Source organism: Armigeres subalbatus, chromosome 1 (assembly GCF_024139115.2).
Source record: "Armigeres subalbatus isolate Guangzhou_Male chromosome 1, GZ_Asu_2, whole genome shotgun sequence".
NCBI classification, from domain to species: domain Eukaryota; kingdom Metazoa; phylum Arthropoda; class Insecta; order Diptera; family Culicidae; genus Armigeres; species Armigeres subalbatus.
The window spans coordinates 297,754,616-298,259,806 of record NC_085139.1 but is presented as its reverse complement, the minus strand read 5'-3'; the positions used below and the strand labels follow the sequence as shown (position 1 = coordinate 298,259,806).

Sequence of the window (505,191 nt, the reverse complement as noted above, 5' to 3'; positions counted from 1 at the left end):
CGATGTTGAATCTTATTACCAAGTAGATTTAAGCCTAACATTCTGCTCATAAGCAGAACTGTCAAGGAAAATTTGCTTTGATTACTGAGGTAAAATTGGCACCTACTCAAGCATGTGAGAAATGTCACTTTTACTTATTGCATGAATAATGGAAAAGTGGCAGCTCCAAGCGTTACGAAATATGCTCCGTACTGCTCAAGAAATTTAAGTAGTGGAATCATTCCTTGACCATTCTTTGTCCGTATTAATTTTTATGCTGAAAGTATTATTATAGATGATGAGAAACTCAAAATTTCAAAGCAGTATCTAGTATACAATCAAGATTCCCAATAATAAGTATCTACGAACGCTGATGGAATATGCGAAGGTGGAGAATTGTCTGCGGCCATCCATGTTCTGGTTGATGAATTCGAACAGCGGTTGAATGTTTTTAAACAGTCAGGGGAGAAGGTCGACGACTGAGGTGCAATGACATCCAGAGAACGGATGTGGTTCAAATTAGACACAACGACCCTATGGGAATACCACTGTACCAAGAATTCGACTTTCACGATGTTGATGAATTTTCTGGAGAAGAGAACAAGGGCTCTGGAGACAGTTTCGTCGAACGTCGAATTGAAGGACAGTTCACAGAAGGTGGAAGTTGACTTGACTTGACAAATATTTGGAATAACGATTGGTGCTTTAGATTCAAGCTATTTTGATCAACTAATACACCTAACCGAAAGAATAGATTGGCGTAACTACCTCCGATGCCTAGGGGGGGCTATAGCCCCTTTATATTTTTTCTCGAAATTGACCCTCTTTTCGAAAATTCTCGAACATTTTAACACCTCATCAAATTATCAGCGGTAATGTGACAAATGCAGTCCAACCACCTAAGGCAATGGGAGATGGAAAGGGAAAGATGACGTTGATCATCCTGAATGCGTAAGTTTTTCTTCCGACCCAAAAGACGAAAGGAACATTGTTTAATTTGAAATTTAAAAATAGATGCAAAATGCTTCCTCGACATTTTCGGTCTTGTTTGACGTACGGAATAATATGATTGAAACGCACTTGCAAAACACCGCAGGGCACTTGACTTAACCTTTGACAGTTAATATATGGGCCTGGCGTTTTGGGCTGATGGTTCATTCGTTCTGAAATGTAGCACAGCCTAAAATTTGCCTTAAGGTCACTCCTGACGGAATCCAAGATTAAAAGTGCTCGCGTTTTCGTGGGCACACCACTCGATTCAAAAGCGGCGCACAACTGTCATTTTTGTTGATTTAGCTTTACTGCGTCGCAGCATGCGTGAAATAATAAAAATGACAGTTGTGCGTTGCTTCCGTATCGAGTGGTGTGCCCCCGAAAACGCGGGCACTTTTAATCTTGGATTCCATCAGGAGTGACCTTAAAATGTCTTAAACACAAAAATATTTTTTTTACTGATTTAGCCTTTTACAGAATTTTTATAACATCGGTTCAAGTATTCTTGGCCGATGCACTATCGTTTGCAACCACAAACGAGGTAGGACCCAATTGCGCTCGACTAGCGTCAGGCAGTGGATATATTTGCATACTTCATAAATATTCTATCAATCTCAAATGAAAAAAAATAGTGCAACTTTCCATGGATTCCGCCGAGAATCTTCCAAGAATTCTGATGAGAATCCTTTAGTGATCCTGACTGGAATGTTCCAGGGACTCCGATGGGAATCTCTAGATATTTCGACAGGAATCCTTCAAGAATACCGATGGGAGCCTCCAGGGATCATGAAGGGAATCCACCAGGAATTTCGACGGGAATATTTCAGGAATTTGAAGGGGAATATTCCAGGATTTTCGTCGAAAACCCTCCAGGAATTTCAATATGATGGTTCCAGGTATTTCATGAGCAATGTTCCAGGGATGAAGACGCATATCGTCGAAGGATTCCGAAGCAATCCGTCCAAGGACTTCGAAGGACAAATCGTCGAGCGACTCCGAATTAATCCTTCAGTTATTTCGAAAAGAATCCTCCAGCGATCCCGAAGGGAAACCCCCAAGGATGTTGAATCAAATCGTCGAAAGGTTCCAAAAAAATTCGTTAAGGGACTCTGAACAAAATCTATGAGAAATTCTGAAGCAATCCATCGATGTATTCCGAAACGAAACGTCGAATGATTCTGAAGCAATTCTTCGCGGGATTCCGAAGCTAATCGTCAGCCGGATTCCTTATCGTCTAGAGATCCCAGCGCAGATCATTTGCAAAACGTCGAGAGACTGCGATTTAAATCTTCAAAGGATTACGAAGCAAATTGCCGAAGAATTCTGATTTGTCAAAGAATTCCTAAACCAATCTTAAAACGAATCTGGAGATATTCCGGAGCAAATCAACGAGAGATTCTAAAGCAAATCCTCCATGGATTTTAAAGGGTATTTTTCACAGATTCCCAAGGGTATTGCTTAACAATACTGGAAAGAATCCAGTAGGAATTCTTCTGGATTACGATTGGAATACTTCGATGAATCCGAAAAGAATTCTTTAGAGATTGAAGTGAGAATTCTTCTCGGATTCTGATGAGAATCCTTCTCGGATGCTGATGGGAATCTTTCTCAAAATTCAGAAACAAGCTATTTTTCTTCCACTCATTTCATTAAGCATGATAGAGTGAATATGAGAGATAACTCTTTTGTCTTCATACTTTTTCGGTAATTCATTATGCTATATGTTGAAAACTGATATCACTGCTAACTAACTTATCAAATCCTAGGGGGGACTAAGCCCCCCCTAGCCCCCCTTGTTTACGCCAATAGCGATCTATATGGTAGTTATTTCAGTTGAACGAAATATGCTGCATAGATAGAGTATAAGGCGTTTCAAATTTCAAGGTCAAATTAGGCTGACCACAAGTATAGTATTTAACGGAACAGTCCCGTTTTTTTAGAACTTATTGTGCTGTCCCGTCGTAATCTAAAAAAAATCCTCAATTTGCCCCGTTTTTTTTAAGGGTCCTTCCAAAGAGCTTCAAAATATCCAGAAAAAAAAATTTTAATCTATTTTTAATGGAATGTATTTAACCGTCCAAAAAAACAAAGTGGAATGTATTCAACGTCCAACCAAAATATTATTCGAACAAATTCAATATTTTGGGCAGGAATCTAAAATCAAATAGATAGAAAGTGCTTGCGGCCCATTTCAGCGAAGAATAGCGTAAATTTCCGCATGCCAAGTTTTACGTGCTGTTTACTTTTCATTATTTTTTTCTGTGTAAGAGAGATTTGCAGTCCTCGACTGACTCATCTCCTAATATAGAAAGTGGACGAAACCCATAAAAAAGTGTGAGATTATGTTATAAGTGTTGCTTTTAAAATAATGCTATCTATGCCGTTCCGGAGGCATTAAAATATGGCCAATTTCATCAGTGGATTGAACGGAATTAGTAACTTGGTAGTAAAGTATTTACTGAAAATCAGGCCACGCCTCAACGTCAATAAAATAAAGCGCAGGTACAGACATTCTAATTTTCAGATTAAGTTCATTTTCGATTTTTTTTTTATTTTCCGAAGTAGGTAATTAATTTTTTTTCAAATCTGTTTTACCACATTTTTGCCTTTTTCGTATACAAAGTATACGTAAAGGCTATATGTTCGCTCCAAAAACGAACTTTTTATAGGAGTCCCGGAGACCCATAGTGTTGTATACCGATCGACTCAGCTCGACGAATTGATGTGATGTATGTGTGTGTGTATGTGTTTGTGTATGTGTGTGTGTATGTGTGTGCGCAAAATAATCTCACTCATGTTTCAGGCACTTATCATTAATAGATTTGCTCGCAACAAGTTGCATTCGACGCGGAATCTTGTCCCATTGTTTCGTATTGAAAATTGGCCGAATCGGACTATGGGCTTCGGAGTTATGGCCAAAATATATTTCTTTACAACAAAAATTCTCACTCACTTTTTGAACACTTACTCTTAGCTGATTTACTCGCAACAAGTTTCATTCAACGCAGAATCATGTCCCATTGTTTCGTATTGAAAATTGGACAGATCGGACTATGGGTTTCGAAGTTATGGTCAAAATCCACTTTTTCACATGATAAACACGTACAAAATTCTCACTCATTTTTCAGGCACTTATCCTTAACCGATTTGCTTGCAACAAGTTTCGTTCGACGCGAAATCCTGTCCCATTGTTTCGTATTGAAAATTGGTCGAATCGAACTATGGGATTCGAAGTAATGGCCAAAATACATTTGTTGACAAGAAAAATTCTCACTCATTTTTTAGGCACTTACTTTTAGCCGATTTGCTCGCAACAAGTTGCATTCGACGCAGAATCCTGTCCCATTGTTTCCTATTTGAAATTGGCCAGATCGGACTATGGGATCGAAAGTTATGGCCAAAATACAAATTGATACGAAAAAATCGCGTAAAAAATGTCACTCATTTTTCGGGCACTCATCCTCAACCGATTTGCTTGCAACAAGTTGCATTCGACGCAGAATCCTGTCCCATTGTTTCCTATTGAAAATTGGACAGATCGGACTATGGGCTTAGAAGTTATGGTCAAAATACTATTTATTGTGAAAAAGAGTTTAAAAAAGTCTAGCTCACTGTTTTAGCACTTAGACTTCATCTATTCCCCAAGCAACACAAGTTCAGCAAATCTGGTTGCAGTAACCATATTGTGACTGAATCCAGTCATATATAAGTTACTGTGATTGATGTGCAATATGTGTGCTTCTCAGGTCGCTCGCAACAGATTGCATTCGACGCAGAATCTTGTCCCATTGTTTCCTATAGAAACTTGCAGAGGCGCCTCGTCTATAGATTCTACCTGTTCATGGAACAGGTAATCATTTTTAGTTCAGAAGTAGGAAATTAATTTCTTGGCAATTAATTATTAGGGCAAATAATTTACTCAGTAAAATTATTTAAACAAAGTTTTACGTAATATTTCAAATGACGGTTTAACATCTAACGAAACAAAATATTGCGTAGGCAGATCAAGTCAACGCCACATGCTTGGCGTACAGTCAAATTGCAGCTAAATATGTGTTTCTCCGACCCACCACACCAGATCACATAGAAAGCTTTTCCCAGTTGTACGATTTATAATGAAGAACCAACAGCAGCGCTGCCAGATGTAAAATTTAATGTTTTGCGCCATAGGGGAGGAGAAGACCACCAGCTGTCATCGAGAGGAAAAGTAGAATCATTGAAATTTCACACGGTGTGGTATAGGAAATGAAGTATATTTTTGTTATAAAACAAAAATTAAGGACGTTTATCAAAAAAATCATGGTTTACGGAGTAAGAATTTTAAAAGCACACAAAATAGACATGATATCTCGATTTTTATATTTTTTTCGAATAAGCAGTTAATGCTTAAGATTGTTGAATTTCTAACCCCAAAAACTAAAAATTGTTTGGCAAAAAAATTTCTATAACGTTCTAGAGACATTTTAATTCTCATTTTCTATATCATGCCATGTCAAATTTCCATGGTTCTACTTTTTCCCTAAACTTTTCCAGGTGGCAGCACTGATGAAGTAACCTCCCCCATGACAAATGGTTTGAAATGATTTCCTCCTTGGTATACTCACTCGTTCTCCGCGCCTAGAGAACCAGCGTGAGCGTTGCCAGCTTTCTCCGTTTCTTCACATCATCCTCACTCTAACTTTCACCTACTCAGAGACTGAGTAAAATTGTATTGCCATCTCTTTTCTTCCCACGGAAATTTTACTCAGTTTCCGTCAAAAGCAGGATTACTCATAGTTTTGAGTTGTCCTGCTTTTGACGAAAATTGAGTAAAATTTCCGTGGGATAGAAAGAGAGCGCAATACAATTTTACTCAGTCACTGAGTAGGTGAAAGTTAGCGTGATGCTGCGCAGGAGTCCAACCCGTTCGACGCGCTGCAAGAACAATACTCAGAATCAATCAATATAAAGAAAACTAAATTCACTAAATTTGAAAAATTAAATAACTGGAAAACATTTCTTCTAAATGTGACAACAGCTCCTAAATGTGACTCATTGGTCGTCACAATCTGGGGTCGCATCAAACTATTATACTAATAATGGTTAATAAGATTTCTTTCATAGCAACAAAATATGTAAGAGTTTAAATATTAGCGGCTATAAGTCCCATGTACCCTGAATGGCGAAAAAGGCGATTTGAAAAATCTCTTAAATTTCGGACGACTTGCGAGAGTTTAAAATTTTAAGTGCATCATAATTTAAAAGATTTTTGGAACAAAAGAGAATAACAAGTTGTTTATTGTTTTGTAAATCCTTTCTACATGATTTTTTCTCTTCTCTATATTACCAAATATATATATATACCAAATATTAGGTTGAGTTCTACAAGAAACGATTGTAATATTAGATTAAACGCACAACTTTCATACGAAACCACTCATGTATCCGAAACCAAACCATGTATCAATTTTTTTAGCAGGGTGGTAGAACAGGTGTACCAAAAGTCCACGAGACGCCCCTGGATACTTGGCTGGATCGTACAATTGGGTCAGAAGTTGCAGGCGAAATGGCGAAAATACTAATTTTAAAACTACAAAATTAAATGCCATTTTTTGCACTTATGCTCATTCGTTTTGTTTGCAACAAGTTGCGTTTGGCGAGAAATTTTGTTATGCCTATAAACAAATATGAAAAATAAGACCAAACCACACATTGGTCACTTGTCATAAGACGAGTTTGTACAATCCCAATGGTGGAACTCGTACAAACTCGTCTTTTGACAAGTGAAGACATCCCACTAAAAAGCTCAAAATAATTTTCTTAGCACATATTGGTGTTATTTTAGGTTTTTGCTCTTATGCTCATCCGATTTGTTTGCAACAAATTGCGTTTGGCGAGATTTTTTTTTATGCATATAAACAAATATGAAAAATAAGACCAATCCACATATTGGTGTCATTTGAGATTTTTTCAAACCTTTTGAACGAACGAGAAAGGCACCATCACCGCTAGGTGGATTAATCTGGGTTTTTTCAATCATTTGATTCTTTTCGAAACATTAAGAATTATTCAAAGTCTTTCTGAATAATTTTGAATATCATCCACTGTAAAAAAAAAAACGACGGCATGAAATTTTTTTTTATTAATTAACTGAACAAAATCGAGTTTGGGGCAGTTTCAAACCGAGCGAAAGTTTGGTCGGATCATACTTTGAGGCTAGTTTACACATCAGGAGCTTGTCTGCGAATTTCGCCCCCCAGTTTGTGGACGGGATTTATGGGATTCCGTTGTGAAAAATTGAAATTCGGCTCGATTAGGAATACAATCCTGTGGAAATCTCCGAGAGTCTGAGCTGTAAACCAGACTATAATTGGCCAGGATTTTTATCTTTTCGCTACAAAATTGCACGAGTTCCTTTTTTTTAGCACATGGGAACAAAATCAATGGCCAAGATTCCCGCTACGCTACTTTTAACAGCATTTGAATAAATTTTGATCAAAGAGGACTGCGAATTGATTAAATTTGACATTTATTCTTATATAATATTTTGAAATTTCCACAGCTCCTGAATTTAATCACAAAGTTTTTTGAAATGTCCCGTTTTACTAGCGCGTTTGTCCCGTTTTTTCACCGAAATGATCCGGTCAGCCTAGGTCAAATACAGTTACGCCTGTTTGAAAAAAAAACTAGATATGACAAACATTCGACTGCGGGCTTTATGATAAAACCTCACTTTTTAACTACCTTGATGAGTACTCTGAAGTACAGTCGACTCACCACATCTCGATGTTCTATATCTCGATATCTCTCCCTATGTGGATGGTTTCCTCAGTCCCTTCGATCTACATATATTTGGGCTTTCTACATCTCGATAACCTCCCTATATCGATATCACTCTATGTCGGTGGGTCCTGATCATATTTTGTTCAGGATTCACTCTCCTTATGTCGATATGGTCAGATTTTTAGGCTACTAGACCATCTTTGGACAATAACAAACACATCAACAACAGGAAACGACATTTGTTTTGTTGTCGTTTTTCATAGCAACGAGCTTTATTGGGTCTAGTACCCAATTAAATTTTCCTTCCATTCCTCGATCTCTCCCTATCTCGATGGTCCCTTCAATATTAAGATGTGGAGAGGCGACTGTAGTAACCTGAGACGAGACTTGCAAAAACGCTGCTTCTTTTCCCTTGTTTTGACACTTGTTCTTTTTTCATTTTTTTATATATTCTTTATTTTGGTGATTTTTTTAACAATTAACAATCATTACGTAGGCTATTTCATCACAGTTGACCATCGAGTTTCAACTGTTTTCTTGACTGTTTCACCCGGATCTTGGTGGACTCTTCTGAGCACAATAAAAGTACATCTCATTCGCTAATTAGTAAATTTATTTTCGTAAGGATTTTTATACCGGGAACAAAACACACGTTTATAACTGATTAATAATAAACTAAACCGATGATTTGGAATACTCGTTAGAGTGAAAAAGTCTTCGTAAAACAAAAATCAAGCGGAAGCTGCTGCTGGCTGCATCTGACAGTTCATGACAACAGTTGACTGGCAGCAGATGAAGTTTCATTTTTTCCTCTTTGCAAGTCCCGTCCCAGGTTCTGGTAGTAACCAATAGTAATACATAATTCATGGGTATCATAATCTTAGCAAAAAGAATCATTATCATTTATTCAAACTAAGGCCACGCTGGCCTCTGCGGAATATAATACGTTGGTAAACGCACAATGCCAACCACGCAGTATACGAAGTCTTGCTTGTTGCGCATCTCACCTTGTACCCGTTGGATCACTATCAAGAATCGCTTATAAATTTAAAATTGTCCTGGTACCTAATCATAATCATCTCCAAATTTTCATTGCATTCAGATCTACTTCTAAATCTATTCTGCACGTTACATGTACAAGATTGGATTCAAATTACTTTTACGCAACTTCTAAAAATCAAAAACTATTGAAATGATCAAGAAATCATTATTAAAATAGATATGATAAACAAAAATTGTCTTGTGAAGAAAACCCTGGAACACTTCCGCTGTCCATGAGATACTTCATAGATTCCATAAGGCTTTCTAAAATAATTTGTAATAATTTGATTTTGATTAACTGTCTGAACAATCAAATATTTATTTTTAGAGATTCTGGACTGGACTGGACCAAAATTCTTCTAACTTATCAATCCGGGAATTAGTCTAAATAGATATTAGTGAAACACGAGGAGATCAATTCCAATCCTATAAATCAGCGGTTCTCAACCTTTTTCTTGAGAGGCACCCTTTCGTACTTTTGCATTAATTGAGGTACCCCCTATTTTTTGCTGTACATAAGCCTGACCTGAAAACTAACGGGATAAATGGCTCTCCATAAGTTGGGCTGAAATTTTCATTATTCCGCGAAGCTTTCTAATTCAAATTAAGTTTATACATCCAGCTTCCAAATATCTTAAAAGTAGGCTTCCGAGCCTCTTGAAAGGGGGTTTCTGAACCTCTTGAAAGTTGGCTTCCGCGCCTCTTGGTAAAAGACCTCTGAACCTCTTGAAGGGGGGCTTCCAAGCCTCTTTGATGGCGACTTTTGAGCTACCTAGGAGGAAGCTCTCTAGAATGTTGAAAGAACGCTTCTGAGACACTTGAAAGTACACTTCGAAGCCTCTTGAAAGAAGGCTTCCGTGTCTCGTGAAAGGAGGCTCTTGAAAGGAGTCTTCTGGGCCTTTTAAAAGAAAACTCCTGACCCTCGTAAAACGAGGCTTCCGAGCTTCCGGGCCTCTTGAAAGGAGGCCTCCGGGCTATTTGAAAGGAGGGCTCCGGGCCTCTTGAAAGGGGGGCTCCGGGCCTCTTGAAAGGAGGCCTCCGGGCCTCTTGAAAGGAGGCCTCCGGGCCTCTTGAAAGGAGGCCTCCGGGCCTCTTGAAAGGAGGCCTCCGGGCCTCTTGAAAGGAGGCCTCCGGGCCTCTTGAAAGGAGTCCTCCGGGCCTCTTGAAAGGAGGCTTCCGGGCCTCTTGAAAGGAGGCTTCCGGGCCTCTTGAAAGGAGGCTTCCGGGCCTCTTGAAAGGAGGCTTCCGGGCCTCTTGAAAAGAGGCTTCCAGGCCTCTTGAAAGGAGGCTTCTGGGCCTCTTGAAAGGAGGCTTCCGGGCCTCTTGAAAGGAGGCTTCCGGGCCTCTTGAAAGGAGGCTTCCGGGCCTCTTGAAAGGAGGCTTCCGGGCCTCTTGAAAGGAAGCCTCCGGGCCTCTTGAAAGGAGGCTTCCGGGCCTCTTGAAAGGAGGCTTCCGGGCCTCTTGAAAGGAGGCTTCCGGGCCTCTTGAAAGGAGGCTTCCGGGCCTCTTGAAAGGAGGCTTCCGGGCCTCTTGAAAGGAGGCTTCCGGGCCTCTTGAAAGGAGGCTTCCGGGCCTCTTGAAAGGAGGCTTCCGGGCCTCTTGAAAGGAGGCTTCCGGGCCTCTTGAAAGGAGGTTTCCGGGCCTCTTGAAAGGAGGCTTCCGGGCCTCTTGAAAGGAAGCTTCCGGGCCTCTTGAAAGGAGGCTTCCGGGCCTCTTGAAAGGAGGTTTCCTGGCCTCTTGAAAGGAGGCAATTAATTGTAAAAATTGTGTATGGATCGTTACGCTTTGCTCAACCCCCCTATAAGCGTTACGTAATTTGTGGACGCTCCCTTACAAGCAAGAACAATTTAAATTTATTTCGAAAGTACAGTAAGATCGATTGATTGTTACGCTTATTTGCATGCTCCAAATATGTGCATAAAAATACATTAAAAACCACAACATATTTTTATTTGTGAATGCGATCTACATGGAAGAAGGCTTCCGAGAAACGTAGAAAAATGCTTCAAATATTCTTGCAACGTGGCAACCCAGCAATTCGAAAAAAAAAGCTTCAAATGGAGGCTTCCGAACCTTTAGACTCTAGATTTTAGTTCAGAAGCATATTCTTAAAATATTATTCAACATTTTGTTTCAATCAGGTAGATTGCATTGAAGAGTTTTTTTTTATTTGTTAATTCGAAGTTTTATCCTTTTGATCTTTTGTTCCGCAGCCTTTCATACACTGTGCTGGTTGTAGAAGGCAGGGTTCAATGGACTTTGATTTATTGATCGCCATCGCATATTGCATATATTACAAGTGTTTAAGAGTGGTTATCCAAAACTTACAGTATACGGTATCGTTGCTATTTTTATTATTTGTAAATTGAATATAATCTGGAACACAAGAATATTTCATAAAAATTTTACAAAATCTTACAAAATGAACATTTAGGGTTTCTTACCCCATTCCCGGCCTAACTTGCATACGACTGCATTATTTAATTGATATTTATGACAGGAAGCAACTTTTCCTGAATTTTGTTGGCTGTATAATACTGCATTGAGGTTCACTTCTGATTAAAAAATAGCTATCCGTGCTAAATATCGTTCAAAAAAGCTTTTATTTGATTTTAATTAACGAGGTGCAGCACTAATTTCAGTCATAGCGATTTAATTTCCGGCCCACTTCCAAACCAGTTCCCGGCCTAAGCAAAATTTCGCTCAATCTCTCAACTTATTACTCTCTTTCTCTCTCGGGACGGTAGAAAATGCGACGTAAACAAAAATATGCACGTTCCACGACAACAAGATGCCAGATGGTATTATTCATAATCATTTTTATTTGGTTGAGAAGATATATTTACTCATCCAAATTTCTTCCAAATACTTAAAAACAATATTTTTTTCACCTTTTGAAATCGAGAGAATTATAAATAATATGATAGCGTCAACGTATTAGACAGTTTTCCTACTAACAATGAAGGATCATTTTCATACTCCTGTCGTTTTGGCAGCACGGTTCGGCAAGAAGTTCTTGGGCCGAGATGATGTTTTGTTCGGTTTGAGGATACATTTTAAAATGTATTCTAATGTGTTTAAATAAGTTCTAGTGAAACGAAAAATTAGGAAGAATTGAAGCGCGTGTGCTTAGAATTATGGTGTGGTGATTAACAGCTTCAAGCAATGATTGTATCGAACACTGTGACGATTTTCAGGTAGGTGTTTATTTGATGATACCGTTTTGTAAAAGTGGAAAGAATCACTCCGGCTCAGTGGTGTGGCATCGGAGAGCGAAATTTTGAAATATAAATTTTTGTTTTCTACAATTGGATCAATTAGGAGTAAAACAAGTGGTTGAAAAATATTAAGTATTGTGAAAAATAAATGGGAGACTTTTTAAAAATTATCAATCATGAACCTACGGCTTTCAAACAGTATAAATCATTAGTTTTCTGTGCAGTGAGCCGGGAACCGGGTCCATAGGCCCAAGTAGTGATTTACCCTACCTCAACATTTTCATTTTTTTCAATGTTATTATTTACATAACAATTGAACAGTTACCATAGCAACTCATAAAGTAGTACCATAATCCGGGGGAACATTGATTACCGGGGTAACATTGATCAGTTTCACCATTTTCAAGAAATGAATAAAGTTTTATTTCCTATTATCACAATTACTTATTGTGAGTTAGGTATCTTAATTTTGACTAAATTTGCTACTGAATGATGAATTTGCATTTATTTTTCGCCAAAATTTTAACCAGGCTTGTCATTGATCACCGTCCATAGTCATATAGTCAAGCAATAAAGACCAACGTTTGACTTGCAGTATCATCCAATCGCAATAGGCTCGTTTAATTACAAACCCGCGTTGTTAGGACGAGAACATAATTTGCTTGTCTCTGGTCTAGTTACGTCCCAACCCATGTGCGGTATGACTCTTTGTTGAATGAGCCCGTTTCGTTACCATGGATAACAAGAACGATGTTTTCCAAAGAATGACGCTCTATGGATAAATAAAAGACGGTCGCGAAGCTCAATGCAGAGAATAGATAGCCTACGGAATAGGCAAAGTTACCCGTGATTTATTTGTCATATCATAACGTTATAGTGCACAATCTTCAGGGAACTAAATTGGTAAAAATTATAGATAGTAAAATCCATAGATGAGCGAAAGCATGGCTGAGTCGGTTTTTTTGACCGTGCGCATATGACGTCACACCCCTTAACATTTCCATTGAAATCGTGACGTCATGCTCGTTTGGAGACACGTTTGACAGTTCGTTTGGAGACAGAGGATTTATCTTCGCTCATCTATATATTCCCCTATCTATAGTACAAATGTTAGCGCTTAGGCCAGCGGATTTTGAGGTTCTAAGTTCGATCCAGTATATCTAGTATATTTGTTACCCAATATTTTTCGTGTAATTATTTTAATTTCTAATTGATCCTTATCTTGATATATATTGGTCGCGACCATCAAACTAACAACGGTCAGAGCCACTGAAGGTCAAGGAATGGAAAAACTTATTATGGTTACCTGTGGTTTCTTGTTCGCAATGTTATGATTTTTGGGTAGGATGTGTGGTTGCTAACCTAGCGTTTGGTGACGACGCTCAACAGAAGAAAAAACTAAGCATACCAATAACTGCCATGAGCAATGCCAAGCCTGATTTTAACAATAAAATCCACCTTAATTTTTGAACTCACAGCAAGCTGCCGAAAAAGCACTCAAAACAAGTATAATAACAAAAAAAATAAACTCTTACCTATTATAGAGCGATTCCAAGCAACTGCATCAAAATTTAACAAAATGTTTAATTCATGATTTTCTATTGAGTTGAAACTTTGCACAGTTTTTCAATTTCATCTAAATCGTCATTCAAATCTTCGATCGATATCAAATCTTTTTATTGAGTCACGACTAACTTTTCAAATTTGATGTTGTATTTTCACACAAAAGACTACCAGGTAACATTTTAATATCCTTTGTTAAATGGGTTGTGCACACTCACACATTATGTGTTCCTGAATTGGAAAGAAGCTTGCATTGCCTTAGCCGAAGGCTTGCAAATGAGGAAAAACCTACTTTAATATTATTGTGAATTTCCTTGAAGCGTATGTATGCTTCTTTCAAAGTCGTCATCATTAATCGTTTTTGGATTGCTTGACGCTTTCCATATTTTTTACTGATGCATGTTCTTTTTGACCAGGCATAGTCCGACTTACTTCATCGTCTTCAAAATATTGAACTACTATTTCTTTTGTCTCATCTGTTAATGCAGTACTAGACCTAGTATTTTTGATTGAAAGTCAGTTATTCTTCAATTGTTTTGCCTCTTTTACTGTATTTATATTGGTTTTGAACTCATCAATGGCATCCTGAATAAACCACGAACTTGGCAGCATCGACAAAATCAATAATTTTTCTTTCCTTGTCGTGGCTGGATTCGAGAACCTTTCCTTCATATTTATAATTACCTCATCATAGTCTGTATTTTCCACACCCTCAGGTCCTAATTTGAAGAGGTTTCTTCGTACAGCTTAGTTTATTTCACGGTATTTTTTCTCCGGGTAATAAACGTAGTCCATCTTCCTCCATTTGATCGGAGTCACTTTTATCCCAGGTATGCCCTCGTTAAAGCGTTCGATGTTGACCTTTTGGATACACTCATCTTCCGATTGATTTGTTGAAACAGATTTCGCTGATGGCATGGTGGCAAGGCTCTCTGCACTTGATACTTCTGGTAATTCCTCAGTTGTTGTCGTTTTCGAACTTATTGCGTTCTGCTCTACCGATGATACACAGATTGCTCGTTTGTCAACGTTTAGATGGCAGGACGTGCAAATGCGTAAATTTTGACATTTGTTTGTATGTTGACACCGGATGAGTGCCAATGTTTTTCAATGAATCAAGGCCTACTGTGAATGAAAAACGTAAATATTTTCTACCTCTTGGATGTCAAAATGGTACTCACTCGGCCGCCATTAGCGAGCGCAAAATACTGGATACATATAACTACCCCTCACCTACTGGGACACGTGCTCATTCTTTTGTCCGCCAAAAATGCAAATGCCAAAAAGCACGTGGTTGACGGTTAACACACATATTCGCTCTTTCACTCAGATTGCCGGTTGGATTTTTTTTTACGTTTACTTTGTCTCGCTCAAACCAAAAGCGAATATTGTCGCGCTTATCTTTTTCTAGAATGCTGCGGCGGTCTTACACTCGCAGGCTCGACTGCGAAGGTAAACGTCGAGATAGCCGCCGTCCACCATACAACACATTTTAAAATTCCGCTTTTGGAATGAGTTATTGACAAACTACAAAATGATCGAACGCAAATTACTAAATGATCGAGGTAGAAAATATTTACATATTTTAATCAAAACAGACCTTGATGAATTGAAAACATGATGGCACTCATCAGGCTACTACAAACAAATAAACGTCAAATATTTCACGTTTACGCAATGATTTTTCTTATGTCGTTTTCGTTTTTGCGGTGTAGGTGTGCTACACTTTTGCACCGAAAATGTTCGTGTTTGATTTTCGTGCTACATGGTGTAGCCTACACTGAAAATAATCGAAACGCTTGATCCAAGAATCCTTGCACTTGAATGTCAAAGTAGGTCTATTATTGGATTCTACATGTATATCTCTCCAAATTGAACTTTTTCACCCTTTGAGTTCAACAGTTAACCACTTGAGAACTCAATTTCCAGTCATTCTCCAATAGCAAGTGTATTGATTGATTATATAATTAAAGTAAAATACATTTGGTTTAGCTCTACTGATCAGTAACAGTGACTTCAAAGTGCAAAACACTTTCTAATCGACAGTTTTGTCTTGAAAATGAAGTGTATTTTGAGGCTACACTGGCAAAGTAAAATCCATGGAATTTGAAGTGCTTCACACTTTTTACAACCATGTTCCGCTTTGAAAATTTTTTGAGCTTTATATAACGGCAGTTGGTTGACAAAGGAAGGCGTCCCAGTTTTCCAGCATAAAACAAATAAGTAATTTGTGTCAGAAAGTAAGTATAATTAAGGAGTGTAATTGTCGCTGAAATATGCAAAAACAAGTAATATGTATTTTATGTGGAACAAATATGGTGAAATAATTGTTGTGGACTTTTCAAATTGCAATAGTTTTTATATTTCAGACGTAAAACACAAATCAACAGATGGCTATGTTTATGTCTAAACCTCGGGCTAAACATTGTAAATTGACACATTTTGAGCCGAAAACATCATCGAAAAACGACCATTTACAAAAATGCGAGGTAGGCGGTCATTGTCCAAAAGTAAAGAAAATCAATTGATACAAGCTACACTGAAAGGAGCGGCATGGTAAAATCTACCGAATCAAGGGTTAAATAAAAACATTTTACCACTTGATTTGTGCAGACTACAGTTTACACTTGAATCAACTATGACTGCAGTTGATTTTACTATGCCGTATTTTTTGACATTTGACGCCGAAATCAACTACATTTGTTGTTAAAAATACTATGCGCAGCAGTAAATATTGCAGTAGATGTTACAATGCACAATGTAGAGCGAATGAAAAATGTATTCATATTGAAAATTGTGAATCAAAGTAATTATTTTATTGCTCATTTTCATAATGTTGCGTACGTATAAAATTCATTATATGTATTCGATAACACACCAACTGATGTTATGATAAAACGAATGCGAATTAAATCACATTCTTCCTTCCTGTCGTGGTGGTATTCCGAGGGGGTGAAGATGGGGGAGATGTTCCATGCCAGCGCAGCGGCCCACGTCCTTGGATAAATGGTCACATTGATACAAGTTGTAGTTTTGTGCCAGAAATCATTCTGTTGATGGCGCTTGCTGCCAAATGTTGAATGTTCTGCAACATTAGGAGAAATAAATGTTTTTAATCTTACTCGTATGCTTGAGACAGTCAACTTACCAGGATTAGTATCCATTATGTTTTATTAGTTGTTTGTTGCAAATTAGATTTGTTTTTACACAAGAAAAATTATTTTAAACATCTATCCAAAGCCATATTTAACAAGATCAAGATGGACGCCGTCTGAAGTGAAGCGATTGATTTTACTGTTGACAGTTTAGTTATCATGACAATTGCTGTAGTTATTTTTACTATTTCTTGAAATAGTCAATTTGAACACTTTCATGTAGTTATTTCTACTACAAGACTATTTTCAGTGTACAAATAAAAAAATTGGCAATCACAATAAATTATACATTTTTCATCTTTTCACAGCTCCGGTCGGAATCATTACCCGAAACTTGAAGTTCGACAACAAAAGGAGGTGGAAAACCAAGCGTCCGAGTACTAATTAAAAATATGTTATTATTTTAAATATTTGCTATTATTTTTAATGTAATTTATACTAGATAATAAGTTTTCATGAAAATAAATAAAAAAGTTAAACAACGGATTTAATTATTTTATGAATAAAAATTCAGTAAGAATAGTAAAAACATTTGAATCGAACAATAAGAACCTTCGTTTTCAAAGCTTTCCCTATTGAAAATAAAACATAATACTTGTGCATTTCAATACAATACTATTCAAAATTCAATGCAGAGAACATTTTATTTCAAGCAACAACACTTGTGTCGAAAGTGTTTTCCTGTTGAAACTAATATGATAAATGGTGAGTTACTGAAAGTGTTTTGCACTCGAGTTCCACATGTTTGACCAGTAGGGCAAATCTAAGGGCAAAACACTTTATAGTAGCGTGTATATTTTTTTGAGTGTACACCAGTGTAGCATTTTTCTTACACTGAAACAAGCAGTGACAATAGAATTGCAACTGCCTTGTTGTTTCCTCAGTCGATTGCTTTGACGAGGTGGTGGCCAGTGCTTCCGAATATTTTTAATGCAAAATCCGCCGAATAGTATATGTGAAAAAATCATGTTTTCTCGTTCTCTTCTTCCATAATTCGTAATAAAGGATGCTACGTACTATCAGAAAAAAGTTTTTACATGGAGATGTAAGAGTTTTACAGTGGAATGGGTAAAAAGTTGGTCAATAATGCATCTCATCGAGTGTTTTAAATTAGCATAACTTTTAAGAATCATGCATACATCATTTGCAGCCTAGCATAAATTAATTCTACACAAATAATAAAAAAACAAACTTTTGAATTTTGTCAAAAAATTCAATTTAATTACCCAGCAACACGGCCAAGGTAACAACAAGCTGCCCTTTTGAAAATGTGATACCGCCGATCGAAGTAATCGATTGTCATTTTCACCCAATCAGCAACCGGTACGATTTTGACAGGAAATCAGTACGATTTTTAATGACTTATTGGTACATCCTATCTAGGGATCCTACATTCAGAGATATGCGAAAGCGGCCATCTTGAGCCAATCGAGCATTGAGAGCTGTCAGAATCTGAGCCAAATGAACATTGTTATTGTTGCGGAAAGAAAGGTATTGCGATTGTAATGAAAAAGATTTTACGAAAAGTTTTGTCGAATAAACAATTTGTTTTACATTGGCAAGTTGAAGTAGTCTAGTTTATGCATGGTACTTTGTTCATTTGTATTGCACTTTTAGTTTAGTGATAATGCAATGTTGGACGTTAGATAACGAAATTTGAAAATGCCATTATACGCAAAGTCATGTTCGAGTTCAAACATTTTGCGCCACGGCAAGTGCTGGCAGCGTTTGTTTACATAAGTAACAGCGTTGCTAAATCGTCTGGGAAAGTATTCGCACATCTCTTAATATAGGATCCCTAATCCTATCCTAGTGTAGCACCAGAAAAAATCAGAGTGTAGTTTGTTGTCAAGTTTCTCCCGTTGTTATTGTTTTCTTTCTATGGTATCCATCGGGTATCCATAACAAACAACCCAACTGCACTCAGAACGTTTGTTTTTGCCGTGCAAAATGCTGCACTAAACGGTGTTGCTACACCTCAAAAACGGAAACGACATTAGAGCATTCCGGGCCTCTACACGGAAGAAAAAAAGTACCCAAAATTGAGTATTTTTAAACTTACTTTTGAGTTATTTTTCTCTTCTCTTCATCCACTCTTTCTTTTGTTGTCAAAAACAAAATAGCCATACAATCCAACGACGCCAGTTCAATACGGGAAGCCAATTTCGAGTTTTATTACCTGAGGTCGAAATTGAGTGAATTAAACTTACATTTGGGTAAATAAATTTTCCGTTGGGTACTTTTTTAACATGGGAGTAAAGGCAAACTACTTCGACCCTACTTACTTAATTTTGGCTTCCCGTACGGATGTTCGAGGTTGGGTGAATTAAACTCACTATTGGGTAGTTTGTTTCTTCCGTGTAGTCTTTCTAATAATTCAGTTTTATTTGCCAAAAAAGTGCATTCCATAACCCATCGACAGAGCTATTATTTATAAATATGGAACCAGATGAATCGAATCGTGTATTACGAATCGTGAAAATAATATGCATTATGATATTATGGTTATTGCTCAAGGCTTTCTTCCAAATAAACACTTTTAACCAGGGACAGAAAAAGTCAGTTCAACTACACTCAAACAGCTGACATCCAACACACAATCAAGTTGCTAGTCCTTCTCGAATTTGAATGTGCGAATGAATAGGACGGCATGTGCACGAACAGCAGCAAGCGTCGACTCTCGGTGTCAGCGTTGTTTTGTGCGGTGTCAAAATGAATCTTCAGCTTGGCACATTGATATTCAATTTGAAATCTCAAAATATGAATATCATTTCATACTGCGGTGCATGGATTCAACATTTTGAAGTCAGATTCCTGAAATATATGCATCTGTTTAGTATATAAAGTAAAATAATCATCATTTATCGGTGCAAATTAACCGCAATTCAAAATATTCATTCCAGCCCCGGTAGATATTCATTTTTTGCGCTCGATTATCAATCGGCTATTGAAGATCGGGCGGTAAATTTGGTATGGAAGTTTGACAGCATGCTGCGAGATGTTCGTGCCTGCATCGCCGAGCGTCTGATCAAAACAAACACGAATCTATGACGAAGCTGCCTACTGAGCATCGATGCAACTGATAGTAAAACGAAGATTTCCGTCCTTGCTTTTAACTGTTACCTTCACGGTCCGAACCAAGATGAATACACAGCTAGGTGTTGCAGTCTGCCCAATTTATGGACGAGAAGAAGGCGGGGGTGAAAAATTCATTTTCGGTGCAAAACATAAACAAACCGGCTGGGCTCTTCTCCCCATCTATTGGGTCAATCTGGGAAACGAGGGCTAGATTATATTATTGTATGTACGAACTTTCTTCTGGAAGGAGATTCTCTATTCATCCCGTGGATTCGCATAAGTGTCTCTGCTTATGGAACCACCCCACCCATTTTTGGCCCTTCATACAGGAGTTTGATGAAATACAAACAATAGTATAATCATGATCAAATCGATTGTCAGATATGGCCAGTGCTATCGGCAGGTGCCTTGCTACAATAGATGGTAGTATCATCATCATCATCATCATCATCAAAACATAAACAAACCGGCTGGCTCTCCCATACTAAAATCCAAGATGGCTGAATCGTGAATTTGGCAGATTGGAACACCTAGTGGTGTATTCATCTTGGTCCGAACCACTCCCAGGTCTCCTTCACGAAGAGATGGGTTTTGTTTGAACTTCTCGTCGTACTTCTTTTTGAAAAATTTCAACAATTAACGAATCACAACAGACTGAATCAAGTTGTTTCCTTATCAAATCCGTGCACAAACTCTTTAATCGAAACATAATTGGGCAATGTGTATTGTCAACAAGATTGTATAACAATAAAATAAAATACATGAAATTTTTTTCAATTATTTTGATTTAGATATCGTTAAAACTTTTTTTTATCAATATTTCTTTGTAACTAAAATCATCTTTTCAACCTAGAATTTGCAATGGCTCGTTTAACCTGATTGACGCGTTTCAATCCAATTTTTACGTACGCTATTTTGTGACCTAAATAGTGTGAATGAGCTTAATCAGCCATCTATTCATCCAATCAATGCTAATATAAAAATGTCTAGACGTGATAACTCCCCGAATTCTGGTTGTTGTGATCATCTCAAAGTTTTCTCCATTAGAGATGTTTCTCTAAAAATGGGACGAAAATATTATAATTTAAACTGCGTGTAATACCCATTTTTACATATTCATAAATTCTGAATTAATCGTTAACTAAATGAGGTACAAAACAATAAAAAAGCTGTTGAACAGCTTACTCAAACCTGTTAGCGATCTTTGAAGCATCTCCTTCTCATACTCCAGATCATCATCATCGCCGAAACCCTCTCCAATCCCACGGAATGATCCCGTGAAGAGCATGACGCCCCTTCGCACGGCAATCGTCGGATTGGGCAATTTCCCTCGTCACTTACTCCCAACAGCGGGCTAAGCGTTGAGCAACAGAAACACTTGCTGTTGTAATTCTTGAAAAGCTTGCCTGCGCAACACTTTTCCTTCCCCGCGTTGGCGCCCCTACGACTCTTGACTGCCGTGAACTATGCTCACATGGCCATTGCTAGCTAATAAAAAAAAGCAACACCGTGAACAACTGTGCATGGTGTATTCCGGCATCGATGGAACCCGGTCGAACCAGAATGAAGTCCCACGAACCGCGATGGCAGAACTGGGCGGAGGCAAAGGGGCAAAGCGGTCTGCCTCAAAAACATCTTAACACACATTCGAAGAGCTAACCAGTTAACCTGCTGCACCCGCGGGATGGATGGCGAAAAAACCGGGCACCAACAAACCAGAACCTGTCGGATTAATGTTCTCCCCCCTCTCTCTGGTTGAGTTCTCTGTTTTATTTTTATGGGACGGCGGGTTCCCTTTTCCCCCTTATCCGGAACGGACTGGAGTTGCGATTGGGAGTCGTTTCAAGTATAGAACCTCGCATTTGTAGGCACAGTGCGCAGAGGGTGCTTATTGTGTGTTTTTACAATTCGAAAGGCGCACTCACGTCGCCGTCCACACGTATCCAAAACGGACATCAACGCAACGCAACGGGAAGAAACTGGTTGGAGGGAATCCATAAGCTGGATTTGAAGTGAATTGTTGAACAGAAGAAGCTCGGGCTGATTGGCACACCAGCGCTGACTTTAATTGCATGTGAACGGAAAAGTTTGTAATGCGGTACATATTTAAGAGTGTTGCAATGGTTGTTCCGCAGGGAATTGCGTTTCGATGCTACGTAATAGCTGTGTGAGCAATAAGTTGTCAACGATGTTATTGGCTTCAGGAAAGGTGAATGGTTTTACAAATGATGTTCGGTTACAAATGGTATTACAAAAGTTTATAATATTGTTCTAATATTTTATGACAGACCTTAACATTCTTACCTTTTATGCAGAACATACTGAGCACATACTAAACTAATTTGCAACAAAATTTCAACCAATGAGAGCTCACAGTAAATTGAAATGTTCTTTGCTTTCATTTTTGACGTTCATTCATTATCATTTCTTCTTCGCCATTAATAATCTCTAGAAAACTACATGTCGCACGTTCACTAACGAGTTCTGAATCCCAATTCAATTTAAAACTCGTCTACAAACCATTTCAACCAAAATATGCTCCAATCCATGACTAATATAGACACAACCCTCGACCTAAGTTTGATTCTAATCAACTCCAATATCGATCCAAAATTCAAATCCAAAACTAATTACAATCAAAATTCAACCTAGATTTAATCCAAATAATACAGAACTCAATCTAAATCTATTCTAAATCCAAATTCAATTTAAATCCAAAAGCCATTTCAATGCTAAATTGTTCAAATTCAATATAAATTAAATCAAAATGCGATCCAAATCCAATCCTAATCCAGTCCACATCTAATCTAAACACAATCCATTCTAAATTTAATCCAACCCAACTAAAGCAATTCCATTCAATCCATCAAACCAATCCAAAGTCAATCCAAACCAATCCAGTAAAAGTCCAATTCAAATCAAATCCAAAACAACCAATCCATATCCAAATCAAATTCTAATCCAAACTCAATCAAATCCAGCCACTCCAAATCACATCCAAAGACAATCCAAACCAATCCAATCAGAATCAAAATCCAAACCAAACCAACCAAATCCATTCCAAATCAAATCCATCGAATCCAAATCAAATCCATCGCAATCAACCAATCTAAATCAACCAACCAATCCAGTCCAAATCAAATCAAAATCCAATCGAAAGTCAATCAGAATCAAAAACCAACCCGCTGACTGAAACCGGACTGACCTGAATTAGACCTGGACCTGACTTGACTGGACTGACTGGACTGACTTGACCGACTGGACTTGACTGGACTGGACCACTGGACCTGACTCTGGACTGACCTGGACTGACCTGGACTGGACCTGGACCGGATCTGGACTGACTTGACTGATCTGGACTGACCTGGACTGACCTGACCGACTTGGACTGGACCTGGACTGGATCTGGACTGACCTGGACTGGATCTGGACTGACCTGGACTGACCTTGGACTGACCTGACCGATCTGGACTGGATCTGGACTGACCTGGACTGACCTGGACTGGATCGACTGACCTGGACTGGATCTGGACTGGATCCTGGACTGACTTGGACTGACCTGGACTGGATCTGGACTGACTGATCTGACTGGATCTGGACTGGATCTGGACTGGATCGACTGACCTGGACTGACTGACCTGGACTGGATCTGGACTGGACCTGGACTGGATCTGGACTGACCTGGACTGACCTGGGACTGGACCTGGACTGACCTGACTGGACCTGGACTGATCTGACTGGACTGGATCGACCTGACTGGACTGGACTGGACTGACCTGGACTGACCTGGACTGGATCTGACTGACCTGGACTGGACCTGACCGACCTGACCGGACCTGGACTGACCTGGACCTGGACTGACTGACCTGGACTGACCTGACTGACCTGGACTGACCTGGACTGACCTGACCGACCTGGACTGGATCTGGACTGACCTGGACCGGACCTGACTGACCTGGACTGACTGACCTGACTGGATCTGGACTGGACCTGGACTGACCTGACTGATCTGGACTGACTGGACTGGACCTGGATCGACTGACCTGACTGACTGGACCTGGACTGACCTGACTGGACCTGACCGACCTGGATCCTGACAGAACCTGACTGGATCTGACCGAACCTGGACTGACCTGGACTGAACCTGACTGGACCTAGACCTGACTCAGACTGGATCTTGGACTGGACTGACCTGACTGGATCTGGACTGACCTGGACTGACCTGGATCTGACCTGACTGACCTGGACTGACTCTAGACTGGATCTGGACTGGACTGACCTGGACTGGACCTGGACTGGACCTGGACTGACCTGGACTGATCTTGACAGAACCTGACTGGATCTGGACTGAACCTGGACTGATCTGGACTGAACCTGGACTGGACTCTGACTGACTCAGACTGGATCTTGGATCTGGACTGACCTGGACTGGATCTGGACTGACCTGGACTGATCTGGACTGACTTGACTGACCGGACGACCTGACTGATCCTGACTGATCTGACTGACTTTGACCTGGATCGACCTGACTCGACTCTGGACCGACCTGACCGACCTGGACTGACCTGACCGACCGGACTGACTGGACCTGGACTGACCTGGACTGGATCTGGACCGACCTGACTGGACCTGGACTGATCTGGACTGACCTGGACTGACCTGACTGACCGATCTGGACTGACCTGGACTGGACCTGACCTGACTGGATCTTGGACTCGACCTGGACTGGAACCTTGGACTGATCTGACCTGACCTGACCTTGGACTGATCCTGACTGACTTGACTCGACTGGACTGACTGACCTGGACTGGACCTGGATCTGGACTGGACTGACTGACCTGACTGACTTGATCTGGATCGGACTGACTGACTGACTGGACTGACCTGGACTGACCTGGACTGACCTGACCGGATCTGGACTGACCTGGACTGACCTGACTGGACCTGGACTGGATCTGACCTGACCTGACTGACCTGGACTGGACTTGGACTGGATCTGGACTGGACCTTGACTGATCTGGACTGGATCTGACTGGATCTGGACTGGATCTGGACTGATCTGGACTGACCTGGACTGGATCCTGGACTGGACCTGACTGGATCTGGACTGGATCTGGACTGGATCTGGACTGGATCTGGACTGACCTGGACTGGATCTGACTGACCTGGACTGACCTGACTGGATCTGGACTGACCTGGACTGACCTTGGACTGGACCTGGACTGGATCTGGACTGGACTTGATCGGACCTGGACTGGATCTGGACTGATCTGGACTGAATCTGGACTGGATCTGGACTGGATCTGGACTGGATCCTGGACCGACGGACTTGGACTGGACTTGGACTGGATCTGGACCGACCTGGACTGGATCTGACTGGACTTGGACTGGACTTGGACTGGACCTGACTGACCTGGACTGATCTGGACTGACCTGGACTGGATCTGGACTGACCTGACCGACCTGGACTGACCTGACTGATCTGGACCGACCTGACTGACCGACCTGGACCGATCTGGACTGACCTGGACTGGATCTTGACTGACCTGGACTGGACCTGGATTCGACCTGACTGGATCTGGACCGACTGATCTGGACTGACCTGGACTGGATCTGGACTGGACTTGGACTGGATCTGACTGACCTGGACTGGACTGACTGACCTGGACTGACCTGACTGGATCTGGACTGGATCTGGACTGACCTGACTGGACTGGACCTGGACTGGACCTGACTGGACTGACTGGATCTGGACTGATCTGACTGGATCTGGACTGACCTGACTGAATCGACTGACTGGACTGACTGATCTGATCGACCTGGACTGACTGGACTGACCTGACTTGGACTGACCTGACATGGACTTGACCTGGATCGACTGGATCTGACTGATCTGGACCGACCTGACTGACCTGACCGACTGATTGACTGGACTGACTGACCTGGACTGGATCTGACTGACCTGGACTGACCTGGACTGGACCTGACTGGACTGGATCGGACTGGACTGACCTGGACTGACCTGGACTGACCTGGACTGGATCTGGACTGGATCTGACTGACCTGGACTGATCTGGACTGACCTGGACTGGATCTGGACTGACTGGACTGACCTGACTGACTGACTGGATCGACTGGACTGGATCAGATCTGACCTGGACTACTGATCTGACTGGACTGACCTGGACTTGGACTGACCTGACTGACTCTGACTGGACCGATCTGGACTGGATCTGGACTGGATCTGGACTGACCTGACCGAATCTGGACTGGATCTGGATCTGATCTGGACCGATTTGGACTGGATCCTGGACTGACCTGGACTGACCTGGACTGGATCTGACTGGATCTGGACCGACCTGGACTGGACTTGGACTGGACCGATCTGGACTGACTGACTGACTTGGACTGACTGGACTGACCGATTTGACTGGACTGATCGACTGGAATCACTGAAGACCTGGATCTGAACTGACTGACTCTGAATTGACCTGGACCTGACCTGGACTGACCTGGACTGACCTGGACTGGATCTGGACCGACTGACCTGACTGGGATCTGGACTGGGACTGGATCTGGACTGGACTGACTGGACCTGACTTGACTGGACTGGATCTGGACTGACTGACTGACTGGACCCGGATCTGGACCTGGACTGGACCTGGATCGACCTGGACTCGATCTAATCTGGACTGGATCTGACTGACCTGACCAGATCTGGACTGACCTGGACTGGATCGACTGACCGGATCTGACTGGACGGACCTGGACTGACCTGGACTGACTGGATCTGACTGGACTGACGACCTGGGATCTGACCTGGATCTGACTGGATCTGGACTGGATCTGGACTGATCTGGACTGACCTGGACTGGATCTGGACTGGACCTGGACTGGATCTGGACTGGATCTGGACTGACCTGACCGATCTGACTGGACTGGACTGGATCTGACTGGACTGGATCTGACCTGGATCTGACTGACCTGACCTGACCTGGACTGACCGACTGGACTGGACCTGGACCTGACCTGGACCTGGACTGACCTGACTGACCTGGACTGGACCTGGATCTGACTGGACTGGACTGACCTGGACTGACCTGGACTGGATCTGACTGACCTGGACTGGACTGGACTGACCTGGACTGACCTGACTGGATCTGGACTGAATCTGGACTGACCTGACTGACTGGACCTGACCGATCTGGACTGGACGACTGACTGACTGACCTGGACTGGACTCTGGATCTGACCTGACTGGATCGACTGGATCTGGACTGGACCTGGACTGGATCCTGGACTGACCTGGGACTGACCTGGACTGACGACCTGACTGGATCTGGACTTGATCGACCTGACTGACTTGACTGGATCTGGGACTGACCTGGACTGACCTGGACCGACCTGACTGGATCTGGACTGACTGGACTGACCTGGACTGACTTGGGACTGGATCTCTGACTGATCTGGACTGACTGACTGACTCTGACTGGACCTGGACTGGACTGACTGATCTGGACTGACTGACCGATCTGGACTCGATCTGGACTGACTTGGACCGATCTGACTGACCTGACTGGATTGATCTGGATTGACCTGACCGATCTGACTGACCTGGACTGGATTTGACTGGACCTGGACTGACCTGACCTGACCTGACTGGATCTGGACTGGATCCTGGACTCGATCTGGACTGGATCTGACTGACCGGATCTGGACCCATCTGGACTCCTGACTGACCTGGACTGGATCTGACTGACCTTGACTGGACCTGGACTGACCTGACCTGACTTGACCGACTTGGACTGAATTGACTGGACCTGACTGGATCTTGGACTGGATCTGGACTGGACCTGGACCGACCTGGACCGACCTGACTGACCTGGACTGGACTCTGGACCGACCTGACTGGACCTGGACTGACCTGGACTGGATCTGACCTGACTTGGATCTGGACTGACCTGACCGACCTGACCGACCTGGACTGGACCTGGACTGGACCTGGACCGGACTGATCTGGACTGGACCTGGACTGGATCGGACTGACCTGGACTGGACTGGGACTGGACTGACCTGGACTGACCTGGACTGACTTGGACTGGATCTGGACCGACCTGGACTGGATCTGGACTGACCTGGACTGGATCTGACTGACTGGACTGACCTGGACCGACCTGACCGGACCTGGACTGACCTGGACCTGACCTGGACTGGATCTGACTGACCTGGACTGACCGATCTGGACTGACCTGACCGACTGACCTGGACTGGACTGGACTGGATCTGGACTGACCTGACTGACCTGGACCGACCTGGACTGGACCTGGACTGACCTGGACTGGATCTGGACTGGATCTGGACTGACCTGACTGGATCTGGACTGGATCTGGACTGACCTGGACTGACCTGGACCGACCTGGACTGGACCTGGACTGATCTGGACTGACCTGGACTGGATCTGGACTGGATCTGGACTGACCTGGACTGACCTGACCTGCTGGACTGGACCTGGACCGGATCTGGACTGACCTGACTGACCTGACTGGATCTCGACTGGACCTGGACTGGATCTGACTGACTGGACTGACTGGACTGACCTGGACTGACCTGGACTGACTGACCTGACTGGACCTGACCGGACCTGACTGACCTGGACTGACCTGGACTGGATCTGGACTGACCTGACCGACCTGGACTGATCTGGACTGACCTGGACCGACCTGACCGACTGGACCGACCGGACTGACCGATCTGGACTGGACCTGACTGACCTGGACTGGACCTGGACTGGATCTGGACTGACCTGGACTGGATCTGGACTGGACCTGGACTGGACCTGACTGGACCTGGACTGACCTGGACTGGATCTGACCTGGACTGACCTGACCGACTGGGATCTGACCGACCCACCTGGACTGACTCTGACCGGACTGACCTGACTGATCTGGACCTGACCGACTGGACCTGGACTGGATCTTGACTGGACCTGGACTGACCGATCTGGACCGGACCTGGACTGACCTGGACTGACCTGGACTGGACCTGGACTGGATCTGGACTGACCTGGATCTGGACTGACCTGGACTGACCTGGACTGGATCTGGACTGGACCTGGACTGACCTGACTGGATCTGGACTGATCCTGACTGACCTGGACCGACCTGACTGGATCTGGACTGACCTGACTGGACCTGACTGACTGGACTGACCTGACTGACCTGGACTGATCTGGACTGGATCTGGACCGACTGACCGACCTGGACTGGATCTGACCTGGACTGGACTGGATCTGGACTGATCTGACCTGGACCTGGACTGACCTGGACTGGATCTGGACTGACCTGGACTGGACCTGGACTCGATCTGACTGACTGGACCGACCTGGACCGACCTGGACTCCACCGAACTGACCTGGACTGGACTGACTTGGACTGGACCTGACCTGGACTGACCTGACTGGATCTGACCGATCTGGACTGGACTTGGACTGACCTGGACTGACTCTGGACTGACCTGACCGACTGGATCTGGACTGACTGACCTGACTGGACTGACTTGACTGGACTGGACCTGACTGACTGGATCTGGACTGGACCTGACCTGACCTGACTGACCTGGACTGACCTGACCGACCTGACTGGACCTGACCGACCTGGACCGACCTGACCTGACCTGACTGGACTTGATCTGGACTGACCTGGACTGACCTGGACTGGATCTGGACTGACTGACCTAGACCTGGATCTGACTGACCTGGACTGACCTGACTGACCTGGACTGGATCTGACCGACCTGACCGATCTGGACTGACCTGACTGACCTGGACTGACCTGGACTGGACTTGGACCGACTGGACCTGGACTGACCTGACTGGACCTGGACTGACCTGGACTGACCTGACTGATCTGGACTGATCTGGACTGGATCTGGACTGACCTGGATGACCTGACTGGATCTGGACTGACCTGACCGACTGATCTGGACTGACCTGGACTGACCTGGACTGACCGACCTGGACTGACCTGGACTGGATCTGGACTGACCTGACTGACCGATCTGGACTGGATCTGACCTGGACTGACCTGACTAGACCTGGACTGGACCTGGACTGACCTGGACTGATCTGACTGACCTGGACTGGATCTGACCTGACTGACCTGGACTGGACTGGATCTGACTGACCTGGACTGGATCTGGACCTGGACCTGACTGACCTGGACTGACCTGACTGGACCTGGACTGGACTGGACCTGGACCTGACCGACCTGACTGACCTGGACTGACCTGACTGACCTGGACTGATCGACTGGACTGACCTGGACTGACCTGACCACTGGACTCCGGACTGGACCTGACTGGATCTTGACCGGACCTGGACTGACCTGACCGACCTGGACTGACCTGGACCGACCTGACCGACCTGGACTGACCTGGACTGGACCTGGACTGACCTGGACTGGACCTGGACTGACCTGACCGACCTGGACTGACTGGACTGGACCTGGACTGACCTGGACTGACCTGACTGACCTGGATCTGGACCTGACCTGGACCGGATCTGACCGGATCTGGACTGACCTGACTGACCTGGACTGACTGGACTGGACCTGACTGACTGGACTGACCTGGACTGACCTGACTGACTGGACTGGACCTGGACTGGACCTGGACTGGATCTGGACTGGACTGGATCTGACCTGACTGACTGATCTGGACCGACCTGACTGACCTGGACTGGATCTGGACTGGACCTGGACTGGACCTGACTGACCTGGACTGGATCTGGACTGGATCTGGACTGACCTGACTGACCTGGACTGACCTGGACTGGACCTGGACTGGACCTGGACTGGACCTGGACTGACCTGACTGGATCTGGACTGACCTGGACTGACCTGGACTGACCTGGACTGGACCTGACTGGATCTGACTGACCGATCTTGGACTGGATCTGGACTGACTGGACTGACTTGACTGGACCGACTGGACTGGACCGACTGACCTGACTGGACCTGGACTGACTCTGACCGACCTGGACTGACCTGACTGGACCTGGACTGACCTGGACTGACCTGGACTGGATCTGGACTGACCTGGACTGGACCTGGACTGACCTGACCTGACTGACCTGGACTGACCTGGACTGGATCTGGACTGACCTGGACTGACCTGACCGACTGGATCTGGACTGACTGGACTGACCTGACTGACTGATCTGACTGGACCTGACTGACCTGGACTGGATCTGACTGGATCTGACCGGACCTGGACTGATCTGGACTGACCTGGACTGACCTGGACTGGATCTGGACTGGACCTGGACTGACCGACCTGGACTGGACTGGACTGGATCTGGACTGACCTTGGACTGGATCTGGACTGACCTGGACTGACCTGGACTGGATCTGACTGACCTGGACTGGACTGGACCGATCTGGAATTGACCTGGACTGGATCTGACCGATCTGGACTGACCTGGACTGGACCTGACTGGACCTGGACTGACCTGGACTGGACCTGGACTGACCTGGACTGACCTGGACTGACCTGGACTGACTGACCTGGACTGACCGACTGGACCTGGACCGACCTGGACTGGACCTGACTGGACCTGGACCGACCTGACCGATCTGGACTGGATCTGACCCGACCTGACTGACCTGGGACTGACCTGGACTGACCTGGACTGGATCTGACTGGATCTGGACTGACCTGACCGACCTGACTGACCTGGACTGACCTGGACTGACCTGGACTGGATCTGACCGACCTGACCGACTGGACCGACCTGGACTGGATCTGACTGACTGGATCTGGACTGACCTGACCGACCTGGACTGACCTGGACCGGACCTGACTGACCTGGACTGACCTGGACTGGATCTGACTGGACCTGGACCGGACCTGGACTGACCTGGACTGACCTGGACTGACCTGGACTGACCTGACTGACCTGGACCTGGATCTGACCTGGACTGACCTGGACTGACCTGACCGGATCTGGACCGGACCTGGACCGACTGGATCTGGACTGACCTGGACTGGACCTGACTGACCTGGACTGGACCTGGACTGGATCTGGACTGGATCTGGACTGACCTGGACTGACCTGGACTGGATCTTGGACTGACCTGGACTGGATCTGGACCGATCTGGACTGATCTGGACTGACCTGACCTGACCTGGACTGGATCTGGACCGACCTGACCGACCTGGACCGACCTGACTGACCTGGACTGACCTGGACCGGATCTGGACTGGACCTGGACTGGATCTGACTGGATCTGGACTGACCTGACTGACCTGGACTGACCTGACTGACCTGGACTGATCTGGGAACTGACCGATCTTGGACTGACCTGACTGGATCTGGACTGGATCTGACTGACTCTGACCTGGACTGACCTGGACTGATCTGACTGACCTGACTGACCTGGACCGGATCTGACCGACCTTGACTGGATCTGGACTGGATCCTGGACTGACCTGGACCGACCTGGACTGGACCTGGACTGGACTGACCGACCTGGACTGACTGACTGGACCTGGACCGACCTGACTGGATCTGACCTGACCTGGACCTGATCTGGACCGGATCTGGACCGACCTGACTGGATCTGGACTGACCTGGACTGACCTGACTGATCTGGACTGGACCTGGACTGGACCTGGACTGACCTGACTGGATCTGGACTGGACCTGGACTGGATCTGGACTGGATCTGGACTGACCTGACCTGGACCTGGACTGGACCTGACTGGACCTGACTGGACTGACCTGGACTGGACCTGGACCGACCTGGACTGACCTGGACCGACCTGGACTGACCTGACTGACCTGGACCGGACCTGACCGACCTGGACTGACTGGACTGACCTGGACTGACCTGGACTGGATCTTGGACTGGACTGACCTGACTGACCTGGACTGACCTGGACCGATCTGGACCTGACCTGACTGGACTTGACCTGGATCTTGACTGACTGGACTGGACCTGACTGACCTGGACCAGATCTGGACTGACCTGACCGACCTGGACCGACCTGACTGACCTGGACTGACCTGGACTGGACCTGGACCGGACCTGACTGACCTTGGACCGACCTGACTGGACTGGACCTGGACTGGATGACTTGGACTGACCTGACTGGATCTGGACTGACCGACCTGGACTGACCTGGACTGACCTGACTGACTGACTGGATCTGACTGATCTGGACTTGGACTGACCTGACCTGGATCTGACCTGACCGACCTGGACTGGACCTGGACTGACTGACCTGGACCTGACCTGGACTGACCTGGACTGACCTGGACTGGATCTGACTGACCTGACCTGGACTGGACCTGACTGACCTGACTGACTGGACCGACCTGGACTGACCTGGACTGGATCTGGACCTGACCTGGACCTGACCGACTGGACCTGGACCTGGACCGGACCTGACTGGACCTGGACCTGACCTGGACTGACCTGACTGGATCTGGACTGACCTGGACTGGACCTGGACTGGATCTGGACTGGACCTGGACTGACCTGGACTGACCTGGACTGGATCTGGACCGACCTGGACTGGACTGACCTGGACTGACCTGACCGGGATCTGGACCGGACCTGGACTGGATCTGGACTGACCTGGACTGGACCTGGACTGACCTGGACTGGATCTGGACTGGACCTGGACTGACCTGACTGAATCTGGACTGACCTGACCTGGACTGGACTGGACTGACCTGACTGGATCTGGACTGACCTGGACCGGGATCTGGACTGACCTGGACTGACCTGACTGACCACCGACCTGGACTGGATCCTGGACTGACCTGGACCGGACCTGGACTGACCTGACTGGACCTGACCTGGACCTGATCTGACCTGGACTGACCTGGACTGACCTGGACCTGACTGGACCGACCTGGACTGACCTGACCGACCTGGACTGGACCTGGACCTGGATCTGGACTGGATCTGGACTGACTGACTGACTGGACTGGACCTGGACCTGGATCTGGACTGACCTGGACTGACCTGACTGACCTGGACTGACCTGGACTGGACCTGACTGACCTGGACTGGATCTGGACTGACCTGGACTGACCTGGACTGACCTTGGACCGGATCTGACCGATCTGGACTGGACCGACCTGGACCGGATCTGGACTGGACTGACCGACCTGACCTGACCTGGATCTGACTGACCTGACTGACCTGACCTGGACTGGACCTGGACCGACCTGACTGACCTGGACCGACCTGGATCTGGACTGACCTGGACTGACTGACCTGGACCGATCTGGACTGACCTGGACTGGATCTGACCGACCTGGACTGGACCTGGACTGACCTGGACTGGATCTGGACTGACCTGACCGACTGGACTGGACTGGACCTGACTGACCTGACTGACCGACCTGGACTGGATCTGGATCTGGACTGGACCTGGATCTGGACCTGACTGGACCTGGACTGACCTGACCTGACTGGACCGGACCTGGACTGGACCTGACCGACTGACCTGACCTGGACTGGATCTGACTGACTGACTGGACTGACCTGGACTGACCTGACTGACCTGGACTGGATCTGGACTGGATCTGGACTGACCTGGACTGACCTGACTGGACCTGACTGGATCTGACTGGATCTGGACTGGACTGACCTGGACCGGACCTGACCGACCTGGACTGACCTGGACTGACCTGGACTGACCTGACTGACCTGGACCTGACCTGGACTGGATCTGGACTGGACCTGACCGGACCTGGACTGGACCTGGACTGGACCTGACTGGACTGGACTGACTGGATCTGACCGACCTAGACTGACCTGACCGACCTGACCGACTGACCTGACCTGGACCTGACCTGACCGGACCTGGACTGACCTGGACTGACCTGGACCGACCTGGACTGACCTGGACTGACCTGGACCTGACCTGACTGGACTTGACTGACCTGGACCGGATCTGACTGACCTGGACTGGATCTGACTGACCTGGACTGACCTGGACTGGACCTGGACTGGACCTGACTGGATCTGACTGACCTGGACTGACCTGGACTGGACTTGGACCTGGACTGACCTGACCGACCTGGGACTGGACCTGGACTGGATCTGGACTGACCTGGACTGACCTGGACTGACCTGGACTGGATCTGGACTGACCTGGACTGACCTGGACTGACCTGGACCGATCTGGACTGACCTGACCTGGATCTGACCTGGACTGACTGGACCTGGACTGACCTGGACTGGACTGACCTGGATCTGACCTGGACCTGGACTGGACCTGACCGACCTGGACTGGACCTGGACTGGATCTGGACTGACCTGACTGACCTGGACTGATCTGGACTGGACCTGGACTGACCTGGACTGGACTGACTGGACTGGACTGACTGGATCTGGACTGACCTGGACTGGACCTGGACTGGACCTGGACTGGATCTGGACTGACCTGACTGGACCTGACCTGACCGACTGGACTGACCTGGACTGGACCTGGACTGACCTGGACTGGACCTGGACTGACCTGGACCGACCTGACTGGACCTGGACTGACCTGGACTGACCTGGACTGGACCTGGACTGACCTGACCTGGACTGACCTGGACTGGACCTGACCGGACCTGGACTGGATCTGACCGGACCTGGACTGACTGGACTGACCTGGACCGACCTGACTGACCTGGACTGGATCTGGACTGACCTGACTGGACTGGATCTGACTGACCTGGACCGACTGGACTGGATCTGGACTGGATCTGGGACCTGACCTGACTGACCTGACCGGATCTGGACTCGACCTGGACTGACCTGGACTGGATCTGGACTGACCTGGACCGGACCTTGACCTGACTGGACCTGGATCTGACTGACTGGACCGACCTGGACTGACCTGGACTGATCTGACCGATCTGGACTGACCTGGACTGACCTGGACTGACCTGACTGACCTGACTGACCTGGACTGGATCTGGACTGGACCTGACTGGACCTGGACTGACCTGGACTGACCTGGACTGACCTGGACTGGATCTGGACTGGACCTGGACTGACCTGGACTGACCTGACTGGACTGGACTGACCTGGACTGGATCTGACTGACTGGACTGCTGACTCGACTGGACCTGGACTGACCTGGACTGATCTGACTGGATCTGACCTGGACTGGACCTGGACTGACCTGACTGATCCTGGACTGGACTGACCGACCTGGACTGGACCTGGACTGGACCTGGACCTGACCTGGACTGACCTGGATCTGGACTGACTGACCTGGACTGACTGGACTGGACTGACCTGGACTGGATCTGGACTGGATTGACTGACCTGGACTGGACTGACCGACCTGGACTGACTGACCTGACCTGGACTGACCTGACCGACCTGACCGGACCTGACTGACCTGGACTGACCTGACCGACCTGACTGACCTGACCGACCTGGACTGGATCTGGACTGACCTGACTGACTGACTGGATCTGGACTGACCTGGACTGACCTGGACTGGATCTGGACCGACCTGGACTGACCTTGGACTGATCTGGACTGACTGACCGGACTGGACTGATCTGGACTGATCTGGACTGACCTGACTGACCTGGACTGACCTGGACTGGACCTGGACCGACCTGACTGGATCTGGACTGGACTGGACTGGATCTGGACTGGATCTGGACTGACCTGGACTGACCTGGACCGACCTGGACTGACCTGACTGACCTGGACTGGATCTGGGACTGGATCTGGACTGGATCTGGACTGACCTGGACTGACCTGACTGACTGACCTGACCTGACTGACCTGGACTGGACCTGGACTGACCTGGACTGGATCTGGACTGACCTGACTGGATCTGGACTGACCTGGACTGGATCTGGACTGGACCTGGACCGACCTGGACTGACCTGGACTGACCTGGACCGGATCTGGACTGACCTGGACTGGACTCTGACTGACCTGGACTGACCTGGACTGACCTGGACTGGATCTGGACTGACCTGACCGGACCTGGACTGACCTGGACTGACCTGACTGACCTGACCGATCTGGACTGACCTGGACTGACCTGGACTGGATCTGGACTGACCTGGACTGACCTGACCGACCTGGACTGACCTGGACTGACCTGGACTGACCTGACTTGACTGGACTGACTGACTGGATCTGGACTGGATCTGGACTGGATCTGACCGTCTGGACTGACCTGGACTGACCTGGACTGGATCTGGACTGACCTGACCGACCTGGACCGACCTGGACTGACCTGGACCGACCTGACCGATCTGACTGACCTTGGACCGATCTGGACTGACCTGACCGATCCTGGACCGGATCTGGACTGACCGATCTGGACTTGACTGACCTGGACTGGACCTGGACTGATCTGACTGACCTTGACCGGATCTGGACTGACTTGACCGACCTGGACTGACTGACTGGACTGACTGACCTGGACTGACTGGACCGACCTGGACTGGACCTGGACCGATCTGGACTGGATCTGGACTGACCTGACTGACTGACTGGATCTGGACTTGGGATCTGGACTGGACCTGGACTGGACCTGGACTGGATCTGGACTGGACCTTGGACTGACTCTGGACTGGATCTGGACTGACCTGGACTGACCTGGACTGACCTGGACTGGACTGACTGGATCTGACTGGACTGGATCGACTGGACCTGACTGACCTGGACTGACTTGGACTGACCTGGACTGACCTGGACTGACCTGGACTGACCTGACCGACCTGACTGGATCTGACCGACTGGACTGACCTGACTGACCTGGACTGGACCGATCTGGACTGACCTGGACTGACTCTGGACTGATCTGGACTGACCTGGACCGGACCTGGACCGACCTGGATCCTGGACTGACCTGGACTGGATCTGGACTGACCTGACCTGACCTGGACTGGATCTGGACTGACCTGGACTGACTGACCGACCTGACTGACCTGGACTGACCTGGACTGGATCTGACTGATCTGGACTGACCTGGACTGGATCTGGACTGGACCTGGACTGACCTGACCGGATCTGGACTGGATCTGGACTGGACCTGGACTGACCTGGACTGACCTGACCGACCTGGACTGGACCTGGACTGGACCTGACTGGACCTGGACCGGATCTGGACTGATCTGGACCGATCTGGACTGACCTGGACTGGATCTGGACTGGACCTGGACTGGACTGACTGACCTTGACTTGGATCTGGACTGGACCTGGACTGACCTGGACTGACCTGGACTGACCTGGACTGGATCTGGACTGACCTGACTGGACTGACTGACTGGACTGGACCTGGACTGGATCTGGACTGACCTGGACTGGATCTGGACTGATCTGGACTGACCTGGACTGACCTGGACTGGATCTGGACTGATCTGGACTGGACCTGACCGACTTGGACTGATCTGACTGATCTGGACTGACCTGGGACTGGATCTGGACTGGATCTGACTGACCTGACTGACTCTGACTGGACTGACCTGGATCTGGACCTGGACTGATCTGACCGACTTGACTGACCTGGATCTGACTGACTGGACTGACCTGGACTGGACCTGGACTGACTGGACTGACCTGGACTGACTGACCGATCTGACCGACCTGGACTGGATCTGGACTGACCTGGACTGGACCTGGACCGACTTGACTGACCTGGACTGGATCTGGACTGATCTGGACTGACCTGGACTGATCTTGGACTGACCGATCTGGACTGACCTGGACTGACCTGGGACTGGATCTGGACTGGACCTGGACTGGATCTGGACTGACCTGGACTGACCTGACTGACTGGACTGACCTGGACCGGACTGACTGGACCTGGACTGACCTTGACTGGACCTGACCTGACCTGGACTGACTGGATCTGGACTGACCTGACTGACCTGGACTGATCTGGACCTGACTGACTGACCTTGGACTGGATCTGACTGGATCTTGGACTGACCTGGACTGGATCTGACTGGACTGGACTGATCTGGACCGACCTGGACTGACCTGACTGGATCTGGACTGACCGATCTGGACTGGACCTGACTGATCTGGACTGACCTGGACTGATCTGGACTGGATCTGGACTGGACTGACCTGACTGACCTGGACTGGATCTGACTGGATCTGGACTGACCGATCTGGACTGACCTGGACTGGACCTGGACTGACCTGGACTGGACCTGACTGGATCTGGACTGACCTGGACTGACTGACCTGACTGACCTGACTGGATCTGGACTGGATCTGGACTGACCTGACTGGACCGATCTGGACTGGACCTGGACTGACCTGGACTGACCTGGACTGACCTGACTGGATCTGGACTGATCTGACTGATCTGGACTGGATCCTGGACTGGATCTGACTGACCTGGACCGACTGACCGATCTGGACTGACTGACTGACCTGGACTGACCTTGGACTGACCTGGACTGACCTGGACCGGATCTGGACTGACCTGACCGACCTGGACTGGATCTGGACTGACCTGGACTGACCTGGACTGACTGGACTGGATCTGGACTGGATCTGGACTGACCTGGACTGACCTGACTGGACTGACCTGACTGGATCTGACTGGATCTGGACTGACCTGACTGGATCTGGACTGACCTGGACTGGACGATCTGGACTGACCTGGACTGATCTGGACTGGATCTGGACTGGACCTGACTGGACTGACTGACTGACTGGACTGGATCGACTGACCTGGACTGACCTGGACTGACCTGGACTGGACCTGGACTGACCTGACTGGATCTGGACTGGATCTGACTGACCTGGACTGACCTGGACTGACCTGGACTGACCTGGACTGACCTGGACTGACCTGACTGACCTGGACTGGATCTGGACTGACCTGACTGACCTGGACTGACCTGGACTGGATCTGGACTGACCTGACCGACCTGGACTGGACCTGGACTGACCTGGACTGATCTGGACTGACCTGGACTGATCTGGACTGGACCTGGACTGACCTGGACTGACTTGACTGGACCTGACTGACCTGGACTGATCTGGACTGACCTGACTGGATCTGACCGATCTGGACTGACCTGACTGACCTGACTGGACTGGACTGACTGACCGACCTGGACTGACCTGACTGACTGGACCTGGACTGATCTGACTGACTGGACTGGATCTGACCTGACTGGATCCTGGACTGGACCTGGACTGACCTGGACTGACCTGGACTGGATCTGGACTGACCTGGACTGACCTGACTGGATCTGGACTGACCTGACTGACTCTGGACTGGACTGGACTGACCTGACTGACCTGGACTGACTGACCTGGACTGGATCTGGACTGACTGACCTGGACTGACCTGGACTGACCTGGACTGGATCTGGACTGACCTGGACTGGATCTGACCGACCTGGACCGACCTGGACTGACCTGGACTGACCTGGACTGACCTGACTGGACTGGACCTGGACTGGATCTGACCGACTGACTGGACTGACTGACCTGGACTGGATCTGGACTGGATCTGGACTGACCTGACTGACCTGGACTGGACTGGACTGACCTGGACTGGACCTGGACTGGACTTGGACTGACCTGGACTGACCTGGACTGACTGGATCCGACTTGGACTGACCTGGACTGACCTGGACTGATCTGGACTGACCTGACTGACCTGGACTGACTGGACTGACTGACTGACCTGGACTGGACCTGGACTGGACCTGGACTGACCTGGACTGACCTGGACCTGACCGGACCTGGACTGACCTGACTGACCTGGACTGGATCTGGACTGGATCTGGACTGACCTGGACTGACCTGACCGACCTGGACTGACCTGGACTGACCTGGACTGACCTGACTGGACTCTGACCGACCTGACTGGATCTGGACTGACCTGACTGACTGGATCTGGACTGATCTGGACTGACCTGGACTGACCTGGACCGGACCTGACTGGACTGACTGGATCTGACTGGACCTGGACTGACTGGACTGACCTGGACTGACCTGGACTGACTTGGACTGGATCTGGACTGATCTGGACCGACCTGACTGACCTGACTGGATCTGACTGGACTGACCTGACTGACCTGGACTGATCTGACTGGACTGGATCTGGACTGATCTGGACTGGATCTGGACTGGACCTGACTGGATCTGGACTGACCTGGACTGACTGGATCTGGATCGACTGACCTGACCTGGATCTGGACTGACCTGGACTGACCTGGACTGGATCTGGACTGACCTGGACTGATCTGGACTGACCTGGACTGGATCTGGACTGGATCTGACCGACCTGGACTGACCTGACTGATCCTGGACTGACCTGGACTGACCTGGACTGGATCTGACTGGATCTGGACTGATCTGGACTGGACCTGACTGGACCTGGACTGACCTGACTGACCTGGACTGGACTGACCTGACTTGGATCTGGACTGACCGATCTGGATCGATCTGGACTGGACCTGGACTGGATCCTGGACCGACCTGGACCGACTGACCTGGACTGGATCTGGACTGACTCTGACTGATCTGGACTGGACCTGACCGACCTGGACCGACCTGGACTGACCTGGACTGGATCTGGACTGACCTGGACTGACCTGGACCGACTGGACTGGACTGACTGGATCTGGACTGGATCTGACCGACCTGGACTGGATCTGGACTGGATCTGGACTGGATCTGGACTGACCTGGACTGGATCTGGACTGACCTGGACTGACCTGGACTGGATCTGGACTGACCTGGACTGGATCTGGACTGACCTGGACTGGATCTGGACTGACCTGGACTGGATCTGGACTGGATCTGGACTGACCTTGGACTGGACCTGACTGACCTGGACTGGATCGACCTGACTGGATCTGGACTGACTTGGACTGGACCTGGACTGGATCTGGACTGACCTGGACTGGATCTGGACTGGACCTGGACTGACCTGGACTGACCTGGACTGACTGATCTGACTGGATCTGGACTGACCTGGACTGGACCTGGACTGGATCTGACTGGACCGACCTGGACTGGACCTGGACTGACCTGGACTGACTGGACTGACGATCTGACTGACCTGACTTGACTGACCTGACCGATCTGGACTGGATCTGGACTGACCTGGACTGACCTGGACTGGATCTGGACTGACCTGACTGACCTGACTGACTGGACCTGGATCTGACCTGGACTGACTGGACTGGACCTGACTGGATCTGGACTGACCTGACTGGATCTGACCTGACCTGGACTGGACCTGGACTGGATCTGACCTGACCTGGACTGACTCCTGACCTGGACTGGACTGACCTTGACTGGATCTGGACTGACTGGACTGACCTGGACTGGATCTGACTGACCTGGACTGACCTGGACTGGACCTGGACTGACCTGGACTTTGGACTGACCTGGACTGACCTGGACTGGATCTGGACTGGATCTGGACTGACTTGACTGGACCTGGACTGACCTGGACTGGATCTGGACTGACCTGACTGGATCTGGACTGACCTGACTGACCTGACTGACTTGGACTGGATCTGGACTGGATCTGGACTGGACTTGACTGACCTGGACTGGACCTGACTGACCTGGACTGACCTGACCGACCTGGACTGACCTGGACTGACCTGACTGGATCTGGACTGACCTGGACTGACTCCTGGACTGACCTGGACTGACCTGGACTGGACCTGACTGATCTGACTGACTGACCGACTGGACTGACTGGACTGGATCTGGACTGACCTGACTGACCTGGACTGGATCTGGACTGGATCTGACCTGACCTGGACTGGACCTGGACTGACCTGACTGACCTGGACTGACCTGGACTGGATCTGACTGGATCTGACCGGATCTGGACTGGATCTGACTGACCTGACTGGATCTGGACTGGATCTGGACTGGATCTGGACTGGATCTGGACTGACCTGGACTGACCTGGACTGGATCTGGACTGGATCTGGACTGACCTGGACTGGATCTGGACTGGATCTGGACTGACCTGGACTGACCTGGACTGACCTGGACTGACCTGGACCGATCTGACTGACTGACTGGATTTGACCTGGATCTGGACTGACTGGACTGACCTGGACTGATCCTGGACTGACCTGACTGGATCTGGACTGGATCTGGACTGACCTGGACTGGATCTGACTGGATCTGGACTGACCTGACTGACTCTGGACTGACCTGACTGGATCTGGACTGATCTTGACTGGACTTGACTGACCTGACTGACCTGACTGGATCTGGACTGACGATCTGGACTGACCTGGACTGGACCTGGACTGACCTGGACTGGACCTGACTGGACTGGACTGACTGGACTGACCTGGACTGGACTGGACTGACTTGGACTGACCTGACTGGATCTGGACTGGACCTCTGGACTGATCTGACTGGATCTGGACTGATCTGACCGACCTGGACTGGATCTGGACTGACCTGGACTGATCTGACTGGATCTGGACTGACCTGGACTGGATCTGACCGACTGACTGGATCTGGACTGACCTTGACCGATCCTGGACTGGATCTGGACTGACCTGGACTGACCTGACTGGATCTGGACTGACCTGGACTGACTGGACTGACCTGGACTGACCTGGACTGACCTGGACTGACCTGGACTGACTCTGGACTGGATCTGGACTGGACCTGGACTGGATCTGGACTGATCTGACCGGATCTGGACTGACCTGGACTGGACTCTGGACTGACTGGACCGGATCTGGACCGACCTGGACTTGACCTGGACTGACCGACTGGACCTGGACTGACTGGACTGGACCTGACTGACCTGGACTGGATCTGGACTGACCTGGACTGGATCTGGACTGGACTTGACTGGACCTGGGACTGGACTGACCTGGACTGACCTGGACTGGATCTGGACTGACCTGGACTGACTTGGACTGGATCTGGACTGGACCTGGACTGATCTGACCGATCTGGACCGACCTGGACTGACCTGGACTGGATCTGGACTGGATCTGGACTGACCTGGACTGGACTTGGACTGACCTGGACTGACTCTGGACTGGATCTGACTGGATCTGGACTGACCTGGACTGGATCTGGACTGACCGACCTGGACTGACTGATCTGGACCGGATCTGGACTGGGATCTTGGACTGACTTGGACTGGACTGACTGATGACTGGACTGGATTTGGACTGGATTTGGATTGACTGATTGGACCGATCTGGATTGACTGGACTGGATCTTGACTGACCTGGACTGATTTGGATTGATCTGACTGGATCTGACTGATTTGGACTGATTTGGACTTGATCTGATTGGACTGGATTGATTTGGATTGGATTTGGATTGACTGGACTGATTTGATTGGATTTGATTGGACTTGATTTGGACTGGATTTGGACTGGATTTGACTTGACTGGACTGGATTGGATTTGATTGGATTTGACTGGATTTGACTTGGATTTGGATTGGACTTGATCTGGATTGGATTTGACTGATCGACTGGACTTGACTGATTGGATTTGGATTGTGGAAGTTGTGGGATTGTGTTAAAATAATAACGGAGATCAATGAAATGAAAGCATGAATTATTTGAATGAGATTTGAATTTCATAAATCCCAGCCAATCGGCGTTCGAACAGTAGGCCCATAATAGCACACGAATATGAACCGATTGGACAGAACGAATCAATGAACGAGACGATACTGATCTGAATATTGGGTACATCTTCTATGTATCACCAGAGCCACTCTGTTTCTGTCAGAGCATACTTGTGAGTACACAGTCCATGATGATTCAGATATTCGACGGATGTCCTAAGGATATTCGCTCGGCCACGACAGATTGGATTTGGATTGGATTTGGATTGGATTTGGATTGGATTTGGATTGGATTTGGATTGGATTTGGATTGGATTTGATTGATTTGGATTGATTTGATTGGATTTGATTGATTTGATTGGATTGGATTGGATTTGGATTGATTTGGATTGATTTGGATTGATTTGGATTGATTTGATTTGATTTGGATTGATTGATTTGGATTGATTTGGATTGATTTGGATTGATTTGATTGATTTGATTGATTTGGTTGACTGGATTGGATTGGATTTGATTGATTTGGATTGATTTGGATTGATTTGATTAGACGGATTTGACGGCAAACCAATCTAAACCAACCAATCCAATCAAACCAAACCAATCATTTTCCAACCAAACCAATCTAAAGCCACCAAAACCAACCAAACCAACCATCATATTCAAAATTCAAACCAAACCCAATCCAATTCAATCCAATTCAAATCAAAGTCAATCCAAATTCAATCCAAATCCAATCCAAATCCAATCCGAATCCAATCCAGTCAAAATCAAAATTCAATCCAAATCCGATCCAAATCAAATCCAAATCCAAACAACGTCCAAATCCAATCCTTATCCAATCCAAATCAAATCTTAAGCCAATTAAAATCCAATCCAAAGTGAATCCAAATTCAATCTAATCAAAATCAAAATCCAAGCCAAACCCAAACCAATCCAAATCCAATCAAAATCAAAATCCAGACCAAATCCAATCCAAACAAAATCCAATCCAAATCAAATCCAATCCAAAGTCAATCCAAATCCGATCCAATCCAATCATACATTTATGCCCAGGAAAGTCGAGGAAATTTTCAATCCGAAAACTTCCTAGACCGGACCGGGAATCGAACCCAGCCACCTTTAACGTGGTCTTGCTCTAAAGCCACGCATATTATCGTACGGCAAAGTAACCGACTTAATGCGTTATAAAAGAAGAAGCAATATTCACAATAAGGCCAGTAAATGTCAAAATTTATGAAAGAGAAAGAGTTTTTCCGGGAAATTGTGAATTCAGGAGAAGAAAGTAATCATTCATCAATAATTGCGTGCCAATCGAGTTACAAGCCAACACGACTGAATAATTGATTCGGGAAAATGGTTCATTTGTATGAATGCCTTTTCTGGCGGAAGGAATTTGGGTGGTTGGCTTTTGGGTGAATAGAGTTCGGGTCAGAATCCTTCGGGTGATTTTGATAGAACCGGCTTAAATACCCTGAAATCAAGGACTTGTCTGTGTAACAAACAAAATGGATAAAAATCAAAATATTTTCCTCAGCTGCTCGCAAGTGCAATTTCGTTATAGATCTCTATTTTATAATGATGACTTCTGAAGAAGCTTTTAAAGGTTGATCCGCATATTCGAAGCAAATTCCTAACCCCTCAGCATGGCTGACCAGTAGCCGAATTGAACCAGATCTAATCAACCACACTTTAATGATAGACCAAACACCGTGGGTCATGCCGCCCCGTTTCCTGTCTCATCCCTCGCCGGTCTCAACCAAAGCAAATTTGGATGTGTGTCACAGACTACTGCGATTTAGCTGCCGCTGCGCTCGTTGTCTTCTATCTATCGGTCGGTTACGTATCGAGCCACAGCACGCCATGGCAAAGTGATTTCAACTCCATCTGAAGCAGCGAACCTGCAGCGGGGTGGAGAGCCAAAGAACCATCCAACCAGTGCTGTGCACCATCACCATCAACACCTTTTAACACCCTGATATAGACACGCTTATTCTTCTGCATTCCACACTCTCCTCAACCATCATAGTAGCACAAAGCTGTTTATTGTGACATGCCTATTGAAATGATCGGATTTGCTTCTTCCATCATTCTCCAAAATATAAAAGAGTGGCACGATACCGAACCATCATTTCACTTGCCTTCGAAAAGATACTCATCACCATCAATTTGCAGTTGTATTGGCATTGGGCCGTGCACACATATAAAGCTAATCGTGTGAAAATGAATGCAAAGCATAGAACACAATATCTTGTGCAGCGGGGATACACATTTTCGCATGTTCTTCATCAGCCCGAGCGTCGTTCCATTTGGTTGTCTTGGACGCTCTTTGTGCAATGATGGTTAGCCATATAGAAAGAGTATCATTTTAAATTTTCTATGAATGTACAAAGAGCATCCTGACATTGCACAGCCCTGCATCCAACCATCACCAGCAGAAGCAACAGCAGCAGCAGTCAGCAGACAATAAGTGCGAGAAACACTAAAAACAGAGCGGCGACGACGATTCTTCGCTCCGGTTGGGGCCGGCTGGAAGAACCGGCTGTTTGAGTAGATCCAGTTCCTCTGTTTTCCTGCACGGCACCAGCACAGTTGCGGGCTTTCGAGCAGAATATAGATCAAACATCACATGTTCGAGTAATGATGCGATTACTTACGATTAAAACCATTTTTTTCTTATTGTAGTCTACCTTAGATCGCACCGAACGGTATCCGGCCACTGCGCACCGCGCAGTAACTAACAAAATAATCCCCAGTGAACGGAGGTAGAATGGATCCGAGCTGCCGCGCAGCGCAGTCAGCTTTTGCTTCAGCCAGTTTCTCGGCCAAGTGCATTGACTTTTTGGAATTTCTGCTTTCGTGTGTGCTTCCAGCAATCCACCATCGGCAGCAGTTACTACTGCTGGCTGATGTCGATCGTTGATCGTCATCTCTATCGGCACGTATTTATGCCTAGTGCTAGACCAGACCCGCTGAATGTAGTGTGCTTGGGTCTTCTAAGTTAGAAGTTGCGGGACCAAAACGACGACAAACTGAGCTCGAGTGCTTATATTTTCAATCTATTTCTTAATGGCAGTTGAGCGGTACTAAAAGAGATGTAATCTGCTTTCTTCGGTATAATTTTGACGAGTTGGGAGACCTGGCACCAGCTTTGCGATCTTAATTGCCACTCGCTTACTTCTAATGACAGGTGTGATAGTTCGCTTCACACAGAGGAACAATAATGCTCGCAGCAATTAGGGAAGAATTGATTTAATTATACACATTGTTTGTGGCTTCTAATCGTTGGTCTAATCATTGTCCACTTGTCTTCGTGATTGAATTACATATGTAGCTTCGATATGCATTGTTTCATTATCGCGATAAAGGAGGACATAATTCAATTTGTTTATTTGCCTTTCTTGTACACTCAGTAGTACCGAAAGGTGAAATATTCACTACGGAAACTTATTTTTATGGAAGAGCCAAATGTTCTTACCAAACAATCTAGATAATTTTATCCGATATTTGAAAAAAATATGTCACGTCGAAATAATTAAATTAAATTTAATTAAAAAATATGAATATATAAAATAGATTAATTATGTAAGGGGGTCCCGTAGCGTAGTTGGCTACACGTTCGCCTTACAGGCGGATGGTCATGGGTTCGATTCCCAGCCCCTTCACCAAACCCTCGTCAGTCGACGGATCCGCAGCCCATACGGTGGCGTTTGGGGTACGCGCCTTACCGTCACGCCTGCCTGATAACGACTCAAAACTTGTTTCTCTCGGAGGCATTCCTCCAACGTTACCCGGATCAATGGCAACCGAACAATGGAACGATCATTGGATTGACGACATGAACAAAAGGACACAATGGACTCACGGTGAGATGGACCAGCAACGACAACAGCAATGAATAATGGAAAATCTAAAAATAGATTCTGTGTGGATTCTGGTAACAGATTACCACAGTAGATCTCGGCACAGTAGCGGTTAAGTAACACAGAGTGCCTACCAAATAAAGAAAGGAATAAAAAAAAATTATGTAAAATTTGATAAGTGATATACGTACTTCTTCTTGATTTAGGTTTTGGATTCAACAGATGCCCTCGTCGCCGTCGTCAAGACTTTAAAATGGATCAGACCGTACACGGCTGATGGCTCAAGCTACTGCCGTACGTTTATGGCCGACCACTGTTGTAGATCGCGTTCCGCACAATCAGGATTGATTAGATGATTAGATACCAGTGGAACCTCGTCATGAGCGTTAAGAAACCAATCGACCTTGTGCCACAAGGAGTCATGCCGAAGGTACTCGTCACTGGTTTTATGGCCCATATTGGTTGTCCTTTCTCGAACAGCACTGAAATACCGCTCCAACAAAGATATTTGTTTTTTGCTTAACACTTGAGAGAATGTACCAACATCAGAAGAAAAAAAAACAACTTCTGGAGAAGAGGAAAAACGTGTTTAGAACAATTTCCCAATCCGTGATACATCGTTGAGAATTATCTATGATCCTCTGACATTTTCATCGGTGTACCTGGCACAATGACTTCTTGTCTAATGAAGAACTGAGCTAAAGTTTTTCCGTTATTTTCATATGTTATTTTTGCCTTTCTCGTATACTAAGTATACGGTAAAGGCTATATGATCGCTCCAAAAACAAACTTTTTATAGAAGGCCCGGAGACCCATAGTGTTATATACCAATCGACTCAGTTCGACGAATCGAGGTGATGTCTGTGTGTGTGTGTGTGTGTGTGTGTATGTGTGTGTGTGTGTGTGCGCAAAACTACTCAACAAAATGTCACTCATTTTTCGGGCACTTATCCTCAACCGATTTGCTCGCAACAAGTTGCATTCGACGCAGAATCCTGTCCCATTGTTTCCTATTTGAAATTGGCCAGATCGAACTATGGGATCGAGAGTTATGGCCAAAATACAAATTCATTTGAAAAAATCGCGTAAAAAATGTCACTCATTTTTCGGACACTTACCCTTAACCGATTTGCTTGCAACAAGTTGCATTCGACGCAGAATCCTGTCCCATTGATTCCTATTTGAAATTGGTCACATCGGACTATGGGATCGAAAGTTATGGCCAAAATACAAAATCATACGAAAAAATCGCGTAAAAAATGTCACTCATTTTTCGGGCACTTATCCTCAACCGATTTGCTCGCAACAAGTTGCATTCGACGCAGAATCCTATCCCATTGTTTCCTATTTGAAATTGGCCAGATCGGACTATGGGATCGAAAGTTATGGTCAAAATACAAAATCATACGAAAAAATCGTGTAAAAAATGTCACTCATTTTTCGGGCACTTATCCTCAACCGATTCGCTCGCAACAAGTTGCATTCGACGCAGAATCCTGTCCCATTGTTTCCTATTTGAAATTGGCTAGATCGGACTATGGGATCGAAAGTTATGGCCAAAATACAAATTTATACAAAAAAAATCGCGTTAAAAATGTCACTCATTTTTCGGGCACTAATCCTCAACCGATTTGCTCGCAACGAGTTGCATTCGACGCAGAATCCTGTCCCATTGTTTCCTATTTGGAATTGGTCAGATCGGACTATGGGATCGAAAGTTATGGCCAAAATACAAATTTATACAAAAAAATCGCGTAAAAAATGTCACTCATTTTTCGGGCACTTATCCTCAACCGATTTGCTCGCAACAAGTCGCATTCGACGCAAAATCCTGTCCCATTGTTTCCTATTTGAAATTGGCCAGATCGAACTATGGGATCGAGAGTTATGGCCAAAATACAAATTCATACAAAAATATTGCGTAAGAAATGTCACTCATTTTCGGGCACTTATCCTCAACCGATTTGCTCGCAACAAGTTGCATTCGACGCAAAATCCTTTCCCATTGTTTCCTATTGAAAATTGGACAGGTCGGACTGTGGGATCTGAAGTTATGATCAAAATACCTTTTTCATAAAAATCACAAAAAATGTCACCTATTTTTCGGCCACCTAACCTTAATCGATTCACACGCAACAAGTTGCATTCGACGCAGAATCCTGTCCCATTGTTTCCTATTGAAAATTGGCTAGATCGGACTATGGCAGTGGTGCTCAGCACTTTGGGCGTTTTTTTCCTTAATTTACTTCTCACACCATAAAAATGAGCTTAACCCATACAAATTAGCACTTGGTCGAAAGCTTTCAAATATATCTATCTGCTGAGGGTAATAAAACGGATGTTGGTGTTAAATTCACTCCGTACGAAACGATCAAAGCAAAACAAAAGTGCGGACCGCGGGCCGCAGGGTAATTTTACTTTGATCAAGTCGTACGGAATGATTTTACCACCAATATTCGTTTTAATATCCTCTGCTGATAGATATATTTGAAAGCTTTCGTCCAAGTACTAACTTGTAAGATGAAAGCTCATTTTTATTGAGTGACAAGCAAATTAAGGCAAAAACACACAAAATGCTGAGCACCACTGGACTATGGGATCGGAAGTTATGGCCGAAACACCATTTTAGCCTTTTATACGAAAAGGCTGTATGTTCGCTCAAAACCAAACTTTTACAGAAGGCCTGGAGACCCATAGTGTTATATACCAATCGATTCAGCTCGACGAACTGAGATGATGTCTCTGTCTCTCCACTGCAGACGGGAGTTTGGCAGAAAGACGGTCATGAGATTTATATCATAACAAATATTGCCTCCGCTCGCGTGATGGGAATGACATTTTCGTTTTCTTTTGTGTAGTCGGAGCTTCAGTTCAACTAACATCCAAAAGTGATATCCTTAAAATATATGACTGGGTGAAATAAAACAGGGTTATGTACGTCAAAAGATTGGAAAAGGAAACAAAATGTCGAAATTCTTATTAGCATATTGTAGATCAAGCTGAAAACCGAACTGAGGTCCCGCGAAATCGCATTTTCTCGCATTTCCGGATGTTGCAACTGCATCGCGAGTAGTGCGCAACTGTGCCATAGTCGGGCACCACTAGCGATGCAGTTGCGACATCCGGAAATGGGACAAAATATGATTTTCGGTTTTCAACTGGATCTACAATATCTTGCCATAAATAATCTGATTTTCATAGAACGGACAAATAAATTTGTCTTTTTACTCCTAGCCACTAGCTCATCTTTTTTCAAGCACACACATTTTACGAAGGTCGAGAAAGGCACCATCACCGCTAGGTGGATTAATCTGGGTTTTATTATATGTAATGAAAAAGCCTTATCAGAAACATAAAAACTGAAAAATTTATAATTAAACTACCAGACCATGAAGCGATATAAACTAAATGTCTATGTCAATATATTACAAATCGTGAAACTTACTCTGATCCACATGCTTACGTGAAGTGAGTGTAAGAAAAGCAACACGATTCAAGCTGACTTGCACAATACCACCATAAACGTGTGTATAAGCTCATCTGCACTAATGAAAGTTGGTCCCGAATCATACGAACCATTTCAACCACCGTGCGTCTCCTTCGGCCAGATCGCATTCGGTAGCAAACATGAGCTTCAGGAAAGCTTATTTTATTTCGTCATCTGACGTACAGTTGGCGACACAAGACACGAAAGCTATTTCACCCTGCGTACACACGCTAGGGATTGGCCACATGGCATTTTGAAAGAACAGACCAGTTAGCAGTACTAACTGCTATAAAAAGTATCAAAACGCTTTTGATTTAATCGTCAAACTGTCGTAAAACAATGGTTTTGTTCTGAAGGGTTTTTAAAATCTATTAGAACAAACCGAGACTGTGATAAGTTAAGACGACTGATAAGATTTATATTTACGACTTTCTGGTCCAGAGTATCTGAAGTATTACGCATTGCAAGAAAAATTGGGAGTCCTGGAAAATTCAAAGCGCCTCCAATGAATATTTTCCGGGTTTTTGATCAAAGGCAACTAATGCAAAATTTGTGATGTTTTGTTTATTATATCTATGACATTTGTATATTCAATTCAATGTGGAGAAAAACAAGGACGAAGGACTATGCCCGAGATGCTCAGCAATCCTTCCCTAGTCGCTGCGAGTTGTGCAACTTGCCTAGGACGTGGTTAGTTAACAGAGAGCTCTCGTAATTTTCGATGAAAAGCTGTTTGTATCAGCAGGGGGAGGATCTACCACGATCGTTTTCCATTCAAAGCGCACTGGTCCAAATCATGCTGTTTGGATCGTGGGACTCTTAACAGGCCCGACACGATGGCCTCCCAGTGAGAAAGAAAGGCTGTCCAGATTCAGTTAGCCGCCAGTGAAACATTATAAAAAAAATTAGGGCATGAAACTGTATGACATTCTTCTAAATTTGATATTTGTTTGATTAACTGGCTTGAGCACTGAGCTACTACATATTAAGGACCAGTTCTATACACTTCGTGGGCAGCAGGGACTATGTCACATAACATAAGTGGATCTTCGAACAAAATCCCTATCAAAAAGTTGACCCCCTTTCGGTGGGCCAAAACTGTTATAACGAGCGTCGGGAACATCGTTCTGTCATTCTCAAATGTAAACAAATACCATATGATCAGATAATTAGAACACTTTGTTTCAAAGAGTACAAAGATCAGGATAGACAACCGATGTGTGGAGAAATTCAGTTTTAGCATGCATATATTTTAAACATTATTGAGAAATGGGAGATAATAACCGAAAACAAATCTCTTCTGCGTTTCTCACAGCAATGGACAAGATATAAAATCAATATCGACATTTTCTTTATCTAAAACAGCTATTTTCAGGCGATTTTATAACAATACCTTTTTTCTACCGATTACCAGTATCGAAAATGAAATGATCCTAAAACCGGTTCAATAAGTTTGTGTATGAATTGAAGAAAATTGAAATTTTATCAAAAAGTGTTAATTAAGATGTCGTTTAAAACTGTTCTACATTAGGAACTAATCTTTAAATATGCAGTTTTCGGCTTTTTCAAAAGGATGGCGAGGGATACACCAATGTTGGTTTACAAGTTGCAAAAATGAGTTGCGAAATGAAATGAGAAAAAAAACCAAACAGTTTTCAAAACTAAAGTTTTATTATTGACTAGATGTCATTTTTGTTAATACTTTTATACCGTATAGACTGCAATGTTGAATATATGTAAATCCTCTAACCTAAATCATAAACCAAGTAGGGGAAAAGTGGGTAAAACCGACACCCTAAGCAACTTTACAGTTCCCCAATCTATGAAGCAATTTTTTGGTCTAGAAATTTCATACAAGCATACTTTGGCTCTTCATGCATCAGTCCATGAGATCTCAGGACAATATTTCTTGATAGAATTTGATTTATGATGAAAACGCGAACAGTCCATCTTCCAGTCCAGTGGGGTGTGGGTAAGATCGACACCACATGAGGGTAAAACCGACACATCGTGTCGTTATGGAATCGAACATCAGAACACTTCTAAATGATGTTATCACGTAATTGAAAATGTTTAACAACATTTATTTTGATGTTTGTGTATGAAATTCATGTTTAGGGGTCACTCATAAACGATGGTTGAACAAAATTTCATATATTTAAAATCATCACCACATATCATATTTTATTTTATTTCTTTTCTTTAGTGGGTCCGGTGGAAAATATATAGAGTAAAAGAATGTTATTAACAAGTTTACTAACTACTGTAAATATTGATCTACATTTGAATTTCACTTATTTTAAAAAGTTGTTTATAACGGCGATTGAAACTAAATGCATATGGTGCAGTTATGACAAGAAATGAAAATGGCTAGTTCCGTAGGTGACAAGTTACATGTCTACAGGAGGAAACGGATCACGAAAGAACAAAACTAGAGAACGGATTGAATATATCTAAGAGCAAAATAAGCCTAAAAATACGGTTCTTCTTTTAGTGCTTTTGTTATCCGACCTGCAGGTTTTCCTTGATGACTCAATATTACCCCTTAGACCTATTGTCACGCCCAATGATGATATGGTAAGTAATCAGTCAATGATTAAGTTATATTCCCCGGCGCCCACTTTTCCAATACTTGAATTATATTATGCGAATGATGTGTCTAATAAAACAGAGGTATTTCTTGATTCGATGGCAGGTGTCGAATTTACCCCAACTGATAACATAATAATGATGAGATACATGTGAATGTTTATAATTAGAAAAGTAAACTATTTTTCCACAACATACACAAAATGATGTTCAATTATGGATCAGAGATGGTTTAAATACTGAAAATCAACAAATTATTGTCGAAAAAGCTTATATACCGATGCCAAAATTTCACATAAGTCATCTCCTCAATGATGATCAATGCTAATTGTCTGTTTATTATGACTCTTACACGTCTCCGCCAGTTACAAAATGATTAGAAATACAAGAAATCAAACGTTTATTCAAAGTGTGTCGAAATTCTGTCCGATAATCACTTGAAATCAGAGATTTGAAGTGGTGTCGGTTTTACCCGCAGTGTCGGTTTTACCCACAGTTCCCTATACGAAAACAACTCGTGGGACGGCGTCGCGAGACGTTTTTCAGTTTAGAATAACAATGAACTATATTAACGATGTTTCTGATCATTTTGAGAATTGAAAAGCTGTTTCAACACTAATTTACTTAATACGCTTCAACTAAGCATTAGGTTAGTTTGAATAACTTGACAAATTGCTTGATAATATTCTGGTAATAACGTTTCTAAATTTGTACGGATAAGGGGAAACATTGATTACATTTATTGTTCAAACAGCAAAACACTGATATTGTGAACCAATTTTGTAATACTTCATTCAAAAGTTTGGTGTTACTGTAGTATGATAAATCAAAGTTTTATGTTCAAAATATTTCATAGTTAATTGCAGATTTTCAAAAGATTAATCGTATAAATATGTTAATAACCAATTTTATAATAATCATATAATTTTATAATGTTTGTTACCTTCATGAGTCGATATTGAAAGGAACAGTTGATTCATGGAAATATCGTGATGTGGAATAGAAAATCCTTGGAAAGCTTTATTTTTTGTGTGTCTTTATTAGGGAGACTTTCAGCCCGAGGCTGGTTCGTCTCCGTCCTTGGAAAGCTCTTTGGAGGGACCATCACAGTAACACAGAAAATATTGTTTTCACATGGCATAATTTGCTTTCATGATCCGATATCGAGTCATAGAACATCATGGACGTTTGACTGTAATCATTTTTATATTCAATGAACCAATGGTCTATGTTAACTAGGGTATCTGTTCCCATATTAATAACAGCCCGTATATTAATCCCAACCGTCGATAAACCAAATGAAAAATCAATTTAATTACTATTTCTCACACCGTATGTACACAATAATGGATGGAACACATTCTTGAACATTTGGAATATTATTTAAAATTCCGATTGAGTAATGCTTTAGTTTACAGGACACAAATTATTAAAAACAAAATTATAAAACACATTTATTTTCATTTTCCTACCTCTGAGCTGTTGGTTTGATGCACTGCTCGATTGCTACTAGCAGATTCATCTGTTTTCGCGTCGTTGTTTTTCACTCAATTTGAAGCTAAAGCAAACGTATCTTTTCAAAATTCACTTCACAACACATACAGGGATGGACAAAATAATTAGGATAGGCAAATTTTGGGTAAAATTAGATGTGTTGTAACCACCTTAGTTATCATCCGATTTTGACAACTCAGGCATGCCTGAACTAGAAAATTAATGCAGTTTGACGGTATGTCCATGGAACCGACTATGGCCATCGGATTCCGGAGATATTCCGGGTTTTTCGGAGGTAGGTTAAAAACCGTAAATTTGAGGTGGATATTAGAAGAAGTTGTGGTTAAAAATTGAATAATATTAGTAACCACAAATGAAGAAGGGCTCTTGCTGATTGGAACCATATATTGAGATTTGGAATCGGACCAGAATCAAGTGAGATATGGCCATTTCTTTAAAATCGGTTCCGATCGATACTTATCAAAGGGGTCAGGCCACAACTTCGTTTGAATCTCGCTTTTTGATAGATGGTCCACTATGATTTTATTCTAGAAGGCCTCTAATGTGTCAAGAATGAAAACCAATTGAATAAACGGATCCTGGAGTCGCTGGGATGTCCCAGGGAACCTGTGAATGGGGACATTTAAATTTTTGCACCAAAATCAGTCATTCGACGGCTCTTTTTTCATGGTTTTCGATCAGGAAGCAAAGTATGAATATAAAATGGTCAATTTACGATTCTTAGCGCTTCCAGGGCCTACGGATCGGCCCAAGGGAACCTGTGGAAGGGGACATTTTAGTTTTACCACCAAAACCAGTCGTTCGAAGGCGCTTTTTTCATAGTTTTCGATCAGGAAGCGAAGCATGAATATAAAAAAATCCATTGACGGCCCTGACCGCTTTCAAGACCTACGGATTGGCCCCGGGGAACCTGTGGAAGGGGACATTTTAGTTTTACCACCAAAACCAGTCATTCGACGGTTCTTTTTTCATGGTTTTCGATCAGGAAGGAAGTATGAATATAAAATGGTCCATTGACGGCTCTGACCGCTTCCAGGATCTACGGATTGGCCCGGGGAACCTGTGGAAGGGGACATTTTAGTTTTACCACCAAAACCAGTCGTTCGACGGCTCTTTTTTCATGGTTTTCGATCAGGAAGCGAATTATGAATATAAAATGGTCCATTGACGGTTTTGACCGCTTCCAGGACCTACGGATTGGTCCCGGGGAACCTGTTGAAGGGGCATTTTAAATTTACCACCAAAACCAGTCGTTCGACGGCTCTTTTTCCATGGTTTTCGATCAGGAAGCGAAGTATGAATATAAAATTGTCCATTGACGGCTCTGACCGCTTCCAGGATCTACGGATTGGCCCCGGGGAACCTGTGGAAGGGGACATTTTTGTTTTAGCACCAAAACCAGTCATTCGAAGGCTCTTTTTTCATGGTTTTCGATCAGGAAGCGAAGCATGAATATAAAATAATCCATTGACGGTTCTGACCGCTTTCAAGACCTACGGATTGGCTCCGGGGAACCTGTGGAAGGGGACATTTTAGTTTTACCACCAAAACCAGTCGTTCGACGGTTCTTTTTTCATGGTTTTCGATCAGGAAGCGAAGTGTGAATATAAAATGGTCCATTGACGGCTCTGACCGCTTCCAGGATCTACGGATTGGCCCCGGGGAACCTGTGGAAGGGGACATTTTAGTTTTAGCATCAAACCCAGTCATTCGAATGCTTTTTTTCATGGATTTCGACCAGGAAGCAAAATATGAATTCAAAATGACCATTGATGGCTCTGACTGCTTCCAGGACCTACTGATTGCCCCCGAGGAACCTGTGAATGAGGACATTTTAGTTTTAGCACTAAAATCAGTCATTCGATTTTCGATCAGGAAGTGAAGTATGAATTCAAGACTCACGGATTGCTCCTGGAGAATCTGTGGAAGGGGACATTTTATTTTAAGCATCAAAACCAGTCATTCGTCGGGTCTCTTATAGTGGTTTCGATTAGTAATCGAGAAATGAATATAAAAGGGACCAACCTGTGGAAGGGGACATTTTAATTTTTGCACCAAAACTAGTCATACAACGGCTCTGTTTTCATGGTTTTGGATCAGGAAGCGAAGTATGAAGTAGGCAGGTTCCCCGTGAGCTATCCGTAGGTGGTTTTTGTGCTAAAACTAAAATGTCCCCTTCCACAGTTCCCCGGGGGCAATCCGTAAGTCATGGAAGCGGTCAGATCCATTGATGGTCCAATTTATATTCATACTTCGCTTTCTGATCAAAAATCACGAAAAAAAATCCATCGAGTTATTGGTTTTGGTGCTGCAACTTAAATGTTCCTTTCCACTGGTTTTCCGGGGGAATCTGTAGGTCCTGAGAGCGGTCAGAGTCATCAATGGTTAATTTTATATTCATACTTTGCTTATATTAAAGAAGAGCTGTCGAATGATTGATTTTGGTGTAAAAACTAGAATGTCCCCTTCCACAGGTTCATTGGGGGCAACCAGTAGGTCCAGGAAACGGTCAAAGCTGTCAATGGTCCTTTTATATTTATACTTTGCTTCCTGATCGAAAACCATGAAAAAAGAACCGTCGAATGACTGGTTTTGGTGCTAAAACTTATATGTTCCCTTCCACAGGTTCCCCGGGGGCAATCCTTGGGTCCTGGAAGCGGTCAGAGCCGTCAATGATCCATTTTATTTTCGTACTTCGCCTCCTGATCGATAACCATGAATGAAGAGCTGTCGAATGGCTGGTTTTTGTGCTAAAACTAAAATATCCCCTTCCACAGGTTCCCCGGGGCCCATCCGTAGATCCTCAAAGCGGTCAGAGCCTACAATGGACCATTTTATATTCATACTTCGGTTCCTGATCGAAAACCATGAAAAAAGAGCCGTCGAACGACTGGTTTGTGAGGTAAAACTAAAATGTCACCTACCACAGCTACCCCGGGGCCAATCCGTAGATCCTGAAAGCGGTCAGAGTCGACAATGGACCATTTTATATTCATACTTCGCTTCCTGATCGAAAACCATGAAAAAAGAGCCGTCGAACGACTGGTTTTGGTGGTAAAACTAAAATGTCCCCTTCAACAGGTTCCCCGGGGCCAATCCGTAGATCCTGGAAGTGGTCAGAGCTGTCAATGGACCATTTTATATTCATACTTCGCTTCCTGATCGAAAACCATGAAAAAAGAGCCGTCGAACGACTGGTTTTGGTGGTAAAACTAAAATGTCCCCTTCAATAGGTTCCCCGGGGCCAATCTGTTGATCCTGGAAGCGGTCAGATCCGTCAATGGACCATTATATATTCATACTTCGCTTCCTGATCGAAAACCATGAAAAAAGAGCCGTCGAATGACTGATTTTGGTGCTAAAACTTAAATGTCCCCATTCACAGGTTCCCCGGGGACATCCCAGCGACTCCAGGATCCGTTTATTCAATTGGTTTTTCATTCTTGACACATTAGAGGCCTTCTAGTATAAAATCATAGTGGACCATCTATCAAAAAGCGAGATTCAAATGAAATTGTGGCCTGACCCCTTTGATAAGTATCGATCGGAACCGATTTTAAAGAAATGGCCATATCTCACTTGATTCTGGTCCGATTCCAAATCTCAATATATGGTTCCAATCAGCAAGAGCCCTTCTTCATTTGTGGTTACTAATATTATTCAATTTTTAACCACAACTTCTTCTAATATCCACCTCAAATTTACGGTTTTTAACCTACCTCCGAAAAACCCGGAATATCTCCGGAATCCGTTGGCCATAGTCGGTTCCATGGACATACCGTCAAACTGCATTAGTTTTCTAGTTCGGGCATGCCTGAATTGTCAAAATCGGATGATAACTAAGATAGTTACAACACATCTAATTTTACCCAAAATTTGCCTATCCTAATTATTTTGTCCATCCCTGTAAAGCACATCACATTTTCACTTTAAATATAGCTATATTTGAAAAACCAACGCGATTTCCTATAGTTTGATATAGGTTTATTTCGAACATCGTCTAAATTATCCGTGTCCGTATTCCAAATTGTTTACATGGCTTGCAGTACTCTCAAGGGTTGCCGACCTAGATTTTTATTTCAAAAATGCTTGAATGAACTGTCACTGTGAAATTCAACTCTTATGTTTGTAAAATAAGGTATATCGAAAAGATAATCTATGACAAATATAAAATTAAACTGATAAGTTGAAAAATTACAACAAAAACTGCAATTTTGTAATCATATTTCAACTCAAATACAAAACATTGATGAATTCGGCATCACTGCAATCATATCGTTACGTATACACACAAGTAATAGTGTGCGTATTTTATGTTGGAAATAGTATTATTGATATAGGTACAAGCATAGGATTAACTGTTTTTGAATGTTATTGAAATAGGTACATGGCGGGGATGATGCTTTATAGCTAAATACTTCTATAATGTGATAATAATTTCATTTTTGAAGTTACCAAATTGTTTTCAATTAAAAATTACGTGAGCCGAGTATATTTAATCTCATGTTTCTTGATTATTGGGTGAGATATCAATGCATTTCATATGCGCATTGCCTTATTGTTATTGATATAGGCACAGATACCCTATTTGAGGCAACGAAGTTCGATTCTATTATTCGACATTTTACGCATGGTTATGCAGAAAGAAAGGTTTTAGCTCAATAACAGAGAGTTTCTTTACTATGTGCGTCTTCTTTATCTTCTTCTGTGTCTAGTGGGCTTGGTAGTGATATTGTTACCGCTTCTGCCTCATAGGCCATGTCGTTTCCTTTTCTATCCTATACCTCCATCTTGATATTCTAGCAGTAATTGCTAGAACTATAAATAAACGAAAAGATAGTTCCCTACATCAAATTAAAATTCCATCAATTGCTTTCTCCTGCCACTTTTAACTTTTAACTCGTTAACTATAACGAACCTGTGCTACTCGAACCTTATCCAAAAATGTCAATAAAGTCCGCATGAACTCGTGGCAAGTGCATATTCGGCTTGCAATGGTTGACTGTTTAGAGTTGCATTGCTGCTTACTCTTCTGATTCACAGTGCCCGGTAAAGGCTAGCTGAAAAGTACTGTGCAAATAGATAGGATACGGAATGCTCACGGAATGATTCCGCTCTGAAATTCCGGGAGCAGTACGGAGCTGAAAAGTAGAGAAAATTTCGTAACGCTAATAACGCCTTATGGGTAATGTAAATGGAGCTGTCACTTTTCCTTACGGAAAAATATTCCGTACGGAAAAGTGACATTTCTCCCATACTGAATCAGCTGTCAAATTTACCGTGGTAATTTGATCAAATTTTCCGTAAACCCATTCCGTAAGAGCAGCATACTGGGCTTAAACGGTGACATCAAGATTAACGAATACAAAACGAGCTGTCTTACCTTAAGATCGGTAAATTTTATTACCAACTAGTCGACCCGGCAGACGTTCTACTGCAAAGTAGGCAAAAGTGTGCGTTGTGAACTGCCCATGCGAAATTTCCATACGAATCTCATTATTTTCGCATGAGGATATATCATATAAGCCCGTCGGAAACGAATCTGCTGAAGGAATGAAGGAAATCCATCCAGCCGTTTTCTAATTATGCGAATACGATTTGATTTTTATTATTCAGAGATATTATTTACATCAACATCAGCACTTTAAACCATCAATATGGAAGTGTTGGGTTATAAAACTGTAAAACAATAAGAAAATTATTAAGCCTTTTTTGTGGATTGTCTTTACCTGTCATAAGACGATTTTAGTACTATTCAATTTTATTCCACCACGTTGTAATCTAAAAATTTTTTTTGGCTAATTTTGATGTGAATAATAATCAGATAAACAGTAAAAATCACGCGACCCCTTGCTAATTCAATACTGTTATACCATATCTTTTGACGTTTCGATGTTCCGTATAACACAATCAATCTGTTATAAGGGTACAACTTTTGCTACCCGAGTTACACATATGTTATGTGACTATGTCCAAGGGCTTGACGATCCCTCCCCAGGCCATCTGCGAGTTGTGGGGCTTGCCTAGGATGTGGTGGGGTTTGACAGCGGGCCCTGTTAAACCTCTATAAAAAGCTGCATGTATCCGCAAGTAGGCCCCACCAAAGCGACCGTGTGCCGCTCAAAGCGCACAAGCCCAAGTCCTGGTGTTAGGTGGGACGCTAAACAGCCCTGACACGACGGCCCTCCGACGAGACAGGAGGTTTGCGCAGGCCCAATAAGCCGCCTGGAAAACCAATAATTACGAACAATGTAAGAGATAATGCGACTCGATATAATCGGCAAAGACCTAGGCGACGAATAAAGGATCACGATTGGAAGCTTGGAACATGGAACTGCAAGTCGCTAGGTTTTGCAGGTTGCGACAGGATGATCTATGAGGAATTATATCCCCGCAACTTCGACGTCGTGGCGCTGCAGAAGATTTGCTGGACAGGACAGTAAGTGTGGAAAAGCGGGCATTGAGCGGCTACCTTCTATCAAAGTTGTGGCACCACCAACGAGCTGGGAACCGGCTTCATAGTGCTGGGTAAGATGCGCCAACGCGTGATTGGGTGGCAGCCAATCAACGCAAGGACGTGCAAGCTGAGGATTAAAGGCCGTTTCTTCAACTATAGCATCATCAACGTGCACTGCCCACACGAAGGGAGACCCGACGACGAGAAAGAAGCGTTCTACGCACAGCTGGAGCAGACATACGATGGATGCCCACTGCGGGATGTCAAAATCGTCATCGGTGACATGAACGCATAGGTAGGAAGGGAGGAAATGTATAGACCGGTCATCGGACCGGATAGTCTGCACACCGTATCGAATGACAACGGCCAACGATGCATAAACTTCGCAACCTCCCGCGGAATGGTAGTCCGAAGCACCTTCTTTCCCCGCAAAAACATCCAAAAGGCCACATGGAGATCACCTAACCAAGAAACGGAAAACCAAATCGACCACGTTCTAATCGACGGTAAATTCTTCTCCGACATCACGAACGTCCGAACTTACCGCAGTGCGAATATTGAATCCGACCACTACCTCGTTGCAGTATGCCTGCGCTCAAAACTCTCGACGGTGTACAACACGCGTCGAAGTCGGACGCCGCGGCTTAACATTGGGCGGCTACAAGACGGTAGACTAGCCCAAAGAATACGCGCAGCAGCTGGAAGTGGCACTCCCAGCCGAAGAGCAGCTAGGCGCAGCGTCTCTTGAAGATGGCTGGAGAGATATTCGATCTGCCATTGAAAGCACCGCAACCGCTGCACTTGGCACGGTGCCCCCGGATCAGAGAAATGACTGGTATGACGGTGAATGTAAGCAGTTAATAGAAGAGAAGAATGCAGCATGGGCGAGATTGCTGCAACACCGCACGAGGGCGAACGAGGCACGATATAAACAGGCGCAGAACAGACAAAACTCGAATTTCCGGAGGAAAAAGCGTCAGCAGGAAGATCGAGACCGTGAAGAGACGGAGCAACTGTACCACGCTAATAACACACGAAAGTTCTATGAGAAGTTAAACCGTTCATGTAAGAGCCACGTGCCACAGCCTGATATGTGTAAGGACATAAACGGGAACCTTCTTACGAACGAGCGTGAAGTGATCCAAAGGTGGCGGCAGCACTACGAAGAGCACCTGAATGGCGATGTGGCAGACGAAGATGGCGGTATGGTGATGGACCTGGGGGAACGCGCGCAGGATCTTCAAGAAATCCAGAAGGAGATTGGCCGTCTGAAGAACAACAAAGCCCCTGGGGTTGACCAACTACCAGGAGAGCTATTTAAACACGGTGGTGAGGCACTGGCTAGAGCGCTGCACTGGGTCATTACCAAGATTTGGGAGGAGGAAGTTTTGCCGCAGGAGTGGATGGAAGGTGTCGTGTGTCCCATCTACAAAAAGGGCGATAAGCTGGATTGTAGCAACTACCGCGCAATCACATTGCTGAACGCCGCCTACAAGGTACTCTCCCAAATTTTATGCCGTCGACTAGTACCAATTGCAAGGGAGTTCGTGGGGCAGTACCAGGCGGGTTTTATGGGCGAACGTTCCACCACAGACCAGGTGTTCGCCATTCGCCAAGTACTGCAGAAATGCCGCAAATACAACGTGCCCACACATCATCTATTCATCGACTTCAAAGCCGCATATGATAAAATCGATCGGGACCAGCTAAGGCATCTAATGCATGAAAATGGATTTCCGGATAAACTGTTACGGTTGATCAAGGCGACGATGGATCGGGTGATGTGCGTAGTTCGAGTTTCAGGGGCATTCTCGAGTCCCTTCGAAACCCGCAGAGGGTTACGGCAAGGTGATGGTCTTTCGTGTTTGCTATTCAACATCGCTTTGGAAGGGGTAATACGAAGAGCAGGGATTAACACGAGTGGTACAATTTTCAATAAGTCCGTCCAGCTATTTGGTTTCGCCGACGACATAGATATTATGGCACGTAACTTTGAGAAGATGGAGGAAGCCTACATCAGACTGAAGAGGGAAGCTAAGCGGATCGGACTAGTCATCAACACGTCGAAGACGAAGTACATGATAGGAAGAGGTTCAAGAGAAGACAATGTGAGCCACCCACCGCGAGTTTGCATCGGTGGTGACGAAATCGAGGTGGTAGAAGAATTTGTGTACTTGGGCTCACTGGTGACTGCCGAAAATGATACCAGCAGAGAAATTCGGAGACGCATAGTGGCTGGAAATCGTACGTACTTTGGACTCCGCAAGACGCTCCGATCGAATAGAGTTCGCCGCCGTACCAAACTGACAATCTACAAAACGCTAATTAGACCGGTAGTCCTCTACGGACACGAGACCTGGACGATGCTCGTGGAGGACCAACGCGCACTTGGAGTTTTCGAAAGGAAAGTGCTGCGTACCATCTATGGTGGGGTGCAGATGGCGGACGGTACGTGGAGGAGGCGAATGAACCACGAATTGCATAAGCTGTTGGGAGAACCATCCATCGTTCACACCGCGAAAATCGGACGACTGCGATGGGCCGGGCACGTAGCCAGAATGTCGGACAGTAACCCGGTGAAAATGGTTCTCGACAACGATCCGACGGGTATAAGAAGGCGAGGTGCGCAGCGGGCAAGGTGGATCGATCAGGTGGAAGATGACTTGCGGACCCTCCGTAGACTGCGTGGTTGGCGACGTGTAGCCATGGACCGAGCCGAATGGAGAAGACTCTTATATACCGCACAGGCCACTTCGGCCTTAGTCTGATTAAATAATAATAATATTCCAAGGGAATGAGGGATTTCTGAAGAAATTTCTATAGGAGCTCATGGATGAAAAAGCGACTGAATTCCTCGAAGAATGTGAGGGGAAATTGTTTAGGGATTTGGTAACATCCCCTTTTGAATATGAAAATAAAAATCTTTCTGGCTGTAACTTTTTTATTTTTAAATATTTTTTTATCACATTTTTACCACAATACCATCCTCCAGAAATTCATTCGAAGTTCCTGCAGATTGCTGCGAAAGTTCGTCCAGAAATTCGTTAGGAAGTTTCTCCAGGGTTTCCTTCGCAAGTTCCTCCAGGTATTTTTCCAGTAGTACCTCCATAAATTCCTTCGGAAGTGCTTCCAGGAGCTCCTTTGTAAGTTCTTCCAGGAATTCCTTCGAAAGTTCCTCAAGAAATTCCTTTGGTAGTTACTCCAGGAATTCCTTTGGAAGTTCTTCCAGGAATTCCTTCGAAAGTTCCTCAAGGAAATCCTTTCGAAGCTCCTCCAGAAATTCCTTCAAAAGTTCCTCAAGAAATTTTTCGGAAGTCCCTTCGGAATTTCCTCCATGAATTCCTTCGAATGTTTCTTCTGGCTTTCCGTCGGATTTTCTTTCAGGATTTCCGTCGAAAGTTCCTTCAGGAATTCTTCCGGAACTTCCTCCAGTGATTCCTTCGTAAATTCCTTCAGGAATACCTTCGGAAGATCCTTCAGGAATCCTTTCGAAAGTTCTTCCAGGAATTCCTATGGAAGTTCCTCCAGGAATTCCTTCGGAAAATCCTTCAGATTGCTCCTGAAATTCCTTAAAAGTTCCTCCAGGAATTCCTTCGAAAGATCCTTCGAAAGTTCTTCCACATTGTTCCGGATGTTCCATCAGAGATTCATCAGAAAGTTCTTTCAGGGATGTCTTCGTTCCTACAGGAATTCCTTCAAAAGTTTCTACAGGAATTCCTTTAGCAGTTCCTACAGAATTTCTTCAGAAATTTCCTTCAGGAATTCATTCATAAATTACTTAGGAACTTCCTCCAAGGATGCTTTCGGGAGTCCCTCCAGAAATTCCGTCGAAAGATGCTTCGAAAGTTCCTCCACTTTGCTCCGGAAGTTCCATCAGAAATTCTTTAGAAAATTTCTTCAGGGATGTCTTCGGAAGTTCCTCCAGGAATTCATTAGAAATTTCCTCCTGAAATTCCTCTGAAAGTTCCTCCAGGAATGCCTCCAAAAGTTCCTTCAGGCATTTCTCTGAAAGTTCCTGAATGAATTCCTTCCAACGTTCCTTCGAAAGTTCCGCAAGGAATTCCTCCGGAAGTTCCTCCAGGAACTCTTCCGGAAGTTTCTTCCGCAATTCCCCAGGAAGTTCCTCCAGGAATTCCTCCAGAAATTCTTTTGGAAGTTCCTACAGATATTCCCCGGATATTCCTCCTAGATTTCTCCCACAAGTTCCTAATGTATTTCTTCGGAAGTTCTCCTGGAATTCCTTCGAAAGTTCCTCTGGCAGTTACCCCAGGAATTCCTTCGGCAGCTGCACCAGGAGTTCCTCCTCCAGGAATTCTCCCGGAAGTTCTTCCAGGAATTCCTCTAGACATTCCTCCAGGAATTCCTCCAAATGTTCTTCCCTGAATTCCTCCAAAAGTTCATTTGAAGGTATTCCTGGAGAAGATTCTGAAGGAATTCCTGGAGGAAATTCCGAAGGAATTCTTGAAGGAACTTCCGAAGGAATTCTTGGAAGAACTACCGAAGGAACTTCCGGGGGTATTCCTGTAAGATTTTTCGGGAGAATTCGTGAAGGAATTTCCGAAGGAATTCAAGGAGAAACATTTGGAGGAATTCATGAAGGCACTTTGGAAGGAATTCCTTTAAGAATTTCCGAATTCCTGGAGGAACTTCTGAATTCGTAGAGGAACTTTCAAAGGAATTCCTGGAGGATTTTCTGGATGAATTCCTGGAGAAACTTTCGGAGGAATTCCTGAAAAAGCTACTTGAAGAAATCCCGGAGGAGTTCTTGAAGGAACTACCGGAGGAATTCCTGACGGAACTTCCGGAGGAATTCCTGAAGAAACTTTGGAAGGAACTTTCGGAGTATCTTTCGGAAGAATTCCCGGAAGAACTTCCGGAGAAACATTCTCCAAGGAACTTACGGAGAAACTTCCAGAAGAACTTCCGGAGGAATTCCTAGATGAACTTCCGGAGGAATTCCTAGATGAACTTCCGAAGGAATTCGTAGATGAACTTCCGGAGGAATTCCTAGATGAACTTCGGATATTTATGGTTCCTAGACGAACGGGAATTTCTCCGGAAGTTCCTCTAGGAATTCCTCCGGAATTTCCTCTAGGAATTCCTCCGGAAGTTCCTCTAGGAATTCCTCCGGAAGTTCCTCTAGGAATTCCTCCGGAAGTTCCTCTAGGTATTCCTCCGAAAGTTCTTTTAGGTATTCTTCCGGAAATTTTTACGATTTCCTCCGGAAGTTTATGCAAATTCCTCTGCAGTTTCCTCTAGAAATTAAACCGGAGGTTATTTAGGGTTTCTTCCAGAAGTTCCTCTAGGAATACCTTCGGAAGTTCCTCCGGAATTCCCGTAGGAACTTCCGGAGGAATTCCATAAAACTTCCGAAGGATTCCCGAAGGAACTTCTGGAAAAATTCCCGTAGGAACTTCCGGAGGAGTTCCCATAGGAACTTCCGAAGGACTTCCCGTAGAAACTTCCGGAGGAATTCCCGTAGGAACCTGCGGAGACATTCCCGTAAATATTCGTGGTGGAATTTCCGGAGGTATTCCTAGAGGAACTTCCGAAGAAATTCCTGGAGTAACTTCCGGAGGAATTCCTGGAGGAACTTCCGGAGGAATTCCTGGAGGAACTTCCGGAGGAATTCCTGGAGGAACTTCCGGAGGAATTCCTGGAGGAACTTCGGGAGGAATTCCTGGAGGAACTTCGGGAGGAATTCCTGGAGGAACTTCGGGAGGAATTCCTGGAGGAACTTCCGGAGGAATTCCTGGAGGAACTTCCGGAGGAATTCCTGGAGGAACTTCCGGAGGAATTCCTGGAGGAACTTCCGGAGGAATTCCTGGAGGAACTTCCGGAGGAATTCCTGGAGGAACTTTCGGAGGAATTCCTGGAGGAACTTCCGGAGGAATTCCTGGAGGAACTTCCGGAGGAATTCCTGGAGGAACTTCCGGAGGAACTTCCGGAGGAATTCCTGGAGGAACTTCCGGAGGAATTCCTGGAGGAACTTCCGGAGGAATTCCTGGAGGAACTTCCGGAGGAATTCCTGGAGGAACTTCCGGAGGAATTCCTGGAGGAACTTCCGGAGGAATTCCTGGAGAAACTTCCGGAGGAATTCCCAGAGAAACTTCCGGAGGAATTCCTGTATGAACTTCCGGAGGAATTCCTGGAGGAACTTCCGGAGGAATTCCTTGAGAAATTTCCGGAGGATTTCATGGAGGAACTTCCGGAGGAATTCCTGGAGGAACTTCCGGACGAATCCCTGGAGGAACTTCCGGAGGAATCACTGAATGAATCCCTGAAGGAACTTCGAGAGGAATTCCTGAAGGAACTAAGTAAGTTGCTCGTTTTTGATGTTTGCACGAACGGTATTGGTTGATTTTACGATTTTCAACAGTGTCAGGCGAAATTTAATTATTCAATGGTTTAGCTTCATCAATACATTATTTTATTAGTTGAGCAAATTCTTAAAGAGTCGTTGATCGATTGATACTGAAATCTCCTAAATCAGTAGGAAGATGACTGAGTTATTAGACCATACTTCCCGACTTGTTTTCAGAATGACCACCAATATATTAAATTGTGGCCCTGACAGAGTGCAGAAAGGTATCACAGCATGTGGCATGCTGCACAAGTTTTTTCGGAGGAAAGTTGAAAGCGAAAAGTGTAATGAACATGTCTCAATATATATGATGGAATATTATTGATTGAAAATACTTCGAAAGAAGAAAAAATGAGCGGCAACACAAATCGTCAAACTAAAAAATCTACCGTATCCCCCTTTCCCGATTAATCTAGCGAACACTTATTGACGCTTACAAGAACTTGGCTGCCCTCATGGGAACTCACATATCAAGCTCTATCTAGCACTCACTTAAAATTCTAACGAGTGCAATATTGTATAATCTTTCAATTATCAATTCCCATTCATTCAATTTTATACTCTTCTTTAGAGAAAAATAAATCATGAATTTAGAAAACGATATTCGCTGTTTTTAGATTTTTGTTTGTTTGAATATTAATTGTTTTTCTCCACCCCTTGACCACTCGAAAGGGTAACGGTAAATGTTGCGCATGGCATATCATTGGTACTTCGTGTACTTTAAAAGTTTAATTAGACCCTATTGAGCGGTCCTTCGGCTCCTGCCAGGAAACTTCTATCCCTATATCCCCATGGTGCCGGTCAATCAGATAAAGCACACACTAATTGCCATAATTGCACTAAAAGACCGTGGATTTGATATGTGGATGGATAGTGATGAAAAAATGCAGAGGTGCATATATTTACACTCCGGAAGCAATGATGATGACAACGCATTATATGTACGCACAGGTCAAACGACATCAAAATCATCAAAGAATAGGTATTCAATCGCTCAGTTTGACCAGGATGAAGGGATGAGGCCGACTATCGAGAAATCCTGCACCAACTACCTGACGAACGTAAACGACCTGCAATTGGTTGGTTTCATTGCTTCCAAGAACGTGGCCAGGTCATTCGTAGCACCCACTTCCTTCCGTATCGGAAAATCTTGAGATCAACATATGTGCCTGCTTGCAGGCGGAGTCCGCAAGGCAAGGCGTCAGCCGGTGTTTTCTTCTCTGCAACACGCCTGCTATTGCCGAATAAGTCCTTTTCCTTGCCAGCTCTGTACTGCTCAAGGAATTTCAGTAGCGGAATCATTCCTTGTCCTATCTATTTGCACAGTACTTTTGAAGTCCATACCACCCTTTAATGACGAAATTGAGCAAATTGAATCTACCTCTTGCCCAGGTGATTCGATCCATGCGAAACAGCAAAGGATTCCGCCAATTGTGGTATCTGTTGCCGAGTTTTCTGGCTTTAGGAATGAGATTTTGAGTAACCTTCAGGGGATAAAGGTTTCATTTCAGATTGCCAAAAAGGGTGACTGTCACGTTTTGACGGGATCCTTAGACGATCGCAAACGAAGAAGAAGATTCCCATAAATTTAAATGTGCCAATTGTGGGGGCAATAACAAATCCAATTGCTGGGAATGCCCTTCACGTAAACTTTTTTTGAAATCCCGTGCAAAATTGATGACGAGAAATTCCGAGTTCAGTGCTTGTTGACTCTTGTTTCGGACAGCAGAACGATCGCGCGATTTGCCGAAATATTGCGGATCTTTTAAAAAATTTCCATTTTGCGGATTCTGCAAAGTTCTTCCGCAGCTGTCAAAGTTCTACCGCAAGCCTGCAAATCTTCAAAACACTGAAACAAAAAACTGGTATTTGGCGTTGTTATCGTAGAGTGCCATGCCAAGCAGCAGAGAAAAAGTATGAAGTGACAGCTGCGGTAGTTTGAATATTCAACCGGAAAGAGGAAAGTTTTCTCTGGAACAGCAATATTGTGTTCTGCATTGCGCAGCCGTCAGTGCCTATTTTGTCGTGTTTCTGTTCAGTAAGTAGATACGTCGCGCGGCCGAGTGAGTAAACAATTGGTGCGTGATCAGACGTGTTTCAGGTAGGATTTAGAACATTCGTAAAATCCGAGTTTTTGGTTCTGTTTTTAACGTTCGGTGAATAAGTGTACTGTTGAACGTGTTTGGTATATGATGCGAAACATTTGTGAGATCCGGGCTACTTTGTCCTGTTTTGGACGGATTGTAAGTAAATTGATGAATATATTTTAATAATTTTTCAGCATTTACTGTTATTGACAAACGCTCTATATTGTCGAATAGAGCTCCCTATTACGCAGCTTACCCACTAACAATAATTTTCCTTCCTGAGACATCTATGAAGGTAGTATGGGTTCCCTGCATCTTCACTAGTAGATGTTGAACTAACATTCCTTCCCTTCCTTCCGTGATTGTAAGGACGTGGCCAGGTATACAACTGCTACTGTATAGGAAAAGGTACTAATCCCTAGTACCAATTTGCGACAAAATACAGTAGATTGCTCAATTCAAGCTCTGTCTGGTGGGGGCGGGTGTCGCGGGAGAGGTTCTCTTCGTCGACTTCCCTCATTTGAATGAAGGTGACAGGCAGGGAGTTTCTTTGCAGTTTATCACCTCAGAATGCAAGTTCGCATTGTTTTCTTTTCGTTCTGAAGTGATAAACCACAGAGAGATCTGCTGCTTGCCACTTTTGTTTAAGGGAGGGGGTCGACGGGAGAGTCTTCTCTTGCGACATTCGCCCTTATTCCAGATGGAGCTTGAATTGAGCATTGTATAGCCACCCACGATTTGTACAATCACATATGCTATGCTATGCTAAAATTGATGACGGGAAATTCCAATAGGATCCCAGATTCACCGGGTAAACATATTTCAAACGCTCAAAATCAGTAATCATTTGACGGTCGAGCAATTCATACCCACCACAATCAACGAACAAATTTTGCTCCTACCTCTCACCGAGTAACGATTAGTTCTTCGAATTATAATTTTTTAAACACGCCCACCTATACAAGCATCGCTGCAGGCAGGCAAAATTTCATTTCTGAAAATTTACCGACGATGAATGTTTCATACCCATTCTTCAACGGAAAATTACTTTCATTCTGACGACTCAGGTAGCATGTCTTCGACTTTGATTTTCTAAATGAACAATTTCATCACACGATTGATGCAATGTTCAAAGCAAATGCCAAAACTGAAGCTGTTCAGGTTCGCATCAAATTTACTCAAAGAATTGTTATTGGACTTCGTTTTTATGGATCCAAACTGGGAGCTGCGGACTCGTTCGATTCTTATTTCCAAGATATTTTGCTTAAAAACCGAAAATTTCCTCTCAGTGTCCAATGTACACGTTACGATATTCTCACATGCAATTATCATTATGTTTATCGTTTAAAAATAATTGCAAAGATTTCGTTGATTTACTGCATTCCATATATTATTGTGCCGATCGTAAAATTAAATCATGCTGTTCACATATTAAAATTCTAGGATAGGTTTGAAAATAACACCAAATAATTCAGATTTGTTAGAAATGAAATATAATTAGTAAGAGTTGATTTACACGTGTACTCGGCAGCGGCAGCGCTCAGAATCTGAGATGAGATGTGTCAACTGGCTTCTTATTTTTCTTCTTCATTCTCGCTTTGTTCCTGTAGTGTTTTTCAGCCACTACTATCACCGTCCCGGCAAGTGTTGTCAGAAATGTTGGTTTTTTTTTTGTTGAAATCATTAAATTTTATTTTTTTTTGAACCATATGTAAAAAGAGTGACAGAGTCATTACACATTGAATGACTTTGTTGAATTGTCATTTAACTTGTATACTGTAATAAGCGTTGTGAAATGACGGAAATTAATCTTAATAGAAAATATATTATTTCAAGTTGAAACGCTTATCGCCACTTTGATACTATATTATTATAATCATCAAACAAGAAAATTTAGTTAGCTCTTAGTTTAAGATGGAATAGTACCGTAATGAACTATTTGTGATCGAACAAGTCACTTAAAAACTAGACTTCGTAGAAGAAGATTTCGATGCGCCAGTAATTCTAAGGATTTTCAATCGCTCCATTCAATTTTAGTGATTTTTACAAGTTCTCACAATTATGTTAAATAAGTTGGAGTGAAACAATATATATGGGGAAGTTGAGGAGTGAAACAATATATATTTGAACGTTTATAAATAAGTTTCTTCCAAGTTGTAATTCAAGTTAACCTCCGGAATGCTAATGTTTTGGAGCATTAAATTCCAGAATATCAGCACTCTAAGTGATATGGCTATCAAGATATAGGCATCAGAACCAGAAACTTTTTAGTTCTTGAAAAATCAATGCATTATTCAACTGCCAATATTTTCGGCTACAGTAGCATTTTTCCAACTCTTCAAAAAGTTTCTGAAAGCTTGTTTTATGGACTTTCGAAGAACTGGTAACTTGTGGGAAAATAGGAAGTAAAACATCCAAATACGACAAGACAAAAAAAAATTTTTTCATGCAAAAAGTTCCATACAAAAAAAGTTTCTCAAAGTTTCGCTTAGCGACTACCCCTACGTCTTTCTTTGGTCCTCCCATAAGGCATTGCAACAAAATCCAGCTGCTTATGGCTGCAAATCTGCGATTCTTATCACTTTGTCGAGAAAAATCAATAATTTAGAAACATTGAATATGGGTATTCCTAAAATACACGGCAGACTGCAATGGGCTGGATAGCAATTTCATACGTACACGCTTAAAATCAATAACACAGAGATATGTTTGCTTCACACAAAACGGACCTAATGCAGAACAGCACCTAGATGAGCGACAGTTACACAGCCACAAAAATAGCGCCTTTGCATATCGCCCATCACTATGAAAGCTGTTCCCAGCTCGTGTGTTGCCGCAGCTCTGGTAGATGGTATGATTACCTCTAAACGTTCCCACCATTGATCCCTTCCAACAAACCTGCAGTGCTACGATCCCGAATCAACGGTTCTTGAGCGCATCGGCGAGTATGCGTGTGCCCCCGATGAAGTTGAGAGATTTGCAGGTCCACGAACCGAGTTTCCAATCGCTAGTCTCTTTTCGTCGCAGTGTTCTTCGCCGATGGTTCCGGTCCGTACTCTCTTGTTGATTGTTCGTTGCTTATGGTTTTTTAAAGGCTGGCTTGCAGCGCCTGACACTAAACCCCTAAATTTCCGGAGGACCATTCCTCCTTATTCCCGGTGGACCATGGTGCACAGTTTCACTTAAAGTCCCTCGCTGGCACTCGAACGATGATCAGCCGCCCTAACATGGAGAACAGACGATGTTGTGATCCGATACTGACATGAAGAACAGACGCTCAGTACGATTTGCACCACCGGAGAGGAACAACCCCCTTCCTGTCAGCACACGACCATTGTTCCCACCGGGGTTGGTTACCCGTTCTTCCCTAAGGTTGATCGTATCTAGGCCAGCACCACTGGGAGGTAGGGATAGGAGTAGCTGGGTAAGAGGCTAAGGACCGCGAGATGGGGTCTATTTTATTCCTTCAGGTATGCGAAGTACCAATGGTACGCTTTACCCAGCATTTGCCGTGCCAAGGTGTGCCAAACTAGATCTAACTGCATTCAAAACTCCTCCACCAGTTGACTTACGACTATTCTCATGATTTCGGTCACATCTGAAGACATCATACGCAGTTCCGAACACCTGACTAGAGAGCGTAGCCTCAGTGAGCCAAGTCTCCACCAGAACAATCACATCGTAGCTCTGATCAGAAACTGCAAGCCGATAATCCTCGATGGTTGAATTGATCCCACCAACCTTTTGGTAGTACAAAATCAAGCTATTTCCTCGTTGTTCGGTACTGGAATTTGAAAGGCTTTCAGGCAGAGTAGAGTTCGTCGACAGATTATACTTGCCTGAGGAGCGTTTGCGGAAAGCCCCTTCACCTAACTCATACTCAGGGCCGTGACGACTGTTGGTCGCTGGCTGCAGGGGCTCGACTGAGATGAGTGGGCTAGGGGTTTCCTCAAAGCTATTTATAACTGTGCGTCCCAGTGATGTGGAAGATATTGGTAGGGGCTGGTGTGTCTGCCTAGTTGAAGTTGTGCGTGGCAGTCCGAGTGGCTTCAGACCAGATTCAAACAAGCGGCAGGCGTTATTCATGATGGGCGAGCTGGAAGCTACAAAAATTTCAATGCACGAATCGCTCGATCGAGGAGAGTACTTGCCTGCATATGGGTTTCGGAAGACCTCTCCACCGACCCCATACACAGGACCAGGACGACTGATGAGCGCTGGCTGGACAGGCTCGACTTTGAGTATTTAAGCATTTCCTGGAGGGCTCCGTGGAGGAAGTAATTCTCAAAAGAATAAAGAAATTCCTGTTGTTGTTGAAAGTTGGAAGTTGTTGACAAGACTCCCGAAGAAATTCTCCGAGATTTTTAAGAGATTTTTTTGAGGAACTTCTTAAGTTATTTCTAGAGACATTTCTGCAAAAAAAATCCTAGAGGAATTCGTAGTATTGTTCTAGGGGATTTTTGGCTGAATTTCCTGAGAAATTGAGGAACTTCTGGAGAAATTTGTAGAAGAACTGCTAAAAATAAATCTCAAGCGAATATGTATCTGAAATAATTTCTGCAGACACTGCTGGATTAAATCCAGAAGGCATTCCAGAAGCAACCTGGAGGTATTTTTCTAACGGATTCATGGAAGATTTCTGGAAGAATTCTTGGAGGAACTCCTGGAGTGATTCCCGGAGGAATTGTGGGGTTGAAATTTTGGCGAAATTCCTGAAGAACTTTTTAAGGAATTTCTGGAGCAGCCGTGATAAAATCTTCTACGTGTATCAAATCTGCAATAAAACTTTTAATTTTTGTTTTTATTATATTCATCCTTCATTATAAATATTATTTCCATATCGTATAGACTTCATTAGATTTTTTCATTCTTCCTGTTCTTTCTGTTTGTCTGTCTTTACTTCTTTCTTACATACATATGTACAACCGTTCCCACATTTGTTTCCGTATTTAACTAATTACCTTCCCTTCATACTGTCTTCCAAGTCGTTCTCGCTCGCAAAGCTTCCCTTTCGTTCGTATTCTCCACCTTCCTTCAGTTGTCATCTAATAAATTCACACCAACCTCCCACAAACTCACATTCCGCTTCCGTTTTCTTTGTTTGTTGCTTCCGTTGCCAGTTGTTGTTTGTTCATTTGTTTGTTTGCTTGCTTGATTGTTTGTTTTATACATAAAAACGAACCGAAAAAAGCAAAATTAAGCTAAAATCCTCTGCTGTAACAAAAAACCGCATTCCTGCTCGGTTTGTTCTATGTCTCTAAAAGTAGTTTCAGTAGGATGCGTCCGGATGACCGAGTCATCCGTTCACGGCTGTTGTGTTTCTGTGTTTGATGTTCCGTGAGTGCGTGGATTTGAACAGGCTGGGCCCGTTTCTGCAGCTAATTGGAATAAATTTCTCCCAAGCTCCATTTTGGTGTCGCTTCACTAATATCCTAATATAATAGTAGTTTTTCGATTGACCTGATTCGGTTGTGTGTGTGAGTGAGTTACTTAGTAGTTGCGTTACAAAAATTAGTCCGTTTTTTCTCTTTGAGTTGCACCGTTCGGTGCCTATTGTAGTTGTGTTTTATTTTTCTGGTTTTCCGTTGTCAATCAATTCAGTTCCGTTAAAAAGGGTGATCAATTGAAACGAAGATGAAAAAAAACCTATGATGAAGCAAGAACGGAAAATCACTAAGCTCTGGAATCATTCGCATCATCACTCAAAAATAGCATGACGTCTTCCTTCAGTGTAATCTCAAAAATGTATTTAGATTTGTTTTTTTTTTGTGTTTATCCCTTCATAATATGATTCTCTTTAAGTTTCTGATAAACCGATTGCTTCACATTGTTATCCTTTTTGTTTGGATGTATATAACTTGATTTTTAGCTAGTTCAAAACACATGAAAAATTATTGAATTTTTTTACTCTCACTTTCTAGTTTATTATATCTTCTTTCTTTATCTCTTTTGATGAATCGATCAAGCTTATGCTACTACACAGGCTGCTGTGGGATGAGGGAAAGAGGCGGGAAGTGATTGTAATGTGTTTCTATTTGCTTTCAAACGTCGTGACACAATATTTACAGTCAATAATTGGGACTAAGCAACGTAATTAGTAATAAGTGTAACTATTTACAAACTTCAGGAAATTTTGTACAACTTTTCAGTATTGATAATAATAGCGATTTAGGTTTTCCCAAAACAACGTTAACTTTACTCATCTGGTTCGCTCAATGGTTTTGGTATGACGGATGTAACAATTTACTCAAACATTTAGAAAAAAAGGTCGATTCTGATTTCGCTGCTGTTTGTGGCTTTTAGCACAGCATTTTTGTGTTTCAGTGTTTTGTTCTCATACAAAGCTTACAAATATTCATGATATAAATATATAAACTCCTAACTACAACATCGATGGATGCGCGTTGCGTCTAGGGAGGGACAGGATGTTACAAAGAGATGAACGACGGGATGTTCGTTGAAATGTACGCAAAAAACGTGGCTACTGTTTCTGTTCAGTGTATTTAACAAAGCGCGACAAAACGGATGGATATTTCCCTTAATGCGGTATCATGTTCTGTTTGTTTTTTACAACTATTAAACTTGCTTTTTTAATGTTTCAGATCTATTCTGTAAAAAACTTGTTTGTGTTTTTTATGCTTTCTATCCATTTTATTTTTGTTTATTTTTTTTCAAGAATTTCACACAGTTTTTCGAAAACCTTTTTTACTTGTTCCAGGGTTGATTTCAGACAGAGTCTTCCCATTTTCACTATATTTATATCCCACCTTCTTGTCCCATCGTATGTATTGCTATAAATTACAGTCTTATTTAATATTGGCGTGTTTTTCATGTTGTTTCGTTTCATTTACCACTCGTTCCCGCTGAACTGATTGCAATCAGTGTTGTTCTTTTCGCGCTGATCGAAATCAAACAAATTGTTTTCATTACCAACGTTTCGATATTTGACTCCGATCCTGTTTTTTTTTTTCAATATCCTAAGGAAGACCAAATTCAAACGACGAAACGTTATCTGTCAAACATGGTAAATCATTTCTGAATAAAGCATTCGTAGGATATGGGGCATGCGACAAACGGAAAATTAGTTTCCATTTCAACCATCCGTCATTGTCGTTGTCAAATTCATACAAATTTCACCAATTTAGATTATTCCGTCAAATTTAAGCTTTGTGTATGTAATTTAGTTTAGAATTGTACTACGAATGGAAACAGTCACCCCAAATTATAATGCTACTGGTGAAAGCATTGCTGACTTTCTCCTTTCATATTCTTTATAAGTTTTATTAATTAACAAGACCCCGCGATTTTTTTTTATTTTGTGAAAATCTGCTTTATTGTTTTATTTTCATATCTAGCTAAAATTTTCGAAGTAAAAGTTTAAACTACGGCTTTGTTTTCAATTTTTATGCCACACATATCTCGGCATTTGGTTTACCAATTTTTGTTTTGCAACACCCTCCGCGATACTTTGATATGGATATTTCTATTACGATGGACGAAGAAAATTATTGTTCTCATAATTATGTTCGGTTGCTCTCATTTTTACCGCTTTTGCATTTAGATTTTGTTTTTGCAGCCGAAAAACCGCTGATTCTTTATACGCGAAGCAAGCATGAATATAAACTATTTTTGGTTGATCAATTCAAATTCGAGCATAAGCTTGTCTAATTTGTATTAGTTTTTTTTTGTCGAATGCATAGAAGTTTTTTGGGATTTCAGTATTTGATATTGAAAGAAAGGCAGCTGGAGTGAAATATAAAATGAGTGAATGCAACATAAAATTAACGAAAAATAGCTCAACTTTTCCATCTGTAGAACAAATCAATGAACTTTTTCGAGACAAGCATTTAAAATCCTTAGCCAAAAGACATTCAGAATTAGCTAGCTTAGCTTAGCTTTGACTGACTACACATATCTATGGTTGCTACTCCGTGATTGACCAGAATCAGTGAAATTGCACAAAGAATCAACTGAATGATTGACTGGGATTGTTCAAATGATCAATAACGGCGCCGGCCACGTCCTTGTAGTCAGTTAGGAAGAGGGAAGGAATATTAGTAGGTGGTTTTTGCTATTTGAAGACCGTGTTTACCTCTGCGTCTCCACAAAAACCACAGGAAGAATTATTAGCAGTTAGTTGGTAGGCATCGTTGGATCTGGATTCACTCTGATAAGCGACACGACCGTGCCATTCTTTATACACAGTGATTTTACCCAACCATGATTCGGCCGCACAAAGCAGAACAAACTACTACCTGCACATCGAGCAGGAACACGATCAAACAAATATCTATTGATTTACTTCCCGACCGCACAAACTACAACGATACCAGATCGTTCGACGTGTCTATGAACCGAGCATAGACAATAGTCACCATCCATGCCCGATGATATATCAGGACTGATTTGCGATTTGGGCGTAACTTATTTTGTAAACAAACATTGCTTCATGAATTCCGGAGAATGCAAGCGTTTTCATCCTAAACTAATTCCCTTATCTGGTAGAAGAAAGCTTAATCTGTCGGATCCATACCGTGGTTTTCTCATGATATGCTTGTTTTAGCAGGAATTCGCCTTCCAATGTTTGTTTTCAAAATAAGTTACGCCCAAATCGCAAAGCGGTCCCGATATGCAAACTGTAAGACATTCAGAATTTCCGGTTATCAGACTTCCCTTGTGAAATCATTTCAGACTTCTTCGAACTTCCTAATCATTTTTTTCTGGAAAACCACTTTGGATTCATGTTGAGATTTTTTTCTGACTTCTCTTTATAAGCCATTCGAGTAGAAGCGTTGTATAAGACCCTTAGACCTTTCGAAAAAAAAATAGATGACCCGACTTTATTGGAGAAATCTTTTCAGACTTTCCGGAAGAAATGTTTCCGACCTTCAAAGAAAAACTTTTAAGCAAGCATTTCAGATGTTCCTGGAAATTGACTGTGGACTGTGCTGAAGGCAAAAGCGTTTCAAATGTTTCGGTAGAAAAATATTCAGACCATCCGAAAAAACTAACAGGCCTACCTGGAGAAATCGTGTCGAATTTCTCAGCAGAAGTGTTTCCGATAAGTTCTCCAGAACTGGAGATGCGCGATTCCCAACCAAGATCATGTTGATGGTGGTTAAATGGATTAGACCAGCGTTTCTCAACATGGCGTACATCTACCCCTGGGGCTACTTTTACTGGTACCTCGGATAGATAAGAATGCGTAATGGCGGAAGTATAACAGTTTCAATCAAAAATATTGACACAGCTTTGATAATTGTATTATTTTTGATTCTAAAACTTTGTATTGTACATAATATCCATGGTGTGTGTGTATCTTCAATCTAACCCCCACTGTCCGGCAGTGGTATTATGGAAGAAAGCTGTATGTAATAAAGTCAGCTTTAGCCCGGGAGTTAGAAGGTGTTAGCTCTACTGCAGCTCCAGAGACCCATTTCAGACTGCCTGGTAACTCACGTCCAGTCCGAGATCACTTTCACTTGCAATAAGCCCCGACTGTTCATGCTACCAGTATCAATTGGATAATGCAACACCGCACGAGGGCGAACGAGGCACGATACAAACGGGCGCGGAACAGACAAAATTTTCCGGGGGATTTATGGGTGAACGCTCTACCACAGACCAGGTGTTCGCCATACGTCAGGTATTGCAGAAATGCCGCGAATACAACGTGCCCACACATCATTATATTTATCGACTTCAAAACCGCATATGATACAATCGATCGGGTCCAGCTATGGCAGCTAATGCACGAAAACGGATTTCCGGATAAACTGATACGGTTGATCAAGGCGACGCGTCGCGACGATGGATCGGGCGATATGCGTAGTTCGAGTTTCAGGGGCATTCTCGAGTCCCTTCGAAACGCGTAGAGGGTTACGGCAAGGTGATGGTCTTTCGTGTCTGCTATTCAACATCGCTTTGGAGGGAGTAATACGAAGGGCAGAGATTGACACGAGTGGTACGATTTTCACGAAGGTCGTCCAGTTATTTGGTTTCGCCGACGACATTTATATTATGGCACGTAACTTTGAGAGGATGGAGAAAGCCTACATCAGACTGAAAAGCGAAGCTAAACGGATTGGACTAGTCATCAACACGTCGAAGACGAAGCACATGATAGGAAGAGGCTCAAGAGAGGTCAATTTCGAGGTCGAGTTTCTATCGGTGGTGACGAAATCGAGGTGGTTGAAGAATTCGTGTACTTGGGCATCGTGGCAGGAAATCGTACGTACTTTGGACTCCGTAAGACGCTCCGATCGAATAGAGTTCGCCGCCGTACCAAACTAACTAGCTACAAAACTACTTATAAGACCGGTAGTTCTCTACGGACACGAGACCTGGACGATGCTCGTGGAGGACCACCGCGCACTGGGAGTTTTTGAAAGGAAAGTGTTGCGTACCATCTATGGTGGGCTGCAGATGGCGGACGGTACGTGGAGGAGGCGAATGAACCACGAGTTGCATCAGCTGTTGGGAGAACCATCCATCGTTCACACCGCGAAAATTGGACGACTGCGGTGGGCCGGGCACGTAGCCAGAATGTCGGACGGTAATGCGGTGAAAATGGTTCACGAAAACGATCTGACGGGAACAAGAAGGCGAGGTGCACAGCGGGCAAGGTGGATTGATCAGGTGGAGGACGATTTGCGGACCCTCCGCAGACTGCGTGGTTGGCGAAGTGTAGCCATGGACCGAGCTGAATGGAGAAGACTTTTATGTGCAGCACAGGTCACTCCGGCCTTAGACTGATAATAAATAAAAAATCAATTGGATAATGGATCCATAAACAAACTTCCGGATTTAAAAACCAGCGCGCATTTAGTGTTGGAATCTTATAAAAACATATTGAAACAAGATCACTTCTAGTTTCCACGAACAGTTCACTTAACTCTTCCAGAGCTATTCTGAGCAATTCGTTATTGATCCGTGTATTTCTGATATTATCACAGGGCCACACATATTTAATTAAAGACATCCCCGTATACAAACTTTACAAACGATTTCACGCACTCAATTGAGAAATCTCGCTTAACTTTTCAAAAGGACCTAAGTAACATTTTTTCATGAATTGATTTGAATAGCGCAATCAATAGCTTTCATGTTGTTCTGTTGATTGCGCTATTAAAATAAATTCATGAAAAAATGTTACTTAGGTCCTTTTGAAAAGTTAAGCGAGAAATATACTTTATTAAAGGTCACCGCGTTTCAAACTCACTTTCTCACTCACTTTCAGATCACTTAAACTTTTTTCTTCTTTTACACATACAAAATATAAACATCAGCCGAATCTATTTCTTAGGCACCGAACAAAAACGTGACAGTAAATTCAAAAGCAACCATCCGCGCGCATGGCTTGCTGCGATTCGTATTGTACATAATATCCATGGTGATCAATAAATCAAAGACGCTTGAATCATGCCCAACCCGAACAAGAACAGTGTATAAAGGGCTGAGAGACAAAAGATCAAAAGGACAAAATGTCGAAAAAAAAATTAAAAATCTCCAATGTAGTCTACCTGATAAAGACAAAATGTTGAATAAGATGTTGAAAATATGCTTCTGTACAAAAATCTAGAATCTAAAGTTTTGGAAGCCTCAATTTGATAGACATGAATGCCATTTCTTCCGAAAAGCAAGTAGCTTCATTGCAAGAGGTTTGGAAGCCTCCTTCTAAGTGTCTCAGAAGCCTACTTCCATGCAGCTCGAAAGTTCCAAGAGGTTCCGAAGTTTCCTTTCCTCGAAAACCTCTCCAAAGGAGCTCGAAAACCTCCCTCAAAGTGGCTCGAAAGCCTCCATTCAAGTGGCTCAGATACTTCCTTTCAAGAGGCTCGGAAACCACCTTTCGAGAGTCTCGGTAGCCTCATTTCAAGATCTTCGGAAGCCTCATTTCAAAGCCTTCAGAAGCCTTCTTTCAAGAGACTCGTTCAAACTGCGGTACAGCCTGAACACGATCTGACACAGGTCGCACTCCATCCTTTCCAACGTTGTATCCAATGAACTCTACTTCTTCCAGAGCGAATTTGCATTTCTTAAGATTGATCCGTTCGAACGAAGCCGCTTAAAGACGATGCGGAAATGCTCTTCCAAGGAAGCGGAAGCGATGCATATATTGTCTATAAAAACCACGACAAAATCGAGATCCCCAAAGATCGAAGATCGGAGTATTAACAGGTGTTATCGTTGGGTTTTCAAGCATTGTTGCATTCGAGTGAACTCGAAGAACCCAGATGGTGTTATGATTGCAGTTTTGGGCACATCGTCTGGTTCAACAAGAGTTTAAGTGCTGGCGATACTGTCCCTCCGGAATCTATTAGATTCGTAGTCACGTCGTCAATGCGTCTGTTTGTTAAATCTATTGTCAATCCGAAAAACGCCAGAAAATGCACTCCAATGACCGCAGTAGTCACATCGGCGACTAGAAAATTCCATGCGAATCTTCGACGAACCCCAAGATCGACGTACAATAATCGAGTCTCGTAGGTTCTAATGTTCTAGTTGTTGGCTGCATGAAATACGAAGTTGGTTGGCATTTTGCGTTTGTCGTTCGATGTTGCAGGGATAATAAACACATCCGAACCCGTGTCAATTAGGAAGCGAATGTGGTTGACACGATCACTAATAACTAAACGACGACTCTGTGTGGCACCCACCTCCCGGGTTCGAAATGAGCGTGTATTTAGTTTTTTTGATGACCGCTGTTGAAACTGAAAAATAATCGTTAGAATAAGGGTAGCAACTACTATGTGAAGGTACGTTGTGTCCTGTTGTGTCTATCATTTTATCGGCCATTTCTGTCAGTTTTAAAACTTCATGAAGTTGTCGTCGACTTTCAACCCAGCGGACAGCGCCTGAATTTTGGCAAGCAAATAAGTTGGCTTCATGCCACCAGGTCGAATGAGTTTTGATCTGAGGATCTGATATGTGACATGAAACTGATTGATCCACCTTGGCAATGACATTATAAAACTTTGTATCATCTCGGCCACACCTTCTAGTACAAACTGATCCTCAGCTTTTGCGAACCACATAACAGGATCCGTTGGCCAGAAATCTGGAAAGTTTATCACGGCTGCCGAATTCGTGGTCGTAATTGGATTGTTTAGGGGTATAAATGTTTTTACATATTCTGAATCTGAATAAAAAAAGCTGAGCCTAACTGCAATTTTTCAGAATTTTTGGAGCCCCGGAACTATTTTTATTTGCTTTTAAAATGTATATGACACTAAGGACTTGTTTTTATTCTACATGGACCAACTGTCATTCTATAAATATTAGTGTCGTTCTATCGATTGACATGATTTACTAACAGATTTACTAACAAAATAAAAACATGTTGAAGATCAGAAACGCATGCTCTTCATGTTAAACTGTGAAAAATCTCATATGTTTGATATAACCTTCAGACAGATCGAATACTTTCCTTTTTCAGAAGCTACGTAGATCTTTGGACATCCACGATAAGTTTGTTATCTTCGCAGACGATGAGGATACCATCCCCATAAATGAGGACGAAAATCTATTTTCTATCGACGTCCTTGGTGTACAGACAGGGATCGGCCTTTCCTTGTTGAAATCTGACTTGCAACAAAACCTCATGACGATACGTTTGTTCCAGCAGCGTGCTGACTGTTTTGAACCGTAAACAATCTTTCGCAACCGACAAACTAATTTTTTCCCACATGCACGTATCCGGAGGCTGTCGTGCTGTCTTCACATCAAGATGCTTGAGCAAGGAAGAGCCACAGTCAAAACGTACGGAGCGTTGCCTATTTAACAACTGGTCCTAAGACTTCTAAAACCCATCTGCAACCAAGTACCTTTCTTATTCGCTGGTGGCTCTGCCAGCTCCTGTGTTCGTTGTATCCAACAAAATCCAATCCAATATCCAATTTTTCACCGCGGCCCTGGGACTGGAAGCCAACACTGAAAGTCTAAGCGGGGATGCGTTGGTAGCTGTCCTACCAAGCGCGTGCGACGCCACCATGCCGAGGAAAGCCCTGCCGTGAAATGACAGACGCACGGAATGCTGATGGAGTCCCGAAATAGCGGACCTACGATCAACCTGCATCAAGGCTAGACGAAGGATGCAACGTCACTGGCTTTCCTGCACCGCAAGGCATTATGGGTGCGGCCGAAATGGTGGCTCCGGTGACGACCGAAAAGTTACTCGCGGTGGCCAAATCCCTGGTAACGAACAAAGCTCCAGGGCCTGATGGAGTTCCCAACAACGCTCTCAAGACAGCAATCATAACGAACCCCAACATGTTCAGGGTAGCTATGCAAAGATGCCTAGATGAGTGTAGATTCCCCGAAAGATGGGAAAGACATAAACTGGTCTTGTTGCTGAAGGCCGGGAAGCCGGCGGGCGATCCGATCTGCCTTATAGACACGACGGGCAAGTTGCTAGAGAGGATCATCCTCAACAGGCTAACCCCGTACTCAAAGGGTACGAACGGCCAAGCAATCAGTTCGGTTTTCGCAAGGGTAAGTCTACGTTGGACGCTATCAACTCGGTGGTAAAGACCGCCGAGATAACGATCCAACAGAAAAGGCGAGGTATTCGATACTGTGCGTTAGTGACACTTGATGTGAAGAACGCATTCAACAGCGCAAGCTGGGATGCCATCGCGCTCTCGTTACACCGGCTTACGCTTCCGGTGGGCCTGTACCGGATGTAAGAAAGCTATTTCCATAACCGTGTACTATTATACAAGACCGATGCCAGTCAGAGAAGCGTACCTGTTACCGCAGGAGTTCCGCAAGATTCAATACTGGGCCCGGTATTAGGGAACCTTACATATGACGGGGTTCTGAAGCTAAAGTTCCCTCCTGGTGTTAAGATGACGTAACCTTGGAAATCTACGGGGAGTCAATTTCCGAAGTAGAATTGACCGCAACACACGCTCATTCAGCATAAAACGAAGGTGGTTATCGTCAACAACCGCAAGTCGGTTCAACATCCAGTGATTCACGTGGGTAAAGTGGGTACCTCCGCATCAAAGCGAAATTTGAAGCTCCTTTGGGTCATAATACAGCCATGTCGACTATGCGTACAAAAGGGCTTCGACTGCTGTTGCGGCACACGATGCAGCCTGCGTGATTGCGAGCATGATGCCAGTCAGGCTGGTCATCCGGGAAGACGAGGAGTGTTTCGAGCTACGTGGCACCAGAGGAGCCCGCGAACGCATCAGGGTGACTTCGGTTGCCAGATGGCAGCGCGAGTGGAATAACTCTTCTAAAGGTCGGTGGACCCACCGACTGATACCTAACATATTGAGTTCACTTCCATCTGACACAATTCCTGTCAGGCCATGGCTGCTTCCGGCAGTACCTCCACAGGTTTGGGCACGCTTAGCGCCCCATCTGCTCTGACTGCCCAGGTGTTGATGAAACTGCCGAGCACATACTGTTCGTATGTCTTCGTTTCGACACCGAAAGAAGAGCTATGCTAGACGTTTACGGTCGGTACACAACCCCGGATAACCTTATCCAGAGGATGTGCCAAGCGGTGGAGAAATGGAACGTAGTTTCGACTTCAACCACTCCGATTGCCTGCAGCTTGCAGAGAATCTGGCGCGCCGAGCAGCACTCAACAAGCATGACTAGCTTGTGATTGGTTAGTTAGAGCGAAAACAGGCTGAGCGCGGGGAAGTGAATGAGAGGTTTGCACATGTCGAGGTAAGAGTGTCGCAGCGGGTGGCAACCGCAGTCGCCACCACGAGGCATGGCAGAAGAGTGAGCACATAGGTGTTAGTATGGACTGCACATGCCGAGGTAGGCGTCGTAGCGTAAAACTGTTGGTACCTATCGCTATCGACATCTCGAGGCATGGCAGAGGAGAGTAGAGTGAGCATCCAAGTCAGACTCACATGGTATGTTAAGGGCGAATTCCCAAGTCAGACTCGCATGGCATGTCAGAAGTGAGAACCTAAGTAAGTCCCAGTGGTAGGGTGAGTAGAGCCTAAAATATTCATCTTCATGAAGCAACTTCGGTCCGAATTTTGACAAACATCGCATGAATATTCAAAACATAGAATGACATAGTCAGACGACTACTCCACCAATTCATTCATTCGACTGTCACTGAGTGTGCTTACTATGTGCAGAAAAAAACGTAATTAGCGTTGTTTATGTTGATGTTTACTGTGAAAGTGCCTCGCGGATGAAAATCAGATTCAGTTTTATGTGACAAATTACTTTACTCATTTGATACGTGTTCAGATTTCAGATAATTTATCAATTTGTAAAATGTGCATAAATATTCAATGACTAATATTCAACCGAATATTGACAGTTCAGAGCCGACTATGAATGTGTCTGGAAGTGAGCTGACAAGTGAAGAAAGGTGGACTTCACCAAAAAATTTCGATTATTTTACACTCTGGGGTGAGCATTAAGGTGGACCAATCTTATATAAAAAAAATCAAAATCATTTTTTCGAGACGTATACCACCTGAAAATAAAGTTTTTTGCTCCCAGAAGCTACTGTAAAAATTCCAGCCAGATCCGTCAAGTCTAAGTGGATGCTCAACGAGCGTGATGTTTATATGGGAAAAATCGACTAAATATATGGGAAAATGCATACTTTGCGTTTTTTTTTATCTCTAGGTGGCGCTGCAAACATTCAATCCAGCTCATTAGTGACATTAACTATCTTTACACTATTACGAAGAGGCTCCCGAAAACCGCGAGTGAGCACCCAAGTTAGACTCACATGGTCTTATGTCAGTGGTGAGCATCCAAGTAAGACTCATATGGTGCGCCAGAAAGAGTGTCAGGGTGTGTCAGACGGTATGTTAGAGAGAGCACCCAAGTAGGCCTCATACGGGATGAGTGCCTGTGTGAGCGTGAATGAGCGAGTACATTAAGTACTGCCTATCTCCCAGAAGTAGAGAGTGTAACTCAAGTAACCTTCCGTTGCTTGGGTGGGCTTAGTGGGTCCGGCGTTCCGTCAACCCCACTCCCTGAGTGATAATTCGCCTTTCTCGCGAATTATAAAAATGAGAAAAACATACAAGAGAGGTCGAATTTGCATTTTAGGGGGATAGATTTTACTTTTTTCTTTCATGTATGTCTATTTGCGGTCATTTGAGTGCATTGCACCAGGGTCAAAAAATTTCGAATTTTAATTTTTTTTTTCCAAGTGGGGACGCTTGACAAAGAAACAATGTTTTTCGAATAACTGTGGAACGCAGTGGCCGATCAAACCAATTTTCAATAGGAAACAACTAGACCGCAATCCGCGTTGATTAAAACTTGTTGCGAGCGAATTGAATAATGCTAAGTACCAAAAGTGTCTCACATTTTTGTACACACACAAACATACAGACATCACCTCAATTCGTCGAGCTGAGTCGATTGTATATAACACTATGGGTCTCTGAGCTTTCTATCAAAAGTTCGGGTTTGAAGCTTTTTTTTTGTGTCTTTATTAAAGAGACTTTCAGCCCGAGGCTGGCTCGTCTCCAAAGGGTTTGAAGTGATCGTATAGCATTTACGTATACTTTGTATACGAGAAAGGCAAAAAAAAAAGAAAAAACAGAAAAAGTGTTGTCGAAGAGCTGACTGGAAGAAATATTTCCATTCAGCCATGTTTCGGAAAAAGCATAGACATCATAAGCATAGACACTTATAATTCGCGATCGAGCTGTTGATGCCTCCGACATTTTGGTATTAGATGAGGACAGGCGAAAAGAAGATTGCAGCCGAAGTTGCATGCGGATCATTGATCCGACGACAACTGGAAATGCTATTTTTTACTGCAAGTTTATTGTTCAAACTGTGTGTGCGTACTTGCCTGCGTGCTGAGTTTGGAATCCCCTTCTTCTTCTTCTTATTGGCATTACATCCCCACACTGGGACAGAGCCACCTCGCAGCTTAGTGTTCATTAAGCACTTCCACAGTTATTAACACTGCGAGGTTTCTAAGCCAGGTTACCATTTTTGCATTCGTATATCATGAGGCTAACACGATGATACTTTTATGCCCAGGGAAGTCGAGACAATTTCCAATCCGAAAATTGCCTAGACCGGCACCGGGAATCGAACCCAGCCACCCTCAGCATGGTCTTGCTTTGTAGCCGCGCGTATTACCGCATGGCTAAGGAGGGCCTCTAACCTTAAACCTAATTTATTAAATTTAGCTGCTCGCAAGTCTTTGTAGATAGTCGTCTACCTGTTGATCTTTTTCCATTTCACGTATGATGACAAGTTGGTGATGGTAGAACGTTTGGATACAAAACCGTGTTGATTGGGCGAAACATAATGTGCGCAAATATGTGCAAGTTTGTCGAGTACGATGAGCTCAAACAGTTCAGATACAGCATCCAGTGCAGCTATCAATCGGTAATTAGCGAACCTCTGTTGACAGCCAACTGTTCGGGAAAACTCCGGTTATCAGGGACTTATTGAAGACTGTAGTTAACGTTAGTAACGCTAATGCTGATTAGCATCTTTTCGATAGAAGCGATGGAAGCTTCATCGGAGAACACGCTGCTAAACTGGGAACGAAACAAATCAGCTATCTCCATGACAGTACTGGCTTCCGAAATACCGTTTGTTATTGTCGATGGCATACCTGTCTGCTTCCGTTGGTCGTTCACGTAGTTCCAAAAATTTTTAGGGTCAGACATAAGGCAATATTGAATGTTGATTTGATGAGCAGCGTATAATTCGATCATTGAGCCAGGAATTATTTTTGCTTAGCTTCGAGATAGGCAACTCTAGTTGCGTCGTATTTTTAAGAGCTTTTTTTTTTCAATCTTTTCAGATGCGAATTTGAGCAGACGGGCTTCACTGGTTCACGGCGAATAATCTTCGGAACAAATTGATCAATAGCATAGATTAGAACGTTCGACAATGATGGAGCAGCTTGATTGACATTCGTGCCGTGTTGTATCTCTGTCCAGTTCAAGTTCTGCAGGAAGTAATCAGTGAGCACGCATGACGACACAAGTGCGCCACAGATCTTCACTGGCAAAACACAAATCCAGCGCCCGATTGTTGCAATTTAGCACTGCATTTAGTTGTTTGAGTCCCGCTGTGTCATATGCATCAAGGAGTGTTCGAGATGACATTGGAATTGTGCTATATGATGGATTCGGAAAATTAGTGGTATTCGAGTCACATTGCCAGACAATACCGCGAAGGTTGAAATCACCATAATTATCATTGGCTTCCATTTGAGATACAATCCAGTCCAACGGAACCTGGTGTCTGTTGATTAGTGCATCGTTACTCATCATGTCTGGTAGAGTTTAGATCACCCACATGTAGATTGTGTTGTCTTGACCAGTAATCGCAACCCACAATTGTTCGACAGCAAAGCATTCTGGAGATTTCAAAATGCGAAATTTGAAGCTAGAGCGAACAGCAAGTGAAACGCCACCACCGGTGCTTTTGCGACTATTTGAAGATGAGCGATCTTGGCGATACACAGAAAAAGTGTTGTCGAAAAGCTGACTAGAAGAAATAATTCCATTCAGCCATGTTTTGGAAAAATCATAGACATCATAAAAAGCATCGCGAAACAGCCAACGAAATGATACCTCCAACATTTTGGCAGTAGATGAGGACAGGCGAAGAATGATTGTAGCCGAAGTTGCATTTGGATCATTCTCGCATAACTTTTCAAAAGGACCTAAGAAACATTTTTTTCATGAATTAATTTGAGTACTGCAATCAAAAGCTTTCATATTGGTCTGTTGATTGCAATATTCAAATTAATTGATGGAAAAAATGTTACTTAGGTCCTTTTGAAAAGTTAAGCGAGCATTACTTCGACGACAACAAGAGTATTGTTTGAACTGTGTGCGTATTTGAAAGGCTCGACTGTGACGCGGGGATATGGGACTTCTAAGCTGCTTGCAGGCGTGCATCCCCCGGTGTTTGAAAAGTGGCAAATGGAAGACCATACACAGGACCAGGACGCCTGATGAACGCTGGCTGCATGGTCTCGACCGTGATGGGGGGATTCGTTGCTTCCAATGTGCTAGGTGTTGTTGTGCGTCCTGGGAGTTGAGTGGGTCCGGTTCACGATGCCCGAGTTTACGGTGCCACATATGCTGACAGTTATCTTGATGTTTAACCGCAGTCATCAGAGTCTTTACGTGTTTTTTCAATTGCTACAAACTAGGTTTTCGTTCACCAACAGCAATCATGTTTCCATTCTTGATCACCTTGCAACCATTCTTATCAAAAATCACTTCACAACCTTCGTCCGTCATCTTGCTGACCGAAAGTAGATTTCCCTTTCCACTTCTCACTGCCGCTTGCCATATGCGACGTAGCTCCAGAATCCAGATACCATGCAACATCTTTGTTTCGCATCACTTTACCTACCACTGGTAAAACAAAACTATGCCTTTTCTTCGTTCTCCTCCACCAACTTTGCTTTCTGACTTCTTTCTCTTTGTTCCTTGTCTTTGTGCTCTTTCTCCTTCCGATCCTGTGCAAGATTACGGCAATCATTGCGAGAATGTCTGTCGAGCTTTGCACTGCAGTAGTGACACGTTTTCTCCATTTCTCGCTTGTGGGTCTCTCATTATTACGTAAGCACTTATGGGGGAAGGGGACCACTTTCCAGATAATTTTCCACTGTCCACCCTCAAGTTTTGTTCTGGAGAATTGAGCTTTCATCACATCTTCTCCACTCGTCCAAGAGCTTTTTTTGACGTACTCCAGATCCAGTTCGTCGTCCTTCCTGCTTTATAATGCGACTATGAGTCCATCGTATGACTGTGGTAAACTAGACAGCAGGATTCCCATCAGCCCATACCTTCCAAACGTTGATGTAATTCAATTACTACCATATTTCCATTACCATCGACCATGTTTCCAACTTCGTCATGCTGCAAGCGTAGAAGCTTTCGCAACAAGTGTATTTTATTCACCAATGATGGTCGGTGGTGAACTTTAAGCAAAGATTCCCACATGTCTGCCGATTTCAGCTTTCATAACGTGCGTCGTGCGTTAGCTGATTGTTCTCCAATGCAAATGCAATGATTGCTCGAAATTTTCCAGCTTTTGCTAGCCAAGCAGCATCTGGTAGAACCGGCTTCTGGCAAGAGACCGACCATGTCGTGCAGCTCCTCCTTTATCAAAATCGATAAAGCCACGTACCATTGTTTGTTTCACTCAACTTTTCCACATCCGAATTTTACGTCCGCCATCTTGAATTTTTCACGCGCACTTTCATTAAACTTGTTTTTAGGGAAAAAACACTATTTCAACCAGTCCAGTGACCCAGTCGTTTGAAAGCACATTCGAATGCGGAATAAGTGAAACAAAATAGCCAAAGCTCGAAGGTCGTTACGTACCGTTTCTACACAGAAAAAGTCTACACGTTTAAGGACGAGCCGATATTCGATGTAAATTATTTGGATGAATCGTTGCGGAGCAGAAAAATAGAGCTTGAGCACCGAAAGACGGAGGTGATCGTAGTTATCAATCGCAAGTTGGGGCAGGAAGCGTCGATCAACGTTGACCATTGCGAGATCGTATCCAAGGGCGTATACACCTTAGGCATTATAAAAATTCGGTATTACGAACGTCAGGCATAATGTACGATAGGCATAATGGACGTTTGCCAAGAAATTTCCTAAAGAATACATTACATGACGCAAACAAAATTATTCTTAACGTCGTCGCGAACTCTTCCTGTGCTATGGGAATAAACTAACGAAACCGCCTTTGCTTTGTAGTGAGTCAGGTAAAACTAGTTTTAATCCCTCTTCAAATCGATATCCTTCTCAAAAGTCTGGTAGCATATTTCCATTTGGCGGGAACAAATTTTATTATCCTCTTCTGTCTTCGCCACTCATAGATTTTTTTAAAGAAAACTGAGGAGTGTTTCGATTTTATCAATTTATTTGTTCCCCACCCCTTCATTATTAAAAGACCAATAGGACAAAGGAGAAATCAATATTTGTTCTGGCTTTACTCCTATTTGGTCATCATCATTCGGAATATCTGCAGTCCAGGTCCTAAAATCACATTAATCAAACACATGGTAAAATATGGTTTCAATGGGAACAATATTGGTCCACAGATTCAAAAGAAGCGAGGAAAAAGATCAAATAGAAGGTTTGTAAACTGTACGCAAATGGAAAAAAGGTTATGCCAATATTATGTAACAATAAAGATGATAAAAAATAAAACTCAAGGATAGATTTCTTTCAAGGTATACGAGCAAAGAAGCAAATAAAATAAGACAAATAATAAGAACAAATTTTCTAATCTCACGTCTTCAATTTATTACTCAAACAAAAGAACGTTCGCTAAATTTTACAAAATAAAGCTCACTCATCGTCTTATATCCATTCTGATTAAATTAGACATAAACAGCATAACCAACTAGCAATAAAATAAGGAAAGTAGAAGTGCAGAAAAAATGTTCTATTCACAAAAGTAGGACAGATGGCGGATACGAACGTAAAATCGTAAACGATGAAATTAAATCTAAAATTCTTCATACCCAAGTGAAATAATAATAATAATCGATAACTAAAAGTCTATAATACACAGTCCTTTTCGATAGTTCTCTCTCGTGCGCCACCGCAGCTGCCGTTCCTTAACTTTCTTTTAAATAAAACTAGAGGAAAAAAAATGCTAGAATGCTTCTCACTGTCTTTCACGTGTAATCCCGTATCGTTGTAGTTTGCCATTTTACTCGATTGAACCTTTTCAGTTTTTATCAAGAATAATATCAGTGTGTGGTGTGATGATGATTGCAAAATTGTTGTCAAATACATTCTCTCCTTTACGCTTTCCTACTCGTTCTTCCTACCTATTGCTATTTGTATAAAAAAAATCACATATTTCCTTCCGTCTTCCATTCGTTTCTACTCATGCGTTGTAGCATTTTGTCTGTTCTTAAAAACGGAATCAAAGGATCTATTAAGTAACTATCACTTTTGAATTAAGGGTAAAAAAATACACGATTGCTACACTGAGCAAAAAGAACTAACTGAAAGCGGTATAACTGTCTACTACTTACTTTGTATACACCCGATTCTTTTTTTACACGGGGGATGCGTGCCGTGTGAAAAAAATCCGTGTAAAAATAATCCGTGTTATTTCGAGAAACCGTGTAAAAATAATCCGTGTTATTTCGAGAATCCGTGCAAAAAAAATCCGTGCTATTTCGAGAAACCGTGTAAAAAAGCCGTGCAAAAATATCCGTGTAAAAAAGTCACCGGGTCTTTGTTAATTTGGGGATGCGTTCCATGTAAAAATAAATCCGTGTAAAAAATCCGTGTTATTTCGAGAATCCGTGTAAAAAAAAATCCGTGCTATTTCGAGAAACCGTGCAAAAAAATCCGTGTTATTTCAAGAATCCGTGTAAAAAAGCCGTGTAAAAAAATCCGTGTGAAAATAATCCGTGTAAAAAGAATCGGGTGTAAATGCATCCATTGTTTCTCATAATCTCTCTCGTTTCTCGCTTGCACTGTTCATCACCATCATTCGAGTCCAAAGGGGGAAGGAAGAAAAACTTAACCTAGCTCTTTTTTTTTTCAATGATAATTGTTGGCCAAGACTAAAAACGATTATTAACAAGTGTGTACAATTGTTTTTTTCCGTGAATGCAGTCTCCTTTTCTGCCAAATTTTGTCTGTATGTGTGTGTGTATTGCGAACATACACACTGGCACTGGTTTTCACGCTATTCGTGCTCTTCAGAACGAATCTGTCTCGTGATTACGCGTTTCTGAGTACACATGGCTGCTATAAATATAAATACACTGAAACAAATGGTGTCTCTGAACTGGGATCGTTGATTTTCCGACTAACTAAAACTGGTGATCTCGATCGGTAGGTAGTTTCTTGCAGTATTGGTTTGTGATGTCGTGGTTTTCCCTCGGAAGGTCCGGGGGAGGCAGTAGCAGTATCCGGATTCGTTTAAAGTAGGATTTTTAGGTTAAGTCATGCGCGGCGGTCCTCACTTGGGCACTGCTTTCTGCTACTACTTTACACATTCAGTCATCGAGGGGGAAAGGGAGAAGAATGTTCGTTTGTATGTTCGTGTGTGTGTGTTTGGAATGGGTTGTTGCAATTTGTGATCTGAATTCTGAGCGTTTAAATTATGGTATCTATCTGTCGCGCTTGGTGTAGAATCTTTTTCTGGTGTCCAACGAGGGTGATGCCCATATCGGACAGCTGCTGAGCGGTTAACCGGGATATCTGCGAGGTTGGCAATGAGACAAGAGCAAGATTTTTGTTTTAGAATCGGTCAGTCCACGAGTTAGTCGAAAGGTCAAAATTTAGAGTCCCACTATTGCCGGAAATAGGAATGTCCACGTTCTAGTCCCCATCACAGATAACTCACCTGTTGGGCTGTCATCAGTCCGGCTTCCTTGAAATGCTGCGAATACCTCGACATCTTGATGCTTTCCAGCCACTGATCGGTGCTGATGAAAACCGCTCCGGCAGTGCCCGTTCCGGACATTGTTCCCGTATTACTGAGTGCACCAACAGTCGACCCAAGTGTTCCCATGCCAGCCGCACTCATCGTCATGCTGCTGCCGACGCCTCCGGCGACAGGATTGCTATTTAATATCCGCTCGGTTGTGCCCATGCCGAGCATACTTCGCTGCTGAGTAGCCAGCATTTCGTCGCTAATGTCGTTACCCATCCGGGCCACCGGATTATCCGGCGAGTTCCGCGTCGTCAGCAGCACCTGCGGCTGCCGCGCCAGATTATCCAGCGTTTGCGTAATGCTTGAGAAGGTGGGTCGATGCGTTCGCTGTTTCTGCCAGCAGTCCAACATCAGCTGGTAGAGCGCTTCCGGGCAGTCCATCGGGGCCGGCAACCGGTAGCCCTTCTCGATGCTCTTTATCACATCCTGATTCGACCAGTTCCAGTACGGCCGCTCGCCGTATGACATCACCTCCCACAGCACCACGCCGTAGGACCACACGTCCGAGGCGGACGTGAATTTCCTAAACGCTATCGCCTCCGGAGCCGTCCAGCGCACCGGAATTTTGCCGCCCTGTGAGGGATGGTAAGAATAAATATGTAAAAGTCAGTTCCGAGGAAAAAGTGGAAAAAGAAACAAAATCTATTCAGTAGTTGTTACTACTAACCCTCGTCGTGTACGCGTCACTCGCGTTCTCGATCTCCCGCGACAGCCCGAAGTCGGCAATCTTACACACTAGTGAGGAATTAACTAGAACATTGCGCGCCGCCAGGTCCCGGTGCACGTAGTTCATGTCACTGAGATAGGACATTCCGGCGGCGATCCCCCGCAGCATCCCGATGAGCTGCAGCGTCTGGAACTTGCCATCGTTGGCCCGAAGGAACGTATCCAGGCTCCCGTTCTCCATGTACTCGGTGATGATCATGACCGGATTGGACCGGGTCACCACCCCCTGCAGGTAGATCACATTCGGATGGTCGAACTGACCCATGATGGACGCCTCGGTCAGGAAGTCGCACCGGGCCTTCTCCGACGAGCCCGGCTTGAGCGTCTTGATGGCGACGTCGATCTCCTGCACGAAGTTCGGCGGAATCTTCAGCCTCCCCCGGCAAACGTCACCGAACTCACCGCCACCTGAAACGGACGCACTGCATTAGAATTCGATTGCAAACGGCGTTGACCCGCACTGGGGCGATCTATAGCTACCGATGATGGCCTCGATCGTGATGTAACTGGCATCGATTTCCCGCGCAAACTCGCGGATCGCCTGGTTGGGGTCCTCGTACGTGTGCGGGTCGACGTAGCTTCTGCTGGTGCCGAACAGGGGCGTAGTCACTGCAAAATTTGTACGACGTTGTCGGTAATACCCATAAGAACCACCTTCTCTCAACAAAGTTCAACCGTTCAAATGATTCAGAACAAATCAATGGTAATTGTTTCAATTTTACAAATACACGAGCAAGTTAGCGTTAAATAGTTAAAACACAATGGAAGCAATCGAATTCGAAAATACAAAATTAGGCGATAATTAGCGTAGGCAAAAGCAAAAATGAATTTCGATTTGTACAGAAATGAAAAAAAGCCAAATGATTAGCGAAAAAGGAAACGCAAATATTTTGCGATTGTTTGTTAAAAAATGCGAATGGTGGTATTTTTTTGTTTGGTATCAAGCCGCGTAGAAATTAAAAAGCGCACATCATGCAGAAGTAGCAGCCATCACACACGCACACATAATTAAGCGGTTTTGGATTTTTTACATATGAAAATAAGAAAGAGAAAAAATACAATAATTGGTAAATTAGTAAATAGCGATTTGTAGTTAGTGTTTGCTAGAAGCTATTTCGTTAGAGACAATTTTATACAATAGAAGAAAAACATGATGGAACACAAACGATGAGGATATTTACACAAAGAAAAAATCTGATGAACAAATATTTGTTTTAAGAATGGTTGATAAATGTTTCGCATTTGGAATTTATTTTTTAGATGTTCTCGGTCTTCCTGGGTCACAAGGCCCATCCGTTGGAGGACATAAAAGTGCCAAAGCAATAATTTTAATTCAAGATCACAATAGTTCTGAAAAACCCACATTTATCTCTTTGATGCTTTTGCAACTTCGCTACAAGTATGTTTGACCAAAATTGATCCCGCCTCCGTTTAAGATTGAATGATTGAAAAAGCACATAATGAAACAATTCAGCAATAGATGTCAACGTAAGGACACAACTTCTGGGAATGCACGAGTCGAATCAAGCTGACACCATCATCTTACATAAAAAAAAAGATTAATCCACCTAGCAGTTATGGTGCCTTTCTCGTGCGAATAAATTTTTAGGGTCTGTTTCATTTGGAGAATTAAACTGAAATTAAAAGTGACATTACAATAATTATCAAATAACCCTGCTCGCAGAGCAAGATTACTGACAGATACCGAATCATTTTGCATCGATGTCTTATTGGAATTGCTGGGCAGCACCCGCATTATTAACGGGATATTTGCTAATTTCCGAACTGTCACTTTTAAGTTTAATTCTCCAAATGAGCAGACCCATAATAGGAAACAATGGGAGAGTATTCTGCGTCGAATGCAACTTGTTGCGAGTAAATCGGTTAAGGATAAGTGCCAAAAAAAATGAATGAGTGTTTTCGGCGGGTTTTGCGCACACACACACAGACATCACTTCAAATCGTCGAGCTGAGTCGATCGGTATATAACACTATAGGTCTCCGGGCCTCCTATAAAAAGTGAACATATAGCCTTTACGTATACTTTGTATACGAGAAAGGCAAAACTGACATCTCCAAAGGTGTTTGGTACACAAAGCAGCTAAACAACCAGACGAACTCAACAGCAGATGGTAAATCACCACCATTTTCATGCTGTATTCGGCGCAATTTCCCGAATAATTGCCAGTTTTCGAAGCGCATGTTGCATTAATGCTGTCCAATCAGCAGCTCGAAGTAGGTCGAAGAAGGTCGAGAAGGATTATGACAACAAGAAGAAATCAGCCACCATAAAGATAATTCAAACCATGCAGCAGATCAGCTGTCGAAGAGCTACCACTAGAAATCATTGTCATAATCGTAAAACGTGAATGAAGATCGGCGACAACGGTGGAAACGGCATCTATGAAACCGCTCGAGTTGATAGGCGAATTCATTTGCCCAAGAACCATCGACAACGTCACAAAAACAACGGTCTACTACAGACACCAGTTAGAAGTTTGAGCGTCATCAATTTGGACTGGATGGACGTATTCCATGTTTGGTGGAAACCGCTTTCTGTCTACTGCAAACAGGTGAATCAATCCAATGCAATGTTTTGCCTTCCTCTGATAAACAATTCTTAACGCAGTATTCCGAGGCATAAAAATCAAGATATCTTCGACTTTGAAACAGCATCATAATTATAAAGCTCATGCTAATAATCGAGCCGAGGATCTTTGAAATTTTGTTTACAACTTCATTTTTTATTACTTTTTCCAGATCCATTGTCAGAATAGATGAATACTTTCTTATTTAAGTTTCATATTCATTTGTTCGACATCCTTCTTCTGTTGGTCACTGCGATGAAATAAGATTATTTCGTTAAAAAATTAATCTTTGGATGAATGTAGATGCATGGGGGATCTACGTCAGTGAATGTACAATCGTTTGTTGGTGATTATGTGGCCTAATTCCGCCGAAAGATTTACCCGTTCGTTCGGTCGCTTGTGTGCTGTCTTACGAAACGTGCAACCTTGCTGGTTGCCCGGCGAGGAAATAGGCAAAGTCATGGCCTACTATTCACTAATCAATTATGACAATGGAATCGTTATATGGATGATATTTGCATATCTGTAATCAATGCACACTGATTTTGATCTTATTGAATATTAATCGATCAATATTGAAAATAAAAGAAACTTTGTAGAACATTAGAAAAATCTAAAAAATATATTGCCAAAGTTGTCGCTAAAAGACGATTATAGAGGATTATTTGTAGAGTAGATAAAAACAATAATAGCAAAATTTGTCGTAGCAAATAGATCTACAACTTTCTCGAATACACTACGAGAAAGAGAATTTTTATTTCCCTTTTAGGGGAATCATGAAACAAATTTATTTTACATACTGAAACACTTTTCCGGAGTCACAAAGCATCTAAAATCAACTTTTCAGAGTCAAAACATTTTCGATCACGGGTGTGAAACCGTTGTGCATCCGTTTGAACATTTTATAAAAAAAAAGGCTCTTTTTGTTTGGAAATCGTCCAATTCGTCATACTGATCATACCCGAGCAGGAGCGACGACCTCGATAACAGAATTTGGTATGAACTAGGTGTGCTTTAAGGTCACTCCTCACGGAATCCAATTTTCAAAGTGCTCGCGTTTTCGGGGCACACTACTCGATACGGAAGCCACGCACAGCTGTCATTTTTATAATTTCACGCATGCTGCGACACAGCAAAGCTAAATCAACAAAAATGACAGTTGTGCGCCACCTCCAAAATGCGAGCACTTTGAAACTTGGATTGCGTGAGGAGTGACCTTAAGAGGTAAAATACCAAAAATAATACGCAAATACTTGGGGCATAACATGATCAGGTATTTTATTTCCAAACGAATAATAATTTGTTATGCGTTTGGTATTGTAATAAACAAAGTAGTATTTATTCGCCTCATCATTCGAATCCAGCCGTTATCGTGAATCGTCAGTAGTTAAAATTTCAAATGCAGTCACATGTTCGTCATCGACGCAGTTAAGCCACATGCGGGTAGTTTCGAAGTATTGAAGCGATCCAATCTCATGCCAAACGTGCATATTAGAAAGGTCCAATTTCTTTCCAATAAATTTCTCTTCTGGAGTCGTTTGAAGACCCTTCGTTGGTGAAAGGCTAACAAGGAAGCAAGCTGTCCTAACTGATTTGATTAGTCCGGCATTCACGAGGAGATGACGAGAACGTTTGACGGGTTCAAATCATTTTGTTCTGAACCGCAAATATTGTTTTATGTCATGACTGACGTACTCCGTTGTCACTTCTCAGTTGCTTCCGTATTCGATCGCATGAAATAAATGAAGCACTTCCTACTAAGGCGTCGACGAAGGAAGTATGGAAGTCGTTTGCATTGCATGCGCCCGACCAGATCATTGTGGACGAGTTCCAACATATTATAACGACTACCACATTAATTTATATATTTTTAGTTGGGTCCTCATTGATCTGCTCTTATTGACGAATATAATATCTTAAATAAAGGTATGAACAGTAGTGAACAGCAATGAGCAGCTCGAACTAACTTGAAGTTATTCCCATTCCTCTCATGTTCATTTGTTCACAAAAAAGAACGAGCAGGATGGGAACAACTTTGAGCTGCTCATTGGACATTACTGTTCATACCTTTTTTTAAGATATTATATTCGTCAATAAGAATATTGGCGTCTCGTAACCTTACTTTTTACCTGTTCAAGGACAAAAAAATGAAAAATTTCGATATTTTGACAATTCAAGAAGGAAATAAAATTATCAGATATTCGATTAGGCTATTGGAAAACCACCTATTCCATGCATTACGCGCAAAAAATGGCAACTTCGATTTCGTTGAACAGGAAGTGTGAGGTTAAGGAATCACCACTTAAGGTCTGTCTCATTTGGAGAATTAAACTTAAAAGTGACAGTTCGAAAATTAGCAAATAACCCGGTAATAAGAATGGCTGGTGCTGGCCAATAACACATCGATGCAAAATTATTCGATATCTGTCAAAATTAATCTTGCTCTGCGAACAGGGTTATTTGATAATTATTGGAATGTCACTTTTAAGTTCAATTTCAGTTTAATTCTCCAAATGAGACAGACCCTTAATAAGAGTAAAAATAAAACGTAGAGATTTGTTCCTTCATGTTAATTCGCGTCGAATAGTTTTTTTTTTCGATGGCATTCTCCGATATCCCAAGTGACCCCAAGAACTCTGCATGTGATTTGGTTTATCAGATTATCGAACCCAGTGTTGGAAACCAAAAGGAACAAGCCTTTTGCATCGAAAGCTGTATTCTGGAGATATAAAGGAAAGATGGTGTACAGCCACAAATTACCTTTCTCATGCAAAAATGTACGATCATGCAAATAAATTACGTATACTTTGTATACGAGAAAGGCAAAAAACAAACAATTATAATCTTATATCAATATTAAATGTTATTAACGGACGAAGGACCAAGAGATCAAACACCTTAAATGTAATTTCCTAAGAATACGCAAACAAACAAAAATAATTAAATAAAACGAATTTAACTCAAAGACAGCCTGAAGTATCGTTCATCAAATTTAGTAATACCAACTACGTCTCCTTGGAAGCATCCTATAAAGACATTACTTAAACAATAGGATGTTCGAGGTGCATATAACACAAGGCGAATCCGAAGCAGATTGAACTAGCGCGGTGGATGGCCAAGTTGCGGTTTATGAGGAAGGCTAAGAAGGCGCGAAATATTTGACCACAAAGCGATGATAGCAAATCAAGCAATGCTTGTTCAGTAACTGTGCTCGTTCAACTTACGAGAAGGCAATTTTTTTTAAAAAAAGCTCAAAACCAAATTGCAGTTAACCATCGCCATTCAGCACCTTTGTTATCTCGTTAAAAAAATGACCTGACTATGGACCCGGTAGAAACCGGGTTTCTGTGAGCATAAAAAATGTACTCTTAATTGACCACGATTTGTAAACTTTTGTCTTGGTGATAATCCCAATATTTTTTTGCATTGTTCTTTGCATTGTTTCTTCTGATCATGTGTTGATCTGTGGGGATTATAACCAGCCCCGTCTACAATGGATTCAGAATGATGTTATTGCTGCATCAAGTGCTGTACTGCTTGACGGAATGGACTTCATTAATATGACCCAGGTTTATTACCATCGTAATCAATCGATCAGTACACATAGTTGATTCGTCTCCAGTCGATCTGTACGGCCATGAAACATGGACGTTAAAAGATGCAGACTATCGAATTCTCGGAGTGTTTGAAATGGTGAATGGCGCAGACGCATGAATCACAAGTTGTACTAAGTGTCCGAAAAGCAAGCATCGGCAGGCTGATAAAATACGGCAGATTACAGTGGACTATACATGTAGTGCGTATGCCGGAAGAAATACCAGCAAAAGTCTTGTTTAGCAGAGAACACTCGCACTCGCTGGCTGTGTGCAATCGAGGAGATGCGCGCACGGCCGGCGTGCAGAGAGACTGGCGACTCTGGCGCCCAAGAACGAGCGAGCTGAAACAAGCCATTACATTTGGTTTTGCTCCGGACAACACGGAGTGTACGACCATCATATATAGTTAGGTAAACAATCAGATCGAGCACTGGATCATGTGTGTTCTGTTCCGATAAATATGAACCAAACGTCAACTTTGCTGTGGTTGTTTTGTTGACCATGGGTACGCATAATCCTAATCAAATTTTTTTTCCAGCGCGACGTGATCAAGGTGAATACAAACAGGTGTAGCAGTATGCCAATTACATGATTCAGCCATCTTGGATTTTTATATGGGGCAGCCACCGAGTTTGTTTATGTTTTGCACTGAAAATGAATTCCCCCCCCCCCCCCGCGCTAGTCTCTCCCATCTACTGTCAAAGTGAGTGAACCCTGATATAAGAACCCTGGACGTGATCTTCCGACTGATGATTCGCATGGTGCGATAAACGATAAGCCGGATTGTTGCAAGGTACCTAGATATTTATTAATTACTCTGCCGCGATCTTTAAAATGTCGATTGGGGCTGTTCATGTCGAAATTATTGTTTCAAAATGGCGAACGTCACAAACATTAACTTTTTTTTAGCAAATTGCTCAAAAATAAGGACTACTGCCAGTCAACTACCACCAGGAACTGATAGTGATAGAGCTTCGCGCCTTCTACAAAATAGAACGGAAAATACTGCGAGTAGGCCACGATATCTGTGGAATCAGCGGAAAAAGTCATTGTTTACGTTTGCGACTTTCACCCTTATGAAACACAATGTCGAAGTTTTTTTTTATTGCAACAAATCAGCGGTGCGAAAATAATGACCTTACCCGAGCAAAGTCTAAAAACATAATGAGAGCATATAGAAAACATATTTTGATTTTGACACCAAATTGAAATCATAATATGTTTTCAAATATGAATAATCATGATTGATTACATATTTTGATCTCATTTTGCTGTAGATTTCTAAATTATATGATCTGACATCAAACTGTGTACTTATTTTGCTATCGGAACCAATATCAAATCTAGTTTTCGATTTGCTCTCATCGATAGCAGGAATAGATCAAAAAGATTACAAATTAAGTAATCATATTCGGCGAAGTTATCGATTTGCTCTCAAGCTTTGCTCGGGTAGTGACCATTTCCCGAAAAATTGTGACTTGAGTGATTTTTGGATGCAAATAGTGACTTTTTAGTAACTAGACTCAATATAGTGACCAAAATAGTGCCTCACTAGACGTTCCTTTGGACTCAATTAGTCTTACAATACTCGTGGTCACTCCCGTGGTCACTCATCGCAGCCGCTAGGAAGTTTAAAAGCTCTGTGTCTCCGGGTCCAGATGGGATTCCATCTGTTTTATTCTGACGCTGTAGCACTGTTCTTGCCGAGCGTATAACTTATATTTTCTCCAGCACACTCAATGCTGGCATATTTCTGGATAATTGGAAGCAGTCCTAGGTATATGTTTCCTGTCTTCAAAAGTGGTGACAGGAAGGACAGGAAGTCAGAAACTACAGGTGGATAACAATATTAACTGCGTCCAAGCTATTCGAAATAATTGTTACTATGATGATCCTTTAGTATATCGAAGACCGATCAGCACGGTTTTATGCCAGAAAGGTCGATGACTACGAACTTGCTAATTTTTACGAACACGTGAATGCCAGGCTAAAGGAGATGTTATATAGACTGAATGGAAAGCAGCCTTGGAAAAGATCGACCACAGCTTGCTGCTGACCAAATTCGGAACTTCCACTAAATTTGTATCATGGTTGCGTTTTTTACTGGAAGGAAACTGCGAGTGAAAATTAATTTCTGTGTTTCTTCATCGTCCTTTTGTAATGCTTTTGAGTTACCTCAGGCAAGTAACACCAAAACTAAAGCTGTATTGCAAAATCATGTATGCTGACGATCTGAGAATTTATTTGGTGATTCGATCGGCAGACGGCGTTTGCTTGAATATTGCCCGATTTGCTGGTTGTTGCCTGGTGCCATTGGAAGCAACTTATTATCAGTGTTCCGAAATGTTCCGTGATGATATTCCATCGATTGAAGAAGTGTATTGTTCGATTAGCGGATAGACGGCACAATACCTGAAGCAGGGTTCGTACTTTTCGTTTCGGTGAGACGAAAACAAGCGATTTTCGGACCGAAGGAGAATCTTTTTTCGAAGTCTGTGGCGAGAAACATCTTTCACTCGCTACTTTTTTTTCTCTAGAACAAGTCTGAAAGATAAACGAAAATCGGGCCACTTGATAAAAAAAATTATCGTTTCTTCATTCTTACGCCTCACTCATTTTTCGCGATAATTGTTGGTATGCACCTATAAAAATATTTTTACCGCAATGGGATTCGAACCATAAGCCCCAACAATGGAACTAGGTTGGGATAGGTTATTTTTTCCATAAAAGCTACTCTTGTGAAGGCTACATTGGTGAAGGTACGAAAAGGATGAAAAAAGTGAGAAAATAAGTTATATCTTATCAGGCCTTTTTACGTTCCCGAAAAATATTTTCCGTCGTAAATCTGCGTGAATGGCATCCCCTGCTCGTGAGAATGAGCGAGCATTACGATCCCTGCTTAAAGAGTCGAGATGGTTTGCGGCCTTGGAGTCATGTTGGCATTGCATAGCTTGCCATGGCCCGATCCAATGAACATCCAGCTAATTCTGATCGCTCTATAAACTGCTTGGTATGAACACCATAGAAGGAAGATGAAAAATACAGCAGGCAACATTCGTTGTCAAGGTACGGATCAACCTAATTGATTCTCTGCAGCTGCTTGTGCTACTGGACATCCGCGCAAATCAACGTCTTCTCCGGAAACGATCATTGAGTACAGGACCGGTTCCATCGAACAGCGTTCGGCTACAATAACCCGCTATCGTCGATGATCCGGACGTTCACGGTAGTTGAGGTTCGTTACGATTTCAACCACATAAGCATGAGCTTCAAAAAGAATATTTTTACAGGAAAAATTCAAAATCAATTGTTTTATTCCAGATGTCTTAGAAATGCATAAAACGCCAAGATCTGGTGTCATCCCGGAAAAAAATTGGCTTTTCGGGAATTTTTTTGATGTCAAATGTCTTAAGAGCCAGTTCGCGAGAAGCGCGACCCCCTCTTGTATCGATATTCTCCGATTTGGATGAAATTTTCAGGGTTCGTTCATAAGAAAAGACATTTTGCAAATTTTCAGATTGTTTCATTGAGGGGAAGTGGGGTAAAACGGCCCTTCAAAAATTATTGTTCAAACATCGCCAAAACCAAAAAATGCAATAACTTTGGCTATGACTGACCGATTTTGTTTAAATTTTGCACGCTTTTTCTACTCAATGAGTACTTTATACCAAGTGGTTAATATGGTTATAAAGTTGTTTACTTAAGGAGAAACTCTAAAGTTTAACAAAATTGCATTCATTTTGCACGATACGGGAAAAAACTTTTTTTATCTACAACGAGCTATTTTTTTTTTTATACGGAGAGCGTAACAATGTAATGTGTATACTATTGAATAGGATAGAGTATACTATTATCTGACGATTTTAAAGCACACCCCTCATGAAAATACTTCAAATTATAGGATATACTTTTCTACACTCATAGATAAACTATATAAAATGTAGATCGCTTATTTAATAAATTAAAAAAAAATACCAAGCAAAACTGTTTTATTCTCGGCTGAATTCACACCACCTGAAAGTGCTTTAGTACCTTAAAAAGACTGTGTAGTTGATGGCTTGAATACCAGCCTTTTTCTCTTGAAATCTTTTCTAATCTTTTATGAACATATTTCCAACCAACTATCCAAGGTGTGGTTTGCTAAGAAGTAGTACTTGGGTAGTAACAGCTTGCAATACTTTTTGAGAAATTTTGAGCTTTTTTCACCGAGGAATAGACTACCGTTTTGAAGTACCAAAACAAATATTCTCACTTCCGAATGGATGGAAATTGGCTAAAGCATTGGATTTTGCTTTACGTCGTTCTTGAACCTTCAATCTTGCAGTTAAGACCAAGAGGAATACAGTACTAGATGCTCCAATCTGTCAAGTTTGTGGAAGAGAAGAAGGCGGGGGTGAAAACTTCATTTTCAGTGCAAAAAGTAAACAAACCTGGCTGGCATACTAAAATCCAGGATAGCTGAATCGTGAATTTGGCAAATTGGAACACCTAGTGATGTATTCATCTTGGTTAAGACGTCACCCTCGACAATATTTTTGAACGGGAGTTTCAGACGGCGCAATACCTCCCGGAATATTATATAGATGACCAGTTCACGTTATTTTTCACGTTAGTTTCATCTACATATAGAAATAAACCTTGTAAGTGTCAGCCAAATGCTGATACACCGATGGAGTTGCGTTCTCACAAACTGGCTTGCAAACAAACAGTGCAGTGTGCAAAAAAATTTTTTTTTGTTAATTTTTCTTAAGTCGGCGCACTGAATTAAGTTTCAATGAGTTTCCAAGTTAGAAAGGAAATACGTCATATTTTTTATACTAATGTATATTCTGCTTGAGCTCACATTTATTTTTAAAGGACTATTTTACCCTACACTCCCCTAGTGTAAAATCCTGATTTTTAATTTCTACTTAGACAAAAAAGTTTGACAGACAGTTTTCACCACCACATCAACATAAGTAGGGTCGAAATTTGTGCGAACTTTCTTTTGGATAAACAGTGTTGCAGAAAATTGCGATTTTCTTAGAAATTCTTGAGTTGGCGCTTCTGAATTATATATGAGATGAAAGCTCTTTAGTTCCTTAATTGCCTTGCGGGCTTAGTTTTGTATCCTAGATCTGTTGGTGAAAAATATTCTCTTTATAAAAATGACCATTTTTTATCGAAAAAGTCCATTTTCTCATAAAATAAACAACTTTATAACCATATTAACCACTTGGTATAAAGTACTCATTGAGTAAAAAAAAAGCGTGCAAAATTTTAACAAAATCGGTCAATCATTGCCAATTTTTTTGGTTTTGGCAATTTTTGAACAATAATTTTTAAAGGGCCGTTTTACCCCACTTCCCCTCAATGAAAAAATCTGAAAATTTGCAAAATGTCTTCTCTTGCATATATGAACAAATCCTGAAAATTTCATCCAAATCGGAGAACATCGTTGCAACCTCCCTAGGAAAGGATGTCCGCTTCTCGCGAACTAGCTCTTAAAATGCATGAAACGCCGAGATCTGTTGTTACCTCGAAAAAAATTTTTTGAGATTGAGGAATATATTCTTCACTGGACTATAAACATTTTTGTACGGAAGAACAGAAAACTCAAAGGTTTCTACAAAACCATGTATTCGTGTCCAGTTCTCAAAGGCCCCTCGGCACAGTCGAATGAAATTGCGGATCAAAAGAACAGCACTTAACATGTTATTACGAATTGTATGTTGCTACCAAAACCCTACTGGGTAGAAGCCATTCTGACTACCTCTTCCATTCAAAATCGTTTGCCGATAAAAGCCGTCGTACGAACTAGAACACCGATTGAACTATGGACTGGCTAAACCTTTTCAACACGCATGGATCATATATGCCATTGAAGAGTACAAGGTCCAAACTTCACTCTAAAATATTGTTCATCAGGTTGTTGGCCTTAGAGAAAAAAAATATAGAAGGTTAAATAATTTCACTATAACCTGAAGACTCAGATATTCAAAACCTTGCGAAGTCTTCATGTCTGAGACAATACAAAGGAACTTGAAAAGTTTAAATCCCCTAATTCTGAATATTCAATCAAGTTTATTAGGTTTGAACACTCCTCTAGTAGTCAATTTCTATGCATATGAGATGTTCAAGGTTTTACAGAACATTCCCAAGTTCACACTAAAATATCTACTAAGTAGATTAACAACGATCGTGGTCCGCATTAATATTGTCCTGACAATGTCCCCATCGCTGATACTCCTTCTTCTTCTTCTACTTCCATGGCACTACATTCCAACTGTCACTTTGCCTGCTTTTCAACTTGTATACTCATGTCATTGCATGAGTATGTATCTTGTGTGGCGAATACAATGCCCAGGGAGTCGAAAATGTTCCCCACCCGAAAACATCCTAGGCCAGACCGAGAATCGAGCTCACCATCTCCGGATTGGCAATCATACGTCTCCTTCATTTCAGATAAAAATATCTACCAGATAAATCACAACTTTGGCAACTACACTCTACGGCATCGGTATACCGTGATGTGCCCTAAAATCGCGCGCGCCCTTACTTCGCGCATTTTTTTCAATTTTTAGGTACCAGTCAAAAATGAAAAATCTGGAGGATTACAAAATATCATTGTTGTTGAATGTTTTTCACGAAAAAAATTGAAAAACAAACTTGGTTTAGTACACCAAATAAAATTATTTCAATTTGATCGACCGCCATATTTGCTTGTGCTTAGCACAGCGACGAAGAACATGACCCAAATAAACAAATGATTTTACTGTACAAAACTGGCTACTTTTTGGAAATATTTGTATCCATTATGCTCTGTTGGATATGTTTATTCGCCATTACTATTGAAAAGTGTAAAATTTTATGTATTTTGTGTTTATTTAGACTTTTGCTTTGTGAGCGAAATTAGGTATATGAGAGTAATTATGGTGCCTAATTTCGTTTATTGTTGTTGCGTAGTTTCATTTGCAACATTCTAATGAAACAAAAGCAATATAATACACAGGACAGTTTTACACTGAATAGAACCCGAAAAGTTCATTCCCATACGCTTTTTATCTAATTTTCAGGCGGATAACCACCGACATCGACTAATGTTGACTTGAAAAATCTTATAGATCAGTGCCTGCAATAGCTACCAAATCCGATGTGTGAAATGATGCTAAAATGTGCGATGTGTAAAATGATGCTAAACTTAAGATAAAACTACAGCAGCTTTTTCCTTGGCTTTTTCGATAATGTATATAATATTGAAGATGTCTTGAATAAAACACATATTTGAAGATGTCCTATGTAAGAGATAGCGGAATTTCTTTCATGACGTCTCGAAAATTTAAACTTTTTTTATACACCAGCTAAACATTGTTCATACAATGCCTTTTTTCTTAAAATATGGTTTATATTTCAGAAGCAAACGATATTTTAGGAATTATGACTTGTGTCAACTAAAATGCATGAAGTAAAATCTCAGCAAAGCTCCAGGGTCGAAATATAGGCACATACCATTTCGACTAAAGAATGGGTCACTGACGGCTGTCTGATACCGTTATCTGCAAATTTTGAACAATGGATGCATGCTTCTATTGGTTAATTGATTATATTTCATCAAACCTATAACGATATTCAATTCCAAACATGAGCGAAGTTAGGAACACTTTTGCGCGAAATTAGGAACTATCCTATTTTCTTACGCGAAATAAGGAGCATACAACGGTCTCGGATTCATACTCCAATTTTTTTTAAATAGCAGCAAAATTTGCAAGTAACATTTTTTTAAGAACCTAGAATCCTTCTACTACGTGATGCAGTAGCAAATGTTTCCAAATGGCCACTACATGTTTTTTAATGAACGTTTTAACTTTGTCAGATCTTAAGTGCGCGAAATTAGGGTACTTCACGGTAGGGCTTCCATTTTTCCCGGGAATCAATTTCCCGGGAAACGGGAAATGAAATAATAATTTCCCGGGATTTCCGGGATCCCGGGAAATAAAAAAAACTCGAAAATAATTCAAAATCGTAGTTTTAATTTTGTTGTAAAATATGATTTTGAAAATATACATTCGACATATTTTGTCCTCAAATGATGAAAGAGTTGTTGAAAGCCTAAAAAAGTTTTTGTTCAGTTCGAAAAGCGTTAACTCCTTTTTCAAAACGTTCGCCATGTCAAAAGTATCAACATCTGCTCTGGCTCAAGAGTAAGATCTGCAGTGTCCTGATGAGCTCCACTATGTGCTACTTTTCCATAGTTTTTTCAAAAACTTTTTCAGGTTGTATCCGCATTTTTTTTCCAGTTTTTGAACAACGAGGGCTTCGAAAGATTCTCTTCTATTATCGCCAAAATATTTCTAACATGAACTATTCTTATACTCGTCGACTTTTTTTAGTGCAAAGAATCTTCTGGTCAACTTTAAAGGATAAACCATTTTTATTCATGTACGTCCACTTGAACACATTTTATATTTAAAGCAGATGAATGAAATATTTGAAATGAGAATTCTTCCATTCGAAATAAAAAAAGAGCTTTCAGGCGAGAGCTTGATTGTCGTACTTTAGTGACCCTGACTATAACATTTTTTTCAGTCAAACTTTGCTTGAAATGCCGAACAGCACCTAAAACGCATCAAAAGTTTCGCGAGTATTTGTTGTAAGACAGTTCTAATGATCGCATACTAAAGACCTAAAATCTGTTTCCAAGATCTGTTAGCCCACCAATATTATAAAATATTCAAATGAAATATTTCAGAAATATCGCAAAATACAAACATCGGAATATGAGTCTGTTCGGGAATTGAATCTAAAAGGATTGAAGGTCTTAAAAAACCTTTGACAATAATAGGACAAACCTGCCAAAGCGATCACTGCTATTGCCTGAATATCTGCGAACATTGGTAGTTCTGCTGTTTCATTACAGACACTAAATTTTTAATTCGACTTCACAACGCTTACCGACGTTTGAACCTACTGAATAAACGAACGATAGATGCAAACTGGTTCTTTGTCTCGCCTCTCTTCAACACGTGTTGGAATGCACCGTATGATTCTGTAACATTTTCAGCTATAAGTTAAATTCTTAGACTTCAAAAGTGAAATAAATAGTGAGATGATGCTAGTAAAAAAATGTAATTGATACCCCAAAATCCGTTATCATCAAATTAAAAAAAAAATAAGACAAAAAAAATTAGTATGTTCATTTCCCGGGAAATTCGGGAAACTGATACAAAAATCCCGGGAATCGGGAATTCCGGGAAATATGATTTCCCGAGAAATCGTTTCCGGGAATGGAAGCCCTACTTAACGGTATAATCACACCAGGTTCAATGGGTATGTACTTCACGAAAAGCCTATTTTCATGAGAATGAAAAAAATCTATAAATTCAGGATTCTATCAGTGAGATTATGGTTTGGAACCTCTATTTAATATATATGATGTCAGACCATTTGGGCATTTGAGTAGCATTTGTGGATTTCATGTACAAAAAAAATCAAGTCATGTGGTTGGAACGCGGCCGAGTTATAGACGCTGTGGACGGGAATAGTGGGTACTTCCCAAATAGGCCCCTAGCAGCAACGATATCGAGGTAATATTTATAGTCATAGTTTCAAATGATTTAAACCGCAAAGGAATGTACGAATATACTGAAACACTCAATATGATCTTACAAAAAACGCTCTTTCTACTACTTTTTGCTTTTGATGCTTGTTTTACTGCTTATATAAGATTAATAGCCAAACAACACAAAAATGAGACCTCTTCGTTACATTAACATAGTAGCATAGGACTGTTCCAAGAAAAAGCATGAAAAACCGCATCAATACTTTTTAGTAAAAAAGCAATATTATTGAAATTTTTAATTTAATTATCGCAAACCAAAGAATAGAAAAACAGAGGAACCAATCACTACAACGCGCGAGCGCAAATTAGATCAAACAGAAACCAAATATTACAAGGAAATTAAAGAGGGGGTGGTATGATTCGAAATAAAACGCCAAAATCAATCCCGGAATGAAGGGGCGCACAGCTATCGAAAATTTACCATTGTTTTTCATCGTTTTCACGATCGGCGTCGTGTCCATTGCGTGTACTATAAAAATCCAAGGAAAAGAAGAAAAACAGGGAATAATAATAACAAACAAACAAAGAAGCACGCCAGATGAGTGAGGGATGATGATGATGATGAGAATGATTTATTTGATCAGTGTTTGAAACAGATTTCGTGGGAAGTAAATCGGGTGCAAAACACATATTGAGTTAAAACACACATCAAAATGGGTGCATAAACATTCAAATACAGAATTGAAAAATAAAAATAACATTCGGCCAACGAACAAATCAAGTAAAGTGGCAAAAGTGGCATGCAAAGTATGATTGAATGATTGAACTGTTGCTTTATTCGTAATAAAAAAAACAGGTTGAACGACACATCCTGAGTGGTGTGTACGAAATTTTGACAATGTAGAATCCGAATTTGCCACTTACTATAGGTCACTACAAGTCCTGGTTGTTGAATTGGGGGGAGGAGTGTATAATAATTTGTTGGGGAAAGGTTGCATGATTCCAGATAAAAAAGAAATAAGAAAACGGGAATTTTATCAATCGCAATATGTGGCATCCTCTCGTGTGGGGATCACTCTAACTTGGGTACAATATTCACACTATACTATTTCATTGCACTCGGGACATTGATGGGAGGGACTAGTTCTGCTTGGAGGCTTCACTGCAAATGTGAGTACCTAGTGTTTCATCAAAACGCACCGAACTGTGCTCTGGGGGTAATTCCGTACAAGCCAGGAGCAACGTGGGTGTGGGAAACAATGGAATGGAAGGGATGGATGCAAAATGACAAAATCGAAATTACCTTCGTTGCTGGCGTAATCCAGCGGCAGCGGAAGATGGTTGTTGGTTTTCTTATCGATGTCATCGTGGCTCTTCGAGCGCAGGATTAGGACGCAAACGACGATCCCTAAAACGATATTTCTCAACTGGTTAGCATCATGTTTCGGGCCAGAAAACCAATCAATACCCACCTAGTGCCAGGACCAAGACAACTGCAACTGTCGTACCAGCAACAAATCGCATTTTCAAGGAATCGTCGTACACTGAAACGAAACACCACCCCGTTAATGTCGTTGCGAAACCTGCGATCGTTTCCATCTTACCGGGACTGACGCTCTGGTGCGTCTGGGCGTACATGATGTTACTGTAGGTGCCCCAGCCATTGAGCGTTTTGCAGCGCACCTGGAAGCCGTACTCGGTGTTCTCCTGCAGGTCGTTGATGTGGATCTTGGACTCCTTGGTGCTCAGCACCGACTTGTTCATGGCGTCCACCTCGGTCTTGGGGAACCACCGGACCTCGTAGTACTCGATCGGTGAGTCACTGTGCATGGGCTTGTCCCACACCAGATCCACCTCCTTGTTGGTGATGGAGATCACCCTGGAAAATATGAAAGAAAAAAAGAATGTTTGTATACAGGTACACAATCCGGTACGTAAATTGAAGACAGTCGTTGGAGACTCGCTCAAGGAGTTTCGGTTGCATTGGCAACTTTTGAAAACACCTGCTTACGACTCATAAACACCCACGACCTTTTCTGTGTATTCATTTTTTAATACACATTGCATTTGATCGCATCATATGACCATGTTGACGGTGACTACACGACCTACGCAGCATGCTGTCGGTGGGAATAAAATGTCCTTCCTTTCCGTAGCTGGGATCGCTCTCCGCTTTCCGCGACATCTCGAACGAAATACCCTCGCCTGGCAATCAGTGGAAGCAGCTCTCTTGCAAATCCAAACTATCTTGTAATTGCTGTTAGTGATTCTATACAAAAGCCGAGACAAGTTTTGTTCAAAGTAAAAATAATCTCTTGGGGACCGCAAAAAGTTGCTGTCCGTAGCAGCATGACAAGCATGCGTCGGAGGAAGACGCCGCAAAAGTTTATTCGCATGGATAACATCAGTATCGGTAATGTTAAATTTGATCTCAAGAATCTGATTTGATGTTGTTCCTGTTAATGACTGGTAAGGCACATTATGGAAAATAATTCGACTCTTTCTAGAGCCACAATCTTATAGAAGAGAAGGTTTCTCCAAAGTGATTACAAGAAAGCCATGAACATGAGCCATGTTCGCAACATTCGGACTATCGGTTGCTTATTTCGCTACGATGGCGTCTGTGGCTATCATGGCAGCATTTCATTGGCAGTACATTTCTGCAGGCGAATAAATTTTTCTATCCTCTCGCTCTGACGTGCGCTTGTGGTTCTGCTTCCGCCGGAAACTTTCTGCCATCACCAAGCGATTATGATTTGCACTTTGAAGGAAATTTGTCTCGGTTTAACCTTTTCTTCTATAAAATTGTAGTTCTAGAAAGAACCGAATTAATTTCCATATTTTTTTATTTCGTCAACCGACGTAGACCAGTAGAGGAAGATGGTCGGTTGCCGACACCCTTTTGTTTTCGGTTCATATGTTTCGTCCAATTGCACAAAACGGTGATATTTGCATACCGATGGAAACCTACAGGCATAAGTTAACAGCTGGCGTCTAGCATTTGCCCGATCTGGAACCAACATCAGTTAAATTTATCAGACCGGTTCATATGTGAAGGTTGAAAAAATGTGAGTTCTTGAAAAAGTTGACCTTAACTAAGTCAAAGAATCGACTGAAGCAATAAAAACGACACGCAAGGAAAGGTCTATTGAATTCCTGTTCCATTCCAAGCCAAAATTGTCTAGAATTGGAGTACATGTCTAAAGGCCAATAGGCATAACGAAAGATCTATTTGCTTCTTTCAGAAATGAACATTTGTTAGATCACACTGGCGCCTTCCACGTCAGAATGCAAGTCAATGTAGGGAAGGTTGAGGAAATGATGATGCAATCACACGCCCATTGCAAGCCGAATATACCTCTGCATTTGCCACGAGTTCAAGCGGAATTTTATTGGAATTTTGGGGTTAAGTTCGAGAGGCAGAGGTTCGTCATGGTTAACGAGCTGCCAATGTTACAGATAGAAGAAAGCAACTGATGGAATTTCTAATTGGATGTAGGAAACGAGCTTTTTTTTAGTTCATTTCCAATTCTAGCAGCTACTGCTAGAATAATCAAGTTGAATGTATAGAATAGAAATGGAAACGGTACGGAAGTCCATTTCCAATTCGAGCGATTGCTAGAACATGAGAAATATGGAGAAAGAACAAAGTAGGAGAATGGAACAGACTTGGGATTGAACCCACGACCTCCTGCGTATGAGGCAGAAGCAGTAGCCATATGACTACCAAGCCCGTATATGGCCGAAATGAACAACTGGTCATTTGGTCCAAAAAGTTGTTTGGCCGTATTGGTAATTTGGATTAACATGCCGTTTGGGCCATTGGGCTGAAATGGACATATTTAGTATTTACTAGCGGAAATGTCATTCGGCCGAACTTTTCCTTTGGCCGAAAAAATAGTTTTGCTAAAAGAACCACTGTCGTAACTAATTAGAAAGGACAATTTGACTGAAAATGTTGTTTGGGCGAACGGGTCGACATTTATGGCCAGCAACTAACATTTTTGGCCGTAGACCAAACGAACATTTCGGCCAAACGGCATTTTCGACTACATGTTGTAGAATAGTTACAGTAACTCATATTAAACCAAATTTGGTCACGTTTGAGAATCTGCAACCAAATCAGTGTGAGTTGTGCTACTAGGGATTCGACCAAACGACCTGTTAAGGCAAACTGCTTTTTCGGCCAAATTACCAGTTCGGCCGTATGTCGCTTTTGGCCAAATGACATTTTCGGTCAAACCGTTTTCGACCTATTAACCATTTCGGCCTAACGTTCAATTTGCCGAATGACTTTCGGCCATATGATTCTTCCTCTTTTTAAATATTATCCGGTTGAATTTCCGAAGATTTTTTAATGGAAAATACAAATAATTTCCCATAATTCTTAAAAATTTCACCTAAATAAAAAAAAATCCTTTGCGAATTCCAAGGAATTTCGTATGGAACTTGAATAACTTTTCAAATTTAATTTGAAATGTTTTTCTGTGGAAATTCAGAAGAATCGTTCACAAAAATTCTAAATAATTGTATTAGAAACCCCAAAAAAATCATTCCGCATTTCCAAACAACTTCCCTGGGAATTTCTAAAAGCTTTCTTTGGAAACTCATAAGATTTTTTCCGGAAAATTGACACAGACACAGACAATTATTAATGGAAATTTCAAGGAATTTCCGAAAAATAAATCCAAACTAATATTTTGTAAAATTTAGAAGAATTTCTCGATGAAGCTGAATATATTTTTCCGGCGAAATACAAATGATTTTCCTGTTGATGTATTTGTCTAAAGAAACAATGATAATAAAAAATCGCAACGCCGATTCATGCCGCCGCCGCCGCAGACCAAAATGGCTTTCGGTTTGACGCCGAAAACGCCGACGTACACATCTAGTCCTAGCTGATCCATTGTGTCGATGATTTCACTCATTGTTTTCACAAGCTACAGTTGATGCACTATGAGTCGATTTTCTAAGATTGTCCACTCGTAGAAGCATATGATTCCATATGGGTTCTAATCCCGGTCACAGTCTAGAAAAATTTCGAAATGGAAAATATCTCGACTTCCCTGGACATACATGTATCATCGTGTTAGCCTCATGGTCTAGATTTGTGTATGAATTGTCAGGCTGCACGGACCCCCTCCCCCTAAGAGCGTGACGTACTTTGTGTATGGCCCCTAAGAAGAAGTTACTCTAATGGTCTTTTCGAACCATTTTCCAAAAAACTTCTGTTTACAGTTCTGAACGCAGTGGTTCTACGCCCAACAAAAAAAACGTGGCTATTGATGCTCGATACAAACACCGGCTTATTCATTGTGCATCTTGAAATTGGAATCATATGCTTATTCAACCGGATTGGGTGTATCCATATTGGCCATATCGACGACTGCAACTCAAATCTGAACCGATTCACAATCAAGTTGCTGTAACCATTTTCGTTTGATCTATGCTGCTCGGGGATGTTTTCAAAGACCTTATTGATCTGGTAGATATCTTGAGTTGAACTCGAGAACGTTTTGAAGTACGATGAACATTTCAGTTTCGGGGAAATTGGGTTCATATGATGCGCATTTGCTTCTTGATCCTGTTTCAGTGGCGTAGCCACGGGGTGGTTTTGGGCATAAACCCCCCAAAGACAAAATTTTGGAAGAAAATTTCTTTTTCGATTTCAATAGTTTTCCTGTAAAGCCAACATCCTGATGAACAACTTTTCTGAGAAAGTGAGGACCTAGCTCTCTTGGTTGGAAGATTGATACTTTTGTAATGATTCGGCCTTGTGTATTATTTGGCCACTTGTGTCATTCGGCCTTTCATGGTTCGACTTTCTGGGTTTTCGGCCTTTTGTGGTATACTACACACTTACATTTTTCCACCGATCTCGGCAGTGCAAATCTCGGTTTAAGTTCGTTTGCTGCTCCTCGGCAAAAGAATCAAAAAATGCCGAGCGGGACTGAGTGTGTAGAACATTTTCGGCCTTCTGTGGTTCGGCATTTTATAATTCGGCCTTTTGTACTGATCCCGTTCTATGCCCTACCAAAAGTTTTATTTTTTGACCAAACTGGAGGTCAGTTTTTATCATTCACACTGAAATTGTGCACTTCGATCATATGTAGTGAGTGTCAACTGGCACTTGATCAATGTGCTAATACCACAATAGCAATAGCACCAAATTTGATTTTTACTTAGTTGCAAAACTTTCTTACTTTTTTTCTTGATTGACATTGCATGCTAGTCTAGCGTGGTTCTGTCTTCTTATAGAGCATAATGTTCACAGAAAGCAATGAAGTTTGAAATCATGATAGTTGAATGGCAACTTTTTATTTCAAATTTGGTATTTTTTCGTTTATTTTCTTTTGAGAAAATCAAAAATCCAAAGTAGCCTTGGAGTCAAAACAAACGGTATCTTAAAGTACATCCGAAATATTTTTAATGGTCAGCTCTCGGTTTGATCTTATTCAAACTATTTAAAAATTTATCTTCCTGAGCAAACTGATAAGGCTTTTCAAATTATCGCAAAATTAAGTAAGCAAAGACATAATTCACTCTTAAAATGAATAAAATTAAATCGGCGGAAGTACACGGAATAAAAAAAGTACCCGAAATTGAGTATTTTTAAACTTACTTTTGAGTTATTTTTCTCTTCTCTTTCATCTCGTCAAAACAAAAGAGCCAAACAATCCAACGACGCCAGTTCAATACGGGAAGCCAATTTTGAGTTTTATTACCTGAGGTCGAAATTGAGTGAATTAAACTTACATTTGGGTAAATAAATGTTCCGTTGGCTACTTTTTTAACATGGGAGTAAAGGCAAACTACTTTGACCCTACTTACTCCCGTACACTGAAAAAAAATCCGTGGTAAAAACTACTATTTTGTAGACTACGCTCTGTTTTTAAAACAATCATGAAATTTTAGTAAATTTTACCATGGTTCCTGAGAAATTCACAACTGTTTCAGTTCATGTGACAACATTCCACATGGGCCACAGTTGATTTTTACTGCGCACATGGTAAAATCAAACGGGTCTGTTATCTGCTGAAATTCGTCGATGCGTATTCTTAAAATAACCCTCGGAATGGTAGTTTCGACTGCAATATTTTTTTTTGCGTGTACGGATGCCCGAGGTTGGGTGAATTAAACTCACTATTGGGTAGTTTATTTCTTCCGTGTACATACGGACGCAACTGATAAGTAACCGTCGAACGCAGCCAATACGTTTGACAGTTGTATTTATGCTGCGTTTTACACAGTAATGATCATCGGGCCCTCCTTAGCCGTGCGGTAAGACGCGCGGCTACAAAGCAAGACCATGCTGAGGGTGGCTGGGTTCGATTCCCGGTGCCGGTCTAGGCAATTTTCGGATTGGAAATTGTCTCGACTTCCCTGGGCATAAAAGTATCATCGTGCTAGCCTAATGATATACGAATGCAAAAATGGTAACCTGGCTTAGAAACCTCGCAGTTAATAACTGTGGAAGTGCTTAATGAACACTAAGCTGCGAGGCGGCTCTGTCCCAGTATGGGGATGTAATGCCAGAAGAAGAAGAAGATCATCGCGCCATCCATAAACGATTGTCAATCCCGTTCCAAATGTTCCATGCATTTGAATCAACGGTTGCGGATATTTACACACGTATGGTATACCAGCTTAAATATCTGTTATCTGTGGGTAAAACTTTTTGTTATATCAACTTCATTAAATACTTTGAAGAGTTTTGAATGTAACTTGACGAAAATTGTTTTTCCCGGTAAATGTCCTGTCATTATTACAGCACAATGGAAACATTTTGCTATGAAATTCCATCGGGAGAACCTACCTTACAGTCCTATGATTTGATTACATGCATTGAAGATGCTAGGGAAAGTAAAATTAGATGGTTTTTACAATTCTATAAAAAATAAACAAGATGTCCATAATAGGGAAGAAGAACGTCCCGAAACGAAACATGAAAATCAAATGAAGTGTCGACTATAGGGAAGCAATTTCCTATTATGGACCCCCAGGGGGTCTACTATAGGGTGAATTCAGTCCGACTTTAAAATGTTGATTTCGAAGAATAACGTCGAGTATTTGAGTGTTTTATGTATGTATCGTGAAGAGGAGATGCAGAGCGTGATATTAGATATCACGCAAAATTAATATTTTGAAAATTTCCACTCATTATGCCCGGAAGAGCAAAATTTCGCTACTAGGGGGTCCACTATTGGGCATTTTACCCTACTGGTTTTTCCCGCTTTTCCCGGTGACTTCAATTTCCCGTCGTTTTCCCGTTTTTCCCGATTCGGTGGCCACCCTACTATTCGATCTGCTAGTAAACGGACACTTCAAACTTGCAGAGGGCAGCTGTCGCATGTCCAGAAGAAAGATTAGAAGATCTGTTAACACGAATTTTGGAGCTGGAATCTTATCGCACTACAGTAATATCCCGATTTTATCACCCCTGGTGAATGTTGGGAATGATAAAACAGGGTATGTGACAAGATTGGAAAAAAATATTTTCATTTTTTTTATTCATTCCACAAATATGAATCATTTTATGCCTTGGAAAGGCCAAATGCGTGAACGGTACCGTGGAGGCACCATATTTGACGCAGTTAAGAAATTTTTAAAAAGAATCATTATTTAAAAAATAATTGCAAAATGGATTCGCTTAATATTCTGCATAATGAGCTTTCTACTATTATAGAATGTATACAAATAATTAAACTTCCAAAACAAAGTTTATTTCTTAGTTTTTAAATCTGTTTTTATGTGGAATTTGAGGTGCTCAACTTGACGCACTAATTTTACCATGTTCCTTATTTGACGCAAAGTTGTTCCTAATTTGACGCAATTTGAAACTATGTTAAAACTCAATCAAATAAACGCCTTATTTTTTTATTATATAATGCCAGTGCAAAAGAACTATGCACAGTATAAAATAACAAGTTAATTCATTTTACAAAGAAGCATTTCATTCATTTTTGTTCAGTTTTTCTGCAAGTCATATGCTATGTGCATGTAAGTTTTGTTAGTTTCATGTACCATTCTACACATCAATCAAAATGCTTCTCAATTAGGTGTAAGAGTCATGTCAAAACATATATTCACGGGAGAACTAACTTTGACATTTCATTGCATAACCATCCTATCATGGTCTGTTACATTTGTAATAAAAACCACTTTCTTTGGTAATCTGCAATTTTGAATCCATAAACTGAGACGGGTACAAGGTAAGGAACGCAACCCGTATATGAACCCTTTTAGAACAACGTTGAAGCTACCAATATGCAAATGTTACGTGACCGGCAGATATATCTCAAAAATATGACCTGTCCGTCTATAAACCATTTTCCAATAAACAATTAACGTAAACTGAAGCTTATATAAGAAAGCCAGGCATATTTTTCTTTGCATGACTAGTAACTTGCATTGCAATAAAAAGTAATTAATTAGAAATGTGTTAATTTTTTGCATTGGAATTTCGATACTAATTTATTATATAATATAAGGCCGATACAAATATTTAAAAACAATTATGTCTCCCCCCCCTCGTTTTTTTGCCCAAAAAAAATATTTTGAGGGGGCAACAAAAAAAAATCGGGCTATTTTGAGGATTTTCAAAACATTCTTTAACAAATCCGAGGAGTTTTATTGATTTTTTCCATTTTAATATTTATTTTTTATTGACCCCCCCCCTCCCTTGACCTTTCGGAGACCAGTAGGACATAATTTAAAATTAATATTTGTAGCGCCCTTATTTTCTCGCGAGAATCTCAAAACCAGCAAAGAAAAACTGTATAATTACCAAATACCGTGTAAAAACGCGTGAAAAAACGCTTTAAAATCGAAGACAACATAAGGCATACTACCATGGGATGGACATTTAGTGGAATAATCCAATGTTGATTAATATTCTAAGTAGTAGATATTTAGTTAAAATAAAATGAATACATATTGCTTTAGAGTATTATTGAGGTTTCAAAGCACTGCATTTTATATTCGTATGATAAGGTTAATTAGGAACATCAAAATGAATTGTGAGCCTAATTTGACGCAGAACATTTTGGGCTGAAAAATGCATTCGAGTGTTGCAATGTTCAGCATAAAAGAAAAAGCTTACTTATAATGCTCAGCTGTTTGTAGGTAGGGTTGAAAATTCTCATTTACGTGCAAAAAATGATCATTCGATCCTTAGCATTGTGGCTAAGAAAGCAAAAAATTGACGCATTATGAGTATGACCTCTATATATTTTTATTCGGATAAGTTAATTCTTCATAATATGTTTTTTATGCCATAAATGCAAAGAAGAAGAGCAAATAAAGCCATCTAGCTTGATTTTTTGATACATTTTTGGCGAAAATAAGTTTTATGAATCATTTGATATGTAAGTGCGCCAAGTTTGGACCTGCGTCAAATATGGTACTTCCACGGAACCCGTTTTTTCTTGTCGAAATTGCTTACAGAATATTTCCCAGGTACCTACACTGAGGAAACTGGACGCATGATTTCCAATCAAACGCCTTATGAAAATTTGCCACAAGGAATCGGTATGAATTTCAATATGTTGCTTTATGAATGATGATTTACATAAAAAAGTAAAGTGCAGCAGACTGGGTTCGAACCACGGACGTCGGGATCGGGAGGCCGGTATGCAGACCACACGCCCATCGACGCTTGAAGACTTGGGAAGGTAACTGCGTATAAAAAGCACTGTTGGTGGAATATTCAGTCGAAGCTTCATAAGGCGCCAGTTATGAATTTCGCTAGTCCAGTTCGCTGAGTGTAGAAGTCGTTCGTAATAAACTACAGGCGGTGAAAGTTATTTCATGAAAATCAATTTTGTTTGTGGTATTATTTACGAAAATAAAAAGAATGTCAAAAATTTTTGGGGTGACAAAATCGGGTCGAAAACGTGACAAAATCGGGACGTGATAAAATCGGGTCGAAAACGTGATAAAATCGGGGGTAGACAAAATCGGGGAGTGACAAAATCGGGTCAACACTGTATTAGCATAATGTCTCTTCACGAATCTGAAAAGAAGAAATTGAAGGATCTACAACGAAACAACCGCACGGGATGCATCAGAAAGGTTTGTGGTAACTCTTCCGAAAAAGGCATTTCTGATCGATCGGCTAGCTAGGCGAATCTCGATCAATTGCCCTGCGTCGCTTTGCTTCAATAGAGTGACGGTTAGACGCAAATGCAACGTTGAAGAAGGTTTACACCGGTTTCATACACGAATATGGGAAGATCCATTAATTACGTAACGCAAAAATTGGCCATTTGGCAGAATCTTGTCGCTAACAGGGTCTCAGAAATTCAGCATATTACGAACATAGAATCACATCTCCGGATATGAAAACCCTACAGACGTAATATCTAATAACACCAGAAAGGCTGGCGCATCATCAATCCAGGCCAAAAAGAACTACGACGGGTACAGAAGATTCGGATCAATCGTTACTGGAGGAAACAACGATATCTTCAAACTACGATCAAGCTATTTGGCTCTCGTTCGAATTTCAGCTTTGTGCCGAAGATTCACCTACAACTGTACTGCCGTGAATCGCACATTTGTCTCATATGAATAGGAAACCCAGCACCTCGCTCAAAGCGACAGCCTTGGCGACGATATTGATGAAGTATCGCCGAGAGGACAAGTTTCCCCGTCTTCCAGGTTGGAATCTCTTCATCCTGCCCTGGTAAATGGAATACTCGTCGTTATTGGCTGACTTGAAAATGCGTCAGTGTCTCCAAGTAGAACGTATCTTATATATATATATATTTTTTTTTTTTTGTGTCTTTATTAAGGAGACTTTCAGCCCGAGGCTGGCTCGTCTCCGGGTATCTTATAATTGTGGATAACCACCACCCGTTGGCGTTGTTGATTGCAAAACACTACCATCGTAATCTCCTGCACGCTGGACCGCAATTATTGATGCATTTGGGAGCATTTCTGGTCACTTTGCATGAGAAACTTATGCAGAAATGTCGTTCATAACTGCGTAAACTGTTTTCGCGTAAGTAAAGTCAAAGGTAATCTGCCAATTGAGCGCGTAAGCCCTGCTCTACCATTCGTTCGAGTAGGAGTGGACTGCAAAATGGTGGGTTGACATCAAGGAAGGAACGCCCAACAGAGCTCTGGTCCCCACAAGTCCCTATCTCACGCTTCCACGGGTCGTCCGATGACAAAAGACCGCCAGCTAAGGGTTGTGTACTTAGCTGGTAGTGCAGCCTGGGCACTGTTGTCCTTCTGACATCAGCTAGCGTGAGAAGGTACGCCTCGAGCGTCTGTTCACCAGGTGGTGCGTCGTCTGCCTGGTACCAAGCGGCTGATCAACGGAATGCTGTATCGCGTCAGCTATACCTAAGGTGGCAGCCCAATTATCGCGATGTAGGTAACGCGATCCCCGGTAAGGTAGCTTACTGAAGCCTCTCAAATACCAGGAAAAATGAAGATAGAAGAAAAAGAGAACGTTATTTTTGGCAACCGACCCGGCAACGAAATAAGGATTATGATTGGAAACTCGGTACCTGGAATGTCAGGACCCTAAATGGACCTGAACGAGTGAGCCTTCTGGCTCACGAACTGCAGAAGGTTGGAGTAAACGTGGCCGCTATTCAAGAAGTCCGATGGCCCAGATCCGGAGAACGTGAATTCCAAGCCGTGGACCCCACGACCAACACTGCATTCAAGTATAACATCTATCAAAGCGGCGGTGAAGAAGCAGACCATGGAGTTGGTTTCGTAGTGATGGGCAACAGAGATGCCAGATTTGAAGACATGTCTTCAATTTGAAGACATTTGAATCTTTGTGAAGACATTAATTTCGTGACATTTTGAAGACTTTTCAAAATATTGGAAGACTTATCTACTTATTTGAAGATACTTGAATACAATCAATAAGCCAGCGAGTGGAAAATACAATTTTATTTTTACTTATATAGGGGGAAAGACGGCTTTGGCAGGTTTTGTTCTATTATTGGCAGGGGGGTTTTTGTCGACCAAATTTTATGAAATTTGGCCACAATATTCTTTGATATGCAAAGAATGTTTAGGCCAAATTTGAGCCTAGCCAGTCATAAAAAAACCCCTGCCAATAATAGAACAAAACCTGCCAAAGCCGTCATTCCCCCTATGTAAAAATTTACAAAAAAAAACCCAGATTAATCCACCTAGAGTGAGATTTTGACCCTTCCTTAATTAAAAGGAAATATTTTCAGACTCCAGTATTTAAAACGAGATAAAACTACTCAACCTCCCACAGCGATTGAAAGTGTGAATGACAAATTAATTGCCTACCAAAAGGCGGCTTTCATGGGTTGAGTGACAACAAAATGAATGATTCTGCACTGTACGTCAGGTTGCCTATCTATCAGGCGCTCGTCGGATTGAATAGCTATTGTAACATGTGGTAACATGGTTGGTTAGAAACTATCGTAACGCTGGCAGCATATATACTCGTAATTTCCAGAGACCTGGATATTAATTAATCCAGAACTAACTTAATCAGTCATTGATCTGAACGAAACTCAATAGCGTTCAATAATAACATATATTTTGCCTAATGGCTGCCTAATTTAGTAAAACTAATGATGTTTAATACCTTAAAAATGAGCGAGATTTATATGGCAGTAAATTTTAGAATTTGCACACTTACGCACACATACATGCATATAAGTGGTCTATTAGTATCTTAAAACAAGCTCACATTTGTTAGGGAAGATCCATTAATTACGTAACGCAAAAAGTGAACATTTTCACCCCCACCCACATATGTCACACTTTTGGCATGAAACATCTTAATATTTTGTATGGGCCGTCACACTTTGCTCAAGCCACCCCCCTATAAGTGTTACGTAATTTGTGGACGCTCCTTATCTAGCTTCCACTAAATAAATTTTTGAAGTCCCTTCAAATTTTTACGTTTTTGCTTTTCTGAGAAGGTTTTGTGGTACATGCTTCTATCTGTTCCTCAATTAAAATCAATTGTTTCTTTGAAACAAATCCGAAAAATAAGCATATTTTCATATCATATCATTTGTTGTAATTATATTTTCAATATTAAAGTGAATTTGTTTCAATTGACATACATTTTATTTCATAAATCAAGTAGTTTATTGATAGATTAATACATAACACGCCTGCGTAACGCATACAAAGTGAAATTATAGACACTTCCGAAGGAAGGGTAAAAAATCGCAAAAGTTATGAAAGTCTTTGTCCCGGGCCTAGAATCTCAAACAAAAATACCTTCACACAGCGCACAGTGGTTGAAATCCCGGAAAACGTGATTGTCAGCTTTTTCGGTATGAAATCGTGTTTTAAATGGCACAATATGTTTAGCAAGTATGTTGCATACATCAAGGAGTATCATTTTAGAAAATTTTATTTTTGATCAATTCACCTAAAAGAGAGTTGGAAATTTTTTTTTTTCGAAATTTGTTTACAAAATGGCGTCTTTGGGAAAGTTGTCAGAAATAACGTACAGAAAAACTTTATCAAAGACACTACGGGTCTATTTATTGAAACGAACAAAATATGACTCAATTTTAGATAATAGGTCATTTAACCCTATAAAAACTGGTATACAATGAATAACTTTGCATGTTCGAATTTTTGAGGTAAATAATGTTCTATAAACTTATTCAGCACATAAAAATACAGCATTCAGCTACTAAATCATAACAATATTTTTAATTGTTAGAAGGAAATTCGAGTATTAGGAACAAAATTACACATTTTTCACACTAAAATATCTCGCAAGGTTTCAAAGAGTGGCAGTCAAGTCAATGCACATTCAAAAGATAAGCTTCAAAGCTTTCTATTACAAGTGGTTTTATTTGTATCTTGTTGTATCCTCGTCAGATATTTGTTATTGAAAAATAACAATTTTTCTACATGTTCTTTGGTAGGGGGAATGACGGCTTTGGCAGGTTGTGTTCTATTATTGGCAGGAGGGTTTTTTATGACTGACTATGCTCAAATTTTGCCTAATCATTCTTTGCATATCAAAGAATATTGTGGCCAAATTTCATAAAATTTGATCGACAAAAACCCCCTGACAATAATAGAACAAAACCTGCCAAAGCCGCCTTTCCCCCTATATAACTGCAACGCATTTCAGACCTTTACTTACTGGTTAAAAAAATTCCCGATGGCAGAATTTGTTCGAATTTTCCTGGGCAGCGGCGGCGTTTTTGACGTGTATGTAAAAAGGTATTTTGATCATTACATCGGAACGCAATGACCGATCAAATTTTCGGCAGAAATTGATTGAATTATTTTATGACTTGAGTTAATCTATTCAACCGTTGAGCTTGAACCTGAATTTGATCTTAATTCCTTCTGAATTCATTGATCTTTGCGGAATTTCCATGTGACTTTCTTCTAAATATCCATCGGGAAACTCTTTGAATTTTCCGTGAATTTTTAAAAGATTTTTAAAAATGGTGTTAAATGGATATTTCTCATTATTCCCATGGTAAATTCCTACGTGAAAATCTTTCTAAAATAAATTCAGAGAAATTCCACAAAAAAATCGGTGGAATTTTAATTAAAGACTAAGTAGCAAAATCAGAGGAAACTTGTTACACACTTTCGTTAAATTCTTCCTTGAATTCCTTTGGTAATTCTTCTAGAAATATCTTTGGACATTCTTCCAGTATTTTATCTGAGAATTTCTCTAAGAATTTCTTCAAACATACGTTCTGGTATTCTTTCCGAAATTCATCCAGGAAGTTGTCCGAAAGTTTCAGGGATTTTTTCGAAAAATCCTCCAGGAATTCATTTGGAAGATCCTCCAAAAGTTCTTCCAGAACTCTTTCGCTAACTCTTTCTCGAATTCCTCCAATTGTTCTTCCAGGAATTCTTCCAAAAGGTTCCCCCGGGATTTCTGCGGAAGCTCCTCCAGGGATCCCTCCAGAAGTTCCTCCTCTGGAAGATCCTTCAAGGTTGCCGAATTACTCTCTAAGAATGCCTCCGGAAGTATACTTTCATTTCCTCCAGGATTTCTTTCGGAATTTTCTGCAGCAATACCTCAAGAAGCTTCTCCAACTACCTCCAAGAATTTCTTCAGAAGTTTCGTCGGGAATTCCGCGGGAAATTGCTTCAATAATTCCTTAGGAATATCCTTCAGAAATTCATCAGGAAAATCCTTCAGGTATTCCTCCAGAAAATCCCTCCGGAATTCATCCTGAAGACAAGAATTCCTTCTTGAGTTTTTCCAAGTATTCCTCCGGAAGGAAGTTTCTTCAGAACTTTCTCCAGAAGTTCCTTCAGTAAATCCTTTGGATGTTCCAACAGCAATTCCTCGGGAAATTTCTTCAGGAGTCTTCCAGAAATAATAAGAAGCTCCATCCAGAAGAAAGTTATAAGAAGCTCCATCGGGAATTTATCCGGAAGTTGATCTAGATATTTATCCGGACGTTACTTCAGAAAAATAAAGTGTTTCACAATAAATTTTGCATTCCAACAGGGTATTCTTTAAAAAGCAATTTGAAAAAGTTCCAATTTGAATGTTAAAAAAATAAACATTATTCAACACGAGATTCAACATCAGTAATACAAGGAGATTATTGAATTTACACACCTATTGAATGTTGAAATTTCTCGCTGATAATTATAATCTTAATATTGAAGACATTTGAAGACATTCTTAAACGACTGTGAAGACATTTGAAAATATCATCTGGCATCCCTGCTGGGCAAGCAGATGAAGCGAGTGATGCGGTGGAAACCCATTAACGAACGAATCTGTGTGTTGAGGATACGGGGCAAATTCTTCAATTACAGCCTAGTCAACGTTTACGCACCGACAAACGATAAATCCGATGACGTGAAGGACACGTTTTATGAATGTCTTGATAAAGCCTATGGAGAGTTCCCAAAGCATGACGTGAAAATTGTTATCGGAGACGCTAACGCTCAGGTCGGTAGAGAGGACTTTTTCCGTCCCACAATCGGTAGGGAGAGCCTTCACTCCGCTACCAATGATAACGGCCTACGGCTAGTCAATTTTGCTGCTGACAGAGGGATGGCCATCAGTAGCACCTACTTTGCACGAAAGAACATCCGGAAGCACACCTGGAGATACCCAAATGGTGAAACTTGCAACCAGATAGACCATGTTTTGGTGGATGGGCGCCATTTCTCGGATGTTATCGATGTGCGGACATTCAGAGGTCCGAACATTGACTCTGATCACTACCTCGTTGTCAGTAAAATTCGATCACGGTTGTCAACTGTATCGAACGAAAGATCACAGCAAACGATGCGTTACAATATCCAGCGATTGTCGGCGGAAGGAGTATCGGCTGAATACCGCCAGAAGCTCGACGAACGGATAAGTGCAATCAACGTTAGCGACAACATCAACGATCTATGGGAGTCGATCCATGGAGCGGTGAGCACAACAGCACGAGAAGTGGTAGGCACTGCACAGAGGCGACCCAGGACGGGTTGGTTCGATGTGGAGTGTCAGAGAGTAACAGACGAGAAGAACGTTGCCAGAAGCCGGATGTTGGTGTCGGGTACCCGATCGAATAGAGATCGGTACAAGGAAGCAAGATGGAGGACCAACGCGCACTGGGAGTTTTTGAAAGGAAAGTGTTGCGTATCATCTATGGTGGGGTGCAGATGGCGGACGGTACGTGGAGGAGGCGAATGAACCACGAGTTGCATCAGCTGTTGGGAGAACCATCCACCGTTCACACCGCGAAAATCGGAAGACTGTGGTGGGCCGGGCACATAGCCAGAATGTCGGACAGTAATCCGGCGAAAATGGTTCTCGACAACGATTCGACGGGAACAAGAAAGCGAGATGCACAGCGGGCAAGGTGGATCGATCAGGTGGAGGACGATTTGCGGACCCTCCGCAGACTGCGTGGTTGGCGAAGTGCAGCCATGGACCGAGCTGAATGGAGAAGAATTTTATGTGCAGCACAGGCCACTCCGGCCTTAGTCTGATAATAAATTAATAACAAGGAAGCAAGAGCAGCCGAAAAACGAATCCACCGCAGGAAAAAAAAAGAGTACGAAGAACAAGTTATTAGTGAGGCGCAGGAAAGAATGGAGCAGAACGATAAGCGGAGATTTTATGAGTCTGTCAATGGCGTGCGGAGAAAGACAGCAGCATCTCCCGTCATGTGCAACGACCAACAAGGGAATTTGCTGACAGATAAAACTGAAGTGGCTGCCAGGTGGGAGCAACACTTCGAGACTTTGTTGAATGGAAGAAGTGACGGGGCATCGGTGAACAGAATAAATATTAGCGACGATGGGCAAGCTGTTGAGTCACCTACACTAGATGAGGTTAAAAAAGCTGTTAAAGAGCTGAAAATCAATAAGGCTGCGGGGAAGGACCTGCTCCCGGCTGAATTTCTCAAACATGGCAGTGAGCAGCTTTATGAAGTTCTGCACCATATTATGTCGAAAATATTGGAAGACGAGGAAGTGGACGAGCTCGGTGGTCTAGTGGCTACCGCTTCTGCCTTATAAGCAGAAGGTCGTGGGTTCAATTCCAGGCTCGTCCCTTTCCTACTTTGTATTTCTATCTTAGTTCTTTCTGTGTTTCCCGTTCTACCAAAACGATTCCTACTGTTATAACCTTCCACACAATCCCAAAACCTCCCGTGGCACCTATGAGAGGTCGTAGAGTTCTCTGCATCTTTCCTAAGTAGGTGTCCAACTAATCATCCTTCCCCTTCCTCAGCATTCGCAAGGACGTGGCCAGGACAGATCTCGACTATTGGAGAGTGCATTGCCTGCATCTAAGAGATAGTGATTAGTCCCAAATCAATATCTGAGGTAACGGATGAAAGTAATGCTACTCTCATACAATAGTGTTGGCTTGTACCACCTACGAATTTGTGCGAATTGCTCAATGCTAATGCTAATGCTAATGCCAAAATATTGGAAGACGAGGAAATGCTTGCTAGCTGGTTGGACGGCCTCATTTGCCCTCTCTTTAAGAAAGGGCACAGACTGGAGTGCGCCAATTACCGAGGAATAACCCTCCTTAATTCGGCGTACAAAATTATATCCCGTATTCTGTTCAACAGATTGAGACCGCTTGAAGAGTTCTTCGTCGGCGAATACCAAGCAGGTTTTCGTGAGGGCCGATCAACGACGGATCAAATGTTTACCCTGAGACAAATCCTTGATAAATTCCGGGAGTACAACTTGCAGACACATCATCTGTTTATTGATTTCAAGGCGGCGTACGACTCAGTGAAACGGAATGAATTATGGCAAATTATGCTTGAACATGGTTTTCCGGCGAAACTGATACGGCTGATTCGTATAACGTTGGACGGATCGAAATCAAGTGTAAGGGTTGCGGATGAAATATCGACGTCATTTGTTACCTTAGATCAGAGCTTCCCAAACATTTGGGTATGCGACCCACCTAGCAAAATTCTATATGTCTCGCGACCCACCTATGAAAAAATGCATTTTACCAAGTAGTATTAAGCATTGATTGAATCAGAATGTCATCTGTTTCGGCTTCTTTCACTTAAAAAATATTCACGTTACCTTACATGTACGAATGAAAAAATGACGAACATGGTATTGTTTGTCAAAATGTTAGCGTTTTTATTTTACTTCATTAAGGGGACAGCTTTTAGGCATAAATGTTTAAATAAAATAGCATGGTGATGGATATTTAAAATAAAATGCGGTTTGAACTTGAAATAATGTTCCTGAAAAAATGATCAAAAGGTTCGGCATTCGAGCTGCAATTAATATTTGTTCTACGCGACCCACCAACAATCCACTCGCGACCCCCCTGGGGGTCGGGACCCACAGTTTGGGAAACCATGCCTTAGATGGATTAAAGCAGGGTGATGCACTCTCGAATCTACTGTTCAATATAGCGCTCGAGAGAGCGATTAGGAGAGCTGGTGTGCAAAGAAGCGGTACCATTATCACAAGATCGCATATGCTCTTGGGATTTGTGGACGATATCGAAATTATCGGAATTGATCGCTGTGCCGTGCAAGAGGCTTTTGCGCCTTTTAAGAGGGATGTAGTGAGGATTGGACTCACGATCAATACCAGCAAAATGAAGTACATGGTCGCTGGCAATCAACGTGGGTTCATTAGTGGTGGTGGTAGCGAAATAGTGCTGGATGGTGAAAAATTTGAAGTGGTAGAAGAATTTGTGTATCTTGGAACATTAGTGACGTGTGATAATGATGTTACCCGCGAGGTGAAAAGGCGTATTGCAGCTGCAAATAGGGCTTATTACGGACTTCGTAACCAGCTTAAGTCCCGTAGTCTGCAAACGAAAACAAAATTCGCGCTGTATACTACTCTGATTCTTCCGGTGGCTTTATACGGCCATGAGACATGGACGTTAAAGGAGGCTGATCGGAGAGCTTTCGGAGTGTGCTAGGCGGTAAACAGGAGAACGGTATCTGGCGGCGACACATGAATCACGAATTGTACCAGGTGTATAAAGGGCTGGATATTAAGCTTATACAAGACAGCAGACTACGGTGGGCTGGTCACGTTGTTCGTATGCCGGAAGAACGTCAAGCGATGATAATATTCTGTAGAGAACCCGGAAGAGGCCGCAGGCTTCGTGGAAAGCCGCGTACACGATGGCGTTTTGCAGTTGAAGTGGACCTTAGGGCGCTCAATGTTCAGGGCGACTGAAAGCGATTGGCCCAGGATCGAGTCCAGTGGAGAAGGATACTCCATTCGGCGTAGGTTCATCGAAGAGCTGTAGCCCATCAAGTATCAAGTAAGTAAAGAGTGGACTATTGTGACCCCTTCAAACCCCGCTTTCCTTATCGCAAGGACGAAACCCGGATCTGTTATGTAGCTATTCTTATATGCTTGGTTACAAAAGCAGCGCACATCGGAATGGTATCCGACCAAACTACAAGGATTTATCGCGGCTCTTCAACGTTTAGTAGCTCGTCGTGGACGTCTAGAAATCTTAATGTGCGACAACGCAAGGTATTTCATCGGTGGTAAGCGAGAACTAGATCAACTGCGGCGGCTCTTCAACTCACAAGCGGCAGCCAACGAAGGAATCAACTTCAAGTTTAAGCGGCGGTGAAATCTATGAAGTTCAATCTCAAGAGAACTCTTTGAACAAATATAAAAAAGCCAGGCAAGTTTTCGACGCTATTAACGCAAATAGAAGCGTGTGTTAATAGCCGTCCACTCACACTGGTGAGCAACGAATCAACGGTCGCCAGGTCATTTTCTAATACATCGACCGATGACTAGAGAAAGCAGTTTTTCGAGGTGGCAACTGTTTCAACGATACTTGCAAAGTTTCTGGACAAAATGGTCAGATCTACAAAATCGCACTAAATAGATAGTCCAGATAGAAAACCTTGTAGTCGACACGATGGTGCTGCTTAAAGACGAAAATCAGCCCCAAAGTGGTGGCTTGGCCGAATCGTCAAAATACATCAAATGGAAACGTATACGTTGTTAAAGTGCGGACCCAAAACTGTAAGCAAAATATGCGTCCTGCTCATTTAGGAAAACAATTCGCTCTTGGCAAACAGCCAAGAAGAACAATAGACTTTCCTTCAGCGGGTCACAAGGATTCCTCAGCAGAGGTCAATTGAACTCCGCGTGCCAGTTAAGTCATTTTTATTTAAACTGTTTATCAAAAAAGCTAATGAAATGTTTGTATTCGTTCGTATTCTCCAGCGGTCGCTGACTGCCGTCTCTCCGATGTCACCAATGTCCGTACACTTCTGCACATTGATAGGTTCACGTCGCGCCAACTCATTCATTCAAGACGGAAAGTACTGAAGACATCGCAATACTGCCGTGTAAATCATTACCCACGGGCGACCGCTTTTGTAATCAACGCTAAACCATAACCATTCCATACTTAAGGATGTCAGGAATATCGTAGCAGCATATCAACATCAAAAACGATTCAACCGAAACATTCACGTGTTACACGTGTGCAACGCATCGTCATCGGCGCAATGTGCGCTCGTGGTGGCTCGAAGCCATTACTCCAGGGAAGTAGTTTAATTGCATGTTTTTATTAAGTTAATAACGCCCTTCATCCGATTCTTCGTCGCGTCGAATAAATTATTTAAGTTTTGTTAATAAATAGTTTTAGTTTTAAAAGTAATCGCTTTTTAGTTATTCGGTCGAAATGAAAATGATTCAGTGATAATTTAAATCCTCAACAGGTGTTTAGATTAATCCTAGAAACGTCTACAGTGAAACCCCGATAAGAATGTAAAAGAGAGAGCCGGTAAGTAAGCCAATTTGTAGTTCATGTTCTCCTCATTAGAGCTTCTCAATATTGGTAACACACGTAAGGGCCACGGTCATTACGGACACGAGACCTGGAGGACCAACGCGCACTTGGAGTTTTCGAAAGGAAAGTGCTGCGTTTGGTAGGGCGCAGATGGCGGACGGTACGCAGAGGAGGCGAACGAAGCACGAGTTGCATCAGCTGTTGGGTGAACCCTCCATCGTTCACACCGCGAAAATCGGAAGACTGCGGTGGGCCGGGTACGTAGACAGAATGTCGGACAGTAATCCGGTAAAAATGATTCTCGATTGAACGAGAACAAGAAGGCGAGGTGCGCATCGAGTGAGGTGGATTGATTAGGTGGAGAATGATTTGCAAACCCTCCGTAGACTGCATGGATGGCGACGTGCAGCCATGAACCTTGCTGAATGAAGAGGACTTTTATGTAGTGCACAAGCCATTCCGGTCTTAGTCTGAGCAAATTAATAAGACAACAGTAAATGTCACAAATGCGCGATCCATGCTTTTCAATCTCTGACAAAACTGTTAATAAAATAATAGTTCGTTTAAATAGCAACCCAAACGCCGGTGTTGAACTTAATCTAGAATTAAAAAAACACCTAAATAAAGAATAAAAAAAAAAAAAAAAAAGCAACCCAAACTTACTTGACATTGAACACCGTGCTGAGTATGGCCGACTCGGTCGTGAAGGTAATCTCCGCAAACTCCGTCTTGATGTCATCCAGGTCCGACGACCGGCCCAGATTCGGCGGTTCCGTAACGTGGTGGTAGTGATTATTGAACCCACTGCTGTTGTCGTACCCCGCCGCTCCGGCACCCGCTCCCTCCGGGCTGATCAGATACGAAACCCCGTGCTGCGAGTGAATCTGCACCGTGTACGCCGTCACCGGTTCCAGATTGGTCAGCGTCAGCTTCGTATCGTTGAACGTCTCCGTCGATGGGTTGAACACCACATTCGAGGTGCACGCGGCGCACTTTATCCGAAAAACGATGTCGCTCCTGTATTTGGTGTCGACCTGTTCGTCTACCGCACGTTGCGGTGCATTCCACGACAGGATTGCGCTGGTCTGATCGATGAACAGCAGCGTGAGATTCGTTGGTGGTCCAGGGGGCTTGTAGCAGGGCATGTGTTTGCCATCCCTGGGATGCCGATAGTGCCCGCTGAGGCAAGGACAGAACGGCGAGCCGATCTTGTTGGTCTTCGAGTTCAGCGGGCAAATCGTACAGGAATCGACTTCCGCCGACCGGAACTTACCAACCGGACACACGTTGCAGGTTTGCTTTTCGTGATCGGGCTCGTATCCGACCTTGCAGCGGCATCCACCGCTCAGAATCGTCCACTTGCCGTCACCCTTGCAGAGATAGGTCGGCGTTTCGTAGGACTCGGCGTTCTCTACGCAGGTCCCCGTCTGCTGCTCGATGATGGTAATCTCCCGCCCCGTGGGTGTCTCGTTGAAATGCGCGAAGTTGATCGTCACCGCAGGACACGTGATGTAGTACACCTTGACGGCCAACACGCTGATGCACGCTCCCTGATCCCGGAACGCAAAATACACCCCCTTCTTGGCGACGGCTATGCTTTTGATCTCCACGTTTATGTCGACGTCGGAGTTCTGATTGAAGCGACCCTCGCCGGCGGCGATCCTCCCGATCAGCTTGTAGCTCTCCGGCTGCCAGGGAGGCGGTTCCCGTGTCGCCGCATCGAACTCATAGAACAGCAAACTGAACGTTTCCTTGCAGGACAGCGCATTGCCCGGGAACAGCGAACAGTCCCGGATGGTGAAGTGGATTTCGATGTACAGCCGATTGGCGGGGCCCCGGTCGATGAACGGGGACCACAGCCAGTTGTTGACGTTGTTGTACGCCACATCGCACACCACGTAACTCCGCCAGTTGATTCCCTTCACGAAGTTGGTGAACGATTCCTCCACCCACTGGAAATAGAAGAGAGAGAGAGGGGGAGAGAGAAAAAAGGAAACGATTAAATCAATCATATGGACGAATGGTCGTCGCGGTTGCTTGGTCGGTCCGAGCAGCAACGGGGGCGTGTGCCAATGGACGATAAATTATGAGTGACAGGCGTTTTGGTGCTAATTAGAATTGTTTCAATTTTTCTTTCTGCTGCCGGGACAGTCGGTATTAAGTGAGTGAGTGATGGAAGGGAGACGGATTGTCAACCGGACCGAACCGAAAGTAGGCAGGCTGCTAATCGAGATGTTATACATTTTTTCCGGAATGATGCGATTAGTCCATTTCGGGCTGATGGGGGGGATCATTGTCATGCCGATCCATTAAAGTTATAATTCGGTCGCACTTTTCGGCAAACAATGCTATTAAATCAGTGTGTGGTCTTGCAGTCTATCGAACTACATTTTCGGTTTAGGCGCTTTATTTATTGTAATATATTCAGTAGATTATAGATCTCATTTTTTTCGTGACAGACTGGTAATTCGATCATCGACGAATATGTACTAGCTTCTATGAGCTTATTACACATAGAAAAATAATTTGCATTTTAGTGCTTCTAAATTAGGATTTGCGAATAAAAATAGTTCATTTACATCAATGCTACTCGATGTGGGAGAACATACGATTTATTGTGTGTGATTGAAAATTAAAAGATTTTAATGTCAACTTTCTTAAAATTGATAAACAACAACATCTGAATATGGTGCAGGACGACAATCGTTGACCAAATCATACATAAAGCGATTCAAATGTCGAGGATCATTTATGAGGGTAGCTTTCTCTGTCCGATACGGAACCGAAATTTGGGAACAATATTTGTGCAACATACGACCTTCTGTTTCTTTGGCACTAAAAGTCATCAAACACGAAATTCACCCTCCATTGATTTTGATAGATACTTCGTTCTTTATTATTACCCAAATAACGATAGAGTCACAGCTTTTGAATGCCATTGTGGCCCCTAACCTAAATCAATACCGTCCCCTAAAAGCGTTTCCGAATGTTTAAATTTAACGACTTGATGAGCTCAACTCGCACGCCACTTAACTCGCTATCTATTAAAATCTCATAAATATCCATTAGGTCAGTTGCACACTCCAGCTGGTGGCGGAGAGGATTGAACGAAAAAAATATTCGAAAGCATTTCACCCGTTTCCTTCCGTCACCGGGTACGGGGACCTTCTCCTTGCAGACAGTTCCAGGGGAGTGAACGGCCATCGATGGGGCCCCAGGCCAAAACTATCGGCATCCGCTGCCGATGACCAACCAGACAGCAATCTGTTAAAATAAAATTCATTATAGTTTCGCACGGGGTCGCCGTGGTGGTCGCGCGCGCGCGCCTCCAGCGGTGATCGGTATTTAATGCTCTGGTCTGGTGCCCCTCGCTTATTCAAATATGAGCGACAGTCGTCAGCGACGAAATTTATGGAGATTGAAGTCGTGTCTCTCCCCGCACTCTGTCCGAAGTTGGGGCGGAATTTGAAAATCGGAATTCCGACGGTATCGGGTTTGCGATCGACAGCAGCATCAATCGAAATCAGTTAGCAATGCCGGCCCGGGCCATCTATCAACTGGAGAGATGGGTTGGGTGGGCGTGTGAGATCATTTGGAAAATGATTTAGGATATGAGCACGAATCGATTTCTGATAGGTCATTGATTTGCATATGTATCACACGAACCATTCTAACAGTCAGGAGGTTTTGTGCCGAATATTGAAGAAAAATATGTTTTCTTCACCTGGAGTATTTTTGTTTTCGTCTACATGTTGCGGGACCCAAGCTGATTACGTAAGAGGTAAGCAATACATACTTTTATTCATTTCTCGGGAACATCATTGCGTTCCAACAACGTTCCAATGCGAACACAAGCGTTCCAACGCAATCAAATTCTTCAACAACTTCAAACACATACCCATGAAGTACTACCTCAACGCCAACATGACAAGGTCTATCTGGTTTGGCTTCGAATTGAGTTTGCGGTGGGATTTAATTGATTTTGAGTTGAATTTGGATTGGATTTGGATTGGATTTGGATTGGATTTGGATTGGATTTGGATTGGATTTGGATTGGATTTGGATTGGATTTGGATTGGATTTGGATTGGATTTGGATTGGATTTGGATTGGATTTGGATTGATTTGATTGATTTGATTGGTTTGGATTGGATTGGATTGGTTTGGATTGGTTTGGATTGGTTTGGATTGGTTTGGATTGGATTTGGATTGGATTTTAATTGGTTTGGGTTGGTTTGGATTCGATTTGGATTGGTTTGGATTGGATTTGAATTGGTTTGGATCCGATTTTGATTGGATTCGGTTTGGATTTTCTACAAGTTTTGGATTGGATTGGATTTGGATTGGATTTGGATTGGTTTGGTTGGATTTGATTGATTTGGATTGATTTGGATTGGACTTGGATTGTATTTGGATTGGTTTGGTTGGTTTGGATTGGTTTGGATTGGTTTGATTGGTTTGGATTGGTTTGGATTGGACTGGATTGGTTTGGATTGGTTTGGATTGGTTTAGATTGGATTGGATTGATTTGGATTTGGATTGGATTTGGATTGGGTTTGGATTGGACTTGAATCGGATTTCGATTGCATTTGGATTGGATTTGGATTGGATTGGATTTGGGTTCGCATTGGATTGAATTTGAGTTGGATTTGGATTGGATTAGATTTAAATTGGGTTTGGATTTGATTTGAATTGAATTTGTATTGGATTTGGAATGGATTGGTTTGGATTGGTTTGGTTGGTTTGGATTGGTTTGGTTGGTTTGGATTGGATTTGGATTGGTTTGGATTGGTTTGGATTGGTTTGGATTGGTTTAGATTGGATTTGGATTGGTTTGGATTGGATTTAGATTGGTTTGGAATGGATTTGGATTGGTTTGATTGGTTTGGATTGGTTTGGATTGGTTTGGATTGGTTTGATTGGTTTGGATTGGTTTGGATTGGTTTGGATTGGTTTGGATTGGTTTGGATTGGTTTGATTGATTGGGTATGAATTGGATTGGTGTGGATTGGGTGTGGATTGGATTTGGATTGGTTTGGTTGGTTTGATTGATTTGGATTTGGTTTGGATTGGATTTGGATTGGATTTGGATTGGATTTGGATTGGATTTGGATTGGATTTGGATTGTATTTGGATTGGATTTGGATTGGATTTGGATTGGATTTGTATTGGATTTGTATTGGATTTGGATTGGATTTGGATTGGATTCGTATTGGATTCGTATTGGATTTGGATTGGATTTGGATTTGGATTGGATTTGGATTGTATTTGGATTGGATTTGGAATGTATTTGGATTGGATTTGGATTGGATTTGAATTGGATTGGGTATGGATTGGATTGGGTATGGATTGGATTTGGATTGGATTTGGATTTGGATTTGGATTGGATTTGGATTGGATTTGGATTGGATTTGGATTTGGATTGGATTTGGATTGGATTTGGATTGGATTTGGATTGGATTTGGATTGGATTTGGATTGGATTTGGATTGGATTTGGATTGGATTGGATGGATGGATTGGATTGGACTTGAATCGGATTTCGATTGCATTTGGATTGGATTTGGATTGGATTGGATTTGGGTTGGAATTGGATTGGATTTGGGTTGGAATTGGATTGGATTAGATTTAAATTGGGTTTGGATTTGATTTGAATTGAATTTGTATTGGATTTGGAATGGATTGGATTTGGATTGGATTTGGATTGGATTTGGATTGGATTTGGATTGGATTTGGATTGGATTTGGATTGGATTTGGATTGGATTTGGATTGGATTTGGATTGGATTTGGATTGGATTGGATTGGATTTAGATTGGATTTGGATTGGATTTGGATTGGATTGGATTGGATTTGGATTGGATTGGATTGGTTTGGATTGGTTTGGATTGGTTTGGATTGGTTTGGATTGGATTTGGATTGGTTTGGATTGGTTTGGATTGGTTTGGATTGGATTGGGTGTGAATTGGATTGGGTATGGATTGGGTATGGATTGGATTTGGATTGGTTTGGATTGGTTTGGATTGGTTTGGTTGGTTTGGATTGGTTTGGATTGGTTTGGTTGGTTTGGATTGGTTTGGATTGGTTTGGATTGGTTTGGATTGGTTTGGATTGTATTTGGATTGGTTTGGATTGGTTTGTATTGGTTTGTATTGGATTTGGATTGGTTTGGATTTGATTCGTATTGGATTCGGGTTGGATTGGATTGGTTTGGTTTGGATTGGTTTGGATTGTATTTGGATTGGTTTGGAATGTGTTTGGATTGGTTTGGATTGGTTTGAATTGATTGGGTATGGATTGGATTGGGTATGGTTTGGATTGGATTGGATTTCGAATGGATTTTGGTTGGTTTGGATTGGTTTGGATTGGTTTGATTGGATTGGATTTGGATTGGATTTGGATTAGATTTGGATTGGTTTGGATTGGTTTGGATTGGATTTGGATTAGATTTGGTTTGAATTGGATTTGATTTAGATTGGTTTGGTTGGTTTGGATTGGATTGGATTGGTTTGGATTGGTTTTGGATTGGTTTGGATTGGTTTGGATTGGTTTGGATTGGTTTGGATTGGTTTGGTTGGTTTGGATTGGTTTGGATTGGTTTGGTTGGTTTGGATTGGTTTGGATTGGTTTGGATTGGTTTGGATTGGTTGGTTGGTTGGATTGGATTGGTTTGGATTGGGTTTGGATTGGTTTGGATTGGTTTGGATTGGTTTGGATTGGATTGGATTGGTTGGTTTGGATTGGTTTGGATTGGTTTGGTTGGTTTGGATTGGTTTGATTGGTTTGGATTGGTTTGGATTGGTTTGGATTGGTTTGGATTGGTTTGGATGGATTTGGTTTGGATTGGATTGGATTAAGATTGGTTTGGATTGGTTTGGATTGGATTTTGATTGGTTTGGATTGGATTTTGATTGGTTTGAATTGGATTGGTTTTGATTGGTTTGAATTGGATTGGTTTGGATTGGTTTGGATTGGTTTGGATTGAATTTGGAATGGATTTGGATTTGGTTTGGATTGGATTGGATTAAGATTGGATTTGGATTGGTTTGGATTGGTTTGGTTGGATTGGATTGGATTTGGATTGGTTGGATTGGTTTGGTTGGATTTGGATTGGTTTGGATTGGTTTGGTTGGTTTGGATTGGTTTGGATTGGTTTGGATTGGTTTGGATTGGTTTGGATGGGATTTGGATTGGTTTGGATTGGTTTGATTGGTTTGGATTGGTTTGGTTGGTTTAGATTGGATTTGGATTGGATTTGGATTGGATTTGGATTGGATTTGGATTGGATTTGGAATGGATTTGGATTAGGTTTGTATTGGATTTGGATTGGATTTGGAATGGATTTGGATTGGATTTGAATTGGATTTGGATTGGTTATGGATTGGATTTTGATTGGATTTGGATTGGTTATGGATTGGATTTTGATTGGATTTTTATCGGATTTGGAATGGATTTGGATTGGTTTTAGATTGGATTTGGATTGGTTTTGTATAGGAATTGGATTGGATTGTATTTGGATTGAATTTGAATTGGATTTGGATTGGATTTGAATTTGGATTTAAATTAGATTAAAATTGGATTTTGATTCAATTTTGATTGGACTTTGATTGGTTTTGGATTTGAATTGGACTGGATTTGGATTGGATTTGGATTGAATTTGGATTGGATTTGGTTTGGATTTGGATTAGATTTGAATTGGATGTGGATTGGATTTGGTTTGGATTTGGATTGCATTTGGATTTGATTTGGATTGGATTTTTATTGGATTTGAATTGGATTTGGATTGGATTTGGATTGGATTTTAATTCAATTTTGATTGGATTTTATTTCAATTTTGATTGAATTTGGATTGGATTTGGATTTGGATTGGTCTGGTTTTGGTTTGGATTTGGATTGGATTTAGATTAGATTTGAATTGGATGTGGATTGGATTTGGTTTGGATTTGGATTGCATTTGGATTGTATTTTTATTGGATTTGAATTGGATTTGGATTGGATTTGGATTGGATTTGGATTGGATTTTGATTCAATTTTGATTGGATTTGGATTGGTTTTGGATTTGGATTGGATTGGATTCGGATTGGAGATAGATTGGAGATAGATTGGAGTTGGATTGTATTTGGATTGGATTAGATTTGGATTTGGATTGGATTTGAATTGGAGTTGGATTGTATTTGGATTTGGATTTGAATTGGATTTGGATTGGATTTTAATTCAATTTTGATTGGATTTTAATTCAATTTTGATTGGATTTGGATTGGTTTTGGATTTTGATTGGCCTGGTTTTGGTTTGGATTTAGATTAAATTTGAATTGGATGTGGATTGGATTTGGTTTGGATTTGGATTGCATTTGGATTGGATTTGGATTGGATTTCGATTGGATTTGAATTGGATTTGGATTGGATTTTGATTCAATTTTGATTGGATTTGGATTGGTTTTGATTTTGGATTGGATTGGATTTGGATTGGAGATGGATTGGAGTTGGACTGTATTTGGATTGGATTGGATTTGGATTTGGATTGGATTTGAATTGGAGTTGGATTGTATTTGGATTTGGATTGGATTTGGATTTGGATTGGATTTGGATCCAATAAGGAGACCTCCTTATCCCGAATGCCGATTATTGGAGAAAAATAGTTTTTCTTCTTCTAGAGTAACTTATTCCATGGCGTAAATAATATTTTCAATAAATTTTGAAAATCATAATAAACATGATGACAATTCAAGACAAAATTTTCAAAACGACTTATCTGCTTTTGTAAACAAAATTCAAACGACGATTAGACGAATCTGATAGCTTTCCCACGCAAACCAACACCACCAACAGGTAGCGGAAACCTTCACCTACCTATTGGTGGTGTTGGTTTGCGTGGGAGAGCTATCAGATTCGTCTAATCGTCGTTTGAATCTTTGTTTACAAAAGCAGATAAGTCGTTTTGAAAATTTTGTCTTGAATTTGTCTATTGCTTATCATATATTTAAGAATTAGGAGTCTTCAGTTAGCCTTGCGAGCAAAGGCGTAAGATTGCCAATCCGGAGATGGCGAGTTCGATTATCGGTCCGGAATAGGATGTTTTCGGGTGGGAAACATTCTCGACTTCCTGGGCATAGTGCATCCATTGTACTTGCCACACAAGATACATATACTTATGCAATGGTGGGCATGGAAAGCTTTTACTTAATAACTGAGGAAACGTAAATAGAAAGTTGAAAAGCAGCCAGGTTCCAGTTGGAATGTAGAGCCGTAGAAGAAGAAGATATTTAAGAATTGTCGCGTTTGAAAATGGGAGTAAGAAAATTTATGGTGAAATGGGTATTCACCTCTGGATTAATTGTATAATTACCTTAACGAATGTATAAAAATGGTTTATGTACACTATTTCAGATAAACAATGTTGGAAGGTTGTACATTGATCGTTAATAGTTAAATTAACTATCCGAGAATAGTTCACGATTCGTGATCCATTTCACAGGAAACTTCAAATCCAACGGACGGAAACTCTGAACCAAGTATGGGTTCACTATCCGCTTGATGATAATTGACAAAGCCTATAGTGCCGCAGTTCGTGGTGGGGGTCGATTTGTCATTCGGGTGGTGTGGCGGCGCGGTGAATTATACACCGGACTATTGGCAACAGTCAGTGCGGGTAAAAACGGCAATTCTACTCGAATCATTCAACAGGAATATGCAGGCAAAAACGGAAAAAGCGACAACAACAAGTGCACCGCGCCACCACCACTGTGGAATGATGCAAACTAATCGACAGTAATGCAAGCGCAACATTCTTGCTCCATTCCTGTGGCTCTTTTTGTTTGTTATGGCCTGTAGGTTAGGTATGCACGTTTGTCACCGTTGTCGCCGCCGTCGTCGTCGTACCTCATCGCTCTCCGCATTCCGTTTCCATTATTTTGCCCATCGGGACATAATCTGACGAAACACGGGCCCAGCTCGAACGTCGCAGTTAACAAATCCCGTCACTCGTAGTTTGTCGCTCGGTGACATAAAGCAATCTTCTGGAGTTGCTCTTCATTACTTCCACCGGGGCAGGTTCTTCGGGACCCGGACGCCGTTCTGATGGCGCACTGGTGGAGCGAAGGGTGTCACACCATTTTTGGCCTGACACCAAATGCCCCAACCAACTTGCTAACGAGAAACCACGGTGCAAAAACCGGAGCCGGACTCTCCCCGCGCTCCCGCTGCCTGCATCAGTCCCGAGCGACGTTCTCAGGAGGTCCCGACTGGGCCCACAAATGCGGTGCGACCGCGCAGGAATGAATATATTAAACATGGATATTTTATCGATTTTATATTTTCTCGGATTTTATTGGCTTTAATTTGATGCTTTATAGGTTTCATATATTATTGAGAATCTGTTGGCGCTGTCAACCTCCGCAAACCATTCACCGACGATACGATGACGGCGAGGACTTGTTGCCTTGTTGCTTCACGACAGCATGTTGGTGTTGATGACAAACTGGGCTTTTTCCTGAGTCTGATATTTTCCTACTTTACAAGCCGATCTACTAGGAGTATTTCTAATTCGAATTAAAAAAAAGAAGCTAATTTTGTAAAATAAAAAATATCATACCCTTTTTTCCAAGACCTTTTTGAATTATTATCCATGAATTTGTGACCATAGCAGGGCAGGATGTGTTAGGCATTGCACAGCGACGCCAACGAAATGGCTGGGTCGATAAGGAATGCTAGCGTGTGACGGACGAGAAAAATGCTGCCACCATTCGGATGCTAGTGGCTTGTACCCGTTACAAAAAGATATGCAGACTGCCACGTGCAATAACCGAGAGGAAAATTTGCTGGTAGACAAGACTATGGTAGTCAGTCAGGTGAAAAAAGCTCCTGGAGGATTTGTTGAACGGTGAAAACGAATATGTGTTAAAAAGAAGTTAAATGGAAGATCACGGAATTTGGAAATTTTCCGAATTGCCACGCTAAATTTTTCAAACATTTTCACTAGAAATTCTTTGAGAATGATTCTATGGCAGATTCTTTTGTCATATGAATTTTCATCCACCTACGTTCCAAATTAACAATAAAAACTCATTTTAGCATTAGCATTGAGCATTTCGCACAAATTCGTAGGTGGTACAAGCCAAGACTATTGTATGAGAGTAGCATCACTTTCATCCGTTACCACAAATGTTGATTTGGGACTAATCACTATCTCTAAGATGGAGGCAATTCACTCTCCAATAGTCGAGATCTGTCCTGATCACTTCCTTTCGAATGCTGAGGAAGGGAAGGATGGTTAGTTGGACACCTACTTAAGAAAGATGCAAAGAATTTTACGACCTCTCATAGGTGCCACAGGAGGTTTTGGGGTTGTGTGGGAGGTTATAACAGTAGGAATCGTTTTGGTAGTACGTGAAACACAGAAAGAACTAAGATAGAAATACAAATTAGGAAAGGGACACGCCTAGAATTGAACCCACGAGCTCCTGCTTATAAGGCAGAAGCGGTAGTCACTAGACCACCGAGCTCGTCTAATTTACAATAAAAACATTTTCATGAGAACTTCTTCTGTACAAAACTGGGGATTTGTGAGTCCGTTTGTTTGATTTGTTTTCATGAATTGACAGATACATTCTATTGTGGATAATCAAAGTGAAAAATAAACTTTTAAAGAAAATTTGGAAGCCCGGTGAACCAAGCGGCGAGAGTCGCTCTAAAAAAACGAAAGGAGTGAGTTTGTTAATACTGTTCAGTTTCGGTTCCCAGTTGGAAGTCCGCTTCTCTCGGGCAGAAATCGCCAGTTTTTTGAAGCAGCTGGAGACTGATTTATTGCTTATGGACACAGCGTACAAAACACATCACATATCTAAGGGGAGGGACTTTTATGGATCGTTTTTGTGCATTTAACGGTACAATGTAAGAGCTGCCGTTTCGAACTGGGTTGTCTAACTTTTAAACATTATTCTTCAGTAGCTGAAGATCGTCGTCAATAACAATGGAGTTGAATTTAATTTCACATTTGGCTTCGCCTCTGGCTTCGACAATTAAATTTGCCAAAGATACGAGAGCTTATCAATATCACGTCTAGTATCGAGAGGAATATCAACATCAATGATCACTTTTAGTATCGAGAGGAATATCAACATCAAAATTCCTATCGATAACGTCCTAACGGGTAAAACGGTAACGGGTAAAACGTCCTATCGTTGTGGTATGTCCTAATGTTACGGTAGTGTTAAAATAGTCCATTCTGGATATAATAGGATTAAAAACAATTGTGGATACGCTAAAACTATTCGAATTAACGACTATAACAGCTTTTGTTTGACAAATTCTTCGAAACTATAGTTAACGACCAACCTATTCGACTACTACAATGTGGAAAAAGCAGGGACTTAGGGGGCAACAGGGACTATGTCCAAGGGCTTGACGATCCCTCCCCAGGCCATCTGCGAGTTGTGGCGCCTGCCTAGGATGTGGTGGGGTTTGACGGTGGGCCCTGTTAAACCTCTATAAAAAGCTGCATGCATCCGTAAGTAGGCTCCGCCAAAGCGACCGTGTGTCGCTCAAAGCGCACAAGCCCAAGTCCTGGTGTTAAGTGGGACGCTAAACAGCCCTGACACGATGGCCCTCCGGCGAGACAGGAGGTTTGCGCAGGCCCAATAAGCCGCCTGGAAAACCAATAATTACGAACAATATAAGAGATAATGCGACTCGATATTATCGGCAAAGACCTAGGCGACGAACAAAGGATCACGATTGGAAGCTTGGAACATGGAACTGCAAGTCGCTAGGTTTCGCAGGTTGCGACAGGATGATCTACGATGAATTACATCCCCGCAACCTCGACGTCGTGGCGCTGCAGGAGATTTGCTGGACAGGACAGAAAGTGTGGAAAAGCGGGCATCGGGCGGCTACCTTCTACCAAAGCTATGGCACCACCAACGAGCTGGGAACCGGCTTAATAGTGCTGGGTAAGATGCGCCAACGCGTGATTGGGTGGCAGCCAATCAACGCAAGGATGTGCAAGCTGAGGATTAAAGGCCGTTTCTTCAACTATAGCATCATCAACGTGCACTGCCCACACGAAGGGAGACCCGACGACCAGAAAGAAGCGTTCTACGCACAGCTGGAGCAGACATACGATGGATGCCCACTGCGGGCATCGTCATCGGTGACATGAACGCTCAGGTAGGAGGGGAGGAAATGTATAGACCGGTCATCGGACCGGATAGTCTACACACCGTATCGAATGACAACGGCCAACGATGCATAAACTTCGCAGTCTCCCGCGGAATGGTAGTCCGAAGCACCTTCTTTCCCCGCAAAAATATCCACAAGGCCACATGGAGATCACCTAACCAAGAAACGGAAAACCAAATCGACCACGTTCTAATCGACGGTAAATTCTTCTCCGACATCACGAACGTCCGCACTTACCGCAGTGCGAATATTGAATCCGACCACTACCTCGTTGCAGTATGCCTGCGCTCAAAACTCTCGACGGTGTACAACACGCGTCGAAGTCGGACGCCGCGGCTTAATATTGGGCGGCTACAAGACGGTAGACTATAGCAGAGGCGCCTCGTCTATACGTTCTACCTGTTCATGGAACAGGTAACCATTTTTAGTAGAAGAAGTAGGAAATAAATTTCTTGGCAATTAATTATTAGGGCATATAATTTACTCAGTAAAATTTTTTTAAACAAAGTTTCACGTAATATTTTCAATGATGGTTTAACATCTAACGAAACAAAATATTGCGTAGGCAGATCAAGTCAACGCCACATAGTTGGCGTACAGTCAAATTGTAGCTAAATATGTGTTTCTCCGACACAATACGCATCACATAGAAAGTTTTGCCAATCGTACGATTCATAAGAGCAAGATTACCGGGGGTGAGTTTAAGGCTCAAGACTCCATCACAATGTTTTGAGAATTAATGACTGTATCGCTTGTTTGTAATAGTGAGGCAATTGGTACGGAAAAGTGCAGCAGCGATAGATAAATTTTGTTTACAACTGGGGTGGGTGGAAATGGGGTGTTAAAAATATGCCAGCTGATGCATAATGTTGCCAGACTTGACGAAATGTTTATTCTATATCATAACACATGTTCACGGTGTATCAAATATATGGGTATTTATCGGTTTAAAATTTGTTATTCACCACTTGGAATTTAACAGAAGCTTACATAACATGTTTTAATATTTATTTCTGGTATATTTGTTCAATCCGGCAAACAGCAATGATTTTTTCCAATAAACAAATCTGGCAACGGTGAAGAGATGATTATTTTCTCGTGTATGCACATCTTTGTTTGCGTGTTGGCTGGCGTATACATTGTATTGTTCGGATTGAATGAAGTTGCATCGCGTAGATTTTGTACACACCATTTCACCTTTTGCGCTAGTGAGTTTGAGTCTTCCGCATTTTATTGCGTTCACAATACGGTCGTCAAATCTGTCTCTCACTTCGATTTCTGGAATGCAGTTTTCGACAGTTTTTGGACAGAATTGGTAGTCAATATTGAAGAAAAATGTGAAACTCAGTTAGTGAATATGTTTTAGGAGTGATTAAATCAATAAAACAGTGGGAAAAGATCAAGTGAAAAATCAAGTGCGTGTGTATGTGTTCGCTCCGAACGTTCGGAGCTAGTATGCGTTCGATAAAAATACGAATGCCGGCCCAGGAAAAAAGGCAGTTTTCAGCGTTTTTCCTGCAATTCCTCAGTAATTGTTAAATTGGATAAGTGAAAAATTAATATGGAAATGCCATGAATATATTATGATGGAGGTAAGTCGGCAAATAGCCCCAAAATATTGAATTTACTTCAAAACTTTATTAGTATTAGTGCGGATTCGAATAAAATCATCGTCATTATCGGATTGATTACGGTTTATAGAGCCTTAAGCCGTTTGGCAGCGCAGTATCATTACCTGACATTTTACCGATCGCTACTAAACGCTGATACTTAGTGAAACTTTGTGGAAACCGGTTGAGAACCCCTGTAATGGTATCACCATAGGAGCAGTGGTCCTCAACACGGTTTCACTTCAGGGTCGTTTTCCAACTCGATTCTCCCGGATATTTCTTCTAATAATTGGTGGCAAGGCGGAAGATACAAAACAAAATGGCGGAGAACAAGATTTCTTTATAATAAAATTTAGGAACAAATAAACAGATAGGGTTTAGTAGGCCATACAGTTTTATTAAAGCTAATTTCAACGATTTCACTTTAGGTTTTTATTTCATTAAATTTTCTTCATAGGGAGCTCACCGTTGCGGCCGATGCAGGAACCGTTGGCATGCTTGCAGGTTGATGTCGTCGATATCTGGATCTCGGGGAACTTGGGACACTTGGGCATTTCTCCTTCTTTCTCTTCTTTTCACTGGGAAGGGCTTTAGCTTTACTAACAATTCACCAGCAAATTTGTTCTTCAGTCGGTAAGGCCATAGTAACGTGGGCCATTGTTCCAGGTCCGGGGAGCGGTACACTAACACGCGCGATTACGAGTGGTCCTTCAAGCGAGCATGCACGGACACGGACTATATAGCCACAGACTCCACTAAAACATTTGTTTTCAGCACTTCTAGCTAATTTTTGTGTCTGCTCGACCACTGTTACTTAATGTTCTTTCACCGCAGTTTTTTTAGAATACCACGTTGCTCGCTTGATCATTGTTCGAATCCGTATAGTCAAAACGGGAGATTGGTTCAGTTAGAGATAACTAATGGTGCACTAATCTAACCGTTCGTGGTAATTTTCCCATATGACATGCACTTTTTATCAACTTCGGTGTGTTTTAAATTTCAACGGTTTTCTTGGCTGCGGTTTAATTTAAGTCTTACACCTCTTAAATAATTAACAATTATTGTAAGATTTACAGTAGATTTAATTGTTCACTGTGTGATAGTCCTACTCACTTACACGGAACTTAAGACGGTTAATATGGTAACGGATTAACACGTCTACCGACACTCACTCTTCGCTCCTCCGGACCAAATTTACTAGAGACCATCCCTATCTGGGGAATCCCTTTTTATATCCTTGCCGATTACTCATTATCATTCGATGACTAGGCAATCCCCAGACGACGATGATGGCGGCCACGAAATAGATCATGGTTGTAGTTGCGATGATGAATGCACGAACACTAACAGGAACCTTACACTACAAAATATTTTGGTTGATATCCTATACTAATTTACATGTTTACTCCGACACTGGCTGCATGCTAAGCCTTAACAATTTAAAATACCCTAACACTTGTTTCCGCACAATAATTAATAAAAATAAACAAAATATGGATGAATAAATAAGTAAAGAAATAATTAAATGCACAAAATAAGTAAATAAAGAAAACTATGTGAACAGAAAAATTGATATATAAATAAATAAAAATAAATAAATAAATTAATGAAAAAATAAATAAATAAATAAATAAATAAATAAATAATTAAATAAACTAAAGTCGGAGTAAAAGAAACGAACAAAATAAATAACAAATCTGAAGACATCAACCAAAAGCTACTGAACACAAAATAAATATCACTCAAACACTACAAAAAGTGGAGACAGACATTTATTGAATATTCAGACATTTACAACAACACAAGACATTCATAACAATGTTTTATTTGGGCTAAACCACTAACTGGCCTTGCCACCAAGTATTCTATTGTGACCCGAAAATGAACGGTCACAATCTTCCTGAGTCAGGGTAAAAAAACAAAGTGTTTTTTCTTCCTGAGCTATCCTCACGAGATGCGACTACTGCTCTACCAGAATCAGTTACAATTCATCGAATGATTTTTCGTGCAGGGCAGAGGAGCTCTGTTCGATGAATTATTTGATTCTAGTACAGTGAGCCTGTCCATCGGATGCGACTACTGCTCTACCAGATTCAGATTCAATTAGTTGAATGATTTGTCGTGGAATCCAGAGGAACTCTTTTCAACAAAATTGCATGAATCTAGTAGAGTGAGTCTGTCCACCGTTTTCGCGGGTAGCACCAGGGAATTGTCAAAGTCAGAGGAAAAGTGGATTTGAGTTGCTTCGATTGAATGGAGTGATTGTTCTATTGTGCGTCAGATTAAATGCGTTTATAGGCTACCGTCCCAGTTGTTGAGTTCAACTACAAACTAAAAATTCTCACCTCAACTTTTTGCTGATTTTAAATTACTGTAGAGACCGAACTTTCAGCAACGTCTCTTTCAAAATTTTCCGTCACAAGCTTCGCCTTGGACAATAAACACTTATTACACTACCTCATTCATTCAAATTCATTCAGTCATCCCATTCATACTCCACCAACTCATTCCACACTCTCTCATTCATTCACTCAAGTTTTCATTCAAGCTTGCCTTATTATCTAGCATTATAAACTATCTTAAGATGGTAGGGCGCCCTATAATTAGTTTGTCATATCGTCACTCTCCTAGGATAGAGTGACTATGACTATTTTCAAATGGAATTATACCCACTCAGATCGTAATTTCTGAGTACTCGCTTGCTTTCGCAAGTGATAAAGGGTAGAAATTACGGGGAATAGTATAATTCCTATTAAGGTGTATCCACTGAAAAGTCCGACATGGATACTGGGTTATACGCTTTTACCGTATATCCCGCTTGTTCTTGTATTGGTGTTTCGGCAATTGTTGATGAACTCAACAACAATGACGATGGCTAAACAGACGAGACAACTGACGAGACACTAATGCTTATGGATATTTGTCTAGTTTTTGTGGTTTATATTACTCTATTAATTAATTTCTTTTTGTATTTTAGGTACTTCTGAGACGGCTATTTTGGAGATTATAGTGGAAATCAAATAATGTAGGCTACTATACTCGTTTTACTCGCTCGTAGTATTCGAAAAAAAAACAGACAGTGAAAATTTAGTCAACCGATTTGTTTACTATGCAACTATGCAATTATCCTGGTTTGAGATGGGCCGCAGGCCAGATACCTAGATTTTTACCGTTCATGTCCTCCAACTCATAAGAGGACGAGCCAATTTTGTTTTTAACGCGACAGGGAAGAAATTGTGGGCCGTATTTTGAGTTGTAGTGCTCTCCAGCATTGGAAATCTTCATATTTCTACGATACACGAATTGACCTTCTGTGAACGACTTAGCGAACGAACGATGACGTAGATTATAATGTTGACGAGATGTTTGATGTGCTTTTACCAAGTTTTGGCTGACTAACTCGTAGATTCTGGCAAACATTTTTTTTCTACGCTCGTTTTGCTCGTCGGACGTGAGATTGTTTTCGTGACGTGTCATTTTGTGATCGATTCCAGACTCCGAAAGCTCGTGTCCGTGCGTGACGAAGAAAGGTGTGAAACCAGTCGAAGCGTGCACACTTGTGTTGAGCAGCATCTCTATTTCAGCAGTTCGAGTATCCCAGAGCCGTTGGTCCTCTTTCACATAGGTGCGGATGGCACCGTTAATCGTACGATTGACTCTTTCCACAGGATTCGCCTGGGAATGGTACCTGGAATTAAGCCAATGCGTGATTTGGAACTGGTCCAGGAGCTCTTTGAACTCCTTAGAGGTAAAACAGCTACCGTTATCGGTGATTATTATCTCCGGCGCCGAGTTTCGGAGGATCCATTGCTCTTTGAGGATAGTGCAGAGACTCGAACTGCTGATGCTTCGGACTGGTTGGATCAGCACCCACTTTGAAAAATAGTCGGCCACTACAAGGATGTGCTGATTTCCTTTGCGACTTCGTGGGAGTGGACCGACATAATCAGCGGAAATGATCTGCCACGGACGACTAGCCATTCTCATATTGCCCATCTCAGGTGCAAGCGGTCGTGAAGAGGGTTTTACCTCTTTGCAAATCCCGCACTGCTGGACGTAGGTACGAATTTCTCCAGCCATCTTTGGCCAATAGTACCTTTGACGGATTCTGGAAAGGGTTCGCTCATATCCTGGATGAAAACAAGAGTCGTGGCAGTCGTTCAGTATTCCGGGAATTTCCGACTTTTGGGGAACTATTTTCCACTCGAAACGGGAATCGCACGGGTAATCGCACACGGAGACGAACTTAAATAAACGATCGTTTTCAACCTTGAAGTCCACGTAATCTTCTGGCTGACTCAACACTTTGTCCACCATGGTGGAGTACCAGAGCGAATCGATGGAATCTACTGCGGCAATTAGACTTCTGGATAACGCGTCAGCAACGACATTGTCTTTGCCTTTGCGATGTATTACAGTCATATCGAACTGTTGCAGATTCAACGACCATCGACTGCATCTGGACCCTACTTTCCATTTGGTTTTCAAAATGTGAGTCAGCGCAGAAGAATCCGTGACTAAGGTGAAATGGTACCCCTCGATATAGCCGCGGAACGCATCAATTGCCAGGATCGCGGCAAGTGCTTCCTTTTCGGCGGCATGGTAATTCTTTTGCGGCGTTGTGAGTTTGTGCGAGAAGTATGCGATGACTCGCTCGCCGCCGTCATGTTGCTGCGTAAGAATTCCCGCTACAGCGACGTCACTTGCGTCGGTTTGTATAACAAACTCCTTCGTAAAATCCGGACTTCCCAGAATCGGCGAGGAGATAAGGAGCTCTTTGATTTTACAAAAGGCTTCTTCGGCGGCCTCGTTCCAATGAATCACCTTTGATTTGGTTTTGAGTAAATCACTCAATGGAGAAGTTACTCCGCTGAAGTCCGCGATGAATCTCCGGTAGTAGTTCACCATTCCTAGGAATCTCCGTAGCTTAGTGATTGTTGTTGGCCGCTCATATTCGACAATGGGGCGTATTTTGTCTGGATTAGTTCGCAGACCGTTAGTGCTCAACAGATATCCTAGGAATGGGACCTCAGAGACTACGAAGCGAGACTTCTCCAGATTGATGCTTAGGTTGGCTTGGCTTAGACGACGTGCAATTTCAGTGAGGAGCTGTACGTGATGCTCAAACGTTTCTGTGACCACGACGATATCGTCGAGGTACACAAAAACGTAAGGTTCCAGTATACCATGGCCAAGAACGCTATCCATTAGTCGAGCCAGAGTGGCGGGACTGTTTATGAGACCAAATGGCATTCTGGTATACTGGAACAACCCTTTGCCCTGCACACTGAACGCCGTGTATTTTCTCGATTGTGGATCGAGAGGGACTTGTAGAAAGGCCTCGGAAAGATCGATCGTCGAAAGGAATTTCGCTTTTGGGAGTTGGCCAAGAATACGTCCAGGGTGGGGCAAAGGGTATGCATCACGCACAGTTCGCTCATTGATTCTGCGCGCGTCTAAGCAAAGCCTTACCTTGTTTGGTTTGATTACTGGAACGCAATTGAGGGACCAATCCGAATTGCTCCTCTCGAGGATCCCAATGTCTAGCAGCCTTTGCAGTTCGACCGCCACCAGCTCTTGGGTTTTGGCGACATGCAATACGGAAACTGCCGAACCGGGGGCTGATTTTTCCATTCCTCCTTCAGGACTATTGTGTGTTGAGCTAGTGGAGTGAGAGTTAAACTGCCTTCTCGAGCAGGAATAAATTTCTTCTTTACTTCTTCGATTAACCGCCTCTCCTCTTCAGATAGAGCGGGATCATTTGAACACTGTTCAAGGGTGGCAACGATTGCATCTTGTTCGTTCGAAAGCATGGTGGGTTGGATATGGAACTTTTTCCAAAAGTCCATTCCACATATGCAGTCGACGGACAGATTGGCGACCACGAGAGTAGGAACAATCCGGATCCTTCCCTGGACGAAAAATGGAAGGTGCGCTTGACCGAGGATCTGCAGTTTGTCTCCGCTGGCGGATCGAAGCGAAACACTACGTGGGGGTTTGTGGAGACGCTTGATATTCAATTTAGTGTAGACTTTCTCACTTATTATTGTGAAATTACTACCGCTATCAAGCAGTGCGTGAATGTGGAAACCATAAATTCGGACTGACACATACGGACGGCTATCGTTCTCGTATGGGTACGTAATTTGACATATATCGGAGGTATCTGCGTACAAATGGGGTAGAGCTGACTCCCAGAAGGCGGTGGAGTACGCTGATGGTTGGAATGAGAAATATTTACGCTTGTGGACCCTGCGGACGACGATTTTGGTTCGCGGCCGGTCCGTTTTTTAGACAATAAGGGCAGAAGTCCGTAGGGAAACCTCGAAGACCACACGTACCACAGAAAGTTCCACGGGGTTGTCTACACATAACCGTGTGATGGCCGAATCTACCGCAATTGTAGCATGTGTTGCCCGGTGGAGGAGAATGGTTATTCACTACCTCTTCCAGGGTAAGTGATGGGCGTTGCGGCGCCCTGGACGATCCTGCTACGGGGGAGCTAGAAGCGATATTCCGCATTTGAGCATTTGAAGACTCAGAGTGCTGATTGTTAGGACGTTGGGGCTTGGTGGTAGAGATATATGGAGGATTAGATGGACCGCGATTGTTCCTGTTTGGGTTAAACGGTACCGAAGACCCGACGCTCGCTGTCTGACTGGATCCATGAGATTCAGGCTGGCCGGACACGCTCTTTTGTTTCTTTTTCCCTCCTGTTTCTTTGTTGCTTACCGCTTGAACGGTTTTCTCCGTGCCGAAGACTTTGTTGTAAGCGGAAAAGTTCAAAGCGTCGAGTTTCTGACCAGCCGCTACTAGGGTCTCCAAGTCAGCGATAGGGAGGAAGGTCATCTGTCGCTTGTAATCCATCCTCATATTTTGTTGAAGAATTTGCATCTTTTCCACGTCCGAAATTTGACCACTCATCGTGCGAAATAGCTTCTCCATCTCGAAATAGAATTCGTGGAACGACTCGTATTTCTGTTGACGTCTCTGATAGACTTTCATCTTAATCAGAGCGTCAAGATCAGGATGCATGTACGTTCTACGTAGTTCGAAAACGAGATGTTCCCAGTTCATGAGACGACCAGTGGAACGCTGGGACATGTACCATTTCAACGCTGATCCAGTGAACAAGTGTACCGCAGACTCGAACAACTCTCTTTCCGAAATACACTCCGCTTGCGATAATGCTTGAACATGCTCCAGGAACTCATTCAATTTCAGACCTTGGTCATCCCCGCTGTACTTCGCTATGTTCCACTTGGAAACTGGCAGAGTATGGCGAGTTTGGTATGGCACTGAATATTGATGCACAGGATAGGGATTAGGAAATCGTGTTTGGCTAGGAACAGCTTGTGATGTTTGTGCGAACTGGGGGTGAAGGGAACTAATTGCTGGTCTGTTGGGATCTTGATTATTGGAAATCGGGAATGTTGTGTTCATAGGAGCATGGTTAAACGTATTGGCAGAGCTAGTTGCTAGCGATGCTGTCCTATGATTTTGACCGCAATGACTAACTGATGGAAAAGGAATTTGGGGGTGTGAATGAGGCCAGGAGAATGAACTAAGATGGTGGATGGGATTTGGGTTATTTCCTCTGGAATGTTCTAAAGGCATATCACTCTCAAGCGAAGTTTGAGTTCCCACATCCCTTCCGTTCCTGCGCTGTAGCTCAAATTCAAGATCTGCGATTCTGGCCTGCAGGGAGTGAATCCAGTCTAGATCGTCTTGACTTAAAACAGTCATACGACGAGTCGATGTGTTCTGTGTTTCGTCTGGATCTTTTCACCCACCTGCGTTGTATCAAACATTCCTCACTCCCTTCTAAATTCTCAGTTACTATCGTTGACTTATTGTGAAGTGATTTAGTGCACTCTGGCTGAAGAATACTCACCAACTCTACCAGCACATTTTGTAGATTGCTGTGGAGATTTGGTGAGTCTTTAGCTGAGCTCAAAATCACTACTATACGAGCTCCACGTGGAGTAAACGAGCAAGATACAACTCCCTATCATTTTCACTGCTAATCATTCCCCATTTTGTTTTCAGTTCGGTGAATTTCTTCATGCATGTCTTGATTTCCTGTTTCACCTCACCTTTTACAACACCTACTGTAATAGTACCTGACGTTTCCTTCTCTTTCTTGAGACTGTCTCGTAGCCATTTTCTTTTCTGAGTCAAACTCAGATTGTCGTCTATTGCAATTGATCGAGATTCAAGCTCCCAATCGAGTTCATCAACTTCAAGAAAGTCTACTCGCATGGTATGATACCATCCAATTAGTAGTTCGCTAGCTTGGTCAAAAGTAGGACAAGCAAAAGCCATTTTTGCTTTATTTATTAAATATGAAAAAATAAATTTTGCAATAAATAATAAGTGTAAATAAATAAATCTGTAATAAATAAATAAATAAGTTGTAAATAAACGTATCTAATAAATAAATAAATCTATAAACAACAAAAATAAATATGCAGAAATATGTTTACACTATAATAAATAATTAAATAAAAAGCATCTGAATAAATATATCACAGGAAACACAAAAAAAAACACAAATAAAGTAGACTAACACTGTTGTTTCCTTTTGATAAATACGAAAATAATATAATTTAACACACTATTTACATTGAAAATAGAAAAAATAAGAATTTATTGCAAGTTGACAACTTGTAACACTTGAAATTGACGAAGTTCCAGATAAAGTACTCAACAATAAAGTGGCTTAAATTTTTAATTTGCAACTCAACTCAACACTTGAAACATGCAGCATTTACGTATTTGGTTATCATCACTCGCAACAATCCTCAATTTTTCAATCTTTGAGAACAAATTTTTGTCCACTTATTCCACCTGACGACCACGCGATTATTGAAATTAATTTAATTAATTGAAATTCTCCGGGAGACCGATTAAAAAAAGGGTTTTATTTCAGGCCTTGAAAGAAAACACTTTTTTTTACATTTAAATTTTTAACGTTGAGCGCCAATTGATACTTAGTGAAACTTTGTGGAAACCGGTTGAGAACCCCTGTAATGGTATCACCATAGGAGCAGTGGTCCTCAACACGGTTTCACTTCAGGGTCGTTTTCCAACTCGATTCTCCCGGATATTTCTTCTAATAATTGGTGGCAAGGCGGAAGATACAAAACAAAATGGCGGAGAACAAGATTTCTTTATAATAAAATTTAGGAACAAATAAACAGATAGGGTTTAGTAGGCCATACAGTTTTATTAAAGCTAATTTCAACGATTTCACTTTAGGTTTTTATTTCATTAAATTTTCTTCATAGGGAGCTCACCGTTGCGGCCGATGCAGGAACCGTTGGCATGCTTGCAGGTTGATGTCGTCGATATCTGGATCTCGGGGAACTTGGGACACTTGGGCATTTCTCCTTCTTTCTCTTCTTTTCACTGGGAAGGGCTTTAGCTTTACTAACAATTCACCAGCAAATTTGTTCTTCAGTCGGTAAGGCCATAGTAACGTGGGCCATTGTTCCAGGTCCGGGGAGCGGTACACTAACACGCGCGATTACGAGTGGTCCTTCAAGCGAGCATGCACGGACACGGACTATATAGCCACAGACTCCACTAAAACATTTGTTTTCAGCACTTCTAGCTAATTTTTGTGTCTGCTCGACCACTGTTACTTAATGTTCTTTCACCGCAGTTTTTTAGAATACCACGTTGCTCGCTTGATCATTGTTCGAATGCGTATAGTCAAAACGGGAGATTGGTTCAGTTAGAGATAACTAATGGTGCACTAATCTAACCGTTCGTGGTAATTTTCCCATATGACATGCACTTTTTATCAACTTCGGTGTGTTTTAAATTTCAACGGTTTTCTTGGCTGCGGTTTAATTTAAGTCATACACCTCTTAAATAATTAACAATTATTGTAAGATTTACAGTAGATTTAATTGTTCACTGTGTGATAGTCCTACTCACTTACACGGAACTTAAGACGGTTAATATGGTAACGGATTAACACGTCTACCGACACTCACTCTTCGCTCCTCCGGACCAAATTTACTAGAGACCATCCCTATCTGGGGAATCCTTTTATATCCTTGCCGATTACTCATTATCATTCGATGACTAGGCAATCCCAGACGACGATGATGGCGGCCACGAAATAGATCATGGTTGTAGTTGCGATGATGAATACACGAACACTAACAGGAACCTTACACTACAAAATATTTTGGTTGATATCCTATACTAATTTACATGTTTACTCCGACACTGGCTGCATGCTAAGCCTTAACAATTTAAAATACCCTAACACTTGTTTCCGCACAATAATTAATAAAAATAAACAAAATATGGATGAATAAATAAGTAAAGAAATAATTAAATGCACAAAATAAGTAAATAAAGAAAACTATGTGAACAGAAAAATTGATATATAAATAAATAAAAATAAATAAATAAATTAATGAAAAAATAAATAAATAAATAAATAAATAAATAAATAAACTAAAGTCGGAGTAAAAGAAACGAACAAAATAAATAACAAATCTGAAGACATCAACCAAAAGCTACTGAACACAAAATAAATATCACTCAAACACTACAAAAAGTGGAGACAGACATTTATTGAATATTCAGACATTTACAACAACACAAGACATTCATAACAATGTTTTATTTGGGCTAAACCACTAACTGGCCTTGCCACCAAGTATTCTATTGTGACCCGAAAATGAACGGTCACAACGCGCTGCTATAACAGTAGCGCGACTGACAGGTGACCAAATTTGGTAGCGCGATAAGAGCGCTGCTATTTGATGAACTGTCAACTGTGAAACGTCACCGGTACGGAATACAGCAACCAAATTGAGAGCCGAAAATAGTGACCGATACGGAAACGAGTGACGAAACTAAAATGAAAGCGCTGCGCAGGTGATTAAAATGCTCGCGACCGATAATGATGCTCTAATAAAGAACCAACAGCAGCGATGTCAGAAGTTAAATTTAAAGTTTTGCGCCATGATAAATGTTTTGAAATGATTTCCTCCTTGGCATGCTCACTCGTTCTACGCGCGCAGAGAACCAGCGTGAGCGTTGCCAGATTTCTCCGTTTCCACACATCATCCTCTTTGGCATGCAAAGCAAGCACGTTTGTATGAAAGTTCTGCTATGCTGTGCAGGAGTCCAACCCGTTAGGCTGATGCCATACTGGGAGAGAAGAGAAGCGATTAGAAGAGTTGAGAGGGAAGCGAAGCGTCCGCGTGAAAGCTACCTCAATGAGCGATATATGGAAATCGCTTATACCTGTCATAGTGGAAGCGATGAGAAGAGGCGAGAAGCGGTAGCCAAAGAGGCGAAGCAGATCGTAGAGTGCTTTGCCGCGCGAGATCGCAAAGGATCTCTTCTGTATGTTTGTTGATTTGAGTTTACCTTCGTTCGCAGTTGTGTAAAATGGCTGTGGGTGGAAAGTATTGCGGAAGAGGAAAGCAACATTGTTTATTTTGTTAATTTCGTTAATGAAAACATTAAAAAATGTATGGTTTTAGCTACATATATATGATGTATTTCATAGTAGCGGTACTCATTAAAATTGGGAATATTCTGGTGCAGTCCTTACATTTAGAAACACTTTGAAACACAAAACATGTATTTTGCTGTTACCACAGACAAATGGATGTTGAACTTGTTATTTTAATATCGTTCTCGTATTTAGGATTAGTTGCAAATGATAGATTTTTCACGCATCTGTAATGCGCGTTTGAACCGAATGAAATTGTTGTGTTCAATCGCTTTGATATTTGATTTTACACTGGAGTCGGTTTTTACGCGGGAGATACGTACCGTGTATCTTGAAAAGCCCTTCAACTTCAACGAAAATCGGGTTTGCGCAATTTTTGCTTATGTCCGCATATTAAAACTTCGGGAACAATCCGATAGATAAGGAAATTGTTGTCCAAATTTTTTGTCGGTCGTTGGTGGGAAATGGTTTCCCTTTTTTCTGCGAATTTTTGGGATTTGCGTTTGTTTACGCCGTTTTTCAAGAAGGTTGCCGAGACAAAACGATTTTTGTGGAAGTTGTTTTCATGATGTGCGTATCTCCCGAGAAATCAACTTCAGTGTAGAGGAATGTTGTAAGACGAACATCCATAAATTACGTAACGCTTGAAGGGGGAGGGGTGTTGTCGGCGAAGTGTGACGATCCATGCAAAAATTTCAGATCTTTCATACAAAAGAGGGGGGGGGGGTCGTGTTGAAAATTTCCCGTTACGTAATTAATGGATCATCCATAGGAGCAAACGTAAAATAGGAGTAAAACATGGCCCAAAAAGTTTTACCATAGCCACGCCCTACGTCTATTTGTATGTGGTGATAATCTATCGCTCACATCATAAAATCGGTTTTCAATTGCGACATTCTATAAATCTCCCCAATACTCTTCTCTTTGTGCTAAATATGCTTGGAGAAGCAAAATATATGTTTGTTGCGAGATCAACACTCCGAAAAACGCTTTCAGTATGTCATAGCTCGCTTTGATCGCTGCTTCACTTCGCTTTGCTTATCACCAACCTCTTCGCTTCGCTTCTCTTCGCTCCCAGTATGTCATCAGCCTTAGACGCGCTGCGAGAGCAATCAACGACGCGACGTACCTTCGGTTAGACTCGGTCGGACTGTCGGGCTGTGCTTTGCTGATAGGCGCACCGCGCACGCACGTTTTCGTTCATACTCCGATGATTTGGAACAGTTTGTTATTCTTTTTTCTCCTGATGAATATACATCAAGAACAATATTTAATTAATGTTTGAGTTTTCAAAAGAGACATCAAATAACGCTTTTTACGAATACTCAAAATCAATCAACATAGATTTCACTAAATTTTCACTAAATTTAAAAAAAATCAATAACTGGAAAACATTTCAGCTTCTAAATGTGATTCATTGGTCGTCATAATCTGGGGTCGCATTAATAAAATATACTAAGAGTGAAATTAGTAGTGATTCAGTTTCATTCCAAATTTTCGACCACTATTTTAGATTGAATCTGGAGCAAAATAGAACAAACACGTTAGTTTCCCCAGCAGTGTTCCACACATGTTTTTCAAATTTTCAATTAAATGAAATCATGTTGCTGCCAAAAAAGGCGCCGTAATTGCAAAGTATATTGATCCGTAGATTAAATGACGCATTCATACACCAAAACATTTGAAAAATATTTGAGTAGTGATTCATTAGTGGTTCAAATCTGCAGAAAAAATAAATTGAGCATTATAACGTGTAAGAGTAAAATCAGCAGTGATTCAAATCGTTCGGGGCTGTCAGTTTGAATATGAATCTGAAACATTATTTTTCCCAGCAGCTGTTATAGATTCATTTTTTATACCAGTCAACTGTCAAAAAAATAAAACTGGTTCAACGCTCAGATCTTTTTTTTTGCAGATTTGAACCACGATTGAATCACGAGATTCAAATATTTTTTAATTGTTTTGGTGTGTGAATGCGTCATATTATCTACGGATCAATCTACTTTGCATTCTTAACAGTTTTGACAGTTGGCTGGTATAAAAAATGAATCTAGAACAGCTTCTGGGAAAATTATTGTTCCAGATTCATATTCACAGCCACGAGCGATTTGAATCACTGCTTGAATCATTTTACTCTAATGGTTAATAACATTTCATTCATAGCAACAAAATATGGCCGGGGCTTAGCCAAATCGCACCAAGCGCCAATGAAAAATTACCCATTTCATGTACAAAATTTTTGTGTATCAGACCCAATTGATCACAAACCGTATAGCAGGCCTGGTAGCGGGTCACTTTTTAGTGACTTGGTCACTTTTTTCGGGCTAGTCACTAAAAAGTCTCTTTTTTCGACCTCAAGTCACTAAAGTCACTTTTTCTCGCAAAAAGTCACTATTTTCAACTATTTTGAAACTATTGACCAAATTTTTTTATAAAGCCTCATATATTTATCGGATGATACTTTGTTCACGGCGGAAATGAAATTACGGATCTTGGAAAAACGATCGCTCTGAAACTTTGCGATCCATTTAACTCGCTGCTCTTATTGACATTTCACCATATCATTGAAGGTGTTTTACGTCAAAATTTATAAATGGCAGCTAAATAAAATTTCCATTTAAAATTAGAAATTTTCCATAAACAATTAGGAAATTGCCAATAAAAAAATCAGGGTATGAGCAATAAATAATTATAAAATTTCCACAAATAAAACAAAATTTCCATAAACTATTAAGAATTTTCCACAAAACAAAAATAAATAAGCACTCAAAGCAAATTGCAATTATATAAAAGAAGAGTTGTCCATAAAGAAATATAAATGTTCCACGAAAAAAATACAAAGTTTCCATAAATAAATCAATATTAACAATAGACAATTACAAAATTTTCCACAAAATAAATGTTTTTTTTTTTCATAAAAAATCGAAAATTTTCCACAAAATAATCAATAAAGAGAAATAAAAAAAAAGAGAATTTTCATTAAAAAAATACAAGAAAGGTGATGAAATTTGACATGAAATTTAAATGCTTTTAAAGAAGGGGTCATCTATAGAAAAAAGCACAGTTTGATTGCTTTTTTTAATTTTTTTTTTCTGGAATTTTTTTGTATTGCTCTTTATTGATCATTTTGTGGAAAATTTTGATTTTTTTATGGAAAAATATATTTATTTTGTGGAAAATTTTGTAATTTTTTATTGCTAATATCGATTTACACCCAGGTTTTTTTTTACACGGTTTGATTTTGGTCGTTTAAGACCTTCAGCGTCAATGAAGCAATGAGTTAACCCCACAAAAAAATTCACAAAAAATCAAAGAAAATTCAGGGGGTATTTACAAAGCTGTGAAAGTTCAGGTTAATCGAGAAATTAATGAATTCCAACCGTGTAAAAAAAAACCTGGGTGTATTTATGGAAATTTTGTATTTTTTTTTCGTGGAACATTTAATTTTTTTTATGGAAAATTCTTCTTTTATAATTGCAATTTTTGCTTTTAAAAGTGCTTATTTATTTTTGTTTTGTGGAAAATTCTTAATAGTTTATGGAAATTTTGTTTTATTTGTGGAAATTTTATAATTATTTATTGCTCATAACCTGATTTTTTTATTGGCAATTTCCTAATTGTTTATGGAAAATTTCTAATTTTAAATGGAAATTTTATTTTATTTTTGGCTGCCATTTATAAATTTTGACGTAAAACACCTTCAATGATATGGTGAAATGTCAATAAGAGCAGCGAGTTAAATGGATCGCAAAATTTCAGAGCGATCGTTTTTCCAAGATCCGTAATTTCATTTCCGCCGTGAACAAAGTATCATCCGATAAATATATGAGGCTTTATTTGCTTATTTATTTTTGTTCTGTGGAAAATTTTTAATTGTTTATGGAAATTTTGTTTTATTTGTGGAAATTTTATATTTAATTATTGCTCATACCCTGATTTCTTTATTGGCAATTCTCTATTTTCTTATGGGAATTTTCTAATTATTTAGGGGGAGTATTTATTTTAGTCATTTATAAATTGGTATACAGTCATGCAAGCAGGAGACCTGTCGATTTCAAGTTTTTTTTTTAACTCAACCTTTATACAGTAGGTTAGAGAGTTATTTTTTTGATAGACAATCTCATTAACTCTATTATTTACTGTGTTTTGTTCCTCCGAAAGATGTTTTTTAGTGGCCCCGCAAAATTTGAACAATTTCTCCCGATGCTGACTAAATGCTATCATTTTTCACAGCACAAATCCATAAATATGCTTAATAAGAAGAGATAAAAATGCCAACATTTCACCACAATTTCAGGATTTTTGGATTTTGGATTTTTGGACAGCAAGTCGGAAAATCTGCGTAAAAAAAATTCTGGAGGAGTTCTCAAATAAATTTTTGGAGGCGTTTTTGAAGAAATTTGTGTTGGGTTTAGTACAGGAATTTCCAAATAAATTGTTGAAGGCATTCCCAAAAGAGAACCTGAATGGATTTTTGAAAATAAATCCTAAGAGAGCTTTAAGGATTTTATGTAAAGGTATGCGATAACACTTTTCCCAACGAAACAAAACGAAACGATATTTAAAATGTGCGCCAGGAAAAAGGAAACGTTGGTTAGTTGAAAAGCTAATTCAAGTGAAGCCGCCTTGGTAAACGACTAAATCTTCTCTTATATAAAAATGAAATGGTCTGAGTTCGTATCCGTATAACTCGAAAACGGCTGGATGGATTTTTTTCATTTCTTCAGCAGAAACATTCGTTATAGTTTCCGACGGGATTATATGATATTTCCTAATGCAAAAATTACGAGTAAAGTTGAGCAAACCGTGAATAACTAAAATTGTGATTCCTATGCGAACTTTGCATGGGCAGTTCAGAACGCACATTCTCACCTACTGTGCAGGACAACGTCTGCCGGGTCAATCAGTATTTAATGTAAACGAAGTTATTTTGAAAACTCGAAAAAGAAAAGCGTGTTTCGAAACAATTCAACGCAAAATCAATGTGAAAGAAGCGCTCTAAAATACTTCACAAGAGCCCTAGGATTCCGCGCCACTGCTTTGCTTTTTTTGACAAAGTCATACTGGTCTGATTCATATATCTAAATACATTTACACTCTGAGCCTGATATCTTAAATATTAAGTCGGATCATTATTGAAAAAAATGGGATAGAATAGTTAAAGATACTTTTCGTTTTCTGTTAGACATCTCTAACAAAACACTGAAGACGTTTTACAGAAGAAAATTAATTACGTATTTATCGACTCAGAATACAATTATGTAGTAAGCGTTCATAAATAATATACGAGAAAGGCAAAAAGTATAACATTAAGTTTTGAAAAGAGCTTTATGATTTTGTTCAGCGGCGCAGCCAAAATTTTTGATAATACACGACCGTACGAGGCAATATGATTTAAGTTCAAATTGCTTCCGAAATTCCGCGAAATTCCGTTAAATTTCGTTAAAAGTTAGTTTTTTCTAGCGAAATTTTTGTAATTTTACGAAACGAAATCCAAAAATCAGATTTCGCCATGCTCAAATTCCGCGAAATTTCACGGAATTTCGTTTCGAACCACCTGAAACGAAATTTTTCGAAATATGCTTAATTTTATGATGGAATTTCCGAAGGAATTCTTAAAAAGAAATTACGAAGAAATTCCTAATTTAATTTCATAGAAAATGCCTACTGGCATTTTTGATGTAATTCCTAGATTTCTTCAAAAATTCCTTTGGAATTTTTCCCAGTAATTTATTCGTAATTTCATCCAGAGATTCCTTTGAAGATTCGTCCAGAAATTCCCTAGGAAATTGACTCAAAAAGTTTTACAAAAACTCCTCCGGAAATGAATTCCTGAAAGTTCTTCGGAAATTCTTTCGGGTATTCCTTAAAATTTACCTCAGGAATTACTTCAGAATTTCCTCCACGTATTCCTTTGTTTAAGAAAACTATAGGAAATTTGTTAAGGTTCGTTCTTTTGGAAATTCCTATAAAAATTTCGTAGGAAATTGCTTTAGGAATTTCTTCATGAAATCCTTTAGGCATTCTTTCGTATTTCCCTTAAAAATTCTTTCGGATGTACCTTCCGAAAATCATTCGCAAATTGCTTTTGAAATATCGATGGAAAATATGTTAGAATGTCTCTAAAAATTCCTTCAGAAATTCATTTACATGTCCCTTTGGAAATATGTTTAGTCTTAGAAAGTTTGCTTAGGAATTTCTTCGTAAATTAATATGGAGGATTATTTTAGGAATTCCTCCGGATTTTTTTTAGAAAAATAAAACGTTGGAAATTTTTAAGAAATTCCTCTAGGGGTTCCTTAGCAAGTTCTTTGACATCTTTTCCTGAAATACCCATAGAAATTCTTTCAGAACTACCTTAAGTAATTCCTTGGGAATTTCTACGGGTAATCAAAGGATTGCTTTGGTAACTTTAGGAAGAAGTTCTTGGTCATTTCCCTCAGTAATTCCGTCACAACATCCTCCATTTTTTTTCGGTAGAACATTTTTTCGAGATTTACTGAAAAGATTCTTTCTGATTTTCTGCGGGAATTCCTTCGGTTTTCTAATGTAAACTATTTTTGAAGTCGGTGCTTCCGAGCAAAATTATAAAATTCCTATACATAATAACAACCAACCAACTCTAAACTTTGCGATAGTATTACTCATTGTTCCGCAATAGTATTTCTTGGTATTTCTAGTATTCATGATTTTTCTCAAACAATGATACGGTTGTTATGGCGTTTGTTAGTTAGTTGTTGAAACACAGTGCTCCTCCGTTTTGGAAACGCCTCATTTCTACCTCATACAAATTCTAGAAAAGTTTCAACCCGCATTTTATATTTCTAATGCCATGAAACCAGACCGGGAGGCTCAAAGATGGTCCAAAAAATATTAGTAAAGAAACAGTTGTTCAGTGATTTTTTAAGAATTTAAAGGAGACGGAAATCATGAGTTGCATAAAACGGGGTGGACTGTATTGACTGGGTGGCGATGTGTTTCATGCTTTCCCTACCAGGCTTCTTCTTCTTCTTATTGGCATTACATTCCCACACTGGGACAGAGCCGCCTCGCAGCTTAGTGTTCACTTAAGCACTTCCACAGTTATTAACTGCGAGGTTTCTAAGCCAAGTTACCATTTTTGCATTTGTATATCATGAGGCTAACACGATGATACTTTTATGCCCAGGGAAGTCGAGACAATTTCCAAGCCGAAAATTGTCTAGACCGGCACCGGTAATCGAACCCAGCCACCCTCAGCATGGTCTTGCTTTGTAGCCGCGCGTCTTACCGCACGGCTAAGGAAGTCCCCCTCCCAGGCTACTTCGATCAATTTAACATAGATGCGACGTAGTTTTTCGCTAGTATTTGTTAATATTTCTGGATACTGTCAAAAGTTTAGAGTTGGTTACCCCTTGGTTTTTGAAAAAATGCCTATATGAGTTTCCGCAGAATTTCTTATGTAGTTTTACAAAGGAATTTCTAATGAAACGTCAAAAAAAATCGTGGTTTCCTCCGGAAGAACTCCACCAAGAACTTTTTTTGTCATATTTAACCAACTTTTGTGGAAAATATTCAATTTGGTTGGTCATCGTGCCCCAGTCTTGCTCAGCCAGAGCTCATTTTAGTTATGTTGATCATCTATTGAGATTTGTGCATACAAGAACGCGAGGTGGGGGGTAAACTGTCCATTGTGGTTGTCATTAGTGGATTCCATCGTGAATGTCCTTCCAGGATCAAAGGGTCACAGCAGATGAACGAACTGCAAATTCTCTAAATATACTAGATATGCAGCCGCTCAAACATTGCCCAATTGTATATGTAACTCAAAGAATAGTAGCTAGAATTTTTCTGAAATTTAGATATATTAAGAAGTAAATCGACTGGAGTTTATCAAAATCCTGAATTAGGAAAACTTTTGGAAAAAAATATTAACAAATTAGTCCTATGAAACCGAAGTCTAATTCTCAATATTGCTCAAGGGTTACGAAAAGTGAAGCAAGATTCGTTGTTAAATTTTGATTCATCAAAATCAGAGAATAATGAAATAGTTTTAATTTAAATAACAATTTGAGATCAGCTACTTATTAGTGTCGCTGGTAATTTACTATGGAATGTGCTGTTTGATGATCGATCGAATATTAGAATTTTAATACACTGAAGTCGATTTTTATACGGGCGATTCGGGACGTGTGAATCAAAACCGCGTGAATTCAAAAATCCGCTTTAGAATTGATTTTTTTACCCATTGATTTTTTCATCCACGCCGGTTCACGTCGCCGCCGCCGCCGGGGCAAAAGTGACCACTACGCCGCCGTCGCCGATTATATGACCGGCGCACAGGTCTAGAAGAGACGGAGCAACTGTACCGCGCTGTGTTCTATGAGAAGTTGAACCGTTCACGTAAGGGCCACGTGCCACAGCCTGATATGTGTAAGGACATAAACGGAAACCTTCTTACGAACGAGCGTGAGGTGATCCAAAGGTGGCGGCAGCACTACGAAGAGCACCTGAATGGCGATGTGGCAGACGAAGATGGCGGTATGGTGATGGACCTAGGGAACGCGCGCAGGACATAATTCTACCGGCTCCGGATCTCCAAGAAATCCAGAAGGAGATTGGCCGGCTGAAGAACAACAAAGCCCCTGGGGTTGACCAACTACCAGGAGAGCTATTTAAACACGGTGGTGAGGCACTGGCTAGAGCGCTGCACTGGATCATTACCAAGATTTGGGAGGAGGAAGTTTTGCCGCAGGAGTGGATGGAAGGTGTCGTGTGTCCCATCTACAAAAAGGACGATAAGCTGGATTGTAGCAACTACCGTGCAATCACATTGCTGAACGCCGCCTACAAGGTACTCTCCCAAATTTTATGCCGTCGACTAGCGCCAATTGCAAGGGAGTTCGTGGGACAGTACCAGGCGGGTTTTATGGGCGAACGCTCCAACACGGACCAGGTGTTCGCCATTCGCCAAGTACTGCAGAAGTGCCGCGAATACAACGTGCCCACACATCATCTATTCATCGACTTCAAACCCGCATATGATACAATCGATCGGGACCAGCTATGGCAGCTAATGCAAGAAAACGGATTTCCGGATAAACTGACACGGTTGATCAAAGCGACGATGGATCGGGAAATGTGCGTAGTTCGAGTTTCAGGGGCATTCTCGAGTCCCTTCGAAACCCGCAGAGGGTTACGGCAAGGTGATGGTCTTTCGTGTCTGCTATTCAACATCGCTTTGGAAGGGGTAATACGAAGAGCAAGGATTAACACGAGTGGTACGATTTTCACGTCCAGTTATTTGGTTTCGCCGACGATATTGATATCATGGCACGTAACTTTGAGAGGATGGAGGAAGCCTACATCAGACTGAAAAGCGAAGCTAAACGGATTGGACTAGTCATCAACACGTCAAAGACGAAGTACATGATAGGAGGAGGCTCAAGAGAGGTCAATCTAAGCCACCCACCACGAGTTTCTATCGGTGGTGACGAAATCGAGGTGGTTGAAGAATTCGTGTACTTGGGCTCACTGGTGACCGCCGATAACGATACCAGCAGAGAGATTCGGAGACGCATAGTGGCTGGAAATCGTACGTACTTTGGACTCCGCAAGACGCTCCGATCGAATAGAGTTCGCCGCCGAACCAAACTGACTATCTACAAATTGCTTATTAGACCGGTAGTTCTCTACGGACACGAGACCTGGACGATGCTCGTGGAGGACAAACGCGCACTCGGAGTTTTCGAAAGGAAAGTGCTGCGTACCATCTATGGCGGGGTGCAGATGGCGGACGGTACGTGGAGGAGGCGAATGAACCACGAGTTGCATCAGCTGCTGGGAGAACCATCCATCGTTCACACCGCGAAAATCGGAAGACTGCGGTGGGCCGGACACGTAGCCAGAATGTCGGACAATAACCCGGTGAAAATGGTTCACGACAACGATCCGACGGGCACAAGAAGGCGAGGTGCGCAGCGGGCAAGGTGGATCGATCAGGTGGAAGATGACTTGCGGACCCTCCGTAGACTGCGTGGTTGGCGACGTGTAGCCATGGACCGAGCCGAATGGAGAAGACTCTTATATACCGCACAGGCCACTTCGGCCTTAGTCTGAATAAATAATAATAATCATTATCAACATCATGTTTATCAATGTAACGCCAAATAAAAAGCAACATTGCGGGGTTGGCTAATCGATTTTGTTTTTCGCACTTGTAAACAAGTGTTTAACCCGAGCAGCACAAGTCAAACAAAAATGGTTGCAGAAACTTGATTGTAACTGAATCCGGTCTTATATAAGTTGCAGCAACTTATGTAGAACATGTGTGCTGCTAGGGGAGATGTCTGGAAAAACAGGCAGATAAATGAACGCACCAAAATCCGAATTTTCAACTCTAACGCGAAATCTGTGCTGTTATACGCTAGCGAAACATGGTGTAGGGCTGTTACAAACTAACCAAATTCCAATCCGCGAAATCCGCGAAAGCAGTTTAATGAAACCATAAACATGTGCCAAATATTGCTTTTTGTTTTTTTGTTGTTAAAACAATTCGATGAAAGTTGGAAGGTGCAGAATTTGATGGAGCTCTACAGCTATCATGGGAAGAAAAGGGTTGAATAGTGTTTTGATGTCAAAGTTTGAAAATTTAAATTCCACTTTAAATAAAATACATGTCGATTCATATCGAGATACATTACTTTATCATATGATAAAACTCGTGATTAGGCTATTATACATTTAAGCAGAACTGACTTTCAAATTCAGCCAAAATACTTGACGGCTATTTCACAGTCAATTGAAGGGTTTCGAGGCCTGCAATTGCATGATTTTGATTCTAGTATGATAAGAACAGTTGACGACTCCGAACTATTGGTGGAACCAAAGTGGGAAGCTGCCAGCGTGGAATCCACACACTCGAATTGACATCGATACGAGGTTCAAAGTAAGTTATTCTGATGGCATTGGGTTGGCATTCCATTGGGTCATAAATTGATAAATGACAATCTTGATGAGCAATAACTTAAAATGTGTTCACTATTTAGAAACCCAGAGGAGCAGAATCCGTAAAAACTCGATTTTTCACGTAAAATTTTCAAGGAACCGCAATTCTTGCGACTGGGAGAGCAAACTTAACGACTGCAGATGTTCATCAACAGATGCCTGCCTGGTATATAATTCGGGACTGGTGGCCTCACAACTGGATCTCAAACAACCCTAGCAGCACACATGTTCCACATAAGCCACTGCGACACCCATGTGACCAGATTCAGTCGCAATCAAGTTGCTGCAACGACTTTGGTTTGCCTTGTGCTGCTTGGGAACGAGCTCCATCGTCGTTCGGGATCGGAAGTGTGGCTGGATCAGCCACACCTTACGTCGGGCGTAAACGAAATCTGTAAAGAAGCATTAGACTGGAACCCCGACATCGGGGACATCGCAGCAGCGGCGAAGCATCAATAAAGAAATAAAAGAAGTCGAACGAAATCTAACCTGGCAACAGGTTAAAGCGATAGCTTGACATCGCTCTGGATGGAGATCTTTCAAGTCCGTCGTTTGCACCACCGGAGGTGTACAGGACCCATACGTAGGTATCCTTAAAATCAATCTGATTTGTATGACGTTTTAAGAGTTACAACACGTGTAACCAGGTATCTCGTTTCTCCTATGTATACTATGTTCCAATCATCAATCAGATTTCTCCTCATTTGATGGCCTTAAATCAATAAAAATCGAATAAAATAAATGCATTCTACTATTTCGGCACTCTTCTCATATTTATGACTGCAATAAAAGCATTATTCGCATTCCTCCAAAACACCATCAAACTCAATTCAAGAAACTTCGCCTCGCAATTCGCAATAGATTCATCATGGCACAAATAACTCATAATTCCTCGGAAGTGGCGGCAGCCGTAACATCCCATTCACATCCAGTTTTCACCCGCAGCATAACACCATCAATTCCGACGTTCCAAACGGGATGATGCAGCTCATCATCCGAATCTCGGACACTCCGTCGTACATCGAATCGAATCAACAGACAACAACCGCCCGATGCAATATGCGCTGCCAGTGTGGAAGAAGGGGGGCGTATTCAGTATCGCTCGAGCGCAACTTTGTTGCCTTCTCGTGCAATCTCTTCGGTCGGTCGGTCGTATCAAGTTTCCAATTCTCGGATGTGTCAAATCGAGCTTCGATCCGCCGACGACGATGCAACTGAACTGGCTGACTAACTAACTGACTGACTGAGTGAGTGAGTGACTGGTGGACATGGGAAGTGAAGGGCTTACTGGCTTCGGCTGTGGCACACTCCTTCCGGCAAATTCGATTCAAACTTTTGCACAATTGGGGGTCTCTATCCGGGGCTGTGTGCGATGCGCAAGCTGTTGGAATTGCATCGTCGCGTTTGCAACATTGTCGAGAGGAATCTCTGCTGCTTTCGATGGCTGGATGGGTTTTGGTCGGACGTGAAAAGGGACCAATAAGGGGGTGGATTGGAATCGGGAGTGCGGGCAGCTTCCTTTTATTTGCTCGCTCGATGTACAGTAAGAGGTCGTTTTCGTAAGGTAGTTCAGTGCCCTTGAATTGATTTGATTTTGTAAAATACAAGAGTCATTTTATGGCTCTCGTTGGAGTCATGAGAATCCTTTTCTAGGGATTCGAAAAAAAATCTTAATCTGGGATTCGAAAGAATCCCTATCTCGCATTTGAAAAAATCCAATTTGGAAATGGAATCTGAGGTTATAAAGAATTGCGATCTGGAAAAATCCCTATCTGGGATGTGAAAAACAACCCGATCAGAAGAATTTTCCTTGAACAAATCTTGGGATTCGATTCCTTATAAAAATTTAACATTTGTATCTATATAACCCTTACTTCATATGATCCACCTGTCTTAAAACGAGCTCGCACTGTTTCCACAGAATGCAAACCATTGGATGCTAGTTGGTGCTCGCGCTTGTCCAGGCCAAGCAGCGCCAAACCGGTTCTCTGCTTGGTCGCCGAAATTTCAACAAAGTTGAACGACGACGTCGAGTAGCTTTCTTCCACCGGCGCATATTGCGGAGGCGACACGGCGGGCACGGTGCTGTGCAGACGGACAGGTGTAGAAAATTAAGAGAGCATAATCGGTAATTTTTCCAACCTTAATCCGGAGCGCGCTGACTGCTGCTGCCGCTGGGGATGACTACTGGAGGAGCCGTGGGCTGTCGATCGGCAGGTCGCAGACGCGTTTAGGCTTATTATCGCGATACGTCGCCTTCGTTGCCGCCGACGACGACGTCCAATTTAGCCTATTCCAGAGCACGACCAGATGGATGGCGTTCGCTCCCGTTTACAGCGCCTTTACAGGTGCTGCGGCGGGGTGAGCGAGGTCGAACAGCCGAAGACAATTTTCGAAGAAAAGGCGTGATAATTTCGACTAAATTGCGAAAATGGACCGTGACCAAATGCTGCATCCTAGTGATTTGTGTTCGAAAGGGGCGAGGAAGGCACGGATAATTGGATGATGGGACAAACTCGTTGCGAGTTAGTAGATCGAAGGGGGATTGTGTTTTGGGACCTTTGGGGGAGGAATTGCGGAAAACAGCGAAATATGCATGCGGGGGGTGGTGCTGCTGCGATAAGTGCGCAGTGAAAGTTACGAGCTCAAATTTCGTCATGGATGAACGCCTGGAATTTAGCTCCACGCTTGCGGTTGTTAACGGGAGTACTGCGGATTTTAATTGGGGTGCAATCACTGGAATGAAGCATTTTTTGTGAAATGGAAATTCTGTGTTCAAAAATGGGGCACACGATTGTCGCATGAATTTGATAATTTTACTCGCTACAGTTTCCTGTTCAATGGTTTCAGGAAATCAGTCTGCCGTTTGACGTGAAAAAAAAGATTGCAGGTGCTGATGACTATTGGCGCTTGTTTCTGCTTGATGGAGTCAAACAAGTTTTCACCAAAATTCGTTATTGTTGGGCTGGAGTTCCCTCTGATTCTATTCAGGAGTTCTATTACTGAAGCTCTAGTAAATGTGATACTTGGTTCAAAGTAGAAACAAAGAAATGTTTACACTGTTTACCGGAGACTTTTTTCAGTAACCTTTGAGAAAAAAGGAATTCTCAAGAAAGTTTCTAGAAACTCTAATGAAAATCTAGGAGAAATTGCATACGAGTTCCTTTCAACGATAAGAGGAAATAGGGAAGAATTTATCGCAGGTGTTCTTGGAAGCGGTTTATGCGTGAGTTTCTGGAGGGATGCCAGGGGAAACTTTCACACTTTATCATACTTGCAGGGCTGGTAGCGATGAATGCTGTTCAAAATAGTGAATTTAGTGACCAACGATAACGAAAAAGTGACCAAATAATGATTTTCATTAACTTTCAATTGCAGAAAAAGTGACCAAATATTTACTTTTGTATGAAGTTGGGTATAGAGCTACAAGTTGCATATTTGCATTGTTACGATATAATTTGTAGATTGCAAACTAGTGCATTATTTTTGAAATCCTTATCTAGAATGCTATCAGAATGCTCGGAAGCCTCCTTTCAAGAGGCTCGGAAGCCTCCTTTCAAGAGGCTCGGAAGCCTCCTTTCAAGAGGCTCGGAAGCCTCCTTTCAAGAGGCTCGGAAGCCTCCTTTCAAGAGGCTCGGAAGCCTCCTTACAAGATGCTCGGAAGCATCCTTTCAAAAGGCTCGGAAGCCTCCTTTCAAAAGGCTCGGAAGTCTCCTTCTAAGAGGGTCGAAAACATCCTTTCAAGAGGCTCGGAAGCCTCCTTTCAAGAGGCTCGGAAGCCTCTTTTCAAGAGGTTCGGAAGCCTCCTTTAAAGAGGCTCGGAAGCTTTCTTCCAAGAGGTTAGGAAGCTCCTTTCAAGAGGCTCGGAAGCCTCCTTTCAAGAGACTCGGAAGCATCCTTTCAAGAGGCTCGGTAGCCTCCTTTCAAGAGGCTCGGAAGCCTCCTTTCAAGAGGCTCGGAAGCCTCCTTTCAAGAGGCTCGGAAGCCTCCTTTCAAGAGGCTCGGAAGCCTACTTTCAAGAGGCTCGGAAGCCTCCTTCCAAGAGGCTCGGAGGTCTCCTTTCAAGAGGCTCGGAAGCCTCCTTTCAAGAGGCTCGGAAGCCTCCTTCCAAGAGGGTCGGAAACCTCCTTCCAAAAGGCTCGGAAGCCTCCTTTCAAGAAGTTCGGAAGCCTCCTTTCAAGAGGCTCGGAAGCCTCCTTTCAAGAGGCTCGGAAGCATCCTTTCAAGAGGCTCGGAAGCCTTCATCCAAGAAGCCTCTTTTCAAAAGGATCGGAAGCCTCTTTTCAAAAGGCTCGGAAGCCTCCTTTCAAGAGGCCCGGAAGCCTCCTTCCAAGAGGGTCGGAAACCTCCTTCCAAAAGGCTCGGAAGCCTCCTTTCAAGAAGTTCGGAAGCCTCCTTCCAAGAGACTCAGAAGCCTCCTTTCAAGAGGCTCGGAAGCCGCCATTCAAAAGGCTCGAAAGCCGCCTTTCAAGAGGCTCGGAAGCCTCCTTTCAAGAAGCTCGGAAGCCTCATTTCAAGAGGCTCGGAAACCTTCTTTCAAGAGGCTCGGAAGCCTCCATTCAAAAGGCTCGGGAGCCTCCTTTCACGTGGCCCGGAAGCCTCCTTTCAAGAGGCTCGGAATCCTCCTTTCAAGTGGCCCGGAAGCCTCCTTCCAAGAGGGTCGGAAGCCTCCTTCCAAGAGGGTCGGAAGCCTCTTTCCAAGAGGGTCGGAAGCCTTTTTCCAAGAGGCTCGGAAGCCTCCATTCAGGAAGTTTGGAAGCCTCCTTTCAAGAGACTCGGAAGCCTCCTTTCAAGAGGCTCGGAAGCTCCTTTCGAAAGGCTCGGAAGCCGTCTTTCAAGAGGCTCGGAAGCCTCCTTTCAAGAGGCTCGGAAGCCGCCTCTCAAGAGGCTCGGAAGCCTCCATTCAATAGGCTTGGAAGTCTCCTTCCAAGGGGCTCAGAAATCTCCTTCCAAGAGGGTCGGAAGCCTCCTTCCAAGAGGCTCGCAAGCCACTTTTCAAGAGGTTCGGAAGCCTCCTTCCAAAAAGCTCGGAAGCCTTCTTTCAAGGGGTCCGGAAGCCTCCTTTCAAGAGGCCCGGAAGCCTCCTTCCAAGATGGACGGAAGTTTCCTTTCAAGAGGCTCAGAAGCCTCCTTTCAAGAGGTTCGGAAGCCTCCTTTCAAGAGATTTGGAAGCCTCCTTTCAAAAAGCTCGGAAGCCTCCTTTCAAGAGGCTCGGAAGTCTCCTTCCAAACGGAAGCCGGAAGCCTTCCAAGAGGGACGGAAGCCTCCTTTCAAGAGGGTCGGAAGCCTCTTTTCAAGAGGTTCGGAAGCCTCCTTTCAAGAGGCTCGGAAGCATCCTTTCAAGAGGCTCGGAAGCCTCCTTTGAAGAGGCTCGGAAGCATCTTTTCAAGAGGCTCGGAAGCCTCCTTTCCAGAGGCTCGGAAGCCTCCTTTCCAGAGGCTCGGAGGCCTCCTTTCCAGAGGCTCGGAAGCCTCCTTTCAAGAGGCTCGGAAGCCTCCTTTCAAGAGGCTCGGAAGCCTCCTTTCAAGAGACTCGGAAGCCTCATTTCAATTGGCTCGGAAGCCTCCTTTCAAGAGGCTCGGAACCTCCTTTCAAACCTCCATCCAAGAAGCCTCTTTTCAAAAGGATCGGAAGCCTCTTTTCAAGAGGCTCGGAAGCCTCCTTTCAAGAAGCTCGGAAGCCTCCTTTCAAAAAGCTCGGAAGTCTCCTTCTAAGAGGGTCGAAAACCTCCTTCCAAGAGGCTCGGAAGCCTCCTTTTCAGAGGCTCAGAAGCCTCTTTTCAAGAGGTTCGGAAGCCTCCTCTCAAGAGGCTCGGAAGCATCCTTTCAAGAGACTCGAAAGCATCCTTTCAAGAGGCTCGGAAGCCTGCTTTCAAGAGGCTCGGAAGCCGCCTTTCAAGAGGCTCGGAAGCCTCCTTTCAAGAGGCTCGGAAGCCTCCTTTCAAGAGGCTCGGAAGCCTCCTTTCAAGAGGCTCGGAAGCCTCCTTTCAAGAGGCTCGGAAGCCTCCTTTCAAGAGGCTCGGAAGCCTACTTTCCAGAGGCTAGGATGCCTCCTTTCAAGAGGCTCGGAAGCCTCCTTTCAAGAGGCTCGGAAGCTTCCTTTCAAAAGGCTCGGAAGCCTCCTTTCAAGAGGCTCGGAAGCCTCCTTTCAAGAGGCTCGGAAGCCTCCTTTCAAGAGGCTCGGAAGCCTCCTTTCAAGAGGCTCGGAAGCCTCCTTTCTAGAGGCTCGGAAGCCTCCTTTCTAGAGGCTCGAAAGCCTCCTTTCTAGAGGCTCGAAAGCCTCCTTTCAAGAGGCTCGGAAGCCTCCTTTCAAGAGGCTCGGAAGCCTCCTTTCAAGAGACTCGGAAGCCTCCTTTCAAAAGACTCGGAAGCCTCCTTTCAAGAGACTCGGAAGCCTCCTTTCAAGAGACTCGGAAGCCTCCTTTCAAGAGACTCGGAAGCCTCCTTTCAAGAGACTCGGAAGCCTCCTTCCAAGTGGCTCGGAAGCCTCCTTTCAAGAGGCTCGGAAGCCTCCTTTCAAGAGGCTCGGAAGCCTCCTTTCAAGAGGCTCGGAAGCCTCCTTTCAAGAGCCTCGGAAGCCGCCTTTCAAGAGGCTCAGGAAGCCTCCTTTCAAATAGCTCGAAAGCCTCCTTTCAAGAAGCTCGGAAGCCTCCTTTCAAGAGGCTCGGAAGCCTCCTTTCAAGAGGCTCGGAAGCCTCCTTTCAAGAGGCTCGGAAGCCTCCTTTCAAGAGGCTCGGAAGCCTCCTTTCAAGAGGCTCGGAAGCCTCCTTTCAAGAGGCTCGGAAGCCTCTTTGTAGAGGCTCAGAAGCCTCTTTTTAAGAGGCTCGGAAGCCTCCTTTCAAGAGGCTCGGAAGCCTCCTTTCAAGAGCCTCGGAAGCCGCCTTTCAAGAGGCTCAGGAAGCCTCCTTTCAAGAAGCTCGGAAGCCTTCTTTCAAGAGGCTCGGAAGCCTCCTTTCAAGAGGCTCGGAAGCCTCCTTTCAAGAGGCTCGGAAGCCTCCTTTCAAGAGGCTCGGAAGCCTCCCTTCAAGAGGCTCAGAAGCCTCCTTTCAAGAGGCTCGGAAGCCTCCTTTCAAGAGGCTCGGAAGCCTCCTTTCAAGAGGCTCGGAAGCCTCCTTTCAAGAGGCTCGGAAGCCTCTTTTCTAGAGGCTCAGAAGCCGCCTTTCAAGAGGCTCAGAAGCCTCTTTTCTAGAGGCGCGGAAGCCTCCTTTCAAGAGGCTCGGAAGCCTCCTTTCAAGAGGCTCGGAAGCCTCCTTTCAGAAGGCTCGGAAGCCTCCTTTCAAGAGGCTCGGAAGCCTCCTTTCAAGAGCCTCGGAAGCCGCCTTTCAAGAGGCTCAGAAGCCTCCTTTCAAAAGGCTCGAAAGCCTCCTTTCAAGAGGCTCGGAAGCCTCCTTTCAAGAGGCTCGGAAGCCTCCTTTCAAGAGACTCGGAAGCCTCCTTCCAAGAGGCTCGGAAGCCTCCTTTCAAGAGCCTCGGAAGCCTCCTTTCAAGAGGCTCAGAAGCCTCCTTTCAAAAGGCTCGAAAGCCTCCTTTCAAGAAGCTCGGAAGCCTCCTTTCAAGAGACTCGGAAGCCTCCTTTCAAGAGGCTCGGAAGCCTCCTTTCAAGAGGCTCGGAAGCCTCCTTTCAAGAGCCTCGGAAGCCGCCTTTCAAGAGGCTCAGAAGCCTCCTTTCAAAAGACTCGAAAGCCTCCTTTCAAGAGGCTCGGAAGCCTCCTTTCAAAGCCTCCAGAAGCCTCCTTTCAAGAGGCTCAGAGCCTCCTTTCAAGAGGCTCAGAAGCCTCCTTTCAAGAGGCTCAGGAAGCCTCCTTTCAAGAGGCTCAGGAAGCCTCCTTTCAAGAGGCTCAGAAGCCTCCTTTCAAGAGGCTCAGAAGCCTCCTTTCAAGAGGCTCCGGAAGCCTCCTTTCAAGAGGCTCGGAAGCCTCCTTTCAAGAGGCTCGGAAGCCTCCTTTCAAGAGGCTCGGAAGCCTCCTTTCAAGAGGCTCGGAAGCCTTCTTTCAAGAGGCTCGGAAGCCTCATTTCGAGAGGCTCGGAAGCCTCCTTTCAAGAGGCTCAGGAAGCCTCCTTTCAAGAAGCTCGGAAGCCTCCTTTCAAGAGGCTCGGAAGCCTCCTTTCAAGAGGCTCAGAAGCCGCCTTTCAAGAGGCTCGGAAGCCTCTTTTCTAGAGGCGCGGAAGCCTCCTTTCAAGAGGCTCGGAAGCCTCCTTTCAAGAGGCTCGGAAGCCTCCTTTCAAGAGCCTCGGAAGCCGCCTTTCAAGAGGCTCAGAAGCCTCCTTTCAAAAGGCTCGAAAGCCTCCTTTCAAGAGGCTCGGAAGCCTCCTTTCAAGAGGCTCAGGAAGCCTCCTTTCAAGAGACTCGGAAGCCTCCTTTCAAGAAACTCGGAAGCCTCCTTCCAAGAGGCTCGGAAGCCTCCTTCCAAGAGCCTCGGAAGCCTCCTTTCAAGAGGCACGGAAGCCTCTTTTCAAGAGGCTCGGAAGCCTCCTTTCAAGAGGCCCGGAAGCCTCCTTTCAAGAGGCTCGGAAGCCTCCTTTCAAGAGGCTCGGAAGCCTCCTTTCAAGAGGCTCGGAAGCCTCCTTTCAAGAGGCTCGGAAGCCTCCTTTCAAGAGGCTCGGAAGCCTCCTTTCAAGAGGCTCGGAAGCCTCCTTTCAAGAGCCTCGAAAGCCGCATTTCAAGAGGCTCAGAAGCCTCCTTTCAAAAGGCTCGAAAGCCTCCTTTCAAGAAGCTCGGAAGCCTCCTTTCAAGAGACTCGGAAGCCTCCTTTCAAGAGGCTCGGAAGCCTCCTTTCAAGAGGCTCGGAAGCCTCCTTTCAAGAGCCTCGGAAGCCGCCTTTCAAGAGGCTCAGAAGCCTCCTTTCAAAAGACTCGAAAGCCTCCTTTCAAAAGGCTCGGAAGCCTCCTTTCAAGAGCCTCGGAAGCCTCCTTTCAAGAGCCTCGGAAGCCTCCTTTCAAGAGGCTCGGAAGCCTCCTTTCAAGAGGCTCGGAAGACTCGTTTCAAGAGGCTCAGGCCTCCTTTCAAGAGGCTCAGGAAGCCTCCTTTCAAGAGACTCGGAAGCCTCCTTTCAAGAGGCTCAGAAGCCTCCTTTCAAGAGGCTCAGAAGCCTCCTTTCAAGAGGCCTGGAAGCCTCCTTTCAAGAGGCTGGAAGCCTCCTTTCAAGAGGCTCGGAAGCCTCCTTTCAAGACTCAGAAGCCTCCTTTCAAGAGGCTCAGGAAGCCTCCTTTCAAGAGGCCTCAGAAGCCTATTTTCAAGAGGCTCGGAAGCCTCCTTTCAAGAGGCTCAGGAAGCCTCCTTTCGAGAGGCTCAGGAAGCCTCCTTTCGAGAGGCTCAGAAGCCTCCTTTCGAGAGGCTCAGGAAGCCTCCTTTCAGAGGCTCAGGAAGCCTCCTTTCAAGAGGCTCGGAAGCCTCCTTTCAAGAGGCTCGGAAGCCTCCTTTCAAGAGGCTCAGAAGCCTCCTTTCAAGAGGCTCGGAAGCCTTCTTTCAAGAGGCTCGGAAGCCTCCTTTCAAGAGGCTCGGAAGCCTCCTTTCAAGAGGCTCGGAAGCCTCCTTTCAAGAGGCCCAAATGCCTTCTTTTAAGAGGCTCGGAAGCCTCCTTTCAAGAGGTTCGGAAGCCTCCTTTCAAGAGGCTCGGAAGCCTCCTTTCAAAGGTCCCTGTAGCCTCCTTTCAAAAGGCTAGGAAGCCTCCATTCAAGAGGCTCGGAAGCCTCCTTTCAAGAGGCTCGGAAGCCTCCTTTCAAGAGGCCCGGAAGCTTCCTTTCAAGTGGGATGGAAACCTCCTGTCAAGATGCTCGGAAGCATCCTTTCAAGTGGGATGGAAGCCTCCTTTCAAGAGGCTCGGAAGCCTCCTTTCAAGAGGCTCGGAAGCCTCGTTTCAAGAGGCTCGGAAGCCTTCTTTCAAGAGGCTCGGAAGCCTCCTTTCAAGAGGCTCGGAAGCCTTCTTTCAAGAGGCTCGAAAGCCTCCTTTCAACAGGCTCGGAAGCCTCCTTTCAAGAAGCTCAGAAGCCTCCTTTCGAAAGGCTCGGAAGCCTCCTTTCAAGAGGTTTGGAAGCCTCCTTTTAAGAGGCTCGGAAGCCTCCTTTTAAGAGGCTCGGAAGCCTCCTTTCAAGAGGCTCGGAAGCCTTCTTTCAAGAGGCTCGAAAGCCTCCTTTCAACAGGCTCGGAAGCCTCCTTTCAAGAAGCTCAGAAGCCTCCTTTCGAAAGGCTCGGAAGCCTCCTTTCAAGAGGTTTGGAAGCCTCCTTTTAAGAGGCTCGGAAGCCTCCTTTTAAGAGGCTCGGAAGCCTCCTTTCAAGAGACTGGAAAGCCTCCTTCCAAGAGGCTGGAAAGCCTCCTTTCAAGAGGCTGGAAAGTCTTCTTTCAAGATGCTCGGAAGCCTCCTTTCAAGAGGCTCGGAAGCCTTTTTTCAAGTAGCTACTTTTAATAGGCCCGGAAGCCTTCTTTAAAGAGGCTCGGAAGCCCTCTTTAAGAGGCTCGGAAGCCTCCTTTCAAGTAGCCATGAAGCCTACTTTTAATAGGCCCGGAAGCCTTCTTTTACGAGGCCCGGAAGCCTTCTTTCAAGAGGCTCGGAAGCCTCCTTTAAAGAGACTCGAGAGCCTCCTTTCAAGAGGCTTGGAAACCCCATTTCAAAAGGCTCGGAAGCTTCCTTTCAAGAGGTTCGGAAGCCTTCCTTCAAGGGGCCATGAAGACTTCTTTTAAGAGGCCCGGAAGCCTCCTTACAAGAGGCTCGGAAGCCTCCTTTCAAGATGGTCAGAAGCCTCCTTTCAAAAGGCTCGGAAGCCACCTTTCAAGAGGCCCGGAAGCCTCCTTTTGAGAGGCCCAGGTGCATTCTTTCCAGAGGCCCTGATGTCTCCTTGCAATGGGCCTTGAAGGAGGCTTAAAAGGTCCAAGAAACATTACATACATATCAATTTTCCGAGTATTTTTGGTGTGTTTATTATTTCTGGAACAGACTATATTTGTCAATAATACGTCTTTATTATCTTATTTGTCTTACTTGTCTTTTTTGTTTTATTACTCTTATTTGTTTTATTAGACGAGCTCGGTGGTCTAGTGGCTACCGCTTCTGCCTTATAAGCAGGAGGTCGTGGATTCAATTCCAGGCTCGTCCCTTTCCTACTTTGTATTTCTTTCTTAGTTCTTTCTGTGTTTCACGTTCTACCAAAACGATTCCTACTGTTATAACCTTTCACACAAACCCAAAACATCCCGTGGCATCTATGAGAGGTCGTAGAGTTCTCTACATCTTTCTTAAGTAGGTGTCCAACAAACCATCCTTCCCCTTCCTCAGCATTCGCAAGGACGTGGCCAGGACAGATCTCGACTATTGGAAAGTGCATTGCTTCCATCTAAGAGATAGTGGTTAGTCCCAAATCAATATCTGTGGTAACGGATGAAAGTGATGCTACTGTCATACAATAGTCTTGGCTTGTACCAAATAACGAATTTGTGCGAATTGCTCAATGCTAATGCAATTACTCTTATTTGTTTTATTTGTCTTGTTTGTTTTGTTTGTCTTATTTTCTTATTTTTCCTATTTGTCTTGTATGTTTTGTTTGTCTTATTTGTCTTATTATTATTATTATTATGTCTCATTTGTCTGATTTGTCTTATTTGCATTAATTTTCTTATTTGTCTTTCTTGCCTTTCTCGTATATTTTATTATTTGTTCTATTGGTCCTATTTGTATTTTATTTGTCTTATTTGTGTTATTTGTCTTATTTGGCTTAATTACGCTACGCAGTCTTGAAGATTCAAACAAGATGTATATTTGTCTGACGTTTCGAAACGATTTTTTTGACGTATTCACCATTTTCCAAAAATGGCGTTAAAGAGTACTACTCATCGTGCTCTTAAACAGAAAAATGGAAAACATGCATGGTTGTAAAATGGCGGTTACGTCACTTTTCCAGATTACGGCAGGTTATGACCCCGTTGGAAACTGCCCGAGTTGCCCTCCTTGCTCAAGAGCTGCAAAAGGTCCGATGGCGAGGAACAGGAAAACGGGAATTTCGCGCAGTCGGTCCAATCGCGGGTAGCTCATTCAAGTATCACATCTACTACAGCGGCGGCAAGAAGGCGGATCATGGAGTTGGTATCGTAGTGCTTGGTAAGCAGCAGCGTGGAATCGACAGATTTTTTTTTAATTCGGGTTAATCAAAAAAAATACAGAAATTTTTTGATTGAGTCAAAAGTTATTAACATTCTTCAAAAAAAATCGAAGGAAGACATAATATTAAAACAAAAGTTGCATCAGCCTATCATCAATAGTCGATAGCAATGGATATTGACCAAATCAATAACCCTCTGAAAAGACTATCGAATAAATGATCCAACTCGAAATGTACATTTCCTATGGATTCAATCGACGAAATCTAATGTCTCGGGTTCCCATAATTTCAACAAAATTCTTCCGGAAACTATAACCGCATTTCCTATCTTGTCAGACTAGATTTAGGAAAAAAATAGCTTCCCAAGTCTCAAACGAAACCGTTTTCCCCAACGCCGACCCCCCGTCGCAATCTGCAACCTTTAAAACTCCCAAGTGCTGCAGCATTATCGGGTGGGGAAGCATCCAAATGTGAGAACCGCCCGCCGCCCTAGAGCCGTCGTATTATGGATGGATTGAAAAAGCGGTGGCGGCGGCGGGTGGCGAAAGAGGACGCGAGGACGAACCCCCCCTCTGACACAACATGCCCTATTGTATTTTACTACGGGATGGATTATCTGCTCGCTTTCATCTCTGTTCGCGTTCACTCGATTCTCACTCACTCGCTTGCTTCGCTCATCACCCGGGTCGGTGTGTGGTGTGTGGTGCTGCAAACGCAAAGTCGTCGTCGTCTTGGTCGTCTGTCTGCTCTTTTGCCTAAACACATGTACAACATGCAAGGTGTGAGAGGTGGCGGCGGACAAAACAGGGGGGAGGGCAGCTCGAAGGAAGAAACGTCGATAATAGTTCCATAACGTGGGGCAAGGTGTAACATAGGGGTGGGGGAAAAGTGGGAGCTCACGTGGAGAAGAACGCCCGTGTAAGAAAAAAAGAAGGTGAAAAGGAACTACACTTCAGATCGAGCGGAGGATGCCGAGGAGGTTGATCGAGCGCGAGCGGTTGTCGTTCGCGGTCGACGACGACGACGACGGTGGCGATGGGAATTCGAAAGGGACGCGCAACCGGGGCGCTGCGTCCGGGAAGAGGGGTATTTGGTTTTAAATCGTTTATTTGATCGTCATAATAACAGAGGGAAAAATTATAACCCGCTATAAAAACTGCAATGGATGCGAATGGGAGAAGAAACGTGAATTAAGAGAAGCTGGTCGGACGGTCTTCGGTTTGCGAAGCAGATTGAAATTGGTGTGGCGCAATAAGACGGTGGGCTGCGAAGCAGAAGAGGAGCCTAGAATGGCGCAACCATCTCCAAGTCGTTCCTTTTCGTCGCCGGTTCGCCGCCGCAATGAGAGAATGATTGCACTTGCAATCAAGGTGACCAGACGGTCCTCGGAGAAGATGATTGAATTGGCTGGATTCGATTTGGAAACACTGCGGCGACTGTGAATCACAGCCACATAAACTCGTTCTTGTCAGTCTTTTCTTCGGTCTCCATCTGTTTCGTGTTTCGGGGATGGGACACAACTCACCCCAGGAGGGTTCCACTCAACGGTCGTTGTCTTTGGAGCACGTCGCAGTCGCAGTCAGTGGGCGTAAGTTGATGGGTTTGTTGTGCTCATCGAGCATTCGAATTTACGGTTGAAATTCGAACCTCTCCTGATTGGTAATTTGGTGTCTGGAACTTGTCGAATCCAGCCGCGTTTTGAGCATTTAAAAACACTTTCCAGCCTCCCACGCATATATTCCCATTCTCAATGGTTCCTGGAGGGACAGTCCATCAAACGAAACACGAGAACCGTATGACATAAAGCGACGCCCAAATTTGGACCCACTCCAAAACAGTCGCAATAAGCCCCTCTAATTATCGGTTTCGTCGAATCGGAAGCGATCGAAACAATTCAATCCAGTCCAGTTGTTTACCGGTCCGGGAGGAGTACATTGGCGCCCAACTTCTCCGGTCAATGGTGCGCGCCTCCTGCCCGACCGACCACCATCAACAAATGGCAATCGGCTCTAATTGTGACACTGACATGAAAGGACGACAACGATATTGAACCCTATTATTTATTATGACAGTTGTATTGTAATCAATCTAGCCTTCCTCATCAGCGCGCAGGCAATCAGGGAGAGAGAGGGAACAATCGTGGACTAGAAAGACCGCCACTAATAATACACACAGTCCGTCCATGACAACGGCAGCCAGCAGCGTTTCCGTTTGTACAAATGCACGCAATTCCAGCGAATAATTCTTCTTATTGATTCAAACGACGGAATGTGGCACAATTTGAATCGGCGTGAATGTTGAATATTGATACAGTTCGCCGTGCATGGATTAGAACTGAATAGAGTGGAAGGAACCGTAAATATAATGATTGCCCAGCTTGATAACGTGTCCCAACCGCACGCCACCGCGTCAGCACCGCACCGCCGCCGACGACGTGGGACGGAGCAAAATTGGTTTAACGACTGCAACTGTATAATTGGCTGCGGTTATCATCTTCTGGGATTTTGGATGGTGGTGAATTTGTAGTTCGGAATAAATTAATTTAGGTTTTCTCCGGGGTTATACTTGGCAACGGTTGTGGCAACTGTGCTTTAATCGTCTTCACGTTGAAACAGTAGGGAATCAGATTATCAAAGCATATTTAGTTCGCAGTTCAAAATTGTTAATCACATTTGCTTCCTAAAATGTGTTGCATAGCATGTAAAATGTTATGCTTTGAAAATAAAAATTTTTTATCTGTAATCAAGATTTTTCTATCTTTCAACTTTAGTCTATTTGATCGTTCTTCGTCATACACAACCTTTGTCTATCTTTATTCTCTCTACATTACTTCATAAAAACCTTTTATCTCTTCGTTAATATTTCCTCTTTTCGATTAGTTTTTGGAACTGATTTTCATTTATTTAGCTTACATCTTAACAAACCACACTGAATCAACAATATAACGCCACACTACACGGTTTCGAGGTCACATCTCTCTATCCTCGGTTGCACCCCACGGTCGCCAAATTATTTTGAACCTGGTCCGCCCACCTAGTTCTCTAAGCTCTCCGCATTGTTCCTGCCTGCCAGATCGTAAGCTAACACCATCTTTGCAGGGTCGCTGTCCGGCATTCTTGCAACATGACCTGCCCATCGTACCCTCCCAGCTTTAACTACCTTCTGGATGCTTGGTTCGCGCCACACACCGCAAGTGGAGTAGAGCTGTGCGCCAGTCCAAAAATAGTCAGTGTCGGCGTTTGTTTGGTTTATTTTTTATTTTTTTGTGGGTTATTTCCAATACATCAACGGAAAAATCTCTTGAAATTTTAAAATTTCTATTAAAAAGTTTTCCCAAAATATTCATTAGAATTTTTTTTCGGATTTTCCACGAAACATACTCTGAAATTTCCAGCAAAGCTTTTTTGAATTTCAAATGAAATTTAATTCTTCGGAGATTCAAAGACAAATTGGACGGTGAAGAGTCGTTTGGCCGAATAGCACGTTAAGCCGATCGTCATCTAGCCGAATTCCACTTGACCGAATTGGACGTGGCCGAAATGGTTATTTGATGGAAAATGGCTAATAGGTGTTCGCGCCCAAAGCGAACGTCATTAAATGTAGGAACAAATCCTAAAATTAATCACCCGAAATCACACATCCCATCCTACTAACCCCGAGTCGACCGGGGGTGTTTCGGTCCCCTTCCTACTAACAACAATGTTTTGAAAATGAACACGCACTCAACATCCAGACGGCAATTGATAGCTTGCATGCTTGGCCTGCGAAGTCTCGTTAGCGGAAGGTTCCGTTAGGGGCCGTCCAGAAACCACGTGGTCATATATGGGGGGAGGGGGGTGGTTTGGCAAATGACCACGATAAGCCACATGGGGGAAGGGGGGGGTGTTGCTCTCGAACCACGTGGTTTTTTTTTTACACGAAGAACTTTTGGTGAATAACAATAGCGGTGTAAAAAATACAAATCATTAAAATTTGATGATTAAATATTAAACGCAAAGCGCATCTAAGGGCCGATGCCCACGTAGCGTCTTTTCAACTCAGCGTTAAAAAGACGTAGGTGCGCATGAAAAATCGATAACGCAGCGTCGGTCGCAACGCCGATGCATATCTGCATTATTTGATCATCTTAGCCTAAGATCCTATATCCATACATAAATAAACGAAAAAACAGGTTGCGATTCAGTCTCAATTTCCACAAAAAAAATTTGGATAGGAAAAATGGGAAAATATTTTTAAAAAAATTCCGCCGCAGATGGTTTTTGGCATCACGCCGCCGACACTTTTTCATCAGCGGACTACAGCTACAATTTTGAAAAATGTTATGTTTTTACAATAATCCAAGAAAAAATCTTAAGAAGAAAAATTCAAAAGAATTTTTTGTGGATATTCAGGAAAAATCAAGTAAAGAAATTTCCTGTAAAAACTTTGACATTACTTCATACAATCCTGATACAGTGCTGGCATTCAGAACTTTTTTTGAACAATTCTCTCTGAAAAATTTTGCTTGGAAATTTTGCTACAAATTAGTAATGAAACAAAAAACAAAACATCTCCAGTGTTAATTCCGAAAAATTTTCCTTGAAACATGGAATTTTCTACGTCACGCCATTCGGGTGACGTAGAAAATTCCATGTGAATTCTGTCTGAAAATTAAAAACAGTCCTGTGGGAAATACATATAATTTTCGGTGGAAAAACATTCTAATGAATTTCTTCGACAAATTCTTCCGAATCTTCACCAGAAATTTTTCTTCATTTACAAAAGAAGTTTTTCGAACATTCAACACTTCAAAATGTTCAGTCTCCAGTTAGCCTTGCGAGCAAAGGCGTAGGATTGCCAATCCGGAGATGACGAGATCGATTCTCGTTCCTGTCTAGGATGTTTTCGGGTGGGAAACATTCTCGACACCCTAGGTATAGTGTATCCATCCTACTTGCTACACAAGAAAATGCTAATGCTAATAGAATATACTAAGTTGAAAGCAGACCAACTTCCAGTTGGAATATGGAGCCAATGTCACATAAAACACTTTGATATTTCCGTTGATTTTTTTTCAATTACGGAATTTTGAAATGTAAATTTTTCGTTATACATTTTTTGTGAGTTCTATCACATTTTTTTTAAATTTTCCAAGTATTTTTTTATTCGAGGCATTATTTAGAATTTCCACGGAAGAGTCTATGGATTACCTTCAAAAAATTCTTTGGATTTTCAAACAATAAATCTTTAGAATTCTCCACTCTTGAACCAGAAATCATTTCAAAATTTCATCGGGAATTCATTCTTCTTCGGGATGTCATTTTGATTTATTTGTAGGTTCAGCTAAACATTGCTTTAAATCTTTACCATGCAAAGATGCACATGATTTAGAAAGTTTAAGGAATTTACACATCAGAAAATCTTTAAAATAATGATTTAATTTTTTAAGGAATTCCTACTGAAAATGCTTCAAAAGTACAACCTTCACAAGTACTACAAAAGTACAATTTTTCGTTATTTCCACTTGTAAAACATCGGAATTTCCTCGGGAAATTCATTATTTGTGATTCAGATGAACTTTTTTCGATTTTCTACAGGAAAATCTTAGGAATTTCCATCGGAAATATTTTGGCATATTCCGAATAATTTCTTTTGGAAATTTAAAAAAAAACTGCTGAAAATTTCTAAGAATTTCGTTTGGGAAACGAAAAAAAAAATCCATTGGAAATTTAGGAGAATTTCCTTTGAAAATTCATTAAAGTTGCCCAGGATTTTGGAATTTTTTTTTAGAAATTTTGTAAAAAATAAGCTGGATTTTTTATACTTGAAATTCTTCGGAATTTGATGTTTATTGGAATTTTCATCGTTAATATGCATTTCGGATCCTTCTACGGATTCTTCTAAAAATTTCTACCGACCATTTTTCGGAATTTCTGAAAAAATGTCGTTGAAATTCTAAAGATTTTCCGGGGAGACTCCGAAAAATTTCTTATCAATATTCCGAAGGGTTTCCCTTGCAACTCCAGAATAATTATTCTTGAAAATTAAGAAGATCTTGGAATTTAAAATTAATCTAAGCAATAAATGTAGACAATAATTTAGGCTTAAGAAGCCTAGTTTTTATGATATTGAATAAATGGCATCATTTGCTTCCACGAGTCGATATCAAAATAAAATAAATGGCATCATTTGCTTCCACAAGTCGATATCAAAATAAAATTTCAATGAAGAATTAGAAATTTTGAGAGATGAGCCAGCTTTGGATTTAAAATCTCTTTAGTAGAGAAAAAATATAAATTTTCCATAATAAAATAGGAAATTGCCAATAAAGAACAATAATACACACAACAATAATAAATTAGCACTTGTAAAAGCAAAAATTGCAATTATGAAACAAGAATTTTCCATAAAGAAATCAAAATGTTCAACGGAAAAATACAAAATTTTCATGAATAAATCAATATTAGCAATGAACAATTAAAAAAAAATATTTTATAATTATTTATTTCTAATATTGATGATTCTGAAAACAATACTGAAATTTCTACAGGAATGCTACTCAAAAGAAACAACAGTAGGAGGTTTCATTTGCATCTCTAATATTACATATTAACTTTGTGATTCTCTGATAAACCTTTCATTGTATAAGTTCAGTTCAGATGCTTCGCTGAGGTTAATATCTTAAGAATTTCCAGTAGCTCCAGAGCTATGGAAGGTCCCAAATACTCTAAGGAATCTATAGGGATATTCAGTGATGAACTTTATAGTTATTCCAAAAAAAAAACACTAATAAAAAAATTTAGAAAAAATTAAAAGTGTAGGGATATTTTGGAAAATTTCTAAACCACTATAAATTTTTCTCGAAATTTTTATGAGATATTCGCGAGCCCACATTTTTTTGTATCCTCCTGAAGCATTGAAGGTGTGCGAGTTCTAGATATCCTAATACCTGATACACATTACAACATGATAACATAATCAAAATTTTCGACTTCATGAAAATTTATAATTTCCATGCTGGGTTTAGTTTAATTTTGAATCAATTGAAATTGTCCATCTTCAAAATTGATCGAATTAACCATATGTTTTAGTTACATAAGGTTTTTTTTTTAATTTTTGTACTTGAAGAAAAACCACGTGGTCATAGGGGGGGGGAGGGGTGGGTGGGTTTCTGCCAAATGACCACGATAAGCCACATGGGGGGAGGGGGGTTGAAAATCTTCAAAAATATGACCACGTGGTTTCTGGATGGCCCCTTATGGTAGCGAGAGTGAAAGGGAAGACGTCTGCGTCCGAACGCGTTTGAACGCGCACTTAGTGACCGAATATGCCGTTTGGGTGAAATAGTCGTTTAGCAAAAAGAAAAAAAATGGCTGAAAATGACATTTGGCCAAAAAAACATCGACCCGTTCTGCCAAATGTCAAAGAATGAACCAGTAGGGCAGTCGACGCTAGACCAGCATACCGACGTATAACCTGAAAAAGTGAGGACCCCGAATGCCAGGGGCCAGGACAGAGGTCACCAGACATGTTGTAAAACAGCAAAGTTTTGACGATTTATGAGCTCGCCTATGGCGACAGGGAAGCTGTGGAAGAACGCAACTCTCCCCGAAACCAGCCGGACACCAAGTCGCCGAAGAGCAAGCAGCGGCCCGGGTAACCTCAAAGTCAGTCATCAGCAAACACAAGGTTTTCAGCAAGGCGACGCCAGTTGTGAAGATCCCAGATCCAAATATAGACTGCTCCGTGCGCCGAGGATCGCTCTTATCTGCCATCGTCCCAGTCGACCAACCGAAGGGCGTTGGAGCAGGCTCGAAACGCCCAAGCCGGAACATCAGTCACCATCGAAACATCGATCCGGCCCTGTGACTAGGCCAGCTCCCGCCGACTCGTTGCAGGAAACCCGAGCAACACAAGTCAGACAAAAATGGTTGCAGCAACTTGATTGTGACTAAATCTGATCACATATGAGTTGCAGTAACCTATATGGAACATGTGTGCTACTAGGGAAGACCCTTAAGCGAAGGCCGCCCGAAGGCCCTAGTATCAACCCAATGTCGCCATTCGGGTGACGTAGATCGCCTATCTTCGCGCCATGACCTTCTTCTGAATAGAGAGGTCTCTCCGGTCCTCCATGATCATCCCGCTCTATCCAGCACGATACCGATAACGATACCGAACAAACGCTTTAGCAATTGTCCCGCTTCTGCCACAGAACCCTCGCTAAGACTACGGTACTGACCACCCCCTTCTCCCACCCCGGAAGAGGTATCTTGGAACGCCCACCTACCCTACCTGTAGCATGCCACCCATGGGCGCCACCTACTCCGATCGGCCGCAACGTCACAAATATTTAACTCTAATCCACGATTTAACTTTTAATAAAAACAAAATGAAATGTCCGTCATATCAATCACGGAAGCTATCCCTGTGCTGCTTCTGAAGCTATTCTTCGCTTTTTCTTCTACCTGGGAGGTTGCGTGTGCCTCTTAAGCAGGAAGTTAGGCGACCCTGAGAGAACTACAAGGTGAGCTAGTTAGGGACGTCAGGACATCCACTCCACAGACGTGAGGATATCGAAGGAGTTTTTTGCACTTCCCGTCAATTGGCCGTAAGTCATTCGGCAGAAATGTTTAAGAGCCGCTTGGTCGAACAACACGATAAGTCGATATTTTCCTCTATTTAAGTAAATTTAAATACGCCCTAAACTCATCACTAACGATAAGCCGAACGTCATCTAGGCGAATTCCCTTTGACCGAGACGGTTATTAGGTCGAAAATGGTTTGACCGAAAAAGATATTTGGCTAAAAGCGACATACGGCCGAACTGGTTATTCGGCCGCAAAAGACGTTTGCCCTCACAGATCATTTGATCGAAATGGTCAATTGCCCGAAAACGTCGTTTGGCCTTGGTGGGTCATGCGTTTGTGTTGTGCATTGCTCCGGTCCAGACAAGTGCGATCTTCCATAGTTCGCAGTAGCCATCAAGCAAGTAAGTACAGAGTGCTGCGCGTCGTTTCGGTCGCCCAAAACACGATCCTCCACAGTTTGCATATGCCACCGGGTATGCATGGTGAGGAGTGTTAATGCCATTGACACTTCCAACGATCTGATATCGTTGTGCTTTGTGCGATCGAGAAGTGAATCAATTGATATGTGTTTGATTGTGTTCCTGCTCGGCGTACAGTGGCGGAAAGCCAGACAAAACCTCAAATTTTTTTCGTGATTTTCGTGAAGCCCATATTTTAATAAATTTAACATATATCAAGCTCTATCTGGTAAAAGGGCGAATGTCGCAAGAGAGAATTCTCTTCGTCGACTTCCCCTCATTTGAATAAAAGCACATAACATATGTGTAACTCGGGTAGCAAAAGTTGTACCCTTATAACACTTTTTATTTGTTATACGGAACTTCGAAACGTCAGAAGATAGTATAACAGTATTTGATCTAACAAGGGGTCACGCGACTTATATTGTATATCTGAATACGATTCGCGTTGGAATTATACAAAAAAAAATCCCTAGTGGCGTTGGGTGTTCAGGAGCTGAAATTGTTTTTTTTATAATGAATTGGAGATTGGGGTAAACAATATTAAAGTAGAAAAGAAAGGAGTTAAAGGTATGTAACTGATTTAATATTGTATTGATATTGATTCGACAAACTCGAACAAAATCCATTCTTACGCCGTGCTTGGGCTGTTAACTAGTAAACGATGAATTTGTTCGGTGTTTGGTTGAAATTTAGTGCACACATAATCATTCTCCACGTGAACTACTAATAAAATATGTCAAAATAAACTTTATGTGTGGTCTCGAATTAGCAATTATTTAATTTATGTGTGGTTCTATATCGATTATATTAGGTTGGAGCTATTGCAAAAATTTATAACGGTGACACATATATCTTATATAGATATTTTTGGCAGTGTGGCATCGCACCCGAATTTGACTTTTTTCTAACATGTATGTAACTGACTTTTTGTCTTTCAAAAGTCTTCTACACTATGTTTTCTTAACCTTTATAAGGCAGTGGCAACTATATTTCCACCAACAAATTATATGTTTTTCTATTTATTAACAAGAGCTCTACTTATTATTTCACATGTAGTGGCTTTATTTGCTTCCTAGTAACACCTCAGATGAATTTGAGCCCTAAAAAAATTAAAATGTCAATTTGAGAACAGTTTTTTTACGAACAGATCGTATGTTTCGAGTGGAAGAAGAATTTTCAGTTATAATTCGTTAAAAAAAACAACAAAGATATATTTTTCCCGTTGGTATCAATTATTTTGAATCTCCTGTGTTAGATTATTACGTGATTAGCGTGAAAAAAAGCTTTGCCTTTCTGTATATATGGGTTTTGGATTTTTGACGAAATTGTGTTTTTTCCCAAATTTTTTTTTCACTTATGATGCATTTTCTGACTAGGACTCTTCACCAAAAAATGTAACGTACTTTGATTTGACTGGTTCTACGTAAAACCTAATTTTTAAAAATCTTTTTATATTTTTGTTGTTGCCTGTTTTCCCGCTTGCCGGGCAGTGACAACTATATTGCCACCAATGTTGTCCCGCTTCCCGGGCAGTGGCAACTATATTGCCACCAATGTTTTACCGCTTGGCGGGCAGTGGCAACTATATTGCCACCAATTTTTCAATATTTCTGAACTGTTTAATGTATAACAAACATACTTCTTCTTCTTCTTGGCATTACATCCCCACACTGGGACAAGGCCGCCTCGCAGCTTAGTGTTCATTAAGCACTTCCACAGTTTTTAACTGCGAGGTTTCTTAGCCAGGTTACCATTTTTGCATTCGTATATCATGAGGCTAGCACGATGATACTTTTATGCCCAGGGAAGTCGAGACTATTTCCAATCCGAAAATTGCCTAGACCGGCACCGGGAATCGAACCCAGCCACCCTCAGCATGGTCTTGCTTTGTAGCCGCGCGTCTTACCGCACGGCTAAGGAGGGCCCCTAACAAACATACATTTGAGTTTAATACCATGTCAACATTGTGTCCTATTATTGTTTTTGTTAATTTATTGTTTAGATTCGTCTGCCTTATAAAGGGTTAAACTATCAATAACATCAAGTAAAGTTTCATTTATCGGATTATTTTGAAGAAATATCGATTTTTTAAAAGGTAGATTTACCCTCAGTTAAATGTTCAATGCACAGTTTTTGGTGTTTTTTGGTTCCATTTTACATGTCGTTGAAGTTGCTCTACTTTTGGTAAAAAGTATTCGGAATACTATCAACCCAAAAGCAATGTTCTAATAAAGAAAAGAATGCCATGAAAAGAGATAACATTAATATCGTACATCGTAATATTCAGATTACGTGCTTCATGGCATGACAAAGATTATCTTGATTTCAATGTTGAGTCATCACATTTTCATTAATTATGACATCCAAATTGGAAACACCTCACAGTTGCGATGCTCTCCTGCATTATGATAAGCGAGCTTGCTTTCGTACGATTGATAATTTATAATGTTGCTTCTAATCTATCTATTTTTTGATTGTTGCGCATCGTAGACAAACATTGATGTATCCCTCGTCATCCTTTCGAAAAAACCGAAGACTGCGTATATAAAGATTCGTTCCCAATGTAGAACAGTTCTAAGGAATATACTTTTCTACACATGTTGAATAAAATCTACATTTTTACCATGCTGATTCAAAAATATTATATCAATTTCAGAGGAATTTTATTTTCTTATGATAAATAAGTTAAAATGGATAAAATACGAACATTTCATCAAAAAAAAGCCTGAAAATAGAAGTTTACTCTACAAATAAATCAAATTAGATTTCATCAAATATAAATTGGTTAGTAACAGCATAGGAGAGACCTTCTTTTGGATGCAATCCGTTATTTTTAAAAACAATGCAAAAAATTAATGATAGAAAAATAAATATCATTAAACTTTGGCTACAGATCTTGCTCTTTGTAGTCTTGGAAAAAAGTGTTATAATTTTCTGATCATATGGTATTTGTTTACACTTGAAAATGACAGAACGATGTTCCCGTTCCCAATTATAACAGCTTTGGCTCATCAAAAGGGGGTCAACTTTTGGATTGGATTTTGTTCGAAGATCCACTTATGTTATGTGATAAAAGTGACAAGCAGGGGATTTCTTCGCAGTTTATCATTTTAAAATGCAAGTTTGCATTGTTTTCTATCGTTCTGAGGGTATAAACCACAAAGAAATATGCCATTTGTCACTTTTATTTAAAAGAGGGGAAGTCGACGAAGAGAATCCTATCTTGCGACATTCGCCCTTATTCCAGATAGAGCTTGATATATTGAATAGAGCTAGTTTAAATTTTTTTTTCAATTTAATTTTTGGTGTCTTTTCTGTAAAGTGTCTCCCGAACAAATATGTATGGGAAAATGAAATTTGGCTAGACTTTTTTGGGAAAGATTCGAAAAGATCTGGTATTATGTATTAAAATCTATTTTTTTGGTCTACTTTCCGGTGGTTAGTGTGGTGAATTGGACATAGATGCGCCAAAGCGGGAAATTGACTGGTGCAATGTTAGAATGAGGACGCTGTCTTTGTGCTAGATCCTAGGGCTTGCGCTTGCGGAAGCCCTTGGATAACATAAATTATGTCGGATAACCATTTTAACCTCAAAATGAATTCAAAGTTTCAAAATTACTCTGTGGTGAAGTTTTGAACGCAATCTCAGGTTTTGTCCGGGATTTGTATGCGGGCCCGCCACTGTACGGTGTGTAGGTAATTAATTTGTTCTGCTTTGTGTGGCAGAATCATAGTTAGTTAAAATCATTGTGTAAAAAAATGGCACGGTCGCATCGCTTATCAGAGTGAATCCAGATCCAACGATGCCTACCGACTAACTGATAATCCTTCCTGTGATTTTTGTGGATACGCAGAGATAAACACGGTCTTATCGGTCGTTTTCTTACCCTGCCTACTAATATCCCTTCCTAACTGACAAGGACGTGCCCGAGGGATTTAAACTAGACCTGTGCGCCGATTGAAATTTTTCCGGCGGCGGCGTGATAGATCATTTTCAGCCAGCTGCGGCGGCGTGGCGCCGTCACGCCGTTGATGATCGGCGACGACGGCGCGGCAAAAGTTTCTCCAGGATTTCGTCCAAAAGTTCATTCAGGATTTCGTCCAAAGGTCCCTCAGGATTTTGTCCGGATGTTCTGCGAGGATGTCGTCAAGAAGTTCGTTCAGGATGTCGTTCAAAACTACCTCCAGGATTTCGTCTGGAAGTTCCTCCAGGATGTCGTCCGAAGGTTCCTCAGGGTTTCGCCCGGAAGTTCCTCCATGATTTCGTCCATCCTGGAGAAACGATTTTGTCCGAAGGTTTTTCAGGATTCCGTCTGAAAGTTCCTCTAAGATTTTGCTCCCGGATCTCGCCCGGAATTTCCTCTTGGATTTCGTCCGAAGGTTCCTAAGGATTTCGTCCGGAAGTTCATCCAGGAATTCCTCCAAGACTCTGTCAGGAAATTCTTCCAGGATATCGTCAGAAAGTTTCTCCAGGATTTCGTCTGGAACTTTCGCAGGATTTCGTCCGGAAGTTCATCCAGGAATTCCTCCAGGACTCCATCGGGAAGTTCTTCCAGGATTTCGTTCGAAAGTTTCGTTTCTCCAGTATTTTGCCCGAAGGTTCCTCAGGATTTCGTCTGGAATTTCCTCCAGGATTTCATCCGATGGTTTCTCAGGATTTCGTCCGGAAGTTTCTCGAGGATTTCGTCCAGAAGAACCTCGAGGATTTCGTCCAGGATGTCGTCCAGAATTACCTCCAGGATTTCGTCCGAAAGTTCCTCCAGGATGTTATCCGTAAGTTCCTCAGGGTTTTGCCCGGAATTTCCTCCAGGATTTCGTACGGAAGTCGGATTTTGTCCGAAGGTTCCTAAGGATTTCGTCTGGAGGTTCCTCCAAGATTTTGAACAGAAGTTCCTCCAGGATTTCGTCTGGAAGTTCCTCCCGGATTTCGCCCGGAATTTCATCCTGGATTTCGTCCGTAGGTTCCTCAGGATTTCGTCCGGAAGTTCACCCAGGAATTCCTCCAGGGTTCCGTCGAGAAGTTCTTACAGGATTTCGTCCAAAAGTTTCTCCAAGATTTTGCCGGAAGTTCCTCCAGGATTTCGTCTGTAAGTTCCTCTCGGATTTCGACCGGAATTTCCTCCTGGATTTCATCCGAAGGTTCCTCAGGATTCCGTTCGGAACTTCCTCGAGGATTTTGTCAAGAAGTTCGTCCAGGATGTCGTCCAGGATATCGTCCAGAACTACCTCCAGGATTTCGTCTGGAAGTTCCTCCAGGATGTCGTCCGAAGGTTCCTCAGGGCTTCGCCAGGAAGTTCCACCAGTATTTCGTCCGGAAGTTTCTCCATGATTTTGTCCGAAGGTTCCTCAGGATTTCGGCTGGAGGTTCCTACAAGATTTTGACCGAAAGTTTCTCTAGGATTTCGTCTGGAAGTTACTAACGGATTTCGCCCAAAATTTCCTCCTGGATTTCGTCCGGAAGTTCCTGCAGGATTTTATCCGAAGGTACCTCAGGATTTCTTCCGGAAATTCATACAGGAATTCCTTCAGGATTCCGTCCGAAAGTTCTTCCAGAATATCGTCCGAAAGTTACCCAGGATTTCGTTCGCAAGTTTCTCCAGGATTATGTCCGAAGGTTCTTTAGGATTTCGTCTGAAAGATCATTCAAGATTTCCAAGGAATTCCTCCAGGATTTCGTCAGGAAGATTCTCCAGAATATCCTATGAAATTTCCTCCCAGATTTCGCCCGGAATTTCTTCCTGGATTTCGTCTGAAGGTCTCAGGATTTCATCCGGAAGTTCCACGAGGATTTCGTCAGAAGTTTGTCAAGAAGTTCCTCGAGGATTTCGTCAAGAAGTTCGTCAAGAGTTCCTCGAGGATTTCGTCAAGAAGTTCCTCGAGAATTTCGTCAAGAAGTTCGTGCAGAATGTCGTCTAGAACTACCTCCAGGATTTCGTCCGGAAGTTCCTACCGGAATTCGCCCGGAATTTTCTCCTGGATTTCGTCCGGAAGTACCTCTAGGATTTCGTCCGAATGTTTCTCAGGATTTCATCTGGAAGTTCATCCAGGGATTTCTCCCGGAATTTCATTCTGGATTTCGTCCAAAAGTTCATCCAGGATTTCTAACAGAAGTTTCTTCAGGATTTCATCCGGAAGTTTCTCCAGTATTTTGTCCGAAGGTTCCTCAGGATTTCGTCTGGAAGTTCCTCCAGGATTTTGCCCGGAAGTTCCTCCAGGATTTCATCTGGAAGATCCTCCCGGATTTCGCCCGAAATTTTCTCCTGAATTTCGTCCGGAAGCTCCTCCAGGAATATGTCCGAAGATTCCTGAAGATTACGTCCGGAAGTTCATCCAGGAATTCCTCCAGGATTTCGTCAGGAAGATTCTCCAGAATATCCTATGAAATTTTCTTCCAAATTTCGCCCGGAACTTCCTCCTGGATTTTGGCTGAAGATTCCTCAGGATTTCGTCCGGAAGTTCCTCGAGGATTTCGTCAAGAAGTTCGTCCAGAAGTTCCTCGAGGATTTCGTCAAGAAGTTCGTCCAGAAATTCCTCGAGGATTTCGTCAAGAAGATCGTCCAGGATGTCGTTCAGAACTACCTCCAGTGGTTTGGAAGTTCCTCCAGGATATCGTCCGAAGGTTCCTCAGGGTTTCGCCCGGAAGTTCCTCCAGGATTTCGTCCGAAGGTTCTTCAGGATTCCGTCTGGAAGTACCTCCAAGATTTGTCAGGAAGTTCCTCCAGGATTTCATCTGGAAGTTGCTCCCGGATTTCGCTCGGAATTTCATCTAGGATTTCGTCCGAAGGTTTCTCAGGATTTCGTCCGGAAGTTCATCCAGGAATTCCTCCAGAACTCCATCGGGAAGTTCTTCCAGGATTTCGTTCGAAAATTTAAGCGCCAATCAATCTAATGCGTGATGCAAAACTTCACGTTACAAAAGTTTGCCCGGTTCAAGCTCTGTGGCAAGCCGTGGGAACGCACAGAAAAATCATGGGAGCCAATCATAACTCAGCGACGCGACTAAAATTCATTACGACTTTATTGAATCAAAAAAAAAACAATCAAATACGTTAACACAATCTATTGCTCACTAGCAAGTCCATTACAATTTAATTTCTAAACGGCCGTAAATTGTGAGCTAATTCTGCTTATCACTAACTTCAACACACGCGCAGTTACAAAATGTCAGTAGTGTGCACACATTTTCTTCACTTATCTTCTTTCTCAGCCAAGCCAAGTCCCACGTCGCTGGTTGGGAACCGCTGAAGAATTTCACGTGAACTCCGACTAAAACCGACCACCGTTGTTGGTGCTGTGGCAGATAGATGAGCTTTACTGATTAACTCTTGTTTAGTTGGACTAAATAACTCTTGTTTGGTTGGACTATTTGCGTTGCAGAGCCTATCAACTACAGGAGGGGATATTAAACTCTTTAGAAAATTATTTTATTTGCATTGAAAAAATGCAGCCTCGCATTGTGTATTGCGAGGCGATTTACCAGACGAAGCAGCTGCAGCCGCAAAAGCCCTTATATTCTGCAACCGAGCCCGCGCACCTTTAATCAAAGGCCGGGATAGTGCCAAGCGACCGGATGGATGGGCTGGGCAGTCAACTTGGTATTCGACCTCGTCGCAGTCGCGACCTCGCAGTCGTCGGTCTGGCAATGATGTCTGTCTCGGTGGGGCTTTGCTCCGTTGCTCGCCGGTTGGCTTTGGGATGGGATAGGGAGCTTGCACTGCTTAGAGGTCCTAACCGTCCCTACTTTTATACTTGCGCGGGGATAGCAGATCGTTTGTACCTAGCGCAAAGGACTCTGATTGGTGTGGTATGATTAACATTGAGTTATTTCTGATCGGTTTGGGAAAATAACCAATCGGATTGTCTGAGCCGTGATTGGATCATTACAAAGTTCACCCAGAAATTCCTACAGGACTCCGCCGGGAAGTTGTTCCAAAATTTCGTCCGAAAATTTTTCAAGGATTTCATCCGGAAGTTTCTCCAGGATTTTGTTCAAAGGTTCCTCAGGATTTCGTCAGGAAGTTCCTCCAAGATTTTGTCCGGAAGTTCCTCCAGGATTTCGTCTGTAAGTTTCTCCCGGATTTCACTCGGAATTTCCTCCTGGATTTCGTCCGAAAGTTCATCCAGGAATTCCTCCAAGACTCCGTCGGGAAGTTCTCCCAGGATTTCGTCCGAAAGTTTCTCCAGGATTTCCTCCAAAAATTTCTCCAGGATTTTGTCCGAAGGTTCTTAAGGATATCGTCTGGAAGTTCTTCCAAGATTTTGCCCGGAAGTTCCTCCAGGATTTCGTCTGGAAGTTCCTCCCGAATCCAACCCGAAGGTTCCTCAGGATTTCGTCCGGAAGTTCCTCCAGGACTTCGTCCGAAGGTACCACAGGATTTCGTCCGGAAGTTCATCCAGGATTTTGTCTGAATGTTCCTCCTGGATTTCGCCTTGTATTTCCTCCTATATTTCGTCCGAAGGTTCCTCAGGGTTTCGCCCGGAAGTTCCTCCAGGATTTCGTCAGGAAGTTTCTCCAGGATGGATTTTGTCCGAAGGTTCCTCAGGATTCCGTTTGGAAGTTCTTCCAAGATATTGTCCGAAGTTCCTCCAGAATTTCGTCCTAAGGTTCCTCCAGAATTTCGTCCTAAGGTTCCTCAGGATTTCGTCCGGAAGTTCATCCAGGAATTCCACTAAGATTCCGTCCGAAAGGATTTCGTCCGGATATTCCTCCAAGATGTCGTCCAGAAGTTCCTCCAGGATTTCGTCCGGAACTTCCTGCAGGGTTTCGTCTGAAAGTTTCTTCAGAATTTCTTCCAAAAATTCCTCCAGAAGTTCCTTTAAGAATTTCTCTTCAAGTACTTCTAAGAATTTTCCCTGAAATCCCACAAAATTTCTATCAAAATGTCTCCAGGAAGTTTCTTTAAGAATTGTCTCGGTAGTTTCTCGAGGAATTCCTTCGTAAGTTTTTCAGAGAGTTCGTCTGGAAGCCCCTCAGGTAATTCCTTCGTAAATTCCTGCAGGAATTGTACCGGAAGTTCCTGGAATAATTCTTCCAAAATCCTTTAAAAATTCATTTGGGGGTCAGATTTGCCATAGAAGCTATTACGAAATTTCACCATGAATTCCTTCAGAAACTTACCTACGTTTATTTAGCGGATATTCCTCTAGAATGTCCACCAGATTTTCCTCAAGAAATTTCTCCTGCAATTCTCCCTGGAAGTCCCCCATGAATTCGTTCACGAACTCTTCATAAGTTACTACGAGAACTCTCCAGAAATTTCAATTGAACTCCTTTTGAATCTCACATAGAAATTCTAATGCAACTCCCTCCCACTCCCGGGAATTCTTCCGGAAATATCTCTGGGAGTTTTTCTATGTATACTTATGGAAATTCAATTGCAATTTCCTCCAGAAAATAATCCAGAAATTCCTCCAGGTATTTTCCAAAACGTTCCTCCAAGAAGCCCCAGGAGAATAGTTTTGGAATTCTTCAGTAATACCTTCAGAAATTCCTCTGGAATGCACACGAAAATTCCTCTGGAAATTATATATTTGAAGTTCTCCCGGCAACCCTTACTGAAAATCCCCCAAAAATTCCTTAAGGAATACTCCTAAAAACCCTCCTCCCAATTTAGGCACACATTTACATCCCCACTGCAGGTACTATCCCAAGGAACTTAAACTGTGCTAGACTAGAGCTGCAAGTCTTCGTATATACAAGTACAAGGTATGGCAAAAAAACTGGTATAGGTAAATTTCGGAAACGTTCTATAAGCATTACAAAAGCAGTTTCCGTAGGAAACGATGGTTGTATTTTCGTTTAAGATATAAAAAATATTGGAGAAACGTTCACAGAAGTTTCCAGACAAATTTCAGCAATGAGCTAATGAAGAAAGAGTTTCTGAAGAAACTTAAGCAAGAATTTTGGTACTAATTTCTGAAAAAAACCTTAAAATTATCAGATCCCGATAAAATGATGTTTTGTAGGAATTCAGGCAGGACTTCAAAAAATCTCAACATGAATCCCAGGAAACTGTCATCAAAACTCAGGGAAATTTCTGCAAGAATTAATAAAAGAATTCTCGCAAGTAAATCCTTAATCACTCTCTAAGTGGTTTCCGGTGGGATTCCCGGAGGAACCATTGCAAGAACCTCATCTTCAATCAACTGCAACAATAAAAAGTCAATTGCATGACATTGGTGCAAGTCAAATCACGGAAAATTGAGCTCGTACTATTGAGCTTGGATTCAAATGCCTTCACTACACATATCTTCAAGAAACATTTATTCATCATCGCAACTAAAATAGCAACTTAAAATATTTTACATCAAGCCATTCAAGGAACCGTAGAAGTTCACAAAGTCGCACCGAGCTGTCCTACTCATCTATGGTGCGAGGCACGATCATTCAATGCAATGGTCCCCAGGATACATGATAATCGAATATTTTTCCTTTCACAACAATCTCCGGTCACTCATAATTCCAAACCTCCCGTCTACACTTCGGACTGGATCCGTCCGTAACTTGCTACTTACCCCGGGCGTCTGCGCTTGCGGTCCATACGGGTACCGGGTCCACTCCAGCGTAGCTTCCTTTGTGGTATCCAGAAGGACAACTGCAAATGAAACAGGGGGAGAAAAAACGAACACATCATCAGCATCATTAGGATGGAGTGAAACTAGGACACATGGCCCCAGTGCTGCACTGTGGAATAGATGAACAGTTGGGCCTCGTTTAACACGATGAATATTATGAATTTAATTTCTTTAAAAGTATTTACGAATGTCTGTACAAAAAAATGATTTCCAGTTGTAAGTAACTTGCTACTAAGACATGTTCGAAGCAGTTGGTTCATTATTTGAAATCACTTCAACATCCCCACCGACGTTTCAAACAATAGAAACCCGCGTTATGGGACACGCGACTGTACGAACGCACTATCCCCGATGAAATGTGCAAACCAAATGCAACTACTGATTAAACCAAAACTAATTAGAAACTTCTGTCCTCTGCACTCGGTCGCTGTCGCTGATGTCTCCCGCCGTGTGCGTATCATCTCGATTACGTTACGAACCGGAGCGGTTGCTGCTGGTGCTGCTGCTGCTGGTTCGGTTGCATCATCCCGCAGCGTGCACGGGAATGCTCGGAAGCCATCCACGAAACTTTCCGTCGTTGCAAGAATGTATAAGAGCGCGTCGTTGTGGTTGCTGATAATGAATTCAAATGCTTTCGCAGAAAGCTCCACACCAACAGATTAGCACAGCGAGATAGCCAACAAGCGATAGCGAATTACTTTCTAATTTTGATGCAACTAACGACGTTGAAACTCTCGGATGGAAGTGCATTGAGGATTGAAGCGGCACTCAAGGGTCGACCCCATTTCCTCACATTATTGTACGCCATGAAGAGCGCTTGCTTAGACAATTGAAAACATATTTCGAAAACCGTGAACCGTGTCTTCCCGATCGAACGAAATCCGATGACTTTCTTTTCCGGCCTGGCGATGAAGAAGGAGGCACACGCTTCATTGACGACACTCCATTAAAATCTCGTTCTGCCCGAAAATTCCAGTCAACCGAAAGAAAATCGTTCCTCCCAACAACATCAACAACAACGCCGGCCTACCCAAAAGAGGAGGAACGAGTGCATCATGCATGTTTTACGATTCCGATTCAATTTACATACTGATTCTCATATCGGTGCCAAAAAGCACTCCCCCGCCCACCATTACCCCATTGTGTCAAAATCCACCCGACTCCCCTCCTTTCATGGAGGCAATCCTGTTAAGTATCAGAACCGAAAAAGGTGCATGTGAATTGCGGGGAGAGTAGATGCCATCAGCAGCAGCAGCACGGAAATTGATTACTGCTTGCCCGGGCTCGGATGGAGCAGGGCGGAGGTGGAACCGTTGCTTGCATCATAAAATTATTAATTGCTCTTGCTCAGTGACGGGAAATGTCATATCGATGTCATGGGACTAACTTGCTAATAACTATTCTCACAAGTCATTTTCAATTATGTTTTTCTTTTAAACATGTAGCCCTCAAAGGACCCGAAAACTTTTTCTTACAGCTAATTTCTCTAAACATGATATTGGTGGCGTGAGAGCCGAATTAGTGTCAAATGAAATTAATGTCATGACATTCCGTGACATTTTTTTAATCTCGCCCTCATGGCTCACACTTTGTGTTTAGAACAATGATCTGTTTGACAAACTTCTAGGACCCTTTGAGTACTACATGTTAATCAAAAAATTCGAATTGTAAATGACTTTTGGAAAAAGTTATTAGAAAATTAGTAATAGCAATGCCATGACATTTTTTTGACATTTCCCATCACTGCTCTTGCTTTATATCACCACTATTATAGGCATCAGCATGATGCTTACTTCGAACACAGAAACGGGGCTCGGTCGCTCGCTCGGTACAATAATAATGAACTTCGAACCCCCTCTTCCCTTTCCGGGAGGGGTGCTGGTGATGGTGGCGACGACTTCGAAGACGACGACGATGTGGGATGATGTTCATTTTTTTTTTCTCCTGTTTAATTTTGGAGATCGTTTATTGATTACGCTGGTGCCATTTGGTGCAAAGGTACTTACGTCTCCGGGTGAAGAGACTGCCGAAAAAGTGCTTGGCTGAGCTCGTTGACTACCCATTGTTTGGATGTTTGGCATGACGGTGGAGCATCCGGTGTGTTCCGACCTGGGAGATGGATCAAGCAAGGGAGGTCTCCCACTTGGCGCTTCAAATAGGGGGAGTCAAGGAAATGAGGCGTACGATTTTTGGGTGTTGTTGGGTACAACAATGGGTGGATGTTAGGAATTAAGGTCGGTTGTAAAAAAATATATCTACATGGATTTTGGGTCATGCATGAAATGAAAATATTGAAAATACACTAAAATACAAAAAATTATATAAGCGTGAATTGTTAAGAACTGTCATGAGTTTGTATGACCCACTTGGATTGCTTACCACATACGTGATCGAAGCAAAACTAATTAGATAGCCAAGGTCTTTGGAGAATAAATTGTGGGTAGGATGAATATAGATGATGCATTATTCAAGCAACTGGAAGCAACGAGAACTGAACGACATCAGACTCCCGAGACCATATTTCACAAGGCATTTTCTGAAGAGATAACAGCGTTGCAAAACACAAAAACTTCGGGAGCCGCGCTGGGATTCTGAGATTCCGATCGAGAATCAGTTCGGGAACTGAATGAGATTCCAATCGGAAATTCGATGGAATTCGGAATTAGGAATCTGGTGGAATTCGGATCGAGAATGAGAAGATTCAGCTTAGAAAACCAAAGGAATTCCACAAATAAATCCGAAAAGTTTCTACTCGGAAAACCGAAATGTTTCTAGTCGGAAACTGAAATGTTTCTACTCGGGAAACCAAAATGTTTCTACTTGGAAAACCGAAATGTTTCTACTCGCAAAACCGCAACGTTTATTCTCGGAAAACCGAAATGTTTCTACTCGGCAAACCGAAATGTTTCTACTCGGAAAACCGAAATGTTTCTACTCGGAAAACCAAAATGTTTCGTCCCGGAAAACCGAAATATTTCTACTCGGAAAACCAAAATGTTTCTACTCGGAAAACCGAAATGTTTCTACTCGGAAAACCGAAATGTTTCCACTCGGAAAACCAGAATGTTTCTACTCAAAAAACCGAAAGGGCCGAAAATCTCTTTAATAAAGATAAATAATAATAATAATGTTCCTAATTTGACAATCCGAAGCGATTCCGTTCGGAAATCCGAAGCGATTCCGTTCGGAAATCCGAAGCGATTCCGTTCGGAAATCCGAAGCGATTCCGTTCGGAAATCCGAAGCGATTCCGTTCGGAAATCCGAAATGTTTCTACTCGGAAAACCGAAATGTTTCTACCCGGGAAACCGAAATGTTCTACTCGGAAAACCGAAATATTTCTAAACGGAAAACTAAAATGTTTCTACTCGGAAAACCAAAATGTTCCTACTCACTCGGAAAACCAAAATGTTTCTACCCGGGAAACCGAAATGTTTCTACTCGGAAAACCGAAATGTTTCTACTCGGAAAACCAAAATGTTTCTACTCGGAAAACCAAAATGTTTCGTCCCGGAAAACCGAAATATTTCTACTCGGAAAACCAAAATGTTTCTACTCGGAAAACCGAAATGTTTCTACTCGGAAAACCGAAATGTTTCTACTCGGAAAACCGAAAGGGCCGAAAATCTCTTTAATAAAGATAAATAATAATAATAATGTTCCTATTTTGGCAATCCGAAGCGATTCCGTTCGGAAATCCGAAGCGATTCCGTTCGGAAATCCGAAGCGATTCCGTTCGGAAAACCGAAATGTTTCTACTCGGCAAACCGAAATGTTTCTACTCGGAAAACCGAAATGTTTCTACCCGGGAAACCGAAATGTTCTACTCGGAAAACCGAAATATTTCTAAACGGAAAACTAAAATGTTTCTACTCGGAAAACCGAAATGTTTCTACTCGGAAAACCAAAATGTTTCTACTCGGAAAACCGAAATGTTTCTACTCGGAAAACCGGAAAAGGGAATCCGCTCGGAAATCCGAAGGGATTCCGCTCGGAAATCCGAAGGGATTCCGCTCGGAAATCCGAAGGGATTCCGCTCGGAAATCCGAAGGGATTCCGCTCGGAAATCCGAAGGGATTCCGCTCGGAAATCCGAAGGGATTCCGCTCGGAAATCCGAAGGGATTTCGTTCGAAAATCCGAACGGATTCCGTTCGGAAATCCGAAGCGATTCCGCTCGGAAATCCGAAGCGATTCCGCTCGGAAATCCGAAGCGATTCCGCTCGGAAATCCGAAGCGATTCCGCTCGGAAATCCGAAGCGATTCCGCTCGGAAATCCGAAGCGATTCCGCTCGGAAATCCGAAGGGATTCCGCTCGGAAATCCGAAGGGATTCCGCTCGGAAATCCGAAGGGATTCCGCTCGGAAATCCGAAGCGATTCCGCTCGGAAATCCGAAGCGATTCCGCTCGGAAATCCGAAGCGATTCCGCTCGGAAATCCGAAGGGATTCCGCTCGGAAATCCGAAGGGATTCCGCTCGGAAATTCGAAGGGATTCCGCTCGGAAATTCGAAGGGATTCCGCTCGGAAATCGAAGGATTCCGCTCGGAAATCGAAGGATTCCGCTCGAAATCGAAGGATTCCGCTCGGAAATCGAAGGATTCCGCTCGAAATCGAAGGATTCCGCTCGGAAATCGAAGGATTCCGCTCGAAATCGAAGGATTCCGCTCGGAAATCGAAGGATTCCGCTCGGAAATCGAAGGATTCCGCTCGGAAATCGAAGGATTCCGCTCAAATCGAAGGATTCCGCTCGGAAATCGAAGGATTCCGCTCGGAAATCGAAGGATTCCGCTCGGAAATCGAAGGATTCCGCTCGGAAATCGAAGGATTCCGCTCGAAATCGAAGGATTCCGCTCGGAAATCGAAGGATTCCGCTCGGAAATCCGAAGGATTCCGCTCGGAAATCGAAGGATTCCGCTCGGAAATCGAAGGATTCCGCTCGGAAATCGAAGGATTCCGCTCGGAAATCGAAGGATTCCGCTCGGAAATCGAAGGATTCCGCTCGGAAATCGAAGGATTCCGCTCGGAAATCCGAAGGATTCCGCTCGGAAATCGAAGGATTCGCTCGGAAATCCGAAGGATTCCGCTCGAAATCCGAAGGATTCCGCTCGGAAATCGAAGGATTCCGCTCGAAATCGAAGGATTCCGCTCGGAAATCGAAGGGATTCCGCTCGGAAAATCGAAGGATTCCGCTCGGAAATCGAAGAGTTCGCTCGAAATCCGAAGGATTCCGCTCGGAAATCGAAGAGTTCCGCTCGGAAATCGAAGGATTCCGCTCGAAATCGAAGGATTCCGCTCGGAAATCGAAGGATTCCGCTCGGAAATCGAAGGATTCCGCTCGAAATCCGAAGGAGTTCGCTCGAAATCGAAGGATTCCGCTCGGAAATCCAAAGGGATTCCGCTCGGAAATCCAAAGGGATTCCGCTCGGAAATCCAAAGGGATTCCGCTCGGAAATCCGAAGGGATTCCGCTCGGAAACCCAAAGGGCCTCCGCCCGGAAACCCAAACGGATTTCGCTCGGAAATCCAAAGGGATTCCGCTCGGAAATCCAAAGGGATTCCGCTCGGAAATCGAAGGATTCCGCTCGGAAATCGAAGGATTCCGCTCGAAATCGAAGGATTCCGCTCGGAAATCGAAGGATTCCGCTCGGAAATCGAAGGATTCCGCTCGGAAATCGAAGGATTCCGCTCGAAATCGAAGGGATTCCGCTCGGAAATCGAAGGATTCCGCTCAAATCGAAGGATTCCGCTCGGAAATCCAAAGGGATTCCGCTCGGAAATCCGAAGGGATTCCGCTCGGAAATCCAAAGGGATTCCGCTCGGAAATCCAAAGGGATTTCGCTCGGAAATCCAAAGGGATTCCGCTCGGAAATCCAAAGGGATTCCGCTCGGAAATCCGAAGGGATCCCGCTCGGAAATCCGAAGGGATTCCGCTCGGAAATCCAAAGGGATTCCGCTCGGAAATCCAAAGGGATTCCGCTCGGAAATCGAAGGATTCCGCTCGGAAATCGAAGGATTCCGCTCGGAAATCGAAGGATTCCGCTCGAAATCGAAGGATTCCGCTCGGAAATCGAAGGATTCCGCTCGGAAATCGAAGAGTTCCGCTCGGAAATCCGAAGGATTCCGCTCGAAATCGAAGGATTCCGCTCGGAAATCGAAGGGATTCCGCTCGAAATCGAAGGATTCCGCTCGGAAATCGAAGGATTCCGCTCGGAAATCGAAGAGTTCCGCTCGGAAATCGAAGGATTCCGCTCGGAAATCGAAGGATTCCGCTCGGAAATCGAAGGATTCCGCTCGAAATCGAAGGATTCCGCTCGGAAATCGAAGGATTCCGCTCGAAATCGAAGGATTCCGCTCGGAAATCGAAGGATTCCGCTCGGAAATCCGAAGGATTCCGCTCGGAAATCGAAGGATTCCGCTCGGAAATCCGAAGGATTCCGCTCGGAAATCGAAGGATTCCGCTCGAAATCCGAAGGATTCCGCTCGGAAATCGAAGGATTCCGCTCGAAATCGAAGGATTCCGCTCGGAAATCGAAGGATTCCGCTCGGAAATCGAAGGATTCCGCTCGGAAATCGAAGGATTCCGCTCGGAAATCGAAGGATTCCGCTCGGAAATCGAAGGATTCCGCTCGAAATCGAAGAGTTCCGCTCGGAAATCGAAGGATTCCGCTCGAAATCCGAAGGATTCCGCTCGGAAATCGAAGGATTCCGCTCGAAATCCGAAGGATTCCGCTCGGAAATCGAAGGATTCCGCTCGAAATCGAAGGATTCCGCTCGAAATCGAAGGATTCCGCTCGAAATCAAAGGATTCCGCTCGGAAATCAAAGGATTCCGCTCGAAATCAAAGGATTCCGCTCAAAATCCAAAGGATTCCGCTCCGGAAATCAAAGGATTCCGCTCGAAATCAAAGGATTCCGCTCGAAATCGAAGGATTCCGCTCGGAAATCGAAGGATTCCGCTCGTAAATCGAAGGATTCCGCTCGGAAATCCGAAGGATTCCGCTCGAAATCGAAGGATTCCGCTCGGAAATCCGAAGGATTCCGCTCGAAATCGAAGGATTCCGCTCGGAAATCCGAAGGATTCCGCTCGGAAATCGAAGGATTCCGCTCGGAAATCGAAGGATTCCGCTCGGAAATCGAAGGGATTCCGCTCGAAATCGAAGGATTCTGCTCGGAAATCGAAGGATTCTGCTCGAAATCGAAGGATTCCGCTCGGGAATCCGAAGGGATTCCGCTCGGGAATCCGAAGGGATTCCGCTCGGGAATCCGAAGGGATTCCGCTCGGGAATCCGAAGGGATTCCGCTCGGGAATCCGAAGGGATTCCGCTCGGGAATCCGAAGGGATTCCGCTCGGGAATCCGAAGGGATTCCGCTCGGAAATCCGAAGGGATTCCGCTCGGAAATCCGAAGGGATTCCGCTCGGAAATCCGCAAGGGATTCCGCTCGGAAATCCGAAGGAATTCCGCTCGGAAATCCGAAGGGATTCCGCTCGGAAATCCGAATGGATTCCGCTCGGAAATCCAAAGAGATTCCACTCGAAAATCCGAAGAGATTCCGCTCGGAAATTCAAAGGGATTCTGCTCGAAAATCCGCAAGGAATTCCGTTCGGAAATCCGCAAGGAATTCCGTTCGGAAATCCGCAAGGAATTCCGTTCGGAAATCCGCAAGGAATTCCGTTCGGAAATCCGCAAGGAATTCCGTTCGGAAATCCGCAAGGAATTCCGTTCGGAAATCCGCAAGGGATTCCATTCGGAAATCCGAAGGGATTCCATTCGGAAATCCGAAGGGATTCCATTCGGAAATCCGAAGGGATTCCATTCGGAAATCCGAAGGGATTCCATTCGGAAATCCGAAGGGATTCCATTCGGAAATCCGCAAGGGATTCCATTCGGAAATCCGAAGGGATTCCATTCGGAAATCCGAAGGGATTCCATTCGGAAATCCGAAGGGATTCCATTTGGAAATCCGAAGGATTCCACTCGAAATCCGCAAGGATTCCATTCGAAATCCGCAAGGATTCCATTCGAAATCCGCAAGGATTCCATTCGAAATCCGCAAAGGGATTCCATTCGAAATCCGCAAGGATTTCATTCGAAATCCGCAAGGGATTCCATTCGAAATCCGCAAGGATTCCATTCGAAATCCGCAAGGATTCCATTCGGAAATCCGCAAGGATTCCATTCAAAATCCGCAAGGATTCCATTCGAAATCCGCAAAGATTCCATTCGAAATCCGCAAGGGATTCCATTCGGAAATCGAAGGATTCCATTCGGAAATCGAAGGATTCCACTTGGAAATCCGAAGGGATTCCACTCGGAAATCCGAAGGGATTCCACTCGGAAATCCGAAGGGATTCCACTCGGAAATCCGAAGGGATTCCACTCGGAAATCCGAAGGGATTCCACTCGGAAATCCGAAGGGATTCCACTCGGAAATCCGAAGGGATTCCACTCGGAAATCCGAAGGGATTCCACTCGGAAATCCGAAAGGATTCCACTTGGAAATCCGAAAGGATTCCACTTGCAAATCCGAAGGTAATCCACTTGCAAATCCGAAGGAATTCCACTTGGAAATCCGAAGGAATTCCACTTGGAAATCCGAAGGATTCCATTCGAAATCCGCAAGGATTCCATTCGGAAATCCGCAAGGATTCCATTCGAAATCCGCAAGGATTCCATTCGAAATCCGCAAGGATTCCATTCGAAATCCGCAAGGGATTCCATTCGGAAATCCGCAAGGATTCCATTCGAAATCCGCAAGGATTCCATTCGGAAATCCGCAAGGATTCCATTCGAAATCCGCAAGGGATTCCATTCGGAAATCCGCAAGGGATTCCATTCGGAAATCCGCAAGGGATTCCATTCGGAAATCCGCAAGGGATTCCATTCGGAAATCCGCAAGGGATTCCATTCGGAAATCCGCAAGGGATTCCATTCGGAAATCCGCAAGGGATTCCATTCGGAAATCCGCAAGGGATTCCATTCGGAAATCCGCAAGGGATTCCATTCGGAAATCCGCAAGGGATTCCATTCGGAAATCCGCAAGGGATTCCATTCGGAAATCCGAAGGGATTCCATTCTGAAATCCGAAGGGATTACGCTCAAAAACCCGACGAGAATCCGACGGTTGGAAATCCCAAGTGAATCTGCTCGGAAATCCGAAGGGATTCCGCTCGGAAATCCGCAAGGGATTCCGCTCGGAAATCCGAAGATATTCCGCTCGGAAATCCGAAGATATTCCGCTCGGAAATCCAAAGGGATTCCGCTTGAAAATCCGAACGGATTTTCCTTAAAAATTAAAAGGCCATCTAAGAGGCCACAAAGTACGTCACGCTCCTAGGGAGGGGGAGTTCCGAGAAGCGTGACAGCTCATACAAAATTTATTGAGTTTTAATACAATAGGTGAGACGAAGGGGGGAGGGGGGTTGAAAATCGCCAATTTTTGCGTGATGTACTTTATGGATCTTCCCTAACCGGAGTACATGGAAAATGAAACACTGGAACACGACAGGATATATCCACCAGAAATATCTAGCTGAGGTCTGACTGCTTCAAGGACATGGAACAACGGGAAAGGTTCCGCTGCAAACAGACTCTTTGTTGGAGCGGCATAGGTCAACCGTCGGGGATTATGAAGATGAGAGAAGAATACAAGGGCAAGGGGTATCGAGAGAGCTACCACCGTCGGGGAACTTTCTGTCGGATTAGCCGCAGGGGACTAGGCCGAGTAAATCGTGACTTGTTAAAGTATCGGTTTCATTCAAAAGGATTAAGAATCTTAAAAATGAACGAAACTAATGTGCTTCGAATTTTCCTCACTGCAAACAGAAAAACAGTCAAATTTAAAAAATATTAATACCAAGCAATAAAAGTAAGACATATTTACATAAATAATGAGCCTTTTGGCAGTAAGAGTCCTCTATCAAAAAAGTCATAATTCTGAAGACTTATCTGGCAAAGAAAAAAAAACATCTTAAGCATAAAAATGACTCACAGGTGAAGCACTTTCCCCTTTGGTCGAGACTTATGTCATCCAACTCTCCTAAGGATCCATCATCAAATGGACCCAGTGTTGCAATTCGCAATCAAGCTTAGAGCCCGACATTCATCACACTCGGCTGCCCAATCCCCACACAAAGGGAGGGTGCCTTCTTCACCACCCCGGCCGAAGGAAAGGTTCTTTTGTGTTCTCGCTTATCTTTTCAATGTTCTGAAATGGACACACTTACAACTAAGGAGAAGGACACAGACCCATCATCGTCGCACATTGACACCACTCGAAAAGTCTTTCGGGTCCGTCGCCGTCGTCTGTCGGTCGGTTCGGTGATTTGTCGTCCAGTGTGAGGATGATACTCCACAAATCCACCGCAGTCGTTCCTGCGGGCGATCTGAACAAGAAACCGTAATTGCGGATTGCAATTAGTGGTCTGCTGAACGCTCGCAAATGCCCTCATCAACCACAAAGTAGTCAACGACGTCGTCGTCAGTCATCTACGAAATACGCTACCTCCCCCACCTTACGGAATGTTTCTTGTGCACTGGCAGGAAGGGGTTGGATGATCCACTTTTTAAAAACATAAGCCTTTCATTAGGCATAAGAGGGCTTTTTTTTCGGCCGGTGGTAAATCAAAAGAATTCCCGCATTTTGTTAAGATATTTCGCATCCCCATATTTCGTCAACCGGCTTCAAGTGTGGCTTCTTCCCAGCCCCCACTTTTGACGTCGGCAAGTAGCCCTTGGCTTTGTTGTTGATTCGTCCACCACAGTCGGGTTCAGTGACCTGCCTGCCCGTCATCGTAGTGGTTTCGACGACTTTTCGGGATCGGGGTTCGTTTTTCCCCATGAATTATGGCGACTTAAATTTCAATTACCCTTGAAAACGGTTGCTCCGAGTGGAAAAGAGCTGTGGAATACGAAAAAAAGCGAAAAAGCACACCCAGAAAAGTTCATTTGCTCCCCTTGCTCGTGGGATTCCTTCGTACCGACCCGTCATTCACTCTCTCTCTGTGGCCTGGCTCTCTCACGATATGTATATGAAGTGCATACATTGAAGTGAAGTGAATGACTCGAAAAAAAAACGTTTGCAAATAATTTTTAACAACCACTTGTTCTTCTAGGGATAACTCTCGCCGTAACCGCCCTCCCCCGTTTACGGGAACACATTTACACCGCCGTTCTGCAGCAATTCATACGCCGCCACTTAAAATGGCCCAGATTCGGGTCGCACATTGAGCCTTCCACCTATCCAGGTTCGTTCGGTGGCAACGATGAGCGGTTGGAGCTCTGGACCCACGTTGCCCCAACTCCACAGAGGTACACCCAACTCCCAGTGATGCAGTCAAAAAAAACATTTGATGTCTATTTTTGAGAGTCCGCTTCGGCAAAAAATTACCCTCGGTGTCGTATCAAAGTAAGTCATCATCATCGTGACGGCAGAAGGGAGGTAGTTGTCTGTCTTATTGAAAAAAGGGACGCTATGAATTACAACTTTCTTTGATAAGGTGGAGTAAGTAAGAAGATGAACACAAAAAGATTATTGAAAAAAGTGATTTTGGGGGTTTTTTGGCACACAATGGTAAAGGGTTATTCAACGAATTAGATTTCATGGAATTGTTTGGAATTACGTTCATGAGTGCCTTGGGATTCTAATCACGAGTCCTTTGGGATTTCTATTAGAAGACATCCTCCTGTGGAAGTGAGTTCCCGCATCTTTTGAAATTCAGATTGAAAACGTTGTCGGATTCCGATTGGGATCTATATGAGACTCCGATCGGGAAACCTGTGAAGTTCTGTTCGGTAATTCGGTAGGATTCCTGTCGTAGATCCGATTTGATTCATACTATGGGAATCTGTTTGGGAACCAATATCCGTTCGGCAATCCGATAGTATTTTTCTTGCTCGAAAATTCGGATGGAATTCTATTCAGGAGTCCGATGGGATTCCGCTCGAAGGTTTCGGGAGGAGATCCGAGTGAATTCCGTTTGTTTTTTTGATTATGTTTTTTGTTTGGAAAAATTCTGACCAGAAATCCGACGGGATTCCGTTTGAAAAATTCGATAACACTCAGTTTAAAATCCGCTGGGTTTCCGTTCAGAAATATTAAATTCGATGGGATTCTGTTGAAAATTGTGATGAGGTTAATTTCAGGAATCTCACTAGATTCCGTTCGGAAACACGAAAGAAATCTGTTTGGAAATCTGATGGAATTCTATTACAAAATTAGATGGGATTCTAATCTAATCTAATGGCAGTCTGTAAGATAATTCGATGGGCATTCATTTAGAGATCCGAAGGGATTCTATTTAAAAATCCAATGCGATTCCGTTCGGAACACCAATACGATACCGTTCATGAATTCGAAGGGATTCCGTGTGGTAAAAAATTCGATAAGATTTAGTTCGAAAATCCGAAATAATTTTGGTTGGAAACGCGACGGAATTCAAATGGTATCCCGGTCGGAAATCCGAAGGGATTCCCGGTCGGAAATCCGAAGGGATTCCCGGTCGGAAATCCGAAGGGATTCCCGGTCGGAAATCCGAAGGGATTCTCGGTCGGAAATCCGAAGGGATTCTCGGTCGGAAATCCGAAGGGGATTCCGTTCGGCAATCCGCAACGATTCCGTTCAGAAATCGAAAGGATTCCCGTTCGGAAATCGAAAGGATTCCGTTCGAAATCGAAAGGATTCCCGTTCGGAAATCCGCAAGGGATTCCCGTTCGGAAATCCGCAAGGGATTCCCGTTCGGAAATCCGCAAGGGATTCCCGTTCGGAAATCCGCAAGGGATTCCCGTTCGGAAATCCGCAAGGGATTCCCGTTCGGAAATCCGCAAGGGATTCCCGTTCGGAAATTCGAAGGGATTCCCGTTCGGAAATCGAAAGGATTCCCGTTCGGAAATCGAAAGGATTCCCGTTCGGAAATCGAAAGGATTCCGTTCGGAAATCCAAAAGGATTCCGTTCGGAAATCCAAAAGGATTCCGTTCGGAAATCGAAAGGATTCCGTTCGAAATCGAAAGGATTCCCGTTCGGAAATCGAAAGGATTCCCGTTCGAAATCCGAAAGGATTCCGTTCGGAAATCCGAAAGGATTCCGTTCGGAAATCCGAAAGAGATTCCCGTTCGGAAATCCGAAAGGGAATCCCGTTCGGAAATCCGAAAGGGATTCCCGTACGGAAATCCGAAAGGGATTACCGTGCGAAAATCGGAAAGGGATTCACGTTAGGAAATCCGAAAGGATTCCCGTTCGGAAATCGAAAGGATTCCGTTCGGAAATCCGAAAGGAATTCCCGTTCGGAAATCCGAAAGGGATTCCCGTTCGGAAATCCGAAAGGGATTCCCGTTCGGAAATCCGAAAGGGATTCCCGTTCGGAAATCCGAAAGGGATTCCCGTTCGGAAATCCGAAAGGGATTCCCGTTCGGAAATCCGAAAGGGATTCCCGTTCGGAAATCCGAAAGGGATTCCCGTTCGGAAATCCGAAAGGGATTCCCGTTCGGAAATCCGAAAGGGATTCCCGTTCGGAAATCCGAAAGGGATTCCCGTTCGGAAATCCGAAAGGGATTCCCGTTCGGAAATCGAAAGGATTCCCGTTCGGAAATCGAAAGGATTCCGTTCGGAAATCGAAAGGATTCCCGTTCGGAAATCGAAAGGATTCCCGTTCGGAAATCGAAAGGATTCCGTTCGAAATCCGAAAGGATTCCGTTCGGAAATCGAAAGGATTCCCGTTCGGAAATCCGAAAAGGATTCCCGTTCGGAAATCCGAAAAGGATTCCCGTTCGGAAATCCGAAAAGGATTCCCGTTCGGAAATCCGAAAAGGATTCCCGTTCGGAAATCCGAAAAGGATTCCCGTTCGGAAATCCCAAAAGGATTCCCGTTCGGAAATCCGAAAAGGATTCCCGTTCGAAATCCGAAAGGATTCCCGTTCGGAAATCGAAAGGATTCCGTTCGGAAATCGAAAGGATTCCCGTTCGGAAATCCGAAAGGGATTCCCGTTCGGAAATCCGAAAGGGATTCCCGTTCGGAAATCGAAAGGATTCCCGTTCGGAAATCGAAAGGAATTCCCGTTCGGAAATCGAAAGGATTCCGTTCGGAAATCCAAAAGGATTCCGTTCGGAAATCCAAAAGGATTCCGTTCGGAATTCCAAAAGTATTCCGTTCGGAAATCGAAAGGATTCCCGTTCGGAAATCCGAAAGGATTCCCGTTCGGAAATCGAAAGGATTCCGTTCGGAAATCCGAAAGGATTCCCGTTCGGAAATCGAAAGGATTCCGTTCGGAAATCGAAGGATTCCGTTCGGAAATCCGAAACGATTGTGTTCGGAAATCCGAAAGGGATTCCGTTCGAAATCCGCAAGGATTCCGTTCGGAAATCCGCAAGTTCGTTCGGAAATCGAAATTCCGCAAGGGATTCGCTCGGAAATCCGAATGGTTCCGCTCGGAAATCCGCAAGGGATTCCGTTCGGAAATCCGCAAGGGATTCCGTTCGGAAATCCGCAAGGGATTCCGTTCGGAAATCCGCAAGGGATTCCGTTCGGAAATCCGCAAGGGATTCCGTTCGGAAATCCGCAAGGGATTCCGTTCGGAAATCCGCAAGGGATTCCGTTCGGAAATCCGCAAGGGATTCCGTTCGGAAATCCGCAAGGGATTCCGTTCGGAAATCCGCAAGGGATTCCGTTCGGAAATCCGAAGTGGATTCCGTTCGGAAATCCGAAGGGGATTCCGTTCGGAAATCCGAAGGGGATTCCGTTCGGAAATCCGAAGGGGATTCCGTTCGGAAATCCGAAGGGGATTCCGTTCGGAAATCCGAAGTGGATTCCGTTCGGAAATCCGAAGGGGATTCCGTTCGGAAATCCTAAGGGGATTTCGTTCGAAAATCCTAAGGGATTCCGTTCGGAATTCCTAAGGGATTCCGTTCGGAATTCCGAAAAGATTCCGTTCGGAAATCGCAAGGGATTCCGTTCGGAAATCCGCAAGGGATTCCGTTCGGAAATCCGCAAGGGATTCCGTTCGGAAATCCAAGGGATTCCGTTCGGAAATCCGAAGGGGATTCCGTTCGGAAATCCGAAGGGGATTCCGTTCGGAAATCCGAAGGGGATTCCGTTCGGAAATCCGAAGGGGATTCCGTTCGGAAATCCGAAGGGGATTCCGTTCGGAAATCCGAAGGGGATTCCGTTCGGAAATCAGAAAGGGATTCCGTTCGGAAATCCGAAGGGGATTCCAATCGGAAATCCGAAGTGAATTCCGTTCGGAAATCCGAAGGGAATTCCGTTCGGAAATCCGAAGAGGATTCCGTTCGGAAATCCGAAAGGAATTCCGTTCGGAAATCCGAAGGAAATCCATTCTGAATTCCTAAGGGATTTTTTTTCGGAATTCCGAAAAGATCCCGTTCGGAAATCCGAAAGGGATTCCGTTCGGAAATCCGAAAGGGATTCCGTTCGGAAATCCGAAAGGGATTCCGTTCGGAAATCCGAAAGGGATTCCGTTCGGAAATCCGAAAGGGATTCCGTTCGGAAATCCGAAAGGGATTCCGTTCGGAAATCCGCAAGGAATTCCGTTCGGAAATCCGCAAGGAATTCCGTTCGGAAATCCGCAAGGAATTCCGTTCGGAAATCCGCAAGGAATTCCGTTCGGAAATCCGCAAGGAATTCCGTTCGGAAATCCGCAAGGAATTCCGTTCGGAAATCCGCAAGGAATTCCGTTCGGAAATCCGCAAGGAATTCCGTTCGGAAATCCGCAAGGGATTCCATTCGGAAATCCGAAGGGATTCCGTTCGGAAATCCGCAAGGATTCCGTTCGAAATCCGCAAAGGATTCCGTTCGAAATCCGCAAGGATTCCGTTCGGAAATCTGCAAGGATTCCGTTCGGAAATCCGCAAGGGATTCCATTCGAAATCCGCAAGGATTCCGTTCGGAAATACGAAGCGATTTTGTTTGGAAATCCGCAAGGAATTCCGTTCGGAAATCCGCAAGGGATTCCGCTCGAAAATCCGCAAGCGATTCCTTTCAGAAATGCGCAAGTGATTCCGTTCGGAAATCGAAGGCGATTCCGCTAGGAAATCCGCAAGGGATTCCGCTTGGAAATCCGCAAGGGATTCCGCTTGGAAATCCGCAAGGGATTCCGCTTGGAAATCCGCAAGGGATTCCGCTTGGAAATCCGCAAGGGATTCCGCTTGGAAATCCGCAAGAGATTCCGTTCGGAAATCCGAAGTAATTCCGTTCGAATATCCTAAAGGATTCCGTTCGAATATCCTAAAGGATTCCGTTCGAATATCCTAAAGGATTCCGTTCGAATATTCGAAAGGATTCCGTTCGGATATCCGAAGGGATTCCGCTCGGAAATCCGAAGGGATTCCGCTCGGAAATCCGAAGGGATTCCGCTCGGAAATCCGAAGGGATTCCGTTCGAAAATCCGAAGGGATTCCGTTCGGAAATCTGAAGGGATTCCGTTCGGAAATCTGAAGGGATTCCGTTCGGAAATCTGAAGGGATTCCGTTCGGAAATCTGAAGGGATTCCGTTCGGAAATCTGAAGGGATTCCGTTCGGAAATCTGAAGGGATTCCGTTCCGAAATCCGAAAGGGATTTCCGTCCGAAATTCAAAAGGGATTCCGTTCGGAAATCCGAAGGGGATTCCGTTCGGAATTCAGAAGGGGATTCCGTTCGGAAATCCGAAGGGGATTCCGTTCGGAATTCAGAAGGGGATTCCGTTCGGAAATCCGAAGGGAATTCCGTTTAGAATTCCGAGAGGGTTTTGTTCGGAAATCCTAGAGGATTCCGTTCGGAAATAGGAGGAATGACGGCTTTGGCAGGTTTTGTTCTATTATTGCCAGGGGGGTTTTTTATGACTGACTAGGCTCAAATTTGGCCTAAACATTCTTTGCATATCAAAGAATATTGTAGCCAAATTTCATAAAATTTGGTCGACAAAAACCCCCCTGCCAATAATAGAACAAAACCTGCCAAAGCCGTCTTTCCCCCTACTAGAACATTGTTGGAGAATTCAAAAGATTTTTTTCTAATTTCTCTAGGGTGAAAATTTTGTCATGTTAATTCGAATAATTAGAAACTGAAATGAAGAGAATTAAAAATTGATAATATACATTCTCTTATTACATTGAGCTCCATCAAATAATATCCAAAGCTAGGATCATTTTTTTTTTAATTTGGAGCTGCATGGCTTTTGATGTTTGGTAACTCGTGTGAGTTTCACATTACACAACTTCTGCAACTTTATACAATTCTAAAGCGCTATCACTCTATATTTTATTTCAAAATGGGGTGACGGGTGTCTCAAGCTGGATTGTTCAGTGTTTGACCTTTTCCAAAAAAGCGAGACGTGTTTCATCGCATCAACTTATTACTTTCCAAGGATCAAACCACAGTCTGCACGATATACACAAAAACGCCTTCATCATAACAGCTACAATATCAACCCCTAAACATGAAGGGGGAGCAAAAACGAAGAAATTTATGGGAGCCGCCCACCCACCGATTCAGAGAATCTCGTCAGACTGAGCCCAGAGCTGTGGAGAAGAAGACAGCATCGGCATAAAACAGCCAGAATCGAGACATAAGATGCAGCACAATCACCTCACATACCCACCCACATTCTTTACTGCTGGTCGAGACGAGGGGGGAAAAGATGAAAGAACGTTTACCAAGAAAGCATGCAGCAGAACAAAGGCATTCCACCACCCACCCAAAAAAAAGTAACCCAAAAAATGATGGCTGACAATTTCACCTTTCTCCATTACTGACACCCCCTTCCTTGCTTCGTTTCCGACTGAAAACCGCGAGCGATGCAGGTCCTTCCATGTGGTCCACACGTCCACGCTGCCAGGTCAGGTTGGGAATTCGAAACCTAGAAAGGGGGGGGGGGGTTCTGGCATACAAGATGCTCTCAAGAATATAAATGGCAACCGGTGGGAAGAAAAAATGATGATGTTCTGCACGATGATAAACATATCGCGAACGCCCAAGGTAGCGAACGAAGGCTAACGGCTCTCTAATGAATAAAAATGGCAAAAAAATGTCGAAACGACAGATATCTAAGATGATGGACTGGGTGCTGATGGAAGCATTTTTCATCTTTTCCAAACTTGGGACCGGGATTGATTCATCTATGCGGCAATGATGACCATATTTGGTTGTCTTTCTCGGATCTTAGATTTCAATCACAAAACAAATCATGCCCGACAATAGTAGTTATCATACCTTCATAACTCAAACAACCGAACGTGTGCAATTTTACATCAAATAATTCGAACATCATTCAATGTAGTCACTTGTATTTTCATAACTTCGACAGCTGATTCTTTTTTTTTAATTCCCGTTGGCTGCCAGGGGGGATTCGCCTCTTTGAATATTCGAGATGAAAGGAGTCAGATTGCTTTTTCGCCTTGCGGAGCGTTCGTGTCTCGTGTGGAGTGCGACTTCAGTATCCTGCGGGTTCGCAATAATTGAACCGGACCTTTCACTCACCAATCCAATCAAGGTCGGTCGGTCGGTTGATCGGTCGGGTGGGCGTCGAAATTGTGGGTGCGTCGTATTAGAAGGGCTCGCCGGCTTTAGCCACTTCAGGCCGGGCTGTGGCGGAATGTCCCCGAGCAGGGAAACGGGCCTCCCGCATTGAACCGCGGGGAATGGATGGGTGCCGGGTGGCCGGGACGACGGCGTCGATGTAGGTCGTGGAAATGTGGCCTCGGATTGGATGGGAGCCATCGCAGCGCATCGCATCGGATGGGTTTGATGGATTGTCGGTTTCGGAGTATGACAATGGGTCGTAAAAAATTCCGTTTCATGCGTTTGGGTTGAACGAAACAAATAGGGTCGGTGCAGATTACGGTTTCCGTTGTCCATAAATTCAAATCAGCGGAGATCTACATCGTAGCCGCATCATCGGGGCAAATTTTCTAATTGCCGTGAATATTGTATGCCCATCCAACGTTGATCGCTAATCCAATCGACGTACCGGTATTACATGCCCGCGGATAGAGTTACCAGAATTGAATTTCGAATTTCAAAATCCGAGCTATCACGAAATAAGTCGAACAACAGACGCTCTTGTAACACTGACCGGATTGTGTGCGACTCTATTCCCACATATTGGTTCTGATCCTGCCGACACAGACATTACGCATGCACATGCAGATGATATCGAATTCAAGAGGCAAACGCATCCGGACGACAGCAATGACGACGCGAACTTTGATGCTCTCCCGCATTGTGTCACACGGATCCCAACTGCTAAAGCCCGGAATCAACCGAACTGATGGACGGGTGACGTATCGACTAGGACGGATCAGGCCGTGCGAAAAACGGTACTTTGCGTATTCCAGCACGCGCCGCCACTCCCCCGCCCGTTTCAATCCACCTCGACCGACCGGATGCCGGTATCATGTATCAAGGATGGCGCGATGACGACGACGACGACAACGCATGGCACACGAATCAAGAAGCATCAACTGATTTCGCATGCATCGGCCGTCGTCCTGGGGCCGAGTTTGTGCGTGTCGATGTTTGAGCGTTTGGTTGGGTGGGTTCTCGTTTGATAATTAGCCGGTGCCATCATAAATACATGATCAGAATACATAAAAGCTCGGTAGGCTTCTTACGCCAGCCGATAGGAATACCCCTTCAGATTAGACCCATGTTGAGGAATAGGGAATGAAGTTTTATAATGAGCTTAGTAAAGAACTCGCAAACATTCTTCAAAAGAGGGCGGAGTTTGAACCCAGTTTTACATATTTTACATATTCAAGATGTATACATCAAGATAATAAACACTTTGTGAGTAATGAATACAGTAATGAAAATTTAAAAAGGGGGTAACATCATCTTCTAGCAAAATTATTTTCACATCTTTCATCTATTTCTTTTGTTATACAGAAGTTTCAAATAGACATCGACTGTCTGAATCAACTTCATAAACGTGAACATGACCGTAAACCTTTTTAAAATTAATCGATTTCTACCATCGATTTCCGAACGGAATCTGATTCGATTTTTCAACGAGAACTAATCGTATTTTCGAACGAAATCCCTTCGGATTTTCGAATGAGACCCCTTGGATTTTCGAACGGGAAGCCATCGGATTTTTTCGAACGGGATACCATCAGATTTTTGAATCCCTTCGGATTTCCGAGCGGAATCCCTTTGGATTTCCGAGCGGAATCCCTTTGGATTTCCGAGCGGAATCCCTTTGGATTTCCGAGCGGAATCCCTTTGGATTTCCGAGCGGAATCCCTTTGGATTTCCGAGCGGAATCCCTTCGGATTTCCGAGCGGAATCCCTTCGGATTTCCGAGCGGAATCCCTTCGGATTTCCGAGCGGAATCCCTTCGGATTTCCGAGCGGAATCCCTTCGGATTTCCGAGCGGAATCCCTTCGGATTTCCGAGCGGAATCCCTTCGGATTTCCGAGCGGAATCCCTTCGGATTTCCGAGCGGAATCCCTTCGGATTTCCGAGCGGAATCCCTTTGGATTTCCGAGCGGAATCCCTTTGGATTTCCGAGCGGAATCCCTTTGGATTTCCGAGCGGAATCCCTTTGGATTTCCGAGCGGAATCCCTTTGGATTTCCGAGCGGAATCCCTTTGATTTCGAGCGGAATCCTTCGATTTCGAGCGAAATCCCTTCGGATTTCCGAGCGGAATCCCTTCGGATATCCGAGAGGAATCCCTTCGGATTTCCGAGCGGAATCCTTTCGGATTTCCGAGCGGAATCCTTTCGGATTTCCGAGCGGAATCCCTTCGGATTTCCGAACGGAATGCCTTCGGATTTCCGAGCGGAATTACCTTCGGATTTCCGGATTTCGAGCGGATCCTTTGCGGATTTCCGAGCGGAATCCGTTGCGGATTTCCGGGCGGAATCCCTTGCGGATTTCCGGGCGGAATCCCTTGCGGATTTCCGAGCGGAAACCCTTGCGGATCCCTTGCGGAATCCCATCAGATTTAGGAACGGATTTCCATCATTCTCAAGAACAGATTCTTGGACGGAATTTCGCGAATCCCCTTCGGATTTCCGCACAGGATCCCCTTCGGATTTCCGCACGGGATCCCCTTCGGATTTCTCTTTTGGAATCCGGATTTCCGACCGGAGCCCCTTCGAGATTTTCGACCAGAGTCCCTTCGGGATTTCCAACCAGAGTCCCTTCGGATTTCCGACCAGGGTCCTTCGGATTTCCGACCGGAGTCCTTTGGGATTTCCAACTGGAGTCTCTTCGGGATTTCCGACCGGAGACCCTTCGGGATTCCCAACCGGAGTCCCTTCGGATTTCCGAACAGAATTCCTTGGACAGATTCTTGGACGGAGTTTCGCATTTCGAATTCGGATTTTCGAAGGGAATCCCCTTCGCATTTCCGAAGGGAATCCGCTTCGCATTTCCGAAGGGAATCCCCTTCGGAATTCCGAACGGAATCCCCTTCGGAATTCCGAACGGAATCCCTTTCGGAATTCCGAACGGAATCCCTTTCGGAATTCCGCACGGAATCCCTTTCGGATTCCCGCACGGAATCCCCTTCGGATTCCCGCACGGAATCCCCTTCGGATTCCCGCACGGAATCCCCTTCGGATTCCCGCACGGAATCCCCTTCGGATTCCCGCACGGAATCCCCTTCGGATTTTCGAACGGAATCCCCTTCGGATTTCCGAACGGAATCCCCTTCGGATTTCCGAACGGAATCCCTTCGGATTTACGAACGGAATCCCCTTCGGATTTCCGAACGGAATCCCTTCGGATTTCCGAATGGAATCCCTTCGGATTTCCGAACGGAATCCCTTCGGATTTCCGAGCGGAATCCCTTCGGATTTCCGAGCGGAATCCCTTCGGATTTCCGAGCGGAATCCCTTCGGATTTCCGAACGGAATCCCTTCGGATTTCCGAACGGAACCCCTTCAGATTTCCGAACGGAATCCTCTCGGATTTCCGAACGGAATCCCTTCGGATTTCCGAACGGAATCCCTTCGGATTTCCGAACGGAATCCCTTCGGATTTCCGAGCGGAATCCCTTCGGATTTCCGAGCGGAATCCCTTCGGATTTCCGAGCGGAATCCCTTCGGATTTCCGAGCGGAATCCCTTCGGATTTCCGAGCGGAATCCCTTCGGATTTCCGAGCGGAATCCCTTCGGATTTCCGAACGGAATCCCTTCGGATTTCCGCACGGGATCCCCTTCGGATTTCCGCACGGGATCCCCTTCGGATTTCCGCACGGGATCCCCTTCGGATTTCCGCACGGGATCCCCTTCGGATTTCCGCACGGAATCCTTCGGATTTCCGCACGGGATCCACTTCGGATTTCCGCACGGGATCCACTTCGGATTTCGAACGAATCCCTTCGATTTCGAACGGAATCCCTTCGGATTTCCGAACGGAATCCCCTTCGGATTTCCGAACGGAATCCCCTTCGGATTTCCAACCGGAATCCCCTTCGGATTTCCAACCGGAATCCCCTTCGGATTTCCGAACGGAATCTCCTTCGATTTCCGAACGGAATCCTTTCGATTTGAACGGAATCCTTCGGATTTCCGAACGGAATCGCTTATTTCCGAACGGAATCGGTTCCGATTTCCGAACAGAATCGCTTCGAATTCCGAACGATATCGCTACGGATTTCCGAACTAAATCTCTTCGGATTTCCGAACGGAATCGCTTCGGATTTCCAAACGGAATCCCCTTCGATTTTCGAACGGAATCCTTCGATTTCCGAACGGAACCCTTTGGATTTCTGAACGGAATCTTGCGGATTTCCGAACGGAATCCTTCGATTTTCCGAGCGGAATCCCTTCAGGTTTTCGAACGGAATCCTTCGGATTTCCGAACGGAATCCCTTCGATTTCCGAACGGAATCCTCTTCGGATTTCGAACGGAATCCTTCGGATTTCCGAACGGAATCCCTTCGATTTCGAACGGAATCCCTTCGATTTCGAACGGAATCCTTCGGATTTCCGAACGAATCCCTTGAGGATTTCAAACGGAATCCCTTGAGGATTTCCAAACGGAATCCCTTGAGGATTTCAAACGGAATCCCTTGAGGATTTCCAAACGGAATCCTTGCGGATTTTCGAATACAATCCCTTACAGATTTCCGAAAGGAATCACTTATGCATTTTCGAACAGAATTCTTTCGCATTTCCGAACGGAAGCCTTTTTGATATTCGAACGGAATCCCTTTGGATTTCCGAACGAAATCTTTTCAGATTTCTGAACGAATTCCTTTCGAATCTCTGAACGAAATCCTTCCAAATTTTCGAACGGAATCTTTTCGGATTTTTGAAAGGAATTCTTTCGGACTTTCGAAAGGAATTATTTCGAATCTCTCGAAAGGAATTCTTTCGGATCTTCCGAAAGGAATTCTTTCGGATTTCCAAAAGGAATTCTTTCGGGTTTTCGAAAGGAATTCTTTCGGACTCCAGAACGATTCCATCCGATTCTCGAACGAAATCCCATCGGATTCCCGAACGGAATCGCATCGGATTTCATAACGGAATCTAATCAGATTCCCGAAAGGCTTCCGAATAGAATTCCATTGGATATTCGAACGGAATCTAACTGAGTTTCCGAACGGAACCAATAATTTTTCCAGACAGAATCGCATCATAATCCGTAACGGGATATAATTTGACTCGCGTCCGGAATATTACCTTCCAAACGTAATCAAACCGAATTCTCGAACGAAATTCCATCGTATTTCCGAACATTATCGCACCGGATTCCTTAACAAAATCTCATCGGCTTCCTGAATGGAATCTAATTGGTTTTTCGAACAGATTCCCAAACGGAATCTCATCGGATTACGGATCGAAATAACGAACGGAATCTAGTCAGATTCCCGAACAGAATTCCTTTGGATTCTCGAACGGGACCGCATCGGATTCCCAAATAGAATCTCACTGAATTTTCGAATCGAATCCCATTGGATTCCCGACCAAAGTCAAACCATCGAACCGAATTCCAAAACGCATTTAGATAGTTTAGTTGTTGTAATGTGACTGAGTCACGAAGGCCGGGGGCTTTAATAAAATGTGCTATCCAATTAGATATTCTTACTCAAAAAGTTCATATTTTCATCTGATCTGTTGTATTTGGGTTCTGAGTTTGTGATACCTGTTTCTATCCAACTGTTTTGTACGAAGTTTTATTACAGTCACTATATATCTAGTGACTTTAATAAAACTTTGTACAAAACAGGTGGATAGTGACTTTAAGTTTTATTGGATGGTCAAGAAGAACGTGACAACCTAGAGATGAGCCAGCGTAGGGCTGCTAGTCTATTAAATGAAGACAATAGTAATAATAACTTGATTAAGGATATATTCATTGTGATCTCTCGTGTACTCAATAAAATATGTATTAAAAATATTATGGAACGATCTGACAAATCCTTATACCGAAAACGAAAATTAAATCAATTAAATCATTAAAATTAAATCGTAGAAAAGAACAAGAAATCATCTTTTTTGGTTCGGTTTTTTTTAACGCGGTGAACGATTGTGATTAAATCCAATAGTGCCCTGCTCAATTATCGTAATAATCGGTTCCACCATCAATATTTGGTAGTTGTAATATTGTTTGACATTACTACTCGAACTCTGTATGTCACTGACTCTACCAAGTCTCAGCATTTAGTGTCGGAAATGGCATTCAGCGCTACCTGGATTGGACTCCACAATTCCTCTTTATTTTTAGTTATGCTGAAAGATTTCCAATTTACGGAAACGAGCCAGCCTAGGGCTGAAAGTTTCCTTAATAAAGACACACAAAAAAAAATCCAATTTATCACTTTTCATAAGACGAGCTAATACAATCCCATTGAATTCCACCACTTAATTGTATCTTGACAGATACGTATTTCGACCTCAACAGTAAGGCCGTCTTCAGTGTCTCGTACTTGACTCGACTTGCCGAAGTCGAGTCAAGTACGAGACACTGAAGACGGCCTTACTGTTGTGGTCGAAATACGTATCTTTCAAGATACAATTAAGTGGTGGAATTCAATGGGATTGTATTAGCTCGTCTTATGACAAGTGAAAACATTCCACTAAAAAGCTCAAAATAATTTTCTTATCCAATTTATCAGTGGATTTCGATCCTTGAGAGACTGGCTTTGGCCTATGGACTGATTTTTTTTAATCTATTTGATATGATACATATTTGCAAAAAGCAAATTTCTTCAGAAAAACGGCAGCTAAAATATTTCTTCATATCTATTATTTTTCCTGCTTCAGCAGCCCATTCAAGGCGTTAAATTATTTACTGTACCTTCTTGATGTGCCTCATTTTTTTTAAATATTCAAATATACAACATTCAACAGCATGATTCCGTACCTGAAAGTAGAAAACAAAAATTATAGAATTAGATCTTGATATAAATCAGTTTACAGCTATAAAATTAGAAACCTGAAAATACGTAAAAGATTGGTAGATGGAACAAGTTAAATGCCTGCAGCTGCAATAGTCTTGTCGAAAATCTTTGCAAATGAAATTTGATTTTGCAAACAGTACTTTCCACTTCAACAATTATTCAGGACTGGTGGCTCTTATGCTTTCCAAACTTTGTACAGAATAAAGAAATAATGAAAATGAGTGTTTATGTCGACAAGAACGTATTGCTAAGAATGTTGCACGATGGAGAAATGTCGTGTGACAAAAATACTGCATAACAAGAAAAATATTACACGTTATAAGTTGGCTCAAAATAAAAATAAAACTACACGATGTAAAATGTTGAATGCCGTGGAATGGTGCGCCAAGAGACATACACGACATGACAAAATGTTGCAAAACACGCAAAACAATACACGGAATGAAAATGTTCACACAACATTGCAAATGTTGTGAGGCATAAAATTGTCACCGCTATAAAAAAAATGCGAATGACAATGTCCCGCAACATGAGTTCGCAGTAACTTTCGGAAAAGCGATCCGAGATGCAGGTAGCATTTCAAAGAACCGACAATGCGATGTACTCCCCGAAAGCATCCGTTTTTTTCTGTTCTTCTCCGAAGTGGCAAAGGAATCCCTGTTTTCTTGAAATTATACGCGCGCGAGTCATCTTGCAACCACCATCATCACTGAACTCCAAAAGACGATGACGACGAATCGTTCTTTCCACTTTGATGCGGCGCGCGCGTTCGTTGTTGTTGTTCTGGATGTTCCTCCACCTACCGCATGGCAGCGCCATATCCCCGCGATAAGAGATACGGAGCCAAATTCCTGGGATTTTTGGCATTCAACGGACCGAAGGCGAAGGGGAGAACGTTTACCCGTTTTTCTTGCGCGTTGTGGAGTTCGGTGTCGTTGTTCGGAGTGCAATGTTTTTCCGAGAGGGAAAACTTTGGCGGCACTAGATCTGAGTTGGTTCTGTTTTCGCCGTACGGTTTGGGGATTTCTGAGTAGAGAGCTTTGCGGCTGGGACTACGCTACCTGCCTGGATGTGCGTGCAAGCAGAAGATGAACTCCAAAAAGCTGCTTTAATCCACTTGATGAGGGTTTATGGCTACAGCCCGGAGCCGGGCACGATTCAAATATTATTTCATTCCGGCTGTGTTTCCTCTGCTGGTTGTACTTTCCTCTGTTGGCGTCATTGGTTGTAGTTTCATCTGATCAGTGACATAACCAGAGAAATGTAACAAAGGGGTTCGCATTGGCCTTGCTTTCGAACTATAGCGATCTAATCTTGAGGACCTGACTACTCCACTAAGGCAAGGTGCACCCCCGAAGCAAAACGATGCTAATCCAAGTGGAATAGTGCTGGTTAGTTGGTTAGTGTTCCGCAGAGCTCCTGTTTCAGAAAACGGCATCTGTTCTTCTAGTCTTCAATCATCTCGAATCAAATCAACGTGTGCCGCCGACAACGAGAGGACGGACGGCTACAATTGCTGGGATCCATTTCCAACCGAGAGCACACCGGTTTCGAGCATCATCGGTCGGGAATCGCTCGGAAAAGTCGGATGGTAAACTGGAGGAATCTATTCCATCACTGTCAAGTGCATGCTCGACTTGAAATTGGTATTATTTATTTGCAATCACTTTCTCCGGTCTCGTCTCGCCTCGCCCTGCTTCGGTCGTACTGTTCCAAGTGCAGACTAACTCCCCGGCTGCACGATGGCGAGTAGTAGCGTGAGTTGACTGTTTCGTATGAAATTGGGTTACCCCTCGAGACGTTTTCTCTTGCTGCTCTTTGTTCGTGTCTAAGCTGCCGCAGGATTTTCCTTCTACCGAAACATGAAATATGTGACCGAGCGCAGAAGTTCTCAATTTTTAGTGCAGGTTAATCGTATGCATTGTTACTTAATTGGATGCCATTTGATTCAACTAATCCGATACAAATATGATTGATAAATAATGCCACAATAATTCGGTCATGTTTGTTTTAAAATTACAATTTGAAAAGGCAATATAAAAAAACACAAAAAATAGCGATTAATCAATTCCTTCTTTAACAAAGTCGATGAGTTTTCTGAATTGTTATTTTAATATCATATTTTGTAAGCGCTTTATTGATTGTAACTTTACAAATGTGTGCTTTGACCTAAAGAATATGGCCAGCTTCAGAGTCTGCTACACGTAGTCGGCATAAGCAGAGTTCGTATTTTCATTTTCATATTCTTTACTTATATTTTTATTTTAAATTCATTTGACTATTCTCACTGTGATGGAACTTGATACTAAATTTCTTTTTTTAGTTTTCTATGATTTTCTTTCTTCTCACCTTCTTGTTAACATGTGAGAAATGAGAAGTAAGTAATGAGTATGAAGTGAGAAGTGAGGAATAAGATATGGTTCACATCACACTAGAAAGTGACAAATCGAAGTAAAAAATGAAATGTGAGAAGCGATAAGTAAGGAGTGAGAAATGAGAGAGTAGTAAGAAGTGAAAACAGAAGTGAGATGAAAAAAATAAAAGAGAAGTGGGAAGTCGGATATGAAAAACGAGATGTGGGATGTGGGAAGTAAGAAGTAAGAATATTCATTCCTTTTACTTTCATTCTTATACCTCTTCTTCGCACCCTTTTTCTTTATTCTTTCTTTTTTCTTCGTACTGCTTTTCGCTTCCTGATTCCTATTAAGTTTTTCCTATTTCATTCCTTTTTCTTTCACCATTTCAGAGATGATAATGCGAAGTGAGAAGTGAGAAATAAGATATGGTTCACACTACACAAGAAAGTGAGAAATTGGAAGTGACAAATTGAGGAGTTAGAAGTAAAAAACGAAATGTCAGAAGCGAGAAGAAAAAAGTGAGAAATGAAAAGAGTAGTGAGAAGTGAAACGTAAGAGAGGAGTGGAACGTCGGAAATGAGAAACGAGATGTGGGATGTGGAAAGTAAGTAGTAAGAAGTAAGAATCGAGAAGTGAGAAGTAAGAAGATACAAACGAGAAGTGAAAAGTGAAATGTCAGAAGCGAGAATTAAAATATAAAAAGTGTAAAGTAAGAAGTGAAAAGTGAGAAATAAGAAGGAAGATGCGAAAAGCTCGAAGTGAGAAATGAGAAACGAGATGTTAGAAGTGAGAATTAAAAAATGACACTTTGAAAATTAGAAATAAAGAAAGAGAAGTAAATATTGAGCAATGAGAAGTGAGAAATAGATTCTTATTAAATGAGAATTGAAAAGAGGAAAATAAAAAGCGTCTTCCGTCTTCCGTCTATCTTCTTCCTTCTTTCTTTTTTCTTCAATCTACCATCTTCCCCTTTTTTCTACTTCTACCTTTCTTCTTACATCTCCATTCTTTCTTCTTCCTTCTATCTTTCTTTGTCCTGCTTCCTTCTTCCTTATTATTTCTTCCTTCTCACTTCTTCCTTCATCTTTGTCTTTTTTTTCCTTTTACCTCCTTTTTCCTCTCTTTTCTTCTTTTTTTACAAATGTGTCCTTTTTTCCTTTTTCCTTCTGTATTCCTTCTTCCCTTTTCTTCCTTCTTACTTTTTTTTCTTTCTACCACCTTGCTTTTTTTTTTCTTTTTTTCCTTTTACTTTCATCCTTCCTGATTGCTTTTTAGTTTTTTCTTCTTTCTTCCTTCTTCTTTCCTCATTTTAGATATGAGCCAGCCTAGGGCTGGAAGGCTCTTAAATAAAGAATGCCATTTTTTCTTTCGTTTCTTTCTTCCTTTTTATTTTCAATCTTATTGCTTCTTTCCTCCTACTTTCATTATATCTTCTTCCGACCTTCATTTTCCTTATTATTTGTTTTCCTTCCTTTATCATTCTTTTCTCTATACTACATTCAAGGATGTTAACGATCATCCAGTAATTTGCGTTCGATCATTTAGTAGTTTGTAATAACTTATACCAGAAGCTGAATTTCAAAATGTGTTGTATGGTGGACTTCTAATGCGGAGGGTTTTCTACAACTCTGTCTAATGGTTTGTTGTTTGAATTCCACTAGTAACGGAGATATAGTAATAGTTTCAGTAACTTAGACTAAATGATAACAAAATTCCAATCATTTAGTTTAAGTTACTGCAACTAGCGCTCTAACTCCGTTATTAGTTGAATTCTAATAACGAACCATTAGGCAAAGTTGTAGAAAAACCTTCGCACTAGAAGTCCACCATACAACATATTTTAAAATTCAGCTTCTGTAATGTGTTATTGACAAACTACTAAATGATCGAACGCAAATTACTGAATGATCGTTAACATCCTTGACTACTTTCTACCTGCTTCTCTTCCTTCTCACTTCTTCTTTCTGATTCCCTTTTTCTTCTTCCTTTTCTTTCTTCTTTCGTTCATCTTCCTTGTTATTTCTGCATCCTTCTTCTTTTCTGTTTCCTTTCTCACCCCTTTTCATCCTTTTTCCTTTTTTCCTTTTTCTTTCGTTTTTGTTTTCCATCTTTTTTCTTCTTCCTCCTTTCTTCTTACTTCCTCTTTCGCCTTTCATTAATCTTCCTTCTACCTTTCTCTCTCCTCCTTCGTTCTGCTTCCTTCTTCCTTGTCTCTCATTGCTTCTTACATTTTCCTTCTTCCTTTATTCTGTTTCCCTTTTCGCTTTTTCCTGTTTTTCATTTTCATTTTTCTATTTCCTTCTTCCTTTTCCGCTTTTCATTCAGCCTCCTATTTTTTTCCCCTTTTTCATATTTCTTCATCTATTCTTTTTCTTTCTTCTTCCTTCTTCCTTTTTCCCTATTTCTTCCTTTTTCCTCCTTCTGTCCCTTTTCCTTGCAATTTCTTCTATTTTCCTTCCTTTTCCTTGCTTTTCTTTTCTTTTTCTACTTTTTCTCCCTTTTCCTTCTTCTGTCTGCATTTATTCTTATTTCTTCTTCTTTCATCATTTTTTCTTCTTTCTTCTTCTTGTTTCCTTGTGAGCTTCGTGGCCATGCGGTTAGCGACGTCAATCGTCTAGCACATGTGCTGTGAAGTGTGGGTGCGATTCCCGCCCCAGTAAGGAGAAAACTTTTCGTAAAGCGAAAAGTTCTCCACTGGTCCTCTGAGTAATGTGTGAATCTCCTATCCGTTGTCTCATGCTAGATGTTAAGTGTTCAGTCTGTGCGACCTCTGATCGAAGACGGTGCTTCTGTATGTCTTCTTCCTTCCGTTTTTTACTTTATTCCTTTTTCCTTCTTGTTTTTTTTTCATTTTATTTCTTCTTTTTCACTTCTTCCTTATCCTGTTTTCCTTTCTTCCTTTTTAATTCTGCTTTCCCTTCCATTTTTCTTTACTCCTATTTCATTCTGCCTTTTTTCTATTTATATTCTTGCATCCTTTTTCCAACTTTTTTCTTCCATTTTCCTTCTTTCTTTCTTCCCTTCCTTCTTCTTGCTTCTTTTTGCTTTTTTCCTTTCTCCTTCATGCATCTATTTCCCTTCTACAGCAAACTCTCTCTAACTGGATGTTCTGTAACCGGATATTTTCCCTTACTCGATGAAATTCAAAATCCCTTGAATTTTGCATACTATAAGTCGAAGTAACTTCCCAAAACATTTTGAATGAAAAATCAGTTCACATGCACAATATTTACGATTTCGACCCATTTGGCCGAATGTCGTTTGGCCGAAAAATTAAAAACATATATTGTGAGTAATGAGTAGTAGGAAATACATGAAATGTGCTGCGAGAAGTGAGGAATGAGACATTTCGCACATCTCATAAAAGAAAATAGGAAGTGAATGGTGAAAAGTAATAAGTGAGATGTAAGAATTGAGAAGTGAAAAGTGAGAAATTTGAGAAGTGATAACTGTGAAATGAGAAGTGGAAAGTAAGAAGTGAAAAGTGAAAATTAAGTGAGAAGTGAGAAGTAAGAGGTGAGAGTGACAAATTCGAAGTGAGAAATGAAAAGTGAGGAAATAGAATTAAAAAGTGAAAAGTAAATTGTGAGAAGTGAGAAGTATGAAGTAATTGAGAAGTGAGAAGTAAAAAGTGAGTAGTAAGAATTGAAAAGTGAAAAGTGAGAAGTTAGTACAAGAAGTTAAGCAAGTAAGAAGTAAGAAAATTGAGAAGTGAGAACTATTGAGTGAAAAGTGAAAAATTAGAAGTGAAAAATGGGAAGTCAGAAATGAGAAGTAAGAAGTCCCTAGTAACATGTTGGTTTTTTATGGTTTTATAACACTCTTAAAGAGTAAATTATGGTCTTCAAGAGCGTTATGAAACTTAAATTCTTACTTGGGGTGAGAAGTAAGAAGGGAGAAGTTAAATGTAAGAAGCGAGAAGTGACAAATTTTAAGTGAGAATTGTGAAGTAAGACTAGAGAAATGAAAAGTGAGAAAAGAAAAGCAAAAAGTGAAAAGTAAATTATGAAAAGTGTTTTTTTTTGGCTTTATTATTGTGATTTTTTATAAAGTTTCAAGTTCATCACCTCAGAAATCAGAAGTGAGAAAAAAGAAATGTGAAGTGAGAAGCGAGAATTGAAATGTGAAAAGTGAGAAATCAGAAGTTATAAGTGAAAAGTGAGTCCTGAAAAATAAAATTGAGAATAGTAAAATGAGAAGCAAGGAGTGAAAAGCGAGAAGTGAGAAATGCGAAGTGAAAAGTGTGAAGAGAGAAGTGAGGATGGAGACGTGCGAAGTGAATGATGAGAAGTGAGAAATGCAAAGTGAGTAGTGAGAAGTGAAAAGTTAGAAGAGTAAAGTGACAGGACCAAGTAGTGAGAAGTGAAAAATGAGGTGAAAATCAGTTTTTTTTAACTTAATCTTTATTCCTTCTCATCATTCCTTCTCCTTCCTTCATGCTTTCCTTGAGAAGTGAAAACTTTGTAAAGTAAGAACTGCGAAGTGAGAAGTGAAAAGTGAGAAGCGAAAAGTGAGAAGTGAGAGGTAAAAAGTGAGAAAAGAAAATTGAGAAGTGAGAAGTGCTGACTTCAAACATTTCATTTCTCACTTCTCAATTCTCACTTTTTACTATTCACTTCCAACATCTCACTCCTCTCTTCACTTAATAAGGAAATCAATTTTAATTATATGGCCAAACGGCATTCTGTTATTCTATTCTAATGTTCTTTTAAGAAAGACAACCTTCTCATATGGTGATTTGAGCCCAGTTTTCTACAGCGAAAAAAAGTAATCGTGAGACTTCTCTCCATTCCACTATCTGAATTCTTACTTTATAAGTCGAGTCATGTACGAGACACTGAAGACGACCTTACTTGAGGTTGAGGTCGAAATACGTATCTGTTAGAGTTAGTTAAATGAGATTGCACGAACTAGTCTTATAACAAGTGAAAACATTCCACTACAAGCTCAAATTAATTTTCTTATACTTTGCAACGTTAGAAATTTGTTTTATATATTTTGCCAAATTGCATTCGGCCAATACCCTGTTAGGAAGGATTAGGGTCATTTGGCGTAATGTCGTTGGGCGAAACGCCATTTGGCCCAACACCATTCAGCCTATTTCCGTTCGGCCGTATAGTGAAACATTTTCTCTTATTAATAATCTTTTATCAATCAAATGTGAGAAGTTAGTAGTGAAAAGAGAAAAGCGAGATGTTCGAAGTGGGTGGTGTGAAGTAAAAAGTTTTAAGAGTTTAAAAGTTTTGAGAAATGAGAATTGAAAAGAGAGAAGTTACAAGTGAATAATGTGAAAGTAGTAAGTAGCGAAAAAGGAGAAGCGAATGGTGGGGAGTTAGAAGCCAGAAGTAAGAAGTAGTGAAAAATAAGAAGCAAGAGATGAGATGTGCTAGATTATAATTGAGAACTGAAAAGAAAGAGGTGAGAAGTGAGATTTAAAAGGTGAGAAGTGAGATTTAAAAAGTGAGACGTGAGGGATGAGAAGTGAGACCAAAGGAAGATGGAAGAAAGAAAAAGAAACAATACAAGGGAGAAAGAAAAGGAAGAAAGAAGAACAAAGAAAGTAGGAAGACGAAGGAAAAATAAGAAAACGAAGGAAAACGATGGAAAAATAATTAAGGAATAATTAACGAAGAATAAAGTTGGAGGGAGGAACAAGGTAGAATTTATAAGATAGAAGGACGACCAGAAAACAGAATAAATAATTCAAACGAAAAAACGAATAAAAAATCACAAAGAAAGAAGCAAAACCAAAAACAATGTATAAAAGATAATGAAAAAAAGTAGAAGAGAAAGAGATGATCGAGAAAAAAAATTGGAAGAGAACCTTTAGGATGAAAGAAAAGGAAAGGAGAAAGATAAATTTCTCGCTTTTCAATTCATATCTCGGATTTCTCATTTTTCACTTCTCATTTTTACTACTCACATAGCACCTCCAACTCCTCGGTAGTGGTGGAAATACTCGCTTCACGAGTAAGAAAAGCGTGTAATTGGGTCTAGCAAAAATGCCACACTAGCGCGAACCTACTGCTTGCATTTTTCTGGCGCTTGCTTTGTTCGCGAGTACGGGCAGAGCAAAGCCAAAAATCAGGGCAGTATTTTTACTTACTTACTTATGAATCCTGTACGCCTCCGGTTGTGCAAAGGGCCGACTTGAAAGATCTCCATCCTGCGCGTTGCCCAGCTGTCGCTTTAACCTGTTGCCAGGTTAGATTTCGGTCGACTGCCAAGAGTCTCTGGGTCTGCCGCTGCTGCGATGTCCCGCTGGGTTCCAGTCTAATGCTTGTTAACAGATTTAGTTTCCGCCCCTACGTATAGTGTGGCCGACCCAGGGCAGTATTTTGTTCGGTAGTAAAAATCACGGTCGCGAGAATTTGTGGTTACTTTGAATACAATGGATAAATTTGACTTGACTTAAACACAATAACATTAAACAATTGTGTTCTTGCTCGAACATCCGTGAAAAACATGTTCCGAGGTTGTTTTATGACTTTTTACAAATTAACCCGAATGACTCACGAAGCTTCACGAACATTTTTCGGGGTTCGTTTTTTTGTTTTCTCCGCGAGTAGTAGGTAGGCAAGAAAAAAGCAAATCAAATGTTCGCGAGTATTTCGCATTGCCTACTTCTCGTTTTGTGAGTAATGTTCACAGATTTCCACCACTGCTCCTCGGTATTCAATCTCCACTTCTCGTATCACACTTCTCTCTTCTAATTTTTAAATTCTCATTTCTAGTTTCTTGCTTCTTATCATTCACCGCTCATTTCTCATTTTACACTCCTTAATTTCTATTCTCCACTTTTCACTTCTCATGTCTCGATTCTTACTTCCGACTTCTCATCTCACATAACATATTCCACTTCTTACTGTTCTCTCCTCGTTTCTCTCTTCACTCCACAGATGCAACTTTCGACTCTTCAATTCTTATTTTTTATTTTTCATGATTGATGACTTGTGAGGGAAGTCAGATTTTTTTCTTTTTTTGAAAAAAAAATTGTTTAATTTTGATGTACATAGTTAAGTTTGTCGTTTTGAGGTGTTTTTCATGAGATATTGCGAAAAAAGATTCGGCTGCCGGTGGGACTTGAGCCCACACTATTCCATAAGGTACACGGACGTATTATCAATTATACAACAGCTGCCCTTGCAAGAAGTTGTTCCATAGTCAGCTAATAACGATGGGATATCAATCAATTCCCCGTATCCATCGAATCTGCTTTGGCAACATTTCACACCCTTTTCTCTCTACCCAACTTATTTTTTATGTGAAGTGAGAAGTGACAAATGTCCTATTTCTCACTTTCTAAATTCCCACGTTAAAAAATGGTAGGATTTCCAAATTCAGGTCGAAATCTCCAGCTCCACTAATTGGGTTTTAAGGATAGGGGAGATTATTACATATCTTGAATCTTTTGTGAAAACTGAGCCTAAATCCAAAATTTCATGAATTTGGGTGCACGGGATCTATTTTAAATTCATTTCGAAAGACCTAACAATTTCGCGTACTGAACACCCCTACCTTGATTTTACTATGAGCCGAGCTGTCAACCTGTGAGCTAACTGCCAAGCAGTCAAATTTGGGTTCTTTCTAAAATTACGTAACACTAAATTTGGTGTTTTTGGACCTCCTCGTAACACTTTTTGTATGGAAGGTTTAATTTTTTTTGTTCGAGACGAGCCAGCCTCGGGCGTTAATAAAGAATAATAATGATTTTTTTTTGTTTCTTTCTAAAGCAAATTCAAACAATTTTACGGTTTGACCCTATAAAAGGTTTGGAAATCACTGCCCCTAAACCGGAGCTCCTCTAGCTGTGCAATGGAAGCTAAACTCTCCTGGATTGAAGGTCCTTCGCCCCTTGTGTTTGTGTACATGCTTGTGTGTGTGCGTGTTGTGTAGGTATCTGAGCCATTGCCATTGCCCCCACTCTGCAACAAGATTGAGTCAGGGATTACAGTCTCCCCGAAAATCCAGTTTCAAAGCGAAAAACAACACACAGCTCAGCGCGATTATAGTTGCTGCTGCTGTTGGGGGACCTGCCGCCGTGCAATAACGATTTCATGAATCCTAATTTAGGTGAGCTTCTTCTAATGGTGGGGCAACGTCGTCGTCGTCGTCGCCGTCGCTTAGAAGCGCACCAACTCGGTGGAGCTTTGAAAAGTTTCTTATTATTATTGCTGCGGCTGCTGCTGCTACCATCGTTCGTTGTCCTCTCTCCGTACATCTGACCTGGATCTGTGCTGCCTGTATTCGAAATGGGTGGCTTTGGTACGTTCGTCGCCGCTTGAGTCTATTGGTACTATGTCTCGAGGTGTACCATTCAGGTCGGCGAACGTTTTCTGCTTGCTACTGTATATCATCTTAATTTTAGGACCAGCACCGACGACGACGACGATGATGGCGACAACATCGACTTCAGCACGGACGGTGCACCGAATTTGCCCTGTTTTGCTCTCGCATGTGCCCACACATGCTTCCACACGGTGAGGGCCAATAAGTAACTAAGCTGGTCGTCCTGTGAACAATAAGCCCTAAGCTGGCTGCAGTCAAAGTGATTTCGGAACAGAACGAAGGTCGCACTTCGGTACCGAAAACCAAAAGCGTTCGACACGTACTCACCAGATTACGTATTAGCAAACATTGGCATGCTTAAAGCTGGTGGCAGTTTTCAACCAGATTACAGACTAATTATTTCGAATCGTTACCATTCGAGCGCAGACAGGGCCGCGGCGGCCGAGAGTGTTTAGTGCTTCTAAGCAAGAAGTATGCACCGACTGCGAACCACTTTACGGGTTTTTGTTCATCATCTCTTGTTGCGAAAGCCGTGTACCAATCAGTTCCAATTAGGTACGAAGAATGTGACATTGCAATCCTTCTGAAGGTGAAGTGTGCAATTGGGTGAATTTGTTTCAAGATTTTCGTTTCGTAGCAACTACAAGTGATTACAAGTAAACGACGACAAGTAACGATGGCTGTGCCTTACGAATTCACATTTTTACAGCAGCTGGGAAAATAATTATTTGTTTAAGGGAATGTTTCAGAGGCGATCTTAAAAATGTGCCTTGTGATTGAGCAGTAGATATTTAAATAAACAGATACGCAGAAGTTTACGAACAACCCCATTAGTTTTCAAAGCTATTCAGAGATTCAGAAAGAATTCTAAACTGAGATATTTTTTCTTCTGAAATTCTAAGCAGAATTATGTGCTTCTATTGAGAAGACAAGAAATTACTTCAATAATTACTACTTGGATACTTTCAGCGATTCATTCAGGTTTGTCCAGATTCCATCAAGAATTCCATCTTTTCTCCATTTATGCTCAGGCAATCCAAAAGAATTTCCGTAAAAAAAAACAAACCAAAAATCACTGCAAAAATTCGAAAGAAAAAATTCGCAGGATTTTTTATATCTTTCCGAGCGTATTTTTATATATTACATTTAATTTTTACTTATTTTCACGCAAATCCTATCAAGATTTTTTTAATGATTTTCTACAGCAGCGGTTCTCAACATGTACTGAGGGTAGTTGAGACAAAAATGCGCAATTGCGGATGTTGTATTATAATTATAACAAAAAAAAAACACACACAATTTCATGATTGACCCTAAAACTTGAAACGACATATACTATTTTTATTCAGTATATTTTGTTCATGTGACTACCAGATAGAACGGATGTTTTTATTGAGGACATTTGTGGTCCGGAATAAAGAATATATTCAAGGGTTTGGGTCTCGATGATATTTTACAATAGCTGTTCAAAATAGTTTCCATTTCCCGGCCCTTTTTCGTATATCCCGGGATTTTTCGATGTTTCCTTAAAAAACTTATTTTTTTTATTTAAAAACGATTTTATTCAATGTTCAGGGATGAAGTTCATGTTTTAGAAAGCTCTAAAACAATATTTGATGCAGCGACCTGCATTACTGCATTCTAGCATCGAGAAAAAATACAATGAATTGGTGAACTAACCTTGTGCCCTATTCAGTATGATTTGGTTAGGCCAAGGAATTTTGTCCTCACTGTTGGTAATAAAATACTCATTTAACTGGGTGCTTTGCATCTTCAAAATTGAAGTTTTGTTAATCATACAGTTAATCATAACAGTTAAGACATTAAAAATATTCTCAAATTATTTACTATGGAAAACTAAGGCTATGTAAGAAATTTAATGATTGGTAAATTCGGTGACCTTCTCGAATTCCAATTAAATCCACGATTTAAACGCGATTCTGAATATTTGAAGGTGATGCAATACTTGAAATAGGTTTTGTAAAACCAACTTGAGAATATTTGTACTTTTAACTGTAGTATACGTTACAGTTAACTCGATAATTATCGATAAATCAACGAGTACTCGATAACGATAACATTAAATCAACGCTCACTTTATCGTCAACGAAACATCATCGTACAACCGTTATCGAAGTTGGCGTTAAATTAACGACGATAATTTATCGATTAACAACCCTGGAACAGATTATGGTCCGGGAAGATTTCGGATCTTAAACATAGTGTCGATGGATTATCTACAGAAACGTAATCGCGCATAAGTCTCGTGGCTTCGTGGGATCATGCATTGGCTGCGAAAGTCACGGGTAGCGCCGTACAGAATTTAGTGGGAGGTTCGAACTTTCGGTAGCTTGCTAGTTGGTCAGTAGGAGTCCAAGCGAAGCTTTGGTCAGGAGCTGGTCAGCAGCAAAAAAAATAGGCAGAGCATCGGGGTCGGACCACTTACACACTTAGTTTTTATTTCTGCAGCTCGGCAAAAATCCGCGCAGCCGTGCGCCAGCAAAATGAAAAACTGATATTTTATCAAAAATGACGTTTGTTAGCTGATTTTCGGCAAAATATTAGCTTATTTTCAGCAATTTCGACAGAAATCTCGGCAAAAAACATGTTTGCTGGGGCACGGCTGTGCGAATCTCGGTAAAAGCTCAACATTTTGCTGAGATCCCGGTAAAAAAAAATAAGTGTGTGTACTTGCGCATGTGCTGGAAAGTTTGTTGTACGAACGTCGATTGGAAGGACATGAATTGGATCAAGAATTGTTTTGGAGGCATGAAGCTCAGGAAGACTGACTCAATGTTGGGCGGCGCGAGGAGATTAGCAAGGCGAATATAAGCTAGTGTACACAACCTCGCTGTAGACGGGAGATGGGTAGGAAGCAGGCGTCAAAAATATGTAGCTGATCTTGTACTGTAGGTAGGGGAACTGCTCCTTGAATTCATACCATGTACCCAAATCAATACCATTCCAAAACAAAGAATTGGTGCGCTAATTATTTTATTTCTCATTTTTTTCAGCAGTGAGCACGCCGGAAAACTACAAAACACGACCCAAATTGAGGCTAAATTGCCTGTTTTGCGAATGTTATTGATATAGGCGCATGTTATTCATAATGGAACAGATACCATACTTGTCGTTTAATTAATAGAGAGGTGTAGCTGCTGGAAAAAGTATCAGTCAGCAGCCCTCCATTGAGTGGTTTAGGCGATTCTAATATTTTTTGTGAAGGTGTTCTATTAACTATCCCGATATTTTCATGTCTGTTTCTCTCTTACTAATTTAATAATAAGATGATATCGATTGTGCATCACAAAGAACCTGGGCTCCGTATACATGCCTGAGGCTACCAAATAAAGGGACTTGGAAAGAAATCATGGCTGATGACAGGTATGAAAATATTATATGAGTTCATCACCTAATTTGGGTTTCGCGTTCAAAACAAATAACTTTTGTAAGAAGAAAAATTTACACTGTTTGCGAACCGGAAATGAAACAGTATTTTATGTTTATATCCCGGGATTTTCGGGATTTCAAAAATAATATCCCGGGAATCGGGAAATCCCGAATTTTCCTAAATCCCGGAGTTTTTTGTGTCGGGATGGAAACTCTAGTTCAAAAGCTTAAGGAAGAAATATATTAAACCCATTTGGGAAAAAAAAAGTCCATCAATTTAAATATTGAAAATTAAATTTCCTGTTATTCTTGTTATACTCAACGTATCCCCGGGCCGTGATCAATCTACGTTGTATGACACTAGGCAATACGTTTACACTGCTGGCTTAAATTTTCAACGTGACGATTAATATATAGAACTCATGAAATCAATGTGAACTCGACTCGTGGAAAACTTATTCCAGATTATCCGAGGCTTGTGATAGACCCTTTATCACAACGGACCTTTCCATCCACTGACTGGTAGGCTCGAGCGTCCCGTCCTCTGCTTCAGACCCATAAGGGGTCCGAAACAGTTCAGTTTCAGGGTAGTAAACTTGTGAGAGAATAGAAGATAGAGGAAGAGAGTGTGGAGCGGCTTGTTGACCGCTTCCGGCTCTAGCGACTGCTATGGAACCTATTTATTAGAGAATTGTTTGTAGATATAGAAACGGTTGTATTTATGTTCATGATAGATGTTTAGACAGTTCGGGATCGCTACGATAGAGTTTGTTATAGCTTAGATGATGTATACTTATGGTAGAAGGGAAATGATTGAAATCCGTTTTCTGATGATTGTCGAAGAAGCTATGTAGATTGATATGATAGAGGTACGTACCGTTTGGGATTAGTATGATTACGTTAGTTTAAGTTTGGAAACATAAAATAGGAAAGGAGGAAGCAGGAGGGGTGGGGGAACGACATCGCCATAAACGACGCGGGACAACCATGCTCCACACGACAGTGCAACAATGCACCGAATCGGGTACCTCCTAAACTGTTCTATGCAACGCAGAGTTTTACCCTCTCTTGCGTTATGTGATACTGAAAATGAGCTCCTGATCATTTGATGGCAAAAAATAAAATAAAAACAATCAAACAAAATGAAAATATTCTAGCTAAATTTTACTATTTTGGTCGAGCATGGGTCAGCCGCCTGACACCCGCATTGAAACATATGTTCCATGCGTAACCAAATAATAAGCATGTTGACTATATCAGAATTTCTACGTTGCAATTGGCAAATTCTGGGCAAACTGGGCGTCAATTTTGACATACTATCAGAAAGGAGTGAAGGAGTGCAACACGAGTTTTCTTCAAAATTGAAACATCGACACAATTGGCAATATTGTTGACGGTAGTAGCCCCAGAGTTTATAGAGACAGTGCAAGAACGAATCTCTTCCTTTTTCGTTCTTCATTAAAGGTAGAAAAGAACAATTTTGACATTTTGTGGCCTTGTTGGTTTTTAATTTCTCTGTGGTGAGAAAGAGGTGAAGTTCCAGGTGAAGAAGAAGTTCCAGGGTGTCTACTCATTTGTAAAAACAAAGTGTTCCAAAATTCCTTCAGATATTTCTTTGGAAATTCTTTTACAATTTTTTTTGAAAACTCCTTCGGAAATTCCTATAGGAGCTCCTCCAAAATTTCTTGCGAACATTCTTCGGGAATACCTTTATACTATACTTTTGAGATTTCTTCTGGAATTTCTTTTAAAGATCTTCAATAGTTTCTTAAGAAGTTTCTCCGAAAACTTATTTAAGAATTCTTTCGAAAATTTCTTTAGCAATTCCTTTGGATTTTTATTCGGTAATTTCTTTAGAGAAACTTCAGAAAACTTCTTAAGGAATTCCAAAAGAATTTCTTACAACACTTTCTTCTAAAAATCATTTGGGGATTGTTGTAAATTCTTTTGCGAATTACTTTGTAAATTCCTTTAGCAATTGTTCCTCACACATGTTTCTGAAAATCGTATTGGAATCTCCTCCAGGAGTTCATGAGTTCCTTTGAAAATTCCTATACACTTTGTTCGAAAATACAACCGATGAAAAAGTAAAAGATTGCTAATGTCGCTCGTGTTTGCGTTACCAACATCTAGTTTGCTTGGACCTATCAGCCGATGTTGGTGATGAAACCATACATGCGCTACAACGTGATGGGCACCAAAGGCCAAGTTAAGCTTGTTGAAGCATATTTTGGCAAAATAATTGTAATGGTTACAGCGCCACTAGCGTCCTAGCATTTATGTTTCTACTGAAGACACCTTCGGAAATTTCTTCAGAAATTCTTTTGGAAAACTTTTTAAAAAGGCCTTGTTCCGGATATTCCTACGAAAATTCCTTTAGAGATTTCTGGATTTTTTTTTTCGCAATTATTTCTGGAATTCCTAAAGAAAATTGTTCCAGGTATTTCTTTGCAAATTCCTCTAGTAACTTCTTCGGAAATTCTTTCAGACATTCCAAGAGAAACTCTTTTGGAAATTCCGGCCAACTTGAAAGATCTCCATCCTGAGCATTGTCCAGCTATCGCTTTAACTGGTTAGATTTCGGTCGACTTCTTTTATTTCTTTATTGAGGCTTCGCCGCCATGAGCCTCTGGTCTGCTGCGATGTCTCGCTGGGTTCCAGTCTAATGCTTGTTTACAGATTTCGTTTCCGCCCTTGCGTAGAGTGTAGCCGACCCAGTCCGATCCCGAATTTCTGTTGCTATCGGCCTCTGGTGACAACGACGATGGATCTCAAGATCAATTTATGAAGCCACCAGGCCCGAATTATATACCGCAGGCATCTGTTGATGAACACCTGCAGTCGTTGAGTGTTCTCCACTGATACACACCATGTTTCGCTAGCGTATAACAGCACAGATTTCATGTTAGAGTTGAAAATTCGTATTTTGGTGCGATCACTAATCAGCCTGTTTTTCCAGATATCTCTTAAGCTCACAAAGGCATCCCTTGTCAATCTTGGTACCGTCGTATGAGGCAATTTGGCTACCAAGATATTGGAAGCTTTCAACAATTTCCACTGGTTGCCCGGCTACTGTGAAACTGGAAGGGGTAACCGTGTTTACATCCAACGATTTGGTTTTGTTGACGTTGATGACTAAGCCTGCCGAAGAGGAGCACTCGGCAAGGTCGTTGAGTTCAATCAAAGTTAATTACCTATTTCCGGGGATTAAGCCACCCGACATGGACGTTAATTTACAATGTTATGAAACTCATATGTGAATATGTACGTTATGTGGAAGATATTGATTTGGAAAATGTATTGGAGGTAACCACTTTCCCTTCGATGGGACTCGAACCCATGACCCTACAGTACGCTAGACTGGTGCTTTAACCAACTAAGCTACGAAGGACCTCCGTCGGCCTTCGCAACCTAGCGGCTACTGAACGAGCTCGAGATTCCCATATTGGACGCATAGTCAAATCACTCGCAATCCATTTTCTCAAGCCAATACTTCCACATGTGTATAGTACACGTCCACATTAGAGGAGCGTGAGTATTTAGAATGTCTGGCGGCTATACACATTCTTCATCAGCAACTGTACTGCCGCCGGAGAGTCGCATCGATCTTCTCCTGAATAGGATAACTTTACATAGAACTTTGAGAACGGTACACAGCAATATAATGCCTCGCTAGTTATCACATACATTCAGGTCCTTTTGCCCTTTTTTGGGCACCTTCACTAAGATACCTTGCATCCAGTCGACCGGGAAGGTTGCGGTGTCCCAGATGTTACGAAATAAACGATTGAGTAGTTGATCGGATGTCATGGGGTCGGCTTTGAGCATCTCGGCTGATATGCGATCGACCCCTGGGGCTTTATTCGATTTCATGCTTTGGATGGCTGTTTGAATCTCTAGCAGTGATGGAGCTTCGGTATCCTAGATCCGGATCCTAGGCAGATCATGTCGAGGTGGTGGTGGCCTGGCTGGCAGTTGAAAAAGTTGTTCGAAGTGCTCGAACCAGCGTTTCAGCTGTTCAGTTGGTTTGGTCAATAACTGATCATTCGCGTCTTTCACATGCATCGTTGCATTCATCTTCACCCCGCTTAAGGGTCGTGAGATGTCGTAGAGGAAGCGAATGTCACCGGTTGCTGCGGCTCTCTCTCCTTCGTCAGCCAGATAGCCTGCCCACGCTCGCTTGTCCCGTCGACATTAGCATTTCACTTCCTTCTAAAGAGCCGAGTATCGTTGACGGGTTAAGACTTTAGCCCCTCTGGTTCGCCCTATCGCGGCTTCTTCGAGAATATCTTTTGATTTTTTTTTGAAAAATCAATTAGGAATTCTTTCGTTTATTCTTTTAGCAAAACTCCTTCAAATTCCATAAGATTTTTTTTTTGAAGATCCTTTCAGGTTTTCCTTCAGCAATTTCTTCAAGAATCCATTTGAGGATTTCTTCTTAAATTCTAGGAAATTTTTCAGGAACTCATCCAGGGATAATTAAGAAAATTACGCTAATAATGTCTATGCACACTACTTTATTGACTCCTTCGAAAATTCCTTTGAAAAATCCTTAGTGTTTTTTTTAATGCATTCTAGAATTTTTTTCGAATGACTTCAAAAAACAATTTACAAAGCAATCCTTAACTAATTCCGTTAGATTCCTCTAGAACTTGATTGATTTTTTATTTCAGGAATTCATTGGAGATTGTTGAAACATAACAATCCATAAATGAGGGGGTTGGAAGTAGAGAGGTGTAAGTAACATTTTTGTTAAATTTGAGTTGACTACTACTACCGTAATCTGAAAAGTGACGTATACGCCAATTTCCAAAAATAATATTAATGAGTAATACTCATCAAGCTTTTTAACAGAACAATGCAAAACATGCATGTTGTAATTTGGCACTTACACAGTAAAAAATGGTTTAGTTTTAGAGGTTTGCAGGTATATGTCGCTTGTATGTCTTTTGCAATAAATGTGAAAATTCACAGAAAATTAGTAAATCACAGTAAATTACTATCATACAAATTATATTGAACAAAAATTTTTTTTAAATATTTTGCACCCATTTTTCACAAAAATAAGTGTTTGCTACTTACACCTTTTTGCGTTTGACCCTTTCAAATATCAAATACATTTTAAATTTTATGACTGGATTGGTACATTTATTCAAGGTTATGGATCATTTTCATCTTTTGGGAAAGTTTACGCATGATCAGGGTTTGCAGAAATCGCTCTCAATAGATAGTAAACAACGATAAAAGAAAGGCAAAAACTGTTCCGAATCATGCCATGCCACAAGCCATGATGACAAATTGATCAAACTTGTATACAAGTGCGAAAAAACAGAACCGGATAGGCAGCTTCTAGAAAGAAGTGATGATTCTCGCTTTGTTATCGCTTATTTGTGTTGGGGACTGCACAGCTGTGTAGAACAAGTTGGCATGCATCATCACAACCTTTGAAGTAATGAATAGTTCCACTGAGCTATGGAAGGGTTGGATCCACATAGCAGTATTATAATCTCTGTTCATTAATTAAAATTGAAATAAATGAAATATTTATTGAATAAATGAAGATATATCCCCTCCGAATTTTAAAAGCTGTATTACTTTTCATTGGCATTACATTATAAACTGCGATGTTTCAAAGATAAGTTGTTTTTTATGCATTGCTAGACGATGAACATCCTACGCCCAGGGAAGTCAACAAACCAGCCTCCTCGATTGTCTTCCATCAGAAGATATGAAGTTTTTAAACATCAAACATCGCAATGTTTACCCTTTCTTCGGGAATACATAAAATTTCGTGTTTCAATGAAATCGAAACCATTTGAAGCTAACATGACTTGAAAATGGAAATTATTAGTGTTCGCAAAGTTAAAAATTGCTATGTCGAAGTACGTAAATTCTCGTAAAGTAAAATCGTCGGAGTACCAGATAAGGAAGAGGTAGAGAACCGCTGTTCCACAGGATATTTTGAGAGTATCCAGAAAAAATGTTTTAAGCTTCCACGAGAATTTTTTGAAATTCCAGTGGATGTTTTTTCAATATTCCACAGGAAATTCCTTCCCATTCAAAAAAAATTCCGTGCTACTTCGAAGGGATTTCCCGTGAAAATTTGTAGGAAAACACTTTTGAAATTCCTTCCACAGGAAACCTTCCAATTACTGACTTCCACAAACTAATTTGAAATTACTTCGAATTTCACCGAAAAGTTCAACAACATTTTCAAGAGCGATTCATTCCATTTACCACGAAAGATTTCATCGATTTTCCACAAAAACAACGTTCGAAGTAGACTCGTAATAGTAGAGTGGGAGGATATAATGAAAGTGAGAACCGGGTGGAGAATTGGTATCTCATATTGCAGCTGGTTGGAAGTTTTTGTGACCAGAGAAAATGGGATTATTCGTGAACGTGGTACTGACATGATCTCCACGAACGGGGAAAATCAGGTTATCGGCACGAAATCTTGAATAAATCAACTGTTTTGGAGTATTGTACTCCGGGTACTGGAGTATTGAAATCCGGGAACTCCGGAAATTTTGAAGAAATTCCCGAGAAAATTTTAAAGTTTCTCTAGACTGCACCGGGAATTGAACTCAGCCACCATCAGCTAAGGAGGGCCCCAAAAAACATTGGTGGTGAATAAAACGCTTATATGACCAAAACTAGTCTTCTATATTCTTCTAAAATTGTTTGTTTGAGGGCTGAAAGTTGTTTGGCCTAATATGTTGTTTCATCAAATAAATCATTTAGCTAAAGCCAGGGTTTGCAGAAATCGATCTTAATAGATAACGAACAACGATAAAAGAGAGGCAAAACCCTCTTCGAATCATAACAACTCATGAAAACAAAACTATCGCACTTGTATACAAGTTGATAAGAAAATTATTTTGAGCTTTTTAGTGGAATGTTTTCACCTGTCATAAGACGAGTTTGAACAATCCCATTGAATTCCACCACTTAAGTGGTGGAATTCAATGGGATTGTTCAAACTCGTCTTATGACAGGTGATACAAGTTGAAAAAACTGATTCGAATAGGAGGCCCCAACTGAGGGGGTTTGTTAAAACGCTTTGTTATTATTTTATGTTTGGGAGCATATTTTGTTCGCACAGCTGTGTAAAACAAGTTGAAATGCATCATCAGAACCGGTGCCCCCGCTACCTAACGAGAGTATATACAGATATATTAAGTGGGAGATTCTCTCATTCTGCTTTGGATTCAAACCCTGGCTGAAGCCCATCTATTTTGCCGAAAATGTCATTTAGTCGAACAGTTCCTTTGGTCGAAAAAAAAACAATTGTGGCTGAACTGGTCGTGTGGCAGTAAGCGTCATTTGGCCGTGATGAACATTCGACCGAAAGTGTTGTTTTGCTGAAATGGTCATTTTGCCAGAAAAGCCGTTTAGCCGAATAGGTCATATGGCAGAAAATAGCCGTTTGACCGAAAAGATTGTTTTACGGAAAGGACATTCCTCTTTCTGCCAAACGACGATTTCCACTCAACGACAACGACACCCAAAAGAACTGGTAGGGCAACCGCCTTCTTGGTCAAATTACCAGTTCGGTAGTAATAAACAATTACAAAATTTTTCACAAAATATATTTCTTTTTCAACAAAAAACTTAAAACTTTCCACAAAAATCAATAAAGAGCGATAAAAAAGTATGAAAATTTCATATTTATTTATTGCTCATAACCCGATTTCTTCATTGGCAGTTTCTAATTTTTTTATGAAAAAATTTCTAATTCTTCATGGAAGTTTCATTTTGCTGCCGTTTGCGCGGAATGGCTTTCAGCCAGACGACAGCATGTAGAGTCATTTGGGCAAAAAAGTTAGGCCGAATATGTCATTTAACCGAACAAACCTTTAGCCCAAACCCGAACTGCCCGATTTATTTATTTTGCCGAAATTAAAAGTTGGCAGAAGGGCCATTTGGCCGAATATGCTATTTGGCCAAACAGGTGGATGTTTTCGACCATACAACCCATCAATACCATATAATCTACATTTGGCCGACAATTTGGTCAACATTTCCGATGGGATTCCGAGGGGAATCCCGAAAGGATTCCGATGGGAATCCCGACAGGATTCCGATGGGAATCCCGACAGGATTCCGTTGGGAATCCCGACAGGATTCCGTTGGGAATCCCGACAGGATTCCGTTGGGAATCCCGACAGGATTCCGTTGGGAATCCCGACAGGATTCCGTTGGGAATCCCGACAGGATTCCGTTGGGAATCCCGACAGGATTCCGATGGGAATCCCGACCGGATTCCGATGGGAATCCCGACAGGATTCCGATGGGAATACCGACAAGATTCCGATGGGAATTCCGACAGGATTCCGATGGGAATCCCGACAGGATTACGATGGGAATCCCGACAGGATTCCGATGGGAATCCCGACAGGATTCCGATGGGAATCCCGACAGGATTCCGATGGGAATCCCGACAGGATTCCGATGGGAATCCCGACAGGATTCCGATGGGAATCCCGACAGGATTCCGATGGGAATCCCGACAGGATTCCGATGGGAATCCCGACAGGATTCCGATGGGAATCCCGACAGGATTCCGATGGGAATCCCGACAGGATTCCGATGGGAATCCCGACTGGATTCCGATGGTAATCGCGACTAGATTCTGAAGGGAATCCCGCTAGGATTCCGAATGGAATCCAGTCAGAATTTCGAATGGAATCCAGTCAGGATTTCGAATGGACAGGATTCTGAAGGGGTTACTAATGGAATCCAGCCAGAGTTTCTAATGGAATCCTTCTAAATTTTAGCATTAGCATTAGCATTGAGCAATTCGCACAAATTCGTAGGTGGTACAAGCCAAGACTATTGTATGAGAGTAGCATCACTTTCATCCGTTACCACAGATATTGATTTGGGACTAATCACTATCTCTTAGATGGAAGCAATGTACCCTCCAATAGTCGAGATCTGTCCTGGCCACGTCCTTGCGAATGCTGAGGAAAGGGAAGGATGGTTAGTTGGACACCTACTTAAGAAAGATGCAGAGAACTCTACGACCTCTCATAGGTGCCACAGGAGGTTTTGGGATTGTGTGGAAGGTTATAACAGTAGGAAACGTTTTGGTATAACGTGAAAAAAAAAAGAATTAAGAATTAAGATAGAAATACACAGTAGAAAAGGGACGATCCTGGAATTGAGCCCACGACATCCTGCTTATAAGGCAGAAGCGGTAGCCACAAGACCACCGAGCTCGTCTTCTAATGGAATCCTTCTAAATTTGGTTAGAAAAACTTTTTTCCCTTAAAAGTGTCAAGCTTGCGATGTATGGACGGTTGGTAGGGAACATAATCACCTATCTTGAGACACAATATCATTCAAATCAAAAAGGGCGTGTTTTGCAAATCGAGTTTTAATTTTTTTAAACTGATTTTTTTCAGTGCAGAGCTCAATTTGAATTGTTACTAATATCTTTACTAGAAACTTTGACTGATTTTGCGATAGTCACCCATACAACATTTTTTTGTAGGATGCGACGATTTTTTAATGTATCCATTTGAAAAAATGAATAAAAAAAATTTGGCTGTTTGCCCCACTTCTAGGCATGTCTTTGTCGAATTCAAAATTTTACTGATTCAGAATTCTCGACTGTACTGTGGTAGTGATTCGTAACTTTCCAGCAACAAAAAATGCTCCTCAAAATAGATTAGATTAAGTACAAATGAGCATGAGCATGAGCATGATTGACCGCCCACGGTTGCTACTCCGTTATTGCCAGGTCAGCTGTAATTACACAGAGAACCAACAGATGAAGTTTGGGACTAACATCATCTTCAATGTGTAAGAACTGGTGACCCAAAAATAAGCAATACCAGCGCCGGCCGTGTCCGAATGCAGGTCAATTAAGGAATGGGTAGGAAAATGTTGACATGATTCTCGCTTTGATAGAAGCCGACGAGTCATCTGCACTTCCACGAGAAATCACTGGGATGTTGGATATATGGAGTAGGGAGTGTGGCAGGGTTCGTTTTGGTAAACGGTATGCCGTGTATAACGTGTAGTTTGGTCGATGGAAATAAAACTCATCAATTTATTTAAAGGCCGCACAAAGCAGAACAAAATTCCGGTAACCGGCCGATCGTTCTGCTTACCGCACTAAGCAGAACAAAATTTCGAGGACCGGCCGATTGTTCTGCTTACCGAAGAAAACATGTCTGGACGTGATCTAAAATTTTACTTAAACTTGGAAATAAAACTCATCAATTTATTCAAAGGCCGCACAAAGCAGAACAAAATTCCGGTAACCGGCCGATCGTTCTGCTTACCGCACAAAGCAAAACTAAATTTTGATAACCGGCCGATCGTTCTGCTTTCTGAAGAAAATATATCTGGACGCGATCTTCGATCGTTCTACGTCCAATTCAAAACACGAACAGCACTGATTGTTTCACTTTCTTTTTAGATAATTCAATCACCCGCACAACAAAACTGGACATTTCGATAACCGAGGGATCGTTCTGCGCCCAACACAAAATACGAAAAAACTTGCACTAACACAATAATCCCTCTAGGGTCATCGAATACACAAACCTTAACATGTATTATAAAGATAATGAATATTTTTCACATTTTACTCAGTTTTTCTAATTTTTCATGTAAATTTTTAATTTTAGTTCTACCTAATATTTATTTTTCCTATTTATATTTTAATATTTCTTTATCAACCCTCGTATTTTATATTTATTCTTCATACTTTCAATTTATATTCAAAGTGTAATTTTGATTTCACAAAAAATTGTTCGAAATTAAAGGATTTGAACAAAATAAAAGTGAACAACTCGACTTGCTGGTTTATATAATTTTCTTTGGTTAACCAATATCTACAAACTTTTTCCCTTAAGATTTATAAGACAGAATGGTAACTATTTCGGAAATTTTGGGCAAACAAGAAAAATTCGTGAAAACTCCCGAAAGTTCAATTAAGGTACACTGGGGGAAGTGGAAAAAGGGGGTAAGTGTAAAAATCAACTCAAAAAATTGGAATTGTACATACTTGACAGTTTTTACCACATTATAACATTGTGCAAGAATATACTTTGATGCCCACACTAATACCATATTAAAATTTGTATAATACATACACTTACACGGTAAACGCTTGAACTGTTCATTTCCATTCATAAAATCAAAGCTTATTTGCGCCAATTGTCATTTTTCAAGTGAATTTATATCACAGGTGACCATTTCAATACAATTATACTAATCCCATTCAATTTGTAGTGGTTTGTACCATGATAGCAAATAATTTAAATATTTTTCACTTACCCCTGGTATCAAACACTGCGGGGAAGTGGAAAATGGTCTGATCACGAATTTTTCCCATGCCACCAGGGTTTATTTTGGTGGCTGTGAATCTTAATATGTTCCTTCTTTGTTATCATTGCGATTTCAGTGGTGATTGGGCTAATGTAGATAAGAAAAAGCCTGATTAATCCACCTACCGGTATTAATGCATTTCACATGTTTTACATATGAAAAAAATTTATGAGAAAGAAAAAATAGCACCGGTAGGTGAATATATTTCACAATTCACGTTCTTTCACATTTATAGCAAGTTTTGCTGTTGAATTCAATTTTTTTTGCGACCAAATTGGCTAAGAACAAGTGCTTAAAAATATGAGATTATTTTGTACGTGTCTTTCGCACACACATACATACAAACCCGCACACACAGACCTCACCTCAATTCGTTAAACTAAGTTGATTAGTTTATAACCCTGTGAGCCCCATTTTCCTATAAAAGTTCATCTTTGAGGAGAATCTATAGATTTTACGTACACTTAATGCTCGAGAATGCAAAACCAGCCCTCGACTAGCTATTACGAGAATTCCTTGGGAACCTATGCCGTTAAACTAATGAAATTATTCGACAAAAGCTACTCAGAGCAATTACCGTTTCGATTTTAGTTATATATAACTACTCATCACAATTGAAGGTCAAGGTAACATGGGTTTTCCACTTACCCCATCCCACTGGGTTAAGTGGAAAAACAACTCCTAATTTTCAAATATTTTTCCATAAATTTCAAGCAACCAAAATGGTATGAATTACCGCACAGTTGGTGCAAAATTGACTGTTTTCGATAGTCCATTTTGATGATGGTTTTACACTAATTCAAACATGCACTATCGATTTTTCCTTTTCCACTTCCCCCAGTGTACCTTAAATCAAATGGGAAATATCAAACATGATTTCTTTATATTGTACTTTGCAGAAGCCAGATGAAGCGTAAACTAAGTAACGTTCTCTCTTTTAACGCTTAGATTTAGTTTGCGTTTTCCCGTTTTGGGCGCAAATGGAGATTTTACAATAATACAATTTTTTCTGCCCACCTGGCCACATCCTTGGGAATGCTTTTGAATTGTAATAGAACTATCATCTAATGAGTGCTCGGAACAGAGGAGTTGAAAAATAGCGGGTGTGTAAAATGTAAAACGAACATGAATCAAACAAATCGGAAAGAGCTCACCGAAGTTCCGTTAGACTCCTCGCTGCACAGCTTCCGTTTCGCTTCGCTTCCGTTAGAATGACTCTTGAGCACCGTGAATGCATCGTTTGGAAGAAGAACATTTCAATCATTGGGCAGGTTTGACTGTTTGAGTCATCTTCGCAAAACACTTGAGCATCGTCGGTAGTTTTCAGATTTTGCTTCACTGGAACAGCATCAGCAGAGGTCGGGTGAACGTTGGGTTTGGGTTGAAGAATATGTACACTGATCATCATCACAGGCATCGTAAATAAAACTGCTTTCTCTTCAATATTAAAATAGAAAACAGACTAGAAAAGTATTGAAAACTAGAAGTAGCAAATATGAAGGATCAAAAAACAAAACACGTCCGTTCCATAGATTAGATTAAGTACAAATGAATGAATTAAAAAATCAATGTTTGACATGGAAAATATTGCAATTTGAAAATGTCTGCATGAAAAAAAAATCATTTGTAAAAAGTATGACAACACATAAATTGCTACACGACATGAAAAATGTTAGAAACCATGAAAAACATCTGCTTCTGTGATGTCCGTAACGCCAAAACGTAAGAAGAGATTGTTTGACAATTTGTTATTGAATCGGTGTGCAACCTCCGCTCGCTAAACGTGACCTCTATTTGTGCATTTCAGCAATGAATTTCCATTAGTATTAAAAATGTGCATGCCAATGAAGCTAACACAGGTTTCAGATTCAAAATTGATTCTATCCTTGGATCTTGGTCATAAATTAATTATATGTAAAGTGATGAGTCCTTAGCTGACCCATACTGCTGTGGGAAACGTACTTCTTAAAATCATAACGGTCTACGTATTTTTGAAATTCATTTGATCTTAACCACCTTTGTTCTACCTCTTTTTTGCCCTTCTCGTACCACATTTTTTACTGTCGAAGCCATAGCAAAGGAAGCAAAGGCATTTGTATTCAAGAATGTTTACAACATCTCAATATTTTTTGACAGCCCCTGAAAATGTAATCATCTTCAAAGGAATAACTTGCAATCAACTTAAAATGCGCAGGGACTACAGAAACCCCTCGTAAATTATGCTGCATCGATGATTCATAACCCGATTAACATATGGCAGAATTTAATAAAAATGCAAATACATTCTAAACAAGATGAATAAATTCCTTCATTCCATAAATGTTCGCCCCTGTCTCTTTCATGTTGCTAAATATCAAATAAAAGGAGAATGACGACAACGACAACGACGACGACGAAGACGATGATGATGATTACGCCGTGAAAATTTTCGGAACTTTCTTCCAACTCTCCCGCCACCGAATACCGGTGGGACCAGACCGAAAATTTTCAACCCACAACACGGCAACCGACAACCAACACCAACGCACAACCACCGAACCAGCCATCATCGTAAAAGTGTTCAACCTTTTCGTACGGCACAGAAGTCGAATTCGCGCGAGGGAGTGAATCCTCCGAAAATCATCTTCACCCCTTCATCCCTCGAGCAGCCGCACGCTCTTTGTTCTTATCCTAGCGGGGGCTCACGCCTCACGTGTGGCGGATTGGATTGACGACGGTGTCTATCCCCGAGCCGGCCGCATCGTTCGGAGCGAAGATAAAAGGGATGGACGGATGCGTCAGCGGCAAGCAGCAGCAGCATCATCAACAAGATTTCCCAAAACGCAGCTCCGTTCCAGTGTATGTGAGTGTGTGTCTGTGTCTGTGGATGTGTTTGCTATGAGCGACACCGAAAAAGAAAATTTCGATCCCACTGAACTCCGGGCGCATCCCTATCGTCAGTGTCTCATTTTCTCTGCCGTGTCTTCGTCAACTTCTAGCAGGTACTACCTACATTGGTTTGCGAAAATTTTAGATCAAATGAAACTATGTTAAAAAAAAAAGAAAATTTGGATTTTTCGAAATCATTTGACGTTTCGATGATCTTCAGTTAACTTTTTTAGGATCTACAATAGAATAATTTTCAATAAAATATAATTTTCCCCTGAAATTGAACACTAAATGGAACTTAATTCTGAGTAACAGTGCTCGGCAGTTACTCGGCACACAAAAGAGCCGTAGTTTGGGATGTGAGGTGAATGATTCATCAAGTGAACCGGGTATGTTTGTTCTCCCTTTCCCTCGAGCGCACTCCGGAGCACAGACACATATATGAAATGCTCCGCTCGTATCGTAATACTGTATTACAGGTGACGCCAAATGGTTTTGGGATGCTGCTCGATACCAACTCAGCCAGAGCAATAACAGTAACGAGTAACCACAAGACGCAGGAGGAAAAGGACAATTTGTAACCTAATAAAATTGGAGGAACATTCACCCCCCGTACATATAAATAGGATGCGTTGCGAGATGGCTCCGATTTTTGAACTTTGAATGCTACCCTCGAAGCAACTCGGTTCAATGGCGGTAAGAGTGAGGACAAGATAACAGGGCTGGTCACGTATTCATGACGAAATAATAGTGACTGTCATAGCCATTAAACGAGTTGTGCATTGCATCGATTATTTTTTGACATCTTGCCTCAAATAGTGTACTCGTAGACAACCCTGCCAGTTAAGCAGATTTTCCCCCTTGAGCCGTCCTAATTTTGCATTCCACTTGAACGGACGATGTTTTGTTGTTGCCGGCGTTGTTGTTATTGCAGCAGAAGCGAAAAGCGATTGATCGAATACTGTGGTGTGGCCCAATCCAAATAAGAAGAAGCAAGGCGCTATATTGGGACTCTCGACAATAATGGGGAATAGAATGGGGACCAAGCCGTGACGGGAACGTCGAGTAGTGTTCAGGTCTTATCGTATTATGTGTGTCGTCTCGCAGAGTGCGCCCATCAACCACCAACCAACGCAGAAGAACCCCAATCGAATCGAACATGCACAGGCGGGAGGACATATGTCGAATGGCAGCGAACGCGCGTCAACTCGAAAACCGAAAACGGAGTTTTTTGAACCATTTTTCCCTTGTCGGGTTTTGGATGCGCTACGTGTTTCGAATTAAATATCTGGCCAAGGATAATGGGCGCAAGTATGTGTGTATGTGTGTGCGAGGGAGAGACCTCGATACCGATGTGCGCCTCTTTCTGGAAGCAGCCATGAATAATGGGTTTTGTTGATTGCTTCTGCCGGACTGAAGGGATACGGCGGATGTGGAAAAGGTAAGTTTTGATGAACTGAATTATCCCGAGACGAGAAAAAGCCAATGATTCATCAACATCAGGATCAGGCTGTGTGGTTGGATGGGGGCGGATGGATGATGTGCGAAAACTGAAACTTGGGGGTCAGGTCCCAGGTTAAGTCAAATAAAATCCCATAGCCGTCAGAGACGGTATAAACGATTTATAACAGAAGAGTTAATCGATTTTTTTAAGTAATAATATTGACTATCTCTAGTGACTCCACTTTCTACCAGCGAATAATCGTAACTTCAAAAACTCTAGAAACTTGCTTACTTTGGCTCATCTCTGAGGAAGTTGTCTAACTCCGGTCTCAACTAAGGCGAAGTCATCTTTAGGGAAGTTGTCTTAACTTTAAGGAAGATGTCTCAGCGCCAAAGCGAGATTGTCTCCACTTCAATGCAGATGTTCAATTTCGGACAAATTGTCTCAACTACAGCTGAGTTGTGTCAATTTCAGTGAATGAGACAACTTCGGTGATGCTGAGACAACTTCATTGAACTTAATACAACCTCAAGGGGTCGTACATATATTACGTAAGCATTTTTTTCTGGGTTTTTCGACGCCCCCTCCCCCCATGTAAGATTATTTTCATACAAATGATTTTCAATTTATATGGTGCGTAAGAAAACAACAGACCCCTCCCTCCCCCCATAAGTGCTTACGTATTATGTGTACGGCCCCCAAGTTCAGTCGTCATCTTCAAGTCAGCGAAGTTGTCTCCAACTCGAGGGAAGTTGTTCTAACTCTAGGAAAGTTACCTCAACTTTGGTGGAGTTGTCTCACCTTCCAAAAAGTTGCCTCAACTTGGATGAAATGGTTCCAACTTGAAAGAAGTTCTTTCCGGTTATCAAAAGAAATTCGCTTTGAAACTCGGAAACAAAATTCTCTCCGAATTTCTAAAGAATTCCAATCCGAATTAGATCATCCGAAAGGATGAAATTCTTTCCTTAATTCGACAGAAATTGTATCCGAATTTGAAAATTTATTTCTGCGAATTGTGAAAGAAATTATCAACCGAAATTCGAAAATAAACTCTCCAAATTTTGATAAAAGTTTTCTTCTTATCTTTAAGAAGAAATTCTCTCCTAAGATCTAAAAATAATTCTCCGAATTTCGAAAAATTAATGTCTACGAATGAAGAAAATCTCTCCACATAATTTTTTTTTCCAATTTAGAAAGAAAATCTCTTCAAAATTGTTAACAAATTCTTTCCGGAATAATAAAAAATTTCTTCGTATTATGATAAAAGTACTCTCCGAAGAAATTCTGTACGAATTTGAAAAGAAGTTCTCTCAAAAAAACAAATGTTGATCAACGTTCTTTCCAAGTTTCAAAAGAAATTCTCTCCTAATTATGAAAAAAATATTCGAATTTCGAAAGAAATGCTCTTTGATTGCCAAAAAATTTCGGAATTAATTCTTATTTTGTTTTGAAAAAAATTCTCTCCGAATCTCAAAAGAAAATCTCTCCGGATTTTGAAAATGTCTGCGAATGTCGAATTCTACCCGAATTACAAAAGAAAATCTCTCCACATAAATTTTGAAAGAAATTAGCTTCAAAATTCTAATGAAATTCTTCCCGGATAAAAAAATCTCTTCAAATTTTGATGAAAGTATCTTCCGAATGTCGAGAGAAATTCTGCCCGAATTTGAAAAAAAGTTCTCTCCAAATTAAAAAAAAAAACCTTGCCGAAGTTCGAAAAACAAATCCCTACAAATGTTGAACATCGTTCTTTCCAAATTTCGAAAGAAATTCTCTCCGAATTATGAAAAAAAATATTCGAATTTCGAAAGAAATGCTCTTTGATTGCCAAAAAAATTCTTACCTAATTTTGAAAGAAATTCTCTCCGAATCTCAAAAGAAAATCTCTCCGGATTTCGAAAATGTCTCCGAATGTCGAATTCTGTCCGAATTACAAAAGAAAATCTCTCCTCATAATTTTTTTTCCCAATTTTGAAAGAAATTCTCTTCAAAATTCTATTGAAATTCTTTCAGGAAAAAAAATCTCTTCAAATTATGATAAAAGTATCTTCCGAATGTCGAGAGAAATTCTGCCCGAATTCGAAAAGAAGTTCTTTTCAAATTAAAAAAAAACACCTTGCCGAGTTTCTAAAAACAAATCCACTCCCTCTCAGATTCGACAAATCGACGTTTGAATCTTTGTTTACAAAAGCAGATAGGTCGTTTTGAAAAAATGATATTGAAATGCAAATTACAAAACCTCCCCGAATTTCGAGAAAAAACATTCCTCCGAAATTTTTCACAAATTTTGAAATAAAAACGCTTAGAATTTGAAATACTTACCTAATTTTGTAAAAGAAATGCTCACCGAATTTCAAAAGAAATTTTCTAAGAATTTTAAAACAAAAATCATTCCAAAAATTTAAAAAAAAACTTTTCAAGTTGAGAAAAAATTTCTTGCTAAATATAGAAAAAAAGTTCCCTCAAGAAATACTTTTCAAATTGAAAAAAAAGCGCTCCGGTCCTTGAAATAAATTCTCTCCGATTTTCGAAAGAAATGCTCTCCAAGTTTTGAAAAACAATTTCTCCGAATTTGGAAATAACGTTCCTTCAAACTTTCAAAACATCGAATTTCAAAAGAAATAGTCTCCAAATGTAGGAACAAATCTCTTCAAATTTCGAGAGGAATTCTGTCCGAATTTCTAAAGAAAATCTTTCAGAATTTCGGAAGAAATTGTTTCCAAATTTAAAGTTCTCTAAATTTCTAAAAAAAAGAAAAGATTCTCTAAATTTCTGAAGCATTTTTTTCCGGATTTCAAAAGAAATTCTCTACGAATGTTGGAAGAAGATCTGTCTACATGCTAAAATGAAATAACTACAAAAAGAGAATTATAAAAGAAAATATTTCCAAATTTCTAAACAAAATCTCTCCTAACTGCAAAAAAAATCTCAAATTTAAAAAAAATCTGACTTCCGAAAAAAAAATTGTCCGAATTTAGATAAAAAAAATCTCTCCTTATTTCGAAAGAAAAACTCTCCAAATATCGAAAGAAATTCTCTCTGAATTAAAAAACAATCACATCGATTTTTGAACAAACTGATCTGCAAATTTCGAAAGAAATTCTCTCCGTATTATAAAAAAGTGTCTTTGGATTTTTGGAAAAAATAATTCTTCAAATTAAAAAAAAAACCTATTTGGAGTTATCTTTTGAAAGAAATACTTTCCAAATTGATACCGTACGGTACGACCTCTTGCCCTCGAAGTACCGTCGACAGGTCCTAGAAGAGGAACCGTCCTAAACCCCTGCCACGGTAGCCAACGGGGTGGGTACGCAAGGCCTCTTTTAGTCATCGAGTCCCAGGGTCGATGGAGGTAATGGGAAGGTTTTCGGACTTGCTAAAAATCGGAAGCTTGGAGGTTAGATTACAAACAGTTTACTTACGGTAAGTATGAGGGTGACAATGCCAGACTACTTACAAGGCCAACTTGCTGCTCGACGGCGTGCACGAAACACCGATGGCGATATGGGTCTCGGCTCGATGGATTAGCCGACGGGTGGCTTGGATTGACGGTTCGGTCGACTGATGGCAGGACAGCACGTAGTGGCGGATGAGGATAGTCACAAAACTGGCTTGGCTTGCTGGTCCGGCCGGCGGAGTGGCGGACGGGTGACCTTGTTCTCGATTTGTTGTCGGATGCCCAAGATTGGTCGACGGGAGGTGGAACTCGCCGAATTGCCGACGACTGTGACGATTGCGACTCGTTGGGGTGGGTGACGGGTGAAGCGATGCGGAACTCGCAGATTTGCCGATGAATGGTTCGGCCGGAACGGATGGTGTGGCCGGTTTGAGGTCTGACGGGTGACGTTGTCCTTACACGACTTGCGGACGGATGTCCAAAATGGGTCGACGGATGACGGAACTCTTCGAATTGCAGATGGAAGGTTCGGCCGACTGATGGCGTGGTTCGCCGGAATGGCCGACGGATGGCACGATGCGAAACTCGTTGTGGTGCGCCGATGAATGGTTCGGCCGACGAATGGCGTGGCCGGTTGAAGGGCTGACGGATGACGGAATTCTTCAAATTGCCGATGGAGGGTTCGGCCGACGGATGGCGCGATGCGTGGACTTGTCCAACGGACGGTAAAACTCGCCCAATTTAGCCCAAAGCAACCGGTTTCAGAAGGAGTGCAGGCTCTCCAGCCAACGAAACTTTTAACACAATATCTTTTCGGAGGGAAATCGCTAGCGAACTATCCACTTTGACTGCCGAAAACCAAGAGAGCACCGCTTCGCATTGTTCGCTTCCCGGTACCTCATTTCGGCTATCGTCCACATTCCCATCCGTTCCGTATGCCGTAGCGCTAGCATCCCAGCTACCAACGAAAGCCTTCATGCTGCTACCACGCAAAGCTGCACCAGAGCAAGTGTGTTGAACCGAACCAGTGTTCTGAACCGATCCTCTTCACTTTGGCAGTTAGCAAGCATTTGAAAATCGCAGTCAAAATTCTTCTCACCCATATATTTGTTCATTTGTAACGATTGACGGTTACAAAATATCAAAAAAAAAACTTTCCAGACATCGAAAGAAACACATTCCGAAATACTTCGAAATACTTTCGAAAAAAATCGCTCCAAGCATCGAAAAAAATTCTCTCCGGTTTTCGAAAGAAATTCTCTCCGAATTTTTAAATAACATCACTTTCAACTTCCAAAAATCTCTCTGAATTTCAAAAGAAATTTTCTGAGAATAATCTTCGAATGTAGAAATAAAATCTCTTTGAATTTCAAAAGGAATTGTCTCCGCATTTCGGAAGAAATTCTACCCAAATTTTGAAAAAAAAATCTCCCAACTTTGAAAGAAAAACTCTCCAAATGCCGAATTGAAAAAAATACACCGATTTTCGAGCAAAATGATGCCCAAATATCAAAATTCTCTTCGAATTAAAAAAATGTCATGATTTCAAAAAATAAAGGGTGTATTCGATAAAATGGCACACACATATTTACTCACCAAAATTAAACCGATTATCGGATTGTCTTGAAATTTTCAGAGAATTAAAAACTTTTAATAAGTTATGATTTACAACATTTGTTTCATTTGATTTCATTGCCCATCCCGAATGCGCGAACCTTTCTTTCCTATATTTTTGTTGTTTTTTCCCTAATTTTCTTCATCTTAAGCTCTGTTTTAATAATTTTAGGATGTTTTTGAAGTTTCGTCTTCACAATTGCCCAGAATTTTTCATTTGAGCGAAGTTCCGGTGAGTTTTGAAGGTTCATATCTTTTGGCACAAATTTAGCTTCGTTTGCTCGGTACCACTGCAATACGTTACGAGCGTAGTTGCAAGACGCCAGATCAGGCCAAAACAGTGTTGATACTTTGTGTTTTCTTATGAATGACAAAAGATGCTTTTTGACACACTATTCGGTGTAAATCGTACTGTTGAATATTCCGAAAATAATGAAGGGAGCGCTTAGTTCACAACATCCGCAAATCGCCTGACTTCTTTGCAAATTTTAATAACTTCTTTGTTCGGACATCTTCCGGAATATCGAACTTGGACTTGGTAACGAAATATTCATGCCCAGGAAGTTGACGGAAGTCAGCCTTGACGTAGGTTTCATCATCCATCACGATGCAACAGAATTTGGTGAACAACTTCGTGTAAAGTTTCCGGGCGCGGGTTTTTGCAGTGGTGTTATGCTTTTCATTTCGGTTTGGGGCTTTTTGCACCTTGTAAACATGTAACCCAGCACGTTTCATGGTTTTTGTGCACGAAACCAACCGACACCTCGGACTTGTTAGCAACATTTCGTTTGGAAACTCATTGAGCTGTTCTACCACTCCTGGCATTTTACTCTCCATTGGACCGCTTCTACGACCACTCCCTTCCTTCTTTTGAACACTCAGATGCTTCTTGAAGGTTTTTATTACACGAGATACAGTTGAATTTGCAATCCTAAGTGTTTTGCTATCGATCGGTGGGACGCCTCCGGATTTTGATTGTAGGTGCACAACATTTTTTCACTGGCAATTTCTTGTTCCGACGATATGATTGGAACCACTGTATGAATTAATATGAAACTTTGCAGATGTAAACAATACACTATGAAAGATTTGGTCAAATTTTCAGGTTTCTTACTCATACGGTTCAAAAGTCATAGGAGATTCTCGGTGTGCCATTTTTATCGAATACACCCTTTAATCTCTCCAAAATACTTAATTACTTTCCGAATTTCTAAGGAAATTCTCTCCATATTTAAATAAAAATCTCTCAAAATCTCGAAAAAAATCGCTCCGTGCTTCGGAAGAAATGCTCTCCGAATTTCGAAAGAAATTCTCTCCGAATTTTTAAATAACATTACTTCCAACTTCCAAAAAAAATCTCTCCAAATTTCGAAACAAATGTTCTTATTTTCTCATGTTCTTACAGCAAAATTACTTTGGGGATCCCTTACGTATTTAAAGTATCGTATGTTTTTATTATACCAAAATATCACGCGCTGGGAATCGAAACTTCGTTAATAACTCAACAGTCTGGTGCAAGATACAATCATCCTTTATCACACCAAACCATTAAATCTTCGGTAAACTACCGCAATTCGCTACAATGATAAAAAGAAAACATCGACGAAGAGCAGGTTTGACGAGGTTTGTGATAAATTTTCAGTTATAAAAAAAACTGATAAGAATGTTGATTTTGGGTATACACTAAATAACAAGCCTTTCATCAACTATTGGGTTTCTTGAAGCACCAGGAAGAATATCTAAAATTGAAAAGATTTATCTGAACCGCCAACAGTGCAATTGATAGGGGAGACCGGGCAGACTTGATCCACATTTCTTATTTTCGATGTATCTCAGCGCATGCAATCTTCAAAATTTTGGGAGACTATCCCATTTATATAATATCTATATCCTTTCCCGTTAAAAATTGCATCTTATTTTATTGTCTCAATCGATTCTTTGGCTTATTTAAGGTAAACTTTCTCTCTTTTTCAACTCTCTCTCTCTCAAGCCTCTAACTAGGCCTTAGGCCTTAAGGCCTAACAAGCCTATTTTAAAAATCCAAAACAAAAGTTGAAAAAATGCTGCACATATGAACCGGTCTGAAAAATTCACCCGCTGTTCATTCAAAATCGGGCGAATGTTAGCCCAATCTTAAAAAAACAACACTTTTTGAATATTTTGTTTTAAATTTAAAAAATACTTAGAGGCGTCAAAAAATATGGGTTCTTTGGGAAAGTTGACTTTAAATAAAATGAAGAATCGATTTAGCAATTTAAATATTTTGCCGGGAAAGGTCAATTAGCTACTGGTGAAATGTCAATAAGAGCAGCGAGTAGTACGGCTGGCGATGTTTCAGAGCGATCATTTTTCCAAGATCCTTAATTTCATTTCCGCCATGAACAAAGCATCATCCGACTTATACATAGAGCTTCATTCAAAAATAGTCAATAGTTTCAAAATAGTTGAAAATAGTGACTTTTTACGAGAAAAAGTGACTTTAGTGACTTGAGGTCGAAAAAAGGGACTTTCTAGTGACTTGCCCGAAAAAAGTGACCAAGTCACTAAAAAGTGACCCGCTACCAGGCCTGATATCTCCTAATTGCAAAAAATCTACTCAAATTTCGAAAATCTGATACCTAATTTTTAAAGAAAAACTCTACAAATGTTGAAAGAAATTCTGTCTGAATTAAAAAAAATCACTCCGATTTTTGAACAAAATGATATCCAAATTTCGAAAGAAATTCTCTCCTATATAAAAAAAATGTCTCTGGATTTCTGAAATAAAAAAAAATCTTCAAATCAAAAAAATAACCTCCAAATATCGAAAAAAAAACTTTCCGAATATCGAAAGAAATTCTCTTCGAAAAAATCTCTCCGAGCATCGAAATAAATTCTCTCAGGTTTTCGAAAGAAATGCTCTACGAATTTCGAAAGAAATTCTCTCCGAATTTTTAAATAACATCACTCTAAGCTTTCAAAAAAATCTCACTAAATTACGCAAGAGGTTTTCTGAGAATTTCAAAAGAAATAATCTCCGAATGTAGAAAAGAAAGTCTCTTTGAATTTCAAAAGGAATACTCCGATTTTCAAACAAAATAATCTCTAAATTTCAAAATTCACTCCGAATAAAAAAAAATTCTCTGAATCACAAAGATTATTTATCTCTCAAAAATACTAAATACTTTCCGAATTTCAAAAGAAATGCTCTCCATATTTAAAAAAGAATCTCTCCAAATCTTGAAAAAACAAAACGCTCCGTGTATCGAAATAAATCTTCTCAGGCTTTCGAAAGCAATTCTTTCCGAATTTCGAAAAAGAAATTCTCACCGAATTTTTAAATATGGTAGTTAACCATTTGGGCAGTACCCCCTATTCCCGGTTAGTTTCTGTCGATATCTAGTGAGCATGAGCATGAGCATGATGACCGTGCATTTCGTAGTTGCTACTCCGTGATCGACCAGAACAATCGCAATTGCACAGGGAACCAATGGATGGAAGCATGGGATTTGAGTTTCTGTCGATATCTAGTGATGTACAAAAAATCAAGCCATTTGGTTGGAACGCGGTTGAGTTATTAACGTTGCGGACGGGAATAGGGGGTGCTGCCCAAATGGTCCCGCTCCCAAACATCACTTCCCACTTCCAAAAAAAATCTTTCCCAATTGCAAAAAAAAATCTCCTCAAATTTAAAAAAATCCGAATTCCGAAAGAAATTCTATCCGAATTTCGAAAAAAATTCTTTCCTAATTTTGAAGGAAAAACTCATTACGTGGCAAAAGAAATTTTCTCGGAATTAAAAAAATCCCTCCGATTTTTTAACAAAATGATCTCTAAATTTCGAAAGAAATTCTCTCCGAATAATAAAAAAAATTCTGCATTTCTGCAAAAAAAAAAGAAATCAACCTTCAAATATCGAAAGAAATACTTTCCAAATATCGAATGAAATATTTTCCGAATTTAGAAAAAAAAAGAATTTCTCCAAATCTCGAAAAAAAATCGCTTCGTGCATCGAAATTTAGTACTTTGGAGAGATTATCTTTTTGAAATCTAGAGATTGTTTTTTAATCCGGATAATTTTTTTTTTCAAATTTGGAGATCACTTTGTTTGAAAATTGGAGTATTTTTTTTTTAATTCGGAGAAAATTTCTACTTACATTTGGAGAGTTTTTCTTTTAAAGTAAGAGATTTTTTTGAAATTCGGATAGAATTTCTTCAGAAATTCGGAGAGAATTCCTTCTGAAGTTCAAAGAGATTTTCTTTCTACATTCGGCGATTATTTCTTTCGAAATTCCGAGAGATTTTTTCTAGGAAGAATGGAGTGATGTTTTTTAAAAATTCGGAGAGCATTTCTTTCGAAATTCTGAGAGCATTTCTTTCGAAAACCGGAGAGAATTTATTTTGATGCCCGGAGCGGTTTTTTTTCTAAATTTGGAGATTTATTTTCCAATACGGAAAGAATTTCTTTCGAAATTTAGAGATCATTTTGTTCAAAAATCGGAGCATTTTTTTTAAATCGGAAAAAAAATCTTTCGATATTTGGAGAGATTTTTTTTCCAAAATTCGGATAGAATTTTTTTCGGATTTCGGATAGAATTTCTTCTGACTTCTGGAGAGATTTTTTTTTAATTTTGAGAGGAAGGTAAAAATTTCTTCTGGTATTCGGATAGAATTTCTTTCGAAATTCGGAGAGTATTTCTTTCTATTTGATATTTGAAAAGTATTTCTTTCGATATTTGAAGGTTGATTCCTAATTTTTTTTTTTTTGCAGAAATGCAGATTTTTTTTTATTATTCGGAGAGAATTTTTTTGAAATTTAGAGATCATTTTGTTCAAAAATCGGAGTGATTTTTTTAATTCGGAGAGAATTTCTTTCGACATTTGGTGAGTTTTTCTTTCAAAATTAGGAGAGAATTTTTTTTCGAAATTCGGATAGAATATGATTTTGATTTTTCAAAATTTGAGGAGAATTTTTTTTGCAATGGGGAGAGATTTTTTTGGAAGTTGGAAGTGATGTTATTTAAAAATTCGGAGAGAATTTCTTCGAAAATTTCGATGCACGGAGCGATTTTTTTCAAGATTTGGAGAGATTCTTTGTTGAATAGAGAGAGAATTTCTTTTGAAATTCACAAAGTATTTTTGTAACGTATCTTTGTATCTTTGAAACTCAGAGACATTTTTTTAATTAGGAGAGAATTTTGAAATTTGGAGATAATTTTGTTCGAAAATCGGAGTATTCCTTTTGAAATTTAAAGAGATTTTCTTTTTATATTCGAAGATTATTTCTTTCAAAAATCTCAGAAAACTTCGCATTCAAAAAAAAATATCTCCAAACTAAAAAAAAATAACCTCCAAATATCGAAAGAAATACTTTCCGAATTTCGAAAGACATTTTTTCCCAATTTTTTAAATAACATCACTCCAATCTTCCTAAAATAATTCTCTCTGTATTTCGAAAAAAATATTCTGAGAATTATAAAAGAAATAATCGCCGAATGTAGAAAGATAATCTCTTTGAATTTCAGAAGAAATTCTCTTGGAATTTCTAAATAAATTCTCCAATTTTCAAACAAAGTGATCTCCAAATTTCTAAAAAAAATCTTCGTATTAAAAAAATCTCTAGATTTCAAAAAAAAATCTTTCCAAAATACTAAATACTAAATACGAATTTTGAAAAAAGAAGAATCTCTCCAAATCTCGAAAAAAAATCGCTCCGTGCATCGAAATAAATGCTCTCCGAATTTCGAAAGAAATTCTCACCGAATTTTTTTAAATAACATTACTTCCGTATTCCAAAAAATATCACGAAACAAATGTTCTGCGAATTTCGAAAGAAATAGTTTTCGAATGAAAAAAAAAATCACTTTGAATTTCAAAAGGCATTGTCTATGAATTTTGGAAGAAATTCTTTTCAAATTTCGAAAAAAAATTGTCCTAGATTCTCTCCGACATTCGAATATGTATGAATCTCTAAGATTCAAAAATAATTCTCAACTAATTTCAAAAGAAATTCTCTCCTAAATCGACATAGATTCTCTCTGAATTACAGAATAAATTCTTTCCGAATTGCGAAATAAAAAATCTCTTCAAACATTATAAAATCTCAACTTTGAGGAAATTGTGTCAACTTTGAGAAAGTTGTCTTAACATCGAGGAAGTTGTTTTAACTTTGAAAAAGTTGTCTCAACTTCAAGGAAGTTGTCTCAACTTCAAGGAAGTTGCCCCAACTTCAAGGAAGTTGCCCCAACTTCAAGGAAGTTGCCCCAACTTCAAGGAAGTTGCCCCAACTTCAAGGAAGTTGCCCCAACTTCAAGGAAGTTGCCCCAACTTCAAGGAAGTTGCCCCAACTTCAAGGAAGTTGTTCCAACTTCAAGGAAGTTGTTCCAACTTCAGGGAAGTTGTTCCAACTTCAAGGAAGTTGTTCCAACTTCAAGGAAGTTGTTCCAACTTCAAGGAAGTTGTCCCAACTTCAAGGAAGTTGTCCCAACTTCAAGGAAGTTGTCTCAACTTCAAGGAAGTTGTCTCAACTTCAAGGAAGTTGTCTCAATTGTCCGAATTTTTTATGGCATTCATCAATCTAAGATTTATCAATTCACAAACTATGTTTGATATTACGTGTCCGTCTAATTACTTTCACCGGAAACTTATGATTAGTCTTTATCTTCCACAGATTCATTTTCACAACCTTCAACAGATCAGATTCAAATTAAGCTTTTATCTCAAAGTAAACTCATGGATAGCTCACAAAGGAAGAAACAAGCTAGAAAGCAACGACGAATCAATCCAACGACAGCAGCAGCAGCAGCGGCAGCACCAATTATAATAATCACGCTTTGAAGCTTAAGCTCTCATTCGTCGTCGCCATCGTTCGCCGATAAAAGGCCAACTTCTCCCAGTTCCAGTGAATCCGAACTAATGTCTAATGTGGAAAGCAGCACATTTCGACCACCTACGCCAATGCTCCAATTTTCTCCGGCTCTTCCACCACCGCGAAAAGAGGCATCCGCAGTAGAGCCTATGTGTGTGAGAGCCCGCGCGGTTCCTTCGAGCCGCTTTGAAGATGCCACACATAACAGTTCCAATCAAAATTATCATAAAAGGGAAGGTAAGATAAATGTTATGGCCTCGATGGCGGCCAACCGACCACGGCTAGAGATTGGTGCTCTGGTCGGTTAGTAGTTAGACGAAAGCGGTGAAACAAGAAACCAAATAAAAGACCTCGTTTAACTAACGATTCCATATGGATGGCGTTGGCGATGATGACCAGTGAGAATTGCTTCGTGTCAACCAACCGGAGCCCGAAAGATTGTGTCGTAAAAGTTGCTTATCTGAATTGCTGGAAGAGTCCGCCCCGGTTGAGACATTTCGCAAATCGGCTTAGTTCGGGAACGCATCCACCGCACGCGCGTGGCCTTTTTTGTCCTCTTGTTAGCAGTCAATCGGATCAGAATCAAGCACCACCACCAAACTGGGCAACTTTCTCAAATCGTGCTCACTGGGAAACGTTCGAGCAACGGTTATGTGTGTTGCATAATGGCACTCCACTGAAAAGTCATTGAGTGACCGAGCAGTTCCATTCCGTACCGCAGCAACGACGACGACGCCCCCTTCATTAGGGTTTCGCGGTTCGCGAGAAGCTATCGATTTCAATTAGTCAAATCGTGATCCCGATTGCCCAACTAATTGCCGAACCTCTTTTCGTTTTTTACCTTGCACCGGTTTGGATGGCTGGGAAACAAAGCTTCTGAAGTCGAATGGTGATCTCGCAAACGGGTTGGTCGGTAGCCAATTGGGGGCTTTCTGTTGTTTTGCAAACGTTACCCAACCGACTACTGGCTGACTGTGTAACCTAATCGACTAACCGACGACGCAGACAGCAGGGGGCTCTGACTGTTAGCGATTGCGAGATTCTGACGAGCAACGGGAGGAAATGAGCAGATTGGAAACTTCTGAAACCACATCCTCTCGCTTCAAACCACTACTGGCTCCCGCTGTACCCCACATTCGAGTATTCTAACTTTATAAATGGAAAAGTATGGCAACCGAAATTCCGGTGCGCTCAGGTTTTGGCAAAAGTTGAAAGCCTCGGTCGTCGCAAAACGTTAGATGTTTTTCCGACAGCCAGCTCTCCCTCCCCACGAAAGCCGAAGAAGCACGGAGGGAGTGAGAACGGATCTTGCCCGTCAGCAGACACAGACAAATGAAACATTAAAAATTCATTAATATACACCTAACCGGTGCGTGGCGAAAGAAGTGCAAATGACGGGGTGGGCTATCAAAGGAGACAACCGAGCGAGCCGTAATCGGATCCGGCCCCCGCCCGGTATGGTTGATATACTTCCATTTAGGCGGAGGTTAGCGGAGTCGTCGTGTGGTCAGTTCCGAGCCGTTGATTCCGGAGACAGGGAGCCTTTTGCTCCGCGCTCTGTCCACCTAACCGTTACTACCGGAAGGCGTCGGATTACAGCTCTGCTATTGGGACTCCCGGCTCGGCAGACCAACACAACACTACTTGGCATCTTGGACGCGTTTGTGACGGGGGAAACCAAGAGGGGGTAATAATGGGGAGGTGCGTTGTATAAAAAAAAGTGGCCGCCGACCGACAACACGATGGCCACGCGACAGTGGTATCGGGTTTCCGAGACGGTTGGGTGCTTCTGGGGCTGATTATTGTAAAATGGAAATTGAATGGGAGATTCAACTGGTTGAGTCCGGTGCGTATTGCACGAGGTTGGTTGGAATTCATTGGGGTTACGCTGCGAGCAAGATGTAGACTAGAAATTGCAATTCTGGTTGACGGTCAAACTGGTCCCATAACCAACATATTCGTTGCTAATGAAATTTCCGCAGCGTTAGAAGAAATCAATAGAAAGGATTTTCCAGTTAGTGCGACAAGGACATAGGGTCGAATGAAAGTGAAACACTTTATAACTAGAATAAATGAAAATTCTCCGAATGGCGAACTAAATTTTGCAAAACGCAAAACAGTTTCTCCGATTTTCGAAAGAAAATGTTCACCAGATTTCGAATGTAAATAATCTCCTCATTTTGAAAGAAACTCTCTCCTTATTTCGAAAGATTTTTTTTTCAAATTTTGAAAGTAATTCCCATCCGAATTTCGAGAAAAATCACTCCGAATTTTGAAAGATATTTTCTAAGAAAAGCATTCCGAAATTCAAGATAAATTTTTTCCCAATTTTGAAAGAAATTCTCCGAATCTCGAATTGTCCGTATTACGAAAGGAATTATACGATTTGCTAAAGAAACTATTGTTATTTCAAAGAAATTTTTCAAAATCCAAAGGGAATTCTTTAAATTCTGTTAGAAATTCTGCGAAATTCGAAATTAGAGAAATTAGAGAAAAAATCCCCGAATCTTGAAAGAAATACTCAGAATTTTGGGAGAAATTCTCTCTGATTTCAGAAGAAAAGTCTCTGCAAATTTGAAAAGAATTTCGAAAAAGAAGGTTTTTGCATTTCTAAGGCAATTCTCTCCAAATTTTGGAGAAAAAAAATCGTTCAGAATTGTGAAAGAAATCTTTTTTGAATTTTGAAAGAAACTCTCTTCAAATAAAAAAAATGAATCCGAATATCGAAAGAAATTTTCTCTGGCATTCGAAAGAAATATTCTTTAAATTATGAAAAAAAAAATCTCCGAATTTTGGAAGAAATTCTCTCAGAATTTAGAAAGAAAATTCTCTCCTCAATTCGGAAAAAATCTCTTGAAATCTAAACAAAATTCTCTCTGAGTTTCTCCGAATGGCCAACTAAATTTCTAATTTTTTAAACAGTTTCTCAGAATTTCGAAAGAAATTTTTTACCAGATTTCCAATGTAAATAATCTTCCCAATTCAAAAAAAAATTGTTCAAATTTTGAGAGAATTCCCATACGAATTTGAAAAAAAATACGCTCCGAATTTTGAATGATATTTCCTAAGCAATTCGTAAAGAAACATTCCGAAATTCAAGAGAAATTGTTTCCTAATTTTGAAAGAAATTCTCCGAATCTTGAATTGTCCGTATTACGAAATAAATTCTACGAAATGCAATAGAAATTATCGTAATTGAAAAGAAACGTTTCAAAATGTAAGGGGAGTTCTAATTAAAAAAATATATATTTTAACATATTCTTAACAATTTTAAACACACTCTTACTTTCAAAAGAAATTTTCTGCTAATTTCGAAAACAAAATTTCTCATTTTGGAAAATTTCTATCAGAATTTCAAAAGAAAATTCTCTCCTCAATTCGAAAAAATGTTGGATCTAAACAAAAATCTATCCGAATTTCAAAAACAATTCTTTCTGAATTTCAAAAGATTTTCCATCAAGAATTTTGTAAAAAATTCTTTCTGAATTTAAAAAAAATCCTCCGGTTATCGAAAGAAATACTTTTTAAAAGAAATTCTTTCGAATTTTGGAGAAAAAATCTCTACGAATTACGACAACAAAATGTTTCCGAAATAAGAAAAAAAAAATCCTAATTTCAAAAGAAATTTTCTACAAATTTGGAAAAAAATCTCTCCGAATATCGAAAGAAAATCTCTCCAAGCATAAAAAAAACTCTGAAATTCGAATAAATCTTTGTATCTCTAACTTTATCTTATCCCTAACATTGAACGAAATTTCCAAAAAAAAATCCGAGTTTTGACTAATTTTCTCCGAATTTAAAAAAAAACTCTCCGAATGCCAAACAAAATCTCTCCGAATTTCGAAAAAAATCTCTACAATTTTTTAAAGATTCTTCGAATTGGAGTTTCCATCCCAAGACAACTCGGGACGAAAAATCCTGGAATTAAAGCAAAATCCGGGATTTTTTGATTCCTTGAAAATTTATTCCAAAATTTGAAGAGATTATCTCTCCAAAAGATTGGTTTTCGGAGAGAATTTCTAAAGGATTTCGAATAGAATATCTTCCCAAATTTGGAGATTTTCATCCGAAATTCGGTGTAAATTTCTCTTGTTTTTTTTTTCGAAGTTTGAAAATAAATTCTTTGCAAATATGGAGAGAATGTTTTTCGAATATCGTTAAAGTTTTTTTTCTGATTCGGAGAGATTTTCTTCAAAATTTCGAGAATTTTTTTTCAAATTCGTAATTTCAGGAGAAAAATCTCTTCGAATTTTTGAAGAAAATCTCTCCAAATTTAGAATGTCATTCAATCCGAATTTCGAAAGAAGCTCTTTCTAAATTACGGGAGAAAGGAATTCTACTAAAATTTCAGAATAAATTATTCTGAAATTTAAAATTACATAAAAAGGAAATCTCTCCAAATTTCGGAAGAAGTATTCTCCAAGTTTTTAAACAAATTTTCTGAGTTTAAAAAGAAATCCTCGAAAAAAATTTGCTTTAAATTTCGAAATAAATTTACTCCAAATTTTGAGTGAAATTCTCTCCAAATTTCGAAAAAAAAAAATCAAGCCATTCTTCCCGAATTTTAAAAGAATTTTCTGCGAATTTTAGAACAAATCCTTCAAACTATCCAAAGAATTCTACAAATTTTCAAATTCTGGAAAAATCCGAATTTCCTCCGAGTTTCAAAAGAATATTTCTCCGAATTTCTAAATGATTTTTTTTTCTTTTTTTTATACCATCCACTGACCCCCACACCAAAAGCTCACACAGAGAGCCCATTGGTAATGGACAATTACTAATAAAATCACAAAAAGCGCGGGGATACAATTTCAATACAAGATAAATCAAGTGAAAACCCAGTGGAACTTAGTTCCTTTGAAGGGTTTCACGAATACTAAAACTAAGATTGAGAAACTACAGTGATAACGTTTGTGGCTTTGGAATTAATTACTTAAGTACAGTAACAAATTCACTACGAATTCCGCATGAAATTATCTCAGAATTTAGAAAAAAAAACCTCCGAATATCGAAAGAAATTTATTTCAAAACAAAATTTTCTTCGAATCATGGAAAAATATCGGGGAAAATATCTCCTACATTTTCTTAAAAATCCTACAATTATTAAAAATCATAAAAAAAAATCACCGAACTTAAAAGAAATTCTTTTCAAATTTTGGAGAAAAATCTCTCCAAATTTACAGATAAAATATCGCCGAATATTTAAAAAAATCTCCGAACTTCGAAATAAATTTTACAATTTGTAAATAAATCTCCAGAATTAAAAAAAAAATGTCTAAATTTCCTAACTTTGAGAGAAATTTCTTAAATTTCGAATATGGAAATAAACTCTATACTTCGTAAGCAATCCTCTCCGAATTATGAAAAAAAAAACTCTTCAAATTTCGAAAAAAAAATAAACTCCGAAATAAACTCCCCTACACACTTAATTTTTTTACCGGGATCTCAGCAAAATGTTGGACTTTTACCGAGATTCGCACAGCCGTGCCCCAGCAAACATGTTTTTTGCCGAGATTTCTGTCAAAATTGCTGATAATCAGCAAATAATTTGTCGAAAATCAGCTAAAAAACGATATTTTTGCCGGAATATCAGTTATTTATTTTGCTGGCGCACGGCTGTGCGGATTTTTGCCGAGCTTCAGAAATAAAAACTGAGTGTGTAAATAAAAAAATGTTTTTGAAATTTTCTTACTTTGAAAGAAATTTCCTAAACATCGGATGAAATTTCCGAACCTTGAAAGAAATGCTCCGACTTTTAAAAGGAATTATCCGAATTCTGAAAGTAATTCTCCAAACTTCAAAGAAAGTTATTCAAATCTCGAAAAATAAGTTTTTTTTTTAAATTACGATATAAATCCTCTCCGAATTACGATAAAAAAATACCTTCGAACTTCGAAAGAAATTCTCTCCGAACTGTCCAATCTGTCCAAATTTCGAAAAAAAAACCTTATCCACATAGAAAGTGCCTTTCATGCATTAGATTCACGGAAAAAATGGTGATTTTTTTAGCGTGTTTTGTGTATAACAAAAGTATTTATATTAATAGTATATTACGAAATTCGTAAAAAAATCTCTCCAGTTTTCGAAAAAAAAATCTCTCCGATTTTCGAAACAAATTTTCTCCGAATTTCGGATCAAATTCTCTACAAATTTTGAAAGAATCTATCTAGTCTATCGAAATACGAAAGAAATTCTCTCAAGATTCCTCTCCATATCTAAAAAAAATAAATTTTGAAAAAAAAGTTTTAAAAAAATCGCTCAGAATTTTGGAAAAAAAAATCTCTAAGAATTTCGAAAGCAAATCTCTCTGGACTTAAAAGAAATTTTCTCTAAATTTCAAAGAAAAAATCTACAGAAATTCTTTCCAATTATAAAAAACTGTTGCTCCGAATTTCGAAAGTGAATTTATCCGAATTACAAAAGAAATTCTCCAAACTTTTAAAGAAATTCTCTCCGAAATTCGAAAAAAAATTAAAAATTAAGAGAGAAAAACAATTAAGGTAGAATTCCTACAGAAATTTAAAGAGAATTTCTTTCGACATTCAAAGGGATTTTATTTCGTATTTCTTCCGAGTTTCGGAGAGAATTTATTCCAAAATTTGGAGAGATTTTCTCTCGAAATTGCGAATGAATCTCTTCCGAAATCCGGAGAGTTAATCAAAGATAAGTTGCGAAGGCCGACGGAGGTCCTTCGTAGCTTAGTTGGTTAAAAGCACCAGTCTAGCGTACTGAGGGTCGTGGGTTCGAGTCCCATCGAAGGAAAGTAATTACCTCCAATACATTTTTCAAATCAAAATCTTCCACATAATGTACATTAGGTTGGGGCTGCATGGTATTTTTTTTTTTTTTCAAATCAATGGCATCTTTCAGACTATATGCTGCTAACGTATTGAGTTATTGACGATCAATTGAAGCCGCTAAGAGCAAAAATGTAAAAAAGGGTGAGGACGCAACCAAATGAGCCTATATTTTGCACAGTTGATTGGGGCCCCAAAACTATTCAGAAAAAACTTGATCTCACTTGATTGGATGAAGTTTTCGTTTTTTTTTCAAGCAACTGCGCCCCACTCTGATGTACATATTCACATCTAAGTTTCAGAGCATTGTAAACCTATTTTCGATACTCGGAAAATAGGCAACTAACTTTGATTGAACTAAATAAAATCTTCAATTATCGACAGAAAATCCTTCCCAAATTCGAACGAAATTCTATCCGAATTTCGAAAACAAAAATCAAAATTTCGATGGACTTTTTTTTTTTATTTTAGAATTTCTATAATATTCTATTTTTTCGAACTTCGATAGAAATTCTCTGAATTCCAGAAGAAATTCTCTGAATTTCGGGAAAAAATCTTTAAATTTCGGAAGTAATTCTCCGAATTCCAAAAGCAGAAATTTTACGAATTTTGAGAAAGAAATTCCCGGATTTAAAAAAAAGTTATTCTTTGAATTTCAAAAAACAATCTCTGAATTTTAAACAAAAAACTTTGAAAAAAAATCTCAGTAAAAAAATGAAATTCTCTGAATTAAAAAAAAAAATTTCCGAATTTTGAAAAAGAATTTCTCCAATTTCGAAAAATAAAAATCGAAGGAAATGAATCGAACTTTGAAAGAAATTCATTCAATTTTTAAAATTTGTCTAAATTCGAAAGAAATTTTTAATAAATTCGCCAAATGTTTGAAGAAATTCAACCTTCTAAATTTTGAAAAAAAAATCCTTCGAATTAAAAAAAAAAACAACCTAATTTTGGAAAAATATTTTCGATTTTTAAAATAAATTCATCGAGCTACGAAAGAAATTAGAAAGAAAATAAATATATCAATTTCGTTAAAGGTTTTCCAAGTTTCGACAAAATTTCTAAATTTTTAATGAAATTCTTTGAGTTTTGAAAGAAAATCCTTGAATTCCGAAATTCAGAAATATTTCTCGTTGGGTCTTCTTGGGATTAGCATTAGCATTAGCATTGAGCAATTCGCACAAATTCGTAGGTGGTACAAGCCTTGATTATTGTATGAGAGTAGCGTCACTTTCATCCGTTAACACAGATATTGATTTGGGACTAATCACTATCTCTTAGATGGAAGCAATGCACTCTCCAATAGTCCAGATCTGTCCTAGCCACGTCCTTGCGAATGCTGGGGAAGGGGAAGGATGGTTAGTCGGACACCTACTTAAGAAAGATGCAGAGAACTCTACGACCTCTTATAGGTGCCACGGGAGGTTTTGGAATTGTTAGTGTGGAAGGTTATAACAGTAGGAATCGTGTTGGTAGAACGTGAAACACAGAAAGAACTATGATAGAAATACAAAGTAGGAAAGGGACGAGCCTGGAATTGAACCCACGACCTCCTGCTTATAAGGCAGAAGCGATAGCCACTAGACCACCGAGCTCGTTGGGTTTTCTAGGGATTAGACAGAAAATATATGAGCTTATCAGTCATATCCATATCTTGTCGTTTCCGTTGACGGACCACCTCGCCTTGCGTAGGAGGCTTTATGAACGATGCTGGAGTCCACGTACTGTTGGTACAGTTCAAAATAAGCTATATAAATAAATGAATAAATAAATAAATGAACAATGTCCCAATAATTGATACACATTTCACGCACCAAAGATTTGATCCGTCTGTGTAATGTCACACGCAGACAACTGCCTACACTGAAAGCAGAGTACTATCACATGAACAAAATTGTCCAAATCAGTATGGGAAACCTAAGAAATACATTTTTCCACAAGAGCCTCAGTTAAAATAATCATTTATTTATTCCATTGGACAACAATGATTCTGTGGATCGAATTATCTTCCACAATCTTTTACAAAACATCACATCTATATGAAGCTACTGTAAATGACCAGAACATGTTTGCGATGACAGCTGAAGAACTGCTGATCTTTATCAAATCATCTAAGAAAATAAAGGCTGTTATTGAAACCTATAACATCTTCAACTTTGAACTCCAGCATTTAAGTGTTTAATCATCTTGCGCTGATTTATTAATCAGTGCCTTCATCATCGTCCTGAAAGGCAGCAAAAGTCGTCCCTGTCCGGAATCCTGGTTATAACCCCACATCTCCCAAAAGCTTCCCTTCTCTCTTTTTGAATTTTTTAAATCTTTTCGCAATTTCACAAAATTTCATTTAATCAAATATGTTCGGACTCTTATGGATCCGCTTCGGAATTTCAGTGAATATCCTTTTGTGAAATGTCGTCGAAATTTTCTTGAAACTTCTCCGACATTTGCATTTTCGATTCGTAACTCTTATGCAACGATATTATCCTGAGAGCCACTCCAGTTGCCACACACCTAACAGTTGTCACAAACCTCTGACGATGATCCTCTTCCCAACGCAACAGTTCCATTTCAACCAGCTCCGAGCAAGATGCAATCGCAAACGAACTAAACGTTTCCGAAAAAAAAACCAAACCATTTACGTCCATTTCCTCTTTTCCTCACCTTCATCGCCGCTTTTGGGTCTTCCCACGACCATCGCAGCATCGGTGCACTGCGCCGTGCCCGTAGGGTTACCCGAAATTCCATTCTCATTTCATCCCAATCCCAACGAACAACAACAACAACCGACAATAATCGTATCGAAAGGCCAAATGAAGCACACACAATTCCAGTTACGAATCGAAAACGAACTGGAGAACGAAAGTACCAGCGCAGGGAAAAAAAGAACACGCAGATGTTTTTCTTTTGCGGACTAATATGGGATCCCGGGAATTGCTGCCGGCTGGAAGTCACGTTCCTACACTAAATCACTCCCGGAGCAGGGCTTAGCGTGTCTGTTGCCTTGCGGTGCGACGACGACGACGATGATGAAGCTGGAATGGTGGTGCGCTCCAAATAGATATCAACCAACTTCCTGCTAGAGATTTCTTCCTCGCTTGCCTCTCCTTCCGAGGAAAGGCGAGGCTCGTTTGACTTCTGTGTGTTCCACCGACCATCAGCCAGCGATGAGAGATGGCTCCCAGCGAACCGGAAGTTTTAAGGTGTACGAATGATTCCAATTCTCTTTCCCAACACACGGTACGGCAGCCGGAGGGAATTCGCCTCGCAGCGCCATTGATGCGAGCACTATTCATCCTTTTGAAATAAATGTAGTGTGTTCGTTCGTGCACTTCGGAAAAAGTAGAACCCCCGTGCGCCGCTCTAATCGAGTTTGTGCGGAGGAAAAATGTGCGTCAACAAATCACGTAACAAATTCCCCCCAGATGCGTGTGCCCACTTGCGAATCACATCATCGTTCCGAGAAGCTTTCCGCATGGCCCGTCGTCATCCATCATCTGGCATTCATTCCGGCCGTTTGAGGCGATGATGGAACCCATCAATCCCGACAACCAAGTCGCTTCCGGTAGAAAGGATCACCATTCGTCGGCGACAAATCGATTCCAGCAATGGAAGATGGTGGCACGATGCGAGAGGTCAGAATCAGAGCCCCACATTCGTTCATCGAGTGTGAGGAAGGACTTCTCCAGGTTTGGCTGCTAATAACCTTTTGATGAAATTCCCGGCACATACCGAACACATACACAGACCCACCGCCGGATTCCGGTCCGAAGCACTTGCGAAAAGCTCTTTTGATGATGGGTCTCGGCAGCCAGCAGTTCGAGTGCAAAGAAATAGCAGCAGCAGGACCGGGGGGTCATTATTCCGGCTCTAGTTCTGACGTCTGAAGTGGCTGCGTGTCTCGATGTGTGATTGAGATTTATGTCCCAGACACTGCCCGGGTTGGCAGGGATTACGACGACGCGTCGGTCGCAAATGGATGGGATACTTGGGAGGATCGCTTTTTTGCACGTCAGTTGATGAAGTGGGTGCTTTGAGAGAATTTGTAGAATAATTGGTTGAGCTCGATGCGTGTCATCTGAACAGCAACTACGATATGCAAATTCTAAGCTTCTTCTACTTATTGGCATTACATCCCCACACTGGGACAGAGCCGCCTCGCAGCTTAGTGTTCATTAAGCACTTCCACAGTTATTAACTGCGAGGTTTCTTAGCCAAGTTATTATTTTTGCATTCGTACATCATGAGGCTAACACGATGATACCTAATGCCCAGGGAAGTGGAGACAATTTCCAATCCGAAAATCACCTAGACCGGCACCGGGAATCGAACCCAGCCTCCCTCAGCATGGTCTTACTTTGTAGTCGCGCGTCTTAGACATAGCTTAGCTAAGGAGGGCCCCTAAGCTAAGCTATGTCTATGATATTTCAACGATGAAATGATTCAAGATGCGATAATAACTAAAATATCCATGCCTGAGTTTCAATGTTTCTGTGAACATAAAGCTGAAAGGCGGCTTCAAGATTCAAAAACAAAAAAAATCCTCGGAATTGGGAGGATTTCTTTTTAAATTTGGAAAATTTTTTTTGAAATTCTGAGAATTCGTAAACCAGAGAATTTACTGTTCGAATCTATGAACTGTTTTTAAATTCGCAGAATTTCTTCGAAATTTGAAGATCTTTTTCCAAACTCTGAGAGAATTAATCCTGAAATTTAGAGGAAATGTCTTTCGTACCATTTGGTATCGGACCATATTCTCGTCCGCAACGACCAGTGAAGCCAGTGGTGAGAAAAACTCAAAACTCATTAACGATGCAAATCAATCGGGAGTTGAAACGCACCCAACTCAACACCAACTCATAATGGCTGCATTGAATCATTTTTTGAATAATCGTAGGTTTCCGTTTGCTCTCTTTCGTTAAAGACAGTGCATTGACGTTCGTCGCATAGCACAAAGGATACTCTTGCGTGTGTAAATAATAAATTGGCCCCAAAATGATGATAAACGCTTTTTGGAGCGACATGATTTTTTGGAAAATGAGTGAAATGATGCGATGTAAGAATTTCTTCTTCCAAAATTCTGAGAGATTCTACAAAAATTCGGATACAATTAACATTAGCATTAGCATTAGCATTGAGCAATTCGCACAAATTCGTAGGTGGTACAAGCCAAGACTATTGTATGAGAGTAGCATCATTTTCATCCGTTACCACAGATATTGATTTGGGACTAATCACTATCTCTTAGATGGAAGCAATGCACTCTCCGATAGTCGAGATCTGTCCTGGTCACGTCCTTGCGAATGCTGAGGAAGGGGAAGGATGATTATTTGGACACCTACTTAAGAAAGATACAGAGAACTCTACGACCTCTCATAGGTGCCACGGGAGGTTTTGGGATAGTGTGGAAGGTTATAACAGTAGGAATCGTTTTGGTAGAACGTGAAACACAGAAAGAACTAAGATAGAAATACAAAGTAGGAAAGGGACGTGCCTGGAATTGAACCCACGACCTCCTACGTATAAGGCAGAAGCGGTAGCCACTAGACCACCGAGCTCGTCTCTACAAAAATTCGGATACAATTCGTCAAAAATTTGAAAAGAATTTTTTTCCGAAATTTGGAGAGAAATTCTTCCGAAATTTTCCAAAAGAAAAATATTTTTTCCCACATTTTTCAAATTTTCAAAAATTAGGAGACAATTTCTTTCGAAAATCGAGCTGAATTTATTCCGAAGATCGGAGATTTTCTTTCGAAATCCGGAGAAATTTTTTGTTCGGAGTTCGTAATTTTCAAGAATACGAAGAGATTTTTTTCTAAAATTTGTAGTGAAATTCATTCCGAAATATGGAGAGAAATTCTTCCGAATTGCAGAAAAAAAAACTTCCGAAATACGAAAAATATTCTCATTCGAAATTTGAAGTAAAATTCCGAAATTCAGAGATAATTTCTTCCACAATTCTGACAGAGCTTCTTCCGAAATTTAGTGAGATTATTTTTTTGCGAACCCCACCGTAGCGAGCCAATACCTTTTCCGTACTAAATAAATCAAGTTTCCGACATAGTAAGAAATTTTTTATTGAAATTCGGGGATAATTTCGTCTCAAATTTGCAAACCAGAGAATTTACAAAAATCCAAAACAAATTCTTATGAAATTCGGAATTTATTTCTAAATTCTGAGAGAATTTCGTCCGAAATTCGGAATCAAAATCTTCTGAAATTCGGAGAAAAGTTCTTGCAAAATTTTAACATAAAACGGCTACGCAGTCTTTAAGGATTAAAACAAGATTTATATTTGTCCAACGTTTCGACACGGGGTTGGTGTCTTCATCAGAGGGAAAAAAATATGTTTGTTCCTTGTCTAATGTTTAGTCTTCCAATAATTGTCTGGTTGGACTTATTTTTAACATAGATGACACTGGCAAGTGTGTCATTGCCAGTGTCATCTATGGTAAAAATAAGCGTTTCCAAAATAATGTAGCATAAATTCTCAATCCAGACAGTTATTGTAAGACTAAACATTAGACATGGAACAAACATAATATTTTTCCCCTGATGAAGACACCAATCCCGTGTCGAAACGTTGGACAAATATAAATCTTGTTTAAATCCTTAAAGACTGCGTAGCCGTTTTAAGTTAAAATAACAATAAACAGTCGATCATTCGAAAGTTCTTGCAAAATTTGGAGAAAATTACTTCCGCAACTTTCTGAAATTAGAAATAAAAATTTTCTCTTGTGAAATTTGGAGATAATTTCTTCCGAAATATGTGTTTGAAAATCGAAAACTATTTTTGTCGAAATTCGGAGAGAGTTTCCCCCAAAATTGGAAATAATTTTCTTCAAATAGTCAGAGATAAGAAAAAAGCCGAATTTTTCTGAATTTGTTAAGAATGTCTAGTTCCAAAATTCGGAAACAATTAATCAAAAACTCGAAAAGAATTTCTCCCGAAATTCGGAGAGAATTTCTTCCGAAATTAGGAGAGAATTTCTTCAGAAATTTGCAAAGAATTTCTTCCCAAAAGCAATTTTTTTTCGCCGTTCTAGAGAGACATTTTTCCTATTTTCTGAAATTGGGAGACAATTTCTTTCGAAAATCGAAAATCGTTTATTCCGAAACTCGAAGAGAAATCCTACCGAAGTACGGATTTTTTATTTCAAAATTCGAAGAAAATTTCTTCCTGAATTCGATGAGTTTTTTTTTTCAGAATACGGAGAGAATTGTTTCTAAAACTTCTAGAGCTCATTTTTCAAAATATGGAAGGAAATTCTTCCGAATTGCGGAAAAAAATTCTTCCGAAATACGAAAAGAATTTCATTCGAAATTCTGATAGAGAATTTTTTCCATAATTCGGAAAGAGCTTCTTCTGAAATTTGGAGAGATTATTTTTTACGAAATTTGGAGAAAATATCTTCCGAAATTTGGGGAGAATTTCTTCCGATATTCGGAGAGAATTTTATCAAAAACTGCGAAGGCATTTCTTTTGAAATTCGGAGACAATTTCTTCTGAAATCCGAACAGAACTCATTTCCTTTATTTGAAGAGAAATGTTTCGAATTTTTTTTCGAACTTCGGAGAGAATATATTTACAAATTTTGAGAGAATTTGTTCCGAAAGTCTGGGAAAATTTCATCCAACATGTGGAGAAAAAAACAAAACCGAAATAAGAAGAGATTTCGTTCAAATACGTAGAATTTTTTTCGATATTCGGAGAGAAATTCTACCGAAATTCGGGAATAATTTCGTCCCAAATTTGCATACCAGAGAAATAAATTCGCGGATTAGAAAACTTCCTACAAAATTCAAAAAGAATTCCGAAATTTAGAGAATAAAAAATCCTTTCGTAATTCGGGAAGAATTTCTTACGTGATTTGAAAAGAATTTATCCCGAATTTAAGAAGGAATTTCTTCCAAAATTAGGAGATAAATACTTCCGAAAATCACAAAGAATTTATACCGAAATTCGGAAAGAAATCCCGCCGAAATACGAAGACAGTTTCTTTCGAAATTCGAAGAGAATTTTATCTCAAATTTGGAAAAATTTCTTCCGAAATCGGAGACAATATCTTCCAAATTCTTTCGAATTGCGAAAAAAAATCTTCAGAATTTCTGAAAAAAAAACTCATCCGAAATTTCGAAAAAAAAAACGCATCCAGAATTCAGAAGCAATTCTTTTCCAAAATTCGAACACAATTCCTTCCGAAAATCGAAGAGAATTTATTCCAAATTTTGGAAAAAATATTTACCGAGACACGAAGAGAATTTCCTTTGAAATTCGGAGGGGATTTCTACCAACCTTCGAAGAAAGTTTCTTACGAAATTCAAAGAGAATTTCTCCCAGAACTCGGAGTACAGGAGTACATTTCTTCCAAAATTTGAAGAGAAATTTTCGGAGAGAAAATTCGAAGAAAAAACCAAAACTCGGAGAAAATTTGTGAGAATTAAAAAAAAATATTTAGCTCTCTTTAGTGGGATGTTTTCACTGTCATAAAACGAGTATTTTGACAGTGATGCTATCAAAATTCTCAAGGATTCGTTCGCGAAATATGGAGAAATTTTTTACGTAATTCGGAGAAAATTTCTCCCGAAATTCTGAGAAAACCTTTTAAGGATTGTGCGGCCGGTAATAAAGCTAATCAGTTCGGTGCGTGATTTCTCTTGTTTCGGACAGCAAAACGATCGCGCGGTCGGCCGAAATATTGTGTTCTGCATTGCGCGGCCGATAATAAGAATAGCCATCGAACAAGTAAGTGCAGTGCGTGTTTTAGTCGTCGGGAAAGAAATAAAATATCTATTTTATGTTCGGTGGCTCAAGCGCATGCCGCGCGCGGTCGAAAAAAGCGCGTCCTTCAATAGTTTGCCGTAGCCATCGAGTAAGTGAGTACAGAGTGCTACGCTTCCGTGCGGTCTTCCAAAACGCGAATCTCCTCAGTTTCCATATGCCACCGGGCGTGCATGTTTTAACTTTTAACTCGTATTAGTGTTATTTCCCATCCCATAGATCGCATCGCTTACCAAAGTGAATCCAGATAAATTATCCTTTGTAACTAAAACGATATCCCATCCCAAGACAATCGTGGAGATGCAGAGGTGTACTCGGTCTCTAGTAGCAACGAGAGTCGGACTAACAATCCTTCCATTCCTATATGACCGTAAGGACGTGGCCGGCGCCGTTATTGACTTTAAATATTTGAGCTCCCGAAACGTGTACATTGAGAATGGGTAGCTAATCTCTGTACAATTTCGCAAGTTCAGTCAATCACGGAGTAGCAACTATGAATTGTGCGGTCATAATGCTCATGCTCATGCTCAATTCTGAGAAAACCTTTTAAGAAATACGGAGAAAAAAACATTGAGGATGAAAAAGAGAAGGGAAGAGGCCAAAAACATAGCAAGAATTTCTGGAAGTTTAAAAAAGGCCGTGGAGATTCCAAACAGAGAGTAGGGAGTGAGTGCTAGTAATGGACCCCCTAAGGACAGAAATTTACTTCAATCGCTTCGCTACAATCAGACTCATGACATATTGCGATTCTGTAGCACCAGATGACAAGTAACAGTTATCAGCAATGCGTTTCGTACATAAAACATGCTAAAACATTCATTTTTACTACTAAAATAAGAATTATAAAATAATGTAGCTAGATTATGCTATTATGCCTATTATGCCCATCCCCGGGACCAAAATACGCAACATAGGGTTTGTTTACATACGTATTATGGTCCCCCCCCCCATTTGATTTACATGTTCCATTTCCATTTCTATTAATGGATCCTCTTTTCGTGAACATCGAGAAACCAGAGGCATTCCACGGGGGCATGTCAGTCGATCCTGAGCGACCATTTCGAAAATATTTGAAACTCTGCACAGTTTTTCAATTTCATCTAAATCGTCATTTTTCGATATCAAATCTTCATATTGAGTCACGACTAACTTTTCAAAAGGGTGTATGTGAAAATGGTTCAAAAATATTTAAAAAGCTGCACAGCAAAAACGGAATGTTCGATTGTTATGATTTTTTCAGCAAAGTTAGACAACTAAATGGTGATTCTTAAGAAAATGTGCACAGTAAAAAAAAATTTTTTTGCCTTTAAAAATATCATTTTGTCACAAAAACTCAAATATCTCAAAACCCTATCTTTTTTCGAACGTAATTTTTTAGGGAAAACGGTCCATTATATTAGCTATCTACCATAAAAATTTGGTGATGGTAAACTAATAAACAAAAAGTTATGACATTTCAAACATTTCACAATTTTCACATTTAGTAAAAAAATTTTTTTCTGTGTAAGTTATTTCGAGAATTGCAGTTTGATGCAGATTTTATTGTTAAGGGACGTGATTTAAACAAGTTGTTTTCATGATATTTTGATTTAATTATTCATAGCATCTATAAGAAACTTAGACACGATCCAGTGTTGTGATCAAAAGTATTGATAGTGTCATAATTTTCATTGCACGTGACTGGCGAAAAATTCTTTTAATAGTGTTGAAACCTGTTGATAATAACGTTGATAGAAACATATCAGAAATGTTATTTTTAAGACAAAAGCTGCAAAATCAAAGATTTATATACACGTGTACGTCTATAGTTTACCTGCAAAAATATACCTCTTAGAGAATAGACTTTATGATCGGGAGGAAACGGGTATCTTCAACAACAACAAATGCATGATAGGTACATACCATGACAATGCTCACGAAAAAGCAAAAAATTACTACTACTAAGGTTGTTAAAGATCTTATAGTAATTTTTTCTTCAGTCACAAATGACACCAAACTAGTCAGTAAAAACTAAAAAGTGATTTTGTTTATTGAAATATTACGAACAACATGAGTAGCCGCTTTCTCAACTGTTGTAGGCCGTTTGATGGAAAAAGTGTTCAAAAGAGTTACGAAATCTCACCGAAAGCACCATAGATAAACTGAAAGCGACTGGTTATGCTCCAATGTCCACATTGAATACAAATTTACGCATTTGCACGTCCTGCCGTCTAAACGTTGACAAAAGAGCAATCTGTATATCATCGGTTGAGCAGAGCGCAGGAAGTTCGAAAACGACAGCAACTGAGGAATTGCCAGATGTATCGACAACAACTGAGGAATTACCAGAAGTATTAAGTGCTGAGAGCCTTGCCACCGTACCATCAGCGAAATCTGTTTCAACAAATCAATCGGAAAATGAGTGTATCCAAAAGGTCAATATCGAACGCTTTAACGAGGGCATAGCTGGGATAAAAGTGACTCCGATTAAATGGAGTAAGATGGACTACGTTTATTACCCGGAGAAAAAATACCGTGAAATAAACGAAGCTGTACGAAGAAACCTCTTCAAATTAGGACCCGATGATGTGGAAAATACAGACTACGATGAGGTAATTATAAATATGAAGGAAAGGTTCTCGAATGCAGCCACGACAAGGAAAGAAAAATTATTGATTTTGTCGATGCTGCCAAGTTCGTGGTCTATTCAGGATGCCATTGATGAGTTCAAAACCAATAGAAATACAGTAAAAGAGGCAAAACAATTGAAGAATAACTGTCTTTCAACCAAAAATACTAGGTCTAGTACTGCATTAACAGATGAGACAAAAGAAATAGTAGTTCAATATTTTGAAGATGATGAAGTAAGTCGAGCTATGCCTGGTCAAAAAGATTATGTATCAGTAAAAAAAGATGGAAAGCGTCAAGCAATCCAAACGACTGATGACGACTTTGAAAGAAGCGTACACACGCTTCAAGGAAATTCACGATAATATTAAAATAGGTTTTTCCTCATTTGCAAGCCTTCGGCCAAGGCAATGTAAGCTTCTTTCCAATTCAGGAACACATAATGTGTGTGTGCACAACCCATGAGAATATTAATCTTATTTTACATAGTTTGAAAAGAATCAATTTAACAAAGGATATTAAAATGTTAACTGGTAGTCTTTTGTGTGAAAATACAACATCAAATTGCTATCTACGATCTTGTTCGGATTGTCCAGATTCTTCATCATTGGAAAATACTTTATTCGCTGAGTTTGAAGAAAAATATATTGATCAGTTATCATTTGAGCAATGGGTGACCACGGATAGGTGTGACATAGAAACTATTGTAAAACCTGTAGATGAGTTTGTGTCATATTTTTGCTTGAAATTAGAAAGTTTAATCCCTCACGATTTCATTAAAACAGAACAATCCAGCTTTTTAAAAAATACGAAATATACATTACAAAATGGTGAATTTTTAGTCATTTGTGATTTTTCTGAAAATTACAGCTTTGTATTGCAAGATGAAGTGCAGTCCCATCACTGGAACGTACAACAAGCTACAATTCACCCATTCGTTATTTATTTTAATGGAAGTACGCAAATTGAACACTTAAGTTTTATTATAATTTCCGAAGATTTAAGACACGATTCAGTATCCGTAAACTTGTTCATTGAAAAAATGATTAACTTTTTACGCGTTGATAAGCATAAAGAAGTCAAAAGATATATTTCATGTCTGATGGAGCAGCGTCGCAGTACAAAAATCGTAAGAATTTTTCGAGCCTATGTCAATTTAAATCAATGTACGGAATTGATGCAGAATGGCATTTTTTGCTACATCACATGGCAAAGGTCCTTGTGATGCTATTGGAGGAACAATAAAGCGCATGGCCACAAGAGCAAGTTTAGCCAAAGAACGTGAGCATCCAATTAAAACTGCGAAAGAACTTTTTGATTGGGCAAATCGTAGAAAAGAAAAGATTTAACCAAATTATCATTTTGTTTTACTACTACTGAAGGGTACGAAATAAAGGCTTCAGAGCTCAGCGAGCAATTTAATAACGCGAAAACGATCCAAGGAACCCAAAAATTTCACTGTTTCATTCCATTGTCGGAAAATAAAATTAAAGCAAAACTATACTCAAACTGTGCTGATAATAATTCAAAAGTGTTCGATATTTTAAAAAATTTGAATAAAAATAAATAAAAAATAAGTATTAATAAACTGTTTTCATGATATCATAACCCATAACCCAAACCCAAACCAATTCAAACCCAAAACTCTTAGAGTTTCTATAACAACATTGTGTAACTGCCACATTTAATTTAATACTTAGGATAATATTAATTCATTTTTATTTATTTATACATATAATATTTATACATATAATATACATAATATCGATGAATACATAAATATGGAATATCATACAAACAACTTGTTTAACTCACGCAAGGCCCTTAACAATAAAATCAGCGTCAAACTGCGATTCTTGAAAAAAAATACACGGAAATTTTTTTGTTTACTATATGTGAAAATTGTGAAATGTTTGAAATGTCATAACTTTTTGTTTATTGGTTTACCATCACCAAATTTTTATGGTAGATAGCTAATATAATGGACCGTTTTCCCTAAAAAATTACGTTCGAAAAAGATAGGGTTTTGAGATATTTGAGTTTTGTGACAAAATGATATTTTTAAAGGCAAAAAATTTTTTTTACTGTGCACATTTTCTTAAGAATCACCATTTACTTGTCTAACTTTGCTGAAAAATCATAACAATCGAACATTCCGTTTTGCTGTGCAGCTTTTTAAATATTTTGAACCATTTTCACATACACCCTTTTGAAAAGTTAGTCGTGACTCAATATGAAGATTTGATATCGAAAAATGACGATTTAGATGAAATTGAAAAACTGTGCAAAGTTTCAACTCAATAGAAAATCATGAATTAAAAATTTTCTTAAATTTTGATGCTGTTGCTTGGAATCGCTCACCATCATTGGATCTCAAATACACTTACGGAGTAAGAATTGTTATTCGCTCTCTGTGGAGTTTATGGACTTTTAAAAATAGGTAAGGGCTGCTTGCAATCTTCAAGATAATAAAGAATGCAATCCCTACAAACTCACATAAATCCATGCAGCACTTATAGAAGCCCAGCAAAACATTCCAACCACTGCAATACTTTAAATAATTTGGTCTGAACACACTCAGGTTGTTTAATTTTTGTCGATTGTGGCCTTCGGTATAAATAAAGCAATGGTCCCATGAAAAAATATCCGAAAAAAAATAAGTCGAAGAGAAATAGAGAGAACCTCTTCAGAAAATCTGGGAGAATTTCATCCGAAATTAGGAAATTTGTTTTTTCCCAAATATGAAGATTTTTTTTTTTAAATTGGGGATAATTTCGTCTCAAATTTGCAAACCAGAGAATTTACTTCAGGGATCTACAAAATTTGGTGACATTTTTCCGGAATTCAGAGAGTTTTTTCTAAAATTCGGAAACAAATTCCTTTCGAAGTTCGGAAAGAATTTCTTCCAAAATTCGGAAAAAAAAATCTTCCGCGTTTAAGAATGGGTCGGGTAAAGAAATTCTTCCGGAATTCGGAGAGAATGTTTTTCGAAATTCGGAATAAAAATCTTCCAAATTTCGGAGAAAAGTTCTTCCATAACTTGGAGATTTTCCTCCAACATTTGAAGATTTTCCACCAAAATTTAGAGAAAATTACTTCCGCAACTCGGAAAAAAATGTCGCTGAAATTCAAAGAAGTTATTTCTTCAAATAGTCAGAGATAGTAATAAAAAAAATCGGATAGATTTATTTGTCTAAATACGTTAAGAATTTTCACTTCCAAAATTCTGACAGATTCTACTAAAATTCGGATACAATTAATCAAAAATTCTTCCAAAATTAAGTAAGATTTTTTTTTCAAAAGGGAAAATATTTTTTTCCCAATTTGTGAGAGAAATTTTTCCTATTTTCGGAAATTAGTAGACGAATTCTTTCGAAAATCGAAAACAATTTATTCCGGTATTCGGTGAGAAATCCTACAATACGCAGAGAGTTCGTTTTGAAATTCGGAGAAAATTTCTTTCAGAATTCAAAGATTTTTTTTTTCCAGAATATGGAGAGAGTTTCTTCTAAAATTTGTAGAGAACCCATGCCGAAATATGCAGAGAATTGCTTTCAAAATATGGAAATTCTTTCGAATCGCGGAATTTTTGTTTTCCGAAATACGAAAAGAATTCTCATTCGCAATTCAAAGTGAAAGTCCGAAATTCTTTCATAATTCGGTTCGGATAGATTTTGAGAAAGTTTTTTTTCCGAAATTTGGACATAATTTTTTTTTCGAAATTTAGAGAGAATTTCTTCCGACATTCGTTGGAGAGAATTTCATCCAAAATTAAGAGAATATTTCTTTCCATATTCGGAAAGACTTTCCTCCAAAATTCGGATAAAATTTCTTACGAAATTCGGAGAGAATTTCGTTCGAAGTCCGAGCGATTTTTTTTCCGAAATTCAGAGACAATTTCTTTTGAAATTCGGAGAAAACTCTTTTTCTTCATTCGGAGAGAATTTTTTCCAAATTTTCTTTTGAAATTCGAAGAAGTTTAGAGAATTTTTTCCGAAAGTCTGAGAGAATTTGATCCGACATTAGTAGAAAAAAAAAATCGAAATAAGATATTTTTAATCAAATTTGGAGTTTTTTGATATTCGGAGAGGAATTCTATCGAAATTCGGGGATGATTTCGTCCCAAATTTGCAAACCAGAGAATTTACTTCACGAATCTGGAAACTTCTTACAAAATTCGGTGATAATTCCGAGATTTTTTTTCCCGAAACTCGGAAAATTCGAAAACAACTTTCTATCGAAATTCGAAATGAATTTTTTTACGTAATTTGAAAAGAATTTCTTCCGAATTTAAGAAGGAATTCCTTCCGAAATTTGGAGACAACTTCGTCGGCGAAAAGAAATTCTTCCGGAATACGGAGAGAATTTCTTTCAAAATTCAGAAAGAATTTCATCCGAAATTCGGAGTAAAAACCTTCCGAAATGCGAAAAAAATTTCTACCAAAATTTGGAGCGAAAATATTCCGAAATTCGGAGAATTTTTTTTAGGAAATTCGTTGGAAATTTCTCCTGAAATATGGAATAAATTTATTTGGAGAGAATTTCTTCTAAAAATCGAAGAGAATTCCTGTCGAAATTCAAAGAGAATTTCAGCCGAATTGAGAAATTATTTCTTCAATATTTCGCTGACAATTAGGGAAAATTTCTTCCGAAATAAAAAAAGATTTTTTTTCAAAATTCTGAGAAAATTTCTACTGAAATTCGAAAAGAATCTTTTCAAAAATTTTGAATTGAGAATTTCTTCCAAAATGCGAAGAGATTTTTTTTTAATTCGGAGAGAAATCCCCATTTTCGGAAAGTTTTTTTTCCGAAATTCAGAGAAAATTTCTTCCAAATTAGGAAAAAATTTCTTCCAAAAATCGCAAAGAATTTATACCAAAATTCGGAGAGAGAATTTCCGCTTGGATACGGAGAAAGTTTCTTTCGAAATTCGGAGAGAATTTCATCAAGTATGGAAAAAATTACTTCCGCAATCTCGGAAACAGATTCTTCCAAAATTCATAGAGATTGTTCTTCCGAAATATGGAGAGAAATTCTTCCAAATTTCGGAAAGAATTTCTTCAGAGATTCAAAAATAATTAGCATTAGCATTAGCATTAGCATTGTTACGGTGTAATTCGTAGATTGGACACTAGTGATACTCATGTTTTACTTTTGAGATCCTTATCTAGAATGCTATCAGAAATCAAGAAGGGGAGTGGTCCTTGATTCCAGTCTTAAACAAAAATAACAAAAGCATGAGGATTACTACTCCTGGCCACGCCCATCTTCACCGTAACTCGGAAGAGGAAGGAAGTGTTGATGTAGTACTTACTTAACGAGAGGCCACCGACTTAGCGACACCCTCATAAGTACCACGGAGTTGGATAATTAGGAAGGTAATCGTTGGGTCAGGATTTGCCTGTAGCTGATAATGTAACCATGGTAGATCTTACCCGTAACACCCTGCGAAAAGGTGTCTACCCATCATTACGGGTCTAATTTCTTCAGAGATTCGAAAAGAATTCGCATCCGAAATTTGGATTGAATTCTTTCCCAACATTTGGAGACAATTTCTTCTGAAAGAGAATTTATTCCAAAATTCGGAAAGAATTTTTACCAAGACACAAAGAGAATTTCTTTCGAAATTCGGAGCAAATTGCTTCCAGCCTTCGGAGAGAGTTTCTTACGAAATTCGAAGAGAATTTCTCCCAGAATTCGTAGAGAATTTCTTCTAGAATTCGGGAAAATAAAATCTTCCAAAATTGGAGAGAATTTCTTCCAAAATTCGATGAGAATTCTCTTCCGGCATTCGGAGTGAGTTCATTTCCGAAATTTAGAGAGAACTTATTCCGTAATTCTAAGAGAACTTTTTACGAAATTCTGAGAGAACTTCTTTCAAAGTTAGGAGAAAATTTTCTTCCGAAATTCGGAGCGAATATCTTCCTAAATTCGGACTGATTTTCTTCCGGAATTCAAAGAAAACTTCTTCCAAAAATTGTAGATAATTTTTTTTCGCAATTTGGAAAGAATGCCTTCTGAACTTGGGATTGAATTTCGAAATTCTACCAAAATTGAAAAGGAATTTCTTCCGAAATTCGGAGACAATTTCTTTTTAAATTCGGAGAATTTCTTCCGCAATTCGAGAGATTTCTTTTCTGTCTACTTCTTCAAAATTCAGGAAGGATCTCTTCAAAAATTCAAGATCTGGAGAGAATTTCTCCCGAATTTAAAAGATTTTTTTTCCAAAATTCGGAGAGAATTATTTTATATTATATATCGTAGAGAGTTTCTTCCGAAATACGGTGAGAATCGTATCCGGCATCCATAACAATTTATAACAAATTCGGTAAGGATTTCATCCTAAATTCGAAGAGAAGGAAAGAATTGCTTGCTTCATTCAGATTGTTTTCCAAAATTCGCAGACATTTTCTTTCGGGGTTAGCAAAAAACGAAATTCTGATAGATTGATTTCGCGAAATCCGAAGATTTATTTGCAAAATACGTAGAAAATTTCTTCCGAAACTCTGAGAAAATTTCTTCCAAAATTCGGAGAGAAAATTTCACGAAATGCGGATTTTCTTCCGAAAATCGAAGAAAATTCCAAAATTTTCCGAATCTTGAAATTGTGAACATGAACAGCAATCAAATAACAACTGCAGAAATATTAAAATAAGTTTGAATGCAGAATAAGGATTCTTAGATATTAGTAAAAATTTGAGGAAGACTAATTTTTGAAAACTGTGAAGTTCATCTGTGCTTCAGGAAGTCAGTCAAAGATTCTAAACTTCCATAGATTTTTGGAAGCACCTAAAGACATCATTATTTAACTGAATTGATTAGTTGACCAAGTTATTTAGCCAACCAAATTAAACTGGTTGAATAAACCATCCGACAAAATATTCGACTGTTAAATTTTACTTTCATTATGGCCACTAAATGTTAACTACACTTGAAAGTAACAATTCGCAAGATTAAAACCCGGAAAATATTTGGATTCAAACAAATTTCCTACATTTCGTACACGCTTCAAAAGCCCTCCAGGAAACGCTCAAACCAAATTAGAGAATAAATCTTCGGATTAGCTCCCTTGTTATAGAAAATCCAGCAAACCCAAACCAGCATACCGGCAACTGACCACAAAGTTGTTAGATTTTTATCGCCATTAGAGCAAATTAAACGCTGATCTTGGGTAGCCGTGGTCGCACCCATTAAACGACATTACTACCAACGCCTTGTCGAATAAAACTCGCAACAATGCTGAACGTCCTCCCATCCGCCCGCCACCTTATTCTATTCTTCTAGCCACCGGACTGGAGGCCATAAATTCCAATCTAATCACCCGCGCGCGGCCCGGTACCGACCGACGGACGGACGAAGAAATTACCCGCCTTATTTTCGATGGTGCGATTGGGAACAATTTTCCCACATCACAAAAGCGTCACCAACAAAACACCACCCGAAATCGACCGGAAACGTTTGTCGATCCCATCAGCGAGCGCCGATGGCCACAATCGAACGAAATTAAATTAACTAACAGGGGTCACTTCCCGAATGCGAATGGGAGAATTTCAACTCTGCCGAACACGAGGGGCACAAGAACGGAGGCAGATTATTTATCCAAATGATCGGTTGTGGTTTTCTTCCCGGTTTTGCTACTAACATACACGACAGTTTAGGATCGAATCGTGTCGGAATTCTTCCATCCTCCAAGCAGGATGCTAAGGGTTGCTCACGAATGGGACGGGGTGCGACGGAATGAAAAATGATGACGAGGAACTGCGACCGCCGCGGATGATCCTCCGTTCTACAAAAGTTCTGCGGCAAACCGTTGATTCTTTTCTACACCGTGGCGAATTGTGGATTCGGTTGGGCAACAGCGAGACTTCTACAGAACAGGAAGTTTTTACATTTACCCAATAGCCATAATTTAAAGATAATTAGGAAAATCTGTAACGAATGTCATATTGATGGTATCAAGATCTGAGCTCCGTTACAACTTCATAACCCTGGGTGCAAAGAATTAAACTTCGTATCAATATTTATGAAAAAGGAACACACGGTCTTTTTACAAAGCTCATCTAAAACAATCTTACCTTGATCGCTGGCAACACCATCAAGATTGTGGTTCAGGACGCAGAACACGAGCACCAGCAGCGGCAGATATTTATCCATATTATCGGCCGGTAGTTTTCTTCCCGTTTTACTCTTCCTATTCACCCACAAAGCAGCACTACTCACAATAGATCGTCGCGATCGGTCGCTACAGAAACCGAATTCTTCCACCTCATGCAAAGGTAGCCGGAGGAGGGTTTGCTGGACGCTCGGGGACGGAGCAGCGCAACGGAATGATGAAAAATGATGATGACGAAGAACTGCTGCTGCCGGGTGCCCCTCTCTGTTCTACAAAAAGTTCTGCAGCAAACAGTTGGCTAGTTTTCCCCGTGCTCAGGGTTCTTTCACTTTGCGACTTTGCTCTTTTCACTGTTTCTTCTTGTGTTTTAGATTCGATAGTTGTTCGTCGTGATACGCGGCCTAAGAGCGACTAAGCTACGAATCTCGATCCTTGCTTTTTTCTTCTCAACCGCGGCCGATGTTTGAGCTTCTTGATGATGATCGTTTATATTATCTTAATTTTTAATTTTATTTTTATTCTTCATTCATTATCTGGTGGTGGGCTTCTTCTTGCGCTTCTTCAGTGGCAGCCGCGTACCGGTAGGCAACAACATGATGCGGATGCGAATGACGATCGTAGGGGCGGCAACGGTGGTGGCATGGCATGACAGCTCTTGGGGCAATTCCTCAGTGAGTGAGTGAACTCTTCAGGAATCCACACCGGCGACGAGCTCATTAGCTTTGTTGAAGCCGTCGTTGTTGATGCGGTGTCTGCTTCTGCTGTCGCCCACCGTCAACGGCGACCCCGATTGGACTCGATTCTATTCCACCGATCGCCAAAGCTACCATCACAGTTTCCATGCTTCCCCTCTTACACGGCACCAAACCAAATTTCGTCCACCCTCTCCTCACTTCGAGTCTTCGAAGGGCTTCTTCTTAATAATCTCACTTCACGAAACCGAAACAACACAATTTATAATCACACAAGCAATATCACGAATTCAAGCAACCCTGCCGGGCGGCGAAACAGCATTCGACCCCTCGGGGGCCTACTTCTCCGTCGGAACGCGCACAAATCACCTCTCTCGGTATCAATTATCAAAACATGCTTCCACTATTTCAAACAGATTATTATTTTTTTTCATCTAAATTCTGCCTTAAATAATTCCATCCAAGCAGGCCAACTAGCCCAGCCTACTAATAGGGCCCAAGCTTGGAAACGATTCTTCACGACTGCGGCGACGAACAACAGCCTCAGCAACAACAAAACCAACAGGCAGTAACATTTTACAACTCTCCCATCGTCATCGTAGCCGTCGTCGTGATGGGGTAATAACTCATGCCAAAACAATTCCACTGCGCGCGCGGTGCTGGCGGACGACCGAACACCGCGAAATAACACACGGCTCACTCTCCGCAACTACTGCTCCACCCGGCTCGGAACAACACGGCACAGCGCGCGGAATTCTGTGGAAAGAAACAAACGAAACAGAAAAAATAATATTAGACTTTTGTTTTTACTCCTAAATGGCAGTTGATTTTGTGAACTATTGACTTTTCAGCCGCACCCTTCCCTTCGTTTCCCGAAAGTCAGAATCAGGCGCAGCCATGTAGCTCTATTACTCTCCCCCGCGCAAGTGAAGGTGGTTCTGACTAGGCAGCAACGTTGGTTCTCAATGGGAGATTGATGACGCGGTGCCGCTAATGCAGTTTTGAATAATGGTCTTGCGAACATTTGGGTGAAAAATTTATGGTGCCCGGAATTAGAGTTGGTCGACTACTCTCGTATCGATTCATGTTTAAATTCCATTAAAATCATCTGGTTTCTTTCTAAAAAAAGAGTCTTCATTTTGCTTTATTTTATCACCGCTACTTTATTTTCTGCTCCAAGGGACTCTAATTTCAATACGGTTGCGCTATTCTACGTATGTATAGTAGATATAGAAGCTTCCTCAATACTCTACCGAGGAAATGGGGGAACGTTTTGCATCTCACTGAACATGATATATTCATCTCATCGCGAAACAAAAAGATACAGCACCAATTTTGTCGCTACTTTTTGCTAACAAAATCACAAAAATAAAAATTTCTTTTCATTGTTTTGTTTTTCGAGAGATGAATATCTGAACAATAATGAGATAAAGTCTTAAAACAGTAACCCTAAGTGAATTTTCCCAAATTTATTTAATTTTTTCTTTAAAATAACAAAACTTAACTAAATAATTCGCGGATTTGTATATTTTTCAAAATAAGGCAGGGTTTGCAGAAATCGTTCTCAATAGATAACGAACAACGATAAAAGAGAGGCAAAAACTGTTCCAAATCATAACAAGCCATAATAACAAATTTATCAAACTTGTATACAAGTGCGAAAAAACAGAATCGGATAGGCAGCCCCCACAGAAAAATTGTGATTTTTGCTTTGTTTTCGCTCCTTTCGTGTTGGTTACTGCACAGCTGTGTAGAACAAGTTGAAATGCATCATCAGAGCCAGTGCTCCCCGGATTTGGAGCTTTCTAAAAGAAATTTATCATGGGGTAAAACAAAGAAATTCTCCGAATTTCGAAAGAAATTCTCCGAATTTCGAAAGAAATTCTCCGAATTTCGAAAAAAGTTCTCCCAATTTCGAAAGAAATTCTCTGAATTTCGGAAGAAGTTCTCCGAATTGATATTTTTACCAATCTTTGAATTTCGAAAGAAATTCTCCGAGATTCTCCAAATTTCGAAAGAAATTCTCCAAATTTCGAAAGAAGTTCTCCGAATTTCAAAAGAAATTCTCCGAATTTCAGAAGAAATTCTCCGTATTTTGAAAGAAATTCCCCGAATTTCGAAAGAAATTCTCCGGATTTCGAAAGAACTTCTCCGAATTTCGAAAGAACTTCTCCGAATTTCGGAAGAAATTCTCAGAATTACGAAAGAAATTCTCCGAATTACGAAAGAAATTCTCCGAATTTCGGAAGTAATTCTCCGAATTACGAAAGAAATTCTCCGAATTTCGAAAGAAATTCTCCGAATTTCGAAAGAAATTCTCCGAATTTCGAAAGAAATTCTCCGAATTTCGAAAGAAATTCTCCGAATTTCGAAAGAAATTCTCCGAATTTCGAAAGAAATTCTCCGAATTTCGAAAGAAATTCTCCGAATTTCGAAAGAAATTCTCCGAATTTCGAAAGAAATTCTCCGAATTTCGAAAGAAATTCTCCGAATTTCGAAAGAAATTCTCCGAATTTCGAAAGAAATTCTCCGAATTTCGAAAGAAATTCTCCGAATTTCGAAAGAAATTCTCCGAATTTCGAAAGAAATTCTCCGAATTTCGAAAGAAATTCTCCGAATTTCGAAAGAAATTCTCCGAATTTCGAAAGAAATTCTCCGAATTTCGAAAGAAATTCTCCGAATTTCGAAAGAAATTCTCCGAATTTCGAAAGAAATTCTCCGAATTTCGAAAGAAATTCTCCGAATTTCGAAAGAAATTCTCCGAATTTCGAAAGAAATTCTCCGAATTTCGAAAGAAATTCTCCGAATTTCGAAAGAAATTCTCCGAAAGAAATTCTCCGAATTTCGAAAGAAATTCTCCGAATTTCGAAAGAAATTCTCCGAATTTCGAAAGAAATTCTCCGAATTTCGAAAGAAATTCTCCGAATTTCGAAAGAAATTCTCCGAATTTCGAAAGAAATTCTCCGAATTTCGAAAGAAATTCTCCGAATTTCGAAAGAAATTCTCCGAATTTCGAAAGAAATTCTCCGAATTTCGAAAGAAATTCTCCGAATTTCGAAAGAAATTCTCCGAATTTCGAAAGAAATTCTCCGAATTTCGAAAGAAATTCTCCGAATTTCGAAAGAAATTCTCCGAATTTCGAAAGAAATTCTCCGAATTTCGAAAGAAATTCTCTGAATTTCGAAAGAAATTCTCCGAATTTCGAAAGAAATTCTCCGAATTTCGAAAGAAATTCTCCGAATTTCGAAAGAATTTCGAATTTCGAAAGAAATTCTCCGAATTTCGAAAGAAATTCTCCGAATTTCGAAAGAAATTCTCCGAATTTCGAAAGAAATTCTCCGAATTTCGAAAGAAATTCTCCGAATTTCGAAAGAAATTCTCCGAATTTCGAAAGAAATTCTCCGAATTTCGAAAGAAATTCTCCGAATTTCGAAAGAAATTCTCCGAATTTCGAAAGAAATTCTTCGAATTTCGAAAGAAATTCTTCGAATTTCGAAAGAAATTCTTCGAATTTCGAAAGAAATTCTTCGAATTTCGAAAGAAATTCTTCGAATTTCGAAAGAAATTCTTCGAATTTCGAAAGAAATTCTTCGAATTTCGAAAGAAATTCTTCGAATTTCGAAAGAAATTCTTCGAATTTCGAAAGAAATTCTTCGAATTTCGAAAGAAATTCTTCGAATTTCGAAAGAAATTCTTCGAATTTCGAAAGAATTTCTTCGAATTTCGAAAGAATTTCTTCGAATTTCGAAAGAAATTCTTCGAATTTCGAAAGAATTCTTCGAATTTCGAAAGAAATTCTTCGAATTTCGAAAGAAATTCTTCGAATTTCGAAAGAAATTCTTCGAATTTCGAAAGAAATTCTTCGAATTTCGAAAGAAATTCTCCGAATTTCGAAAGAAATTCTCCGAATTTCGAAAGAAGTTCTCCGAATTTCGAAAGAAGTTCTCCGAATTTCGAAAGAAATTCTCCGAATTTCGAAAGAAATTCTCCGAATTTCGAAAGAAATTCTCCGAATTTCGAAAGAAATTCTCCGAATTTCGAAAGAAATTCTCCGAATTTCGAAAGAAATTCTCCGAATTTCGAAAGAAATTCTCCGAATTTCGAAAGAAATTCTCCGAATTTCGAAAGAAATTCTCCGAATTTCGAAAGAAATTCTCCGAATTTCGAAAGAAATTCTCCGAATTTCGAAAGAAATTCTCCGAATTTCGAAAGCAATTCTCCGAATTTCGAAAGAAATTCTCCGAATTTCGAAAGAAATTCTCCGAATTTCGAAAGAAATTCTCCGAATTTCGAAAGAAATTCTCCGAATTTCGAAAGAAATTCTCCGAATTTCGAAAGAAATTCTCCGAACTTCGGAAGAAATTCTCCGAATTTCGGAAGAAATTTTCCGAATTTCGGAAGAAATTTTCCGAATTTCGGAAGAAATTCTCCGAATTTCGGAAGAAATTCTCTGAATTTCGGAAGAAATTCTCTGAATTTCGGAAGAAATTCTCTGAATTTCGGAAGAAATTCTCTGAATTTCGGAAGAAATTCTCTGAATTTCGGAAGAAATTCTCTGAATTTCGGAAGAAATTCTCCGAATTTCGAAAGCAATTCTCCGAATTTCGAAAGAAATTCTCTGAATTTCGGAAGAAATTCACCGAATTTCAAATAAATTCTCCGAATTTCGGAAGAAATTCTCCGAATTTCGGAAGAAATTCTCCGAATTTCGGAAGAAATTCCCGAATTTCGGAAGAAATTCTCCGAATTTCGGAAGAAATTCTCCGAATTTCGGAAGAAATTCTCCGAATTTCGGAAGAAATTCTCCGAATTTCGGAAGAAATTCTCTGAATTTCGGAAGAAATTATCCGAATTTCGGAAGAAATTCTCCGAATTTCGGAAGAAATTCTCCAAATTTCGAAAAAAATTCACCGAATTTCGAAAGCTAATTCTCCGAATTCTCCGAATTTCGAAAGAAATTCTCCGAATTTTGAAAGAAATTCTCCGAATTTCAAAAGAAATTATTTCGAAAGAAATTCTCCGAATTTCGAAAGAAATTCTCCGAATTTCGAAAGATATTCCCAAAATTTTGAAAGAAATTCTCCGAATTAAAAAAACAATTCTCCGGATTTCGAAAGAAATTCTCCGAATTTCGAAAGAAATTCTCCGAATTTCGAAAGAAATTCTCCGAATTTCGAAAGAAATTCTCCGAATTTCGAAACGGAATTCTCCGAATTTCGAAAATAAATTCTCCGAATTTCCAAAGAAATTCTCTGAATTTCGAAAGAAATTCCCCGAATTTCGAAAGAAATTCCCCGAATTTCGAAAAAAAAATCTCCGAATTTCGAAAGAAATTCTCCAAATTCCGAAAGAAATTCTCGAATTTCGAAAGAAACTCTTCGAATTTCGAAAGAAATAATTTGAAATAAAAATCTCCGAATTTCGAAAAAAAATTCGGACTTCGAAAGAATTTCCCCGAATTTTGATAAAAGTTTTTTCAAAAGCATTTCAAATTTTTTCCTGGATTTCGAAAGAAATTCTACGAATTCCACTCGACTCAGAGTTTCGAATGAAATTATCAGAACTTTGAATGAAATTCTTCGTACTTCCGAAATTATTTGAATTTCGAGTGGAATTCGTTTCTTTACATTTCGAAAGGACGTTTAATTTCGAACGAAATTCTACAATTACTGCAGAAATTCTCCGAATTTAGAAATGTTTTAATTTTTTAGAACTATTCCACTTTCTTAAAAGAAATTCTCGGATTTTTCCTGAAATTCTGTGAACTTCTGATGACTCGCCTTCGGTGGTTCTCTGACAGAAGCAAGAAATTTGGCGATGCTTGTCCATTTCGATTTTTACAAAACACAGTCCTTTATTAAACAAAATTCTGAGTATTCACAGATTTTAAAATATATTTGTAGTGAAAATTTTCACAAATATCAGCGTATCCAGTATTTTGAGCTTGCTAATGACGGCATGAGCTACCTTCTTTATGGCATTATATGACTAAAGCTTGTATTCGAAAAAAAAAATCAAAACTTATTTCATTGAATATATTAATTTTTATTGTATGAGTAATTATAATTGATAAAATTTTATAAAACAAGCTTAGAGTATAATGTTTACATGTACAACATTTCGCCAGAAACTTTTAAGTGGCCCAATCCAACAGCGAGCTGGCAGTGGAAGAAAAACGAAAACGACCGACCCCATGAACGCAAGGAAGGTGAAGGATTATTTTCGCAATTCGAACCAATCGATTAGGGACGTTATCCAGGTCGGACTTCATGTCTTCAATATAAGGAAAGCGCCTAACCGAACCGATAAGCAGAATACAGATACACCCGCGCCAGAAAGCTGTACCGCGAGTGTTTTGTGCAGCCGATCCCGAGCAGAAGCCATGAACAGAATAACAAAACATGATATGGATTTGATTGATATAAGCGATAAAAGAACAGGCAACAATATCAAACATTTGCATCGAAATATCATTTAAATAGCAAGATGCTATGGATAAGAACAAACTAATTGGCACATGATATTGATCATTTTTTACAAATAGCATAACTTGATCTTCTCATGATATTTGAGTGCAAAACATTGATATTGTCATTTAATCTTTCATCTGTTAAATTCAATAAGTCCATATCTCATTTCGCTTTTAATCAATGTTTGATATTATTTAGCCATTTTCGTCTACCCGAGATATGCATCGTAATAGACGACGAGACGTACATTGAAGCGGACGTCAACCAGAATCCCCGGCTGGAGTTTTTCGCGCTGGCAAGTCCTGCCTGGATGTTCCGGATAAGTTCTGGAAGAAGAAAATCATCAAATTATCCAAGAAGTACTTGGTGAGGTAGGCGATCTGTAGGTGTGGAAAGTTTAGCAAGCCGAACATAACCCGCCCCATTTACGGCCAAAAAATAAAACATTGTTGATCTCGAAAATTCGACCATGTAAATTTATTCATTGCGATGGGTGTTCTTATTATATTGTTGCTGAAGAAAACACGACCGAACTCGATACAAATTTTCACTTTCTCCATTCTTAGACGTTTCAGAATTTGGCTAGAAAGTTTGGCAAAAATGAGCACGTATATGAAGTAAACTAGCGCTGAAAATCGGAAAGCCTTCAACATTTACTCCAAAGTATGACACAGATTGACCCCGTTTGTTTGCGAGCGAGATTTCCCAAACAACCGGAGCTCTTCAACAAAACGGCATTCTCTATCCGGTCTCAGACTAAGCAGTGATGTCGATTCTATTTGCTCTCTATCTCCCTAACCTAACCTAAACCTACAAAACGCGCCCCGCACCGCTAGTATACGGACACGAGGGAATGGAATCATCTCATTCCCATCCACATTTGCCAGTGAATTGTGAATTGTGTATTATCTGGGCTGTGACCGTGAGGATGACGACAAACGGCACCATGAGCCGCACAGCAGCAGCAGCTCGCACTACCCCAGGAGAGTGGTTTGTTATCAATATTTTATTCGCGCGTCCCAAGTTCCGCAAACAGCTCACTCACAGGGTACTCGAGATGTACTCCGACTGATAGCTTCCAGAATGCTGTTATGGGATTTCATAAGTTAGTGTATGTCTGTTGATGTTTCATAGATGTCGCATAGCGAAATTGTTATGGAAGTCGGCAATGAAAGCTTAAGAAACTCATCCGGGAATCTTTCAGAATTGAATTCTGACGTGATCGAATTCATTCATAATCCATTTCTGTATCTATTTGGAAATTGAATGATTTGAAATTCGGTAAGAATCATCGCCTGTGGTTTTTACGGTTTTCTCTCTCAATCGCAATTTGTTGAAAAACAAATTCAGTTCAAACACGGTCAAAGTCCAACAGTTGAGGATCCAACTGAGACTCACAATGGATCATTTGGAAATAAGATCATCTGTACCATTAAACAGGAAACTAGGAACCACGAAATGTGAAATGTTATGTGCTTAGAATCCTCCCAGAAATATTTAAATAGAATACATAGAATATGTTTTGAATGAAATTTAGATTTTGAATATCGAAAAATGTCAGAAAAATACTTATCGAGTTGAGATCAGCACAATTTCTATTAGATTTTAAATGAATCATAAATAAATAATTTTAGCGAGATTGTAATATAAGCCAATAAAAAACTATAACCAAAATATGAGTTTATAAGAATCACAATTAATTTGAATTCTAATATAATCCTGAATCCTCTAATGTAATCTGGTACCGAGAGTATAATTTTGAAAAATAATATCGCATGAAGTTTGGCCGAACCCATACACATATCAGATGAAGTTTGTTTTTTCTACGAAATCTAAAAAAAAAAACGATATTCGGAAAGAAATTCTTCCGAAATTTGGAGATAATTGCTTCCGAAATTCGGAGCAAATTTCTTTCGAAAATCGGAGATTTTGTTTCCAAATTTCGGTCAGAACGTCTCCCGAAATTCGGAGACAATTTTTTCAGCAATTCGGAGATAAGTTTCTGGTAAAAAAATATTCCGGGATTCAGAGAGAATTTCGTCCGAAATCCAGGAAGAATTTCTTTCGAAATTCGTAGTTTTGTCCGAAATTTTTTTAAAGTTTTTTTTTTAATTAGGGGAGAATTTTTATGAACTGTGGAAAGAATTTCTTCCAACGTTCAGAGAGAATGACTTTCAGAAGTCGAAGAGAATTTCTTCCGAAATTCAGAGATTTTTCCCGAAATTCGAAGATTTTTTTCAAGACTTTAGAGAATTTCTTTTGAAACTCGGAGTATTGCTTCCTTCCGAAATTTGGAGAATTTCTATCTTTCGAAATTCTCCAGACGAGCCAGTCTCGGTAATAAAGAATAAAAAAAATATCTAACGAAATTCTGAGAATTTCCTCTCTCCAAATTTCTGAGAATTTTTTCTTTAATGTAGAAAATTTTCAACATTTCTGAAAAAAAAAAATCTCAAAATAAAAAAAAACTTTCTGGGTTTCTGAAAAAAATCTCCAAATCTGAACGGAATTCTTCAAATTTCTAAAAGAAATTATTTAAATTATTAAAATAAAATCCCCAAATTTCAGAAAGACATCCTCCAAATTTATGAAAGAAATTTTCCATGTTTCTGAAAAAACAACTAAAAATTTCTGGAGGACATTTTCCAAATGTTGCCTCTTAAAAGAAGGTTTCCGAACCTCTTGAAAGGAAGCTTCCGAGCCTCTTGAAAGGAGGCTTCCGAGATCTCCAATGACAAAAATTAACCGAATATAAGAATTTTTCATTAATGTCTGAAACAAATAATCCGAATTTATGAAACAAATTTTCCAAATTTCTGTAACAAGTTCTCAAAGTTTCTGAAACAAATTCTCCAATTTTTAGTAACAAATTCTCAATATTACTGAAAAAAAATCACAAATTTCTGGCAAAAATTCTACAAATTACTGAAAGACATTCTCCATTTTTTTTTCAAATCCTTTAAATTTCTTGCAAATTCCAGCAAATTTTAAAATTTATTTCGGAGTTCTCCAAATTCTCTAAAAGCAAATCTCCAAATTTCTAAAAATAAAAATCCTCAAATTTCTGAAAGGATATTGAAAAATCCTCTGAAAGAAATTCTCTAAAATCTCTAAATAAAATTCTTCAAATTCCCGACAGAAATTTTCCAAATATCTGAAAGAAATTCGAAGACATTTTTCTTGCCAAAACTCGGAGAATATCTTTTTTCCGAATTTCAAAGAGTTCCCTCCTTCCGATATTTGGACTTTTTTTTCTATTCATAACCCGTATTTCTTCCTTTCGAAATTTGGAGACATTCTTCCTTCCAAAATTAGCAGAATTTTTTCCTTCCAATCTTAAGAACTTCGTTTGAAATTCGGGGAATTTCTTCCGAAATTCTGAACGAATTTTGGAAAAAAAGGTCTCCAACAAAAGAAATTCTGAAGAAAATTTTCAACATTTCTAAAAGAAATCCTCAACATTTTAAACGAAACTCCCCAAATTTCTGAAAGAAATTCTTCAACTCTCTGAACAAAATCTTTCAAATTTCTGAAAGAAACTCTGCGAATATCTTAAAGAAATTTACCAAATTTTTAAAAGAAAGTCTCAAAATTTTTGGCAGAATTTTTTTCAAATATGAGAAAGAAATTCTTTGAATTTTTTAAATAAATTCTCCATGCTTCTGAAAGAAATTCTCCAAATTTCTAAAAGAAGTTTACCAAATTCTTAAAAGAAAATCTACCAAATTTTTAAAGAAACTCTACACATTTCATTATAAAAATTCTCCAATTTTCTTAAAGACATTCTACATGTTTCTGAAAGAAATTCTACAAATCTCTGAAAAACTGTAACCGAATTTCTGAAACAATTCTCAAAATTTCTGCGACAAATTCACGAAAATTTCCAAATCTTTTAACAAAATTCTTCATTTCACCGAAAGTTCTCCCAATTTCTGATAGAAATTCTCCCAATTTCTGAAAGAAATTCTCTAAATTTCTAAAAAAAATCCAAATTTATGAAAGAAATTTCTTAATTTTTCTGAAAGAAATTCTCAATTTTTTTGGAAGAAATTCTCCAAATTGCTGAAAGAAGTTTTCCAAATCTCTGAAAGAAGTTCTCCTAAGTTCTGAAAGAAATTACCCGAATTGAAGACAAGTTCTCTAAATTTCTTTAAAAATCTATAAATCTGTGAAAAAAAATTCTCAAATTTAATGAGAGATAGATATCTTCAAATTTCTGGAGAAAAATCTCCGAATTTCTGGAAGAAATTTTTCAAATTTCTGAAAGAAATTCTCAAAATTGTTGAAAAAAATCTCCAAATGTCTGAAAGAAATTCTCCAAATTGCTGGAAGAAATTCTCTAAATTTCTGAAAAAAAATCTCAAAATGTTTTGAAAAAAATCTCTAAATTACTGAAAGAAATTCTCCAAACAGCTAAAATTCTTTAAATTTATGAAATTCCTGAGAAAAAAAATCTCCAAATTTCTGAAAGAAAATCTCTAATTTCCTTAAAGAAATTTTCTTAAGTTTTGAAAGAAATTTTTCAAATTGGTGAAAAAAATTCTCCAAATTTCAAAAACAATCTCTAAATTTCTAAAAAAAAATATTCAAATATATGAGAAAAAAAAATCCTAAAATTGGTGAGAGAAGTTCTTCAAATTTCCAAATGTCTGAAAGAAAATCTTCAAATTGCTGGAAGAAATTCTCTAAATTTTTGAAAAAAATACTCAATTTTTTTTGAAAAAAATTCTCCAAAGAAATGAAGGAAATTCTCCAAATATCTGAAAGATTCTTTAAATTTCTGAAAAAATAACTCCAAATTTCTGGAACAAATTCTCCAAACATCTAAAAAAAAATCTCCAAAATTCTGAAAGAAAATCTCTAATTTTCCGAAAGAAATTCTTTAAAGTAATTCTACAAATTGCTGGAAGAAATTCTCTAAATTTCAAAAAAAAATCTCCAAATCAATGAAAAAAAATCTCTATTTTCTTGAAAGAAATTCTCTAATTTTATGGAAGAAATTCTCAAAATAGCTGAAGGAAGTTCTCTAAATTTCTGAAAAAAATCTCCCAAGTTCTGAAAGATATTCTCCGAATTAGTGATAAATTTCTCTAAATTTCTAAAAAAAAATATCCAAATTTATGAAAAAAAAAATTGCTGGGGAAAATTCTCTAAATTTCTAAAATAAAATCTCTAAATTCATTTGGAGAATTTTAAGAAATTCTAAAAATTTCTGAAACGAATTCTCCGAATTTATGAAGAAAATTTCCCGTATTTATGAAAGGAATTCTTCAAATTTCTGAAAGGAATTCTTCAAATATCTAAAAGAAATTCTCAAAATTTCTAAAAAAAATCAATAAATTCTTTAAAAAAATATTCTCTTAATTTCTGAGAGAGATTCTTCAAATTTCCAGAAAAAAAGTCTCTAAATTTCTGAAAGAAACTTTCAAATTTTTGAAAGAAATTCTCAAAATTTCTGAAAGAAATTTTTCAAATTTCTGAACGAAATTCTCAAAATTGTTGAAAAAAATTCTCCAAATATCTGATGAAAATTCTCAAAATCACTGAAAGAAATTCTTTACATTCACGAAAGAAATTCTCCGAATTTTTTAAGAAAACTATCCGTATTTATGAAAGGAATTCTTAAAATTTCTGAAAGAAATGATGCTGAACGGAATTCTGCAAATTTATGATTTTTTTTTCTAAATTTCTCCAAATTACTGAAAGAAATTCTCCAAATTGCTGAAGGAAATTCTTCAAATTTCTGAAAGAGATTCTCTAAATTTCTGAAAGAAAATTTCCAAATGGCTGAAAGAAATTCCTCAAATATCTGATTTTTTTCCAAGTTCTGAAAAAAAACTTCAAATTTTCGAAAAAAAAACTCTCCAAAGAACTGAAAGAAATTCTCCAAATTTTCGAAAGAAACTCTCCATATTTCTGAAAGAAATTCATCAAATTTCTTAACCCCAATCTTCTGAAGTAAATTCTCCAAATTTCTGCAAAAAATTCTTCAAATTTCTAAAAGAAATTTTCCAATTTTCTGAAAGAAATTCTCAAAATATCAGAAAGAAATTCTCCAAATTTCTGAAAAAAATTCTTCAAATTTCTGAAACAAATTGCCCAAATTTCTGAAAGAAATTCTCGAAATTTTCATTGAAAAATCTAAATTTCTGGAATTTTTAAAGATCTGAAAAAATCTTTGAAATTCTTCGAAATTTCAAAAAGAAATTCTCTTAATTTTTTGAAGAAATTCTTCAAATTTCTGAAAGAAAATCACTAAAGTTCTAGAAGAAATTCTAGCAAACATATTAACAGTTTTTTAAATTCCTAAAGATTCTCCAAGTCCATTTTTCTCCGAGATATTTTTCGGTATTTCTCAAAGAATATCTCCAATCTCCCGAAAGTTTTTTAAAGTTTTGAAAGGCTTTTCCAAATGTCTGAAAACAATTCGAAAGATTTTTTCAAAACTTATAAAACAAATTCTCTTAACTACAGATAGTAAAACCCCACAGATATGATCTCACAGATATTCTCCAAATTACTCTAAGACATCTCCGATTTTCTGAAAGTTTTTTTTCATATTACAAGAAGACATTCTCAGAATTTCTTGAAGATTTTCAAATTTCTAAAAGAAATTCTTCATAAAAGAAATTCTACAAATTTTGGGAAATTTCTCAAATTTCTGGGAAAAAAATCATCAAATGAACGGGCTTGGTGGTCATATGACTATGCACTATGTCTGTTGATGTTCCATATTTGGTCGGGGTTCAGCCAAAACGCACCAAGCGTCAACACCGATTTTTCTGCTCAAACTTTCGTTTAGCAGATTTAATTGATCGTAAATCGTATCGGATATCCCTCAACCCCATAACTGAGGATATCCTACTGCAAATGTACGTTTAAAGTGATATGAAACTATTTCCGTTGTCCTTTTACGAACAAAATATCACAAGTCAGTCGAAAAGCCGCTTGGTGCGGTTTGGCTGAACCCCGACCATATGTCGCATAGCGAAGTTGTTATGGAAGTCGGCAATGAAAGCTTAAGAAACTCATCCGGGAATCTTTCAGAATTGAATTCTGACGTGATCGAATTCCTTCATAATCCATTTTTGTATCTATTTGTAAATAGAACGATTTGAAATTCGTTAAAAATCATCGCCTGTGCTTTTTACGGTTTTCTCTCTCAATCGCAATTTGTTGAAAAACAAATTCAGTTCAAACACGGTTAAAGTCCAACAGTTGAGGATCCAACTGAGACTCACAATGGATCATTTAGAAATAAGGTCATCTGTTCCATTAAACAGGAAAGTAGGATCCACGAAATGTGAAATGTAATGTGCTTAGAATCCTACCAGAAATAGTTTAATAGAATCAATAGAATATGTTTTGAATGAAATTTAGATTTTGAATATCGAAAAATGTCAGAAAAATACTTATCGAAAGTCAGTTGGGTTCAACACAATTTCTATTAGATTTTAAACGAATCATAAATAAATAATGTTAGCATGATTGTAGTATAAGTCAATATAAAACTATAACCAAAATATGAGTTCATAGGAATCACAATTCATTTGAATTCTAATATAATCCTGAAGCCTTCTAATGTAATCTGGTACCGAGAGTATAATTTTGGAAACTAATATCGCATGATATTTACCGAAAGCATACACATATCAGATGAAGTTTGTTTTTTCTTCGAAATCTGAAAAAAAACGATATTCGAAGAGAAATTCTTCCGAAATTCGGAGCAAATTTCATTCGAAAATCGGAGAATTTTTTTTTGCAAATTTCGGTGAGAACGTCTTTTGAAATTCGGAGATAAGTTTTTGGTAAAAAATATTCCGGGATTCAGAGAGAATTTCTTCCGAAATCCAGGAAGAATTTCTTTCGAAATTCGTAGTTTTGTTCGAAATTTTTTTAAAGTTTTTTTTTAATTAGGGGAGAATTTTTATGAACTTTGGAAAGAATTTCTTCCAACGTTCAGAGAAAATTACTTTCAGAAGTCGAAGAGAATTTCTTCCGAAATTCAGAGATTTTTCTCGAAATTCGAAGATTTTTTTCAAGACTTTAGAGAATTTCTTTTGAAACTCGGAGTATTGCTTCCTTCCGAAATTTGGAGAATTTATATCTTTCGAAATTCTCGAGACGAGCCAGTCTCGGTAATAGAGAATAAAAAAAAATATCTTACGAAATTCTGAGAATTTCCTCTTTCTAAATTTCTGAGAATTTTTCTTTCATGAAGAAAATTTCCAACATTTCTGAAAAAAATTCTCAAAATTAAAATTTCTGAGTTTCTGAAAAAAATCTCCAAATCTGAACGGAATTCTTCAAATTTCTAAAAGAAATTATTTAAATTATTAAAATAAAATCCCCAAATTTCAGAAAGACATCCTCCAAATTTATGAAATAAATTTTCCATGTTTCTGAAAAAAAAAAACTAAAAATTTCTGGAGGACATTTTTCAAATGTTCCTCTTGAAAGGAGGTTTCCGAACCTCTTGAAAGGAGGCTTCCGAGCCTCTTGAAAGGAGGCTTCCGAAATCTTCAATGACAAAAATTCACCGAATATAAGATTTTTCTATAAATGTCTGAAACAAATAATCCGAATTTATGAAACAAATTCTCCAAATTTCTGTAACAAGTTCTCAAAGTTTCTGAAACAAATTCTCCAATTTTTAGTAACAAATTCTCTATATTACTGAAAAAAAATCATAAATTTCTGGAAAAAAATTCTACAAATTACTGAAAGACATTCTCCATTTTTTTTTTAAATCCTTTAAATTTCTTGAAACAAATTCCCGCAAATTTTAAAATTTATTTTGGAGTTCTCCAAATTCTCTAAAAGCAAATCTACAAATTTCTAAAAGTAAAAATCCTCAAATTTCTGAAAAGATATTGAAAAATCCTCTGAAAGAAATTCTCTAAAAATTCTAAATAAAATTCTCCAAATTCACGACAGAAATTCCCCAAATACCTGAAAGAAATTCTCCGAAATTCGAAGACATTTTTCTTGCCAAAACTCGGAGAATATCTTTTTTCCGAATTTCAAAGAGTTCCCTCCTTCCGATATTTGGACATTATTTTCTATTCGTAACACGATTTTTTTCCTTTCGAAATTCGGAGACATTCTTCCTTCTAAAATTAGCAGAATTTTTTCCTTCCAATCTTAAGAATTTCGTTCGAAATTCGGGGAATTTCTTCCGAAATTATGAACGAATTTTGGAAAAAAAGGCCTCCAACAAAAGAAATTCTGATACATTTCTAAAAGAAATCCTCAACATTTTGAACGAAACTCCCCAAATTTCTGAAAGAAATTCTTCAACTCTCTGAACAAAATCTTTCAAATTTCTGAAAGAAACTCTGCGAATATCTTAAAGAAATTTACCAAATTTTTAAAAGAAAGTCTCCAAATTTTTGGAAGATTTTTTTTTTTCAAATATCAGAAAGAAATTCTTTGAATTTCTAAAATAAATTATCCGTGCTTCTGAAAGAAATTCTCCAAATTTCTAAAAGAAGTTTACCAAATTCTTAAAAGAAAATCTACCAAATTTTTTAAGAAACTTTACAAATTTCTTAATAAAAATTCTCCAAATTTCTTAGAAACATTCTACATGTTTCTGAAAGAAATTCTACAAATCTCTGAAAAACTGTAACCGAATGTCTGAAACAATTCTCATAATTTCTGCGACAAATTCACGAAAATTTCCAAATTGTTTAACAAAATTCTTCATTTCACCGAAAGTTCTCCCAATTTCTGATACAAATTCTCACAATTTCTGAAAGAAATTCTTCAAATTTCTTTAAAAAAAAACTCCCAAATTCATGAAAGAAATTTCTCTATTTTCCTGAAAGAAATTTTCTAATATTTTGGATGAAATTCTCCAAATTGCTGAAACGAGTTTTCCAAATCTCTGAAAGAAATTCTCCCAAGTTGTGAAAGAAATTATCCGAATTGAAGACAAGTTCTCTAAATTTCTTTAAAAATCTATAAATCAGTAAAAAAAAATTCTCCAAATTAATGAGAGATATTCTTCAAATTTCTGGAGAAAAATCTCCAAATTTCTGGAAGAAATTTTTCTAATTTCTGAAAGAAATTCACAAAATTATTGACAAAAAATCTCCAAATGTCTGGAAGAAATTCTCCACATTGCTGGAAAAAAATCCTCTAAAGTTCTGAAAAAAATTCTCAAAATATTTTGAAAGAAATTCTCTAAATTACTGAAAGAAATCCTCCAAACAGCGGAAATTCTCTAAGTTTATGAAATTCTTAAAAAAAAACTCCAAATTTCTGAAAGAAAATCTCTAATTTCCTGAAAGAAAATTTTCTTAATTTTTGAAAGAAATTCTTCAAATTGGTGAAAAAAAAAATCTCCAAATTTCAAAAACAATCTCTAAATTTCTTAAAAAAATAATCTCCAAATTTATGAGAAAAAAATCTTAAAATTGGTGAGAAAAGTTCTTCAAATTTCCAAATGTCTGAAAGAAAATCTCCAAATTGCTGGAAGAAATTCCCTAAATTTCTGAAAAAAAATACTTAAATTTTTTTGAAAAAAAATCTCCTAAGAGATGAAGGAAACTCTTCAAATATCTGAAAGATTCTTTAAATTTCTGAAAAAAAACACCAAATTTCTGGAACAAATTCTACAAATATATAAAAAAAATCTGAAAGAAATTCTCCAAAATTCTGAAAGAAAATCTCTAATTTTCCGAAAGAAATTCTTTAAAGTAATTCTACAAATTGCTGGAAGAAATTCTCTAAATTTCAAAAAAAAATTCTGGAAAAAATCTCTATTTTCTTGAAAGAAATTTTATAGGAAGAAATTCTCAAAATTGCTGAAGGAAGTTCTCTAAATTTCCGAAAAAAAATCTCCCAAGTTCTAAAAGATACTCTCCGAATTAGTAATAAATTTCTCCAAATTTCTAAAATAAAATCTCTAAATTCATTTAGAGAATTATAAGAAATTCTTAAAATTTCTGAAACGATTTCTCCGAATTTATGAAGAAAACTCTCCGTACTTATGAATGGAATTCTTCAAATTTCTGAAAGGAATTCTTTAAATTTCTAAAAGTAATTCTCAAAATTTCTAAAAAAAAAATCAATAAATTCACAAAAAAAATATTCTCTGAATTTCTGAGAGAAATTGTTCGAATTTCTAGAAAAAAAAATCTCTAAATTTCTGAAAGAAACAAAATTTTTGAACAAAATTCTCAAAATTTCTGAAATTTTTCAAATTTCTGAACGAAATTCTCAAAATTGTTAAAAAAAATCTCCAAATATCTGATGAAAATTCTCAAAATCTCTGAAAGAAATTCTTTAAATTCATGAAAGAAATTCTCTGAATTTATTAAGAAAACTATCCGTATTTATGAAAGGAATTCTTAAAATTTCTGAAAGAAATGATGCTGAACGGAATTCTGCAAATTTCTGATTTTTTTTTTTTAATTTCTTCAAATTACTGAAAGAAATTCTCCAAATTGCTGAAGGAAATTCTTCAAATTTATAAAAGAGATTTTCTAAATTTTGAAATAAAATTTCCAAATGGCTGAAAGAAATTCCACAAATTTCTGATTTTTTCCATGTTCTGAAATTTTCGAAAAAAAAACTCCCCAAATAACTGGAAGAAATTCTCCAAATTTTCGAAAGAAATTCTGCATATTTCTGAAAGAAATTCATCAAATTTCTTAACCTCAATCTTCTGAAGTAAATTCTCCAAATTTCTGCAAAAAGTTCTTCAAATTTCTAAAAGAAATTTTCCAATTTTCTGAAAGAAATTCTCAAAATATCAGAAAGAAATTCTCCGAATTTCTGAATTGAATTCTTCAAATTTCTGGAACAAATTGCCCAAATTTCTGCAAGAAATTTTCAAAATTTTCTTTAAAAAATCTAAATTTCTGGAATTTTTGAAAATCTGAAAAAATCTTTGAAATTCCAATTTTTTTTTCGAAATTTCAAAAAGAAATTCTCTTAATTTTTTGAAGAAATTCTTAAAATTTCTGAAAGAAAGTCACCAAAGTTCTAGAAGAAATTCTCGCAAATATATTAACAAAATTCTTTAAATTCCTGAAAATTCTCCGAGTCTCTAAAAGATATTTTTCGGTATTTTTAAAAGAATATCTCCAATTTCCCGAAAGTTCTTTTAAGTTTCGAGAGGATTTTCAAATGTCTGAAGAAATTCTCAAAGTTCTGAAATTTTTTTTTCAAAACTTCTAAAACAAATTCTCTTAACTACAGATAGTAAAACCCCACAGATATGATCTCACAGATATTCTCCAAATTATTCTAAGACATCTCCGATTTTCTGAAAGATTTTTTTCATATTACAAGAAGACATTCTCAGAATTTCTTGAAGATTTTCAAATTTCTAAAAGAAATTCTTCATATTTCTAAAAGAAATTCTACAAATTTTTGATAGATATTTCTCAAATTTCTGGGAAAAAAAATCATCAAATGAACGGGCTTGGTGGTCATATGACTACCACTTCTGCCTCATACGCAGGAGCTCGTGGGTTCAATCCTAGGCCCTTTCCATTTCTCCTACTTTGTATCTTCCAATGTATTTCTCGTGTTCTAGCAATCACTAGAACTGGAAATGGCCGTAAAAGAATAAAGTTCTTCAAATTTCAAAAAAAAAATCCCTGAATAAAATCTTGGCATTTTTGGAGGAAATTTTTCCAAATTACGTAAGAAATTCTACTTCCGAAATCGAAGAGTTTCTTCTGAAAATTTGAGACTTTCCTCCAAAAAACTTTGAGAATAAAGTTGCGGACAATTTATTTAGGAAGTATTACGTCTCCAGTAGCCTTGTGAGCAAAGGCGTAGGATTGCCAATCCGGAGATGCCGAGTTCGATTCTCGGTCCGGTCTAGGATGTTTTTGGGTTGGAAACTTTCTCGACACCCTTTGCATAGTGTATCCATTGTACTTTCCACACAAGATACATACTCATTAGGGTGGTTCAAAAAATCGATTTTGCTCCACAGTGCTCATCTGATTCTTTACCTTGTTCTGAGTGTCCTCTGAAAATTTGAGTTCATTTGGATTAAAACTGGTTTGGCACAAGCCGTTCCAAGTTTGCATGCAAATCAGTATGGGGAAATTTATTTTTTCATTATACTGTAAATGACGCTTCCCCATTAAGCGCAGGTTAAAAGAAAACCTACATAGCTAAAAGGAATACTCAACAGCTTTCACCCAACGAAAATCGCATGTTGATTAATCGTCCCAATAATTAGTAGGCTTGTGCTAAATCAGTTTTAATCCAAATGAGCTCAAATTTTCAGAGGACACTCAGAACATGGTAAAGAATCAGATGAGCACTGTGGAGCAAAATCGATTTTTTGAACCACCCTAATACTCATGCAATGGCGGGCATAGAAAAGCTTTCAATTAATAACTGAGGAAATGCTAATAGAATACTAAGTTGTAAAGCCGGCCAAGTTCCAGTTGGAATGTAGAGCTGTTGAAGAAAAAGATTACGAAGATATTTGCCGCATTGTTTAGAAAAATACTTCAGAGGTTCAAAGAAACCTTCATCATTTCGAAAATCAACTTAAAGCAAAGACAAGCATCTTAGAAAGATTTTCATAAAAGCCATCTAAGATTTGCTCAATCGCTAAAATTTCCGAATCCAAATTTCTGAACTACAGAGCAGACCTTACTAAAAGTGGATTTAAAATCACAATGAAATTGGTCCACAATAGTGGGCCGGATGACTGGCCCACAAACAGACTCTGAGCCACTTCAAATCGAATCGCATTGCCTACCACTGTTGTCAAGATTCGTTTCTCCACTTCGCTCTCCTAAACATGGTTTCGAGTTTGTTTCGAAATTCGCATCATCCGTCGATCACAGACGATCATCTCATTTCCTAACCTCCCTCTTTATTTAATGACTCTTCAGCCGTGTTGTACTGCTGGGACTGAGTTGCAAAAAAATGATTTGAAAGAAAAAATTCGCTCCACCAGAAATCATTTATGGTGGTTAGCGCAGTTTCCTAATGGGAGCCTGAACACAATTGGCATTCATTAGAGGCGAACCGAACGAGCGCGTGTTGCACACAAAATGGTCAATGGTAGAAAATCTAATGATCATTCACTGACTGTCCGAGTTATTTGGGGTATGTTATTCGATTATCGAGCCCCATCTATGTTTGGATTTCCCGTGAATGGAAAGGAGTTTTAAATGTTGAGATCATGTAGATTGTAACAAAGAGAGCGATTTTGGAGTGAGAGTGGGTCGTTTGGCCCAATGGTTATTAACCATAGTTATGAAGACTTGGGAGACAAACAGGCATCAATGTTATGATTTGAGTCCGCAATCATATGCCAAATGGTCATTGTGCCAAACGACTCTCAATTTCGATTATGCCAAATGACGCCACTGATTTTTTTTGTGCCGAATGATCCAAACTCATCCGACTGCGCAGCTTCCGAGCAAACAGTGGGAAGTCTACCGAGCATCATCGTAATTAACAAAATTGGGTTGAATTGATCTACTTAAATCGTTTGGATAGTTGAGCGGAACAGCGTAGGGAGATAAGTGATGGATGAATTTGGTAAGAATTATGATTTTCCGGTGAGCGAACCTCAGTGTGTTGGAGTCTAAAGGTTTTAATTCACTCCATTCATAATCACCGACATGATGAAGTTAAATAGATTTTTGTTTTTCATCAAAGGTCAAAAATGCAAACTCGAAAGACATGTTCCCGGAAGAAACCTTCAGATGAAATTGACAGACAAAGCATTACAAGTTAAAAAATCCCTTGCTATGCGATCTTGAATCAATGTTCTAAATGCCATAATTCATAGAAACTTCAATTCAAAAATAAAGTCAATTTGCACTCCGTTCGGCTCAGCATCGCTGCAAACATTTGGAACATAAATCTGCATAAATCTTTTGGATTAGTATGAAATATTCATTACCAATTCCCATTCGGCTCGGATTTGAGTTCCATTCAAAGTCCATTTTCCATGCACGTCTGCCAGGCGAGAGCAGCAAATGGATTCCACTTTTTAAATCGAAACATCGCCATTTCCCAGCGAAATGGAAAATAAAAAAAATCGCCTTCAGAAGCGCGCCCGGCCTGACTCCCTTTGTTCGCCAAATCAAAATTTAGCTGACCTATCGAAATAATACATAAGTCTGCTAAAATCAATCTGCGAGACCGGGTCCCGGCGACCTACCCGTTCGGAACCAAACCCAAGCTCCCGGAGCAGGAGAAAGGAAACCTTTTCAGCGACTAAACAAAGGTACGGTAAAAAATTGATGCCAGAAATCTTTTCTCCTAATTCAAACACGGGGCCGCCGCCACCGCCGCCCGAGTGGAGAGGAAGCACAGAAATTCCGGAAAACCAGAAGCAAGCAAGCGCTAAACAAATTGAAATTCGTTCGCTTTCGCATATCGACACAAAACGCCGTAGAAAGGTGCGGGCACAAAGGGCGATATGTGAATGCGCCGATATGATGAGATTGAACTCTGGGCCTCTGTCGGACGTCGTTTCTCTATTAGCATCCCCGTCCCTTCCCCGGCACATATTTTCGGTTGATTTGGATTTCGCTGCTCATACTGCTGGAGCAGCAGCAAGCCCCGCTTCGATGGCAGGAGCAGAAAGGAAAACATCACAGGTTATTAAAATTGCAAAACGTTCAGCGTTGTTTTGTCTGTGTTTGTTGAGTTTAGCTGGCGCCGAAAGGCGTCTCCCAAGTTGCATAAGGAAAGGATCCAACTGATTTGTTATTGTTCATTATTTGAATCGATAACCGAGCCGAAATCAGATGAATTGCAACTTCTTTCTGTGACATTATGGAGAAATAAACTGAACTTGGAATATTTTTTTTATGTCTTTATTATCGAGACTTTCAGCCCAAGGCTGGCTCGTCTCGGAAGACTTGGAATAAGGTTTACGAACTATCTGCATTTATTGCAATAAAAACCTCGAAAAAAAAGACTTCCACGCTTCTTTCAAATCGTTGGACAGAAGACTTCCATGCTTTCTAATCTTTGGGCAAAAATCTTCCATGTTTCCAAATTTTTTGACAGAAAAACTACACTCTTCCAAACTTCTGGGCAGAAGACTTCCATCCCAACAAACATTGGAAGCTGATAAAAAGCTTAATAGGCCAAAAATAGTTTTCTTAAACTAAAAAAAAAAATATTCAGCATGAATTGCAAACAAATTTTAAGCTTTAGAAAGAAGCGTTCCAGGTTTTGGCAAGAAGTTTTCCAAGCTTCAGCAAACAAATTTTGGAGCTTCAGAAAATAAGCTTCCTAAGTTCCAATAAGAAGCATCCCAAGTTTCAGATAGAGGGTTTCCAAGCTTTGACAAAAAGCTTCCCAAGAGTTGGACAAAAGCTTCCCAAGCTCTAATAAGAAGCTTCCCAAGTTTTCGTTCCCCAAGCTACAGAAAGACACTTTTCAAGCTTCATAAAGAAGCTTTCGAGCTTTGGAAAGAAGCTTACCAAGCTTTGGAAAGAAGCTTTCCAAGCTTTGGAAAGAAGCTTTCCAAGCTTTGGGAAGAAGCTTTCCAAGCTTTGGAAAAAAGCTTTCCAAGCTTTGGAAAGAAGCTTTCCAAGCTTTGGAAAGAAGCTTTCCAAGCTTTGGAAAGAAGCTTTCCAAGCTTTGGAAAGAAGCTTTCCAAGCTTTGGAAAGAAGCTTTCCAAGCTTTGGGAAGAAGCTTTCCAAGCTTTGGAAAGAAGCTTTTCAAGCTTCAGAAAGAAGCTTTCCAAACTTTAGACAGAAGCTTTCCAAGCTCCAGAAAGAAGCTTTCCAAGCTTCAGAAAAAGCTTTCCAAGCTTCAGAAAGAAGCTTTCCAAGCTTCAGAAAAAGCTTTCCAAGCTTCAGATAGAAGCTTTCCAAGCTTCAGATAGAAGCTTTCCAAGCTTCACAAAGAAGCTTTCCAAGCTTCAGAAAGAAGCTTTCCAAGCTTCAGAAAAAAGCTCTAAGCTTCCAGAAGAGCTTCCAAGCTTTGCAGAAGCTTCCAAGCTTCAGAAAGAAGCTTCCAAGCTTCAGAAAGAAGCTTCCAAGCATCAGAAAGAAGCCAGGCTTCCAGAAAGAAGCTCTGCTTCAGAAAGAAGCTTCCAAGCTTCAGAAAGAAGCTTCCAAGCTTCAGAAAGAAGCTTCCAAGCTTCAGAAAGAGCTTCCAAGCTGCAGAAGCTTCCATCAGAAAGAAGCATTCCAACTTAAGAAAGAAGCCTAAGCTTGCAGCAGCTTCCAAGCCTGCAGAAAGAAGCCAGGCTGCAGCAGCTTCCAAGCTTCCAGAAAGAAGCCCAGGCTTCAGAAAGAAGCCTCCAAGCTGGAGAGCCAAGCCTAAGTTTGCAGCAGCCCAAGCCTGAGCAGCTTCCAAGCTTTGCAGCAGCCTAAGGCTGCAGCAGCCCAAGCCTGTTGTGCTTCTCCAAGGCTTCAGAGCAGCTTCCAGCCAGCTTCCAAGCTTGCAGCAGCTTCCAAGCCTGCAGCAGCTTCCAAGCTTCTGGGAGCTTCAGGCTGGGAGCTCTGCTTCCAAGCTGGGAGCAGCCCAAGCTTCCAGGAGGCCTGCAGGAGCTTCCAAGCTTCAGGAAGCTTCCAAGCTTCAGAAAGAAGCTTCCTGCTTGCAGCTTCCAAGCTTTAGAAAGAAGCTTTCCAAGCTTTAGAAAGAAGCTTTCCAAGCTTCAGAAAGAAGCTTTCCAAGCTTCAGAAAGAAGCTTTTCAAGCTTCAGAAAGAAGCTTTCCAAGCTTCAGAAAGAAGCTTTCCAAGCTTCAGAAAGAAGCTTTCCAAGCTTCAGAAAGAAGCTTTCCAAGCTTCAGAAAGAAGCTTTCCAAGCCTCCGGAAATAGCTTTCCAAGCTTTAGAAAAAAGCTTTCCAAGCTTTAGAAGAAAGCTTTCCAAGCTTTAGAAAAAAGCTTTCCAAGCTTCAAAAAGAAGCTTCCCAAGCTTCAGAAAGAAGCTTTCCAAGCTTCAGAAAGAAGCTTTCCAAGCTTCAGAAAGAAACTTTCCAAGCTTCAGAAAGAAGCTTTCCAAGCTTCAGAAAGAAGCTTTCCGAGCTTCAGAAAGAAGCTTTTTAAGATTCAGAAAGAAGCTTTTTAAACTTCAAAAAAAGCTTTCCAAGCTTCAGATTGAAGCTTTCCGAGCTTCAGATTGAAGCTTTCCGAGCTTCAGAAAGAAGCTTTCCAAGCTTCAGAAAGAAGCTTTCCAAGAAGTTATCCAAGCTTCAGAAAGAAGCTTTCCTAGCTTCAGAAAGAAGCTTTCCAAGCTTCAGAAAGAAGTTTCCAAGCTTCAGAAAGATGCTTTCAAGCTTCAGATAGAAGCTTTTAGAGCTTCAGAAAGAAGCTTTCCAAGCTTCAGAAAGAAGCTTTCCTAGCTTCAGAAAGAAGCTTTCCAAGCTTCAGAAAGAAGTTTCCAAGCTTCAGAAAGATGCTTTCAAGTTCAGATAGAAGCTTTTAAAGCTTCAGAAAGAAGCTTTCCAAGCTTCAGAAAGAAGCTTTCCAAGCTTCAGAAAGAAGCTTTCCAAGCTTCAGAAAGAAGCTTTCCAAGCTTCAGAAAGAAGCTTTCCAAGCTTCAGAAAGAAGCTTTCCAAGCTTCAGAAAGAAGCTTTCCAAGCTTCAGAAAGAAGCTTTTTAAGATTCAGAAAGAAGCTTTTTAAGCTTCAAAAAAAACTTTCCAAGCTTCAAAAAAAACTTTCCAAGCTTCAGATTGAAGCTTTCCGAGCTTCAGAAAGAAGCTTTCCAAGCTTCAGAAAGAAGCTTTCCAAGCTTCAGAAAGCAGCTATCCAAGCTTCAGAAAGAAGCTTTCCAAACTTTAGAAATAAGCTTTCCAAGCTTCACAAAGAAGCTTTCCAAGCTTCACAAAGAAGCTTTCCAAGCTTCACAAAGAAGCTTTCCAAGCTTCACAAAGAAGCTTTCCAAGCTTCACAAAGAAGGTTTTCAAGCTTGGAAAGAAGCTTTCCAATCTTCAAGAAAAAACTTTCCTAGCTTCAGGAAGAAGCTTTCCAAGCCTTAGGATTAAGCTTTCCAAGCTTCAGGAAGAAACTTTCCAAAAATCAGGAAGAAGCTTCCCAAGCTTCAGGAAGAAGCTTTCCTAGCTTTATGAAGAAGCTTGCCATGCTTCAGGAAGAAGCTTTCCAAGCTTCAGAAACAAGCTGTCCAAGCTTCCTAGAAAAGCCTTCCAAGTTTCAGAAAGAAGTTATCCACGATTCAGAAAGAAGCTTTTTCAGCTTCAGAAATAAGCTTTTCAAGCTTCAGAAATAAGCTTTTTCAACTTCAGAAAGAAACTTTTAAAGCTTCAAAAAGAAGCTTTATAGGCTTCGAGAATAAGCATTTCAAGGCGCAGAAAAAAGTTTTCCAAGCTTCGAAAAGAAGCATTCCAAGCTACGAAAAATAACATTCCAAGCATCAGATAGAAGCTTTCTAAGCTTTGGTGAGATGCTTTCCAAGTTTTAAAATAAACCATTCAAGCTTCACAAAGTATTTGAAAAAGCAAAATTTCAACATTCGATTTTGCGTGGAAGAAGCTTATTATTATTATTGTCTTTATTTAAGAGACTTGCAGCCCCCGGCTGGCTTGTCTTCGATCACGGAAGAAGCTGTCTAAGCTACAAAAGTATCTGAAACTATGTCCCAACAGCTTTCATGCCAAATCGGGTCCAATACTTTCTCTATCTCGAGCTCCAAAAATTCATCTTTCAACTCCGAAAAAACTGCTACCAAGTTTCCAGTTTGCCATATTCTACGTTTCCTAATATCGACCTAATTGCCCCCAATTGGAAACTAGTCCAACATCCCCAATGTCCAACCGGGGGAACAACTCTCGAAGCCTAATGGGTTCAACACACCGTGTCAAATCCTGCCCAGCGGTAGCAGCAGCAACAGCAGCACCTAACTTCTAAGCTGAACTTACGAGCGCGCACGCTCGCTCGCGTAGAAAACCATCTAATCTCGATCAGATACGCGGATCAGCAGCAACGGCAGCACCCGTCAAATGGCGGGAATATCTCTTCATTTCAGTGCTGCTGGAAAGACCCCATGCTGGGGCGATCATCTCCGGGAACCGCTCGCCAGGTTACAGCAGCAGGCAGCACACATACTACGCACGAACGAAACCGAAACTGCGCTGCTGAAGCGAGTTTTTGCCACATTCGCTCGAAAAAAAGACTTCACTTGCTTTTCATTATTTTTGCTCGCGGTTTGTTGTCCGCTCAGCTACCCTACTAATGATCCAATAACTTTTTAAATTTGGGCCGTAACTCCCGCTTAATATGGCAATACGGCGCTTCAAATTATGGTTCTTTGCTTTCTGTGTCTTTTTTCTTCGTTTCGTTTGTCCGTTGTTTGGCAGTAGCCCTGGAATGAGTTTTATGCTCCTGCACGTTTCTTTTAATGGAAGATATCGTGTTTCTACGTGTATTTGATTCTTGGGGTCCTAACCAATTCGTTCGAATCAAAGGCATATGTGGTTGATAGGATTGTTTTTTGATAAAAAATATTTTTGAAAAATGGGCAGACCTCACCACATTCGAAAGCACTTTTCAAAACTTAAAATAACATAAAAAGGAAAATTCTCTTCTATATTTCTGAACCCAATAGAAGACAATCGCATCCTGTGGGCTCGAGCTGCCAAAAAGAATTACCTTCAAGTGGCTCATACTTCTGGACTCGATGTGTGTTTTACACCCAATGGAATCGAAATTTCTCTTCCTCCTTTCGCACGCGAGTTTTCGGGAAGGCCTTTCTTTTTCGACGGACGAACGAAGAACAACTTCCAAAAGCGTGAGTCCTAAATGCCAGAAGTTCGTCGAGTTTTTATTTATTTTCGACAAAGCTCTGACCGACCGGTCGTTGTCGTTTCAGAGATTCGAACGAAAGAGTTCCGACTGGGCCGGGGTGAGGACTGCGCCAAAATTCATCTCGACCATAAGGGCGCGCCCCGACGACTGATTGGACCATGTTTGGGGAAGCCACAAAACGTGAACATTAAAAAAAAGGCAGACAAGAAAATGTAAACGCCAATCAAAAAATTACGATCCCCGTTAATAGTGCTGGCGGGAGCGACCAACCCGACCGATCGGATCGGATCGGGCGGTGTGTGGGCAATTAGTTTGTTGTGGATGAGTTTTTTTCCCTTGTTGTTTGACATGGCGTACGTAGTTGATGCGCGCAGGTGAAAACTGTGGGAAGTCCAAGTTTCCAAGCCGGAAGGTTCATTGATTAATTCATTCGCTTAGGAATGTGAGGCTGCTGGGTGGGAATAGTGATGCGAAAAGTTTGAAAACTAATTCAGGTTCCTCTCGCGAACTCGTCTATGCATCATTTGGGACGATTAATGAGAAGTTTTCCCTCCGTTTGTAATCGGAAAATTTAACGATTGATTTGGCAATATACTTTTAACAAACGAGTGAAATAAAATGATTTTGCATGAAAACTCAAGCGCGATACAATCCTGAAGAATCGCAAGCCGCATGAGAAGAAGATACCATAATCATGATAATTCTGATTTCTTTCATCCATGAAATTCCTTGATTGTTTTAAAGAAACTTCGTGAATTGCTGAATGGAAATACTCAGTCTTACAAGATAACAATATGTATTGAGGCCCTTCAAAAAGACAAGTGAAGTCTTCATAACACGACGTGTGGATGCCTCCCTCCAAGAATCCTTAAAGCCTTCTTTCAAAATGCCTAGAAGCCACCTTCCAAGAGTCCTGGAAGCCTCCTCCCAAGAGGCTTGCAAGCCTCCTACAAAGAAACTCCAAGGGGCTTGGAAGCCTCCTTCCAAGAGGCTTGGAAGCCTCCTTCCAAGAGGCTTGGAAGCCTCCTGCCAAGAGGCTTGGAAGCCTCCTGCCAAGAGGCTTGGAAGCCTCCTGCCAATAGGCTTGGAAGCCTCCTGCCAATAGGCTTGGAAGCCTCCTTCCAAGAGGCTTGGAAGCCTCCTTCCAATAGGCTTGGAAGCCTCCTTCCAAGAAGCTTGGAAGCCTCTTTCAAGAAGCTTGGAAGCCTCTTTTCAAGAAGCTTGGAAGCCTCCTTCCAAGAGGCTTGGAAGCCTCCTTCCAAGAGGCTTGGAAGCCTCCTTCCAAGAGGCTTGGAAGCCTCCTTCCAAGAGGCTTGGAAGCCTCCTACAAAAACGCTTAAAAACCTTCTTCCAAGAAGCTGGGAAGCCTACTTCCAAGAGACTCGGAAGCCTCCTTTCAGGAGGTCTGGAAGCCTCCTGTCAAGAGGCTCGGAAGCCTCCTTTTAAGAGGCTCGGAAGCCTCCTTTCAAGAGGCTCGGAAACCTCCTTTTAAGATGCTCGGAAGCTTCCTTTCAAGAGGCTCGGAAGCCTCCTTTCAAGAGGCTCGGAAGCCTCCTTTCAAGAGGCTCGGAAGCCTCCTTTCAAGAGGCTCGGAAGCCTCCTTTCAAGAGGCCTCAGAAGCCTCCTGTCAAGAGGCTCAGAAGCCTCCTGTCAAGAGGCCTCAGAAGCCTCCTGTCAAGAGGCTCGGAAGCCTCCTGTCAAGAGGCTCGGAAGCCTCCTGTCAAGAGGCTCGGAAGCCTCCTGTCAAGAGGCTCCTACTTCCAAGAGACTCGGAAGCCTCCTGTCAAGAGGATCGGAAGCCTCCTTTAAGAGGCCTCAGCCTCCTTTCAAGGGGCTCAGAAGCCTCCTTTCAAGAGGCCTGGAAACCTCCTTTCCAGAGGCCTGGAAGCCTCCTTTCAAGAGGCTCAGGAAGCCTCCTTTCAAGAGGCTCAGAAGCCTCCTTTCAAGAGGCTCAGGAAGCCTCCTTTCAAGAGGCTCAGAGCCTCCTTTCAAGAGGCTCAGGAAGCCTCCTTTCAAGAGGCCTCAGAAGCCTCCTTTCAAGAGGCTCAGAAGCCTCCTTTCAAGAGGCTCAGAAGCCTCCTTTCAAGAGGCTCAGAAGCCTCCTTTCAAGAGGCTCAGAAGCCTTCTTTCAAGAGGCCTCAGAAGCCTCCTTTCAAGAGGCTCAGAAGCCTCCTTTCAAGAGGCTCAGAAGCCTCCTTTCAAGAGGCCTGGAAGCCTTCTTTCAAGAGGCTCAGAAGCCTCCTTTCAAGACGCTCAGAAGCTTTCTTTCAAGAGGTTAAAAAGCCTCCTTTCAAGAGGCTCGGAAGCCTCCTGTCAAAGGGCCCGGAAGCCTCCTTTTAAAAGGTTCGGAAGCCTCCTGTCAAGAGGCTCGGCATCCTCCTTTTAAGAGGCTCGGCATCCTCCTTTCAAGAGGCTCGGCATCCTCCTTTCAAGAGGCTCGGCATCCTCCTTTCAAGAGGCTCGGAATTCTCCTTTCAAGAGGCTCGGAATTCTCCTTTCAAGAGGCTAGGAAGCCTACTTTAAAGAGACTCGGAAGCCTCTTTTCAAGAGACTGGGACACCTCCTTTCAAGACGCTCGGAAGCCTCCTTTCAAGAGGTTCGGAAGCCTCCTTTCAAGAGGCTCGGAAGCCTCCTGTCAAAAGGCTCGGAAACCTCCTTTCAAGAGGCTCAGAAGCCTCCTTTCAAGAGGCTCGGAAGCCTTCTTTCAAGAGGCTCAGAAGCCTCCTTTTAAGAGGCTCGGAAGACTTCTTTCAAAAGGCTCGGAAGCTTTCTTTCAAAAAGCTCAAAAGACTTCTTTCAAAAGGCTCGGAAGACTTCTTTCAAGAGGCTCGGAAGCCTCCTGTCAAGAGGCTCGGAAGCCTACTTCCAAGAGACTCGGAAGCCTACTTCCAAGAGACTCGGAAGCCTACTTCCAAGAGACTCGGAAGCCTCCTGTCAAGAGGCTCGGAAGCCTCCTTTTAAGAGGCTCGGAAGCCTCCTTTCAAGGGGCTCAGAAGCCTTTTTTCAAGAGGCTCGGAAGCCTCCTTTCAAGAGGCTCGGAAGCCTCCTTTCAAGAGGCTCGGAAGCCTCCTTTCAAGAGGCTCGGAAGCCTCCTTTCAAGAGGCTCGGAAGCCTCATTTCAAGAGGCCCGGAAGCCTCCTTTCAAGAGGCTCGGAAGCCTCCTTTCAAGAGGCTCGGAAGCCTCCTTTCAAGAGGCTCGGAAGCCTCCTTTCAAGAGGCTCGGAATCCTCCTTTCAAGAGGCTCGGAATCCTCCTTTCAAGAGGCTCGGAATCCTCCTTTCAAGAGGCTCGGAAGCCTCCTTTCAAGAGGCTCGGAAGCCTCCTTTCAAGAGGCTCGGAAGCCTCCTTTCAAGAGGCTCGGAAGCCTCCTTTCAAGAGGCTCGGAAGCCTCCTTTCAAGAGGCTCGAAAGCCTCCTTTCAAGAGGCTCAGAAGCCTCCTTTCAAGAGGCTCGGAAGCCTCCTTTCAAGAGGCTCGAAGCCTCCTTTCAAGAGGCTCAGAAGCCTCCTTTCAAGAGGCTCGGAAGCCTCCTTTCAAGAGGCTCGGAAGCCTCCTTTCAAGAGGCTCGGAAGCCTCCTTTCAAGAGGCTCGGAAGCCTCCTTTCAAGAGGCTCGGAAGCCTCCTTTCAAGAGGCTCGGAAGCCTCCTATCAAGAGGCTCGGAAGCCTCTTTCCAAGAAACCTCCTTTCAAGAGCCTCGGAAATCTGCTTTCAAGAGACTCGGAAGCCTCTTTTCAAGAGGCTCGTAAACCTCCTTTCAAGAGGCTCGGAAGCTTCCTTTCAAGATGCTCGGAAGTCTCCTTTCAAGAGGCTCGGCATCCTCCTTTCAAGAGGCTCGGCATCCTCCTTTCAAGAGGCTCGGCATCCTCCTTTCAAGAGGCTCGGAATCCTCCTTTCAAGAGGCTTGGAAGCCTCTCAAGAGGCTCGGAATTCTCCTTTCAAGAGGCTAGGAAGCCTACTTTAAAGAGACTCGGAAGCCTCCTTTCAAGAGACTGGGACACCTCCTTTCAAGAGGCTCGGAAGCCTCCTGTCAAGAGGCTCGGAAGCCTCGTGTCAAAAGGCTCGGAAACCTCCTTTTAGGAGGCTCAGGAGCCTCCTTTAAAGAGACTCGGAAGCCTCTTTTCAAGAGACTGGGACACCTCCTTTCAAGAGGCTCGGAAGCCTCCTTTCAAGAGGTTCGGAAGCCTCCTGTCAAGAGGCTCGGAAGCCTCCTGTCAAAAGGCTCGGAAACCTCCTTTCAAGAGGCTCAGAAGCCTCCTTTCAAGAGGCTCGGAAACCTTCTTTCGAGAGGCTTAGAAGTCTCCTTTAAAAAGGCTCGGAAGACTTCTTTCAAAAGGCTCGAAAGACTTCTTTCAAAAGGCTCGGAAGACTTCTTTCAAGAGGCTCGGAAGCCTCCTGTCAAGAGGCTCGGAAGCCTCCTGTCAAGAGGCTCGGAAGCCTCCTGTCAAGAGGCTCGGAAGCCTACTTCCAAGAGACTCGGAAGCCTACTTCCAAGAGACTCGGAAGCCTACTTCCGAGAGACTCGGAAGCCTCCTGTCAAGAGGATCGGAAGCCTCCTTTTAAAAGGCTCGGAAGCCTCCTTTTAAGAGGCTCGGAAGCCTCCTTTTAAGAGGCTCGGAAGCCTCCTTTCAAGGGGCTCGGAAGCTTCTTTTCATGAAGCTCAGAAGCCTCCTTTCAAGAGGCTCAGGAAGCCTCCTTTCAAGAGGCTCAGGCCTCCTTTCAAGAGGCTCAGGCCTCCTTTCAAGAGGCTCGGAAGCCTCCTTTCAAGAGGCTCCAGGCCTCCTTTCAAGAGGCTCAGAGCCTCCTTTCAAGAGGCTCGGAAGCCTCCTTTCAAGAGGCTCAGAAGCCTCCTTTCAAGAGGCTCAGAAGCCTCCTTTCAAGAGGCTCAGAAGCCTCCTTTCAAGAGGCTCAGAGCCTCCTTTCAAGAGGCTCAGAAGCCTCCTTTCAAGAGGCCTGGAAGCCTCCTTTCAAGAGGCTCAGAGCCTCCTTTCAAGAGGCTCAGAAGCCTCCTTTCAAGAGGCCCGGAAGCCTCCTTTCAAGAGACTCAGAGCCTCCTATCAAAAGGCTCGGAAGCCTCCTTTCAAGAGGCCCGGAAGCCTCCTTTCAAGAGACCTGGAAGCCTCCTTTTAAAAGCATCGGAAACCTTCTTTCAAGAGGCTCGGAAGCCTCCTTTCAAGAGGCTCGGAAGCCTCCTTTCAAGAGGCTCGGAAGCCTTCTTTCAAGAGGCTCGGAAGCCTCCTGTCAAAAGGCTCGGAAGCCTCCTTTTAAAAGGTTCGGAAGCCTCCTGTCAAGAGGCTCGGCATCCTCCTTTTAAGAGGCTCGGCATCCTCCTTTCAAGAGGCTCGGCATCCTCCTTTCAAGAGGCTCGGTATCCTCCTTTCAAGAGGCTCGGCATCCTCCTTTCAAGAGGCTCGGAATCCTCCTTTCAAGAGGCTCGGCATCCTCCTTTCAAGAGGCTTGGAAGCCTCTCAAGAGGCTCGGAATTCTCCTTTCAAGAGGCTAGGAAGCCTACTTTAAAGAGACTCGGAAGCCTCCTTTCAAGAGACTGAGACACCTCCTTTCAAGAGGCTCGGAAGCCTCCTGTCAAGAGGCTCGGAAGCCTCCGGTCAAAAGGCTCGGAAACCTCCTTTTAGGAGGCTCAGAAGCCTCCTTTAAAGAGACTCGGAAGCCTCTTTTCAAGAGACTCGGAAGCCTCCTTTCAAGAGACTGGGACACCTCCTTTCAAGAGGCCTGGAAGCCTCCCTTCAAGAGGTCTGGAAGCCTCCTGTCAAGAGGCCTGGAAGCCTCCTGTCAAAGGCCTGGAAACCTCCTTTCAAGAGGCTCAGAAGCCTCCTTTCAAGAGGCTCGGAAGCCTTCTTTCAAGAGGCTCAGAAGCCTCCTTTTAAGAGGCTCGGAAGACTTCTTTCAAAAGGCTCGGAAGACTTCTTTCAAAAGGCTCGGAAGACTTCTTTCAAGAGGCTCGGAAGCCTTCTTTCAAGAGGCTCGGAAGCCTCCTATCAAGAGGCTCGGAAGCCTCCTTTCAAGAGGCTCGGAAGCCTCCTTTCAAGAGGCTCGGAAGCCTCCTTTCAAGAGGCTCGGAAGCCTCCTTTCAAGAGGTCTGGAAGCCTCCTTTCAAGAGGCCTGGAAGCCTCCTTTCAAGAGGCCTGGAAGCCTCCTTTCAAGAGGCTCAGAAGCCTCCTTTCAAGAGGCCTGGAAGCCTCCTTTCAAGAGGCCTGGAAGCCTCCTTTCAAGAGGCCTGGAAGCCTCCTTTCAAGAGGCTCGAAGCCTCCTTCAAGAGGCCTGGAAGCCTCCTTTTAAGAGGCTCGGAAGCCTCCTTTTAAGAGGCTCGGAAGTCTTCTTTCAAGAGGCTCGGAAGCATCCTTTCAAGAGGCGGGGAAGCCTCCTTTCAAGAGGCTGGGAAGCCTCCTGCAAGATGCTCGGAAGCCTCCTTTCAAGAGGCTCGAAAGCCTCCTTTCAAGAGGCTCGGAAGCCTCCTTTCAAGAGGCTCGGAAGCCTCCTTTCAAAAGGCTCGAAAGCCTCCTTTCAAGAGGCTCCGAAGCCTCCTGTCAAAGGCCTGGAAGCCTCCTGTCAAAGGCCTGGAAGCCTCCTGTCAAAAGGCCTGGAAACCTCCTTTCAAGAGGCTCAGAAGCCTCCTTCAAGAGGCTTGGAAGCCTTCTTTCAATAGGCTCAGAAGCCTCCTTTAAGAGGCCTGAAAGACTTCTTTCAAAAGGCCTGGAAGACTTCTTTCAAAAGGCTGGAAGACTTCTTCAAGAGGCTCTGGAAGCCTTCTTTCAAGAGGCTTGGAAGCCTCCTTTCTAAAGGCCTGGAAGCCTTCTTTCAAGAGTCCTGGAAGCCTTCTTTCAAGAGGCTCGGAAGCCTTCTTTCAAGAGGCCTGGAAGCATCTTTTCCAGAAGCCCGGAAGCCTCCTTTAAAGGCCCGGAAGCCTCCTTTAAGAGGCTCAAGTCTTCTTTCAAGAGGCCTGGAAGCATCCTTTCAAGAGGCCTAAAGCCTCCTTTCAAGAGGCTCGGAAGCCTCCTTTCAAGAGGCTCGGAAGCCTCCATAAACAGGCTCGGAAGCCTCCTTTCAATAGGCCAAAAAGCCTCCTTTCAAGAGGCTCGGAAGCACCCTTTCAAGAGGCTCGGAAGCCTCCTTTCAAGAGGCTCGGAAGCCTTCTTTCAAGAGGCTCGGAAGCATTCTTTCAAGAGGCTCGAAAGCCTGCTTTCAAGAGGCTCGAAAGCCTCCTTCAAGAGGCCTGGAAGCCTCCTTTCAAGAGGCCTGGAAGCCTACTTTCAAGAGGCTGGAAGCCTCCTTTCAAGAGGCTCGGAAGCCTCCTTTCAAGCAGCTCAAGCCTCCTTTCAAGAGGCCTGGAAGCCTGCTTTCAAGAGGCTCGGAAGCCTCTTTTCAAAAGGCGTGGTAGCCTACTTTCACGAGGCCTGGAAGCCTCCTTACAAGAGGCCTGGAAGTCTCCTTTCAAGAGGCCTGGTAGCCTCCTTTCAAGAGGCTCGGAAGCCTTCTTCCAAGAGGCTCGGAAGCCTCCTTCCAAGAGACTCGGAAGCCTCCTTCCAAGAGGCTCGGAAGCCTCTTCCAAGAGGCTCGGAAGCCTCCTTCCAAGAGGCTCGGAAGCCTCCTTCCAAGAGGCTCGAAAGCCTCATTTCAAGAGGCTCGGAAGCCTTCTTTCAAGAGGCTCGGAAGTCTTCTTTCAAGAGGCTCGGAAGTCTTCTTTCAAGAGGCTCGGAAGCCTCCTTCCAAGAGGCTCGGAAGCGTCTTTCAGAGAGGCTCGAAAGCCTCCTTTCAAGAGGCTTGGAAGCCTCATTTAAAAAGACATGGAAGCCTCCTTCCAAGAGGCTTAGAAGCGTCCTTTCAAGAGGCCCGAAAGCTTCCTTTCAAGAGGCCCGAAAGCGTCCTTTCAAGAGGCCCGGAAGCGTCCTTTCAAGAGGCCCGTAAGGCTCCTACTCCGAGACTCTTGAAAACAGGCTTCCAAGCCTCTGGAAAGGAGGCTTCCAAGCCTTTTTGGAGGAGGCCACCAAACCTTTTTGGAGGAAGCTTCCTAATATCTTCAAATGAGGCTTTCAAGACTCTTTGAAGGCTTCCAAGTCGCTTTAAAGGAGGCTTCCAAACCTTTTGAAGGAGGCTTCCAAACCTCTTTTGAGGAGTATTCTCAGCCTCTTTGAAGGACGCTTCCAAGCCTCTCTGGATGAGGCTTTCAAGCCTCTTGGAAGGAAGCTTTCAAGCTTTCAAGCGTCTTGGAAGGAAGCATTCAAGTTTTCAAGCCTCTTGGAAAGAGGCTTTCAACTTCGGCAGTAATTCGAATACATCAAGTTATTAATTGATATTTCACAATCTGTACCGAGATTTCCAATGCTAAGAAAAGATTATTTTCCAGTTCCCGACATTTATCAAACAGCTTCATTCTAATCAAATGAGTTTATTTTCAATGCTATGCGTAAATTTGAATCCCTAGTACCAGTTTTGAAGTGGCGCTTCCACGAAATTCAGACTAGCGGCCTTTTGCTTCTCCTTTCCGGATTGATCTGTTCATTTACATTAAATACCGGAATGGGGAACATAAGTGTCATAATTTAGTATTCAAAAAGTCAAATCGCCAAAAACTGACATCCGGTCGTCGTGCCGGCGATGACCTCAAACCGTGCCGAAAAAAAATCCACTCTTCCAACGACAAGAAGTGCCAAACAACAACAGAAATCGTTCGAAAACACTTGAACAACATTTTCAGTTGTACGAGTTCGGTCCAGTCGCACTTTTCCCTCCGCCAAGATGAGCCCGGCGATTCGCTGGGAGATTATCATCCATTGAATCTGTGGAGTCCCTCTTATGTTCGCAGTCTCTGGCTGGCAGCACACCGTTCCTTAATCACTGCATAGTTGTTACCGTTGCGTTGTACCGCGGGACGGCGGACGAGAGGGCTTGAGCAAAACAGCTCAAGAAGTCTACCTCCACGATGAGCAAACTTGGACGAAATCCAGCCACGGTGGACTCTCGTCGCCGTCGTCTCCGTCGTTTGTAGATGACGGAACGATACTGTGCGTGTGTGTGAGATGCGATCAAGCGATTGCTGGAGATGGTTAATTGTTCATGGTTCCTTAAATAGCGAAAGAACAAAATAATTTTCTGAAGAAAGCATAAAGCAATTGAATGAGGCAACTACAAATAATTAGTGGAAAATTATGTCCTAGCGGTCTCCAAAATATCAGGAGTAGGAAAAAAAATCTTAATTTATTAAAATTAGTAGAAAAAATTGGAATAATCCATCCAGCGAAGATGGTGCTTTATAAAATATACAAAGAAAGGTCAAAACTGCACTTTTAAGAGATAGATTCAATGATTTCCATTAATTCACATTTATTTAACTCCGAAACACAATAGATGATCCGGCTAGTTTCAGTAGCGAAGAACTAGACCGCATTCCACGTCGAATTTGCTGTGGAGAGCAATTCGGATAATGATATACACCAAAAAGTGTGTCTCACATTTTTGTACAAACACACACACATACAGACAACAACTCAATTCGTCGAGCTAAGTCGATTGGTATAGGCATAAAGGCAAAAACTATGGTAATTGTTCAAAAATGTTTAAAAAAAATATCACGAAATTTATATCAATTATACAATACGTTCAGTGAATTATAATATGTATCGATATTTTTTTATTCTATTTACGCGATGTTGCAAACGTTTATTCCGTGGACCGTGGATTACTATTGTTTCTAAATTCCGTGGATCCGCAAACGAAATTTAACGAACCATCACTACATCTCCCTTCTCCGAAAAGGACAGAAAAAAACATGAAGATCGTAATCTTTGCGTTAACCAACCGGTGAGATCGAGGAGCCCAGCATCCACGCGATGAGTGTGCTTGGGCTATCTTTCGTTCGTTTTCCCCCACGTTGCGGCCCGGCCCGGACCCCGGACCGTGAATAATCCAAACATCGAGGGGCCCCACGATGGACGCGGCACTGTGAGTTGGGTGACACAGATTTTCGTGGGACCCCCCACCTGCCACGGTAAGGGTTCCTACTGCTGCTGCTGTTGCTGTTGCGTTTCTGGGCCTCGATATGGGGATGTGAAAACCGGTCGCTCGAAATTAAAGCGTTTATTTTTGAGTTTGTGTTTGTTCAACTCGACGATTGATTTTTATTCTCTTTTTTTATCACCAGCATCATTGGGCGAAAGGGGGAAGCGGAATTAACGAGCGCAAACCGCATCATCGCTAACCAACCCACACCGAAAGCACACACGAATCTAAACTAATAGAGAGCGTTCCGATTTTTATTATACGAAACAATAAAACCTGCCTATTGATGGTGGCGGTGATGACGATGCTGCTGCTGCCCGCCTGCAGCAAACATCGATGAGAAAAATGGTTTTGTTTATGTTTCTGTTGTAAAAGCCAACAACAATAACAGAATAGGCCGATGAGTCGGACGAAAAAAAAGGAGATCAAATCGTGTGCGGTGAACTATTTGAGCTTGGGTGGGAGCAAAAATCGGAACTAAACACGAAGGAAGGGAAAAGACATGGAAAGCGGAGGTTTTTTTTTTCAGATTTTTATCGCGCAAAATAAGGTTTTGTGTAGACGAACCGTCTGGCCTAGTAGTAAATTGTGTTCAGTTGCTACCATTTGTAGGAATGAGTTGTTAAAGATTGGGAACGTTGTGATTATCGGATGATTCACTTTTAATGATTGCTTTCGAACAGCTTGTTTGGCCACCGCACATAGAATTTGAAAAGCGATAATGTGTTTTCTTTAATCGGATTTACTTGCGTCAAACAGTACGTTGCAATGATTTGAGCATAAAGTATCAAATAAAACATAAGCCAAATAAAATAAAATAGTTGTTTATGTTGCAAGCCAACGATGTCCCTCTAAACAAGCGTTTTGGAAGCAAGCATTTAAGACTTTTAAATGAAAGATTTCAAACGTTGTGGGAAAGCCTCCCAAGCTGCGAAGTGAGCCTTGGATGAAGACCTCGCCGCCTTTTTGATAGAAGACTTACAAAGCTTTTAGGAGGAGGCTCTCCAGCCTCTCGAAAGGAGGTGTCTAAGTCACTCGGAACGGGGCTTTCAAGCTTCTTGGAATGGTGCATTCGAGGCTCTTAGAAGTGTGCTTCCGAGCATCTTGGCTGGAGGCCTTCAAGACTCTTGGTAGGGAGCCTCCAAACCTCTTGGTAAGAAGGGACAAACTTTTTCCCAAATATTCGATGTATTTTTTAAAGAAATTTGGAATCCTACGCAGAATTTGAGGATTTTTTCCTTATATCTTCTAGAATTGTGATTATATTAGAAATTCGAAATGGAATCCTCCTTTCGAGAGACTTGAAAGATTTCTTTTACAAGAAGCTTGGAAGCCACTTTTTAAAATGGTTTGAAGCCTACTTCAAGAAGTTTAAAAGCCTCCTTTCACGAGCTTTGGAAGCTTACTGTCGACCGGCTTGGAGACGTCCTCTCAAACAAATGGGAGCCTTCTATCAAGAGACTTGGAAGCCTCATATCAAAAGTTTGAAAACCTACTTTCAAGAGGCATGGAAACCTCCTTTCGCTCCCTTTTTCGTGCGGCTTAGAAGCCTGCTTTCAAGAAGCCTGAATGCCTCATTTCAAAAGGATTCGAAGCCACCTTTGAAAAGCTTTGAAAGCCTCTTTTCACAGACATGGAAGCTTTCTTTCGAGCGGTTTGGAGACGTCCATCCAAAAAGCTTGGGAGCCTACTATCAAGAAGTTTGAAAACCTTCTTTAACGTGGCTTAGAGGTCTGCTTTCAGATTCAAAACCCTCTTTGAAAAGGTTTGGAATCCATTTTCAAGAATTTTGAGGCATTTCAAGAGGCACGAAAGCCTCCTTTAACGACACTTGGAAGCATTCTGCCGGGGGCTTGGAGACGTCCGTCCAAAAAGCTTGGAAACCTCCCATCAAGAGGCTTGGAAGCCTCTTATCAAGAAGTTTGGAAGCCTCCATTCACGAGACTAGGAAGTTTTCATTCGAGCGGCTTGGAGACGTCCTCCCGAAAAGCTGAGAAGCCTCATATCAAGAGGCATGAAAGCCTCCTATCAGGAAACTTGAAAGCCTTCATTAAATTCAGATTCTTCAGATTCGAAGCCTCTTTTGAAAAGCTTTGGAAGCCTCCTTTCAAGAAGTCTGAATGCCTTCGTTCAAGAGGCATGAAAGCCTCCTTTCACGAGACTTGGAAGCTTTCTTTCGAGCGGCTTGGAGACGTCCAAGCTTGGAAGTCTCCATTCAAGAGGTGTGGAAGCCTCCTTTCAAGCCTCCTTCCGCGAGACTTGGAAGCTTTCTTTCGAGTGGCTTAGAGACGTCCTCCCATAAATCTTGGAAGCCTCCTATCAAGAAGTTTGAAAACCTTCTTTAACGTGGTTTAGAGGCCTGCTTTCAGATTCGAATCTTTCTTTTTGGAAGGTTAGGAAGCCTTTTTTCAAGAATTTTGAATGCCTTCTTCCAAGAGGCATGAAAGCCTCCTTTCACGACACTTGGAAGCTTTCTCCCGGCGGCTTGGAGACGTCCGTCCAAAAAGCTTGGAAGCCTTCTTTCAAGAAGTTTGAAAGCCTCCTTTCACGAGACGTCCTCCTGAAAAGCTTGGAAACCGCCCATCAAGAGGCTTGGAAGCCTCTTATCAAGAAGTTTGGAAGCCTCCAGTCACGAGACTTGGAAGTTTTCATTCGAACGGCTTGAAGAGCTTGGAAGCCTCCTATCAAGAAGTTTGAATGCCTTCTTTTAAGAGGCATGAAAGCCTCCTCTTATGACACTTGGAAATTTTCCTTCGAGCGGCTTGGAGACGTCCGTCCAAAAAGCTTGGAAGCCTCCTACCAAGAGGGTTGGAAGCCTCTTATCAAGAAGTTTGGAAGCCTCCATTCACGAAACTTGGAAGTTTTCATTCGAGCGGCTTGGAGACGTCCTCTCAAAAAGCTTGGAAGCCCCCTATCAAGAAGTTTGGAATTCTCTTTTCGGCTTGGCTCAAGAGGCTTGGAAGCATCCTATCAAGAGGGTTGGAAGCCTCTTATCAAGAAGATTGGAAGCTTCCATTCACGACAATTGGAAAATTTCATTCGAACGGCTTAGAGCCGTCCGTCCAAAAAGTTTGGAAGCCTTCTATCAAGAAGTTTGAAAGTCTCCTTTCAAGAGGCATGAAAGCCTCCTTTCACAAGACTTGGAAGCCTTATCTTACGAGACTTGGACGCCTTCCTTTATGCTGCTTGGATAATTTGTATTGATCTAGTAATGAAGTACGACCACTGGCGACGTCAGTTATTGTTATTTGATAGAGCACAACTTGGCGCAAGAACGCTGCCTTTGAGAACTACAGCGTGCTTGCGATGAGTGGTGCCCACCTCTGACTCCGCCAATGAGTATGATTTTTATGTTAATCTTCATTCTTTAATTATTACTTACTAAACATTCTGAAAAATCGTGCTTTCTTCGTTCTTTATGGAAATTTGGACAATGTTGAAGTCCCTGGAAAATGCAATTATATTACAATCAATAGAGCAAATCAAATAAATACGAAGTGCAAATCAACCGCATTATTTCTTATCGACCTTTCACATCCAAAAAATGCGTATGCTTTTTATGGATCGTTGTATTCTCTTCTCTCGTTGTGTCTAACTCTTTTTTGAAAGCAATTCAATTATGTGAGCTTTGACGTTCAAAATAAAAAATCCTATTTGATTTTTTCGTCTAGCTTTTCTAGCCACTCCACTAAATTAAAATAAAAACAAGTCACGATTACGTGGGGATGCGCGAAATGTTTTTCGTGGCGCTTAATAAGGAAACTCTAATCTTTCCAACGCTTTCCAATGTTGTTGATTGATCGGGTTTGGAACCTAATCAAAAGTTTATTTTGTAAAACGCATTGTTGTAAAAAGGTGGAAAAAGCTAGCGACCAATATCATCATTACGGATCTCCTGAAAACAATTTCAGATCAAATCATACTTGAAAACGATTACATACCCTCAGTGCGTCGTATCAAAAGCTTCTTTTCAAGAAGCTTGGAAGCCTTTTTTCGGGTAGAAGCTTGGAAGCTTTCTTTAAAAAGGCTGGGAAACCTTCTTTCAAAAGGCCAAGAAACCTCCTTGCCAGATTGGAAGCCTCCATTCAAAAGGCTTGGAAGCTTTCTTTAAAAAAAACTATGAGGCCTTATTTTTTTAAACATTTTTAACTTTTCATGGAAAAAAAATATTTTGTGGAAAACTTTGTAAATGTTTATTGCCTCTATTGATTTACACCCAGGTTTTTTTTTTTACATAGTTTGGTTTTAGTCGTTTAAGACCTTCAGATTCAATGAAACAATGAGCCGCACGTAAAAAATCACAAAAAAATCAAAGAAAATTCAGGTATTATTTAAAAAGTTGTGGAAGTTCGGGTTAACCGAGAAATTAATGAACTCCAACCGCGTAAAAAAAAACCTGGGTGTATTTATTTTGTATTTTTTCCCGTGGAACATTTTGATTTCTTTATGGAAAATTCTTCTTTTACTGTAAAAGTGCTAATTTATTTTTGTTTGGGAATAAAATATTGTTTTATAATTTATATTTATGTGTTACTCATACCCTGATTTCTTTATTGGCAATTTGCTACTTTATAATGGAAAATTTCTAATTTTTCATGGAAATTTTAGTTTGCTGTAATTAAGATGCCTGTTTCCTATACTTGACTTTTTCCGATCGACTTGGAAACCTTCTTCCAATACAGTTAAAAGACTTCTTCCAAGAGGCTTGGGAGGCTCCTTTCCAGAATTTTGGAAGCCTCCTTTCAATTGCAGGAGATTGGAAGGCTCATATCAACCCAATTTCCTATATCTTGAATAGAATATGTTCAAGATACTCCAAAACTTTCTCGAGTTCAAACCAAGGTATCTATCAGATCAACAAGTACGGTTGCAATATCCTCATCATCAGTATCCACCCAATCCGGTTCAATAGGCACATGATCAGGGAATGTAAAATAACAACATTTCAAATGGCAACAACCTCTCTTGTAATTGTTGGAACAAACTCAAATCGCTACAAGCGTTTGTCCCAGACTGAAACAGAATAGGATAATGATCGCCTGCCGTGCATTTAGAGAAAAAGTCGGATTTCGATGATGTTTTTGGTTAAATGAGTATCAGTTATCAATGTTTAGACATAAACTTAACCATCTGTTAACATAATTTGTGTTTTACTTCTGAAATATAAAAGTTATCACAGTTTGAAAAGTTCACAACAAATACTTCTCCATGTTTATTGCAGATAAAATGGAACGCAACATTGTCTTTATCCTCTGCAGATGAGGACAAAGACTTATCGCTATTCTCTTTTGTTGCTTGTTTATTTGCATTTTTCAGCGACAATTATATTCTTTTTCACATGATCCCAATTTCTATGAACATGAGATGTCCAAGGCCCTCCAAAATTATCTAGAGTTGAAATCAAGGTTTTTGCCAATGCACAATGACTAAGAAGATGTTATTATATTTCACGATACTCACGGAGTTGGATGAAGAAGTAGTTCAATCATTACGAATTCCAGGACGCTTTGGAGAACCAAAACGAACAGTGGGTAATGTCTGTGACATAACCGCTAAGTGGACGTAGGACTTGACTTGACCATGCCTTTAAGATACATAATATGTCCAAATTTCTCACATAAACTATTTTGGATAAATAATCGGCGTTGCATACCATTCCTTGGCAAAATCTTCTCATCAAACCGACACAGAAATCAAATCTTCCTCGAACAAAAATCATCAAAAAAATCAGGAAGTATCTGTCCGGTCACGAAATATTAGCCTCGACAGTGGCAACCTTCCCACTGAAGGACTGCCTGAAATAAACCACAAGTTGGCTCAGCAGGGGATGTAGACTGTATCTCAGCCCTTCCACTGAAGGGCCTTCTAATCCGTGCGATAGCGACTGAAGGAGAACATTATTTTTAACTCTTAGAGCCTTGAAAAAGGCTGTTTGCTTCGGCTAAGTGCAAAAAATAAGAAAACGATCTTTTCAAATAACCGCGAATTTCTAGTGATGGTATAAAAAAGACTGAATGCTCTGCGAGCGAATGCACTTTTCTTTTATACTACTTAATTTTGAATCTTCTCTGCTTCCCAATTGGTGGGCCAATCAGCTAGTGTATTGTATCCCGCTTCATTGTCAGCCAAAGCGTCATCATCATCAACGCGTTCGAGAAGGGCTTCTTCTTTTTACGCTTGTTGCTCGCTGCTGGCGTCTATTTCTTAACGGGACTTTTCGCTTGATACAGGCCAATAAGCCGGGCAAGCGAGCTTAGAATTGCAGTTCAGGTGGGAAGTAGGGTGTTCTTTTCTGAGACAACATTGTTAGTAGTAGAAGGAAGGAAACACCCGGACATGGGATTTCGGGTGATAAGATTTAGAATTCATAACATGGGACGATCATTCAGTCACGTTCGCTTTGTGTGCGGTCAGTATCAAACAATGTTTTTCTACATATTTTTTTATCAATGCCAATATTGCATTGATCAATGCATTGATATTTAACGTGTATTTGCTTAGAATTTAGTTTTAAGTCGCGCGGATTTGGCGCAGAATGGATTTTCATGTCGCGCGGAAATGGCGTGGAAAATATTTCAGGATCTCCGTAACAACCCTGCAATTTCTATCCCGAAGGGAATTGAAAGCTTTGATATTGATCTCTATCATTGGCTCTCTGAAGAACCGTTTGTTTTTTTGGACATACATGCTGCATCATGTGACTTTTCTTCAGCCTGTCTCGGCTCATCACCGATGCCGGCCGGTCTCGGCTCGACTCTGCTGCTGCTGCCGGTATCTGCTCAGCATTGCTGCTTTGTCGGGTCTGTAGGGTGGATTGCTGCTGTACTGTCTAGGATTCGGCTGATGATGGTGGCTTCGATGACTTCATTTCCTGCTAAAAGGTGTGAGTGCTGTTCAATCGACGATGCGGTTGCTTCGCTTGTCCCGGTCAGAATGAAAGGAAGAAATCGCGTTGCGCTATTTTATGGCTTCTCGGCAGACCCAGCGGCTGCTCATTCGCTGGTGTCTGCACCAATCAGAACGTGGTAATGGAATGATGCAAGAATTATGCGGTACCCATATTTATAGGTTCCCTTGATCTCAATGTTTTTCATTGAAAACAGTTTCATGCCTATTGAAACAAGTTTTTCGGGGCTTATCAAGCATGGACATGAAAGGCATACTTGAAATCTGTCGATTGAGGGGCTTACCGCAGAAATTCGTCCACTGAGACGAACGCTATTAACGTTTAAAATCTTTCAACACAGCGTAACGCGGTCGATTTGAATATTTTGGAATGACACCCGGTATAGTAAAGAGAGACGTAAGTCCTACGTCAAAAAGGTCTGCAATAGCTTGTGAAAGTAATGAGTGAAAACCTCCCAGCTTGAAGAACCTGGAAGAATGTATATTTTGAACTCCAGGTCATTTTGAAGACCTTGAAATAGTTCACGTGTATTCAAAATACAGTATATTTATGTGTTATGATTAGAAACATAGTTTTGGACATATATTTAACCTTAGGATATTTTGTTACTAGACATATTTTCTAATACATTCGAGCATATATAATCCAGAACAGTTTGTACGGCCTAGGATATCCGAAAAAAAATATGTCAGGACTTTCTTAGTTTTTTCTACACTAATTTTGGTTAATTCCAGTGAAAAAACTCAAATCGAACCTTAAATCTACGTCAAAAAAGTTTTCCTGAAATGCCTCTTTTCACGATACTTAAAGGCCTCCATAAAAAAAAGCTTTGGGCCAATTTCTTCACCTCCGCTAAAGCTTTAAACCAGATTTAAACGTATGGGTGAGCACCGCTTAGAAGTAAAGCGAAGGTGAAGAAATTGGCCTTTAGAGGGTTTTTTTTTCGAGAAACTTTGAAGCAAAAAGCATTTTGAGTTACTTGAACTGGCTTTGGGACATTTCGTCGAAGGTCGTTTAGTCGAAAAGACATTTCGGGGCTGATTTGCTGAATTGGGCGTAACTTATTTTGAAAACAAACATGATTTTAAGAAAGCTCTTTTCTCCAAAACTAATTTGGTTATCTGATAGAGGAAAGCCGGTAGGATACATACCATCGTTTTCCCAGGAAATGCATGCTTTAGCAGGAATTCACCTTCGAATGTTTGTTTACAAAATAAGTTACACCCAAATCGCAAAGCATTTAAAGCGTTCCGATTCGGTTGAAGGGACATTTGGTCGAATGGATATTTGGTCAAATGAAAATTTAGTCGAATGTAGAATGTGAATTTGAGCATAATAAGTCGGTAATAAGTTATTTAGTAAAATTGATAATTAATAAATAGATTGTTGGTTAAATTTTATTGAGTAATCCACGAGATACATGGATGAAATTATTGGAGGAATTTAGTGGACGTGAAAAAGTTCAATCAGCAGCGGAAGAAAATGAATACGGAAGCTAATGAGGATTTTTCGCCTGACCAAACGAAGAGAGGAGACCCAGGTGGACTATAGAAAAATTATCAAACCTACTGAAATAGAATTTTTGGGTACCGATGATGAAATACCCTCTATTCTATTCTCCTTGGCATTTGTTTTTCGGTTCATTGATAATTAGTCAAATGGCATGTCTTCGACGTTTAGTGGAAAGGACATTTGTTCGAAAGGATGTTAAATTGAAAGTAAAGTGCAGCATAGGTTTCCATATTCTTTTCATGAATACTTTTATGTTCACTCAATAATATTAATAATAAGTTCAGTATAAAATTTGCTTCCAACCATACTTCGTTGGTGGTTGGTCGGAAACTTAATTTCGACCAAATGTTCATACGACGTTATGTCTTTCCGACCAAGTGTCATTCAACGAAACATTATTCGACTTAATGTCTCATGACCAGGTGGTATAGATTCATTGTCAATCATGCTCATGCTCATGCTCTTGGTCAGGTAGTATAGCTTCATTATAATCAGTTAAACGGGTTCGTAAAAGGCAATATCTTGTCAGGATTATTTCCCTTTTCTTTTATTTTATTCTTTAAAAAAACATCACTATTTGGTCAATTTTGGAGCGATAATTATGTGACTTTTTGAAACAACGCAATAAATCATTTGGTTTTCAATTACAGTAATATGAATTTTGGGGTAATAAAATAGGAAATCTTAGTGTGCCATTCCATCTGCAAGGAAGCAAAGTTTATTTGTTCCGTCAAAGGTCCTAATTAAAAAAACTTAGTTCGAGTTCGAGTCGAGTCAAGCACGAGACACTGAAGACGGCCTTACTGTTGAGGTCGAAATACATATATGTCAAGATACAATTAGTTCGAGCGTTTAAACTAAAAAAAAACTGTTTGGCAGCTGTTGGATTTTTTGATGAAGATTTGAAAGTAGACTCTTTGGAGTATGACGGCTGTGAAGATGTATCAGTGCTCAATTTCCAGGACTACAAACAGGATACGGTTTTATTTTATTTATTATTTAGGCCTACAATTTTGTCACTAATTTTAATACTAAGAGCGAATTTGAACAGAACAATTGTTGAAAAGTAACAATTTATGCAACTATTTTCTACTGTTTTTATGAAAAAAATTACTGCTTTGTTTATTTTTTCCCTTTCCTTCCCATAAGAAACCATAAGATGCACAGAAAAAATTGTTATTTTTGATGTTGAGCATGAGCTCCATTCGTTTTGTTCTGCAGTAAAAAGGTCAAGCGAGCTGCAAAGTTGTTATATTTGTTGTTGAATCACTGAAAAACGGGAATTTTGATACTTTAATAATTTTCTATGAGAACATTAATGCTTTCAGAGAAATATTTCTATATGTAAATGAATCCTTAGAATATTCAGAAAATTGTCACTCACAAACTTTTACTCCAACATGTTCAGTTGTTTCAAACATGCCGTCAAAACAGGAAGGATGCGCGCCGCATTGTAAATTTTTTTTCAAGCAAACAAAGATTGTGGGAAAAGTACACGGTGGACAATTTTGAACGTGAAAATGTTTCGAAAACTGTTGAAGAATTTTAAGTAGACTGCGCTCCATTATATTCAAAGGCGATTGGAAGGCCAAAGAAACGAAGCAACTCATCAATAGGATCAGAAGCATCATTCGGAACTGGCCACCGTCCAACGGTCATGTGATACCTGCTAGATAAAACTACGCCGTAAGGCGGACGACGGACCATATGCTATTATTCGTAAATTTAAGTTTAAATACTAAGGCCAACTGTTTATATAACGTATATCAGATTAAACTGTACTTATTTGTAGATTTCTTGCCGAGCCATTCGTTTTATTCCTGTTATTTAGTGGTCACCCGTTACTTATTTGATTCATGCAATTCGTTTGAAGGTTCATTATATTACCTATTTTCTATGTACTATCATTCCGATGGGTGTAGAAAGAAAAGCTTTAAAAACAAACATTTCGAACTCAAATTTTACCAAAATGTCTTTCATGCCCCTTTCTTGTACCTTTCGAATTATGGAGCACATTAGAATCATAAGTACTAGAACGCTCGTGGCGCTGTAGTCATTTAAATTAGTTTGCCAAATTCAGACCGCATCGTGCTTTCGTGCTGTGCGGTTCTTTCTCTCTTTGCGGAAGGAAGTTTTTAATACTACCCGAAGCTATTTTAATTTCAACGGTGCTTCTTAGCGCTATTTGTACCCACTGATCCCGTTACGATCTTTGCAAGGACCCGTGCCTTCGTTTTACGTTGGACCCGTTTGCGGAAGTAAAATTCCGACAAGCGGTGGTAATCCTGCAGGGACACCGTTCTGGGAAAAACCTCTTAGAAGGTCACGTCTCCACGCTCAGCCATGAGCATTAATAAAAACAAGAGGAAGGGGAGTCTCTGAATTCTCCACTTCCTTCAAAGAAACAAGGTTTCAAGACCGTCCTGCCAAAGCGCGGAAAAAATAGAAGGAAGCTGGAGAATTCAGATATTCCTTCTAACTCTAATATCGGAAATAATTCTTCTCCAATCGAACTGAGCAATCAGTTCGATTTGATTAATGATGAAATTGGGCAAATCGAATATACCTCTAGCCCAGGTGATTCGATTCATGCGAAAAAGCAAAGGATTCCGCCAATTGTGGTATCTGTTGCCGAGTTTTCTGGCTTCCGGAATGAGATTTTGAGTAACCTTCGGGGGATCAAGGTTTCATTTCAGATTGCTAGGAAGGGTGACTGCCGCGTTTTGCCGGGATCCTTTGACGATCGCAAACGTCTTCTTCAGTATTTAACTGAGAAACGCCATAAATTCTTCACATACGACGACAAAACTGAGCGATTGTTCAAAATCGTCTTGAAAGGTCTCCCCAGTGATGATAAATCACTGGATGAGATTAAAATTGAAATTTCTCAATTACTTGGATTTTCACCAGTCCAAGTAATTAAGATGAAAAAGAAATCCCACTCTGGTACTTCCCAGAGGGGCATTTCTCAAGAATTTTTTTTTAGTTCATTTTAACAAAAGTGAACTAAATAATATGAAAAGTTTGGAAAAGGCCTGTATTATGTCTCATGTCCGTGTTACATGGGAACATTTCCGCAGGCCTGGGGGAAATTTTCAAAACCCCACCCAGTGCCGTAAGTGCCAAAAGTGGGGTCATGGAACCAAACATTGTCACATGGATGCTAAATGCATGATTTGTGGTGGAACCTCTCACGCCAAGGACGCATGTCCTGTGAGAGAAGATTCCAATAAATTTAAATGTGCAAATTATGGGGCAATCATAAATCCAATTTCTGGGAATGCCCTTCACGCAAAAAAGTTTTGAATTCCGTGCAAAATTGATGACGGAAATTCCAATCGGATCTCAGATTCGACGGGTAGAAATTTTTCAAACGCTCAAATTTCGAAACCAGTTACCGGTCGAGCAATTCATACCCACCACAATTCACAACCAAATTTTGCCGCTCGTCAACGGGTAGCAAGCACTTCAGTAAATTCCAATTTTTCGAATGTACCTACGTATGCAAACATCGCTGCTGGTAGACAAAATTTCTCTTCTCAAAATGAGGTTTATATCCATGTCCCAACGGAAAATAACGGTCATGTTGCCGATTCAGGTAGCATGTCTGCTTCGGATATTGATTTTTAACTGAACATGATTGATGCAATGTTCAAAGCAAATTCCATTCCTGAAGCTGTTCAGGTTGGTATAAAGTACACACAAAAAATTGTTATCGGACTCCGTTTTAATGGATCTAAATAATTGTGTGAAAGTTCTAAATTGGAATGCCCGCTCTCTAAAGGGTAAGGAAGATGAATTATTCAACTTCCTAACAGTTCATAATGTGCATATTGCCATTATAACAGAAACTTATTTAAAACCAGGAATCTCCATTAAAAGAGATCCAAATTATTTTATCTACAGAAATGATCGTCTTGACAGCGCTTGTGGTGGGGTCGCCATTGTCATTAATAGACGTATCAAACATAAATTATTTTCTTCGTTTGAAACCAAAGTTTTTGAAACCTTGGGAGTTTCTGTTGAAACAAATTTTGGTCAATTTTCCTTTATTGCAGCCTATTTGCCTTTTCAATGCAATGGGCAGCAAAAGAATCTGTTGAAAGCTGATCTTCAAATTCTGACTCGCAACAAATCAAAATTCTTCGTAATTGGTGACTTCAATGCCAAACACCGTTCATGGAATAATGCTCAAAGCAATTCCAATGGTAAAATTTTATTTGAAGATTGTTCTGCGGGATATTATACTATTCAATATCCCAACGGCCCTACTTGTTTTTCTTCCAGTCGAAATCCTTCTACAATTGATTTAGTTTTAACGGATTCAAGTCAGCTGTGTGGCCAATTGGTAACTCATGCTGACTTTGGCTCTGATCATCTTCCTGTGACATTTGAAATCTCACAAGAAGCCATTTATAATCCAATCAGCTCTACTTTTAATTATCATAGAGCTGATTGGGATTTATATAAAACATATATCGATAGGAATTTTGATGTTAATATTCCTTTGGATACCAAAAGTGATATTGACAATGCGCTCGTATCTTTGACAAATTTAATTGTCGAAGCCAGAGGCATTGCAATTCCTAAATGTGAAATTAAATTCAATTCCATTATTATTGACGACGATCTTCAGCTACTGATCCGTCTTAAAAATGTGAGGCGAAGGCAATACCAAAGAACTCGCGATCCCGCGTTGAAAGTTATTTGGCGAGATTTGCAAAATGAAATTAAAAAACGTTTCGCTATTCTGAGAAATACCAACTTTGAGAATAATGTCTCGAAGTTGGATCCCAGTTCGAAACCCTTTTGGAAATTAACGAAAATTCTTAAAAACCTCAAAAGCCAATTCCAGCGCTTAAAGAGGGAAATAAAATTTTATTAACAAATGGCGAAAAGGCTCAAAAACTTGCTCAGCAGTTCGAGAGTGCCCATAATTTTAGTCTAGGTCTCACTAGTCCAATTGAGGATCAGGTTACACGGAGCTTCGAAGACATTCTCAATCAAGAGAGTGTTTTTGACCCTTCGTTGGGAACTAATTTGGATGAAGTGAGATCTATTACTAGAAAATTTAAAAATATGAAAGCCCCGGGTGATGATGGTATTTTCTACATACTTATCAAAAAACTTCCTGAGAGCTCTTTATCCTTTTTGGTTAATTTATTTAACAAATGTTTTCAATTGGCATACTTCCCAGATAAATGGAAAAACGCCAAAGTTGTTCCAATTTTGAAGCCGGACAAAAATCCAGCTGAGGCTTCTAGTTATCGCCCAATCAGTTTGCTTTCTTCAATAAGCAAACTGTTTGAAAAGATTATTTAAAATAGAATGATGGTTCATATTAATGACAATTCTATTTTTGCTGATGAGCAATTTGGTTTTCGCCATGGGCATTCAACCACTCATCAGTTATCAAGAGTTACGAACTTAATTCGGCTCAACAAATCTGAAGGATATTCGACTGGAGTTGCTCTTCTTGATATAGAGAAAGCATTTGACAGTGTTTGGCATGAAGGTTTGATTGTAAAATTGATGAATTTTAATTTTCCTCTGTACATTATTAAACTGATCCAAAATTATTTATCAGATCGCTCACTGCAGGTAAACTATCAGAATTCTAAATCTGATAGATTACCTGTAAGAGCTGGTGTTCCCCAAGGCAGCATACTGGGGCCCATTTTGTATAACATTTTTACTTCTGACTTACCTGATTTACCACCAGGGTGTCAAAAATCTTTGTTTGCAGATGACACAGGTCTCTCAGCCAAAGGGCGTAGCCTTCGTGTCATTTGTAGTAGATTGCAAAAAAGTGTGGACATTTTCTCCACTTACTTGCAAAATGGAAAATTTCCCGAATGCTTCCAAAACTCAACTTATAATTTTCCCACATAAGCCGAGAGCTTCTTATTTGAAACCTTCTAACAGACATATTGTCACTATGAATGGGGTTCCAATTAATTGGTCTAGCGAAGCTAAATATTTAGGACTTCTGCTAGATCAAAATTAACTTTTAAAAATCGCACTGAAGGCCTTCAAGCCAAATGTAACAAATATATTAAGTGTCTATATCCACTTATAAACAGAAAATCAAAACTTTGTCTTAAGAACAAACTTTTGATTTACAAACAAATTTTAGACCTGCCATGTTGTATGCTGTGCCAATATGGACTAGTTGCTGCAATACCAGAAAGAAGGCACTTCAGAGGATTCTAAATAAAATTCTGAAAATGATTCTGAAGTTGCCTCCGTGGTATAGTACCAATGAACTTCATAGAATTTCTAATATTGAGACATTGCAACAAATGTCCAACAAAATAATTTCCAATTTTAGACAAAAATCGTTGCAATCTTCTATTGCAACGATTAACTCCTTGTACTTTTAGTATAAAATAGGTTAAGATTAGTTTAAGTTAAAAACATTGTAATTCCTACATGGTTCAATTCAACCAGAGGAAAAATTCTAACTGCCAGAGGCAATTGAAATGTATTAATAATAACTAAAAATATAACAAATAAGCAAAAAATAAGGATGATAGTGTTAAGAAAACACGGAACACCTAGTCTAAGAGATGAATGCATGTATTAGATAATTAGCAAATAAAATTAGTTAAAAAAAAAAAAAAGTTTGCCAAATTATTCTTCAACAAGCATCAATTGGCCATAATTTATGCATCATGTTGTAGTGCATGTATAATTCCATCACCAACATCGGTTTGCCACTTGTATTTGGCTGCCAGGTCAAAGTAACCCAGATGTTAGTCACGCGAACAGGAACGACATTAGCAATCTTATACTTTTGAATCAACTTGGAGCACAGATCAGATGGTAGTGTGCCGCGTATTTGGTTAAAACGTTATGATCTGGGTTAATATCAATATTTAGTTCCACTACTTGGTTGTGGCTTTGCAGATGTGCCTTTTGACGGTAGCCGGGGGACGTTTTTCGGTATCTCAAGTCAATTGTGAGATGCTGAAGATGACCTCAATGTTGAGGTCAAGATGTATATCTGTAGGGTTACGGTCAGGTAGATGATGTAAGAAGAATTGTGCTTCCTCGTGTTGTTAAAATTTGAACCGTTTGTTTGAGAAACTGCATATGTAACATTTTTGGCCAATATATTCTGAATCATTGTCCAAAAATACGTATTCTGGCGAAAAATACGAAAAAAAAATCTTGAGGAATGTATGAAGAAACTTTGAAGAGCAATTATGTAGTACTGCTTACAGTATTCGCACTGAAAGTGCCCCAGGGCGTTGAGTTTTGCCAAAACAAATGGTTCATCATTTCTCAAACAAATGATTCATGTAGTAGGTTTCATAAATAAACATGCTTGTAATTGCGTTTGATATTGCTCCCTCTTCTATCTCGTCTTCCTAGGATACAAGACTTATATTTACAAGCTTTGGACAACTCAACAGGATATTTTGAACTCTATTTTGGAGAGAATTTACAAAACATAATGGTGCTGATGAAAGGACCACTCTCATACAGGACAAACGATGAAAAAAGATGTATTTTTCAAGCACGGAAATTTGGTGAGAAAATTTCATAATATATATTTTTATTTTTATTGAAACCGTATGATTATATACATATAAAATAACCATCAGATCACCCGTTTGAAGCGATTTGAATAGGAAGAGTGGGATTGTCAACTTCCTATTGTTACCATTTCGGGGATAAAGGGCGGGCTCTTCTCCCCATCGATTGGGTCAATCTTGGAAATGAGGGCTTTATTGTATTATTGTTTGTACAAACCTTCTTCTGGAAGGAGATTCTCTACTCATCCCGTGGATGATGGAACCACCCCAGCCATTTTTGGCCCTTCATGCAGGAGTCTGATGAAATACAAACAATAAAATAAATTATATGGAAATGCTAATATCATCTTCCAAACTTGGACGTACATGTTCATGATAGCATTAGAGGCGAAAGTATAGAATTGATAGTTCCGTTAGGATACGGCAGGCATGAAGAATGTTTTTATAGAAGTCGATTTGAAAGCGAGCGGAGGGCAATATTTGTGATGGCACATATCGCACGACCTTCCTTCTGCCAAGCTCCCGTATGAAGGGGGAGGGAAGAATATCAGTGTGGAAGCTGATATATCTCCACTGGCAAATAAACGAAAATACGATTTTCCAATTTGTTTCACAAATATGAATCAGTTTATGCATTGGAAAAGTAAAACACCTCAACGGAATCCGTATTTTTTTGTCGAAAAGGCTCTACAAAATGCTTGACAGGTACTCAGAAATGTTTATTACAAAACAACTGGCGGTGAAAGTTATTTCATAAAAATCATTGATGTTTGCGATATTATTTACAAAAGTAAAAGAACGACGAAAATCTTCAAAATTTGGGATTACAACATCGGGTCGAAAACGTGATAAAATGGGGGGAGGGGGGGTAGAGAAAATCAGAGAGTGACAAAATTGGATCAATACTGTATTATGACTAAAGTTCCTTTTTATAAAAAAAATACTTTGGTCCGATCCAGCCAATTTTCAATATGAAATGATAAGACAGGATTTCCATTTGAATGCAATTTGTTGGTTGAGAATAGGAGCCAATAAAATAGCTACACTATTTCTCGGGTACTTATTCAAAAGGACGTATGTGATTTTGTAAACAAAGATTCCAACGTCGATTTGTCCAATCTGATGGCTCTCCCACACAAACCGAGACCACTAACAGGTAGCCGAAGGCTTCCCCTACCTGTCTGTGGTGATGGTTTGCGTGGGAGTGCTATCAGATTGGACAAATCGACGTTTGAATCTTTGTTTACAAAATCACATACGTCCTTTTGAATAAGTACCCGAGATTTAAGTTTTTTTGTGTGTAAAATATATAGTATGTTTGCTATTATTTATTTTCAGTCCATTGTCCGATCCATGAAATTATCAATACGAAACAATGCTATAAGAAACAGGATCTCCCATTAAATGCAACCAGTTGGAAGCAAATCGGATAAGGATAAGTACCGCAAAATGAATTAGATTTTGTGCACTCAAACACACAGACATCATCTCACGCCGACCATAGACGGTCGGTATATAATACTATGGATCTCCGAGACATCTAAAGTAATGTTAAAAATGTTAAAAATTTAAAGATAATTTAGGAGATTTCCTCTGGAAGCTGGAAGGGGTTGCCGTGGTCACAACTAACAATTTGGTTTTGCTGAAGTTGTTAACCTAAACTCTGCTTACCTTAATATTATTATAACATCCATAAATTACATGAGTGTGATAATCCATACACAATTCTAAAAGGGGGTTGAAAATGGTCAATTAACGAAATTAATGGATTATAGGCAGTGCTGTCCTACACTATGTGGTAAAAATTCTGCTTCTTAATTTTACTCCATCTAAACGGTTTTATAATCTTAGCTAAGTAAGTGTAAGTGTAGTTTATAGGGGGATATTCTACAAGATAAATTTCGTTCAGAACCTCCAATTGTAAGGACATCGGTTCTGATGATGCATTTCTACTTGTGTTACACATGGTCCTCAATGGCAATTGTACTAGATTATTATTATTTAATCAGACTAAGGCCGAAGTGGCCTGTGCGTTATATAAGAGTCTTCTCCATTCGGCTCGGTCCATGGCTACACGTCGCCAACCACGCAGTCTACGGAGGGTCCGCAAGTCATCTTCCCCCTGATCGATCCACCTTGCCCGCTGCGCACCTCGCCTTCTTGTGCCCGTCGGATCGTTGTCGAGAACCATTTTCACCGGGTTACTGTCCGACATTCTGGCTACGTGCCCGGCCCATTGCAGTCGTCCGATTTTCGCGGTGTGAACGATGGATGGTTCTCCCAACAGCTGATGCAATTCGTGGTTCATTCGCCTCCTCCACGTACCGTCCGCCATCTGCACCCCACCATAGATGGTACGCAGCACTTTCCTTTCGAAAACTCCAAGTGCGCGTTGGTCCTCCACGAGCATCGTCCAGGTCTCGTGTCCGTAGAGGACTACCGGTCTAATTAGCGTTTTGTAGATTGTCAGTTTGGTACGGCGGCGAACTCTATTCGATCGGAGCGTCTTGCGGAGTCCAAAGTACGTACGATTTCCAGCCACTATGCGTCTCCGAATTTCTCTGCTGGTGTCATTTTCGGCAGTCACCAGTGAGCCCAAGTACACAAATTCTTCTACCACCTCGATTTCGTCACCACCGATGCAAACTCGCGGTGGGTGGCTCACATTGTCTTCTCTTGAACCTCTTCCTATCATGTACTTCGTCTTCGACGTGTTGATGACTAGTCCGATCCGCTTAGCTTCCCTCTTCAGTCTGATGTAGGCTTCCTCCATCTCCTCAAAGTTACGTGCCATAATATCTATGTCGTCGGCGAAACCAAATAGCTGGACGGACTTATTGAAAATTGTACCACTCGTGTTAATACCTGCTCTTCGTATTACCCCTTCCAAAGCGATGTTGAATAGCAAACGGGTTGCGGGTTTCGAAGGGACTCGAGAATGCCCCTGAAACTCGAACTACGCACATCACTCGATCCATCGTCGCTTTGATCAACCGTGTCAGTTTATCCGGAAAACCGTGTTCGTGCATTAGCTGCCATAGCTGGTCCCGATCGATTGTATCATATGCGGCTTTGAAGTCGATGAATAGATGATTGTACTATTGTACTAGAACGAACCGTTTTATCACAACGTCGGTGGGGGAAATATTTCTCTGCCCTTTTTTATAAGGTGATGAGCAATTTTTTTTCCATGTCTTGTTATGATCGAAAAAATCTTAGGCTTCTTGTCTATCGTCGTTAATTATAAATTAAGAGCGAATTCTGCCATCCTTGTTATGCCCAAACTATGGCGGCGAGGTTACGTTTTCATGTGTCGAATGAGTGACTTCTTGGTACCACATTGGATTGATATAAATACCAAATCAGAAAATTTTGTCTCAAATGCAGCAGCTTAATTGACAATCGATCAAGTAATTTCATGGAAGAAAAAAGAGGAAACAGACTTCCGTGGGAAGTACTTGAAGCGAGAAGTTTGTGGACATATTCTGGAGAAAATAGTTTATTCATGAAATTAAGATTAAATATATAAAACACCTCTACTTCAGTCCCCACCATTCCAGCTACATTCATGTATCTTCAAATAATCATATTTTGTATGAATATAACAGTAATATATTCATTTGAATTCATGGATTTGACATACAAGCCTATAGCTAAATTTCAATAAACAACACAGTCCCTTTCCAACCCCCTCAAACAACCTTGATACGTCCCATATTGTTAAAATAATCATATTGTATATTATAATATTGAAATTTGAAAATATAAAATAAAAGAAATCGGCAAAAAATACTCCGGATAATCGAGTCTAAAATTCCGGTTAATCGAACCCCGGATAATCGAGTCCGACCTGTATTCTGAACACAGGTGTATATATATAAGCATCAGGTTGTTTTGCTTCAAAAGATTTTGTTAAGCTTGGAAGAACTGCATGTAATGCGATTACTGGTGATATTTACTTCCCTCATAATCAAACCTCTATTTGCTTAAAGGTATTTGGGTTAAATATCATGACTTGATACATTCATCTATTATTTTTAGCGGAACAGACTACAATGTATCGACCTACAGGGTTTCGCTGAATTTTTATCTATTTTATTTCCCTTTAAAATACCATTTGCCTAATTTGGAATTCTTGAGAAATTCATGCAAACATTCCGAACAAATTCCTTGAATGAATCATTAGGAAATTCCTGGAGGAGTCTTAGATGAAACTTTTTAAGGTATTAAAAAAAAATCCAGGGAAAGTTGATGCCAAATTCTTGAATGCATTGGAGTTTTTGGATGAATTCACCAAAATTCTTTCAAATTCCCAAAGGAATTCTTGAGAAATCTTGAAGAAATTGTTTGGAAGACACTTTCAAAACTCTTTATAATTTTAGATCCAACCGTGTCTGTTAGTTTCAATTCAAATCAGTTGATGTTTAACGAAATGAAAGCAATTTCATGTCCAGAAACTATCAAAGATTGCCTAGAAAAGTATTTTGAAGAAGATCTAGAGAAAATTTCCTAAAAATTCTGGAAAAAAATAAGAAATTCATTTGATTTTTGAATAAATTCCAAGAATTTCATTCACAACTTATGATTTTGAATTTGTCCCAATTTTTGAGTATCCTTAAAGTTGTAGAAGCTCCAGCAACATTTCCGAAAAACTTTTCTAAATTTTTGGAGGAAATACTATCTGAATGGCAATCTAAATGGAATGCTGTAAACTGTTAAAAATAGGTTTGTAAAATAAGGGAGATGTTCTGGAGAAAAAATAAAAAAAGCATTCATATTAAACTGAAAAATTGTACTATAGGATTCATAAAAATATTATGAATAAAAATATTAATAAATTATGATAAACATTAATAAATCAGATGTCTGAACTGTCTAATATCCTTTTGCTAATGTAAGTCTTGTATATTTTTCCTTTTTGAGCTATTTGGCGTCAAGTAGAGGATAACTTCTAGGTTGGCGCTCCAAAATCTGTGACATTATTCAAGATTCATTAGCTAGCTGAAAAAAATACACCTCATTAATAAAACTCAACTATTTCATATCTAAGTGTGGAATCTAATGCTCCTACACACTCGTTAAAATCAACGCACCAGAGTCGTCAGTCGTGGACACAGCCGCACCGCAATGCATACAGAGCTGTTCAAGAATCTTATTATTGTCTACGGCGTCATGCAATTCAAACCTGAAGTTCCTGAAAGCTCTCCAGTCGCTTCCAAGCGGCGGCTTTCACCACACACAGCCCCCCGGTCCCCCTCTGTCACACTCAATACCCTCCCGTCGGGGGAAGATGTCCATTCAAAGCGCACACAGCGCCTTTCGCTTCACCGAGTCCTGACGATTGCAATTTTGCACCGCCGCACCCACGACACCATCGAGTCATCGCACTTCTTTCTCTCGTTACGTTGATAATTATATCACATCCTCAGTCAATGCGAGAATATATCACTGGTGCTTGCACCACATCACACATCCTGCCGCCGCCGCTGGCTCCGGGCCGAGGGCCCCGTGTGGGAAACCATTTGCAGCGCACTCACACATACTGACACCAATACACCCTCAACGCTAGCCATCGCCAGCGTCGCCGTATTCAGCGTTCACATTGTTTCTGCAGTGAAATAAATATCCTTCCCGTCCTCGGCTGGCCGTGATTGCTGGAATCTTCAGAATTCTTGCACCATTCTCCGCATCGTCCTCAGACTGCACTAGATTTTCATCAACCGCAGTAAATCCTTGCACAAAAATTTTCTAATTCCTTGCTTCTTCATTTTTTGTGTCGGGTTTACCTTCACTCTGAGTTTGGTCACATTTTCCCATAGCCAAGATCAGAAGAGAAACACTGACTGTAGTAAATCACTCGTCGTCGTCGTCCGTACGTCCGTCACGATATCGTTTGAATGGCAAAGTCCTTTTTTCACTCCTTCGTTCTTTTCAGCAAGGACAAGAAATAATTCCTTCGCGACCCCGAATTCCACACTCCCTCACCCCACACTGACTGCTCAGACAATTTTAGCGAAAGCGACGATGAAAACCCGTCCTTAGCGACTGAGAAACCCCCGAACCCAACCCAAACAAAAAAATCTTTCCGCTGCAAATCCTATCCACCGGTATTTTCCTTCTGTGGCATAATCTTTCCCAACCAAACTTCACTATCCCCGAACAGGAAAAAAAAAAGATGGTAAAAGGTAGAACCAGTGTACTAAAACACACTCACTTTGGACATTAAATGTCTCCTCTTTCAAGATTATCCTCTTCTCCTAACACCGACTGCAACTGACTGCCAGGACTTCCCAAAAAGAGACACCCGCGCTCTGCTCTGTGCAAGACCTATAAATCCAAAGTTATCGAGCGATCGAACGAGACTGACTTCTTCAACGGAGACGACAACCACGGACCGCCGTTGTTCGTTCAGTCAGTCGTTCCGTTCGGTTGTCTCGGTGTGCGCTCTGACATTTTTTCCCTGCTTTCCGTCGTTCGTTCGTTCATTCGTTCGTCCATGCAAACCAACCTTTCCATTTTTTTTTACCTTTATTCCATTCCATCCAGAGTCCAGAAAGCATTCATACACTCGCACCGTCCTATATGTAGGTGCTATGCTTCGAGAGCACTGCTGGCTGACAACGACTACATTTACCTCATAATGGGCGGCTGGTCGCCGCACTCGCCCTCTAATCGACTCTCCACCGCGTCTATGCTTCGCCCATCATCTCCGTGCAGAGCGAGCTCAGTATGAAACACCTTTCCCTTCTCGGCTTGCTTGCGTGATTCGTTATTCGACATTCCCGACTCGGTTGTTGTTTTTGTTGTTGCTGTCGTTGTTTTCGTCGGTGGTATCAAGAGCCTTCCATTACCACGCATACACGTAAACAACGGCAGCATATGGAGAGACGACAGATCGGAACGGAGGTCCTTCACGCAAGCTGAAGGAGGGTGGAGTAGCGGTGACTATGCTGCTCAGTTGGTTCTGGTGGAGATTGTTTTACAAACACACTGACAACGAGAGCAGCATATTATTTTCAATGTGCAGAGAAGTCCCATGGCAGTGTGGTCAGATTTGAAAGAGTTTGAAGCAACTTTCAGGACTAGAACTCACTCAAAAGTTTCCCACACTGTCCTTTTCTTGAGCATTAGATTTTGTTCATCTTTATTAAAGTGATTTTTTATTTTATAAAAAGAAACGGAATCATTGGAGAGCTTCTGCTCGAAGCATGGAAAGCTTCTGCTCGAAGCATAGAAAGCTTCTGCTTTCAGATTGAAAAGCTTCTGCTTGAAGCTGGGAAAGCTTCTGCTCGAAGCTTGGAAAGCTTCTGCTCGAAGCTTGGAAAGCTTCTGCTCGAAGCTTGGAAAGCTTCTGCTCGAAGCTTGGAAAGCTTCTGCTCGAAGCTTGGAAAGCTTCTGCTCGAAGCTTGGAAAGCTTCTGCTCGAAGCTTGGAAAGCTTCTGCTCGAAGCTTGAAAGCTTCTGCTAGAAGCGCTTCTGCTCGAAGCTTCTGCTCAAGCTTGGAAGCTTCTGCTCGAAGCTTGGAAGCTTCTGCTCAAGCTCAAGCTTCTGCTCAAGCTTGAAGCTTCTGCTCGAAGCTTGGAAAGCTTCTGCTCGAAGCTTGGAAAGCTTCTGCTCGAAGCTTGGAAAGCTTCTGCTCGAAGCTTGGAAAGCTTCTGCTCAAAGCTTGGAAAGCTTCTGCTCAAAGCTTGGAAAGCTTCTGCTCAAAGCTTGGAAAGCTTCTGCTCGAAGCTTGGGAAGCTTCTGCTCGAAGCTTGGGAAGCTTCTGCTCGAAGCTTGAAAATCTTCTGCTCAAAGGTTGGAAAGCTTCCACCAGAAGCTTGGAAAGCTTCCACTAGAAGTTAGGAGAGCTTCCACTAGAAGTTAGGAAAGTTTCCACTCGAAGGTTGGGAAGCTTCCACTAGAAGCTAGGAAAGCTTCCACTAGAAGCTTGGAAAGCTTCCACTAGAAGCTTGGAAAGCTTCCACTAGAAGCTTGGAAAGCTTCCACTCGAAGCTTGGAAAGCTTCCACTAGAAGCTTGGAAAGCTTCCACTAGAAGCTTGGAAAGCTTCCACTAGAAGCTTGGAAAGCTTCCACTAGAAGCTTGGAAAGCTTCCACTAGAAGCTTGGAAAGCTTCCACTAGAAGCTTGGAAAGCTTCCACTAGAAGCTTCCACTAGAAGCTTGGAAAGCTTCCACTAGAAGCTTGGAAAGCTTCCACTAGAAGCTTGGAAAGCTTCCACTAGAAGCTTGGAAAGCTTCCACTAGAAGCTTGGAAAGCTTCCACTAGAAGCTTGGAAAGCTTCCACTAGAAGCTTGGAAAGCTTCCACTAGAAGCTTGGAAAGCTTCCACTCAAAGTTTGGCACGTTTCCACACAAAGCTTGGAAAGCTTCCACGCCAAACTTGGGAAGCTTCCACTCAAAGTTTGGAACGCTTCCACTCAAAGTTTGGAACGCTTCCACACAAAGCTTGGAAAGCTTCCACTAGAAGCTTGGAAAGCTTCCACGCCAAACTTGGAAAGCTTCCACGCGAAGCTTGGAAAGCTTCCACGCGAAGCTTGGAAAGCTTCCATGCGAAGCTTGGAAAGCTTCCATGCGAAGCTTGGAAAGCTTATATGCGAAGCTTGGAAAGTTTCCACTAGAAGCTTGGAAAGCTTCCCCGCGAAGCTTGGAAAGCTTCCCCGCGAAGCTTGGAAAGCTTCCCCGCGAAGCTTGGAAAGCTTCCACGCGAAGCTTGGAAAGCTTCCACGCGAAGCTTGGAAAGCTTCCACGCGAAGCTTGGAAAGCTTCCACGCGAAGCTTGGAAAGCTTCCACTAGAAGCTTGGAAAGCTTCCACTAGAAGCTTGGAAAGCTTCCACTAGAAGCTTGGAAAGCATCCGCTAAAAGCTTGGAAAGCATCCGCTAGAAGCTTGGAAAGCTTCCGCTAGAAGCTGGAAAGCCACAGAAGCTTGGAAAGCCTGCCAGAAGCTTGGAAAGCCCGCTAGAAGCTTCTGAAAGCTTCCGCCAGAAGCCTGGAAAGCCTGCCAGAAGCATGGAAAGCTTCTGCCAGAAGCCAGGAAAGCTTCCGCCAGAGCTTGGAAAGCCTGCTAGAAGCTTGAAAAGCTTCCCCTAGAAGCTTGAAAAGCTTCCGCTAGAAGCTTGAAAAGCTTCCGCTAGAAGCTTGGAAAGCTTCCGCTAGAAGCTTAGAAAGCTTCCGCTAGAATCTTAGAAAGCTTCCGCTAGAAGCTTGGAAAGCTTCCGCTAGAAGCTTGGAAAGCTTCCGCTAGAAGCTTGAAAAGCTTCCACTAGAAGCCAAACTTGGAAAGCTTCCACGCGAAGCTTGGAAAGCTTCCACGCGAAGCTTGGAAAGCTTCCACGCGAAGCTTGGAAAGCTTCCATGCGAAGCTTGGAAAGCTTATATGCGAAGCTTGGAAAGCTTCCACGCGAAGCTTGGAAAGTTTTCACTCGAAATTTGGAAAGCTTTCACTAGAAGCTTGGAAAACTTCCACGCGAAGCTTGGAAAGCTTCCACGCGAAGCTTGGAAAGCTTCCACGCGAAGCTTGGAAAGCTTCCACGCGAAGCTTGGAAAGCTTCCACGCGAAGCTTGGAAAGCTTCCACGCGAAGCTTGGAAAGCTTCCACGCGAAGCTTGGAAAGCTTCCACGCGAAGCTTGGAAAGCTTCCACGCGAAGCTTGGAAAGCTTCCACGCGAAGCTTGGAAAGCTTCCCCGCGAAGCTTGGAAAGCTTCCCCGCGAAGCTTGAAAAGCTTCCACTAGAAGCTTGGAAAGCATCCGCTAAAAGCTTGGAAAGCATCCGCTAAAAGCTTGGAAAGCATCCGCTAAAAGCTTGGAAAGCATCCGCTAAAAGCTTGGAAAGCATCCGCTAAAAGCTTGGAAAGCATCCGCTAAAAGCTTGGAAAGCATCCGCTAAAAGCTTGGAAAGCATCCGCTAAAAGCTTGGAAAGCATCCGCTAAAAGCTTGGAAAGCATCCGCTAAAAGCTTGGAAAGCATCCGCTAAAAGCTTGGAAAGCTTCCGCTAGAAGCTTGGAAAGCTTCCGCTAGAAGCTTGGAAAGCTTCCGCTAGAAGCTTGGAAAGCTTCCGCTAGAAGCTTGGAAAGCTTCCGCTAGAAGCTTGGAAAGCTTCCGCTAGAAGCTTGGAAAGCTTCCGCTAGAAGCTTGGAAAGCTTCCGCTAGAAGCTTGGAAAGCTTCCACTAGAAGCTTGGAAAGCTTCCACTAGAAGCTTGGAAAGCTTCCACTAGAAGCTTGGAAAGCTTCCGCTAGAAGCTTGGAAAGCATCCGCTAAAAGCTTGGAAAGCATCCGCTAGAAGCTTGGAAAGCTTCCGCTAGAAGCTTGGGAAGCTTCCGCTAGAAGCTTGGAAAGCTTCCGCTAGAAGCTTGGAAAGCTTCAGCTAGAAGCTTGGAAAGCTTCCACTCGAAGTTTGGAACGCTTCCACTCGAATTTTGGAAAGCTCTCACGCGAAGCTTGGAAAGCTTGCACCTGAAGCTTGGAAAGCTTCCACGCGAAACTAGAAAAGCTTCCACTCGAAGCTTGGAAAGCTTCCACTCGAAGCTTGGAAAGCTTCCACTCGAAGCTTGGAAAGCTTCCACTCGAAGCTTGGAAAGCTTCCACTCGAAGCTTGGAAAGCTTCCACTCGAAGCTTGGAAAGCTTCCACTCGAAGCTTGGAAAGCTTCCACTCGAAGCATGGAAAATTTCAACTCGAAGCTTGGAAAGCTTCCACTAGAACCTTGGAAAGCTTCCACTTGGAGCATGGAAAGCTTCCACTCGAAGCTTGGAAAACTTCCACTCGAAGCTTGGAAAGCTTCCACTCGAAGCTTGGAAAGTGTCCACTCGAAGCTTCGAAAGCTTCCATACGAAGCATAGAAAATGTCTACTCGAAGCTTGAAAAGCTTCCATTCGAAGCTTGAAAAGCTTCCACTCGAAGATTGGAAAGCTTCAACTCGAAGTATGGAAAGCTTCCACTCGAAGCTTGGAAAACTTCTGCCCAAAACATGGAAAAAATATACTCAAAGCATGGAAAAATTATGATCAAAGCATGGGAAAACTATGTTCAAAGCTTTTTAAGCTTCCACTCGAAGATTGGGAAGCTTGCACTCGAAGCTTGGAAAACTTCCACTCAAAACTTGAAAAGCTTCTACTTGAAACTTTGAAAGCATCCACTCGAAGCTTGAAAAGTTTCCACTCGAGGCATGGAAAGCTTCCACTCGAAATTTGGAAAGCTTCCATTAAAAGCTTGAAAAGCTGCCAAACTTGGGAAGCTTCCACTCGAAGCTCGGGAAGCTTCCACTAGAAGCTTGGAAAGCTTCCACTCGAAGCTTGGAAAGCTTCAATTCGAAGCTTGGAAAACTTCTGCTCGAAGCATGGAAAAAAATATGCTCAAAGCTTGGGAAGCTTCCACTCGAAGCTTGAAATGCTTCCACTCGAAGAATGGAAAGCTTCCACTCGAAGAATGGAAAACTTCCACTCGATGTTTGGAAAGCTTCCACTCGAAGCTTGGAAAACTTCCACTCGTAGCTTGGAAAGCTTCCTCTTGAAGTTTGAAAAGCTTCTGTTCTAATCCTGCAAAGCATCTACTCGAAGCTTGGAAAGCTCCCACTCCAAGCTTGGAATGTTTTAACTTGAAACTTGAAGAGCTTCTGCTCGGAGTTTTGGAAGCTCCTGCTCGAAGCTTGGAAAGCCTCTACTCGAAGCTTGGAAAGCTTCCGCTCGAAGCTTGGAAAGCTTCCGCTCGAAGCTTGGAAAGCTTCCGCTCGAAGCTTGGAAAGCTTCTGCTCAAAGCTTGAAAAGCTTCTGCTCGAAGCTAGGAATGCTTCCGCTTGAAGCTTGGAATGCTTCCGCTTGAAGCTTGGAATGTTTCCGCTTGAAGCTTGGAATGCTTCCGCTTGAAGCATGGAAAGCTTCTGCTTCTGCTTGAAGAATGGAAGTTTCTGCTTGAATCATGGAAAGCTTCTGTTCGAAGCTTGGAAAGCTTCTGCTTCTGCTTGAAGAATGGAAGTTTCTGCTTGAATCATGGAAAGCTTCTGTTCGAAGCTTGGAAAGCTTCTGCTCGAAGCTTGGAAAGCTTCTGCTCGAAGCTTGGAATGCTTCCGCTTGAAGCTTGGAATGCTTCCGCTTGAAGCTTGGAAAGCTTCTGCTCGAAGCTTGGAATGCTTCCGCTTGAAGCTTGGAATGCTTCCGCTTGAAGCATGGAAAGCTTCTGCTCGAAGCTTGGAAAGCTTCTGCTCGAAGCTTGGAAAGCTTCTGCTCGAAGCTTGGAAAGCTTCTGCTCGAAGCTTGGAAAGCTTCTGCTCGAAGCTTGGAAAGCTTCTGCTCGAAGCTTGGAAAGCTTCTGCTCGAAGCTTGGAAAGCTTCTGCTCGAAGCTTGGAAAGCTTCTGCTCGAAGCTTGGAAAGCTTCTGCTCGAAGCTTGGAAAGCTTCTGCTCGAAGCTTGGAAAGCTTCTGCTCGAAGCTTGGAAAGCTTCTGCTCGAAGCTTGGAAAGCTTCTGCTCGAAGCTTGGAAAGCTTCTGCTCGAAGCTTGGAAAGCTTTTGCTCGAAGTTTGGCTTTGCTAGAGGCTTAAAAAACTTTCGCTCGAAGCTTGAAATATCTTCTGGAATGTTCCCGCTAGCGTGGCTTCCACAAGATGCTCGGATAAGCTCTCTTAGCTTGAAATACTTCTTTCAATTTTTAATAGGGACAGGGACAATGGGACAGGATTCTGCGTCGAATGCAACTTGTTGCGAGAAAATCGGTTAAGGATAAGTGCCTAAAAAATGAGTGAGTTTTTTATGTGTTTTGCGCACAGACATACACACACACAGACGTCACCCAATTCGTCGAGCTGAATCGATCGGTATATAACACTATGGGTCTCCGGGCCTTCTATAAAAAGTTTATTTTTGGAGCGAACATATAGCCTTTATGTATATTTTGTATACGAGAAAGGCAAAACCCCTGATTAATCCACCCAGCGGTGTTGGTGCCTTTCTCGTGCAAAAAATACTTAAAAATACGAGTGAGTGTTTTTTAGCGTGTTTTGCGCATAAATAGTATTTTGGTCATAACTTTTGATCCCATACTCCAATTCGGCCAATGCTAAGTTCCTCAAAAGTGTGTAATTTTGTACACATACACACTAACAGACATCACCTCAATTCGTCGATGTGAGCCGATTGATATATAACACTATGGATCTCAGAGCCTTCTATCAAAATTATGGTTTTGAGATATCATATAGCCTTTACGTATACTTAATATACGAGAAAGGCAAAAACTGAGATTTGATATTATCAACCAAACTGGCAACTTTTCCCAGTCTCCCAGTTGCATAGAAACGTTCCACTTGCAGCATATTCCCTTCCCATCGAATGGTGTTGAACATAGTTGTTTGTGTGAATAAAAGATCCAAACCAAAATGTACCATCCGCTCTTCAAACACACATAAAAACTAATCTGGCAATAGCCTCACATATGAGCTCCTGGTGCAAGATAATGGTAAAATTTGGCAGTAATAAATTGAAAATGTGCATAATTTTAAATTCATTATGTAGAGTTTTTTTGCCATCCATTTGCTAAAAGTTGACTTTCGTCTTCCAATTTGATTATTGGTATAATAATTTTGTGTGCAGTCACATAAAAACAAGTTCAATATTTTTAGTTTTTTTATCGTATTTTCATTCAATTACTCCCCTGTGTATTGTCAGCCGATGGCAACATAAGCCAAGAAAAACCTACTACAGCCCACCCTCTCGCACCACATGTTTCAGCACCCACATTTTCCCAAGATAACACTCACACACTCATGATCTCTCTCTCGCGACATTCCTGTCTCAACAAGATCAACAACAAAACCGCCCCCCGCACCCTCCCAGGAACTTTCATGTTTTTAGCAGGAACTCACCAGGAGCGAAATTCCCTTGCGATGCGAGGGAGCGCACCACTACCAACAACCCACTTCACAATCCATTGAAAATCAAAACCTACTTCGTTCACAGACAACACTCCGCCCCGCTCTTCAGGGATCACTTTCCTCTGCGCTGATCAAGGAGTCAACTCCACTCTCCGCTCCGCACACTTCTGTTCTTGCTTCACTCACAGCAGAAAAAACTTCGATATTCACACAAAAACTGAATGAACGAAAAAAGTCTACTTCACTTTTGTCGAACGCGAATTTCGTGACCAAACACGCACGCACCAGTCAAACGGACTACCGCAAACGATGGTCACGGAACAGAACAACGGTTCGCACCGCACTCGGACCAGATTTCAGTCACTTTTCCGGGATAAATTTGCACAAAAAGTGGGACCGCACTTTCGACAGAACTACTGCGGATGGCTTGCGATGGCACTCACGAACTGCTTCACCACGATAATGTTGTTGACTGAACGGACTGAACTATGAACCGAGTGAGGGGCAGAGATAGATGCGCAAAGACATACGTTGTCTGTATGCTGTCTTCTTTTGTTCTGTACAAAACAGCGGCCGAGAGTGTCCTGGCGAATGGTTTGCCAACGGCGGTTTGAAGCTCTGTCAACTCGTGAGAAATGAGAAGCGAGCGACAATGAAAGCTCCGAATGTGTGGCCGTGCTGCCGCACAGTTTTTTTTTTTTTTTTTTTTTTTTTTTTTTAACGAAGGTAATGGAAATCTGCAAACAGACACCTGGGGAGGCGAACCCAGGTAGTGTGGGATGGGATCACCACTCCCGACCCACTAAAACCAACTCCTTCCTCTCCAGTCATTCCCCCGGCCCGCAATTAAGCAATACTTCGGGGGATGACTATTGGGCATTGCGCCCCCTCCATGACGTACACAAGTGCACGTATGCGCCTCAACTCTTCGACACTCCCCATGCAACACATTTGCACAAGACACACTGGCACCACATGTGCCCCAACACTCACCTACCTATGTTGCTTGAATGACTGCAAGGGTACAACAGGTACCTTGCAGGGGGTACCATGCCGCCATCTCACAGCATAGGCAGTCCTCACTCAGTGTGGTGTTCACCCCATCCTGCAACAGGGTGGCACCACTTGTCTACCAAGCCGGAGGCGACCCTAGGTTGGTGGCTCCTATGCCGCTCCTACCTCAGCTACGAGGCAGACCCTTTCATGTCTCCTATTTCTGAGGTGCCGCAGAGGCATCAACCCCCGACACTCCTGCCAGTCATAGCGAGACTTTCGTGTCCCCTACTTCTGAGGTGCCGCAGAGGTATCTGCCCCGACACTCCTGCCAGGCCTAGCGAGAATTCACTCATTACGTCCCTGACAGCCGGATCACACTACTGCCTAAGCAGCCACTCTGACCATACGTACCATGCGAGTCTAACTTGTGTGCTCGCTCATACATTCAGTCCCAATCGCTTGCACCACTTGTGCACCACTCTCTTTGACATTCAGTCACTCACTCAGTGGGGTTGTAATACCCCATCTCCCATTTTATCCACTCTGTGCACCTCCTGTGCATCGTTTGGGCGTGGAACACCCGGCACGTCAAGCGTGCCTAACACTCACCTACCCGGGCTTTGATACTGTCAATAGGACTCCATAAGGTACTATGCCGGTAGCACCCACCCATTGACGTTTCGAGGCCCAGGTAGTCCTCAGCCAATGTGGTGGTCTCCCCATCCTGGGACGGGGTCACACCACTACCTTACATGTCTCCGATTTCTGAGGTGCCGCAGAAGCATCAACCCCCGACACTCCTGCCAGACGCAGCGAGACTTTCGTGTCCCCTACTTCTGAGGTGCCGCAGAGGTATCTGCCCCGACACTCCTGCCAGGCCTCACCAGACTTCAGTCATTCTAACACTACCGACCATGCGTACCATGCGAGACTTACTTGTGTGCTCACCCATACACTCGGTCCCTCATTCTGTGGGGGTATTACGAGTAATACCCCCAACTTCCATTCGCTTGCACCACATGTGCACCACTTGGGGGTGTGTGGGTACCACCCACTGCCACCCGCTTGCCGCCGAAGCAGCCCTCACTCTGTGGAACCTCCACAGGCTCCGTTAACGACCTGGCTAATTGTTTCACCCCCCAGGCCATTCATCCCTTCGGCACGGGTCGCCTGACACCTTGGGATTCGGGGTTAGGGGCTTGTATGCTTTAAGCGGCACACGGTCGCTTGATAAGGTTTGCTTGCGGATATGTGGCTTTTGGGAGGGAATTAACAGCGCCCCCTGTTAACCCCACCACCTCCTAGGCAGAACCCCCTGACTCACAGACGGCTGGGGAGGGGTCGTCAAGCCCTTGGACATGGTCCCTGCTGCCCGCACAGTTTGGTTTGGAGAAATAATTTTTTGTTCTGCATGAAATAAAAATGTCATTAAATTCGAGAAAAGGCTTATGCAAAAAAACGCTGCTTTTTTCAAGCTTTGAATCACTAGCTTTTAGCACGATAAAATTGTTTCCAAATCGCGAATTTGTAAATTTATTTTCATAACGATTTTCTCCAGGATTTAATCGGGAATAAAACATTTATTCATCACTGTTTAACTTTAAACTGCCCGGTTATTTTGGAATTACTCTTCTTATCCAAGCTTATCTAATCTAATATCACACTTGATTAGCCACCACATGGTCATCACAGATCTCTTTGGAAATTTGTCGATCAATTTGAGTTTTGAGGAAGTTTTCAGGTAAAAACGATTACTCTTCATGACGCACAAACATTGTGCCTCTTGCAACACGCTGTCAAGTGTTGATTTGAATTAATTCCAAAGTAAGTATATTCCGCAAACGTAAAATATGTCATTCAACACATGTTTTCATGACAATCAATAACACTTACATGGGGCAATGCATCATGCAATTAATTGCAGTCACGGGCGCCTCACCGGCGTTGCATCTCTGCGTACATTCCCCGCGACTCATGTCAAACCTCCAAGCACGTAATTATGCGCGTAATTCGTTTTTACGATTCGATCGTTGCTCCATCGGACGGTACCCACAATGGGGCGTCTTTTCTTCCATCGCCGAATTTTTTTGAATTCGTCACCTATACGAGGAAGAAAGGAAACGAAACAACAATCGATCGATTTTCAAGTGCGTGCTTGCGCTGCGGTCCTGATGGTGGGTGCTAATGATATTCAAAAATTGATGCCGTTTTTGCGCCATGTGATTGACACTTGTTGAGGAAGCGCGGCTTGCGGTACGCGGCAGCTCCCACGCCCATGTTTTGTGGAGACATGGGACAGTCAATTTTCGGCGTTGATTCACCAGTCGGAACTGGAGCCTTGACGTTGCAGGAAGAATCAGGATGCAGTTTGGTGGTGTTGTCTTCAGCGCAATGATACTCGGCTTTCTACTGTTCACGTCGATTTGGGGTGCCATGCAGGAAGAAGAGGAGCCCCCGGTTACCAAGTCGACTGTCAATCAGCGGAAGCAGAGCAACAAGTACGAGATCAGCTTTTTCGATCCAAAAACGAACCGAACTTACAAACATCCGGTAGTGAGTTTCGCGACGCCGGGATATTTGGAAAACAACGAAGACAGACCGCGACAGGAAGTGTACGGAAATCAGTGCCAGTGCGAGGGGCTGCGGTGTGGATGCTGCATGGGCATGAAGATCCGGCAGCTCAGCTTCAATCAACATTGTGAGTGTGGTTCTTTTTAGTCGTCGATGTGTAGCCCAACATTGTTTGCGTGATGTTATGTGTAATAAGCTTGTGTTTCGATTTGATAAGTGTAATCTAGCAATGCCCTCCTTAGCCGTGTGGTAAGACGCGCGGCTACAAAGCAAGACCATGCTGAGGGTGGCTGGGTTCGATTCCCGGTGCCGGTCTAGGCAATTTTCGGATTGGAAATTGTCTCGACTTCCCTGGGCATAAAAGTATCATCGTGTTAGCTTCATGATATACGCATGCAAAAATGGTAACCTGGCTTAGAAACCTCGCAGTTAATAACTGTGGAAGTGCTTAATGAACACTAAGCTGCGAGGCGGCTCTGTCCCAGTGTGGGGACGTAATGCCAATAAGAAGAAGAAGAAGAATCTAGCAATGCCAGTAAAACTGCTGTTTTATGTGCATCAGGAATCTCACCGAAATGGTGGAGGTAAGCAACCTCATGAACAAACCACGTTTAATGAGGAAAGCGACCAACGCCAGCAACTTCACGATACTTTTTAGTTTGACGGTGTATAATCGACTTTATAACGCATATTGATTTCACCATTTTGCAGCAAATAACTTGGTTATCTTCAAATGCATCCACTCACAAAGTCGGTTTGGCATCTAAACCAAGATGAATACACCACTAGGTGTTCCAATCTTCCAAATTCACGCTTCAGCCATTTTGGATTTTAGTATGGGAGAGCCAGCCGGTTTGTTTATGTTTTGCGCCGAAAATGAATTTTTCACCCCGCCTTCTTCTCGCCCATAATATGGGCAGGCTGCAACACCTAGCTGTGTATTCATCTTGATCTAAACCGTCCAGAATGCGATGAACCAGTTTTGTGAAACAATTTTGATTCTTCGGGCTCTAATTGATCGAACCTCAACCAGAACGAATTAAGAATCCAAACGTTGTTTTCCAGTAAATGTTGAATTCGACGTACACATTTCAGTTGTGTAAACTACGGTCTACAAACTTTTTCTTATTTTACTTGCATTATTTTCATATTTTTATTTCTAACATGTTCATGTACACTGGGGTAACATAGGTTCTAAAGTGCTTCAGCAGAAGGCTTATGATGTGTTCTAAGCGAAAATCTCGTAGGAATTCTGGGAGGAATTCCTGGGGGAGTTCTTGGAAGGATCCTGGGAAGAATTTTTTGCAGAGTGAAATGAAAACCACCGGTTAGAATGAATGACTAACAACTAATGAAAAAATTATTTCAGTTCAAACCACAGGTTGCTACGATTTGCCATGTGTTGCTATGGTAACTTAGATTATATAACGGAGGGTACATAACGGATTAGTTCGATGCTTATTCAAAGTCAATGACTACTGCGATTGCAACGCTCCTTCCTAAGCAACGAATCCAATTAACCTCTTATTCTCTTCTAACTTTAGATTCGCCAGGGCTTTTGTAAACACATCTGCAGGCTGCTGTTTCGTGCTCACATAACCCAACTCGACAACTCCTTGCTCTAGAACGTCTCGGATAAAATGGTACCGAATGTCTAGATGCTTCGTCCGGGGATTATACGATTCGTTCCTTGCGATACAGATGGCTGATTGATTGTCACACCGGATGGGAATTCTTTGCACACCAAATATCTGCGATTGGAAGTGGTGCCACCAAAGGGCTTCCTGTATAGTGCGGGAAAGCGCAATGTATTCCGCTTCGCACGATGATAGGGCAACTGTTGGTTGCCGTTTCACGTTCCAAGACACAGCTCCTCCCATGAACGTGAAGACGTATCCAGTAGTGGATTTCCTGGAATCCGGTTCTCCTCTTCAATCGGCATCCGTATAGCCAACCATATCCGAATCTCGAACGCTTTGACGCCTTTGAATGTGTTAGCCGATTCGATTTCGTACCCCGCAAGTACCGCGCTTGACAGCATTCCAATGGCTTCGTCCCGGATTTGCATTGAATTGGCTGACTTGATTGACCGCAAAACTGATATACGGACGCATTGCTTGCGCAACATAAGTGAGACAGCCCACTGCTTCCTGATAAGGAACTTCTCTTATCTTCAAGATTTCCTCCGGCGTTGTTGGCGACATCGATTTATCCAGCTTGATACTCGCCTCCGCTGGTGTGGAGACAGGATTGCAATTCGCCATGTTGAACCGCTGCAAAATGCTATCGATGTAGTGCTCTTGATCTACCCACAGCTTACCGTTCTTCCGGTGTCGAGTGATCCGGAGTCCAAAGCAAAAAGTTGCTTGACCAAGATCCTTCATCTTGAAACGATTTTAACGCGCTCTTCAGTTTGGCGTTGTTGGTAAAAATCATGAAATCGTCCACATGAATAGTGACGAAAATCATTTTGTCACCATCGATTCGGAAGTACAAGCACGGATCCACATTGGACTTTTCAAGCCCAAACTCTTTTAGCGCCTTGTCCAACTCAGTGTTCCACACTCGACTCGACTGTTTGAGCCCGTAGAGTGCCTTTCGCAATCGACATACTTGCTTCGATGTACCATCAAACCCCTGCGGAAGTTCCATGTATATGACCTCGTCCGTCAATTTTCCTTGAAGGAACGCAGTGACCACATCCATCTAATCCACATCAAAGTGGTGGAATACCGTACCAGCGGAGAATAAACTTCGTCGAAATAGATTCCTGGCCACTGCGAGCACCCCTTCACCTCCAAGCGCGCCTTATATCGCTCGATGTTACCCGATGGGCCTCGTTTTGTTTTTGTAGATCCACTTGTTCCGTATAGCCTTCCTATCGCTTGGAAGAGTGGACAGCTCACAAGTTTCGTTCTCTTCTGGAGCCTTGATTTCATCGCGCATAGCCGTGATCCACTAATCATGATCCAGTCTTTCTAGAGCTTCTTCGTAACTCTGAGGATCATCAAACGGTATGTGTGACCGAATCTGCTGAGGGGAAATTACTTCACCAGAAAAAGAACTATACGTAACGTAATCTAAATATTTAATACCGCTCGCTGTGCCTTGCCCCTTGCTGCTGATCAGCTAGTCTATCTGATTGCGACGGGAGCGCAAGCTCGATGTTGGCATCCAGATACTCCGGATCACTCGAATCGCTTTCAGATGTAGCGAACCCTTCGAATTCATCCTCGCTGTCATCTCTTTCTTCGACGATCGGTTCCGCTACCAGCTGTATCCCACCAATTGTAGTCGGCTCTTCATATGAATACAGCTCCATGAATTGTTGCAAATTGCTGCTGATTCTTGCTCAGTTGTAGCAAATGTTGCGGTTCGCCCTCTTGAACCACAACCACATCACGGCTAATCTGAACCTCACGCTTCACTGGATCAAACACTCGATAGCCCTTGGTACCATCGGCATATCCCACAAAAATGGTCCTACGGGTCGAATTTCTTCCTTCTTTTCTTCGGAATATGGACAAGTGCTAGCGAGCCGAAAATCCTAAGGTGCCGCAAATCTGGTTTTTTACCGCACCATGCTTCTTCTGGTGTCATCGCTAGTGATCTCGTAGGGCTTCTATTGATGAGGTATGCTGCCGTTGAAACCGCTTCAGCCCAAAATTCTTTCGGCAAACACGAATCGTTCAGCATGCTTCTTGCTTTTTCGATGAGTGTCCGGTTCATTCTCTCCGCCACACCATTTTGCTCGGGGGTGTACGGACAAGTTTTCTCGTGGAACACTCCATCTTTTGCCATACTGCTCTTGAACAATTTATTCACGTACTCGGTGCCGTTGTCCGTTCGGAGGACCTTCAATTTCCTACCTGTCTGGCGTTCTGCCATTGACTTGAATTTTTCATATGCTCCAAACGCTTCATTCTTCCGTTCCAGGAAATATACGAATACTTTACGGCTTGCATCGTCGATGAACGTCATCACATATCGGCTACCACCGAGCGAAAGAACTTCGATCGGCACGACCAAGTCTGAATGAACTAATTCAAGTAGCTTTTTGGCTCACGACTTACTGGAAGGAAAAGGATCAAGAGCATGCTTACCTTCAATACAAGGGATGCACTCTGGTACGACGTCATTTACTAACTCGATTCCGTCTGCCATCAACACAAACTTGCGTAAACTTTGGCGATTAAGATGACCAAGTCGTCTATGCCAGACGACAGTGTTAGATGTAACGAGGGCTTGCTCTTCTTTACGATTTAGCATATACAAACTGCCTACCTGTATACCGGATGCAATTACATTTCCTTCATCTTCACGTACCTCACTTTTGTTCGCATCGAAGACCACCGTCAATCCTTTCTGGCAAATCTTGCTGATCGAAAGCAGATTAGTAGCTAGCAGTAGTAGTAGTAGTAGTAGCAGTACTTCTTGAACTTCAATGGGACCTTCACTAAGTTCAAGCTGAACTAAACCTCTTGCGACTGACATCATGCTACCGTTATTGGCCGTTCCAACAGAATGCTCCATACTTTGCTGCTTTACAAATTTATTGCCACTGCGAGACATGTGGCACGTGGCGCCGGAATCGAAATACCACTCCTTGTCGCTTACCTCTCCAATTGCAAAAACGCTGCACAAAGCTTTCCCAGACTGCCTAGCTGTATTTTGCTTCTGTGGGCATTTCGATGCAAAATGTCCCCGCTTCTTGCAGTTGTGGCACGTGTCGTCCTTCTTCGCCGAACTGCCACGCCGTTTGGATTTTGGATTTGAATACAACGCACCTTCTCCGTTGGTATTTTTAGGAGCACTCGACAACTTCACGTCCTGTAAAATTTTTGCCTTCACTGCATCCGATGTTAATGCAGTGCCCGATGCTTCGAGTCCCATAATCATGGGTTCGTAGTACTCCGGAAGTCCCATCAGCAACAACGCAGCAAGCCATGAGTCGTCGACCTTGAAGCCGATCCCTGCAAGCTTATGTGCAGTAGGCATCAGCTCATCCACGTACGATTCCACGCTGCCGCATTCGTCCAAACGAATTGAGGTTAGCTTCCTTAGCAACCCGATTTTCCTGGTCAGACCGTTATCCTGAAAGGCGTTCCGTAGCTTGTCCCAAGCTTCTTTGTCCTTCTTGTCCCAAGCTTAGCGTCCTGGACGAGACTGTAGTTTGTCGTTTCCAGGCTCAGGCAAATTGTAGCCAGCGCCCGCAAACTGACATCGTCATCGATTGCATGCCCTCGTGTTGGCGAAACGGCGTACCAAGTACCCTCGCGAATGAGCGTCATTTTCAATGCGAACGCCCACGTGGCATAGTTTTCGCGACCCTTCAGCTTCTCGATGATTGGCAAAGCGACCGTATTGGTTCGTCCGCTCCCAACAGCCGCCACTCCGGTTGCGGCCTGCAATCCAGCTCCGCTTCCATCACCGTTATTAATCATTTCTGTTTAACTAATTTCTGCTATACTCTGGTTTACGAGGTGAACACGCTCCCCGGCATCGCGGCTTCCTACTAAGCGCTCAGGCACACTATGCGCTCATGAAGTGGGAACCTATAAGTGAAAGGATAATCGTTGCCAGATTTAGAACACGGGTCCGAAACCTAACTATAATCCAATGTTATGCGCCGACCGATGCGATGCTGCCGAACTGCAAGACAAAGAGAACTTCTATAGTCGACTCAATGCCATCGTAAATAGAATTCCGAAGGGTGATATCAAGTTCTGTTTGGGCGACTTCAATGCGAAGATCGGATCCGACAACTCGAACCATGAGCGCATTATGGGACGCCATGGTCTCGGAGAAATGAGCGAAAACGGAGAGCTGTTCGCAGAATTTTGTGGTAATAACGACATGGTGATCGGGGGATCGCTCTTCCCTCATCGACCGATTCACAAGGTCACGTGACGGCTTTACAGAAAATCAAATCGACCACATCTGCATCAGCCGAAAATGAAAACGGAGCCTTCTTGATGTACAGAATAAACGTAGTACCGATATCGCGTCTGATCATCACCTCCTCATCGGCGAAATACGCATGCGCATTGCGCGAATTCGTCGGCAGGAGGAAAGAGTTGAACGACGATTCAACACACGCCGACTGGAAGATGCCACGGTGAAACGGTCCTTCGTTGAAGAACTGGAGACGCGTGCTGCAGATATTCCGGAAGGTGGCAGCGTGGAAGACCAATGGACCGCCATAAAGATTGCCTTCATCACCACCAGCGAGAAAAATCTAGGCGAACTGGGCACCCAGAGAAAACAATGGACCCCCAATGAGACCTGGAGGAAGATAGAGGAGTGAAGCTGAAGAGAAGCCAAAGCCGCGATATAGCGATCAAAAACCAGAGGAGCCAAAGTCTTATCCCGTCAACGATACTCGGCTCTTGAGAAGGAAGTAAAACGCTCATGTCGACGGAACAAGCGAGCGTGGGCAGACTCTCTGGCCGACGAAGGAAGGAGAACCGCAGCAACCGGGGCCATTCTCCTCATCTACGATATCTCACAACTTCTAAGTGGGGCGAAGATGAATGCAACGATGCCTGTGAAAGACGCGAATGATCAGTTATTGACCGACCCAACGGACCAGCAGAAACGCTGGTTCGAGCACTTTGAACAACTTTTTCAAGTGCCAGCCAGGCCACCACTACCTCAGCATGATCTGCCTAGGATTCGACGTATAACACGCTTCAATACCGAAGCTCCATCACTGCTAAAGATTCAAACAGCCATCCAAAGCATGAAATCGAATACAGCCCCAGGGGTCGATCGCATATCAGCCGAGATGCTCACAGCTGATCCCATGACATCCGCTCAACTACTGCATCGTTTATTTCGTAATATCTGGGACACCGCAACTTTCCCGGTCGACTGGATGCAAGGTATCTTAGTGAAGGTGCCCAAAAAGGGTGACCTGACTGTATGCGATAACTGGCGAGGCATTATGTTGCTGTGTACCGTTCTCAAAGTTCTGTGCAAAATTATCCTAGCCCGGATTCAGAAGAAGATCGAAGCGACTCTCCGGCGGCAGCAGGCCGGATTCCGTGCCGGAAGATCCTGTGTGGACCATATTGTCACGTTCCGTATCATTTTGGAGCAGGTCAACGAATTCCAAGAGTCCCTTTACTTGGTATTCATTGACTACGAAAAAGCTTTCCACCGTCTCATTCACGAGAATATGTGGGGCGCCCTGAGACGCAAGGGGGTTCCTGAGAAAATCATCGGCCTCATCGAAGCACAGTACGAGGCCTTCTCGTGTAGAGTGCTGCACAATGGGGCCCTGTCCGACCCTATCCGGGTCGTAGCTGGTGTGAGGCAAGGATGTATTCTATCACCGTTACTGTTCCTCATCGTAATCGATGAGATTCTAGTAGATGCGATTGACCGTGAACCAAACCGCGGGCTGTCATGGCAGCGTATAACCATGGAGCACCAAAATGACTTCGAATTGGCTGATGACGTTGCACTCCTCGCGCAACGGCGCTCTGATATGCAGAGTAAGCTCAACGACCTTGCCGAGCACTCCTCCTCGGCAGGTTTAGTCATCAACGTCAACAAAACCAAATCGTTGGATGTAAACACGGTGACTCCTTTCAGTTTCACAGTAGCCGGGCAACCAGTGGAGAATGTTGAAAGCTTCCAATATCTTGGTAGCCAAATGGCGTCAGACGGCGACATCAAGATCGACAAAGGCGCACGGATCAAGAAAGTAAGGGCTGTCTTTCCGAGTTTAAGAAATATCTGGAAAAACAGGCAGATAGGTGAACGCACCAAAATACGAATTTTCAACTCTAACGTGAAATCTGTGCTGTTATACGCTAGCGAAACATGGTGTGTATCAGTGGAGAACACTCAACGGCTGCAGGTGTTCATCAACAGATGCCTGCGGTATATAATTCGGGCCTGGTTGCCTCACAACTGGATCTCAAACAACGAGCTCTATCGTCGTTGTCACCAGAGGCCGATAGCAACAGAAATTCGGGATCGAAAGTGGGGCTGGGTCGGCTGGGTTTGCCTATGGAAAACATTCCACCGATTTTTTTTCAAACGCGTTTTCGAGTGAACTTTCAAATGTTATTCCTGCATCAAACTATTCTCAGTCAAAGCATGGAAAGTGAAGAAGGCATAATAGTTTCGGAAGATTGTAAAGAAAAAGAGGAATGCTGAAAAACGTTGGATATGGCTCAGGTAAGTAATGCCGAAGTTTGCAGCAATCGTGTCATTCATCTACCAGACACCAAGAAGAAATCCCGAACATCACATGCGTTTCATCGTCGCGGCGCTGAGCTGGAGTATCTGTCGATTTTTAACTTTACCGGGACCACACTGAAGCCGAGCAGTGCTGCCTCAAACCGATGCGATGGTAGAGAAAGGGAAGATGGCAGGGAAGTAAGAGACGCAAACAGAGGAATTCAATTGGTGAGCATGTTCCAATTATTCTCTATTTCATGTCAATTATGCAAAATTGAAAACTTAATACGCACAGGGCATCGCTATTGCCGCGGAATTGTGGGAGTCCTAGGTATCCGGTTCACGCTTTAGTAGGCAGCGGTGGCTCTTCTCGGCCTTCTATTCCCTGAGTAGTTAATGTGAATAAGGGCAATGTTTTGCTGCACCTGTTGTGAACATCTGGTACATCCCCATTCCCTGAACATTCTGAAGACACCTCCTTGCTTCAGAAGTGTTTCCTTTTTCTAGTACTAGTCTTCATAACAAAAACAGCACCATCACAGAGTATGAGATTTGATCAAATTATTCGCAGTACTACTTATTCAACACTCCCAGCTGGGTGAGGGATAGAGGATGACATACACACACAGATGTTTAATATCATCGATATCCTCAGTCATCTGTAATAAATAAGATCAAACGTTATTTGAAATATGTAAATGAACTCGCCTCGCCGCGAAATATTTGTCCATGTTGTTGTTTGGATAACAAAGTGCTGAACAAAAGCCTTCTCCACCGCTCTGCGATCGATTGCAATGAGTTTGTTGTAGTCCGCAAAGCCCAGGAGGCTGCACGCCAGATCTCCTAATCATGCCATCGAGTGCAATGTTGAGCAATAAATTCGAAAGTGCATCACCTTACTTCAATCCATCTAAGGTCACAAAGAAGGTTGACACTTCGTCCGAAATCTGAATAGGGGGAATGACGGCTTTGGCAGGTTTTGTTCTATTATTGGCAGGGGTTTTTTATGACTGACTATGCTCAAATTTGGGTTAAACATTCTTTGCATATCAAAGAATATTGTGGCCAAATTTCATTAAATTTGGTCGACAAAATTCCCCGTGACAATAATAGAACAAAACCTGCCAAAGCCGTCTTTCCCCCTACTTGATTTCGAGCCATCCCGCGTTGCACGTATCAGTCTAATCAGTTTCGCAGGAAAACCATGTTCGGACATTACGTGCCACAGCTCATTTTTTTTCACTGAATCGTACGCTTCTTTGAAATCAATGAACAGATGATGAGTATGCAAGTTGTACTCCCGGAATTTATCAAGGATCATTCGCAGGCTAAACAACTGATCCGTCGTTGATCGGCCATCACGAAAACCTGCCTGGTATTCGTCGACGAAGGACTCCTCTGAGAAGGGTGATCTCCATGTGGTCTGGGGGAACATTTTGACGTAGGACTACGTCTGTGTTTTCTATATTGGGGTACACTTTACGATTGCGAAAATCGGGGACCGTCACGAAAATATGATAGACTTTAAACTTTAATATCTAAGACGTTTCTTGGATTTTCAATTTGTTTGGACCATTCGATCAAGGATGCGTCAACGCTTCTTCGTATTTATTTAAAAATACTGATTTTTAACTATTCACTATCGATAATTGATTTTTCGGATTTTCAGAATCTGTCATTCCTGGAACGGTCCGTTGTCTGCGGAATCCCGATCAAAATGGCTCGCGCGCGCCGAAGAGTAGCTTGCTTATATCTAATGAAGTAATTCCATTAGCCCCGCTCCTTCGTTAATCGTTATGAGTGCCTATTATATTTACACCTATATCAGATCACAAAGGGGCGGAGCTAACGGGCTTAATTTATTGAATACAAGAAAGCTGCTTTCCAAAGCGCGCGAGCCATTTGATCGGGATTTCGCTGAGAGCGGTTGAACAAGATTTTACGCAGAGCGGACGCAGAGCAGCAGCATGAAGGCGCTCTAGTAGCATTTTCAAATGAAAATCATCGAATTGGTGGTGAAAGTCTGCGTTGGTGGTCGTCATTCAACCTCAACAACAAATCAAAATCTAGTGAGGAAATTCAATTTGACTGCTACTGACGCCATCCATTTGAACAAACTCATTGCATCATCTCCCTCCGACGCGCGCTTGTGGTTGTGCTACCAAAGGGCAACTTTCTGTCGTCGCCAAACGATGGTAACCCGGAAAAAAATGATATCATTTCTAATGACTAACGAAACAAAACCAAAGAATCTTGCCAGAAAATTTTACTTTTCTTCGACGACGGCCAAATCGATGAAGACGCCACCTTAGTGAAAAATGTCGTTTAGCTGCCTTAGTTTTTCAAATGGCGCATTATTAAAAACAATAAATCTTTCCAAAATCGTCATTGTCGTTTAAACAGCCGAACAGTCTGTTTGTCTGGGTAAACAATTTTCCCAACGGTCAAAACCTCTTCTTGAATAAATAGTTTAAGTCCTGAAAAGGACTGTTTGTAATTTATTCTTGAAGTCCCGCTAACTTTGCTACCAGCGCTATAGAAAACGATGTATGCACGCTTCCATTGCGGGCGAAAGTCGAACGTTACAAATTAATATATGTGTGTTTGGTTTCGCATCACCTCCGATTCTGCTTATTTTTCCTTTATTCCGGAAATTTTTGAGCATAATGTCTTCTAGGATTCTGATGATATCCACTGAAAGAGAGACGAGTGGCTTCAGTGGCGATGCAGCCGATGAGTCGTTTCTTTTCCACGGCTGGTTCATCTAACTGGGAGCTACTTTCAGTTTCTTGATTCGGTTGACCTCCGAGCAGTTTGCACAATGCTAATAAACTTACACAAATTATGATGAAAAATACTCTCCATTTCGTATAGCAACGTAGTCCTACGTCACCTTTGCGTACAAACCGATTGGGCTGCACCTTTGAGTTTTTTTTTAATTTGAGAGGTTTCGAACAAAATTTTTCTTCTACGCCACTGCCCCTATTTAATTGGCACACTCTAGTCTGTGTCCTTTCTTATAGATTTGGAATATAAGGCCACCCAACCAGTCGGTAGGCAGTGCTTCACCCGTATTTAGTGAATAATGTGGTGGATCGATTGAAGCAGCTACTATTAACTTTCATAATTGAGAAGCTCTTTCCAGCAGCTTTACTGTTTTTCAACTCAAGCTTTCTTTACCTCATCCAGCGTTGGTGGTTCCACAGCTTTACCGTCGCCGACTATGTCCATTAGGGTGGTTCAAAAAATCGATTTTGCTCCACAGTGCTCATCTGATTCTTTACCTTGTTCTGAGTGTCCTCTGAAAATTTGGGCTCATTTGGATTAAAACTGATTTAGCACAAGCCGTTTCAAGTTCGCATGCAAATTAGTATGGGAAAATTTATTTTTCCATTATACTGTTAATGACGCTTCCCCATCAAGCGCATGTTAAAAGAAAACCTACATAGCTAAAAGGAATACTCAACAGCTTTCACTAAGTGAAAACCGCATCTCAATTAATCGTTCCAATAATTAGTAATCGAATTTAATCTATACCGTGGTTTTCTGGAGCTAATTGCATAACTCATCAACAGGCAACATTGCTGCTCGTGGCGCGAAAGATAGCACACACAAATTCAGGCTACTATGTTGCACTGCACAATTCAGTGATGCCCTCAAAGAAGTTTAACGATCATTACTAAAGATTCGCAACCTGTCTTAACCCTTTCCCGCCCACGACTTTTTTCAAAGATTTCAATAGGAAGGAATCATCTTTGAGAAAAATGCTAGAACAAAAGTTATTTGGCATAGTCAAAATTAGTGGAAAACAAAAAAAAATTGATTGTAAATCAATAGTTAATTGATTGTTTTCAATAGTTTCACTATTTGTATTCAAAATTGATTATATTTCCAGTCTAATGGAACCATAAATATGTGTCCAATATTCCTTTATGTTGTTGAAACAATTCGATGAAGGTTAGAAGGTGCAAAATTTGATGGTGCACCACAGACACCATGGGCGGGAGAGGGTTAAAATAGATTACTAATTATTGGGACGATTAATCAACGTGCGGTTTTCGTTGGGTGAAAGCAGTTGAGTATCCCTTTTAGCTATGTAGGTTTTCTATTAAACTGCGCTTAATGGGGAAACGTCATTAACAGTATAATGAAAAAATAAATTTCCCCATACTAATTTGCATGCAAACTTGAAACGGCTTGTGCTAAATCAGTTTTAATCCAAATGAGCCCAAATTTTCAGAGGACACTTAGAACATGGTAAAGAATCAGATGACCACTGTGGAGCAAAATCGATTTTTTGAACCACCCTAATGGATACCTCAACACGACATTGTCCATCCTGTTCCACAATACATTTTCACCGTTCAATAAATCTTCGAAGTACTCCTTCCACTTCTCGGTCATTCCGCATGGCGAATATCGCAGTCTTATGCCGCGCGCAGTCAACAGTTGCGCAAAACCTCCGCACAACACTTCCATCCATTTTCTCTTGCGCTTCAACTAGCACACCCTTTTGTTCTGCTTTTTTCTGCGGTGGATTAGTTCTCTTCTACACTTGCTACATTGCACCGCTCTCTATTGCAACGGGTACAATCCACTAGCATTCGACTTTTGGCAGCATTTTTCTCCTCCGTCACTCGCTGGTACTCATCAAACCGACCATTTCATTGGCGTCGCTGTCCAGTGCCTAACACTTCCTGCTCTGTTGTAAAGTCACAGTCTCGTGGATATTCTCCCACAATCGATTATTCGGCATCTCCTATCCGCTCGTCCAGCTTCTGGCGGTACTGTTCAGCAACCGCCTCAACTGGTAAGCGTTGTATATAAAACTAGTAATCGTTCCGGTGATGCGTTAATTCGTTATGCTGGATAGTCGTGCACGAACTTTGGCAACTACTGGTTACCGTCCACTACGGGAGGGGATAATTAAGATCCTGGGAATTGAATATTCACATATGGACAGTATTTGAACGCGATTAAACTCACGACCCCAGCCTGCAATACAGATGCATTCTAGACGCATGGTCATTTTTGAACTAAATCTTCCACGTGCTGTGCATATGAACACCCAGTTTTTAAACATTGTAATTTGAAAAAATACGTAATTTGCTGTGATAGAACTAACAATTATTCACCTGTGTAAGACGAGTTTAGTACTTTCCATTTAATTCCACCACGTTTTGTTATCTTTACAGATACGTATTTTTACCTCAACTGTAAGGCCGTCTTCAGTGTCTCGTATTTGACTCGACTTGCGAGTCGAGTCAAGTACGAGACACTGAAGACGGCCCCACATTTGAGGTCGAAATACGTATCTGTAAAGATAAAAATACGTGGTGGACTAAATGGAAAGTACTAAACTCGTCTTAGACCGTTGAAGAGAGCTTAAATAATTTTTCTAACAATTCACGCCAAAATGTTTCTAGAATTACTTTCAGAAAATAGTGCTATTCACTTATTGTAATAATCTGAACAATTTTTCGTTTCAGTTTGCACAAACTTGGAGTACGACCCGTACGATTTCGCCATCAGCGTGGACGTCCTGATGAACGACAGCAGCATTTTTCACAACTCAATTTCGGCCAAGAACCCGCCACCCCTGTGCCTTCCGGTGCCGATCCCGTACATCCCGCTTAACGCAGACCTTTGCATCCGGCTGTTCGACATCTACACACCGCGGCGGAATCTGCACGCCTGCATGGACATCGAGGCCCGCGTCTGGCGCTTCCCGCTACTGATCCTTCACTTTGACTGCATGCGAATGGGTCTGGACGGTATCACGCTGCTCAAGCCGCAAGACGGCGATGGGTTCGACTCGTTTTATCCGGAAGCACAAACCCCAGGACAAACTTCCATCGACGTCTACGACGAGGTGGAAGGCATTAAAAAAGGACATTCGAATCGCATCCAATAAAGCAACATCTTGAAACAAATTTCGCCTACAGTTAGTAACATCAATTATATCTGCTCTGTTAATTCGCTAAAACACTAAAACAAAGTTCGAAGCGACCACTTAAAAAATCTGTTGAGTCATGCTGATCTTCACTTCTTCGGTTCCTCATTTTTCTTGGTGTACGTCATTCCGACGCCCACGATCAGCGCCACCACCGTGAAACCCTGCGCCAAGATTCGAGTTCTCATCATATACTGAGACATCTGTCGTTGGCCCTTGCGGAAGCTCCACAAGCCATAGCCGAGGGCGCATAGCGTTGCGAAGCACCCGATCGGCACCAGCGGGTTCTCGTGCAGTTTACGACTCATCTTCTCGCGGGTTGTCTCAGCGTGGATGTCCGCGTAGTCCCTGCGCATCTGGATCCATTCCAGTTCGGCTTGTGGCGCGATCGGAGCCTGTGCCGGGGAGTTGCTCATTTTTTTTTCTGGAGAAAATTAAGCGTTGTGAGCTGTCTGCCAATGGGACAAAATTATTTGAGAACTCACCTGACGGCTTGAGAATGCTAGCACTTACTATTTTCAAATTAAAATCAAGCCAATCGAATTGCGGCAAATGTTATTTTCAACGGAAAATTAACAACGTCGCATTTTCCTTTCGCCTTTTGAGTGATGGACGATTTTACATCACCGGAGGCGACAAACCATAACAATAACAAACCGAACGTTTTGTTAACAGTGTTTTGAAAGAGAATGTCAAAATGAGCTTTCAAATACGCCTACCTTTCAAAGCTCTACTACGGTTACACTGTGCAAAAAAAACATGCAAGTTCAGGAGCTTTACAACATATTTACACAACAACACATTAAATAAATTTTATTCAACAGCTCGTAAACCCGAATAGAAATGAACGATTTGGTAAAATAATTGTAATTATTGTTCTATCCGGAATAAATTTATACCGCTTTTTATTGCGCTTTTTGCACTTTATAAGAGATCTTTTTCTCACACTCAATACACTCAAAAAAGTTTGATTTTCCGTGTATAATATTTGTGTGTGAGTGCTCAATCTGAAAACAAATTGAGGTCAAATCATGGCGGGAATCGATTTAGTGTACACGCTTACATGTGACTAACGAGTAATGGGTTATATTTGGGTAAATTTCAGTAACAAAAATCGATCAACCTGAAATGAGAGTGAGTGTGAGAAAAAGAAGCGGGCAAATCACAATCTACACATAACACTTCGAATTGGTGAAATCGGCAATATACCGAAGTTGGATTTTTCTCTAGATGCAGGCAATTTTTCCAACTTCGGAAGTAGTGCGCTGGATTCGCCTACAGATGCACTAAACAACGCATCAATTAGTTTGACAAATAAAACTTCGGAAGAAAGTTCAGTTCGAGAGGTCCCGACAATAGAGGTAATCAATTATAGAGGAAGATTGTCGCTGTCGTCACTGGCGAAACATCTTTTGCTGGCGAAGATAGGGCACTAAATGTCAACGAAGGAAAAATCAGTACGTTTTGACAGATAGGTACCCAACATGTTTGGGAGCGATAACAAAGGGAACCGCAGCGACAATCGTCCTCTATCCAGTATTTTGCGCTCGATAATGGCGCCCGAGTGAGTGCCTTTTTGACATTCGAGAGGTAGAAAATATTTACACTTTTTAATCAATGTAGGCTTTGATTAATTGAAAAACATTGGCACTCATTCGGTATCTATAAACAAGGGAATGTCAAATGTTTTGTAATTTGATATTCAAAGAAATGGTACCTAGTTTCCTCATTTATTTTACTCATAATTATTTTATTTTCTAGAAATATGAAGGCTACAAGACATCGAAAAGTCTGTAATGATATGATCTTAAAAACCACTAAGATGAAAAAATCTTGATGAGACGATATCCATCTAGTGTGAGGTTGAATTCAAAATTCTCTAGAGTCAACTTCCTTTGCATTAGCCAATTTCCTCCGACAATAGCATGCGCAACGTGTAAATGGGCGCTTCTTGTAATCCCCAAGTCCCACCTATGCACAAAAACGACATTACATGTGCTGCAACACGCCTCCTCCAGGGCAGCGGAAGTGTCCGTAGCGGATGGACAACATCTGGCTGACTAAAGGCTAAAGTGCTAAACTTGATGCTTGGTGAGCTACACTGCCGTGAATCGCACATTTGTCCCATATGCATAGGAAACCCAGCAAAGATGGGACAGATATGCGATTCACGGCAGTACAGGCAATTTACTGCTGTTAAATAAAAGCCTCAAATAAAAACCTGAATTTTATTACATTGTCATGATTAAGATTCAAATTGCTCTTGATTATGTTCGCAGATCTGTTGTACATCCAGAGCGGAAAATATAAAAACTGTAAAATGAAGATATCTATCATCATTGATTCTCATACTCAGGCGTGGCTTATATTCAGGAAAGCGTGGGGCATTACTAAAGTAAGGGGTTTTTGGATGCTTTAACCTCTCTCTTGAAAAGATATCTAAAGGAGTGTAAGGAAATAATAATCTTTTTCTGCTCTATAGTTCTTTTGTAATTATTGTATGGATCCCAAGCAATGAAGACCTAGTTTGAATTAAGCAAAAATGGATGGTCAAGCACGAACATACTGTTCCTATGAAATAGAAATAGATGCTTAATAGCCATTTGAAAAAAAAATGATTGATTTATGGAAAACTCTTCTCTGGGCAATATCAGTATTTTCGTCTAGTTTCGCTCTTTTCCGTATAAACTGTATCATCGATTAATTTATTTTATTTACTTCAGTAGGCAACCTGGAATATATAAAGCATTAACATTAATAGAAATTGAAGCGAAAATGTGAAATAATTGATTTCATGGATACCCTGCAGAAATGGTTGACATTTATATATTTACTTTATAAAAAGCTTTTGTATCATGGCAGACTTGATGAGTTCTAATGTTTTCTACCTCTTGAATGTCAACTTGAGAGGATCTCACGCCGCCATCAACTAGCGCAAAATACTGGATAGTTTATTACCTCTATTGTCCCGACTTCCGAATTCTAACTTGGTGCTACGCCGACAATATTATTATTATTAATTATAATTCAGATTCCACACACACAAAAATCGTTGGTAAAATTAAAAGAAACGTTGGTAAAATTAGGATAATTGTGGGAAGTTATCACGGAGGCTTCCCACGGTACACGCTGCAGCGGAACCGACACAACTCCCGGCGGGGTATTTCGGACGCGTAAAAGGGACGTAAACACAAGCGATTCGCTCTCCACGGTGGTCGTTTATTTACTTCTATTTACATTCAACATACAATAGACAACAACATATTCACAGAGCTGGTAAGTGATTATAAACATCGTACACATAACATTAGACTTGTCCAACATTCAACAAAAATTAGTTAAAGGTTTTCAGTAGAAAGTTTAAGATTATACATATACATATACACACTGCAAATAATTTTCACGTAGCATTTACCTGAAAAGATACGTAGATATTTTCCACCTTACTTTTCAGGTGAATTCTACGTGAATCCGAAACCAAAGTCAGTTTTACTGGACGCAGGTGAAATGTACGTGATTTTCACGTAGCTTTTACCACAGGTTTCCATGACAGCAAAAATAATTTCACGTAACATTTACCTGATCTGCATTTGAAATTTACAGCATTTTTTTGGTGAAATTTAAGGAAATTTATTTCATTTATTTCTATATATTTTACCCGGATTAGATAATTCTGTAATGAAACACAAATTTACATTCTTAAAGTAGTTTATTTATTTCCATTACTGTGCATAACACTGCACTTTACTAAGTCTGCTCTGACGAAGTTGCCTGTTTTATCAACTATTTCCCTCTCTATTTCTTTCCAATTGTTGTTGTCGTTGTTATATACTTATCTAAAACAAATAGAAGGAACAGAATAGATAAATAACCAATTATTAATCATGATTCCCGTAGCATACTTACGTTTAATCTCCATCACGATGTATCAGGTTCAGAATATTGTTGCAGCATCGGTCATCACAAATATATTTTTGATTCTCAGTCGACCAGCGGTTTAAGGAAGATTTTTCAATCAACTTAATCTCTATTTCTTATTTAGGCTGAAATTATCATAGTAAATTATATTTTTTCCATTTTCTTATTACAATAAAAACTTACCTATAGGGCAAATAACTTAGAAGAAATACTATTTTGAACGTTCACGAATTATTTTCCCTAATGCCGCCATTAAAATGTTGGAAAACGTCATACACTGGCGTAAATAAGATATGGAAATCCATAAGTTATGCCTTATGAAAGACTAAAAGTTCATTTAATAATCGTTTCATAAGGCCCCTATGAAATTCATATTCATTAGTATAAATTACATAAATATGCCTTATGAATAAAAATGTCTATCCTTATGAATAAAAATCATAAGGCAATCTTATGTTATTTCGTGTGTTCATTCCTGATGGTTCATTCCCAGGAAAATGTCAACTCTGTTTGTTTTGTTTTTACAACACGGTCGACCACATTTTTTATTATTTAGCCGATTCAGCTTTTCACAAATAATAAATGCAATATTCCGGTTCTGGACGATTTTCCGTTATCAGATACAGGTGAGTAGTAATTGATTCAAAATGCTGGGTTATAATTCGGAAGAGATTCGTTTGTTGTTCAAAATATGCTCCGATGTTTGACTTCCGTCCCAGTACTGTGCATCAGCAGTTTGTTAATATGAAAAATGATCAAGTTTTCAATAACTTTTTCCGGTCTTTTCAGCAGATCCAACGGATGTGGCAACGGCCCAAGGTTAGAGGCCACAGATGATAGCTGCTATATTGTATACACCGATAGCTGCAAAACGTAAGCTCACTAGACACCAAGTTAGTCCATAAACTCCAGCGTATTCGTTATCCAGTCACACTCAAGGTCACACTAGAATTTCTCTGAAGAATTTCGTTAGCATGTGTATGAGCAAGTGTATGAGTTTCCTGAAACGGGCATGTGTCCCCTAAAATGTAATTCTAGTTGCAAGCAGCAAAGGGCAGTACGTTTATTTTGCTGGTGGCGTTTCTTGTAAGACGGATGATAGAAGCAAGATTTTTTCACAAGGTTGAATCACAAGGTGAATCAGGTATTAAATTCACTATTGCCGAATGTAACTTAATATATGATTTCATATTTATCTTTAGACATCGATCCAGAAATGAAGAAGAGCATTGTAGGAGCATTTTTCCCTGAAAAAATAAATCGCGCACGGCCGGAGAAAATTATTTCAAGATCCACTTAGATCAGTCGAAATTTCATCAACATCAAATAAGTGATCATTTCGGCATAGTAAGATACAAGTTTATTTCGGCCGGATATGGCAATCTAGATTCGCTATATATAATCTGCTATTCAATCAAACTGAACGGAAATCAATTGATTGGGGCGTGCGCAAACCGATCAAAGAAGAAATGGATTCGGAAAGTAAGGAAACAAGAGTGTCCAGTACTTTGAGCGGATGTTTTGATATCTTGTCTCAGCTTTTGCTGCTAGCCAGCTGGGAGATGCAAAGCGGGAAAGTCGTTTTTAAATATAATGGTGAAATATCGATCTATTTCACTTCGGAGAATGAGAAATCGCATCTTGCTTGATAGCACCCCTGTTTTGGAAAGTGCTTTTTTACTGGTGCCATCATAGCTGCGGTGCTGTTGAAAGTTGAAAGTCAATCTCACCTGAACGGGCCAGTATGGTAAGTTTGTGTATTTACTTTTTTGGGTTTTTACTAGCCATACATTTGTAGTTTTTCCAACAATGTGTGTAAATAGTTTAGAGTTAATAAGGATTTTTTATCTTGGCGTTGCAGAATCTTTATCATCGTATTTGCGAAGAAAACCGGGTCTAGTTACCATATCGAAAGGTTCCGATGCAGGCATGGTGCAATCTCAATTCAGCAACAAAACCGTACTATGGAGACTGAATTGTACACTGAACGACTGAGTCAGCGTTGCAAAATCCCACGCATCTCGACTACTGAACATAAACGACAACAGCTAGCTGTTTATATATAAGAAAAAACATCGTGCAGCTATGAAGCGAAAGATGACCCGGGATGCCTGTCGAGTAAAATTGACGTTGAAACTGTGTTCGGAACTGGAATTGACTTCTAACCATTTCGATCGTTATCTGCAGTTACCATGGAAATAGCATTGATGTTTCTTATATTAGTATAGTATTGTGAAGTAAGTTCATACATTTTTTTGTAGAGAATAGATAAATAAGTTACTATAATTATTTAATTTCATGACCATCAGTTGCGCCGAAAATTTTGTTGAGTGACTGCGATATCAGTACCGATGTGATGGACTTCATCGGGTGTCTCTTTTCGGCTAAAGCAGTTGCAAACTGTCTGAACATGACCACCTAGAAGGTAACCGACGAACGTCCTTGATATATACGAGATGATGCTATGAGCCGTTCTGCCGTGCGATACGGAGGGAAGTTTAGTAATAAGATTTATCAAGCTTATCGTAGCAAGCACATTAGTATACGACCAGCATGCTGATTAAAGCGGAGTTTGAGTGATTCATGCAGCAATTTTCTGAATAGATCCAGGCTGCAGTAAATTGCAGATAAACATACTACGGTCATATCGTTGCTTATAACTTCGACACCGTTGCCTCGAATGTTGCCGACCGTTAGCACTATCACCATCAGTCGCTTCGCGATGAGCGCCACAGTTCAGCCAGCTTTATTATCAGCACCGAGTGCTGCTTCAGCATGTTAAAACTGTATCCGCATTGAAGTGGCCAACGACCATCTTTTTAGCAGGCCTATGTTTTCATGTCCGAAATAGTAAATAATCGTACAACATATTTAATTTATCAAAAATCAAATTGTATTAGGACCAGGATTAGGACCTCATTATCTGTATTTTTCAAAATAATAATGATAATAAATCAAAGAAATAATATTGGAACTTTTTTAATTCACTGGAACAACTTTATTTAACTGGACAAAAATATATATTGACAACGTAAGAATTTCATTAAATAAACTTATGAAATTTCATAAGGTTGCTTAATGAAATTAGTAAGGAAAACATAAGATAAATATATATGTTTATTATGAGCCTGGTTCATCCTAAATTCATGCGGGTTCATAAGGTTGCCTTATGTTTTCCAAACCGATTCCTTGTGGCTAATTTTCATAAGGTAAACTAATAAACTTCGGAAGGTATTTTACGTGAGTGTAATTTTCTTACCGATCTCAGGTAAAATTTACTAAAAATTCACGTAACTTTTACTTGACTATTGGTGAATTGTACGTTTATCAGGTAAATGGTATCTGTTTGGAGTTTTCGAGAGTCTACCTGAATTTTCAGGTAGAATGTACGTGCATAATCGGTTGAGTGCATAATTGCAATTATACACGACGGGAACGACCAAGGGGTAAACTACTCGGCACAATGTGCCGCAGGCACTTTTCGGCACTTCTGGGCACCCTTCTTCACAATTTCCTATTTTGACAGCTGAGACTTGATACATGAAATGTCAAGAGTGTAAAAGTAGAAACAATCGACTATCAGATTTAGCTGAAATTTTGTAACTGAAGCACACCCCAAGCACACCCAGCTAGTGGTCGTTGGCAACATTCCCGGATGACAGAGAACATTGAAACTCCTCCCAGTGAATACATGGCAGATGATGTAAGGGGTCGTTCCAAAATTACGTCCAAGGTTTGAGGGGGGAGGGGTCCGAGTTTTGAGACAGTTTGTGACAGGGGGAGGGAGGGCGGTTCGTCTTATGTGACGTCCATCCTGCAAAAAAAAAATTGAAAGCATTTTAGGAACAATTTGCATTTGCATTTTAAAAACATATTCAAACTGTTAGTAAGGGACATAACTCACTATGCTATTATAAAAATAGTGTACGAAAAAGAAATAAAACATTGTATTTTTCACGAATGATTAGATTCGCTCGACGAAATTCAAGAGTTGTCAATTTTGTCTTTAAAGGCAACCTTTTTATAGATTTCCTAGATTCATAAGCACGTGGTCGATTGCGAACAATAGAACTGAATGTAAACATCGAAGCACCAGCTGGTTTTGTTGTGTAAACATGATCAGCTGGAGAACTGAGAATAATGTAAAAATATGTAAATATGTGGGGGCTGGCGGCAACTGCCACGATCTTCAAGTGAAATGCGCACGGTAGCCAACAGCGAAATCGAAAGCGAAATCTGAGTACAACGAAATTTATTTCAAAAAAATCTAAATCTAGACCAACATTTGAACAGGGCGTAACAGCCAAAATTCAATCGCTATGTATGTAGACAAGGAATCCGAAGGAATAAATTTTGGCTGTAACGCCCTTTCCAAATGTTGGTCTAAAATGGTGAAAAAATCGCAATAATCGCCAAAATAAAAATGACACATGTACGTACAGGGAGAGGGGGGGGGGGGGGGTAAGTCTCGCTTAACTTTTCAAAAGGTCTTAAGTAACATTTTTTTCATGAATTAATTTGAATAGCGCAATCAACAGGACAACATGAAAGCTATTGATTGCAGTATTCAAATTAATTCATGAAAAAATGTTACTTTGGACCTTTTAAAAAGTTAAGCGAGAAGTGATTTGTGACAGTTTGTGACATGAGGGGGGAAGAGGGGTTGAAAATTCTGAAAAACGATGGACGTAATTTTTGAACGATCCCTAAGTTTGGAAAACAGAGTCGACCCGGCCAACCATTCGTCAAACTTCTTCAAAGTTATTTATCTAAAATTAAATAATTTTGCTGGTATTTCTTTACACTACATTATTCACAAAAATGATACAAATCTTAATGAATCGTTATCATAGTTCATATAAAGTATGATATCAACGCAATGATATACTTTGACAAAGTATTTGAAAGATGAACATCGCTACATCTTTACCATCAAATTAATCGCAATAACGATATGAATATTCATGAAACGTTATCAGATTTCTGATAAAGTACGATCTCAACGTTATGATATATTTTGACAACGAATTTTACTGTCGAACATCGCTGCACCTTCATCACGTTTTAGTTCATCGATTCATATCGTTGGATATCAAAACATCGATGGATATTTTACGGTTTGTTTACATCTCAAAAATTATGATTCAAAAAATTTCCGTGTTTTGACTTTTGATTAATTTAAAATTCTTCATGAAATGGCATCGATCGCTATCGACGGTTGATATGAAAACCTTTAACGATCTATATGAAGAATTTTGAAGAAAATTGAAGAAATGGTTGGTCGGGGATTCAGAGCTTTTCAAATCTATTGAAGAATCACAAGCTTAAGGCTGGTTTACAGTTCGGAAAACGTGTCCGCGGGATTTGTTACGGGATTCTGCTCTGGGTTCTGTCAGGGAAAATTTTCCGCCGATAAATCTCCACTGTCAAAGCATTTTCCATGATTGGGTTTACACTTCAGGAATTTGCTTCGGGTTTTGAGAATCTGCGCATCCGCGCTCGTGCTTGAGTTTATACTTCTGGGGTTTGGTTCGGATTTCTTTATACAAACACACGAGCGATAAGAGGGAAAGATAGCGAGAAGAGGGAGATATAGCGAGAGAAAAGGAGAGAGTGAGATAGATTGAGTGGGAGAGTGAGAAAGAGAAAATGAGTGAGCGTGTGAGTGAGAGTAAGTGAGTGAGGCCCGAATAGAATGAAATTATACAACTATTTTTCTAGTTATCGTTTTTTGATTTTAAATAATTGTAATTGAATTTTTAATGGAATCATAAAAAATATCGAACGATAATCATACGATGAATAATATTTACGATAGGGTTTACAATAATTCGATATCAGACGATACACTGAATGGGTTGTTAAGTATCGTTACCATTCAAAAAGGCCAACTTTTCCATATATTTTTGCTAAGCAATTTTACCATGTATCGTTAGCTAATCATATATTTTTGTCATGCGATGATTCGGATTATGATTGTATTCAACAAAGAAGATCAAAAGTATGATTTTATACTAAAGACACACTGGTAGTACAAGTACCACGGTTATATACCCTAGTACATATTGTACCATGGTTTTCCACGTTGTACCAGCATGGTACAAGGTGACACACTAGTGGTACAACTTGTACCATGGTACGAATACCACCAGTGTGTCATTAGTATTAGATAAAACAAGCGAAGATTCTATGGTTAATCCAAATTGAAAGGTGTTTGATAAACATTCAATTATATGATAGCCGTATTACAATATGTATAATACTATTTTACGAACGATGATACAGGATATGATATTTTAAGAATACTACTATTCTTGCTACGATTGCCATTAGATTTGGGCTTTTCAGTTCATTATAGAATAATTGAGCACAAAACAAGTGTAAATCTTAATAGTATTTTATTTCACATCTTTTATAGTTATTATAGTTTTCTATCACTGAGTTGTAGTCAATCACATTTTTTTTAAATTTTCTCCATATGACAAGTTCTTGTTGATGCAATTGCAACCTCTGATGCATTTTTTGTGTGATGTAGAATTTTTGTCCATGTCCATGTCTGGACCAGAGAATATGCTGCTCTCCCCGAGGCTCTCCCATCAGTGACTCTTTGTATATTTCCTATAAAATAAATTAAAGAAAACAATTAATGGCTGTCACATAAATATGGATTCCTGAGCATCATCTGTGCCCTGACTTCTTGATAATAGCAAACCGTTTTGGCAAATAAATGTGAATTGATGGAAATAATGGAATCTTTCTCCTTTATGTGCTATTTTGACTTCTCTAATGTTTTTTTTTAGCATTTTCTAATAACGGGTAAGAAAGGCACCATTGCCGCTTTAAGTGTATAATCTGTTTTTTTTTTTGGGGAATGAAAGTTTTTGACGGCAAAGGTCGATAGAAGGGGTATTGCGGATGGTTGTAAATTCCGCCATACGGATACTTTGTACCAGGTACAACTCTGTTCAAGTGTTAAATTATCGGATCGTTTATGGGTCATACATATGAATACATACATCAAATAAGGCCCGTCATAGACCATTCTTACCTTCGCAAACATTTTACGTGATTTAGTTTCCCTAGTGTAATGGCGTATATCATTTTTCTTTTATGAGGTTGTATTTTTCTGGAAATAAACAATGGATATATTTATATCAGCTTTTTAGTTAGTAATATTCAGTTTCCACTTACATGCATTCTGATCCGCTTTTTTTGTTTCAGCATTCACATTTTCTTTTCTTCACATCGCCGCTGCTTCGAGAAAAAACTTGAATGGCGGTTGGCGGTTGGCGGTTGTCACTAATACACTAAAAAAGAAAACATATAATTTTTGTGTTGGAAAAAACTCTCTGAATCATTTATGATATGATACGTTTATAATAAAATTATGTCAGGTAATCCTTACTACAGAATGTATAATCTGTAAATCATGGTATATGATTGGGCCGATAATTTTGTTAACCGTATGAATGTACATGTATTATACAGTTTATGATGATTATAAGTGTAATAGAAAACTAATAATATCAACTATTCCGCGTACCATTTATTTCTATTCGGGGGGTGACTTAGTGGGAGTGAGTGAATGAGTGATTAAGTGAAAGTGAGTGAGTGGGTGAGAATGAGTGTGTATGTGTGAGATTGAGTGAGTGAGTGAGAGTGAGTGATTGAGTGGGAGTGAGTGAGTATGAATTAGTGAGTGAGTGAGAATGAGTGGGTGTGAGATTGAGTGAGTGAGTGAGAGTGCGTGAATGAGAGAGAGTGAGTGAGAGTGAGTGATTGAGTCGGAGTGAGTGAGAGTGAATGAGTGAGTGAGTAAGAATAAGTGAGAGTGAGTACGAGTTAGTGATTGTGAGTGAGTGAGTGAGAATGAGTGAGTGAGTGAGAATGAGTGAGTGAGTGAGAATGAGTGAGTAAGTGAATGAACGAGTGAGTGGGAATGATTGTGCGTGTGAGATTGATTGAGTGAGAGAGAGTAAATGAGTGAAAGTGAGTGAGTGAGTGAGTGAGAGTGATAGAGTGAGATGAGTTAGAGCGAGTGAGTGAGTAAGCAAGTGAGTAAGTGAGGGAGTGGATGAGCGAATGAGTGAGAGAAAGTGAATGAGTGAGTGAGAGAGGTGGCCGTCTCACTGCTGACTATTTCTGACTCTTCGTTCAAACTTCTCAATTTTCACTGCTCACTTTTCACTTCTCACTTCTTATTACTCATTTCTCACTTTACTCTTCTTACTTCTTATTATCAATTCCCACTTCTCACTATTATTTTTTTTGGCTCCTCGCAACTCATTTCTTACTTCTTATTAATCACTTTTCACTTTTCTTTTCCCACTCCTCGTAACTTACTTCACACTTTTCACTTCTCATTTTTCATTTCTTGTGTCTCATTCTCACCACACTGCTAATTTAAATTTCTCACTTCTCACTGCTCAACTCTCTCTTCTCACTAATTATATACACTTCCCAAGTAACACCAAGCATTACAATATTGCGCATATATCAATCACAAATCGGCATGCTAAATGCTAATAGCATTAGATCAGTTTTAACGATGTGAAGTTGCATTTATTTATCAACTGTCAGACTACGATACTCTGCATTAGCATTACGAATGCAGCGATGCATTACTGATGCTTTATTTCAACATATCAAAGTAATGAACCATTAATTCGGTCTTATAATTGCCCTTTTCCACTTTAAGTCAACTTTTAGGGCTGTGTTTTTTACAAGCATATATAGCTTCATGGTTACTTGGGTTCTTAGTTCACTTTCTACCAACTCATTTCTCACTTCTCATTAGTCACTTTTTACGTTTTTTTCTTGTCTTTTCTTTTCTCAATCTGCATAACTCAATTCACATTTTCACTTCTCGCGTCTCATTCTCACTACTCACTACACTACTCATGTCTCACTTTTCATTTCTAATGTTACACATCTTTTTCCTTATTCTCACTGCTCACTTCTCACCTTCTCATTTCTCGATTCTCATTACTCAGTTTCTTCACACTTCTCACATTTCTCATTTTTCACTACCCACTTGACTAGGTTCTTTCCATAATTAATTTCCGTCAAAGATTACGCATTTCCCGTGCGGAATAAATTCAAACGGAATTGTTTCCCCGCGGGATTTGCATCTCTACACATGGGATTTTTAACCGTACACTTTTCCCGCGATTGGGTTTACACTTCGGGAAATTATTTTTTCGTGTAGACTTCTTCTCTTGTCACGGGAAACGCAAATCCCGCTCCCATTTAAATTACATGGGGACCAAATCCTGGGACACGTTTTCCGAACTGTAAATCAGCCTTTAATCTTGCGTTGATTGCAAAAGGAGTCGGAGGACTGAGCTCTGTCGCTTCCACAAGTCGGTCATTGATGAGGACCAGTTACCGGAATCGAATTGGAGCACTGCTACTAAGCAAACCTCTGACACCGCCCAGCCAGTGCTAAAGATCAAGGTTTAAAAAAGTGTCTATTAGGAATTAGTAGGACATTGAATGAACAAACACTATAGGAAGGCAGCTTCATGTATTCGACCGCATGTCCTAAAAACATTAACGCTATAACGAAGAGTTTCAACAAGACAGACTGGAGGACAACTGTACCGGAGATCCCAAGTGCCCCACTGATTTCTGGGAGAACAACGTCCCGACGGCAGTAAATCGTACGTGTCTAATCATGCCTGGAGAATTTCCAATTAGTCTTGTGCATTCTGTACGAGAGTTCAGGTTTGAACGGGATACTATTCTGCATTTGCTGCTGCAAACCATGCCGTCAGTATTGTGTCTACATACAGCATTTGGTGGATGAAACCAACCTGGGCCCTGGGCCTAATGAAATTGACCTGCTTCGCGATGAACCACACCATGTTCTCCTCAAACAAAAGCGTTGAATCGATTCAATTGAATGCTTGTCGCCAGCTTGGGTTGGTCTCTGATTTGACATTTATGGAGGTCAACTGCACCCACCGCTCCGAGCATTCTGACCAATATGGAATATAAGAAGGTGCTGATTAAGTGAATTCAAGCCTTCGTATGTACCATATTGATCAAAATTCTCGAACGGTGGGTGCAGATGACCTCCACAAATGTCAAATCAGAGACTAACCCGCAGGCAAGTTGGCGGCCATTACCGCTCGCGAAAAACTGAATAAGGCTATTAACCCCTTTGGGACTTGCTTATCCTAATCAATATCCGATACCGAATTGTTCGTACGAACGCAAGTCGACGTAATATGACAAGCAAATATTTACGAAATGATCAAAACATTTTCAGAAAAATATATTAAGCTCGTTTAGTGGAATGTATTAAACCGTCTAAGACGAATTAAGTACTGTCCATTTAATTCCACCAGTTAATTTTCGTTATCTTTGCAGATACGTATTTCGACGTAGCAGGGGACTGAAGAGAAGGCTAATACGCCTACCCACCATTCATTCAACATGGCTTACAATGTTTTTGTTTTAATTTCGTTTCATTCATGATAACAAAACTTCGGAAGTATCGACAAGCTATTTTTCGACATAAGGAAGCCATACAAACACAAAAAGCTCGATGTACCTCAACTAATTGCAAGTTTTCGCCAGGAGAAGTTAATTGCCGATAATTAGCACTAACTGCGTATGAACCAATCACCCATAATGAGCGCTGAATTCGGGTATACTACCCACAAACCGCCCGGATAAAAAATTACAGTAACTTGTTTGGTATATCCCATTGAAATATTATGAATTATATGGTAAACAATACCATCTATTGTACATTTATTGTAAATTTTTGACGAAAGGAAAATCCCTTTATTGCACATACACTATAATAACAATAAATTTTGATGTAACTAGTACAATCTATTATGTTTATTGTGATTCTCGAGATATTATAGCATTTTGCTCATTCACCTCTGCCTCGCTTAGTTGTGCGCCGCTAAGGTATTGTGTCATATTATGGTACTTTACTCAATTTAAGTGTAGAATATTACATCACAAATTAAACATAATTGCACTACTAATATCCACTTAAACAATATCCCGAACGCAACACAGGCGAAAGAAAAGCAAAAAACTACTAAACCTCGAACAATTTCACTTAAAAATATCTTTTCGTAAAGGGACGACAATATGCTACATACCTTACAAGCGAATGTGGAAAAGCTTACCGAAAGCTCACATCTATTTGACATTGGTTTATTTACTTTTTGCATGGCGCACAACTCGGCGCATGGGACCCGGCGCGTAACTGGTGAGCCAGTATGCTAATTTTAGAAAAGAATCGCAATATATTGTTCTGTATTGTGCAACATTTGTCTCTGGTTATTTATCACTGGTTAATATTTTCTTCTATCATTATTGATAAAATAATGTTTAAAGATAAAAAGAAGACGATTTATAGAATATTGTTTTATGATAAAACAACAAATAAAAACAATATACTTTCAATTGAACTTATTGTTCATTTTTTTCTTTTATTTTAAATATACTTTGAATATTAATATGTTTATTACAAATTTAAAATTATTTAATATTATTTAATATTTAATTGTTAGTATAAACTTTTGTATTTTTTTTAATTTGAGTTTTGCGTGGTTTCTATTGAGAGTGTGTGCTGGCCCTTAACTGACAGTCCACTTTGTTTATGAATCACACAAACAAGTTTGGAAGTTGGAAGTGTTTCGGGAGAACTTGGTTGTGGCCAAGCAGTGGAGCAGCGGCCATGTGAAACTATGGCCATGATGGTGAGTGTATTTATATTATTTTTAGTTTTGCCCAATTAACACTCGTAATGATTTTGATGCATTGCATTTTAGGCAAAAACGTTATCGTTCCTTTTGCTCCCTACCAAGAATGGACTTACTTGATGGGCTACAGCTCTTCGATGAACCTACGCCGAATGGAGTATCCTTCTCCACTGGGCTCAATCATGGGCCAATCGCTTCCAGTCGCACTGAACATTGAGCACCCTCAGATCCTCTTCAACTGCAAAAAGCCATCGTGTGCGAGGCCTTCCACGAAGCCTGCGGCCTCTTCCGGGTTCTCTACTAAATATTATCTTCGCTTGACGTTCTTCCGGCATACGAACAACGTGACCAAGAATGGACTACGGACTACAAAAATTACGCCGAGCCATCAGATTACGGAAGCCGTGCCGCAAAACGGACTGTTCAAGGTATTAGGAGCTCCGCACAATGAACACGTTTGCGTTCGTTTTGACAGTTGTTCCATTCCATGGAACATTGTCAAAACGTATCCAATGTGCTTGACTTTTTAGTTTTTTATTGTTTCCTTTCAGTCAAGGCTCTCCCATACCTAAGCGATTTGGTCACCACGATGGCGACAACTAGCCGCCGCGATTCTATCGCTGGGTCGCTGTTCCATTTACACTTCGATACCAACGGCGGCGGCAGAAAAGCAGTCGTCAACCAAACTTTGGCTATTGTGCTGTGCTATGGACTGTCGTTGGCCTGTTCCATCATGTAGCTATATTCAACTGGAGACTCCAAGGGACATCCGCCCATTCGAACGGACTATATTTGCTACGGTGAGATAAGATTTTTAACTTTAAATATTTTGTTTATCATACATCCATATTGCAGGACCCTCTTGTCCCGAATAATCGGTATTTGCCCAAGTTCTTCCAGAGCATTCGGTGAGAAGCTGACAATGAAGTAAGTTGCTTGTCACGTTTAAAAGTGATAAATAGTATTTCCATTTCCACTTCAACTCCCAAACAGAAATTGACGATGGTGGATGTTCAGCTTCGTTTTCAACAAAGATGATTCAAGCAATGGAACTATACTTGTGTGCGTAAATGGAATCCATCCCACAATCTACAAATTAGTACGCAGACTTCAAAACGACCATTTTTGTGCAGAAAATCTTTAATATTTTATAGTAAAATGTCTTCACTGTCATAAGACGATTTTGTACAAATCCTTTTAATTCCACCACTTTGTAATCTTTATAGAAACGTATTTCGACTTTAACTGTAAAGCCGTCTTCAGTGTCTCGTACTTGACTCGTTATTTTTGTGCATCAATTTAATTAAATTTCAACTAAATATTAACCCGTTTTTTTTTTATTTTCAAAATTATTTTATTTCTTTATAATTTAGATTATAACAATTATAGACGAATCCAAGTAAAAATAAGAAGAAGACACACGGCGGTGTTAACTTTGACAGATCCTACAGCACAGCATAGGGAGATCATTTTAAAATGCTTATAATAAATTCTAGACAAAATGTAATTAAAATCTGATTGATGTATGATACGGAAAAAGTTCCGAACTGTATGATAGATACATTTTCGGAAAATATTCAAAAAATTGAGATAAGCTTCCAGATATGTAATTTAGAACTTTTTCCGTACCGTACATCAATCAGATTTTAATTACATTTTGTCTAGAATTTATTATAAGCATTTTAAAATGATCTCCCTATGCTGTGCTGTAGGATCTGTCAAAGTTAACACCGTCGTGTGTCTTCTTCTTATTTTTACTTGGATTCGTCTATAAATAAACTGATACGTGGTATCTCAATACTAAAAATCATCATATTACATGAAACGAAAAAAAACCTAAAGTTTTTCTCTATTGTTAACATACAAAATTTCATTTATTGTAGTAGGTGTTGAAATTTAATAATTAATTTAGTATATAAAATTATCACTTAATAAATAAAATGTGTTCACTTGGAATAAGATGAGTTAGTACTATTCCATTCAATGCCACAACTTTGTTACTCTGCAGATACTTATTCCGACCTTAATGTTAATGTTGGAATACATATCTGCAAAGGAATAAAGTAGTGAAATTGAATGGTATAGTATTAACTAGTATTATAGAATGTAATTATAAATGCTAACGTATTTTTATTGTAATACAATAAATAAACGAAACGAAAAACATAAGAAATACAATAGTTTTTATTGTAACGGCCGTAAAACTCATCCCATAGAAAAACATTAAAAACTATTGTTTTGGTCTGAATTTTGTATGGAAAATTTTATTGTAAAGATACATAACAACCCCTATTTTCAATTGTAAAAGTCCCATTTACCATACATTAAATGGTGCTAAACCATAACTTCTAATGTGATTTCATTGTCAAAATTACATTATAATTAATGGTCGCTCTTATGCAATCAATGGTGATGTAACAATAAATTTAATGAAATTTTTATGATATTTTTTATTCGGGCGGGTACCAAAAACAGAAGTACCAAAAACGATGTTGGGTAGAGTGCCATTGTACCGCGGATGACAGGCGTTTCACCCTCCTGCGACGTAGTTATCTTTGCAGATACGTAGTCGAGTCAAGTACAAGACACTGAAGACGACCACACAGTTGTGGTCGAAATACGTATCTGCAAAGATAACGAAAATTAACTGGTGGAATTAAATGGACAGTACTTAATTCGTCTTAGACGGATCAAAACATTTATAAAACAATTATTATAAAATATCGAAACATGCGGGTGTTTTTTGTATGATGAGGGATCGTGACTGAGCAAAAGATATTTTAGTTACCAGATAAGTATTGTCGCTTCGGTTCCCTTTATTCTGATGCTGTCTGAAACATGTATGGTACCTAACTGTCAAATCGTATATATTTTTCCTTCATTGACATTTAGATCCCCTATATCCTCGCCAGCAAAAGATGTTCCGGACAGCGACAATGTTTATCTTGTAACTAAAATATCTTTTAATTTACACAATAGACGGATTTAAGCAGGCTACTGACATCCTATTGTTTAGCCCATCGCCAGATTGTAGCCAGGATGTCCTGGGCTATAATTTTTTTTTCATACTGCGTTTCAATGATGACAGCGGTTTATGTCTATTGATGATGATGACACCGCGCTTGTCACCGGGTCGGATTTAAGCGAGGATTTAAGTTACCTACACTGCCAAAAATATCTATATAAGATATATGTGTCGCCGTTATAAATTTTTGCAGTAGCTCCACCCTAATATAATCGATATAGAACCACACATAAATTAAATAATTGCTAATTCGAGATCACACATAAAGTTAATTTGGACATGTATGTGTAGTCGGAGATCCGGAAAACAATCTATTTTCGGTTTAGAAACAGATTTTTATTAATCTTTACTTTTCTTGTGCTTCCTCACAACGACTGACCGCTAACTGACTTCTCTCATAGGGTGGGTCCATATTCAAATAATCATAGGGTGGTACAATTATAGCTTCTACGCTTACATATGTTATTAGTAGTTCGCGTGGAGAATGGTTATGTGTGCGCTGATATACAGTAGACGTTCGATAACTGCAAGTCATTTAACTGCAATGCTTTTTAGCTGCAATTCGATAGTTGCAACAGTTTTGCAGTTATCGGACCGCTAAACTTCAAACTGATGTCAAACTCAACGACAGCTGCATTGCGCTGCACATTTAGATGCACTTTTATTGCATCTGACGTCGTTTGACAACCGTTTGACGTCTAGAATGCGTTGCAGTTATCGAACGGCATTCGTTAACTGAAAAGTAAACATTTTGCAGTTATCGAACGGCTACTGTACACTAATAAAAATCCACACATTTTTATTGGCAAAAATCTAAAGAAATTTACAAATAAATTTTATGTGTGCGTTAATAACCACCCGCTATACACGCTTAGATTGGTTTACCTATTTATGGGTACTTCATTCACTCATATATGGGTAAATGCAATTATACTAATATTATTAGTAAAACTTACTCATAAAATCGGTGAAGTTTACTGAGATTCTTACAAAACCTACTTTACCTATTTTTGAGTAATCGCATTTACCCATATTTGGGTGAAAAATTGAGCATAAACAAATCCAAACTGATGGTCGCCGCGTCAATGTCGTCGTCGCAAGTATATTTATTTTTTCCTATATTTTTATCATTTATTGGACAGTCAAAAGTGATAATCTTTGTTCCGAACATTATTCAAGGTAACTATTTTTGATAATATTGGTTTTCGATACACAACATATAGGTTGCAACTTCTTAAACATTTTTTCCAGCACCATATCGGCTTCCTCGAAGGTTCACCTGGCGATGGCGATCAACGATAATAGGAAAACAATTGCTGACCACAAACGACACAATACCTTGCTTCGTGCACCTGGTGCCATGGCGATCAACGGTTACAGGAAACAGAATATGTAGTTCCGAACCATCGACGGAGAGAACCATCTCTGCTCATTTAGCTGACGATTTTTGACCGCAAACGGCAGAATTCGCTGCTTTGGTCTCTGCTTCGGTATTAATAAATCCTTCGGTATCAACAGTTTTGTCATTGGGCACCCAGCACATCGATGGATCGCAAGGCCGGCTGTTACTAAAAGCTCCAATGGATTATATTTCCGGACAACTGTAATGAGGAGAACTACGCGATGTTCGTTGCAACTTGCATGTTGTCTCGTCTTGTTTCCGATCGCCAGCTTATGGTGGTGGCCGCGATGACGACAAGGAAAACAGACGACCAAATTAACTGGTAAATGCTCGGGTAAATGAGAGAGGAAAATCCAGACCACGAATCCGTAGACGTAGACGCTATGGGAATGCTGATTTCTTTTTAAACCAAGTAGGTACAAGTTTGTTTTCAATACGATGTTGTAAGAAAAAATGTCTTCATTGCAGTTTTTTGATTTCAATTGTAGGTTGGATATTTAGTTCAAATTTTATAGTTTAATGGCATTATATAGCATTTAACTTTTACATTCTCCTTTTCAGATTCTCTTCCGATAAGTGGCAATAGTTTAATTAATCGGTCCAACGACATATCCAGTTTCTGAATGCCGTCAAATATCCACACCAGTGCTTTACTTATTTTCCCGTGCTTGAGGCGCTTGACGATTGAACATATATACTGCCACGAAGCTACTGTTCAGGGATATTCCGTCCCTTCCGAGATGCTTGGCCTGGCATTTAGCAACATGGAAGATGAATATTTATCGAGATATTTTATTAAAATGTAGAGTATGTATTTAACCCAAAGGAATAAATATTTTATTTTATAGGTATTTACATACCTAATCAATAAATGTTTTGCTTTATATTTAAAAAAAATGAATTTTATCCATTTCGATTTCCGAAACGAAAACCTCGACGAAAACATAAAAATATCACCCATATTTACGTGAATTTTACCCATAATAGAATACCCATAAATAGGTGAACATTACCAATATTTCCATGAACGACTTGTACTCAAATATGGGTAAATGGCACTTCACCCATAAATACGTATGTGCACTTTTTGGAGATTATGGGTACTGTTCACCCATATTTGGGTGAACTGAACTAAGCGTGTAGGAGAATCCACATAAAGGTTATTAGTTAATAACGGTTATGTGTGTTTCCACATATATGCTATGCGAATTCACATAGCCATTATGTGGGAAATGCTATAGACAAAATTTATGTGTGCCACACATAATGGATATGATTGGATTTTTGTCAGTGTACATCATAAGTTAAATCTATGGATTTTTGCCAATAAATATGTGTGGATTTTTAGTAGTGTATGGATTTCAGTTACCTATTCTGTTTTTAACAATTTAATTTACCGTGTAAACTTACGCCTACCTTTGACATTTGAGTTGCACTTCCATTTTTTGTATATTGCGCACCCTAATCTTACGAAAAAAGCTATACGCTCTCTTCCCAATTAGAATTCAAAGGAGAAAATTTATAAATAAAGCCCGTATTGGCCGATGGCAGAAAGAGCGTGAAGGCACTAAACATGCGGTCCCGCTTCATCCTATTGCTTATCGGGAGTCAGCCGCGAGTCTCGACGGTGAGAACAAACTGTAAAGTGCGTAGTTTGCGAGTAGTAAGCAGCGGTGTTAGTTCGTTAGTGCTGCTGGTCGTCTTCTTGCGATTTTTCCTTCCAAATTGAGACACCAGCAGTCAATAGGCTTTCAAACCGACAACGGGTCGCGATTCTTCTCAAGAAATTGGTGGATTAAAAACGTCCCAGTGGGGCCGTCGGTTGCAATAATTATTACAATCATAAGGTGAAGTGCGGAATATGCGGCTAATGGCAATTTTTCGAAAAGCGTTTGATATTACAAGTGGAAGAAGGGTCATTAGAGCGGACGCCAGACATTATTGAATCATCGCAGCTCGGATCGCAATAGTTTAGTTCGCGGAGTAGAAGAGGGCAAGCGGATCGAACAGTAATGGCTAATCAATGATCGAATGGCTGAGGAAAGGGACGCTTCTGAACCTGAGGAAAATATTTACACGGCGCTTCACTAAGCTCGCGATTTGAAGAAGAAGAGTGGATAAAATCGCTGTTTGCGGGGGCCGTTGGGGGAAGAAAAAGTAGTACCATAACCAGTGTTGCCAGATGTGAAGCTTTGTAAAGTATCTCTTTAAAGTTTTGACAAAATTTAATGTATTTCAAAGATTGATAAAAAAAATGCGTTAAACTGTTCAATAATAAAATGGTAGAATTTCTTTTAAATGTGGAGAAAAATATTTGATTGAAGACTGACGATCTCTCTTAGTTCACACGTTAAAAACTTTCTATGTGGATAACAAATACCACCTTTGAATTAAAATGAGTTTTGATAAATTCCAGGAATTATAAATTCTAATTTCTTCGACTTGAATCGAATTTAATGATTGCTTGTGAATCAAACTTGGTTTTATCTTTGAACTCATAAAACACGTCTTCACGATCAGATCTGGCATCTCTGAACGAATAATTAAGCGAGTAAGCGCAGACAAGAGTGGAAAATCAAGAAAAGAATCCTCAAAGCCGCGACTGTGATATTTAAATAGCACTGTTTCCATTTACACCCATAGAAGAAAGAAGAACCAGCGGGGAGCGTGTAGCGAGAACAAAAATCCAACGAAGGTGCAATATTAGCTGATTAGTGATGTCTTCAGGTGTTTCCAATTTGAAGCAGTGTGCATGACGTTTGGGGTCCGGTGAGCGGGGGGGAAATTGATGATACGGTGAAGCATTACGCGATTCCGACTCTGTTGGCCAACCATAGAAGAAGAAGCCAAGTGCACGACAAGGGTTTTGGATTTTTCTTCGGCGTTTTCCTAACCGAGGGTGAAAGGAATTGGGAGAATCAACAATTCGACGGCACGAAAGTTGCTGCTGTGCTCGCGCTCCGGAGGAAGCTAACGAGCGGACAAAAGGATTAGGAGGCCGGTGCTGGTTTTCGACGTGGCAGACAGGTTTTTGCATCGCGTATAGAAGCGTGGTTGAACTTCGCTGAATAAGTTGCACGAAAAGTGGGATTTATTGTCTTGTTTGGCGAAGCAGTGGGCGGAGGAGCTGAAATAAAAAAATATATAAAGCGAGACATCGGTCGCATATACGACGGAGAAGACGACGACCGAAAGACGGATTTTCTAGCGCGACACTAGCGAAAGGTAAGCAGGCAGACCCCAAAGCAAAGTGTGTGGGAAGATTTGGCACTATCTAAAAAATGGTACACTGTTAGGCAGTGGTTCTCAACTCTTTTAAAGTTCTTAAATTTCACCACATTTTAAATTATTCCAGCTTTGTAAAAGTTCTATTTTACAATGTTCTCATTATAGCCAGAAGATCTTCATGAATTTGTCAAAAAGCAACCTAAACATTTTTCAAGATAAATTTCAAACCGGCTAAACGACGCATGTATAAAACTGTTCGAATTCTTAAGAATCTGTATCTAATGTTGGATAACTCCTTTGCGGTTGCTCTTGTTGATTACACGATCAATACAATTTCGACTTCAAGATGAACAAAGGAGAAGAAGCACTACAAGCATTACTACTTTTCCCTTCAACAATTTGGGGTTGCAACCGGATGGTGTTCAACATCAATAAATGTCAGGCAGGGTACAAAACAGCAACGACGGAGTCAAACGATAATGAATGGCAGTTGTTTCCGTGGTAGCGAATAGAATGAGAGAAGTTATTGGTGCACCACGGATATTCAAATCTGTTGAATTGTTACAAATGGAAAAGTTTTTCAACTGATATTTTACTATCTAGTGTCTGTTTGTGATAAACTGGAAGGGATAAATGAAGTAAAGAATCGACAATCCAAAGTCAATTCAGATCCAAGTCTTGTCCAATAAAAATCAATTTAATAAAAACAAAGCAAAGACCGAGCTAAATGTAATCAAAGTCTTATTCATATCCAATTCAATTTAAATTATGTTAAAATTGAATGCAAAACAAATACAAATCTAATCCAAATTCAATGCAAATATAATCGAAATCTAATACAATTCAAATCCTTTGCAATTTCAAACCAAATCTAATCCAAATTTAAACCAAATTCAATCTGAATCTAATTTCAAATCAATTCAAACCAATCCATTCGTAAACCGAAACTAATCAAATCCAAATCCATTCAAAACACAGATCCAATCCAAATCTTCTTCATTTTCCCTATTCCTTCTTCCTTTTCTTCTATCCTCTTTCTTATTTCTTCTTTCTGTTCCTCTGCAAATTTGAGTCCCATCTAAATCTAATTTTATTATCCAACCAAAATCCAAATCCAATTAATATGCAATCCAAACTAAATCCAATTCAATTCAAGTCCAAATTTATCCCAAATCCAAGAAAAATCGAATTTCAATCCAAATCAAATACAAAGCTTACCCAGATCGAAATCAAATCCAATCTTATTCCAATCCAAGTTATATAAAAATGCCGTCCAAATCCAATCGAAATCTAATCCAAATAAAACCCAAAGTCCGATCCAAATCAAATTAAAATCCAATTCAAACCCAACCCAAATATATTTCAAATCTAATCCAAATTCAATCCAACCCAATTTATATCCAATCTAAATCAAAATCCAATTAACATCAAATCTTAATCCGATCGAGATCAAAAAATTAATCTATATCTAATACAATCCAAACGAAATTCAAATCAAATTCAATTCCAGTCCAGAACCAATCCGAAACCAATCAAAAGACAATCCTGATCCAATTTAAATCTAATCAAAATCCAATTCCAATCCAAAACAAATCAAAATGCGATTCAAATCTGATTCAAATCCATTCCAAATGCAATCCAAATCAAATCCAGATTCAATTTCATTTCAAATCTGATTCAAATCGTATCCAAATCCAATCAAAATCCAATCCAGATCCAATTCAAACCCAGTCCAGATCTAATCCAAATAGATTCAAATCTAAATCTAATCCAAATCCAATAAAAATAAAAATTCTAATCCAATTCAAATCTGATTCAAATCAAATCCAAATGCAATCAAAATGCGATCCAGATCCAATTTAAATCCAATTCAAATCCGATGCAAATGCAATCCAAATCCAATCAGAATGCTATCCAAATCTGATTCAAATACAATCCAAACCCAATCCAAAGCAATCAAGATCCAGATCAAATCCAAATGTAATCCAAATCTAATCAAAATGCGATCCGGATCCAATCCAAATCCAATCCAAATTCAATCCGAATCTTATCCAAATCCAATCCAAATTCAATTTAAATCTGATTCAAATGCAATTCAAATCTAATCAAGATGCAGAACCAATCCATATGCAATCCAAATCCAATCAAAATGCGATCCAGATCCAATTTAAATCCGAGTCAAATCCAATCCTAATGCAATCCAAATCCATTCAAGATCCTGTAATCCGAATCCAATCAAAATGTGATCCAAATCCAATAAAAATGTAATCCAAACCCAATCCAAAACCAATCAAGATCCAGATCCAATCCAAATGCAATCCAAATCTGATTCAAATCAAATCAAGATGCAGATCCAATCCAAATGCAATCCAAATCTGATTCAAATCCAATCCAAATCCAATCAAAATGCAATCCAGATCCAATCCAAATGCAATCCAAATCTGATTCAAATCCAATCCAAATGCAATCCAAACCCAATCCAAAACCAATCAAGATCCAGATCCAATCCAAATGCAATCCAAATCCAATCAAAATGCGATCCAAATCCAATCCAAATGCAATCCAAATCTGATTCAAATCCAATCCAAATGCAATCCAAACCCAATCCAAAACCAATCAAGATCCAGATCCAATCCAAATGCAATGCAGATCCAATCCAAATCCCATCCAAATGCAATCCAAATCTGATTCAAATGCAATTCAAATCTAATCAAGATGCAGAACCAATCCAAATGCAATCCAAATCCAATCAAAATGCAATCCAGATCCAATCCAAATGCAATCCAAATCCAATCAAAATGCAATCCAGATCCAATTCAAATCCAAGCCCAATCCAAAACCAATCAAGATCCAGATCCAATCCAAATGCAATCCAAATCTGATCCAAATCCAATCCAGATCCAATCCAAATGCAATCCAAATCTGATTCAGATCCAATCCAAATCCAATCAAAATGCAATCCAGATCCAATCCAAATGCAATCCAAATCTGATTCAAATCCAATCCAAATGCAATCCAAACCCAATCCAAAACCAATCAAGATCCAGATCCAATCCAAATGCAATCCAAATCCAATCAAAATGCAATCCAGATCCAATCCAAATGCAATCCAAATCTGATTCAAATCCAATCCAAAACCAATCAAGATCCAGATCCAATCCAAATGCAATCCAAATTCAATCAAAATGCAATCTAGATCCAATCTAAAATTGGATTTAAATTTAATCCAAATGCAATCCAAATCTGATTCAAATCCAATCCAAATGCAATCCAAATCCAATCAAAATGCAGATCCAATCCAAATCCAATCCGAATGCAATCCAAATCTAATTCAAATTCAATCCAAATCCAATCAAGATCCAGATCTAATCCAAATCAAATCCAAATGCAATCCAAATCCAATTAAGATGCAGATCCAATCCAAATGCAATTCAAATCCAATCAAAATGCGATCCAAATCCAATCAAAATGCAATCCATATCTGATTCAAATCCAATCCAAACCCAATCCAAAACCAATCAAGATCCAAAACCAATCAAGATCCAGATCCAATCCAAATCCGATCCAAATCCAATCAAAATGCAATCCAAATTTGATTCAAATCCAATCCAAATGCAATCCAAAACCAATCAAGATCCAGTTCCAATCCAAATTCAATCAAAATCCAATCAAAATGCACTCAAGATCCAATTTAAAATATGATTTAAATCCAATCCAAATCGCTTGTCATAAGACGAGTTTGTACAATCCCATTGAATTCCACCACTTAATTGTATCTTGACAGATACGAATTTCGACCTCAACAGATACAATTAAGTGGTGGAATTCAATGGGATTGTACAAACTCGTCTTATGACAAGTGAAGACATTCCACTAAAAAGCTCAAAATAATTTTCTTAATCCAATCCATATGTAATCCAAATATGATTCAAATCCTAACCAAATCCAATCCAAATGCAATCCAAATCCAATCAAGATCCAGATCTAATCCAAATCAAATCCAAATCCAATCAAAATGCGATCCAAATCCAATCAAAATGCAATGCAGATCCAATCCAAATGCAATCCAAATCTGATTCAAATCCAATCCAAATGCAATCCAAAACCAATCAAGATCCAGATCCAATCCAAATGCAATCCAAATCCAATCAAAATGCAATCCAGATCCAATCCAAATGCAATCCAAATCTGATTCAAATCCAATCCAAATGCAATCCAAATCCAATCAAAATGCAATCCAGATCCAATCCAAATCTGATTCAAATCCAATCCAAATGCAATCCAAACCCAATCCAGATCCAATCCAAATGCAATCCAGATCCAATCCAAATGCAATCCAGATCCAATCAAAATGCAATCCAGATCCAATTTAAAATTGGATTTAAATCCAATCCAAATGCAATCCAAATATGATTCAAATCCTAACCAAATCCAATCCAAATCTGATTCAAATCCAATCCAAATGCAATCCAAATCCAATCAAGATGCAGATCCAATCCAAATCAAATTCGAAAGCAATCCAAATCTGATTCAAATGAAATTCAAATCCAATCAAAATGCGATCCAGATCCAATTCAAATCTGATTCAAATTAAATCCAAATCCAATCAAGATCCAGATCTAATCCAAATCAAATCCAAATCCAATCAAGATGCAGATCCAATCCAAATGCAATCCAAATCCAATCAAAATGCAATCCATATCTGATTCAAATCCAATCCAAACCCAATCCAAAACCAATCAAGATCCAGATCCAATCCAAATGCAATCCAAATACAATCAAAGTGCAATCCAGATCCAATCCAAATGCAATCCAAATCTGATTCAAATTCAATCCAAATGCAATCCAAACCCAATCCAAAACCAATCAAGATCCAATCCAAATCCAATCAAAATGCGATCCAAATCCAAACCAAATGCAATGCAGATCCAATCCAAATCTGATTCAAATCCAATCCAAATGCAATCCAAATATGATTCAAATCCTAACCAAATCCAATCAAAATGCAATCCAAACAATCCAAAACCAATCAAGATCGAGATTCAATCCAAATGCAATCCAAATTCAATCCAAATCCAATCCAAATCTATTGACGTCCGTAGAACTTTGCAGTCAAGAAAAGACCAAACTTCTGTAACTTGGAACAGCTCTTTATTATAAACGTGTGTTAGGATTAACGGTTCGAATTGGAATGAAAAAATAGTCCGTAGTTATTAGTTGGTATAAACAACTGGTAGTCACCCTTAGTGACCAACGATTGCTGATTGATCCGCAACACCCCCTCTCAATCGGTGACTCCAATTTTATTGCGAAGAAACTGGAATCGTCCAACGTCTAATGACTTGGTGAATAGGTCTGCTTGCTGCTCGGTAGTAGAAATTGATTCTAGTTTGATGTTCCCGGCAGCCACGTGATCCTTGATGAAATCACGCTTGATATCAATGTGTTTGATTCGCTTTGATTCAGCATTCTTGGCCAGTCCTATACTGCCGTGAATCGCATATCTGTCCCATCTTTGCTGGGTTTCCTATTCATATGGGACAAATATGCGATTCACGGCAGTATACACCCTCTATTATCTTCATATATTAGAACAGGATCCGACGTTGCCTTGCAGTTGAGGTCTTCCAGAAGTCCAGCTAACCATATTGCTTCAGACACTGATACGCTCAGTGCAACTTATTCGGCTTCGCTTGACGACATGGAAACTGTAGCTTGTTTGCGACTTGCCTAGGATACTGTTGATCCAAAAACTTTGAACAGAAATCCCGTAACTGACTTGTGGTCTTCTGCATTGGAAGCCCAGTCGGCGTCTACGTATCCTACGATTGGTTTACTATCTTCGTTTTTTGTGAAATGTAGACCCATGGTAGCTGATCCCTTCAGGTATCTGGCAATGCGCTTGAGTGCCTGCCAATGGTTATCCGTCGGTTTTTGTTGGAATCTTCCCATATAGCTGACCGGATAGCACAAATCAGGTCGCACACACAGCATTTGATACATCATACTGCCGAGAAGCTCCCGGTAAGGCTGGGAGGTACAACATCCTTCGCGTCTTAGCCTTGGGGTACTTCCATGTAGAGAACCTCCTTCAGCACACCATGGAGAAAAGCCGTCTTGACATCCATCTGGTGTATATGAAAGCCCTGATTGATGGCAACAGCTAACACCACACGAACCGTTGACAGTTTGGCTACTGGGGCAAACGTATCTTCAAAATCAATTCCTGGACGTTGAAGGAACCCTTTTACCACCAGTCGCGCTTTATATCGAATTGGCCGACCAGCCTCGTCCTTTTTGAGTCGAAAGACCCATTTTGTCTTGAGAGGCTTCACACCGCCAGGATTCTTCATCAGCTTCCACACATTGTTAGCCTTCATTGAGTTCAGCTCGTCCTGCACCGCTTGGTACCAAAGGGCACGATCCTCACGGGTATCAATCTCATTATAAGTTTCGGGAGCATCTGATGGGATGGGAAAACCAACAGCATTTGCGCTAAACCCAGTAAGATAGTTGAGAAACTTACCGGGGAATCGGCGCTCCCGTTCGCTGCGCCTCGTGGACTGCTTGCCACTTGGGCCAGAAGACATGTCCAGATCTGGATGCGAAGGGAGCGCGGTGTCATCGCATTCCGTTACATCTTCAACTTCTGCATCATCAGTGCTATCTTCAAGCAAGACTTGATCATCAGGCTGTTGAGTTTCAATTTGCACATCGAACTGCTCGGTTTGCTCTTCCCCCTCTTCCTCGTAGACTATGGGAACCACCAGATTTTCATTAGCACGACCTTCTCCATCATTGGCCCAGGGGAAACAGTTCTCATTGAACTTGACGTCACGAGCAATCACAATTTGTTTCGATTCTTCGTTCCATAGCCGGTAGCCATTGGGTGGACCATGAACAGCTTGCGACTCTTCGCATCCAATTTCTTTCGGTGTTGTTTCGGTATCCATGCAAAAGCTTGACAACCAAAAACTCGAACCTTTTCTAGACTTGGCTTCTTCTTGTACCAGAGTTCAGCCGGTGTGACATTTCTTGGCAACGCAGAGGTTGAGCTTCGATTTAGCAGGTACACGGCCGTCAACACGGCCTCACACCACAGCGATTTTGGAGAATTGGATCCTATTAGCATAGTACGTACCTTTTCTATCAAAGTTCTGTTGAATCTCTCCGCAACTCCATTTTGCTGCGGTGAGTAGGCTACCGTAGGTTCAATCTGGATTCCCATCGCTTTGTAATACTGCTTCTGGCTATTCGAACAATATTCACGTCCCTGGTCTACCGTAAGTTTTGAGATCTTGTTACCAAATGCTGCTGTTGCCATCGCCGCAAACTCTTGAAATACTTGAAATACCTCTGATTTCTTTCTTAACAGATATACGGCAGCAAAATGAGAGTGATCGTCAATAAACGAAACGAAGTAGCGGTGTCCATCCCAAGACATAGGTTCAATCGGTCCACACACATCAGAATGGATACGTCCAAACGGTCGAGTTGCCCGATCTCTTGCACCATTGAATGGCTCCCGGCTGTGTTTACCGAGGACACACACCACACCATCTTGTTGTTAAAGACAACTTCAACACCAGCCTTGGTTAACTTCTTCACCGACATGAGGTTGTGCCTGAGAGTCGGAACGTATAGTACATCCTTCGCGTGCATCAGTACGCCATAATTGCTCATTCCACGGATGACACCTGCTTCCTTAGCCACTAGGGATTCGCCATTCTTAGCTATGTCGATGTACACTGGTTGCTTCAAGGTTTCTACGACTGAAAGATGGTGCTTCGCATTAACCATATGATCGCTGGCCCCGGAGTCCAGCAGAAACTCGAGCGTTTCCGTTTTATCGCACTGTCTGTCATGAACACGACTGACCTTGATTCGTTCGCTGCGTTGGCTTTCGGCTTATTCCTACAATCCTTCTTCATGTGACCACGCTTGCCACAGCCATGACATTTTCCGTTAAACTTCTCGCTTCCATGTCACCGGCGTTGATCTCCAACAAATGCAGTAGGTTTTTCTTCATAACTATGCATTCGATCCAAACGCTTCGATTCATCACTAAGCAACCGGGTCTTCTTCACCTCATAAGTCAATTCATCTTCCGGAAGATTTTCGAGAGCGGTCATAAGGGGGTCATACGACTCCGGAAGCGTTAAACTTAAGGCTGCACAAACATCGCTTTCTTCAAGATTTGAGCCGGCCACTCGGAGTTGTCGAATGAGGTCCTCAAACTTTAGCAGGTGGGCGCGCAATGATGTCCCTTCCTTCAATTGAAGACGAGCGATCTGCTTCCTAATTACCGTTTGCTTTCCGGCCGATTTCTTGGCAAACGTATCTTCAAGAACCTTCCACATTTCTTTGGTCGTATTCTTTTCTCGGATACATCCCAAGTACTCGTCCGACACCAAGCTCACCAGCAGGGATTCCGCCTTACAGTCCATTTCCTTGAACTTCACAGCTTCGTCAGCCGCTGCTGGAACATCCTTCACCCCAGCGTCCCACACCTTCGAGGCTTCGAGATACACTTGAACACGAAACTTCCAGGTATCGTAGCCAGTTCCAGAAAACTAAGGGATTCCGTGAACGGCCACTTCTTTCTTGCTGTCGCCCATAACCTATTGACGTCCGTAGAACTTTGCAGTTAAAAAAAGACCAAACTTCTGTAACTTGGAACAGCTCTTTATTAAAAACGTGTGTTAGGATTAGCGGTTCGAATTTTCGAAAGTTCGAAAAAAATAGTCCGTAGTTATTAGTTGGTATAAACAACTGGCAGTCACCCTTAGTGACCAACGATTGCTTGATCCGCAACAAGATCTAATTCAAAATTGGATTTAAATTCAATCCAAATGCAATCCAAATATGATTCAAATCCTAACCAAATCCAATCTAAATCTGATTCAAATCCAATCCAAATTCAATCAAGATGCAAATCCAATCCAAATCCAGTCCGAATGCAATCCAAATCTGATTCAAATGAAATTCAAATCCAATTAAAATGCGATCCAGATCCAATTCAAATCTGATTCAAATCCAATCCAAACCCAATCCAAAACCAATCAAGATCCAGATCCAATCCAAATGCAATCCAAATCTGATTCAGATCCAATCCAAATGCAATCCAAATCCAATCAAAATGCAATCCAGATCCAATCCAAATGCAATTAAGGTCAGATTCAAATCCAATCCCCAAATGCAATCCAAACCCAATCCAAAACCAATCAAGATCCAGATCCAATCCAAATGCAATCCAAATATGATTCAAATCCTAACCAAAACCAATCCAAATCTGATTCAAATCCAATCCAAATGCAATCCAAATACAATCAAAATGCAATCCAGATCTGATTGAAATCCAATCCAAATCCAATCAAAATGAAATCCAAATCCAATAAAAATGCGATCCAGATCAAATTTAAATCTGATTAAAATCCAATCCAAATCCAAACAAAATTATATCCAAATCCATTCAAAATGCGATCCAGATCCAATGCAAATCTGATTTAAATCCAATCCAAAGATAATCCAAATCCAATCAAAATACGATCCAGATCCAATTTAAATCTGATTCAAATCCAATCCAAACGCAATCCAAATTCAATCAAAATGCCATCCAGATCTATTTCAAATCCAATTCAAATTTCTTACAAATGCAATCCAAATCCAATCAAGATCCAGATCTAATCCAAATCAAATCCAAATGCAATACAAATCCAATCAAGATGCAAATCCAATCCAAATGCAATCCAAATATGACTCAAATCCAATCCAAATCTGATTCAAATATCCAAATGACTCAAATCCAATCCAGATCCAATCCAAATGCAATTCAAATCAATCCAAATTCAATCCAGAGCCGATTCAAAACCAAATCGAACAAAAATTCAATGCAAATTGATTTTCAAATCTAATCCACATGCAATCGAAAAATGTCTAAATTCAATCCACCTAGCGGCGATGATGCCTTCCTCGTGCTTCATAAAAATGTATTGAAAACATGTCATTAGAAAGGTCAAAAAAGCACTTTAAGGGAATAGATCGCATGTTTTCTATCATTTTGCATGTTTTACGCATTGTCATCATCCTTGAATGTTTTTTTCGATTTCGAGTTTTTTTTTCAAACGGGGGACCGTTGGGAATAAAACAATGATTTTTCAATAATTCTGAAACGAAAAGTTTACAGAGTTTATTGATACGTTTGACAGTTTATCGTTCGTTTTCTTCTTAGGAGTTAGGCCGATACAAATATTAAATTTATTTTATGTCCGACAGCTCTTGGAAAACACGAGGGGGGGGGGGGAATAAAAAAAATAACAAGGAAACGAAAAAAAAAAATCCAAAATGGGAATAATTGCATGAAAAATTTGGAATTTTAATGGAAAATGATAGCAAAGAATGTTGAGAAGAGCAAAGAATATTAATATTTGTAATATATTTATGCAGTAATGAACTTAGTACAAACTTTATATAATTTAAAAAAAATTGGAACTTATTTCCGTAGAAATTTTAGTTTTTCTTTTTGAGAAAGTTTTTGCAGATGGACTATAAACTATTGAATCCATAACACCAACATTTTTAAAGTACGGCTAGATTCATAAACTTTTGTTTAACAATAGGCAATAATCAGGTGTACGGAATGGCCAGGTTCGGGATTGCAGACTTCCCGGACTATAAGGAATAGATAGGTGAAGTTTGAAGTAGAATCGGTGATGCACGTCATATCAGTTCTTCATATCATGCTCACTTCCTAAAATTATTGAAATGACATGCTACTTGTTAGCAGCATAGATACGGCCTCAGATCAACCAGTAGAGAGGATGCAATAGATGTTGAACTTACTCATGCAAGAAGTATGCGTGGATCAGCTGCGGAGGTTTCTGAAAAATCGTAAGGAGGCTATTTCGTCTCAGGTACGGCGATTGTCATCTAGGAGCTTCCCAATCCTTACACGATCTGAGATGTCTTATCAGGTGTCTGGTTGCAGATTTTAGTTTATCTTACTCCAAGGTACGATACACTGAAAACAACCCTGCTTTTTGAGAGTTACAGCTCCACTTGTTTTATGAAAAATAAAACATTCCTCCAAACAAGTTCTAAAATAAATCTATTACTTTGCTTAGCTCTATTACTTAGCTAATCAAAGTTACACAATTCATAGGCTATAGGGCACTAGGACTGGTTTCTTTCTCAGCACCCATGTACATGTGGTATTCATTAAGTGGGATCCAATTTCCACACACCCACTTTTGTGTTCTGAGTACCTTTTAGGGTACATAGGGCCAACGTTAAGGATCTCCATCCTTGGCTTGAGCCCAAGTCTGATTCCCATCAACTTTGTTTATTACTCTGTTAGGGTTTTGTCGCCAGGTGATCCTGGGTCTGCCTCTACTGTGATGTCCTGCCGGATTCCAGCGCTTGCTTGCAGATTTCGCCTCTGCTCTTACGTTGTCTGTGGCCGGCCTACGTCCATTCACACAGTGGAGTTGCCGTTGATATTGGATCGTCGATGGAGTCAGTATTCGGTATCCAGTTGTGAGCCCACCAGGCGCGAGCAGTAAAACATAGACATCGGGTGATGAATACTTGCAAATCTATGTGATCCCTGTCAATACGCACCAAGTCTCACCGGTGTAGAACATCGCAGATTTCATGTAAGAGTTGAGTGTTCGAGGTTTGGTGCATTGTCTGGACAGATTGGATCACCATGTTCTATGTTGATCTTGGTCCGCCGTCCGACATTGGCTGGCTTTGGTTTCGTCCTTCTCCAATGTTTGCCCGGCTACCGTGGAGTTCGAGTTTGTTGAGTGGGAGCATACGACCAGGTCATTCAGTTTACTTTACTTGGTAGGACGTTGTGGCGTTAGTAGATCCCGAGCAGCACACTTGTCACATACAGGTTTATGTAACTTATGATCGACCAAATCGAGTCACATTAGAGTTGCAGCAACTAAATCAGTCATAACTGTGCTACTAGCAGTATCATAATCTCGTTCGATTGCTCTATGGAGGTAGACTGCTAAAGAGATCCATCAGGCATCATGAAATATTGAAGAGGAATTGAATATCGCCAGTTTTTGCGGGTTTCCTACCATCGTCGGCCGGGGAGGCCTCCTGCGCCCGCTTCTCATGTCTGCAGGCAGCAGCATTTGACTTACCTCCCAGACCCGCTTTTAGTTGGTAGGACAAGTATTTAGATCCTCTGGAAATGTATCAGCTGAAAACGAAGACGATGCTTTCTTGACGCCATAATAAACGCAGCGCTGACATCGCGTTTGACTATCATCTTCTAATTGGCGAATGGCGACAACGCGTTGCTCGGATTCGGCGGTGTCATGAGAGGCTCGGGCGACGAATCAAAACAGACCGTCCAGAAGAACCAGCTGTGAAGAAATCGTTCGTTGAAGTTCTTAGTACTCGGGTAGTTGATGTTCTGGAAGGTGGCAGCGTAGAAGATAGTTGGGCAGTGAAGAATGGTTTTATCGAAATCTGCGAGAAAAACTTGGATGAGCTGCTCATTCAGCAAAATAATGGATTACAGATGTAACCCGACGGAAGATTGAGCAGCGTAGCGTAGGAGCAAACGGTGAGAGAAGTGAAGAATCAGATAAATAAAGTAGAGTCCGTCAACGGTATGTATTCCTGTAAGTGGGAGTCGGGTGCTGCTGCAGATAGAACAGGAGGGCATGGGTGGACTTCCTGACCGATGAAGAAAAGATGGCTGCAGCAACCGGAGGTTATTGCCTCGTTTGCTCTTTGACTTGGACAGCTGAAGTGTTGGTACGAGAACTTCGAACAGCGTCTTCATGTCTCAGCCAGTGTTTTTCAAAAGCCAGCCATCCGAGGCATACAATTTGAAGAATTGGCTAATGATCACGAAACACTATATTAAAGCCTGTCCACGTTAAATTTCGGACACTTAGGTACTGTCCAATTGATTTGTCGCCATTTTTATCAATTTGGGCGTGTTCAAAATATCTGAAAGCAGCACATAAAGCAGTAAATGTCATCTAAATTGATCGTCTCAGTGGTTTGCGAAAATTTTCAAAAATTGCCTGATGTCTGAAATTTAACGTGGACAGGCTTTAGTACTGCGACGCTCATTTATGCTGAGTGAGCTCAAAGGGCTGACCGTTTGCTTTTTTGCGGCGTCTCACCATCAAAGTCAGCAGGACCATGTGGTTGAGTGTCAACGGGAACAGCCCCCCAAACTTTGCAATAGCCGGACAATCTGACGATTTAAACATCTTGACAATCTGATATCAGCAGATAGCGAAATCTGGATCGACACGGAACCACGAGCTGGGGATAACTTTGCGAGTTATTGACATATTTGGAAACCATACCGAATGTACCACTCGATCTTGAAACTTGTTGAATAGCTGGATAGCGTGTGCCGGGCAACATAAAAGCCATCAATACCGATAACAGTATGTAGAGGATGTTCGAGAACATTGGTGGAAATGGGTAGGCCACATATTGCAACGGAGCTTAGACGGAATCTGTAAGCAAGAGTCCCCTTAATATGCGTGATCTGATAGGATATAGAATATTTATACAGATAGATATGTATGCTGTTATTTTCATTTGAAATACTCTTGGTGACAAATGTATGGTCTATAAATGACTATTTTGTACAAGACAAAAACAGTTTTTTTTCGCCCCCTCAATATTTTTGGAAAGTTGAAGGGGGGGGTGACATAAAATAAATTTAATATTTGTATCGGCCTTATTGTATCGATTACGTCTTCTTCTGATCCCCATCTTATTTCAATCTATCCACATTCAATGTAAATCAAAATCCTTTCAGTTCCAAAATACTTCATTTGTAATCTATATTTAGCGCGAATTTATTTCAAATGCTATGTTAAATTATTTCAATTCTAAATTAAGATATAGATACTCTAAATAATTACCTTCCGAATGTAATCAAATCCATATCAACTCCAAATCCCATCTAAAACTAATATGCCGTGGGCACTACGACCGGGCTTCCTTCAATTGCTGAAACCCACCGCCGGTAATTGGATGACACGTTTTTTTACTTCCGTTGATTTGGATTTTGTCGGCATCGTTCTGGTGAAAATTGTAAGAAGGAAAGCCACTTTCAAGTGCCGACGAAAATGAGTCCAGTGTACGCCAACGGTACAAGACGTTCGCCAAGTCATCGGTCTCATGAATGGTTCTACATTGCTACTGGAACTTGGACTTTTCTACTCAGTGTTCTGCTAGCATTTCCACAGTTTCTAATTAAAAGCTTTTCCATGTCTTCAATTGCAAGATTATGTTTCTAGTGTCTTACTTAAGCACAATTGATATACTAAGGTCAGGGAGTTTCCGAACCGGAAACATCCCTAACCATACTTAGAAACGAACTCGTTAGTTTCGGAATTGCAATCCTACTCATTTGCTTGTAAATAAATCTAATTGGAGACCCAAGTCAAGCCATAGTCCTGTCGATCTTGTTATTGATAGGCTAAATGAGTGTAGGTCATGTCATAGTATAAAAGCGATTAATAAAGATTTCGTAATGGCTGCCGAATTTTCGATTTTTTTTTCAAGCCAATCAAAACTGGTTACTATTCAAGGAGAAATACACGTTGATTAATGCATATTCGAAGTAAATTTGTTCCAATTGATTAAAGATCAAAATTAGTTGTGACGACTCTGTAGATATTACCTACTCCAGGAAATACGCAGCCCATGCCTCCTCTCATTGAATCTACGGGGGCGGTATTAGTCACCACTATTTCCGATACCTTCACTGAACGGTCTCATCGTGTGGAGGTGTTTTATATACATTTTACTCATGTTTTCAATTCCGGTCCAATTTGAATAAATACTAATAATAGTTCTACTCCAACGCCTCTGCATCAAGCCATCGTCATCATCATCAGTTCGAACTCGTGCCTGCTTTTCAACCTTTCCGGACACAATGTTTCTGCGCTTCTGATACGATGATGACGGGTTGCCTGTCATCGACATCACATCGCTCTTTGCCCCCCATCTTCAAGGACCCTTTCCTATGCCGAAATAACGCGGCCCTTAGCCACGACGTCACACCGGAAAGGGTTCCTTCCTACCTCCGCAAGTCGAGCAAACACAACAGCAGCGCATCGTCACATGACATCACAACGAGCTTCGACCAATAATCGAGTCAAAGTCAGGTTCGGCAGAAACGCACGACCGCGCCGCCCGGCTATTTATCGTTTTTTTGCCAAAATTCCACCCCCGTCCTCCGGACGAGGAGCCCACTCTCGCGCGCTAATTTGGAGCCGCCCGCAATCACGACTTTTTTTCTTTTCGAGCCAGCCAACCAAACCGGGCCCCTTTTAGACGATTCTCTCTAATGAGCAGCGGCAACAATAACCAACGGATCGAGCGGCAATATTTTTGCGGCGAATGCTGTATTGAATTGATTAACCGAGCGAGTAAACAAAACTTGTTGGACGCTAGTGTGTACAAAAAGTACGTAGGATGTGGGTTGTGGGCGTGTGGGAGGGAGAGTTCAGGCATTGACCGAAACTGCTCATAAGCGAACCGAAGGTAAATATAAATATTGTGAGTCAATGTGGCGATGGTTCTCGAACTGGAGTTCACGAAACCGCAAAACAGAGGATAGAAATATTTTTATGTAGAAAACACATAAATTTCTTTCTGTTTTAAATGCATTTAGATTCCTATTTTTAGACGGATAAGAATTTCACCAACAAACATCTTTATTTAGTCACTTAAGAGCGAAACTCGCGTTGAATATGTGGAAGAATTTGCATTTGTGGAAATAAATCAATTTTTTTATAAACAAAGCAATGAAGTCCAAAATTCAACATCGTTGTTTTTGTCTTTCGAACAATTTTGTGGAAGTCGGTACTGAAATAGTGTTCTAGAATTAGAGAAATCAAATACAGATTGAAGTTTCATTGTACTTTACAATGTTCTGAAAACTCATATGTGAATATGTACATAAAGGGGGAGACCTAGCGGGTACTGAAAAAGCTCGAGATTCCCAAAGCCGACAAAGGTCCTTCTTTTTTTTTTTTCTTCCTAAACAATGGAGGGGGAATCTGCTCAACAGACATCCTGGGTTGACCAGGAAGTGCTGGGTTAGGGGCCACCTCCAATGAGGGAGGCAGGACTGCATCCCCGACCAGCTAAACCATTTCCATTGCCGCCAAGCCCACCTTCCTTTCGGAACAACCAGAAAGTAATGCTTCAAAGGGAGGCCAGTGCACAACGCACCCTCGAGGTTAGCTGTGTGTCCTTGCAGCACCGAACATCTTAACTCGCTATTTTAGAAGAACACCACGGTATCGTGCCAGCGCGTTGCCGGCTTTCCAGGTGGCCTTACCACGCCCTATGTCCTCGGAAGGTGGGAAGGGTCGACCTCGCGCCTGCTTCCCTCTGCACGACTGGTATCAAGAATGATGATGCCGCGTGCACCCCAAATTGACCTTTCTGCGATAGGGCCTATTCGCCAGCACACAGAGGGACTTGCCGACGCGAGGCCTACGCCTGCCCCAGCCTTGACGAGGACCCCTTTCCGTCCTCGGGCTCGGAACCCGCCCGGTTGACCGACGCCGCGAAAGCGACGATACCATGTTGTTCTTCGCGCGGCCACTTGTTCGATAAAAGGATCGAGTTCGACCACAGAGCATGACCACCGGTATGACCCATGAAGCCGACGGAGGTCCTTCGTAGCTTTGTTGGTTAAAGCACCAGTCTAGCGTACTGAGGGTCGTGGGTTCGAGTCCCATCTAAGGGAAAGTGGTTACCTCAAATACATTTTTCAAATTAATATCTTCCACATAATGTACATATTCACATATGAGTTTTCAGAACATTGTAAATTAATGTCCAAGTCGGGTGGTTTAATACCCGGAATATAGATAATTAACTTTGATTGAATTCTCATTGCACTACTAGCGCCGCCGAGTGAATAAATTTTAATATTAAATGACTTTTACCATGTGGCTATTTCGGGGTTAAGTCACATCATTCCAATCATTGTTGAGCAATTTATTCGCATATTTATTGAATCCAAAAAAACAAGTGAATTTTGAATGATTGGATTTTGATTGAGTTTGAATTAGATTTGAATTTGAATTTTTTGTTTTAGATTGGTTTTAGATTTAATTTTGATCGAATTTGGATTGGATTTGACTTTGATTTTGAATTGGATTTGGATTGAATTTGTATTGAATTTAAATTGAAATTAGAATAAATTTGGATTCGATTGGATTTGGATTCGATTTGATTTGAGTGGAATTTGAATATGATTTGGATTGGATCTTGATTTGATTTGGATAGGATTTGAATTGAATTTGGATTGGATCTGGATTGCATTTCGACTGGATCTGAATTGGAATTGGATGAATTTTGTATTTTGATTGAATTTGGATTGAATTTGAATTGGATTTGGATTGGATTTGGATTAGATTTGGATTGGATTGGATTCGGATTGGATAGGAATTGGATTTGGAATAGATTCGGTTTGGATCTGGGTTGGATTTAGATTGGATTCGGATTGGATTTGAATTGGATTTCAGTTCGATTTTGATTGGATTTGGATTGGATTTGAATTGGATTTGGATTTTATTGGATTTGGATCGGGTTTTTATTGTTTTTGGATTCGATTTTGATTGGATTTGGATTGATTCTGGGATGGATTTGGATTGCATTTGGGTTGGTTTTGCATTAGATTTTGATTGGATTTGGGTTGGGTTTGGGTTGGATTTGGATTGGATTTGGATTGGATTGGATTCGGATTGAATTCAGTTTGGATTTGTATATGATTTGGATTGAAATTGGTTTGAATTTGGATTGGATTTGGAATGGATTTAGATTGGATTCGGTATGGATTTGGATTCGGATTGGATTCGGTTTGGATTTCGATTAAATTTGGATTGATTCTGTGATGGATTTGTGTAGGATTTGGATTGGATTTGGATTGATTTGGGATGGATTTGGATTGGATTTGGGTTGGATTTGGATTGGATTTGGATTGGATTTCGATTAGATTTGGATTGGATTGGATTCGGATTGGATTCGGTTTGGATTTGGATATGATTTCGATTGAAATTGGATTGAATTTGGATTGGATTTGGATTGGATTTGGATTAGATTTGGATTGGATTTGAATTGGATTGGATTCGGATTGGATTCGGTTTGGATTTCGATTAAATTTGGATTGATTCTGGGATGGATTTGTGTAGGATTTGGATTGGATTCGGATATGATTTGAATTGTATTTGGATTCGATTTGGATAGGAATTGGATTTGGAATGGATTCGGTTTGGATCTGGGTTGGATTTAGATTGGATTCGGATTGGATTTGAATTGTATTTGGATTCGATTTTGATTGTATTTTGATTGGATTTGGATAGGATTTGGGTTGTATTTGGGTTGGATTTGGATTGGATTTGGATTGGATTTGGATTGGATTTGGATTAGATTTGGATTGGATTTGAATTGGATTTGAGTTGGATTTTATTGGATTTGGATTGGGTTTTTATTGTTTTTGGATACGATTTTTAATGGATTTGGATTGATTCTGTGATGGATTTGGATTGCATTTGGGTTGGATTTGGATTGGATTTTGATTGGATTTGGATTGGATTGGATTCGGATTGGATTTGGATATAATTTGGATTGAAATTGGATAGAATTTGGATTGGATTTGGATTGTATTTGGATTGATTTGGGATAGATTTGGATTGGATTTGGGTTGGATTTGGATTGGATTTCGATTGGATTTGGATTGGATTGGATTCGGATTTGGATTCGAATTTGATTGGATTTGGATTAAAATTGGATTCATTAGGGATGAATTTGGATTGGATTTTGATTGGATTTGGATTGGATTTGGATAGGATTTGGATTGGAACAGGACTGCATTTGCATTGGATTGGATTTGGGTTGGATTTGGATTTGATTGGATTTCGATTGTATTGGATTCGGATTTGATTGGATTTTGATTAAATTCGGATTGGTTTGGGATGGATTTGGATTGGATTTGGGTTGGATTTGGATTGGATTTGGATTAGATTTGGATTGGAACTGGACTGCATCTGGATTGGATTGGATTTGGATTGATTCTGGGATGGATTTGGATTGAATTTGGGTTGGTTTTGGATTAGATTTTGATTGGATTTGGATTGGATTTGGGTTGGATTTGGATTGGATTGGATTTCGATTGGATTTGGAGTAAATTTGGATTGATTTGGGTTGGATTTGGATTGAAATTGGATAGAATTTGGATTGATTTGGGATAGATTTGGATTGGATTTGAGTTGGATTTGAGTTGGGTTTGGATTGGATTTGGATTGAATATGGATTGGATAGGATTCGGATTGGATTCGGTTTGGACTTGGATATGATTTTTATTGAAATTGGATTGAATTTGGATTAGATTTGAGTTGGATTTGGATTAAATTTGGATTGATTTGGGATGGATTTAGATTGGAATTGGGTTGGATTTGGATTTGAATTAGATTTGGATTGGATTTGGAGTGGATTTCGATTGAATTTGGATTGGATTGGATTCGGATTTGGATTAAATTTGGATTGATTTGGGATGGATTTGGATTGGATTTGGGTTGGATTTGGATTGGATTGAATTCGGATTGGAACTGGACTGCATTTGGATTGGATTTGGGGTGGATTTGGATTGGTTTTGGATTGGATTTCGATTGGATTTGGATTGGATTGGATTCGGTTTGGATTTGGATATGATTCGGATTGAAATTGGATTGAATTTGGATTGATTTGGGATAGATTTGGATTGGATTTGAGTTGGATTTGGATTGGATTGGATTTCGATTGGATTTGGATTGGATTGGATTCGGATTTGGATTCGAATTTGATTGGATTTGGATTAAATTTGGATTGATTTGGGATGGATTTGGATTGGATTTGGGTTGGATTTGGGTAGGATTTTGATTGGATTTGGATTGATTACGGGTGGATTTAGATTGGATTTGGGTTGGATTTGGATTAGATTTGGATTGTATTTGGATATGATTTGGATTGATTTGGATTAGATTTGGATTGGATTTGGGTTGGATTTGGATTCGATTTTGATTGGATTTGGATTGGATTGGATTCGGATTTGGATTCGAATTTGATTGGATTTGGATTAAATTCGGATTCATTAGGGATGAATTTGGATTGGATTTTGATTGGATTTGGATTGGATATGGATAGGATTTGGATTGGAACAGGACTGCATTTGCATTGGATTTGATTTGGATTTGATTGGATTTCGATTGTATTGGATTCGGATTTGATTTGGGATGGATTTGGTTTGGGATGGATTTGGATTGGATTTGGGTTGGATTTGGATTGGATTTGGATTAGATTTGGATTGGAACTGGACTGCATCTGGATTGGATTGGATTTGGATTGATTCTGGGATGGATTTGGATTGGATTTGGGTTGGTTTTGGATTAGATTTGGATTGGATTTGGATTGGATTTGGATTGGATTCGGATTTGGATTCGAATTTGATTGGATTTGGATTAAATTTGGATTGATTTGGGATTTGGGATTTGGAATGGATTTCGATTGTTTTTGGATTGATTTGGGATAGATTTGGATTGGATTTGAGTTGGATTTGAGTTGGGTTTGGATTGGATTTGGATTGGATTCGGTTTGGATTTGGATAAGATTTGGATTGAAATTGGATTGGAATTGGATTCGATTTTGATTGGATTTGGATTAAATTTGGATTGATTTGGGATGGATTTAGATTGGATGTGGGTTGGATTTGGATTGGATTTGGAATGGATTTGGATTGGATTTCGATTGGATTTGGATTGGATTGGATTCGAATTTGGATTAAATTTGGATTGATTTGGGATGGATTTGGGTTGGATTTGGGTAGGATTTTGATTGGATTTGGATTGGATTTGATTTGGATAGGATTTGAATTGAATTTGGATTGGAACTGGACTGCATTTGGATTGGATTGGATTTGGGTAGGATTTGGGTTGGATTTGGATTGGATTTGGATTGGATTGGATTCGGATAGATTCGGTTTGGATTTGGATATGATTTGGATTGAAATTGGATTGAATTTGGATTGGATTTGGATTCGATTTTGATTGGATTTGGGTTGGATTTGGGTTGGATTTGGGTTGGTTCGATTGGTTTGGATTGGATTGGTTTGGATTTGGATTCGAATTTGATTGGTTGGATTAAATTTGGATTGATTTGGGATGAATTTGGATTGGTTTGGGTAGGATTTTGATTGGATTTGGATTGGATTTGGATAGGATTGGATTGGAACAGGACTGCATTTGAATTGGATTGGATTTGGATTTGATTGGTTCGATTGTATTGGATTCGGATTTGATTTGGGATGGATTTGGTTTGGGATGGTTGGATTGGTTGGGTTGGTTTGGATTGATTTGGATTAGATTTGGATTGGAACTGGACTGCATCTGGATTGGATTGGATTTGGATTGATTCTGGGATGGATTTGGATTGGATTTGGATTGGATTTGGGTTGGATTTGGATTGGATTTCGATTGGATTTGGATTGGATTCGGATTTGGATTCGAATTTGATTGGATTTGGATTAAATTTGGATTGATTTGGGTTGGATTTGGATTGGATTTGAATTGGATTTGGATTATATTTGGATATGATTTGGATTGAAATTGGATTGAATTTGGATTGGATTTGGGTTGGATTTGGATTTGGGTTGGATTTGAATGGGATTTGGATTGGATTTGGAATGGATTTCGATTGGATTTGGATTGGATTTTGATTGGATTTGGATTGATTTGGGATAAATTTGGATAGGATTTGGGTTTGATTTGAATTGGATTCGGATTGTTTTTGGATTCGATTTTGATTGAATTTGAATTGGATTTAGATTGGATTTGGAATAGATTTGGATAGAAATTCGATTGGATTGGATTTTATTTGATTCGGATTCGATTTTGATTGGTTTGATTGATTTGGATTCGATTTTTATTGGTTTTGGATAGATTCTGGAATAGATTTGGACTTGATTTGGATTTGATTTGAATTTGGAATGGATTTGAATTTGGCATGGATTTGGATTTGGAATGGATTTGGATTTGGATTGGATTTGGATTGGATTGGGTTTGATTTCGATTGAATTTGGATTGGATTTGGATCGGATTTGGATTGGATTTGGATTAGGTTTGGATTTGATTTGGATTTGGATTTGATTTTTGTTGGATTTGAATTGAATTTGGATTGGATTTGGATTGGATTTGCATTGGATTTGGATTGGATTTGGATTTCGATTGGATTTGGATAGGAATTAGATTGGATTAGATTTGAATTTGGATTTGGATTAAATTTGGAAATGGATTGTATTTGGAATTGGTTTGGATTTGGATTTGGATTGGATTTGGATTGGAATTGGATTGGATTTGGATTGGAATTGGATTGGATTTGATACCGATTGGATCTGGATTGGATTTGGATTAGGATTGAATTTGGATTTGGATTAAATTTGGACTGGATTTTAATTGGATTTGGATTGGATTTCGATTGGATTTGGATTGGATTTGGATTTGAATTGGATTTGGATTGGATTTGGATAGGAATTGGATTGCCTTTGGATTGGTTTTCGATTGGATTAGACTCGTATATGATTTGGATTTGATTTTGATTTGATTTGGATTTGTATTGGATTTGGATTGGATTTGGATTAGATTTGCATTGGATTAAATTTGGATTGATTTGGATTGGATTTGGATTGGATTTGGGTCGGATTTGGATTGGATTTGGATTGGATTGGATTCGGTTTGGATTTGGATATGATTTGGATTGAATTTGGATTGGATTTGGATTCGATTTTGATTGGATTTGGATTAAATTTGGATTGATTTGGGATTGATTTAGATTAGATTTGGGTTGGATTTGGATTTAAATTAGATTTTGATTTGATTTGGATTGGATTTGGAGTGGATTTCGATTGGATTTAGATTGGATTCGGATTTGGATTAAATTTGGATTGATTTGGGATTGATTTGGATTGGATTTGGGTTGGATTTGGATTGGATTTTGATTGGATTTGGATTGGATTTGGATAGGATTTGGATTGGAACAGGACTGCATATGCATTGGATTGGATTTGGGTTGGATTTGGATTTGATTGGATTTCGATTGTATTGGATTCGGATTTGATTGGATTTTGATTAAATTCGGATTGGTTTGGGATGGATTTGGATTGGATTTGAATTGGATTTGGAATTGGAGATTGAAATTGGATTGAATTTGGATTGGATTTGGGTTGGACTTGGATTTGGGTTGGATTTGAATGGGATTTGGATTGGATTTGGATTGGATTTGGGTTTGATTTGGATTGATTTGGGATGGATTTGGATAGGATTTTGGTTTGATTTGAATTGGATTTGGATTGGATTCGGGTTGGATTTTGATTGGATTTGGATTGCAATCGGATTGGAATTGGATTCGGATTGTTTTTGGATTCGATTTTGATTGAATTTGGATTGGATTTAGATTGGATTTGGAATGGATTTGGATAGAAATTCGATTGGATTGGATTTGGATTGTATTTGGATTCGATTTTGATTGGTTTTGGATAGATTCTGGAATAGATTTGGACTTGATTTGGATTTGATTTGAATTTGGAATGGATTTGAATTTGGAATGGATTTGGATTGGATTTGAATTTGGAATGGATTTGGATTTGGATTGGATTTGGATTGGGTTTGATTTCGATTGAATTGGGACCGGATTTGGATTGAATTTGGATTAGGTTTGGATTTGATTTGGATTTGGATTTGATTTTTATTGGATTTGAATTGAATTTGGATTGGATTTAGATTGGATTTGAATTGGATTTGGATTGGATTTGGATTTCGATTGGATTTGGATAGGAATTAGATTGGATTTGGATTGGTTTTCGATTGGATTAGACTCGTATTGGATTTGGATTTGATTTTGATTTGATTTGGATTTGTATTGGATTTGGATTGGATTTGGATTAGATTTGGATTGAATTGGAATGGACTGGATTTAGATTTGAAATGGATTTGAATTGGATTTGGACAGGAATTGGATTGGATTTGTATTGGTTTTGGATTGTATTATACTCGTATTTGATTTGGATTTGAATTGGATTTGTATTGGATTTGGATTGGATTTGGATTGGATTTGGATTGGATTGGATTCGGTTTGGATTTGGATATGATTTGGATTGAATTTGGATTGGATTTGGATTGGAATTGGATTCGATTTTGATTGGATTTGGATTAAATTTGGATTGATTTGGGATGGATTTGGATTGGATTTGGGTTGGATTTGGATTGGATTTGGATTGGATTTGGATTGGATTTGGATTGGATTAGATTCGGATTTGGATTAAATTTGGATTGATTTGGGATGGATTTGGATTGGATTTGGGTTGGATTTGGATTGGATTCGGATTGGATTCGGTTTGGATTTGGATATGATTTGGATTGAAATTGGATTGAATTTGGATTGGATTTGGATTCGATTTTGATTGGATTTGGATTAAATTTGGATTGATTTGGGATGGATTTAGATTGGATTTGGGTTGGATTTGGATTAGATTTGGATTGGATTTGGATTGGATTCGGATTGGATTCGGTTTGGATTTGGATAAGATTTGGATTGAATTTGGATTGGATTTGGATTGGAATTGGATTCGATTTTGATTGGATTTGGTTTAAATTTGGATTGATTTGGGATGGATTTGGATTGGATTTGGATTGGATTTGGATTGGATTTGGATTGGATTTCGATTGGATTTGGATTGGATTCGGATTTGGATTAAATTTGGATTGATTTGTGATGGATTTGGGTTGGATTTGGGTAGGATTTTGATTGGATTTGATTTGGATAGGATTTGAATTGAATTTGGATTGGAACTGGACTGCATTTGGATTGGATTGGATTTGGGTTGGATTTGGATTGGTTTTGGATTGGATTTGGATTGGATTTGGATTGGATTGGATTCGGATTGGATTCGGTTTGGATTTGGATATGATTTGGATTGAATTTGAATTGGATTTGGATTCGATTTTGATTGGATTTGGATTAAATTGGATTTGATTTGGGGTGGATTTGGATTGGTTTGGGTGGGATTTTGATTGGATTTGAATTGGTTTGGATGGGATTTGAACTGCATTTGATTGGATTTGGATTAAATTTGGATTGATTTGGGATGAATTTGGATTGGATTTGGGTTGGATTTGGGTAGGATTTTGATTGGATTTGGATTGGATTTGGATAGGATTTGGATTGGAACTGGACTGCATTTGCATTGGATTGGATTTGGGTTGGATTTGGATTTGATTGGATTTCGATTGTATTGGATTCGGATTTGGATTCGAATTTGATTGGATTTGGATTAAATTTGGATTGATTTGGGTTGGATTTGGATTGGATTTGAATTGGATTTGGATTATATTTGGATATGATTTGGATTGAAATTGGATTGAATTTGGATTGGATTTGGGTTGGATTTGAATGGGATTTGGATTGGATTTGGAATGGATTTCGATTGGATTTGGATTGATTTGGGATAAATTTGGATAGGATTTGGGTTTGATTTGAATTGGATTTGGATTGGATTTGGGTTGGATTTTGATTGGATTTGGATAGCAATCGGATTGGAATTGGATTGTTTTTGGATTCGATTTTGATTGAATTTGAATTGGATTTAGATTGGATGTGAAATGGATTTTGATAGAAATTCGATTGGATTGGATTTGGATTGTATTTGGATTCGATTTTGATTGGTTTTGAATAGATTCTGGAATGGATTTGGACTTGATTTGGATTGGATTTGGATTGGATTTGGGTTGGATTTGAATTGAATTTGAATTGGATTGGATCTGGATTGGATTTGAATTTGGAATGGATTTGGATTTGGATTGGATTTGGATCGGATTTGGATTGGATTTGGATTAGGTTTGGGTTTGATTTGGATTTGGATTTGATTTTTATTGGATTTGAATTGAATTTGGATTGGATTTATATTGGATTTGAATTGGATTTGAATTGGATTTGGATTTCGATTGGATTTGGATAGGAATTAGATTGGATAAGATTTGAATTTGGATTGGAATTGATTTGGATTTGGATTAAATTTGGAAATGGATTGTATTTGGAATTGGATTGGATTTGGATTTGGATTGGATTTGGATTGGAATTGGATTGGATTTGATACCGATTGGATTTGGATTGGATCTGGATTGGATTTGGATTAGGATTGAATTTGGATTTGGATTAAATTTGGACTGGATTTGAATTGGATTTGGATTGGATTTCGATTGGATTTGGATTTGAATTGGATTTGGATTGGATTTGGATAGGAATTGGATTGGATTTGGATTGGTTTTCGATTGGATTAGACTCGTATTGGATTTCGATTCGATTTTGATTTGATTTGGATTTGTATTGGATTTGGATTAGATTTGGATTGGATTGGAATGGACTGGATTTAGATTTGAATTGGATTTGGATTGGATTTGGACAGGAATTGGATTGGATTTGTATTGGTTTTGGATTGTATTATACTCGTATTGGATTTGGATTTGATTTGGATTTGAATTGGATTTGTATTGGATTTGGATTGGATTTGGATTAGATTTACATTGGATTGGATTTGGATATGCATTGGGTTTTTGATTGGATTTGAATTGAATTTGGATTGGATTTGGATTGGATTTGTATCGGATTTGGATTAGATTGAATTTTTATTGTATTTGGATTTCGATTGGGTTTGGATGGGAATTGGATTGGATTTGAATTGGATTTGGATTGGATTTGGATTGGGTTTGGATTGGATTTGAATTGGATTTCTTTTGCATTTGGATTAGATGTGGATTCGGATTGAATGCGAATTTGTTTTGAGTTTGAATTGGATTTGGGTTGAAATGTGATCGAATTTGGATTTAAATTGGGTTGGATTGGGTTAGATTGGTCTTGTGTTTTGATTCAATTTAGATTTAATTTCATTTTGAATTCGGATTGTATTAGGATTGGATTTTTATTGGATTTGGATTTAGATTGGATCAATTCAGAACTCTCGTCGGACTACACGATATTTCGTTGTGATCGTAGTGAGTCCACCAGCAACCTTTGTAGAGGTGGGTGTGTGCTAATTGCTGTGAAACATGAACTGAATTGTTTCGAGGTGATCCTCGATGGCTGCATCCAAGAATGTTATCGATCATTTAGTAATTTGCGTTCGATCATTTAGTAGTTTGTCAATAACTCATTCCAGAGTCCTAATTTCAAAATGTATTGTATGGTGGACTTTTAGTGCGAAGGTTTTTCTACAACTCTTCTTAACAGGTCGATGTTAGAATTCCACTAATCAATTTCTCTAACCGAATCAATCTCCGCCAGCGGTCTGGTGCAAATCAACTCCATTTCAAATCGTAATAGTAGAGTGCTTGATCTTGTATTCACGAGCTCGTCGGACATCTTAGAAGTTTCTCACCCAGCCTTGCCCCTGCTACCAACAGATGATCATCACCCGCCAGTGCTAATACTAATGGATGTTTGCAGTTTCGTACCCGCTCAAACTGAACGCGATCCAGATGCTATAGATTTCGACTTCCGGCGATGCGATTGTCTCTCTCTTAATTCTGAGCTTTCTACGATCAACTGGAATCAATATCTCCAGGCGCCTTCTATCGATGGTAATGTTGTCTTGTTCTATGACATACTGTATGAAGTTTTTCAATTGATGGTACCGCGTCGCCGAAGTATTAGCAGAAAGCCCTGGTGGAATGCTGAACTTCGTAACCAGCGAAACAAATTGAGAAAAGCGCGCAAAAGATTCTTCGCCAACAAAACCGACGAGAACAGGAATGCACTTCGACTGGTGGAATCTTCCTACAACGAGCTTCTTGACTCCTGCTACCGTAGACACCTGGACAACTTGCAGTCGAATTTAAAGAACAACCCCTCCATGTTTTGGAAGTCTGTAAAATCTCAGAAGACAAGTAACCAAATTCCGAAGACATTCTTTCAAAGCGTATTCAATGCAACATCTCTGCCCCCAGCCCACGCAGCAGGCTTCCAGAACGTCCCAGTTCATGAAATACGTCTTCCACGCTTTCAGTTCTCCCATCGTAAAGTGCTAAAGGCTCTTTGTGACCTTGACGTGTCCAAAGGTGCAGGAGTGGACGGCTTAACGCCCTATCTTTTGAAAAGCTGTGCTGAATCTTTTGCGACTCCACTGCTTTTCAATCAATCGATGAAAGACAATACGTTCCCGGAATTATGGAAAACTGCAAAAATGATCCCTGTCCACAAATCAGGAAGTAGGCGCAATGTTGAAAACTACCGCGGTATATCGATACTATGTTGTCTTGGCAAACTCGTTGAATCTATGATCCACAAAGTCATATTATCAGCAACTAAACATGTAATATCGGAACACCAGCATGGTTTCGTTCCACGTCGCTCTACTACGACCAAGCATTCTTGAGTATGCTGCCCCTGTTTGGGATCCTTACCACACTTCGCAAGTCATTCGTATTGAACGTATTCAAAAATCATTCATCCGTTTTGCACTTCGTCACTTACCGTGGAATGACCCTGCAAATTTACCAGACTATCCTGCTCGCTGTCAGCTGGTGGATCTTGAACTTTTGTCAAGAAGACGGGTGAAACTAAAAAGATTATTGGTCCACGACATCCTCAAAGGATACATAGATTGCTCGGATCTTCTCTCGGAGGCCCAACTCATCGCTCCTAGTCGTAGGTTACGGCACGCTTCACTTGACAAATCATGCACTTGACAAATTATGGGTATAACAGCCCTTTAAGTTCCTGTTTCAGAAATTTCAACGTTGTGTGTGATATGTTTGATTTTAATATTTCTAAGCATTGTTTCAAAACTAGGATTAAGAATGTAGTTTAATTTTAGTCTGTACGATACCATCGAAGACGATTCTATAAATAAATAAATAAATAAATAAAATGAATAAATACATTGGATTTGCGTTGGATTTGGATTGGTTTTGGGTTGTATTTGGATTGAATTTAGATTTTTTTTTAATTTGGTTTGGGATTGATTTCGTTTGGATCCGGAATAGTTTTTGGAGATTTTGGAGGAGATGGAGGAGAATTTATTTTGTATTTGGATTGAATTTTGATTGGTATTTGGTTTGGTTTTGGATTTTGATTAGAATTGATTGATGTTTGAAATGATTGGATTTGCATATTTGGTTTAGGTTCGGTTTTATTTTTGTTTGGAATTGGATTGGTTTTGATTTTGATTGGATAGGATTTCGTTTGAATTGGGTTGATTTTTGTTGGAAATGAATTGGATTGAAATTGATTGCGTTTGATTTGGATTGAATTTCTATGGTATTCGGATGATATTCAGTCTGAAATTGGTTTTGATTTGATACAATTTGGTTTTGATCCGGATTGGTTTAGGGTTGGAGTTGGATCGTGTAATACTTGGATTGAATTAAGTTTGGTTTTAGATTGGATTAAGATTGAACATGGCTTTTTAATTGCAGCTATGGGTTACAAAGTATACGTTTTAGCACAGATTTTAGTTATTCGAAAAATAAAAAAGTTGTATTTGTCAAAGAATTTGTTAAGGGCAATTCACAAGTAAGAAATTCACATTACGTCCAACATTTTAAATATTTACAAATGATTTGATGAATAACAAAAATCTAATTATGATAAACATGTGGAATATAATGGCATGCGAACTGTAGTATCCAAATGGCTTCTATAATGTTGTGCTGTTAGCTTTTATCGAATTGGTGGAATCAATCGAAATCAAATACCAACAACAGCCGAGTACGAGCTTAAATCAAGATAGTGTCTCACGCTAGCAGTCGCCCCAAATCAAAAGTCTTTGAACTTCACCAAATCGAAAGTTTCTCCATCTATATTTCATTGACCTTTTGCAGTGTTTATTTTTAATTATCGATCCGTACAATTTTACGTTACAATTGGCTTTGGCCCACCCCACCTCGGCGACTGCCACGCCACAGTAACCGATTGGATCTAATCTTGAAAATCTAATAAATATCCACCTAACGATGGTGATTATATCCATCCATCGGAAAAATAGGAACAAACATCCAAATAAAGCCTACCAACCCACAATGCGGCCATGAACAGTGACGTTCTTTGTCGTCTCTATATCTGTTTTGTCATCATCGTCGTCGGTCGCTGGAAAGAAGTTTAGTTCCGATGTAGAAGCGTGGGTTGGGCGGACAATGGGGGTTGAATCGGTCTAAAGCTAGTTATGGGTGGATGTGCAAAAGAAGTGCGGGTGGATTTGCGGTGCGGCGATGTTGGGGAGGAATCGCACGAAAGGAAGCTTTTAAAAGACTTGAGTGGTGTTGCTTTACTTTCGATTTTCGTTGTTTCGCTGTGATGCACTTTGCCACTACTACTGAGTGCTATTCACAACGGGCCAAGAAGTTGGGCCGGGATGGGTATCAACGGTTCGAGGCGGTTTCTCTATTTCGGTATTTTCGTGCATCAGCACCCTTTGCCTTTTTCGAATTTTGATGTTGCTGCCTACAAGCGGAGAAAGCGGTGTGGTTTCCTCTCCTAATTTATTCGAGAACGTCATAATAAATTTATAGCTTCGGAACAAGGAGCACCGTCTCTCCTTCTAAACTACAAACAAGAAACATCGATCGATTCCGATTTCCCGCGACGCGAGCACTAAACCCAACCTCTCAAATTTCTCCTTTCAGGTTAACAAGATGCGACAACCTTGGCGTCGAGTGGAGAAGGTCCCGCTGGAGTGACCTCCGGCAACAGAGTGCAGCAACGAATGACCGAACCGTCCACTTGGAAAGCAAGCGCGACACGCGAAAGCCATAAACCCCCTCGTCCTCGACACGACGTCACCAGCTGCTCGCTCGGTCGCGTGCATCGCCTCGCTGATTTCCATTCGGAGCCTCAACTAGTCCAACAACACCGTCCAGCAGCGCGATGAGCGTCCTTGAAGTCCAGCGAAGAAGGCGGCGAGCAAATCAAATCTAAGCCATCTTGGGGTGGCGCTTGAAGAGTGCTTTGGAGAAAGGGTCGAAGGTCACGCGATAGGTTTCGCGGCTGGAACAAAGCACAGGCTGGAAATAGCATTGGCCTACTGAGATTGGATTGTAATCGCGGCCTGTCGTCATCCTTTGCTTGGGATTGCCATCGGCAGCAACTGATTGGTTGCCCCGTTTGCTGAACGATGATGTTTGGTCAACGCAGTGAAAAGATGGACCTGAACAACGAGAACATTCAGTCCGCATCGGAAATTATTGAAAGTGAGTACCCATTTTTAATTATTCTTGAATTTCGATATTAGATGATGAATAGATTTTTGGTGAGTGGAATGCGTTTGGAAATTCCATAATACGATAGTCAGACTCCACTGATGTCCCCCATAATACATTGGTATGACTTCCATAGGATTAATTTTCGAATTCCTTACTTACTTGGCGGACGAGGCTGCATGGTTAATCAACGCTTGCTTACCTTTGTGAGCACCACGATAAAGAACTCCAGTGCAGATAGATGCACATACGATTGTAGAACCGGAAAGCTTTTTTTTCTACTAGTCTGCAGATGATGAAAAAGATGCGAATTCAATAGCAGAACTTTTTAATTAGATTGGTCGACAGATTGCATATCGTTTCAAACCATTTGTTCTAGAAATATTTATAACTAGATGGCGGTAGTGATCAAATATCAGAATCGGTAAAGTATAGTAAAATTCCATGCCCATTGCACTTTCTGGGTATTTTTTTCTATTTTGTCGGGATATTTTAATTAATCCTTGTTGCTTACATGCCTAGGAACGCATAGGAATTGAGCTGCTTGGAATATTCATGGAAAATACTAATGAGACTAAACATTTAATGATGTTTGATGTGTCAGTTATCGCTCAACTTCCGTTCCGAGCAGATGCGATTTGCTTACGGAAGATATTTAGGCCGAATAATTTCAATCGTCTACGTCATTTTAATTATTTTGTATCAGTGAGTGATAGACCAGTGAATTTTTCCCGCGATTTTGTGGTGATCGTGCATTTTTCGCACAGATTTCACATTTCGCATAGATTATGTGAATTTGTCGCAGAAACCAACCTCCGAAAAGGTTCACCATTTCATTTCGTTAAATTTGGGTCTGCAGCAGCCTTGAGAGCAAAGGCTTATGATTGCCAATACGGAGATGGCGAGTTTGATTCTCGGTCCGGTGCAGGATGTTTTCGGGTTGGAAACTTTCTCGATATCCTGGGCTTAGTCTAGGAAGGGGAACCCGGGTCAAAAAGGACACCCTTTGATTTCCCTGTAAAATGTTTTATTAAATGCATAATCGATAACTTCTTAACCTTCTTTACAGTCTTAAAGTATAATATTCATCACATTTTGCATTGGAAGTCCAGAATAAATCTAAAAAATGCTGAAAAAAAATATAATAATGACATAAAATAAGGATTTTTGAAGGGCATTATATATTAATTTAGAGTTATTTATTTCTAAGTCAAAACTAGTGGCTCCTGTGCGCCGGTCATATAATCGGCGGCGGCGGCGTAGTGGTCACTTGTGCCCCGGCGATGGCGGTGTCACGGCGGCGTGCCGTTGGCTTTTATCGGCGGCGGCGGCGGCGTGAACCGGCGTGGATGAAAAAATCAATTTTAACGCGGATTTTTTAATTCACGCGGATTTTTTCAAGTTCGTTTATTTGGTAGGCTCAGGCGTGTATAACACTTTACGGAGCCATGGTTCTTTGCGATGTATACAATCAATATCATTTATTTTTTCATTTAGTAGGAGAGGGGTAGAAGCCAGCGTACTCGTGGTGACTCGAGGTTAGTTTACAATGTTTAAGGATGGACAGGTTTAAGGATTTTGGATCAGGGAATTTCAGCTTCTCATCCCGGTATTTGGCGTCAGGGACGAAGTGGCGTGTCGTCGTGCTCGCGGAATGGTTCGACTGGGAGCATCTTCCGGATGGCAAGAGCTATGGTGCTCTATGGAACAGAAAGCAGAGACTAAACACAAAAAAAACTTTGAAGAAAGAAAAAAAAAACAAACTATTAGATTTTGATATCAGAAGCACAAAGAAAACTATAAATGGCCTGCATATAGACCACATCACGATCTCCCAAAACACCTCGAAGGGTTGTTTACCTCGGGCCGCTAGGGTATCCAATAATTGCTCTCTGGAGGCGTCATTTTCCGAGCAGGACCAAAAATTCACGCGGTTTTGATTCACACGGTACGAATCGCTCGTATAAAAATCGACTTCAGTTGATTAAAATTGTAATATTCGATCGATCATCAAACAGCACATTCCATAGTAAATTACCAGCGACACTAATAACTACCTCAAAATGTTATTTAAATTAAAACTATTTTATTGTTCTTTGATTTTGATGAATCAAAATTTAACCTTAGTAAGATGTTGGGGTCAATATGACCCAAAACGAAACTTCAAAGTAGAATAACTTTTTACCTGATAATCCGATCGTTCTGAAATTTCTTGACTTTTAATATTTTGTGGAAATGAAGCATCTGACATGAAAAAAGGATTTTAAGGTGCAACAGGAACGACCCCACAAAAAAGTTACGAATAAGATGTTAGGGTCATATTGACCCAGAAATGTAAATGCTTATAAAACAGTCAAATTATAACCGAATTACAAAGTTTATATACCGTTCGAAAGATAAACTCATCAATTTTGTGGCTAGGTAGTGATATGCTGGTTCTGGAGACAATGGTCACCGGGAAACGACTTCCACGGGGACCTTGTCGGTCATATAAGGGGAGCATAAAAATCGCTCCATATATGCCATTCGATCGCTAATTCTTCATATATTCTCTTAAAACGGTAATGTATGGTCCATGAGAGGGCTTCCGACGAAAGTGGCCACTCCTGGTACATGCAAGGTGCCCCCAGGGAACCCGCAGGAGGGGACATTTCCGTTTTAGCACCAAAATATACCGTGCGGCGGCTTTGTCGTCATGTTTTTCCACAAAATAGATGTTAATGCGCTTGAAATCGATAAAAGACCACATTGGCCACTCCTGGTACATGCAAGGTGCCCCCGGGGAACCCGCAGGAGGAGACATTTCCGTTTTAGCACCAAAATATACCGTGCGGTGGCTCTGTCGTCATGATTTTCCACAAAATAGATGATAATGCGCTTGAAATCGATAAAAGACCACATTGGCCACTCCTGGTACATGCAAGGTGCCCCCGGGGAACCCGCAGGGGGGGACATTTCCGTTTCAGTACCAAAATATACCGTGCGGCGGCTCTGTCGTCATGATTTTCCACAAAATAGATGATAATGCACTTGAAATCGATAAAAGACCACATTGGCCACTCCTGGTACATGCAAGGTGCCCCGGGGAACCCGCAGGAGGGGACATTTCCGTTTTAGCACCAAAATATACCGTGCGGCGGCTCTGTCGTCATGATTTTCCACCAAACAGATGGTTATGCGCTCGAAATCGATAAATGACCACATTGACCACTCCTGGTACATGCAAGGTGCCCCCGGGGAACCCGTATGAGAGGACATTTCCGTTTTAGCACGAAAATATGCCGTGCGGCGTCTCTTTCGTAATGATTTTCTACAAAATAGATGATTATGCGCTCGAAATCGATAAGTGACCACATTTGCAACGCCTGGAACCTATGAGGGGCCATCAGGGAACCCGTAGAAAGGGACATTTCCATTTTTACACCAATATAAGCCGTGCGGCGGCTCTTTTGGTGTTTTCCCATCAAACAGATGGACGTGCGCTCGAAATCGATAAGTGACCACATTGGCTACATTTGAAATCTATGAGGTGCCCCCGGGAGCCCGTAGAAGAGTACATTTCCATTTTAACACCAAAATATGCCGTGCGGTGGCTCTTTCTTTGTTATTTTCTACCAAACAGATGGTCATGTGCTTGGAGTTGATTAGTGATATTGTCTACTCTTGGAACCTTTGAGATGCCCTGCGAACCCGTAGGAGAGGACATTTTCATGGTTATATCAAATGTACTGTACCGCTTGCGGCAGCTCTATCTTCGTCTATCATTGTCTACCCTGGCCACAAGTCATCAAAAAGTTGGTTATGCGCTTGAAATTGTTCTGCATTTGAAATTGAGTACTGAGTCAAATTAAAAAATAGTTTCTGGGCTACTGTGATGATTCTTTCGAACAGCTCTTCAAGGATTTTCTATTCCGCATCTCGATATTACCATTAGTCGATGGTCCCTTCAATATCGACTCATAGAAGTTTGAGGTTTTCACCGACCGCCGTGGACAATGATATGAAAACGCAACATTTCGATATAAAAAAAATCTCTCCTTCTGTGAGACTCCTGCGGGTACCTTGTAGGTTGTAGATATTAAATTCAGAATGAATGACCTATTTGATAGAGAAAAAAACTAGATTAATCTACCTAGTGGTGATGGTGCCTTTATCGTTCGTTCAAAAGGGTTGAGAAATATATAAGAAAAGTCTAATATAACACTAATAGGTAGATAGCTCTTATTTTTAATATTTGTTCATGTGCATTCTAAAATTTTCTGCTGAACGCAACTTATTGCAAGCCAATCGGATGAGCATAAGTGCCAGAAAAGTGATTTTCCAATGCAGCTGCTGAAATTAGTATTTTGGCCATAACTTCAGAGCCCATTCAGCCAATTTTCATTAGGAAACAATAGGGCAGGATTTTCGTCGAATGCTATTTACGGCGAGCAATTCGGTTGAGGAAAAGCTCCTAAAAAGTGAGTGAGATTTTGTGTGCACAGACACTTTCAATGAATTCTTCACGGCACTCCACAATTACCGAAACTGGGCCTGGGGTTCCCCCGGGTTGATATTAGATTTCAAGAGCATAGCCAACTATTTGATGGACAATTAAAGTGAAAGAGCCGCTGCACGGCATGTCTTTAAGGCCGATGTCCACGTAAAGTTTTTTCACGCTGCTTGCACGCCGCGTTCACGCAAGGTACCCAGCATCAAATGGAGTGATGCACACGTAAACGTGTGCACGACTACATTTGATGCCGGATACCTTGCGTGGACGCGGCGTGCACGCAGCTTGAAAACACGCTATGTGGGCATCGGCCCTAAGTAAGAGTAAGAGTAAGCACGGAAATGTCCTCGCCTATGAGCTCCACGGCGGTACTTCATAGGTTCCAAAATGGAAAATGTGGTCACTTATTCATTTCGCTATAAAACGGAAATGTCACCATCTACGGGTTTCCGTGGGCATCTCATTGGTTCCAAAAGTGACCAATGTGGTCACTTATCGATTTCAAGCGCATAATCATCTATTTTGTGGAAAATCATGACGAAAGAGCCGCCACACGACATCTTTCGGTGTTAAACGGAAATGTCCCTTTCTACGGGTTCCCCAAGGGCACCTCATAGGTTCAAGAGTGGCCAATGTGGTCACTTATTTATTTCGAGAGAATAACCATCTCTTTGGTGGGAAAACACACCAAAAGAGTCGCCGCTTGGCATATTTCGGTGTTAAAACGAAAATATCCCATTCTACGGGTTCCCTGGGGGCCCCTGGTAGACTCCAAGAACGTCCAATGTGGTCCAGAGCTTTAAATAATCGAATATTTTTGGTGAAGCCCATCGGCCTTCTTTGTCACCCTCATTTCGTACATATTCATATTCAGCTGAACATTGACAATTTCCGATCAAATATCAGTCAGTGAGTATTTATTTAGATTTCGTAAACTAATAAATTACTGTAAAACTAAACACATAAATGATGATTTCAATAATTACTCACATAGATCTGACCCCGACGTTAAACTGAGCGGAAATTTTAGTGCAAAAGTCAACATAATCAAAGCCATTTATGTTTTCTTCAAACGCTGTTTGCTGCAAGCACCCTGCTCCATATCGACTACTACAGATATAGAATGATTGAATATATAATGAATTGATCGAAATAAACAGTATTCAAATTGCCTCCGCCATGGCTGGATGGCCCAAAAACGGTCGTCTTTTAATTAAATCCGTACTATAACACAACGTATTTATTGGGTCCTATCCGCTGCGCGATCAAACGCAGTGACCATTCTCAGTACCAAACAAATGAATGAATATGTGAAGAAGAAAACTGAGTAAGTCATTCTATGTTTTGAATAGTCATGCGACGTTTGTCAATATTCAGTCCGAAGTTGCTTCGTGAAGGTGATTATTTTATGCTCTGATGTGGTCAATTATCGATTTCAAGCGCATAACCATCTGTTTGGTGGAAAATCATGACGAAAGAGCTGCCGCACGGTATATTTTGGTGCTAAAACGGAAATGTCCCCTCCTGCGGATTCCCCGGGGGCACCTTGCATGTACCAGGAGTGGCCAATGTGGTCACTTATCGATTTCAAGCGCATAATCATCTGTTTGGTGGGAAATCATGACGAAAGAGCCGCCGCACGGCATATTTTGGTGCTAAAACGGAAATGTCCCCTACTGCGGGATCCCCGGGGGCACCTTGCATGTACCAGGAGTGGCCAATGTGGTCTTTTATCGGTTTCAAGCGCATTATCATCTATTTTGTGGAAAATCATGACGACAGAGCCGCCGCGCGGTATATTTTAGTGCTAATCGGAAATGTCCCCTCCTGCGGGTTCCCCGGGGCACCTTGCATGTACCAGGAGTGGCCAATGTGGTCTTTTATCGATTTCAAGCGCATTATCATCTATTTTGTGGAAAATCATGACAACAGAGCCGCCGCACGGTATATTTTGGTGCTAAAACGGAAATGTCCCTCCTGCGGATTCCCCGGGGGCACCTTGCATGTACCAGGAGTGGCCAATGTGGTCACTTATCGATTTCAAGCGCATAACCATCTGTTTGGTGGAAAATCATGACGAAAGAGCCGCCGCACGGCATATTTTGGTGCAAAATGCATGTACCAGGAGTGGCCAATGTGGTATTTTATCGATTTCAAGCGCATTATCATCTATTTTGTGGAAAAACGTGACGACAGAGCCGCCGCACGGTATATTTTGGTGCTAAAACGGAAATGTCTCCTCCTGCGGATTCCCCGGGGGCACCTTGCATGTACCAGGAGTGGCCAATGTGGTCACTTATCGATTTCAAGCGCACAACCATCAGTTTGGTGGACAATCATGACGAAAGAGCCGCCGCACGGCATATTTTGGTGCTAAAACGGAAATGTCCCCTCCTGCGGGTTCCCCGGGGGCACCTTGCATGTACCAGGAGTGGCCAATGTGGTATTTTATCGATTTCAAGCGCATAACCATCTGTTTGGTGGAAAATCATGACGAAAGAGCCGCCGCACGGCATATTTTCGTGCTAAAACGGAAATGTCCCCTCCTGCGGGTTCCCCGGGGGCACCTTGCATGTACCAGGAGTGGCCAATGTGGTCTTTTATCGATTTCAAGCGCATTATCATCTATTTTGCGGAAAATCATGATGACAGAGCCGCCGCACGGTATATTTTGGTGCTAAACCGTAAATGTCCCCTCCTGCGGATTCCCCGGGGGCACCTTGCATGTACCAGGAGTGGCCAATGTGGTCACTTATCGATTTCAAGCGCATAACCATCTGTTTGGTGGAAAATAATGACGAAAGAGCCGCTGCACGGCATATTTTAGTGCAAAAACGTAAATGTCCCCTCCTGTGGGTTCCCCGGGGGCACCTTGCATGTACCAGGAGTGGCCAATGTGGTATTTTATCGATTTCAAGCGCATAACCATCTGTTTGGTGGAAAATCATGACGAAAGAGCCGCCGCACGGCATATTTTCGTGCTAAAACGGAAATGTCCCCTCCTGCGGGTTCCCCGGGGGCACCTTGCTTGTACCAGGAGTGGCCAATGTGGTCTTTTATCGATTTCAAGCGCATTATCATCTATTTTGTGGAAAAACATGACGACAGAGCCGCCGCACGGTATATTTTGGTGCTAAAACGGAAATGTCCCCTCCTACGGGTTCCCTGAGAACACCTTGCATATACCAAGAGTGGCCACTTTCGTCGGAAGCCCTCTCATGGACCATACATTACCGTTTTAAGAGAATATATGAAGAATTAGCGATCGAATGGCATATATGGAGCGATTTTTATGCTCCCCTTATATGACCGACAAGGTCCCCGTGGAAGTCGTTTCCCGGTGGCCATTGTCTCCAGAACCAGCATATCAGTACATAGCCACAAAATTGATGAGTTTATCTTTCGAACGGTATATAAACTTTGTAATTCGGTTATAATTTGACTGTTTTATAAGCATTTACATTTCTGGGTCAATATGACCCCAACATCTTATTCGTAAGTTTTTTCTAATATCCGAAGAAGGTTAACAACGAATTCTGCTTCACTTTTCTTAACGTTTTTTTGAGCAATATTAGGAATTAGGCTTCGGTGTTATAGGACTAATATGTTAATATTTTTTTCCAAAAGCTTTCCTAATTCAGGATTTTGATAAAGTTCAGTCGATTTACTTCTCAATATATCTAAATTTCAGAAAAATTCTAACTACTATTCTTTGAGTTACATATACAATTGGGCAATGTTTGAGCGGCTGCATATCTAGTATATTTAGAGAATTTGCAGTTCATTCACCTGCTGTGACCCTTGGATACTGGAAGGACATTCACGATGGAATCCACTAATGACAACCACAATTGACAGTTTACTCTCCACCTCGCGTTCTTGTATGCACAAATCTCAATAGATGATCAACATAACTTAAATGAGCTCTGGCTGAGTAAGACTGGGCACAATGACCTACCAAATTGAATATTTTCCTCAAAAGTTGGTTAAATATGACAAAAAAAGTTCTTGGTGGAGTTCCTCAAGAGATTTCCGGAGAAAACTACGATTTTTGTTTATGTTTCATTAGAAATTCCTTTGTGAAACTCTATAAAAAATTCTGCGGAAACTCATATAGGCATTTTATTGAAAACCATTAAGGCTCTCGTTGGGAAATCTTTCAGGATACTTCGTCCGAACTTGGCCACTTTTGATCCCACGACGGACTTCCCACAAATCACACCAAGGAAATACAAAACCGAACTAGCTTGTTTCCTTGCTAAAAGTAGACTCGTTTATTCGTCGTAAGGAACAAAGCTTTGGGGACGCAGGCTTTGCTTATTATATGCATAGGTATTTTATAATTTTGCCCGAAAGCACCGACTTCAAAAATAGTTTACATTAGGGAACCAAAGGAATTCCCGCAGAAAAATAAAAAAGAATCTTTTCAGTAAATTTCGAAAAAATGTTCTAGGGAAATCCTAGAAGAATTTCCGAATGGTTCCCAAAAGCAATTTCCGAAGAAATTTCTTTGAATGAATTTCTGAAGAGATTCCCGAAAAAATCAAAAGAAATGGAGAATGTTCCCAAGTAATATTTTAAGTTTTACAACGCTCTTGAAGACCATAATTTACTCTTCAAGAGTGTTATGAAACCTGCATAAAAACTAGTAACATAGGTTTGAGACAGAATTACTGAGGGAAATGACCAAGAACTTCTTCCTAAAGTTACCAAATAATTTTCAAAGGATTACCCGTAGAAATTCCCAAGGAATTACTTAAGGTAGTTCGGAAAGAATTCCTATGGGAATTTCAGGAAAAGATGCCAAAGAACTTGTCAAAGAAAAAATCCGGAGGAATTCCTAAAATAATCCTCCATATTAATTTCCAAAGAAATTCCTAAGCAAACTTTCAAAGACTAAACATTTTTCCGAAGGAATCTGTAAATGAATTTCTGAAGGAATTTTCAGAGAAATTCTAAAATATTTTCCGTCGATATTTCAAAAGCAATTTGCGGATGATTTTCGGAAGATACATCCGAAAGAATTCCTAAAGGATTTTATGAAGAAATTCCACAAGCAATTTTCTACGACATTTTCAAAGGAATTTCCAAACCTTAACAAATTTCCTATGGTTTTCTTAAACAAAGGAATACGTGTAGGGAATTCTGACGTAATTCCTGAGGTAAATTTTAAGGAATATCCGAAAGAATTTCCGAAGAACTTTCTAGAACTCGTTTCCGGAGAAATATTTGTAGAACTTTTTAAGGCAATTTCCTAGGGAATTCCTGGACGAATCTTCAAAGGAATCTCTGGAGGAAATTGCGAATAAATTACTGGGAAAAACTCCAAAGGAATTCTTGAATAAATGTAGTAATTACATCAGAAATACCAGAAGGCATTTTCTCTGAAATTCTATCGGGAATTTCTTCGTTATTTCTTTTAAGAAGTCGGAAATTCCATCATAAAATCCTTCAAAAATACCTTTCTGGATTTATTTGGAAATTCCTTTTGGAATTCTTTAGGAAAGTATTTTACCTTCAAAAACTTTACTTTACTTTACTTTTTAAGTTCATTTAGGATTTATTTTCGAATATCCGTTCAGGCTCTTTTTTGGGAATGCCTTCAACAATTTATTTGGAAATTCCTGCACTAAACCCAACACAAAATTCTTTAAAAACGCCTCCAAAAATTTATTTGGGAACTTCTCCAGAATTTTATTTCTAAATAATCAAAAAATTACCGCCCAGAATTCCTTCGGATATTCCTCCAGGGACTTCTTTAAAAGATTATTCGAAATTTTTTTCGGAGATTTCTCCAGATTTTTTTTCGGTAGATCTCCCAGGAAAACCTATGAAATTTATTGAAAATGAAGCTGTTTGCGATGTTACTTATTGAATTTTCGAAAAAAAAAATCCAAAAATAAACAACAAACACTAAAAGATGAAGGTATTTTCGAAGAAATTCCTGCAGGAAGTTCCGGAAGAATTCCCGGAGAATGTTTTAAAGGAATAGCTGGAAGTTCTGAAGAAATTCCTTAGGCAAATTTTGAATGAATTCCTTATAGATATCTAGAAGATTTCTTTTTCCAGCGATTCATGAAATAATTGCTGAAACAATTTTAAAACGAAAAATTTCCGAAGAAATCCTCAAAAAATGTCTGAAGAAATTATCAAAAAAACGAATGGATTTTTTTTAGGTGTCAGGCCATTTGGCCGAATGCCGTTTGGCCGAATGCCGTTTGGCCGAACGGGTCGTTTGGCCGAATGCCGTTTGGCCGAATAGTTAAAAAATGACCTCATTTTACGAGTGGTCCTTCTTTACTTCCTTTTTCTTTCTTCTTCTTTCTTCCTTCCTCCTTCTTGCTTTTTCCTTCTTCCTTCCTTTTTCTTTCTTCTTTTTTCCATCCTCTATCTTCTTTCTACTTTCTTCCTTCTTTCTTCTTCCTTCTTCTTTCTTCTCCCTACTTCCTTCTTTCTTCTTTCTTCTTCCTTCTTCCTTCTTCCTTATTCTTTCATTCTTCTTTATTCTCTCTTCTTTCTTCTTCCTCCTTCTTTATTTTTCCTTCTTCCTTCTTCCTTCTTCCTCTTCCTTCTTCCTCTTCCTTCTTCCTTCTTCCTTCTTCCTCTTCCTTCTTCCTTCTTCCTTCTCCCTTCTTCCTTCTTCCTTCTTCTTTCTTCCTTCTTCCTTCTTCCTTCTCCTTCTTCCTTCTTTCTTCTTCCTTCTTCCTTCTTCCTTCTTTCTTCTTCCTTCTTCCTTTTTTATTCCTTCTTCCTTATTCCTTCTACCTTCTTCCTTCTTTCTTCTTCCTTCTTCTTTCTTCCTTCTTCCTTCTTCCTTCTTCCTTCTTTTTTTTTTGTCTTTATTAAGGAGACTTTCAGCCCGAGGCTGGCTCGTCTCCGGATTCTTCCTTCTTCCTTCTCCCTTTTTCTATCATCCTTTTTTCATCTTCTTTCTTCCTTTTCCTTCTTCTTTCTTCCTTCTGCCCCTTTCTTTCTTCCTTCTTCTTTCTTACTTCTTCCTTCTTCCTTCTTCCTTCTTCCTTCTTCCTTCTTCCTTCTTCCTCCGTCCTTCTTCCTTCTTCCTTCTTCCTTCTCCCTTTTTCTATCATCCTTTTTTCATCTTCCTTCTTCTTTCTTCCTTTTCCTTCTTCTTTCTTCCTTCTTCCTTCTGCCCCTTTCCTTCTTCCTTCTTCCCTCTTACTGCACAATTCTTCTTTCTTCTTCTTTATTCCTTCTTCCTTCATAAGGAAACGTATTTCAACTATTCGGCCAAACGGCATTCGGCCAAATGGCATGCGGCCAAATGACCCTTTCGGCCAAATGGCATTCGGCCAAACGACATTCGGCCAAATGACCCTAAACCTTTATTTAAGGGATTTTTTAAGAAATTTCCGAAGGAATTGCTAAAGAAACTTCCAAAGGAATTCCTCAAGGAGTCTCCGAAGGAGAATGTAGGAATTCGTGGAACAAAATCCGAAAGCATTCCTTAAGCAGTTTTCGAAAGAAATGGGTAAAGGATTTTCTGAAGAAATCCGTAATGAAAATTCTTAATGAATTTTGTAAGGAATCTCCAAAGGAATGCCCAAATTCCTAATTTCTAAATAATCTTATAAGGTTTTTTAAAAGAAACTTTTCGGAGGAATTATCAAATAAATTTCTTGATTTACTTCCGAACTAATTTCTGGAGTATTTTCGTAGAAATTCATAAATGAATGTTTAAACAATACTTCCTTCGAATATTCTCAGAAATTCCAGGAATTTTACAATAAGGCTTTTACAAAACAGTATTAAATAATTTCAAGTCAATAAAATTAAATTAAATTTTCGTAATGTTTGAAAATACCTGACGTTTTAACTAAATAATCTGACTAAATACTATGCAGCGAGGCGACAACGCGCTTTTAACTGATGCTTGTAATATTTGCACAGCAATATTTGCTTTGCTGATGCTGATTAAATAAGTTGATTTAAATAAATAAAAAAATAAATATTGTCAAAAAACTATTGTGCAACTTAACTTGAAATTTCTAAACTGCAATAATTTACCTACATAATCGGTACCAAATAGTTTTTCATGAAAAGTTTCTTATTTTGAGAAAACCCGCGTTAGATGACTTTCGCCATACAAATTTCTGGCGGTTAACTCTTGCTGGCTATGTTGCGCATATACTATAGCGCCTGGATGTGACAGCGGCGGGTAGAAAATCAGCCACGGCCAATAATTCATTGATATTTTTTATTGCGATTAGTCATCGGCGTGGCAAAATTATGATCGGCGGCGCGCCGACCCAAAATCGTCGGTGGCGGCGGCGCGAGTTAAATCACCGGCGGCGGCGGCGCACAGGTCTAGGCTGTGGCACCTTTTTTAGCGAAAAAATGCATTTAAATGCACTGTTGACGATCTGGGGCAAAAGGGTCACTCTTTGAATCGCACTTTGGATTGAACATAACCTTGAACACAACTGAACCGTTTGTTTGAGAAACTGCATATGTAACATTTTTGGCCAAAATGAGATTTTTATATATTCTGGCAAAAAATACGAAAAAAATTTTTTTGTTCAGGAATGTATGAAAAAAAATTCGTTTGTTTGAGAAACTACATATGTCCACGAATTTTGAAGAGCAATTGTGGAGTACTGCTTACATTTTTTGCACTGAAAGTGCCCCAGGGTGTTCAGTTTTGCCTAAAACTATTGATCTGTATCGAAGAAATCGAAAGATTCGGTGCAAATTTGTTAAAAAACAGTTTTTTGTTGTTTTCTCGAAATAGTGTAAAATGGACTTATGCAGTTTCTCAAACAAATGATTCAACTTTCTTTCTAACTGTTGTTGTTGTGATTTTGTAGTCAGGAATGCCAGACCCCAGACGTACAGACATGTCTACATTTTTACAGACATTTGGTCTTGCAGACAGACATCATACATATTACAGGCATTATACAGATTTTTTTAAAGTTACAGACTTTTACAGACATTTTTCTTCTAAACAGAAATCCTTTGGGACCTGAGAACGGATTCGTTTTGGGCTTCCGTACGGAATTATTTTGCCCTTTCGAACATTTACGGACGAAATTCCTTCGAGCATCTGAACGAAATTCTTTTGGGCTATCGAAAGAAATTCCTCTGAGCTTCCGAATGAAATCCTTTTGGACTTCCGAACGGAATCTTGTTGGGATTCTTAACAAAACTTTTTTAGAATTCCAAACGGAATACTTTTGGGCTTTCGAAAGGAATATTTTTGGGCTTTCGATTGAAGCCTTCTGGGCTTCTGAACGCAATTTTTTTCTGCTTCTGGATAAGGGATTCCGAATAGAACCCTTATGGGATTCCCCATCGAAGCGCAACTGGAATTGATTTGAAAACCCAGATGAGTTCCTTCCGGAAGCCAAAAAAACTCCGTTCCGATCAAAAAAATCTCCGTTTGTAAACCCAAAAGAAGTCCGTTCCGTGCTCTGGGTTTCCGAACGGATTTATTTGGGCTTCCGAAAGGAATCTCTTAGTGTTTCTGGACGGAATTCTCTTGGGCTTCCAAAACAGAATTCTTTTGGGCTTCCAAACGGAATCTTGTTGGGTTTCCGAACGAAATTATTTTTGACTTTACTTTCAAACGGAGTCCTTTTAGACTTTCGAAAGGAATACTTTTGCGTTAGAAACCATTGCTGGTGGATCACGCCAAACATTCAGACAGGTGTAGGAATGCTTAGTTAGTAGTTTAGCTTAATAATAGAGCTCGCACCTCGGGAGCTCGGTCTCTTTCATCATCCACGTGTCGGGTTAAGTAAGTGATGTATTGTTAGCTTTTGAGTATAAACAGTGTTAATTTTTTTTTTACTTTTTCAAAAACTCATTTCGCATCGTCTTTAATTTGGACTTCAGAGTACAGCTTCTGTTTAAGGGATACCAAATCTATATCCTTTTGGGATTCCGAACGAAATCCTTCTGAGATTTTTTACGTTAAGCCAGATGCGTTTACAGTTGGTATTTGGACTATTTCGTTCCACACTGGATGTATCCGTTTGTTCTAGGAAAAACCGATGAATTTTTGATCATTTGATGGACTACGACGATTTTTTACTGGGAGTAGGGAGTAGTAGTTTTATCAATTTTCGATCTGGATCGATCTGCAGATATTGGTGTCTGGATATTGTTAACCGAAAAAATGTAGGATTAGTAAAACGGAATAGATTCTGTAGATGTCGATTCAGGATCATTGAAGGACATTTTATAGCAGGGATCTGCAATTTTAAACCATCTTTGGAAGCATCACGTGCTAGCTGGAGAATCGGCACGCGTGCTGGGTTTCTACAGTCTACACCATAGAAATGTACCAATTGTTGATGATGATGATGATACTACCATCTATTGTAGCAAGGCACCTGCCGATAGCACTGGCCATATCTGACAAACGATTTGATCATGATTATACTATTGTATGTATTTCATCAAACTCCTGTACGAAGGGCCAAAAATGGAAAAGAAATGTACCAATTGTTGAGGTTATTTTTGCAGTGTGGATCGCACATAAATTCAAATTGGAGGCAACATCCCATACCGATGTGCAGGTTGTGGATATCAAAGGCCTGTTCTTCAACTTCAGCATAATCAACGTCCATAGCCCACACTCCGGAAGCACTGATGATGATAAGGACGCATTCTACGCGCAGCTGGAACGTGAGTACGACAGCTGCCCAAGCCACGACGTCAAAATCATCATAGGAGATTTGAACGCTCAGGTTGGCCAAGAGGAGGAGTTTAGACCGACTATTGGAAAGTTCAGCGCTCACCGGCTGACGAACGAAAACGACCTACGACTAATTGATTTCGCCGCCTCCAAAAATATGGCCATTCGCAGCACCTACTTCCAACACAGCCTCCCGTATCGGTACACCTGGAGATCACCACTGCAGACAGAATCACAAATCGACCACGTTCTGACGGCACTTCTCCGACATTATCGACGTCAGGACATATCGTGGCGCTAACATCGACTCTGACCACTATCTGGTGATGGTGAAACTGCGCCCAAAACTATCCGTCATCAACAAATGTTCGGTACCGACGACCGCCGCGGTACGACCTAGAGCGACTGAAGCAACCTGATGTCGCCACTGCATACGCGCAGTATCTCTAGGCAGCGTTGCCCGAAGAGGGTGCGCTCGATGGGACCCCTCTTGAGGACTGCTGGAATACAGTCAAAGCAGCCATTAACGACGCAGCGGAGAACAACGACGGGTTTCGGTATGTGGGACGAAGTCGACGGATCTATTGGTTCGACGAAGAGTGCAGACAGATTGTGGAGGAGAAGTACGCAACGCGGGCGGCAAGGTACCCGGCAGTAAGGTACTGCAGTACAAGGCGCTGCAGCAAGGTACCCGGCAGAACATTGAACGTTTTAGACAAAAGCGGAGACAGCAGACCCACCTTTTTCAGGAGAAGAAACGCCGCCTGGAAGAAGCGGAGTACGAGGAGATGGAACAGCTGTGCCGCTCTCAAGAGCATCTTGACGGACGAACGTGTGGTGATCGAAAGGTGGAAGAAGCACTACGAGGAACATTTGAATGGCGCTGAGAGTAAAGGCAGTGAAAGTCAAGGCAGCGGAGGAGATGACTACGTCAGTTCAGCGGACGATGGAAGATAACCAGCCCCCACCTTGAGGGAAGTTAAGGATATCATCCAACAGCTAAAGACCAATAAAGCAGCTGGTAAGGATGGTATCGGAGCTGCGCTCATTAAGATGGGCCCGGAAAAGCTAATCACTTGCCTGCACAAATTGATAGTCAGAATCTGGGAGACTGAACAGCTACCGAAGGAGTGGAAGGAAGGAGTTATATGCCCCATCTACAAGAAAGGCGACAAGCTGGAGTGTGAGAACTTTGAGAATATCCCAAATCATCTTCCGTCATCTGTCACCATTAGTGAATGAGTTCGTGGGAAGTTATCAAGCCGGCTTCGTTGACGGCCGCTCGACAACGGACCAGATCTTCACTGTACGGCAAATCCTTCAAAAATGCCGTGAATACCAGGTCCCAACGCACCATCTGTTCGTTGATTTCAAGGCGGCATTTGACAGTATAGACCGCGTAGAGCTATGGAAAATTATGGACGAGAACAGCTTCCCTGGGAAGCTTATTCGACTGATCAAAGCAACGGTGGATGGTGTGCAAAACTGTGTGAAGATTTCGGGCGAACACTCCAGTTCGTTCGAATCGCGCCGGGGACTAAGACAAGGTAATGGACTTTCGTGCATGTTGTTCGACATTGTGCCAGAAGGTGTTATGCGTAGAGCCGGGTGTAACAGCTGCGGTACGATTTTCAATAGATCCAGTCAATTTATTTGTTTTGCGGATAACATGGGCATTGTCGGCCGAACATTTGCAAAGGTGGCAGAACTGTACACCCGCCTGAAACGTGAAGCAACAAAAGTTGGACTGGTGGTGAATGCATCAAAGACAAAGTACATGCTTGTGGGCGGAACCGAGCGCGACAGGGCCCGCCTGGGAAGCAGTGTTACGATAGACGGGGATACCTTCGAGGTGGTCGAGGAATTCGTCTACCTCGGATCCTTGCTAACGGCTGACAACAACGTTAGTCGTGAAATACGAAGGCGCATCATCTGTGGAAGTCGGGCCTACTACGGGCTCCAGAAGAAACTGCGGTCGAAAAAGATTCGCCACCGCACCAAATGTGTCTATTACAAGACGTTAATAAGACCGGTTGTCCTCTACGGACATGAAACATGGACAATGCTCGAGGAGGACTTGCAAGCACTCGGAGTTTTCGAAAGACGGGTGCTTAGGACCATCTTTGGCGGTGTGCAAGAAGACGGTGTGTGGCGGCGAAGAATGAACGACGAGCTCGCCCAACTCTACGGCGAACCAAGTATCCAGAAGGGTACGATGGGCAGGGCATGTTGTAAGAATGCCGGATACCAACCCTGCAAATATGGTGTTCGCTTCCGATCCTGCAGGTACGAGACGGCGTGAAGCACAGCGAGCAAGGTGGGCAGTCCAGGTGCAAAACGACTTGGCGAGCGTGGGGCGCATTCGAGGATGGAGAGATACGGCCTCGAACCGTGTATTGTGGCGTCAAATTGTTGATTCAGTGTTATCTGTTTCGATGTTAACTAAATAAATGAAATGATCCTCAACCATTGTGCGGCCGCCTAACAGTTGCTGTGGCAGTCGGTAGCTGAAGCGAGCACGAAGGTCGCTATTCTGGCGGAACCGTACCACATTCCGAGGATAACATGAACTGGGTAGTGGCAGGATCCAGATTAGTGTTATGTCCCACTAAGGAGGCCGAAAGACCAATTCACTCAGAAATAGCAGTAATCATTGAAGGAAACAATGCTTCTGAACTAGAATCAAGCCCTTTCCATAACGGTTCGTAATACTACTTTCAAAAATATCCGAAGCCCCCATTCAAGAGGCTGCAAATCCTGCTTTCAAATAGCGTTCAAGAAACTCGAATTCCTCTTTTCAAGATGTTCGGAAGTCTTTTTTCAAGAGGTTATTAAGTCTCCTCTCAAGAGCCTCGGAAGCCACATTTTAAAAGGTTACGAAACCTTCTTTCAAGAGTTTCGGAAGTCTCCTTTCTAGAGGCTCAGGATCCTCCGTTCAAGCAGCTCGGAAGCCACCTTTCACGAGTCTCAGAAGCCTTTTGTAAGAGGGTCAAAAGTCTCCTTTCAAGAGCCTCAGAGGCTTCCTTACAAAAGACTTGGAAGCCCCCTTTTCAGGCTTGGAAGCCTCCTTTCAATAGGTTCGTGAACTTCCTTTTAAGAGGTTCTGGGCCTCCTTTCAAGAGGTTTGAGAACCTTCTCTAAAGAGACTCGGAAGCCTCCTTTCAAGAAACTTGGGAACTTCCTTTCAAGTGGTTTGGGAGCCTCCTTGTAAGAGGCTCGAAACCCTCCTTTCAAGATGCTTGGAAGCCTCCTTCTTAGGGACAAGCCAGAGTAAACGCGATGAGCGATGCGACGCGACGCGAATCACGTAAAAGAATAACAATCATAATCAACAGGCTGTCGAATTACACTGTCGCGTCGCGTCGCACATGTCGGAATCTGGGTGGCCTTAAACAGGGCTATCAAAGAAGACAAGAAAGCCTGCTTCGAAAGACTGTGCCTGAACGTCAAAACGAATCCATGGGGAGACACATATTGGGTAGCGATGGCTAAAACAAACGGAGCCCTGCCTCCTCCGTAGCGATGTCAAACGAGGCTGAAAACGATAATTGAATAACTATTCCTGCACCACAGCTAAACTTATTGGCCGCCAGCAGCGATGGTAGGAGCAGCCGATGGTAGAGGAACTACTGACGGTGGCAATGTTGTTAAAGCAGTTGGTCCGAACGGGATATAGAACATGGTGTTAGAGGCAGGCATGTTCAGGTGGAGTGGACAATATCGGATATATGGAAGAGAAATCGTTTGGCCTTGTTACCGAAATCTAGCAAGCCACAAGGAGACACCTCAGGTACAGACCAATCTGTTTTATAAAAACTACTGAAGAAGTTTATCCTTAACAGGCCGTATGTGGAGGATGTGGGAGGATAGTAGAGCTAGTCATTCGGCTTTCGGAGAGGACGGTCTATGGTTGCATGAAGTTTAATCTATTGGACACTTCCGAGGAAAACTCATTTTTGGGAGATTTCTCAGGGACCTGGAATTTTTTTTTGTGGAACTGTAAATTTAAAAATACTGGAACCTAATGTGGAATTAAATGGGAAAGTTTTTTGTATAAATTCTGGAGGGTGTTTTGGAGACATTTCACGATCAATTTTATGATCCTTATAACATCTTGAAGCCAAATTTCCCCAAGAATTTAAAGAAATTAATGCTCCAACAAATCGTTCATCTACTCCACAGACCGCCTCTACTTTGTCGCCTTCAAGAAGGACTTCAAGCCGCGGGGAACGTCCAACACCCACTACTTCAGCATCGACGACGAGCTGGTGTACGAGAACTTCTACAACGACTTCGGCCCGCTGAACATCTGCATGCTCTATCGGTACTGCCGACTGCTTAACGAAAAGCTCCGTTCGCAGCAGCATGCCAAGAAAAAGATCGTCCACTACACCACGGTGGATGCGTCCAAGCGGCTTAACGCCGCCTATCTGATGGGAGCTTACTCAGTGATCTATCTGAAGCGTACCCCAGACGAAGCCCTAAAACCTCTGACGTCCGGCTGCAACGTCCTGACCTATACCAAATTCTGCGACGCATCCTACGTCTACTCCGGCTATCGGATATCGCTGTACGACTGTATCCACGCCGTTGCCAAAGCGCTGGACGCCGGCTTCTTTCGGTTCGACGACTTCGATGCCCAGCAGTACGAGTACTATGAACGGGTCGAGAATGGCGACTTCAACTGGATTGTGCCGGACAAGTTTCTAGCGTTCTGCGGGCCGCACAGCAAGTCCCGGCTGGACAACGGCTATCCCATCCACTCACCGGAGACGTATTTTGAGTACTTCCGAAAGTACAACGTGACGACGATCATCCGCCTTAACGTGAAGATCTACGACGCAGCGCGATTTACCAATGCGGGCTTCACCCATCACGATCTGTTCTTCGTGGACGGGAGCACGCCGAACGATGCCATACTGAAGAAGTTTCTGACGATCTGCGAGCAGGCGGATGGGGCCATTGCGGTGCACTGTAAAGGTGAGTTGGAGTGAAAAAAGTTTCCCGGGTCACATTCTAAATAAATTCTTTTTTACAGCCGGACTTGGTCGCACGGGTACCCTTATCGGAGCATACCTCACCAAGCACTACAATTTCAACGCGTTGGAAGCGATCGCTTGGCTGCGACTTTGTCGCCCGGGGTCCGTCATCGGGCACCAGCAGCAGTGGATGCTGAGCAAAGAGGCATACCTGATGAACGAGGGAGTAGCCTACCGGAAGCGGTTGGCCATTAGCCGAACTCCGAAGCACGAGTTCGGAATCTACAGTATTAAGCAGTACGACGATTGTCAAAGCGAACCGGCAGATAAAACCGAGGTCAGCCAGCGGAATCCATCGGTGGTGACGGTAAGGACGTTCCTTTCGACTTCGACGTCGTCGGAATCGTCCTCGAGTGCGTCTTCGTCGGCGACTTCCTCGACGACGACCACTCCAGTCGCGAACAAGGTTCCGATTGCAACGGTCGCCGGAGGCTGCAACAACAACCGGGTGCAGATGCTGCTGAAGGAGCGCGTCCGAGGGATTTCCCACAAGGTGGACACCATGCGGTTGAACGATGAAAAGGATCAGAAGCAGAGCAATAACCTGAACAACAACTTCGATGGCGGAACGAGAAACACCGGTTTGATCGTGGACGTGGTCGATGGAGTGAATTCGCCGGCTTTAACTGCGAACGCGAAGTGTGCCACCATTCCAGTGACCCGGCGGTTCAAAACGGTGCGCGATAGCCGGTTGATAGCGTTGGAGCAGTCGCAGCAGACGCAGGGTGACAAGCTGAATCAGATCAAGGCCATGCGGAGGAGACCGTCCCGATCGGCCAACGTCATCACGCAGTGGTAAGTGATACGTGTGAGGTTTTTAAAAAGATGAAGTTGCTAGCTTTTGAAAGTGTTTCGGAGTTGCTTGCAATGGTGATGAGTGAGTTTGGAATGGGGCTGAAGTTGGTTGGCGTAGGAAAAACGAAACTTTTGAACTTGAGATTGGTGTTTGGTGATTTTTGGAAAGGAAAGTAGTAGGCTAGTGAATACTAACAACTAATTCGTCCCAAAAACCACTTTCACTCATCGCTTCCTGCTATCAAAATTCATGCATTCTGTTAGATTAATGAATTGAATGTTTCTCCTAACATTCTAATACACTCTAACCTCTTTTTATGACCCTTATTGCATAATATCATATCAAATATTCTTCCTAAGGTAGAATAAACATTTTATGATCGTTGTTCTTTGGTAAAACTGCTTGAAATTTTGTCATTTTTATTTAGGACAGTGCTAGAATTTATAACAACGAACGCAACATTCGTTTGATACAATTCCACCGTATGAAAACTTTGGTTCAAATTATGGTATGCAACATATTGTCTTTTTTTAGGATCTCCAAGTTTATGACGGGATATTACTCTTGTCTTTGCTTACTTCTAATAAACTGAGATGATGAGCTACTTGTTTGCACCATAGGAATTATTCTTTCCATAATTAGGCGTTCTAAAAACTTTAAGCTAGTAAAAAGAGCTACGAGTGTCGTGGGTTTCAATTTCGGTAAAATAACTAATTCCGCCGTTTCTTAATCTTTTTCTTCTCTTTTGCTATGCTATCCATAACCATTATCTATTGGTCAACGGTTCTTGGTAACATGGTGATCACAATTCATTTGACCTAACCCAAATTTTCAGTCATGACGAAACGATCGCTAACAATCGTTTTAATTTGAATCACGTGCATCACTACCATCATCATCACCATCATCACCACCATCATACTCGTGCTAAATCTCAACCATTCCGCAACACTGCTGCCGCAATTAATCCGAACAACAACACCACCACTACAACTACAACCAACAACAACAACAACAATGCTACCGCCCTCAACAACAACAGTGATCGAATCGCTGCTGCTGCTGGTGCTACCGCTGCAAATATGCAAGCCAATAATCTCTTGAATCAAATCGCCTCATCCAACAACAACAACAACAATCACAACGCCCATCATCACAATCAACGCGTCCCGACAGCAACCGAAGCAGAAGCGACGGCAACATCACCCAAACCAATACCGTCCTCGGCAACGGCAGCCGAAGGAGTTCCTGTGCCACCTGCTACCACCGGCACCACCAGCAGTAGCTCTGCGAGCGAGTCGCCACCAGCGGATACGGATCGAGGGGGAAAGCAGTTAACAGCCATCACCACCACTACTACTAATACGACATGTTCTAATTCTATTTCTAATGCAACAACGACAACAACAACCACAACAACCGCAACTGGTACGGTTCCGAGTGGTGCTGGTACAGGAGGATGCCACCCTCCAACCGGATTAGTGTTGCAATGCGCGACACGGGCGCAGAACAACCGGCTGTACAGCAAGAGGTATGTGAGCTAGCTAAGTAGAATAAAATGTTTAGGATTCATTCGTTTTCCCACTAATCCCAACCGATCCCAGTTCATCATCCGAAATTCCTTTCCAATTTCCTTTCCTTTCCTAATTCATTTTATGTGTTATTACTTCATTCAGTTGTGTTGAAAATTCTTGAATATCAAATCACAATTTTGAAAAGCAGACGTAATCTGCGTCATCTGAAAACGGAACGGAACCTCTTTGATGTACGGAGTAAACGTAGTGCCGATATCGCGTCTGATCATCTCCTCCATATTGGCAAAATACGCTTGCACATTGCGCGGATTCGTCTACTGGAAGAAACCACATTGAAATGGTTCTTCGTGGAAAAACTGGAGCTGCAGATATTCCGGAAGGTGGCATCACCACCAGCTAGAATAATCTGAGCGAACTACGCACTTAGAGAAAACAATGGATTATCGATTAGACCTGGAAGAAGATAGAGGAGGAAATAGAAGGTAAAGCCGCGATAGAACGAACAATAATCAGAGGAGTCAGTGTCGTAGCCCGTCAACTATACTCGGTTCTGGAAAAGGAAGCGAAGCGCACTTGACGATGGAACAGGGTCCGGCAGACTACGGGACTTAAGCTGGTTATGAAGTTCGTAATAAGCCCTATTTGCAGCTGGAATACGCCTTTTCACCTCGCGGGTAACATCATTATCACACGTCACTATTGTTCTAAGATACACAAATTCGTCTACCAATTCAAATTTTTCACCATCCAGCACCATTTCACTACTACCACCACTATGAATCCACGTTAATTGCCAGCGACCATGCGCTTCGTTTTGCTGGTATTGATCGTAACTCTTCCTCTTGAAAGGCACAAAAGCCTCTTCCACGGCACGGCGATCAATCCCGATAATGTCGATATCGTCCGCAAATCCTAGGAACAATAGATTCGAGAGTGCATCACCCTGCTTTAATCCATCTAAGGTAACAAATGACGTCGTTATTTCATCCGCAACCCTTACACTTGATTTCGATCCGTCCAACATTATACGAATCAGCCGTATCAGTTTCGCCGGAAAACCATGTTCAAGCATAATTTGACATAATTCATTCCGTTTCACTGAATCGTACGTTGCCTTGAAATCAATAAACAGATGATGTGTCTGCAAGTTGTACTGGAATTTATTAAGGATTTGTTTCAGGGTAAACATTTGATCCGTCGTTGATCGGCCCTCACGAAAACCTGCTTGGTATTCGCCGACGAAGGACTTTTCAAGCGGTCGCAATCTGTTGAACATAATACGGGACATAACCAGCTAGCAGGCATTTCCACGTCTTCCCATATGTTCGACATAATATGGTGCAGAATTTCATAAAGCTGCTCACTGCCATGTGTGAGAAGTTCAGCCGGGAGCTGGTCCTTCCCCGCAGCCTTATTGTTTTTCTGCTCTTTAACAGCTTTTTTAACCTCATCTAGTGTAGGCGATTCCACAGCTTGTCCATCGTCGCTGATATTTATTCTGTACGATGCACCGATGCACCGCCATTTCCACTATTCAACAAAGTCTCGTTGTTTCTTCCACCTGACAGCCACTTCGGTTTTATCTGTCAGCAAATTCCCTTGTTGCACATGACGGGAGATGGCGCTGTCTTTCTCCGCACGCCATTGACAGACTCATGAAACCTCCGCATATCGTTCTGCTCCATTTTTTTCTGCGCCTCGCTAATCACTTGTTCTTCATATTCTTTCTTCTTCCTGCGGTGGGTTCGTTTTTCGGCTGCTCTTGCTTCCTTGTACCGATCTCTATTCGATCGGGTACCCGACACCAACATCCGGCTTCTGGCATGATTCTTCTCGTCTGTCACTCTCTGACACTTCACATCGAATTAACCCGTCCTGGGTCGCCTCTGTGCAGTGCCTACCACTTCTCGTGCTGTTGTGCTCAGCGGCCCAGGCTTGCCAAAAACTCCTCGCCGAGTAGAAAATGAGCAAGAGCAAGATTTTTTTTGAGGAGTAGAAATAAGCATCAAAACTCACTACATTGTGCATCATTAAACCCGAGCGTGTGCGTCACAAAACAAGAGCGAGTCTATCTGTTCATCTTTTTCTTGTGGTGCGTCACTCACTTACACTCACACTCAAAACAAAACAGCCCGTGGTTGGTCAGACGAGGTGCCGGTCGACGTCAAAATGGACGGCCCCACTCTGACCAAAGTCATCAACTCGGTGATGACCAACCATGGCGATGATGGAGTCCAGACCATTAAAGTGATTACGGACGTATCGAACGTAATTATGTCCTTCCTGGACAACCGGGTGAATTACAGTAAGGACTTGAAGCAGGCTGACCCTCTGCGCTCTAGTCGTGGAGGCGAAGTCGGAATGGAAGTTATTGCTGGAAGCCAGTAAGGAGGCGGAGCACAAGATCCGTCTTCTTACTGAAGAGAACGAGTTGGCGGTTAGCCAAGCGGTGAAGGCCTCGATGGAGGCTGAATCGAAGATTCGGCTCCTTACAGAGGGGAAGCAGCTGGCGGAGAGCCAGACTGCAGAGCTTCAACGGCGTATGGCAATTAGCGGAGCAACTCGAGCAACTCCGCAATTAGCGGAGCAACGGACAGTCGAGAAGGTCAGAGTGGATAAGACCGAGAGGAAAATGGTACCTCCACCAAGGATGATACCAGAGGATCGCCGGGAGGAAGACCTGCCATGGACGGAGGTCGTGAATCCAAGAAAGGCGAAACGAAGTCGTCAGCAGGTCGCAAGGAGTGCGACCAAAGGTGCGGAGCAGGTCACTGCTAAGAAGGGTAGAGCCCGTGTGAAAAAGGGTGCGCCTTCCAATGGCAGCGACAAGCGGAAGGACAGAGGCGAAGCGATTATTGTCAAGACTGACGATAAAAGCTATGCCGAAGTCCTAAAGACTATGAGAGGCACCGAGAAGCTCTTTAGTCTAAGAGGGGATGTCAACTGCATCGGAAGAACGCGCAAAGGCGAGATGGTTTTCGTTTTGAAGCGGGATGCTACTCGGAAGAGTTCCGAGTATAAAAAGTTGACGGAGGAGGTCCTGGGTGACGGGGTTCAGGTTAAAGCCCTGTGCCCAGTCTTGAACATCCAGTGCAAGGGCATGGATGAAATAACCGAAGCCAAAGACCTGGTAGGGGCCCTCCTTAGCCGTGCGGTAAGACGCGCGACTACAAAGCAAGACCATGCTGAGGGTGGCTGGGTTTGATTCCCGGTGCCGGTCTAGGCAATTTTCGGATTGGAAATTGTCTCGACTTTCCTGGACATGAAAGTATCATCGTGTTAGCCTCATGATATACAAATGCAAAAATGGTAACCTGGCTTAGAAACCTCGCAGTTAATAACTGTGGAAGTGCTTAATAAACACTAAGCTGCGAGGCGGCTCTGTCCCAGTGTGGGGATGTAATGCCAATAAGAAGAAGAAGAAAGACCTGGTAGACGCACTGAAAGAGCAGTGCAATTCGAGATCCAGGAATCCGTGATTCGGTTACGCAAAGGCTTTACGGGAATGCAGGTTGCCTCATTCCAAGTACCTATAGCCGAGGCCAAGAAGGTGCTGGATAAGGTAAAACTGAAGGTGGACTGGTCGGTGTGCTCGTTGAGCACAAGCCAACCCAATCAGGCCTGTTACAGGTGTCAGGCCACGGTCATAAGTCCTATGACTGTGAGGAACCTGACCGTAATAAGCTGTGCCGTAGGTGCGGAGCTGCTACAACAGTCGGTTATCGAGTGTAAAGCTGATGTTGCCTTGCTGTCCGACCCATACCGCATCCTTGCTGGGAACGGCAGTTGGATTGCGGACAAGTCCGGTATGGTGGGATTCTGGACTTGTGGGCGATACCCCATCCAGAAGATAATATCTTCTCCCGACGATGAGGGTTTTGTCATAGCAAAGATAAACGGAGTGCGTGGGCAGTGGACTGGGGTTCCCGGTTCACTAACACTAGAGGTTATATCCTGCTAGAGTCACTAGCGGTATTGAACGTAGTTCTGCTGAACGAAGGTCAAGTGCCAACGTTTAGAGGACCGAGCGGTGATTCATGTATCGACGTCACCTTCTGCAGCGCAGGATGGACTGAAGAACCAGGATGGATGGTCCACGAGGGTCATACTTCTAGCGACCATCAGGAGGTACGTTTTATGGTCGAGTATACCCGGAAAACTACGACGAGAAGGGGTGGTGCAACTGATCCCGGATGGCGCACCTCACAGTTCAATCAAGAACTGTTGGAGGAGGCGCTGCGCTGGGAAAGTAGGACTACAGGACTGAGCGGTAACGAACTGACGGAGGTACTAACACGTGCCTGTGATATAGCGATGCCAAGGAAGACCCAGCCCCCAGGTAATCGACAACCAGTGTACTGGTGGTCTGACACTATTCCAGATCTTCGTAGAAACTGTCTTAGAGCTAAAAGAAGGTTGCGACGTGCTAGAATGGACGCTGAGCGATTCGATAGACGTGGGGTATTCCAGACAGCGAACAGAGCTCTGAACTACGAGATTAAATGTAGCAAGCGAGTCTGCTTAGAACAGCTGTGCAGGATGGCGAATGACACCCCATGGGGAGGAGGATACAGGATAGTGATGTCTAGGACCAATAGCACATCTTCTGAAAGATCCCCAGAGATGTTAGCCGGAATAGTAGAAGGATTGTTTCCGAGACATGAACCATCGGACTGGCCCGCTACACCGTACGAGTCAGTTGACGTGGTACCGCTAGTGACTAACGAAGAGCTTATCGTAGCCGCAAGAAAACTTAAGCTCAATAATTCGCCAGGCCTGGATGGTATTCCAAACCTGGCCCTTAAACACGCCATACTTGCCGATCCAGATATGTTCAGGAGCTGCCTCCAGAGATGCATGGACGAAGGAAACTTCCCAGATCGATGGAAACGGTAGAAATTGGTGCTATTACCTAAGCCTAGCAAACAGCCAGGGGACTCTTCGGCATACAGACCAATTGCCTACCCAATACAGCTGGGAAGCTGCTAGAGAGGGTCATCCTGAATAGATTGTCGGCTTATACAGAGTGTGCTGGTGGCTTATCCAGCAATCAGTATGGCTTCCGTAAGGGCCGTTCTACCATCGAAGCAATTCGAGCGGTAACGGATACGGCCAAATTAGCGAGAGGTTTAAACAGAAGAGGTATTAGGTACTGCGCGTTGATTACACTTGATGTAAAAAACGCGTTTAACAATGCTAGCTGGGCAGCATTTTTTTTAAATTTCTTTATTATAGTGATTTTTTCAAAAATATAAGAAATTCATCACTTCTGGACAGCAATTGCTGACTCCCTGCACCGATTGAGAGTTCCGGATTACCTGTGCAGAATACTGAAAAGTTTTTTTCAGAACAGGGTGCTGATATACGACACGGGCGCTGGTCAAAAGTCGATCGTAGTGTCATCGTCGTAGACGCAGTGATCACTTTGCTCACCCCGACAACCAACATGTCGCGGGTGGGCTGCGGGGACCTCAGTATGTAGATATAGAGGTCATTTGCGGTTCATGCGCGGTGGTTGTTGTCGGGGTGCTCGTCTCCAACGTGAGATTATGATACGGACCGCTAGGTTACTATCATAGCTTGCGATCGACGGGTGGTGAGGTAGCCACCCTTGAAGTCGATGTTGTGTGTATTAACGTCAAGTGCGTTAGCATAGGCGTGAGCGTTCTCAATAGTCCCCCTTGATGTATTGCTTAATTGCGGGCCGGGGGTACGAACTGGCGAAAGGGTTTTGGTTTTAGTGGGTCGGGTAAGAGTTACATGACATACCCATCCCCACACTACCTGAGTTACCTCCTCAGGTGTCTGGTTGCAGATTTCCGTTTACCCTTGCTCAAGAAAAGAAAAAAAATACCTACCCTGCCATGGATGCCAAGGATGCGGAGCGCGAAATCTGCACACTTACTGAGGAGCGGAAGCTGGCGGAAAGCCAGGCGAAGAAGGCCAGAGAGGAGGCCGAATCGAGAATTCGTCTCCTTGCCGAAGAAAAACGGCTGGCGGAGAGCCAGACCACGTAACTTCGCAGGCGAATGACCGTGACATGGGCGACCCCGAAGCTATGTCATATCACGCAGGATGCGGACCTGAAGGTAGCTAACGAGAGATCAGGAGCTCCTAAGAGACGGAAGAAGGTCGAGCGGAATGCTGACCCCACAGAGATGGATAGACCAGTGCCTTTACCAGTGAAGACCACTGAAGCTCGCCGGGAGAAAGACATTCACTGGAGGGAGGTCGAGAACCCAACAAGGCGAGGAGGAGTCGGCAGCAGGTCGCAAAGAGTGCGGCAGGCGGGTGCATGCCACTGCTAAGAAGGGTAAAGCCCAGGAGAAGACGAGTGCGCCCCTTCAAATGGCAGTGGTAAGCACAAATTCAGAGGTGAGGCGATTATCGTCAAGACTGACGATAAAAGCTATGCCGACGTCTCATTGCCATGAGAAGCTCTCTGGCCTAGGAGGGGATGTGGGATGCTGCTCAGAAGAGTTCTGAGCAGAAGGGCCCAAACACGCAGTTTACCACTAAACACATAGCTTTCTCCATACGTTAATTTGTTTCACGTACGCCAAATGGTAGGCCAGCAAAAGCGAAACGACACTGATCGATTACCATAAAACGATATGTTGCGATTTGCGCCGCACTCGATTTCGCGAGATCAAGGTCGGGTCCAAGGAAGTCTTCTGGAAGATTGAGAAAGAGAGAGTCGTGGCTGCACCCGAAATTGCACGAAGAGCCAGCGGTCAAATAAATGTCTCGCAATCATCCAATCGGTCGAAAGGTACGCGGGAAATCCGAATTGTTCGGCGAGGTCACGTTCCTTAATCTGAGGATCACGGTTTCGCTCACTTTCGTCCGAACCGCAGATAACAGTGGAAGTGTCTTGCTTTATTCGTGTTTCGTAGTTCAATTTGTAAGTAAGAAAGCAACGTGGTTAAACTTTGATTATAGTATTTAATGTAATTCTCCTCGTTTAGTCCTTAGTAAAGTTGAGCAAGTAAATATAGTGTGCGTCGTAGGCTAGATTTGTGCGTCTAAAATCAATCTAGGACAGGTAATGTTAATTGTGCTATTGTGAAATCTGTGCATGGTAATTGTCTTGAGTAGTCGACGGCTATATCTCTTCCAAGCGCCAGGTCAGCGGAAACCCCGGGACGAGAGACCCCAACAGCCTTCAACTTATCCGGTGGGAAGCGATCCGTCAACAAATCGCTTCAGCGGGGAGTCGTGGTCGTTAATTGCCATCATCGACCAAGCCGACACGTGGAAGTCACCAACCGCCATTCATTGGCCCACGTGGCGATGATCAATCGCCAACCGCCAGTAGCGGTAACAGCAGCGCAGGATACATCAGCAGTAATCATCTGGTGAGTCCGGCCCAATTGTTTGAAGTGTGGCGTCCGCTGAGGACGTCACTGAGAAGTTTTTTGTGCCAACCGTAGGTTGAAGAGCATGACTTGCTAAAAAGTTCGAACATTTCGATGAATTGAGGTTTGGTGTCGGCGAGATACAAAACGTGCGCACGTATCGTAATTTATGGCCGCCCACCCAACCCATTCAATGTAGACACCCGGGTGCAACAGCATTTGCCGTTTCGTTGCTGCATCGTCGTCGCATCGCTGGGAATGAGGGAATGAAAAAAAAACAAGCACAACAGCACAGATAGAGTAGTGAAAACGCACACAGATAGAATAGGATAGGTTAAAGAGGAGAGAAAGTAAATTAATATAAACAAGCATGTTTGATGAAATAAAATCTAACCGTTAAACGTTGAATAAACCTTTAGTGTAACGCCCTCAATGCACTATGGGGAATCAGGTGGCCGAAAATAAAAAATCGACTTTCTCTGATTCGTAATTCAAGTTGACCTACTAAATGCTAATGCTTTGGAGCATTAAACCCCAGCATATCAGCACTCTAAGCCATATGGTTATCAAGATATAGGCATTAGAGCCAGACACTTTTTAGTTCTTGAAAAATCAATGCATTATTCAACTGTCAATATCTTCGGCTACAGTAGCTCTTTTCCAACTCTTTAAAAAGTTTCTGAAAGCTTGTTTCATGGACTTGCGAAGAACCGGTTAGTTATGGGAAAATAGGTAGTGAAACATCCGAAAATGACACGGAGAAAAAAAACAATTTTTTTTCAAGTTCCATACAAAAAAAGTTTCTCAAAGTTTCGCTTAGCGACTACCACTACGACTTTCTTTGGACCTCCCAGAAGGCATTAAAACAAATTCCAGCTGCTTATGGCTGCAAATCTGCGATTCCGATCACTTTTTCGAAAAAAAAGTCATTCATTTTGAAACATTAAATGTAATTATTCTCATAATACACGGCAGACTGTGATGGGCTGGATACAAATCCCATGCGTATGACAAAAGAGCATCAAGAACAGTTAAAATAGAGATAGTAGATAACACGAAAACTGTCGTAGGCTTCGTGGTAGGCCGTGTACACGATAGCTTATGCAGCTATATGATACTCCATTTGGCGTAGGCTCACCAAGATGAGGCAACTCATTATCTATCAAGTATCAAGCAAATAAATATGAAAAAAAAACAATATACTCTTGAGGGTTACGAAAATACTCTAGGCTTCATTTGAAATTATTTCATAAAAAGTAAAATTTTGATATTAATTAAAATCCAATATGTGAATACAAGAAGCAAAAATGTCTGTACCTAAGGACATCTTTCGATAATTACCTTTCGACCTATATGTACCTAGGTGAAATAAATAAACAGAACATTTATGAATGTCTATCTGAGTGCATAGTGAGCTGTGATTGCGAAGGTAAATCGTGTGAAGTGTTTGTACTTATTATTTGGTGAATCATGAATTATAGGCAACTCATTGAAGTATTTAGAGCTCACGAGGGACGTCAGGTAGATCGCGTTGAAAAAGCTTTGGAATATATCTGCCAAAGCTTCGCTGTGGATAAACAAAAAAAAGCCAACTCCATACAAAATTGAAAAATCTGCATTTGAAATTTGAAAAAAAATGGCAGGCCGCATCCCGGTCCAAAACTTACTTTGACTCATATAATGAGGAATGGCTTGACACAGAATTTGAATTAGAAGAATTTTATCATGCTGAGCCAGAGCCAGTGGCTTCAACATCTCGTGGAAGGCCATCAAAAATTTTGAGGATTTAAGTGAGCGTACGAAGCGCAGAAGAATTAATGACGAGCTAATGGATCCAAGAGAGGATACCATAGAAAAAGCGCTACTGGGAGCAAGAAGAACTGCCTACAACAGAAGTGATACGAGTATGGTGAAAGTGATAGGCCATATTTTAAAAAACCGAGATCACGCTTCCAGAATGTACAGAAGATGTTCAAAGTTTTTAGTGACTGAAACTTCTTGCAATACAACAGATTCGAGTACAGAAAAATATACCATAGCAGATATTTTAATCGATCTTGAAGAAATAAATTATGATTTTGTTGAGGATGTTCATGTACATAATGAATAAATAAATGTTGTTGCAGTATACTTATATATCTTGAAGCTTTTATTGCATGGAGTTCGTTTAGCTTTAATAGAGCTTGTTAGGGCAGGATCGTAGCTTCCGGCGGGTTTTGGGGTCACACACACGGATTGTTCGGACACTATCCACAACGGTCACTTTCGGAGAAAACTGGGCACCACAAAATTCACCTTTGAGTATTCAAGACACTTTATTCCTTACGGTTTGGCGGTTCAACTTTAACTGATAACTTTATTAGAATACATCGCTTTTTTAACCCTACGTTGTGAAACATATCATAATTCAAAAGGCTATAAAACTGAAATATTTCCTCATTGCTATAATGCTGGCAGTCATTGCTGCCAGTATACCTAGAGCATACCTTCTTTTAAGGCAACGATTGACTTTCGGAACTGTCATCGCCGCCACCTGAAATTCTACAATTTCATTCTAGATATTATACTACTATTACCTACTAGCTTACTACTATGAATTCCAATTATAGATTGTTTACATTTCAGATATTTTTAGTTTTTTCCTCAAATGGCAGCATACATATCTTCGTAATCGGACGGCGGATGATTCCTTTGCTGGTATGGAGATCAACGACTCGGACGAGACCATCTGGACCTTCGATGCTGTTGACAATTCTGGCAAGAGGCCACTTCACTGGAGCTAGGAATTCATCAGCGACGACTACCATCCTACCAGGCTGGATTGCAGAGTTTGGAACGATGTGCTTGTTCTCCTTCTGTAGTTCCTGCAAATATTCGGTCTTCCACTGGTGCCAGAACTGTTGAACTCGGTGCTGCAGGGCATGGTAATGATCCAATCGGCTGATCGGAATGTGGCTGACATCGGTATCGGGAAGTGCAGAAAATGTTGTTCCGATAAGGAAATGGGCTGGAGTGAGGACGGCCAAGTCATTGGGATCCTCCGTAAGCGGTGTTAATGGACGCGAATTCATTGCACTCTCAATCTGGGTCAACACGGTTGATAGGTCCTCGAAGCAGAGTTTTGCATTAATGAGCTGACGATACAAATGTTTTTTCGCCACCTTAACGGCAGCCTCCCACAATCCACCGAAATGTGGGGCCTTCGGTGGGGTCATGTGCCACTGAATTTCTTGGTTTGCGCAAAATGTGGTAATTGTTCCGGATACTTTCTCTCGTTGCAGAAGCTGATACAGTTCGTGAAGCTCATTGCGGGCTCCTTCGAAGTTCTTTCCGTTATCGGAATGTATGTGCGACGGACATCCACGGCGAGCGATGAACCTTCGCAGAGCGGTGAGGAATGCAGCAGTTGACAGGTCACTCACCAACTCTAGGTGCACCGCTTTGGTAACGAAGCAGACGAAAACGCTGATATATGCCTTGGTTGGTGATGCACGCTTGTGGATGGGTTTGATATAGACTGGTCCAGCGTAATCAATCCCAGTGATGGAGAATGGCCTGCTGACTGTGATTCTCTGCTGCGGTAACTGGCCGGTTTGCTGTAGGAGGGATTCAACGGAAGCAATTTCGTACGATGCTGTTGAGTAGTCTTCTTCCTTGTATTGGCCAATAGTCTTGGCGCATTGATGCTAGTGTGACGCGGCCGCCACCGTGTAGAAGTTTGAGGTGGTAATGTGTGGCAATTAACCGTGTAAGTGGATGGGAATTAGGTAGAAGGATGGGATGTTTGGTCAAGTATGGCTGATCGGATAGACGCAATCTTCCTCCAACTCTGAGAACTCCCTGCCGATCGATGAATGGACACAGAAGGCGCAAGTTGGAATGTTTGGATACGGCTTTCCCCTTCCCCAAGTACCTTATTTCTTCTGTGAACGCATCAGCTTGGGCCAACTTGATGAGTTTCATACGGGCTTCAGACATTTCTTCAACGGTTAACGGGTGCAGGATTGCTTCGGAATCGGAATATGACGTTGATGCGTTTCTACGACGACAAGCTTTGATAAAGCGCAGACAGAAAGCGGTTACTCGAATCAACCGATTATATGACACGGAGGTGCCAAAAACTTCGTTAACTTCTGGCCTGTTTTGGATCGCCGCCACCATTCTGCGTCGTTCGAGGATGTCTTCGGATGTGCTACTTTGTTGCGTCAGAATTGGCCACTCAATCTCGGGTGCTCCTAACCAAGATGGTCCATGATGCCACAGGGCGCTGCCAAGAAAATCATCAACCCTCATTCCTCTTGTAAGAAGGTCCGCCGGGTTCTCTTTTCCTGCGACATGGTGCCAACTGGATCCTTGCGTCGCGGTTTGGATCTCGGAAACTCTATTGGCGATAAAGGTGTTCCAAGTGTAGGGGGGTGATCGTAGCCATTCGAGTGTCACAGTAGAGTCCGACCAGAAGTGGGATTCTGATATAGGCATGTCTAATGCTAGACGAACTTTATTATGCAGCCGTGTAGCGAGAACAGCTGCGGATAATTCCAGCCGGGGAATAGAAATGCGTTTTAAGGGGGAAACTTTAGATTTTGATGCTATCAATTCTACATTTGTTTTCCCTTCGAAGTTGGTGGATCGAGCATAAACGCAAGCGCCATAGGCTTGCTGGGATGCATCTGCAAACGTGTGCAGCTGCACAGTGGAATTCGGCAAAAATGCATAACGGTTAACACGGTAGGTAGTGATCTTCGGTAAGTCTATGCAGTAGTTCTCCCATTTGATTCGTATGGTGTCGGGTACCTCGTCGTCCCATCCGCAGGGTTGTAACCAAAGCTCCTGTAACAACATTTTTGCTCGTATGACGACAGGTGCTGTGAGCCCAAGAGGATCGAAATGTTTTGAGACGGCTGAAAGAATGGATCGCTTTGTGGGAAAGCCATCACCGGAGACTATAGTGGATTCGAAAAGTAGTTGATCCGGGCCGGGTTCCCAACAGACACCCAATGCCTTGATGGGCTCGCAATGATTAAACTTCAGTGTTGATTGTGTTCCGATTTGTGATGGGGCGAGGCCTTCCAAAACGATTGGATTGTTCGATGCCCACTTTCTTAACTGGAATCCTCCTCTGCCAAGCAGCTCATCCAGCTCCTCACGGGTTTGTATTGCCTCCTCCTCTGTGTTCGCTCCCCCTATGTAGTCGTCCACATAGAAACCTTTCCTCAGAGCAGGTCCACCGAGTAGGTAGGTATCACCGTCGTCCGCAGCAAGCTGTTGTAGAGTGCGTGTGGCCAGAAAAGATGACGGTGCGAGTCTGTATGTGACTGTCTGCAGCTCATATGTGGCCACTGGCTCATTGGGATTGAATCGCCAGGGAATTCGCTGTAGGGAAGTGTCTTCAGGATGCAGCAATACTTGGCGGTACATTTTTGCAATGTCCGCGACTAATGCGATGGGATACTTTCTGAATCGAAGGACGAGGGTCAGAAGTTCGTCTTGGACAATTGGGCCTACTTGAAGGGCATCGTTAAGGGAGTAACCGGTGGATGTTTTGGCAGATCCGTCAAACACCACCCGTACTTTGGTAGTGGTACTGGCTTCTTTTAGTACGGCATGATGAGGTAAAGAGTGAACCTGGGGGGATCGGCTTCGGTCGGCGGGACAAACCTCATATGGCCAAGTTCCAAGTACTCAGCTAAAAATGTGTGGTATTCGTCTTTCAAACGGGGTTCTTTGCTCAGCCGTTTTTCGAGGCTATGGAAGCGACGAAGGGCAGAAGATTTCGACTCACCAAGCATGTGATCGAAATTGATATGACGAGGCAAACGGACGATATACCTTCCCTCTGCTGTGCGGGAGACGCTGGAAACGTAGTGAGATTCACACTGCTGTTCTTCCACCGAGTAACTTTGCTTGTTGTCAACTTCTTCGATGCGCCAGAAGCGCTCCAGTGCTTCATGGAGAGGATCGGAAAGTGAGACGTGACATACTACGGGGGGCGAACTGACGAGCATTTGGTTTTTACCGGAAACGATCCAACCGAATACGCTTTCGATGAGAATGGGACCATTTTCCATCTCGATTCGGCCACCGGGGTTCACGTAGGAGAAAAAGTGTTCAGCTCCAAGAAGCATGTCGATGGCACCGGTTTTGTGGAAAGACGGGTCAGCAAGAGGTAGGTTTTTGGGTGCATGCCAATCATCCGTCGGAGAGGATATTACGGGCAAATCGATTGTAATACGGGGCATAACGAGAAAGCCAAGGTTGATCTCAAAATCAGAGTGTCTCGATCGGATAGTGGTAGTGACGGAGTGATTTGCACTAGAGGAAGACTCACCGACACCAAACACAGGGACGCTTATTTTATTCCGTTTCAACCGCAAAAGTTGGCATAGTCTATCACTGATGATATTGGATTGCGAGCCATTGTCCAATAATGCTCGCGCTGGATGCTCTCGTCCGTGGCAATCAACAACCATCAGCACGACCGTCGACAGCAAAACATTAGCGTTTGATATTTGTGATGAGTTGGTAGTCTGAGCAGTGACAGCATTCATCGATGGGGGTGTTCGTTTGTTGTTTACTACTGTGTCTTGTCTGATGAAGGGCTTAGGTGTGTAGGTAGTTGAAGGTACGGTGCGTAATGTTGCGGATGGATGATCGTTCTCGAGTGGGTGGTAGCCTGGGTGAAGCAGTGAATGGTGTCGCCTTTTGCAATGACGGCAAGAGAATTTCGATTGACAATTGCGAGCAAGGTGGTCTTGGCGAAAACAATTATGGCAGAGGTGTTGATCATTCACAACTTTCAGTCGATCGGGAAGGGACATTTTTTCGAACCGTGGGCATTGGAAGAGCGGATGATGTTGATCGCAGGAGTGGCATTTTCGATGAGTAGTTTCAGCTGCAGCATGCGAAACGGTTTTTTGGAACGATGATCGTCGAAACATAATGGGTTGATTGCTAGATGTTGGATGTGCTTGATGGTTTACGGACATTGATTCCAATACACGAATGCGACGTTGGAGAAACTCGATCAGACAAGAATAATCGGGTTTTTCAGCGGTTGTAGCAAAGTCCTCCCAAGCCTTCAGTGTCGCGTCGTCGAGTCGAAGACACAATAAATGCTCCAACATAGTACTCCATCCATCGATTGGTTCACCCAGCTGTCGAAGGGTTTTCGTGTGGCGCTCGTACTCATCGACTACCGAATGTAATGCAGCGGCGGATTCTTTCTTCATACTGGGGCAGTCGAGAAGGGCTTGTAGGTGGCGTTTCTTGAGGAGATAGTCGTTGGCGTAGCGGGAAACTAGGGTTTGCCAAGCGATGGCATAATTGGCAGAGCTGATGCTGATCGATTCGACTAGTTGTGCTGCTTCTCTTTTCAGGGCAGCACGGAGATAGTGGAATTTTTGGATGTCGTGAACCTCGGGGTTGGAATGGATAAGAGCAACGAATGTGTCGTGGAATGGGAGCCAATAGTTATAATCTCCGTCGAACTCCGGCAGAGAAATTGTTGGCAGCTTGATTCCGGAAAGCCCGGAGGGTGGTAGTTGGGGGTAAGATTGGAGGGTAGCCTTTACTTGGAAGTAACGGGTTTCATAATTGGAGCGAAAAGACAGGTTTTGTGCCATACCTTCCTTAGTTAGCTCCATATCCTCGAGCTGGGTTTGCACGTCATCCAGTCCCATCCACAGGGTATCAAGATTCTCTAGACGGAGCTTCACCTGGCCTCGATCCTGTTCCGCCTCGTATTTCTCGATGAATTGTCCTGCTCTCCCCAGGGAAGCGGTGAGCGTAGTTCGGCGATTGATGAGCTGTTGTCTCGTACGTTCGTCCGCCATTGTGGAGTAGGATGATCGTCGCGTGCACTAGATTGGACGACACAGAGAAAGACCCGGTAGAGCCGGACAAACGGAGTAGAGAACTTGGAGCGTTACTAACCTTCTCAAGGCTAGGTTTAGGCCTTGGATTTCAATTCAAAAAACAGCAACGGCTATCCAGACGGGTACAGCGGATCATCGGGCGATTCTACGGAAGCGGCTACTAATGACGTCGTCTCTTGCTAGCTATTGTTGGATAACAATATACGGACACTACTTCTGCAGCTCCACACCGGATAGGAAGGACCGGAAAAAATCGGAAAAATCTCAAAGCACCCGCGGAAAGTTTCTGCGCACCTCGGAATAATACGTACCGAGTGCCTAATAAGATTAGGCCTTGTATTTAATGAAACAAGCAGGAACGCTGGAGAAGCTTCTCGTTGGCGCGGGAGCACAATAGGGTCCAGGAAGATGGCGATTTTATGAATGCCGCTGGGCAGACAATAGTGCGGAATGATGGCGTCAGATAGCGTCGTAGTCCGAAATGCGATGACGGATTTTCTGGGAGGAAGCCGTATCCTGGTCACGGCACCAAGATGTTAGGGCAGGATCGTAGCTTCCGGCGGGTTTTGGGGTCACACACACGGATTGTTCGGACACTATCCACAACGGTCACTTTCGGAGAAAACTGGGCACCACAAAATTCACCTTTGAGTATTCAAGACACTTTATTCCTTACGGTTTGGCGGTTCAACTTTAACTGATAACTTTATTAGAATACATCGCTTTTTTAACCCTACGTTGTGAAACATATCATAATTCAAAAAGCTATAAAACTGAAATATTTCTTCATTGCTATAATGCTGGCAGTCATTGCTGCCAGTATACCTAGAGCATACCTTCTTTTAAGGCAACGATTGACTTTGGGAACTGTCAGAGCTTTATATTGTATTCCCTGAAATACAAAATCCTACAAAGACAACCTGTTACGTATGTAGATGCAATGGCCTGTATTTGACGGAGTCCTTGTGCAACTTAGAACATCTGTACAACTCAATTCACATAAAAACAGTATACAATTTTCTAGTTTGAACTCTACAGGTCTGCGCTGCAATAAAATACACATCTATAGACTGCTGTGTACATGAGACATTCGTAGATAAAAGGGATATATTCCATAGAGGTCAAAGGTCTGTATTCCAGGGAGTTTGGAGACCTTAGAAGTAATAACGACCTGCAAAACAAGTATTTCACATCTTTTAGACAATAATCTACGATATAAGTGTGAAATATTGCAGAAATGAAATGAAAATATTTTCGGCCACCTACTTGTATGGAGCCGCCCCATAGTGCAATGATGTGATTATTGTTATTTATACTATTCTATTTATTGAATACATGTTTTGAGTGTTTCTACGTTGCTTCGGATTCGTTTGTAGTTTAATTTATTGGTCTTGAGTTTGAATTTATGTTGCGCGACCCTTTAGCTACCATCGCGACTCTGGTGGAGGATAGCGTAAACTCCCGATGATGATGAAATGACGTCTTGTTGCGTCGTCATAAGTATGCGTAGACCTCTTACCGCGAATTTTGAAATTTAATTGATGTTGCGAGAGTTATGCTGATGCGTCAATAGGGGTTTCTACCTGTCCCATTTTGGGAAAGTAGTCACACTGGATCGATCTCTTTCTTCTTTGAAGATTGTACTCTCGCCTTGATTGAGTCTCAGCCGGTAAAACAAACTTGGTGTGCGGTCTCCTTTATTGGAGTGGCGCTTAAGCCGCACATTTACTTAAGATCGCCAGTGCCAGCTACACCACTGCGAGGCGGCTTAACAACATCAGTCGGTTAACGAGTGTAAAGCTGATGTACCCTTACTGTCCGGTCCATACCGCTTCCCTACTGGGAACGGATTGCGGACAAGTTCCAGATGGTGGCCATTATCGTCACCTGATGTTGAGGGTTTCATCATATCAAAGGTAAACGGCGTTTACTTTTGTAGCTGCTACTGTCCTCTCAGGTGGAGTATAGTGCAGTTTACTAGGGTAGTCGATATTCTTGCAGTTTAACCCAGAACTCTTAGAGGAATCACTACGATGGGATAGACGAACATCGGGATTAAGTGGCGAGGAGTTAATCGATGTACTAACTCGTGCATGCGATGTGACGATGCCTAGGAGGACCAAACCTCCCGGAAATTGGCAACCAGCGTACTGGTGGTCAGACATGATTACAGACCTTTGTAGAACCTGTCTTCGAGCTATAAGAAGGTTGCGACGTGCAATAACAGACGCTGAAAGGGTCGACAGACGCCGGGTGTTTCAGACAGCGAGAAGAACTCTGAACTACGAGATTGAATGTAGTAAGAGAGCCTGCATCGAACAGCTGGATGGCGAACGACAATATCCAATATCCAGGAAGCGGACAGTTCTCGCTCTCTCTGTAGATAATGGATCAACCTTCCGGGGAAGTAGCTGGCTCATGCAGAATTTGAGTTACAGTGAAGGGCAGTCAGTGGTGTTCGCCCTCCAACCACCATGAATAACATCATTGGTCGTGAATGCTATCGGCAGAGCGTCCAGTTGAGCATATCAGCGTTGAGCGTTCCAGGTATTTCTTGAGGAGGAACTTGATCGTCAGCCATCCATCTCGATCGAGGAATTCTCTACGGAGATACATTACGTTGGATTAGGCACAGTTGAGCCCTGTAATAGTGTAGTGTAGAAACTCGGAATGCGATTAAAGCCCACAGGAAAGGAGAAGGAAAAACTTGCTTTAATACAAACTTTGCTCAACGCCTTGGCTAATTCTAAGCTTTCACCGTTGGCTGAACTTGACCGAGTAGGTACACAACATTGAAGGGCTAAAGCATTGACCATTGACTGGACAATGAAGGATGCAAAAAGGTGCCAAATCGACTTGAGCCAAAGCAGTCTTTAGCGAATAGATCCGACACAAATAAAATGACACGGAGATTCGGTACTTTGATGGATCTGAGGCTAATGGCTCAGTTGGGATCGTCGGTGCCTTTGGCCCTGATCTGCAGGTCGCCGCAAACTGACCAAGAAATGTTCAGTCTACTCGGCTAAGGCTAAGTGGTATTGTTAAAGGCAACAGTGCGGTGCACACCTTGTTTGGTCTCGAATTCCCCAATACTTGACAGTCCCCCTCTTTTATAGCTTTCTTCTTTACTAGAGGTAAAACTGAATCAGCCAAGGGTTGAAATCCATTATAATACACACTGTAAAGCTACTTGTAATTGGAAATTGAGGTCTTGGCCATTGGATGTGTTTCCGAGCGTTCACCAAGAAGAGGTTGAAAAACTATTTGGATCTATGTATGTTCTTAAATGGAGTTTCTTTTAACATTCCCCATAATCCAAAATTATACATTAGTATAACCCAACATCAATCAATACAACATAATTACGCCACGTATTCATATTTCAATCTTCTTCCACTCAAGGTCCGTCTCCGCCAGCCAACATATTCAGCAGCAGAAGAACCGCAAGAATGTACAACCCACAGCGGAGGTGATCCTCACATCGACGACGACATCCGGAATCGCTGCCCTGACCACAAACAGTACAACCATTGGGAATGCAACCACCGCAGCCATTGCCGCTACCACCGCCGGCCATCCGGCAGCCATCATCAAACTGACGGTCAAGGACGAAGTCAAACCGCGGGCCTCGGTCCGGACGGTTCGCAACAATAGCCTCGACAGCTACCACCACCACTATCAGTACATCAACATACCGAACATCATCACCTACAAGCGGGGCCGATCGAAGATTCCGGCCTCGGCACGGTTACGATCGAGCCTGGCAGAATCGACGGCTGGCACGGGTGCCGGGTCCGGTGCCGGCGGGGGCAAAAAGGGAGACAGTTCGGTGGTGGATGCCGACATCCAGCTGATCCTGAACAAACCGATGACGAGGAGGATGCGGAATGCTGGCGGAGGTACCGCTCCGCCGCAACTGATCTCGGCTTCTTCGAAGTCTGTAGCCACGGCGGCAGCGGCAGCGGCGGCTGCCTCTGCTGCCGTAGCCGATGAATTGAACGGAAATGGAGGTAGGTGGTTTCTTGCTTTGGACTTTTGGATGCTCTGAGATCTCGGGTGAAGTTATTGAACTTAATCAAGAATCAAATCAAATTTTGAAATTTGTTTAAAAAAATAATCGATAAGAATTGACTTATCTCGTCCAATATCTGTGACGTTTGCTTGTCCCAGCATATCAGTTTCAAGTGTCCCAAAAATAGTCACATCGTCTGAAAGTGAGTTAAAACCAATTTGAAGGCAAATTACTTTATATAAGGCTTGGTTCAAAACAAGATACTTTATTCCCTACGTAAAGTAACATTTTTCCCACACCTAAAGTTTATTTGAGATTAGTTCCGGGACGCCAGTAGAAACACAGTAAAATCCAGGAAGGCGATCAATTGAAAACTGAGATGTGGCGCAGCATTTTGCATTCGTTCCATAATCAACCCTACTATCCACTTTCAGGATTGTCCACATCGCATCCGCTGAGCGGAGACGACCATCGGAACAACAACGGCGACATCAATCTGGAACTGACGAGCCTTACCGGGACGGTCGGACAAGCCAACACCAACACTAATAGCAGTAGCAGCGTGGTAAAGCGCAACAAACGATCTCGAAGCAGTACAAAGATTGAGAAGGAGAAGAACGACGAGAAGGGAAGCAAACTGTTGCGGAAGAATGGCGCAGCCGGAGCGGGGACAACAACAAGTGGGATTCCGGTGGCAACGAAGATGGTGGGGGCCGGCGGCGATGCCAAAGGAGTGACGGCCAGCAGCGTGGAGAGTATCGCCTCGGCGGCCAGCACTCCGACGGCCAGTCTCACGAGGAACACCTTCAGCAGCAGTTCGCTGAACCGGAAGGCCGGCCTTGGGGTTAAGTCGGGCGGGCCCGCGCCGGGGGAAACCTGCTCGGCGAGCAATTCACTGAAGACGCGGAAGAAATGAAGAACGTACTATTGAGATGGTACGCGCGAACCATGGTGGGAATAGCATTTCTGTAATGATTTAGTAATACACTAATCTTAGATTAGTGGACTGCAATTTTTTGGACTCTATACGGTAACGACTGTAGGAGATTAGGTAAGTAAGGGGAATGTTCGGGGAACCGATCGGAGTGCTGCAGCAGGGAAACGGTTTCTGTGATGTGATTCCTCATCCAATTGTCATTTATCAAACGTTTCGTTTTGTATGTTTAACCCGTAATCATTTGCTCTACCTCTCATTTCGCTGTCTATCTCTCTATCCACCTAGCAGTGCATCTCGAAACGATCCAGTGTTACGCTTTTGCTACTATAATTTACATGATTTTATAAGTTAGTTGACTCGATGAAGAAAGTTTATATGATCTATCGCAGCGCGATCGTTATGTTAAAGTGTGCTAACCTGGCTGAATTGAATTGTTTATCGCAGTTTATTGCTATTTTAGGTGAGTCCGTTCTATTTTAGATTTAAGCTTTTCTGTATATTTACTTTACAAAACAGACGGAATTGTGAATACATTGGTTTTTGGGACAAGTGTGCGAATGAATTTGATTGTTTTGGTTTGTCCTAACGAAGCTGAATAAGAACGCAATAGTACTATTAATCGTGAAATTTTGGAAATTGTTGATTGCTTATCCAAGCAGAAAGAAAAACAGTGTATTGTAAAAACAGATTATGCCATGGCTTCTGAATGAAAATATTCTTCAATTTGAGAATCCAATATGTGTTAAATCGAAGGGAAAACTAATTATTATAGACAAATATGTACAGATTGTTATAATCCGGCGAAGTAAACTGAATTTTGGAAAGAAAGGCGGTGAATTATTAGCTTTGTTTCGTAGAAAATGTGCTACTATAAGTCGGAGATTTTGAAGTACAAATCAAATTCATGGATATATATTTTTACGTTCTCTTAGGTGTATTCTCATGGGCTGTGCTGCCCATAAATTCATAACAGTCCCATGTTTGCTTGATTTCCTATCTTCATGGGACTGTTATGAATTTATGGGCAGTGTGGGCCCAGGTTGAATAAGCAGATGATTCCGTTTTCTACTCGAGCGCTTTTACTTCACTTCAAAAATTCAAATAGTTTCCAGTAAGCCTTACGACCAATCCGGCGATAGCGAGTTTGACACTTGGTCTGGTTTAAAGGCATAGAGTGTATCTATCCCTTGTGCTTTACCATATTTCTTGTCAGATCAAGTTTACCCAGGATTCCGTCCTTTCCAACGGCCTTGCCATTCCTTATCTCTCGGATAGCCTTCCTATTTCACGCTTAAAATCAATAACACAGAGATATGTTTGCTTCACACAAAACGGACCTAATGCAGAACAGCACCTAGATGAGCGACAGTTACACAGCCACAAAAATAGCTCGTGTGGTTTTATTGAAGCTTGGATTGCAATATTTTCAACAGTATTTGGTTCCTCATGAAACAAGGAATCTGTACAAACGTTTACATGTTAAAAAGGACCGCTATCACGACCGTACGAGGCATTTTTGTGCCTGTGTAACTGTCGCTCATCTAGGTGCTGTTTTGAATTAGGTCCGTTTTGTGTGAAGCAAACACATCTCTGTGTTATTGATTTTAAGCGTGTTCGTCTAGCATGGGTAGCTCCATTGCTCTGTTGTAGTCAATACTAAGTACTCTGGTGGTGTTCCCGATAGCGTTAAGATGTATTTTGGTTATCTTTATTATTTATTTCGCATGTTCTCTCTCAGAAAGCTGATTGATAGCTGCTAGGCTAGCCACAATGAATTTGAAGCTACACTGAGAGTGGCTTGTGCTAATCTATTCTGGCCGGCAATCAAAGGCAAATTCTTACTTTTTACTTATGGATCCTGTACACCTCCGGTGGTGCAAAGGGCCGACTTGAAAGATCTCCATCCTGAGCGTTGCCCGGCTATCGCTTTAACCTGTTGCCAGGTTAGATTTCGGTCGACTTCTTTTATTTCTTTATTGAGGCTTCGCCGCCATGAGCCTCTGGGTCTGCCTCTGCTGCGATGTCCCGCTGGGTTCCAGTCTAATGCTTGTTTACAGATTTCATTTCCGCCCTACGTATAGTGTGGCCGACCCAGCCCCACTTCCGATCCCGAATTTCTGTTGCTATCGGCCTCTGGTGACAACGACGATGGAGCTTCTTGTTTGAGATCCAGTTGTGAGGCCACCAGGCCCGAATTATATACCGCAGGCATCTGTTAATGAACACCTGCAGCCGTTGAGTGTTCTCCACTGATACATACCATGTTTCGCTGGCGTATAACAGCACAGATTTCACGTTAGAGTTGAAAATTCGTATTTTGGTGCGTTCACTTATCTGCCTGTTTTTTCAGATATTTCTTAAACTCGCAAAGGCAGCCCTTGCTTTCTTGATCCGTGCGCCTATGTCGATCTTGGTACCGCCGTCTGACGCCATTTGGCTACCAAGATATTGGAAGCTTTCAACATTCTCCACTGGTTGCCCGGCTACTGTGAAACTGGAAGGAGTCACCGTGTTTACATCCAACGATGTGGTTTTGTTGACGTTGATATTAAACCTGCCGAGGAAGAGCGCTCGGCAAGGTCGTTGAGCTTACTCTGCATATCAGAGCGCCGTTGCGCGAGGAGTGCAACGTCATCAGCCAATTCGAAGTCTTTTAGGTGCTCCATGGTTATAGACTGCCATACTGCCGTAATCTGAAAAAGTGACGTATTAACCATTTTCCAAAAATGGTGTTAACGAAAAGTACTCATAAAACTCTTTAACAGAAAAATGAAAAACATGCATGTTGTAAAATGGCGCATACGTCACTTTTTCAGATTACGGCAGCATAACAGCCCGCGGTTTGGTTAACGGTCAATCGCATCTACCAGAATCTCATCGATTACGAGGACGAAAGAGGATGAAAGGACAAAAAATGGTCGTTTTCCAAGGTGGACTACAACAGACCGAGGCTTGAATACCCGTTTTAGGGCACGTATCGAAAGCAAAATCCAAAATATAACCAAGCAGGGAGTGCGTTCGTGAAAGAAATTCTGATACGCAATAACTAGCTTAACATTATTGGTTTTATTGGGCCATTAGGCCTTTCTATGGTGAGAGGGACAAGGGTACTTGCGTATGGTTTGATGATGTATCTCGTTGGCTAGCATGCTGCTTGATGAGGAGGGCCCACCGACGGGATCTGGGTTGTGGCGGTTACTCACGGACCGATGGAGGGGGGCTGGTCGCTGGACGACGACGAGATGGTGTCACTACAGCCCGGAGGCGCGTCGTAGCGGGAGGCTCCACCGAGTTGAACGGTGTGGAGGCCACTCACGGACCGGTCTAAGGCGTTGGAAGCGGTACAATGACGGGATTGGCTTTCTGCGGAACAGCGTCGAGTGGTTTTGAAGCGGGATACTACCGGTATTTTGCTGAACACAAGGTCAGATTCCGCTGGAGCACCAGCCTCTTCGCTTCGAATGATGGGGAAAGAGGTCGGATCCGGCTTGATCAATGGCGTCGTGTCCGTTCGCGGGGTAGCCAGTTCTTGATTCCCGATACCCTACGCCCTGCGCTACGTTCGTCGGGGAACAGCAGCTCCAGACCGTCCGTCGAGCTTCGAATGGGGTTCCTTTAAGTTCCGCCAGTTGTCGTGGTCACTGGAAACGAGAAAAGGTCCTCCGGGTATTACACCCGAGGCCACCAAAAAGATAAAAGGCCCGAAAACAGACACGGGCCTGTTCCACTGGATTAATATCACATTGTCTCTCTCTCTCAACTGCCATATACTCCACCATTTTCTTCTAACCATACAATAGGATAAAACAATTACCTTTTCTAACGTTTGAGTAATCGCCGGCTATCGGTGCGGGCTGGTTTGTTCTTTTGTTAACTATTAACTAATATAAAAGAAAAAAAAGTTAATACACTAACTAGTTACGAGAATATAGAGCCTTACTTTACACTGGCTGTGGCACTATTACCCAAAATCACTATCACACACCTTTTTGGTTACTTAATTCCGACCACTGGCAAAGAATCTAAAATTTATTCCCGGATCGGCGCGCACTACTACTGTCGAGAAGGAAAAGACCGACCAAACGAATCTTTTTACCTTTCCACCCCTTTCGCTGTTTTCTTGGGCTTTTGAGGAGAGCCGAAGCTTGACAGCTTCGCGCTTCTCAAAAGTTGGCAACAACTCCAGAACGGTTGCGGCTATTAGGTCAACTCCCGTTGGGAACCACGGAGGGAAAAGTGTAGAGGAGCTCATATAGCGGGTGCTTGATAAATTACTTTTAATCTTTTCTTCGGACAGCTGTGATCGCCACCAGTATGGCTTTCCTACTAAATCGATTTGGAATGGACTAGGCGTTAGGTGCTTACTGGCGTGGGGGTCGAGACATGGGGATGCTTGTGGAGGAGATAACAAGCTACAAATTGGAACCAACGGTTACAATTTTAAACTTTGGAAACACTAATAAGCCTTATGACACAAATTATGAAAACCGGGATTTAACCCCCCCCCCTCTATTGTAACAACAAGTAACGCGTGATTAGACCCCTCCTAAATACGTAACGCTGCGTATCCGATTTTGTTTTTTTTTGTTCTTTTGTTACGTGATTCATAAACTCCCCTTCCCCCTGTGTCGCAATAAGTAAAGGTTGCTCATTGCTCAATCCCCTCCCTTTCCCATCAAGCATGTTTGCGAACAAAGCCATATTAAAGTGAGTTGTTTCGATTTAATTTTATTTAATAATAATAGGTAAAAAATTGAGATGATTGATTCAGAAAATAAAATCTTGGCTTTGAAACATCGCAGTTAATAATATGATGCCATTGAGAAAGAAAAGAACTTTTGAAATTCTTAAAGCATGTTTAAATTATGAACTATAAAAATATTTCAAAAGTATGAGATCCTGAGTAAAAATTTGCAATTCTAATCGAAATTCTAGGAAATATATGATGTCAGTTTTTTGAGAATTTTTTCTCCTGTTCTCAAACATATGATGGAAGTTTTTGACAAAATTTTTGAGAAATGAAAATCTTGGAATTTAAGGTCACTCCTGACAGAATCCAAGTTTCAAAGTGCTCGCGTTTTCGGGGGCACACCAATCGATACGGAAGCAACGCACAACTGTCATTTTTATTTTTTCACGCATGCTGCGACGCAGCAAAGCTGAATCAACAAAAATGACAGTTGTCCGCCGCCTCCGTATCGAATGGTGTGCCCCCGAAAACGCGAGCACTTTGAAACTTGGATTCTGTCAGGAGTGACCTTAAATTGAGAAACAGAGATTATAATGCTATGATGCATAGCTACAAACCAGATCTGGCTGAAGGTGGCCAATTTCGAGACGAGACCCGGTTTAGGCCATTCATTCTTTATGCCTAGAGAAGTCAAGTATGTAGAGGGGTTAGACAAAAAGGTTGAGATAGACAAAAATTTAACATAATTCTGATTTTTGAACGCAGAAATTCTTCTAGTTTTTTGTCCTGAATCCGGTCACGTACACCAGAAATGATTCGTGGCTTTCGATGTAAAATTTTTTTTTCTTGTCATTATTTGTGACGTGAATTTTCTTCGTGGTTCAGGTCTGCAGGTCGAAAATCTTTTCTCGAACACGATTCTGTTATCATCATCTCGCGAAGCCAATAAGTTTGATATACCCATGTTCGGACTAGAAGAATCTCTCAAAATCGGATTATTTTAAGCAAAATCATGCTAATTTCTTATCTCAACTCGACTTTTCGAATTTCAAAAACGGGTAGTGCTCAAAAGTTTCATCTCCTCTAAAAAAGCCCCTATGCAAAATTTGATCTCAATCGCACTGTTTGACCAAAGCTATCAAAGGGGCCCCATACACGCTCCGACATGTTGTACAACTTTGACTCCGCCTCCAGGAAATTTGGTTCGGTCGGAGTGAAGTCGGACCGTCTGTGGGCAAGTTGTACTGTCAAACAGTCGTTTGACTGTTTTGAAACACGGAAAATTTCCCATTCGATTTTTTTTAGATGTCAAATGTCTGATAGGGGCCCCACACACGCTCCGACATGTTGTACAACTTTGACTCCGCCCCCAAGTTTGTGCGACCAATTGAGTTTGTACAACCGTCTGACGAACAGTTGGTACAACCAAAACTCCAACAAACGTAACATTTTGTCATTTTCTTTCTGTACATGCTGATGTGTTTGCCGCTCTTTCACGAATACTTAATTGGATGAATTGAATTGGAATGAAATAGGATTGGAGTGCAATTAGATTGGATTTAAATTGGAATGAGCTTAAAATTAGATTGGTTGTGGATTGAATTGAATTTTATTGGAACGTGAATGGCATGGTATTGGAATTTTGGTGATGATGGATTGGAATGCGATTGAATTTTGCTTAGAGTTGGAATTGAATTTGATTGTGATTGGAAGTTTCTCCCAGAGATCCACCGGAAGTTCATTCTGGAAATCCTCCAGAAGTTCCTTCCGAAAGTTTTTTCCAGAATCCCTCCGGAAGCTCCTCCCTGAATTCTTCCATAAGTTCCTCCCAGAACTTATGCTTCCGAGCTTTCGGATGAATTCAAGAAGGAACATTCGGGTGAATTCGGAAGTTCCTCTCTAAATTCCTCAGAAAGCTTCTCCCGAAATTCCTCTGAAAGTTCCTCCCGTAATTGCACCGGAAGTTCCTCCGGAAAATAGAATTGGATTGTTCCACCAGGACTTCCTCCGGAAGTTCCTACATTACTACCTCCGAAAGTTCCTCCAGGAATTCCTCCTGAAGTTCCTCCAGGAATTCCTACCAGGAATGCCTTCACCGGAAGTCTTTTTTTGGATTCCTCCAGGAATTCCTACGAAAGATTATCAGGAAGCTCCTCCTGGATTTCCTCCGGAAATTCCTCCTGGAATTCCTCCGGAGGTTCCTCCCGGAGTGCCTCCCGTAATTCCTCCGGAAGTTCTTCCCGCACTTCCCCTGGAAATCCCCTGGAAGTTCCTTCCGGAAATCCACCGGAAGTTCCTTCCGGAATTTCTAAGGAAGTTCCTCCTGGAATTCCTCTGGAAGTTTCTCCTGGAATTCCTCCGGATGTTCCTCTAGGAATTCCTCCGGAAGTTCCTCCTGGAATTCCTCCGGAAGTGCTTCCCGTAATTCCTCCGGAAGTTCTTCCCGCAATTCCTCTCGGAATTCCTCCAGACGTTCCTCCCGGAATTCCTCCGGAAGTGCCTTCGAAAGTTCTTCCCGCAATTCCTCCGGAAGTTCCTCTTGAAATTCCTCTAGGATTTCCTCCTGAAGTTTCTCTCGGAACTCCTCCGTAAGTTCCTTTCAGAATTCCTCCGGAGTTCCTCTCGGAATTCTTCCGGAAGTTCCTCCATGAATTTCTCCGGAACTTCCTCTCAGAATTCCTCCGGAAGTTCTTCTCGAAATTGCTCCGGAAGTTCCTCCATGAATTCCTCCGGAAGTTTCTCCATGAATTCCTCTGGAAGTTCCTCTCGAAATTTTTCCACAAGTTCCTCTCGGAACTCCTCCAGAAGTTCTCCCCGGAATTCCTCCGGAAGTTCCAGAGTTCCGGAGGTTCCTCCCGGAGTGCCTCCCGTAATTCCTCCGGAAGTTCTTCCCGCAATTCCCCCGGAAGTTCCTTCCGGAATTCCTGAGGAAGTTCTTCCGGAGGAATTCCGATAAGAACTTCCTCAGGAATTCCGGAAGTTCCTCCTGGAATTCCTCCGGATGTTCCTCTCGGAAATTCTTCGGAAGTTCCTCTCGGAATTCCTCCAGACGTTCCTCCCGGAATTCCTCCGGAAGTTCTTCCCGCAATTCCTCCGGAACTTCCTCTCAGAATTGCTCCGGAAGTTCTTCTCGAAATTGCTCCGGAAGTTCCTCCATGAATTCCTCCGGAAGTTCCTCCATGAATTCCTCTGGAAGTTCCTCTCGGAATTTCTCCGGAAGTTCCTCTCGAAATTTTTCCAGAAGTTCCTCTCGGAACTCCTCCAGAAGTTCTCCCCGGAATTCCTCCGGAAGTTCCAGAGGTCCGGAGGCTCCTCTCGGAATTTCTCCGGAAGTTCCTCCCTGAATTTCTCCACAAGTTCCTCCCGGAATTTCTCCGAAAGTTCCTTCTGGAATTCTTCCGGATGTTCCTACCGAAATTTGCTAGGAAGTTCCTCTCGGAATTCCTCCGGATGTTTCTCCCGGAATTTCTCTGAAAGTTCCTCCTGGAAATCTGCCAGAATTTCCTCCTGGAATTCCTCTGGATGTTCTTCCGGAAATTCCTCACGGAGTTCTTCCAGGAATTCCTCCCGGAGTTCATTCGGAAATTCCTCCAGGAAATCCTCCGGAAGTTCCCTTACGTGTTTCTCCGGAAGTTCCTCCCGGAAATTATCCTAGAGTTTCCTCCAAAAGTTCTTAAGTTCTTAAAAAAAAATCTCCGGAAGTTCCTCCGAGTGAAATTCTTTATGGAGAAACTCCGGAAATTGTGCCAAAAAATCTTCTGGAAGTTCCTCCAGAGATTTCTCTGGAAGTTCCTCCAGGAATTCCTCCAGAAGTTATCCAAGGATTTCCTCCGGAAGTTCCCAAAAGAATTTCTCCGGAAGTTCCCACAGGAATTCTTCCTGAAGCTCCTCCAGGAATTCCTCCGGAAGTTTCCAAGGAATTACTCCGGAAGTTCCTCTAAATAGAAGTTCCTCCATGTATTCCTCTAGAAAGTTCTTCACTTTCATTCTGTGTATTTTTTGGAAAGTTTTTTCGCATTCGTTCTGTGGATTTTTTGGAAAGTTTTTTCACTTTCATTCTGTGGATTTTCCATATGAAATACTTCCAATTTTTTTTTTGAAATTTTTCTGGGAATCTGTCAATGAATTCCACTAGAAGTTGCTTTTAAATTTCAAGCTTGAATTCTTCCGAAAATTTTCCCGGATTTTTTAGATATGGTCCCTCGGAAATTCTATCAGTAATTCCGCAATCAATTCCTATGAGAAGTTCTTCAAAAGTTCTCTCTGGAGTTCTCCTGAAAATTCCCTAAAACTCTTTTTAAATTACGTCTCCAACTCAACAAACATTTCTTACTCATTCCCAGAATTTCCTGCCAAAAAACCCAAAAAAATCCCCAGATAGTTCCTCCAAAATTTCTCCAAGAGTTCACTAGAAAAGTTCTTCAGGTTTTATCCGATAAATACCTTCAGTAATCACAATTTTATTCAAAATTTCGGAATTTTTGTGCAATATCTGAAGGAATGCTAAAAAAATCCTGGTACAGCTATTGGAGAATATCTTGAAGATATTCACGAAGGAATTCCTCGCATGAGTCCCTGAAGAAACTTTCAGATAATTTTTTGAAGGAATTTCCAAAGAAATTTCTGTAAACCGAAGATAAATATGGGACATTTTTTGAATAATTAAATAATCAGGCGGTTTTAGAAAAAAAAATGTTTGACCGAGCATACGCTGGGCGTAGTGCCAATCGGCATGGTAAATTTTCATACGGCGCAAAAAAATAAACGGCGGCGTGGCGCGACGGCACACAGGTCTAATATTATTTTATTATTATTCTATTATAATATTATTATTATTATTGCAAACTATCTTATCTTCCGTATTATCGCAAAAATCATTCTCTGCTCCTGGAAATTCCACCAGAAGAATTGAATGCAACAGTGTTGAACAACAACACCACACACAATGCAACTTGGTTGTACAACTCCGCTTGACTCCGCCCACCACAAGTCTGAGCAAAATCAAACTGTTTTGATTTCATCCGACCAACTTTGCAACTTTGAAACCGTCCGTCCGCAGTCGTACAACTTGCCTACAGACGGTCCGACTTGGCTCCGACCGAACCAAATCTCCTGGGGCGGAGTCAAAGTTATTATTATTATTAATATCTTTAATTAATATCCCCTAATGAGGTTTTCGGCCCTGGACCGGTTCGCCTCGTAAGTCAAAGTTGTACAACACGTCGGAGCGTGTGTGGGGCCCCTTAGAAATGCATGAAACGTCAAGATCTGATGTTACCCCGAAAATATGTTTTTTTTAAATGATTTTTTGGGACTTAAAAACATTAAGAGAAATTATAAAGCAAAAAATAAAAAAAATAAGGCTTAAATTTTTTTTCGATATCGATTTTGTTTAACGCCAGATGTCTTAGAAATGCATGAAACCACAGATGTCTGTGATGAAACGTCGAGATCTGGTGTTATCTCTAAAACAATTTTTTTGAAAGACATAAAAAAATCTATTTCGAAAAAATTCCAAGTTCCAAAAATTTTCTAAGCTCCAAAAAATTAATTTTGTTGTCATAAATTTTTCGTGTTTCAAAATAGTCAAACTTTGACTGATTTGGGCAAACACTCAAAGAAGTTCGATTGATCTAAAATTTTGCATAAGGACTTTTTTCGATGAGATGAAAAGTTATATTAAGTTATAAAAGTCTACAACTTGACCCGTTTTACTCTGACTGCTTGCTACTTCGCCCACCTTGCGATGTGCTCCTAGGCGTAAGTTGTCGATTGCGGTTGAACGTTCTCGTTATTTTCTTTAGACAACCATCGCTAATGTGAAGGTGATCGCTGAAGGTCCTGAGGTCAAAGGAAAAACATTTAACAGTGCTGCAAATATGACGGAACTTAAGATTCGAAAAAGTTCTCGTTCTCTAAAAAATTCTTAATTTTATTACAAATCATTACTAGTTTATTATATTATTATTCCTGTGTTTTCTCTGGACATTTGAGTAATATAATTGACAATGTGCGATTTACCGTTAAATTCTTAAAAATCAGAAGCTGGACATTTGCAATAAAAATCTATTTTTGAAGTGTTCGACTTTTTCAGATTAAAAACTTTGAAAATCGTGATAAAAAATGAACAAAATCAACACCTCCTCAACTGTGTTGAACTTAATTCTAGAATAAAAAACACATAAATAATGTTAAAAGAAAAACACCTCCTGATTGGAATTCCCTCCACCGTTCATTTCAAACACAGTCACTTTTGATACAATCATGGTCAGGACGCGACCAAAGAAACTTTGAAGATCAAAGGAACTTTGCGTTTGCTGGGAGCAGTGTTGTAAAATGTCATTTGCATTCGTTTATATAATTTTCCCAGAACTTTTTTCAGTAGTTAGCTATCAACTATCAAGTATGACGAACTTATAGCGCTTAAATGTGGCTACAACTTTGTCTAACAAGACATTGCTGTAAATATGTAATCTGGGGCGTGGGAGGCAAAATTATTATTATTATAATCTTTATTAAAGAGGTTTTTAGCCCAAGGCTAGTTCACCTCCGGAAGGCAAAATGTCATTCAAATGACATTATGTCAAATGACACATGACATTTTGGAGAGATTTCACTCTCTAGCCTCAGATGTTATATTTAGTACAATGTACCCTTGGACAAAAATATAGCACTACTCCAGCGTTATGCGTACATCTAAAATTTTGAAGTAAATTGGGCTTCTGAAGAAAGTTATGAACAAATTAGTCAAATGACATGCAGATGACATTTTACAAGCCTGGCTGGGAGGCGATTTGTTTTTGATTTGCGTTATTTTATTTTCAAAGCCTACTTCCCTTTAAATTTATTTATATCTTATAAAGGTGGCTGGATTTCGGTGCTGTACTGATTTAGGCCGTTCGCGCTAGTTTTTTTTTCTTTATACAGAATTTCAGCCCAAGGCTGGTTTATCTCTGAAGCGTGATTGCGGAATAGTTTTGGGGACGAACCAGAGGGGTCTCGCCTGACCTTCGGAATAGTTTTGGGGGGGAAACCCAGGACGAACCAGAGGGGTCTCGCCGCAGTAAATCTCATTACTTTCTAAGAAAAAAATCACTTTAGTACATTTTATCCATACGGGAAGCTCGGTTCCGTTGAAAGGGTCCTTATTTCGTTGCGGCCTTCGTTTCGTCGTTCATAAGTCAATGTCCGAAGAGTTAGTCGTTTTGAGTAGCCATGTCGTCAGGTTTGCTATCACAGATTGATGTCTTTTATGAAGTTTATGACCTTTCGCTCGTCCAGGACGTTGCTCCGCAGGACTGTGAAACTGGCTACTGCCGAGGTTGTATAAGGCGTTGGCGTGTCCCGTGCGGAGCCTCTATAAAACAAACTGCTCGCGTCGGTTCGTCAGGTCGTCTCCCAGGAGGGTTGTTTTTTTATTTAATTATCCAGTGATGATTCGTGTCGGGTGCCGGGACCTCTCGTCTCAGAAATTGGCTATTCCGTCTAATATTTGCCAATGCAACTGCTTGATATAGAAACCTTTCGGAAGCTTGGCGATATATCCTCCATTGTAACCGAGAAGAGAGTGACCGAAATTACGAAACCTTGGGGACCCTGGTTTCCTCCTTCATCGTTTTGGATTTTTGTTTTTTGAGCAGGACTCGGAACAACTAATTTGAAAGGAAGTTCTTGACGAATTGTAATAGGTTTTCGGTGATCTTCCTAAGCTTTAGGTTTTCTAAAACTCCAGTCGTCCAGGTGCGGTTGTAAGCCTTGAAGAGGTCCAAGAAAACTTGCTCGATATGGTGATCAGCGTTCCCAGCTTCATCGAGGATCTGTCCAAATGATGCAAACAACGTACTGGTTATCGTACTGGCGGCTTTCGAGGTATTCTGTGAGCCTTTTGTTTGCCATCCATTCATCACCTTTGCAGTGATGTACGTTAGCGCAATGACCCTGTAGCCCCCGCAGACACAGGATGAGCCATAGTTTTTCGGGGTGGGAGCGCCGGACATCGATTCGTTATTTATTCCCTTCAGTAGGACCAGTCTTTCACGATTTCATCCGGACCTACGGATTTCCCGTATCCCTTTTGTAGAGCAAAGTCATTTCGTAGAGAAAAGTCAAACGTGAAAGCATGGTTATAGTCTTGGTTGTTGTCAAGGGGAACCGGGAAGGCTGATGTCCGAATGTTTTTTTTCCGAAAGTGTTGAAGCACCATTAGCAATCTAATACTCATTCATTCACCTTTTTGACCCTCCTAGAGATCTTTTTCGGATAGGGTTTAGGATGATGCACTTGGAGCGTCATTTACCCTGAATGTTTGTTGGCACTCGTTCCTGGCTGTTTGGTAGGTCGAAAGAAGGACACTCAGGACTATCTGGCGGGACACGCTTCTGTGACCTTTTCAGTGCTGTTTCTAACTGCCCGGAGTATGGTGTTTGACAGTTTGACGACAGTAGCTTGCTATCAAGGTCGCGCACAATTCAGCCTGACTGTACTTCCAGCGAGGCCTGCGGGAGTCTTTGATGGGTTGGCTGACTCCACGCGTCTCCTATGGAGGCTTCGTTCAGGATGGTGAGTCCGGATTAGGTGGGTACACTGTACACTATGTTTCCTTTGAAGTTTTCGGAGCAGCAACACTGGGACTGGTGGTTGCCATTGAGTTTATTTCGCAGATTGGGTATTTTACCATTCGGGAGTAATACGGAAACGATGGTAACAGAAAGAGGCCATTGCACCTTCACTTTACTTCAAAATTGCATACCTCATATGCTGGAATATCGAATGAAACTGGTATCCGCATCATGCTATAATTATCTTGAAATGAGTGCCATACTTATTACATATTTTCTCTATCATAAATAGCCTGGTACTTGCAAACGGCTTTGCCTTTCGTTTCATTCTTAAACGGATCTTATTGTTATTTTTTTTTGCTTTCGCCAAATTTTAACACGCATATACAACGTACTAGATTAGTACTAATAGAATTATCGCCTTAGCCCATAGCTAGTTAGCTCTAATTAGTGCAAAAAGTTTAAGCCGAATCATACAAAAAAAATAATCAAAGTACGAATATACGTAAAGATCTCTTCTCTTCTGTACAGCTTTCTTTCGTGTATCGATTGATTTTTGATCCGCTCGAATCACTCCGCTACCATGATGGATCGGTCATACGGTTTGGAGAATGAAAAAGAAAATCAGTATTTCGTTGAAGTCTATGTCGACATGAATTAAAAATTCACAAATAGTTTGCCCTGATCACAGGTGATCATATAACCAACCAACTGTATTTATGAATAATTGTAACAATCACACAGCAGACACACATACACACACAAACCTGTAGTGAGATTATTTCAACAAAATCTGTCTAGAAATAGAATTGATAGAATTAAAGATTCAAGTTGTTCAACTGTAGCGAAAAAAAAAAACAAACGCCATATAATGTAAATTGAAAATTATATATCAAGGACAAAAGAAAATCACGTTACATTGAGTACGTTTACATCTATTCGAAACTTTGAAGTATGCATTATTGTGACTGATAAGTCAAAACATCTTTAGATTAAGTGAAAATTAACATTTGGCATATATGCAAAGAGGCACAGTGCAATGAATGAAATGAAAACTTGAAAGCATGAACTCTTTAAGAAAAAAAAAACACTCACCTACAAACAAACACAATAACGAAACAAAAGACACCGCACCCACAGAAAATAATAATATCAGCTACTATTGGAACTTAACACAAACCGAGAAAAATACAAAAGCACACACGAAACGGAATAACATTTGAGTAGGTTACTTTAACAGACAGTACTAACTAGGAGTAAGTAAAGATTGATGCAAACAAACTATATCAAACATTAAATAAATCGTATGTGGAAAAAGAACATTTGAAAATACACGGCAAAATAGTATAAAGCAAAAAAGAAAGTAAACAAGCTGACACAAATCATAGCAAACAATAAAAATCGGACACTAATGCATCCCTTAGGTTAATAAGTAGTGGAACAGACGGAAAACATTTGTGCATATTTAGCCATTAGAACACAAAACAGTGCATCTGGAAACGGAAACCAACAGAACTAAAAGTTGTAGTACCCATTTGAGAAATGGCCGAAATACATATATTGCAATAGCACCGATATAATGATATATAACTGAAAAAAAAGGTGTTGACAGGTGTCATTTTTCTGGCTAAAACGGAGTCCGAAACGAGTCCTTGTGAAAATGATGGAAGTATGCTTCAAAGAATTTAATTTAAGGCTCAAGGAAAGTTGGGCAAAGAAAACAGCTTTCTGAATGATTCACCACCGGCGGTGTGTCGTCTGTTTCTTTCCGTCCTTCGGAAAATTGTGATTGTGTTAGTGCAACACCGGGCAATATCACTAACACTCATTCAAAGAATACGGATTTATGTAGTGCTCTCTTGTTATAGTGCATTCAGATTACAAGCTTTATTACTTGATAAAAATAATCAAGACTGCCGTAAACTGAAAATGCGACGTATACGCCAATTTACTTCACATATCGGCACCAAAATTGCAAAAGGGCGAAATTGCTTTTGTAAACAAGAGTTTCTCACATCCCTGGTGGGCTAATTTTTGCCCATATGGCCCACGCAGGCCATATGTCCACCTATTTCTATTTATACTCCACTGGAGTTTACAATCATGCTTGCGCTCTTCTTTATCGGTTGTATTTGTAATTGTCTTACAATTATAATTTGTTTGTGTTTTACGTCTGTGGACTTTTGCATTCGTTTAAAGTCATATAAATAGACTATCATCTTTTTAATATTTGAAGGGTGTGGAAGGGGTGGGAATCGAACCAATGACCATCTGATTTAGAGTCAGACTTAAAGACAGCTACTCTACGGACCCCCCGTGCTCAACGTTGAAGCCAGCATCCCAGTAATAGTCAATATCTTTGTTTATACAAACAATATTCTGCTGGTAAAATCAATCAGTCAATCTCTATTAGAAAGTTGGTAATGGTCCTCAGGGTCTGCGTAGATCGAGCCATCATTTTCGTGTTCCACTGTCACTCCGTTTAGGTGAGTTGCCCGAGGGTAAAGATCTGCTCATGCCCCATTGAGATAACACACGAGTTCTCTGACGCCGTATCGACCATGCATTGTCAAAACAGGGGTGGCATTGCGGATCTCGACGCGAAACGAGCAAACCATGCAAACTGTCATACGAAAGAGCTGTCGAAAGGATATGCTCAATGAGGCCCCAGTTTGCTCTATGGCTATGGTCCCTCCATGCTCAATTAATTCTCGCTTGCTTTCGGTATTACATGATCATTCTTCCCCCTATTACATGTAACAAAGAGCTAACATTAACTCAATTCCTAGAAATGATGAAGAGTCAGTACTGAGTTTGAACCTGAGGCAGCTCATATTGAGCTATTTGGGATCTGCCCAACACTTACTCAGTCATGGGTCCTGAGCACTCTTAGGGGTACATAGGACGTAAAAGATTCTACCCTGGGCAGCTGCTTGCTTCAGTCTTGACCTTGTCCCAGGTAAAATTTATATACTGGGTCCGCCTCTGCTTCAATGCCCTACCGGATTTCAACCCAGCTCATGTTTACAGATTTTCTCTCCGCTTTTTCGTAATACATATGTTGCCGACCCACCTCCCTTTTTGCTCTTGTATTTCTGTTGATATCGGTGTTTAATGCCATCGTCGATAGAGCTCAGCATTCGAGATCCAGTTGTGAGGCCACCATGCCCGAATCCTAAAACGTAGACATCAGTTAATGAACACTTGCAGCTTCTGGGTGATATCTTCTGGTCTTCTGGGTGATCTTCTTCTGGTCTCACTGGTATTCTATCTGAACTCCAACGGCCTCCGTTTTCATCTTCATTATAACTGATTTAGTCAAGCCTAACGAAAGGCAAATCTGAAAAGAATGCATTTACCTCAAGCTTAAGATGCGTCTTCGTGAAGCATTTTTGGACCGTAGACGGGATGCCTGACGATGTAGCCGAAGTTGTGCCAGGTTCGGAACTTTGTACCATAGCTCTGGTGCAGAGAGACGTATAATTTCGATGTGGTACACGATAGTGTTCGGTGCACTTTCCACAACAAACCTTCATGTCGCAGTAACGTGTCCCATTTAACCATACGCGAAGCAGTTCGCCATAGTGCAGAAGATTACTTTTGTGCTCGTGTAGCGCAGTTTAAACAGAGGGTGAATTTGAAGAAATAAGGAGGACAAAGGCAAAAGAAAGAAAAAAAGAAGGACGAAGGAAAGAGGAAGAACGAAGGAGGAACAAAAAATAAGGAATGAAGAATAAGAAACAAGGAGAAGGGATAAGGAAAAAGGAAGTAGAAGAAAGGAAGAAGCCAGAAGGAAGAGAAAGAACGAAGAAAGAAGAGAAACAAGGAAGGAAGAAAACATAAGAAGGGAGTTCCAGAAGAAAGAAGAAGAAAATATAAATAAGGAAAAAAACTAAAGAAAAAGGAAGAAGGAAACAGGTAGGAGGAAGGAGGATGGAAGAAGGAAGAAAGAATAAGGAAAGGAAAAAAGAAAGAAGGAAGAAGTAGAAGGAGCAACAAAAATGATCGAGGAAGAAAGAAGTATGAAGAAAGAAGGGAGAAGGAAAAATTAAAAAGAACGGTGAAAGAAGGAAGAACGAAGAAAGACAAAACAAAAAGAATCACCGTCTTCAACTAGAGGTCGCACAGACTGAACACTAAACATATAGTATGAAACAACGGACAGGACAATCACATTCAGGACATTCAGGTACCCCTTCAAACTTTTGCATTAATTGTGGCACCCCCTCTTGAAAGTAGGCTTCCAACCCTCTTGAAAGATTAATTCCGAGCTCTTTGAAGGGAGACTTTCGAGCCTCTTGTACGGACCTTCTGAATCTCTTGGAAGTAGGCTTCCGCGCCTCTTGTTGAGAAGCTTTGCATTTTGAAAGGAAGCTTCAAAGCCTCTTGAAAGTACGCTTCCGAGCCTCTTGAAGGTAGAATTACGAGCTTCTTGGAAAGAGGGATCCGATCCTCTTGAAAATAGCTTTCCAAGCCTTTTGAAAGGAACCTTTCGAGCCGCTTGAAAGGAGTCTTCCGAGTATTTTGAAAGGAGGCTTCTGAACCTTCTCAAAAGGAGGCTTCCGAACCTTTTAAAAGTAGGCTTCCGGGCCTCTTAAAATGAGGCTTACGAGCCATTTGAAAGCAGGCTCTCGAGCTTTCAGGCCACTTAAAACGACGCAAAAAGGGTTTCCGAGCCTTTTGAGAGGAACCTTCCGAGCCTCTTGGAAGGAGGCTTCCGACCCTCTTTAAAGAAGGCCTTCTAGCCTCTTGAAAGTTGGCGTCCGGGTCTCTTGAAAGTTGGGGTCCGGGTGTCTTGAAAGTTAACGCCCGGGTCTCTTGAAATGAGGCTTACGGGCCTCTTAAAATGAGGCTTCCAGGCCTCTTGAAATGAGGCTTCCAGGCCTCTTGAAAGGAGGCTTCCAGGCCTCTTGAAAGGAGGCTTCCAGGCCTCTTGAAAGGAGGCTTCCAGGCCTCTTGAAAGGAGGCTTCCAGGCCTCTTGAAAGAAGGCTTCCAGGCCTCTTGAAAGGAGGCTTCCAGGCCTCTTGAAAGGAGGCTTCCAGGCCTCTTGAAAGGAGGCTTCCAGGCCTCTTGAAAGGAGGCTTCCAGGCCTCTTGAAAGGAGGCTTCCAGGCCTCTTGAAAGGAGGCTTCCAGGCCTCTTGAAAGGAGGCTTCCAGGCCTCTTGAAAGGAGGCTTCCAGGCCTCTTGAAAGGAGGCTTCCAGGCCTCTTGAAAGGAGGCTTCCAGGCCTCTTGAAAGGAGGCTTCCAGGCCTCTTGAAAGGAGGCTTCCAGGCCTCTTGAAAGGAGGCTTCCAGGCCTCTTGAAAGGAGGCTTCCAGGCCTCTTGAAAGGAGGCTTCCAGGCCTCTTGAAAGGAGGCTTCCAGGCCTCTTGAAAGGAGGCTTCCAGGCCTCTTGAAAGGAGGCTTCCAGGCCTCTTGAAAGGAGGCTTCCAGGCCTCTTGAAAGGAGGCTTCCAGGCCTCTTGAAAGGAGGCTTCCAGGCCTCTTGAAAGGAGGCTTCCAGGGCCTCTTGAAAGGAGGCTTCCAGGCCTCTTGAAAGGAGGCTTCCAGGCCTCTTGAAGGAGGCTTCCAGGCCTCTTGAAAGGAGGCTTCCAGGCCTCTTGAAAGGAGGCTTCCAGGCCTCTTGAAAGGAGGCTTCCAGGGCCTCTTGAAAGGAGGCTTCCAGGCCTCTTGAAAGGAGGCTTCCAGGCCTCTTGAAAGGAGGCTTCCAGGCCTCTTGAAAGGAGGCTTCCAGGCCTCTTGAAGGGAGGCTTCCAGGCCTCTTGAAGGAGGCTTCCAGGCCTCTTGAAAGGAGGCTTCCAGGCCTCTTGAAAGGAGGCTTCCAGGCCTCTTGAAAGGAGGCTTCCAGGCCTCTTGAAGGAGGCTTCCAGGCCTCTTGAAAGGAGGCTTCCAGGCCTCTTGAAAGGAGGCTTCCAGGCCTCTTGAAAGGAGGCTTCCAGGCCTCTTGAAAGGAGGCTTCCAGGCCTCTTGAAAGGAGGCTTCCAGGCCTCTTGAAAGGAGGCTTCCAGGCCTCGTGAAAGGAGGCTTCCAGGGCCTCTTGAAGGGAGGCTTCCAGGCCTCTTGAAGGAGGCTTCCAGGCCTCTTGAAAGGAGGCTTCCAGGCCTCTTGAAAGGAGGCTTCCAGGCCTCTTGAAAGGAGGCTTCCAGGCCTCTTGAAAGGAGGCTTCCAGGCCTCTTGAAAGGAGGCTTCCAGGCCTCTTGAAAGGAGGCTTCCAGGCCTCTTGAAAGGAGGCTTCCAGGCCTCTTGAAAGGAGGCTTCCAGGCCTCTTGAAAGGAGGCTTCCAGGCCTCTTGAAAGGAGGCTTCCAGGCCTCTTGAAAGGAGGCTTCCAGGCCTCTTGAAAGGAGGCTTCCAGGCCTCTTGAAAGGAGGCTTCCAGGCCTCTTGAAAGGAGGCTTCCAGGCCTCTTGAAAGGAGGCTTCCAGGCCTCTTGAAAGGAGGCTTCCAGGCCTCTTGAAAGGAGGCTTCCAGGCCTCTTGAAAGGAGGCTTCCAGGCCTCTTGAAAGGAGGCTTCCAGGCCTCTTGAAAGGAGGCTTCCAGGCCTCTTGAAAGGAGGCTTCCAGGCCTCTTGAAAGGAGGCTTCCGGGCCTCTTGAAAGGAGGCTTCCAGGCCTCTTGAAAGGAGGCTTCCGACCCTCTTAAAAGAAGGCCTCCCGGGCCTCTTGAAAGGAGGCTTCCAGGCCTCTTGAAAGGAGGCTTCCAGGCCTCTTGAAAGGAGGCTTCCAGGCCTCTTGAAAGGAGGCTTCCAGGCCTCTTGAAAGGAGGCTTCCAGGCCTCTTGAAAGGAGGCTTCCAGGCCTCTTGAAAGGAGGCTTCCAGGCCTCTTGAAAGGAGGCTTCCAGGCCTCTTGAAAGGAGGCTTCCAGGCCTCTTGAAAGGAGGCTTCCAGGCCTCTTGAAAGGAGGCTTCCAGGCCTCTTGAAAGGAGGCTTCCAGGCCTCTTGAAAGGAGGCTTCCAGGCCTCTTGAAAGGAGGCTTCCAGGCCTCTTGAAAGGAGGCTTCCAGGCCTCTTGAAAGGAGGCTTCCAGGCCTCTTGAAAGGAGGCTTCCAGGCCTCTTGAAAGGAGGCTTCCAGGCCTCTTGAAAGAAGGCTTCCAGGCCTCTTGAAAGGAGGCTTCCAGGCCTCTTGAAAGGAGGCTTCCAGGCCTCTTGAAAGGAGGCTTCCAGGCCTCTTGAAAGGAGGCTTCCAGGCCTCTTGAAAGGAGGCTTCCAGGCCTCTTGAAAGGAGGCTTCCAGGCCTCTTGAAAGGAGGCTTCCAGGCCTCTTGAAAGGAGGCTTCCAGGCCTCTTGAAAGGAGGCTTCCAGGCCTCTTGAAAGGAGGCTTCCAGGCCTCTTGAAAGGAGGCTTCCAGGCCTCTTGAAAGGAGGCTTCCAGGCCTCTTGAAAGGAGGCTTGCAGGCCTCCGAGTTTCTTGGAAGGAGGCTTCCGACCCTCTTAAAAGAAGGCCTCCAAGCCTCTTGAAAGTTGGCGCCCGGGTCTCTTGAAAGGAGGCTTCCAGGCCTCTTGAAAGGAGGCTTCCAGGCCTCTTGAAAGAAGGCTTCCAGGCCTCTTGAAAGGAGGCTTCCAGGCCTCTTGGAAGGAGGCTTCCAGGCCTCTTGAAAGGAGGCTTCCAGGCCTCTTGAAAGGAGGCTTCCAGGCCTCTTGAAAGGAGGCTTCCAGGCCTCTTGAAAGGAGGCTTCCAGGCCTCTTGAAAGGAGGCTTCCAGGCCTCTTGAAAGGAGGCTTCCAGGCCTCTTGAAAGGAGGCTTCCAGGCCTCTTGAAAGGAGGCTTCCAGGCCTCTTGAAAGGAGGCTTCCAGGCCTCTTGAAAGGAGGCTTCCAGGCCTCTTAAGAGGAGGCTTTCAGGCCTCTTAAGAGGAGGCTTTCAGGCCTCTTAAGAGGAGGCTTTCAGGCCTCTTAAGAGGAGGCTTTCAGGCCTCATGAAAGGAGGCTTCCAGGCCTCTTGAAAGGAGGCTTCCAGGCCTCTTGAAAGGAGGCTTCCAGGCCTCTTGAAAGGAGGCTTCCAGGCCTCTTGAAAGGAGGCTTCCAGGCCTCTTGAAAGGAGGCTTCCAGGCCTCTTGAAAGGAGGCTTCCAGGCCTCTTGAAAGGAGGCTTCCAGGCCTCTTGAAAGGAGGCTTCCAGGCCTCTTGAAAGGAGGCTTCCAGACCTCTTGAAAGGAGGCTTCCGAGCCTCTTGAAAGGAGGCTTCCGAGTCTCTTGAAAGTTGACGTCCGGGTCTCTTGAAAGAAGGCTTCCAGGCCTCTTGAAAGGAGGCTTCCAGGCCTCTTGAAAGAAGGCTTCCAGGCCTCTTGAAAGAAGGCTTCCAGGCCTCTTGAAAGAAGGCTTCCAGGCCTCTTGAAAGGAGGCTTCCAGGCCTCTTGAAAGGAGGCTTCCAGGCCTCTTGAAAGGAGGCTTCCAGGCCTCTTGAAAGGAGGCTTCCAGGCCTCTTGAAAGGAGGCTTCCATGCCTCTTGAAAGGAGGCTTCCAGGCCTCTTGAAAGGAGGCTTCCAGGCCTCTTGAAAGGAGGCTTCCAGGCCTCTTGAAAGGAGGCTTCCAGGCCTCTTGAAAGGAGGCTTCCGGGCCTCTTGAAAGGAGGCTTCCAGGCCTCTTGAAAGGAGGCTTCCAGGCCTTTTGAAAGGAGGCTTCCGAGCCTCTTGAAAGAAGGCTTCCAAGTCTCTTAAAGTTGGCGAGGGTCTCTTGAAAGAAGGCTTCCAGGCCTATGTAAAGGAGGCATCCAGGCCTCTTGAAAGAAGGCTTCCAGGCCTCTTGAAAGGAGGCTTCCAGGCCTCTTGAAAGGAGGCTTCCAGACCTCTTGAAAGGAGGCTTCCAGGCCTCTTGAAAGGAGGCTTCCAGGCCTCTTGAAAGGAGGCTTCCAGGCCTCTTGAAAGGAGGCTTCCAGGCCTCTTGAAAGGAGGCTTCCAGGCCTCTTGAAAGGAGGCTTCCGACCCTCTTGAAAGAAGGCCTCCAAGTCTCTTGAAAGTTGGCGCCTGGGTCTCTTGAAATAAGGTTTCCGGGCCTCTTGAAAGGAGGCTTCCAGACCTCTTGAAATAAGGCTTCCAGGCCTCTTGAAAGGAGGCTTCCAGGCCTCTTGAAAGGAGGCTTCCAGGCCTCTTGAAAGGAGGCTTCCAGGCCTCTTGAAAGGAGGCTTCCAGGCCTCTTGAAAGGAGGCTTCCAGGCCTCTTGAAAGGAGGCTTCCAGGCCTCTTGAAAGGAGGCTTCCAGGCCTCTTGAAAGGAGGCTTCCAGGCCTCTTGAAAGGAGGCTTCCAGGCCTCTTGAAAGGAGGCTTCCAGGCCTCTTGAAAGGAGGCTTCCAGGCCTCTTGAAAGGAGGCTTCCAGGCCTCTTGAAAGGAGGCTTCCAGGCCTCTTGAAAGGAGGCTTCCAGGCCTCTTGAAAGGAGGCTTCCAGGCCTCTTGAAAGGAGGCTTTCAGGCCTCTTGAAAGGAGGGGTCGAGGGATCTTGAAAGGAGGCGTCCAGGCCCGTTGAAAGGAGGCTTCCAGGCCTCTTGAAAGGAGGCTTCCAGGCCTCTTGAAAGGAGGCTTCCAGGCCTCTTGAAAGGAGGCTTCCAGGCCTCTTGAAAGGAGGCTTCCAGGCCTCTTGAAAGGAGGCTTCCAGGCCTCTTGAAAGGAGGCTTCCAGGCCTCTTGAAAGGAGGCTTCCAGGCCTCTTGAAAGGAGGCTTCCAGGCCTCTTGAAAGGAGGCTTCCAGGCCTCTTGAAAGGAGGCTTCCAGGCCTCTTGAAAGGAGGCTTCCAGGCCTTTTGATAGGAGGCTTCCAGGCCTCTTGAAAGGAGGCTTCCAGGCCTCTTGAAAGGAGGCTTCCAGGCCTCTTGAAAGGAGGCTTCCAGGCCTCTTGAAAGGAGGCTTCCAGGCCTCTTGAGAGGAGGCTTCCAGGCCTCTTAAGAGGAGGCTTTCAGGCCTCATGAATGGAGGCTTCCAGGCCTCTTGAAAGGAGGCTTCCAGGCCTCTTGAAAGAAGGCTCCCAGGCCTCTTGAAAGAAGGCTCCCAGGCCTCTTGAAAGGAGGCTTCCAGGCCTCTTGAAAGGAGGCTTCCAGGCCTCTTGAAAGGAGGCTTCCAGGCCTCTTGAAAGGAGGCTTCCAGGCCTCTTGAAAGGAGGCTTTCAGGCCTCTTGAAAGGAGGCTTCCAGGCCTCTTGAAAGGAGGCTTCCAGGCCTCTTGAAAGGAGGCTTCCAGGCCTCTTGAAAGGAGGCTTCCAGGCCTCTTGAAAGGAGGCTTCCAGGCCTCTTGAAAGGAGGCTTCCAGGCCTCTTGAAAGGAGGCTTCCAGGCCTCTTGAAAGGAGGCTTCCAGGCCTCTTGAAAGGAGGCTTCCAGGCCTCTTGAAAGGAGGCTTCCGACCCTCTTTAGACAAGGCCTCCAAGCCTCTTGAAAGTTGGCGCCCGGGTCTCTTGAAAGAAAGCTTCCAGGCCTCTTGAAAGGAGGCTTCCAGGCCGCTTGAAAGAAGGCTTCCAGGCCTCTTGAAAGGAGGCTTCCAGGCCTCTTGAAAGGAGGCTTCCAGACCTCTTGAAAGGAGGCTTCCAGGCCTCTTGAAAGGAGGCTTCCAGGCCTCTTGAAAGGAGGCTTCCAGGCCTCTTGAAAGGAGGCTTCCAGGCCTCTTGAAAGAGGCTTCCGACCCTCTTGAAAGAAGGCCTCCAAGTCTCTTGAAAGTTGGCGCCCGGGTCTCTTGAAAGAAGGCTTCCAGGCCTCTTGAAAGGAGGCTTCCAGGCCTCTTGAAATAAGGCTTCCAGGCCTCTTGAAAGGAGGCTTCCAGGCCTCTTGAAAGGAGGCTTCCAGGCCTCTTGAAAGGAGGCTTCCAGGCCTCTTGAAAGAACCCAAGCAACCAGAAGTTCAGATTTTACTTAAATTTACTCTTAACCGAACTAATTGGTTCACTATGGTTCACATCAAGTTCCAAGCATCCTTAACGAAACTTTAAAGTTCACTTAAAGTTTCGTTACATACAAAAAATTACTTAAAATGAGAGCTGATTAAGCCAAAATAGCCCTTCTTATCAGAACTTCTGGTTGCTTGGGAAGGCTTCCGAGCCTCTTGAAAGGAGGCTTCCGAGCCTCTTGAAAGGAGGCTTCCAGGCCTCTTGAAAGGAGGCTTCCAGGCCTCTTGAAAGGAGGCTTCCAGGCCTCTTGAAAGGAGGCTTCCAGGCCTCTGGAAAGGAGGCTTCCAGGCCCCTTGAAAGAAGGCTTCCAGGCCTCTTGAAAGAAGGCTTCCAGGCCTCTTGAAAGGAGGCTTCCAGGCCTCTTGAAAGGAGGCTTCCAGGCCTCTTGAAAGGAGGCTTCCAGGCCTCTTGAAAGGAGGCTTCCAGGCCTCTTGAAAGGAGGCTTCCAGGCCTCTTGAAAGGAGGCTTCCAGGCCTCTTGAAAGGAGGCTTCCAGGCCTCTTGAAAGGAGGCTTCCAGGCCTCTTGAAAGGAGGCTTCCAGGCCTCTTGAAAGGAGGCTTCCAGGCCTCTTGAAAGGAGGCTTCCAGGCCTCTTGAAAGGAGGCTTCCAGGCCTCTTGAAAGGAGGCTTCCAGGCCTCTTGAAAGGAGGCTTCCAGGCCTCTTGAAAGGAGGCTTCCAGGCCTCTTGAAAGGAGGCTTCCAGGCCTCTTGAAAGGAGGCTTTCAGGCCTCTTGAAAGGAGGCTTCCAGGCCTCTTGAAAGGAGGCTTCCAGGCCTCTTGAAAGGAGGCTTCCAGGGCTCTTGAAAGGAGGCTTCCAGGCCTCTTGAAAGGAGGCTTCCAGGCCTCTTGAAAGGAGGCTTCCAGGCCTCTTGAAAGGAGGCTTCCAGGCCTCTTGAAAGGAGGCTTCCAGGCCTCTTGAAAGGAGGCTTCCAGGCCCCTTGAAAGGAGGCTTCCAGGCCTCTTGAAAGGAGGCTTCCAGGCCTCTTGAAAGGAGGCTTCCAGGCCTCTTGAAAGGAGGCTTCCAGGCCTCTTAAAAGGAGGCTTCCAGGCCTCTTGAGAGGAGGCTTCCAGGCCTCTTGAGAGGAGGCATCCAGGCCTCTTGAGAGGAGGCATCCAGGCCTCTTAAGAGGAGGCTTTCAGGCCTCTTGAAAGGAGGTTTCCAGGCCTCTTGAAAGGAGGCTTCCAGGCCTCTTGAAAGGAGGCTTCCAGGCCTCTTGAAAGGAGGCTTCCGGGCCTCTTGAAAGAAGGCTTCCAGGCCTCTTGAAAGGAGGCTTCCAGGCCTCTTGAAAGGTGGCTTCCAGGCCTCTTGAAAGGTGGCTTCCAGGCCTCTTGAAAGGTGGCTTCCAGGCCTCTTGAAAGGAGGCTTCCAGGCCTCTTGAAAGGAGGCTTCCAGGCCTCTTGAAAGGAGGCTTCCAGGCCTCTTGAAAGGAGGCTTTCAGGCCTCTTGAAAGGAGGCTTCTTGGCCTCTTGAAAGGAGGCTTCCAGGCCTCTTGAAAGGAGGCTTCCAGGCCTCTTGAAAGGAGGCTTCCAGGCCTCTTGAAAGGAGGCTTCCAGGCCTCTTGAAAGGAGGCTTCCAGGCCTCTTGAAAGGAGGCTTCCAGGCCTCTTGAAAGGAGGCTTCCAGGCCTCTTGAAAGGAGGCTTCCAGGCCTCTTGAAAGGAGGCTTCCAGGCCTCTTGAAAGGAGGCTTCCAGGCCTCTTGAAAGGAGGCTTCCAGGCCTCTTGAAAGGAGGCTTCCAGGCCTCTTGAAAGGAGGCTTCCAGGCCTCTTGAAAGGAGGCTTCCAGGCCTCTTGAAAGGAGGCTTCCAGGCCTCTTGAAAGGAGGCTTCCAGGCCTCTTGAAAGGAGGCTTCCAGGCCTCTTGAAAGGAGGCTTCCAGGCCTCTTGAAAGGAGGCTTCCAGGCCTCTTGAAAGGAGGCTTCCAGGCCTCTTGAAAGGAGGCTTCCAAGCTTCCGAACCTTTTGAAAAAAGGCTTCTGAACAACTTGAAAGGAGTCCTTCGAGCCTCTTGTAAGAATGCCTTCGAGCTGCTTGGAAGACATCTGTGCTGGTTGTGGAGGGCAGTATTCTATTGGATTTACTAATCGCCATGCATATTATGTACAAAACAAAGCTTGGAAATAAAAAAATACACAATTATCAGAACTTCATCAATAAATTTTGATTGTAATTGTAATTCGTACGCCATTACGAATTTTGGTTTGAGGGCCATCGGAGGTACCCTCAGTGGTACATGTACCCCAGGTTGAAAACCGCTGGTCTGGATGACTGATGTTGCTAACCGCTCGGCCACAAAGCCCTCTGAGGAAGGATGGAAGAAAGGAAGCCCAAAAGGAAGGAAGAAAGATAAAAATGAGAGAAAGAAGGAGGAA

At 41.6% G+C, this 505,191-nt stretch overlaps 5 protein-coding genes, 4 long non-coding RNA genes and 1 other non-coding gene across 21 annotated transcripts; 5 read left to right on the top strand and 5 right to left on the bottom strand.

Moving 5' to 3' along the window:
* Positions 1-94,107: 94,107 nt before the first annotated feature.
* On the bottom strand, positions 94,108-364,162 carry LOC134207783 (ephrin type-A receptor 3). 8 transcript variants are annotated; one of them, XM_062683685.1, is made up of 12 exons: positions 363,701-364,162; positions 295,943-297,428; positions 202,734-202,813; positions 134,506-135,794; positions 113,213-113,487; positions 113,081-113,152; positions 112,912-113,016; positions 112,090-112,137; positions 96,367-96,540; positions 95,828-96,294; positions 95,071-95,733; positions 94,108-94,925 (listed from the first exon to the last, which is right to left on the bottom strand). In XM_062683685.1, exons 2-12 carry the CDS (start codon positions 296,019-296,021, stop codon positions 94,821-94,823), a joined length of 3,357 nt encoding a protein of 1,118 aa, XP_062539669.1. In that variant the 5' UTR covers positions 296,022-297,428; positions 363,701-364,162; the 3' UTR covers positions 94,108-94,820. The 8 variants fall into 8 exon arrangements, with proteins under 8 accessions (XP_062539669.1, XP_062539668.1, XP_062539667.1 ...); XM_062683684.1 differs by having other exon boundaries at positions 363,784-364,162; XM_062683683.1 differs by lacking the exon at positions 363,701-364,162 and adding an exon at positions 356,058-356,213.
* On the top strand, positions 276,372-276,446 carry Trnaa-agc (transfer RNA alanine (anticodon AGC)). The gene has a single exon. It is a non-coding gene; the product is annotated as a tRNA-Ala (tRNA).
* Positions 364,163-367,041: 2,879 nt separating the features above from the next.
* LOC134207780 (uncharacterized) lies at positions 367,042-381,612 on the top strand. The gene is made up of 2 exons (XM_062683681.1): positions 367,042-367,403; positions 380,959-381,612. Exons 1-2 carry the CDS (start codon positions 367,067-367,069, stop codon positions 381,381-381,383), a joined length of 762 nt encoding a protein of 253 aa, XP_062539665.1. The 5' UTR covers positions 367,042-367,066; the 3' UTR covers positions 381,384-381,612.
* LOC134207782 (HIG1 domain family member 2A, mitochondrial) lies at positions 381,410-382,078 on the bottom strand. The gene is made up of 2 exons (XM_062683682.1): positions 381,908-382,078; positions 381,410-381,846 (listed from the first exon to the last, which is right to left on the bottom strand). Exon 2 carries the CDS (start codon positions 381,836-381,838, stop codon positions 381,512-381,514), a length of 327 nt encoding a protein of 108 aa, XP_062539666.1. The 5' UTR covers positions 381,839-381,846; positions 381,908-382,078; the 3' UTR covers positions 381,410-381,511.
* Positions 382,079-385,123: 3,045 nt separating this feature from the next.
* On the bottom strand, positions 385,124-385,615 carry LOC134216234 (uncharacterized). Its single transcript, XR_009980568.1, has 3 exons — positions 385,524-385,615; positions 385,329-385,465; positions 385,124-385,258 (listed from the first exon to the last, which is right to left on the bottom strand). It is a non-coding gene; the product is annotated as an uncharacterized LOC134216234 (long non-coding RNA).
* Positions 385,616-385,767: 152 nt separating this feature from the next.
* On the top strand, positions 385,768-388,259 carry LOC134216222 (uncharacterized). 3 transcript variants are annotated; one of them, XR_009980564.1, is made up of 5 exons: positions 385,768-385,966; positions 386,133-386,475; positions 386,543-387,087; positions 387,202-387,577; positions 387,650-388,259. It is a non-coding gene; the product is annotated as an uncharacterized LOC134216222 (long non-coding RNA). The 3 variants fall into 3 exon arrangements; XR_009980562.1 differs by having other exon boundaries at positions 386,130-386,475; XR_009980563.1 differs by having other exon boundaries at positions 386,130-386,484.
* A 3,468-nt stretch (positions 388,260-391,727) lies between these two features.
* LOC134216214 (uncharacterized) lies at positions 391,728-392,633 on the bottom strand. Its single transcript, XR_009980556.1, has 3 exons — positions 392,532-392,633; positions 392,389-392,466; positions 391,728-391,958 (listed from the first exon to the last, which is right to left on the bottom strand). It is a non-coding gene; the product is annotated as an uncharacterized LOC134216214 (long non-coding RNA).
* Positions 392,634-396,941: 4,308 nt separating this feature from the next.
* Positions 396,942-399,327, top strand: LOC134216208 (uncharacterized). The gene is made up of 5 exons (XR_009980555.1): positions 396,942-397,069; positions 397,142-397,500; positions 397,624-397,872; positions 397,928-397,999; positions 398,066-399,327. It is a non-coding gene; the product is annotated as an uncharacterized LOC134216208 (long non-coding RNA).
* Positions 399,328-403,152: 3,825 nt separating this feature from the next.
* LOC134207779 (mucin-5AC) lies at positions 403,153-479,287 on the top strand. Of its 3 annotated transcripts, none has more exons than XM_062683679.1 (8): positions 403,153-403,346; positions 404,146-404,724; positions 435,450-436,013; positions 455,357-456,154; positions 456,213-457,008; positions 457,845-458,540; positions 477,179-477,786; positions 478,223-479,287. In XM_062683679.1, exons 3-8 carry the CDS (start codon positions 435,938-435,940, stop codon positions 478,702-478,704), a joined length of 3,456 nt encoding a protein of 1,151 aa, XP_062539663.1. In that variant the 5' UTR covers positions 403,153-403,346; positions 404,146-404,724; positions 435,450-435,937; the 3' UTR covers positions 478,705-479,287. The 3 variants fall into 3 exon arrangements, with proteins under 3 accessions (XP_062539663.1, XP_062539664.1, XP_062539662.1); XM_062683680.1 differs by having other exon boundaries at positions 404,143-404,724; positions 458,052-458,540; XM_062683678.1 differs by having other exon boundaries at positions 404,143-404,724.
* On the bottom strand, positions 412,713-413,174 carry LOC134207491 (uncharacterized). Its single transcript, XM_062683203.1, has one exon. It carries the CDS (start codon positions 413,172-413,174, stop codon positions 412,713-412,715), a length of 462 nt encoding a protein of 153 aa, XP_062539187.1.
* Positions 479,288-505,191: the final 25,904 nt, after the last annotated feature.

Coding starts and splice junctions, on each gene's coding strand:
- LOC134207780 (XM_062683681.1), top strand. CDS start 367,067: ATGCAGTTTGGTGGTGTTGTCTTCAGCGCAATGATACTCGGCTTTCTA. Junction 367,404..380,958: donor GCTCAGCTTCAATCAACATT/GTGAGTGTGGTT, acceptor TTTTCGTTTCAG/TTTGCACAAACTTGGAGTAC.
- LOC134207491 (XM_062683203.1), bottom strand. CDS start 413,174: ATGGACTGTAAGGCGGAATCCCTGCTGGTGAGCTTGGTGTCGGACGAG.
- LOC134207782 (XM_062683682.1), bottom strand. CDS start 381,838: ATGAGCAACTCCCCGGCACAGGCTCCGATCGCGCCACAAGCCGAACTG.
- LOC134207779 (XM_062683679.1), top strand. CDS start 435,938: ATGATGTTTGGTCAACGCAGTGAAAAGATGGACCTGAACAACGAGAAC. Junction 456,155..456,212: donor CATTGCGGTGCACTGTAAAG/GTGAGTTGGAGT, acceptor TCTTTTTTACAG/CCGGACTTGGTCGCACGGGT. Junction 457,009..457,844: donor GCCAACGTCATCACGCAGTG/GTAAGTGATACG, acceptor CCAAATTTTCAG/TCATGACGAAACGATCGCTA.
- LOC134207783 (XM_062683685.1), bottom strand. CDS start 296,021: ATGGATAAATATCTGCCGCTGCTGGTGCTCGTGTTCTGCGTCCTGAAC. Junction 113,488..134,505: donor AGCACGGTGTTCAATGTCAA/GTAAGTTTGGGT, acceptor CATATTTTCCAG/GGTGATCTCCATCACCAACA. Junction 94,926..95,070: donor GACTGATGACAGCCCAACAG/GTGAGTTATCTG, acceptor CCAACCTCGCAG/ATATCCCGGTTAACCGCTCA.